This window comes from Eublepharis macularius, chromosome 19, assembly GCF_028583425.1.
Source record: "Eublepharis macularius isolate TG4126 chromosome 19, MPM_Emac_v1.0, whole genome shotgun sequence".
Lineage (NCBI taxonomy): Eukaryota > Metazoa > Chordata > Lepidosauria > Squamata > Eublepharidae > Eublepharis > Eublepharis macularius.
The window spans coordinates 11,467,883-12,013,848 of NC_072808.1; the positions used below are offsets into that span (position 1 = coordinate 11,467,883).

At 45.8% G+C, this 545,966-nt stretch overlaps 13 protein-coding genes across 15 annotated transcripts; 6 read left to right on the forward strand and 7 right to left on the reverse strand.

Moving 5' to 3' along the window:
- Positions 1-298: 298 nt before the first annotated feature.
- RAPGEF3 (Rap guanine nucleotide exchange factor 3) lies at positions 299-63,339 on the reverse strand. Of its 2 annotated transcripts, none has more exons than XM_055003725.1 (28): positions 63,055-63,339; positions 62,051-62,269; positions 41,379-41,432; positions 40,540-40,646; positions 37,375-37,496; positions 35,312-35,474; positions 33,932-34,016; positions 30,911-30,971; positions 28,674-28,750; positions 26,824-26,970; positions 26,018-26,133; positions 25,062-25,150; positions 23,229-23,307; positions 21,469-21,619; positions 19,569-19,651; positions 18,361-18,403; positions 16,207-16,288; positions 12,858-13,004; positions 12,094-12,191; positions 10,248-10,373; positions 9,827-9,975; positions 9,006-9,096; positions 7,668-7,718; positions 6,878-6,965; positions 6,166-6,230; positions 3,818-3,872; positions 2,877-2,948; positions 299-1,538 (listed from the first exon to the last, which is right to left on the reverse strand). In XM_055003725.1, the coding sequence occupies exons 1-28, from the start codon at positions 63,058-63,060 to the stop codon at positions 1,420-1,422; spliced, it is 2,745 nt and encodes a 914-aa protein (XP_054859700.1). In that variant the 5' UTR covers positions 63,061-63,339; the 3' UTR covers positions 299-1,419. The 2 variants fall into 2 exon arrangements, with proteins under 2 accessions (XP_054859700.1, XP_054859699.1); XM_055003724.1 differs by having other exon boundaries at positions 9,827-10,008.
- A 27,155-nt stretch (positions 63,340-90,494) lies between these two features.
- On the forward strand, positions 90,495-111,796 carry SLC48A1 (solute carrier family 48 member 1). The gene is made up of 3 exons (XM_055003779.1): positions 90,495-90,693; positions 107,223-107,390; positions 109,206-111,796. The coding sequence occupies exons 1-3, from the start codon at positions 90,555-90,557 to the stop codon at positions 109,340-109,342; spliced, it is 444 nt and encodes a 147-aa protein (XP_054859754.1). The 5' UTR covers positions 90,495-90,554; the 3' UTR covers positions 109,343-111,796.
- Positions 111,797-160,987: 49,191 nt separating this feature from the next.
- LOC129346324 (twist-related protein 2-like) lies at positions 160,988-199,075 on the forward strand. The gene is made up of 2 exons (XM_055003673.1): positions 160,988-161,680; positions 197,933-199,075. The coding sequence occupies exon 1, from the start codon at positions 161,097-161,099 to the stop codon at positions 161,664-161,666; it is 570 nt and encodes a 189-aa protein (XP_054859648.1). The 5' UTR covers positions 160,988-161,096; the 3' UTR covers positions 161,667-161,680; positions 197,933-199,075.
- A 9,586-nt stretch (positions 199,076-208,661) lies between these two features.
- HDAC7 (histone deacetylase 7) lies at positions 208,662-438,315 on the reverse strand. Of its 2 annotated transcripts, none has more exons than XM_055003372.1 (25): positions 438,174-438,315; positions 270,124-270,320; positions 266,046-266,136; positions 259,921-260,023; positions 257,563-257,678; positions 255,789-255,911; positions 253,740-253,849; positions 251,007-251,129; positions 249,049-249,232; positions 247,288-247,493; positions 245,484-245,678; positions 244,021-244,255; positions 241,650-241,783; positions 237,987-238,107; positions 235,455-235,504; positions 233,525-233,632; positions 229,542-229,597; positions 227,662-227,749; positions 227,372-227,491; positions 221,475-221,572; positions 216,341-216,459; positions 214,712-214,845; positions 213,207-213,291; positions 212,081-212,213; positions 208,662-210,221 (listed from the first exon to the last, which is right to left on the reverse strand). In XM_055003372.1, exons 1-25 carry the CDS (start codon positions 438,190-438,192, stop codon positions 210,176-210,178), a joined length of 2,994 nt encoding a protein of 997 aa, XP_054859347.1. In that variant the 5' UTR covers positions 438,193-438,315; the 3' UTR covers positions 208,662-210,175. The 2 variants fall into 2 exon arrangements, with proteins under 2 accessions (XP_054859347.1, XP_054859346.1); XM_055003371.1 differs by lacking the exon at positions 438,174-438,315 and adding an exon at positions 349,056-349,431.
- Positions 438,316-493,436: 55,121 nt separating this feature from the next.
- Positions 493,437-493,892, reverse strand: LOC129346195 (histone H2B 5). Its single transcript, XM_055003516.1, has one exon. The coding sequence runs from the start codon at positions 493,857-493,859 to the stop codon at positions 493,479-493,481; it is 381 nt and encodes a 126-aa protein (XP_054859491.1). The 5' UTR covers positions 493,860-493,892; the 3' UTR covers positions 493,437-493,478.
- Positions 493,893-494,244: 352 nt separating this feature from the next.
- LOC129346134 (histone H2A type 2-B) lies at positions 494,245-494,775 on the forward strand. The gene has a single exon (XM_055003428.1). It carries the CDS (start codon positions 494,278-494,280, stop codon positions 494,665-494,667), a length of 390 nt encoding a protein of 129 aa, XP_054859403.1. The 5' UTR covers positions 494,245-494,277; the 3' UTR covers positions 494,668-494,775.
- Positions 494,776-495,814: 1,039 nt separating this feature from the next.
- LOC129346044 (histone H3-like) lies at positions 495,815-505,939 on the reverse strand. The gene is made up of 2 exons (XM_055003297.1): positions 505,607-505,939; positions 495,815-496,138 (listed from the first exon to the last, which is right to left on the reverse strand). The coding sequence occupies exons 1-2, from the start codon at positions 505,937-505,939 to the stop codon at positions 495,815-495,817; spliced, it is 657 nt and encodes a 218-aa protein (XP_054859272.1).
- Positions 499,837-500,264, forward strand: LOC129346045 (histone H2A type 2-C). Its single transcript, XM_055003298.1, has one exon. It carries the CDS (start codon positions 499,875-499,877, stop codon positions 500,262-500,264), a length of 390 nt encoding a protein of 129 aa, XP_054859273.1. The 5' UTR covers positions 499,837-499,874.
- Positions 505,940-510,156: 4,217 nt separating the features above from the next.
- LOC129346174 (histone H2A type 2-C) lies at positions 510,157-510,769 on the reverse strand. Its single transcript, XM_055003476.1, has one exon. It carries the CDS (start codon positions 510,721-510,723, stop codon positions 510,334-510,336), a length of 390 nt encoding a protein of 129 aa, XP_054859451.1. The 5' UTR covers positions 510,724-510,769; the 3' UTR covers positions 510,157-510,333.
- A 330-nt stretch (positions 510,770-511,099) lies between these two features.
- LOC129346193 (histone H2B 5-like) lies at positions 511,100-511,746 on the forward strand. Its single transcript, XM_055003514.1, has one exon. It carries the CDS (start codon positions 511,131-511,133, stop codon positions 511,509-511,511), a length of 381 nt encoding a protein of 126 aa, XP_054859489.1. The 5' UTR covers positions 511,100-511,130; the 3' UTR covers positions 511,512-511,746.
- Positions 511,747-514,791: 3,045 nt separating this feature from the next.
- Positions 514,792-517,796, reverse strand: LOC129345944 (pseudouridine-5'-phosphatase-like). Its single transcript, XM_055003181.1, has one exon. The coding sequence runs from the start codon at positions 517,616-517,618 to the stop codon at positions 516,914-516,916; it is 705 nt and encodes a 234-aa protein (XP_054859156.1). The 5' UTR covers positions 517,619-517,796; the 3' UTR covers positions 514,792-516,913.
- A 268-nt stretch (positions 517,797-518,064) lies between these two features.
- Positions 518,065-518,508, forward strand: LOC129346114 (histone H4). Its single transcript, XM_055003405.1, has one exon. It carries the CDS (start codon positions 518,075-518,077, stop codon positions 518,384-518,386), a length of 312 nt encoding a protein of 103 aa, XP_054859380.1. The 5' UTR covers positions 518,065-518,074; the 3' UTR covers positions 518,387-518,508.
- A 6,164-nt stretch (positions 518,509-524,672) lies between these two features.
- On the reverse strand, positions 524,673-538,142 carry RDH8 (retinol dehydrogenase 8). The gene is made up of 6 exons (XM_055003791.1): positions 537,968-538,142; positions 531,716-531,877; positions 528,120-528,299; positions 527,382-527,475; positions 525,646-525,829; positions 524,673-525,092 (listed from the first exon to the last, which is right to left on the reverse strand). Exons 1-6 carry the CDS (start codon positions 538,140-538,142, stop codon positions 524,868-524,870), a joined length of 1,020 nt encoding a protein of 339 aa, XP_054859766.1. The 3' UTR covers positions 524,673-524,867.
- Positions 538,143-545,966: the final 7,824 nt, after the last annotated feature.

Sequence of the window (545,966 nt, forward strand, 5' to 3'; positions counted from 1 at the left end):
CAGTCTCCGCCAGTTCAGACCCCATCAACTTGTATTTATATTTTGGATTTTTGGTTCCAATGTGCATTACTTTGCACTTGGCTACATTGAACCTCATTTGCCACATGGATGCCCACTCTTCTAGCCTTGACAGATCCCTTTGGAGTGCCTCACAATCCTCTCTGGCTTTCACCACCCTGAACAATTTCGTGTCATCTGCAAATTTAGCCACTTCACTGCTTAATCCCAATTCCAAATCATTAATAAACAAGTTAAAAACTACTGCAACATCAACTACTGCAAATCACAGCTCCTCCACCCTATGTTTGTCTCGTTCTGCCTTCTGACCCCATGACTTGGGTGGCAGAAGGAGAGACACAGGCAGGAAACGGATCGGCCAGAACGGCATTCAGTCCTCGTCATGGTTGCACACCTACCTGCAGTTGTGCCAGAAGCAGTCCACAAACCAAGCTACCACCTCTGGGTGCACTTGCTGTTTTTTGCAATGGCAAGAGACACATGGCCGATGAGTTCTATCACCCGTTGCAAAGCTGCAAGAAATACTAGGTGGATTTCTTTGGAAGTGCTACCATTTGTGAAAATTAGTACAGTTATGGGATACCACATTATCAATTGCAGGTGTTAATAGATAGACAACAGCCTGGGTAATTCAGTTCTCTTGGAGAGAATGGATTTTTGCTACATTTCTCTACACATGTCCTAAAAACAGCCCTGAAATCGAGAGAGATCAACTGCTGGGCATAATTTTGGTGTGGTTCATCTTCCCAATTTAAACCATGCTGAGGCCATGAGCAATGTCAAATTTAAGAGGCCCACAGTATTACCTCCCAAATGTGTGTTGTCCTAACATTGAAACGTAGTAAGTGTTTTGCATTTAGAGGTCCTTCATAATCCAAGGCCCTAAATCGCATCTTACTTAGCTTAGGCATAAATCCAGGTCTGGAAAGATCAGAGATGAGAGATGTCGTAGTCAAGAAGTGGCATTTCAAGAGACATAAGAAAGTCACACGCGTCTTAGAAATCCACATTTCTCTTGAACACTGATTAGTAATAACAGGAGCTTTCGCTCCTCTCACCATAAGGCAGCCAAATGAGTTCTACAAAGCAGTTCCACAAACAAGCCAGAAATTCTGTAGTCTACAGAAAGAATCGTAGTAGCAGGCAGCAGGCATATCTTTCCTCCTGCCAGGAGGACACAGCTGGTATCAACTGTCCTGGTTCCCAGGTGGGGTTCATGGGTGCCCCAAACGGAATGGGGAACTCTCTTCCCATCTGCTCAGCGTCCCACATTTCCCAGTTTTGAAAGCAGGGCTAACCCTCTGGAGAAGGTAGCCCTTCACAGAGGTTCTTGCCCCAGGTCAGGCAGCACGCACATCTTGTGTCCTAGCTTGTGTCCTAGCTTGTGTCGTTCCTGCAACATCAGGATTCGAGATCTCGCGAGAGCCTTAGAAGTTTTTTCTGGCTGTCAATCACCTTCAGATGTTGGATGTAGGCCCAGGTAGCAGCTGGGCTCCGGGTGCTGAGGGACTGCTCTGAACCTGAAATAAAAAGAGCCCGATATCACGAAAGATATCTTTTAAGTTTCACGATAAATTCCACAAAAACGAAAAACGGAATTATAATTTACTGTCTTGCATAGTATATCACCTCTGAACCTGTTTTTTCCACATAGCTGTTGCAGTTAGTAGTTAGTGGTACACCAAATAGTCTAATAAATGTGTCTATTGTTATTGTTATTGTTGTTGTTGTTGTTTCACACAACACAATCAATAATAAAGATCACATGTTATCATTGATTGGCCTTGCTCAGCTGATACAAGTTTCCACCAGAGACCTAAGTATCAGCCAGGTATCAGTGTAAAATGTACGCTGTTCCAAGTAACACAGTCTTTTGCAGTTCTTCAGGTGTTATTTCAGAAAGCTGCAGTTTTTCCATATGAATTACAAAGTTTTTCAAGATGGTTCTCTTTTTTCGACTCTGGCATCCCCCGGCATTGCAATGTCAATTATCCAGACCTTTCGATTTTTTCCCACAACTGTTATGTCTGGTGTATTGTGTTCAAGGTTCATTATGATGATGATGATGATGAATTTATCATAGAATTTTTGAGATGCATGTCTGAGGTAGCAAGCTAGCCATTCAACTTGCCAAATACAAATGGCAACTCTTATAAGAAAACAAATAATGTCACATGGAAATAAAAATCTTCCCATGATGGCTATATCATCTAGATTATACCTCAGGGTGGCTTATCGTTTTTTGTGGAAGCAAAAATTAATTATGGATTGTATTAAATACTTGATTTCTGTCTGTCCTGAAACTTCTGCCAGCCAATTTTATTGGGCAATAGTTTATTGCATTGCCGATTCCTTCTCACCACAGCCCCCCTAGACTGCCTCAGAGATAGAGATGGGCACGAAGCTAAATACGAACCAAAGTTCGGCACAAGCCTGGCTGGTTCATGGTTCGTGAACCGGCAATTCGTCAGAGCCCATTTCTGATGAACCACCACAAACATTAGGCTGGTTTGTTTGGTTCGTTTTTTTGGTTCGTCACTGCAGACAGCCTGGCACCAATCAATCAGTTCCCTAGGCAGCAGGGGATGGACTTCCTGCAGACCTTCTGCTGACCCAGAAGTGATGATTCGCTGACCTGGATGTGACGTTTTCACGAACCAAATGAACCGGTTTGCAAACTGGGGCAGGTTCGTGAAAGTTCGTGAAATGCGACGAACCACGAATTGCATGGTTCGGTTTTTTTCCAGTTTATGCCCATCTCTACTCAGAAATCTCCTTTATGGTTGGAAGCTGCATAAATAAATAAAACAATCAATCCCACATGCTTTATAAGAGTAAGAGGTTTTTCATGTGCTTACAAGTAGAGGCACGCATTGCCCGAGCTTCTTCTAGGAGGTGTTGAGGACGACTCCGCAAGGGGGACAATGGAACTGTAAAAGCAGGAAGAAAAATGCAGAGGCTTGCATTTGAAGAGTTGATATTTCCTTACCCGCATTTTTTAAAAAAACCCAATTTTTGTTACCCTCACAGTAATTCTTTCAGTGCCTCTCTGCGCTATCACTTTCCATCACTATTACCAATGGCTTAGCCCCTCTAACCATTCACAGAAATACTGCATGCTTCTCCATTCTTGTTCTCTCTCCTTTCATTCCGTACACCCCAAAATCTTAAAATAAACTAGCAAAGAGTCCAGTTGCACCTTTAACCAACTTTATTGTAGCATAAGCTTTCAAGAACCACAGCTCTCTTCGTCTGACAAAGAGAGCTGTGGTTCTCGAAAGCTTATGCTACAATAAAGTTTGTTAGTCTTAAAGGTGCTTCTGGACTCTTTACTATTTTGCAACTACAGACTAACACGGCTAACTCCTCTAGATTTAAAATGAACTGTATCACAATAAGCCCTACGTAATATATTTCTAACAAACTAGGCAAGCCTTCGGAAGGAAGTGAGCTGTCTATCATATTTTCATTCCACTTCTCCAGGGAGCTTAGAAAACCATACATAGTTCTTGCCTTCACCATTTTATCCTCAACACAGGCTGAGGGAATACAACTGGACCAAGGGCCACCCTGTGAGCTTCATGGGTGTATGTGGATTTGAACCCAAACACCCTTACATCACACCCTCCAGGCATTTTGAAAAACAGTCAGTGCAAGAGAAGCAGACAGGGATATTGGTTCTTCGTGGAAGAGCAAGCCATTCTACATGAAGGTCTTGCTGTGGTCACTGTCTTTGATATATGTAGCTACTACTCTATCTCTACCGATACTTCTTCCCCGACAACTTTCCCACACTCACGGTTGGGGTGGCTTCGGCAGCAGTGCACGAGACGAACAGCCTTGGCCATCATGCGCTGGATGGAGAAAACATTGGGTTATATTGACATTTCCCCCCCCCAGTCCATTTGTGCTCAAAAAGACCAACAGACCAGGATACGAAACAAAGGCTATTGGACACGGAATGCCAGCTTGACTTAGGGAAGGTCCCTACTTTTTTTTCCCTATAAACACCAGATATATAGTCAAGCTGGCTGCCTATCTGTCTTTCTTGGAGGTGCATAGTCACAGGAGGGCCCTTACACTTGCAAGATGCGCTGCACTCCCCTTTGCTGTGTTAGATGGGCGGTTTAACAGAACTCCCTATGAGAAAAGGCTGTGCCCCTGCAATGAAGGACAAATTGAGACTCTAGATCACGTTCTTCTATGCTGTCCCTTCTATCAAGGTGCTCGCATCAAGCTCATTACTCCTTTGATCAGTAGCATTCCTGGAAGAACGAGCTTGGAATATGCTAGGCTACTTCTAGAAGAAGGAAATCCGACAACTACAGCGTCAGTCGCAAAAATTTGAGCAGGTGTTTTATTAGAGAGCTTTGTTAATTGATTGTGATTTTATCTTGTATATTTTATCTTCTGTTGTGACCTGCCCTGAGCCAGCTTGCGGGGAGGGTGGGATACACAATAACAATAACAATAACAATAACAATAACAATAACAATAACAATAACAATAACAATAACAATAACAATAACAATAACAATAACAATAACAATAACAATAACAATAACAATAACAATAACAATAACAATTTTGTGCAACAGCCTATAAAATCCATCAAATGTTCTCATTATCGGGGTTTATGTAAATACCACCCTTTTATATTACTGTTTTAATTAACTATTTTAATTTTGTGTTGTTTTTACTAATAATTTTAACCCTGTAATTTTGTGGTATTCCCTATATGCTGGTCTTTGACCGTATAATAAATATGAATTTGACCAACAGACTCTTCCCGTCCTCCTGGGAGCTCAAGTCAGCATGCGAATCAGAAACGAACACACCTCATTGGTTCCAATATCTTCAGATTAACGGTTACCTTACAAGGAAGTGTTGTTATTGGGAACTTGTAATTAAATTACACACCTTCTGAGTTACTAATTATAAATGGGAATTTTAAAAAAGGTTGCTATATAAGATCTAGAAAATGCTGTAGCTCTCTGAAGATAGTTTTAGTAATGGATTCACGTGGGGAAAATGCTCAGAGTTTCAATTTCTGAAAGCGTGGTTTAATATTTTGTATTAATTTAAGGGGAAATCATTATGAACTGATTTATGGAGCATATGGCACAGATCATATGTGCCATATACTGTCGATTAGAAAGTTGATTTTTTCATAAATAGTGTAGGTGTCCAAAAATACAAGTTCTGGCCATGCCGTGCGATATGTGTGGGGGGGGGGGGGCGGGGGGGAAGTAACTGTGCATTTCCTGCTTTATGCAGGGGGTTGGACTAGATGACCCTAGAGGTCCCTTCCAACCCTATGATGGTTTTTTTTATTTAAAAAATTATGTAGATGAAAAAACGATGCATCATATACTTCCTACATTAATTATATGGCTGAGGGCCAAGCTACACATGACAAATGACACTTGAATGGCAAGTGGATTGAGTGGAGGGCAAATGAACAGGGAGAAATACACTTGCAGTTCAAGTGTCATTCATCATGTGTAGCTTGGCCCTCAGTGTTTTTAATAAGGAATGTTACCTCAAGTATTTGTTGTGCTAGTCAACAGTTTATTAACTGCTAGTAAACCGATAATAGTGACAACCTAGCATCATTTATTAAGAATTGGCTAGTGATAAACATGGAAAACAGCCAAGATCATCAAGTTCATAGACCATGAGTTTCTTAGAAATATGGTGATGCATTTTATATTATCTGATAGCCATTATGCATTCTATGAATGAATATTATGATTTGAACAGTTATTATGGTGCACATTGGCTTGATATAAACATATGGGGTTGCATCCAACAGCTGTTTACCACTGTCAGAAGGGTATTTGCATCAGAGGAGGAGAGGAGGTGATTTTTGCCAATTCTCACTGCTGGCCAGCATTTGACATCCCATGCCATTTGAGATGGTCCCTTGATTCCTAGAGGCAGAATTTCAGGGGGCTAAAGTGTGTGTTGGGGGGAGTGGAGGCAGGAGAATTCTGTTCCATAGATGTTGGTCTGCTCATAGCATCTAGCTCATTACAAATTTGTGTGTGTGGTGTGTGTAGCACCTTGAGTGGATATGGGCTGTTGTTGCCAACAGATTGGCGCATGAGGGCTATCCTCTTTCCCATGTTGTCTCTCACCACTTACCAGCTTTTCAAAGTTGACAAGGTTCTCCACCAACGTGCGATTTCCCTCATGGATGAAGGTCATGTCTGAAAGGTGAAGGTGAACTCTGAGCTTTCCCATCAGTCATGATAGACCACCAGAGTAGTCCAGCAGACAGCCAGTTTGGTGTAGTGGTTAAGAGTGGCAGGACTCTAATCTGGAGAGGCAGGTTTGATTCCCCACTCCTCCACTTGAAGCCAGCTGGGTGACCTTGGGCTAGTCACAGCTTCTAGGACCTCTCTCAGCCACCTCACAGGGTGTTTTGTTGTGGGGATAATAATAACACACTTTGTAAACCCCTCTGAGTGGGTGTTAAGTCACCCCGAACGGCAGTATATAAATCAAATGTTGTTGTTGTTATTATTATTATAAAGAACCAACTTAAGTCAAGGCTCCTGCACGCAAGGAGCACCAGTAATGCTCAGTCTTATGCACAATTACTCTGAGGTAATTTCCACCAAGTTCAATGCAACTTACTCTCATGTAAGTTGCAAAGAATTACAGGTGCATAGGACTGCAGCCTACATTGGGGAAATTTAATGGGGGATATGAGCCTGATTGACCGATTTTGGCTGTTCTTAGGTTCTATTTCTCATCTGTTTTAATTCATATGCATTTTTAAAAAAAATTAGAGCTCTCACAGCAAAAAACCTGATGCCACTGCAATCATTTAATATTAATCATGTTGTGTTACCTTTAAGAAGGAGGGGCATAAAGGGGATGATGGGTGGGGTTAGTTTGGCCATAGCCAGTCTATAGACTCGGTGATTCCAAGACGGGTCCTGAAAAAAAGAAATGAAGCTTGATGCTGGAATGATTGCAATGGAGTGTGCATTACGATCACGCTTCCCTCCGCCAAACTGCCCATTGCTTTTCCAGGAGAGCAAATGTGTTATTTTCACAAACAGCAGGTAAGGTGGTAAAACTCTTGTCTTGACTGTACCATTTCAGACTTGCAAATGAAGGCTTACGTGATGGAACACTTCCCCATGAAAGGAGATCCCTGCACACAGAAAGCTAACATGTTGGGAAAGAACCCTCGTTTGACAGCTAGCTCTCTACCTGAAGGGATATTTTTTTGTGCACACTGAAGTACTCACTTGTCTGCAACATAAGATGGTACAGCCCTGCAAAGTTAGTATTGACTCAGTACACTTTTGAGATCTCTAGCTGTGCCTCTTCCTTTCCATTTCAGACCGGTTTCTAGTCTGGAGCTGAATTTTGTAAACTGCATGCATTATGCAAATCAAATATAAATGTATACATGTTGTTGTTTTGCATAATTTTATTCCGTTGCTGCTAGTGACGAAAACAGAGCAAGGAATGATGCAAGTCACCAAAGAGAGCCCTTTACTCTTTAAAATTCTCCTCTGAAGCTGCAATTAGATCTGCATGGGGGAAAGCACAGTTTCAGGTACAGCTCAAGAAAGAAAATAAGACCAGTTCCCAGCACCATCCAAAAGACATTGGAAAATTCTACTCACCAACATGCGTTCTAGGGAGCTGTACAGCTTTCTCGTTTTGTGCGGAAGCTTCTGCAACATGGAAGAGAGTGGAAGGGGCTTGCTCAGAAACTGCTAGCAAGTTAGTGCAGCGTCAGTTCACACATGCCCGTTTGTTACTTGACCATCAAGAGATCGACTTGCATGTGTACAACAGCCCCGGCTCATCAAAATCCAAAGCTTTCGTAATTGCTTGTGACATCTCAGATACAATACTTCCCCTTCATGCTGTTATCATGTTCAGCTGTGAATCATGAAACAACATGAAATGAAAGTGGGGGCAAAAAGATTTTCCATTTACTGAGAACTTCTATTCTTGATGGTTCAAGGATGGCGCAAAATTGGTCTTCCTCTGAGGAGCAATCTCTGCCGGTTCTGTCTTTTTAAACAGCCATCGTGTAGAGAGGTGAAATTGGCAGAGCCTTGGCTCTGTCTTTTTAAACTACACTTCCCAGCTAACATTGCATCTCCTTACACTTGAGTGTCCTCATATAAGAGGTCTTGTGCAGAGAAAGTCTTGCTTTATAGGTGGTTTGGGACTATCAATAGTTATGCTGGGGTGAAATGGCCCTTCAAACACCCCAGTTAGCTGGGTAAAAATTTACAGTGTTTCAAGATATATGTCAGACTTGCACTTTGTGGTTGCTCAGAAGATAAACTAAAACTGCAAAAGGAGGCAGTGAATTATATCTCCCTATTAATGGCTTGGATCCACCAAGGCATTTCCATGAATGGGAGGATTTCCACCTACAGAGTGGGTCTTCCTCTCACCAACTTTATGCTGCAGCCCAAAATAGTGTTTCTGGGATCCCTTAGAACTCCATTTCAGAGGCATGTTGAGCTGCAGCATGAGAGGGGAGGGAAGAAAGTAGCACTTGGTGGGCAGCAGGGCCAGATTGACGGAGGGGGCAGGGGAGTCGCTTGCCCTGGGAGCTGCCAAACCGAGGGTGGCAGAGCAGCTGCTGGCCAGAAGCGCACACTCCCGGCCCTCCCGCAGCAGCGCAGGCTGCAACGCGGCACGGCTGGGAGAGCCGTGGCAGCTGGAATGGTGGGAATGCTCCCGGGGGCATTCTGTGTGATGACGTCATGGAAGTGATGTCATCACACAGTCCTAGGAGCGCGCGCATGGGGACAGCGGTGCCACCGGACTTGGGTTGCTCCAGGTGCTGGCAACCCAATATACGGCTCTGGCGGGCAGAAATCCTTCCATTCATGGGACCGCTATGATGAATCCAAGCTACTGGGTGTGAGGCAAGCCAGCAGCCACTGAGTCCCTGTTTGCTGAATTGCTTCCCCTCCACTCTGCAGCAGGAAACGTACCTCCCAGGTCCTAGAGAGGCGGCTGATGCTGGAGTGGCCCAAGCCAAACATCACTGCAAAGAAGGAGTTCAGGTTCTTCTGGTCCTTCAGGCTGAAACAAAAGTCACAGGAGACACTCAGCCCAAGAACTTAGAGTCTCTCTACACGAGACATTCTACACAGGGATTATGCAAGTAGAAGAACTTACACTTGTTCTCCCATTGTGGATACACATGCACTAAGGAGAGTGCACGTGTATCACTAGAGAGGCAAAGTTCACTTGAATGTAAGACCACACCGAAAGTAAGTCACTTGAGCATCCCCGGGTAAGATGTCTTGTGTAGAGAGACTCTATGTTGGGTTTTTGTCCCAGACATTTCCAAAGACAGGCTTAGGTCCTGTAGCAACCAGAACTATGATCACTCCCAAGAGGACAGGAAAACTGGATCTCTCCCTCCTCCCTCCTCCCTCTCCCCCTCCCCCTCCCCCTCCCCCTCCCCCTCCCCCTCCCCCTCCCCCCTCCCCCTCCCCTTCTCCCTCTCTCCCTCTCTCCCTCCTCCCTCTCCCTCCTCCCTCTCCCTCCTCCCTCTCCCCCTCTCCCCCTCCCTCTCCCCCTCCCCCTCCCCTTCTCCCTCTCTCCCTCCTCCCTCTCCCTCCTCCCTCTCCCCCTCTCCCTCCTCCCTCCTCCCTCTCCCTCCTCCCTCCTCCCTCCTCCCTCCTCCCTCTCCCTCTTCCTCTCCCTCTCCCTCTCCCTCTCCCTCTCCCTCTCCCTCCTCCCTCCCCCTCTCCTTCTTCCCTCCTCCCTCTCCCACACACACCCGTGCCTTACTAAAGAGTCTTACTGTGCAGCCAGTTTAATGAATTTGCGGAGTAGCTGGGCCCTCTTGATAACATCAGGGCAAAGGCAGAGCTCCGTGGTGACCCAAAACTGCAGCTCATTGAAACGACGCAGGAAGCGCTCCAGGTTGGCCGTGGTTGCACTGGGGAACTTCTGTTGCCCAAAAATGCAATAGATCAGCTCCACCTTAAAAAAACAAATATATAACATCCAGGAGAGTCTCCGCTGAACTCACCCTTAAAACTCGCAAGTTCTCCACTCAGCTCCGTCTGAGAACATGCCTAGCCTAGCAGCTAGACATCTCTACTCTGCTCCGCTTTATACAGTGCAGGGCAATAGGCAGAAATCTCTGCTCAGTTCCAACCCCCCCGGGGGTAGATGCCCAGTCCTGTTGCAACAGATCCCAGCCGTGGGTGCCCTCTTACCTGATGGACACTCTTGAAGAGGTTCCAGTCATGCTCGGTCAGCTGGTTAGACAGATCCTTGGAACTGATGAAATCCAGGCTGTCAAAAGAGCCCACAGTGGGGCCAAGCTGCTCGGGGTGAGGGGCCTGCATGAACAAGAACGCTTTTAATGCCTCTATGTGCAGGCGTCATTGTTGCAAGTGCAGGGACTGTGGCTCAGAGCCAAAACGGATGAGATGCTTGACACATGGAGGACACACGTCAATTTCCCGCAAGGTTCCACGGAACGTGTAGTGAGAAAGAATCTCTGCCAGGAAGAAGAAGGAGAGAATCCCTCTTTTCCGTGGCAGAGGTTCTTTCTCTAGGCGTCTCATGTAGTCCACCCGGCTCTCTCACCACTGCCAGCTCCCCTTGGTCCCCGAAAAGCACTCCGCAGCCAGAGGGAGCTGAGCGTGCAGGCAGTGGTGAGAGGGAGCTGATTGCACCGGTGGCAGTCAGAGAGAGCTGGCAGTGGTGATCAGCTTCTTGTCCTTCTCACCTCTGCCAGCATGCTCAGCTCCCTCTGGCTGCCAAGTGCATTTAGGGGAGCAAGTGGGGTGCACTGCTCGGGGGCAGAACCTCCCTGGCAGAAGTTCTTTCTCACTACACTTCCCGTGGAATCTTGCGGGAAACTGACACGTGTCCTCCACACATCCGGTGTCTGTTTTGGCAACTGCTTTGCACACAGAAGGCCCAAGGTTCAATCCCCAGAATCTCCTGGTAAAAGGACTATGTAGGAAGCAATCTTCTGCCCAAGTCCCCGGAGAGCTGCTGCCAGTCAGAGTCACGCTACACAATATGATTTCTAACTAGTTTCTCCAAACCCGTCTCACTGTGCAGCATGACTCCTCTAAATCTGCAAGGGCCTGATTTGCCTCAGGACTGCAGCACAGTGGGAGGGGGAACTTCTGCCTCTGGATTTTCCCAAGTCGAAATGGCCACAGAGGAAATTACCTGCAAGTGCTTGAGATCCCCATTTATGAAAGAACAGCCTTGACTAAAAAATCAGCTGAAATTAGTCCAAAGCCAACTGTTCACAAGACCATTAAAATAAGTCTGTTTCAAGTTCCTCTTCCCAGGGAGTGAGCCCAGGCCCAGGCTAAACCTGCTGAATTCTACTGGCTTAGACGAGAGTAATTCTGCATAGGATTGCATGATTCAGGTCTAGTAGCACCTTAAAGACCAACTGGAAATCTAGGTGGTGGTGGTGGAGAGTGCCCTCAGGTCACAGATGACTTACGGCAACTCATGGTGGGATTTTTGTGGCAAGAGACTAACAGAGGTGGTTTGCCATTGCCTGCCACTGCGACCCTCATCTTTGTTGGAGGTCTCCCATCCAATTACTGACCAAGGCTGACCCTGCTTAGCTTCTGAGATCTGACCAGATCAGGCTCACCTGGGCTATCCAGGTCAAGGCAAAAATTTAGGTATACTCTAGAAATTTAGTTGGTCTTTAACAGACCCAAATCTTGCTATCCACCTGAAACTATCTGCATAGGAGAATAGAAATTAGTCCAGTAACACCTTTAAGACTAACCAACTTTACTGTAGCATAAGCTTTCGAGAACCACAGTTCTCTTCGTCAGATGAATGGACAATTTACCAAGTCCCAAGTATCTGCATAGGATTACATTCTCAGTACACAAGGACACACCTAGAGATGTCCTCTCTGTCTTTTTGCCCTCTCTGCCCCCCTTTGCTACACAGATGCTTATTGCAACGGGATTTGTATAAAGTATATTTCCTGGAACATGGGGTGGAGATAGAAAGTGGCTGGAAATTAACACACTAGGACTTGCATGGATCTGCAAGGGACATCGCACTCACCAAGGTGTGAAGCTCTTGAAGACTGGCAGCAAAAAGCCTCTCGTTCAACCCCAGAGACGTAAACACGCCGATGGACTCCATGGGCAATACCTCTTTATCTGCCAGAGGGAGAGAGGAAGGGGCGAGAGGCATGGTGATGCCCTCAAATGTCACTAGGGGGCAGTATTGCTGTCTTAAAAAGTAAAGGTCCCCTGTGCAAATAGCAATACTCTGTCTGTACAGAACCATTGGTTCTGGTCCAGAAGCTTGGACCAGAATCAATGGCTTGAAATTAAGTCAAAAGAGTTTTCGGCGAAACATTAGCAAGAACTTCCTGACAGAGTGGTCGCTCAATGGAACAGGCTTCCTCGGGAGGTGGTGGGCTCTCCTTCTTTGGAGGTTTTTAAGCAGAGGCTAGATGGCCATCTGATAGCAATGCTGATTCTGTGAACCTGGGCAGATAATGAGAGGGGAGGGCAGGAAAGGTTACATCAGTGCTTAGTTCTCATGGGCCTTCTTACATGCCCAGGGTAACGCCGATTGCCACCTTGGGGTCAAGTGGCAATTTTCCCCAGGCCAGTTTGGCTAGGGATCCTGGAGGTGTTTTGCCATCTTCTGGGCATGGAGCAGGGATCACTGGGTAGTTGGGGAGGTGAATTTCCTGCATTGTGCAGGGGGTTGGACTAGATGACTCTAGAGGTCCCTTCCAACCCTATGATTCTGTGTACACGTTAGAGGTGGAAGTAGTGGTTTGCATGATCCGCACCACCACGTGCCTCACTCACCCCCTGCTGAATTGACCTTGACTAGGATCCATTCTTTGCTCCAGCCGTGATTGTCTGCCAGCGATGCAAGCAGCTCCTGCGCTGGAGCATTCACCTGGAGCACGGTGGTGAGGCAGGAATGGTCTGGCCTATATATGTCATATGCAACTGCAGGAAAAGGAGAAGCGGGACAACGAAGGAAAGAACATGAACAAAGGAGCTGCAGCAACGGAACTCAGAAAGCCGGAGAAGGTTCTTGATTTTTTAAAAGTAGCGTTTCAAAAGATCAATACAATCCAGTAATTAAAATGAATCAAGGAGATTCATTTGTCCATCATGAATCTCAAGCTCTGGCAGGCCAAGAGGATGCGGACTTAAGGTCGCCCCGCAGCTTCTCTAGCCCTTTTCGTGCAAAGCACGAGTGAAATAAATGCATGAAGACCTGTCAGACATTCAGGTTGGACCCTGCCCTGGAACAGTCCCATCTGCCCACGAGTTTCTGTAAGTACAAGCAACAAGTTTTCATTTCTGCTCAGTGTTGCTGGTTACATCAATTAAAAGGCTAAAGGCCATTTGATGCAGATATCACAGTACTGCTGCCCAATTTGGAAGAGCGATGTGATAATTCCTGCCCCCTTCCGGCAACTGGCAGAAGACGTGCCTTTGAGGGTGTGCCTGCCGTCAATATCACAATGTCAACGGTGATATGTTGACGTTGCCAGCAATACCCTGACATCACTCGCCCGTGTGCACCCCAAAATTACATCAGAGCATTGCCAGGGAAACGCTGCCACTGCTCAGAATGGAATTACTTTAGAGTCGCTGGGAAATGCCAAGCCATCCCTTGTCACTTCCAGTATGAACTGGAACTGATGCTGGCACAGCTGGCCTTTCTCCCTGCCCCCCAATCCCCCCACCCAGATTCAAAGGAAATTACTGGAAACTCTCCCACCAGGCATCCCTAATGATGAGTCCAAAAAAAGGCGGGGGGAGGTCTCCAATGTACAAGGCACAAGAACACACGAGCCAAGGAGGCCAAAAACTCGTATCAAAACTATGTCATATTTACGTTACGCTAATTAGCTCATCAGACAAAATATGCACTGTCCATACAGTATGTCATTCAATATGCAAATATAGAGTCCAATCCACCAAGCAACTTATTTGTGCAGGTAAAGTCCAGGTAATGTCCTTTCTTGCTCTCTTTGCTCTTGCAGGCAAGGAACCATCCTAAATAGAAGGATGCTAAGGGCAGTCCACAATGTTCCCAATGTTGTTACCCTGGGGTACTATCAAGGCTGGTGCACCCGTTGCCAACTTCTCGCCAGGAGTTCCCTTGGGAGCGGCTCGGCTCGGCCTTCTATTTAGGATGGCTCGGCTCGGCCTTCTATTTAGGATGGCTCGGCTCGGCCTTCTATTTAGGATAGTTCGGCTCGGCCTTCTATTTAGGATGGTTCGGCTCAGGCTTCTATTTAGGATGGCTCGGCTCAGCCTTCTATTTAGGATGGCTCGGCTTGGCCTTCTATTTAGGATGGCTCGGCTCAGCCTTCTATTTAGGATGGCTCGGCTCAGGCTTCTATTTAGGATGGCTCGGCTCAGCCTTCTATTGAGGATGGCTCGGCTCAGCCTTCTATTTAGGATGGCTCGGCTCGGCCTTCTATTTAGGATGGTTCCTTGCCTGCAAGAGCAAAGAGAGCAAGAAAGGACATTACCTGCACAAAAGAGTTGCTTGGTGGATTGGACTTTACATTTGTATACTGAATCCCTAATGATGATGAGACACAGAAGGAAGTCATTACCTGGGAAGGGGGCGGCCACTGCTGAAATGTACCTTGCACTATGTTCTACGCAAGCGGAAATGCGAGATGGAATACATTCAAGTTGTGCTACTAGCAAAGATTCTGTGCTTCTGCAAGAGCTTGTATGTGAGCAGAAGTGTTCCACGGGATCAAATCCTATACAATCTGTTGTGACATAATGTCTACAGGGTACAAATGTCAGATTTTCCTCAAGGGGTGGGGGCTTACTTCTGCACATGGGATCATGCTGCAAGATTAGGCCAAATACAGCACTCACTTTGGGCACTGTATTTTTTTTTAAAGAAACATGCAATCTGAGCCAACCAAATGGACATGAATTTCTGCATGCACAAGATTCCCACACCACAGGGATGCCTGAAAGATTAACTAAGGCAGTGCTCTTTTGCACAGGAAAGGAGTGGCCCATTAGAAAAGTGTCCAGCTGCTTCCCAGCATGCAGCACCCAGCTGGATCGCTACATCTTCTCTCTGAACTTGGTGGATTTCCCCACCCCGCCAAATTAGCATTGCAAACAAAAGTCAAAACAACTGCATCACTTAGGAACATATTTGGGAATTTAGAATTAACAGAGCCCATGTGTGTTTTTACATTCACTTGAATGACTGTGCAGAAGAAGATGCTGCATGGCCAAAGATTTGTATTTTGTCCTGGGATTTCCCTTCCTTCTGACATAGGGCTCCATCAAAAGAAGAACCCCACAGGAAAAGCTGCATCTGGACCCATTTTCCAAAGGCCAGTCTTTCCCAGTAGTGGCTCCCACTACCAGCCTCCTGCAGGGGAGGTGAAATTGTCAGAGCCTTCAGGGAGATGAAGATGAAATTAACAAACCCTCTGAGGAGCGATCTCCGCAGGCTCTATCTTTTAAAACTACGCTTCCTGGCTAAAATGGTGTTTCCCTACTCTTGAGCGTCCTCGTGTAAGATGTTTCATGTATTTTTAAAATTTCTTTCTTTCTTTCTTTCTTTCTTTCTTTCTTTCTTTCTTTCTTTCTTTCTTTCTTTCTTTCTTTCTTTCTTTCTTTCTTTCTTTCTTTCTTTCTTTGTTTATAGTCCACCTTTCTATTTAGACTCAAGGCAGATTACACAGTGTGAGTTTAGTGCAATTAGTATCAAGGTCATTTCCGTATAGTGTCAAGCACATTTCCATAAACAATGGCATAAGGTAAATAAATACAAGCAAGGATCCAATACAGAGTTGAAGAAATGCTGAGATCGAATATAATAAATTCTAGGACTGACATTAGGCACCATGGAGCACAGGTAGCACATTGGAGTATATATTTAAAGCAACAGATAATATGTAAGGCAACATAGTGGTGAAGCCTACGGTCCCTAACTCATTAGCGAAGCATCTGAGACCCCCTCCCTAAATAGAGCCCTGCTATCTGAGCAGCTGCAGTAGCCAGTCAGCCAAATCCTTGAAAACCTCTTGGACGAAACGGTGAAGAGCAATCTGTGGTTTGTGAGCATTTCAGAGACTCATCCTGAGTGCAGAATGCAAAGCAAGTGGTAGAAGGTTCAACCTATAAAAGGGTAAACAAAGGCACTTACTTTTGTCCTGAGCCCGGATGGTGTAGTTGCTGTTCAGAAATGGTTCCTCCTGGCTGGAAAACCAGTCCACAGCATTTCGCACCTGGGGAACGAGAGACAGGCGCAAATGCATCATATTCTCTTTCTGATGCTGCTTCAACTAAAGGACAGAAAGGAAGGCTCAAATACACAATATGCTTGGCACCTGTTGGGACCTGGGTGTGTGACCAGACTGACAGTCGGACATAGATTGGAAGAACTCACTTTAAACTTGTTTAATATATTGTTGAATGCTTTCACGGCTGGAGAACGATGGTTGTTGTGGATTTTCCGGACTGTATAGCCGTGGTCTTGGCATTGTAGTTCCTGACGTTTTGCCAGCAGCTGTGACTGGCATCTTCAGAGGTATAGCACCAAAAGACAGAGATCTCTCAGTGTCACAGTGTGAAGAAGATGTTGGCAGGTAATTTATATCTACTCAGGAAGGTGGGTTTGGGCTGAATCAGCACCAGAGAAAAGAAGTCAAAAGCCCCCACATCTCCATTTCCACTGGAAAGTGAGGCAAGAGGGAAACTCTAGCAGTACCAAGTGAATGAGCAGCTTTTGAGGCGAGTTCCTCCAATGTACATACAACTGTGAGTCCAGATATTCTCATGTGTCAGGCGTATCCTGTATTTGAGCCCTGAGTCTAAAACCAACACTGCAATCTGGAAGTGCAAGACAGTTACTGAATGGGCTCCTCCATGCCATCACTTAATTTCACTGTTGCACTGCAAGAGCTAGGAAATTGGTACTGGGTAACAGCATTTAAAGATTCTCTGGAGATTGCTATTAAAAAGAAAAAAAACATGCACATTTCTAGTTCATTAACTTGCGTGCTATGCCTGGAGAAACCTCAAAAGTTAGAACAGTGGCATGCCAACCAGGGTTTCTAGTGATCAGGAGGCAAAGCTTCAGAGCCCCTCTTCTTAATGACTGGAACCGAATGCCTTTTGCAAAGTAAACATATTCATACTGACATTCTTAGAGTGATTCCACACACGTTGGATAATGCGCTTCCAATCCTCTTTATAGATCACTTGGAATGGATTTTTTCGTGCGTGAAACAAAAAATCCACCTCAAACGATTGATAAAGAAGTGCATTGAAAGTGCATTATTCAACATGTGCGGAATCAGCCTTAATCTGACTACTTCATTCTAGTTTCAGAATCCAGGGCTTCTAGAGTACTTGCCTTGGTGATTTCTTCCTTACACTGTGAGTAGTTAAGGGGTTGGGCTGAGAATTAGCACTCTGCTGGTTCAGATCCCACTACTGCCATGAGCCTAGCAGGTGGCCTTGGGTAAGCCATTCATCTCAGCCCCAGCTCCCTAGCTGTAAAGGTAGGTAAAGGCATGCACAGGAGACTTCCTGTGCATGCACAGAGTCATTACTGATCCATGGGGGGACATCACATCATAACGTTTTCTTGGCAGACTTTTTACGGTGTGGTTTGCCACTGCTTTCCCCAGTCATCTACACTTTTATGCCTAGGAAACTGGGTACTCATTTTACCGACCTTGGAAGGACGGAAGGCTGAGGGCCAAGCTACACATGACGAATGACACTTGAACAGCAAGTGTATTTCTCCCTGTTCACTTGCCCTCCACTCAATCCACTTGCCAGGCAAGTGTCTTTCGTCATGTGTAGCTTGGCCCTGAGTCAACCTTGAGCTTCCACTGGGATCGAACTCAGGTCATGAGCAGAGCTTGGGCTGCAGTACTGCATCTTACCACTCTGCGCCACGGGGCTCCCTAGCTGTATTATGGGGATAATAACACTGAGTTAGGGATGTGGTGGGTTCCCCCTCGTTGGAAGTCTTTAAGAGCGGCTGGACAAATACATGTTGAGAATGCTTTAGGCTGTTCCTGCATTGGGCAGTGGGTTAGACTAGATGGTCTGTAAGGCCCCTTCCAACTCTATGATTCTATGGCAACTGCTCTGAGTGGAGCACTAATATGTCAGCATAGTTATTATGGTTAAAAACATCCCAAATGGGGGCCAACTTTTAGAAATGAACAGATTTGAGGAAAATTAAGCACATTTGTTCACTGTGCATAATTCATTATAGCCTACACAGCTTTGGGAAGAGGAACTTGATAATTGTAGGTCCCTTAGTTAAAAACTGGCAAGTTACCTGGAGTTTTGGAGACATGGTATGGCTGCTGCCGTTTTCTAACCTATCCAGGGAGAGAAAACAGTTGTTAGGGTTCTTCTTTAGATCTTAACTATTTAGACTGTTGGCAGTCACATAGATTCATGTCCGACATCATACAAAATCATGGTTTATTTTTAATGACGGTTGTGATACAAGGATTCCGCTCACAGACCATCAAATAAGTCTTGGTTTGCTTCCATAAGTGTTGATTTCATTGTCTTCTCTATGTAGCCTGGGAGGATAGCAAGAAACCAGAATGAAACCAGGATGTCGGCATTCAGATGTCGCAGAAAACCAGAGTTAAGACTAGCTGCAGTGAACAAACCAGGTTCAGATCCCGGCTTGATTAACTCTAGCCATGTTTATAGTGATTTGGCCTGCATTTAGACAATCACATAACCACAATTAGTTTGTTCAAACCATGTTTGGGTTTTCCGATTTTTGAACTGATCTTATGGTAGGCACATGCATATATTTGGGAAATACATTCTGAAGAAGAACATCCTATACATAAAAGCCGAGCCATATTGGCAATGACTAACCTCTTATGCTGGTGCAGGCACACTGCAGGTGCACCTGGGCCAGGATAAAAGGTCAGTTGTTGGCACGGCAGGCCTCTGAGGGGCTGTGGAGCCAGCAGGGAGGTGCAGCATGAGGGAGCCCCAGCCCCCCTACACGACCTTCCAACCACCTCCGCACTAGCTGCAGGGCCATCGGAGGGCCACGCCTGTGTAGCCCTCCCAAGGCCCTGCTGCTAGAGCCCATTGTATTTATTTTCACAATGGGCTCTGTTGCTAGTTGATAAGAAATAACAGTACTGAAAGAGGCTAGAGAAACGTTAAAACCAATCTTCTGACCTCCCTCCCCTGCCCCGTTCCCTACTGCTGCTTGAAAGGCCAGTGGGTAGAAAATATGACCTTCTCCTTGGCATTGCTATGATTTCCTTGCCATTGTGCTGGGTGACGTCACTTCCTGCGCAAAACCAGAAATGATGTCACTGTGTCCCTATGGCTAATTCATGCATTTCCAATTTCTTAGTAAAAGGTTTGGGAACTCACATGTGTACATCGCTGTGTAACTGGAGGGCATTAAGACACGGAAGCCACCATCTTTGCCTGACCTTCCCACTCCTACCCAAATCCTCCTCCTCCACTCACATACGATCGGAGATAGGGCAGGAGACTCACGTTCGGTTCCTTCGATGATCCTGCAACTGCTCCCTCAGCACGGGACCCAAACGAGTATCCTGGGCTGCACATTCTGAGAGGCTCTGAAAGAGAATGGCCCAATGTGACGGCTTTCCTACAATATCTCCTTAAGGGATGCTGTCAGCTGCCAGACGTGGGAATCAAAGGGTAAGATAGGCACGAACCGAAATACGAACCAAAATTCGTCACAAACCGGGCCAGTTCATGGTTCACAAACCGGCGGTTTGTCAGTGCCCTTTTCTGATGAACCGCTACGAACTTTAGGCCAGTTCGTTTGGTTCGTTTTTCGGTTCATCACTGCAGACAGCCAGGCCTCGATGGACCACTGGGCCTCATCCAGCTGAACTCTTTTTGCGTTCACTCCTTTCATGATTTGTCATTCCACTCCAGTGAACTTCTCCTTTTCTCCTCTGTCCCCATCTCTCCATAGCTCTCCTACCCACTCTTGTTCCTCACCCCATACTGACATTCTAACATTTCCATGGCAACTAGCCATTTTCAGCACCCAGTAATATACTCAAGTTCCACCTGCAAACACACACACACACACACACACACACACACACACACACACACAGAGAGAGAGAGAGAGAGAGAGAGAGAGAGAGAGAGAGAGAGAGAGAGAGAGAGACTTTGATGGTCACTCCTGAACTGGGAACACCATATGCCTTTGTTAGAGTTCAGCCATTCAGATCAGCAGTAATATTTGGGGAAATCCACTCAAAGTCCATAGCTGGGTTCAGTATATTTGCAGTTTATGCCCCCAGGAAGGCCATTTCACAGCCATCTGGAAGGCACACGTAAAACTGTTTTTTCAGCTGGCTTTTTCATTAAGGGCACATTTGAAGTCCAAAATATATGTACTCCTGTTAGAAAACAATCAAGGTAGTATAGCCTTTTTTTGGAAAGAGTGTTTTTACAACGTATGTTTATAGTGTTTTAATCCTGTTACATGGGAAATGGACCCATCGCCAGCTACCGTCGGCAATAAAAAATTTAAAGAAATAAATCTTTAAACCGGCTTCTACTCTGTAGTATATTTCATGCCAGAGAGCCAGTTTGGTGTAGTGGTTAAGAGCGTGGGAGTCTAATCTGGAGAACCGGGTTTGATTCCCCACTCCTCTGCTTGAAGCCAGCTGGGTGACCTTGGGTCAGTCACAGCTCTGTCAGAGCTCTCTCAGCCCCACCCACCTCACAGGATGTTTTATTGTGAGGATAATAATAACATACTTTGTAAACTGCTCTGAGTGGGTGTTAAGTCATCCTGAAGGGCAGTATGTAAATTGAATGTTGTTGTTGTTATGTATGCCTGTTGCACACCTAATGGTTAGGAGCAGAGGGTTGGGTGGGGGGGACAAAGTGCCAAGGGGCTCAAAAAAGCCCTCAACATTCTGATTTCTATTGCTTAGGCTCAGTGGACAAACAAGGTTGCACCCACTTATTTTATTTATCTATTGAAAACATTGATTAGCTTCTATTTTACTATGAAAAAATTCAAGGCTGGTTACAGCATGAACCACGCGATCTGTCCTTTTCAGAACCGTGCCTGAGAGTGAAATAGGAAGCCAATTGGTCTATCTAGCGAGCTGGCATTCAGCAATATTAAAGAGACCATCATAATAGTCCTGCTGTATAGATGTGGTATCCTTCTAATCCAGCATCCGGTTTCACTGGACCATGGACCAATAAGTGAAATCACAAATCAATGAATGGTGAGGCTTTGCTGTACTCAGTGTATTATAACATGTCGCATACTTGTATTTACATATGCTAAGTTATCTACTGATAGTACTGGGAAAGGGATGCAGGAATTGAGCTCCAAGGTCGGGTGGCCCTATTGTCGATCCTTACATTTACACCCTGACTCCCATCCTAATACCTGCAAGAAGGCCAAGGCACTGGATTCGGTCTGCAGCAGGCGTCCGTACAGCATCACCCACTGGTTCACCAGCCAAAGGATCTTCCGCCTTTTGCTCAGGACGTAGGCAGCCTTATCCTGTTCAGTGCCTTCCGAAGGCTCAGCATGGAAAGTGAGTATTAGTTAAGGAGGCACAGAGAGTTGCACGGGAGACACAGAGACAATGGGCAGACCACCAGAGACCAACACTCAAGACACTGTTTTTTCTTATTTTCATTTTCTGCACACGAACAAACACATGAAGCCATCTTATACTGGAGAGCCAGTTGGGTGTAGTGGTTAAGAGCGGCAGGACTCTAATCTGGAGAGCCGGGCTTGATTCCCAACTCCTCTGCTTGAAGCCAGCTGGGTGACCTTCGGTCAGTCACTTAAGAGCAGCAGGACTCTAATCTGGAGAGCCCGGCTTGATTCCCAACTCCTCTGCTTGAAGCCAGCTGGGTGACCTTCGGTCAGTCACTTAAGAGCAGCAGGACTCTAATCTGGAGAGCCAGGCTTGATTCCCAACTCCTCTGCTTGAAGCCAGCTGGGTGACCTTGGGTCTGTTGTGGGGAGAGGAAGGGAAGGTGATTGTAAGCTGTTCCGAGACTCCTTCAGGTACTGAAGGGCGGAGTATAAAACCAACACTTCTTCTTCTTTATACTGAAACAGACAATCAGTCTGCTCCAAGGCCTTGGGTAAAGATCTTTCACATCATCTATTACCTGATCCTTTTAGCTAGAGATGCCAGAATTGAACCTAAAACCTTTAGTATGCCAAGCAGATGCTCAACCTTTGAGTCACAGCCCTTGTCCATAAAGATGATCAGAGGTGGTTTGCCATTGCCTTTCTCTACATAGCAAGCCAAGTCTTCCATCCAGGTACTGACCATGGCCAACCCTGCTTAGCTTCCAAGGGCTGACAAGCCAGAAGCAAATTCAAATTACATAGATCTCCAACAATGCCAATAATTCATTGGAATGAGAAAATTGCAGTGTGAGGGTCTTTGGAGAACAAAAAACCAGTCATACTTGTTGAAAAGTTCCTGGGAAATTAGCTTATTAAAATTTATATTCATGCTATTAGGCCAATACCATTTCCCCCCCCCCCCCCAAATCAGGGATGTATGCGGAGGGCACGCATACATACTTGAGAGATTTCTATAGCATAAGCCCTGACCTGGGTAGCCCAGAATAGCCTGATGTCATCAGATCTCAGAAGCTAAGCAGGGCTGGCCTTGGTTAGTAATTGGATGGGAGACCTCCAATGAAGACCAGGGTTGCAGAGGCAGGCAATGGCAAACCACCTCTTGATAGTCTCTTGCCATCAAAACCCCACTAGGGGTTGCCATAAGTCAACTATGACTTGAAAGCAGGATTTCATTCATTCAGGATTTGAGAACAGTGCCTAGGGAGGGCGAAGCTGGGGAGGGGAGGAAGTTCAGCAGGGATGTGATGTCACAGAGTCTGCCCTCCAGAGCTGCCATTTTCTTCAGAGGAACAGATCTCAAGATCAGCTGTGATTCTGGAAGAACTCCAGGCTCCACCTGGAGGCCAGTAACTCTAAATCTCTGGCGAAATCGGGCCCCTGAAGAACGCTGCCTCCCCTTGCTATTCACCAATTCACAGACAAAAGGAGTTGGGGTGTGTGTGTTCTAATGGCAATTCCTAGCAGTCCACTAAAACAAGCGGCTCCAGTAACACTTTCTAATGCTCTCAGGCCAGAATCCAAGCATTGAAGGATATTGTTCGAGCAGAACTCTGCACAGCTGCGGCGTAGGCATGAACACGTTGTGTGTCAAGAGAAAATCTCCAAGGAAGGTGTCTGCAAAGCAAACAGAGATGTCATCGGGAAACATAAATTCCAGCTTAGGATACATGGGCCGTTTCCACAGGGCTTACCTTATTCTGCAAAATAGCGAAATCTTGCGCGAAATTTCGGGAGAAGACGTTGTTATCATGCAAGAAGATGCGATAACAGCGTCTTCTTGCAAGATTTCACACGAGATTTCGCTATTTTGCAGAATAAGGTAAGCCCTGTGGAAACGGCCATGCATGTTTCCAATCACACAGTTTGAAAGACTTAAAGGAACTTGAGTTCTTGGAAGATGGGGCAGCTCCAACCCCCTGCCCACAGCAGACCCTCATGCTGTCCTTGAGGGTCTGCTGACTGCCATGAACAAAATTTCCAGGGGGACTCCATGGACCGCAGTGGGAAAATCCCACTCTGTAAAGTCCACAGGTAGTTGGATACTCCTAATCTACTACCAGCATACATGGGAGCTCTGAATTCACACTTTTGACACCTGAACTTCGAGTGTACAGCAGGGCATGCACACTGCATACAATATTTCTGGCTGTCTCCATCCATTTTATAGGAAAAGGCAGCCACAACAGCACATGCGGAGCTCCTGCCCCTCCACCACCAATGGATATGCATGCGGAAATGCCATCTCCACCTAACTAAATGGGACATGGAAGTTCAGCAGAGTCCCAGCATGCACTAAAAAAAAATGTATTTTTCAAATTTTATTCAGAATTTCTGAATATATTTGACTCCAGTATTCCCTAAAGGGGAATCTTTCCAGCGGTGGGTTGGAGGGGGCATTTTTCAAGGAAATTACACCAAAAATTTCAAGGAACCTACTCTTGCCTGCCCACTAAAGACACTCCAAGTTTCAAGTCAATTGGGTCAAGGGGTTCAGTTCTGTGGGCCCATGAGAAGGTGCTCACAGCGGCTCTATGTTATTATGGGGATATCCAGTGCTTTCTCCAGGACAAAGAGAATAAGAGCCTTAGCCAAACACACAAGAGCCTTAAAAGAGCCTTAGCCAAATACACAAGAGCCTTTAAAGAGCCTTAGCCAAACACACAAGAGCAACCACACTGGCTAAACCTCTCAATGCAAACAGAACCAACAAAGCCCAACAGAACCAACATCAAACCAGCGAATCCCAACAGAACCAATACCAAACCAGAGAATCCCAGCAGAACCGAATTGAAGCAAAGGACACTGTTACAAGCCCAACAGAACCAATGTTGCTCATAGATGCCAGGCAGAATCGAGGGCCAATGAAAGCCCAATAGAACCAATATCAAATCAAAGAGTCCCAGCATCCAAACTAGCGAGCCAGTAGTGCCAAGGCAGCAGCCAGGCCTGGCAATGGCATATGGCAAGCAGGCAACACCGGCCCAGGCATAGACAAACAGTAATGCTGCCTCCCTCTCCCCCCTCCTCCTATAACCTGGAAAACTTGCAAAGGGGGGAAACAAGCTGCTGCAACCTTTAAAATGCAATTCCCTGAATGTATCTGCATAATTCAGGAATGTAAATATTGGTTTATCTAAATAAGACAGATCTATCTGGATATACCAAAATAACATCAAAACAGGTATTTTGAGGGTATATTTTTAAATGAGATATAAATCACACATCCGAACCAAGGGCAAGCTATTTAACTAGGGTACGAGAACTCCTCCTTACAAGCTTGCTTCTCATTTTCTCAGCCCTAAACTGGCTGGTAACTGAGTGAAAATTCTTGTCTGATGGCCTCTACCTTCAAGTGATCCTAGACTTACCTACAGGGTCAGAGAGTGTAGAGTCTGAACGCATGGTTTCCAACAGATAGTCGAGAATCTTCTCAGGGGTCCCAGCCATAACTGAGTACCTGAAGCGGAGAAAAAGACATGAATGTCTCAGATCATATGACTAATAGACACATGCGTCTGAGTTGTATCTTACAAGAAATTTTTGGAGTCCTCTCATATATTATCATCTAATTTGGACTGTCATATGGGAAGCTCTCTGAACACAGACGATGTAAAAGTCTTTTTCTCAAAGAGTACCAAGAAAAAATTCATACGCCCAATCAAATTTCAGATGTCTCCGTTTGCAAATGTGGGTCCTACCTATGTGTTTGTTCATCTCATAGTCTTACTGCATCATGGGTTTTGTAGTTTATCACCCAAGCAATTAGTGTTATTCGTATGAATGTCTATTTTGTTCACAGGTGCTGTGCACACACAATGTTGTTTTTTTTAAAGTAAAAACACAGCCTTAAGACTATTAAACACATGATGCAGTGTACTTGTGGGCAAAATAAGCATGTTGAAGAATGAAACTAATTATTTACATCTGAACTTTTTGCACAGCATTGCTTGCTGAAGGAAGAGTGAAATATTACTATAACTCTAAAGCACATCTGCATCAGCAAAACCAGAGATGTCATCGCAAATTCCACTTCCGCTGGAATTCAATATCAGGCCTCAGTAGCAGCCTGTAAAAATAGATTATTACGGCAAGTTGGATGAGTTGCCTCTTGTCTTAAAGTGCGATCGGAAGGATGCTTTCCTGGGAGTAAGCTGCATTGACTAATGCAGGAATTACTTCAGAGTAGGCCTGCTGAAGAGTGCTCCTTTAGTCTCACTGGGTAGATGGAACTAGAAAAGTGCATGGATGCATCAGTGCCTACTTGAGAGAAGGTACGTCTGCCTCTAGGAGGGAGCAGGGAGCTGATGGGGACAAAGCGCTGTACCTACTGCTCCCTGGAGTCCCAGGAAGGTGACTGGAGATACTGCCTTGCAAATTCTTCTCCAGAATAAGCACCACCTTCCCATGTTCCTTCAGCCGCAGGGTGTTGGCTTCAACATCCTAAGGAGGAAAGCAAAGGTTAGTGAATTGGGTGGCACTCTCAGGGGCCATCCCAACCCAATGAAGCTGCCCAACGACTGCTAGTATAAGGCACAGATTCTCAAACTTGGTCATTGTACAATTCCTCCAGTCAACGAAGTGACTAGCCAAGACCCTGCAGGGAGAGATTCCTGCCTCCGTGGCTCTTTTTCGACAGGGAAGTGATTCTCTGTTCAGCTCTTTTCCCAAGGGAATGTCCACACAAAGTGGCCGGAAAGGCAACAAACGAATTTACAAATGATGTACACAGGGCTTTTTTCTGGGGAAAGAGGTGGTGGATCTCAGTGGGTTGCCCTTGGAGAAAATGGTCACATGGCTGGTGGCCCCACCCCCTGATCTCCAGACAGAGGGGAGTTGAGATTGCCCTCTGCACCACTTGGTGGCTCGGAGGGCAATCTAAACTCCCCTCTGTCTGGAGATCAGGGGGTGGGGCCACCAGTCATGTGACCATTTTCAAGAGGTTCCAGAACTCCGTTCCACCGCGTTCCTGCTGAAAAAAAGCCTGTACATATATCAAGAGACTTGGCTCCACATGTCACAAAGCCCACAGCTTCTTCCCCCATGAGCCCAGCACTCTTCCCAGGTCAAAGCCTATTGGGAGCTGCACACACTCTCAAAACAGAGGGGGTCTCCCGACTGCTTGGGACCCACCTTGAGGATACGATTGAAGTCTCTTTTATCTACACGCAGGAAATGGCAGTTGTCTTCCCGGAGTATGATGGTGGCTGCACGGGGTGCATCGTTCACCAGCGCCAGCTGCCCAAAATCATCACCTTCGTGCAGGGTGGACACTAAGCCCTGCAAATTGAACACACCATCCCATTATAGAGAGACAGCGTTGTGTAGTAGTTGGAGTGACAGAACCAAGGAGATCCAGGTTCGAATCCCTACTCTGCCATGGTAGCTTGCTCAGTAACCTAGGACCAGTCATGCTCTTTTAGCCTTAACTACCTCACAGGGCTGTTTTGAGGATAAAATGGAGGAGAATGATATGTCACTTTGGGGGGAAAGATAGGGTGTAAATGAAGTAAGTAAAGATGACTCGTGGTCATTGAGCAAAGCTAGACATCACCTTGGAAGACATTCGTTCCCAGGCAAAGGTAACACAAACATAGATTTCCCCTGCAACCCCTCCCCAATGCCATTTTCTCTGTTCCCCAAATAGCCACCTGGATGATTTGTGGTCATGGTGCCATCTAGGGACCTAAGGACCATGTAAGAGCCACTGTAGTGTATTGATTAGAGTGTAAGAGCAGAATATGGCTGCTTCCACACATGTTGGATAATCCACTTTCAATACGCTTTAGTGAACATTTATAACTGATTTTCCATGTGTGGAACAAAAAATCCACTTCTAAAGGATAACTAAAGTGCATTGAAAGTGCATTATTCAACGTGCGTTGAAACGGCCGATGGGAAACCCAGGTTCAAAATTCCATTTGGCCACGGAAGTTCACTGGGTGATGGTGGACCAGTCACATGATCTCAACAACATTATTGGAGAAAGGCAGGGCATAAATAAAGTAAATAAATAAACAATAAATACATTGGTTGTTGTGGATTTTCCGGGCTGTATAGCCATGGTCTTGGCATTGTAGTTCCTGACATTTTGCCAGCAGCTGTGACTGGCATCTTCAGAGGTGTAGCACCAAAAGATCTCTGTCTTTTGGTGCTACACCTCTGAAGATGCCAGTCACAGCTGCTGGCGAAACGTCAGGAACTACAATGCCAAGACCACAGCTATACAGCCCGGAAAATCCACAACAACCATCGTTCTCCGGCTGTGAAAGCCTTTGACAATACAATAAATACATTTTTTATTTGATTCAACTTTCATTTACTTTCAGTTCCTCGACTGAACTTTCTATGCTCACTTGTATACTGAAACTAGGAAATATGTGACTAGAGAAGATCAAAGCCCACAGGCACTAATCTCCTCAAAGAATAGCTTTAGTCCGGCTTTAGTCAATGTAAGAAATGTTAAGTCATAGCAAACAACGGTTTATGAGTGTTTAGAAAAAAGCATGCCAGAAGAACAATGTCTAAGGAGATAGGAAGTTAGGGGTCAGTAAAAATTAACAGAATTTAGTTTGAAGTTTCTGATGATAACATGCAACAGCGGTTTATAGAACTAGACTGAAATAATGTATTGTTCAAAAGATGTCCAAACAATTTTGAATTTAAGTAGGCAATAATGGACTGTGAAGCCAAACAAAAGGCACGCTTCACAAGAACTCCACGCTGACTAGATAGATTGATAGACTAGTCCAGCTCTAGCCACTACACCAGCTCTTGCTGTTTAGACCACTGGAAATATTAAAAAAGATTTCCTCCAGGGCTGATCAGGAGTACGTGCATTTTAGATCCTCATGATTGATTGATTGATTGATTGATTGATTTTCGACTTTTATTCTGCCCTCTCCGCATTTCCAACAGGCTCAGGGCGGAGCCCTGATGTAACCCCCATCTGACCCTTTATATGAGGAAGAAGATACACGCACCTTGTCATGTGTGACCACGTTGACTGATCCCTTCCAGATGATATACCAGGATGTGCCCTTGTCGCCTTGGCTGAATACTGAGAAAGAAATATAAACATCATTATATTGGAATCAACACTTTTGACAGACGCAGGGCCAGGGCCAATCGACACAGACAGCTCAGGAGAGAAAGAGGAAGGCGCGTGGACAACGCAAGGACAAGACTTGGATTAGGCAAACCTAGAGCCAAGCTACAAGTGATGAATGACTCTTGCCTGGCAAGTGAACAGACTCATGTGTATTCCTCTCTGTTCACTTGCCATTCACTTGCGCGCCACTTGATCAAGGAGAGAGCAAGTGAATGGTAAATGAACAGGGAGGAATACACGTGAGTCTGTTCACTTGCCAGGCAAGTGTCATTCGTCACTTGTAGCTTGGCTCCTAGTCATTCATTCATTCATTCATTCATTCATTCATTCATTCATTCATGCAGCAAAAGCCAGTAAAACAAAACAATTCTGAGATAAGATAAGTTATTATCACATCAAAGCATAGCAATAAGATCAGAGCATTAGCAAAGGAAGATGAATAAAAGAAGAACAATAGAGATTAAAAAGGGGAAATGCAATTATACCACATTCTCAGCTGAGAGGAGTCAGCTCAGGAGAGAAAGAGGAAGGATAATGGGCAATGCAAGGTCAAGACTTGGTTTAGGCAAACCTAGTCACTCGCTGCCTCAATTCGTATTCTGCTTATCACAAGCACAAAGTTTATTGTAGGTGAGCTATTTGGATGAATCCAGTTTATACCACTATGCTACTTTCTCATAACCATCCATCCACCTGCCACGGCCATCTTTAAAAGACATAGTCAAAGAAAAAAAAACAGTTTAAGATGTTTGATTTGAAGCAGACTATTTAAGTGACCCTACGTGCCCTTGGTGTCTGACCATGTACACCACCAATCTTGAATCAGTTACTGATGTTGCATCTCCCCTAGATGTCCCTGACTGCCGAGCACAAAAAATTAGCCAAGCTATCTTTTAAAAGCTGCGTCCAACCATGCAGGCACAAAGAAGGAGCACACAGCACGCACTTCTGTGTTTTGAAAGAGTTATGCCCTTCTAAGCCTATTGACTTTAAGGGGCTTTGTTCCGCTTAGGATTGCACTGAGAATGACCTAATCACAATTCTAGAGATACATGCCTCTTTTCTGGCAACGATTTCGTTCATGAGCTGAGTCAAAGCAGTTGGCCAAAACAGTTACTGTTCAGGTATAATGAACAGTAGCACTTTTAAGCCTGACCAACTTTATTGTAGCATAAGCTTTCAAAACCCACAGCTCTCTTCGTCAGATGCATGACGAAGAGAGCGGTGGTTCTCGAAAGCTTATGCTACAATAAAGTTGGTTAGTCTCAAAGGTGCTACTGGACTCTACTATTTTGCAACTACAGACTAACACGGCTAACTCCTCCGGATCTACGTAATGGCTTGATGTGGGGGGTATACTTGGGACATTATTATTATTCGGCGCTCGCTTGTTACTGAAGGAACTCAAGCCAGGCAAATTCACCTCAATATGGCATTAGAATTGAAGTTCACAACACACCTACTGGTAAGTGGGAACAGGCTATTGAAAAATGGAAAGACAAAACAGATTTCCTTGCATATTAAAAAGACTGGGAAATTGTACTATGCAGGGCAAACTGGGAGGTAAAAACATTTGCCACCTGGTCTGCCCCCTCCAATGGAGCAGGGAGGGAAGAAACAGGCTCACCACAGCGTGTCTCTCTCCAGTCCTCCTTGTGCAGGGGTCACTGGCTCGTGCAAAGTGGGGGCCACCAGCTCGCAGTTGTAGCAGCTCCCACCCCATCATGGGGGCTGGCAGATTGTACTGGTGGGGGCTAATGCCCATTGCCCCAGGCTGCCTTGGGGCCGGGCTGTCCCCCAGGCTATAGGTCCACTATGACTTTCCCAGTAACCTTAATGCACAATTTGCCCCTGGTTCTATGGCTTCTGCTCGCCTTGCCTGGCGCAAGCCTCCAGAGTGTGATGATGCAGCTACACAACAGAACATCAGCTGCATTTCAAAGAAGTGAACTCACAGTGAGTACATGCACCCAACTCCAGTTGCGCAAACTGGCTCCTCAGCATGGAATGTGGGAGGACCATAAAGCTCCTCTCTCGGTACAATTGTAGAAAGCCAAGGGAGACAGATGTAGGCACCAATGGCCAAATGGTTGCCAGTTGGCTACTTACGCACAGTTCCAGCCTTCGCATGGGACTCAAACAGCAGCACGGCAGCCAATTCTCTCTTTACCTGCCACAAGAGAGAGACAACCAGTGAGCAAGGGACATAGCTTACATACCTGAAGCGCTTAAGAGTAAGTGAAGCAAGGCAGGATGTAGTTTGGGAGACGAAAGCAGGCAATGTAAGGGCGGAGAGAAAGTCATGCCTCTGACACACTGATAGAAATGTTTCATGAAGAATAAGCCCAGCTAAAACGGAAGCTCCTGTTTTCAGAAGCAAAATAGCTCTAATTGTCAGATGTATGCAGGAGGCTTCCAGGGGAATCGGGCAGAATGCTTCTGGAGGCATAATGCTTTAGGACTGATCTAGTGAGCTCGGACCCTGACCTGGATGGCCCATTTCAGGGCCAAGCTACAAGTGACGAATGACACTTGAACGGCAAGTGGATTGAGTGGAGGGCAAGTGAACAGGGAGAAATACACTTGCCGTTCAAGTGTCATTCGTCACTTGTAGCTTCGCCCTTAGTCTGATCTCATCAGATTGTGGCTGCTAAGCAAGGTCAGCCCCGGTTAGGACTTGGATGGGAGACCACCAAGGAAGACCACGGTAGCTAGGCGGAGGCAGGCAACAGCAAACCACCTTGGCTAATCTCTTTATTTTCATCCACCTTTCTCACTAGTAAGGCAGATTTTATAGTCTGTGTGTGTTACATGCTGTCAAGTCCTATGGTGACCCAATGAATGAAAGACCTCCAAAATGTCTTATCATTAACAGACTTGCTCAGATCTTGCAAATTGAAGGGCGTAGCTTCTCTTATTGAGTCAAGCAATCTCATTTTGGGACTTCCTTCCCTGCTGCCGTCCACTTTTCTTAGCATTATTGCCCTTTCCAAAAATCTTGTCTTCTCATGATGTGACCAAAGTTCAACAGCCTCAGTTTTGTCCTTTTAGCTTCTAGAGAGAATTCAGGCTTCATGTGATCTAGAACCCACTTATTTGTCTCTTTGGCCATCTAAGCCAGTGCAATCAAAAGAATGAGAAGACATCCAGCAAACAACATCATAGCACTGGGACTGCAGAAATCCAAAGCAAGGCATAAGTCTTAAACATTACAAGTTAAACAATATGAGAAATGGAATTCCATAAGTAAAAACATCATGCAGTGAGAGCGAGATACAGATGTACAGCAACAGTGAGCATGTTAGTCCACAGTCCCATTCTTCTATCAAACCACCTTCCCGAATCATTCTATTGCAATGCAACCCTATTGCCTTTATTTTAAAAAAGCTTCTTTGAAAGATTCTGTTTTACATAGTTTGCACCACTCAATGGCCTAAGCTACAAGCTTAGAAAATAAGAATCCAATAGCACCCATAACCAATAAGCTTTCGAGAACCACAGCTCTCTTTGTCAGATGCAGCTGACAAAGAGAGCTGTGGTTCTCGAAAGCTTATGCTGCAATAAAGTTAGTCTTAAAGGTGCTACTGAACTCTTTACTATTTTGCAACTACAGACTAACACGGCTAACTCCTCTGGCTCTATAAGCTTAGAAAAGGCGCCAGGGCTGGCTGCCTGGAGACGATACTACTTCAGAACGCAGGTGGGTGTGCTTAATGTGTTTGGAACTGCTGAAGTGGTTTTTGCCAGAGAGTGAAAATTGAACACAAGGAGGGAGAAATTGGATAACCAAACTTTGGCAAGCAACCAACACCGAAAAACAAGAGAGAGTACATAAGTATTACAGCCAAATTCAGGAGACAAAAGCTGAGGGGAGACAACATGAATTCAACAATTGGATAAAATGTGCTATATTCTAAAATGAAACATTTGGCTCCCAGCAATGTTAATCATATTTTTTAAAAAATATTTTATAACATTTTGTATGCTCTTGTTTACAGATGATACAGATATAGAAACTCTGAAACAAGCAGTTAGAAATGCAGATGAGTAGTTATACAATTAAATAATCCCTTAGGTTTAAAAAAATAAATGCCTGTGGAAAATTAGCACATTAGAAAATGAAATGCTCTAAGTCTTCAAGTTCTCTCATGTTAAAATGGCAACAGCCCAAAGCCAAAAGTTGATCTCAAGCAAATCTCTCCCAGGTGTGATGGATCTCCAAGCAAACATGCTGCCCAATGGACTGCTAAAGCAAGCAGTACATTCAAGTGCAGGATCAATGCATGTTGTGGGGAAACAGCAAATGCAATTGAAGCATCAATTAATTTCAGTTAGCCCAGATAATCATGTTTATTATGCAGCACTACAGCTAGCTCATTTTACTCTTAGACAATTATTTTATTGAGGGGGGGGCTTCCTTTAAATAAGAACATATGCTTCTAGTGTGATGCTACAATCTATTTGGTGTTCCTTTGCTTATCCCATTAGCTGGGCCATGGGATTTCTGCCCTAAGGTCTTGCCCCATTGTCAGTCTCTCAACAAAAGACATCAGGGACACTCAAGTGTAGGGACTAGGGAGATTTTTTATTTTTTATTTACTTTGGATTTCTATTCCGCCCTCCCCAATGTTAGCCGGGAAGCATAGTTTTAAAAGACAGAGCTGGTGGAGATCATTCCTCAGAGGGTTTGTAAATTTCATCTTCACTTCCTAGAAGGGGGGAGGGTGAAATTGGCAGAGCCTTTTAAGCCATGAGGACTCCACCCCAAACTGTGTAACATTCTTGCAAGTTATTTTTAACAGCACAATCAACTGGACGAAAAGTGGTATGTAGATATTTTAAATAAAGGGATGAATACAGTAGTTTCCAAAGGGAACATATGGCAACATTCTTCCATATTCAACAACAGTCTTTCATATTCAACAATAATTTCCCCATACAAAAACCTTGCAGAAATTTTCTGCCCTACAGAAAATAGTCAACTGAAGCAATCTTGTGCTGGGTAGACAAGCTCCGAGTGATTGGCAGAATTGCAGAACTGGTAGAAGTGTATCGGATGGATGCAGCACTACAGATAGCTGGGGCAAGAGACGCTAAGGGGACTAGTTAAAGGAGCTGTCCATCACTTACGGAACTGGAGAGATGGGCGACAGCTTTGATGTGCAGAAGCTCTTCAAAGATCAATGCAAGCTCTTCATCTGTACGTTGGCCAGGGCTGGAGGAGAAAGATCAAGGTAAAGCACACACACATATCCCCCCCCTCCTCTTCCTGCCTCTTTCCCAGCTCTGTTCTGCATCCTCATTCCCTTTTTTTAAATCCAGGCTGTTGTTTAAACAAGCTGTGCAAATTATGGGAGAAGGAGAAAAAAGTTATGCAAAACACTGCTCCGTTCAGTAGCAGTAAAAAAAATATATCCTTCCCAATCTCTGTTGCAATTTCTGGCTCCTACATAAATACTATGCAGCACTGCCAAGCACCATCAAACTAAGGGCTACTTTAGATTACCAAGTCATTCCATCCCACCTGTGTCTGCCCCACTTCTGCCAATCTGACATGCTCCAGAGGTTCCATCAACAGAGCTTAATTCCCACAGAAAGACATTTAACGCTTGCCCAGGGCTGTTACACAGCATGGGGGAAAGGCTTCCGCCTCCTCTCCCTACATGCCATGGCATTGACACAAATTGGGTCAGCACATATCTGGGATTTGTGTTCTGACCGTGGAACCCCCAAACATGCTGTTGGAAGAGGAAAATTCAGCGCTGTCTCTTTCCTCGGGTTTCAGAGGGGGACAAACCAAAGAGTTAGAAAGATAGAGAGGTTAGGGGACTCTGTTTAGTGATTACTGCTCTGACTGTCCTTTGATATCCAGATTGCTATTCTCAGGATTTCCTCCTCCTAACTTCCTCCCTCTCACCTCTTCTCTTCCTGGCTTTGTTCCAGGCAACGCCTCTCTCTCCTTCTCCTCCCTCCATCTTTCAAGTGTGGATGCAAGACTCATCCTAGCATCCATGCCCATCCTTAGACTCGATCGGTAGTTAGGATCTGTCTCTCCTCCTTTCCTATCAGAGTATGGAGTTCCTGCAATAAAGAACTCTTATTTCCTTTCTAAGTACACGCCAAGTGTATGCTGTGTCATTTTCTCTCCTGCACACACACCAGCCAGCAGAACCAGCTCACAACCACCTATAATCACTCTTCCACTGCTAAACAATCAACTCTGCTAATGGCCCAAACATGGAATCTTTTCATTAGTTTTCTGGGTCAAAAATATGATCCATTTATCACATGCCTGGTCAACAGAACTGGGGCAAACATGCAATGGACTTTGCAATGTATGAATTGGCTGTGATCTAGACCCACAGAAGCTAGAAAGCCACTTTTTGGAAGCAGGTGGAAGATTACAATTCAGAGGATGTAGAACACAAACGTCTCGGCCTACGGCCAGCTAAGCCTGGCAACTGACCGCTTCTTCCCTCTCTGCCTCCCGCTTCAAGCAGAGACACTCACGGTTTCCGCAGGATGGTGGTAAGAAGAGCAGTAGGGCCCAGCTGGGTGAGCAATGCCAGCGCCTCCAGTAGCTCCTCCCCGTCGTGGTCCCCTGCACTTGGCTCCAGGGCGACAAAACGGAAAAACTGGGCATCGCGGTCTTGGAAGTAGCTTTCTTGCCGTACTGTAAGAGGGAGACAGGTGAATGCAGAATGAGAGAGAAGAAGGGACCGGCAAGAAGGAGAGCCGTTCTCTCTGCCGTGCCTGCTGGGGAGATGTGAACAGCCAGTTGCAACCTATCCATTTTGAAACTCCACATACTGTCCTCTGTTAAAGGCTGACTTTATTCTCAAACTAGGAAGCTATCTTGACAATGTAGGTAGTGGTAGGGGGAAGAAAGTAGGAGAGAGCGTGGATCTGGAGAAAAGGAGGGAAGTAATAGGGAGAAGATCCAGACAGGGATTGGATGGTATCCAAAGACTCTTCAAAAGTCCCCAAATTCATTTTGTTATTTGCTTCATTTATACCCCACCTTTCTCCCCAGTTGGTATTCAAAGTGACTTATAACATTATTCTCCTCTCCTCCCATTTTGTCTTTACAGTGCCCATGTCTGTCACCTTAGTGATTGGCCACGGTAAACTTCTGTGGCAGAGCAGGGATTCAAACCTAGGGATGGGCACGAACCGGAAAAAAATGAACCATGTGGTTCGTGGTTCGTCAAATTTCACGAACCACGAACTTTCACAAACCTGCCCCCGGTTCACAAACCGGTTCATTTGGTTTGTGAAAATGTCACACCCAGGTCAGAAAATCATCACTTCTGGGTCAGCAGAAGATCACTTCCGGGCCAGCAGAAGGTCACTTCCGGGTCAGCAGAAGGTCTGCAGGAAGCCCATCCCCTGTTGCCTAGGAAACTGACTGTCAGCACAAGGCTGTCTGCAGTGACAAACCAAAAAACGAACCAAACGAACCAGCCTAAAGTTTGTGGCGGTTCGTCAGAAATGGGATCTGACGAACCGCTGGTCCGCGAACCACAAACCGGCCTGGTTCGTCATGAAGTTTGGTTCATATCTGGGTTCGTGCCCATCTCTATTCAAGCCTGGGTTTCTCAGATACTAATCTGACACTCATAACCACTACACCACTACCAGTGAGATAAGTTAGATTGAATGAAAGCATGACTGGCCCAAGGCCACCCCAGAAGCTTCCATGGCAGAACAGGGGTTTCAACCTTTGTCTCCCAGACCCCGCCTTGACCTGGATAGCCCAGGAGAGCCTGATCTCGTCAGATCTCAGAAGCTAAGCAGGGTCGGCCTTGGTTAGTAATTGGATGGGAGACCTCCAACGAAGACCGGGATTGCAGAGGCAGGCAATGGCAAACCACCTCTATTCGTCTCTTGCCATGAAAACCCCACCAGGGGTCGCCATATGTCAACTCTGACTTGAGGGCCATATTTCTAATCCTAAACTGGACACAAGGGGAAAAGGGAAAGTGATTAGGAAGAATGGATCATCCCCAATGGCAAATCGAAAGAAGAGCAGAGAGACTGGCCGGGGTTTCCGGGTCCAAATAAGGCTATGTTGCTCCCAGCTGGCCCAATTCTCCATCTGAAAAAGGAGCAATAACAGTGTTCTACCTTTTGAACAGGCAGATCATCCTAGCAGCTGGGTGGATGGCCAGGATTACTCTGAGGTTCAGCCTCAGCAAGGAAGAGATCACTTATGACATCAAGGATGTGTCAGCAGTGTCTTGTGACCTCACAGCTGAAAGGCTGGGCAAGTCCCTTCCCAAGGCAAGTGACCCTTTCAGCCTGAAGGTTTAACTAGCTGAACTCAGCACAAGGGAGACATTGGCTGCTTCCGCACACGTTGGATAATGCACTTTCAATGCACTTTATCAATCGTTTGAGGTGGATTTTTTGTTCCGCACACAAAAAAATCCGTACCAAATGATCTATAAAGAGGATTGGAAGTGCATTATCCAACGTGTGCAGAATCACTAATTGTCTGGAGAAGGATGCGAGTCTGTTTCAGGGCTCTGTGCAAAACTGGCCCTCTCCCACCACCAGGCCTGTCACCTCACCGTGAGAAAGGACTCCTTCATCCATCAGCACCTGGCAGAGTCCAAGGGCTTGGCTGCGGGTCTGCACAGAGAGCCCCGCGCTGAGCAGCGCATCCACCAGTTCCTTCCCCGAACAGCAGTGCCTGGGAAAAAGAGAAAGAGTGCATGGCAGTCTTTAAGACCTGGGAAGCTGGGTGAGTCCATTCTGAATTTCAAATTAGAGTGACTTTTAAAGCTCCGGTGTTCTCCTTTTCGATTTGGGAGGTAAGCTTCCGCTTCTGCCAAAGTTCTGTAGAGCAGAATTACACGTTATCCGAGGGATGCATTTCCCCCACCCAAATTCAGCAAATGTTTACAGGAAAAACTGGGGAAGGGACTTAACCCCTCTCATACCTTCTGACTTACTTAAAAAGATTCCAGAGCCTAGTTGGAGAAATTGGTGCCATCAAGCTCCTTTAAATCCTTATAGGGAAAAGAGGTAGGCAGACCTATGGGGGTGTAAAGTACCTTGCGTGGCCTGCTGATTATCTTAGGAAAATGGTAGCAGAGGAGGGTTAAGCCATCCCAATTCAAATCAAACATCCCTGCACTGCTTTTTGAAGATATCGGAACACTGGATTACAGACTCCTATGTCTCCTCTAGATCATTTTTTTAAGTAGTGACTGTCACACTCAGCAATCAGACTTGCAAAAATCAAATTCTGAAATCCTGATTATTGCATCAAGTCTAACAAAGTCTAGAGAAACAGATTTTTATTTAGAACAGAATATGTAGAATTCTAAATATATTTAGAATGTAATACAGATTCAGGACACATACCCCAGATAGTCAGAGGTGGAAACTGCAATAGGCAGGGGTGGGGTTTTGAAGACGTTCGATCCCTCTTTAAGAAAGGCAATGGGAATAGCAGCAATATTTTGTTCAGGGACTCTCTATTCCTCAGAGATCCTATACAGTAACACAAAGCCTTAGAAATCTCCTATGTCGGGCATTGTTTATTTGGGAAAGCCAGGGTTCATTTTGAGGGGGAACATGCCGGAACACAGTTCCGGCAGTTCCCCAAAGAGGTCACATGTCAGGTGGCCCCACCCACCTGACTCTCAGCCATTATGGGCCCATTTCAGCCTGGATTGGAGCCGAAACGGCCCGGATTGGGCCTCTGACGGGTGGTGGATCACTCTCCCACTCAGCAGCGGCCCGATCCTGACCATTTTGGGCCCTTTTTTGGCCATTTTCAGCCCCTTTTTGCCATTTTGGGCCCAATTTCAGCCCTGAATGGCCAGGATTGGGTCCAAAACAGCCAGGATAGGTGATGTCAGGGGGTGTGGCATACACAAATCAGTTATGCTAATGACACACTTCTGGTGATGGCAAGGGCGTGGTATATGCTAATGAGTTATGCTAATGAGTTCCTCCAGCTCTTTTTCTATGAAACGACCCCTGGGGGAAGCTACCCCAAAATGACACCATCTGCTTGCAAGGAGAATTCCACTGCATTGTATTTATTTATTTTAAAACATTTGTACACCTGGCTTTCTCCTGAGCATCTCAGGAGGACTTAAGGCAAGCAACAACACAAAAACAATTTGATAAAATGACAAATACTAAAACAAAAGACGTTAAAGTCGTAATAAAAAACACTTTGTGCCCAACAGAAAGGTTAATTCCCTCATTGCCCAGACGCAGGCTACTTCCAAATGCTCTCCAGAATAACTCTGCCTTGTAGCCTTGCCAGAAACCCAGGCGGCACCCCCCCTTCTGAGACAAACTCTTGTTCTCAGTCTCAGATCATTCACAGCTCATTCTCAATTCCAGCAACACGGCACCTGAAACAGTAGACAATGGTGCTAGTCATACGACCATCTACCAGAAAATACAGTAGAGAGGAAGCAAAAAGTGCTCTTTATATAGGTACTATTTACCCAGCTATCTATACCAGCATTTAATTAATTAGAAGTTAGAGCATAGTAACAGAGTTGAATTTGTCCTTCATAAGATTGCAAGCTTGGCTGCGGGTCTGCCTGCCCATTTAATGGAGAAGCACTGACATTGTTTGGGAGGGAGGAAGGGAGACCGAGACCGAGACCGAGACCGAGACCGAGACCGAGACCGAGACCGAGACCGAGACCGAGACCGAGACCGAGACCGAGACCGAAAGAAAGAAAGAAAGAAAGAAAGAAAGAAAGAAAGAAAGAAAGAAAGAAAGAAAGAAAGAAAGAAAGAAAGAAAGAAAGAAAGAAAGAGAAAGAAAGAAAGAAAAGCTCCTTGTTCTGTTGCTAGCTGCTGAGAAAAGGCATACACAACGGTATTCTGTACATATGTGCGTCTTATGCGTGTGTCTCTGTGTGCACAAAGAATGGGATTCACCTCAGTTTTTTATATGCACGTGTCTAGCTATGTTCAAGAATGCGGGTGAATATATACCTCTTTTTGTATAGCCAAGAGGCTATTTTGCAAGCTGAAAACCTGACGGTTTTGTTGACTCCTGGACCAATAAAAGATTCCGCTACATGTGCTACCAGGAGTCCAAGTGGGAGATTTTTTACCTATGTCCCGGAAAAGCAACATAAGAGTTATTTCTGTACGAGACCCTGCAATCCATTGCCAGTGAACAGACTAATGATCCACCTCCGTAAGACAAAGATCTAAAGTCACCCCATTGAAAACGTTCACTAGTCGTATAGAAACAGGACCCCTTGAAATTCCTCAGCCGTTTACTGAGGAAGAACCTCTTTTGTCCCCTTTGAATTTTAATTTCAGGAAAGCCTGAAGATGGAGAAATCTCACTAGACATTTTTTGGCTTCCTTTGAAATTCCTTAGATGTTTCACCTGCAGAGGAACAGGCGTTATTTGCTTCAAATTTTGACTGGGGCAAAATTCCAGCGGCAACTTCAGCTGTATGATAAGCGAAACGGCAAAGAAAACAAAATGGGTCTGCACCCACATACATCGTCCATAGTTAGCCTCTTATTGCAGAATCCAGGGCCGTTTCCACACACCTTCATCCGGAACTCTGCGGAACATCGTGGAAAAAACATGGAAGATAGCGTCTTCTCGCGCAACTTTTGTGTGACGTCGCGCAAAAGTCGCATGAGAATACGCTATCTTCTGCGTTTTTTCACGATGTTCTGCAGTGTTCTGGATCAAGGTAAGTCGTGTGGAAATGGCCCAGGTATATACACACCTGTAAAGCCGGAGGTGGTGCTTGCGATCACGGATCAGGTCTGGGAACATGCTTACTAAGTGTGCACCGAGGAGTCTTCCTGCCCTCTGAATTTTGTTTGATGAAGCCTGGGAAACAAGAATGAAAGAACAGCTTTACTGGTTGGGGCAAGAGACTCTTGGACTCTGTAGATGGTACACTTCAAGAAAAGCGATTGAGACCACGGTACAGAAATACATTAAATAAATACCGAAACTACAACTAACTTTGGAAGAGGGAGAAGAGGTTATTTATTACACATGGGTCAGGAATTGGGGTGCCATTTACCAGGCAGAGACAGAAGTTGCCCCATGCTCTGGTATGTGGTGGTGATGGTGAAATGGGTCAGAACAGCATCCCCAGATGCCATGATTTTAGTCCTGATTGTATAATTGGAAATGACATTGCTGTTGCTGGCTGCTTTAGCATTCACTCAAAACTCTAGCTTTTAGTGAATTCTAGAGAGGCGAAGAGAACTGTGATTCTCGAACCAACTTTACAATAAAGTTGGTTAGTCTTAAAGGTGCTACTGGACTCTTTACTATTTTGCTACTACAGACTAACACGGCTAACTCCTCTGGATCAGCAACACAGTGACATCACTTCCAGTTACATAGCTAGAAATGATTTTATAATGTCAGGGGGACACTGTTCCAATGAATCTCTGCCCCCCATAAGTCTCTTGCAGTTTGCCAGCCAATATCATTGCCAACTCCAGGTAGGGAAATTCCTGTCGATTTGGGAGGTGGAGCCTGGGGAGGGCAGGGTTTGATATTGGGCCTTCCAATAGGCATTGCACCTCTCCCTTCAGGGATGTTTACCTGGTTCAGGTTGTGGCTGGACACCATGGCTGATTCACGGTCCGGAAGAGGGGTCTGGAAGCGAAAAGAACAAGGAAACCTCTTTAGCCAGTTTACACAACGAGGAAGGAACTGTCTGTTGCATTCACCCAGCGCAATACAAGAAAGCAGCAGCATCCTTCAGGCACAGGAAATGATCTCACAAAGAAAGAATCTGTTGTTAATTTGGGGCATCAAGAGGTCTCAGACTGACCGGATGGTCTATGTGAGACCAAACACCAACATGCTCGAATTAGACATCTATTTTTATTCCACCAGTCCTCTAAGGAGCTCAAGGGAGCATCCAAGGTTCTCCTTTTTGCCATTTTATCGTCACAACACCCCTGAGAGTTAAGTTAGGCAGAGAGGGAATGACTGGCCCAAGGCCACCTGCTGAGTTTCATGACTAAGTAAAAAATTGAACACAGTTCTCTCTAGTCCTCCTGACTAGAGACAGGCACGAACTGAAATACGAACCAAAATTAAGCACGATCCAGGCCGGTTTGTGGTTCACAAACCAGCGGTTCATCAGATCTCATTTCTGATGAACCGCCACAAACTTTAGGCTGGTTCGTTTGGTTCATTTTTTGGTTCGTCACCGCAGACAGGCTGGTGCCAATCAATCAGTTTCCTAGATAACTTCCTGCAGACCTTCTGCTGGCCCGGAATTGAGCTTCTGCTGGCCCGGAAGTGATGCTTTTCTGACCTGGATGTGATGTTTTCACGAACCAAACGAGCCAGTTCGCAAACCAGGGGCAGGTTCGTGAAAGTTCGTGCTTCGTGAAATTTGACAAACCACAAACCACATGGTTCAGTTTTTTTCTGCTTCATGTCCATCTCTAGTCCTGACAATACTGTAACAGCTATACCACACCGGCTTATCCACCAAATGTCAGGAAGCCACGTGGTTAGAGCGCATCAGAAGAGCAGTGCCCTCAAAGGCAAATAAGTAGTCTTGTTCTTTCCCTACAGAAGATTCAAAGTATGATAACTCCTTTTCTACAGGTAGACCTGGCCCCATTAATGCCCATATGAAACAATGGACCTGTTAAATTATTTCCTATGGGCTACGGCCAGCAGAGCTAGCCTCTGAGGCCAGGTCTACCAGCTTAGCTGTTAGTTTATGACTGGAATTGGACTGGAATACGGGAGACCCAAGTTGGCATCCCCTCTTTGCTGTGGAAGCTCACTTGGGTTGCCTTAGATCAAGACGGGTCTCCGTGTTACAGCAAGAGCCCAGTAGCACCTATAAGACTAACAAAATCAGTGGTAGGGTATGAGCTTTCATGAGCCACAGCTCACTTCTTCAGATGCAGCTAGGGTGACCTTGGACCACTCACTCTCTCAGCCTCACCTACCTCACAGCTTTGTTGTTGAGATAAAATAGAGGAGGGGAGAACAATGTTTTAAGCTGCTTTGGGGAGCAAAGTGGGGTATAAATATTTAAATAAGATCAAACAGCCCATTTGGATTATCTGCACCATGAAACTTGTTTACCTCACAGGGATGTTGTGAGGAAAACTGAGAAATGGAAGACTCCATATGTCACTCTGAACTCCTTGGAGAAGGAGAGGGATAAAATGTACTAGGCAAACAGATACCAGTATTGCCAAGGGCAAGTATTATGACAGAAACACTCTCTACAGTGGAACTAGTTTTACTACAAATAACTTCTAGGAAATTGCCAGAACTGTGCCACCCGCCCCCCTCCCTGCCAGTTCATTATTGCAATGCATGTGCTTGATTGGACAGTTGTGGTATTTCAAGGGCTATCACAAGAGGTCCCGTGGAAATATTTTATACTTTGAGTGGTTTGATAAAAAAAAGAGAGATCAGTTGACTAATGGCTCCTGGAGACTTTAGTGGGCACTTATCGTAAACGCAGCAATTCTGGTCCGCCGACATGTGCAAAATGGAGGAAAACAATCAAAATGGAGGAGAGCAGAAGATATCCCTGCCACAAGTGCACAAAAGTAGAGCCTTCAAATGGATGCCGAATGGGCAGGTAGGATAAGGAAGAGGGCCAGTTTGGTGTAGTGGTTAAGAGCGGCAGGACTCTAACCTGGAGAGCCGGGTTTGATTCCCCACTCCTCCACTTGAAGCCAGCTGGGTGACCTTGGGCTAGTCACGGGCTCTCTCAGAGCTCTCTCAGCCACACCCGCCTCACAGGGTGTTTTGTTGTGGGGATAATAATGACACACTTTGTAAACCTCTCTGAGTGGGCATTAAGTTGTCCTGAAGGGGGGTATATAAATCGAATGTTGTTGTTGTTATCAAGATACCCTGCTATTAAGTGCGTAGGGAGAAAAGCTGAGGGGCTTTTTTCTTTTGATTTTTTTAATTTTATGGAAAATGCAGGCCTTGTAAAGAAAAAAAAGAAAAAAATACAAATAAAAAGAAAAACATTAACAGCAGTTGCAGGCCTACACATAAGTTTCTATGAAAGGTTTCCAAATTTCTAAAACTAAATCTATATGCCATTTTCATTTATATGTCATGTGTTCAAATATTGATAAAGTTGTAAGTAGGGTTGCCAGCTCAGGGTTGGAAAATTCCTGGAGATTTGGGAGGTGGATCCTGGAGAGGGTGGGGTTTGGGGAGTGGAGGGGCCTCGTTAGGGTATAATACGATAACGTCCGCCCTCCAAAGCCACCATTTTCTCCAGGAGAACTGGTTGCTATCGCCTGGAGATCAGTTGTAATCCCAGGAGATCTCCAGCCACCATCTGGAGGCTGACAAGCCTAGCTGTAAGGTCTGCAATCCACTGAATTCAAGAAGTGAGCTTTTATCTTGCCAATATTGTAATATAAGTCTTTTAGCTACTGCAAGGGCATAGAGGGTTCCTTTTCATGGACCATCCATTAGCGTCCAGCAGGAGGAGTGGGGGCAGGGGATGCCGCACTCCCAGACTCTACCCCCGCCACCACTTACCTGGCTGGCGGGGGGCGGGGAGAGAGAAAGGGGGAATAGGCCCAGGAGTAGGGTTGCCAGCCTCCAGGTAGTGGCTGGAGATCTCCTGGAATTGCAACTCATCTCCAGGCCACAAAGATCAGTTCACCTGGAGAAAATGGCTACTTTGGGAGGTGGACTCTATGGAATTATGCCATGCCAAAGTCCTTTCCCTCCCCCAACCCCACTTTCTCCAGGTTTCTCCAGATTTCACCTTCAAGATCTCCAGGAATTTCCCAACTTGGAGCTGGCAACCCTACCCAGGAGACAAGCATGCAGAGGGCATACTCCTAAGCTTTGCAAGGGGCCAATTTTGGCCCTGCGTAAAGCGCAGGAGCTTACCCAGTTGCGGCACAATGACATCACTTCCCAGAAGTGATGTTATTGCATCAGTACCGGGAACGCAAGCACACAGAGTGTGCGGATGGGAAGAAGACTCCAGGTAAGCATGATTCCGTTCATTCCTATAACTCTCCTTATCATATTTATTAATCAACATCAACAATTTATAAACAAATATTGGAGGTTTCATTTTCTACATTGAGGGATATGATTTGCCCTGTCATTCTTCACTCCTGTTTCTTTCCCACTCTACTGAGGTGGGTGTCTACAGATAACACCTCCCCTCAAAAAGGACAAAAGAGGGAAAAGACAAAATGCGTATATGCTAATTTACATTTATAGATGTAAATTTAAACATAGAATTGGACCTCTAGAAGATCTCCACTAACTGAAAAGTGGAGGTAATTATAGTTTACCCCATTGTACCACTGCCAATCTCTGACTTATTCTCCCCTCAGGCTGGGGTCCACAGAAGCAGAATTTTGGATTGCAGCAGAAAGAGGAAAGTGAAGAAGGACCACTCTGCTGATGGAAATAACAACAACAACATTCGATTTAATTACTGCCCTTCAGGACAACTTCATACCCACTCAGAGCAGTTTACAAAGTATGTTATTATTATCCCCACAACAACAATCACCTTGTGAGGTGGGTGGGGCTGAGAGAGCTCCGAGAGAGCTGTGACTGACCCAAGGTCACCCAGCGGGCTACAAGCAGAGGAGTGGGGAATCAAACCTGCCTCTCCAGATTAGAGTCCCGCCGCTCTTAACTACTACACCAAGCTGGCTCTCTGTCAGTAGAAAAGTTCTCCAGGGTCCATAATTACAGTAATTTAAATCAAAATCCAATTCACCCTAATGCCAGGTCTGTTTGCTAATCCAGTATCAACTGTTGAAGGAGAACTTTTCCAGGCCCTTATTAAGGCCTTTGAAAAAACGAAACCCTCCCCTCAAGTCATAGTTGACTTTTACTAACCAAGGCCAACCCTGCTTAGCTTTTGAGATCAGACTCTCCTGGGCTATCCAGGTCAGTCATTGTCTTTAATGCTTCCCCCCCCCCCCATTACATGCTTTCAAGCTGCAGGTAACTCTGGGAACTCTGTGACTGCTCAGGAACAGTCTCTGCAGCCACTGTAGCTGATTTTACTGGAGTTCAGAAGAAGAACTTGGGCATTCCAGAGACAAGGTCTAAAAAAACCTAGGATGACATAGGGTTGCCAGCCTCCAGGTAGTGGCTGGAGATCTCCTGGAATTACAACTCATCTCCAGGCCACAGAGATCAGTTCACCTGGAGAAAATTGCTACTTTGGGGGGGTGGACTCTATGGAATTATGCCATGCCGAGGTCCTTTCCCTCCCGAAACCCCGCTTTCTCCAGGCTTCTCCAGGTTTCACCCCCCAGATCTCCAGGAATTTCCCAACTTGGAGCTGGCAACCCTACATCTGAGCATCCCAATGGCCTCTTCTCCACATTGAGATTTTGTTGCAGCGTGCCCCCCCCTCCTTTACACACACACCAGCCAGGTTTTAATCCCACCTTTTCCTGTGTTTTTTCAGACCAGCTTTGCGGCAGACTGAAAAAAACACAGGGAGGAAACTTTTAAGTGGGGTGGGAAACAAAAATGATACCAGTTGTAAGGGAAGGGATAAACTAGGATTACCAACTTTGAACTGGGAAACTCCTGGAGATTATGGGGTGGTGCCAGGGAGAGTGGAGGCTGGGGAGGGCAGGCGCTCAGCAGTGATAGAGAGCCAAGCTACAAGTGACGCCTGACACAGGTTGGACACTTGTCAGCTTCCCTCAAGTTTTGATGGGAAATGTAGGCGTCCTGGTCTTGCAGCTTGGCTCTCCATTTAATTGAAGTTTACAGAGTGGCAGTCTATGGGAGGGAAAACAAGCAGTTGGGAGGGGAGTGCAGGTGTCAGGCTCCCACTGAGCGCCCCTCTTCCCCACCGCTGGGTGTGGGGAGGAGGGGGGACTCTGTATCACTGTTGAGCATGTTGCACTTAGCCCACGGGGGACTGTGGTCTCGTTATATCTTGGCCCACCTGGAGGTTGGCAAATCTAAGTCTCACAAAGTTGGTTGAACTCAGAAACGGGACCAGTTCACATGCTTATATGGCCAAAAATCTCTTCATGCAATAGTGGTGGTGTATATCCCCACCTCTCCTTGACACACACTTGAGGTACTTTGATATGTATACAGTTATAACATTTAGTTGCTAAATTGGTTACACTGATCAGTTAAAATATTTTGATTGACTAGCTGGTGTCCCTGATTAATCTGGTAGCAGGATTTTAAAAAAAAAAAACTTTTGTGCAAGTCGTTGATTTGTGGAACTCACTGCCACAAGACACAGTGATGGCCAACTGGCTTAAAGGGATTTAAAACAGGGTTGAAGAAATCCATTCAGCCACAATTTCTCTCAACCCATATAGCAAGGAAGAGTAGTAACACTGGGTCCTGGAATGGGGTAAATCTGTCCGTCATGCCTTCTTCTCAAACATTATCCCCTTCCACTCATCCCAGTCAGGCCATGGGAAAGTTGCTCTCCCCATTCAGCACGACTGCTTGTGCCAAGTACATATGAAGCGATCTTGAGATTATGACCTTTCTAAGCACGCAGGCCTACTGTTTTGGACTTTTATCAACGCATGTATATGTTAGCCTGTCCTTTGTTCTAGGAATACAGAGCAGTGTCCGTTGTGTTCGATCTCCCTGTTTTATCCCTCCCATAAGCCTGTAAAGTAGATTAGGCTGAGACTTTGCCCAAATTCATTCAGTGAGGGCCAAGCTACACATGACGAATGACACTTGAACAGCAAGTGTATTTCTCCCTGTTCACTTGCCCTCCAGTCAATCCACTTGCCGTTCAAGTGTCATTCATCACTTGTAGCTTGGCCCTGAGTCTTATGGCCAAGTGGTGTTCTGAAGTCATGCTTTAACCACTACACCACACTGGCTCAGAACTTTGTGTGCATTTAAAGAAAACTAGAGACACTAACTGCCCCCCAAATCACCAGGAGTTTATCAAGTTGGTTTTGGCATGTGCATTCAGACACGCTTCTTAATGTTCACTTCAGTTATTCTAGGCTCGAGCCAGGACACTGAAAATAGGGTTCTGGGAATAATAACAATTGTAGCTGACCATGGCTAAGCTCACTTTCATATGGCAGAAATGACAGGAAGCAATAGGCTGCAGCCCCTGTTTTTCTCAGAAATGTCCTCTTTCAGGACACGGTCCCCTCCCCCCCAAGGTCCTTCGCTAGCTTGCCAAGGCTCCTTGCTTCTCCAGCCGTGGAGCACAAACAGCTTCCCCGCCTCTGTAATGTGTTTACACAGCAAACATCACAAGAGCGGCCTGCTGCCAGGAGCAAGGAAAATGCCTCAAGCCCAGGCTCCGCTCCTAAGCAAAAGGGCTTCAGGGCCGGCTGGGGACTCGGCAGGCATGCCCCAAATTCTACACAGGCCCGGTCTCGTCGATGGACTCGCCATTCAAAGATCAAGTTGAGCGCATGCAAATGCCCAAGTAAGGCATGTAGCATCCTCGCCCTTGCCCAAGGCAACATTCCTGGGTTGCAGACATCAAACAGATCAGCCTCCGATCTTGCTAATTAATTAATTTTTCCCCCTTCTGTGGGATCAATGTTATAAAACAAATCCTTAGCGGCAAGAGGCAGAAAACTACAAAGAAAAGTAAAATACAAGGAATTGAGTTGCTCAGTTCCTGGGGTCCTCCCCATCTCCCTTCTGCAACCACCACCCCGTGTTCTCTCCCATCTGCCCTCCATAGAAGCAATGAGAATGGATTGAAGAAAAGAATTGCCTGCTCCATCCCTCGAGGACAGGAGGAGTGCATACTTTTCCCCACACTGAGAGCGAAACCACAAGAGACGAATTGCACGAGGACGCTCACGTGAAGGGAGTCAGAATGTTAGCCGGGAAGCTGAGTTTTACAAGGCAGATCGGAAGGCTTTGTCAATTCCCCCTCTCTACAGAGCTGCAAAGATCGCTCCCCAGAGGGTTTGTTTATTTCCTCTTCATCTCCTAGAAGGGGAGGTGAAACTAACAGAGACAAAAAAACTTTTGTGAAAATATTTGGAAACAAAGGTTTACAATATTATGCTGCTTCAACATTTCATTTTGTTTTAGTGAAAAGTACGCTGGTACGTTTTCATTCGAAGTTGCTCTCTTCTAAACCAGACTATTGACCCGTCAAGCTTAACGTTGCCTACTCCCACTGGCAGCAGCTATCCAAGACCTGAGGCACAGACAGGTCTTTCCTAGTCTCTCTGCCGAGATCTTTCACTTTTGGAATAAAAGCAAACATTTGGGAAACTCATCTCACATAATGCAAAATGGAGAGACTGCCAATAGCCAGCCAGTGATGGTAAATGAATGCTAGTCGTAACTCTTAATTCTTGACTATTATTGTTTCCAATTTGAAGCCTCAATATATATTTTATAGGAAAGCCCAATGAGAAGCCAAGTGTTGAGTTCATTATTTTTATCACAGCTTTCCCAAAGGAGCACAGGGGCATGTATAATCCCCTCCCCCCCACCACCCATTTTATCCTTACAATTGTGAGACAGATTAGGCTGAGAGAGAGAGCAACTGGTCCAACGTCACACAGTGAGCTTCCATGGCAGAGCAGGAATTCCAACCTGGGTTTCCCCCGTCATAACCTGACAGTAACCACTACATAGATCCAGAGGAGTTAGCCGTGTTAGTCTGCAGTAGCAAAATAGAAAAGAGTCCAGTAGCACCTTTAAAACTAACCAACTTTACTGTAGCATAAGCTTTTGAGAATCACAGTTCTCTTCGTCAGATGCAGGACGAAAAGAACTGTGATTCTCGAAAAATTGTGCTACAGTAAAGTTGGTTAGTCTTAAAGGTGCTACTGGACTCTTTTCTATTTTAGTAACCACTACATAACACTATCTGTTTGGTTATTGTCAAAAAAGCAAGATTGGGGTCCAGTAGCACCTTAAAGACCAACTAATGTTCAGGGTATAAGCTTTCAAGAGTCAAAACTCTCTTTGTCTTTAATAATAATCATAATATTTGATTTATATACTGACCTTCAGGACAACTTAATGCTCACTCAGAGCTGTTTACAAAGTATGTTATTATTATCTCCACAACAAAACACCCTGTGAGGAGGGTGGGGCTGAGAGAGCTCTGAGGGAGCTGTGACTGACCCAAGGTCACCCAGCTGGCTTCAAGGGGAGAAGTGGGGAATCAAACCCGGTTCTCCAGATTAGAGTCCTGCCGCTCTTAAGTGACTGGCCCAAGGTCACCCAGCTGACTTCAAGCAGAGGAGTGGGGAATCAAACCTGGTTCTCCAGATAAGAGTTCCACGCTCTTAACCACTACACCAAATGGGCTCTCAGGTGCTACTGGACCTGAATCTTGCTCTTCTACTACAAACCAACATGGCTATCCTCCAGAAACCATCTTGTTGAAAAAGCCGTAATTAAAAGTTGGAATGCAACAATACGTAAGCACAGATGTGCTGCCAAGTCACAACTGACTTATGGCAACCCCAGCAAGAGAAGGCAAACGAGAAGCAGAGGTTGTTTGCCATTGCCTTCCTCTGCAGTCTGCATTGGTGGTCTCCCATCCAAGCACTGCCCCTGCTTAGCTTCTGAGATTTGATGACATCAAGCGATGCCCTGCTGCCTTCCCTCCTGATTTGTGGCAATAGCCTGGCATAATGTTCCATCTTCTCTGTTGCTATCCTCTAGTTTCCATCTACAGACTTTGGTCCCCTGGATGGAACCAAACAACTCTCTCTGGTTTGTACAGGATTATTGGATGACTCACTGGGAATACATTGGCTGTTTTCATATGTCTTACCTGCTGCTGGAACATCGCGCAAAACACCCGGAAGACAGCATCTTCTTGCGCAAAATCACGCTAGGAAGACGCTGTCATCCGAGAGTTGTGTGTGAAATGGTGTCTTTCTGATGCGATTTCATGCAAGAAGACACTGTCTTCCGGGTGTTTCGCGCGATGTTCCGGCAGCAGGTAGGACGTGTGAAAACGGCCGTTGTGTTGTGGCTCCCTGCTGTAGCCCATGCAAAGAAGAAAAACAAAATGTATGATGAAAACTAAAAATGGGTAAAGTTTAAAAGTGGGACCCTGCAACCCTTTCAGTCCACTGCCCTCAGGGCTCATTTCGAGGGGGAGCGCTCAGGAACGCAGTTCCAGCAGTTCCCCAATGAGGTCACATGTCAGGTGGCCATGCCCACCTGACTCTCAGCCCTTTTGGGCCCGTTTCGGCCTGGATTGGGGTTGAAACAGCCTGGATCGTGCCTCTGACGGGTGGTGGATCACTCTCCTGTTCAGCAGCGGCCTGATCCTGACCATTTTGGGCCCCTTTTCAGCCATTTTCAGCCCCTTTTTGCCGTTTTGGGCCCAATTTCGGCCCTGAAGGGCCAGAATTGGGTCCAAAAAAAGCCAGAATAGGTGATGTCAGGGGGTGTGGAATATGCAAATCAGTTATGCTAATGACACACTTCTGGCGATGGCAAGGGGTGTGGCATATGCTAATGAGTTATGCTAATGAGTTCCTCCAGCTCTTTTTCTACGAAATGACCCCTGACTGCCCTAAACCATGCAGGAGCCCTGGCAAAGAACTAAAGGCTGCCTAATCTGCAATCTCAACGGGTATTACATCAGCTGGGCAGGAGTGCCAGGTATTCATGCCAGGAACCTTGTGCCACCTTCTGCCTCACCAAGATAATACTGAAAAGGTAAGTGGACTAGCCCAGCAGTTAAGGTGAATTAAACTCTCTCAAGGGATGTCCAGTTAGACCAGTCCTTTCCAAAGCCTTCCAAACACTTGAATGCGGTTCTGTGTGGTCCTGTGCCAAATTCCTGCCCCAGAAGGATACTATTTCCACGGAAACAACCTGAGAGTGTGCCATTCTTCTTGCCTTGTTGACAATGACTTTACAAGCTCATATTCTTGTGTTCAGAACCACCTTTTCCAAATATCAGTAGCATTGCCCTACATTAACAAGGATTTCACTTATGTTATTGTTTGCCCTTGCAACTCCAGTAGAGTCTACATTATTGGTTGGTTGGTTATGACTCTTGATACCAAAAGGCAGGTTGTAACAATTTTAAACAATTGGAAAGTAGTTTAAAAAACAACCCTCAGACGCAATAAAATCCCAATTTATTTATTTATTTTTGGAAAGCATTTTCAAACTTTATTTACAACTGTCACAGTGACAAAAGCAGTTTGAAAAAAATGCTAGCTTTTCCCCTGAGGCTCAAAAAAGAATTACAGAAATATAGAATGTAATATACAACAGGAGAAGTTCAACAGGAGCGCTTTGTTCTCCAGACACATTCAAACAACAACAGACGTACGAGCAACAACAACAAAAGAGACATTTTGAAAAGGATATGCAAATATTTAAAGACAAACAGCATTTCCACTCTAGTCCTAAGCGTAAGGAATAATTTTTGCTTGTCCTAGTGGGTAACATTTGACAATTTCAAACCCAATTTAAAAAGGAACATGGTGCTGCCGGTCAGTCAGACATCCTGAGAAAAAAAACCAGCCTCTCTCACAGTCTGCTGAGCACTGAAGAAGGGCATCTTAAAGGCGTTATTACAGGCTTGGAAGCCTCGTTTGGTCTTGGGGCCGCATGGGAAAGAAAGAGGAGGTTTAACCCTTCAATTGCTGTTTGGACGCAACAGTCCTAACTAGGTTCTGTCCCCTTTGCTATTAGTATTTTACAGGGGCAAAAAAGTACATGCCCTTTAAATAAAGATCTCCTCCTGCTCCCTTAAACTGCTAATAACAACGACAGAAGCCTGCTTTCAATTAGTGAAATTGAGTGAGGGCTGTAGGGTTAAATCCGCTCCCCTGTATGACCCTGAGGTGCATGAGACTTTCATTTGTGGATAGACGGAGTTGAGGTGCATGATCTTTACCTGCATTTTGCCTTTTTAGAAAAGAGCATTCTACACACCTGGTTTTGCCCGAGAAGACAGAGATAACCCCTATTCTCAAACCATCCCCCCCGTCACCAGCAAATGCTCCCTGAAAACAGTAATTAACTATTCAATACCAAACCGCTATTAGCCATATATGACCCCTATAGTAGCTGAAACGTGTCCCGAAGACTCCAGCACCCTTCCAAGTCTATTGACTTCAATGGATTTAGAAAGGGGCAACTAGGCTTAGAGCTGCACTGCCAATTTCCCATTTCTTAGCTTGTGACTTCAGGAAGCCGATCTATCTAGAGATCTTCCAAGAAAGTGACCTGATTTGAAAGAGACATTTAATGGAGATGGGAACCATTTATTTTAGCTTGGTATGGGGCAGATCGTGTCTGGGAAAGCCCGGGTGATCCTGATCTCATCAGATCTCAGAACCTCTCTATACAAGACATCCATCTGACATGTGAAGAACATGTGTTGGGAGATGCAATGTTAGCTGGGAAGGGTAGTTTTAAAAGACAGAGCTGGGGGCAGGGCAAAGGCTTTGCTATACACTGGAGCTGTGTGAAGGGGCTGTGAAATGCCAGAAGGGAAACTTCAGCCAATTATAACCTCTCCAGGTCCAAGCCCGGCTCTGGAAGGCAGCTGCAGCTCATTTCCATTCCTCGCTGCCCTCTGGTTGCGACCCCACACAGTTTTAGACTGGAGAAGTAAAATTGATGGAGTCTTCCAGGAGGTGAAGATGAAATTAACAACCTTGTGAGGAGCAATCTCTGCCGGCACTGTCTTTTTAAACTACACTTCCTGGCTAATATTGCATCTCCTTACACTTGATGAACATGCGCCACGGTGTCTCGTGTAAAGAGAGTCTCAGAAGCTAAGCAGGTTAGGCCTTAGTTAGCAATTGAGTGGGAGACCTCCAAGGAAGTCCAGGGTTGCAGAGGCAGACAATAGCAAACCACTTCTGTTAATCTCTTGAAAACCATAACTCAACTAACAGGGGCCACCATAACTCAACTATGACTTGAGGGCACTCTCTACCACCATGGGGCAGGTAGATGTCTACTGCACAACATTGGTTTCAGAGGGCAGGCTGTGCCCCATCAAATAAAAGCCTCTAAACTGGACTTCTGGGAAGTGCCAGAAGAATCTCAGTGCTTCTACATTCTAGAAAGAAAGATTCAGATTTAATCTGCAGCCGGGAATGCAAGATGTCCTGGGGGCGGGAGGACCTGAAAGAGGCCAGTCTAACTCGTTTCTGAACCAGACTGTGATAAAAGGATGGAAGGAGAGTCAACAATTCACTCACTCAGGACTGTCCCCAAGGAGGTGACACCTGTTTCCCAGGCAACTAGTTACGGAACCACTAGTTACGGAGCTGCGGCCAAATTCGTCTGGCTACTGACTCCAAAAAGTAGAATAAAAGTTCTCTTTAATGCTTACTGACCTGGATGTAGAACCTGCTACTGTGTGAATTACTGCCATTGCCCCCAGTCAAGCCGCCTCCTTGTTTCTTGCCTGTCCCTTCTCGGCTCCCTTGCCTACAGCAGGAGGAACTGTAGCCAACATTTTCATTGGGAGGGCAGCAGGCCCTTGGCTTGGTTTCGGAGCACTCGCTTTGCATACAGAATGGCCAGATTTTATCCCCAGCCTCTCTAGCTAAAAAGACCTCCAACTGCAGGGATAGGGAAATTTACAGAGCTACCGCTGCAAATCCGAGTGGAAGAGAAGACTCCCATCGCTTGCAGACCTAAGAAGGTGACCCTTGCGACCGGACTCAGACACAATCCCATCAAAAACATTTGTTGATTGTATGTAGCCCCCTCTTCCCTGCATTGTCCCTTTCCCAACCTCTGGGGAAATTGAGGGGAAAACGTACTTATGCACATAGAGATGCTTTGAATTTTTAAAAGCTGGCTAGATTTTGGTGGCAAAGGCAAGGCAGGGCTTTCCCCAAACCAGGTCATTTTTTTTTTTTACCAAAGACTAGGAATAGAGAGAGGTGGTGTCGCCAGCTGACCTGGAGAAAAGCCTGTCACTTTAACCGAGGCTTGAATGAATGAAATTCTGCCCTCAAGTCAGAGTTGACTTGTGATGACCCCTGGTGGGGGTTTCATGGCAAGAGACTAACAGAGGTGGTTTGCTATGGCCTGCCTCTGCAGCCCTGGTCTTCAAGATTTGATTTACCGTAACACTATGAAAAGCTTTACCTGCCCATCTCCACACATTAAGGTAAAGGTGTGCAAGCACCGAGTCATTACTGACCCATGCAGGGACATCGCATCATGACGTTTTTTTGGCAGACTTTTGTTACGGGGTGGTTTGCCATGGCCTTCCCCAGTTATCTACACTTTAGCCCCAGGAAACTGGGTACTCATTTTACCGACCTCGGAAGGATGGAAGGCTGAGGGCCAAGCTACACATGACGAATGACACTTGAACGGCAAGTGGATAGAGTGGAGGGCAAGTGAACAGGGAGAAATACACTTGCTGTTCAAGTGTCATTCGTCATGTGTAGCTTGGCCCTCAGCCTCATCCACCTCGCAGGGTGATTGTTGTGAGGATAATAACTCACTTTGTAAACCGCTCTGAGTGGGTGTTAAGTTGTCCTGAAGGGACAACAGGGCTTTTTTTCTGGGGAAAGAGGTGGTGGAACTCAGGACTGCACAATGATGTCACTTTGGGTCAGCTGGAACAAGGGTGGTGGAGTTTTTTAAAGTTTAAATTGCCCTTGGCGAAAATGGTCACATAGCCGGTGGCCCCGCCCCCCAATCTCCAGACAGACGGGAGTTTAGATTGCCCTCCGCGCTGCTCGGTGGTGTGGAGGGCAATCTAAACTCCCCTCTGTCTGGAGATCAGGGGGTGGGGCCACCGGCCATGTGACCATTTTTAAGAGGCGCCAGAACTCTGTTCCACCACATTCCCGCTGGAAAAAAGCCCTGGCAGTATATAAATCAAATGTTGTTGTTGATGGTGATGACTATAACAAATTCTTATCAATCGTCTCTCCCTCTTACAATGGGTCAAGAACAGGACATGTTCTGGCTGGCCTTGGGCAAGGTGTTATCTCTTTGTCTAAAATAAACAGGAGTCTTGTAGAAGCCCAACGTACCTCTTTGTAGCACTGTTATAAAATACTGCACTGACAATCTGAGGAAAGGATACCACCCTTGCAAGCAGAAGAAAATAAATACAGCCAGTGGCTAATTCCTAATTGGAGAGTAAAAACTCCACCTTGCCTAGCAGCTACAGTTTTTCTGCAGCTTTCCTTAGAAACAATCCAAGAGATGAATTAGTGAAAGAAAAATGCTTTGTACAAGTTTGGAGGTACTTCTTAAATTTGCTATTCTTCTCCCTCCCCCCTCCCCCCCAAATCCAAGAGATTAAGAGTTGTCTAAAAATGAACCAAACAAGGCCAGTCTTGTCTGTTATTACTGCTGGTTGTTCTCCATGCTCACACTCTCTGAGACAGGGTCTTTCCTTTAACCAGATAACCTAATCCTTTTAATGGAAGGTACCAGCGTTTGAACCTGGAAATTTCTACATGTTAAACAAGGTGCTCTACTGTGCTACAGCCCTAGGACAATACATCATAGTCCAGGACCATTTAGGGTCCTACTTTGGGTCCAGACTATGGAGCAGGGGGAGAAATCCTGTGTAGAGTTACTGCAGACTAACCCATTAAAGCCAATGAGTTTAAACTGGAGTAACTCTGCATAGAAATGCATTGTTCATCTTCTACCCTTGTACAGTTTTGCAAAAAAAAAAAAACCCAACCCTCCCACCCCACACTGTTATTAGCTTTGGAAAGCGAAAGACAAGTACCCTCAATTGGCTGGTCTGTTAACAGCCCTGGGCTGTTAATCGTGGTTTGTGTTTTAATGGATCCCTCTGGAAGGATTAAATACTTTTTCCTAGTTACAGCCCTGATTTGCTCTGCAGGGCAGTTATTGGCCTTTTAAATATGCTAAGAAGATTGATGGAGGATCTCCCATGTCCTTTCTGTTTTGGCCTCCAGCTATGAATGAGAAAGTCCCTGTTTGAATCTCAGCTCTGCCGTTAATTCATTTAGTGGCTTTAGGTAAGCTTCCCTCTCTCTCTGAGGGCCAAGCTACAAGTGATAAATGACACTTGAACGGCAAATGAACAGACTCAGGGCCAAGCTACACATGACGAATGACACTTGAACAGCAAGTGTATTTCTCCCTGTTCACTTGCCCTCCACTCAATCCACTTGCCATTCAAGTGTCATTCGTCATGTGTAGCTTGGCCCTCACGTGTATTCCCCCCTGTTCACTTGCGCTCCACTTGCGCTCCACTTGATCACATGTGTTCGAGTGGCGTGCAAGTGAACAGGGAGGAATACACATGAGTCTGTTCACTTGCCGTTCAAGTGTCATTCGTCATGTGTAGCTTGGCCCACAGTCTCCCCACCAGCAACACTAGGATAACAATATGAGTGTACTTTATAGAATAGTAAAGAGTCCAGTAGCACCTTTAAGAATAACTAACTTTATTGTAGCGTAAGCTTTCGAGAGCCACAGCTCTCTTCGTCAGATGCATCTGATGAAGAGAGCTGTGATTCTCAAAAGCTTATGCTACAATAAAGTTGGTTAGTTGCGTGCATCTGTTGAAGAGAGCTGTGGTTCTTGAAAGCTTATGCTACAATAAAGTTGGTTAGTCTTAAAGGTGCTACTGGATTCTTTACTATTTTGCAACTACAAACTCCTGCCTAACTCCTCTGAATCTACTTTATAGGGTTGTTGTAAGGCTCACCTCAAGACAGTCTATATAATACACTATGTTTGAAAGTGCCATATAAATGCAAAGCATTAAAAAAAACCCTGCACCATGGTTTAAATTGACATCAAACATATTTTGAAGTCTCTGAGTTGTGGAGAATTTTCCCAAGCGAACAGCCTGCTACCTCTGCTTTAAGTCTTTGAGATCACCAGTTCAATTCTCCTTACTTTTAAAAAAAAAATCAAGAGGAAAGAGGCTTCCCAGGGGAACTCCCGGCTGTTCTCTTTGGTCGCAGGAAGGGCGATGGCCTTTGGGAACAGCAGTAGCCAAATAGAGTCAGGAGGAAAACTGCAGGTCCCGGGTTTTGGCCGGCTGCCGATGTTGGCCGGATTTCTGGCGACAAGCTGACTCTCTACATTCTCAGGCAGGAAAATGGGGAAGTGACAATCCCACTTAGGAGGGGCTGGCCTTCTTACCGCTCGAACGTAGAGAAAGCGACTGAAATAGCATTTCCAAATCCAAGAGGGTGTGATCTAAGGCAGATAATGGACGGATGGGGAATCCCAAAGATAATGCTGGGACTAGATCTGTTTAATATTATGAAGTCGGAGTTCAACAGTTACGGCCACAGAGGTAGCGTTGGCGGAGTGCTAGGACTGCCACTTTTTAACCTAGCTTCTAGAGGTTTCCCACAAACCAGACTAATTTGGGGTCATTTTATTTTGCGGCAATGGATACCAGCCTCAGCCATGTGTTATGTCCACAAAGGGGGAGGGGAAGATTCAAATTGGGCAGCGACAATACACCATACAGACCGGACTGGTAGGAGTGGAGTAGCTGAACAACACCAGGTTAAAACTTCACGCCGTGCCTGAGAAAGCCGTGTTTCGCACCCTGCTTATGATACAGAGATAATAAGAGCTTATGGGTTTTAGGGTTTTATACACTTTCTGTGTGTATAAAAAAGCGCTTTAGAACCTTTTGGTAGGTTAAAAAATGGGAATCATGGAAGAACTTGGAGACATCAGGTGATTGTCACCATATATGCATAGGCTTAAATAGTTGAAATGGACAGCTGGAGCTTTTCATAGCACAGAAATAAATCATATCCCTTTAAACCTCTTTTAACAGGATGGAAGGATTTTTGTCCAGGCAGTGGGTAACCCTATGTATGTACCATACCATGATGTTAAAAGTTTTTTAAAAATCAAATTCATGGAAGATGGTCTTGTCAGTGGAAGATTGCATTTTGGGGGTCACAGATGTATTTTATCAGACATGCATTCATCATTTATTCCACACTTCCTCCTAGCTTCACCAAGTATCTCTTTCACGCTTTGCTTCCTCATTAATTCATACCACTCTTCCACTTCCGAAATGATCTAAAGAAAAAGACCTGCCCCTTTGGTGGTGGAGAGTGCTGTCAAGTCATAGCTGGCTTATGGCGACCCCTGCTGGGATTTTCAAAGCAGGAGACTTAACAGAGGTGGTTTATCACTGCCTGCCTCTGCTTAGCAACCTTGGTCTTCTTTGGAGGTCTCCCATCCAATTACTAACCAAGGCTGACCCTGCTTCCAAGATCTGACAAGATCATGATTTCCTGGGCTATCCAGGAGACAGCTGTGTTTTTTAAAAGAGTTCGATCCCGGCGGAAGCCATGTTCAAGTAGCTGGCTCCAGGTTGACTCAGGCAAAAAGACAGGGGGAACGGTCCCAAACTCCAAGGCAAAGGCACACTAAGGACACGCCAAAAGACCACTGCTGCAATCCAAAACTTTATTCACAAATGCCAAGAGTCAAATCAAGAAAACAGGCGAGTGCCCACACTCTCCGGCTGCTCTTGGCAGGAGATTGGCAACGGGTTTGCCTGGCTAAATTGTCCCGTTTTGCAAGGCTCACAGCTTCATCAAAAGCCACAAATGAATTCTTAGTATGAAACGTGTTTCTTTTACTGAAAAATAACCTGCTGGACAAGAATCAAGTTTCTTCTTAGTTTTAGTTGAACAGAATTTCCTCTGTTCCTCTTATCCTCGGAGAGTGCGGGTGCTCCCCTGTTTTCTTGATTTGTCCAGGTTGACTAAGGGCCAAGCTACACATGACTCAATCCACTTGCCGTTCAAGTGTCATTCGTCATGTGTAGCTTGGCCCTGAGAGAGCTCTAAGAGAGCTGTCTCTGACCCAAGGTCACCCAGCTGGCTTCAAGCAGAGCAGTGGGGAATCAAACCCGGTTCTCCAGATTAGAGTCCTGCCGTTCTTAACCACTACACCATACCGGCTGCAAAGTAGAGCTTAGGCTGCAAGTGTGTGACTGGCCCAAGGTCACCCAATGAGCTTTCACTGCAGAGTGGAGATTCGAACCTGGGTCTCCCGGATTCTAGTGCAACACTCTTAACCACTACATCATGATGTCATGATGATGCCAATGGAAAGGAGCAATTCAAAGCAGGGAAATGGCAGGTGGCAAAAAAAGTTTGCGTACAGGAAGGTTAAACTGCTCCTGAGCCTTCTTATTATGCCTAGAATGCAATCATTTCATTGTGAGTTAGGAGAAGAGACTCACATGACAGGATTAATCTGCTTGGATCACATGCAAATGATCAGCTCGGTGAGACAGAATCTGGAGTTCGATAGCCGGAAGGAAACATCAGCTCTTATACCAATTGTTGATTCTCAGTATGTGTACACACAGCTACTCGCTCACACATGTGTAGCATTGTCACTTGTTACTGTCTATTTGTTGAGCTGGAGCCAACCAGCTTTTCTTCACTGCTGCTGTGGCATTGCGGTTAAGCGGTTGGGCTGCGCATCAGCACTCTGCTAGTTTGAAACCACCCCCCCCTACTGCGATGAACTCTGCAAGCAGCCTTGGATAAGCCACTCCTCTCAGGCCCAGCTGTATAGTGGGGATAATAACAACACTGACTTTGTTCACTGCTCTGAGTGGGGCACATTCATCCAGAAGAGTTGTATATAAACACAGTTCACAGAATCACAGAGTTGGAAGGGGCCGTACAGACCTTCTAGTCCAATCCCCTGCCCAATGCAGGATGAGCCTAAAGCATCCCTGACAAATATTCATCCAGCCTCTTCTTGAAAACTGCCAGTGAAGGGGAGCTCACCACCTCCCTGGGTAGCTGATTCCACCTTGGAACTACTCTGACCATGAAAAAGCTTTTCCTAATATCCAGACGGTACCTTTCTGCATGTAATTTAAGCCCATTGCTTCTGGTCCTACCCTCTGCTGCCAACTGGAACAGCTCCCTGCCCTCCTCCAAATGACAGCCTTTCAAATATTTAAAGAGAGCAACCATGTCCCCCCCCCCCCAATCTTCTCTTCTGCAAATGAAACATTCCCCAGGCCCTCAGCCTTTCCTCGTAGGGCTCAGTCTCCAGACCCCTGATCATCCTCGTCACTCTCCTCTGCACCCTCTCGATTTTGTCTACATTCTTTTTGCATTGAGTTGCTACTATTTGTTACTATTATTAAAAAGGAAGCAGAGAGTTTCCTTTGACCACCCCAGAAGGCTACCCTAGGATCACAGGACCTGCATGGCAAAAGCCGTGTGTGACAGGGAGAATATTACGAAGAGTACTGAGCAAGACTGAGACAAACAACTGGCGGCATCTAACCCATTGTTAGGAGATATGTGGTGTTAATTGCACACTACAGACAGCTCTTTACAGACATACCTAGCACAGTGATTTCTTCATAGATGTGACATGGGGAAAATAATACTGACCTACCTACCTTACAGAAGATTACTGAAATAATATGTAAAATCATTTGCACACTCTAAAATCAATATTATTAATGGTCCCCTTGTAGCTACTTTGTAATTAACCAGTAGGGTTTAGAGGATCTGCATGGTGGTTGTAGTTAGAGAACTGACAAAGATCCAGAAGAGCCAGGTTCAAATCTCCAGTTTTCTACTAAGTTCACTGAGTAACCCTGGGCAAACCACTCTCAGCTTAATCTACCTTACAGGGTTGTTGTGAACATTTAAAAGATAAGGAAGAACCAAATTGGCTTCTCTGAGCTCATTGGAGGAAAGCCAGGATTAAAACATACTAGATCGACCTGGATCAGGGATGTCTAGGTTTGAATCCCTGGCCGGCCACAAAACTCACTGGGTTAGTGACTTGCACCTCTTTTCCAGGTTGGCCTACCTTACGAGGTTGTTATGAGTACGCTGAGCTACTTGGGAGACAGACAGACGGAAATAAATGTATTTGAACAAATACATAAAACCTTTGCACAACTGCTCTAGCCAACTGGATCACGTAGGGAAAAATAACACGGAACGGAACTTGAGTAAAAAGAAATACTATAGAACAGGATACTGGACTAATTCAGAGGTTTTGGTAGCCTGAGTGCTAAAAGTTACCAAGCACACGGACTCCAATTATGAAACAAAAATCCTGCTTCATGTCCTTTCCGGCACCAAGAACACACTGATCTCAATTGATTTGCTATCAAGTTGACTCACAGCAGGCTGCAAAACCAGCTTTGGGTACAATAACAAACTTCGGCTCGTGGCCACATCGACTCGTTTTACGAACGCCCAGGGGGAACCAATCTGCTCGCACCATCACAGCCATAAGTACCCACTTCCAACTCTCCTGTTCCCAAAGCTCAGTACAAGAACACTGGTACTTACCCATCGGATGCCCTGTATCCTCGGGGCGCTGCCCATCTGTCCCTCAAGTTGAATTTGATAGCTGCAGCTGCGGAACAAGTGCATCTTTCTCCAAATCACATACAGCAGATTTCCTTCAGGCACCGTACCTGCTGTGAGTCCCCCAGAGAGCTGGGGCAAGTGTGTGATATCATCAAGCGGGAGCCCGACATGCCATCTTCCATGCCTGCTCAAGGCCACCTTTCGGGAACAAACGAAAACAGCTAGGACTCCTTTTTTCCCCCCGTCCGTTGTTCTGCAATCTGCCAGCACCAGGGAAGGGTCAGACTTATAACACAGTGCAAGAGGAAAGCAACGACGGCCGTAATGTTTACACCATGTTTTATGATCTCCAGACTCCTTCACTTACATTATTTCAACAGTCTGTACAACAATCCTTTAAGGTAGGTCAGCTTTATGATCTCCATAATACAGCAGTGGAAAGCGGGACTGAGGGAACAGTGGTTGATCTAAGGCTATCTACGGTCACTCGGGGATTCCTTCCTTCTCTAGACATTTGTTTCCCTCTGTAGCATATTTAAGAGGCCAACATGATTATTCGAATAGGGTGAATTCAAGTCCATGGGAACTTGGAACATGATAAACATGTCAAGTCTTACAGGTGCCCCATACAGGTGTGGCATAAGAGTTCAAGAATCACAGCTCTCTTTGTCAAGTCCACGGAGGGTTTTCTTCATATCCTCCATGCATCTGACGAAGAGAGCTGTGGTTCTCGAAAGCTTATGCTTTAGTAAAGTTGGTTAGTCTTTAAGGTGCTACTGGACTCTTTGCTGTTTTGCAGCTACAGACTAGCACAGCTAACTCCTCCAAATCTAATCTATGACCAAAACTCTTTGTCACTTTTTGCTAACAGCAAATGAACACAAAGAGAGTTCAGCACTCACCCAGTCAAGCATATATCTGGATGGATTACAAAGCATAAATCAGATCGCTCAACAGGTAACCGAGGTCCACTAGATACTCACCTCCATGTCCTGTGGCCGGTCCACATTGGGAAGTCTACATACAGAGCAGGTGAATATGATCCTCAGTATGGACTCTTAGGAACGCGGCCGAGCTGAAGAATCCCCGGACAGAATCCCTAAAGTATACAACACCACCAGTTCCATTTGGATTGACGTTAGCACCCGGTGCACACTCTAAACAGACCCATTTGTTGGCACACACAAACACACAGCTGCTGGCACAGTCACCAGGATCTTGCTCCTAGGTTCCTGGTCTGACACACAAGGAGAGCGAGAGAGTGTGTGTGTTTGTAGCCTGCTCTTGCACCTTCCCTCTTCTGGAGACCCAGGAGCAACAGCAGGAAAAGCGCCACCGAGGCTGCCGCCAGGAGAGCATTTGGCCACATGCCCAGAACCTCTCAGCTGGAAAAGCCTTAGAGGCTGGGAGCACCACACCCCCCCAGGAGCTGGATAACTCAGCTGGCAGCCACGTTTCTGGTCGAGCAAGTCTGGAGGAGTTCAAAGCGGAGGGCCAGCCACTGCGGCTTCTTCACAGATCGCCTGCCCAGAGCTCAGCCTCCATGGCTGCATACGCGGGGACTTCTGAACACAACCCAATCGTGCACTCACATTTCTGACATCTGAAACACAATTGGTGGAGTAGCTCCATATGAGTTTTGGGGGGGGGGGTGTCCCCTTCCATTTCCTATCCTGCTCAAATGTCATTATTGTCATTCATTGTTTATCACTTCAAAGAGTTCCTGGATTTTTGTTCTCCCAACAACACCGTGAGGCAGGTTAGGCTGAGAACGAGAGCCCGTGGTATACACTCATAGCCAAAGACAAATCATATGATGAAATCCAGCTCACATATGAAGCAGTGGACCCCATTTTTAGATCAAAAAGATGGCAAGTATTAAACCCTCCCTCCTTCTCTCCATGGAAATAATTCCCACCTCCCATCCTTCCAGTACGAGATGTGAACTTGGCTCGACAAAAAGAAAAGAGCAAAGTGTGGCAAGTAGAGGTGCAACTCTAGCCAGCAACCCATGATTCCTGCTACCACTTGGAGGGAGAGGCTACGGTGCATAAGGGCACGGGGGCTGATTTAGACTGGCTTATGTACTACGTAGGCATGTGAAAAGCACAAATCTTTCACTTAACAGAAGGAGGATGTTCAAAACATTATTGTCGGTAGATGCTGTTGGTGTTGTTGGTAGATTACTGGGGGGGGGGGAGCGAAGCAATCACAATAAATGCTCCTAAAGATACACTGTTTTTGCGCAATGCACGGGCCAGTCTCCTGCCAGTTAACTCATGGGATTCAATGGGATTTACTCCCAAGTATCTGTGCTTTGAATTGCAGCCTTATAGATTTGCTGTTTCAGAAAAAGGCCTTCCTGAATTCTCCCCTGCTGGCCCCACTCAAATCTGAAATTATGTCCCTGACCGTGAAGAGTTCATTCTTGAGGACTGATTCAAACAGAAATCAAGGATGTAACCTTGATTGGGTGCTGCGAGAGGGGAAGGAAACCGCAAGCGTTTGGCAAAAGTAGCACATATGCAATTTTATTTATTTATTGACTCCATTTATACCCTGCCTTCCTCTTCAATGGGGACCAAAAGTGGCTTCCATCATTCTCTCTCCTCCAATTTTTCCCCTTCATAACAATCTATAAGGTAGATTTGGCTTACTGTAGTTCCATGGCAGAGCCGCTAGTTGAATCTGGGTCTCCCAGAGCCTAATATGACACTAACCACTACACTACACTTCCTCTCAGGGCCAAGCTACACATGACGAATGACACTTGAACAGCAAGTGTATTTCTCCCTGTTCACTTGCCCTCCACTCAATCCACTTGCCGTTCAAGTGTCATTCGTCATGTGTAGCTTGGCCCTGAGCCAGTCACAGCCTAACCTAATTCATAGTAATAAGTTAGAGAAGGGAAGACATTTGTGAGCTACTTTTGGTCCTTGTAGGGGAGGAAAGTGGGGTACACATAGAGTAAGGTGGCCTGGCAACCAGTGAGAGAGTTCGAGAGCTGCAATGTGGGTGGGGCACGTGTGATGTCAGTGATGTTACTATATCACTTCCAGGTACAACCCGGAAGTGACAGTGGTAGTCTAGGAATCTCTGCAGCTTTGTGATAAAACCTTATGTCAATTCTTTAGAGCTACAATTGTCACTTTTGGTTTGGCCCTGGAAGCGATGTTCTGGCAATTATGCCAAAGCCTTTTTTCCCCCCTTCTCCTCAGATCAAACCCAGGGATTTTGCCTACCAGAAGTGGGCAAATGGTAAACCTAACAGAGAGCAAAAATAAATCTCATTGCATTGAGAAACTGTATTTAAGGATCGCTACCACTTAACATACACGAAGCAGGGCCAAGTCAGAAATCACTCATTCATTTTCCACGTGGAAATGGCTCTTATTTCCCTTCTACTTTATTTATTTGTGTTTATAATCTGCCTTTTCTCACAGAGACTCAAAATAAAGTACGCAGCGTGAGTCAATACAACCAATAGCTCAGGGCCAAGCTACAAGTGACGAATGACACTTGAACGGCAAGTGGATCGAGTGGAGGGCAAGTGAACAGGGAGAAATACACTTGCCGTTCAAGTGTCATTCGTCACTTGTAGCTTGGCCCTCAGGCACTCAATATGTCCAATAGGGTACGGATTGCAGATTTTTGACACCCCTTTCAAAACTGTTATCTACTTCTGCACATTTTGCATTGCATGGCACTGCATTATTCTTCACCAACACCATAAATATAATATCATTATTCCCTGGGTTACAAGGATATGACAACCCTAGTTACAACAGTTAAGGTTACCAACATCTAAGTAAAGCTTGGAGTTCCCCCAGAATTACAACTGATTTCCAGATGACAGAGGAAAGAGCAACTTTGGGGGAGGGAGGGGGTGGACTCTATGCCATCACACACCCCTTCATTTCCTTCCTTCCCACACTCCGCCTTTCCCAAGCACCGCTACCAAAACTCCAGGACTTTCCCAAAGGCAAGGCTAACAACAGTTCCACAAGAATTCTGCAAAACAATGTCAAATCATGCTGGCACATCCAGCAGAAATACACGATGGCATCCTGTCCCATGGTGGCACTAAAGGACTAGCTGGGCAGGCTCTGCCCAGACTGACTCATGTGATTTTACGCACTTAAGCCCAGTGACAATATATCACTTCCTCAAAAGAAGACCATAAAAAGAGTCCTGCTGTGCTAGACTTTCGGTCTATTTAGACCAGCATCCTCTTTCCCATAGTAGCTAGCCAGATTTTGCCATAGGCCTACAAGAAGGGCACAGAGGCCAACTCTCTTCCTATGGTTGCCAGTCTCCAGGCTGAGTCTTCCCAAGATGACAACTTACCTCCAGAGGAGTTAGCCGTGTTAGTCAGTAGCAAAAATCGAAAAGAGTCCAGTAGCACCTTTAAGACTAACCAACTTTACTGTAGCATAAGCTTTCGAGAATCACAGTTCTCTTTGTCAGATGCATCTGACGAAGAGAGCTGTGATTCTCGAAAGCTTATGCTACAGTAAACTTACCTCCAGACATCATAGATTAGGTCTCTTGGAGGAAATGGTAGCTCATCTCCCTGTTGAGCTCCCTCACCCCCATAAACTCCACTCTCTTCACTCTGAAATCTCCAGGAGTTTCCCAAGCTGGAGTTGACAAGTCTACCCCACCCCAAACCAACATTCAGAGGCCCATTGCCATCCTGTATTCCTGTGCTTCATTTCGGGCCAATTTTGGCCACAAACGGGCCAAATCGGCCCTGTGCAGAGCGCGGGAGTGCTTGTGCAGCTAATTTGGGCCACAAACGGGCCAAATCGGCCCTGTGCAGAGCGCGGGAGTGCTTGCGCAGCTGGCGCGGTGACATGAAAGTGACATCACCACACCAGTTCCGGGGCTGACGACAGCCCAGGAAGGAGGACACGTGCCCAGGACAAGAGGGTAGAGGGATCTGTCAGCCCTAAACCCAACTGCAGTGCCATCTTAAGTATGCACACTCAGAGATATATATCGTTGAGTGCAATGGGACTTAATCACTCAGATGTGCATTTAGGATTGCAAAGGTATGTGGTTATTGCAAAATTCTCTGAAGCCCCTGCTGCAGAAACGTCAAACAGTTCACAGAGTCTTATTTACCATAGAAGAATGAAACCATCCAACCGAAAGAGCTGTAACCAGATTCAGATCAGCCGCAGGAGATCGTTCAAGAACAAGCTGCCATCTCATTAGATTTACCTAATTCCGTTGTTAACCCAGTTGAAACTAAAGCCATTTAAGCACTGAAAGCCCAACCAAGCCAAGATCCCACCACATTAGAAGTCAATCACCCAATGAAATAACACATCTGGCATCTCCCGACACCAACGACAAATGTCAAGATTTTGTAAATTAGCCACCGTGGAATCGATAATTAACCAATTACACACCCAAGCACCCGGTTTCATAAAGCATAAAGCTACCAGCTGGTGCCAGTTTCTACTAGCATAAATGGAAACAAGGAAATTGAGAGCGGAGATTTAAAAGTTTTAATGGCATTAGCTTCAACTGCAAGGGCAAAAAAAAAAACCCCTTGAAAGTATATTCAAGGAAGAAGAATACAAAGAAATGTAGATGTTGCATTCTTAGCCCTGCCTTTGGACTCTGACCTCCGTCGCTAATATTTGCACTATTTTTGTAGCTTTAATGGCAAACACTCCGCCATAAAACATTTTAAAAGCTTAATAACAGCTGAGTCCGCACACATTGGATAATGCACTTCCAATCCTCTTTATAGATCATTTGGAACGGATTTTTTTGTGTGCGGAACAAAAAATCCACCTCAAACCATTGATAAAGTGCATTGAAAGTGCATTATCCAACGTGTGCGGAATCAGCCGCTATTAAGTTTTTTAAATGTTTTATGGCAGAGTGTTCATCAAGGATATCAGCCTTGGAACAAAAATATTCTGGTACGTGTGTGATGCTGGGGGTGGGGAAAGTGGAGTGGGCTATTGCCAACCCCCAGGTGGAGCCTGGAGATCTCCTGGAATTACAACTGATCTCCAGGCTATAAAGATCAGTTGCCCTGGAGAAAAATGTCTGCTTTGGAGGGTGGCATCTCTGGCATCATACCCTACTGAGGTCCCACCCACCCTCTTCAGGCTCCACCCCCAAATCTCCAGGAATTCCCTAACCTGAAGTTGTCAACCCTAGAAAAGATCTCTAACCCACTAAATTGAGAGGAAAAGGCAGAAGAGGATCTGGATTGCCCTTGAGCTTTTCTGAAAATAGAGACAAAAGCAAGAAAATCAGAGACAAAACACTCTCTATATTCATGGCAAACTAGAAACCCTTTATGGACTATCTGCAACAGGTGAAGAAAAATGAATTAACGATTTGTGGGTTTGATTTTTAAGAATAAGGATCTGGGATATCAAGAAGATGAGATACAGAAAAAAAGATATTAATCAGACCACAAGCTGATGGATACGAAAGGAGGAAGCGTTGCAGGTGAAAAACAGTAATGGATTAACAATACGTTTATCATGCTTTTTACTTTTTTTCACTTTGTAGTGAGAGATGTAGGCCATTGTTGGCTGTTTGTAGTTGCGTTCTTGTTATGTTTTATTTTCCCTCTTCTGCTCTATCTTTTAACTTCTAGTTTGGTGTAGTGATTAAGAGCACGGGGGACCGGGTTTGATTCCTCACTCCTCCACTTGAAGCCAGCTGAGTGACATTGGGTCAGTTGCAGCTCTCTCGGAGCTCTCTCAGCCCCACCCACCTCGCAGCGTGTTTATTGTTGTGTGGATAATAATAACATACTTTGTAAACCGCTCTGAGTGGGTGTTAAGTTTTCCTGAAGGGCGGTATATAAATTGAATGTTGTTGATATTATTATTCTGTCCCAGAGTATGTGTTATTTCTATATCGCGTTCCTTTCCTCAGGGCCACTTAGGGCCAAGCTACAAGTGACGAATGAGACTTGAACAGCAAGTGTATTTCTCCCTGTTCACTTGCCCTCCACTCAATCCACTTGCTGTTCAAGTGTCATTTGTCACTTGTAGCTTGGCCCATAGTCCCACGAAGGAAATTTTTTGTAATTTGTATGTAGACCACTGTTGGTTCTTTTGTAGTTGTTTTTGTTATGTTTTACTTTCCTTCTTTGCTCTACCTATTAACTTTTCTACATTACAATTTTTTAAAAAAATGAAAAAGCAAGAAAATCCTTTGAGGATACCATGGCAGCCCTACCTGGAACACTCCTCCAGCCCTGTCTTTCCAGAATCCAGGCCTTGCTTGATTTATTTTGTTCTGCTTGCTAGCCACGAACAAGCTGCTGCTCACAGAGGGCCAAGCTACACATGACGAATGACACTTAAATGGCAAGTGGATTGAGTGGAGGGCAAGTGAACAGGGAGAAATACACTTGCCGTTCAAGTGTCATTCGTCACTTGTAGCTTGGCCCAGAGTCATAGAGCTGGAAGGGATCCTAACAGTCCCCTCCTGAACAATGCTGGAAATTCACAGCTTCCCCCACCTACTTCCCCTTGCTCAATTCCCAGATGAAGGCAAAAAAAAAAAACCCGCTCCAGAACCCCTGGCCGATCTGGACTAAGCTGAAGTTGGTTCCCAGTTCCCAGTTCCTTATTCGCGGTTCCTAGTTCCTTATTTGCAAAGCAAAATACAAATATTGGGAGAAATTGAAAAGCTCTGTACCCCAAAATAAAGACTGTAGGAGCACATAGCATATGCCTCCATATGCAGCGGACTCTGCCCTCTAAGTGGACATGCACTGGGTCCTCCTACAAAGCCCAGTTCTTGAGTTAGCAGCTTCAAAGTAGGGTGCCCCCAGAACAAACCAATAAGCAGAAAGGGGGGCAGCTGCACCGGGGGAAAAAAATCTTTGGGTCACCCCAAAATCACACAGCTCAGCGCTCTGGAGAATGTCCCCTACCCCACAATAAAATTCCCCCAATATTTGTGTTTTGCGACTAAGGAACTAGGTAGGAACTGCGAATAAGGAACTGGGAACGAGGAACCAACTTCAGCTTCGTCAAACACGGCCTGGAGGAAAATTCCGTCCTGATCCCAAAGGGGTAATCGGCAATACCCTGGGCACATAAGAGAGGGCCACAAGAGGCGAGTAATGGCTCATCCCTTCCTAACTTCTCTTCACAAGCTGCCTAAGTTCATACTGATTCATAAAATCAGCATTGCTGTCAGATGGCCATCCAGCCTCTGCTTAAAGGTAAAAGTCCCCTGTGCAAGCCCCGAGTCATCACTGACCCATGGGGGGACGTCACATCATGACATTTTCCTGGCAGACTTTTGTTACGGGGTGGTTTGCCATTGCCTTCCCCAGTTATCTACACTTTACCCCCAGAAAACTGGGTACTCATTTTACCAACCTGGGAAGGATAGACGGCCGAGTCAACCTTGAGCTGGCTACCTGAACCCGGCTTCCTCCGGGATCGAACTCAGGTTGTGAGCAGAGCTTGGGCTGCAGTACTGCAGCTTACCACTCTGTGCTCCGGGGCTCCTAACCCCAGCCTCTCCCTTAAAACCTCCAAAGGTGGAGAGCCCAGCATCTCCCGAGGAAGCCTGTTCCACAGAACCACTCTAACTGTCACGGAGTTTCTGGGAAAGCAATAGAACTTACCTTTGTTTGGAGTTTGCCCAACCAAGACTATCCACGGTTCACCTTTAAGAAAAGGAAATTTACTGTTAGGAAAGAAAATTCACCTTCCTCTGATTAATGGACTTGACAACATTCTGATACGGCTGATTGTTTTTTTTATGTAGCATATGTATTTTGCACAGATTGTTGTTCAACTTGGCATGATAATACTTGTATTTATTGGAACGCTATTAGATCTTCCATGAATTTTAGGAGTATTTATAATAGCTTATTTATATATGCACTTTACACATAAGCCATGAGCTATTTTGAAAATCTATAAACCCATTTCTGTATAACCTTGCATTGACTTTTTGGGAGGACTGGTCACACTTGACGTCTCTCCAGTTGTAGCTTGACCTCTCTTTGCTCCTCATTTGTCACCAGAGGAGCCTCTCTTTCTTTGCCGGTCCAATGAACTAGGCAAGTTTTATAAGAGCCAAATCACACATATTAGGGAGGCCATGTGCCCACAAGGAGAGGGCCCTTAAGCCTTCTGTGAGCACTCTTTACCCAACCTGACATTGCATTTGGGAGCTGCTATATTTTGCACAACTGGGGAAGCTTACATGTATGTAACTCATCAGTAGAGATGGGCACGAACCGGAAAAAACCGAACCGTGCCGTTCGTGGTTTGTTGCATTTCATGAACCACAAACTTTCACGAACCTTCCCTGGATCGCGAACCAGTTTGTTTGGTTTGTGAAAATGTCACATCCAGATCAGCAAATCGTCACTTCTGGGTCAGCAGAAGGTCACTTCCGGGCCAGCAGAAGGCCTCTTCTGGGTCAGCAGAAGATTTGCAGGAAGTCCATCCCCTGTTGCCTAGGAAACTGTTTGATTGGCACCAGGCTGTCTGCAGTGACTAACCAAAAAATGAACCAAACGAACTAGCCTAATGTTCGTGGTGGTTCGTCAGAAAGGGGCTCTGACGAACTGCCAGTTCGTGAACCACAAACCGGCGTGGTTCATCACAAATTTTGATTGGTATTTTGGTTCATGCCCATTTCTACTTATCTATACTTCATCGGTACACATAGATTTCTCCAAAAGGGAAATCAGAATTGCTGGAAGAGGAGGATCCAGTGCTATCCCTCTTCTCAGGTTTCAGAGGGGGGCAAACCAAACAGTTAGAAAGATAGAAAGGTCAGGGCATTCGGGTTATTGTTTACTGCTCTGACTGTCCTTTAATAGGCAGATTGCTATTCTCAGGATTTCCTCCTCTGTCCTGACTTCCTCCCTCTCACTCCTTCTATTCCTGGCTTTATTCCAAGCAACACCTCCCTCCTTCTCCTCCCTCTATCTTGGCAGCATGGCTGCAGGCCTTGCCCTGCCATCCATACCCATCCTTAGACTAGATAGGTTGTTAGGATCTCCTTTCCTATCAGAGCATGGAGTTCCTGTAATAAAGAACTCTTATTTCTTTTCTAAATATAAACCAAGTGTATGCTTTTGTTATTTTGTCTCCTGCACACACACCAGCCAGCAGAACGAGCTCACAACCACCTATAATCATGCTTTCTATGCCACACAATAGACTCTGCTAATGGCCCAAACATGGAATCCTTTAATTAGGTTTCTGGGGCCGACATAACGATTTATTTGTCAAGAATTACATCCTCCCACAACTGGGAAATGTTCTGAGCATGGATCTCCTGCTGTGTATTTATCGATAGGAGCCATGGCAAAGATGAGGACTTTGTAGCATGTGATTAGGCAAAAAATCATTATTTCTCATCTCCTGTCTCTTCCCCCCCCCCCCCCCACCTTACTCTCACTGGAGCAGTGAGCAGAGCTGCAGTTTCAGAAGTGAATAGGAACATTGGGTTAAGGGCCTGCATGCAGCTTAACTGAATGGTGATACTGAAGTAAAGCATAAAACATAACATTTAAAAGTGAAGAGCTCAGTAGCACCTTTAAGACTAACCAACTTTATCGTAGCATAAGCTTTTGAGAACCACACCTCTCTTCATCAGATGCATGGAGACGAAGAGAGCTGTGGTTCTCGAAAGCTTACGCTACAATAAAGTTGGTTAGTCTTAAAGGTGCTACTGGACTCTTTAGTATTTTGCAACTACAGATGAACACAGCTAACTCCTCTGAACATTTAAAAACTTTCTGATTTAAAAAATGAGGATTATATTCTCAGGATACCATTACAAAAAAGGTGGGTAGCGCATGACTTCTAAAATGAAAGGAGCAGAGGTGGCAGCGTTTTATGCTTGCCCTGCCAATAGGATGCCCAAGAGGAGTTCCTATCTCATTTTTATCACACCTGTATCCAAATCTTGAAAATCTTGTAAGTCTCTACGGTGCGACTGGACTCAGGGCCAAGCTACACATGACGAATGACACTTGAACGGCAAGTGTATTTCTCCCTGTTCACTTGCCCTCCACTCAATCCACTTGCCATTCAAGTGTCATTCGTCATGTGTAGCTTGGTCCTCAGATATTGCTACTCTTCTCCAAGAAGCTCAGAGGAGTTTATGAGGTTTTCTCCTCCTCCATCACATTCCCGCACCACCCTAGAAGACTTTGAATTCATAAATTCAGTGGACTCGACCAGTTCAAAATTGGCCGGGAAATCCTTTCCTTATCAATTAGAAGCACTATAGAGAGAGGCTGTTTGAAGCAGCGTCTGCTCAAGAAATTATTGGGAAGCTTCCCAGATTCGAGGATGGGGAAGAAGGACTCTTTTGCTCTTTTCCCAAATGCAGCTCAGTGCAGAAAAAGCCCGAGTTCTGGGGGAGATCACACTTACGTGCGCAATTTGGACTCGGCAGACAGAGTCAGTTTCCATCCATGCTCCTTTTTCCGTGCGAAGCAGCCCTCCGAGGCATGGGCACGCTTACTGTCCAGCAGGAAATGGTGCAATAACGCTAATCCTTCTCCACAGGGGCCAGTCTCTTTGGGGAGGGTCAAGATAGCAGGCAAAGGCAGCAGCCCCTGCTTACATATGCCCTCATACCTACAGCAGAAAAGCAAATTACAATGGAGCAGGGAAAGATGAGAGTCTGGCATTTAAAAGGAGAGGCAGAGGGGGCTCATCAGCTTGGAAGACCCACCAACTGAACTAAGAAGTCCTGTCTTGAGTCCTGATACTCCGATACTGTGAAGGTGCCCTTTGCACGTGCTCAGAAACACTCATCATTTTAAAAAATGGGACTGGAAAGGTGATGGATTTAGCTGAGTTGGCCAAACTTACACCGTTAAGTAGAGGCAAAACACTCTCTATATTCATGGCACATTGGAAACTCTTTATGGACTACCTGTGAGAGACGAAGAAAAATGATTTGTGGTTTCTATTTTTAAGGATAGGGGTCTGAGATGTGAAGAAGATGAGACACAGAAAAATGATATTAATTAGACCACAAGCGGATTGATAATAAAGGAGGACGTGCTGTAGGTGAAAAACTTTTATAGACTGATAATATGCTTCTTATGCTTTTTATTTTTTACTTTGTAGATGGATGCGTAGGCCACTGTAGGCTCTTTGCAGTTGTGTCTGTGTAACGTTTTACTGTCTTTCTTTTGTTCTATCTTTTAATTTCTGCACAATAAAAACAAAAATAACAATAAAAAAGAAACACTCATAATTTTACCTCTAGAAGGACAGCCACGTTACATCTTTCCAACAAAATAAGAGATTCCTGCGGCACCCAAATGTGTACCGTGTCACCTGTTTTGTGAGTTTCAAGTAGGTAGCTGTGTTGGTCTGAAGTACAACAGCAAGATTTGAGTCCAGTAGAACCTTAGAGACCAACAAGATTTTCAGGGGATGCACTTTCGAGAGTCTGTTAGTTAGAACAGACCGAGTTCATTTTATGCTGGTTATTCGTACCCCTCTTTTTTCTTTGATGGGGACCCAAAGTGGCTTACAACATAATTCTCCCCATTTCCATTTCATCCTCAGGACGACTGCCCTAGGAGGCTGGTCAGGGTGAGAGAAGCAACTTGCCCAAGATCAAGTGACAAATGACACTTGAACGGCAAGTGGATCGAGTGGAGGGCAAGTGAACAGGGAGGAATACACTTGCCGTTCAAGTGTCATTCATCACTTGTAGCTTGGCCCTGAGAATGTGCACCTGGGTCTTAGTCCAGAATTCTAACCACTACACAATGCTTCACTTAATTAAATGCACAAAGCACATCCTCAGGCAATAAATGTATGGAAACAGAGGGGGAAGAAACAGCGTAAAACAGCGTAGCCAAAACACCACGAAATCCAAACACTGCAGGAGATGGGTGACATTTCTATGCAAAGCCCAAATGTATAAGGGCTGAGTGACTCATTCATAACAACAGTCACGGGTGATAAGACTATCTTTCTAGCTTACGCCATGCAAATATAACATCTTTACAAGAGAAAGTGATCCACATTTAGCTCCTATTAAATTTGAACTGAATAGAAGTCTTGTAATACCTTAAAGACCAGCGGAGATATTGCAGCATCAGTTTTTGTGGGCTAGATAACATACGCAGGGGTTTTGTTACCATTTCACTCCTTGTATGGCAGAGAGAGCCAGTTTGGTGTAATGGTTAAGAGTGGCAGGACTCTGATCTGGAGAGCCAGGTTTGATTCCCCGCTCCTCCACTTGAAGCCAGCTGAGTGACCTTGAGTCAGTCACAGCTTCTTGGAGCTCTCTCAGCCCCATCCACCTCACAGGGTGATTTTCCTGAGGATAATTAATAACACACTTTGTAAACCGCTCTGAGTGGGCGTTGAATCAAATGTTGTTAAATTCAAATTCAGCCCTGGTCTTTAGGCGAGGCAACTGACAACTGTTCCTAGAGGCCTGCATTTCAATAAGGACTAGTTAATAACACGTGCGTGGGTAGCTTCACAAGCCATCTGACGGAAATGCTGAGCTGCTGGGAAGGATCCAGAGGAGTAGCCTTGTTAGTTTGTTGTAGGAAAATAAAACAGAAGTCTGGTCGTGCTAACAACATTTATCCCAGCATGAGCTTTCATGAGTCCGAGCTCACTTCTTCAGATGCTGAGAAAAGTATCCCTAAGTCCTCTTCATAGCTTCTGAAGAAATGAGCTCAGACTCACAAAAGCAGATACTGGAACAAATGTCGTTAGTCTGTAAGGTGCCTCTAGATTTCTTTTTACATGATTGCCTAAGCCCTCTGCAGACTTTCTGTCTGCAATAAGTGGGAGCCTGCCCGCCATGCATATGGAAAACGTGCAGGTCCCCATGATAAACCCAACAGGCAAAGTCAACATCTCACAAGAATTGGGCAATGCATGGATTTTCCATGTAGGTAGAGATTACTGAAGGCTATTATGTCTAACAGTTCCACACTCAAGTACTGCTCTGTGAAGGCAATGAAATAACAAAGGAAGAGAGCAGGGACTATTAAGAGATGGTATTAAAATATTTAAAAGAAAGCAGGAAAAACAGCAAACACATTTTTTAAAGCTGTTCTTGATCATCTTAAAGATGAATGGAATGCTTGCGTGATTCCGCACACGTTGGATAATGCACTTCCAATCCTCCTTATAGATCATTTGGAATGGATTTTTTTGTGTACGGAACAAAAAATCCACCTCAAACGACTGATAAAGTGCGTTGAAAGTGCATTGTCCAACGTGTGCAGAATCAGTCACAGATATAAACGGCAACTTGACATAAACTGTCACATCTAGAGAAATTAGAAGCTCAGACAGGACTAAACCTCCCTCTTGCCTGGTTCAGATGCCATAGCTCAGTCAAGCCAAGCCAAGTTTATTGATTACAGTCTGCAACCAGTGTAGGCAGGACATTTAAAATGGTTTTAAAAGTTCGAATGGAATTAAATATAAGAGAAAGCAATAAATGGATATACAAATATAAAAGTAAAAGTAAATATAAAAGTAGAAGTAAAACATGCCATAGGTTAATTATTTACAGAGTTAGAGCACATTTAGACTGCCATATGCAATTTACGGAACTTATAGACCTGGGCACAAAATCTCATTACCTGGCATGTTGTCTGATTATTTCTGACAGACAAGAGGTAGTCACGTTTAATTTTGTTCAGTCTACCAGGGAACCTTTCTATTAGTCGACTAATACTTTCTAACTGAATTTTCTTATGGTACGGACAATTGACAAAATATGCTCCATTGAAGCAATTTCTCTGGCTGTTAACTCAGTCTTGTGAAGACTATGTCTCTAAGCATGTGCAGAGGGCCTTGCCAGAGCCATCCTACACAGTTGCAATTAGGACAGAGGACATACCTTGAGATTCAGTAGGTTCCACCACCAGTATTTCTGCTTCTTTCTCACTCTCATAGAAATTAACCAGTATACTGTCAGGGGTTAAAGAGGGCAAAGTTCATGGATAAACCTACAGAAGACAAACCTTTAACCACAATGACTAAATAGAACCTCCATGGTCAGAGGCAGTATACCCCTGAATATTACATGCCTTGCTTGATAAACAGGGGGATGATGTTGCCTTCTTGCCCTGCTTGTAAAAGACCCCAAAACATCTGTGTGAACACTATAAGATGCTGTTCTAGATGGCCCAATCCACTAATGTTCTTATGGGAAGAAATTGGCAGTCTTCTTGTCCTTTCCCCACTGTGGCTGTTCGTCAAACCCCTGCCCAATTTCTCTTCAAACAATTGTCAGAAAACCCTTAGCTGTATCTCAAGGACTCCCGTGTGCTTCATGGGTCTACCCTGCGTCTTTCAACCAAGAGTTCCACACTTTGAACTTAATAGCCAGGATGTTGCAGCCCAGTTTTGATCAAAAGACCATGTCATGCAGGGAGAAGGGGCTTAAACGTCCCCCTGTGCCATTTTCCAACCCCAAAATAGCCTCAGGGAACCAGTATTTCCCCCCACTGGGGGCAACACACACACACACACACACACACACACACACACACACACACTGATAGACTAAAAGTAAGTTTCACCAACTGGCTACTAGCTCCTGGGGCTATTCTAGGACAGGAAAACTGGGCCAAGGCAAAGATTTAAGCTCCTCCCCCCCTTCATGCACTGTGGTTCCGGACCAAATGGGGCACAACTGGATATTAAGTACTGAGTGCAGAACTCACAAAGAACGTCTGGCTGAATGGACTCATCAGGATACAAGAACTTTGCAACATGAGACACAGCCAAGAGAATGCGGCTCCCAGCCTCCCCCCCCCTATAAAAATCAGGTACACAAGAGCCTGCTTTGAATGAGGGCTGCTGTATCAGGTGGGTTAAGCCATACCATTTTCCCAAATGGAAACAGTCTCAGTAAGACACTATTTGACCTGCTGAGAAAACAAACAGGTATTGAGACTGAAAACCGGGATGTTTGCTCAAACCAGCCATTGCACAGGGGAAACCTTTAACCCTTAACCCCATTCTCCACAAGCCCCAGTTTTTAGAGAGAAGAACCTGGTGGGACTCTGTTCAGGGAATTTCCATCATCTCCCCTGCTAGAGAGGTCAGGGCCTCTGTATCTTTTACCTCCTGATGAGATTTTTATACTTGGCTTGCAAATTTCTAACCCAAATTGCAGGGGGGGGGGGGACGTGAACCTTAGTCCCAGCTGCTTTCCATTCACTGGCCCATTAAGCAAGATTCCTTCCGGCTTGTCAAAGGCAACTCTGCTCTATCTCACACTTATCAGGTTATTTTACTAGCTATTGTTACTTGCACCTGACTAATCATTAATCTTTGCAAAAAGGCAGGGCAGGCCCCAGACAGACCTGCTGCTATCATTTCCTATGTATATCGACATGTGTTGTGTACACAGATGCAGGGCACAGCCCTGGTAGGGATAGCCCAATTCAGAAGCCGATCAAGACTTCAAGGGCTGCCCTTTGCAAAGAGGTCTGATGGAATTTGGTTCACACCTGTCTTGTGCAAGATTGTCGAGTTTGGGGTGCAGGCGGAAGTCCTTGCTTTGAGCTTTTAACTGAAACTTGATGTTCAGGTATGAACTGGTGGGTGTGTTTCAGTTTATAGACTTCATCAGCTGTCACTAGGCACAGGAATAGATGAGGCTTGTTTTTATTTCTAATCATTTGTCAACCCAAGAGAGCCACACCCCCTTCCTAGGATCTTTACAAAAGTTCCACGACTTTCTCTTTTTTCCCATCATTTCTTGGCTTCATCATGCACACAACCCATATTGATGGATATTTTAGTGCTCAGAGGGTAAGGCTAGAAGAATTGTTATATTTGTTTTTCGGGGGATCAAAACTGCAAGAGAGACCCAGTCGGCTGTAGTGGTTAGAGTGTCAAACCAGGAGCTGTGAGACTGAGGGCCAAGCTACAAGTGACGAATGACACTTGAACGGTAAGTGGATTGAGTGGAGGGCAAGTGAACAGGGAGAAATACACTTGCCATTCAAGTGTCATTCGTCATGTGTAGCTTGGCCCTCAGTGATTAAGTCCCATTGCACTCAACGATATATATCTCTGAGGACCAAGCTACACATGATGAATGACACTTGAACGGCAAGTGGATTGAGTGGAGGGCAAGTGAACAGGGAGAAATACACTTTCTGTTCAACTGTCATTCGTCACTTGTAGCTTGGCCCTCAGTTTCAAATAGAGATGGGCATGAACAGGAAAAAAACCGACCCATGTGGTTTGTGGTTCGTCAAATGTCATGAACCGTGAACCACGAACTTTCACGAACCTGCCCCTGGTTCGCGAACCGGTTTGTTTGGTTCATGAAAACGTCACATCTGAGTCAAAAAATTGTCACTTCCGGGCCAGCAGAAGGTCACTTCTGGGTCAGCAGAAGATCTGAAGGAAGTCCATCTCCTGTTGCCTAGGAAACTGATTGATTGGCACCAGGCTGTCTGCAGTCATGAACCAAAAAACGAACCAAACGAACCAGCTTAAAGTTCATGGCGGTTCATCAGAAATGGGATCTGATGAACCGTGGTTCACTGGTCTGGTTCATGCTTAATTTTGGTTTGTATTTTGGTTCGTGCCCATCTCTAGTTTCAAACCCCCCCCCCCCCGTGCTATGGAAGTTCACTGGATGACCCACATCTTCTCAGCCTAACCTACCTCACAGGGTTGTTGTGAGGAGAAAATGGATGAGAGAATGATGTCAGCTGCTTTTGGGAGAGAAAGGTGAAGTATAACTAAATAAATGTTTAAAGAGATGTGGTATTCTACCTGCAGAATTCCGTGCAAGCGGAATTTTGCACAGGGAAGAATTGTGAAGTCAGAAGTGCTGTATAGTACTCAAAACCTTGCTACCCCACCCCTCAAATCTAGAAGAATGGACCAGAGGCCCGAAAGGATCACCTTAATCTAGCTAACAATTGAGGAAAATATTTGCACATTTCCCCACCCCCTTCCCCCCAAAAAATCTGGGTTGGTCTCATTCCTTTGGGACAGGCGTGACCTGTTCCCTCTGGTTTCCTTGCTTCCTGACCTTAGAGCAGATGGGAGAGATAAAGATTGTGACGCAAGTGGAGGGGGTCCTTTTTAGAATCAAAAAGGGGGGGGAGCAGAAGTAGTTGTGGAAAAGCAAATATGCAGCAATACTGCCAGACAACAAAATAGTTGTTGATGGGGGTCCTTTGGAGCTGGAAGCTCACCCCCGGCAAATGGCACCCTTGGGAAAGAGACTGATAACGTGGGAACTCCCAGAGTTACTCACCATAGGTTACAGGAAAAACAAACATCAGCTATCACGGATCTGAGCAATAGGAACAACCAGAATTAAACTATGCCATTTGTTTTTCTTCCTCCCAAAAACTCACATTGGCACAGACAGGTAAAATGTGCTATCGCAACTGACTTAGGAGAGCCAGCATGGGGTAGTGGCTAGAGTGTTAGACGAGGACCTTGGAGACCCAGGTTCGAATCCCCACTCTGCCATGGAAGAGAAGCTTGTTGGGTGACTTGGCTAGCCACATGTTCTCAGCTTAATTTACCTCACAGAGTTGTTGTGACGATAAAATGAAGGTGAACAAAGCAATGTCAGCCATTTTGCCAGCCACGTATTCTCAGCTTAATTTACCTCACAGGGTTGTTGTGAGGATAAAATGAAGGAAAGCAAAGCAATGTCAGCCATTTTGGATCCCCCACTGGAGAGAAAGGAGGTATATAAAAGAAGTCAAATAAAAACAAAATAACATAAAAATGGCAGCCCCGTGAAGTCCCACCTCTTAAGGAGCAGAGGTGGTTTTGCTACTGCCTTCCTCTACAGAGCAACGCCGCTCGGCCTTGGCAGTCTCCCATCCCAATACTGACCATTGCTAACCCTGTTCAGCTTTAAAGCTCTGACAAGAACAAGCTAGTCTGGACTATTAAGGCTGCTTCAAAAATGATGTATGTGCCTGTGAAAAATCTTGTATCGTCGTCACAACAACCCTGTGAGGTAGGTCAGACCAGGAGGCAGAGTGACTGCCCAAAGTCACCTAGTGAACTGGTCGGTGTCATGAGCCTAGGGCTTCTACCATCCAAGTCTGAAATTCAATCCACTCACTGAGCCACATAAGCAAAGAGTCCAGTAGCACCTTTAAGGCTAACCCACTTTATTGTAGCATAAGCTTTCGAGAATCACAGTTCTCTTCGTCAGATGCATTTGACAAAGAGAGCTGTGGCTCTCAAAAGCTTATGCTACAATAAAGTGGGTTAATCTTTAAGGTGCTACTGGACTCTTTGCTATTTTGCTACTGCTGACTAACACGGCTAACTCCTCTGGAACTGTGCCACAGAAGATTGTGCCAGAATGCTGCAGAGGACAGAATGGTGAATTAGGACAGGGATCACCCAGGTATGAATCCCCACTTACCATGAAATTTACTGGGTAACCTTGGGTCAGTCATTCTCTCTCCGCCTAACCTACCTTGCAGGGTTGTTGTGAGACAAGACGGAGCAGGGGAGAATTGTGAGTGTTGCCGTGTGCTCCTGGGAGGACAAAAATACCCTATTCATTCTACTCAACCTGGCAATTTATTTTCAGTTCTAGGGCTTAGACTTGGAGGAACACATAAAAAGTACAAAGCCGAGCATCGGGGGGAAAAAACCCCTCTCACTAGTCCCTTTTACCATGGATGCCTCATGCGGCTATTGATGCTTTGTCTGTTAAATGCTAGATGCTATGCTTTGGTGAAATAATGCTGTCACTATGTATACATAGATCCAGTTCAAAACAGTTCAAAACAGGCTTGTGTTTTTAACCATCTGGGCACACTGCCAATGTTTGCTACCATTGGCTTGGACCTTGTGGTAAATCCCTGCTAACAGAAGGGATTTCCATCGGCGGAAAAGGACTTCCTTGCCGTCTTCCTCCCACTGTAACTCAAAATATTCCCCCAAAGGTTGCTTCAAGGGAGCGGAATGGGGTGTGTGTATGTATGTCAGAGGTCTGCAGCAGAAGAGAGTGAGTTGGGACCCCCCCCCCCCGTCCTTTCCATTACTGGAAATTTACTGCAAGTTCCCAGTGTTCTTTTCTTGAGGATCCCACATTTGATACAAAAATGCCATGGAAAATAAGCCATGTAAGTAAATGGAGAGTGACACAAACTGGAACAAAGTTCCCAGCTTCATGAAAATATGGACGGCTTCTAACCTTGTAGAGATTCGTGAAGAACACGGACTTGGTGAATAGCACGGGGTGGGAGCAGAATCACTGTCTGGAATTCTTTGGAAAGGTGGTGGTGGAGAGTGCCCTCAAGTTATAGCTGACTTATGGCAACCCCTGGTGGGGTTTTCATAGCAAGAGACCAACAGAGGTGGTTTGCCATTGCCTGCCTCTGCAACCCTGGTCTTTGTTGGAGGTCTCCCATCCAATTACTAACCAAGGCTGACCCTGCTTAGCTTCTGAGATCTGACGAGATCCGGTTCGAAAGGTACTGAAAGTCAAATAACAAATAGGGAGCCTTCACATTTTGGAATACTGTGCAAAATTCTATTCCTCCTATTTCAAAAAATAGACCTCAGAGCTGGGAAAGATACAGAAAAGAGATAAAGAAATGAAGACAAGATTGGACCATCCTCTAGAGGAAAGGAAATGAGGGGTTTAGGGCAAGGGATTGACACGATCACTTGTTTCTAAAATTTTGAACAACTGTAGAGACGTGTGGACATGTTCTCTAGCAAAATCCAAAAAGAAAAGTTATGTCATTCCCCTTATTAAAACCAGCCTAACAATTACAATGTATGGCTGATTTTAATAAAGGGTAATGTGATACATGCAAATTGGAATTTTTTCTCTTCTTTCAAGGGCAGACAAAACCCAGATCTATAGTACAATGAAAGAAAGAGAGACAAACCACACCAGGATGGTTGTAACTCAGTGCTTCAACTAAAAAAAAAACCCTCTTCATTCATTTTTGTTTCTCTTTTGTGGGAATCAAAACTGCAATTCTGAGATTCAGTGGTAGTTTTCTCTTCCCTTGTGCAATTTTTTTTCCCTCTAAATGGCAGCTTATATAAAAATGGTGACAAAATAGCATCAAGCCCCAACCTCACAACTGGAATACATCAGCAGCGAAAATGGGTGAAATGAAAAAGCTCCCAAGGCCAACACAGGAAAATAAAAAGAATCTAAAAAGGGCTGATTTGTAGATCTCTAGTCAGTGAGGACCTCTTGTGGGAACACTGAGGAATTACAACCCCTACCGACATTTTACATAATATTTAAGGACAGCGCAAGGGTATTTACAGTTGCCGCTTAACAGCGCTCAGGGTTTGACTTGACGTGAAGTCTCAGGGGTTTAGTCTGTTTTTCAAGGATTTCTGCCTGATTTCTAAATAGTAAAGAGTCCGGTAGCACCTTTAAGACTAACCAACTTTACTGTAGCGTAAGCTTTCGAGAGCCACAGCTCTCTTCGTCAGATCTTTGCATCTGACGAAGAGAGCTGTGGCTCTCAAAAGCTTACGCTACAATAAAGTTGGTTCATCTTAAAGGTGCTACTGGACTCATTACTATTTTGCTACTTCAGAATAACACGGCCAACTCCTCTAGATCTAGGCCTGATTTCTCCAACTCTGGAAATTTTTGAAACAAAATTATTGCCCCATCTTTTATACAAACCAGCAATTTGGAGCTCTGGAAAACTCCAAACTTTAGAAGCTGCTCAAAACAAATTTGCCTGCCTGCTAAAGATTTTTTTGGGGGGAGGGGGGACTGAATATGATATGATATCAGCACTTCACAAATATCACAGCTGCATTGTGAGAAATTGGGTTGTTGATTGCATGGTTCCATAGTGTTCACACGTGCGCATGCATATCTGCTAGAGCTGAGATGCTTCCATTCCCTTCTCAGGTCCAAGCTACACATGACGAATGACACTTGAACAGCAAGTGTATTTCTCCCTGTTCACTTGCCCTCCACTCAATCCACTTGCCGTTCAAGTGTCATTCGTCATGTGTAACTTGGCCCACAGATATTTAAGTTTGAGGGCTGATTCAAATATTATAAGGACGTGTTTGGAATTCTGGGCCTCCCAGATTTGTGGCCACCCACAATGGGACTGTGATACATGGGAAGAAGAAAACTTTTGCAGTTTTAGCTACCTCTAAACCTCTGTGCCCTGACCTGGACAGGTGAGCTCGTCAGATCTCAGAAGCTAAGCAGGGTCGGCCTTGGTTAGTAATTGGGTGGGAGACCTCCAATGAAGACCAGGGTTGCAGAGGCAGGCAATGGCAAACCACCTCTGTGAGTCTCTTGCCATGAAAAACCCCACCAGGGGTCGCCACAGGTTAACTCTGACTTGAGGGCACTCTCCACCACCACCAAACCTCAGCAGTGCCAGTTCAGCAATTATACATTTTCTGCTCTTTCCTGGCTGCCTGTGGACATGACACTTGCCACTCACATGTGCAAAGGGTAATATGTGAGCTGACTTGCTGACTGGCTGACAACAGCTCCCTTAACTGCAGAGACATCATTCTGCAAAAAGATTGCACAATCGATGAGTGACTCCAAAGCCAAATGTAATTTTTTAGCTATGTATGATGACCCACTGGGGGCTCAGTAAGTCAGTTTTCTCTGCCTCGTTGAGACTGAAAACACCGAGGGCTTGTTCGGCACCTGGCTGGCCACAATAAATTGGTTCTATTAGGTCAACTAATTCTGTAGGACTGCTCTGAGGTCACAGAAGCTGCAACCAACCAACGATGATGACTGCTTGGTTCAAATGCATCTGCTTGTTTAAAGGTGGTTTCTCGATACGCCATATGATGACACAAAAATGACATAAGGAATTACCACAACCTCCAATGCTTCCAGGACCGGAAGGCACAGGCTGGCAGCCCTGATTAAAACTGATCTCCTAACTGCAGACATCATTTTCCCTGGAGAAAATGGCAACTTTGGTTCAGTGGATTCTGCGGCATTATATCCCTTCTGAGCTCTCCTCTCCCCAGGCATCCGAAAGGCTCTTGGCTTGCAGCCCAGGGCCTGTGTTAGCCAGCCCAATGAAATAGGGCCCACCAATAAGATGAGTTTGCCTTACTATTTTTTTAAAAATTAAAATTTCTATAAGTTGCTTCGGGGCCTCTTGGGGGGAAAAGTGGCCCAGGAATGTACATACATATGTATGTACAAACAAACAAACAAAATATGGTATTTGTAAGATTTCTCTCCCTCTGTTCTCCAAAGAGCTCATGATTGTTTCCCCTTTCTCTATATTGGGTTATCAGTTCTGTGCTAGCAAATAGTTATATTTTACTCAGTTTGAACTGAGTAAAATATAACTTTTTGCAATACAACAGTCTGTGTGGCTTTGCCTTGGTTCCTTGTATTGAAGACCGTTCCCCTTTAACGTTTTTGGTATTTCTGTGCTAGCAAATGCCAGGAGATTTTTGAGGTAGTGTCTGGCAGGTGGAGCTTCAACAGGAAGTGATATCACTTTTGGGAGATGCTCTAGGACTTTCTCACAATCTAGGAGAAACTCCTGGACCATCACCATCAACACCCCCCCCTCAAATTATCAATAGCAAGGGAATGAGAGTTGGAGTGGGGGTGCCAGGTCCCCATACCGTCTTGCCAGGAGGGGGGACCTGGCAGTTACTGGGAGTCTCCTTCCCATGCGTGCGCAAATGGTACATGCACTCCAGTTGGCAACACGATGTCACTTCCAGGAAGTGATGTCATCGCACTTCACTTACAGAAAGCAGGCTTCTGTGCTTTGCACAGGACCAATTCAGCCCAGTTGGGGCAAAAATAGGCCCCTGCGAAGGGTAGGAGCATGTTCGCCAACGGGCGTGAGGCCACTGCATGCTTGCCTGGAAGCTTTCTTGCCTCCTGAGTCTATTCTCCCCATCTTTCCCCTCCACCGGCCAGGTACGGGATCGCTAGGTGGTGGGTTGCATGCTGCTAGCAGGCCAATGACAAGTCTATCTCCATATTATCCCCAAAACCGAGGTAGATGAAGCTGACAGTGGCTGGGCCAAGGGGGCATACACTGAGACCCATGGCTGAGTGGGAATTTGTAATCACTACACCACACTGACTTTCTTTAATGCTAGCCTCGTACATCTTTCCTTCAAGGCTGCTTAGAAGTAGGGTTGCCCGGCCCCTATACCCTCCCACCAAGAGGGGGCGGGACCTGGCAGTTACCGTGTGCTGGCAGCGTTGATGGCTTTTGCGATGATGTCACTCCCGGAAGTGATGTCATCACACCAATCGTGAGAGTGCTCCTGTGCTCCATGCAGGGCTGATTCTGCCCATTTGGAGCCCAAATTGACCCCAAACAAAGTGTGGAAGCTCTCCCAAGGCCGGCATAACAACGTGTGACACACATTCCTGGGGTGCCTGCCGGTGGCGGGCAACCTCTGGGAGCTTGTCACCTCCTGCCGATCTCTGGGCAATTGGTGGGCATGGGGCAAACCCCCGGGAGTTTGCCTGCCACTGTTGGGCACCTGGGAACCCTACTTAGACGTCATGTACATATTACACTCTGCTTCTGAAATCACTCGAATATTTTGGATTAGCTGAATTGCTGGACAGGCTATCAATTTTTTGATGTTCTGCTCCCCCACCCCACCTTACACTTTTAAAAAAATAAAACATCTTCCTTCTATATTGTCTTTGGCACTTTCATAAATCAACGTCAAGATAAAATAATTTCCAGGGAACAATGCAATCAGACCCCAAGCTTCTGTTGTAAAATAGCACGTTCACACTTTTAACATCTGAGATACATCAACGCTCATCGCTTTATCATTACGGGCTGGGCTTTCTCACGAGCGGACTCCGTAATCTTCTTGACGGTCAATACCTAAGGGACACATTTTGCTCTGACAGATGGGACTCTACCAAATCACAGTCAGATGTGGGAATGGACCAGCAACAAGCCGTTAGATTACAGATCCTGAAATGTGCCTCCTTTAAGTTAAAAAAAAAAGATGAAAATTTAGAAAGAATGTGGAAATGTGTTGTATAAAATTTCAGCTTAGCTCCCAAAAGCTGCAATGGCTATAATACAGAAAAGTTCTAAGCATACTAGTCATTTGGCACGATCCAATTTTGATCCACGCTGTGTGGGTGTCTTACAATAATGCCAGAGAAACAGCGGAGGAACAGTTACGACATTGACTGGAATTTGTAATCCATTAGCCTGTAATTCTGGAATCAGTGACCTCAAAAACAAGACACCAAATAATCCGGGTCATTTGTGTATTGCTTTTGGCCCTAACTTCCGGTTTTCTTTGCTTTTCTTTCCCTGGGGCCTTTGTCTCTTCCCTCAACCCTTCCTTCAGGTTCTCATTTTCAGTCCTCTTCTAGCCCCTGGCTTCAACTCCCCAGCGCTCTTCCCACTGGCTGCCTTTTTCTCCTACAAAACAAGCAAGACAGTATCACAATACAACTCACGAAATCTTACTAAATAACAAAAAAACAAAACTCACAATCCAATAACAAAAACTCATGAACAATAACAAAAACAACTCACGAAATCTTACTAAATGTAAGTCATAACCAAGTAATAAACATAATTCACAGAATCATTTACTCACGCGTCAGAAAAGCAATTATTCATGTATATTCACAAACTTTTTGGATGATCAAGTGAAGTACTCTGTAACTGAGTCAACAAGGAACTGCTCTCTTAAAGCAGCATGTGCAATAGAACCATTATTACACAAGTCTCAAATAATCATAAGACAAGAATGGAATATTGCACAGTTCCATGCGTGAATTCAAAAAGAGTTCATATTGTTCCAACTGTAGTAAAGTGCTGCTGAGTCAGTTTATAAAACATCCAAGGGAATAAATCTCAAAGTCCAAGCACACTCTCAATGCAATCCTAAAAAGAGAGATTCCAGTCTAAGGGCATTGATTTCAGAGAGCTTAGGTTGGAGTAACTCTTTTTAGGATTGCTCTGTCAGTCCTTGTTGAATAAATTCATCAACTACTTAGTTCATAAGGTGTCAGTTGATCATTCATGCAGATTTAGGATGAGCTGTGATCAAATCTTGTTCTATGGGCCGTCTAGATCCTTTAAATCCCTTTTCAACATGAATCTTTTTCAAGGCATCGCCGACTATAACCGGCACAACTGTTCCGGCATGCTGGCATGTTCAATCCTAAAATAATAATCCTGAGCTCCTTGGAGGAAGGACAGCATTACAAATGTAAGATAAAATGGATGAAAAGGTACCATGCATACATCCCATCCCATCCCACCCCATCCCATATTTACATCGTGCATATACTGTCCCCCCAGGCTTTAACAAAGATCTGGGATTCCTCGCTCACCTTAAATGCTAATGTCTTGCATATTGCACCTCTTATGGATGGTAACAGTTCTGTCCTACACAGAGTTACACCTCTCTAAGCCCATGGGTTTAGAAGGGCATAACTGTCCGTGAGGTAGCTTTAGGTGGGTAGAATCTAATAGCTGGTCTGCAGTGGAACAACATGATTTCAGTCTTGAGTGTTCTTCATCTCTAAGAATCTCTCTACACAAGACTTCTGACACGTGTTCTTCACATGTTGGGAGATGCAACGTTAGTTGGGAAGAGTAGTTTTAAATGACAGAGCAGGCAGAGATCATTCTGCAGGGGACAGATTCTCTCACAGCACTCTGCCGCCTCTGGTGTGCCGGACTCTGTCCCCTTCTGGAGTCTTTGCCCTGCTGAGGCTTGGTTAATTCAAAGCAGCAACGGCGGCAGGGCAAAGGCTTCGAAGAGGAGGCGGTCCGGCATACCAGAGGCAGTGGAGGAATCCACCGGCAGTGAGAGAATCCATCCCCTCCGGAGTGATCTTTGCCAGCTCTGTCTTTTAAAACAATGCTTACCGGCTAACATTACATCTCCTGGCACTTGACAAACACACTCTCAGGCTTTTCGTGTAGAGACGCTCTAAGGTGCCGCTGGATTCAAATCCTGCTGTGTGTGGGATGGCATTGTCAACTAGTTCCACTTTATCACAATTTCCTGTATTATCTGCTTATTTTATTTCATTCCTCAATTGATGTTATGTTAACCCAACGTTGCCTTTTTAACAACAACACCTGAGTGAAGGGGTGACTCTTTTGATCTTGTTTTAAACCGGCCTCTTTGATTGAGTCAAGCCACCTCGTTTGAGGTCTTCCTCTTTCCCTACTGCCTTCCACTTTTCCTAGCATTACTGACGTTTCCAGAGAATTTTGTCTTCTCATGATGTGACCGAAGTACGACAGCCTCAGTTTTATCATTTTAGCTTCTAGGGAGAATTCAAGCTTGATTTGATCTAGTTCTAAAAAGTGTTTTATTTGGCTGCTGCAGATAGACACGAATTAACCGCTCCAGAATCAGGGTGTGTTTGGGAAATTTCTGCCCAACTTTCCCGGCACAGGCGGCAGGGTGGCTTTGGCGCTGTCTCCGCATGAGCGCCTTCCCCTGGAATAGATCCAGAGGAGTTAACCGTGTCAGTCTGTAGTTGCAAAATAATAGAGTCCAATAGTGCCTTTAAGATTAACCAACTTTATTGTAGCATAAGCTTTCAAGAGCCACAGCTCTCTTCATCATATGCATTTGATGAAGAGAGCTGTGGTTCTCAAAAGCTTATGCATCTGATGAAGAGAGCTGTGGTTCTTGAAAGCTTATGCTATAATAAAGTTGGTTAGTCTTAAAGGTGCTACTGGACTCTGTACTATTTCCCCTGGAATCAGAGCCTTTCCTCCCGCAGGGATATAAAATCCACCCAGGACAGTGCGGCAGCTCCAGTAGAGTCCAGTAGCACCTTTAAGACTAACCAACTTTATTGAAGCATAAGCTTTCGAGAACCACAGCTCTCTTCGTCAGATGCATATGACGAAGAGAGCTGTGGTTCTCAAAAGCTTATGCATCTGACGAAGGGAGCTGTGGTTCTCGAAAGCTGGTGCATCTGACGAAGAGAGCTATGGTTTTCAAAAGCTTATGCATCTGACGAAGAGAGCTGTGGTTCTCAAAATTCCTGCATCTGACGAAGAGAGCTGTGGTTCTCGAAAGCTTATGCATCGGACAAAGAGAGCTGTGGTTCTCCAAAATTCCTGCATCTGACGAAGAGAGCTGTGGTTCTCGAAAGCTTACGCTGCAATAAAGTTGGTTAGTCTTAAAGGTGCTACCGGGCTCTCTGCTATTTCCCCTGGAATCGGCGCGTCTCCTCCCCGCAGGGACACAAAACCCGCCGGGCCGGTGCGGCAGCTCCCCCGATCCGTCTCCTCGGAGCGGAGGCGACCCAAGGACGGCGACGCCTCTCGCGGCAGGAGCGGGCGGCGAGCGCCGAGTCCCCCCGGCCGCAGGGAGCCGCTGCAGAGGGGGGCGTCGCCGGGGAGGACCGGGAGGCGGAGCCGCCCTCGGCGGAGCCCTGCCGAGCGCAAAGCGCCCCGACCGGCTCGGCTTCGTGCGCCTCGGCGCGGCTCGCCTCGGGAGGGAGGGAGCGAGCGAGCGCGATGGCGGTCTCGAGGAAGCTGGCCATCCGCCTGGCCTACGCGGCCGCCGGCACCGTCTTCGGCCTGTCGGCCTTTCTCTCCTGGAACCTGGTCCCCAGCCTGCGGCAGCCCTGCACCGCCGCCGCCGGAGGGCTCTCCGGTAAGCTTCGCCCAAGCGTGCCGGGTGCGGATTTGGCGAGCCTCCTTTGGGCTGCCCCCCTTGGAGCGCTCGAAGGTATCCTGGTGGCGGGCCCATCCGGGGGTATCTGCCCCCCACCCCGCCATCGGCTCCAAACGTGACAGCCCGTGGCTCAAGATCTCCGGAGTAACTACCGCGCCCTGGTTGTGTACGAGCCATTCGGAGTGCAGAGATGCTGCTCTGAAGTCTGCCTTGCCAGGCGCCGCGGGGGGGACTGCGTTTCTACCCCCTCTCCCAATCTTGATCTTGATCTTGGGTGGGGGACACCTTTCTTGAGGCCCCCTTGCTGGGAAAGCCACCGAACTAACAGTGCAATCCTAAACAGAGTTATCCCAGTCTAAGCCCCTTGGAATCAATGGGCTGAGACGGAAGTAACTGTTTGGGATTACATTCGACGTTATTAGTCCATGCTGCCTGTCTTCGGTGAAGATAGTTTCAGATAGGTAGCTGTGTTCGTCTGCAGTAGAACAGCAGGATTTGAATCCGGTGCCACCTTAGAGACCAATGAGATTTTCAGCATATAAACTTCTGAGAGTCAAAGCTCTTTGATATCCGCAGAAGGGAGCTTGGGCTCTCAGTGGCTTACGCTCTGAAAATCTTGTTTGGTCTCTACGGTGCCACCGGACTCGAATCCTCCTAGCCCATACTGCTTTTCGATGGTTGGATGATGTCATTATTTTCTCTGTTTTGCAAAATACTGCCTAGCCTCTCTGTTCCTCTCCTCGCTTTAAATCTTTGCATTGTGATTGGGGACAAAGGTCTTAAAGCAATCTTTCCAAGTAAGACCATGCAAGTAAAGTACTAGGCCTTAATGTTTTTCAGTAGCCACGCGTGTTGGGGGTATATCCGCAGCTAGAACATAGGAAGCTGCCCTATACAGGGTCGGATTCCTCCTCTGCCAAGTTCCCTCTTGTTTACTCCGACTGATCTTTCCCATCACCTGCTATCTGGGCCTTTTAACTGGAGGTGCCTGGAATTGAACCTGGAGCCTTTTGCATGCAAAGCAGGTGCTCAGCTGTGGCCACAGCCCCTTCCTTATAACCCAGTTCCTCCCTGGTTCACAAAAACATCGTTGTCTTGCTCCCTAAAAAAAGATAACGAATGACACACCTGCGTTAAAGGAGAACAGCATGTTATTTTTTACTAACCTTGTAGAGTGTCTCAAAAGTATAAAGACCTCTCGGAAACAAAATCTTCCAAAAAGGAGCTGGATTTTTAAAACGCCTCGCTGGGCTGTTAAAGCAGAAAAGTGTGTGTAATTGTGAGAATGATAATTAACACAGTTTACTTATCACTTGCCATGCTCTTCGCGGCATATGGTGCCAGCTAATTATAGTTACCGGAGAAGGAAATTAAGTGTTTGGAGAATCCGTCAATCAGCTTTAAAAGTCATTTCGGGAAGGCATGTTGGTCTTGTGTTCATGCATACTAACATTGTGAGAGATGGGGCTCAGAAACGCTTTTCATTGCCTATGTGAAATTGTAGCGTTACTCTTTGAACCTGTTGAATATTTAAGTCTGGCCTGTTTAAATGAGATCCTCCATTTGTTTTCCGCTGCCCCAGAAGGTCAGACCAGAACCAACAGGTTGAAATTAAATCAAGAGTTTTTGGCTAAACATTAGGAAGAATTTCCTGACAGTTAGAGCAGTCCCTCAGTGGAACAGGCTTCCTCGGGAGGTGGTGGGCTCTCCTTCTTTGGAGGTTTTTAAACAGAGGCTAGATGGTCACCTGACAGCAATGCTGATTCTGCGAACCTGGGCAAAGGGAGGGCAGGAAGGGTTACATCAGTGCTTGGTTCTCGTGGCCCCTTCTTACATGCCCAGGGTAATGCCAATCGCCACCTTGGGGTCAGGAAGCAATTTTCCCCAGGCCAGTTTGGCAAAGGATCGTGACAGTGTTTTGCCATCTTCTGGGCATGGAGCTGGGGTCACTGGGTGTGTGTGTGGTGGAGGCGAGGTGGTGGTGAATTTCCTACATTGTGCAGGGGGTTGGACTAGATGACCCTGGCGATCCCATCCAACTCGATGATTCTATGACTTGTAGTGGAAATGCATGCCCAGCTCTGTATTTATGCAGAGAAGCTGTCCAGTGCAGTAGGATGGAGGGGGAAGCAACATGCAAAGGGGGGCACCAGTAGCCAAAGACAGTGTGAGTGGTGGGGAATGAAGCTCAGAGTCGGGGAGAGACCTGGACCTGAGGGAGCGAAGTAGAGACCTCTGGGGGAATGGGATTTCTCCTCCCCATACGTCCCTTGTAGGCTCCCCGCCTGTTGTTCTCTCTGTACAAACCAGTTCCCAGGTCTGTTACGTTCTAGCATGAATCAGATCCCAGGACTGTGATAAGCAAGAGAGAGAGCAGGTTTGATTCGAACCACCAGGGCAGGAAGTAGATTTACTCCATACCCTAATACAGTCACTTAGGGCCAAGCTAGAAGTGACGAATGACACTTGAACAGCAAGTGTATTTCTCCCTGTTCACTTGCCCTCCACTCAATCCACTTGCCGTTCAAGTGTCATTCATCACTTGTAGCTTGGCCCTGAGTCCACTCCTTTGCCCTCCTATGTGTAAATGGGTTTGCTGGACTTGCGGACACAGTTGCAGTGAAGATAAAACCTCCCTTCTGCTACAGACACTGAGTGGTCCAGCCTTCAGTGACAAGAACCACGTAGTTCCCCTTCGTGTACACTCAAGTGTGCAGTGCGTTTTCATGTGCAATGCTCACCGGCGCATAGAATCGCCCCCAGTTTCTCATAATGCATTCTCCCTCCCCTCATAATGACGACTGGCGTTTTTACTAGCCGAGAATTACATTTCCTTGTTTGCAGATTTGTTGAGAACGAAGCGGCTGCACATTCTGCCAAAGATACAGGCCAAGGAGTTTTGCGTTGCAAAATTTTGAGGTTTTAATTTTGTGATGCGGGGAGGATTTCTCAGAGAAAGCCCTACCAGTCCAACCAGTTTAAAACTGGCTTAAGCTTGCAGGATGCCCTCGGTGTGGAGACTCACCCATGTCAGGATAAGACAACATCTTTCCCCAGAATGTTGCGTTTGCATTCCCAGACAGTAGAAGATAGGATCAGCGCGCTAATCTTTAGGTGTAGCACTGTCCACTGTAATCGGTGATGTCTCTGTACAGCTTTGGGAAAGCTCGAACAGAAAGAGGTTCTTGGAGAAGCTGCAGTCATTAGTTCTGTTGGTGAACGGATAAAGATGTTTGTAGGAAACCTGGATACAAGGAGCTTTTTCCATGCATGTATCCTTCTTGCCGAATTAGGGCTTCCTGTGCCTCCAGTTTGGTACTTTACTGTGCTAGATTTTTAGGATTTTTTTTTTACACTGATGGCTAGCAATTGTTCATTCTTCCCTTTTGGCCGCCATGCCATTCAGGCAGTGGGAGTGATAATATAAGGTATGGGATTAAGCTTTGTGATTTATGCCGTTGGGTGGGGAGGTGCAAGAAACCTTGCAAGAAGAAGAACACATGCACCCTGCACCTTGGTAAATTATTCCAGTGGATTGATGGATTAGATCCAGCCAGCTTTTTCACTCCATCCTGCCCGGTTCCCTGTGCTACAACAGCCCCTGTCCAGCGTGGTTTTTGTCTGTGCCCATCCCATGATCTCCTGCATAGGCTTTTTGAGTGGCCAAAAGGGGATGGATCCAACTTGATTGATTGATTGATTAGACTTTTAGTGCCCCCTCTCTGCAAGCAGGCTCAGGGCCAGGTTACAATCATAAATAAGTTACAAGAGATAAAACCAATAAAGTAACATCTCAGTGCAAACATGAATATCAGCATTCCAGGTGGGGCACCCTTCCCCCTTCCCCTGCCCACCATACGCAAGATAAGAAAAGGGTGGAGGCATGGGTTGGTGAAACTCTAACTCCCCAGACATGGGGGGGGGTGTCACATGAACCCTATGCTCCGCCCCCCATTGGCAGGAGACTGTGGGCCAAGCTACACATGACGAAAGACACTTGCCTGGCAAGTGGATTGAGTGGAGGGCAAGTGAACAGGGAGAAATACACTTGCCATGCAAGTGTCATTCGTCATGTGTAGCTTGGCCCTGGCAGGGAGGCTAATTTGATGGATCCAGTGCTGATGGAACATCTCCGTCTTACAGGCCCGCTGAAAGGATGGGAGATCTTGGTGGTCCCGAGTGTCTTCCGACAGAGAGTTCCACCAGGTTGGGGCCAGGACAGAAAAAGCCCTGGCCCTGGTCAAGGCCGGATGAGCCTCCCTGGGGCCAGGGACCACCAGTAGGTGTTTACCTGCAGATCTAAGAGCCCTCTGAGGTACATACAGGGAGAGGCGGTCCCTCAGGTATGCTGGTCCCAGTCCGTTTAGGGATCCCAGTCCGCCTCTCCCGATATGAGCCCCAGAGGATGCTTCAATCCAGCGATAAACAGCTGTTAATGGTTCCTGGCCCCCAGGGAGGCCTGCCTACTGTCGACCAGAGCCAGGGCCTTTTTGGTCCTGGCTCCAACCTGGTGGAATGCTCTGTCTAAAGAGACCAGGGCCCAGCCGGATTTGCTATCCTTCCGCCGGGCCTGCAAGACGTAGCTGTTCTGCCAGGTGTACGGTTGACGCTGGCTGGGCCTCCCCAGCAGCCAACTAGATGAGAACGTGCCCCCCTACAGGAAGCACTTACCGCCCAGCCGTGTTAAATACTTTTGGAAATAGTTGGGTGGTGGTCTTTGGAGAAGTCTGCTGCTGTATGTTTTAAAAAAAATATTTATTTGGTTTCATTGTTTTTAAAGCTATTTGTATTTTAAATTATTATACTGATTGCAATCCTCCCTGAGCCTGCTGATGCGGGGAGGGCAGAATATAAATAAATAAATAAATAAATTTATCAGTCAGAACCGGAACCTTGAACCTGATCCGGAACTCCACGGGAAGCCAATTTAGCCCAAGGGAAGCTTGATATCTCCGCTGTAGATGTTGACTCTTAAAACTCATGCTTTAATGAATCGTCTCCAAGGCCTGATTCTCACAAACAGCAGGTCCTGTGCCTGGATTATATACCGTTTCAGATTGCAGATGGAGGTCTGCATGACTGAACACTGCTCCGAACACACAAGTTTTGCCCACATAAATCTAGATTTTGGGAAGAAGGATTTTCTCTTAAACTTTGCTCTCGCTTGCTTATGTTTTTGTGTGTAGGTTTCTTTTGATCAGGGAACACTTTTTCACAGAAGCCTGTCCTTCATTTCAAAGTGGTATAGTCCCACCTGCTTGCCAGAGTGGGATAGTCCAGGCAGAGGTTTACCAACACAGCAACAGTTGGAAAGAACTAATCATAAGACGCTACTGAACGTCAAGGTTGCCACAGACGTGCCCTCATATGCTTGCATGCCAGAATTTCAGATCTGCATTGGTCAATGCATGGCTGCTTGGAGAATGGATAATGCACTTTCAGTGCACTTTAATGCATGGATAATGCACTTTCAATGCACTTTAGCAATCATTTGGAAGTGGATTTTTTGTTTCACACATGAAAGCTCAGTTCCAAATGATCACTAAAGAGCATTGAAAGTGCATTATGCAGTGTGTGTGGAAGCAGCCAATGTCTGCAAGAACCAGAGTTGAAAAAGTGGAACAGAAAGATTTCTGGCATAGGATATTATGTACATGTGTTGGTACATGCATATATCTTATGCACATGTTGCATTATGTGCGCACATCCAGCCCATGCTGCATCACTCATAGTTGCCTTCTAGCTTGATAAGTAAACTGGGCCTTTCACCTTCCAAATGCCCTAGTCTTGTAGGAATAACTCTGTTGCATCAGTCAATTGAAACATCCCCATGTGAGGCAAACCCAGGGGTACAAAAGAAGGACCTGTTTTTTTGTAATGGGACAGATGAATAAATAACAGTTAACTTTCCTTGTGGTGGCTGCCCCTGAGTGGAGTTTGTTTATATTCCCTCTCCCATTTTTCCTCCAAGATCAGGCCCCAAAGCAGTTTTGCATTGATTGAAATCCACCACAAAGACCACAGGTTAGGGGTTTGTGTGTGTGCATGCATGCACTCCCATGGGCAGCTGCATGCAACGGACAGCTGATACACTCCGGGTTCTAGGTTTTGCCTCCCAGAAGGAGGAATAGAGGAAAGTGCAGGTGGACTTGGACGGGGAAGTGGGAGAGGGGAAATGGCTGGTGATAAAGATGCCGTTCTTCTGTTGAGCTAAAGAGTTTTCTGGCCCTTGGCAGTTCTATTTTCAGGTTGTACCTTAACTTTACATGGGGGTAGAGGTGGTTTGTCCTCTGTACTTGCGTTGGTTTTGCAATCAGGGAAACAATGGCAATTTCACCGTAGCGTGTTGCAATGTGTGCACAGTGTTTTCATGCCATTCACTTCTTCGCATGGTGCTCCCCGTCACAATCTCTCGTTGCAGTTGCAGAATTTTTCTTGTTAGGAGGGTGGAAGTTCAGGGGGGGTGGAAGCAACGAGCTGGATTCCTGGAATGAAAACAGTCAGCTCAGTCCTTGAGAGAGAGAATGTTGAGTGATAGCTACCTTACTCTTAAGAGGCTTTTTGGTATGTGCGCGTGCTATATTTACGCCATGCAGTGGCTTCAATCTGTTGGATAAAGCAAAGCTTTAGATTACACGGGACTGTGTTGCTGAGCTAGTAGATAAACGAGTTCCCCACCCTTGTGGTGGGGGAGTGAAGGAAGGGAGAAGCGAGCCATTGTTGAGCGCAACAATTGCTCAGTGTCTGGGGAAGAGTCCTTGGGGAATGCTCTTTGGTGTTGCAATAGATGCTGTGCCCTTTTTTTAAAAAAGTGTGTGTGAGGGGATAGAGTAGATGACAACCTCCCCCAAAGAAAACAATTAAATTATGCCGAAAAACCTTCTTTGATCCTGTTGAAAAGGCAAAAGGACAGAAACAGATTTCTCGTTGTAGAAATAGTAAATGGCTTGAAAATGAGATCATACAAGGCTCATTTCGACTTGCGTAAGAACATCTGAAGGGCCCTGCTGGATCATACGGGCGGTCCATCTTGTCTAGTATTCTGTGTCACGCAGTGGCCAACCAGCTGCCCTGGAGGGCCCACAAACAGGCTGCAGAGGCCGAGGCCCTCCCACAGTGCTTCTTTCTAGAGGTTGACTGCCTTCAGACATGGAGGTTCCGTTGTCTTCCCATGGCTATAGATCCAAAGGAATTAGCCGTGTTAGTCTGTAGTTGCAAAACAGTAAAGAGTCCAGTAGCGCCTTTAAGACTATCCAACTTTATTGTAGCAGAAGCTTTCGAGAACCACAGCTCTCTTCGTCAGATGCAGCATCTGACAAAGAGAGCTGTGTTTCTCGAAAGCTTACATTACAATAAAGTTGGATAGTCTTAAAAATGCTACTGGACTCTTTACTGTTTTGCAACTGCGGACTAATACGGCGAACTCCTGGATCTATAAAGTTGGTTAGTCTTAAAGGTGCTATTTATTTACATTTCTATCCCACCTTTCTGCCCAGGCAGAGCCGCAAAGACAGCCTTTCTTTGATTTCCTTTTGTTTGTCCTGAATTTATTGCCCAACAATTTTGTTGGGCACCCCAAGTTCTAGTATTATGGAAAAGGGAGAAAAACGTTGGAAATAGCAATGTCTGGCGTACAAAAGAGAAAGAGTAGAAAACTCTACGGGGAGCAGCAAGGGCTAGTCAGATAGGAACATGCGGAGACAGCACCTCTCTTTCTATTGAGTGTTGTTTCCTTGTCCTGTTTCCAAATTAGTACTCTTTGGGCAATATCCTGCTTCTTATCAGAATCCTTTTCTCTCTCTCAATCAGCTAGATAACTAGACTCCTATCTCTCTCTCTCTCCACTTTACTATCAAGTATGTTTGTTCCTAAATAAACTTTCTTTATTCTTTAATCAGTTTGTGTGTCTAATGTTGTGCAAAGCACTCTGCCAATAAAAAAAAAGCTCCCCCTGTCCAGTTTCCTCTATGACATGCATAATTTTATAAACCTCGTCTTCCCTTATCTCATCTTTTTATCTAGTCTGGAAAGTTTCAAACTCACCAACCTTTCCTCGTAGGAAAACTGTTCCGACCCCTTAATCATCTTGGTTGCCTTCTGTACATTTTCAATTTCTGCAATATTTTCTGGCTTTTCCTTCTTTGCTCACCCAACGATGCCTCCAGCCTTTCCCGCCAGCATTTCCCCCCAACTAGCTTTTTCTTCACCCCCCTGCCATCTTCCGCTTCAGACCTATATGGGTTTCATTGGCCTGTCTAGGACACTTCTAAAACTTCAGGTAGCAGTTGAAATCATTACTAAGAGCGACTATACAAACACTTCTGGCCGATCTTCCCTTGGGGAGAAGATAGATGTATATTTTTAAAGTTCTATTTCTGTCTTAGGCCGTTGGCCATGGGATGTTTTCTTTTCCAGCAGGTGGGAGAGGAAGTGGCCAGGGTGAAGCAGCCAGCCCGTGATGACCGTAGCACATACTATATTCGAGTTGCAGGTGTGCTGCCGCCGCAGTTGTGTTTTAAAGAGACCTCAAATGCATTTGCAGCACTGACTCTCCTCTTAGGCTGATTCCACACACGTTGGAAAATGCACTTTCAATGCGCTTTATCAATCGTTTGAGGTGGGTTTTTTGTTCCGCACACGAAAAAATCCGTTCCAAATGATCTATGAAGAGGATTGGAAATGCATTATCCAACGTGTGCGGACTCAGCCGGAGTATAGCTCTGTCTTCTCCCTCGCTCCTTCCTTATCAGATTTAGCACACCGAGCCTTATGCAACAAGCTCTAATTCTGGGGCCTGGAAAGTGTGTGAGCTTCTGGCCGTCCTAACAATTGCTAATGTGGGTCAGACAACAGATCAGTCCTGGCCGGCACTAGATCAAATAGCACCTCAAGCAAAGAACTTCTCTCCCCCCCTCCATTTCTGTATGTTTTGAATACCCTTTTAAAAGTCCATTTCATTACAGTCGTATATGATTCCCTTGCGTGATGTATCCCAGCAATAAACAAGCGTTATTAATGTGGGTTTGGACGCTTCTTTCTTTGATGATCCCTTTATTTTCGATGGACTAGGTGAGGTTCACCTGCTCTTCATTGACTAGGCAGTGATGTTGTAAACTTTCTCACACATTAAGAACAAAACGAAAGCAGAGATGTCAATGCTAGCCACAGAGATGAATGTTACCAGTCTTGCAAGTGAAGACAAGTTGTCTGTTTCAGCTGTTTGTGTAGATAGCCCGTGACAAATATCCTTTGAGTTCAACAACTCCACTGCCACTGAGAGTCTCTCTGCAAGAGACAGCTCGGCACATGTTCCTCAAGTGTAGGGAGACGCAATGTTAGCCGGGAAATGTAGTTTTAAAAGATAGAGCTGGCGGGATCACTCCTCAGAAGGTTTGTTAATTTCATCTTTGCCTCCCCAAAGGCTCTGTCAATTTCACCTCTCCAGTCTAAAACTATATAGTTCAAAAAGATAGAGTAGGAAGAGATCGCTCCTTAGAAGGTTTGTTAATTTCATCTTCACCTCCAGGAAGGCTCTGTCAATTTCACCTCTCTGTCTCTGTCTTTTTAGACTACCCTTCCCGGCTAACATTGCATCTCCTGACACGTGTTCTTCATGTGTCAGATGTCTCGTGTAGAGAGACTCAGTGTGTTACCCCAGGTAGTTTCAAAGGGTTTGCCATGTTACTCTCTCGTAGCAAAACAGAAGTCCATTGACATCTTAAAGACTAATAACTATTTCAGTATGCGTTTTCATGAGCCACAGCTCACTTCATCAGATAGATGATGGAAAATCATGATGGAAACCTCTTCTGGGGAACTTGGAGGAGTCAAAGCCTGCCCTGAATCGAGCCCTGGATGCTTTTAACTCAGCTCCTTGTTTGCAATGTTGGTGTGCCACCTCCCTCTGGAAAACAAATAAATTGGGCATCAAATGCACCTCCTCACAAGTCCACGGATGCCCCAGCCACTGCCAGCATTTGCACCTCTAGTAGTTGTTGTAGCTGTAGTAGTAGTAATAATAATAAATAAGGCAAAAGGTAAAGGTGGTCCCCTGTGCAAGCACCGAGTCATTACTGACCCATGGGGGGACGTCGCATCACGACATTTTCCTGGCAGGCTTTTGTTACAGGGTGGTTTGCCATTGCCTTCCCCAGTCATCTACATTTTACCCCCAGGAAACTGGGTACTCATTTTACCAACCTCAGAAGGATGGAAGGCTGAGTCAACCTTGAGCCGGCTACGTGAACCTGGCTTCTGCCAGGATCGAACTCAGGTCGTGAGCAGAGCTTGGACTGCAGTACTGCAGCTTACCACTCTGTCACGGGGTTTCTTGTTGATAGGGTAGGTAAAGGTAGTCCCCTGTGCAAGCACCAAATCATTACTGACCCATGGGGGGACGTCGCATCACGACGTTTTCTTGGCAGACTTTTTACAGGGTGGTTTGCCATTGCCTTCCCCAGTCATCTACACTTCAAATAATGACGTGAAAATAAAACAAGGAACAAAAAATTGAGAATTTGATTTTTAAAAAAATGTTTTTTGGAAAATTATACAAGCTATCAGATTCCCCCCAAATTTACAAACATTTCACTTTGAATTCCTCCGCCCTGGAGCTTGAGACTCGGGCCAAATTTCTCCCTCTCCCCCTACCGGGTGAGGCCTTCTGCAGATCCATGTGAATACAGAAAAAGCAGAGTTTGGTACTGGGAGCCGACTGAATTCAGCATCCAGAGCTGACTCGCTCATCTTGGCTCTAAAGGGGCTGGCAGGTGTTCTGAAGACCTGGAGGGTTGGAGTTGGGCGTGCTCCCTGGGAAGCCCTTCTGTGTAAGGCCGCATCTAATTGCATCTCTGGTTGCCAGGAGGAACGCATTGTGTAGAGTCATGGGTATTGCTCGAGACCTGAGGCGTCGATGAGGGAAGTCCCTGGCAGTCCGGGATGTTCGAGGAGCAAGGATGTCTCTTGGGAGCCTGGGTGGATGCTGAAAGAAATAAATCCTGGAAATGCAATTCTTTGGAAAACTGGAGGAAGCAAAGCGGCTAATATTTTGAGCGAATGTTGATGCCGCCACAGTCTTCTGGGTCGGGAATGCTTTTTCTCGATCCCGGCACAGGGCTGGCTGGGGGAAGGGGAGCCCGAAGGAGTTTTCTTTCAGGACAGGAGCGACACAGTCCTAAAATCTTTCCGCCTTTGTGCATCTTCCCTCTTGTGCATTTGCTGATGTCTCTTATCTCATTCTAGCATGTGGAGGGGTGTGTGTCGTGCAAAAGAACTGAACTTTGGAGCAGCCAAGCGTTTGTTAGTGCTGGAGCCTGAACAAACAGCCGCCTGGTGTTCTAACAGTTGTTTGTTTTCGCCCAGGAGAAAGGGAGACTCCAAGAGGACGGGGCTTTTTTAGCAGGGTGGCCAGAAATAAAACCTGGACTGCCTGTGGAGTAAGGACTATCTTTGGCACACCAACGACAGGTGCTGTACTTGTTGGTGTGTGAGGATGCTTAATTTCCCAAAGGCCTGAGCCCCGCTGCATCCTTCGCCCTTAAAAGATAGTATTTGGTCTAGAAGCTCTGCCCCCTCATGCTGCATGTCTGTGGCGGGGAGTGGTTCCTTAAGGAAATGAACTCTGCATATGCACAGAAACTGTGCTGTAATTATTTCTGGCATATCAGTGTTGAGTGGTTCTTAATAAAGTAATTTAAGTGCAAAATATCCATCAGATATGCATACGTATTGAAGGGGACGTTGCCCAGCATCTAGAATGTAGCACTGTTAATATAACTCCTCTTGCTCTACGTAGACTTGCAGCTCAAACTACTTGGGATTGGAAATAGGGTTGCCAGCCTCCAGGTGGTGGCTGGAGATGTCCTAGAATTACAACTGATCTCCAGGCAACAGAGATCAGTTCCCCTGCTGTTTGGGGCTGCTGTTGGGGGGTGATCTCTATGGCATTATACCCTGCTAAGGTCCCTCCCTCCCCAAACACTGCCCTTTCCAGTTGCCACCTCCCAAATCTCCAGGAATTTCACAATCTGGAGCTGGCAACCCAATTCTGAATTGTAGTGTCTGCAACAAACCCGGCTCCTAATTTGTCACAAGATTAGTTCGAATGTGGAAGCTACTGTGAAGTCATTAGCAGTTATGGAAACGATGCAAAGTTCAAACCTTTTGTCCAGCTTTTATATAATGTTTTTTGCTGTGTCATTTGGAAGAGGTCCTTTTCAAAGGGTTTCCACTTCTGTTGAGTCATGGTACCCTGAAAATGCAGCATCAGGTGGGGGGAGGTTGCCTCGTGGCCTGAGTCAGCTTCTGCCAAGTGAGGGTAAACAGACCACGCTTCCTGCTGAGAAGAACAGCTTAGGAAAGAAAGGGTGACTTAGCCTTTTTTCCCCCACTGAACTTTATTTTTAATGCAACCCTGAAGCTTGCACTTCTGCAATCTGGGAAATCCCCTTTTTCTGTCGCTTAGAACAGCACTTTGAAATTTCCTGGTTTTCATCAAACTTATAGAAAGTCTCTGGTCTCGTTCAGTTGTGGTTCTTTTAAACTCAGAATATACTCAGGACTTCATCTTGGAGTGGGTATAAACAGTAAAAGTGGGGTCACTGCCACATCCTTTCATCCACTTTGTGCTTGATCCTATTCCAGGCTGGTTGGCAGAGATCATAATGGCATCTTTCCAGATCCATATTATTATTTATTATTTATTTTATTTATGTCATTTATATTCCGCCTTTCTCACTGAGACTCAAGGCGGATTACACAATGTGAGATTAGTACAATCAGTGGCAAGGACAAGGGCAGGCATTTCCATACAGTGTCAAGAACATTTCCATAAACAATGTCATAGGCAGGGCTTTTTTTCTCGGAAAAGAGGTGGTGGAACTCAGTGGTGGAACTCAGGACCGCACAATGACGTCACTTTGGGTCAGCTGGAACAAGGGAGTTTTTTAAAGTTTAAATTGCGCTTGGCGAAAATGGTCACATGGCCAGTGGCCCCATCCCCTAATTTCCAGACAGAGGGGAGTTTAGATTGCCCTCCACACCGCATGGCATGGAGGGCAATCTAAATTCCCCTCTATCTGGAGATCAGGGGGCGAGGCCACCATCCATGTGACCATTTTCAAGAGGTGCTGGAACTCCGTTCCACCGCATTCCTGCTGAAAAAAAGCCCTGGTCATAGGGTAAATGAATACAAGTTTACAAAGACATAGCATTAGCAAGTATTCAGTATGGGGTTGAAGAACTGCTAAAACAAAATATAATCAATTCTAGGACTTGCATTAAACAACATGAAGCACAGGTAGTACATAGGAGTTAAATCCATTGCCAACCTAGCTACGTTGTGCAAGAGGGATGCCATTTTGACATCCGTTTCATGCAAATTGGTTTACCCCTTAAGGAACTCTAAGGATGGCATTTGCAAAGCAGGGCATTGCAAGATAGTAAACGACTGGTTCTTACTCCCCCAAACAATTACTATGGCTGTTAATTGAGCTGTAATCCTTGTTGGCATTTTCAATGCAGCTGTTTCGAACCGTCCCATTGTGTTTCCTTTAGGCCAGCAATGTAAAATAATCCATGTCCTTGTATTATGTGTGAATCGTTGCATAGATCCCATTTTGTGTGTCTTGGCAGAGATTTTGGCCCAGTTCACATGTTGCTGGCTTAGCGGTCAGGATTATGCTGTGGGCTTGTGCAGCTGTGTGCCTTCTTCCATTTCTTGGTTTGTGAAAATTGTAAGGTCCTAGCCTTCGTAGGTTTCAGAGAGCAAGCGTGATCTACGGTCCTTTTGATGGCGTAGTTGCCATTTCTGTGATGTGTACTACCCCAAATTCTCTCGGCTGCTGTTTCTCAGGGCCAAGCTACACATGACGAATGACACTTGAATGGCAAGTGGATTGAGTGGAGGGCAAGTGAACAGGGAGAAATACACTTGCTGTTCAAGTGTCATTCGTCACTTGCAGCTTGGCCCTCAGACAAAACAGCAACTGTGAATAGTGGGAGGATCATGAGTTGCGCGCACTCCCAGTATGAACAGTTAGATACCCTCAAACATAACACCTGGGAAAGGCTTCTGTGACATCCTACTTTGACGAGTACATGCTTACCACTAACATAGTTTGTCTCCAAAGCTAGAACTGGAAGCCACAGTTTCCAGGCTGCTGACATGTGAACTTGACGTACAGTATGTGTTACTGGCCACCATTTGTCTCCATAAAGTGGTGAGTTTGTGGCGTTCCTCTGGGAGAAAGGCAAGGGTGAAGCTTCATCTGCTACAAAAACCTACGCAGTGGTTAAATTTCCCAAATTTTAAACCACTTTCCTGACCCTTTGGGCTTAGGGTTTCCAGCCTCCGGGTGGTAGCTGGAGAGCTCCCGGAATTACAACTGATCTCCAGTTCACAGAGATCAGTTCCTCTGGAGAAAATGGCTGCTTTGGAGGATGGACTCTATGGCATTATACTGTGCTGAGGCCTCTCCCCTCCCTAAACCCCACCCTCTCCAGGCTCCACCCTACAAATCTCCAGGAAATTCCCAACCTGGAGCTGGCAACCCTATTTGGGCTGAATCTGGGGGAAAGGCAGCCTCCAGTATATATGCAGTGGGCCTCAGAGCATAGATATGGGAGATTAGGTGTGGATTTTTTTGCCTATCACTGCTGCTTCTGTGCTCCTGAAGTCTCCAATAGAGATGGGTATGACCCAGAAAAAAACCCGGAACCATGTGGTTCATGGTTCGTCAAATTTCACGAACCACGAACTTTCACAAACCTGCCCCTGGTTCATTTGGTTTGTGAAAACCGGTTCATTTGGTTTGTGAAAACGTCACATCCAGGTCAGAAAATCGTCACTTCCAGGTCAGCAGAAGATCACTTCCAGGCCAGCAGAAGTTCACTTCCGGGTCAGCAGAAGGTCTGCAGGAAGCCCATCCCCTGTGGCCTAGGAAACTGATTGATTGGCACCAGGCTGTCTGCCATGACGAACCAAAAAATGAACCAAACGAACCAGCCTAACGTTCATGGCGGTTCGTCAGAAATGGGATCTGACGGACCACGGGTTCGCGATCCAGCCTGGTTTGTCATGAATTTTGGTTCGTACTTCGGTCGTACTTTGGTCTCCACCTTCAGCTGCTTTTGTAACAGATCGTGTATGTGGGTACTGAAGCATGTTATGTGTCACTTGTGATTGGCCTATCAGTGCTTCCAGGGCATGCAGCAGTGCAATCCTAGACAGAGTTATACACACTTCTAAGCCCATTGACTTCAGTGGCATAGAAGGGTGTAACTGTTTACAATGGAACTGCTGATCAATGAAATGTTCCCCCCATTATAGCTTGTAACAGCCTCTTTCACCACCAGATGGCACTCTTCAACCTTCCTCCCCCATTCTCTATTGTTGGGAGAGAGGGTACTCCCTGATATTGAACAAAACAGATTTTTAGATGTTAATTTGCTTGTCAGCTTGGTTTTTTAAAAAAACCCTTTATTCTCATATGTGGCCACTGATATGTTGAAGGGCTAAGGTAATATAGTGAAAGACTGAGGGCCAAGCTACACATGACGAATGACACTTGAACGGCAAGTGGATTGAGTGGAGGGCAAGTGAACAGGGAGAAATACACTTGCTGTTCAAGTGTCATTCGTCACTTGTAGCTTGGCCCTGAGCTGCAAATGGGAAAGTCCCTGGTTCACGAAAGCTCATACCCTACCACAAATTTTGTTAGTCCTGGACTCTTGCTCTTTTCTACTGGTTCGATTCCTGCTGCTGCCATGGACACACCAGGTGACCTTGGACTAGCTCTCTAGAGAGCAAATAAGGCCTGCCTGGGGAAACTCCTAATTGATGAAAATCCAACTATCTACGGGCAAATAGCCAAGTTTTGTCTCCGTTTGGTTAAATTCTATAATAAAAAGTATGGCCATGCATAGTCTGTCCTGCTCTTTTTACGATTTTAACGTCAATGTTTTAAACATTAGAATTACTGCGGTTCCCAGAGAACTGTATACATTTTAAGATAAGATTTTAAATGCTAAATGTATTTTTCTATGTCCTTTACACTTTTACGCTGGATTTAACTATTCTATTGACTGTTAAAGATGTATTGCCATTGTAATGGCCTCTGACCTCAAATAAATTCATTCATTCAGTATCAGTCCCTGCGTCTGCAGTACACAAGTAATGATTATACTGGCCTAGTGTAAAGGGCTGGTGTAAGGATTACGATTTGTATGTTATCAACATTTGATTTATATACCGCCCTTCAGGATGACATACCACCCACTCAGAGCGGTTTACAAAGTATGTTATTATCCCACAACAAAACACCCTGTGAGGTGGGTGGGGCTGAGAGAGCTCTGAGAGAGCTGTGAATAGCCCAAGGTCGCCCAGCTGGCTTCAAGTGGAGGAGCGGGGAATCAAACCCGGCTCTCCGGATTAGAGTCCTGCTGCTCTTAACCACTACACCAAACTGGCTCTCAGTTTACAGGCTCTCTCTTTCTCTGTGCCCAAACAGGTGTGCTGGCATTCTGGGCTCTCATCACACACGTGATGTACGTGAAGGATTACTGGAGGACCTGGCTGAAGGGTCTGAAGTTCTTCCTCGTGGTCGGCGTTCTCTTCTGCATCCTCGCCATGGTTGGTTTCTGTACGTTCCTGGCAGCAGGCATTACGCAGCGGCAGTGTAAGTATGAGCTTGCTTTGTTTTAGCCCCCAAGTACGTAGACTCTGTTATAACAGGTGGTCCAAAGAGCGAGTGGGAGGGAGAGTTCTGAGTTCCATGGAATCCTGCAACCTCACCGGCAGAGGACACAGTTTGCATGAGCGAGTGTGCGGGTTCGGTCTCCGGATGGAGGTAGCAAAACTGGGAAGGCTCTCTACTGGAGGTGATGCTGCCAAGTCAGAGTAGAAAACGGCGAACTGGACAGAGAAATGGTCTAATTCCATATAAACCAGTTTCTTGTGTTCTTGTATGCGCTGCTAAGCAAATATTGATACATAATTTATTCTGAGGAGTTAGCTGTGTTAGTCTGTAGTCAGGGCCAGATCAAGGGTTGCCGGCACCCAGGGCAACCCAAGTCCCGCCCTCGCGTGCACGCGCTCCCGGCGGCTGGCAGCTGTGCCTGGTGCCCCCTCTTTGGTGGCGCCAGGGGCAGACTACCCCCCTGCCCTCCTCCCGGTCGATCTGGCCCTGTCTGTAGTAGCAAAATAGTAAAGAGTCCAGTAGCACCTTTAAGACTAACCAGTTTTACTGTAGCATAAGCTTTCGGGCAGTATATAAGCATCTGTATCATAGTAGTTAAGCGGTTGGATTGTGAATCAGCACTCTGCTGGTTCGACTCCCACTCCTGCTTTGAGCTCTGCAGGTGGCCTTGGGACAGCCACTGCTCTCAGCCCAGCTCCCAAGCTGTATTGCAGGGATAATAATAACACTGACTTTATCTACCACTCTGAGCAGGGCACTCATCTGACCAGAAGGTATATAAGCGCACTAGTTATTTTTATTGTTATACAACAATGCAATAAAACTGGGTTACACAAATTAAAGAACAGGGGCAACGAAACAGTGTAATACATTGCATAAGGTCTTGCTATTGATTCACAAAACTGAATTTCACAATTAGAATGCTGAAGTTAGTACAATACATCCAATAAACAATGGTTTTATTTTATGTACTTTATAGCTTGCCTTTCTCAAGGTGTAAAACAGTGAAATCGAATAGCTTGAGACACTTAATAAGCCATGCAATAGGACTAGGATTACAAAAATTAGACACAGTGCAAAAAAAAATCAGACATGATATGTCAAGAAATGCAGAGAACGGATTTGCAAAGCACATCAAGAGCGGGATAAGACAGAACACAAACACAGTATGCAGAACGACGAAAGTGTGGGAGCTTTCTTGGATAAGGGCTGGAAAAGCTGCCTAAAAATTCACAGGCAGTTAACATGTAAACAGTGTAAGCCCTTCCTGCAATCAAAACAGAACCAGTTGGGTTAGATCCACTGGAAGGCTCCACAGGTGAGAAGTGTTTTTGCCAGCCGAGTAGAAATTTTACACCTCCGCCTCCCACTGCAGACCAAATCCCTGCCCCCTGCCCCAACTGGGCCGTTTCCACACGGCTTACCTCTTGCCGGGATGCAGCGTGATAACAGCATCTTCCTGGCGCCATTTCGCGCGCGAAGACACTGTATCCCGACAAAAGGTAAACCGTGTGGAAATGGCCCTGTTCTGGTGAACAGGAATTCCTGGGAACATCTTGCAGGGATCGGGAGTCAGAGGGAGAATTCCCCCCCCCCACACACACACACACCGTTTATTGGTAGAAATCCTCCTTGGTATCTAGTTGTTGTGTATTTATGGGACGAATTCATGGAGAGAAAATGTCGGTGGCTACTGGATATGGAGAAGGTTGCTGTGGACCGAGGGAAAACTGGCCACAGGAGTTATACTTCCTTACCATGGTTCCTCACTATATGTCTGTTCCCTCCTTTTAGCCTTCACAGACCCAAAGAGCTACTACCTGTCCTGCATCTGGAGTTTCCTCTCCTTCAAGTGGGCCTTTCTCCTCTGCTTATATTCGAACCAGTACCGAAAGGAGTTTGCAGACATCAGCATCCTTAGTGACTTCTAAGACTTGGACTTCAGTCCCTCTGAGGGAATGTGTGTGTTAGAGGATTGCAGGACATTTGAGCGAGTGCCCGGAGTGCCGGTTCAGCAAGCAGAAAAGCCTACGAAAGCGGGAACCTGTCCCACGTCTGCTTACCCTTTGCCGGTTTCACTTGGGGTTCCTCTTTAACTGCTTTTATCCAGCTGCTTGGCTGCTTCCGTCAGTCTTGTCTGCATTACCTTTTGTGTTTTGCTCTTGCTTTGAGGAAGAATTCGTTCTTTTCACACACCACGAAACCAGGATTCTGCTCCAAGACCTCTTAGGCCTAGCGTGGGTATCTGTGTGTGGGTTTCTGTCCCCCATTTTTTGTGTGTGAAGCCGTGGTTTTGTTTGGGATGGCTGAAGAAATTGGTATGCGTACCCTAGGCCATCCTTCATAGCTAATGAACGACCAGCTGCCATTTTGTTTTGCTCGTGAGGCGCTCCATAAAACCCCCAAGATGGCTGGTTTGTACTACTTTCATACAGATGTATTTTCATAGAGCAAGGCTTGATTTCATTTGGAGAGAAGACTATTTTGAACACTTTCCCCCCACCCACCCCCCAGTTACATATCTCTTCCCCCCCCCCCTTTGTTGCTGTTCACAGCTTTAGGGAGAAGAAAACCTGTGGATATTTATGCACAACATGGCCCCGACCCTTTTTCTTCTCCAGGCACTTTTAAGGGGGCTGGGGAGTTGATGTTTTTAAAGTGAGATTTGTTGGCTCTGATGTTTTGAACATGAGTTCTGTTGAATATGGAAAACGGGGCAGGGGGGAAACTCCTTCCAAAGCTTATTGTTTTAGGGTACATTAACATTCCATCTTATCCCCAAGACGTGTACTAGGGTCCGAAATGGCATTATGATGTCAGATTAGTTCGATGAACATGTAATGTCGATACGAACGCCCAGATTGAGGGGGAAGGGGGAAGTCTGTGCAGGGGAACTGGTTGTGTCATCTACACATTGCCACATGTGTTTGGACCAAAACGTGTTAACTGCCTCACAGCTTCCACGAGATGCATAATTTGGGTTGGTTGTGTGTTTTTTAAAAGAAAAAGTAGCGAGACAACTGACTCTTAGACGGCAAAGTCTGGCCAGCCGCTACGTTAAAAGCAGCCGCGTTCTTCATTCGAGTGTGTTCTGTTATGTGTTTGTTCATAAGCTCTTTAAAAAAAAATAGAGGGTTGTGGTTTTTTCCTGTTTTAATTAGGACACTTTTTTAATGTCAGGATTGATTGGGAACAGAAGAAATTGGGTGACTGTTACGGTCCAAAGAAAGAAGGGATCCTCAGAACCTCTCTTTGTTGCTCTGAGCCAAATTTCTCTATGTTGGGTCCGATTGGACAGTTTGCCACTGCAGGGTCATCCGGTAATGTTCAATAGTTCCCTTGAGTCCCAGAGTATGTCACTTGGATGGGTTGCAATACATCTCTCCCCCTCTACCTTTGGGATGCAGGTATACGGGTCTACGATTTTCTCCTTGACTGTACCTTCTCTGAACATGGCTTTCTATCAGAGGGAACCTGTCTGCGAACCTTCCAACCTTAAGTTCACAAGTCTCATTCAAAGGAAAAACTTGGTGAGAATTGGTCTAATAGCAGATGCACTGCCAGGAATTTTGTGATCCAGCTTGTAGTCAACAAACAGCCTTACTCGCTGTCGAAACGAGATTCACAATGCTCCCGAAATGTATCAGGCTGTTGCTTTCCAACAGCTATGGATGACTCCTGGTTGTTTCTAAGCCTGCTAGAGAAGATGGAACAAGAATTACGGTCTCCCCCCCCCCCTTTTGTGGATTAGAAATTGAACTAGCTGCCATGGGTGGCCTTGTTGTGGCTTTTAAGTAGCGTCCGCGGCTGCATGTCGAGTCGATTTTCACAGGTAGCAGGACTGGTTTGCAGCAAAAAGAACAACCAGTTCCTGAGATCTCAGAAGCCACTTGTCCTTTTTGAAAAACTGCATGACCCACAAAAGGGGGGGGAGGAATCATCCACTCCCAATGCTGCAGTGGCTAGATGAACCAGAGAGCGGATTAACAGCCCAGAAACATCTGGATGGTCTTGCTCTGGCATATCTCGGGAGGGAGCTTAGTAACCACAGAAGGTGCCCGTGCGTAAATCCAATTGGCTCATGTTCTGTTGGTTGGAATTAGGGCAGGAGAACACGCGACGACAGCCAGGGTTGATTGGCCATGGTGAAGACTCTGGAATCCAGCTGTCCATCCGGCCTTCACCGCAACATCCCAACTGTCTCGCACTCTGTTGAGATGCTGCTTTTATCTTCGTGTTACATCCCTGTTTAACTCCGCCATCGGGAACCCTACTAAGTTTGTGTTTTTCCACCCCTCGCACACAATATTTGTAGCTCATGCAACCAGCACATCAAGCACTGGCTACTCCCAAGCTGCTTTTTGTTACAAATAAAAGGGGGAAAGAACAAACTGTGTGATGTATTTCTTGTGGGCGGAAGCTGCAAGCAAGCTGGGGAGAGGGGAACGGGTAGAGGAAGTGTGCAGATTTGGAGGGGTGCCTGTAACATATACCAGTTCAAAGCTGTGCAGGTAGGAGCTTCCTTACCGTTTAGCAAATTGAGTCACCCACTTCTAGCAGCAGGTTGTCCCCCCAGCTAAAAGCTTCCTTGCAACTTCTGCATTTTGGGGGAATATTTTTACTGTAGGACCAAGGAATGAAGGGTATACATGCATTCACCCCCACTGTCAGGTCAAAACCTTCCATGGACCAGTTTTTCCATACCTGTTGAAGCTTGTACCAAAATCAAAGCATTGCACAGCAGGGATGGATGTTTTCCCAGCTGTTTTCACAAAGTACACATACACCTGCATTGTAACTTGCCCTGCAGAGAGAAAATATATAATTCCCATTGTGTTTTCCTTGAAAGAGGCAAATAGCACCTTGGACGGGGGTGGGGGAGAGAAGATGCAATAGCATGCTCATTTCCTTTCCAGAGCAAGGAAAGCATGTTTGTATGTGTGCATGCGCGTGAAGGACAGAGGGACCCCGGCTCAATGGTACAACATTTGCTTGGCCCCCAGTTCAATCCCCAGCAATTCCAGTTAAAAGGATCAGGTAGCAGGTGATGGGAAAGACCTCTGCCTGAGACCTTGGAGAGACACTGCCAATCAAAGTAGACCATACTGATCTTGATGGAGCAAGGGTCTGATTCAGTATCATAATATAATAATAAAATTCAGTTTATATACCGCCCTTCAGGACAACTTAACACCCACTCAGAGCTGTTTACAAAGTATGTCATTATTATCCCCATAACAACAAACACCCTGTGAGGTGGGTGGTGCTGAGAGCGCTCTAGAAGAGCTGTGACTGACCCAAGGTCACCCAGCTGGCTTCAAGCGAAGGAGTGGGGAATCAAACCCGGTCCTCCAGATTAGAGTCCTGCGCTCTTAACCGCTACACCAAACTAGCTGTCATGCAGGTTAGTATTAAGGGTTGTGCAAGTGGCCTCTTGTCCTTTGCATGAAAGAGAAAGAGGAGAAAGCCTGCTGCAGTCACGTTAAAGCGAAGGATGAGGCAATCACTGGAGGAGGGGTGGAGGTCTACTTTGGATGGCTAGCAGAGTGATTTGCCCCACCTAGTCGTTTTCTGCCCAGCCCTGCCCTCGATCCCTGTAATCAATGAAGTTCCTAATCTAACAACCAGTTCTTCGATAGTCCTAACCTACTGGGTGTTTCCAAAAATGGATTTCTGTTGTGCAGCTGAAATTGCTGGATCCGATGTTAGCACTAAATCCATACCTGCTGGAATGCTTAGTTGCCACCTACCTGGCCACACAGAAAGGGCTCTGTGGTGAGCTTCATTTAAAAATACCAAAGTGTATAAGTACCAGGTCGTCCTATTGAGGTCTAAATCTTCCTTAGTACCGGGTCATCCTATCGAGGTCTAAATCTTCCTTAGTACCGGGTCGTCCTATCGAGGTCTAAATCTTCCTTTGTACCGGGTTGTCCTATCGAGGTCTAAATCTTCCTTAGTACCGGGTTGTCCTATCAAGGTCTAAATCTTCCTTAGTACCGGGTTGTCCTATCGAGGTCTAAATCTTCCTTAGTGTCAGGTTGTCCTATCGAGGTCTTAATCTTCCTTAGTGTCATGTTGTCCTATCGAGGTCTAAATCTTCCTTAGTACCGGGTTGTCCTATCGAGGTCTAAATGTTCCTTAGTACTGGGTTGTCCTATCGAGGTCTAAATCTTCCTTAGTACCGGGTTGTCCTATCGAGGTCTAAATCTTCCTTAGTACCGGGTTGTCCTATCGAGGTCTAAATCTTCCTTAGTACCAGGTTGTCCTATCGAGGTCTAAATCTTCCTTAGTACCGGGTTGTCCTATCGAGGTCTAAATCTTCCTTAGTACCGGGTTGTCCTATCGAGGTCTAAATCTTCCTTAGTGTCAGGTTGTCCTATCGAGGTCTAAATCTTCCTTAGTACCGGGTTGTCCTATCGAGGTCTAAATCTTCCTTAGTGTCAGGTTGTCCTATCGAGGTCTTAATCTTCCTTAGTGTCAGGTTGTCCTATCGAGGTCTAAATCTTCCTTAGTACCGGGTTGTTCTATCGAGGTCTAAATGTTCCTTAGTACTGGGTTGTCCTATCGAGGTCTAAATCTTCCTTAGTACCGGGTTGTCCTATCGAGGTCTAAATCTTCCTTAGTACCAGGTTGTCCTATCGAGGTCTAAATCTTCCTTAGTACCGGGTTGTCCTATCGAGGTCTAAATCTTCCTTAGTACCGCGTTGTCCTATCGAGGTCTAAATCTTCCTTAGTACCGGGTTGTCCTATCGAGGCCTAAATCTTCCTTAGTACTGGGTTGTCCTATCGAGGTCTTAATCTTCCTTAGTGTCAGGTTGTCCTATCGAGGTCTAAATCTTCCTTAGTACCTGGTTGTCCTATCGAGGTCTAAATCTTCTTTAGACTTAGGGCTGGTATAGTCTCCCTTCTCTAAGTGGAAGAGATTAGCTGGGCAGACCTAAATAGAACTGCACCCTTTTAAATGAATTGAATTCCATGGGCTTAGGCAAGGAAAGCTCTGCTGAGGGTTACATTTTAGATTTAAGAGCACTGTGTGTGGGCGTATGAAAGGGTGTGTGAGTGGGGATGTGTGTGAGGGAGGCTGGGGGAAGAGAGCTGTTTGCCTAATCTAAGCAAGGGCAGGACCCTGAGAAGAGAGTGAATTATGCCTTTGTATACCTTGCCAAGAAAGAAACATATCAGTCATGTCAGGAGCTTGTGCAGATTCAGAAAGATACATTGGAATGTTTTTTTTTTCTTTTCTGTTCCTGCATCCCGTAACTGGGCAAAAACTAGCATCTGCCTGCCATTGCAGATCTTCAAAATACAACATGCAAAACAGCAGATTTTGTGTTCACGTCCCATAATTCAAAGAACCTACTGACGAGAAGTTGGGTAACTGAGTAGGGAGGTAAAATAGATACATGCCAGACCAAACTGTCCCAATTGAGTTGTGAATTCAGCAGGCACCAAGCTTTATTTTATATAATCTGCTTTCCCCCCCTCCGCAATAGAGAACTAAAGTACTTTATCTTATCATTTTTCCTTCCTCCATTTGATCCTCAACACAACCCTGAGAAGGAGGTTAGGCTGAGGGCCAAGCTACAAGTGACGAATGACACTTGAACGGCAAGTGAACAGACTCAGGGCCAAGCTACACATGACGAATGACACTTGAACGGCAAGTGGATTGAGTGGAGGGCAAGTGAACAGGGAGAAATACACTTGCCATTCAAGTGTCATTCGTCATGTGTAGCTTGGCCCTTACATGAATTCCTCCCTGTTCACTTGCGCACTACTTGTGATCGAGTGGAGAGCAAGTGAACCAGGAGGAATACATGTGGGCCAAGCTACAAGTGATGAATGACATTTGAACAGCAAGTGGATTGAGTGGAGGGCAAGTGAACAGGGAGAAATACACTTGCCATTCAAGTGTCATTCGTCATGTGTAGCTTGGCCCTTACATGAATTCCTCCCTGTTCACTTGCGCACTACTTGTGATCGAGTGGAGAGCAAGTGAACCAGGAGGAATACATGTGGGCCAAGCTACAAGTGATGAATGACACGTGAACAGCAAGTGGATTGAGTGGAGGGCAAGTGAACAGGGAGAAATACACTTGCCGTTCAAGTGTCATTCATCACTTGTAGCTTGGCCCTCAGTCTGTTCATTTGCCATTCAAGTTTTATTCGTCACTTGTAGCTTGGCCCTATGAGATTGCAACATTCCAAACATCACCCAAGTCCTGCTATGTAACTGAATATCAGGAAGATCCATGCCAAAACTAGGAAAATCAAATTAACAAAAAATTCTTTTATGTTCTTCATTTATACTCTGCCAAAGCAGCTTACATCACCTTTCTCACCTCCGTTTTATCCGTACAAGCATCCTGTAAGGTAGGTTAGGCTGAGAAGTGTGTGTGACTCGTCCAAGGTCATCCAGCAACCTTCCATGGCAGAGTTTGCATCTCCCAGATTCTAGTCCAACAATCTAATAAAGAACACTGTAATAAAACAAAAATGGATATTTTAAAAAATCAGTGCTAATCAATCATTCCAATGCCTTTGCATTCATTGGCCGGAACACCAGAAGGCGGGAACAGGCTGACTTCTTACTAAGCAATTGGGCAAAACATGCTGAGGGCTTATGAGGAATCACATATTGGGGCAGTTATGGGGGCTAAACTATTTGGAGCTTTCCTCCTCTCAACCTAAATCTCTTCCTCCTTTATTCTATAAGCTCTCAGGAGCTTGACAAGGCCAGTTTCTTCCTCTACCCCTGCCTCATAACTTCTCTCAGTTTTCTTTGCCTCCTCATCAGTTCACTTTGGAGGGAGGTATATTTTTGAGGGGGACTTTACGAAACCATATTTTTCCACACACCCTTGGGAGTCCATCCCTTGAGTTAATAGAAACCCTTGTCTGTGGGTGGCTTAGTTGTGTTGCTTTGGGAGGTGCCACAAGCTGGTTCCCTATTAGTTGTAGCACTTGCATAGTTTTCCTTATATTTCCACAAGTAAATGTGCGGCCGGGAGACTTTCTAAAAAAGAAAACCGAATATTCAGGGAAAGGGTCTGGAATAGCCCTGGGGAGCAAGGGTCTCTGCAGCTACGGTCTTGAAGAACCAACATTGGCAGAGACCCTGCAGGCTCTCGTCCAAAGATTCTGGCCTGGGAACTTTAATTTTTACCACTGCCAAACTCGGGGTGGGGCGTTTTGGGTCCAGCTTGTTTGGAAGAAGCCGCCAATGTCTGTTTCCACTCAGGCTCTCAAGGCTTCAGCCCCTGTGTTGGCACGTTGACAGGGTGAGGCGTGGATGTTTGTTTCTCCTCATCTGTGGATTTTTGTCCCCGAGCCAAGAAGCCGAGATGCTGGTGGGAGGCCTCAATAATTGGAACATTTGGGATGCATTTGGAAGCCAAAGGGCCGGGATGGCCTTTCGGCTTTGATGGAGTTCCTAGAGGAGGACCCGTGCCAAGGCTCTGTAACCCTGCGGTCGAACAGCCTGGTTCTGGGATTCTGCATCAGCCAGCTGCAGCCTGGAGCCAATTAAGCCTACAGTGAGTTTGAAAGGGCTCGGCAGAATCCCTCCGTGAACATCTGTGGCATCTCGGGAGGAAAAAATTGCTCGCCCATCGATGGGTCTAGCAAGAGCCATCAGGAAGTTTGGACAGCAGGAGTGGGAAGTTTCAGGGTGCAGAGGGACGCATGTAACTATAAATCTATTGGCGTGAGGGGCCGCAGCGGAGGTCGGCTCTCTTGGTTAGCAGTGTGAGGTAGACTGAACAGCTTACACCCTGCCCCCTACTTTTCTGGAAGGCCGTAATCTAGGAGAGAGACTGTAGTGCCGTCTCCATCTAATAATAACAACATTCAATTTATATACTGCTCTTCAGGGCAACATAACACCCACTCAGAGTCGTTTACAAAGTATATTATGGCCGTTTCCACACACGTTGAATAATGCAGTTTAGTTACCCTTTAGAAGTGGATTTTTTGTTCCACACATGGAAAATCAGTTACAAATGTTCACTAAATCTTATTGAAAGTGGATTATCCAGTGTGTGTGGAATCAGCCTATTATTATCCCCACAACAAGCACCCTGTGAGGTGGGTGGGGCTGAGAGAGCTCTCAGGGCCAGGCTACAAGTGATGAATGACACTTGAACGGCAAGTGTATTCCGCCCTGTTCACTTGCCCTCCACTCAATCCACTTGCCGTTCAAGTGTCATTTGTCACTTGTAGCTTGGCCCTCAGAGAGCTGTGACTGACCCAAGATCACCCAGCTGGCTTCAAGTGGAGGAGCGGGGAATCATACCTGGCTCTCCAGATTAGAGTCCTGCTGCTCTTAACCACTACACCAAACTGGCTCTGTGGAAACTGTAAACCTTGTCCCCTTGTCTCAAAGCTCAGTGAGAGACAGTGTTGTGCTACATTGGATTAGAACTGTGGAAGGCCTGGCTTCAATTCCTCACTTGGTAAGAAAACTCACTAGGTGATTCAGGACCAGTCACTCTCTAAAGGGTTGTTGTGCCAATAACGTGGAGGAAGAGACTATCATCTATGCTGCCTTGAATTCGTTGGAAGAAAGTCAAGATAAAATGTACAAGATCTTCAGGATTTCAGGGGTGTCTGGTACAGAAAGTACATTAGGGAATGCACTGGATCCAGGGACTCAGTGGGTCATGCATCTTGAAAGCGGCTCATCCCCTGGCTTGTGTGTATTTCCAATTTGATTTTATATAATAAAGAGAATTTAACATTCCAAATATATCAATAAAGGTATAGACAAGCATAAATTACATGTTTTAGTATGTGTGTGTGTTATATGCCATCAAGTCACTTGCGAGCTATGGTGACCCTATGAAGGAAAGACCCCCCAAATGTTCTATCATTAACAGACTTGCTCAGATCCTGCAAACTGGAGGATGTGGCTTATTTCATTGAGTCCAGCCATCTCGTTTTAGGTCTTCCACTTTCCCTAGCATTATTGACTTTTCCAAAGAATCTTGTCTTCTCATGATGTGACCAAAGTATGACAGCCTCAGTTTTGTCATTTTAGCTTCTAGGGAGAACTCAGGCTTGATTTGGTCCAGCATCCACTTTGTCTTTTTGGCTGTCCATGGTATCTGCAAAATCAAAAAGAGTCCAGTAGCACCTTTAAGACTAACCAATTTTATTGTAGCATAAGCTTTTGAGAATCACAGTTCTCTTCGTCAGATGCATGGAGGGCAAAAAGAAACTGGTCAGATATAGAGGAGGGGAGGGTGGAGTAGATGCAAACAGCTCCTTCTGATATGGAGATCAGTTAAGGAAAGCAGTTACCTCTGATAATGAGATAACCATTCATAGTCCCATATCTCATTATCAGAGGTAACTGATCTCCTTAACTGATCTCCATATCAGAAGGAGCTGTTTGCATCTCCATATCAGAAGGAGCTGTTTGCATCTACTCCACCCTCCCCTCTCCTCCTCTATATCTGACCAGTTTCTTTTTGCCCTCCATGCATCTGACGAAGAGAACTGTGATTCTCAAAAGCTTATGCTACAATAAAATTGGTTAGTCTTAAAGGTGCTACAGGACTCTTTTTGATTTTGCTACTACAGACTAACACAGCTAACTCCTCTGGATCTATGACCATGGTATCTTCAAAACTCTCCTCCATCACCACATTTCAAATGAATCAGTTTTCTTCCTGTCAGCTTTCTTCACTGTCCAACTTTCACATCCATACATCGTAATGGGGAATACCATCATTCGGATTATCTTGATCTTGGTTCCCAGAGAGACATCTTTATCTTTAAGGATCTTCTCTAGCTCCTTCACAGCTGCTCTTCCAAGTCTCAATCTTCTTCTGATTTCTTCATTGCAGTCTCCCTTTTGGTTGATGACTGAGCCAAGGAATAGAAAATATTGGACAATTTCAATTTCCTCATTGTCAACTTTAAAATTGTGTAATTCCTCAGTAGTCATTACCTTTGTTTTCTTAATGTTCAGCTGTAATCCTGATTTGGCACTTTCTCTTTTAACCTGCATCAGTAGCCATTTCAAGTCTTCAGTATTTTCTGCCAGTAACATGGTGTCATCTGCATATCTCAGCTTGTTAATGTTCCTTCCACCAATTTTCACCCCACCTTCTTCTAGATCTAAACCAGCTTCTTTATATATTCTGCATAGAGGTTGAAGAGGCAGGGAGATAATATGCATCCTTGTCTGACACCCTTGCCAACTGGAAACCATTCTGTTTCCCCATATTCTGTCCTGACAGTAGCCTCTTGTCCAGAGTACAGGTTGTGCATCAAAACAATCAGATGTTGTGTCACCCCCATTTCTTTTAAGACTCTCCATAGCTTTTCATGATCCACACAGCCAAAAGCTTTGCTGTAATGTATAAAACACAGGCTGATTTTCTTCTGAATTTCCCTGGTACGTTCCATTAGCCATCGTAAATCCACAATGTGATCTCTGCTGCCTCTTCCTTTTCTGAATCCAGCTTGAACGTCTGGCATTTCTCGTTCCATATATGGTAAGAGACTTTACTGTAGAATTTTGAGCATCACTTTGCTTGCATGGGAAATTAACGCGATAGTCTGATAGTTGCTGCACTTTTTGGCATCCCCCTTTTTTGGAATTGGACTGTAGACTGTTTCCAGTCTGTGGGCCATTGTTTTGTTTTCCATATTTGTTGACAGATTCTTGTTAAGATTCTGATGGACTCCATTTCTGTAGCTTGAAATAGCTCTGTTGGTATTCCATCTACTCCAGCTGCTTTGTTTCTCCCAAGTCCTTTGAGTGCAGCTTTTACTCCACTTTTTAGGATTTCTGGTTCTTCATCAAAAATGTTATAGCATATAGGATTAAAAATTCTCCATGCTGGTGAATATTTTTAACAGAAAATGCGGACTGAGCTCTCCTTCCCACTGCTGAACCCTATTTTCTGCTTGCTTCATCGTGGATATACAATCTGCTTTTTCCTCACTTCTGAAAACAGAAATACAATCCTTTCTTTAGGACCAACCATAACGACACAAACAATGTGCAAGCTTTTGAGTTTTTAAATTTCTGAAACACCATGGTGAAGACTTCAGGTGAACTCAAAAGTCTGCAACCGTTTTGTGACATTTTGGTTCATACTATAGATATTGTACTCTATGGCTCTTCCTCCTCCTATATTCATATTATTATTATTTTTACTTTATTTATTGTCTTCCTTTCTTACTAAGACTCAAGGCGGATTAGACAGTGCAATTCAATATGATCAGCAGCAGAGACGTTCAATAAACATTACAAGAAATTTGAGAACAAGAAGAAATCTGATACAGAGGTGAAACTAACATGTGTAATTTGACATGTGGAATAAATGATGTGGAAACAACCCAGTAAGAACATACTTACAGTAACAGACAGTGCACTGTAGTATTGTCTACAGTTCCTATCCTTTTATCAAAGCAAAGGAAGCGGGGGGTGGATGGAAGGCTGGTGTGGCTTCCTAGAGCTTGTCTTAATTTGAAAAGCTCCTAATTTTAAAAAAGACTTAAAAATTGAACACATGCAAGTCAAACACAAGATGGCAAAATTTACTATCTGGAGTCAATTTTGCCAGAGACCAGAAGACAAGAATTGTCCCAGGCAAGTGTTGTTGTTATAAGTTTTTATCATGATAAGCTGTGAAGAGATGGAAGGGGTGGAACAATCATCTTTAATACACCAACCTGCCGTTCACTGCTGAAATATATTTTTGAATGCACATTGTAGAACAAAAACACTTTCCACATTCATTTTCATCAAACAGAGAAACCAGGGTTTGGTTCTAAAACCAGTGAAGAAAGTTTTGAAGAGTAAATAGATACAGCAGGTAAAATAGAATCTTCACCAAAGTCTATGAGTGTATGCATGGGGAAGAGGGCTGACATAATGAAGCAACTAGAGCTGTTAGAAGCATATCCCAGTTTTCATTTGTGATATATTGGAGGATTTGCTCCTCTCATATCCCGTTCTACTTTCTTAAAAGTCATTCCGTCTCTTGAGCCCAAAACTTTAAAACGGAAAGTGCTAGGCCAGCCAGAAGAGGGCAGGCATCACTATGTGAAAAGAATAACTGCCTTTGTAGGACCGTCGATAATCCTCCAGCTAAAGAATGTTTTTGCAAAAGGAAAATTCACATTTCCTACCCGTACAGTTACCCAAAATTTGCCCACTCAGCAGTTCCCTGTAGCGTATACCTGCTTTGAGTGCGTAGTTTAAATATGGACTGTTAAACACTACCATACATTTTATTTTTTAGCACATCACATGCAATTACATGAGCAAAACATAGGTTACAATCCAGCTTAAAGGGAAGTGCTTTTAGAAGAAGAAAATGCCATAGAGTTGCGAGCAAGAGATGAGCGGAGGTGGTTTGTCATTGTCTTCCTTCGCATAGCAACCTGTCTTCCTTGGCAGTCTCACAACCAAGTACTAACTATGGCTCTTTAGCTTCCAAGGTCTGATAAGTTCAGGCCAAGTACTTTTAAGCCCCAGTGGTTTCAGTGGGCACACTAAGTATGTATTTAACAATCTCCTAGGGACACCCAGAGGACTTACCTTTGCCAGGAAAGTGGTATAAGGAGTAATAGTTTTCAAATTTCCAACTACTGTACTGTACTACTGCAATTGATTTCACCGAGGCCGTTTCCACACGGCTTACCTTGTTCCGGAAAACAGCGAAATCTCTCACGAAATCACACGAGAAGATGCTGTTATCGCACGAAATCGCTCGAGAAGACGCTGTTATCGCGCAAGAAGACGCGATAACAGTGTCTTCTCGTGCGATTTTGCGTAAGATTTCGCTGTTTTCCGGAACAAGGTAAGCCGTGTGGATACGGCCTGAATGTCCTAACTGTTGAGCATATTGCATTTTTGCACTGTGATTGTCCTAGCTATTGATCATATTGTATTTACTTGTAGTATGTAAAGTGCCTTGGAACTCAGTGAGAAAGGTGGACTATAGATAAACAACAACAATAATGATGATGATGAAGAAGAAGATGCAAACCTTTGGATGTCTCTGGATAGAGGGATTATCAAATCATAGGCAGGCGGATTCAGTAGCCCAGACACTTGCAAGCCATACGGGAGTGACCTTGTTGATCTCTGTTAGTCCACATGAACTCCAGGGACTAGCAGAACTGAAAAGGTAAAGGTAGTCCCCTGTGCAAGCTCCAAGTCATTACTGACCCATCACGACATTTTCTTGGCAGACTTTTCATTACGGGGTGGTTTGCCATTGCCTTCCCCAGTCATCTACACTTTACCCCCAGGAAACTGGGTACTCATTTTACTGACTTTGGAAGGATGAAAGGCTGAGTCAACCTGGAGCCGGCTACTTGAACCCAGCTTCTGCCGGGATCGAACTCAGGTCATGAGCAGAGCTTGGGCTGCAGTACTGCAGCTTACCACTCAGCGCCACAGGGCTCCTCACTAGCGGAACTAGTGAGTCCAAAAGAGTGCTTATTGCACAGGAACACCTGTGCTGCTTGGCACCTGTGTATTACACTCCTTTTCTGCTCTGCTCCAGCCCACTTCTCTTTTCTAGCAGCAAAACAGTGCCTTAGTACAGAAGAATATAATAGGAAAAGATAGGAGGATCAAGGCACAGGAGAAGAAACCTGTACATTTAACCATTGTGCAGAAAATGGGAATTTGGAAAATGTGCCTTGGTAGACAGGCAAACCGTGGCAGTGGAATGTGAGCACTAGTGAAGGATCACAAGCCGTCTGTTGTTTTGATGTATTGTTATATTTTGAGTGGGGAGTGGGAAGCCGTTTGGATTTTCCTTCTTCGGCACTGCAAAGAAATTGAAGCCAATACCCTGTGCAAGGGATAGAGAATCTGCATACTTGCATGTTGAATGCCATATCCTGGAGTAATTTTTGCATTTCTAATTTTCTTGTATTCGTAGTGGATTTTATGGTGTAGTTTTATATATGCTTATATATGCTGAGCCAGTTTGGTGTAGTGGTTAAGAGCAGCAGGACTCTAATCTGGAGGACCGGGTTTGATTCCCCACTCCTCCGCTTGAAGCCAGCTGGGTGACCTTGGGTCAGTCACAGCTCTTTCAGAGCTCTCTCAGGCCCACCCACCTCACAGGGTGATTGTTGTTGTGGGGATAATAATAACATACTTTGTAAACTGCTTTGAGTGGGTGTTAAGTTGTCCTGAAGGGTGGTGTATAAATCAAATGTTTATTATATATATTATGCTCTTATTCGGCCACTCCCGGCTGCCACAAGTGGCTATGGCCGGGGGGCCGGGTTTGCAGCCTCGGATGGAGGATGGGACTTTCCCGCCCATCCGGGGCTTTCAGGGGGCGGGCGGAGATAGAGCCGTTTCTATCTCCGCCCTCCCTTGCACGCAGTTGCTCCAAGCGATCGGCGAGAGCGGAGCGTTTTCGCGCTTGCTCTGCCGTCGCTTGGAGAACGAGCGGGCCTAAAGGCCAGAGCCGGCTTGCTCGGGCCCCCGCCGTTCCGGGCGGCCCCTTTGCAGCCTCTACCTTCGGGGACGCTGCTGGGTGCCGCATCCTTGCAGCGCGGCCTGGGTTGGGCTGTTGCCTGGCCGCGTTTCCATCGCCGCGGCGGTGCTTCCCCTGCGTGGCGGTCTTCAGAAGAGAACGGTTTGGGCGTTTTAACACCGTTTTCTCCTCTGGGCCCATTGCGGTGGGGGAGGGCCTTTACAGGCAGGACCCGGCTTGCCCTGCGCGGCGCAGGTCGGGCCGTTTACCAGCCGCGTTTCCTCGCCGCGGCGGCGCTTTCCGGCACGGCGGGCTTCGGAGGGGACGGTTTGGGTGCTTCGCGCCATTTTGCCCCTCGGGGCCCATTGCTGTGGGGGAAGGGGGCTTGGCTTTACCCAGCCTGGGCCTGCCAGTTTTGGCCTGCATAAGGGGCCTGTCCCGCGGGTTGCCAGCCTTCCTGGCTTAACCCAGTATGCCTTTGGGGGCCTTGCTGTAGCCGCTATTTTGGGCTCCCTTAAGGCTGCGGGGGGCACATAGTTCTAGTGTAAGGGAGTAGGCCCCTGCTCAGGTAAAAGGGTCTGGTTCTTCTTTCCTGCTGGGTCCCCTTGGTATACTGTGTTGGTTACTCCCCTGAGCCGTGCTTGACTCATCGCTTCACAGGGTTGGTTGGCATGGCTTCCAGGAAAGGTAAAGGAGCAGCCAAGGGCAAGCAGCCTGCTAAGAAGCAGCCTGCTAAGAGGCCTCCCCCAGTTGTGTCATCATCCGATGAGGATGAGGAGGTTAGCTTTAATGCTGCCATTTTACAGCGCCTGGAGGCTTTGGAAAAGGGTAAAGGGGCGCCTATCCCGGCGGGTGCCTCTGCTGAGCGGAGTAGGCCTGTTAGGGTTGCTTCCAGAGCTGCATTCAGGAAGGAGATTTTAACTCGTCTGTCTGCACTTGAGTCCACTACAGGTTCGATGGAAGCTGGACCAGCGGCTGTAGGTGAACTCCCGGTGGCTGAGGAGGTCGTGGCTGGGGAGGCTGAACCTGAAGGGCAGGCAGAAGGTTGCCCGGTGGCGGTGGCTGTGGAGCCTAGTGGTCATGATGGTAAGTCTCCTCTGCCGCAACAGGCATACACTTGGCCATGGGGACCCTGGGGTCAGGCCGCTGCCTCTGGGTCCTCTGGTGCCACCACTCCATCCACTTCACTTAGCTCAGCCTGGCAGTTTCCGGGGCACATGGGTTTAGCCAGTATGCTCCCTGGAGGGTCCAATGCCATGCCGGCCGTAGGGTCCGCTTCAGGTCAGTTGCCTGCTTCCGATAATGTGGCCTCAGGTGTTCATCCCTTTGGATGGCAGTATGGTGTCTACCCCCCATGGGGTTTCCCACCTTATGGTATGTATGGTCAGGTCCCTTATAGAGCACTTCCGTACGGGGATACGGCTCTCCCCCTTGGTGATCATCTTACCCAGGCCACGAGGGATAAAATAGTAAAGGGGGAGTATGTGGATGTGTTTACCCTTCTTTTCCGTGAGTTGGAGAAGAAGGACAAGGAGGACTTGGAGGAACGTGACAAGGAGAAAATTAAGCGGCGTAAGGTGGATCGTTCGTGGCATAATTGGCTCCCGGGGTTTTTAATTTATGCAGGTGTACTGGGGAGGGCGCAGCCTTTACGGACTGTGTCTCTATTTCAGTACCATAACATAATCTATCGGGGTTACACTGACTTCGTTGGTACTGCTTGGCTGCAGTACGACGAAGAGTTCAGGATGAGGGCTGCGCTGAACCCGCAGATACCCTGGGACCAGATTCACCAGCAGCTGTGGCTGCAGGTGATGTCCCCCTCTAAACCCAACTCAGGTGATAGGGCAGACAGTGGTCACTTGATCCACCGTCCACAGTCAGCTATTTCTACCCGCTCCCAGGCGGGGCAGCCGGTTCAACCCCGGCTGCTCTGTTGGGACTTCACCTCAAAAGGTAGCTGCAACAGGAGGGCTTGTAAGTATAGGCATGAATGTCCGGCATGTTCCGGTCAGCATGCTTATTCCTCCTGCCCCAGAGCCAAGTCTGGGGGGGGAGGTAGGCGTTCGGGTGGCGGCGGGGGCCAGCATTCGACTGGAAAAGGGTCCCAGCCCAGTAAGTCTGAGAGCGCTTGAGTGCTTGCTGTCTCGTTATCCTAAGAAGGGTGATGCTGAGTTCCTGTTGAACGGTTTTAAATATGGTTTTAGGATACCGTTTCAGGGCCCGCGGGTTTCTTTCATGTCCAAAAATTTACGTTCGGTTATTGGCATGGAAGCGGTTGTGCGGTCCAAGGTTTCGAAGGAATGTGCTGAGGGCAGGGTATTAGGCCCCTTTTCTGTGCCTCCGGTGCCATATCTCCGTGTTTCTCCCTTAGGGGTGGTCCCTAAGAAGGCCCCGGGTGAATATAGGTTGATTCACCACCTTTCTTTTCCAAAGGGGGCGTCTGTTAACGACGCCATTCCAGATGAACTCTGTTCTGTGCGTTATACCTCCTTTGACCAGGCAGTCAAAGTGGTGCGCAGATGTGGTATCGGGGCTTGGATGGCTAAGTGCGACATCAAGTCAGCCTTTCGCCTGCTCCCGGTACATCTGGATGACATAGATCTCCTCGGTTTCTGTTTTGAGGGTCAGTATTACGTGGATAGGGCCCTCCCAATGGGGTGTTCGATATCATGCGCTGCCTTCGAACGTTTCAGCTCTTTTTTGGAGTGGGAACTGAGGCGGCGGTTTAAATGCTGGGACACCTGTCATTATCTTGATGACTTTATGTTCGTTGGGCCTGTTGGCTCCAGGCAGTGTGCCAACCTATTGGCCGGCTTTGTGTCCCTGTCGGGGGAGCTGGGCATTCCCCTGGCTCATGAGAAGACTGAGGGCCCATCCCAGGTTATGACATTTTTGGGCATCGAGCTTGATTCGGTGCGTCAGTCCTTGCGTCTTCCGGCTGATAAAATTAGTAAGCTTAGGGAGATGCTGGCTGCGTTTCGGGGCAAGCAGAAGGTATCCCTTCTGGAATTGCAGCAGCTGGTAGGCTCTTTAAATTTTGCGTGCAAGGCTGTCGCTCCCGGCAGGCCGTTCTTGCGTAGGCTGTGTGATGCCATGTCTGCTCTTCACGCCCCGCACCATAAAGTCCGTATCGATAAGGGGATGCGCGCTGACATAGAGGTTTGGGAGGAATTTTTGGGTTCCTTCAATGGGGTTACTTTCTGGCGCGAGGAGTTACTAGTTGGCGCGCAGTTTCAGGTTGCCTCGGATGCGTCTGGTTCCATAGGTTTTGGGGTATTCTTCCGTGGGCATTGGTGTGCCGAGCAATGGCCTGCTGATTGGTCGGCTGGGGAGATGGTTAGGGACTTGACCTTCTTGGAGCTGTTCCCAATTCTGGTGGCAGTTTTCCTTTGGGGCCACGAGTTGGCTAACCATGTTGTGCACTTTTGGTGCGACAACATGGCAGTTGTGCAAGTGGTTAATACCCTGACATCTAAGTCTCCCAGGGTGATGTCCTTGGTGCGGGCCTTCACTTTGAAGTGCCTTCAGCTTAACATACTGTTTCGGGCTAGGCACGTGCCAGGAGTCGACAATGGTGTGGCGGACGCTTTGTCTCGCCAACAGATGGATCGCTTCTGGCGTCTCGCTCCCGGTGCCGACAGCCTTCCCTCCAGGATGCCACCGGAGCTGTGGCGGATTGGCAGGTCGAGGTGAACAGAGCTATTCAGATGGCCATTGCTCCCAGCACTCAGCGGTCTTATGAAAGGGCGGTAGGACTGCTTCAGGACTTTAGAAAAGGGGTCGGGCTGAGTCAAGTGTGGCCCATTCCTGTGGAGCACCTGCTGCAATTTTGTGTGGCCCAGCGGGCTCGTGGTCTTGCAGTCAAGACCATTCGTGGCCAGATGGCTGCATTAGCATTTGCTAGCAAGGCACGTGGCTTGCTGGAGCATACGGGGGATTTTAGACTCAGAAAGATGTTCGAGGGTTGGTCCAGAGAGTCTGGGGTGGTTAAGGATTTGAGGCAGCCGATTTCCCCTGCGATCCTTAGAGGTCTTGGAGCTCTATGGGGGGAGATTTGTAAGTCTGGTTTTGAATGTCGATTGTTTCATGCCGCCTCTCTCACTGCTTTCTTTGGCGCATTAAGGGTGAGCGAGTTGGTGGCTCAGTCGCAGAAGGATGCCTCTGGGCGGGCTTTATCATCCCGCGACATCCAGTTTGAGGGCGATAAAGTTTTGATATGTATTAAGCGGTCTAAGACCGATCAGAAGAGGGTGGGGTCTGTGTTGACCTTAGGACCCTGTGAGGACGAGGCTTTGTGCCCGGTATGGGCTCTTCGTTCTTACCTGGCAGTTCGGGGCGAGGATGAGGGTCTGTTGTTTAGGCACCAGGATCGCTCTCCCTTAACCCGCTATCAATTCTGGGCAGTCACGGATAGGGCGCTGCGGCGGCTGGGTCTCGTGGGTGTCAAATTTGGCACTCATTCTTTCCGAATTGGGGCTGCATCTACTGCGGCGGCCATGGGCTATGCTGACAAGACCATTCAGAAGGTGGGCAGATGGAGGTCGGCTGCTTTTCGGTCATACATTCGCCCTCTCCCGTTGTTTTCATCTCACGCAGTTTGAATTTTGTTCCAGGTGCTGGGAGCATCTTTGAAAGGAAGCGGATTCTTATCGCGGGCCACAGTATGGTGTTCTGGGCTGCGGTGCAAGCCAGACGGACGCCGATTGGAGCTCAGCTGGGGCTGAGCGAAGATGCTTCGATTGAATGGCTGGGAAGGCGAGGCCTTCGGTGGTCTGGGTTGCTGCCTCTCTTGTTTGGGGGAAGGAACGGTCCTCCTCCCCATATTTTGGTCTTACACGTGGGTGGTAATGACCTCGGTTTGTTGAAAGGCAGAGCCCTGTCCTTGCAGGTGATTGCTGACCTTCGGGTAATTAAGAACCGCTGGCCCAGTGTATATATATTCTGGTCCGAGATGCTCCCCCGCCGCAGATGGCGGGAGTCGTTAGACCCCCGGGGTATGGCTCGAGCGAGGCGCAGGGCCAATAGGGCAATTCAGAAAGCCTTGGCTACGGGCCTCAGCATTTACCTCCCTCACCCTCGCATTAAGGCCGCTAATGCCACCCTTTATAGGGCTGATGGGGTCCATTTGTCCCCATCCGGCAATGACATCTTTCTAGACGACCTGCGGCTAGGGCTTGGGTTGGCACTAGGCCACCTGTGGGGCGCGAGGGCCTAAGCAGAGGCTTGGCCTTTCGCGTTGGCAGGAGAAAGTGGGGAAATAGGGAGCGGGCTGGTGAGCACCCCTTTGGCAATTCCCCAACGGTGGGGAAATGGGGTCTCTCAGGACGGAGGGTAATGCTTCATGGCTACCACCACCTGTGCAGACTGCCACCAGGGAACCCCAGGTGCAAGTCCTTCCCTCATGCTGTATGGCTGAGGCTTTAGGAGCTTGAGGGGGAACCCTTTGCCTGGCCGGCCGGGCTGAGGCCATTCCATGAATGGATTACGCCCGGGGCAGTGGGGCTCGCCCAGACAGGTCAGGGCGGTGGTCTGAGGGACCCCGTGGCCTGACCTGTACCGCATAGTTTGCCCTTGCCGCAGTTTAGTGTTTATGTTATGTTTAATAAAGCGGCCATTTATTCCAAGAAATTGTGTCTGTCTCATTCTTCCAACTGAGGGGGCAATTATTATATTATTATGTATTTATATTCCTGTATTTTATGTGGTTATGATGTTGTGACCTGCCCTGAGCCTCCTTGTGAGGAGGGTGGGCTAGAAATCTAATAAATCAAACCAGACTTCCATAAATCCATTAAGAGAAAAAGATCCATGGATTCTTTGGTTTCCCTAGAAGGAAGAAAGGATCTAGGCGCTTCACGAGCAACCAGTTAATTGCTTCATTTATTGTTCATTTTTCTCACTGATACTCAAGGCAGCTTGCAGGATTATAAAAGCAATGCAATAACCAGTATAAATCCAATAGCCAATGCAGTATCCGGAGAGGGATGGATTTGGATTGGGTTGAGGAGAAAAATTCAAAATTGAGCAAAAACCTCTTTCTTTTGGTAGAGCATTGAGAGGGGGTGGCAAAAGCCAGGTGAACATCCAGCCAGCTGGGTTACTGCCACATGAGGCTCAAGGGAAAAGGTTATACAACTGTCTGATCCCAAGAACCCTTTTTTTTTTGCGAGGAAACTCCGTTGAAAAGATCCGAGTATGATTCTGAATAGACCTGCATTGCATTGCTATCTAAGGGCCAAGCTACACATGACGAATGACACTTGAACAGCAAGTGGATTGAGTGGAGGGCAAGTGAACTTGCTGTTCAAGTGTCATTCGTCATGTGTAGCTTGGCCCTGAGTTCCTTTCACACGTATGTTTAAAGTTAAGGGCAGGAGTTTACAATACTTAGACTTTACTGTCTACCTTTTTATTGTGTTTTTTATTTTACCAGTTTTTGACCAGCTGAGGGCCAAGCTACAAGTGACGAATGACACTTGAACAGCAAGTGTATTTCTCCCTGTTCACTTGCCCTCCACTCAATCCACTTGCCGTTCAAGTGTCATTCGTCATGTGTAGCTTGGCCCTAAGAACCTTCGTTTTTAATGATAACTTTCCAAACGTTGAGAGAGGTTCGGGGCCAAAAATCTCTACCTCCTCTCAAGGAAGGGGAGGCTGCATGGGCACAAATAAACAAGCAGCTTAATTCACTGTGATTTCATTTCAACGTCATCCCCTTTGCTGTCCCAGTAGTGTCTTTTCTGCACTACTATGATTTTCCTGTCAGGACAAAATGCTTTCCTCTCTCTTTAACAAATATTCCATTTGCATAATTTCATGTATGCCTTCATACTCCACGCAAGGGATTTAAGAGGCCTGTGCAGACGACGGGCCTAACCCTATCAAAGAATTCTGAGAACCCTCCTGAAACATTTCCCATCATTCCTTGGCAAAGCCTGGAACAATCCAAACGGTTTTGCTTTCTTAATTTAGATGCAGCCTTAGGCTCAGCAAAACAGATATTTTAAAATAAAAAGTGATATAGTTGACAAGGAGGAAACTGAAATTGTTCAAGATTTTCTATTCCTTGGCTCAGTCATCAACCCCCACGGGAGACTGCAATGAAGAAATCAGAAGAAGATTGAGAGTTGGAAGAGCAGCTTTGAGGGCGCTAGAGAAGATCCTTAAAGATAAAGATGTCTCTCTGGGGACCAAGATCAAGATAATCCAAACTATGGTATCCCCCATGACTATGTATGGATGTGAAATTTGGACAGTGAAGAAAACTGACAGGAAGAAAATTTATTCATTTGAAATGTGGTGCTGGAAGAGAGTTTTGTGGATACCATGGATATCCAAAAAGATTTGCCAAAAAGACAAATAAGTGGGTACTATATCACATCAAGCCTGAATTCTCCCTGGAAGCTAGAATGACAAAACTGAGGCTGTTGTACTTTGGTCACATAATGAAAAGTCAAGATTCTCTGGAAAAGTCAATAATGCTAGGAAAAGTGGAAGGCAGTAGGAAAAGAGGAAGACCTAAAACGAGATGGTTTGACTCAATAAAAGAAGCCATGTCCTCCAGTTGTTAATGATAGGACGTTTTGGAGGTCTTTCATTCATAGGGTCGCCATAGGTCGGAGGCGACTTGACGGCACATAACACACACAAACACAGACCCCCGTCTGCAATATTGGCATGAAAACAGTATTGGCCTACCACACAGGGCTGGTGTATTGATTAAGATCATGAATGTGAAGCCCCTATAAATCCTTGAAATGTGCTTTGAATATTCTGAGCAGGATTATCAAATGTAATTAACCTAGAGATCTAGGCTGATTCTGCACATGTTGGATAATGCACTTTCAATGTACTTTATCGATCGTTTGAGGTGGATTTTTTGTTCCGCACACACAAAAAAATCCATTCCAAATGATCTATAAAGAGGATTGGAAGTGCATTATCCAATGTGTGCAGAATCAGCCATAGTCACAGCACATACTGTTAACTACATCCAAAACACGTGTACTCAAAATACAGGCTTATTGTTTCCCATGCAACTCAAGCAAGATATTTAGAACTGCAGCAACAGTGGCTGTGAACTGGGAGGAAACCACCCCCTTAACCTGGTTTCTAGGTACATATCTATTCATGCCTTTGCTGCCAACGAGGCAAAAAATACTGAATGAAAATACCGAACAAACACAAACAATCCCAGAAGCCAAATCTATGCAAACAACAGAAAAGCCCCCTCCCACATGTGGAGAGAATGGGAGGCAGGCAAAACCAAACCTAGGGAGAGTGAAATATTTGGAGGTCCAACCCAAAGGGCACAACCACTGAAAAACCGTTCTGGTTTGGCAGCTGGCTCAGCCATTTCACTCTGAAATTTGTCCCCGTCCCTCAAATGAGCCTGAGGTTCCTGAAGAGGGCGCTGCACCCTGAGGGTGCGCGTCTGGACCGAGTACAAACCGAGCACAATGTGGAACACGTTAAAGGGGAAGGAGAAATTGCCTTTGAAGTGCATCCCTTTGATGTCTCTCTCGCTCTCATAATAAATGGAACCTTATTTTCTCTGTCAAACGGGAATCACCCCCCTGTAGCCCCAGGCGGTGAAGCACTTATTTCCCCCCTTCACTGCTACAGTTCACATGCCAACAACCCTAACCTGGCAGGGGGGAGGAGGGTGGTGGTCCCTCGCGCAAGCAGGATGCTGTTTCTCTCCTGCTAGGCTGGAATCTGGGATGGGGAGGAAACTTCACGGCACCAGCCTTTTTGAGAGCCCAGCACGCTTGCGTAACAGGCACCAAAGCAGCCCAACCCTGCGGCCAAGTAAGGCAAGTGTACTTGCCGCAGGTGACAGATTTGGAAGGCCATTAAAGGCTGCAGAGCGAGAAATGTGACAGGTTTGTTGTGGGTGTGCATATGTGTGCACTCACACACTCTTCTCCCCTTTCAGCGGTGAGACCCAAACTCTTACATCCTTCTCCTCTCCTCCGTTTTATCCTCACAACAACCCTGTGAGGTAGGTTAGGCGAGAGTGTGTGACTGGCCCCAAGTCACCCAGCGAGCATCTATGGCAGAGCGGGGATTCGAACCTGGGTCTTCCAGAGCCTAGTCTGACACTCTGCTACACCATATTGGTAGGAGTTGTTATAGATTGTGGGGGGAATGATTACAAGGTATTTATTCTGCACGATTTTATGCTTGCCTATTGCTGTCTGGTTTTAAAAGATCCCATTGATTTTAAGCCTTTAGGATGCAGTGCTAGTAGGTGATATATCTACATCCTAACTGTTTTCACTTCTATTTTCTTTGTACCACATTTAGCCAAATGGGTCCTTAAGGCCTCTTCAGCGTCCACATCAACATTAACCAATTAATCTCCTTCTGCGGACTAGTTCTCCTGCACGAGCTCTGTGAAAATAGACAAGAAATTAAGAACAGGTGCTAAAGTGATCTCGCACCACTCGAATCAGGAGAACTTGGGGAGTTTTGCCCCCGTGTTAAGTAATGGGGAATGGGTATGTTCCCTTCGTCAGATGCATCTGACGAAGGGAACTGTGATTCTCGAAAGCTTATGCTACAATAAAGTTGGTTAGTCTTAAAGGTGCTACTGGACTTTTTTTGATTTTGCTACTACAGACTAACACGGCTAACTCCTCTGGATCTAAGGTAAATGTGGGAATTGGAGGGGTGGGGAGTGGATTTTTACTTACATCTCAATTTAATGATAACTCAACTTTTTGGGTTCTTGCTTTGCTTGTGGTTTACCTCTAAAATGGCTATCATGTTTCCTGATTCCTGCCCAATTGAGACTCGCTAATTAGGCCGAGTCATTGGCTCAGGGTAGATATTGTGCAAACTTTCAATATGATGCTTTAACACCTACCAGTTCAGCTCATGTCCTGTTCATCAGTTGTGAATGGGGTACCAATTTTTCGATAGACTCGTTGACCCTTCAGCAGGCTGCTTCACCGGCTTCCTCTCTAACAGCACAGTACGCCACAATTGCCTTTTTGTGGAAACTTGTATTCACACCCCCTTCTTGCTGCGCCACTTCTACAGTGGGTAGGAAATTAAATTAGTCATGAATTATGTAAACTGGTCATAAATAAACTCCGTGCCTGCTGTTCAGAATTCATCTAAGGCTCAGACTAGATGTGGCATTTTTTAAAAAGCTGGTTCAGGTATCCCAGTGCCCATCAGTGCATATGTAACCACACCAATGGGGCAAATAATGCCCCCAAAATCCTTTCAGTTTCATAAAAAGGAAGGGGGGAGGGCTGAAGCCCCTCCTACCATGACACAGACCCAATCTAGACTGGGCCCCTGTGGTGCCTGGGAAATTAGCTCTCTACCATTGCTGTCTGACTGAAGGGGATTAGAAATTTAAAAACACCACATTTCGTTCGAGCCTAGTAGCATTAACGGAGGCTGATCCATTTAGACGGGCAGTAGTGTTTTGCATCTGCTGGTTTTGAAATAAACCCAACACAAACCTGATTAGCAGACATTTGCGTTGTTCAGTACTGAACAGAATAGACCCAGTGATCGGTTCATGCCTGATCGTTGCATGTTTGACTCTCAAGCATGTTCGAAGTGAAATTTTCGTGATCTGTAATAATAACCACAGCTTAGAACTCAAACCACAGACTGGGATACAAACAAAGAGGAGAACTAGGGCTGAAGGTTGCTTTCAGTATCCAACTGCTCACATCCCCGGTTCTATAGTGCAACAGGGGTGCCCGCCCCAATTTTGCTTTGTTTCTTTTGCGATTTTATATGTATTATATCATTAATATTTTTATATTTGTTTTGTTATTGCATTCATTTACTTTGAGTCCTTCTTTGGCCTCAGTGGGAAACACATCTTTAGATTATAACATCTTTTCCATTACTTGGAAATGAAATTTTGAGGGGCTGTCCTACTCAAAAAACCCTGTCAAATTTCAGGGAGATAGGGGAAAGAGTTCTACTTTACGGGCAATTAAAATCCTCACTTGCAGAGCAGGAAGACTTTTGGTGCTCCCAGAAGATAAATGACTTCATGGACTGAGCACACAAAGGCCTCAGGCACCCCAAAGAAGCGGGCAGAATTTCAGAACAATAACTGGAAAAAACAGCATCACATATGAAGAGCTAGGTAGACTAGAACTTTTTACTCTGGTGTGCCATGTTTTTTTTTTAATTTGCAGAAAGTTTTTACACAGATGCAACATTATAAATATGATTGTCCCCACCTGCTGTCTGAACTGATATAGCCCACTCTTCCATGTCAGGCTTCTGCCATCTAGACTAGAGTCTGACACTTGTCAGCTTCCCTCAAGTTTTGATGGGAAATGTAGGCGTTCTGGTCTTACAGCATGGCTCTCAATTTAATTGAAGTTTACAGAAACCCACACACACACACAGCAGAGGGGAAGGGGGGCACCCGGCAAGAGCCCAACGCCTGCACTCCCCTCCCAACCGCATGTTCTCCCTCCCATAGACTGCCGCTCTGTAAACTTCAATTAAATGGAGAGCCAAACTGCAAGACCAGGATGCCTACATTTCCCATCAAAACGCCTACATTTCCCATCAGAACGTGAGGAAAGCTGACAAGTGTCCAATCTGTGCCAGGCGTCACTTGTAGCTTGGCTCGAGTGTTTCGTGGAACACAAACCCTTACTGATGCTAGGTGGAAATCCCTTTAAGAGTGCATGCACAGAAATGAGTCATACATATACACAGACACACTGACTATTCATGTGTATGCACTCAGCATGAGTAATACATAAGAACCCAGCATGTGGGCCAACAACATATCTCAGTAACAAAGACGATCGCATTAGCATATGTACCAACAAAATTCAGAATCAACAGGGTCAAATTCATCATCATTCCAGACACCGTCTGACGAGGGGCCTGGCTTGTTGTTGCCTTGTTTCCCTGCTGCTTTTTGAAGAACATGGAATGATGAATTACTGGACTGATAAATAGAATTGTATATACTTAAGCCCTGTGGCGCAGACTGGTAAGCTGCAGTACTGCAGCCCAAGCTCTGCTCACGACCTGAGTTCGATCCCGGAGGAAGCTGGGTTCAGGTAACCGGCTCAAGGTTGACTCCGCCTTCCATCCTTCTGAGGTCGGTAAAACGAGTACCCCGGTTTCCTGGGGGTGAAGTGTAGATGACTGGGGAAGACAATGGCAAACCACCCCGTAACAAAAGTCTGCCAAGACAACGTCGTGATGCGGCGTCCCCCATGGGGGGGGGGACCCAAGCAATGGGGACCAAGCAATGACTCTATGCTTGCACAGGGAACTACCTTTACCTTTCTTATGTACTTAAGGATATAGGTGATCCTCTTATGATTGTGTATCTGGAAAAGTGTTACCTGACTTACATATGAACAGGCATTGACAAGTGGCCATATATTCTATTTATTTAAAAAGTGGAATTATACTGGTAGTTACTGCCAGACTTACTATAGCTGCTAGATGGAAATCACACACACACACCCCACACACACATCTTTTATTGTGGCATGAGAAACTTTGGCACAACTATGTCATGGGTAGAATTACAAATAATGCTTTTTTTCAAAACTAAAGTACATTTCACCCCTCAAGGGTATGAAGCTACATGGGCACCTGTGGTACGCTATTTAAATGATCAACAAGTTATATCTTCAAGCAATGGGAACGATTTTTGATAATATAAGGGGAAAGTTTGGTTTTTATGATGTTATTTAAGAGATTTTTAAAATTTTACTGAATGTCTTTATTCTTGTATCTGTCATATTGTATGTGAAATAAATTTTCTTTAAAAAAATAAAAAGTGGAACTGAGAGTAAAAAGTGCAAGCAATTAGATTGTTATGGTGGTGTTTTTCTTTTTTTCTCTAGACTGGCTGGAGAGTGGGCAAGGATATACACAGGGAAAGGGGCAGTTGTGAGTCCCATCCCTGTGTCCCCTTTCAATCAAATGTCTGCACAGAGTCTATAAATGCACAAAAACTTAATAGCCCATGTTTAAAATTATGGCCTGTTCACACATACATGGACATACATCCAGAAAAACCCCATTGTATTGAGTTCTACATCAAATCAATCCTGAATTCTCCCTAGAAGCTAAAATGACAAAACTGAGGCTATCATACTTTGAACACATCATGAGAAGGCAAGATGCTCTGGAAAAGTCAATAATGCTAGGAAAAGTGGAAGGCAGTAGGAAAAGAGGAGGACCTAAGATGAGATGGCTGGACTTAATAAAGGAAGCCACGCCCTCCTGTTTGCAAGGAGGACATTTTTGGAGTTTGCAAGGATAGGACATTTTGTAGGTTTTTCATTCATAGGGTCACCATAGGTCAGCGGCAACTTGATGGCCCATGAAACACACACTCCAGGGGAACTGATCTCTGTAGTCTGGGGATGAGTTGTCATTCCAGGAGCTCTCCCGGTCCTTCATGGAGGTTGATACCCTTGTTAGATGCTGCTTTGCCAATGAAAGTATACCCACCAAAGTCAGGCTTTTACAACATCTGGCACAGATGCTCCATAGAAGCCAAAAGATATGCAGGCCGTGGCACCACGGCACGGTTAGGCAGAGGCCCCCTGCAGAAATGGCTTGCCTGGAAAAGCTAACAGTAGGCTTGTCTGGAGAGCCAGCCGGATGAGGAGCAGGGAGTTTCATCTATAGAGCTCACAAATACCTAGGGTTACCAGCCTCCAGGTAGTAGCTGGAGATCTCCCGGAATTACAACTGGTCTCCAGGGCACAGAGATCAGTTCACCTGGAGAAAATGGCTACTTTGGGGGGGGTGGACTCTATGGAATTATGCCATGCCAAGGTCCTTTCCCGCCAAAAACCCCACTTTCTCCAGAGCTGTTTCCACAATACTCACCTTCATCTGCAGAACATCTGCAGAACATCGCAAAAAATGGCAGAAGATAGCCTCTTTTTGTGCAAGTTTTGCATGATGTCATGCAAAACTCGCATGAGAAGACACTATCTTCCGCGTTTTTTTTGCGACGTTCCGCAGCATTCTGGATGAAGATGAGTAGTGTGGAAATGGCCCAGGTTTCTCCAGGTTTCACTCCCCAGATGTCCAGGAATTTCCCATGTTGGAGCTGGCAACTCTAGCAATACCCCAATTCAGATCAGGATTACGGCATGGGGCAAGGGAAATAAAGCTTCCCCCCAGAGTTGCCAACTGCCTGGAGGAAAAAAGGCCTTGTCCTTTTAAGAGAGGCTGAACAACGGGATGTTATTTACCAAGTGATATGATTTACTTCAGCGCCATGAAAAGTTTCAGCTTCCCATTTCCTCCCGTTAAGCATCCACCAAAAGGATAGGACATTTTTTCCCCAGGCCTGTTGACAACCCCCACTCTCATGCGGTTTTCCTCCCCTGAAGCTGCATCCCATGTATTAGGGCACATTCTATATATCAGTTATCTGTATTTCTGAGATGAACGTAAGTGATCCCCAATGTGTTGTGTCTGCAAGCACTGTGCCCCCCACAGATCTGTTTCCTGCCCCCCATTTGCTGATTCCCCAAAGCAAAGAGCCAATTCTGGCTTTCCTCCACTTCATTAGAGAGGAGGTACCTGTAGGAAACAGGAGCTCTATCCACCATAACAGAATGCTCATATAGGGATGCCAGACCCCTGACAGGGGCAGGGGATCTCCTGCCCCCGCACCCCACACAACACCCCCACTTACCTGGCCAGCGGAGAGGGGCACGCACCTTCCATGCGTGCTCCTCTGTGGCACTGCGTGCTCCTGTGCACAGCAGTCACCTGGATCAGGCCTGTTTTTGCCCAAATTGGAGCCACTGCAGAGCGCAGGAGCACTCCTGCGCTCTGCAGCGGCCCAAAATGGGCCTGATCCACACCAAAATGGGCCTGAAATTATCCCAATTTGGACCAAAACCAGCCTGTTTTGGGCCACTGCGGAGCACAGGAGTGCTCCCATGCTCCACAGCGGCCCTAATCTAGACCAAAATGGGCCCCATCCGCACCAAAACGGGCCCAAAACGAGCCTGATCTGGGCTGAAACAGGCTCGTTTGGGGCCACTGCGGAGCGCAAGAGTGCTCCCACGCTCTGCAGCAACCCCAACCCGAGCCCCTGCAGAGCAGGGGCACACTCCCAGGGGGCTGCGTGATGACATCACTTCCCGGAAGTGACGTCATCACACTTGTGGAAACACGCGTGCACGCTTTGCACATGTGCGCCCCACCCCAAGACGTAAGTGCAGGGAGCCAGCCCCCACCCCACCCAGGAGGTTAAGAGGGACTGGCAACCCTATGCTTATATTATGTGAATGGGCTAAGTCCTTGTGGCAGCCATTTTGTTGTGGCATCCACTGCCCAGTCTCAAAATTCCAACAGTCCTAGAGCTTCAACAACATTGGGGACTCCTGCTGCATCAGGTCCTACGTGTTTGCCCCCGTGGGGTAAATGGCAGCTCATTAGAGCCATTCCAGGTCAAGAAAACTGCACAGCAAAGAAGTGTTTACCGCCTCCCCCTCATGGTTCCCAATTGGGAACCACCCAAACTGATCCAAACTGGGGTTTTGCATGCCTGCTCTTTGAAAATGGCAACCACATTGCATAAAAACAATGTACACAGAAGTCGTTGGGTCTGTGCTGTTTTGGCCATTGAAAGAGAGTGAAAATGAAGGCTGTACCTTGTGCTTCAAAGGCGTACCTGTGCAGCAGCTACTTACAAGCATGCAAGGAAAATTTCCTGTCTTTTTAACCCCCTGGGCTGCCTCCCCTTTTCCAGACAGCCACTTCTCCAAAGAGTGAGCGATCCCAGCTAATTCCTGCTGTTCTTTCTGGCTTCCTCCTGATGGGCTTATTCAATTAAGGCAGCTGCAGAGAGAGAGAGGCGGGGGGATGGCAGAGGCCATTTCCCACCCTGTCCCATTCCTTCCCCCGCCCCCCTTCTCCTTCTACCACATCAAACAGGGCGTAATTGGATGAGAATTTCCTCTGTCGAAAATAAATAAAATCTGTTGCTCATATAGCAGAGTGGCAGCTCGTTGGATTTATAGTTGCTGGCATTTTCAGCATGTCTTTTGGGGAAGTGATAGAGCCATCGTAAAAGAGTGGGTGGGTGGGTGTGAAATGCTGAAGTGTCATTTGTCCAAAACGCCACCACTGTCACCTGATGGCAAAACCACAGCCTGTCCTTGCCCCCTAGAAGTCTGCTGTCAAGAAAACAGAGATATTTGATCTGCCTTGCATCATAACACTGACTGGAAAAGATCCCCTCTCCAGACTGCTTTTAATCACATGCAGGAAAATATCTGTGAGGGAGGAGCTTGACGGGGGGCCCTGTCAGCTCTCCCCCACTCTGCCATTCTCACAGTTGGAGAAAACGGGATGGCAAGAAGGATGAGAAACTGTGGACATTGTGATTCACAGTGCTCTAGGATTTTCCCCAGTCTCTATGGTCTTGACCATAGAGATTGGAAAAACTCCTAGAGTGTTGGGCAACCTGGTGACATTCCTTCCAAGAAGTAGCATCACCTCCACCCTACCTCCCCATCCCCAAAAGCTTCTGTAATTGCCAATCAGAGGGTATCACCCTCCCAAGTTTATGATAAACTATTCACCATCTCCAAACCTCAATCAATGTTATCTAAAGTGACAAAAGTGCTCAAGGGCATACAGTACAATAAATAGAAATATATAGCTCAATCAATAAATAGTCAATTCTCCAATAAATAGTTCAATCATAAAGAATTCTCTTCCTCAACAATATTATGACATCCATTCAAATCCGTCAAATTCAGCCTTGCGATGGTCTTGCTCATTTCTTTTTCTTTTCACAGGTCCAGAGGAGTTGGTCCACAATTGAGGGACCAACTCCTCTGGACCTGTGAAAAGAAGTGGGGGGGAGAGACAACTAAAACTCTGGCTACTGGAAATCCGATAGTCTGCTCAAGACATTGACCGATTCCACATGGCTTACCTGAAGCCGGGACGTTGCGCTACGTTGCAGATCGTGCCGGGAAAAACATGAAATATCGCGTTTTCTCGTGCGAGTTTTGCGCGATGCAACCAAAGCTTGAGACAAACCAGGCCGGTTTGTGGTTCATGAACCAGCAGTTCATCAGAGCCTATTTCTGATGAACCGCCACGAACTTTAGGCTGGTTCGTTTGGTTCGTTTTTTGGTTCATCACTGCAGACAGCCTGGCGCTGATCAATCAGTTTCCTAGGCAACAGGGGATGGATTTCCTGTAGACCTTCTGCTGACACAGAAGTGGCCTTCTGCTGGCCCAGAAGTGACAATTTGCTAACCTGGATGTAACATTTTCACGAACCAAACAAACCAGTTCGTGAACCAGGGCAGGTTCATGAAAGTTCGTGGTTTGTGGTTCGTGAAATGCGATGAACCAAGAACTGCACGGTTCTTCCCCCCCCCCCCACCCCATTTCATGCCTATCTCTATTCAGGACTGCTTTCTACCTAGATTATAGGGCTGTGTCATAAGTAGCAGCTCAGAACAGGGTCTATATGCTACTCTGTCGGGTACTATCTGCTGATATAGACATACACCACCTCCTAGGGAGCTTTCCATGTTGCTAAACATGCCATGAAAATTAGTTCTGCTTTGTTTCAGAAAGATTTTATCTCTGTGCTTGGCTTTATGCTTATTTTCTGCTACCACACTATATTGAATCTTTTTTCACGAAATGTCCTAACTGTTGTTCGTTATTGCACTTTGCTCAGTGACTGTCCTAATGGTTGATTATATTGTATTTTCACTTGCACTGTGTAACCACCCAATGGGGATCCAAAGCAGCTTACATCATTCTCCTCCCCTCCATTTTATCTTCAGAACAACCATGTGAGGTAGGTTAGACTGAACGAGTGTGACTGCCCGAGGTCACCCTGTGAGCTTCCATGGAAGAGTGGAGATTCGAACCTGGATCTTCTAGGTTCCGGAAGTCTGACACTCTACCCAGTGCTCCACCCTGGCTCTAATAAGGTAGATTAGAATCTTTCTCCCTGACATGAAAACTTTCCATAGGTATGCATTTTTTAAAAAAAAAGGAAACCTTCAAAAACTCTCTCACACAGCTCATTTGCATTCCAAAGTGATAACAGTCCCTAAGGGTTTCAACTCACATTTTTTTAACTTCCTCCACTCAATGAGAATGAAGGGACATTTTTTCTCCAAATCAGAGGATATGGCTTTAAGAGAGATTTAAGACTAGGCACTTCTTGTTTTAGTTGAATCAGGCCAAGCTTCTAACAACGCCATTTCTGTGAACCCTGACCGGCAACAATTCTCTAAGGTCTCAGGCAGAGATCCCCCCCCCAACTTGATGTCTGAAATCTACTAGGAAGAGATGCCAGACATTGAACCTTTGGCTGGATGTGTGCTTTGAGACTGAGTCACAGCTGCTCCCTAAGCAGCAACTGAACAGCAGGATTTATTGTGCTGAATAGCCATGTTTTGAAGCATTCTGTGCCAGAATTTAAGCCCTGCTACTGTAATAGGTACTAGCGTCACTAAATAGTTGATGAATAAAGGCCTGAGTGCTGAGGTAGGGTTGCCGAGCAACCAGCAGGAGGGTTGTGGGCAGGGACATGGTGGCAGGCACAATGCCAGCTACAGAGCTATGTCACTTCTGGTAAAAACAAGGAAGTGGCATAGGGTAGGTCTAGGAATTGCTACAAACTCTGTGGTTTTATTCTGTGTCACTTCTGTGTTTTTACCAAAAGTGAAACCTTACTAAGCAAAAGTACACTAATAAATTTTATATTAAAGGCATTTTTATGTGTAGTAATTTATGCAAAGGTATTAGTATCACATTGGATCCTACCATAAGGTAATTTGTAGTTTGCCTTATACAAGTATTTACTCTCAATTGGTTTAACATATATCCACACCAGAACCATAAATTAAAGTAGGTAAGGTAAAGGTAGTCCCCTGTGCAAGCACCGAGTCAGCATTACTGAAGCACTGGGGGACGTCACATCACGACGTTTTCCTGGCAGTCCTTTCGTTACGGGGTGGTTTGCCATTGCCTTCCCCAGTCATCTACCCTTTACCCCCAGGAAACTGGGTACTCGTTTTACCGACCTCGGAAGGATGGAAGGCTGAGTCAACCTTGAGCCGGCTACTTGAACCCGGCTTCCACCAGGATTGAACTCAGGTTGTGAGCAGAGCTTGGGCTGCAGTACTGCAGCTTACCACCCTGCGCCACGGGGCTGCTTTTTACCTTAAAGTGCTAGTGCATAATAAATGATTCGTGAAGGCTGTTTCTAATTCCTATGTCCTGTGTACAAACATGTATCTTAAAGTGCTATTGGTCAATATTGTACTAGCCCAAGTCGAGGTAACAACAACAGGTTAATAATTGACATGAAGGCGCAATCCTGAATACATTATATCATATCCACAGTTTTCATTCATAAACTTTCATTCATAAACATTCGTGCCACTATTCAATGGAATCAAACCAAGCTTTTTAGCAGAATCTGAATGAAACACTGCTGAGTTTTGAATTATTTTTCTCCGGTAACCACTCAGGAGGCAGGCAAAAGGAGCTGGGGACAAGAGATTCCCTCCCTCTACAGAGGGCTTGCCAGCACTATACCTCAGGAGGAGTCTTTTTTCTGTAGGTATCATAGGTTGAAATGTATACTTCATAGATTTTTGAGGCAGCAATCCATTTAAAGAAAGCCTTCAAGATAATCCTACCTTAGAAGCCCATTTTGCATGTGTCCCCAAAATTTATTTTTAGTAGGCCTGTGAGATAGGAGGTCCCAGAGGTAGGGCCAAGCTACACACGACGAATGACACTTGAACGGCAAGTGTATTTCTCCCTGTTCACTTGCCCTCCACTCAATCCACTTGCCGTTCAAGTGTCATTCGTCATGTGTAGCTTGGCCCGTAGACATCTATTTTAGATAGGTCATTATGGTAGGAGTAAGGGTGATCAATTGTTCTCTATTTAATTCCTGTTACTGTTTGTTTATAATTTTTGCCAGTAGTTTGGTACTCCGCTTTTTGTGGTTGGTTCTGTAGCTGTGCCATGTTATATGGTTTTTATATGTGAGGGCCAAGCTACACATGACGAATGACACTTGAACGGCAAGTGTATTTCTCCCTGTTCACTTGCCCTCCACTCAATCCACTTGCCGTTCAAGTGTCATTCGTCATGTGTAGCTTGGCCCGTAGTCATCTATTTTAGATAGGTCATTATGGTAGGAGTAAGGGTGATCAATTGTTCTCTATTTAATTCCTGTTACTGTTTGTTTATAATTTTTGCCAGTAGTTTGGTACTCCGCTTTTTGTGGTTGGTTCTGTAGCTGTGCCATGTTATATGGTTTTTATATGTGAGGGCCAAGCTACACATGATGAATGACACTTGAACAGCAAGTGTATTTCTCCCTGTTCACTTGCCCTCCACTCAATCCACTTGCCGTTCAAGTGTCATTCGTCACTTGTGGCTTGGCCCTCAGTTATTCAGTATTTAATGTATACCATGTGTCATTTATACATATACATATGCTGATTTACAACTAATATATTTTTTAAAAATAGCACATTTTACAGAGAAAAAAATGGCACGTAGATAAAGAAGATACTGTATATACTCGAACAGAAGGCAACCCTGAATGTAAGATGATCTCCCTTAAAAAAGTTATACACCAACCCCAAAAAAATCCCACTGGATATAACTGTAACTGATTTGAATGTAAGAAGACACCCTCTTTTTTATGGTATTCCTGGGGGGGGGGGGGACTGGTCTTGCATTGGAGCAAATACTTTACTACAAAAATGAAGGATTGTTTAATCACTTCCTACAAGGCAGAAGCAAAATTGAAAAGGTAATTCAGGAACTGAAACAGGAGTCGGGAAAGATTTGGAATCACACCTAGGAAGGATGTCCTTATTGTATATTGAGATTAACAGCCCTTTATTAGGATAAACATCTTTATTGAAAACTGGAAGCAGACACACAGAAGCCTCAGGCTCAACAGTGACCAATTTATACTTGTAGAAACCACACCCATTTGTACAAGCAACCGATATAATGTAAGCAGCTAGAATCCTTCGTTTGCATGAACTATATACAAGTATCTATTTTTCAGCACAGAGATTGGCTACAAAGCAACCGTTCTGATTGGCCGTGTTGGCACCCAAACACCAATAGCTTTGCAGGCCTCAGGAGCCTTCGTTCTACTCAAGCAATACATAACAGTCCTATCTCAGGTGGATGCTTGGTTTGAATGCTCCCACAATTTTGTGATTGGCTCAAATCTCCATGGCAGCCATTTTGTGGTTGTCCATGCCCCGTAGGGTTGCCAGCTCTGGGATGAGAAATTCCAGAGATTTGGGGGGGTGGATCCTGGGGAGGGAGGGTTTTGGGGAGGTGAGGGACCTCAGTGGGGTATAATGCCATAGAATCCACCTTCCAAAACAGCCATTTTCTCCAGGGGAACTGATTTCTATTACCTGGGGATCCGTTATAATTCCAGGAGATCTCCAGCCATCACCTGGAGGTTGGCAACCCTAATGCCCCATGGTGGGGGACCCTTTTGGTAGAAACACTAGGGAAGATCCTCGATTTATGGGCCCATTTTCCCTACCCTGTCCCAGCTGTGCCTCTGCTTCTTCCTACCCTCAGTTGGCCATCTGAGAGCCAAGCTACAAGTGACACCTGACACAGGTTGGACACTTGTCAGCTTCCCTCAAGTTTTGATGGGAAATGTAGGCATCCTGGTCTTGCAGCTGTAATGGAGAGCCAAGCTGTAAAACCAGGACGCCTACATTTCCCATCAAAACTTGAGGTAAGCGGACAAGCGTCCAACCTGTGTAAGGCGTCACTTGTAGCTTGGCTCTTAGTCCTCCATGCTTTACCTGGCTTTATTTTTACACCTTATGGAGGGTGGGGGAAGTGAGCAAGTCTTGAGGAAGCCCAGCACCTTTCAAGTTTCCATCCCCTTCAGAAAAAGTTCCAAAGAGGTGATGTCACAATGACAAGGAAATGAATTGTGAGGCCATCATCGATCAGGGCTGCAAGCATCAGGATCAAAGAGCCGCCAAGCGCTCAAATTCTCCTTTACAGCTAGCCTCTCTGGGATCTTGCAATCCCATGTTCCCCCGGGGTTACCGGAGCAACAGCATGCTCCATCAGATGCTTTGCATTTTTATTCACACCACATATGTTTTCACTCTAGCTCAGGAATAATAAGAAAAATCTGTGAACCCAAATCTGTTCTTGTTCCCCGGCTCCCCGCACTCAACCCCCAAGGCAGCAGCTATTTCTGGCTTCTTAACGTTCTCAGCTCAAGACAATTAGTCACTTTGGTCATTTAGAGATGATTTCCGAATTCCTACAGGTGTTGCACAATGTTTTGTTGCGAAACTCACCACCCCAAATGTCTTTCTGGAAGGAGATAGATCAGGAACTGGTAAGGGGGGAAAGTGACAGAAGCTCTACGCAACAGCAGCGGCTGACATTTTGAGTCAAGGGAGTTACACATCACGTTCAAAGATAACACACTTGGGGTTCCCAGGAGGTGTCCCATTCAGACATTGACCACAGCCAAACATTCTTTGCTTATGCAAGGTTGCTGCATCATGTGCCTTCAGACCAGACACTGGAAGTGTACGGTGAATTATAGCACATATGCAGTCCCCCCACTACCTTGGTGTGGTTTTGCATCTGGTCCAATGGTTTTCAAATGTTCTGCCTTTTCACACTGAGTCACTCCATCACAGTGTCCACAAATTCCTTGAAAGGATTCAAGGTTTTGATCTAGTAGGATTGCCAACTGACCACTTCTATACCGGCATGACTAAATTCCCTCCTTCAAGGGAGAATTTCTTTCTAGGGTTACCAGTTTTTAAAATGGCCCCTCTAACCTCTGGCCTTTTAATATCAGACTGATTCGCAGCAAATACCTGGGCTGGTTCCGCATGGGATGTTTTTAATGGGCATGTTGCTGGAACGGTTGTCAATTTGCTCTTGCAACAGAGATTCCAGACAGCACTGGGTAATCTGTTTTTCTCACCATTATTAGCCATGGATTCCTTTTCGCATCAGATGCACAATGCGTCCCCCCACTGTTGTCATGCTGCTGTCCTGATTCTCTACCCACACCTTTGAAAAAAAATTGTGGCATACATAGGGCTGCTCAAAAATAGTGCAATTCTGACCCCCCCCCCCCATTTTTTAAAAAAAGTGCATTCACTCGCAATACTGAACACAAGGCACTGTGACAGATCTTTCAGATAGTTGTGCTCAGCTGAAACATGAACAAGACACTGTAACCAATTCCCTCTCTCCCAGTCTCCCAGGGTTTATATCGCCAAGCTGTAATAACTGTGCCACAAAGCTGCTTTGACCACACCCCGCGAATCCTCAGGTAGGCAGTTCATTGTGAAAACACAGAGGAAGTAGAGCTGCTAACCCCCTCGTAGGAATGTGTGATCCCCTGCCTCCAGGTCCCATAGCCCACTGAGGCATAGAGCAGTATTGAGAGAATATTTTTCTATATACATTTTTCATAGCTCCCTTACGCTGATGTGGAAAGCTTTTACAGCATGCAAGGAGCTAGGCTAGAACCTGAAGTACTCAATTTTAATATGTGCTGAATTTTTAGATCGGGCAGCAGCATTTAAAATGCATCTCTCCCCACCTGTAGTCTGAAGTGGTACAGCCCATTGTACCATCTCACGGTGCTTACAACTAGACATGGGCACGAACTGCATTACGAACCAAAAAACCCACGAACCGCCTGATTGTCTGTTCGTGAACCGGTGGTTCATGAGTGTCCATGACTAATGAACCAGCGTTCGTTGGAAGCCCGGTTCATTGTGTTCGCCTGCGGTTCGTGAAGCCAGACAGTCAGGCACCATCAATCAATTCCCTTGGAAATGGAGTTAGGGGAATGCCTGAACTCCGTCTGCACTCCTTCTGTCGCCCTGGAAATCCGAATGGAAGACCAGCTTACCTTGATTGGCAGGTCTTCCTTCCAACCATGGAGCTGCAAAGTGGTTACAATTGGTTACATAGGAGAAGACACCCAGGGGGAGGGAAGGGGAAGGGGGATGTTCTGTAGCCATGGGCACTCCAATCTCATCCCTGCAAACCCTGATAGGCAGTTATGATGGCCAACCCCTTGTACACTGGGACAACGTCAACTGATGGCTCTAATTGTATCAAATGGGAGTTTCCTGGGGGCCTCAGTTTGGAGAGGGTATAACTTCAAGATCCCTACTGCAATCTTGACCAAACTTTGTTGCTGGTTGGAGGAGAGGCTGCTAAACACTCCCTGGGAATATGGGCTCTCTAAGTCCAACAGGGACTGTTCTGACGCCCATGAACCACGAACCTCAAACCGGTTTGTCAGATGGAAAAGTTCATTGCGGTTCGCTGGTTCGGGTTTGTTGTCAGCACCGAACCACGAACCACTGGTTCATTAAATGTTTTTGCTTCGTGCCCATGTCTACTTACAACCTCATTTTCCTGCCTGTGTAGACCAAGCCTAACAACAACAACAACAACATTCAATTTATGTATCACCCTTCAGGGCAACTTAACACCCACTCAGAGCAGTATGTTATTTTTATCCCCACAACAACAATCACCCTGTGAGGTGGGTGGAGCTGAGAGAGCTCTGGAAGAGCTGTGACTGGCCCAAGGTCATCCATCTTGCTTCAAGTGGAGGAGTGGGGAATCCCGCTGCTCTTAACCACTACACCAAACTGGCTCTCATGAGCATGATCTAAAATATAGTCCCTATTCCTGTTGGTTACGATGCATATGACATCTTTCCAGGAAGTTTCTCTGTGGCTATGGGCATTAAGGAACTGATGACAACACTTCCAAGGAACATTTGAAACTCAGTTTGACAGTCCTCCCTTTGATCTTGTGACTTCAGCACATCAGATTTCCATTTTAGAAGGGTAATGTGCTGTCCCATGAGACTTTTAATCCATATCTCTGGTGTCTTCATTTTCTCAATAAAAACGTAAAGCAACAGATCTACTGTTTCTGCATGTGGGTCACAGTTTCTAGATGAGGGCCAAGCTACAAGTGATGAATGACACTTGTAGCGCAAGTGAACAGGGAGGAATGCATGTGAGGGCCAAGCTACAAGTGACGAATGACACTTGAACAGTAAGTGTATTTCTCCCTGTTCACTTGCCCTCCATTTGCGCTCCACGTGATCCACTTGCTGTTCGTCACTTGTAGTTTGGCCCTGAGTCTATTCACTTGCTGTTAAAATGTCATTCGTCACTTGTAGCTTAGCCCTTTGGGTGAACACGTGCCAAAAAGCTAATATGCAGATACAGCTCAGCCGACAGTATATAATGGAAGGGATGAAATGGCAATAGAACCTACTCTTGCTGTAGCAGCAAGAAGAATTCCTCCTGGCCTGTGGGAGAATGAATTAAGAATAAAGCATTATGGGAAATGCAGTTTTTATATTAAGTTTAGCAGAAAGAAGAAAACAAAACAAAGCACCTGTAGTGTATTGAGCTTCAAGCAAAAGGCCTGGTTCCATACAGCTGCATTCCAATTGGCTGGGTTGTTGAGCCGACCAATCAGGATTCCCCTACAGAACTAGTGAATAGGGTTTCTGAATAACGGGTGTTTGCCATTGGTTGATTTAAATTGTGGGCATGTTTCGGTGGGGAGTTGAGTGTTTTATAACTGCCGTTTGATGTTTGTGCTTTGAGTGCCGATGTTCCTGTTAATAAAAGAGTTATTGGAAATCACTCGAACTGTCCTACCCACTACTTAATAGCACCTTTGATGGGTCTTTGGATCTTTGTCAAAGCTGGAAGAAGAGCTGACGAATATAATACGTTTTCTTTGAAATCTTAACATTTGACACCCTCCACGAAAGAACTAATTAATATGCTGCTGTATTTCAGATTTTTTTTCAGCAGCCACCTACCGTTCCCCTTTGATTTCTCAATATGAAGCTCTCTTCTGTCCTCTCCTGAGAGGCTGTTGTTAATTCCCTATCATCTTCTCCATCGTTGTGTTGAAGTTATTTAAGGGATATGAGCCCAGTTCATCAGTTCCGGATGTTGCCCCACCGCACATCCAGCTGTCTGCCCTGTTTTGAAATCCGAACCAATTTTCTCTGTGTTGGGTTGAATAGCGGCATATTTTTCAGACTCGTCATCTGCCTAAATTTCCGTAAACGCTTGGAAAAATTTTCCAAACTGATCCAGCTAGTTAAATAAAACGGCCTTTGAAAAGTTTTTCGTCTGTCGAAAAATTGTTTCTTTATTCTCCCCTGGATGTAGGAAGTTCCAGAGGCAGAGTACAGAGTTGGTTTTCTGATAAGGAGAGAGTATTGGAGAGTGAGTTAGGATGAGTTTGTAATCATCTTCAAATATATAAGTTCATTTGAAGAAAATGCAGACCATTTTAGTTCAGTGCAGTATTCAATCTGGGGCAAGCAGCCCCCTGACCCCCTGGTCCATTTTACCTTTGGTGCAGGCAGAAGCTCTTCTCTCACACCATAGTCCTAATTCAAATTGAGCTCTAATGTTTTTGTGAACATTGTTTCCTACATGCCACATTTAACATAAGTTACCATATTGCATCACTGGAACTTGTATGTAAATTTAAGATACTAGCAAAAAGATATTTTGAACATTTACTATCAGGTTGGAACAATCTTTGGAGTTGAGGACGTTTAATGGACTACTGGTAGATATAGACAGAGAGACATTTTGTATTGATTTGTATATATGCATTTCCACGTGTAGTTCGATATTCATTTATTTATAGTTGACTGTGTATTGATTAAAGTGTTCACTGTGATAGATAAAAATAATTTTTGCAAGTGGCAGTGAGTTACATATGATGTTGGAAGGGTGATTTAACAGTAAGCAGACCTACTGGATATTGTATACAGTTTATGTTTATGGGGAGACCCTCTTTGCAACCAGCAACCAACAACCAACTGTAAATTTAAGACGGCACTTCTTTTTCTTGACAACACATGAAGAGAAAACTAAGTCCACAAGTCTCTCCACATGAGACATCTGACACGTGAAGAACACATGTCAGGAGATGATGCCATGTTAGCCGGGAAGGGTAGTTTAAAAAGACAGAGCCAGCAGCAGAACAAAGGCAATGCTATACACTGGGGCCATGTGAAAGGGCTGTGAAATGCCAGAAGGGAAACTTTAGCCCATTATAACCTCTCAGATCCAAGCCCAGCTCTAGAAGGCAGCTCCAGCCCATTTCCATTCCTCGCTACCCTCTGGTTGCAATCCCACACAGTTTTAGATTGGAAAGGTGAAATTGACAGAGCCTTCAGGGAGGTGAAGATGAAATTGACAAACCCACTGAGGAGTGATCTCCGCTGGTTCTATCTTTTTAAACTATGCTTCTTGGCTAACGTTGCGTCTCCATGCACTTGGTGAACACATGCCAAGGCGTCTTGTGTAGAGAGAGACTAACCTTTCAGGGAAACAGGCACCATATTTACTCCAAAGGAAGGCAATGTTGAACACAGAGTAACCCTCTACCCTAAGAAAAATTATATACCAATTTTTTTAACAGACATAACTGTAACTTGTATGCAAATGTAATTTAACCCCCTCCCTTTTTGAAGACATGCATGGAAAAAACCCTAGCCTTGCATCTGACGAAGAGAACTGTGATTCTCAAAAGCTTATGCTACAGTAAGCTGGTTAGTCTTAAAGGAGCTACTGGACTCTTCGATTTTGCTAGTCTTGCATTGGAGTAAATACTGTAGGTTTTTAAAAAAATGTTAGGTTTCAATTTCTTTATCTTATTCTGAGGGATACAATTATGCAAACTGGTCAGACCAGGAGAAATTAGAATATATGTTTACAAACTATAGTAAAGATATTACCTGTCCGATGCGTTCATATGCACAAGCAGCTATGAATGTTGTGGACTCTGTACTGGACAAAATGATATCTGTTCTCTTTTATTCAGTCCAACCAGGACAGTGGATGTTGATCTTTATGCTGTTGATCATCTCTGCTTGATTCGTATAATTTGCATTGAATATGGCTAAACAAAATATCTTCATTCTGACATTACACAGCCAAGTATCGTAGTCCTGCATGGCAAAATTTGCATGCACATCTGCACCACACAATGCACATCTGGGTCCCACTGAAGTAGATGTATACAGAAATAAAAACTGCATCCCTGTTGGGTAGCTACTACCGGGTAGCTACTACCAAGCAAGGGCTTGATATGTATACTATCATTATGGTAAAATAGCAAAGAGTCCAGTAGCACCTTTAAGACTAACCAGGGCTCATTTTGAGGGGGAACACGCAGGAACGCAGTTCTGGTAGTTCTCCAAAAAGGTCACATGTCAGGTGGCCCCACCTACCTGCTTTTTGATGCTTCGCTAATGAGTTAGGGACCGTAGACTTCACCACTAAGCAGCCGTACATATTAAAGTAAAGGTAAAGGTAGTCCCCTGTGCAAGCACCGAGTCATTACTGACCCATGGGGGACGTCGCATCACAACATTTTCTTGGCATACTTTTTACGGGGTAGTTTGCCATTGCCTTCCCCAGTCATCGACACTTTATGCCCAGGAAACTGGGTACTCATTTTACCAACCTCGGAAGGATGGAAGGCTGAGTCAACCTTGAGCTGGCTATCTGAACCTGGCTTCCACCAGGATCGAACTCAGGTCATGAGCAGAGCTTGGGCTGCAGTACTGCAGTTTACCACTCTGCGCCTTACATATTATCTATTGCTTTAAATATGTGCTCCTATGTACTACCTGTGCTTCATGTTGTCTAATGTCAGTCCTAAAACTGATTATGGTCTGTTTCAGCATTTCTACTACTCTGTATTGGATTCTTGCTAATGCTATGACTTTATAAATTTGCAGCTATTTACCCTATGGCATTGTTTATGGAAATGTCCTTGATACTATATGGAAATGTACTCAATACAGATTGTACTAATCTCATACTGTGTAATCTGCCTTGAGTCTCAGTGAGAAAGACAGACTATAAATGACATAAATAAATGAAATAAATAAATTTTCCTTCACTGTTTAGCTCTTTCATCTCCTTTAAAAATCAGCTGGGGAAAGCAGGACTGCTACTAACAATTGTTTCACTTCCCCCTTCATAATATTCAGGGATTTTGACAAATAATTATTCCTATCGGTATTACACTTTTTCCTCAGATGTTAATTTGAAGCACGGTCCAGCCATCACCTGTTCCTTCAGTCACAGGTAATTAAATCAGCACAAGCTATTCACCAAGGTAGGCATGAAAAAAGAACATTTTGGAGGAGACCTATTCACTTGAACCAATTTACATAACCAAATTGCTCTGTTATTCACATGGGCAAAATACTTTTTAAGATAACTCACGGACAAATATTTAGATTAAGGGGAAATTTGGGAAGAATTCCCAAAAAAATCCACTCTAGCTTTGTGAGGTACTTCATTGTATTTCACAAGAAATATTATGCTCTCATTTCCCAGAACTGCCTTGTAGGACAGTTACTGGAATAGGCAACTGTTTACTCCAAATTCTTCTTTGTTAATAGGCCTATTAGAAATAATATTGCATGAAACTGTGCTAGCGTGGTGTCTCGGTTACAGTGTCGGACTGGCAACGGGAACACCACAGTTCAAATCTTCACTCACGCTTGTTAGATAACTGTGAGCATAAACTGTTTTAAGGATGACATGCAGGCAGTAAAAAAACCCCTAATAAATATAAACAAAATAAAATATAAATTGTTGGTTTGCATCCACACTAGCGTTTCTGTGGGCACAGGCCATTGTCCCCACATAACATGATTTTCCTACTCCCCTCAGAAACATATTTTGTCCCCTAAATTCCTGCTTCTGTGGGGAAGGGTATCCCCATTAACAGGATTTCGGGGGGCATTTTGGGTTGCCACAGAAGGGAAGAGGGGGAAATCACTTCTGTACGGATGGAAACATCCAAGATGTTATCCTTAGAAACAATTATTTGATCTGTTCTTTATGTATTGCACACTTTTATGTACTGTAATTATTTTTTTTTTACAACAGTTGGCAATTGGATAGAGAACACTACAGCCCCATAGCTTCCTTGTGTTTTTGGAAAGGAGGGGAACTCCATAGGCAGCAGCAACTGTTATTGGCATTACCAGAGGGGAACTCATGTGCCCAGTAAGAGGAAGGTTCTGATACATGGTGGTTGAGAGTACCCTCAAGTCATAGCTGACTTATGGCGACCCCTGGCAGGGGTTTCAAGGCAAGAGACAAACAGAGGTGGTTTGCCATTGCCTGCCTCAGCAACCCTGGTCTTCGTTGGAGGTCTCCCATCCAATTACTAACCAGGCCAACCCCGCTTAGCTTCCGACATCTAACGGGATCAGGCTCACCTAGGCTACCCAGGTCAGGGTAGGTACTGATACATGAGCAGTGAAAAAAAGGCTTTGAATGGTTTTTATCAGTTTGGCAGGCCCTGCATCCGTTCCACACTCACCTGCTCTGCTCAAGAACTTTTGCTGTCTGGTCCTAGTCATGCTGCTGGACCAAAAACTCTTCCACTACCACTTTAGAGGACACCACAAAGGACCTGAAAATGGAAGGTGTTTTTGTACCAATATACTCAGAGCCTCAGATATCAAGCTTCAACTAGGAAAATACCTGTAGGGTGATTGGATAAACCAACTTATTTGCTGTTAGGTAGAACTAGCTTATTTGTTCTGTTTCAGATTCAAGGCTTCCCATTCTCAAACCCACATCTGTATTGTGATCTGCAGATAAGTAGCTGTGGGAATGTCATGCTTGTTTCCCACCAAGCCAAGCATGTTCAAAGTTCCTTGTTGCCACTGCTGCACATCTAGGAATAGAACCTAGGAGTCTCTATAGACGATCTGACGAAGAGAACTGTGATTCTCGAAAGCTTATGCTACAATAAAGTTGGTTAGTCTTAAAGGTGCTACTGGACTCTTTTTGATTTTGCTACTACAGACTAACATGGCTAACTCTCTGGATCTATAGACGAGACATCTTACTCGAGGATGTGCGAGTGAAAAGAGACACATTAGCCGGGAAACGTAGGAGACAGAGAGAAGGTTTTCTGGAACAAGGTAAGTCATGTGGAAACGGCCCTTCTGTTCCATCTCCTACGTTTCCCGGCTAACATTGCATCTCTCTTCACTCATGCATCCTTGTGTAAGACGTCTCGTCTGTTAGAGACTCTGGGATTACTCAGTCAGGAGGCATCAGGAAGGCTGCAGCAGGCCCTACCTGTCACCTTCTTTGATGTCTATTTTATCCACTGGCACTTTCAAAAATTCTCAGTAATCATCCCATTGATTTTTGTAAGGATTTAGAGTTGCCATTTTCAGGAAGCGTGGTCTGGGCTCGGGTTTAGATCCTGGGCTACGCCGTGAGAAGTACAAACAGACGTGGCCTGCCAACACCCCCAGGATTTATTATATTTATTTGCAGTATCTGTAGACCACCGTTCCCCCAAAGGCTGTTCACGAGGCAGGTTTACTTGTGATTTACCCACAAACCGTTGGTGCAATAATAAAATAATAGGAATCGAAGAGCTGCTGAAATAACAGACTGAGTTGAATTAGCTATGGCTCTGAGGACGGGAGGCTACACAGTGGCTGTGAACATCTATCCACAGGCATAACTTTCACCCTGCTGTGGGTCAGCTTTAGCCAGTTGTCTCAGCTTTACAGACTGACCTCATCCAAGTGGGCTCTGCCTCCGAGTGCACTGATGGAATACTGTCTCCAGCATGCTAGGTCATTGGGTGAACTTTTTCTCCATGTTGCTCTGCCCCTTGCTTCCCAGTAGGTTTCTGCTACCTTTCCCTTTCTGATCACTGATGTCATCTCTGTGAAATACACAGAATGCTCAAAAAGCCTTAAATGGTATTAATATGCATTAACCTTATTTGACCTTTATATTTCCCACGCATGCATTAAAGCAGGAATACAATCTAGAAAAGGCAGAAGGACAGTTCTGTCCCACCTTTCCAACCAGAGCTTCTGAAAGGGAAGAGATGACTAGTAGAAAATCCCAGAAGCCCTTTTCATGGAACCAGGCAAGCCATGTGGTTTACTATCATCATAAGATTTTGGGGTTGGGTCTGTAGGGTGGGAGTGCTGGGTGCAAGGATAAGTGGTCATGCCATAGAGTTTGTAGAGATTCCTAGAAATAGCCTTAAAATAAAATTAAAGACAGTGGCATTGCCAATGTTGCTATGTCACTTCTGGCCATCTTGTTTGTATTGCATTGTTTTAAAACGTTTGTAATCCAACGGCTGTTATTTGCTTACTTTATTCCATTGTTTTTCTAACTTTGTACACCACTTTGAGCCCTGACTTAGATAGCCCAGGCAAGCCACATCTTGTAAGATCTCAGAAGCTAGGCAGGGTCGGCCTTGGTTGGTAATTGGATGGGAGACCTGCAACAAAGACCAGTGTTGCAGAGGCAGGCAATGGCAAACCACCTCTGTTAGTCTCTTGCCTTGAAAAACCCACCAGGGGTCACTTTATGTCACCTTATGACTTGATTGTGCGTTCCACCACCACCACCTTTAAGTCTCCGCAAGACAGTAAATATCAAAAAAGAAATCAATGGTAGCCCTTTTATTGACAGCAAATTAATTGCTTTCCTCCCCCTCCACACAGGTCAATATAGTTGGGGTAGATGATGGTTAATGTGTATGGATAGCAAATATTAGCCTTAAAGTAAGACCACAGAAAGCCAACACAAATCGTTACTCCACTTCCTGCTCATGTATACCTAGGGCCCTTTTGGGGCCCTTTCGGCCATTTTGGGCCCAATTCAGGCCCAAAATGGCCAGAATCTGGCCCAAAACAGGCAGGATCTAGCCCAAAACAGCTAGGATTGGGTCACTGCCCCGCGGGGGAGCGCTCTGCCATGTGGTGGCAGCCCATTCCAGGTTGATCTGGGCTGTTTCTGGCCTGTTTTGGCCCAATTTGGGCCCAGAACAGCCTGAATTGGGCCCTGAACGGCCAAGTTTGGGCTTCTGCCCTGTGGAGGAGTGCTCTCCCGCGTGCCAACAGCCTGTTCCAGGCTGATCTGGGCCATTTTGGGACTGTTTTGGCCCAGTTTGGGCCAGAAATGGCCCAGATCCAGCCACTGCTGGGTGGGGGAGTGCTGCCCCATGGTGGAGCACCCCTTTCCAGGCTGAATTGTACCCTCCCCCATGAAACACAGGAGGGCTCCTGGGGCGGCCATGCCTGCGTGATGTCACTTCCCAGAAGTGACATCATCGTACTATCCTGGGAGCACACGCTGTACACACGCACATGTATTGAGAGGCACACCAACTCCTCCCGGGAGTTGCCCCGGGTGAGAGTTCCCCCACTTCTTTCCCTAGAAAAAAAGCCTTGCCTATGGTAGTCATTTGCATTGCAAGCATGGCTTGAAAGAACCAGTTATTCTGCCTGATTACCTGGAGTCGATTCCTAGTCACCACAGGCGAATAGACAAGAAGCCGTCTGTAAACTAGCTCTGTGATGAATCATATTCTGGAATCACAAACATCTGCCATATTCTCTCCCACAAAGACAACCACAAGTATGAGTCCTTCCTCTCTTTCAGAGCAAGGAAAGGGCCATTTGAACCTACTGGCTTATTTCAACACGTGAAACTTTTAAAAAATGTTTGAAAACGTGTACTGTGGTTCAGGCACGGCTTTCAGGTCCGCAGAATTAGCTCTGATTGGCTGCCTGTTCATTGTGAGGAAGCATCCTGCGAACTGTTTTATCACGTGGACGGCTTGGCTGTGAAGCCTGAATGATGTGAATCCCTTTGCCCATTCATATTGCCATTTTAAATAGGATAAAATCATAGAATCATAGGGTTGGAAGGGACCTCCAGGGTCATCTAGTCCAACCACTGCACAATACAGGAAATTCACAACTACCTCCCGAGCCACACCCCCAGTGACCCCTGCTCCATGCCCAGAAGATGGCAAAACAATGTCAAGATCTCCAGCCAAACTGGCTTGGGGAAAATTGCTACCTGACCCCAAGGTGGTGATTGGCCTTGCCCTGGGCATGTAAGAAGGGCCACGAGAACTGAGCACTGATGTAACCCTTCCTGCCCTCCCCTCTCACGATCTGCCCAGGTTCACAGAATCAGCATTGCTGTCAAGGTGGCCATCTAGCCTCTGCTTAAAAACCTCCAAAGGCGAGCCCACCACCTCCCGAGGAAGCCTGTTCCACTGAGGGACCGCTCTAACTGGCAGGATACTCAGTATTCAAAGCACTATCGTTGGGAGCTAATTTAAAGGCATACTAAGGGGAAATGGGCTGAATCTCATGTGCCAAGCTTAAACTATGGCCGTGGAAAAAAAGATGACAGAGTTAGAACCAATGATGTTTGGATTTGTGCTCTGGTCCTCCGTGTTTTGAAACTGCCCAGGATTAGAGGACACAATGCTATAACATCTCCATAGGTTTCACCCACCGAGGCAGCTCATGGGTTTCCACTGACCCGGAAGGGTTTCAGAGGCATCCCATGGTTTTGGCCTAGACAGAAGCCAGCCTTAATGGCAGTTGCCTATGGCTGGCATTGGTCCCCTTACTCTCCCAGCTGGAGGAGTGGGGGGACCCAGCACCCACCTTATTCTTCCTCTTTGCACATGAGCTTTGCACTGGGCCAGTTCAGCCAGTTTGGGGCCCAAATCAGCCCTGTGCAATGTATGGGAGTGCTCCTGGGGCACCGTGATGACAGCACTCCCGGGAGTGACATCGTTGAGCCGCCCTGGGAGTGCATCCTGGAAGCCTGTTCCCCTACCTTCCCCCCCCCCCCGGGCCAGGTGAGTGATGGCTGGAGCAGAGGGTGGGAGCAGGGGGTTCTCCACCCCCACCGGGAGAACAGCAACCCGAATCCCTGCTATTTTAACTCCCCTCCAACTCCCATTTCAACTTGTCTTCTGCCTTGTGCGACTAAACCTGATTTTTAAAAATTTTTACTGAATTTTCTACTTCCTTCTATTGAACTTCCCCCATTAAATAAGCACATTGAATAGCATCGTGTGTGTTAATGTCAGCATTATATGTGTGCACGTTCATTTTACGTGGTTTAAAAAAAACTACAACAGGAGAACACAATATAAATGTATTGAAAAAACAGCAGCAAAAAAATAGAGGATCCAAAACCATTGAAATTATTACCCAGAGTGTAAGTCATTGTGGTATAGTGGTTAGAGCATCAGACTAGGATTTGGCAGACCCACATTCAAATCCACACTCAGATTTGAAGTTAGGGTTTTACCATAGAGTTTTCAGCAATTGCTAGAGCTACCTATTGTCACTTCCAGGTTTTACCCAGAAGCAGAAGTGACATACTGGCACAGAGGCTGGCAGTGATTTTGTTTTTATTTTTCTCCCACCACTGCTTGGAATGAGGGTGGGCAACAGCAGCTATTAGGGCAAGGCTTCCCAGCATAGTATATAGGGTTGCCAGCTCCACATTGGGAAATTCCTGGAGATGAAATTTCTACCTCTAGGAGGTGAAATCTGGAGAAACCTGGAGAAAGAGGGGTTTGGGGATGGAAAGGAACTTGGCATGGCAGAATTCCATAGAGTCCACCCCCAAAAGTAGCCATTTTCTCCTGGTGAACGGATCTCTGTGGCCTGGAGAACAGTTGTAATTTCGGGAGATCTCCAGCCACTACCTAGAGGCTGGCAACCCTAATAGTAGTAGACCTGGCCACCCCATATGAAGCTCACTGGATAAACCTGGGCCAATCACTCTCTCAGCCTAACCTACCTCACAAGATTGTTTTGTGAGGATAAAACAGAGGTGGGCAGAGGAGAGTTTATGTTGCTCTGAGCTCCTCGGAGGAAAGGAAGGATTAAAAAGGAATAAATAAATGAATTAACATAAAATCATTGGCACAGGGAACTTGGGTCATCCATAAGACAGCAGGGACATGTTTCATCCATTTCCCACCTTGACAGCTTCCCGGGTCTGCTAAAGGCCCAGCATTCTGGTATCAGGCCAGTTTAGGGTAATGCAAATCCACCAGAACTTTTAATTCACCAGGAGGCTAACAGTGAAATCTTAAACAGAGTTACTCCAGTAACTCTGTTTAGGATTTCACAGCAAATTATATTTAAATATTTCTGCATATTCTCAGAAACTTAATCTGGGTGCCTTTCTGAGATACCGAAGGAAGTAGGGGAATTTATACTTCTAACAAACTAACAACAGAAAGCGAGTTAAAAGAAAAAGGCACAGTTAATCTTTTCCTGCTCCATTGAAGATAAAGGTAACAAACCAGACCCAAAATAACCTTGTAAAACAAACACATATGTGCTCCGAATTCTCCACTCCGTGGATTAAAATCAACCCTCGACAATTTATCACAGCTCCAACTGCCAATTAAGGTTGCAAATATATGCATACTCAGTGGAGAGACAGCCCCACAAAGCCATTGGGATTTATTGTGGAATAAAATACACAGGGTGTTTTTGGTTGCACTGCTTGCCCTTCACAAGCACAAACTGGATTTCTATCAAAGCATTCTGTCCAACCCCGAAACTTGCATATTCCCATCCAAACGTGAGTCAGCTTCATGAAGAGAACACTGCCTGTTTCCCTGAGGAAAATGGCAACTGCTGCATACTTCTGCCAATTTTGTTGGCAACCACTGCGTACCTCTGCCACATGGGCCTACATCTTGATAACTGCGAGGCACTGACATCGCCAGCTCCTAAGACCATTTTGCATGCTGTGCTGTTTTCGCTCGAGGCCTCGTTTGTTGTAATAACTGCCCTCCGATCTTCACCGACAGGCTTGTGGGCAGGGGTCAGCACGGCAGACCCTTGTCAATTAGCTTGGTGAGGGAAACATCCTCTGGCTGCCATGCGGCAGGCTGAAGCATCTGTGCCTAAGGGCTTTGATGGTGGGGGGGAGGATACAAAGGAGAGAGGAGAGGAAGGGAATCTGGAACCCATAAGCTCCCTTGATGTTTGCATTATTGTGAACAGTTGTATTGGCCTGCGCGTGGCCCCTCCTCCCAGCACTACTTACCCTATCCGTAAAGGGCATTAACAAAACTTTTTTTTTTAATGTCCCTCCTCTCTTTAGCCCTAACGTAAGGAGGGGGGGTGAATAAGCAGATCCTTGAAGGCCAGAGAAATTCAGAAAGCTCCTGGAACCCCTACAACGCCAGCTCTCGAAGACTTCTATCCTGAGGTCACTGTGCGCCAGCCTCACGTTGTCTTGCTCGGATGCACTGTGGCCTACTCGGTCCACCTTCCAGGGCTCAGCGAGAAGAAAAGGAAGAGAGTTCGCAGACGATGAAAGAGGAAAGCATGTGCCCGGATTCTCCGGAAGGCAGCTTGGTAACCAGCGAGGAAGAAAGCGAGAGGTTGCCCAGGAAGGGCCTTCGCAAGAGGAGCCAGCTGGGCAAGCCGTTGATGTCTTCGGCCCCCCAAGAGTGCAACACTCCCTCGCCGCAGGGGAAGCGCAGCAAACGCAGCCCTGTGCCGCAGACCTTCGAGGACATGCACACGCAGCGGGTGATTGCCAATGTGCGGGAGCGCCAGCGCACCCAGTCGCTGAACGATGCCTTTGCCGAACTTCGCAAAATTATCCCCACGCTGCCCTCCGACAAACTCAGCAAGATCCAGACGCTCAAACTGGCTGCCCGCTACATCGATTTCCTCTACCAGGTGCTTCAGAGTGACGAGTTGGACCACAAGATCTCCAGCTGTAACTACCTGGCCCATGAGAGGCTCAGCTACGCCTTCTCGGTCTGGAGGATGGAGGGGGCATGGTCCATGTCGGCATCCCACTGAGATCCAGATGGAAGGTACGTCTGGCTTGCAGCCCTTCTGTTACCTCTCCAGTGTGATTTTTCCTCTTGACACGGAAATCTCTCTGTAGGGTTTTAGCCACAGACCATGTTTCCCAGGGCAGGACTCAGTTCTGAGAATGTTTAAATAATCATGACTGCAAGGGCCAATTTAGGACACAAGCAAAATGCCTTTCTGTCATCCGTGAGTCATCACAAACCACCAGCCGAAATTAGGAGTAAGGGACTCCAGGTTTTAATGCATGACCTCCAGGCTGTCTTGAGATCCGAGCAACTTTGGGCCACAAAGAGATTGTCTGAAGAGAGCTGAAAGTAACACAATAGCGGGGTTGTCGCCATGCACATATTTCTGTACACGTTTCTTTTGTCGGACTGCTGCTTCTACTTAAGCAGGTTTTTCAGAACTATAAAAAACTTGCAAAGCCTGTTTACTGAGGGAAGACAGTGTGCTGAGTGTATATATTTCTCTCTTATAACAGTGTTCAAGGCCCTGGAAGGGAGGGGATTATAATTTGTTTAAAGCTTAAAACGGCCTACCTTTAAACAGGGGGATACAAAGTCTTCAGGGTTAAACATGCTTAGAAAGAAGGTCACCTCTGAACTGGGTGGGACTCACTTCCTAGTAAATACTGCCTGAAAGTTGTGCAGAATACAGTAAAATGGGGAGGTCAAGGCTGCAGACGGGTCCTAGATTTTATTTTATATAGGCCTGAGTTTTATCCTTTCTAAACGAAGCAGAGTTGTGCTTGGATCTTAGCAGTAGCCCCATCACACGTGGCAGGTAGACTGAGAACATAACAGGGAGGTGATACTTCTCTGCCATAAAATACCCTTTTTGGCCAGCCAGCTTGCCTCCCAGCTGTGCATTTTTCACTTGTTAGCTATGGCGAATCTTCAGTAATATGCAATCAATTTTTTCCCAGAATGCATGCACGCTAATATAACCCTTATAACCTGGGCTGATGGAATCTTCATATATAAAACCCTGCATTTAATAGCTCTGACATTAACTTAAAAACCTATGATGGCTGCCTCCTATGTTTGACTTCTCTTCTGTATTCTCTGCATTGGCGGCAGTTATGTGGGATACAAATAGCACAGCAAACACTGAAATAAGCTGTGTAACAGTTTTAGCAAAAGGTGGGTGATGGTAGCTGTCTTTCACCCTCTCGGTAATTCTGTAAGATAGCCTGGTGTTACACCATTTGACAGGTGTGGAACTGAACAGTGTTTCAAAGGCCACCAAATGGCTTCATGCTCGCTGATGTACCCTCCCATTTCCTCAGCATCCCAACCTTGACCACTAGATAATACTAAAAAACAAGCAGAGAAATAACCACTGTGATTTATGTGTGTGTTATGTGCTATCAAGCTGCCTCCGACCTATGGCGACCCTAGAAATGAAAGACCTCCAAAACATCCTACCATTAACAGACTTGCTCAGATCCTGCAAACTGGAGGATGTGGCTTCTTTGATTGAGTCCAGCCATCTCATTTTAGGTCTTCCTCTTTTCCTACTGCCTTCCACTTTTCCTAGCATTATTGACTTTTCCAGAGAATATTGCCTTCTCATGATGTGACCAAAGTATGATAGCCTCATTGTCATTTTAGCTTCTAGGGAGAATTCAGGCTTGATTCGATCGAGTACCTCTTTTGGGCAGTCAATAAAATCAAATAAAATTCCAGAAAATTACAACGATAAATGTGATCCTAGATCACAAATTGGAAAAAGTCCCAGTCTTGAGATATTGTGGATCAGTCATTTTATGGCTAGTATTACAGCAGTAAGCTTTGCACCTGATTAAGGAAACGTTATTGGACTGGCTTGCTCCTTTGGTAAATGGTGAGCTGTAAATAAGAGGAAGATGAGAAAGATCAACTTCTGAGGAAGATCTACGATGACACATGCTTACATCTAGCTGCTCGTCTTGTTGTGATTACTACAACTTATTATAGAAGCGGTTCCACAGTTTTATCGATGACAATATACATTGTTGATTACAATATATAGTAGTTACAACAAATCACAGTAGTTGTTTATCTACTTGTCTTTTGGTTTTTTACACTGTGATCCCAGTTTGTTTTTCTGTATTAGATAATACTAGCATGATGGATTCATGTAAAAAAAAAAAGGATCTATAAAGATTTCCCTAAATTTAAAAACACATATTCAGCATTATATAATGTGAGTAACAATCACCTCTGGTTTCATAGTCATCATAATCACCTATTAGACAGCAAGTTTCACCTATAAGCATATATAATTTTAATGAGGGATGCTATCCATTAATTTTTGCTCTACTAAACTTCCATCGCAGTGACTAGTCAACAGTTATAGTACTAATGTCAGACCCATTTTATAATAGAATAATAACTCTAATATTGTCAGACCCATTTTTTAAAAAGGCAATGAAAATCTGTGGAAGCTGATGCACAATTAAGTCAATTGCACATCAGATGTGCTGTAATGAGTCAAATCTGCACCATACTGCTTAGAAAAGCATCTGTGTTTTCGTATGGGAAACATAACATACCAGTAAACCTATTGCAAATATGTAATACGCTTGCTGCTTCCCATAAGGCTGGCTCTGTAGTATGGAGTCTTACAACTCAACCCAAGGACCAGCAGTCACAGTGGTTAGATTCCAGGAACAGTAAACAAAGGATGGGATAGACAACACAAGGAAAAGCACTCACGCAATTACAAAAGATAAGACAGAACTTGTGTTTTGTGTAACGTCTAATTACTTGCTCAATTCTATGACCAGAAAAACGGGATTCAGCACTTTGTGTGCAAATTAAACACATTTCACCCATCCCTTCTTTGTTGTCTTGCTTATTCTGGAAGTTTTACTACTTTGTATAATTTATTCTGATTCTGCTCATTATCATGGGAAGATTGAAAAGAATTATTACTGGGCACTGGAAATCTTATTCGGCAAGCGAATATTCGTAACTTTAATGACTAGGAAGTTGTTGGCTTAACAATGAACAGGAAAGGTTAAATTCTGCTCTCCAGTCCCATCATTATTCAGAAAGAAGCAAGACTTACTGAATTCTATGAGGCATTCCAATTCAAGGGTGCACAAGACTGAGCAGATTAAATTTTTGCAGCCAATACCGCATTCTACATTTTTTTTCTTCTGCAGAAACATAACACACGTGCAGCAGGAACATTAAACAGTCTTGTATATTTGTTTTGTGTTTAACATGCTGGGCTGGTGCGCTTGAAAGCAATTCATTTCATTTTAAATGTAATTAAATCATATGACATTAAGTCATCATTTAAATTGACAAATGAAACCATTTCAAATTAATTCTCTCAACGCTAAAGCTTGAATTTTAAAAAAAAACCCTTGCCCTCTGCAAAGGGTCAATGAAATACATTTGGTGGGTTCTACAAATTTAATTTAATTTATTAGATTTCTTACCCACCCTCCCTGTGATCCGGCTCAGGGTGGGTCACAACATTAATAATATTGTAATAAGATTAAAATAACAATACCCAATAACGCCTTTAGGACTAACCAACTTTATTGTAGCATAAGCTTTCGAGAACCACAGTTCTCTTCATCAGATGTGGTTCTCGAAAGCTTATGCTACAGTAAAGTTGGTTAGTCTTAAAGGTGCTATTGGACCCTATGCTTTTCTGTTTTGTGACTACAGACTAACACGGCTAACTCCTCTGGATCTAATACCCAATAATAGGACTCCCAATAATACAAGTAAAATAAACAAACAGTATAAAAGTTAAAAACCACACATTCAAGAGGCGGCGTTTTGATGTTCACAGACAATATATTCCCCTCAGTAATCATGGGGGTAGGGCAGGCAGATTACAAAAGTATCAGGCGAACCACAGGCCACAGCAGAGTGGCCAACCAGGCATTCTGCCCATGCCTCAACTGCAACCATAGGCCTGGTGGAATATCTCTGTCTTACAGGCCTGGCGGAACTGTAACAAGTCCCATAGGGCCCTTGTCTCAACGGAAAGAGAGCTCCACCAGGCCAGTGCCAGGGCCGAAAAGGCCCAGGCCTTGGTTGAGACTAGGTGAATGTCCTTGGGACACGGATCATTAAAAGATAACAACAACAACAACAACATTCAATTTATATACTGCCCTTCAGGACAACTTAATGCCCACTCAGAGCGGTTTACAAAGTATGTCATTATTATCCCCACAACAAAACACCCTGTGAGGTGGGTGAGGTGGGTGGGGCTGAGAGAGGTCCAGAGAGCCGTGAGTGGGGAATCAAACCCAACTCTCCATATTACAGTCCCGCACTCTTACTGCTACACGAAACTGGCTCTGTTTGCTGGCTGAATGAATTGCCCTCCAGGGAGCATATTGCAAGAGGCAGTTCCGCACGAATATTCGTCCTAGTCCGTTAAGGGCTTTAAATGTCATAGTCAGTACTTTAAACTTGACTCAACTCAACTGGGAGCTAGTGCAGCTAATAAAGAAAAGGTCATATGTGTTCCTAACCAGAGTCCCGGGGCTATCCCCGAAAATGTCAACCTTACCTCCAAGTGCAGTGGCATCTGTAAAAGGTGACTTCCAAAGACTTTAGGCTTACAATAGACACATATTGAAACAAGGTTGCGGATCAGGAATTTATTCAAAAGTAGGGTTGTATCAATCAAGGCCTAAACAGAGATCATAGCTTTTTTTAGACCATAAAAACAAATAGTGATAGTATATTTTTACCTTTGGCTTCCCCGTACACAATCCTTATTGCAGTTATGTTCTACCAGCTGATTCCCTTCCTTGCAGCTCACAGTTCCTTTGGCATCTATTGTAGGTGGTAACCTGTGAAAACTCTGGCTCTGTAAACATAAAAAGAATAGTCTGGAACTAGATTTTCTTAATATTACTTCCTGCCTAGTGTATCCAATGTATGATCCCCTGCTGGGAGGGAACTGGGACAACGCAAGGGGCAGAGGAAAAGGCAACCACTCTCTTGTCTTGCTTTAGGCAGAACAGTGCCAGGGGAAAAGGACAACCTTTCAGTCCAGACTCTGACCTTTGATCCTCTGGCCATCCTCTTATCCCATGAGATGGTTGACCCACTGTCTCTCCTAATGCCCTCTCAGCTTCTCCAGTATTGCTCATTTCCGTATCCTGGGAAGGCATCCGCTGCTCCAGAAGGAAGAGAAAATGCAGACCCCCATCAACCCAGGACCCCCTTTCTGCTGACCTCGACCCTCAGGCTGTGATTAGGTCAGCTCACACACTGATAGGTCAGAAGGGTAACAACCCTTGGAGAGGCCATTTGGCTAGGTGCTCCGGGACTGTTTCTCCTGCATTGGGAACCACCGTAGGACAGTGAATGAGGGCGTGTGCAAAGATATCTTTTGCCTACGTTTTGCAGATATGGGTGGCTTGTACTGGGTGTTATCATGGGTATTATCCAATCAGAGTTCAAGACTTTTAAAAGTCCTTTCATTTTGGCAGAAGAGGGTCAGGTACATGCTGGTTTATAACCCTTACATCCCATTTTATATCCAATGAATTATCTCCCAAGCGAATCCATCCAGCTACCCACGTTAAACCTCAAAGATCAAATCGAATCAAATTTATTGTACGGTCAAAGACCAGCATACTACAAAATTACAAAGTTAAAATTATTAGTAAAAATAGCACAAAATTAAAATAGTTAATTAAAACAGTAATCTAGAAGGGTGGTATTTACATAAACCCCAATAATGGAAGCATCTGACGGATTTTATAGGTTGTTGCACAAAATTTTGTGACTGAGGCTGTAGTTGTCAGATTTCCGTCTCCTAGAAGCAGCCTAACGTATTCCAAGCTCATTCTTCCAGGTATTCTATTGATCAAAGAGGTGATGAGCTTGATGCAAGCGTCCTCAAAGATGCTTGCAGGACATTTATCACTACCAAATGTCTTGTGGCACGGGCTGTCACAAGCCAAAGTCCACTTCACTGGATGCATGAAGTGTTATCCTCAGTTGTCAGATATAAAAAGAAGAGGTGGAGAGGGGAAATCAACAGCACTTTAAAAGTAATTAACTTAAACGAGCTTGTGCCTCATGTATAAACAATAGACCTTAGCTCTAAGATCTCTGTGTTAAAAGGAATTCTTGAGTAAGTTGTGGTGAAATGTCCAATTGATTGTTCTAATTGTATTTTAAAAAGCGGAATCTTAAGTATAGGACTGTATTTTAAAAAGTGGACTCCTAAGCCTATCAACATACGTGGATTTGGAAGGTTATAACTCTGCTTAGGAGGACAGTATAATAGGTTTATCTTTTATTGTTAATCTCTTCAAGCCGGTCTCTGCAAAAGTGCAACCCTCCTTCATTTCAATGGGGCATGTAAAGGAGAAGTGCCCCACAGTTTGCGAGTCTCTCTACACAAGACGCCCCTGCGTGTGTTCGTCAAATGTAGGGAGACGTAAAGTAAGCCAGGAAGCGTAGTTTTAAAAGACAGAGCCGGTGGAGACGGCTCCTCAAAGGGTTTGTTAATTTCATCTTTGCCGCCTGGAAGGCTCTGTCAATTTCACCTCTCCAGTCTAAAACTGGACAACCAGAGGACAGCGAAGAATGGAAATGGGCTGGAGCTGCCTTCCAGAGCAGGGCTTGGACCTGGGGAGGTTATAATGGGCTGAAGTTTCCCTTATGGCATTTCACAGCCCTTTCACATGGCCCCAGTGTATAGCAATGCCTTTGTTCTGCTGCCATCTCTGTCTTTTTAAACTACCCTTCCTGACTAGCATTGCATCTCCCAGCACATATCCTTCATGTGTCAGATATCTTGTGTAGAGAGACTCTGTCTTAGGGCATTAACTGTTTTTGTGGATTTCTCCAAGCTTCAGATCCAAGCTCCATCTTGTACCACGTACAATCCCCACCTTCACAGCTTTGGACAGTGTTAGGAGCAATGGCAGTGCACAGCGGTCATGTGCTACACTGTTGCCGCATAATCAGAGACCATCAACGTGACAATCATTTCTCTCGATTCCACCGTATTTTATTGCATTTTTAAAAATCCTTGCCAAGGCTTCAGGCAGGGCCCAAGGAGTATATTTTAAAAAGAAAGCAAAAGAGTCATACCCACAATGATTCAAAAACAGTGGACAGTAGACTGAACTATCGAGTCAACTTCCTTCTCCCTAGACATGGAAATCAAGAACAAATAAGGGCGTTTCCCATTGCCTGCAGAACGTGTATAGCAAGGCCCGCCCTCAAACAAGCTACCAAGGGGAGGGTAGTCCATAAGAGACCAGAGGTACTGCATAGATCTAGAGGAGTTAGCCATGTTCGTCTGTAGTAGCAAAATAGAAACGAGTCCGGTAGCACCTTTAAGACTAACCAACTTTACTGTAATGCTACAGTAAAGTTGGTTAGTCTTAAAGGTGCTACTGGACTCTTTTCTGTTCAGAGGTACTGCAGTTTCAGTATTCACCTGGTTGTATTTGTGACCGTGACTTTGTAAAGAAACTGGATTAAAAGCTGGCAAACACAGGTGTGGATATTTTTAAAAGGTTATGGGGAAAGAGCCCCAAGGCGCAGAGTGGTAAGCTGCAGTACTGCAGCCCAACCTGTGCTCACAACTCGAGTTTAATCCTGGCAGAAGCCGGGTTCAGGTAGCCGGCTCAAGGTTGACTCAGACTTCCATCCTTCTGATGTTAGTAAAATGAGTGCCCAGTTTCCTGAGGGTAAAGTGTAGATGACTGGGGAAGGCAATGGCAAACCACCCCGTAACAAAAAGTCTGCCAAGAAAATGTCAAGATGCAACGTCGCCCCATGGGTCAGTAATGCCTCGGTGCTTGCACAGGGGACTACTTTTACCTTTTATGGTGTGTTATGTTTGGGGAGGGGGGACTGAGCCTCTCATATGGTTCAGAACACACACACACACACTAACCTTCTGTAGATATGTGAACCAGCCTCTTAATGTAAACTGCTCCCCTACCATCTCAAGCAAATAGGGCAGCGCATGGATTTTTCCACGTGTTCAGCTTCCATTCATGCAAACCAAACCCTCCGCTTTCCTGGGTCATAGCTTGCAGGAATAGAAGCTGTACACATGTGGAAAATGCGTTCATTGGTCGATTCACATGAGACAGCAATTGCACATACTGGGTACATGGCGGGGACTGTAACTAGATGGCTTCTTGTGAATGGTAGGGAACGTGTTCTTTTTTAAAAATTATTTTTTTTTATTTCGTTCATAGAACTAAAAGCCCAATAAAAAGGGCAGAAAGCAAAAAGAAAGGAAAGGATAATAAAAAGCTTACAAGAAGAAAAGACAGAACTTAGAAATAAAAGAAAACAATAATATTTCATTTCCATTCTTCTCTACATCACCTACCTTTTTTAACAAACATCATACTTAAAATTTAATCTCTAATTTTCTTTTCCACTACTGCCTGCCTTCTATTTGTTTTTTCCCAGAAATAAGGGAATCCTTTATTGACTTGGAATCCCCTTATTGACTTTCTGCGTGAAATGAGGAAAAATAATTTGATGATTTGTGGCTTTGATTTTTAAGAAGGTATGGAATGTCTTCTGAGAGCTTTTCACCCAACAAATTTCACCCTCTTTTGCAGTCCTTTAAATTGCAAGAGGCGACTATAGCTTCAAGGACCTCTTTTCAAGAAGTGTGGAGGATATAAGAACCCGCACTGTCAATCACTCCCCCTATTTGCCCCAAATCACTGGGGCAGACCACTGACTTGTCTTCTTTGTAATTATTATGGATGGCCAATAAAGGACTCCTTGATTCTGTTTGTTCCAAAGTAGCACAGAAAGGAGCATAGAGGACCATGGAAGGGACCTAGGAGGAATCTTGGCTTCCTTTTCTCCCATTGGAATAGGAGAAGGAAAGGACAACATCCAAGTGGGGCCATATTATTCCTAAGGCTGACTAGGCTGAAGCCTAGGTCAGGTCTGTATTGTTCATAAGGCATACTAGGCCGAAGCCTAGGTCAGGGCCGTATTATTCCTAAGGCTGACTAGGCCAAAGCCTAGGTCAGGGCCATATTGTTCATAAGGCTGACTAGGCTGAAGCCTAGATCAGGGCTGTATTGTTCATAGGGCGGACTAGGCTGAAGCCTAGATCAGGGCCGTATTATTCCTAAGGCTGACTAGGCCGAAGCCTAGGTCAGGGCCGTATTATTCATAAGGCTGACTATAGGTCAGGGCTGTATTATTCATAAGGCTGACTAGGCCGAAGCCTAGGTCAGGGCCATATTGTTCATAAGGCTGACTAGGCCAAAGCCTAGGTCAGGGCTGTATTATTCATAAGGCGGACTAGGCCGAAGTCTAGGGGCCCCGTAGGGACAAGGGGCCCATCAATTTTTTTTGCTGAGGCACCTCCTCACATAAATTACAACTGATTCTCTTATATAACCTTTATTAATAAGATAATTAACTGCTTCCTTATTGAAGTGAAACAAATTGTCTCTTATATTAAAACAATTGTCCATAATATAAATAATATAAATAAAATAATATAATATAAAATAATATAATATAAAATAATATAATAAAAATAAATAATATAAATAAATATATATAAATAATACAAATTTTATTCACCTCAAAATATTACAGTATTGAACAATTATATCCCCAAAATGTGATTTCCTGAAGAGTTCTACTTGCATAATAAAAATATTTTAAAAATTGTGAATAGAATTCTTCAGCAACCCCTCAAGATGGATATAGGGGTATGTACTGCGGTCTGGCACTTACCATCCCTGGGTCAGGCTGTCAGCTGTAGTGGGGTGAAAGATTAAAGTGCCGGAGGGGGCTCGAAATACCTAAAAGCCTAGAGGCCTGGCTATGGGTTAATAGGACCCTGCACCCAGGGTAAAGAATTGTGACTCTAGTACAAGGTGCAATAGAAGACCATGAAATGGTATGTTTTGCTCTGAGAGCTGGATTTTAAATCAGACAGAAAACAGGGCAGTTGGGGAAAAGGTCAGAAGGTAGTTCCAAAATGGGGTTATTCCCCACAATCAAGTCATTGCTGTTCTGGGATTAGCAGCATGCTGATCGAATTACAATGGAGGATCCATATGTCAGGGGATATCACACTTTGGGAACTATTTACCTTCTGGGTTTTCCCATCCAGACAGTGAGCTCTGTTCCATTGACCGTGAATCTGCTTCCTATAATTTGTTTCCTAGTTTGAGCTGATTGGCAGTACCAGGCCACCAGGAATATCACGGTATCACCTAGCAGAAGAAATAGAAACGGCACCAATTCACAACAGTATAACAGTGCAATAGCCCCAAATTTGTTTTTTTATAAAATTGGCCGCTGCAGCAAGCAATTCCAAGATTGACAGTCAGAACGATGCTTTCTGACATGTGTGAATACCCTCGTTATCCTGACAATATGGTGAAAGGGTAGAGCAAAGACACGTTATGGAGATTGTTCTGCTATTCTGTGGATAAGAGGAAACATTACAAGAAATCTCCCACTAGAAAAAATAAGACTGCAATGAGGAAAGAACAGGAGAAAAACAGATTGAGGATGATATCAATTGGATCAATCAATCAACAATAATAAATAATGTCATCTGGATCACCCATTATGATTGTGCATACAAATAACGGTAACTGTGCCACTAAACTTCATTAGTGTGAAACCACCCAGAAGATGATGGTATCAGGAAGTAGAGATGGTGTAGGAGGTAGTGACTGAAGGAAGATACAGTAATTCCAGAAATACTTTGCTAAAGAATGCATCTGATGAAGAGAGCTGTGGTTCTCAAAAGCTTATGCTACAATAAAGTTGGTTAGTCTTAAAGGTGCTACAGGACTCTTTATTATTTTGCTAAAGAAGTTGATCTCAAGGAGGGAAGGGATCCAGTTTCTCATCCCTACAATTTTTCTACCAAGTTCCCATTTCAACTTTGTTTCTCCCTTGTGCAAACCGAAGCAGAGACTCTTCGTTTTCATTTTCCTTGCGCCAAATTTTTCACATGAAACGAACTCGTTTTATTTCGTTGTTATTTTCGCATGAGCTGCTCTTAACCACATAAAAGAAAGATGCTGGGAACACCAGGAATGAAAACTGGGGGAACAGAGAGGCTTGTAAATGATACTGTATGGAAACAAACAGAAACAAAAATGGTGTATTTGTAGATCCCTCATCCTGATGGATCGGGTAGGAGAGGCTCCTCTAGGCATCAGACCCAGTTTACGACAGATCTTATTTATTGTTTTTATACACATTTAATGGATACATTTTTTCTGTATCCAATCCTGGAAACTGTGGTTTGGTGAGAGTCCTGAGAATTTGGAGAAAGATCAACATTCAGTGTAGCCCTATGCCGTAACATCCAAACAACCATACAGAACTAATACATACCCCCACAAGAGACACAATAAATACACATACATACCTAAAACATTATGTAAAAATAAACATCAAATGATGTATAAAATAATTTTTATAATTTAGCTAAAATTCTATTGGGAACAAACAAGGCTAATTTCTTCCTTAAATTAATTGATAAAAGGATAAAACTAGCCACCTTAAAGGTAACCTCTGGAATGGTGTCAGCCAATAGAAAGTATATACAATCCTCCTCTGTACCAGAAAAGTTAGTAAGAAATGGTTGCAAAAAATTCTTATGGATAGACTCAAGATAAGCAGATGGCATGGTTTGAAATCAGGCTTGCATAAATGCATTTCTCAAGGAGACATTAGAGAGATCAGCCAGGTAGTGGGAGAAAATTTTATTTTTCTTAAACCCTGGGTACCAAGGTGAAAATTTAGATTGCCTAGTAAGGCTGATATCCAGGGTTTTTTTCCGGGGAAAAGAGGTGGTGGAACTCTCAAGAGGAAAATGAGGAAGCAACACATGGGATTCTTTGAAATCATATTATTTTCAAGCACTATTGCCGAGTATTTTCAAGAGGTGCCGGAACTCCGTTCCCCCACGTTCCCCCTGAAAAAAAGCCTTGCTGATAACTCAAAGGGCATCCTGGGCAAAGGTCCACTTACGGATATCCCCCAAATCCCAGCACTTAACTACATCCAGAGAGGGCAGAGAATACAATTGAGAAATCCTGGAAAATAATTTAGGCCGCAGGTTCACGTTTTTATAGTACTGGAAACAATGGCTTACCAGGTGATCATAAGAAATATAGACCAGCTTCTTGGATCTTCAGTCCTCTCTCAGAAGAACTACATTTCCCAAGGTTCTCAAGGGAAGAAGGAATGGCTCCTAAACCAGTTTACGTCTTCCACACAGATGAAGTCATGCGGCTCAGTCCTATACATATTTACTTGGAAATCTGTTCCACTGAGGGCTAAGCTACAAGTGACAAATGACACTTGAATGGCAAGTGGATTGAGTGGAGGGCAAGTGAACAGGGAGAAATACACCTGCCGTTCAAGTGTCATTTGTCACTTGTAGCTTGGTTAATGAGTTAATGACAGTGATAGTATTTACGTAGTGCTTATAAATGCTTAAAGCCGTTCACTTTCATTAGCATGGCAATCCTTACAGCATACCCTGCGAGGTAGCCTAATAAAATTATGACTATATTGCAGTGAGAGAATGAAAGTCCAACTTCAGTTAGCGTTGCCAGTAAGCTTGGAGGAAAAGAAATCCTGCCCCTTTGATAAAGGCTAAATTTGTGGAAGTGAGCAGGTGGAGAAAGCCTAACATGAATTTTGAGAAGAACAAGACATTTTTTTTTTTAGAAGAACAAGACATTTATTTAATTTCATCATTTGCAGCCTTTCTCACTGGGACTTAAGGTGGATTACAGTGTAAGTCAATACAAGCAAAAGCGGGGATGTGTGTCAATTCACCAAGGTATAAAAATGCAAATTTGCAAAAATTGGAAACAAGCAGAAATCCAATGCGGAGCTCAAAACAATGCTGAAACAAACACAAGCAATTAAAACATGATATATTGAACAATGCAGACACTGTGTGTGTGTTACGTGCCGTCAAGTCGTCTCCGACCTATGGCGACCCTATGAATGAAAGACTTTGCAAACATCCTATCTTTACCAGTCTTGCTCAGATCCTGCACACTGGAGGATGTGGCTTTGATTGAGTCCAGCCATCTCATTTTAGGTTTTCTTCTTTTCCTGCTGCCTTCCACTTTTCCTAGCATTATTGATTTTTCCAGAGAATCTTGCCTTCTCATGATGTGAAGTACGATAGCCTTAGTCTTGTCATTTTTAGCTTCTAGGGAGAATTCAGGCTTGATTAGATCTAGCACCCACTTATTTGTCTTTTTGGCTGTCCATAGTATTTGCAAAATTCTCCTCCAGCACCACATTTCAAATGAATCAAGTTTCTTCCAACTTTCACATCCACACATAATAATGGGAAAAACTATAATTTGGATTATCTTGATCTTGGTCCCCAGAGAGACATCTTTATCTTTAAGGATCTTCTCTAGCTCCCTCACAGCTGCTCTTCCGAGTCTCAGTCTTCTGATTTCTTCATTGCAGTCTCCCTTTTGGTTGATGATTGAGCCCAGGAATAGGAAATCTTGAACATCTTCAGTTTCCTCATTGTCAACTTTAAAACTGTGTAATTCTTTGGTAGTCGTTACTTTTGTCTTCTTGATGTTACAGCTGCAATCCTGCTTTGGCGCTTTTTCCTTTAACCATCATCAGCAGTCGTTTCAAGTCTTCACTATTTCCTGCCAGTAACATGGTGTCATCTGCATATCTCAAATTGTTGATGTTCCATATATTGTTGAAGGCTTTCACGGCCAGAGAATGATGGTTGTTGTGGATTTTCCGGGCTGTATAGCCCTGGTCTTGGCATTGTAGTTCCTGACGTTTTGCCAGCAGCTGTGGCTGGCATCTTCAAGCACCAATCCATATGCAAAAGAACCTCCTCAGGATACAGTGACGCCTCCCTCCATTAGCATTCCACACCCTGGGAAACTTACAGGATGACTCAGCCCAAACCCACCTTCCTGAATAGATATAAATTACCTGCCAACATCTTCTCCACACTGTGACACGGAGGGCCAAGCTACAAGTGACGAATGACACTTGAACAGCAAGTGTATTTCTCCCTGTTCACTTGCCCTCCACTCAATCCACTTGCCGTTCAAGTGTCATTCGTCACTTGTAGCTTGGCCCTGAGAGATCTCTGTCTTTTGGTGCTACACCTCTGAAGATGCCAGCCACAGCTGCTGGCAAAACGTCAGGAATTACAATGCCAAGACCACGGCTATACAGCCCGGAAAATCCACAACAACCACTGTTAATGTTCCTTCCACCAATTTTTACTCCACCTTCTTCTAGATCTAATCCAGCTTTCCTTATGATATACTCTGCATAGAGATTGAAGAGGTAGGGAGATAATATACATCCTTGTCTGACACCCTCGCCAACTGGAAACCGTTCTGTTTCCCCATATTCTGTCCTGACAGTAGCCTCTTGTCCAGAGTACAAGTTATGCATCAAAACAATCAGATGTTGAGGCACCCCTATTTCTTTTAACACTCTCCATAGCTTTTCAGACACTACTCAGTAAGAAAATACTACCACAACAGACAGTACCCAGTAGTCTAGTCTACAGTCTCTGTCCTTTGACCAAATGTATCTCTCTGAACCATTTCCTTTCAGTACAGCTATCCTATCTGTGTAAAAAGCCTCTGCACTAGTCGAATTTTATTTTTTACTGTATTTGTCAAATGGGATGGGGCTTTTTTAACACTATACTAGGGTAATAAAAACTCCTTCCTCATATCTGGGATGTGCAGTGCTTCGTCCCTCCCCTATTTTTATTGGGGTGTAATGCCTTTTTAGTGACACTCAAACTTTGGGGGAAAACACAAATGGAAGGGTTGGAACACATTGAACAATGGATTCCAGAATTGTGGAGAAGACATGAAGTTGTCACAGATGATATGAATATCTCTTTAGGATCAGAAATATTGAGCGTTGTATTGCAATCCTAATAGTCTTGTGTGTGTGTGTAAAGTGTCATCAAACCTCAATGAGATCAGGGTAACTTACTTTTCAATGAAAAATGTGTGAGGGCCTGTTTTCAAAAGGCATCTTGGATACTGCACACCCCACCTAATTAATAATGAAACCTAGATTTCCAGAACATGAATTTAAGGGCCAAGCTACACATGACGAATGACACTTGAACGGCAAGTGGATTGAGTGGAGGGCAAGTGAACAGGGAGAAATACACTTGCCGATCAAGTGTCATTCGTCATGTGTAGCTTGGCCCTTAGTTTAAGGCCCAGTTCAGCTTAGGGCCAAGCTACACATGACGAATGACACTTGAACGGCAAGTGGATTGAGTGGAGGGCAAGTGAACAGGGAGAAATACACTTGCCGTTCAAGTGTCATTCGTCACGTGTAGCTTGGCCCTAAGGCTTCCGTTTCTAGTTTTGCTTCTGCGAAATCTTGGGAAACCTTAAGCACAAAGGTGTTTCACACTGAGCCTTTGGGAGATCTCGGCCTGCCTACCTTCCACTCCCGTAACATGTTTTAGCGATGGCCACACACAGCCATTGCTATGAGGTTACTAATATTGGTAACAAACAGACCCAGAGGCAGTGGCTGAAAATAGTGCAGTTCCACAACCTAGGAAAATAGGAAGAGTATTGAGGAAAATAGCCATTTGTGGTCAGAGGAAAAGGTGAGAACAACAACCCACAATGGGCAGGGGGGGGGAGAGTTTTGTCATGTGCAAAGCATGTCTGAGGGCCAAGCTACAAGTGACGAATGACACTTGAACAGCAAGTGTATTTCTCCCTGTTCACTTGCCCTCCACTCAATCCACTTGCCGTTCAAGTGTCATTCGTCACTTGTAGCTTGGCCCTGATTCATTCTGCTTTCCAAGATTTCAAAACAGGAGTCCCCCCCTCACTTTAAGCATTTGGCTGTGAACTAGCTGACATTAATACAGGATGTGCACACCTCACCGTGTTGTTGGGCTCACACACAACTGAGGGCCAAGCTACACATGACGAATGACACTTGAACTGCAAGTGGATTGAGTGGAGGGCAAGCGAACAGGGAGAAATACACTTGCCGTTCAAGTGTCATTCGTCATGTGTAGCTTGGCCCTCACTCATCCTCCCTTCCCTTTTCACATGGAGAATCCTAGGTCGAAACTGACTCTGAAGTCCTAAGCCCAGTTCAACCCTTCGAAGCCCACAACTATGAAGGGTGTACCTGTGTTTAGAGTAGCACCATAACTCTACTCACCTACGACGTATGAATGTGGGTTTGTCAGATAGTTTTTCACCCAGAAATCAGGATTCTAACTTTGGATCCAACCCTGGCTTATACTTCTGCTGATTTGTGGATGGAAACCAAATCCAGCTAATCTGTACGCCAGCATTCAGACATCAAGTGTAAATGGAGGCAGTTTCTCACCGGAATTCTCCATGAAAAAAGGCAGGAATGAGCAAAGTACATGTAAGCTAAGCAACAATTTGGATTTATGTAAATCCCAGCATAATGTCAGGTTGTTGGGATATCCGAATGCAGCTTATGAGGCAAGGCATTCCAACCTAACCAGCAACTCAATGATTTCCTGACTAAGAGGGAAATTCTTTTTAGTGCTTGCCTGATTCTACGGGGAGCACGATTCCTCTCTCTTTCTTGACTTTGATCCACATACTTACGCTTTGCCCTCCCTCGAACACATTCCCATTTCTCTCGTTCCACCCAAGAGAATGGTGGGAAATTCTTCACTCGCTCAAATACAGCACAGAAAAGTAATTGCAACTGAACAAACCCTCACAAGGGAGTTTTATTCCACCCACTCGCTAGACTATGTAGGTTATGTCCTTCTACCCTGATTCTTACATTAAAGCCTTTTATTTCATTGACAATAGGGAAAACACTTTTGAGAAGAAAACACAGCCCTTCCTTCCCCACCAACACATCCCCAAGATGGAAAGAGGAAATAAATTACTTCTAGAGCAACAAAAACATCTTGGATAAAGAATTAGGGACTATGGCCTGTACTACTGTGTATAGCTCATACTGTCTGTTGCTGTAAGCAAGATCCTATGTAATTTTAGCTTAATTAGGATGTTATGATAATATGCTCTGCTTCAGTTTTTTTTCTCAGATTTTTTATTGGGTCCAGATTTCTTCAACTGCAGAGCGTTTATTGCAGAGTGTTTATTGGATGTTCCACCCTGTTGATTTTTCAAGATGAGTAAGCCATGTTCATCTGTCTGTAGCAGTAGAAAAGATTAAGAGTCCAGTATAAAACTAACAAAACTTGTGGTAGGGTAGGAGCTTTTGTGAATCACTGCTCACTTCTTCAGATACAGAATGGACAATGGACTCACATTCTAGCTGTATTTGAAGAAGTGAGCTGTGACTCACGAAAGCTCCTACCCTGGCCGTTTCCACACGGCTTACCTTGTTCCGGAAAACAGCGAAATCTCACACGAAATCGCACGAAAAGACGCTGTTATCGCGAGAGAAGACGCAATAACAGCATCTTCTTGCGAGATTTCGCTGTTTTCCAGAACAAGGTAAGCTGTGTAGAAACGGCCCCTACCACAAATTTTTTTTAGGCTTATAGGTGCTACCGGACTCTTGCTCTTTTCTCCTGTTGATTGCATTGACTTACTTTAAGTAATCTGCTTTGAATCCTAATGAGAAGGGCACACTATAAATAATGTGAACAAACAAACAAAAAAACAAAAATAAAATAAATAGATAAATAAATAAATAAAATGACTGATTAGAATCAAATTAAATAATCAAGAAGCCTCAGAGGTGTGAGATCCCAGAAGGATGTTCCGTGGTTCACATTCTGCCGTTCACCAGCTTTGGTGGGTGCACCCGCCGCAGCCCTTGCTTGCGCAGAGAGGTCTGGTCACCATTTTTCGTGCTCTGTTCACATCCTGGTTAGATTATTGCAACGCACTCGCCATGGGGGCTGCCTTCAAAGGCAGTTGGGAAACAACAGCAGGATCAAAAGGCAGGCAGAAGATTGCCGGCTGGGAGAGATTATGAGTAATGTAGCTTGTCATTGCGGAAGATACATGGCTGCCAATTCGTTTCTGGGCATAATTCAAAGTGCTGGACTTTTAAGCCCCCCCCCAATAGTGGGGCACCATATTACTTAAAAGGATAGCCTGTTTCTACATGAACGTACTCAGCTCATCATGAACCTACCCTTTCTCCTGTTGGAAATTGCAATGTCTGGTGTATCGCAGAAGCAAGAAGGGAAGAAGACCCTTCTATGCAGAGGGCAGCGAGGATCAGAGCCAAGCTGCAAATGACGAATGACACCTGCCTGGCCAGTGAACAGACTCACGTGTATTCCTCCCTGTTCACTTGCCATTCACTTGCTCTCTGGAGCGTGAGTGCGTCCACTTGCTAGGCAGGTGCCGCTCGTCACTTGTAGCTTGGCTCAGAGTTAAGACAGTGAGAGCAGCACCTCTCTTGTTTCCTAGGGGTCATTCCCTTGTCTTGTCTCCTATTGGGCTAAACAGGGCAATATCCTGCTTCTTCTCTCTCCTGCCTTATTCACTCTTCTACAAGGTGTAGTCAGATAGTCAGAGATCCAGAGGAGTTAGCCGTGTTAGTCTGTAGTAGCAAAATCAAAAAGAGTCCAGTAGCACCTTTAAGACTAACCAATTTTATTGTAGCATAAGCTTTCGAGAATCAAGTTCTCTTCGTCAGATGCCTGGATCAGGCATCTGACGAAGAGAACTTGATTCTCAAAAGCTTATGCTACAATAAAATTGGTTAGTCTTAAAGGTGCTACTGGACTCTTTTTGATTCAGATAGTCAGGACTCTATCTCTCTCTCTCTTCTTCACTCTCATGTATGTATTTCTTAAATAAACTTTTTAGCCTCTTTAATCAGCACAGCGTCACTTCTTTGCGCTGTTTACACTCTGCCAACATCTCCTGCTCGATTCTACAGAGACTATGCTCTCTGTGTCCCCCCTTCGAAAGATAAAATGGATGGCTATTAGAGACAGGGCCTTTGAGGTGGTGGCCTCATACACTTAGACAAATGTCTTGAGGTTTAGATGGCAGCTGATGGTGTTTTTATTCTCCTGGGTGTGTTTGGTGGTAGCTAGCACTTGTATTTTTTGCCCTCTTTCACATTTTCCTTTGCTTTTGTTCACTGGTAGGTTTATTACTTCCGTTTCACGGCGCAATTTCCCCCCCTGTGTTTTTTAAAATTGTTAATCCTGTGCTGCTGATTTTATTCTGCAACTTTTCATGCTTCGAATGCTTTAATTGGTATAAGCAGGGCATAAATATGTTTAAACAAGCAAGCAGAGGCCGCTGCAAGGATTTTCCCATTTGCACCCATTGTTTCTGAGAATGTAAAGGCAGGCACAACAGGAACAGAACGGCTGTTTCCGCATACGTTGGATAATGCACTTTCAATGCACTTTAGCAATCTATATATTGTCGAAGGCTTTCACAGCCGGAGAACGATGGTTGTTGAGGATTTTCCGGGCTGTATTGCCGTGGTCTTGACATTGTAGTTCCTGATGTTTCGCCAGCAGCTCTGACTGGCATCTTCAGAGGTGTAGCACCAAAAGGCAGAGATCTCTCAGTGTCACAGTGTTGAAAAGATGTTGCAAGGTAAGTTATATCTACTCAGGAAGGTGGGGTTGGGCTGAGTCATCCTGTAAGAGTTTCTTACAGGAAACTCAGGAAGGTGGGTTTGGGCTGAGTCATCCTTCTCCACACTGTGACACTGAGAGATCTCTGTCTTTCAGTGCTACACCTCTGAAGATGCCAGTCACAGCTGCTGGCGAAACATCAGGAACTACAATGTCAAGACCACGGCAATACAGCCCGGAAAATCCTCAACAACCACTTTAGCAATCCTTTGGAAGTGGATCTTGTGTTTCACACACGAAAATCCAGTTCCGAATGATCACTAAAGAGCATTGAAAGTGCATTATCCAATGTGTGTGGAAGCAGCCCAATGCTTCCACATGGGAGATTGCTGCACACATTTCTTCTGTGGGTGCCATTTCCCGGCTGCATTTTCCCCCTGCTGTACCACCAGAGGGCTTTTTAAAAAATGGAAATGACTATAGCAATTACAGATTTAAAAAAATAAAAACCACAAGTGTTAACAGTGGGAGAATGGCAGACAAAATAGTAGGAGAATGGTACCAACACTGGGCAAGATGATGTAAATCTTTCCATTTAGACAGCATGACGATGTGCTTGGACTGAGCTTTTCCCAAAAAGATTAGCGTAAAACAAGTTTAGTGAAAGACTATATAGAAGGAGAAAGGATTATTATTATTAACATGGCACAATCACAATGTTGTGTGGATGCTTCAATCAAAGGTATTCTGGTTTGGAAAACAAAGCACAGAAAAACTTCAGTGTGGCAGTGCCAAACAGAATGTATTTCGTTTTTATTCCACCCTTCCTTTAGGGAGCTCTCAGAGCTAAGCTACAAGAGACAAATTATACAAGGACGTGCACGTGAAGGGAGTCACAATGTTATCCGGGAGGCTGAGTTTTAAAAGAGACCGGAAGGCTTTGTCAATTTCCCCTCTCTACAGAGCCAGGAGATGGCTCCTCAGAAGGTTTGTTAGTTTCCTCTTTGCCTCCAGAAGGCTCTGTCAGTTTCACTTCCCCTTCTAGGAGGCGAAGAGGAAATGAACAAACCTTCTGAAGAGTGATCTCCTCTGGCTCTGTAGAGAAAGGAAATGTACAAAGCCTTCCAATCTCTTTTAAAATTCAGCTTCCCGGCTAACACTGCAACTCCCTTCACGTGCAGTCCTCGTGTAATTCGTCTCTTGTAGCTCAGCTCTCAGGGGCATATGCAGTTACACCCCCCCCTTCTCATTTGGTCCCAAGAACCTCCCAGTGAGGTAGTGGTTGACCAAAAATCACTCAGCAAGTTCCAGAACCACTTCCCAGCATTAAAATCAATTCAATTCAGGACCGATAGGGAATTGAAGGTAATACGTAAGAAGCATTATTTTTCATGAGGGTGGACGTTGATTTATCATCTTGCTCCCATTCTCATCCCCGGTCATATGCTGAGAATCAGTTTCAAAGGTTTTCCAATTTGCTCAACAAAGTTGATTGCTCGCATAAACTATTTAGGAAAAAAAACTATTTAGGAAAAAAACACTGTGATTTTGTGTAAGTTTGCTATTCTGACATGATGGTGCTCAAACAAGTGAAGAACACGTGTCGGGAGATGCAATGTTAGCCGGGAAGGGTAGTTTAAAAAGAGCCAGCGGCAGGGCAAAGGCTTTGCTATACACTGGAGCTGTGTGAAGGGGCTGTGAAATGCCAGAAGGGAAACTTCAGCCCATTAGAACCTCTTCAGGACCAAGCCCGGCTCTGGAAGGCAGCTCCAGCCCATTTCCATTCCTCGCTGCCCTCTGGTTGTGATCCTACACAGTTTTAGACTAGACAGGTGAGACTGACAGAGCCTTCAGGGAGGCAAAGATGAAATTAACAAACCCTCTGCCAGCTCTGTGTGGAGAGTTGGAAATTGACAGAGCCTTTGGAGAGGAGAAGATGAAATTAACAAACCCTCTGAGGAGCAATCTCCGCCAGCTCTTTTTAAACTATGCTTCCCAACTAACATTGCATCTCTCTACACTTGACAAACACATGTTGAGGCGTCTCATGTGTGTGGAGATGTTTGCCATTCTCCCCACCGTAAGAAAATTCACCACCAATTTCTGCACCCCAAGTCAAGGTTCAAGTCATAACAGTCAGACAGCCTACTTCCCCCTCTGCTCAGCTGGTAACTCTTAAAGGCAGCTTTTTTTGCCCAATTCAGCTTTTGTCAAATTGTTGAAATACAATCAGACAACAGGCTTTTGGCGGTGGGGTTGTGTGTGTTTTCATAACCTGAGCAATGATTCAAATCTCCCTGGAGTTATGTAGGTGCTGCAATCAGTTTCCAGCTAGGCTTATCTTCCCCAGCTGAATTCCAAATTTAAGGATTTGGGTTTGCAACACTCAACAATTTTGAAATATTGAATGCTGGGTCTCTTGAGCGACTGGCTGCTCACAGTCATTAAGAGGAGTTCGAGTAAACTGTATCAGTAATGCTCACTCAATTTTTGGCACCATTATACTAGTCATATTTTATTTCGGGAACATCTAGGAGCTGTACAATAGTTCTTTAAAAACTGCAACCCTCCTGCCCCCAGGTTTAAACCGACAAGCACAGTAGGGAGACAGTAGACCAAAAGAATCTCCCTTATAGGGCCAAGCTACAAGTGACAAATGACACTTGCCTGGCAAGTGAACAGACTCACGTGTATTCCTCCCCGTTCACTTACCATTCACTTGCACTCCTTGAAGGCCAATACGTTAATTATGGCAGAAGCATTCCTGAGCCAGAACGGCAGTAAAATGTTCGTTTTTACAGGTGACACAAGGCTGTTTGTTACTTTGGGTTGCAATAGAACAACACCCCCATCCCATGGGATTTCTCCTATTGAGAATCTTGGGGCCAAGCTACACATGACGAATGACACTTGAACGGTAAGTGGATTGAGTGGAGGGCAAGAGAACAGGGAGAAATACACTTGCCATTCAAGTGTCATTCGTCATGTGTAGCTTGGCCCTTGGACCAAAAGGATCAGAACCAAAATGCACAGAACAATTTTATAATGTAGAAACCAAAAACAATACCCAAGATCGTACATTTTAATAACCTTCCAAACAAAAAACGCAGTCGTCCTCTGGAAAAGTTTGGGAGAACTCCAAAGTTTGCTCACTGCGTTATTTCGGTTGGTCTTAATAAAAGACGTGACGTGGCTTTTGTGGTTGCGTTTTGCTGTGGCCTGACATGGCTAGTTATTTTTTTAAAAAAATAAAAATATAGAAACTGCCTTTGAAATTTTTGCAAGCACGCTGCGAGAAGAAATGTCCCACCGCTTCCCCCTCTGCTGCTGTGATCCCTTTAGAAAACGAGGAGCAACGGGGCTCTTGAAGTACAGTGTGCACTGTTCATACAGGGCGGTAAGAGGAGGCAGAAGGTAGACGACCTTCCACCAGTCGTCCATTAGCCGGTTCCTGGGGGACCACACAACATCGACTGGTTGTCGGAATTTTTGCAAAGAAGGCTGGTGTTTGATCCAACAAGCAAGCAGGGATGAACGGACTATTTAACTAACAGGGGAAGTTCCCAGGGGGCTGCTGGCAGCCAGGGACAAACAGAGCCAATCTCCAGTTGGTCTGCTGCTCAGTTTTGTTTACTCCAGCGATATTTTTGACTTCCCAGTCCATGCCTGCCAGCAAGGTACTTTTCAAGTTCTTAAGCCAGACTTCTCAAGCAACTCATTTAACAGATTAGTTTTTCCTTGACTGTTTAGAGATCCTGAATATTCACAAATTTAGGACAAGTTGGTTAACCACAGAGATTCAATATCATCTTTAAAAAAAAGAAAAACCTAGACTTTGGAAAGGCAAAGTTAACCGACTCTTGTTTTAATTTTCTCATGATGCAAATATAAAAAAGGTGATTTGGTGAACTACTTTGGGATCTGCTGACAGAGAAAAGTAAGGAGAAATCCTGGGATAATGGCTAATTCGGAGGATCATAGCAAAACTCTTTTTTAAAAATTCCCAACCAGAAGCTGTTGATGTTATTTACTGAAAAGCCCCAAATCCTCTATTGTTCTGTAGACCGAGGGCCAAGCTACACATGACGAATGACACTTGAACGGCAAGTGTATTTCTCCCTGTTCACTTGCCCTCCACTCGATCCACTTGCCGTTCAAGTGTCATTCGTCATGTGTAGCTTGGCCCCGAGTGATTGGTTATATCAAAGGAATTAGAAAAAGTGAATTTGACAAATTCATGGAGGATTAGACAAATTCATATTCATGTCAATAGATATTAGGTATGATGGTGATGGCTGCAATCCTAAGAATGTTTTCCTGTGAGTAAGCCCCATTAAATAAAATGGTACTTATTTCAGAGCAGACCTGCAGAGGATTGCTCAGCAAATGGAGCCTCCATGTTCAGAGGCGGTGTATCTCTGAATACCCATTGCTGGGGCGGGGGAGGGAGTTAAAAAGGGGAAATAGATCTGTAACCCAGAAAAACTGGGTAGGGGACAAACCTTTTGGAGGAAATGAGTAGGGATGTGCGTTTCGGCATTCAGAATGCCGAAAGAATGCCGAAATAAAAGTGTTTCGGCTTCTTTCGGGGAATGCCGAAACGTTTCGGGGAATGCCGAAACGTTTCGGGTAGCCGAAAGAAAAAAGCCGAAACGTTTCGGGATTCTTTCGGCTTTCTTTCGGCTTTTCAATGGGAAAATGCCTCCGTCTTCCCGGACGTCTGGGGGAGGCATTTTCCCACCGAATAAGCCCAAAATTGGTGGGGACCTTCCTCTAACCCTTCTCTAACAACCACCCAAGTTTCAGACAGATTGGACTTTGGGGGGCCATGTTATGGCCCCCCAAAGCAGGTCCCCCCATCCTCCCATAAGAAAGCGAAGGAGCAGCATATTGTTAGCATGCTGCTGCTAATCTTCTTCATTATTTCCTATGGGGAAAAAATGAAGAGGCAGGCTTCCTTTGCCAGGGGTGGCATTTTGCATGCAAAATGCCCCCTCACCCTCAGGGGCCCTTCTCCCACCCCTCCTCCCACCCCCCACCAAGGCTCAGCCTGCTCCCACTTGGGGGGGCCATTTCATGGCCTCCCCAAGTAGGTGCTCTAATCTCTACCACTGACAGCTGGGGGAGGCTTGTGTTGCCAGGGGTGGCATTTTGCATGCAAAATGCCCCCAAGCCCTCAGGGGCCCTTCTCCCACCCTTCCCCCCACCCCCCACCCAGGCTCAGACTGCTCCCACTTGGGGGGGCCATTTCATGGCCTCCCCAAGTAGGTGCTCTTTTCTCTACCACTGACAGCTGGGGAAGGCTTGTCTTGCCAGGGGTGGCATTTTGCATGCAAAATGCCCCCCAGCCCTCTGGGGCCCTTCTCTCACCCTTCCTCCCACCCCCCACCAAGGCTCAGACTGCTCCTACTTGGGGGGGGGGCATTTCATGGCCTCCCCAAGTAGGTCCTCTCAGCCCCTAAAGTCCACCCCTTACAGCCCCACACAAACCCAATTCCCCCCCAGCTGCCACACACAGACCCAAATCCCCACATTAGCCCCTCACAGACCCAAATCCACCCCCACCTGCCCCACACCCATAACCCCAGGAACAGGCTGGCAAAGGCCAGCCCTCTCCCTTTGTTCCCTATGCTGGGAACTTCTAAACTCTCTTTCCCTGGGCAATTCTGCACAGCCCAGGGGTGCCACAATGGTGGGCACACTTCTGAGTGCCAGCTGGTCCCTGTGAAAGAGCACCTGAACCACAGACACCCTCCCTCAAATTCCCCCACCACCTACAGAGATGGCTGGCCAGCCAGCCCCATTGTTCCCTATGATGGGAACCAACTGCACAACAAAGAATAAAACAAGAACAACACAAAATAAAGTTTTAAATGTTTTTTTCTCCCTTCCAAAGTACAAGTAGGCAAAGCATTATGACACATTACACCAGCAGTCCCCCACACAGAAAAATAACACAACTCACTTAACATCAGAGAATCACAAAGCATGATTCCTGTCAAAAACACTTTATTTCTTGAACAGCTTTAGGTTACACAGCAGGGGGGAACACCAAAGGGCATGGCAGCACTATCTTACACAAAAATAACACAACTCACTTAACATCAGAGAATCACAAAAACACAATTCCTGGCAAAAACACTTTATTTCTTGAACAGCTTTAGGTTACACAGCAGGGGGGAACACCAAAGGGCATGGCAGCACTATCTTACACAAAAATAACACAACTCACTTATCATCAGAGAATCACAAAAACACAATTCCTGGCAAAAACACTTTATTTCTTGAACAGCTTTAGGTTACACAGTAGGAGGGCACAACAGGGCATGATAGCAATGTACTACAAAAAATGATACAACCCACTTCACCGTTTTTGACAGCAATTGTGTTTGTGTGATTCTCTGATGTGAAGTGAGTTGTGTTATTTTTGTGTAGTACACTGCTTTCCTGCTCTGTGGTGCCTTCCTACTGTGTAACCTAAAGCAGTTACAGAAATAAAGTGCTTTTGACAGCAATTTTTTGGGGTGATTCTTTAATGTGAAGTGAGTTGTGTTATTTTTGTGTAAGATACTGCTTCCATGCCCTTTGGTGTTCCCCCCTGCTGTGTAGCCTAAAGCTGTTCAAGAAATAAAGTGTTTTTGACAGGAATTGTGCTTTTGTGATTCTCTGATGTTAAGTGAGTTGTGTTATTTTTGTGTAAGATAGTGCTGCCATGCCCTTTGGTGTTCCCCCCTGCTGTGTAACCTAAAGCTGTTCAAGAAATAAAGTGTTTTTGACAGGAATCGTGTTTTGTGATTCTCTGATGTTAAGTGAGTTTTGTTTTAATTTTTCTGTGTGGGGGACTGCTGGTGTAATGTGTCATAATGCTTTGCCTACTTGTACTTTGGAAGGGAGAAAATAATTTTTTTAAAACTTTATTTTGTGTTGTTCTTGTTTTATTCTTTGTTGTGCAGTTGGTTCCCATCATAGGGAACAATGGGGCTGGCTGGCCAGCCATCTCTGTAGGTGGTGGGGGAATTTGAGGGAGGGTGTCTGTGGTTCAGGTGCTCTTTCACAGGGACCAGCTGGCACTCAGAAGTGTGCCCACCATTGTGGCACCCCTGGGCTGTGCAGAATTGCCCAGGGAAAGAGAGTTTAGAAGTTCCCAGCACAGGGAACAAAGGGAGAGGGCTGGCCTTTGCCAGCCTGTTCCTGGGGTTATGGGTGTGGGGCAGGTGGGGGTGGATTTGGGTCTGTGAGGGGCTAATGTGGGGATTTGGGTCTGTGTGTGGCAGCTGGGGGGGAATTGGGTTTGTGTGGGGCTGTAAGGGGTGGACTTTAGGGGCTGAGAGGACCTACTTGGGGAGGCCATGAAATGGCCCCCCAAGTGGGAGCAGTCTGAGCCTTGGTGGGGGGTGGGAGGAAGGGTGGGAGAAGGGCCCCAGAGGGCTGGGGGGCATTTTGCATGCAAAATGCCACCCCTGGCAAGACAAGCCTCTCCCAGCTGTCAGTGGTAGAGATGAGAGCAGAGCACCTACTTGGGGAGGCCATGAAATGCCCCCCCCCCAAGTGGGAGCAGGCTGAGCCTTGGTGGGGGGTGGGAGGAGGGGTGGGAGAAGGGCCCCAGAGGGTTGGGGGGCATTTTGCATGCAAAATGCCACCCCTGGCAACACAAGCCTCCCCCAGCTGTCAGTGGTAGAGATTAGAGCACCTACTTGGGGAGGCCATGAAATGGCCCCCCCAAGTGGGAGCAGGCTGAGCCTTGGTGGGGGGTGGGAGGAGGGGTGGGAGAAGGGCCCCTGAGGGTGAGGGGGCATTTTGCATGCAAAATGCCACCCCTGGCAAAGGAAGCCTGCCGCTTCATTTTTTCCCCATAGGAAATAATGAAGAAAGATTAGCAGCAGCATGCTAACAATATGCTGCTCCTTCGCTTTCTTATGGGAGGATGGGGGGACCTGCTTTGGGGGGCCATAACATGGCCCCCCAAAGTTCAATCTGTCTGAAACTTGGGTGGTTGTTAGAGAAGGGTTAGAGGAAGGTCCCCACCAATTTTGGGCTTATTCGGTGGGAAAATGCCTCCTCCAGGCGTCCTGGAAGACGGAGGCATTTTCCCTTAGAAAAAAGCCGAAAGAATGCCGAAATAATGCCGAAAGAATCCCGAAAGCCGAAAGCCGAAAGAGATTCTTGTTTCGGCTTTCGGCTTTAACGATAGAGAATCTTCTTTCGGCTTTCTACTTTCGGCTATAGCCGAAAATTTTTGGCTTGCACACCCCTAGAAATGAGGATAGGTAAGCTACTCTTAAAGAGCAACGGCATAAATTTAAATAAACATCATTTAATAAATATTGTCAAAAACATCTTTGTTTTATTCTGACACGGACTATGTGATATTGCTGTTGGTTTATTTAAATTTACATATCCATGGTTTTAAGAACAGATTTACATGTACTTGTTTGTCCTCAACTTTGTAAAAACTTTTGTTCCTGTTGCTGGAAGCCAGCAATGGCAGCAATGGCAGGGTCTTCTTGGGGACCCTGGATTAGATGGTGGTTTGGTCTAATCCAGCAAGGTTATTCTTCCCTTTAGCACACTGGTAGTTTACAAACAAAATGTAAAAATCCAAGAGATAAAAATAAAGCAAAAAGTAACACAGGCAGCAATGAAATGAAAAAACATAATAGACACGATACTAGTAAAACTAGTAAAACCAGGTCACAGGATCTCATCAATATCTTTAAAAGCACGAGAATCTATTCTGTCCCCTCCCCACCCACCCCTCTACTCTGATGTGCTTCTGGATTTGGTATCACAACATAGGTAATACACAAATAATATTTATTGAAAATATAAACTTGTAGACCAGTGGTGGTGGCGGCGATGCGAGCCTCTCGGGTGAACATGCCACATCTTAATGTACACTGTAATCCCTACACAGTCACTCCCACCGTACTCCCAGGGAACTCCCAGCTACTTGACATAACTCTGCATTTAGTCTGTTGAGCCAGGAAGCAGGCAATTGCACAAATCAGGACGAGCGAGCAGAAATGCTGGCCTGCCTATGCGCTAGCCTGCCCGTGTCGGCCACAGATGCACTCATCAATCCCATAATGCAGGAAAGAGATCTTACATATCTGTCCTGCTTGTAGAAAAGTGCAGAAAAAAAAGATTCTGAGCACGCATCTATCTACAGCTATTTACAGCCACCCTGTTCACAAGTTACACTGAACTCTTGGATATCTGGCATGCCGGTGTATCCATCGGTTTGTAAGAAAGAATTGATTTGCATTCATGTTACAAATAAAACTGGGGACCAGTATGTGGATAAATGTGGGTTTTAAATCTCACGTGGACTAACATGAGAATTGCTCAACACACACTTAAAGAAAAATCAAGTGCAGGCTGTATACAGATTATACATGTATACACTGCAACATGTGAACAAGCCTAGTATATTAGTGTGGAAGGGGAGATAACACACACATGGGACATAGAGGGTCAGACTAGGATCTAAAAGACCCAGATTTGAATCCCCAATCTACCCCAGGGGCTGGCTGGGTGATCTTAGCAAAGAACAAAAAATAATGGTCTAGTGGGGAAAGGAGTTATTTTATTGTTGTTTTTTTGTTCGTTGCTCCATCCTTGGGGTGGGCTTCTTCTCCCGTGGCCAGTTACATTCTCAGGGCAACCTACCTTACAAGGTTGTTGTGAGAATAAAAGGGAGGAAAGAAGAATGGCATAAGCTGTTTCGGGTCCTGATTGAGGAGAAAGGCAAGGCACGAATGAAGGAAATAAATGTCAATGAAATAAACACATAGCTCTGTTCCACATGCCCAGATGCCTGAGCAAAGCTGATGGGTGCTTTGGTGGGAAGGCCTAGATCCAGACATCTCGTTTCCCATGCGCTCCAAATGAGTGTCACATTGGGTCACTTGTAATTTTAGTATGCGGGGCAGGGAAGGGAGAGACTGGTCTTTGTCTCTTACCATATTCGGCACTCTTGAAATTCTGTTGCCCTTTAGAAGGGGTTTCAAGGAGAGACATCTCTTCCCATAATGCCCAAGCTCTTTCCTTTTATCCTACTGCTGTCTCTGGCCAAATAGGGTTTAAAACTCAAGCTTCAAAACCACCCTCCACATTACTATGAGCAGGGCTTTTTTCAGCTGGAACGTGGTGGAATGGAGTTCTGGCACCTCTTGGAAATGGTCACATGGCTGGTGGCCCCGCCCCCTGATCTCCAGACAGAGGGGAGTTTAGATTGCCCTCTGCACCGCTGTGTGGAAAGCAATCTAAACTGCCCTCTGTCTGGAGATCAGGGGGTAGGGCCACCGGCCATGTGACCATTTTCGGCGAGGGCAATTTAAACTTTAAAAAATCCCCCCCTTGTTCCAGCTGTCCCAAAGTGACATCATTGTGTGGTCCTGAGTTCCACCACTGAGTTCCACCACCTCTTTTCCCAGAAAAAAGCCCGGACTATGAGAAAATGCTATTACAAAAAGAGGGGGGGGCAGCCATGGAAGAGATGCTCACATACAGATATCGGTATGTCTTTAAACCCGTCACTTTCAAAGCTATGGATGGGGAGCCCAAATTGATTCTCTAGACGTGAGTTGTAAGACCGGGAGGGGTAGGAAGAACTGGTTGAGTGGAAGTAGAAGCTGCATGGCAAATATGGGTGTGTCTCCGCAGAACATGCACAATGGCAGTCCATTATCTATTCCTAAAGATGAAAAATAAAATCTGAACTAGTGCAGTGTACGATGTGAGATTCCTACATCCAATGTTGAGGAAGTGAACCATATAGTCCTTCCACAGGCAACTAACAAGAAAGCATTCTTTACAGAACTAGAAATTAAAGTGGAGTTTGGCTTGGATCCTACATTAAATTTCTGCCAATGGAAGGGTGTGTGTGTGTGATTTTTGCTGACCTCCAGATATATACATTGCAGACCACCACCACCCCATGCTGTTCTGTGGGTTTTGAGCATTTCAGAACTCATCTTGGGACTATAGATGGATGGGTTAGGGTTAGGGTTAGGGTTAGGGAAGAAGGGAGGAAGTTATTCTTCACATGGAAATTCCTTCTGTTCACAGAGACTTGCCACGTAAGTGGGTTATGAAGAGTAAAGGGCTGGCTCCCACTTCAGAAAGTTTGAGAACCACAGCCCGAGAGGGATTCCCTGGAGGGCTGTTAATAGATGGGGTATTTTACTGCTAGTGCTGCTAAGTTAACCATATCAAGGCCAATCAAAAGAGACTCACTAAAGACTACATTTGGCTAAAGACAGAAAATCTGATTTTTTAATTTTTTTTTAAAAAAAGATTTAGAGGTGGTTTGGTAGCGGCATCGTTGCTCGGAGTGGGCACGAGTGGGGCAGACTTGTATATCGGTTCAAAACTTGCAAAAATGGCATGCGGTTTCTGTCTCAAGCTAGTGTTGATGTAAGAGATCCAGAGGAGTTAGCCATGTTAGTTTGTCGTTGCAAAATAGTAAAGAGTCCAGTAACTCCTTTAAGACTAACCAACCTTATTGTAGCATAAGCTTTCAAGAACCACAGCTCTCCGTGGTTCTGTGCATCTGACAAAGAGAGCTGTGGTTCTCGAAAGCTTATGCTACAATAAGGTTGGTTAAAGGTGCTACTGGACTCTTTACTATGTTGATTTAATACATCCCAAGTACCTTGCATAGGAATCCACTTAGGATTTGCCTCCTAACCACGAGAAACGGAGACAAACTTTAAAGCCACAGTGTAAGAGCTTATAGCCTTACATTTTATGTTCTGATGTCCCCAAATGCTACTGAAGCTGACCTTTTAATGCATGCAACTGAAAATAGAATCTAAGTTTTAAAACAAACAAACACAGTGGTTGATCAACACAAGAGTAAGAGCATGGTAAAAAAGTTGGCAATCCAACATAAGGGAGAAAAATCACAATATTACCATTCCAACGAAACCACATAATTAGTATGTAATAGGAAGGCTGACGGGAGAGAAGGTGGCATGGCATAGTCAGATCTCAGAAGCTAAGCAGGGTCGAAACTTGGACAGGCAACCACCAAAGAAGACTCTGTAGAGGAAGGCAATAGCAAATCACCTCTGCTTCTCCCTTGCCTTGCTGGAGTCACCCTTTCTTTGCCTATCCCCTTCCAGCGTGACTCTTGGCTTTCAGAAAAACTGTTAAACACCTAAAACAATACGGCTACTTGCAGAAAGTAACAAAGGGCAATCGACTTCGTACAAACCAGCCCTCCTCCTCTTTTCTGGGCCTTCTTTCATTTGCACAAATTCAGTTCCTTATTTCACAGATTCCTGAAATTTCCCCAAATGTCGGCAATCCATTCCTTACTACAAAGTACTGCAAACGCCCCTTAGAGTTTATCGAGATCTCTGCAACAGCTAAGAGATTTCAGATGAAGTTTGGATGGTTTTCAATTCTTGAGCTATATAAGGAACCCAGAAGTAAACATATTAATGCAAATTGATATGTCGTGATGCTATGTCCCCCCATGGGTCAGTAATGACTCGGTGCTTGCACAGGGGACTACTTTTACCTTTATATGGAACCCAGAAGTATACATATTAATGCAAATTTATCATTGGTTAGCCATGTCATTTGATTCATTTACTTCATAACTTCCGCCTTTCTTCTCAATGGGGATTCTTACATCTTTCTTCTCTCTCACATTTTATCCTCACAACAACCTTGTGTGACGCGTTAAGCTGAGAGTTTGTCAGTGGCCCAAGGTCACTCAGGAAACTTCGGTGCCGGAAAGGAGATTTGAACTTGTCTGACACTCTAACCACTACACCACACTCTCATCAAAGATAACGGCATAAGATACCTTTCTCTAGAAATCTCTAGTCTTGGAACAAAGATGCCGCATGACAGATTACCAGCTGAAGGGCTTCTGCGGTGCCCAGAGTTCTGCGTTCGAATACCCTCATTTTAAATGGAGTGAAATATCAAAACATATCATTTTGTCACACATGCATTGGAAGCCCTTTAATTAACAATTGCCAAGCTTCCCCCGTTTCAGTATAATGAACACTGCCGAGATGCACATACAATGCTATTCCTGCTGCAAGTATTCACACCATATCAGCTCCAGCAAGCTGCCTTACTGGCTCAGAAAGCTATACAATACTGTGCTTCCCATGGTCATCGATCCAGAGGAGTTAGCCGTGTTAGTCTGTAGTAGCAAAATCGAAAACAGTCCAGTAGCACCTTGAAGACGAACCAACTTTACTGTAGCATAAGCTATCCAAAAAGACTCCATCATGAAACCTTACTAAGCAAAAAAACCACCAATAAATTCTATATTAAAGTCATCTTTGTGTGTTGATTTATGCAAAGGTATTATTTTTCCACTGAATCCTATCAGTAATTTACCTTATGCAGGTATTTAACCTCAATTGGTTTAAATATATCTACATCAGAACCACACATTAAAGTGCTAGTGCTTTACAATTGTTTCATAAAGACCATTGCTAATTCCTGTGTCTTATATACAACCATGTATCCTGGAATGCTGTTGGTCAATATTGCACTAGCCCAAATCAAGATAACATACAAAAATTAATGATTAACACCAAGGCACAGTCCTGAATACGTCATTATATCTTATCCACAGTTTTCATTCATCAATTTTCATTCATAAAAATTCATGTCACTAGTACAAATGCATTTAGTTTCCAAAAGGCAAAAGACCCTATGTAAGAGACCCCGGCTGAATCCACACTTACTGGCACAGAGCTAAAGAGGTGGAGTGAGAGCGTCTTTCTGGCGCGTTTTCTGACATCATCGCGCCATGATGCCACTCTCGTGGCGCGATGACATCATAAAATGTGCCAGAAAGACGCTCTCACTCCACCTGTTTAGTGCTGTGCCGGTAAGTGTGGATTTGCCCCCCACGTGGTGTAGTGGTTAGAGTGTTGGACTAGGATCTGGGAAACCAAGTTTCAAATTCCCCACGCTACTATGGAAGCTAACCGGGGGACAACCATTAAAAATGAAACATTGGATGCTGGATCCTAATCAACTGTCGACCCTTTTATGTGCTACAGTTATAATTAGGAGAGGCAAAATTCTTATGTGCCAAGGAAAGTCCAAAACCGTGAGCTGGCCCTGCTGGAGAGAGAACATCTCTGTGTAGTGTTTATTGTTTTGTTCATTTGGAGAGGTTACTTTTGGGGGTCGCTACAGGTCAGAGGCGGCCATTTCTACACGGCTTACCTTCCCTCAGAACGACCCGGAACATTGTGCAAAAACCGCAGAAGATCACGTTTTCTTGCACAAGATTTGTGCGACGTCGCACAAATCTCGCACGAGAAAATGTGATCTTCCGCGGTTTTTGCGCGATGTTTCGGGTCATTCCGAGGGAAGGTAAGCCATGTGGAAACGGTCTTGATAGCACATAACACACACACTTTTGGGGGACTGACAATTCCTAAGAGATGAGTAGGCTAAACAAATGTCACAAAGGAAAGCAGGGCCAGGTGACTTCTGGGCTTTGTCAATTTCACTGAAAGGCAATTTCACTAAAATTACCCACCTTCCAATCACCCAGCCAAGGCGTTTCAATCGTCCCTTAGCTTTTTATATTTACCAGGTTGAGAGCCTTATGGAGTATTTTAGCGTTACACAAAGCTCAGGAAGGATGTGGTGGTGGGTTCCTTCGACACAAAGGGGCAGGATGATAGGTACTTAGCACGAGTTAGGAGCAGTTAAATGTTAAAAGCAAGATAAAGCAACACAGACTTGCCCAAATGATCATGGAAAATAATATCATCCAGTTTATGATCCCTGGAAAGAACCTGGATCTCAGCTGCTTTCGTTTAAAGTAGAAAGGAAATACAGTTCAAAGGAACCGGTCTCTCATCTCAAAGGGTTTTGTGTGTTTAATTTCCTTTGGAGAAAAATAAAACTGACTCTGAAAGGAACGGGGCCAGGGGGGGAGGAAGAAAAGAGGTACTTAGTGTGCGTTAGGCAAGCCAATCAGAAAGTACAGCCTTTAGATCTGAAGTTTTCCTAAAGAATGAGATCTTCCTGAAGGCAGAGTACCCTAAAAATTTAAGATTATGCCTATGGGCATTTCTAGGCAAGAAAAACTCCAATTTGGTAAAAATGTTCCTTTTTTGAGTCCTATAGCACCTTAAATACCAACTAGAATTTCATGGTATAAGCTTTTGATAGTCAAAGCTATGTTCATCAGATACAAATAGGAACAGGCAGGGCTCATTTCGAGGGGGGAACGCACCAGAACAGCGTTCTGGTAGTTCCCCCAAGTCAGGTGGCCCCGCCCACCTGACTTTAAAACATTTTGGGCCATTTAAGCCTTCATTGGGACCAAAACGGCCACAATCAGGGCCAAAATGGCCCGGATCGGGTCAGTGCCAGGCGGGGGAAGCATCCAAACAGGGATCTCTAAGAATGGAATTACCTGGGGATGCTCAAGTGCAGGATATTATGTGCAGTCCTCAATTCACATGCAGGCTGTTCTTGCTCTTGCACGTGAATGCCGCTTTCACGGGAGCTCCCTTTGTGTGATTGCATCTGCAAGTGATTCTGGAGGACGGAGCGCCAATGCAGTCTCTGTTTCCACTGCAAGAACAAGTACTGTAGGCTCCTTTGACTTGCCAATTTGTATTTCTTTAAGGTGTGAAAAAGTGTCAAGATCTGCATTTCAATGAATGGATGTGGGAGGTGGGGGAAACTAGGATACTTTTAGCAGTTGAGGAGGAACTGATATCAAATGCATAAATGTATATTCATGTGGAGCAAATTGAAGTGTCACTGTGTGAGTGAGTGCATAAAACGTTGAAGGGGGGACACGTGAAGTAAGATTCACTTGATTTCAATGGTCTTAGGCTGGAGTAACTCTTTTTAGGATTGCACTGTTAGTAACGTGTATTATATACCAGTAGGAGGGGTGTTACAAAAAAGGGAGTCAGGATGCAAAGGTACATTGCAGCTTGGTTAGAGCAGAAATTAGCATCTGTAGTGATAAGAATCCCTTGTTCTGAATTTGTGAATGAACAATTTCAGCAATCATAGGTCACAATCTCCTTGTCTCCTTTTGAAGTTACTATTGACCTTAGTCTCCTGTTCAGACTGTATGAAGGGAAATTCATTGTTAAGTATATTGTAGTTTTATCCACTGCCCAGATTTTCTCTATTTCCAGTAAAAAAGAAGCAATTTTTCAAAAAATGAAGATTTGAAACAAAAACAAACATATTTTCCTGCACACTGGATGTCAGGGGGAGTTAGCTGCCAATTACCCTTCTCTGTAACGGTAGATTTCTATGTGTCCAATTTTTTTCCTGGGTGGGGGACACTCCATCAAGCAACCCCCCATTCAAAGAAAAATGGTACAGATTTTTTTTTTGTATGCAGCGATCTACCTAGAGAGCCTCATGTTGAATGGCCACATCATTTTTTTCTTAGCAAGGAGATAAGTTTTAAGTGGGTAGGCATGTTGGTCTGTAGTAGACGAGCAAGATTTGGGTCCAGTAGCACCTTACAAACCAACTAGGTTTCTAGGGTATGAGTTCTGGATTCAAATCTTGTTCTTAGCAAGAAGTGGATCATAACGGCATTTGTCGGGAGAAATAGGAGCATAGGTCTGTTCTGCTAAATTTCAAAGGATTCTTCGCATTATGGGCAAATTGCCTCCTACAGGATCAGTTCAACCTTGGCACTGAATTTTTGTGTGTGTCTTTTTTTCTAGGTAAACTCAGGAATAAAGCCACCACGCACAATGCTTCTGCCTCGGACAAGAGCAGCGACCGACACCTATTGAGAGGAACTGGAGGCATCTATCCTGATTCTTTTCCATCGCCAACAAGATAGAAAGGAAGCCCCGCTTGGATCCAGAGTACTTTCTTGCTACTGCCCTGGGAAGATCAATGCCTCACAGCAAAGACCTCAATAGGCACGGAAGACTTTGCTTGTAACAAGCTAATCTCAAAATGTCTACAGAACTCTTTGAGGAGCTAATTTATTTTTAGATTTGCAGTTTTAAGAATAGGGTTGTTGTTTTTTTAAAGATAGCTTTCCATTTTCTGAGAGAGTTGGTTTTCTTCTAGGACTAACTACATTTCTTTGCAGAGAAGCCCCCAACTGACAAGACCTTAAACCTCCCAGCTTATGCTTCAGCCTGGGCTTAATCTCGAAAAGCAGTTACTGAAGAACTTACCCAGACATTAACTTGGAAGGCTCAGTGAGTGTGAAGGCTGGTCCTGGTTACTTGTGCCAAAGAAGAAGCATTCTGCACATGCTCAGGAGCACAGCTGTTAGAATTATCATTCCTTATTCCAGGGCTGGTATTAAAAAGCTCAGCCCTCGTATAAGTCTGGGCTTCATCTTACTCATCTGAAACCAGTTGTTACTTTAATTCCACAATGGTAAAAAAACAAACAAACCACAGATAAGTACTATGTGGAATTACTGACCATGACAATGGAGAGAGATCAGATGGTTTAATTAGTGTAATGGTCATTTCCTCTCCTTTAGGAATTCTGGGAATTGTAGTTCTGTGAGAGGTGGTGGTTCACAATCTCTAATGAAGAATTTTCAGCACCTTCACCACAACATAATTCCCAGGATTTCTTGAGGAAAACCATAACAGTTTTTTTAAAAAAATTAAAAAACACTGATTAAAGCATGTTGTTTACCTATGACATCTATGAATGCAACAGACTGTGGGTGGGAACGAGATGCAAGATTTATTCCCTTACTCTGTCTGACAAACTGTTTGAAAACTGTGACAATATCACCCACACCTCTGTGGACAGTTTCAACTTGAAAAGGGGAACCCTTCCAGTAAATGTAATTTGTTTTTTATTTGCATCATTTTAAACATGAACTTCATTAGCCAACTCCTTGCTCTCTTCATTGATTTTGTAAACTACCTGTTCAACTAAGGTACATACAAAGACAGGGGAACGGGACTACTACCAGTATGTACTATCTCCACATTGGGGTAAAATTTAGAGCTGGACAAGGAAGATTTCGTTTCTGGGAGTAGTTTAATGTTTTTTTCAAGTTCCCTGGGAGCTACCAGTTACAATAGTAGGTGGGCCTAGGTGGACCTAGTCACAAAATGGTGGTGCGGTGTGTGGACTGAGTCACAAAATGGTGGTGCAGTGGGTGGAACTAGTCACAAAACGGCAGCTTGGTAGGTGGACCTAGTCACAAAATGGTGGCTCAGTGGGTGGAGCCAGTCACAAAATGGCAGCATGTACAAAACTAGAGTGTTTCAGAACAGGTCTACAGTTCTTCCAAAGCAACACCCTTATTGTAACTTTGCTTACCAATGTCTGCAACTCAAGTTGTTGTTGAAGGCACAGGAGCAGCAGATGGAGAAAAATTGGGTAACCGTACCTCCACATTTTGGATCATGTGACTCAGCAGGAGCCTCGGTTTCTTAGACCGGCATTCTTATTCTTCAGACCAAATAGCTAGTATTATGTAATAATGATATCTCTCCTAAACAAGCATTTCAAACACACATTTCTCTTTGCTCAAAAAGGTGCATGTGTGCTGTGATAACATTGGTATAGTTCTTGTGTGTAATAAGGGACAGTCACAACAAAGGGCTTTAAATTATGTTTCTAAAAAAAAACTATAGATGTTTCCAAGAGAGGGCCTTTGGACCCTTCTGAATCTCTCCTAGGGCTGCCAAATCTCTTCTAGGGCTGCCAACAGCTTGGATAAAAAAAGATCCTTCCCTTATAACAGAGGCTTAATGAGTTGTTGAAAAGTGCAAGAGTCCAGTAGCACCTATAAGACTAACAAAATTTGTGATAAGGTATGAGCTTTCCTTAGTCAAAGCTCACTTGTTCAGATAATGAGATGTTATTTACCAGGCGACGTTATTGACCGCCATGCCATTAAAAGCTTAAACCGCCCATTTCCACTGAAGGGAAGGTGAAATTCACAGAGCTTTCAGTGAAGATGAAATTAACAAACCCTCTGAGGAGTGATCTCTGGGATCTGTGCAGAGGTGTGAAATTGACAGAGACTTTGGTGCTGTCTTTTAAAACTACGCTTCCCAGCTAACATTGCATCTCCCTACACGTGACTTGAGCATCCTCCTGTAAGATGCCTCGTCTAGAGAGACTCTCAAGTAAGCCTCTATTAAAGAGACAGGACAGTTTTTTCCTCCAGGCCTATTGGCAAGCCGAATCTAATCCTATTGCGCTAGAATCATATTCCCCACCCTATGCCAGGATCTGCAAGGCAACCTTTGTTTCCAGAGGCCTTAAAAAGAAGCCCCAAACACAGTATCCAGGTTAAATCTTAGCACAAGTTGCGTTTCCTTCTTGGGTCTTTAACAGCAGAAGAATTGCAGAAATGAACCTTTTAACGGCACCCCATGCAAAGCTGGGGGGTAGCTTTACGCAGTTCATGTCTGCTTTGCACTGTGTTAAGATGGCTATTAATTTTATTAGGCAAGCAAACATAGGCCCACCCCATACTGCTAGGACCTTGCTGTGCAGTTTATTCAGCCCGATGGTAGATTCAGCCTCTTAGGATCTAGTTCTACTGAGCACACAAGCTATCCCCGTGATTTCTCTTGGGGCAAACAAGCCCTGATCTCTCCTGGGCAATCTGATCACTGAATCCTTCAGAGCACTGAAATAGAGCCCACCCCACCCCTTGACATTCAGTTCTCTGAAGCCTACCTTGTTTGATAGCCCTGGTTGTTTGGCAAAATGTAGATATGACTTTTGGCTTCTGCCCTCCCACATCAGCCATTCCAGGAGAACCTTTCCAGCATGCTTTATGCTGTCTCCTTCCACGTAGCGCTGAGCATAGCAGCAACACAAAGTATCTGACTTCATTTCATTTCATGCACTGGGACATCGGAAGACACGGAACCAATCACGACGCTTCATGCATTGTGACATCAGAAGACACGGAACCATTCACTACGCTTTACACACTGTGACATCAGAAGAAATTGAACCAATCGCTGCACTTCACACACTGTGAAGTCAGCAGAAATGGGACCAGTTAGGTATATCACATACTACTTTCAACCCCCTGTAGCAGTGAGCAGGTTGTAGGTTTGCTCTGGGGAAATGACTGTTCAAAGCCCCACTGAGGGCCAAGCTACAAGTGACGAATGACACTTGAACAGCAAGTGTATTTCTCCCTGTTCACTTGCCCTCCACTCAATCCACTTGCCGTTCAAGTGTCATTCGTCATGTGTAGCTTGGCCCTCAGATGCACAGGGTGACTTTGAGAGGGCCGTTCTTCTATTTCTTGCTCTCACCTTAACCTACCCTACAGGATTGTTAGGAAGATAAAAGGAGGAAGGAAGAGCATCGAAGGCAGAGTAGGATTTTTAAAAGTGACATTCCCCAGCAGCGAGGGTACCTGCCCTCATTCATTTATCAGAGGTAGGACATTGCACTGTTAGCTTGAGATCAGGGCCAGCGCAAACGCACAGGGACATTCAGTATTTATTTCAATGGCGTGGAAAGACAAAAATGGCAAAATATACCCAGATCCACTTACCAATCTTATCCTCGTATCCCTGTGCTTGAAGATGAATCAGAAGGAACAGAGCTTTGAACTCTCCGTGGCAAGAAAGGAAAAACCCGTTGCAAAATAAAATCCCAGGTGCTCGCCTTGAGGGTATGTCTGCCGCTTGACAAAGCAAGAGGCGGCTTTGGGCACTGTTGTTAAGAGGGGGCGGGAGGCTCATGTTTTCCTTTGTCTAGTTGTACATTGCAGGTGAAGAGACATTTCCCCCCCTGAGCTGTAGCCCTGGGCCTGCCACAAAACAGCAAGCTCTGCCTCCAGACCCCCCTCCCCCCCCAAGCCCTGTGCCTTGACTCCATTAACACACAAGCTCTGAACTCTGCCTCCTCCCGACCCTGAGGACTGCACGCCTACATCTCACCCAGGTGCCCGAATTTTTTTCCCTTAAGATTTGGCAACCAAAGGGAATCCCAGTACGGGACCACATCATCTATCGTGTTTCATTTACGGGCTGGGTCACCAGGCAGATGCTCCAAGCCTTAGATATCTGCAAACAGGCAGACATCCAACAGGTACGACACGCCTTTACATAAACAGGAGTAGAGAAAGGGTTCTACGTGGAGGTTGTGCCAGATTATCTATCAAGGAAAGATACGGCAATTGAAGTGTTCCAGAATGCCAAAAGTGTTATTGCTGGGGCCACATTATAAACACAATGGGGAGTTGGTTTGGGTAAAGAAGAAGAGTTGGTTTTATACCCTGTCCTTTATCTGAAGGAGTCTCGGAGTGGCTTACAATCACATTTCCTTCCTCTCCCTACAACAGACACCCTGTGAGGTAGATTGGGCTGAGAGAGCTCTGAGAGAGCCGTGGCTGACCCAAGGTCACCCAGCTGGCTTCAAGCGGAGGAGTGGGGAATCAAACCCGGCTCTCCAGATTAGAGTCCTGCCACTCTTAACCAATACACCAAACTAGAGGAGGCAGCAGGCAGGGGGAAAAGAGCAAGGCTTGCAGCTGTCACAGAGCTGGGGGTCTGGACCCTACATTGTAACACTTACCCCCTTCAATTTCTGCTTGTTGGGTGATAAAGGCTCGGATGAGTGATCTCCAACTTGACACCCATGGTGCCCGTAGCTCTGTCTCCTACTGCCCACTTGCTTCTTCCCCATAGCTAAGAGCCAGTTCTACTTTTCCTCCATAGTGTTCACAGGGAGAAACCTCCTGGAAAGATTTGTCTCCCCTGTAGAAGAATGCTTGTCTTGGCACCATTTTGTGGAACCTTCCAATAAACAGTCCCCGTGGAAGCCATTTTGTGATTGGCCTGACCTCTCACTCCCATGCCAGCCATTTTGTTGGGGTGTCTACTACCTGTTCTCGTGAACCTGCCTTAGACGGCTGATCTTTCGCAGTCAGTATAATCTCCTCTGCCTGGCAGTGATGCCCCGGAGTCCCAGACAGAGGTCTTTCCCATTTCCTATGAGTTTGTCCTTCTTACTGAAGATGTTGGGGATTGATGCATAAATGCTCTGCCTGTGAGTTCAACTTCATGTACTGTAGCAACCCAAGTTGGTGCCTGAAGTGGAGGCAGTGGTAATGGTTACCAGCTCCATGAAAAGGAGGACAAAAGTAGCAGGGAGAAGAGAGGGAAATGGAGCTAGGATGGGGAGCAGGGCTCCCCTCTGAATATTTGCTGATCCCCAATATTTTGCATAGTTCTTTCAGTTGTTCGGAACCGATGTTCTCTTGCAGTCCTTCCAGCAATTTTGCAAAGCATGAAGTAAGCTTTGGCTCATGAAAGTTTGTGCCCTGGAAAATTGTGTTGGTCTTTAAGGTGCCCTGACTTGGATAGCCCAGGTGAGCCTGATCTCGTCAGATCTCAGAAGCTAAACAGGGTCGGCCTCGGTTAGTAATTGGATAGCGGACCTCCAACAAAGACCAAAGTTGCAGAGACAGGCAATGGCAAACCACCTCTGCTTGTCTCTTGCCATGAAAACCCCACCAGGGGTCGCCATAAGTCAGCTATGACTTGAGGACATTACACAAACACAAGATGCCACTGGACTCAAATTGAGTTAACCTCGGTATTGCAGATGAAGAGGTGAAAGAATGTGGTGTGCCTAAGGCCATCTCATGCAGGGCCGGCACCACCATTGAGGTGGTGAGGCGGGCGCTGTGGACGCTGGGGTACCGGAGGGGCGCCAGAGGGGGTGCCAGGGATGGAGACACGCACCATGGAGCTGGCATGCCTGGCCTGCAGCTGCTGCAGCTGGCTAGGCACGGCAGGCATCTGGGGCGGCATGCAGAGTGTGGTCAGCCTCTGCGCACTATCCCAGCCACCCGCCGACCAATGGGGGTGGCTTTGCCACATGATGACATCATCACACGATGACATCATCATGCAGTCAGGGGGGCATGTGTGCACTATGTGTGCTCGCATGTAGGGGCAGCCGTGGGTGCCAGAAACCCTGGCGCCGCCCCTGATCTCATGTACTCATGGTAGGGATAATATTAAACCTGAGGACATCCAGACTCATAGCTCAGGGTTTTTTAAAGGCACAATGCTACACTGATTCTCATTTTATCAGGAAGGCTCCTTAAGTAAGATCCCGCATCAGATGGAAAACTCTGGAGCATATGGACCCATCTCTGCAAACACCTAACCATTCCCCTCCATGCACACCAGAGAATCCAACAATTCACTTTTGCTTGTGGGTTTCTGCCTCAGTAGCTGTAACTGAAAAAAATGGAGATCGTTGTGACATCACACAGAATTTTCTTTTATGATCTGTGATGTAATCCTCTAGAATTCTTCACACTTTGTGCCAGTACTGTCCCTTCCGACCAAGCCTTGACTGTTTTGCTGTGACAGTGTTTTATTCCAGGGCTCCATCTTTGCACTTACTTCCAGACCTGAGCCCTTTGCTCCGTCATCTAGAAGACAAACACCTGTATCCTACCTGTGCCTACAATTATTTGAGCCCTATCTGGTCTGTCCTATGCTAAGCAAATGAAGAGCAAGACAGAAGAGTCTGGGATAGCAGTAAGCAGTTGAGCGAGCTGGTATGGGGAACTGAGTGCCCATATGCTGGCTAGTCAGCATATTCTCTGTGGCCAAGCAAACTATGACCAGAGATGCCACAAACTCCACGGTGAACATATTCAGTAGGCAAACTTACCATATTTGACAGTTGTGATCAACCATCAACCAAATGTCTGATCTGTCCGTCATCTGCCTTAAATACCAGCCTCCCTCCCTCTGAGAGCCAAGCTACAAGTGAGGAATGACACTTGAACGGCAAGTGGATTGCGTGGAGGGCAAGTGAACAGGGAGAAATACACTTGCCGTTCACGTGTCATTCGTCATGTGTAGCTTGGCCCTCAGTGGGAGGGTATAGGGACCTGGCAACCCTATGATACCCACGGTTTTCCAAATTCCAAAAATGCCTATAGACTCAACAAGGTGGGAGACCCCCAATACAAAGGCTACCATGACCCCCTCCCCATTCTTTCAAAGGACCGGTATATTCTCTTTGGCGTTAGACATTTGATCAACTATTGTTTTATAAATAATATTTTCAACGGGATAGCTTTATTTTTTGTTGCTGCTTTCCCTGAGTTTAAAGTTGCCAGCCTGCTCCATCTTGTATGATTTATCAATTCAAACCTGTCTTGCATTTTACACTGGATGGTTATAAAAATATATGACCCGTGATATCTTTTTTTTTTCCATTTCCCCTTTTCTTTAAAAAAAAAAAACCTGCCTGAAGCAAAGTTCTGGAGAACTGTTTTGTGTCATTTTGGCCATCTGACTGTATAAAAGGCAAGCCGTATTGGCAATGACTCACTTTTTATCCCCGTGCAGGCGCACTCTGGCCTGCACGAGGATAAAGAGTCATTACCAATATGGTTTGCTTAGGAGGGGGCAGGTAGGGCTGTGCCACCCTTCTCCGTCACTGCAGCAGCCTTCTTGGGGCCTCCGAGGGGTTGTGCTGCTGTGACCATGGAGGCCCCAGGGAGGCCCTGTGAACTGGCTCAGCCCAGCCCTCAGCAGGCCCCGAGCAGACCGGGGCATCACAATGGGCCCTGGAGTGTTCCTGCCCCTTTGAGGCCGAATTGGGCCCATTTGGGGCCAAAGTTGGCCTGTTGCAGAGCACAGGAGCACTCCAGAGCCCATCGCACTGCCCCGGCAGCGTTCCTGTGCTCTGCAGCGGGCCAATTTGGGTCCCAAATGGGCCCCGTTCAGCCTCAAACAGGAGCACTGCTGGAGTGGTGCTATGAGCCATGGAGCGCTCCTGTGCTCCACACTGGCCCGATTTTGGCCCCAAGGAGGCTCAGTTCAGCCTCAGATGGGAGCGTGGGAACACTGCTGGAGCAGTGCCACAAGCCCTGGGTGCGCCCCACGGCGGGCTATTTCCTAGAGTCCGGGTTTTTTTAAAAAAAAAATGGGCTTGGTTGCTAGTTCACAGTAAGGTTTTACTTGTTTTTGTTTCTTTAAACTGCTTTGGTCCTGTGTGGCTATGCTCAACTTCAGTGTAATGTAGACAAAATATATATTTTAAAATTTCCGACTGTTGCTTTTAGATGCTGTATAACACTTAACAGATTCGATAGCCTCAACTGTTGTGTGTGTTTATAACACAGTGTGATATAATATCTATTTAGCTGGAAGCATAAACACGGGTTCCGGCTGGTTACTAAAAATCATTCCTAACATTGATGCGAAAGAGTATTTGTATGTCCCTAAGCCCTACATTCCATCCCATGTATGGTATTGCCACTGTGTTGAAATATTTTGATTATGAGTGAATATATGAGTGCTAGGGGTTTTTTAAAAAAACCCTAATGGACTGGCTTAGTAGAAAGCAGGACTTTTTTGTGGCCAATTACCAATACCTTTTGGGAGGGCTCTCCTAGTCCTAAGGGGGAAATTGGTAGAAATGAGTGCAACCTTATACAGGAGTACCAGTATTTATTTATTTTTTTAAAAGCACTGGTAGCAAGAGTGATTTGGGCACCATGAACACTAAATTCTAGCCCATACCATCTCTCCTATTACGTCCCCTGCAGGCCGTTGCGCTCTGCAGACAAGCAACTCTTGGTGGTCCCTGGCCTGAAGGACATCCGTCTGGCCTCGACCAGGGCCACGGCTTTTTCTGCTGGGCCTGGCCTGATGGAAAGCTCTCCCGCTGGAGATCCGGGCCCTGTGGGACCTGTTACAGTTCCGCAGGGCCTGCAAAACGGAGATGTTCCACTGGGCCTTTGGCTGAGGACCAGCGGGTGTCCCCCCTCTTCTACCTAAGACCACCACTTTTCCAATGGCCACGTCTTATGCCCATATGTATGGCCTATATATGGACTCCTGTTTATTTAAGTAGCCTACGGATAAGGCACCTGGGCTATTTTAACGACTGTCTTGAGATTGTTACAGATTTTATAGTTTGATGATTAATTTATTGTATTACATGGATGTCGTGAGCTGCCCTGAACCCATTCGTGGGGAGGACGGGGTATAAATCAAATCAAATAGATAAATAATAAATACAGACATTCCTTAATAATTCTGATACCCTCAAGAGACTCTCTGCCCCACATGCCTTTATATAAGTTAACAGGCAGCCTGGGAGCAATTAAAAGGCCTCCAGATTCCTTTTCATCTTCCTTCCCGTTGCTGCCACTCTGGTCCTACCTTTGAGTGATGCAGTCTCTGCCTTCTCTGCTCAAGCATCAGTAGGGCTTCCCGTAGGAAGTCTGGCTGGAAAGCTTAGCCCCTGGACTCAGTGACCTCTCTGCAACGTCTGACACCACACTGGTCATCAGTGAGTCAGTTTTAGCACATTTCTGTGTTCTGTCTAGCCTAGGAAAGTCCCAGGTCCGCCAATCTCCCTTGCCGGTTGAGTCTCCGGAAAACTATTTACAGTCTTGTGTAAATTCGACAAGGCTTTTATCCCGACAAATCAAAATTGGCATTTTGTATGCGTAACTTTCAACTACCACAGTCATTCCTGAACTGAGAAATAAATTACAAAATGAATGACTGCACCCACAGGAGGGTGCCTACTGTGTCTCTGTAATGAGCCCCGTGGCACAGAGTGGTAAGCTGCAGTACTGCAGCCCAAGCTCTGCTCACGACCACCTGAGTTCAATCCTGGCGGAAGCTGGGTTCAGTAAACCGGCCCAAGGTTGACTCAGGACCAAACTACAAGTGACGCCTGACACTAGCTGGACACTTGTCATCTTCCCTCAAGTTTTGATGGGAAATGTAGGCAGCTTGGCGGAATGTTGGACAAGTGACAGTTGAAAAGTCCGTTGGACAGCAGTCGGAGAGACAAGCTGCGAGACCAAGACGTCTACATTTCCCATCAAAACTTGAGGGAAGCTGACAAGTGTCCAACTAGTGTCAGGCATCACTTGTATTTTGGCCCTCAGTCTTCCATCCTTCTGAGGTTAATAAAATGAGCGGGAAGGCAATGGCAAACCACCCCATAACAAAAGTCTGCCAAGAAAAGGTTGTAATGCGACATTCCCCCATGGGTCAGTAAGGACTCAGTGCTTGCCTGTACCTTTACCTTTACCTACTGCGTCTCTGTATAATTCAAGTTCTGATTCAGGTGTGCCAGAATGATCCAATCACACCCAGGGCACAGATGCAACAGATTTACACTAAGAGAAGTATAGTCAATGAGTGAGTATAAAGACCATGAAGGTCATATGCCTCTTTTCCAATCTTGAAGAAGATTTAGTCTGCAGACTGTTCAAGCGCAAAAATGGCCACGCGCTAAGACTTACGGTGACCTGGAACTGAAGTCTACTACGTGGGCCCTGAATGAAACTGACTCCACGCAAGATTCACACCTGCATAAAGGATCAGTGTCACACTCAGGCGTCTGAGGAAGGGGACCAGTGGCCAAATAGGTGACAGGCAGTCTGCCTCCCAGCTAGAAAAAAAAAAGGGAACATAGCTGTGATGCAGCAAAGGCTCAATTTACTGGTTGGTTTCAATCCAGCGGTTTCTATACACATTCTGTACACAATGTATCTTTCCCTCACCCCTTGCCCCACCCCAGGCAGTGATGCAGCCCTCCCTTCCCTCCCCACCCCACAGGCAGTGAGATTTAGAGCTCCTTTGAACGTGACCGAATTTCCCACACTTCAGCATAGGGAAAAAAAAACACATTCACACGTCGTGTAGACAATTATCATGGATGCCTACTGATCATGTGCTGGGAAAGAGATATTGGAGATATTGACAGCGACTGTCCAGTATGTATAGAATGGAAGCACGTGTTGTAGTTGTGTGTAATGATCTATCGCATGCTTTCTTCCTACGCACAAGTGCTTAAACGTTTTTGTTTGGAAGGAAATTTGCTCTGCTGGTGGATAGCCCTTTGACGGGGGAGAATGAGATACCTTTACATAAGGCCATGAAAAAGTGAGTCAGCTACACGGGATATGAGAGTCCTCACGTCCGGGCATCGGAGCAATTGCGGCATCTTTGCAAATATATTCAAATGGACTAGAAACTCGGTTTTTGGTTTTTTTAAAGAAGCAAAACCAACCTGCATATAACAAATGAGAATCGCAGGAATCCAAATTTTGGTCGGGATAACCGAAGACAAATAGCCTTGTTCATTTTCCACCCCCCCCCTCCCTCCCCATGTTACGTTTGTTCTTTGGAATAAGGCTGCCTGCTTGGATGGATCAGGGCAAAACCAACCGGCAACAGGCACCCTGGAGTTGTGTATGTACATAGCACACCTTGATGCGTGTTAGGAACGGTCACCCCCAAATCCCCAGGGAAGTGTGTCTTGTTCCTACACGTTCTATGGAAAATTGACGAAGTCTGTGGTGAACTGTATATAGTGCAAATCAGGGAGATCCTACGCCAGGAACGTAAGGTTGGGACGGCGCTTATTAGGAGCTGGGCTGTGTCTCTGTTCCAAGAGGCTGCCACTTCCTTCACTTTTGAGTTTTGTCTGTTGAACTCTTTCCCCACACAAAGCCCAGCTCCCGTGACCTGGGGGACATCCTGAAGAAAGGTGACCACGTTTACTCGGACAAGAGTGTTCAGATAGGATCATCTTGGCTCCTTTCCCGTGGGATTGTTCTCGTGGACCATCTTTGGTTCTGGGGTGGGGTGGGGGGGAAGAGGCATTGCCCCGGCAACAGAACACTCTCTTCAGCTTTGCAGTCTGAATCCAGACCACACGGTCCCACCGGGTGCATTCGTGGCCTCTGATTTTCCACCCAAGCTTATTCCCAGAGGTTCGGGGCGGCTGCCTGCACGGTGGAGTTCCACGCACGGCGGTTCCCCAGGGCAGCTGCTAATCCCAGGTGAACTGCCACGAGCTCCTGTCTGAATTCTGAGCCAGTTTTGTAGCCTTGCGGCTCAGGTTAGCACAGGCTGTGCAACAAATAGGAGCCAGGATTCTGATATGAGTCACAAGCTATGACGGAAGCAGTCGGAGAACGGATTGGGACATCACTGGGTCATGAGTTCCTCTTCTTCCATTGGCTCATCCTGCTGCCTAAAAACACAGGAAACCAGAGAACAAAAATTAGGAAAACAAACACAGCAACTGTCGGACCATATGCACCACGGCCACAGATAAGCCACAGATTTAAACTGGCTTAACAGTTATTTCCTCTCTTCGGGGGACTCTGGGGGTGGTGAGGGGGCGGGGAACAGGAGTTTCAAAGAATGATCGGAACTCATATAAAACTACAAATCCCAAGATGCCTTAGGGAGAGAAGCAATTGCTTGTTTATTGGGAAAATATATATGCAGCCTGTCTGTGGAAGCTGCTCGAAGCCAGTTAAAGTGGTATAAAAATATAGTTATCTCCAAAGGGGTTCTTAAGTTTTGTCCTGAGGATTTTTCCGATGAAAAGTACTTCCATTAATAACAGCTGATATACCTGCATTTGTAACCACAGGTTAGACTACTGGAACATGTTGTATGTGGTGCTGCCCCTGAAGACTGTACAGAAATTTCAGCTAGTCCAGCACTCTAACCATTACACTACAATGGCTCTCACCTTGGCATCACACTGTCCTCTTGCAAGGACCATAGGCTATGGATGTGGCTAATGTCTTTACGATCCTGACAACCTTGTAAAACAGGTTAGGCGGAGCGTAACTGACCCATGGTCACCCGGTGCGCTTCATGGCAGAGAGGAGATTTGAACTCAAGTCTCTTATCAACTCTGTCATAATGGCTCTTGGCTAACTGTCAAACTCCAGTGAAAAGACATATAGAAGCCTGAGTGATCGATCGGCAGGTCTGAAACAGTTCTCTTTGCCAGCAGATTTCCAAGTGTGCAGGGCCTTGCTTCGCATCATGACCACCACACGGGGGCAGGAGGGGCGTCAGCCTTCCCCGACTCTGTTTTCCTGACTTGAAACGGCCCCGGGAGCTCTATTTGCCCTGTTGGGGGGCTCCTTGCGTGGCCCCCATCAATACACATGCAGCTTTCTAATAGGGAATGGTAATAGTTTATCTGGTATACAACCAGCACAAATCTCTATATTAAAACCAGGGTAGCAGTATGAATACACCAAAGTCCAGTACAATAATTCTTATCTACAATATTTACATTAAGATTCCCCACCTGAAAACTTAAAACAATTACAGCCAGGATAAAAGAAAAATTCATTCCCCGAAGTCCCCATCCTCTCAATTACTTCGGGCTTTAACGTTACGAATTTTATGTGCTACAGCTAAAAATTTGGCAGAATTCAATATAAACGGGGGATTAGGGTCAAATAGTAACTTTTGGCTTATTTCCACATCCGAAAACCCATGAAGCCTCTTTAACAAAGGATGAATAATTTTTACTCTTCTATCTTCATAGTACCTGCAATATAGTAATATATGTTTAATTGATTCTATATGCCTTGAATCACAGGGACAGAGCTGGGCTGTTTCCACACAGCTTAACTTGTTCTGGAAAACAGCGAAATCTCGCACGAAATCGCATGAGAAGACGCTGTTATTGCGTGAAATCGCACGAAAAGACGCTCTTATTGTGCGAGAAGATGTGATAACAGCGTCTTCTCGCGAGATTTCGCTGTTTTCCGGAACAAGGTAAGCCATGTGGAAATGGCCCTGCTCTATCAATGGCACCTTTTAATTTGCCTAATGGGGCAAATAACGCATCCCCAAGGTCTTTTGGGGTTGCAAAAACAGCTCAGGAAAAAGGCTGAAAAGGCAACACGATGTGGCTAACAGTCCGAAAGTCGGGGCAGGGAACTGAGCCCCAAACGGTGAAAAATCGTAATGTCTAGTTTGGCCCCTCTGGAGCTCTATAAAGGACAGCCTGGGTACAATCTCACACTGGCCTTTTTGACAGCCTGGCTAGCCCGAAAGGATAAGAGACCCACTCACCTTTTCTCTGTCATCACAGAAAGTGAGGCCAACGCTGTCACGGTCTCCACCTCCTCTGTGTCGCGATGCTGGGCTTCCAGGAACGAATAGCCCACGGTGGGAGCAAAACGCCGCACGGAGGTCCAGTACTGGCCTGGAACACAAGGGCAGGACTGGGGCCTGGCTTACAAGCAAGGGGTCATTTCGTAGAAAAAGAGCTGGAGGAACTCATTAGCATAACTCATTAGCATAGCTCATTAGCATATGCCACGCCCCTTGGCATCACCGGAAATGTGTCATTGTCATAGCTGATTTGCATATGCCACAACCCCTGACATCACCTATCCTGGCTGTTTTGGACCCAATCCTGGCCATTCAGGGCAGAAATTGGGCCCAAAATGGCAAAAAGGGGCTGAAAATGGCCAAAAGGGGACCAAAATGGTCAGGATTGGGCTGCTGCTGAACGGGAGAGTGATCCACCACCCATCAAAGGCCCGATCCGGGCCATTTCAGCCCCAATCCAGGATGAAACGGGCCCCAAATGGCCGAGAGTCAGGTGGGCGGGGCCACCTGCCATGTGACCTCTTTGGGGAACTGCTGGAACTGCATTCCTGTGCGTTCCCCCTCGAAATGAGCCCTGCTTACAAGTATGGTGACAGGTCTGGATTGGATCCAATTAACAAGTATTGATCTGTGCCAGTTTTCTCCCGCCCTTACTCAGAAGAGCTCGAGATGGTATGCCTGGTTCTTTCCTTCCTTATTTCACCTCCCCAACAACCCAGTGAGGTGGATCAGGCTAAGAGAGAGTGACTGGCCTACGAACACCTCAGTGAGTTTTACTGGAAGAGTGGAGACTGGAATCCAGATCAGACACTCTAACCACTACCCCGCACTGGCAGTAGGAGCACAAGGGGTGCCAGGGAGCATTTTCCCACTCCATGGCTGCAAGATGCACACCATCATACCCATGTGCCCAGTGACAATGGCATACATGGCCTCACAGATGCCCTATTTGCACAAATGGTATATCGCCTCTGGCTTGGCTTTTAAGGATGCCAAAAGATACTGGACAGCAAAGGGACCCGTTTTGGGCCCTCCACACACATCTCCCACTCAGCTGGACAGGAAGGGCTTCTTGCCCACTTACTTTGCACCTGGATGACGGTCTCCAAAGAGCGCACTGCATTAGCGTTGGGTTTCTGCTGAAGGGTCTCCTCTGGGAGGGGTTCCAGCTGTGGAAGAGAAGACAGGATGGCTCAGAGTAGAATCACAACATGCCCAACTGGGCGTAAGGGGATGGACGTTCGCAAACAGGAGAAAACAAAAGTATTGTTTGCTGGGAACGGTTTCTCTTCAGAAGTGGTTTGAATATAGGTTGCTTCAACATGGAGGTTTTGCTGTAGATCCCCCACGCACATACTGCATTCCCCCCCCCCCTTGGGCTCGTGCATGACAGCTCACTTTTTGGCTTCTCCCTTGCTTCAGTGCATTTCCCCCCAAACCTGCTGCAAGATGATCTTGCTGGGAATCTGGAAACCTTTCTGGGTGATCTTTCAATGCATCTTTGGCATCCATGTGGACATAAAGATGTGGACTTCTCCTTGACTGCATCCAGTGCCATTTCCTCCCCATTCCCCCCGCCCCCACAACCCATGGCGGGCTTTTGGCCATTTGTTTTAAGTCTATATCACAGTTTTTTCAGCACAGGGGGTGATGTAAACCTTACCTCAACCCCTGACAGCAAACCAGCCACCATGTTTCGGACCAAGTATGGTCTCCAAGGGCAGCCCCACGTAAAGCGCATTACAGCGGTTTAACTTGCATGGGATAAAAGCATGGATCAGGGCGAGCAAATCATACCATCATTCTTTATTCTACAGTACTCTCATCATACATTTTTGTGGATGCAACTCCGAGGTCTGTCTTCAGGTTCAGTTCAGGGAAAGAAAGTGATCAGCTAGCAGAAGCTTTGAAAAAAAAAATGATGGGATGCAATGTTTGACCTGGACTGGGAAGACCCGAGTTCAAATCCTTTTTCAGTCATGGCCAAGTCATTATTTCTCCACCTAGCCTACCTCACAGGTTTAGAAGACTTTTTTTTAAAAAAAGCTCATGCTGTCTTCATTTCTTTAGAGAAAAGGCAAGATAAAGATGTGATTGACAAATTTAGCAAGGGGTTTAAGGAGGGGCTGCGGCTCAGTGGTAGAGCATCTCCTTGGCACGCAAAAGGTCCCAGGTTCGATTCCTGGCACCTCCAGTGAAAAGGATCAGCTAGCAGGTGATGTGAAAGGCCTCTGCCTGAGACCGTGGAGAGCGGCTGCCACTCTGAGCAGACAATATTGACCGTGATGGACCAAAGGTATGATTCAGTATAAGGTGCTTCACGTGTGTTGAATTTCACGTGGGTTCTTTTCGAGGATGTTAGCTGCTATCTTCCCGAAGCACTATCAAAACCTTGACGAGCTACTATATGATTCATACGAGCCCTAAAAGTAAACTTTGCACATGGAAGTAAATTGCGGCAACTCAAGAAAGAAGAAGCGGCACTGTGCACGAACTCATAACCATTCTGCTCTGCGCTCTTCTCTCGCACGGCCTACAGAGAAGTCCTGCGTACTGAAGAATCCCGGATGTCCCCCTTCCCAGACTCACCTCGTCACCCAGCAAGGCGGAAACGCAGACTTCTGAAGCGTCACAGATGGCTGTCAAGTCGTGGCCCCCCTCCAAGGCAAGGACAAGAGCCCCGCCGGCCACTGTCATCAGCTGCCTGGTCATGTAGCCAAAACCTGCAATGAAAGCCAAAGGAAATGATAGCATTAGACCTCAGGCCAGTCAGTACAGACGGGGAGAGCAATCCCTGAACTGTCAGGACGGCTCCCACCTCCCCTTCCTCCGGGCCGGCATTCCCCAACATGGTGCCCGTGGGCGCTATGGTGCCCGTCAGTATTACCTGCTAAGTACTGCCAGTACTTCCCGCTATTCAGAAACTGAGGAGGGTTATTATTGACTGCCCTTGTTCAAATGAAAGGGTTCTCTACTAGATGATGAGGAAGGCTGGTAAGCATCTGTGCTTTCCTTAGTTGCCGTGTGGCTCCATTCTAGGGTTTCCAGGTGTCCGGGGATCTGCCCCCTTGCCCACTGATTCACCAGCGATTGACGGGAGGTGGCAAGTCCCTGGAGGTTGCCCACCACTGGCAGGCACCCTAAGAAAACAGTGCACGCATTCCCAGAAGTGACATCACTGCTCCTGTGCTTCGTTTCGGGATGATTTTGCCCCCAAATAGGCCAAAGGGAAGCCACGCCAACAGTACAAGGTGAGTGCCAGGTTCTCTGCTCCCGCCGGGAGGGTACAGGGACCTGGCAACCATACTCTATTCCTCCCGTCAGGATTTTCTTCTCCCAGGAGCTCTGAAGATGATTTAGGTCTACCTCCTCTGGCAGCCATTGGGGTTTGGCTCCACCTCCCGTGGCAGCCTTTCTGGGGTGGCACTCGCCAGCCCTTCTGAAAATCTCAAATGTGCCCACATGCTCAAAAAGGTTGGGGACCCCTGCTCTAGCCATTCCTTGGTGAACAGACCCAAGAAGCTGTTTTGCTATTAAGATCTATATTCTCCCCTCTGCAGCCACACCCGGCTGTTTCACGTGGCGAGCTTAAAAGCTTTGCGTCTCTCCAAGTGGACTGCTGACATGCTTCACAGGTCACCTGGATACTTCTGTACACAGATCTAGATGGAGCACGGCCCACGTGAGCGATTGTATTGAAGCCGGAAAACCCAGATATCTCCCAGTCATGTGCATTTGAGAAACCGACCTGAGCTTCAAAGGATCTGCTTAATTTCCCAACACATCTGCGGCTTGACAAGATGCTGGATCGGAGTGGGAGAAGCCGAACTCTCCCACAATTGCCCTTCTGATTCTCAGGGAGATGCAAAATAGTAAAGAGTCCAGTCGGACCTTTAAGATGAACCAAGTTTATTATCACATCTGACGAAGAGAGCTGTGGTTCTCGAAAGCTCATGCGACAATAAAGTTGGTTCGTCTTAAAATCAGGCTCAGGGCTATGGCCAAAGGAGCTGTACTGGGAAAAGGAAAGGTTAGTCTTAAAGGTACTGCTGGACTCTTTCGCAACGACAGACTAACACCTCTGGATCAAGGAGATGCACTTTTTGTCCAATGAGTGTGCTTCTCACCCCCATCAGCAGATTCTACAATGTTTTCTGCACTCAGATCTTGCCAGCTTCCCTTGCCAACCAGTCCCCGGTGATGGAGAAAGTATCTTACATTTAGCTGAAACTTTGTAGCCTCCTAGAGGGGGAGGATGACCATCAGCTGCATCGAAGCCCGCGGACACAAGCACCACGTCTGGCGAGAACTCATGGGCGATTGGCATCACAACTGTCCTGCAAAGGGAGGAAATGTGAATCAGATTGAGGGGCACCACTGGTACAATGCTAGAACTTGGAGCACTTCCGGTTTCGACTCCTGGCACTAACGACTGACTTAACCTTGCTTCGGAGCACACCACTGAATGGTCTAGAGTTGGGGTTTTTTTTGTAGAACTGGCTACTTTTATTCAGGGTTGTGATTAGCGTTAAACTTTATTCAGAATCACCAGGTTCTGCTTCCTCGAGCCCAACCGACACCATAATTTTTTAACAAGCCAGACTTGCTTTTCTTGCAGCCGCACTGCATCTGCAGGGAACTCATTTTTCAAATACCACAGGAGCCCAGTTCAGATCTGGACCACGGTGTGTGGGATGAAGAACCTACCTTGACCCTGCACATGACCCTCCATTTCTATGTCATGCTGGGAATGATGTCATTCTTGGTGCGATGTGGAAGTGCTCTGGAGTGCGCTATGGAGTTCCCGGGGCTCTTCCTCACACTCCCCCCCACACCGGCCAAGTGAGAGGTGGCAGAGGGGCTAGAGTTTCCAGGTGCCCGCTGGTGGTGGGCAAGCTCCCAGGGATTTGCCACCTTGCCCGCCAACCTGCCAGTAGTCGGTGGGAGCTGGCAAGCTCCCAGAGGTTGCCTGCCACTGGTAGGCACCTCAGGAATGCATGCCATGCTCCAAACCGGTGCAGCGATGTCTTCTTTGTTTGGGGCCAATTTGGGCCCCATGAGGAGCACGGGAGCACTCGTGGGGACAGCGTGGTGACATCACTTCTGGAAGTGACCTTGTTGTGCCGGCTGCAGGAGCGTTCCCACACTTTGTTTGGGACCAATTTGGGCCCCAAACAGGCCAAATTCCCCATGCAGAGAGCGGGCGCACTCGCACAGCCATCGTGGTGATGTCACTTCCGGAAGTGACATCATGTTGGCTCTGGGGCATGCACATGTGCAAAGGTGGACCACGGGCCCAGCACAAGATAAGTGCCAGGGACTCTACTCTCCCGGCGGGAGGGTAGAGGGATCTGGCAACCCTAAGGGGGGTGGCTAGGAGTGGGGGATCCCCATCTCCACTGCAGGAATAGGATCCCCAACTCTGACCCCCACACACAGCCCCCCACAGCCCTAAAGGGTTCTTTTTTGCCCTCTTTCAGGGCTGTACATACAACAACAGGGCAAAAATTGCTCCCCTGGCTACTTTGGCTTGGGAAAATGGTGTGTGGAGTGGGGGGAGAAGCCCCTCCTCCTCCCCCCAGCACTGCAGTCCCAATCTGAATTGGGCCCTTGAAAAATTAGTTCCCTGTAGCGGTCATGTGATTGTGGGGAAAGCAAGTTAAAAATATGTATCATGTATTTCAGGCCTGAGAAACACAAGTTTGTTCCAATGAAAGCCAGCTTCTAGACCACACAACTGCTGAGTCTCAGCGAGAAAGGCAGGCTATAAACGAAGTAAACAGAGAAAAAGAGCATGTAGGTATGCGCTTATGAAATCTCCGAAGCCAGAGGAGTTGTTAAATAAGACTGGAATGGGATAGAATGTGCAGCTTTCCCCCCCTCCTGATCGCTAGGAATAATATTAAAGGGAAAATGCTTATTTGCTTTATTTAGCCCAATTAAAAGATTTAGTTCCTTCCTGTGGCTACTGCTTTAAGAACTTTTCTGTTACATTTCAGGCCCCTGTATTTTTTAAAAAAATATTATCATCACAGGCTTTTAGCAATTCGTTTTTGTATGAGTAGGGAAGTTTAGCTCCCTCACATAAATTGTTTTGTTTTTCCCTACTTGATCTTTAATTGTTGCTAAATTCATTTCATGTTGTTTATATACTGGGATTTTTTAAAAAGTTGCTGCCAAATGGGCATGTTTTTAAAAAGGTTAAGTATAAGGGGTTTTTTTTCTTTCATGGTTTTAAAGGCATACCTGATAATTTTATTGGATTTTTGAACAGTGTTTGCACCCCACTTTGAAAAAACTTATGGATGCAAGACGATACAGAAAGACATCGAATAAATAATCAGTGACAAAAAAGATTAATTCATTAATCAGGTCAAAGTTTTTGTTTGTTTTCTTTTCCTACAGAAGAAAAACAGGGATAAAAATATTTAAATAAGTAAAAATAAGCGACAGGCTTGGGCCAAATGACCACAATCCTGTAGGGGAAGCACCTCAAAATTAGATTTACAGGGTCATAACAGTGAAAGACTGGTTTGGTATCTACCAAAATGCTTAGATTTAAAAGCTAACGAGGAGAGTGACCTAAAACCCTCTAGGAAAATCTCCTAGTGTGCCCAGGTTTCCTAGAGTAAGATGACATCAAACTTTCTAAGGTAAGCTGCTAAAGTTCGGGTCACAGGACTTGTTCTTCCCGCCAGCAATATTCCATGACAGAATAAATAAAAATAAATACATGAAAACCATTTCTTTCATTTGCTGGTAACCCTATATATATGCACAGCCCTGCATTTATTTCAACTCTGCTTCCCCTATTCTCTTGGAATGAGATAAAGCTCCCTACCGCAGAATACAAGAGTCGGAAGCCAGCTTCTAGGCCAAGTAGTCCAAAGACCCTGATCAGTGCAGGGAATTCAAAGATGGAGGATCTCCATGGATGTCCACCTCTGCATGAAGTCCACCCAATGAGGGCTAGCTCTCCTCTTTCGCAAGATAATTGGTTCCACTGTCAAACCATTAGGGAATTTCTTCCAACGTTCAAATGCAATCACCCTTCCTGGAACTTAAGCCATTAATTTCCTCCCCCTTTCCTCTGCCAGTTCCTCATCATCTCGTTCTATGGTTTGCTTTCTAGAACTGTTTTTGGCTCTCATCGGAGCCAGAAGCCCCAGGGCTTCGTTTCCATGGGGAGGCTATTCTCCAGCGCTCCCCACGGAATGAAGAGAGCAAGGAGACTTGGCCCCATTCCCAGCAACACCAAGGGTAAGCCGGCTCCGATTCTTTCAAGCTGCCCTGCTGTGAAAACCTTTTCCCAGCTCTCTCGTCCAGAGAACCCAATAAGCCGGCAATCTTGGCCGCTGGGGTAAAATTCCCAACCTTCTCCAGAAGGCCATCCATCAACCGGGTCACGCTTGGCACGCAACTCAAAGAGGCACGAGATCTACAGGGCCTGGGAGTTGCATTTCTGTGCGCAGCGAGGAGGGGCGGCGGGGGGGAGGAGAATCCTATTTATAGAGTCCTTTCATGCGCAATCAAAACACATGTGTTGGGCAGCTGTGGGAGGGTGGCCAGTTGCCAAAGCCCATGTTTGGCACGGACAGGGTTTGCAATTCTAAGCTGGGCTTCTGCCAAGTGTGGAGCTCTTGTTAACCTCGTTCACGGGGCCCGAGCCCTGGGGGGACTGGCCACGTGGCAGAGTGAACTTCCGAGGCCCTCCTTCTCACGCTTTCTACAGCACTGCCACCCCCTTTCCTGGGCCACAAAGGTAACATGAAAAGCCTTGGCCCCCCACATGGGATGACCCACGTCCTGTCGGGAAGGATGGCTTGGGGAAAAGCCACTACATGCCTCCTCCAACATGGCCTGACAGTACTTTTGCAGTCTCACTCTCTGACACGCACACTTTTTCATTCTGCTCTTTCTCAACGGTACCGTGCGCAACCCTCCTCTTCTCCATTTTACCCCTCACAATGAGGAGAATCAGGCTGGAAAATGGACCGAGGCAAAGAGCACCCAGCAAACTTCACACGGCCGAGCGGTGACATGAACCGGCCTTTCTCCGGCCTTAATCTAACACTCTGAACTCCTTAGTGTAGGCTCTCAGTCCTCAGTGCAGAATCAACCCCCTGCTGAGAGTGGAACTGAACTTTGGGTCTGGACTTGAGGTTCTGTAGGCTTCTGTGAGAGTATCCAGGGCTTGGAGGGATGGAGTGGTCCACTCTTGGCAGTGTTAGCAGAGGTATGCACGTAGCTTGAAGCAATCCAGGGTGGAGAGAGATTTATTGCATGTTCACTTGGAAGCAAGTCCTATTGGATTCCATCTGACTTGTTCTCAAATCCAAATTCCTAGCTCTGTTAGGCATCACAACCTGTCTCTAAAATCTTCCCCATCCCCATCGTATATAAATAAAAAAGAAAGCCGAGGAAACTAGAATCTAATATTTCGTGTTTGGATTCGTTCAGATTAAAATTGCACCCGAGATGTATGCAGGAAGCAAACACATTCAAACGCTTCATAATGCCATCTTGTGAGGCCTCATGGTTGCTTTAAGGTTTTGTTCAGCTGATGTAGTCATCTCTGATTTTACTTGGCAGCAAAGCAATCAGGTTTCCCAGAATCACTATGCAAGACTTTGTGTCACTTAGCTAGCAGCACAGGTTTAGAACTAGCACAGGTGAGGACTTGAAAAGGCAGTTCAGGTCCTGCAAAGCTCATTTAAATTTCGCTTGCAGGAGGCAGAGTTGGCTTGCAAACTCTGTCTTCCCCTGTCATTGTACATTTTAGACTGTGGCTGCTTCCACACACATTGGATAACTCCGGGCCAAGCTACAAGTGACAAATGACACTTGAATGGCAAGTGGATTGAGTGGAGGGCAAGTGAACAGGGAGAAATACACTTGCTGTTCAAGTGTCATTCATCACTTGTAGCTTGGCCCACACTTTCAATGCTCTTTAGTGATCATTTGGAACTGGATTTTTGTGGGTGGAACAAAAAATCCACTTCCAAAGGATTTCTAAAGTGCATTGAAAGTGCATTATTCAATGTATGTGGAAATGGCCTGTATGCTCCTCAGGGCACAAAACTGTCTTTTGGTTATACTGTTGGCTACAGCCTGTCTCTGACGCAATTTAATTTATGCAACAGCAATAAAAGCAAATCTGCGTTAACAAGACAAAGGAAATGGAAGCAGTGTTCAACCAGCAGCAAACAGGAAATCACAAAACGCGTTCAAAGCAATCCCTCATTTCTTTCCCTTTTTCTCAATGAAAAGGTGACGAAGGAAAGACCAAAGAGACAAAACTCAGTGCCAGAAATCTGGGCTTGGTGACCAAGTCTCGAAAGGGGGAGCTTACCGGAAAGCAGCCAAGTACTCGGGGTCCCCCATGGGTGGGTCGAGGCCGCCTGTCCAAGCCACGTTGACAGTAAATCCCTCACCAGCACCTGAGCCCACCTGAAAGAAAGAAACAGGAGCCACTAAAGCAGGACTTATCCAGTTCCATTCACAAGGAATCCTAAGAGACGAGCCAGGATTTGAAAGGTATTCCCATACTACATCCTGCTACTGTGACCTGAGAAAAACATCCGTGGTTAAATACCCAGAGCAGTAGACTTCAGGCCACGAGTCGGGACACCCAAGTGAATTGCAGAGTGTGTCACGAGCACATATACAACCACCAGACCAAAGGTTTTTTTTCTTTTGTGTGGTATCTGCCATTTGAGAAATTTTATTGCACATGGAACAATGTTTTAAATGTTTATTGGTAATGTTTTTATTGTTTTAAACTGTATGTTATAGATTGTATGTTGTTATACTGCCCTGAACCCGTCCGATGGGAGGGCAGTCTAGAAATGTAATAAATAAATAAATAAATATTGACCCGAATATTGTGTGATATCGAAATATCGACCCGAATATTACCACGTTCTTGGCTTCTTATCTCTTAGAAACTCAGTATATAATAACAATTTTTAAAACTTTTATCATTAGGGTGGGCTTTTTTCTTTTTTAAATCAGTGTGGTTAGGCTACGGCTATGGCCAATAAAGCGGCATCATTAAAGGAAAAGAAAAGGGAAAGTATAAAGCCATTATTTTGTTGCTATATTTGGGAAGTAGAGCGTAGAGGACAAGGCCTCCATGCTTCCTGCCTCTCTTCTAGCACACCCAGGGAGGAGCAGTAAGACAGTGAAGTGGGGTCACTGAGGGCCAAGCTACACATGACGAATGACACTTGAACAGCAAGTGTATTTCTCCCTGTTCACTTGCCCTCCACTCAATCCACTTGCCGTTCAAGTGTCATTCGTCATGTGTAGCTTGGCCCTCAGTGGTAGAGAGGATTTTCTTTTAGAACAGGGAGGCTCTGACGACAACATTCAATTTATATACCATCCTTCAGGACAATTTAACACCCACTCAGAGTAGTTTATGAAGTGTGTTATTATTATCCTCAGGACAATCACTCTGTGAGATGGGTGGGGCTGAGGGCCAAGCTACACATGACGAATGACACTTGAACGGCAAGTGTATTTCTCCCTGTTCACTTGCCCTCCACTCAATCCACTTGCTGTTCAAGTGTCATTCGTCATGTGTAGCTTGGCCCTGAGAGAGCTCTGAGAGAGCTGTGACCGACCCAAGGTCACCCAGCTGTGGAAGACTGGAGAATCAACCCAGGTTCTCCAAATTAGAGTCCTGCCGCTCTTAACCACTACACCAAACTGGCTCCCTAGAGTCTCTGGCGTCACCATTCTGTATCATGTGACTTTGATATCCCGAGACTTCCTGTCATGTGTTCAGTGGGGTTCCTGCTGCTGTCTGGGGGTTAAAGTTGAGTTCTGGGCCTGGAAATGCAGAAGGCTGCTGACCTAGAGTACAGCTTCTCAACTATCCATATCTTATGTCCCTCTAATCATTCTGTCAAAAAGTCCGGGGTATCCCCATAATAGAAACAAAACCCCCACAGTTTTCTGGGAAGGACATCAACACATTTACAGGCATTCTGTAATGATCTTTTATCATTTATGCGAAGTCTGAAGGGCATAAACATTGCACTAAATTTGGGAGTAAATTTTGTTGTGACAGCTTCAACGGACTACCCCCGGCAGGTAGAAAGCGGCACATCAAATGCATTAGACGTTTGGCAGAGGAACTGGTGGATTTGGAGATACTAGCCTGCTGAAATGTCACAGATAGATAATCCATGGCAGGTTGCGTTGGCAGGAGATGGCATATCGCGCTAGCAGGTGGACATTGGGATGAAAGGAGAGTGCAGATTCTGAGGGCCAAGCTACACATGATGAATGACACTTGAACGGCAAGTGGATTGAGTGGAGGGCAAGTGAACAGGGAGAAATACACTTGCTGTTCAAGTGTCTTTCGTCATGTGTAGCTTGGCCCTGAGTTAGTATGAAAACCCTGAGACCCATTTAGACTGCTTCTGTGTACATGTACTACCAGTTGGAGAACCAGTGATAGAAGAACTGAAGTGCTTCCTGGCAGCACATACATAACAAATATATTTAGGGATCCAGATAATCTGATATACTGTCACAGCATAGATGGAACGGGCCACTGAAACAAGGTAACAGCAGCCACAAACCATTTCGCTTACAGAGGTTTTTAAACTCCCTGCTCCTGGTTGATCGCATCACAATGTCTTGCATAATGCACATCCAAACGTTAACGTTTTTGCTTTTATTTGTTTAAAAGGACCTCCTCCCCCAATATTATAGGGTGGGAAAAAACTTTGCTGTAACAAGAGCGGGGACGGGTGACAGAGTTCGTGCATCTGAAGACATCTAACTATGCAAAAGGAACATTAAAAAAAGATGTGTCTGGTGGACACATTGAGGGAATTAAAGAGCCACGTTTGTAAGGGCTGTCATCTCTTCCCCCCACCCCTTTGTTGTAAAAGACAGTTCCCAACATTTTTGTCACACTTCAAAATGACCATGAAACGACACTCTGGATAGGACGATACAGGGGGAAAGGCAGAACTCTGCAACTAAGAGCAGGCCTGGTTCTCCACGGCTGCAGGTCACCACCGGCCAGAATCGAGCTTAGCACCCCCTCCAATAGCGACCCCAAGTACATCCATTTCTTTCCTAATGAACTAATTTCTGAAGTGCTGCCATATTTTCAGATCATAAAATAAACGAAAAAGGACCACAGTGTTCAGTAGCCAATGTAGAAAAAAATGCCACCGTGATAAGACTAAAATTCCAAATATTTTTAGTAGTAGTCTACCATTCCATTATATTTACAATTGTTATTCTCCCAAAGATACACCGTTATTAAAGGAATAGTACAACACTTCAAACATAAATACAAGGATTGCTGGAAGATCTCTTCAGGAATCTGGAAGAAGGAACTATAAACAAAAAGAGACTCCAAAGATAAATACAAGGATTGCTGAAGTGTTGTATTATTCCTTTAAGAATTGTAGTAAAGAGTCCAGTAGCACCTTTAAGACTAACCAACTTTACTGTAGCATAAGCTTTCAAGAACCACAGCACTCTTCATCAGAAACATCTGACAAAGAGAGCTGTGGTTCTTGAAAGGTTATGCTACAATAAAATTGGTTAGTCTTAAAGGTGCTACCGGACTCCTTACTATTTTGCTAACTAAGGGCCAAGCTACACATGACGAATGACACTTGAACAGCAAGTGGATTGAGTGGAGGGCAAGTGAACAGGGAGAAATACACTTGCCATTCAAGTGTCATTCGTCATGTGTAGCTTGGCCCACAGCTAACTCCTTTGGTGCAGTGGTTAAGAGCGCGGGACTCTAATCTGGAGGACTGGGTTTGATTCCCCACTCCTGCACTTGAAGCCAGCTGGGTGACCTTGGGCCAGTCACAGCTCTCTCAGAGCTCTCTCAGACCCACCCACCTCACAGGGTGATTGTTGTGGGGATAATAACAACATACTTTGTAAACCGCTGTGAGTGGGCATTAAGTTGTCCTGAAGGGCGGTATATAAATTGAATGTTATTATTATTATAAATAACAGGGAATGGGGGGGGGAGAGAGAGAGAGAGAGAGAGATATCCATAGATTTTCTCCTTGGCCCCTCCATTTTGAAAGAGCAGCCACATCAAACCAAAGAGTGTGGCAGATGAAGGAAGAGGAAACAGAGTGGGGAAGCCCAGGGTGACATGCCACAGTCTCACACAGGGATTTGCAGGGAGGCATCATAAAGAACCCTCTCAGCCCCTTTGATATCTCCAGCTAGGAGGGAAAGATGGGAACCAGATGTGAGCCAACCCTGGCTCTGGCCACTCTCAGCGCTAAGCCTCTTTGAAAGCAGGTTGTAAAACATGATGGATTAGGAGTTCTCTCTGTTCTCCCTACCTCCCCAGCAAGGGAAGTTCACCACCTCCCTGCTAGCTAGCGTAGCGAGTCCTCCAGCTTTGGCATAAAGGAGCCTTCCCCAGAACACTTTCACAATTTGTCTTGTAGTGTGTGTTTTGTTTTTTAAGACTGTGGGCCAAGCTACACATGACGAAAGACACTTGCCTGGCAAGTGGATTGAGTGGAGGGCAAGTGAACAGGGAGAAATACACTTGCCATTCAAGTGTCATTTGTCACTTGTAGCTTGGCCCTGTGCTATCATGGAGGAAGCGACATATAAATGCTCAGAGCCATCGGTTCTTAAATTTGAATGACAGTTGTGTTTTCAAGGCCCTTCTGCACGGTTTTGCGCTTGTGGCAGCAAGGTCTCCGGTCCTGATTGCTCGCGCTGCTGGCCACAAATGTTCCCATTATTTAAAAAAGACTGGGCTGTATTAAAATTCAAAGCTGATCGGAAATGCTCTTCAGTGCATTTTCATCTATCCTACCAGAAAATGTTCGAACCTGCTAAACATTTATCCTAATTAACAGTTCCAAAATCCCGATGCTCTTTCATGTTACTCAGATGCAATGTGTTACCTTCCGTGGAGAAGAAGGGCCGTTTTAGTGGAATTCCCTCTGAGGGCCAAGCTACACATGACGAATGACACTTGAACAGCAAGTGGATTGAGTGGAGGGCAAGTGAACAGGGAGAAATACACTTGCTGTTCAAGTGTCATTCGTCATCTGTAGCTTGGCCCTCAGTAGCGCTATTTTATTCATTGTACAGATCAAGTCGATTCAAGTGCCCATATCCTTTTTAGCTGCCACTGTTACAATTTACTTCACAATCAATATATTACTCCCTGGACTGAACGCCTACGGAATATTTCTGAACAACAGAAACTAAAGATCTTGCTGTCAGGCAAGATAAAAAAAAATGTATATGTAATCTAGCCATATTTATCCATCGAGTTATAAATTACTTATAAAGTACTTGACATATGGCTTGTAGGCTCTTAAGCTACAGGGAAAGAAAATGTTCCAGTTGTGAAGGGGACAAAGCTTCGTGAAAGGCCCCATTTGTAATCCAGGTTCTGAGGGAAAGAACAGTTTTGTCAAAGAGGTCGAGACTCAGGGCCAAGCTACACATGACGAATGACACTTGAACGGCAAGTGTATTTCTCTCTGTTCACTTGCCCTCCACTCAATCCACTTGCCGTTCAAGTGTCATTCATCATGTGTAGCTTGGCCCTCAGATTTTACAAAGGCCCTGTGGATGGAAGAGCTGTGTGAGGAAAATCAAGGACAGGAGCAGACTGAGGCAGAGGCCCTAGATGTTAAAAAGCCTAAAAGGCCAGTGAGAACGGGGGATGAATAAGCAGTGGACGCAGGAAGACAGGAGCAAGAGAGAGGGGTCTTAGAAAAGGGCTGTTGGCTTGAGATCCAAAAGTGTTCAGCACATGCCAAGAAGTGCAAAGGATAGGGACTGCCTTGGGGGACCACAAGGCAGAGGGCCCCGTAACATATTGGCTCATATTGCCTAAGGTTGGTGAGTCAATAACAGTTGCACCCACCCGACCTTTCACCTTTGACCTCCAGAGCAGGACTCAAATAGAAAACCTCTTGGCCTATCCAGCAAATTAGCCTTTGTGAGTCTTATCCTCATCGAATGCTAAATACGGTTTTGTGCAGGAGGAGCACACCCCCCCTTCCACGACTCTTGTGTTTACCCAGGTTACCACTCTGGGGCCACCACTGCCCGGTATACTCTCAGCGATTCAACGGGTCTCCCTGGAGGTCCAAAGAAGTTGCCAGCAGCTCTTCAATTTGACATCTCTTGCCACACGGACATTCTGCTGTCTGCCATCTCCCCCCGCCCCACCCCGGCAGCTGTCCCCCGAGATATTACACAGAAGTTTACCTCATCAGCCGCTCCACTTCCAGGGAAGAAGTTGCCATCGTCATGGCGGTGCAAGGAGATGTAGAGGACATTCGGGTCCCGGTAGAAGACCTGTTGTGTCCCGTTGCCGTGGTGAACATCCTAAGAAAGGAGGAGGGTGAGATGAGGGAATGCGGGAGGCCTATTAGACCTCTTCCACACAGGCACAGCTCGAATTTGTATTCCTGCCGCTTCCAGAAACATAAGACGAAAACCATTTCAGGTCTTGAGAAAAGGGAGGGAAGACCTTTGTTTGGGAAAGCAGGACTCACCCAGTCGACAATAAGGATCTTGCTGATTTTCCCTTTTTGCTGCAACTGCCTGGCTGCGATGGCCACCGAGTTGAAGAAACAGAATCCCCTGGTCAAGGAGGGAAAAAAAGTCAACCAGCAACCTTAACAGGCGGTGTTGTGTGAAGTGTCACTCTCTCCCATGGGACACCTAGACTCCTCCTTTGTCCACTGCTGCAGCCAATCAATTCACTTTCTTTCCTCCCCTGTGCAAAAGAGCAGTTTTATAACATGCCTGCAAAGGACTCCATTCCCTAATAGAGAAGCAAGCAGAGTCAACTCAAAGGCAGGGGAAGGAGGTCGAAACTTGTGGTCTCCCTTTCCACTCTGGCACAGCAGTACACGTTTTTGGGTTACTCCACCAGGAGCAGACGGCCGTCTTCCGAAGACGTGCCAAAGCCCGAGCGCCGGAATATTCCAGAAGCACTTTGTATATGGCATAGTTTGTGTGGGGCCTGAGCACGTGCCAAATACAAGTATTCATATTCAGGACTGAAATAACCAAATGATGGTTGGAACGTGTGAAAATCATATACAAAATAACCCCGGTTTTAGGGGCCAAGCTACACATGACGAATGACACTTGAACGGCAAGTGGATTGAGTGGAGGGCAAGTGAACAGGGAGAAATACACTTGCTGTTCAAGTGTCACTCGTCACTTGTAGCTTGGCCCTAGCTTTCACATCATGATAGATGCAATGATCTTCACTGGAGGTTGTTTATCATTACGGCGTCATCCTCCGCCTTTCTACTTATCCAGTCTACATTAAGCCCAGAATCCCAAGATGCTGAGAAATGAAAGTGTTGTCTGTGGGCCAAGCTACACATGACGAATGACACTTGAACGGCAAGTGTATTTCTCCCTGTTCACTTGCCCTCCACTCAATCCACTTGCCGTTCAAGTGTCATTTGTCATGTGTAGCTTGGCCCTATGCATGTCTGAACCTGTGCTAAGGTATTTGGAGGGGAATAGTTCAGAAACTAGCTTATTTAGTCCGGCTTTGATGGTTACCCATTTAGAATTTGATCCCATCTGGGCACAGAGAGGGAAGGAGAGACACGCAAACTTAATATTATTCTTTGTCTTGTGATGAAGAAACAGGCACTGCCCCACTGCTCAGGCTAACACTGCCCCCCACAATCTTTTTCTTGTCTATCAGCTGTCAACACCTAGCTTTTCGGAAAGCCGCTTAGCTTTGTTTACTCCGTGAGTGATTGCTTTTGTTTAGTCGGCAAAAGCCACCACTCACAGAATTAAACAAGTCCCAGCGGCTTTTCAGAAACCTTGGTTCCACAGACTGTGTGGGCAATAATATTTTGATTCTTCTCCAGCTTCTCAACAAAACAAAAGGTAGGCAGAAAGCCGGTCCCTGTGAATTTGTCTTCTCTGTGCTGGGCCCCGGTGAGGTCTACTCTCTTTTGCAGGAGTCCAAAACAAGAAAAGAAGGATTAAGATGCACAAAGTATGAAGCAGGGCCTGAATTTGCACGTCCCAAGTCCATTTAGCTGAGATCAGAATCATCAACATGGGCTGATTCCGCACACGTTGGATAATGCACTTTCAATGCACTTTATCAATCGTTTGAGGTGGATTTTTTGTTCCGCACACAAAAAAATCCGTTCCAAATGATCTATAAAGAGGATTGGAAGTGCATTATCCAACGTGTGCGGAATCACTCATGGTCTGGAATGCATGCAGGAAACCCTATTACTTGGAACTTTAATGTGATGGGCCCATCTCTAACCTTTACTTTAATGATACTGCTCATTTGGCCAATGGGCCTTGAGCAATGACCCACCCCTAACCTACAGATGACCCTGTGACTTGGGAAGGAGAAGTCAAACAGAGGAGTTGTCCTTACATGGCTGTAGAGGGGTCTGCATGGTGTCCCGGCGGTCGGACAACAGCGAAGCCATTCTGCAATCACAAACGACAAATAAAAACAACCGGGTTGAGTGAGCAGCTGCGATGGACAGCAGGATTCCATAACCACTACGCCTCTAAAAGCTATAGAGTGCTTCAAAAGAGATCCATTCACTGAAATGTAATAAGACTCAATATTTGAGAATATTATCTTAATGTTATTATCAGTCAAGCGGCTTCGACAAGTTCTTGCTTTAAAAGAAGCCTGTCATTCAAACCCTCTCAAAAGCCCTGGTGAACAGACAGGACTTGCAATGCATCCTAGGGCCAAGCTACAAGTGATGAATGGCACAGGTTGGACACTTGTCAGCTTCCCTCAAGTTCTGATGGGAAATGTAGGCATCCTGGTCTTGCAGCTTGGCTCTCTGTCTGCTGTCCAATGGACTTTTCAACTGTCACTTGTTCAACATTCCGCCAAGCGGCCTACATTTCCCATCAAAACTTGAGGGAAGCTGACAAGTGTCCAACCTGTGTCATTCGTCATTTGTAGTTTGGCCCCTAGAGATCTCCGAGGTGGGAGTTCCCAGGCCCTCATCTCTTCAGGGAGTCTGTTCCACAGAGCAGCAGGGGCCATGATGGAGAAGGCCCGGGCTTTGGTAAATGCCAGACAGACCACCTTGAGAGGTGAAATCACCAAGAGATGGGTCCCAAGTTGTGAAAGCCTGGCTTTCAAACTTTGTCAATTTCACAAGCCGCTGCTGCATTGAAAATTTGTCCTTCATCTGGGGACTACAAAATATGCATCTACCACTGAATTTTAGGGGCAGAGGAAAATAGCTTGAGGGATTATTTAAGCATGTACCGAAGTTGTTTAGAGACTTGGTGGATGTCTTTTTTTCCCTGGGTGTTTTACACCCGAATGTAGAACAAAGGTAAACCTGCACGTCCCTAACCAAAGTAACCATAGTAACTGGTCTTAAGATAAACAGCTTTTTTTTTGTAATTTAATTGTGAACAACCCAAAATAATCCTTTGAACTCTGCTGAGAATTTTGTCTGAAAACTGAAAAGTTATCCTTGTCTTTCTCTCTTATAGTTTGAGGTAGTTTAGAAAAAAAATCCACTATAACTAACCAATGAAAATAGTAAAAATCTACCTCTCTTCTCCATCTTCTCCACATACAAGAAGCAAATGGCAGCCATTCAAAAAAGACGACTTGCTACCGATAGTCACATGGTCAAGTAATGGTTAAAACTAGAGCCCAATCCAAAACGGGAAAGGTCCTTCTTGCAGATAGTTCAGATACTTTAAAACTGCCCCTTGCTCCAGCAATCAACTGTGTCGATGAAGTGCTAACTTCATGCACAAGGGCAACTGGAGATCTGATTGGCTGGGATCACCCACACGACCAGCCCAGTAAGTTTTGCTCTTACTCTTTGTTGGCTTTGTTTGCCGTCAGTGATGTCATCATGGCCAAATCTGATTGGCTCTGTAGTACCAGAATGGAATTATATCCATCACATGATGCTGGAGTGGATGGAACCACTAAGAAGAAGAAAGAAGCTCTAACTTGAGGCAGGGAGGGGAGAACTCTCAGCATTACAGAGGAGGGAGAAAAGGAAAAAAAAACCAGCCGTGAACGGATTATAGAATGGGGGTGCTGTTGAAGGCTTTCAAGAAATGTTTCAGCCCTTCAAAATGCTGTCTTTTCAGCCAGAAAACCAAAACAAGTAAAGGTTAGGCACAACTCTAGTGAGAACTCCCCAGTTGTATTGATAAATACCTGTGAAATTAAATAGGCCTTTGTTCAAAAACTGGACAGACAAAAGCACGTGCTAGATCTCCCCAGAAGCCTGTGCCGAAGCTCCAAGGCCACTACTGAAAAAGCCTTCCCTCTTAGCTGCTGTCCTCTTGCAGGATACAATTTTCAGCAGTGTTACCAGATGATTTTAATCGGTAGTAGAGATGGGCACGAACCGGGGAAAAAACAAACCGTGCGGTTCGAGGTTTGTCGCATTTCAGGAACCACGAACTTTCACGAACCTGCCCCGGTTCGCGAACCAGTTTGTTTGGTTTGGAAAAACGTCACATCCGGGTCAGCAAATCGCCACTTCCGGGCCAGTGGAAGGCCACTTCTGGGTCAGCAGAAGGCCTGCTGGAAGTCCATCCCCTGTTGCCTAGGAAACTGATTGATTGGCGCCAGGCTGTCTGCAGTGACGAACCAAAAAACGAACCAAACGAACCAGCCTAAAGTTCATGGTGGTTCATCAGAAATGGGCTCTTTGGTTTGTATTTTGGTTCGTGCCCATCTCTAATTGGCAGTGACTGTTCACTGTGCATCTACAAAAACGTTCAGATCTGTGCGAGTTCTTCACCAAAATCGGGAACTCCAATATTGCTCATTAGACTAAGGGAACAATTTTAAACAGGTCTACTGAAAAGTAATCGTCATCTTATTCAATGGGGTTTACTTCCAGGAAAGTGTCCTTAGGTTTGCAGCCTAAACAATGCAGCAGTCAACTGCAATACATTTGCTGAACTTGGCATAAATTATTCTCATTTCAGATTGAAGGGATGGGCTCTTGTGGCCCTTTCGTATATGCTCAGGATAATGCCGATCGCCAGTCTGGAGTCAGGAAGGAATTTTCCTCCAAGCCAGATTAGCCATGGATTCTGGAGGTTTTATCCTTTGAGCACAAAGCAGTGGACACTGGGGGAGTTGTGGGGTGGTAGCTGCGAATTTCCTGCACTGTGCAGGGGGGTTGGACTAAATGACCTTTGGTAGTCCCAGAACGGAGGCTGTCATACATGGTCGCGCATTGCAACACATTGCCAACAGTCCAGATGAAGGGCTGCTTCCTCAGGATAATCTCGGATCAACGCTTCTGTGACTGCCCTTTGGCTAAAGTGGACTCGCTGTCCCATGCCTTCTTTCACTGTCCAAAGCACGAACTAGCCAGAGAGAAATTCTTACCTGCCTCAGTTTTCATGCCCACAATATATAATCTCACTCTTCTATTTCTTGGGATCCCTGTGCAATCACACATATGGCCTGCCCCATCACACCACCAACAATGCAACATCATTTTTTAAAAAAGAGTCAATTCAAAACCCCTTCACATTTTCATGTTGCCCTCTGGAAAACAAATGGATCTGTTTGTATCCGAAGATCCTGTAATGAAATCTGCCTGTCTTCAAAGACAGCAAAGGTAAATGTACCTGTCAATTGACAGATTTATTTCAATGCTCTATCCAGAGAGGATCTAATTTGATTTGCGTCATTCTCACCTTCTCAACTGGATCCTCACTGCAACCCTGTGAGGTAGGTTACGTTGAGACAGAGTGCCTTGCCCAAGTTTGCCCTGCAGGACTTCATGTCAGAGTGGAGATTCGAACATGGGTCTCCCTGATCCTGTTTTGACACACTAACCACTATGCCATGCTATGGTTACAGCTCAAATGGACAGGTTGCTATAGACCACCGTGTCTGCAAACTGCAGCGTTCCACAAGCACTGCTTTAACGTTTCCAAACATATCACTCAATAGAAGGGTTAGAAGAACAACTAATTCCGGGCGAAACTAACATTTTCCTGAAATCCAAAGTTCTATAGACAATTCCAGCAGGGATTAACGCTGAGTTTAATAGATAGCGCGGATCACCAAAAAGATAAATTAAGTGGGTTCTAGATCAAATCAAGCCTGAATTCTCCCTAGAAGCTAAAATGACTATACCAAAGCTGTCATACTTTGGTCACATCATGAGACAACAGGACTCAATGGAAAAGACAATAATGCTAGGAAAGGTGGAAGGAAGTCAGTAGATGTAATATGAGACTCAATAAAGGAAGTCACGGCCTTCAGTTTGAGACCTGAGCAAGGCTATCAGTGATAGGAAGTTTGGGGGGTTGTTAATTCATAGGGTCACCATAAGTGAGAAGGAACTTGACAGTCCATAACATGCACACTACGGACTCTCTTACCTTAAGCTGTCTACTGGCCACCTTGAAAGCCAATTCAGTGACGCTGCCTGCCGCCCATCGGGCAGCGTTACTGGAATGCAGCTCGTTCCAGATAGTATCGCTGTCCACCTGACCGTAGGAGGAAACAAACAGCGGTTATTCAGCCCTGCATTTGGAGGGAGGGGGAAATCTATCCTGACATTTCCCTGCACGGAAACTTCTCCCCAAACATACAAACACAGCCAAAGGAAGGGGCAGAAAGACTAAAGAGTCAGCAAAAAGGCGCAACGTCTTGGACCCCCGAGATCCAACCCTAATCTCGGCTTTGGCTGTCGTCGTCTTTCAAACACAATTCCCCGTTTCCCTTTACAATGGAAATGCTGAAGGATCCAACCTCAAATGGCTGCATGCCGCAAAGCCAATTAAATGATCAAAAGGTGGCCATGTGGCCAGAAGGCAGCCATGTTCCCAATTAATCCGACTTCTGTAGGGGTCCCACAGACTCTTATCGGCTAACCCCGGACTCAGGGACATGGTGGTGACTCCCTCCTTGGCACATCCCCCTCTAGGCAACCTGGACTGGGAATAATTGGGGTGGAGGGGCTGGAGGAACCCGTTCTTTTTACCTTCTTGATTCTATTTGGATTTTTTTTTTCAAAAACAAACATCTTGGTTTGATCAGGATCACGTCATCGGCAAAGTAAGAGCCGGAAAACCTCAGAGATTCTCTTCTGATCAACTCCATGTGTGAGCAGAACCCCCCTTCTGCCTGACTGCTCCGGGCGCACGCTTGCTCTCCCTCTCTTTCTCTCCGGGTGCAGGGGAGGGGAGGGGGAGAGAGGAGCCGAGGCCCATTGTTCAGGGACAAGGGCGGGGGAAAGGGATGAAGGTACAGAGAGTGTGAGAGCGAGCAAGAGGTTAAGAAGAGAAGGAGAATAGGGATGGGCTGGGAAGCAGCATCCTGGAAAAGAGAGCGAGAAAAAAAAATAGAGAGAAAGGCACCCGAGAAGATGAACGAAAGTGAACGTGACAGAGAGCCCGGAGGGGAGGGACACAGGAGACAGAGAGGAGGAGGGAGCGGGGAGAACCCCCACCCCAAAACTAGCCCTAGCCCCACCCCAGGAGCAAGAGATCAGGCCTGGAAAGAGAGCCAAAGAGGCAACTGAGTCCCAGCAATGCAAAGCTGGATGACTCTGGGGCGGGGCGCTGCTCTAAAGCAAGGTACCTGCAAGTTTCCAGCATCAACAAGGGGGTAAACCTGAGTCTGAGCCACTTATGACTACAGGTAGGGGTTCATCGAATGCACTCCACACAGAAAACTAGCATGTCAGGAAGGCTAGGCTAGAAATGTTCTCCTTCATGGCTAGTTTTCTACATGCAGGGATCTTTTTTTAAAAAAAAACACACAGCCATGGAAGCCCCCTTGCCCACAATCTGAAGTGGCACTGCCCAGGTGAGTGATTACCCCTTCAGTGAGAACTAGGAAGCCTTGGCACCTGGGGAAAAAAGGTGCACTGGTGAATGGAGAGGCCATTGGAAGGGACTAAAGGCAAGGTAAACCACTGGCCCCTGAAAACCGTTTAAAATTTCACTTCAAACTGCTGGGCAGTAAATTCCTGCACCCAGCAGAGTTCAATGGCCCATTCAGGATGTGAAATGCAGTCCGGAAAGACTGCCAGGCCCCATTTATGTCTGCTCATAGGCCTCTGGGTCTTTTGCAGTGGGGCGCCTGCCGCTGCTGTGGAGATACAGCAATGATAGACCCAAGGGTTGTGGGGTGTGTGTGTGTGTGTCAAATCTTCAAGTTAATTCCAGCTGCCTGTTTCCAGGCAGACCAGCAACCAACCTGACTTCAGAAGGGCCCATGGCTAAGGGGACAAGGGTTTCTTGGTTGGGGGGGGGGCGGATATCTTGGACAGCAGTGGGGCTGCCTTCCAGAGAAGGAACTTACCCCAACTCCGCCACAGGGCAACATGACGAACATCCGCTGGGAGAGGATTCCTGCAAAAAAGAGGGGTGGGGGTGGGGGGGTGAGAGGCAGAAAGCAAACCGGGGTGCATCCAAGTTGCTGCCAGTAACATTTCAGGGCACAGCTACACAGCAAAAGGTAAAACACTTGAATGGTTTGAGGCTTCCACCCAAGGAATTTGGGGGAATGTAGGACCAAGCTACAAGTGACAAATGACACTTGAATGGTAAGTGTATTCCTTCCTGTTCACTTGCTCTCCACTCAATCCACTTGCCGTTCAAGTGTCATTCATCACTTGTAGCTTGGCCCTCAATCCTGCGGGGAGTATGTATCTTACAGAGAATCACTAACATCTCTGCACATGCACAATGTCAAAGATTCTTTGAGGGAAACTTTTACCATTATTCTGATTTAAACCACATTATTACTTGCATTCCTTCTGTGACTGGGACGTTGGGAAACTTTTGAGAAGGAGAAAACGTAAAAAACTAGATAGGGGGCAGAGTTTGGAATGGAGGGACAGGCATTTGAGTCGTGGTGTTTGAGGTTCGATTACTGGATTGCACCTTTAAGACTAACCAACTTTGTCATAGCATAAGCTTTCGAGAACCACAACTCTCTTCGTCAGATGCATGGAGGGTATGAAGAAACTGGCCAGAGGTGGTGAGAGGAGGGAGGGAGTAGATGCAAATCAGTTGCAAAAGTCTTGAAAGAGATGGAGTGCACACCTATGGCCAGTTTCTTCATACCCTCCATGCATCTGACGAAGAGAGCTGTGGTTCTCGAAAGCTTATGCTATGACAAGGTTAGTTTTAAAGGTGCTGCTGGACTCTGCTATTTTGCAACTACAGACTAACACGGCTAACTCCTCTGGATGATTACATTGATAATTTTCATTTATAGTCCTCCTTTCTCACTGGGACCCAAGGTGAATTGTATGTGTGATGAAAAAAGAAAACCTTTCGTTCAATCGGTGAACAGATTACAAGATGCGATAACATTTGAATCTAACAGCAAAGATTCCTAGTAAGACAAAATAGCGCAGATGGGCTGAGATGGTAAAACTGGGGGGAAATAAATACGATGAAAAGACGCAAACGTATCTTTTTAAGGGAACACACCGTCAGTGTAAGAAACTCTTTATCCTGAATGAAAATCCCCTCCAGAGCTGATCCATTACACCGACGATTTGCTACTTCTACAAAAATGCCTTTCTTAAAAATTGTTTTGCAGAGTTTGCAAAACGATAGAAGCATGGGAAGTGCCATTTCAATGACAAGGAATGGGGGGTGGGGGGAGAAGTAGACATGGGCGCTGCGACCCAAAAGCCTCTGAATCCAAAAGCATGTTGACCTCCTTTTTGGAAGACTAGAGGCTGCGTCTTGGGACACAACTTCAAAAAGTGACCCCATAAACATATCCAACACAATCCCAGACTCGGCTCAATCAGGTATCCTCCGTTCATTTTGAAATTTCTGCAAGATTATATGTGTCTCTGTCAAAAGAAACAGTTGTGTCTTTGACAATTTCCTCTTCCTGTCCGATAATGCTCATTGATGGGGCATACCTGTAACGGTTTGACAGAGGGCATCAAAGAGTGAGTAGGTTGAGTTTCCCCCCATCCCCCTTGTACCAGGGTACAGGCAGGGAAGTCTCTTTTAAAAACGAATTCCACACCTTTCCGCAAGCTCAAGGCCGTTCCTAGCAGTAGACTTTAAAAATGGATACATTGGAGGGAGGGAGAACTATGTTGTAAGCTGATCTGGGTCCCCAAAAGAAGAAAAGGGTGGGGGGGGGCATAATAAAATGCATTGTCCTTAAAAACAGGGGAGTTAGCTGTGTTAGTCTGTAGTAGCAAAATAATAAAGAGTCCAGTAGCACCTTGAAGACTAACCAACTGTTCTGTAGCATAAGCTTTCGAGAACCACAGGTCTTTTCGTCAGATGTATTCTTAAAATTCCAGTGCATGTTTCCTTAAAAACATGCACTGGAATTTGGGAACAGATCCTACCCAGCGAGTTGAGCTGTGCTAGGGAAAGGAAACTTTCCTGGGTGTCCCCCTTTCTACTGCAACCTGCTGTGCTCCTGAAATCATGCCTCCAGTGGTTAGTTGACCCCCCACTCCCTGGAACAATAAGGAGCAAAACAGAACTCAAAAAGATCACTGCCCCATCTTGTTCAGGCCAAAGTGCCTTTCACAAGCAGAATAGGAGGAGAGGGAGCAATCTGATATTTCCGATAAATCTTCAAAATTGTTCCTAAAGACCAACAAAGATGGGATATTGCTCACGTACTCTGTTCCATAATTTCAGGGCATTGCTAGACAATGCCCAGTTTCTGATTAGCTGCTCCAAGGTGGGAAGGAAGAGACTGGAGGCATTGCCGGGCAGATCTGAGCGGGCCTGCAGGATCGTATCAGGAGAGAGAGAGTCTTGCTAACCAAGGCATCCTCTCTTGTCTGCTTCTTCGAGGCCCTGGACTGTGCACAAGGGTAAGTGCCACTGTTTTCCCTACCTGCTAGCTTCCCGTTGTCCAGCTTTAGGCGATTGAGGGGGTTGGTGCCATACAGCAGCACGTGGCGTTCGTTGTGGACCGACTGCAGCTCCTCCAAAGTGGCCTTGCGACCCCGGAGACACTAACAGAGAGACAGACACAGCGTGAGTCAGACAGCCAAGTCACTGAGCTAGACCTATGATTGCAGGAGGTCGTAACTGACATTCATGACTAGGGGTATGCATCTGAAATAACAATCCGGAATAACCAGATTTCTTGCAAACAGCAAGAAAACTGTTGCTTTCAAGCTTCCCACCCGCCATTTTTTTTACCTGATGGGAGGGGGAGGAGGGGGTTGTAGAAAGTTACTACAATACCCTCCTCCTCCTCTCATCAGGTAAAACAGGTGGGAAGCAGCACTTTTCTTGCCATTTGCAAATGGCAAGAAAAGTGCTGCAGCTGCTGCCCGAAGCTTTCCGAAATGCTCCGAAGTTTTCAGCAACGCTGGGGCTGATTCGGAAATACCGAATTTACCCAAATTGGGCCCGAACCTGAAGCACACACCTCTATTCATGACTGCTCTAGGAAGCAGCAGGGATGATGGAGGATTTTTTCTCTCCTCAAGTGCTTGGACCGCAACAGTCCAGTGCCACAGACCAGGGACCAAATTCACATGAATACATGAAGCTGTCTTATAGTGAATCAGATGGTTGGTTCATCAAAGTCACTATCATCTAATAAGACAGGCGGTTCTCCAGCGTTTCAGGTGGAGCACTTTCACATCACCTACCACCTGGTCCTTTTAGCTGGCGATGCCGAGGGTTGAACCTGGGACCTTTTATACACAAAGCAGATGCTCTCCGACTGAGCCATGCCCCCTCCTGACTACTGGATCATCTACCTCAGTGCTATGTCCTCTAACTCACAGCTGGTCTTCAGGGCGTCTGGCAAAGAAAGGTCCTTCCCAACACCTACTATCCAATTGAAGGAAGGTTGCTAGGGATCGAGCCTAGGACCTTCTGCATGCAAAGCTGGTACTTTACCACTGAGCCATATAGCCACCCCGTCCTCTGCTTCCCAAATGGTAGCAACCTGGGAGGGAGCGTGATATTTCTACTCCCCTTTTTACTAGGTGGCCACCAATCCTAACTGGCTGTTTTCCTGGTTCTGTGATGTAAAGAAAACTCATGGATGTTGCCCAGCAACCACAGAGCACCGGAATGTGTGGAACTGTAGTCGCTAAGCATCCGTAAACCCTCTTTTCTCCCCATCACTATGGAAAAAAGATAATGAAGGACCACCAGAGTTCCCAGAAGCAAAGGATAGAAAAACAGAAATTTTAAACCCGGAGCTTAAAAGGAGTTTTAAAAAGGTACTCTACAATATGATCTATATGGGGATTTTTCATTATTCCTATAGAAATCTCTATTCATAAATTTCTCTAGATGTGGACATGCTTTTTTGTGTGAGACACACATCTGTCCAGCATCTGCAAAATAAGCACTCCCCGAAAAATTGGGGCTGACTAGAGTATTGGATTTACCGAGCCTGAGAACCTGGGTTCTCTGAATTCACCAGGGCGACCCGCAATGCTCAGGACTGTTTTTATGCACAGGCTGGGAAACAAACATTTTAAATGTGGAAATATGCACTGCCAGCAAACTGCATCCTTCATCGCTGGCTGGAATCCGCACGACAAGGAGGAAAGGGCCAGGAGCTGGCGTGGATGTGGAGGACACCAAGGATTAGACAGCACGTGACAGTCCAGGGGTGGGGCGCGTGATCAGATTCTCAGATGTGTCATTAAGCTCCAGAAAGCAACCATGCAGGGTTGGGGTGAGGATCATGTATGAACTGGGGCTGTAGCACTGGGGAAGGTCTAGCTAATATATGTTTTATTTCATCCTTCCTCCAAGAAGCTCAGGAAGACATGTTGCATTCCCTTCCTCAATTATGTTCCCAGAACTACCCTGTAAGGCACTTTAGGTGTACAGTGTGCAACTAGACCAAGGTTTCCCGACAAGTTTCCTGGCAGAAGGAGGATTTGAACCCAGGCCTCCCAGATCCCAACACTCTCATTACGACACTCTATTTATTTATTTCCTTGATTTATACCCTGCTTTTCTCCCCAACAGGGACCCAGCGTGGCTTATGTTGTTCTCCTCCCCTCCGTGTCATCCTCCAAACAACCCTGTGAGGTAGGTTAGGCTGAGAAGGTGCGACTGCCCCAAGTTCACCCTGCAAGCCTCCATGGCCGAGTGGGGATTCAAACCCAGAACTCTCAAAAAATTAGTTGGGATCATATAAACCTGAGGTTGCCTTAGGAAGTTAGAGCATTGGTCCATTAAGGTTGGCAATAAGCAGTTTCCCAGGGTCTAAGGAAGAGGTCTTTCCCATCCCCTACTATGCGAGCTTTTCAACAGGAGATTACAGGGATTGAACCTTGGACCTTCTGCATGCAAAACAGATGCCCTACCATTGTGCTGTGGCTGGCTCCTGTGCTATTTCCCCAATCAGGAAAGACCTCCCCTTATGCCTCAGTATGGGAGGAGGGGAGACAGATAATCAGAGAGCTGGTTTGGTGTAGTGGTTAAGAGAGGCAGGACTCTAATCTGGAGAGCCGGGTTCGATTCCCCACTCCTCCACTTGAAGCCAGCTGGGTGACCTTGGGTCAGTCACAGCTCTCTCAGGTCTCTCTCAGCCCCATCCACCTCACTGGGTGTCTGTTGTTTGTGTGGGGCGGAAACCAACTCTTCTTCATCTTCATCATGATCATCTCAGAGCCAGTTTGATGTGATGGTTAAGAGCAGCAGGACTCTAATCTGGAGAGCCGGGTTTGATTCCCCATTCCTCCGCTTGAAGCCAGCTGGGTGACCTTGGGTCAGTCACAGCTTCTAGGAGCTCTCTCAGCCCCACCCACCTCACAGGGTGTTTTGTTGTGGGGATAATAATGGCATACTTTGTAAACTGCTCTGAGTGGGCATTAAGTTGTCCTGAAGGGCGGTATATAAATGGAATGTTGTTGTTGTTATTATTATCCTTTTCCCCACTAGACTTAAGCTGCTAGAGGGGGCATTTGATTGGGGAAAACAGCGTGGTCAATGGAGATTCAACCCCTGCCTTCTTCACAGCTCCAACTCTGAACCACATCTCCCTACTCCTTCGCAGTAGTTGCTTTTTTGAAGCCAAACTCAATCTAGGGATCTAACTAGAAAGTAGAGCACGGGAGAAAAAGCACAGTTCTTTCAGGGAGCAGGAGAGAGGAGGAATCAGTGAGAATTGCTCCCTCCGCTTGTCTGCAGAAATCTTCCGCTGAATCCATGACTATTTATTTGTTTGTTTGTTTATTTATTATTAATTGGATTTATAGTCCACAAGCGGGCTCAGAGCAGAATACAACTAGAATATAAAAAGAAAACGTGGTAGCATAATAATAAAATCTCAATAAATAATCATTAAAGCAGCAGCAACATATTTTGCCTGCTCCCTCCGTCCCCCGACTGAAGTATGTATTTCAAAGACAGGAGTGGGTTTTCTGGCTGCGCAATTTGGATTTTCTTTTTGCAGCACAGATTATTAGAGCTCCGTGCATGACTTTCCTCAACACGCTTCCAAAAGCGGAGCAGAACCGTCTGTGACGATACCCTTCCCTCCTCACTGCTTCTGGTCTGCACTGCCCCCTACCTCACACTGGCCGCGTAGTCCACGTTCCTGCAGGCGGGACCAGATGCTCTGGATTCGGCCCGCGTGCTCTGGGTGATTGCTGTTGTCGCCGCATGAGCACTGGTGTTTCAGCATGACAGAGTCATACACGATCCCTACAATGAAAACCACAGATCAGGAAGGGCCAGAGGCCTCTAAGGGCCAAGCTACAAGTGACAAATGACACTTGAACGGCAAGTGTATTCCTACCTGTTCACTTGCCCTCCACTCAATCCACTTGCTGTTCAAGTGTCATTCATCACTTATAGCTTGGCCCTAAGTCACTCTCAAAGCCAGAGCTTTCTGGCATGTGGTATAAGCCCCTCCAGGCTTTTGGCATATGGTATAGCCCCTCCAGGACTGGACCACTTTTGACTACAGGTAGGGAATTGCATACTTGAAATTTCAGTTATAAAAAGTTCCCTGAAGAGCGAAGTCTAGCAAACCAGAAAGAAGGTCATTAACCTAGATTTCTGTATACAGGGAGCTTGTTTATGTTTTGAAATATAATTCAAACATATAATTCTTGGTGTGGTCCAGGGAAGGACATACCACGTCATACTTCTTTATTTTGACACTGGCCTTGAATGAGGGTGACCAAAGAGGTGGGTTTGGCAGAGGCCAATGAATGAACACATAGCAGGAAGTGTGAACACGGGGCTACCTGCAAAAACAGCAGCCTTGTGCCAAGTTTTCCTTCTGGCCCTCTATAAGATGCATTAAAAACCTGAATCCTAACGCCAATCACACCATGTGTTTCCTACCCTGGACAGCACAATGTGAAGCAGGAAAATAAATGCACAACATGACAACATGAACATATAGGGCTGCTTTAGAGTCAGATACTTGATCTAGCAAGGTCAGGACTGTCTGCTTTGGAGGGCAGCAGCTTTCCCAAGTTTTCTTACATCACCTGGTACCTTCTCCTTTTAACCGGAGATGCAAGGGGTTGAGGGTTCTTCGGCAAGCAAGGCAGATGCAGTGGCATTGAACCACGGGCCTTCTCCATGAACTCGAACACATGAAGCTGGGCGCGGTGGCGCGCGCCTGTAATCCCAGCCTGAACACGGGAGGCTGAGGCCGGCGGATCGCTTGAGGTCGGGAGTTCGGAACCGCAGTTGTGTAACGTCAGTGGACGTCCTTTGCTGTGTCTGTGAGCCAGAAAGGGTCTTGTGGGGTGGCCCGGCTCGTTCTGCGGAGCATGAGAAGCTCCAGCGATCATGAGGATCGCGCTTGTATTATATGTAATGTCTTATCAAGATCATTATTGTCTAAGACTGTCCGTAGATCTCCCTAAGAACCTAGACAAGAGGCCTTTCATATCACCTCCTATTAGATCCTTCGATCCAGAGAAGGTAGCTGTGTTAGTCTGTAGTTGCAAATAGTAAAGAGTCCAGTAACAACTTTGAGACTAACCAACTTTATAGTAGCATAAGCTTTCGAGAACCACAGCTCTCTTCGTCAGATGCGTCTGATGAAGAGAGCTGTGGTTCTCGAAAGCTTATGCTATAATAAAATGGGTTAGTCTTAAAGGTGCTACTGAATTCTTTACTATATTGGATGATTGAACTGGGACCTTCTACATGCAAAGCAAATGTTCTACCACAGAGCCACAGCTCCTGTCTCTTACTGGCTTTACTATACATAACAGAAGAGGAATGAATTTTTGGCTCCATGAAAAGTACAGATCTATTATGGACTCTCACAGAGGCGGATCTACTGTGAAACTAATGAAGCTTAAGCTTCAGGGCCCTTAATCCTGGAGGGGTCCTGAAGCAACATTTTTTTTAATGAGTGAATTCTTCAACAAAATTGATGGAGTTTTTTTTAAGTGCTTGTCATTAAAATAAGGCTATTTGAGTGACAGAATCATAAGCCAATGGGTTGAAGTACTTAACAACATTGACCTGAGAATATGCTCTAATACCCGTCCCATATGGCCTCAAAACGACCCTGTAATTGGTCAAATTTCAACATTTTCTCGGGGGCTTGCAGCACCTGAACCCTCAGCTGTATGGGTTTGCTGAGCTTGCCAGAATCTATTCATAGCCTACATTTGGGCAGCTGGATCCTCGAGTCCTTTATTGGTGCATGGCTTAATAGTACTAAGGGGCTCACTGTAGGGGCCCATTTTCAAGGGCTCCACTCCACCGCCCCGTTCTCCGCCATTTGGGCTTCGAGGTCCTTGCAAGGGCAGCACGGCCCTTTGGACCTTGTTGGATGTTGCCTTATTGTTGCTGGTTGAGAAGGGGCCCCCATAACAGTTCAAGCTTCAGGATCCCCAAAATGTAGGTCCGCCACTGGACACTCAAGAGACTGGAAACAGATGTGTGGAAGGAAACAAATGCCTTACCTGTGGTGAAGCGTGGCTTGGTGGCTTGTTCTTGCACCTGCAGTGGCACGGCCTTGGAAGAATTGTCCTGGGATGCCAGGGGCGCTGTGGCAGCAGCGGGCAAGGATCTGGCCCTGGAGAGAGGCCGGTGCCCTCCACGGGCAGCCGAGGCCAGCAGCGAGTCCGTGGGAGGCTGTCGGCGGAGCAGCTGGTGCTGCTGCAGGCACTGTTGCTGTTCCCACAAGTACTGGGCCCGCTGAAGGAGTGAAGATGAACCCCATGTCAGCCACAGAGCTTTACATGTCCAGGCACTTCTCTAGGAGCTCAACTGGGGGATGCTCCCCAACTCAGCACCAAGAGAACCACACAGCTTGGCTTCTGCTGCCCCCTAGTGCATTTGTGTGGAATAGCCACAACCCCCTTGAATTATGTACATACTAGCGACAGAGCCCATTGGGTGCTCTAGAAAACTGATTTGGCAGGCCTCTGCTGCGGGGCCTTGGGAGGGCCGTGCCACCATGCTGGGCCTCGCTGCCACCTCCATGGCCCCTCAGAGGGGCCATGGAGGTTGCCAGGTCGCCTTACACTCCAGGCAGGTCGCCTGGCAAAGGGTTGCCAGGTCGCCTTACACTCCAGGCAGAAGACCTAGAACTCACTTTTGGGTTGTTCTAGCATGCGCGCAAAGCGTGTGTGCTCCCAGGCTATGCAGTGGCATCACTCCTGGGATGTGACGTCATTGTGCAAGCCATGTGACATCCCAAGGAACACCCCTGCGCTGCCACTGCCACTGTGGAGCCTGGGAGTGCTGCCAGGATGGCACAACAGTCCCTGGAGTGCTACTGCCCTCCCAAGGCCCTGCAGCAGCCGTGCCGGGCCTTCCCACCACTGCGCCAGCTTCCTTGGGGCCTCCGAGGCAAGCTGTGTTGCCGATGACTCACCTTTTATCCCCGCGGAGGGGCATGCGAGTGTGCCTGTGCAGGGATAAAAAGTGAGTCGTCGCCAATACAGCTTGCGCTGGCAAGTCACAACCAATTTATGGCTGCCTCAACAAGGAGCCTTCAAGGCAAGTGAGAGGCGGAGGTGGTCTTCAGGCCTTGCTTGTGGTCTTCCTTAGGGAAGCAGGATGCTGTACCAGATGGACTCTTGGCCTGATCTGGCACAGCTCCTCCTTTCTTCTTATTCCTATAGCACTTCCTGCACACTCTGTGCTTCATGCACATTATCTTTCTGTAACGCTTACAACGGTCCTGAAAGGCAGGACTGTATTATGATTCCCATACTGATGACGGGCCACCGCAACGAGAAGAGCTTACCCAAAGCCACCCAGTCATTTTGTGGCACCGGCTGAGATCTGCACCAGGGATTTCTTGGATCACAGCCCGTTTTCTTAATTCTTTGATATTCAAAACGCTTTATAACTTTCTCCCTTATGAACTTCCCCCTCCACGCGTCCTCCAGTTCCCAAGCAACACCCTGCACAGTACCTGCTGCATGACATGATCTTCCTGTGGCTGACCCAGCCGAGAACTCCTTTCAGCCTCCTTGGCGCTGCCGCCTGGTGGCGATGCCTCCGCCTGACCCTGGGGCAGGTCTCCCAGATCGCCCCCTGCCTCAGATTCCATGTCTTCCGAAGAGGGGATCTGCTGCAGCCGTGGTTTCTCACTGGACTTGGTCATGCGCTGCAGAAGGAAAGTGAGGATGTGAGACCGAGCCATGAGACACCGGGAACGTTCAAACCACCACAGTGGTGCATGAAATAGCCAAACATGGGCACCGACTGTAGATCATGTAATTTTAAATGATTTGCATACTTGCGTAATTTATTCTGTGTTTGCTAGTCCTGGAAAAGCTATCCTGTACCCAACATTCACCAGGAACTAGCTGCTTCTTTCATAACATTCTTGTTTTGAATCCCAACAAAATTACATAATTCCTTCCTCAGGGAGCTCCATTTGCCTACCTCTATCATTTTCAGGAAACTTTTCCAGTTTTGTTTGGTGTTTGCTCGCTGACCCTCCTTCCCGTTTATAGCTTTATAAAAATTGTTTTATGCACATGTATTTTAGAAGTCGTTCTAATATTTTTGACTGTTCACCATCTTGGGGATCTTAACTTGGGTGGAAAAGTAGCATAAAAATGTTTTAGTAAATAAATCTGGAGAGCCTTCTCAACTTTGCTTTCCCTAACGGGTTTCCTCTTTTGTCCCTTTGTTTAGACAAGTACAATCCGATGTAGCCACATTTCAGGCCTTTTCTGTGGTGGCCCCACGCTTTTGAAACAGCCTTGTCTGGAATACTGCTGGCTTCCCTTGCATTTAGGGAGCTTTCCAAGATCGAGTTCTTTGCAAGGCCACCCGAGGACAATTATGTGATCTGGAGATTCAATGGGTTTCTGTTTTCTTTTACCAAGGATGTACGATTCTAAATTTATTTAGTACACCACTTTGAGTCTCATTTTGTGAGATAAACGGGCTGCCAAGAGTTTAAAGCACAAACAACACGGGGACACTTCCAAAACTACTGCAAGAAAAAGAGGAAAACCTCTCGGAGGAAGCTAAACAAAACACTTATCCAAAATATATAATTCCTTTATATTCCAAGTACCATCTATTTGTAACCCTTGCTCGGTAATTATTTCCGACAATAAATGCACACCTAGAAGAAGAAAGAACAAGAAAAGAATTCATTGAGGGCCAAGCTACAAGTGACAAATGACACTTGAACGGCAAGTGGATTGAGTGGAGGGCAAGTGAACAGGGAGAAATACACTTGCCGTTCAAGTGTAATTCGTCACTTGTAGCTTGGCCCTCAGTTACAAGTTTTGGAAGGATCACGACATACTTGCACTTGATTTGTGTTAGCACTGAGTCGGGATCTCTGCATTATTTTGCTTGTACAACTGCTCTTTTCAAATGTGTGTTTATTGTCAGAAATAATTACCGAGCAAGAGTTACAAATAGATGGTTCTTGGAATATAAAGGAATTATGTATTTTGGATAAGTGTTTTGTTTAGCTTCCTCCGAGAGGTTTTCCTCTTTTTTCTTGCAAGAGTTTAAAGCAAGCGAGCAAACATCTGGGACATGAACCTTCGAAATCATTCCTCTAGAGCTGTCCTCTGTCGACAGTGCAGTCAGCAGAAAATGGCAGTCTGCCTCTTGCATTCACAATTTGCACCCAGACCTTGTGACTCTGCATATGAGAAATGTTGTCTGGGAGGTGGGTTGCGCATGAGCGTCAGCGTGTCTTTCCCTCCCTTGCCGACAGTCGGAGAAACAAAAACGGCGCCTACCTTGCCCAGTTGTGTTTGCTGCTTCAGCCGCTCAAGGAAGATGGAGTGCTGCTGCTGGTAAGCCAGCTGCTGCTGCAGAGACCTGGGGCTGGTGGGCAGGGGCTCCGAGCGTGTCCGCCCCAAGGGCTTATGGGGCGTAGGCATCGGCATCCGCTCCGGGGGAAGCAACTGGCTGAAGTGCAAGGGGAGCGCTCCTAGCCCTGGAACTGCAAGGGGAGAAGACACAGAGGGGGAAGGGAGAAAGGGAAGCTTTACAGGCACTGTCAACCAGGCATTGCAAGAAGGAAACACCCTTTAGATCCGGTCTCTCTGTGACATTTTTATATAACAACAACATTCGATTCATATATGGCCCTTCAGGACAACTTAACGCCCACTCAGAGCGGTCTACAAAGTGTGTTATTATTATCCTCACGACAATCACCCTATGAGGTGGGTGGGGCTGAGAGAACTCTGAGAGAGCTGTGACTAACCCAAGGTCACCCAGCTGGCTTCAAGTGGAGGAGTGGGGAATCAAACCCGGCTCTCCAGATCGAAGTCTTGCCACTCTTAACCACTACACCAAATTGGCTCTCAGTTTTAGCTCATCCTTTCTTCAAGTAGGTGGCAAACTTATTCTCTTCTCCTCCATATATCCTTGCAACAGCCCCATTTGATAAGAGAGAATGCTGGCTCAACTTCACCCAGCAAACTTCACAGCAAGAGTAGGGTTCTGAACCTAGTTCTTCTCAGCTTCTTGTCCAACTTTCTAATTGCTGCACTAGGCTAGCTCTGTGGACAGAAAGCAACCAAAACCTGCTTTCTACGCCAATGTTTACATCCTAGCCCATGAAAACTCTGTACTCCTTTACAAAAGGGAGAACCGAAACAGAGAGATACAAAGCAACTCTTGGTGAAAACACCTTCATTTTAAAGTTCCTAGACCTCATGATTAAAAAAAAAAAATGCGGAGTTTCTGCTGACTCCTTGGAGTCACAAAGAAGCCCGGAGGGGTTTTGTAGGCATCACTCAACACAGCAATATTTCCCCACTGCTCTTGTTCCCCCACCCCTCGCCTGATTCAAAAGGATCAGGTAGGAGGTGAAGTGAAAGACCTCACCAAGTACCTGGAGTAGCTATCAGAGTAGACAAGATTGACCTTAAAACCCTTAAAACCCAGGGCCAGACTCTGTATAAGACAACTCCGTGTGCTTGTAATTATTCTCCTTGCAAGAACGACCCAGTGATATAGAAGTATCCTGAGATGGAGACCACTTGGCTATGAGTATATAAGATGCCTAGTTTGTCTCTGTATTCCTTGGGGTGAGGGACAAGTTACCACTACAGCTGGTTCATTCTTAGAACCATCCAAGTTAAAAACGGGAAAATAAATAGTTGGAAACCCCTCCTCTCCAAATTGCTGACATTTGTAGGAAGGAGCAGAAAACATCAACGTGAAGGCCAGCTATAAAATAATAAAGGCAATTAATTAAACCATAATTGTTGCTTTACCACAAAGTGCGACTAGGGGCGAAGCGACAAGTGACAAATGACACTTGAACGGCAAGTGTATTTCTCCCTGTTCACTTGCGCTCCACTCAATCCACTTGCCGTTCAAGTGTCATTCGTCACTTGTAGCTTGGCCCTAAGATTAAACGTGCCTTTACACTTCTATGAGTAATCCTACTGCTGTTTTCTTTCGTCCATGGGAACACAGACCCACAACTTGTTAAGCAAGACACCGCTGCCCCCGTTCTCCATGATGAAGGGGCTGGTACCCACCTGTCACAAGAGGAGCATGGCTGAGCGAGGGCTCCAGGATGATAACTGGCTGGAGGCGAGTGGACAGGGGGCTCCCGGGTTCATGTTGCTCCAAGTTGGTTGGCAGGAACACGGGCGTGTGGGTACTGGTCAGGACGGGCACCTTATGTGCCAGGCCTGGGAGTGTCCGATGATCTCCATCTCCCTGCAGAGGTAAAGGAGCATCATCCTGAGTTTTGAATTGCCAAGTACTAAAACTTGCAAGGAGGACAAAAATGCTATCATCTCTCTCCACAGTTTTCACAAAAATCTTTTGGATACAGACGGGGTGTTTTTTTTTTAAAAATTCCTCCTCTCCCAGATAGTTAAAAGCAGTTGAAACAGACCACAATTCATGAGGTATATACTCATTCCACTTTTACAATTCGGTCGACAGGTTTGGCAGGCTTTCGCACTTCTTGAAAAAACAAAGTTGTCTCACCAGAGGCCAAAGCGGGACAAAATTAATGACTCTTAAAACGACTGATCGTTTCCGGCTTATGATTGAATTCTTATGGAAATGGTTATTCTTATTGTCTCTTGAAGGACATTCTTCTTACCAATGTTGACTCAAAAAATGTAAGAATCCAGCAGTGATGTATCAGAACAAAGATCCATCAACTCTGACATCCTGTTTCATGTGGAGGCTAAGTAGATGTCACCAAGGCCTACCAACAGCGCACAGGGGCCTTCCAGCAACTACAAGTATATGTGGAATAGCCTGCCTGAGGAGGAGTATATGTGGAATAGGCTGCCTGAGGAGCTCAGGAGAACCCCCACTCCAAAAACCGTTGCAAAACCAAATTATTCAGAAAGGCTTTTTACTCAGGGCCAAGCTACACATGACGAATGACACTTGAACGGCAAGTGCATTTCTCCCTGTTCACTTGCCCTCCACTCAATCCACTTGCCGTTCAAGTGTCATTCGTCATGTGTAGCTTGGCCCTCAGATAGGAGGGCTGTATTGTAGGGAGGGGGTCTCAGATTATCAGATGCGTCACTAATGAGTTAGGGACCACAGACTTCACCACTATGTTGCCTTACATATTATCTGCTGCTTTAAATATGTACTTCTATGTACTACCATGTTTCATGTTGTCTAATGTCAGTCCTAAAACTGATTATGTTCTGTTTTAGCATTTCGTCTACTCTGTATTGGAGCCTTGCTAATCTGTGTCTTTGTAAACTTGTATCTATTTACCCTATGGCATTGTTTATGGAAATGTCCTTGATACTGTATGGAAATGTCCTTGATACTGATTTTACTAATCTCATGCTGTGTGATCTGTCTTGAGTCTCAGTGAGAAAGGTGGACTGCAAATGACATAAATAAATAAATAAATATATACTGTTTCTGGACACGGAGACTATATTTAGCTGCCATGGCTAATAACTACCGATAGACCTATCCTCCATGAATCTTTCTACCCTCCCCCCTTTAAGCTAGTGAAAATAATGACCATTACTTCATCCTTTGGTGATCAGTTCTACAAGCTAATTACACAGTGTATGAAGAAGAGCTGCTGTAGCACAATGGTTAAGTGGTTGGGTTGTGAACCAGCACCCTGCTGGTTCGAATCCCACTCCTGTCATGAGCTCAGGCGGTGGCCTTGGGTAAGCCACTCCTCTCAGCCCCAGCTCCCCAGCTGTATAGTGGGGATAATAACAAGTTCGCCACTCTGGGTGAGGCACTAATCTGTCTAGAAGAGTGGCATATTAAGCACAGTTATTATTATTAGTTATTATTTTGTCTGCCTCTTTAATCTACTGCCCATCCAGGAAACTCTGTAGGAGCTGAAGAAACGGTGGCCCACCTGTTCTCAGTAAACCAAACATGCCGGGTAAAAAGAGCAATTCCTACTCCAAACCCTTGCCCCACATCGTTTTCTTCCTGATCCTCCACACCCTTGCCAAACATCGCTTTCCCCTTTCAGACCTACCCTGGTGGATGATGCGGACGTGGCTGGTAGCCCTAGGGTCAGAGCCGGGAGGGAGCCAGTGGTCTGGAGAGCAAACTGGGCCAACGAACTTTCCTGCATTCTCAAGCGCTGAGCGAGTGGGGTCTGCACCGTTGATGGGGGAAAAAAATAAAAGGAAAGGTCAATCGTTTTCGCATTCCAGAACAACACAGAAGTTGTCCAAGAAGTTGTCAAAAGAGTCCACTTGTAGAGGACAGCCGGAAGATGATGTGTAGCTCGTTTACATCTTGTCTGCTTTGTGGATTTCTGGCAGTGGGAGAAGACCAACTTTTGGAGACTAGAGTCTCCACTTTCTCTGCTGTTCTTCTAGACCAGAGGTTCCCAAACCTATTTGGCCTGCCGCCCCCTTTTCAGAAAAAAAAATTACTCAGCGTCCCCCCCTGGCAATCTACCTTCAAGAAGTGGACAAAAAGATGCAGTGACAAATTTGCACATAGTAAAGAAAGATGTTGTTGTAAATAAGACAATTTGAAGCTCGAAATCATAAAGTATTTTCTGGTAGTCAAACGGGAGTGGGGCATTCCTTACAACTGGGAAAGCAGCTCTAATGCAGGGTCAGTTGACTTTTGATTGACCCCTGGCTGTAGGGACCCCTCTCCCCCTCCCCCTCCCTCCTTGATCCCAGAGAAGTCCAGGAGAAGGCTGGAGAAGGCTGCTTTAGATAGGTTCTGGACTCTTCTTTCTTTATGCTTCCACCACCCCCTTATTTTTATTCAACGCCCCCCAATTGCACCCAAGACTCCTACCGCCCACCTGGATCATTCCAGTGCCCCCAGGGGGTGGTATTGCCCACTTTGGGAACCACTGTTCTAGACAAAGGGCCAAGCTACAAGTGACGAATGACACTTGAACGGCAAGTGTATTTCTCCCTGTTCACTTGCCCTCCACTCAATCCACTTGCCGTTCAAGTGTCATTCGTCACTTGTAGCTTGGCCCAAAGTCACTAGTTATGGCCTTCTGTGGACTGTAGTTTCTTTCCACCGCATCCATGACACGTTCCAGGCTGGGCTGCTGTGCCACGGGCTCGTAACCTTGACAAAAATTATACCAACAAGGTGCAACAGTTTGACGAGTAAGGAGGACAAGAATGGATAGACAGAAAGAAGAAAAGAACAAGAAGGGGTACATTTTTTGTTTGCATGTTCACAGAAAGTTCTCCAAGAAGAACATTCCTGCTCTGGCAGACAAAACAGGACTGAAAAAATTAGCTTCCTCCCCCTTTAGCATATAGGCCAAAAGGGCCAAGGATTTTGCACCTAAAGATCTAGGGCTAGAAAATTCCAAATCAAGGCTCCAGACTAGAGGTGTACGCTTCAGGTTTTTGATTTGGGTTTTTAAACCCTCCTGTTGGGTAAAGTCCCCCATTGGATAAAGCTCCCCCAACAATTGGGTAAAGAAAGGGGTGGGGTGGGAAGTTCGAAAACAACACTTTTCTTGCTGTTTGCAAACAGCAAGAAAAGTGTTGCTTTCAAGCTTCGGTGTGCTTCGTAAAGATACCGAAGCGGTTTAAATACCCGTATTCCGAAGCGGCTTGGACTGACATGAAAGGCCTCACTATTTCCCAGAATCCTCCACCTGCAGGGGTTCTATGCCAGACATACAGGAGTTTCTCGGCAGCAAAAGCAATGTGGAAAGAATTCCTCTGGAGCTGGAAAACCACTGGTGCAGGTGGACGCCGATTCTAAGCCTGATTGAACCTGTTGGGTTCACCCCTCTGATGTGGACTAATTCTGTCCAGTGTTGCACAAGTGTTAGCTACAAAGCCAGCACTATATTGATCTTTTTTAAGACTAACGTGTGCCTGAAGGGTGGTACGTTTTCACACATACCCATCTCTAGCTTGCCACCGTTTTGATCACCAAGAACATAGTTGTTTTTGTTAACAACAACAATATCTGGATACACTCCAGATAGGAAAAATTGTGGCACAAATATCCACAAGCCAATAAGGTCAGTATTAAAAAGCTGAGAGGACATTTTATTACTGAATGTGTTAAGGGCAGCAGAGGAGGAAGAATTGTGTTAAATGAAACCCATGGTGCCAGAATTAAGATAATCACTGTGGAAGCAGAGAAAATAGTAAATGTGGTATATTTAGGAGAAGGCACATTGTTTCTTCCAGATTATCGGAGGCCATGTAATCCAGTATGATAAATGTGGGAGCAGATTCTCCCTTACCTCATTCCCCAGGCAACACTTTTCCCCAGTGCAGAATTTTCGTTTACATGGGCTAAAACTTTTATTAGCCAGGGCACCTCCGTTTGGACATCTCAAGGAATGGGAGTTTGATTAAACTGGAAGGAAGGGGAAGTAGCAAGGGCAGTGTGCAAGCAAAGCAACAACATTTGTGTCCGACTGGAGTTTAATTGCAACTCGATGTGTTGTCAGAATGCAGCCCTGTGACCCCATTGCCTGGCCTGGTAAAGAAGTCCTCAAACGTTATTAGCTCACAGTATTTCTATTAAGTGATATGACAGGAAATAGCTGTGTTGGTTTCCTGTAGCAAATTAATGCTTTTGGTACATGACAGTTTCTCTACCTGGTCACCTAGAAGTGAGTCCAGTCCACCATAGGCGACCAAGTGAGCAGCAAGCGGCACACCTGCTATCAATTTGCAGGTTCCACTGAGCTAGTCATAGATGTGTATGGGGTGCGTGCGTTCCCCTCTGTGTGGCCTTATGGGAGGGCCCGTACCTCTTGTGTGAGCCCCGACGCAGCTGACAGGGCCCCGTGTTCTGGCACCAGGCTGTCGTTGGGCGAACTGCACCCCGACACTGGGGTGCTACTACTGCTCGGAGAGGAGTCTGCAAAAGATAAAGTAAGATACAGCCTTGAATACAGGAAGACCAAAAGGCAGTGAAGCAAAGTAAAATGGAAACGGTCATGTAGACAGTGGCGAGAGAAGGCTGGCAGAAGACTGCAAAGACGGGTCCTAGAAGACAGCCAGGGCCAACTGCGCATGGCTTCTGTTTGGAATAGGCTATTCTAGCACATGCTTCTGGGACCGTGCAATGACATCACTTCAGGTCAGCTGGAACAAGGAGGGGGAGTTTTTTAAAGTTTAAATCACCCTCAGTGAAAATGGTCACATGGCCGGTGGCCCCACCCCCTGATCTCCAGACAGAGGGGAGTTTAGATCGCCCTCCGCGCCATGGTGCGGAGGGCGATCTAAACTCCCCTCTGTCTGGAGATCAGGAGGCAGGGCCACCAGCCATGTGACCATTTTCAAGAGGTGCCGGAACTTCGTTCCACCGCGTTCCAGCTGACAAAAAGTCCAGGTAACAACAACAACATTCAATTTATATACTGCCCTTCCAGACAATTTAACGCCCACTCAGAGTGGTTTACAAAATGTGTTATTATTATCCTCATGACAATCACCCTGTGAGGTGGGTGGGGCTGAGAGAGCTCTGAGAGAGCTGTGACTGACCCAAGGTCACCCAGCTGGCTTCAACTGGAGAAGTGGGGAATCAAACCCGGCTCTCCCGATTAGAGTCCTGCCGCTCTGAACCACTACGCCAAACTGGCTCTCTAGAGTCTCTGGCATCATCATTCTCTTATAATGTGACTCTCTCTCAGCCTAACCTACATCACAGACTTGTGAGGATAAAATGGAGGAACAGAAAAATGGGCATTGCACCTCGAGCTTCTTGGGGAGGGTGGGATAAAACTGTGATTGGTTGGTAAGTGCACACAGTATCTTTGTTACGAGCTAATGAAAAGTCAGAAATCAGAACGCAAGGTTTTGAGCTCAACAGAACTTTTCTTTGAAGGTATAATACCAAAACTTTGGATCACATGTGCTTATTTACTTAATAATAGCAAGATGTGATTCCAATAGCACCTTTAAAAACTAACATGATCTCCAGGATGTAAGCTTTCAAGAGTCAAGCTTCCTTCACCATATACCTGATGAAGAGGTCTTCACTCTCGAAATATTATACCCTGGAAGTCTTGTTGGTCTTTAAGGTGCTATTGGACTTGAATCTTGCTCTTCTACATAAAACCAACACGGCTACTCACCTGAAAATATTTATTTATAATGTTTACATCACACCCTGACACACCAAAAACTGGCTCACAAAGTATTAAAAAAATTTAAAATGACAGAAATAGCTCAAGATAAAGAAAGCAACATTGAAAGCAGTAGAGAGTCAACTCTGGAATGATAAAAACAACAAACTGAGGGCCAAGCTACAAGTGACGAATGACACTTGAACGTCAAGTGTATTCCACCCTGTTCACTTGCCCTCCACTCAATCCACTTGCTGTTCAAGTGTCATTGGTCACTTGTAGCTTGGCCCTCACATCATCCTCAAACGCATTACACTCTTCTAAGGGCCAAGCTACACATGACGAATGACACTTGAACGGCAAGTGGATTGAGTGGAGGGCAAGTGAACAGGGAGAAATACACTTACCGTTCAAGTGTCATTCGTCATGTGTAGCTTGGCCCCAAGTCCATTGACTTTAATGGATTAAGGAAAAGTGCAACTTTGCGTACAATGGAATTGTTAAAAACATAAAAACCTTCTTCCCAGTCCAGGATCACAATGCATCTCAGGGCCAAACTACAAGTGATGAATGACACTTGGATGGCAAGTGTATTCCTCCCTGTTCACTTGCCCTCCACTTGCTCTCCACTCGATCCACTTGCCATTCAAGTGTCATTTGTCACTTGTAGCTTGGCCCCAAGACGTCTGCTTTCAGGGCACTCAATCTTCCCACCAAGCTCAGTCTTACCAATGGCTTCCGTTGGGCGCCTCTTCAAAGAGGGAGGGGCGCTTTCCTTGCGGGTCAGGGGGTTTTTGCGCCGCTCGCCAGCCTTCTTGGTCTTATAGCGCAACTTGAGGTTGGGCTCGGATGCTGGGGCACATGAAGAAAAGGAAATTAGGACTGCCACACTGGAGGAACCAGAGTTCCATCTACTCCACCATTCTGTTCTCAACAGCAGCCCGTGATCTCTTTAGAGGACAGAGATAGTCCAAGGTTGTTTTGATGCTAAGAGATCTATCGGAGCATTAATCCACTGTGTTATGACAAGTAAATCCTTAAAGTACAATGTGAGATGAGGGAGCTCTTTCACCTTTCCCAAGGTGTAGGAAAACGGCATGACAATTCTGAGTCATGTGCAAATTTTTGCCATTTTCTGAATATCTTCAAAGCTCAGACCAATGTCAGGGTGAGATCCCCCCCTTTCTCCCCAAGCAAAATCGAAAAGAGTCCAGTAGCACCTTTAAGACCAACCAACTTTACTGTCGCATAAGCTTTCAAGAATCACAGTTCTCTTCGTCAGATGCATGTGGTTCTCGAAAGCTTATGCTACAGTAAAGTTGGTTAGTCTTAAAGGTGCTACTGGACTCTTCTCGATTTTGCTACTACAGTACAGACTAACACGGCTAACTCCTCTGAATCTTTCTCCCCAAGCCAGGGCAGCATTGATGGCAAGCACAAATTTTGGGTGGCTCTCTAGGCCAGCCCTCATTTGTGGACTCCTATCAATACCGGACACAAAAGTGGCAAAAGCTGCACCCCGATATGGTAAAAAAAATTAACAACTAGAAGTCAAGTTGCAACCAACTCATGGCAAACTTATCCTAATCCAAGCAAGAGAGGAGCAGAGGTGGTTTGCCATTGCCTTCCCCTGATCAACAACTAACAAATCTGATAATTTGGAAACTTTCAATTGCTTCCCAAGCTTGCAGCCAGTGGCAGGCAAGCTCAGCCCTCCAAATGGTAGGGCTGGCAGTGTACGGGGAAAATGACACGCTCTTTCGTATAACTTGCCCATGTCATCTGTTAATCGGAAATCTGAGGGCCAAACTACAAGTGACGAATGACACTTGAACGGCCAGTGTATTCCTCCCTGTTCACTTGCCCTCCACTCAATCCACTTGCCGTTCAAGTGTCATTCATCACTTGTAGCTTGGCCCTACGTCAAGGCTTTCAATTGTTCTCTGCCGGTACACCGTTCTGAATATTGTGAGTAGAGTACGGACTTGAGGAATCTCCATTCCGAAAGATGGTTCTAATACAAATATTCTGCCTTTGAACAAATAGGTCCCGTCCTTCGCTGTTACGACCAACAACAACCATTGATGCTCCTAACCCTTCATGACTTTATCTAGCCCTTTCTCAAACCTTTTACACAAATCATCAAAATAACATGCCCGGCAAAGAATCCAAACGCTGCACCCACATTTGGCATCGAGACAAATTTCACGCATGTGGTTGCCAGCTTTTAACCTACTGCTATGCCTGTGCCTCTAACAGCACTTCTGATGGGCATAAATATTAGCGGGTGGTCATGCTGATCTTCATACAATGAAAGGCAAAGGAGCAGGCCGGAGCGGTGCCCTACCTAAGGGCCAAGCTACACAAGATGAATGACACTTGAACGGCAAGTGGATTGAGTGGAGGGCAAGTGAACAGGGAGAAATACACTTGCTGTTCAAGTGTCATTTGTCATGTGTAGCTTGGCCCTAAGTCAACTGGGAAACTCCCTCAGCCCCTGTACCTGTTTTCCTCAGCGGAAAGTGCTCTGGAGAATCTCTGGAGCTGTTGGCGATGGAAGGGAAGAAGCTGGGGAGCATGGGAGCAGCTGGTCCCTCGGGTTCCATGGGCTCCAAAGACCTGGAGAGTAGAGGACAAGCAGACAGAGAAAGAGGTTTGCCATTTGCACGCATGTGGAAAGTGTAAGATAGCAGTTCCGAGAACGAGTGACAAGCCGCAAATCACATCTTACTAGTTGTGGGAGAAATGTAACTTTAGGGATTTAAGTATTTAACAATTTGGTTTTAGGGAACTCAGGTCTTAAGGTTTTAAATATTTAAGAATCCGAACTCTGGAATTTTACTGGACAGGTCTGTAAATAATATGACTTACGTTGATTGTAGGTTGTATGTTATTACTTTTGGTCTCTGACCATAATAAATATACTGACTACTAGTTGTGAAATTGTTATCTGGGCCACAGCCAGAGCTAGATGATTGTTCAGGATGTTAAAGGTGGTATGAAAGACACTTTGCCCATAGCGCATTAACAACAACAACATTAGATTTATATCAAATTCATTAGGCAATGAATGAAGGAGACCCGTGGCGCAGAGTGGTAAGCGGCAGTACTGCAGCCCAAGCTCTGCTCACGACCTGAGTTCGATCCTGGCAGAAGCTGGGTTCAGGTAGCCGGCTCAAGGTTGACTCAGCTTTCCATTCTTCTGCAGTCGGTAAAATGAGTGCCCAGTTTCCTGGGGGTAAAGTGTAGATGACTGGGGAAGGCAATGGCAAACCAGTCCGTAACAAAAAGTCTGCCAAGAAAACGTTGTGATGGAACGTCCCCCCATGGGTCAGTAATGACTCGGTGCTTGCACAGGGGACTACCTTTACCTTTAGGCAATTCATAGAAAGAAGTTTCATAGAAAGTGTTTCCGGGGCTTGGAGCTTGGACCCTCTGATTGCATTACGCAGATATTTTGATTCTTCTGCCCATTGAAAGCCACTGACCTCATCTGCCGCCAGAGCAAAGCGCACATGGAACATGGTCAGAGGATCCAAGCCGTTGCATTCGGAATAATGTGAGCCTGTCTCTCCTTTGCCGTCACATAGGACGCAATATTCTTATTCACTATTCCAATGACCAGCAGTGGCATGTATGGCAGTTCCCAGGGCAGTGCCACAGAACGTAGAAGGAAGTGGGGGGGCTTTTTTGCTTTGTTTAATCCAACACATCGTTTGGGAGAGAAGGCGGCATGGTATAGCCCAAGCTGGTCGGATCTCAGAAGCTAAATGGGGTTGGTACTTGGATGGGCAAACCACGTTTGCTCCTCACTTGCCACAAAAGCACCTAGCTGGGGTTGCCGTAAGTCGATTGCGACTGGATGGCACACACACACCCCTGGCAGTGGCTGAAAAGGGTATGAAATTAAGCACAAGCAAAATGATTCCAAATATTTAGAAAATCTCATAAAAAATCCAAACAAATAATACTTGTACACAAAAATAATAACAACATTCGATTTATATACCGCCCTTCAGGATGACTTAGCACCCACCCAGAGTGGTGTACAAAGTCTGTTATTATTATCCCCACCGAAAAAAAACACCTTGTGAGGTAGGTGGGGCTGAGAGAGCTCTAGAAAAGCTGTGACTGACTCAAGGTCACCCAGCTGGCTTCAAGCGGAGGAGTGGGGGAATCAAACCCAGTTCTTCAGATTAGAGTCCCGCGCTCTTAACCACTACACCAAATATAATTGCTCCATGCCCCCAGAAAGCCACGGCCCGTGGGAAAGGACCGAAAATGTTCAGAAGCTGGGGTGGGCAGACAATTGGTCAATGAAGCCACTTAGAGACTAAAAAAAGAAGAAACACATTAGAATTTTAAGAGGAGAGCAATTGTCAAACCATTTCTACCCTGCTTTACCAAGCTGTCTGTCTTTGCCCCACACACATTCTTGCCAGTGGAGATTCTGCGTTCACGTTAATGATGGAGAACACATGTTCACTGTACCACCCCAAGCAGAGTATGAGAGCAGTAGACTAAGGAAGTAATTCTGCTCTGATTGTGCTGTTATTGTCATAGTAGCCACACCAGGGGTACACCCAAACCTGGACAAACCTGGGTATGGATGAGGGCATAAAATCTTTCTGAGGGCCAAGCTACACATGACGAATGACACTTGAATGGCAAGTGTATTTCTCCCTGTTCACTTGCCCTGTACTCAATCCACTTGCTGTTCAAGTGTCATTCGTCATGTGTAGCTTGGCCCTTAGACAAACCATTCCCATCCTATCTCCCAACAACCAGGGCTTTAAGAACTGGGTTCTGAACATCAGCTAGCGAGTACGTTTGCAAATGTACATCTAAACAACCAGATCACCTGTACGGCATGACTGGAGCGTTGGTCCTTTCTAGAGCGGCCTTCTGTTTTTTTAGGATGACTGCAGCCAACTTCTGCTTCACAACCTTACTTGCTACAGCACCTGTTGAACAAAAAGGAAAGTGATCATTGTAACTCCAACAGGACATTTCTCACCAACTTTAGCACCCCAACAGAACCAGGGTCTAATTCCTTTTGGCAAATCCCTGGGCTCAAAAATGTTACCATCTTTCCAGCAGTCACAAGCCCTAAAAATGTTACCATCCCACTGATAATGATGACCCCTACAATGTCAAAAACAGCGATAAGCAACAGGCCTCGTATGTATCTTATGTTACTTAATTTTCCATTAAGTAACACGGGATTAAAGAAATCAGAGCCTGGCTTTCAGCACCGGGTTTTTCCTTCTCACTTCTATTTTACTTCATTTATACCCTGTTTTTCTGCTCAATGGGGACCCAAGATGGCTTACATTCTTCGCTCTCCTCCAATTTATCCTCACAACAACCCTGTGAGGTAGGGTTAGGCTAAGAGCAACTGCCCCAAGGAGTTAAGTCTCTAGTACTCTTGCCTCCAAAGAGAACTAATACAGGCACACTTTAGAACACCTGGAACTTCTCAATGTGTGCAGAACTGGAGAGCCATCTTGGTGCAGTGGTTAAGAGCATGGGACTCTAATCTGGTGAACCGGGTTTGATTCCTCACTTCTCCGCTTGAAGCCAGCTGGGTGACCTTGGGTCAGTCACAGCTCTCTCAGAGCTCTCTCAGCCCCACCCACCTCACAGAGTGATTGTCGTGAGGATAATAACAACATACTTTGTAAATTGCTCTGAGTAGGCATTAAGTTGTCCTGAAGGGTGTTACTTCATCAAATGTCGTTGTCGTTGTTATTAGAAGAGGGGAGTGTATACTATCACTGTCATACTATTGCTGGAGTCATCATAATGGAGCGGAGGAAATATGGCCTCCTGTGGTACACAGGAGATATCCTTTGACCACTAACTGTTCAAAGAAATATCAAGATGGGTAAGCCGTGTTAGTCTATCTGTAGCAGTGGGAAAGAGCAAGAGTCCAGTAGCACCTATAAGACTAACAACATTAGTGGTAGCAGGGGTCATTTCGCAGGAAAAGATCTGGAGTTGCTCATTAGCATAACTTATTAGCATATGCCACACCCCTTGACATCACCGGAAATGTGTCATTAGCACAACTGATTTGCATATGCCACACACCCCTGACCTCACCTATCCTGGCTGTTTTGGACCCAATCCTGGCCATTCAGGGCCGAAATTGGGCCCAAAATGGTGAAAAGGGGTCCAAAATGGTCAGGATCGGGCTGCTGCTGAGTGGGAGAATGATCCACCACCTGTCAGAGGCTCGATCTGGGCTGTTTTGGCCCCAATCCAGGCTGAAACGGGCCCAAAATGGCCGAGTCAGGTGGGCGGGGCCACCTGACATGTGACCTCTTTGAGGAACTGCTGGAACTGCATTCCTGCTAGGGTTGCCCGCCTCCAGGTAGTGGCTGGAGATCTTCCGGAATTACAGCTGGTCTCCAGTCCACAGAGATCAGTTCACCTGGAGAAAATGGCTATTTTGGGGGGTGGACTTTATGGAATTATGCCAGGCCAAGGTCCTTTCCATCCCCAAACCCTACTTTCTCCTGGTTTCTCCAGGTTTCACCCCCCAGATCTCCAGGAATTTGCCAACTTGGAGCTGGCAACCCTGGTTCCTGCACATTCCCCCTCGAAATGAGCCCTGAGTGGTAGGGCGTGAGCTTTCCTGAGCCGCATCCGTGGCTCACGAAAGCTCATACCCTACCACTAATTTTGTTAGTCTTATAGGTGCGACTGGGCTCTTGCTCTTTCCCACTGTTCAAAGAAAGTGCTGGTTAATAATAGACTTGGCAAGGGGATGAGATAGCAGGAAACCAGCACCTCCCCATCTCTGGATATTCCAAGGGGGAAAAATACAGGCTTTGGATTTTGGCGGAACCCTTTCCAACTCGTCATCTGAGAGATATCCGCCTGACACACTGTGCCGTGGCATCTTTTCCAAGGCACTGATGGGCGTGGGAAGCGGCTGCAGGGAATTCCCAGGGTGGCACTTGATGGATATCTCTTGGCAAGCCTTTGAAGTGTTGCTCTGCATGTACCTGTGCCAGGCAGGACCAAGGTCAACAGGTGCAATGATGCAAGATTGACGGTGGTTTTAAACGAGGCAGGGACTCGTTGCTCCATCTCTGCATTCCTGCATTTAAAAGTGTATGCTTCCTTTCTCATTTCTGCTATGCATATCCTATTGCGTTGTTTATTGAATATCCCAGATGTTAATTGCATGGATTTATACTGTATAATCTGCCTTGAGTCTCAGGGCCAAGCTACAAGTGACGAATGACACGTGAACGGCAAGTGTATTTCTCCCTGTTCACTTGCCCTCCACTCAATCCACTTGCCGTTCAAGTGTCATTCGTCACTTGTAGCTTGGCCCTCAGTTCCCCGGTTTATAAACTGGGAATATTACTGATCAAGTAATATTAAAGACTAACCAACTTTATTGTAGCATAAGCTTTCTTCGTCACATGCATCTGATGAAGTGAACTGTGATTCTCGAAAGCTTACGCTACAATAAAGTTGGTTAGTCTTTAAGGCACTACTGGACTCTTTACTATTTTGCAGACCTCTGAAGATTCCTTACCAGACTATACTTGGCATCACAATCTGACTTAGGGGTGCATCCACATCTTTGGAAAGCACCCTGAGAAAGCACACCAACATTTCTGTATAGAGGTAAACCTCCACGGTGCAACACCAATGCAGGTTTTTCAGAACCCAAAACAGCGCATCACGTGAACGGAGGGACAGCCTTTCCAGAATGGCGATTTTAAGGACGGGAAGAAAACCATTTTGCATCACAGAAAGGTGCAGCTCCTGAACTGGACACTAGATGGTGCCAGTGTATAGCAACCCACCCATTTAGCGGTATGTGGAACCATATATCCTAAGGGCCAATTACTTCTAATGAATTCCACTGTTTATACTGAGCGGTCTGATCTCCTCGGACTGGCAGTGGTTCTCCCGGGTCTTTCCCAGCACTGACTACCTGATCCTTTTCTGACTGGGAATTGAACCCGGGACCTTCTGCATGCCGAGCAGATGTTCTGCCCCTGAGCCGTGGTCCCATCACCACCATCCCGAGGAGATGGAGAGGAGTTAGCTGTGTTCGTCTGTAGTGGCAAAATGGAAAAGAGTCCAGTAGCACCTTGAAGACGAACAAACTTCACCGTAGCATAAAGCTTATGCTACGGTAAAGTTCTCGAAAGCTTATGCTACGGTAAAGTTGGTTCGTCTTCAAGGTGCTACTGGACTCTTTTGGATTTTGATCCCTTGGAGAGGCGTTTGCTTTTTTTTGGAAAACCGAGGAAGGGATTTCCCGCTGAGAAGATGGGTCCTGAGCATTATAGACTCCCTGATATCCACAGTTCATAAATGGGAAGGATAACCCCAGAGACTCGGGGAGGGACATCCCCGTGGAAGGACAGACCCTTTACACGAAGTCAGTGGTGGATTCCATTTCTGGCACCTCTCCTTGGACGTTCTTTCATAATGGGGGTTGCGAAAGACCAGTTTCCTAAGAATCCAGAGCTCTGTTGCTAAGAATGGACCCAACGACGTTAGATCTACCACCGTCCTATCTTAATACAAACAGGGACCCGCACAGCTTTTTGAATCCCAGCAGGAAACTTCGCCCCCTCCATCCCAGCCACCATTCGCTGTGACACAAAATGAAGCATTCCCAATGGAAGCCAAGACCTAATGCTTCTGCAAAACAGGCAACAACCTGAGGCTGATTTTGGAGGCTTGGGAGAAATGCCCAGCACCGGAGACTGGAAGGCAGCTCCTGTCCTGACTGCAGCACCATAAGGATCAGGTGTGTCAGGTGCCTACTGGTGGTGGGCAAACTCCCCGTGGTTTGCTCTCTCCCAACTGATCAAGATGGATGGGAGGTTGCCCACCACTAGAAGCCAATCCAGGTAAACGGGCTGCGTGCGAGCTCCCAACTGGTGCAATGACATCATTTCCGGATCATTTCCAAAGAACGCACACACACTGGCTGCGGGAGTGCTCCCGTGCGTCGTGCAGGGCTGATTCTTTAAGAATCATTTTGCTTGAGGCCAAAATCGGCCCTGCACGGAGCATGGGAGCGCTCCCGCAGGCAGCATGATGACGTCACTTCCGGAAGTGACATCATTGCACCAGATGGGAGCGTGCCCACACCCACCCATTTGCCTGGATTGCCTTCCACTGGCAGGCAATCACCGGGCACCTTACCTCTCCCACCCACTGTTGTGGTGGCGGCACATGGGAGGGGGCTTGTTCTGGCTGGTCCAGAGGCCCAACAGAGCAGAAAATGTGCTGGCATACCACCAACTTACAAGTATGCCCAGGGATCAGTGTGTCTTAACTTCTGATGATCGCATATGCACAGTGATAAAACGATCTCCAAGGTGGAGTCAGGACACAAAATACGTACTGCAAGATTAATCTGAGCAATTGCCAAGACGAAAAGTCATTTGACTAGCAAACCATTTTTGCAAGAAACCGTCTCCTCTTCAAAGCGATGTTAACTTGCACTCCGCCAACACACCTATCCCTTTTCCCAGACAAGTTCTACGGGGATGCGGCAGAATAACAGATGGGAGCTCTATCTACCTCAAATCAGCACTGCAGGCATTAAACTATTACCAAAGCAGACAAGCCCTCGGTTTACAAGTTTCTCAATGCTTGTGGGATTTTTTTTTTTGCTATGTTACAATCTTTGCATGTTTAAAAAAAGAAAGAAAACACCCAGAGAGTTAGCACGATGTTCAACCAGCCTGGAGTCTTGTGATTCTTGCGTGCCAGACGGACAGGAAAGAGATGGAGGCAGTGATATGAGGGTCTCCGAAAAACAACACTGGAGGAAATGGAGGGTAGCTTGCTTGCTTTCCTTTTCCATCCATTTCCTGGTTTAACACTCTTTCACATGTGGAGTCCAACTCCTAAGGGTTCTTTAAAAATGCAAAAATTCCCCCTCTCCAACCTGTAATGCTTCACATTTCACAAACTCATTTACTACAATAAAGGAGTCGATTGCGCTGTGTTATTTCGACCCCACCCATGTTGTGGGGTTTTAACAACCACAACAACTACCAGGCTTCAGTAAAATGGCAATAAGGTCAGTTAAAGATCCCAGTTAAAGCGAACGGCAGGAAATCAAAGCGGTGTAAATGCAAAGTACTGGATCTCTAAATCGGTAGTTCCCAACCTTTTTAGCATGGTGACTCACAAGGCCAAATTTATTCAATACAGTGACCCATTTAAAAAAAGAAAAACAGAGCATGCAAAAATCAATAAAACTGCAAAAGCCTGTGACCAGATCCGAAAGCTGGGGAGCTGGGGCTCAGAGGAGTGGCTTACCCAAGACCATTTGTTGAACTTACGGCAATAGTGGGATTCGAACCAGCAGAATGCTGATTCACAGCCCAACCTCTTAACCACTATGATACAGCAGCTTATATTCTGCTCTTCCAGACAGATCAGTGCCCAGTCAGAGCGATGAACAAAATCAGTGTTATTATCCTCACAATAAAGCTGGGGAGCTGGGCTGAGAGGAGAGGCTTACCCAAGGCCACCTTCTAAACTTACGGCAGTAGTGGGCTTCAAACCAGCAGAATGCTGATTCACAGCCCAACCTCTTAAACTTACGGCAGTAGTGGGATTCGAACCAGCAGAATGCTGATTCACAGCCCAACCCCTTAACCACTATGATACAGCTACTTTATATACAGCTGTTCTAGTCAGATCAGTGCCCCACTCAGAGCAGTGAACAAAATCAGTGTTATTATTATCCTCACAATACAGCTGGGGAGCTGGGCTGAGAGCAGTACCTGACCTAAGGCCTCCTGCTGAGCTCATGGCAGTAGTGGGATTCAAACCAGCAGAGTGCTGGTTTGCAGCCTAACCACTTAACCACTGTGCTACAGCAGAAGTCAAAGGAGATGTGAGTCTACAGAGGCTGCCAGCAGACAATTCCTGAAGCTCTAGCAGTGGGACATAACGGGGACAGACAAAGTGAGTGGTACTTACTACGTTTACTTTTGTCTTTGTTCAAGAGCAACTGTAGCTCCTGTTCCTGCTTCCCAGGCATGGACTCTTGGGGTGGTGGCTCCATCGGCACCTGGGAACAAAGAAAGAGAGACTGAACCAGCATACCAAGGATGCAGCAATAACTCCGTCATCTTCAAAGGTAACGTTTGTGATGTCACCAGCCTGGATTCTGATTCCAAAGGCTTCCAGAGGCAAATCTCATCACCCAATTTTGCAGCGAAGGGTTCATTTGAGCCTGGAGGCTGCCTAAGGAGGGGAACTGGTTGTCAGCTATGGAAACAACCTTTTCCTTTGGGTGTCTGGTTCTCAGCCTATTACCTGCTTGAGGCTTTGCTTCCTTCAAACGCTCTACTGCTATTCTTTTCTCTACTGGGCCCTTTCCACTGAAATACCTAACTCTGGTTATCATTTCTGTCCTCGCACCAAAAGTGTACAGCATTGCCTCTCTCTGTAACTTCTCTAAGGTCTCTCGCCGACTGACATTTCAATTGTCCTCACAGAACAAGTGGCAGTGCTTCGTCAACAGCCCATTGCTAACACTTTCCCCAACAGCAGTTGGCGAACATTCCATGTCATCAAAGCGAGTCGGCGAGGAGGGGGACCTCCCAGGTGAGAAGAAACAAAGCAGCCGCCCGTTTTTGAAACGGTTGTGTGTGTAAAATGGCATAAAATTGGCTTTGAGGAAATCACACTTCCTTTCAGCGGCACAGAAGCAGGTGGCAGGCCAAACAGTACCAAGTGTCTTCCCACGTTAATTCATGAGCTGGCTGGAATGCAGCCATAGTAGCAGCAAACCCCAGGGCTTATATCGGGTTTCCTCCTTGCTCCAGAACTACATGGCAGAAGCCTACGCCGTAGTTCCTGCCCACGCCAGCATTGTGCCAATTTCTGAAGGTCAGCACGGGACATAGCAATAAAATGGGCACCATACACATGGCCTAAATATCCCAACATTGCTATACTGGCACAGGAAGAGTACATGCTAAAGTGATTTCTTAGCCTCCTAAGGGGGTATTTTTTGGATTTTTTGGGATTGGGATTGGGAAGGGTATAAAGATCAGTATTCTGGGATATTTGGGTCCCCAACAGGTAAAGGTGTGCAAGCACCGAGTCATTACTGACTCGGTGGTGGGGGGGATGTTGCATCATGACGTTTTCTTGGCAGACTTTTTACAGAATGGTTTGCCATTGGCTTCCCCAATCATCGACACTTTACCCCCAGGAAACTGGCTGCTCATTTTACCGACCTCGGAAGGATGGAAGGCTGAGTCAACCTTGAGCCGGCTACCTGAACCCGGCTTCCGCCGGGATCGAACTCAGGTCGTGAGCAGAGCTTGGGCTGCAGTACTGCCGCTTACCACTCTGCGCCACGGGGCTGTCCTCAATACCAGTTTAATATTCATATTCAGAATCTTGCCCAGATGTGGATAAGTGTATGAACAAAGTGTATGAATATGTGTCTATGGCCAAATTAACTTCTTATATACATAACAGACCAATCTTAGAATTTCAGGGAAAAAATGGAAAGACTACATAGCCGAAAATTAAGAAAAAAACCTAAGAATAGTTATTATTAAAGTAAACCAACTGTAATATTAACATTTTAAAACTTTGATTATAAATGCTGAGTGTATGTAAGTAAGGGGATGGAGAGGAGAAATAGTTTTGTAGTATAATAGGCTGTTATATATTCTGTGTCGATTGTTTTTGTGTATTGTTATACTATTTTATCCATTGCTTATTGTCCTCGTTGTTTGTTGTTTTTCCTTTCAAAGAAAACCTTTAAAAAAATATACAGATTCAGGTTTACTTTTTTCGCCAGAATTACAAAACTATTGAGGTCCATTACTCCCTAGAGGGAATTTTCCCAGAGGGCTGGAGAGGCTGTTTTTTAAGCAAATGACACCACAACTGCAGTCGAGCTAGTGCTACCTGTCCACTAAAGACACCCCCCTCATGTTCCATGTTCATGTTCTATAGGGGGAAAGTTTCATGCTTTCTCCAGGGCAAAGAAGCCACTAGACAAACACACAAGAGCAAACAACCACTGGCCAAAAACTTCCGAATGCAAACAAAACCAACAAGCCTAAAAGAACCAACATCTAACCGGAGAATCTTAGCAGAGACACTGGCCAGTGTGATAGCCCCAAGCAACCAATGTCAAACCAGAGAAACTCAGGGCCAAGCTACACATGACGAATGACACGTGAACGGCAAGTGGATTGAGTGGAGGGCAAGTGAACAGGGAGAAATACACTTGCTGTTCAAGTGTCATTCGTCATGTGTAGCTTGGCCCCAAGTCAAACCAACTGAACTAAGGGACTCCTTTGCAAGCCCAACAGAACCAGTATCAGACCAGAGAATCCCGGCCAAACCAACTGAACTAAGGGACTCTACTGCAATCCCAACGGAACCAGGGTCAAACCAGAGAATTCTAGCAGAACCACAGGCCAATGTGGCAAGCCCAACAGAACCAATGCCACCCTAGAGAATCTGAAGCAAAGCAACTTAAGCAAGGAACACCGTTGCAAGACCAACAGATTCAATTTCAAAAGAGAATCCAAGCTAAACCAACCTGGCAAGAAGAAACAGGCACAGAAACACTGAAAACTTAAAGAAAAGCAGTCCCTGCAGCCTTAAAGGGTTGGCTCCTAAATATTTCTGTATATTCCCAGAATTTTTTGAGACCTATTTACAGTATCCCAAAATTTTTTGAATACCATCTGGACAACCAAATATATCCAAAAATACTGATAAGGTCTCTTTGGGATGTAATAACAACAACATTCGATTTATATACCACCCTTAGGACAACTTAATGCCCACTCAGGGCCAAGCTACACATGACGAATGACACTTGAACGGCAAGTGGATTGAGTGGAGGGCAAGTGAACAGGGAGAAATACACTTGCTGTTCAAGTGTCATTCGTCATGTGTAGCTTGGCCCTCAGAGCAGTTTACAAAGTATGAGAGCCAGTTTGGTAGTGGTTAAGAGTGCAGGACTGTAATCTGGAGAACCGGGTTTGATTCTCCACTCCTTCACTTGCAGCCAGCTGGGTGACTTTGGGTTAGTCACAGCTTCTAGCTCTCACAGGGCCAAGCTACACATGACGAATGACACTTGAACAGCAAGTGTATTTCTCCCTGTTCACTTTCCCTCCAATCAATCCAGGGCCAAGCTACACATGACGAATGACACTTGAACAGCAAGTGGATTGAGTGGAGGGCAAGTGAACAGGGAGAAATACACTTGCTGTTCAAGTGTTATTCATCATGTGTAGCTTGGCCCCCACTTGCCGTTCAAGTGTCATTCGTCATGTGTAACTTGGCCCTCAGCCCCACCCACCTCACAGGGTGTTTTGTTGTGGGGATAATAATAACACACTTCGTAAACCACTATGAGTGGGTGTTAAGTCATCCTGAAGGGCGGTATATAAATCAAATGTTATTGTTGTTGTTATCATCCCCACAATAAACACCCTGTGAGGTGGGTGGGACTGAGGGCCAAGCTACAAGTGACGAATGACACTTGAACAGCAAGTGTATTTCTCCCTGTTCACTTGCCCTCCACTCAATCCACTTGCTGTTCAAGTGTCATTTGTCTCTTGTAGCTTGGCCCTGAGGAATTTGGCTACAACCCTCAACCTGGTCAGGAGTTATTGTATCTGGGGGCCAAGCTACACATGACGAATGACACTTGAATGGCAAGTGGACTGAGTGGAGGGCAAGTGAACAGAGAGAAATACACTTGCTGTTCAAGTGTCATTCGTCATGTGTAGCTTGGCCCTGGGATGCGAGTTTGGGTTGAATAACTGATTGTGCCAATGGGATCCAAAGCCATTTCGATATGCTTTACAGATGTGTGATTCTCATGTTCAAGGTGTTTCCTCACCATGAAGCCTCGGGGGGGGGGGGAGGCACATTCTCAGGAAAGGAACTTAAGCAACACTTCATTCCTGGAGCAAATCTGACCAACGGCCAGCCACTCCTTGGTGCTATGCGACACCGTTACCCTATGCTTTCCTGGCCACCCCCAAGAGAGCGCCAATGGACGTACCCGCAGGTGCTGGTGGGTGAGCTGCTCCACTTGTTGCTGGTGTAAGCTAGCCAGGAAGAGCTGGTGCTGCAGCTGCTGCGTCTGCTTCAGGGCCAGCAAGGCAGTGTCGGGGCCGGGCTTGGCGAGGCGCTGTCCGATCCGCAGGTCCATGGGAAGAGTCTGCGGGACCCGCAAGGAGACACAGAGCTTCACGGCAGCTGTTGGAAGAGAAGGGGATGCAAGTGAATAGAGGGGTAAACTGCTCTCAGTCTTGGCTCTTTCCCCCGTGCCGCGGACTGCTTGGCCAAGAGACAACATTCAAGAGATGACGGCAGGGTTTCTGCAGCCTTGATGCCTCACCTTGAGTTTTGCCTCCTCCCTTCCCACCAAGCCTAGCTGTACCTTCCCAGCCATCATCTACAGAAGGTTTGGATTCCTAAGAAGCCTATCGGGGTTACAGATCAGTGATCATGGACGGGCTTCCTGGAAAGAGAGATGAACCGCCACTACTGCTCTTTGTTTGCAACGTAGCCACAGAGCGTGGCTTTTCAAAAATGCACAACCCGACATAAAACGTGCAGTTCAGGGGAGCGAGGGGGAGGGGAGTGTGCCATTCGAAAAGAACACCTGTGCATCTCCAAAGTTCAAGTCACGCAAAAGACATATAGCCTTATGATGGCGAGTAGCCCTGACACCGAGGGAACCCCAGGTCTTAGTCAAGGGCAACCCCGATCCTCCTCTCCTGCAAAAGACACTCCTTGCAGACACCTCGCCTACTCTGCACAGAGTGAACGCTAAAAGTTTCAAAGGGCCAAGCTACACATGACGAATGACACTTGAACGGCAAGTGGATTGAGTGGAGGGCAAGTGAACAGGGAGAAATACACTTGCTGTTCAAGTGTCATTCGTCATGTGTAGCTTGGCCCATAGACAAAGGAAATTGTTCTAATATGGGGATCTGATGGAGTCTACATATTAAGACAGCTCAAAAGACAACTAAGTGGGTACTCGGTCAAATCAAGCCTGAATTCTCCTTAGAAGCTAAAATGACAAGACTAAGGGCCAAGCTACACATGACGAATGACACTTGAATGGCAAGTGTATTTCTCCCTGTTCACTTGCCCTCCACTCAATCCACTTGCCAGGCAAGTGTCTTTCGTCATGTGTAGCTTGGCCCTTAGGCTATTGTACTTTGGTCACATCATGAGAAGACAAGATTCTCTGGAAAAATGCATCTGACAAAGAGAACTGAGGGCCAAGCTACACATGACGAATGACACTTGAACGGCAAGTAGATTGAGTGGAGGGCAAGTGAACAGGGAGAAATACACTTGCCGTTCAAGTGTCATTCGTCATGTGTAGCTTGGCCCTGTGATTCTCGAAAGCTTATGCTACAACTTATTTTCATTGACTGATTGCCCCCAAATATCTCTTGTCTAGGCTAAATGCTTTCCCCTCTGCTGTTCTAGCGGTTAGATTCCGAGAAGTACCTTACTCTGTAAGTGCATATGGGTTTGGGCGACTGAAACTTTATCTCACATTCTTTTTGATTGCCTTTTGGTTGCCCCTTTGAGAGATCTTTGGATGCAGCCGTTGATAGTTTCCATCGCTTCCCTTGCTTCTGCATCTTCCCCTCTAGCAGATACAGATTTCAGTTATTACTTTGACTGTGGTCACATTTTTGGCGACAGCGGCTTCTATGTGAGGATGGAAACAGCGGGTGGGATTTGTGAGACTGGTTCTGACCAAAACCGCTGGGTCATTAGATAGTTAAATAAACAGGAAACTATCTTGTTAGAGTCCCACATTATTTCAGCAAGGCTTAAATATAGCTCTCTTTCTTTGAATTGAGGTTTATGGACTATAATCAAGTTGAGCGCATTCTGAGCATGCTTTGATTATACCAGAAATAGGCGGCATCGTGAGAAGTTGTGCTGCAGTTTCTAGTCTTTATGAACACGAAGCATCAAGGGTACAGAGTGGGGCAAAGCTATCAGGTGGCTGAGGAAGTCTCGTGAACGGTCCCTGCCCCTTTCCCTACATTCACAAATAATTTGCGTAGTTTTGCACAATGAGGGGGAGACACATTTTTGATTGCTGTGTGTGTGTTGGGGAGATGCACAGCAGTTGGTTTAACTTGTGCTTCCTTGTACACACCAGCTGCTATCACGGGGGAAGCCAACTTAAAATTCCACTCTGTAAAGCAAAAGCCACTAACGGCGGCATCATCTTACGAACAAGCCCACCAGCACCACCCTGGCAGAGAGCGAACGGCTTAGCACCTGATATAACCTGACACTTTGGGGGCTGAACAGATTTTTGGGAGCGCAGCCAAGGTAGGCAAAACAAAACCCACACACACACACACACCCCATCCATCCCCTTGACAAATCAAAATAAACAGGCAGGGGAAAGATACAACAAAAAGGAAAACAGAGCCACCTCAACCCTGCTCGAGAAGTGAGGTTGGCTGGCTTGAGGCTATTTTTTTGCTAAATTACTCCATCTTGCCTTGGTGTTTCAGGTCAGCGGTATAAAGGTCAGAAAATGAGGGGAAAAGTTAACAAGGGATCAGGGCACATCCTCTTCCCATGGGCACATGATCTTGTCTTTTTTCTAGATTGGTAATTCCCAAATAGCTTTGGGGAGGGTACAAGACCGAGATACCAAATACATAATAAACATAAAGGTAGTCCCCTGTGCAAGCACCAAGTCATTACTGACCCACGGGGGGATGTTGCATCACGACATTTTCTTGGCAGACTTTTTACAGGGTGGTTTGCCATTGCCTTCCCCAGTCATCTACACTTTACCCCCAGGAAACTGGGTACTCATTTTACCGACCTCGGAAGGATGGAAGGCTGAGTCAACCTTGAGCTGGCTACCTGAACCCAGCTTCCGCCAGGATCGAACTCAGGTCATGAGCAGAGCTTGGGCTGCAATACTGCAGCTTAGCACTCTGTGCCACGGGCCCCATCTATCTATCTATCTATCTATCTATCTATCTATCTATCTATCTATCTATCTATCTATCTATCTATCTATCTATCTATCTATCTATCTATCTATCTATCTATCTATCTATCTATCTATCTATCTATCTATCTATCTCTCTATCTCTCTATCTCTCTATCTCTCTATCTATATATATATAAAAGCCTCCAAAACCCAAGAGGATATCCACAAAGGAGGCTGCCTGCCACACCCCTGTATATCTCAGCACTCCAGGACTGCTTCCATCCAATCAAGAAAAAAGACACAGAATAGGAACTCACAAAGGAACCTGACAGACGGCACTGACAGCTCAATGACATTCCAGTAAAAAAACACTTCTAGCATGGGGTGACAAATCTCTCCCTTCTAAGCCACATGACTGTGGCTGTACATACTCACATGTACCATGAGGCACAAGTCCTAGTGGTGGGTATTGCAGCTGATCAATGTGACATCATCGGTTCCAGCCTTGCGTCATCACCGGGCCACAACCCCCGTGACTCTCGCAGTTTGCAACCCTAGTCCTTGGCGAGCTGCAGCCACTCAGGATAGACAAAACTAGTCTAAATGAGATGGGTGACTCAGGGCCAAGCTACAAGTGACAAATGACACTTGAATGGCAAGTGGATTGAGTGGAGGGCAAGTGAACAGGGAGAAATACACTTGCCGTTCAAGTGTCATTCGTCACTTGTAGCTTGGCCCTCAGTGTTAAGTCAGCTTCATCTATGAGCCCTGAGCATTGAGTGAGCACATTAGCCAAGAGGCTCTGGCAGTGGTAGGGGGAAGGCCCTGAAGTTCCTCTCTAGGGTTTCCAAGTCCAGGTTGGGAAATTATACACCAAATTATAACTCAGTGGGGTATAATGCCATAGACGTTACCCTTCAGAGCAGCCATTTTCTCCAGGGGAATTAATCTCTGTTGCCTGGAGATCTGTTGTAATTCTGGGAGATCTCCAGCTCCCACCTGGAGGCTGGCAACCGTGTTCTTCTCTTAAAAGCCGCACCCCCATGAAGCAGCAAAAGAGCTAACCCTTGCAAAAAGTTGCCCTAGGCAGCCCACCTCCGTTCACTCCGCAAGGGAAGGCCGTATCTGTTCATTATTTCAACACTATCTGAATTCAGCTTGGCCTCAACAGCCTCTCGGTTGCCGATTTATTCACTTTAATCCTGTGCCTGGGTCTTATTAACCAGGGCCTGCTGAGCGCATTGTGACATTCACAGATCCGCAGTGCTCTGTGCCAGTTCTTATTAACAGCTTTCCATTTGGGTGCCCGCTGAACACGGCAGAACGCTGCCCGTCGAGCATGACAGAATGTTTGCAAGCCGTCACTACGGCACGGCTGAACGTTTGCATGCCGAAGGGCCATCGCAGCCAATACCTCCCACCACACCTGGTCAAAACTGCCCAGAGTCTTTAACACTGAGATAGTCCCCAGGTTGAATATGGAAGTAACAATCTGCTTCTATAACAGTGACGGTGCCAAATTTATCTCCCTCGGAGTAATAAAATTGAACTGCAAAGTATTGTGGAGCCTTGACTTCATTTTTTTTAGTTCTTGAGTCTCAGCAAGAAAGGGAGGCAACAAATAAATGAATGAATGAATCATAGAGTTGGAAGGGACCTCCACGGTCATCTAGTCCAACCCCCTGCACAATGCAAGAAATTCACAACTATCTCCCCCCCCACACACACACAGTGACCCTTGCTCCTTCTCCAGAATATAGCAAAAAGCGGAGAATCATGAGAAGAGACAGCAATAAGTTATAATAGTCGTGAAAACCTAAAAAAATAAGGGTTTAGAAAAACTACAAAATTATTCTTCCTGTTATTTCATAATTCAAATTGCCATTCAATACATATCAGTACACACAGTCTTCATATACAGACCTATACATAAAGTGCTAGTGCAGAATGATGATGGTATCGTCTATGAATAATTAATTCTTCTAAAGTCTATCAATTTTCTTAGAGCTTACTCAAAAAGTTCATAGAGTCATTAGATGGTCTAATACAAACTGCATGTATTTGGACCTATACTTGAATTTTGACCCAATGAACTTTTTGACTAAACTCTACGGGCCAAGCTACACATGACGAATGACACGTGAACAGCAAGTGTATTTCTCCCTGTTCACTTGCCCTCCACTCAATCCACTTGCCGTTCAAGTGTCATTCGTCATGTGTAACTTGGCCCTAAGAAAACTGATGGAGTTTACAAGTATTAATTGTTCATAGGTGATACCATCATCATTTTGCACTAGCACTTTATATATAGGTCTGTATACGAAGACTGAGGGCCAAGCTACACATGACGAATGACACGTGAACAGCAAGTGTATTTCTCCCTGTTCACTTGCCCTCCACTCAATCCACTTGCCGTTCAAGTGTCATTCGTCATGTGTAACTTGGCCCTAAGAAAACTGATGGAGTTTACAAGTATTAATTGTTCATAGGTGATACCATCATCGTTTTGCACTAGCACTTTATATATAGGTCTGTATACGAAGACTGAGGGCCAAGCTACACATGACGAATGACACTTGAACGGCAAGTGGATTGAGTGGAGGGCAAGTGAACAGGGAGAAATACACTTGCCATTCAAGTGTCATTCGTCATGTGTAGCTTGGCCCTGTGTGTACTGATATGTATTGAATGGCAATTTGAATTATGAAATAACAGGAAGAATAATTTTGTAATTTTCCTTCTCCAGAATATGGCAAAACACTGTCAAGATCCCTAGCCAAACCGACCTGGGGAAAATCACTACCTGACCCAAAGGTGGCGAATAAATAATTTCTTCTGCTGAAGGTATAACTTCATGCTAACAAGCATTTGTTTGTAACAAAAGCAAAGGGTAAAAGCAGTGTCAGGGTGGGACTATTTTTGAGCAAAAGAAGGGCAACAGGAGAGAGACGCTCTTCCACTTCCGTAGCTGCCGAGTCTTACCTTCAAATTGCACCCCCCCCCTCCAGCAATTCCTTCCCTGTCCTGTGCCACTCAAGAGGGGTGCTTAACTTAGACAAACATGCCTTTAGAGCTCACCAAGAGCCCTATGCCATGAGATCTCAGAAGCTAAGCAGGGTCGGCCTTGGTTAGTAATTGGATGGGAGACCTCCAATGAAGGCCAGGGTTGCAGAGGCAGGCAATGGCAAACCACCTCTGTTAGTCTCTCGCCATGAAAACCCCGCCAGGGGTCGCTGTAAGTCAAAGATGACAGTACTTCCTTCATTTAGAAGTGGAACTATGTAGGCTTTATACCCAGCCATAAGGTGGGTGGCATATTTAAAGTAATAATATTAATGTGATGCAGAGAAGTTAGCCGTGTTAGTCTGTGGTAGCAAAATCAAAAAGAGTCCAGTAGCACCTTTAAGACTAACCAATTTTATTTTAGCATAAGCTTTCGAGAATCAAGTTCTCTTCGTCAGATGCCTGATACAGAGAGAGATACAGAGGCATCTGACGAAGAGAACTTGATTCTCGAGAGAACTCTTTTTGATAATATTAATGTGATTATCTTGATAGAGCGGGGGTGTGATAAGCAGAAAATCAGCACCTGTTGTGAGAGAGGAATTCAATGTCCCTACTAAGCCGGGGGTGGGTGGGGTCCATTGTTCCAAATTTGCAAATAAAACTCAATTTCTGCAATCAATTTCAGTTGCAGCAATCAGCAAACCAATGCCTGTTTAGCCAAAGTCCAACTTTATTCAATGGGGAAAAGGTTTTTTTAAAAAATATACGGGAAGATTCACAATTATTATTATTAGCTTTGTTTATAGGATACACTGAGACAGAGAGACCCTCTTGCCGAATGGTGCAACTACATTTCCCACCACAGGATTCTACTGTGTCATTCAGTTTCAGGCAGAGGCAAAGCTTCAGTCTTTTAATGCAATTGGCAAAATGTGCTTACTACCTATTAAGTGTACTAAACATCGTGGTCAGTAAAACCACAAGTGGGAGAATTGTACATTTGGACCCCCTCCCCCCTCCATATGAAGCTCCTCACACCAAGAAAACTAGCAATTTGGGGAGAAAAGTCTTGGCATGTTAATTTTCTCTCTGCAAGAAGCTTTTGTTCCATAAAGAAGTATGCAACTCCCCTGCAGCTTGAAACTCAACAAACAGGCCTGGAGAAGTTGTCTCCACTTAATAGAGGCTTAAAGGGATATAGTAAAGAGTCCAGTAGCACCTCTAAGACTAACCAATTTTATTGCAGCATAAGCTTTCGAGAACCACAGCTCTCTTCGTCAGATGCAGGGAGGGTATGAGGGAACTGGCCAGAGATATATAGGTGGGTGAGGGGAGGGGGAGAGGGTGCAGGGAGTGAGGGCCATGTTACTCATTCCCTGCACCCCCCCCTCCCCTGATGAAGAGAGCTGTGGTTCTCGAAAGCTTATGCTGCAATAAAGTTGGTTAGTCTTAAAGGTGCTACTGGACTCTTTACTATTTTGCAATTACAGACTAACACGGCTAACTCCTCTGGATTAATGGGATGTGATTTGCCTCCATGCCTAGCTGCCTCTTCCCGCATGTTAAGCCTCTATTAAACGGACAGGGCATTTTCCCCTAAGCCTGCTGACAGCGCCAAGCTTTTAAAAGAAACGGATTTGCGAAACAAAGTGAGCAGAGGGCCTCCAAGCTCAGGAACAGTAATCTTTCCGCCGCGTCACCTGCCAATCTTTCCCAGCGACTGTTACACAGATCTTTCTTCATCTTATTTGTTTCTATTTTGCTGAGCTGGATGTTGGTGTGGGTGGTTTAATGAGGCATTATTTTCCTCCTGCAAATTCTCCCAACGGCAGCTGCTGCCTTGAGGCTGGGGCCTGGCAGTCAGGGAAACAGAAGCGGGATGGAAGCAAGTTATATTCCTCAAAGTTAATTCTTCTAAAGGGGTGGGGAAAAGGAGGCTGCATTTCCTGAGAGCCTAGGTTAAGGATTGCACGGATATTCCGTATGTCTGTGTGATTGGAATGGAAGCATGAAACCTGATAGGAGAACACTGCTTTCATTTTTCTTTTTAAGTACGTTTCTAGGTCTTATGATCATGATTTCTGCAGTATCTGGGGATGCAGAACACCAAACTGAGTTGAGGCTGGCTGGAGCGTCCCCAATTTATATTCCACAACTCTTAATTGCTTCCTCGCTTCTACAAGCTCTGTGAATGGAATCTTGTGTTGGAGCCAGGGCTTATTTTGAGGGGGAATGGGCAGGAACGCAGTTCCGGCAGTTCCCCAAAGAGGTCACATGTCAGGTGGCCCCGCCCACCTGACTCTCAGGGCCAAGCTACACATGACGAATGACACTTGAACGGCAAGTGGATTGAGTGGAGGGCAAGTGAACAGGGAGAAATACACTTGCTGTTCAAGTGTCATTCGTCATGTGTAGCTTGGCCCTCAGCCATTTTGGGCCCATTTTGGCCTGGATTGGGGCCAAAACGGCCTGGATCGGGCCTCTGATGGGTGGTGGATCACTCTCCCGCTCATCAGCGCCCCAATCCTGACCATTTGGGGCCCTTTTTCAGCCATTTTCAGCCCCCTTTTGCCATTTGGGGCCCAATTTCTGCCCTGAATGGCCAAGATTGGGTCCAAAACAGCCAGAATTGGTGATGTTAGAGGGTGTGGCATATGCAAATCAGCCATACTAATGACACACTTCCGGTGATGGGAAGAGGCATGGCATATGCTAATGAGTTATGCTAAAAAGTTATGCTAATGAGTTCCTCCAGCTCTTTTTCTACAAAATGGCCCCTGGTTGGAGCAGTGCTGGTCCATGCCCTTTCCCCCTACAAAACGGGACACAACAGCCATGTTGAATCAGGCCCTCTGGTTCATCTAGTCCAGCATGTTGTTCCCAACAGAAGCCAGATGACCAAGGAGGGCAAAATATTAATAAGGCAGGCATGGAGACAGCAGATGTCACATGCTACTCACTCCCCCGTGATCCAAAGATATACTGCCTCTGAGCATGGAGGTTCTATTTTTACCTCTTCCCACATGAAGCTCCCATATGCTTTAGGTATAAGACTGTTTTGCCATGCACCTTGGACAGCATTTAATGCTGTCCTGGACAGCATTTGCCATGGACAGTATTTAATGGGCTAATTATGTATTGCTGGTATATCTTTTTCTGTATTATTGTATGATTTGTAATTGTATAATATTGTACTGTTTGTGTACTTTGGTCACATCATGAGAAGACAAGGTTCTCTGGAAAAGTCAATGATGCTAGGAAAAGTGGAAGGCAGCAGTAAAAGAGGAAAACCTAAAACGAGATGTTTGGACTCAATCAAAGAAGCCTCCAGTTTGCAGGATCTGAGCAAGTCTGTTAAAGATAGGACGTTTTGAAGGTCTTTCATTCATAGGGTCATCATAGGTCGGAGGCGACGGCACGTAACACACACAACACACACTGTTAATAAAGGAAAGTTTGGGACAGCAAATTCTTAACCAAGCGAGCTCTTTAAGAAGAGCCCCCTAGATCCATCCAAACAGTCATTAACATCCAAGTTTTCACAGCAGCCAAAACACATCCCATTCTGTTCTACAGGCTTAAGTCAAATGGGCAGACGCTGATACTCATTCCAAACCACGGCGGCGGTGTCACTAGAAGTCAGTTTTAGTCCTTCAAAGGGTGTTCACTCTCAATACTGTCAACTCTGATGGGCAGAGAAAGGTCTTTCCCAACACCTGTTACTGGAAACGTTTCAGCAGATGCGAGGAATTGAACCTGGGCCCTGCTCAACCACGGAGCCACTCCCTACCCACAAAGAACTGCACAACAATGTAGTTAAGACAAGGATCTCCCACTTTACGTTATGGGGAGCAGAGGCAGATTTAGACGGAACACCAGGAGAATTCTCCGAACAGTAACAGCAGTTCAGCCACAGAATCCATTATCGGTAGAAGGTGGGCTCTGCATTGCCAACTGGACAGGATAAAACATCCTGCCCTTTTAACAGCGATTTAATGAGTGGAAATTTATTATTTAATTGAAAAATGTCTATGCTGCCTTTCCAGGGAACCTGAAGCAAAAGGGGCAGTTTTTAAGGTTTCCATGGCATAACATCAATTGCAAATTAATATCCATTTGATCTGCAATCCAAGGGACAGCTAAAAGGATCAGTTTAGAAACTGGCAACCCCTCACTCCGCAGGCCTCACTGGAGGTCTCCAAGAAGAGGTGGGACAGCCATCTGTCAGGGATGCTCAAGCTTTCAACTAGTTAATAATAACATCCACAGCAGGGCTGCTGGCATGGGACGGAGACAGTCTCTGTTCCCTTCCAGAAAAGGAAAGAAAGCAGTTTTGATTAACAGTCCTGCCGTGCTCCGAAGCATCAGTTGTTATTCCGACCGGCCTCATTGCTGAAATAAAAATCAGGCATTCTTTCCCTGATGTTCACACCGTTTTGTTCACACCGTTTTGTGCATGCCTGGGAGGAAGCCGTGTCTGCTGGTGCACACAGAAAAGGCCTGGCACCCAAGCTCCAGAGCTGCGGCTTCAACAGCTGTCAAAGCCAAACCCAGAGGACTTGGCAAGCGCCAGGGCTGGGGCGGCTCCCGCCTGCGGCCTAGCCTACTCTGACGACGCACAAGCTGATGGTGCAGCAAACAGCCAAGCAGGCTGGGAAGGAAACAGAGGCAGCGCCTCCCCCGCAGGATACTCTGGGTTCCGACTGCTGGCAGATTACATCAGCGCAGGGAGGATGCGGCACCAGTGCCAAGGGAAGCCGGGCAAAGATCAAACGCAAGAAGGAGCACCTTAGCCCAATTAACGTGCATTTGTAGAAAGAGGGGAGGATCTCTCAAACTGGTTGAGCTGGAAGCTCAGCTCCATATGGGAGGGAGGGGGGCAACCCATAAGCGGGGCAAGAAAGTGTGTAAGAATGCGCCAATGTAACCACAATATACCTCCAACGCATACCACCGTGCGCCCAAGCGCCGCTATCCAATCCCTAGAATTATCTTCAAGGGTGGGAGAGTGGTTGGCTGGTGATCATTGATTAGGTTGCCAACAGGTCTGGAGAAAAAAAGGAGAGTTTAAATATGTGCAAATGGGTAGTTGAAATGTTTTTCATGACATGGAGATAAATACCTTCTGGGCATGAAGCAGGGGTCACTGGGGGTGCGGGAGGGGAAGTAAGTTGTGGATTTCCTGCATTGTGCAGGGGGTTGGACTAGATGACTCTGGAGATCCCTTCTAACCCTATGCTTCTATGAACACAACCTGATAAATAACATCCCATTAAGCCTCTGTTAATGGACATGACATTCCCCCCCTTGTTTTTGTATCGAATGTCCACCTGATTAAGAATCCTAGAAAACTTAAAAGCTTGCACGCTGTTTGGGGATATGTTGATTGGTCCTAAATTAAAAAAGAAATTACATGAGTTTTGTTTTTGGGATGATTCCATCAGTGGAACTCCACCCAAGTCAAACAGTGGGCTGAGTCTCCATTGCGGGGGAGGCCAGGACAGGCTCGGATCTGCCTACGGTTGCCAACTGGCCAAGAAATGAGAGCAGCTTGGTCTGTCCCTTTAAGAGAGCTTTGCTAGGCAGTAATCAATTGAAGCTTTTCAAGGCAATGAATTACCACCAGCGTTACAGAGTTCATAGTTTTAAAGCTGGCAGAAGCTTTTTCACATCACCGATGACTTAGTCCTTTGGGCTGGAGATGCCAGAGACTGAACGAGGGAACTTTAGTATGGAGAGAGGATGCTATACCACAGAGCCACAATCCTCTCTGAAATATACCCCCCAATTTTAAAAAGGACAGCCACCAGATACGGAGCTCCTGCACTTTTAGTAGTTGGGTTGCAGAGTGCCTCTCTCCTCCACCTTAAATGAAAAGCCACGACTGCCAAGCTGCTCTCTTCTGCAGAACCGTTAAAAATGCATCAAGCGCGTGTGCTGAATAAGTCCCACGTTCCAATACAGTTTGCGTCCACACTGTTAACCTTGGCCCTACTTTATCCTCACAACATCCCTGCCAAGCAAGTCCGGTTTAGAAAGAGTGACGCATGTTCATTTACGTTATTTTATTGATGTACAGCCTGCCTTTCTCATGGAGACGCAAGGCGGATGACACACTGTAGGACAATGCAATCAAACAGACTGAACACCAGCCGAGTTCAAGGGTCTGTTCACTAAGACACACTGTCTCCTTTAAAAATGAGGTTTGGAGAAGCCTGTGCCCAAGATCTGCAGAAATTCACAGGAAGCCCATCTGCAAGTTCTGAGTAGCAGCTTCAGCATGCATCTCAACCTTTCGAGGCACAGTAACAATTCCTTCCAAGTAATGTTGGAAGTAGAGATGGGCACGAACCGGGAAAAAAAGAATGATGTGGTTTGTGATTCGTCAAATTTCACGAACCTCGAACTTTCATGAACCTGCCCCTGGTTCGTGAACTGGTCCATTCGGTTCGTGAAAATCTCACTTCTGGGTCAGGAGGAGGTCACTTCTGGGCCAGCAGAAGGTCTGCAGGAAGTCCATCCCCTGTTGCCTAGGAAACTGATCGGCACCAGGCAGTCTGCAGTGACGAACCAAAAAACGAACCAAACGAACCAGCCTAAAGTTCATGGCGGTTCATCAGAAATGGGATCTGATGAACCGCAGTTTGCGAACCACGAACCAGCCTGGTTCGTGCTTTTGGTTCGTATTTTGATTCGTGCCCATCTCTAGTTGCCAGCTTTACAACTAGATCCTAATCCTCCGCCTTCCAGGTCAGCTTCATCTGCAGACGCAAGCAGATGAATGTGGTGTATTTATCTGTACTCAGTGAAAAGTTTGCCTGCTGTCTTCTGTGGATCCACAGAGGAAATGAACAACATGCGAGCAGGGAGAAACTGCCAGCACAGTAAATAAAGTCAAACTAGTATATATTAAACATAGCAGAGCCAAATGCTTCTACAAATCAGAGAATCAACAATTAACGAGTAAAGTAATTGTCGATTCTTTGACTAGTAGAAGCATTTGGTCCTGCTGTGTTTAATATATACTAGTTTGAGTTTATTTACTGTGCTGGCAGTTTCTCCCTCCTTGCGTGTTGTTCATTTCCTCTGTATATCCTTTGAGCGGGACCCTCTCTTTGTTCGCGATGACTTCCATGGATCAGTAGAGCTCCCCCCTGTTCCCCCTATACAGTTATCCCCATAGCCTCTCCCAGGTCTTGCAGAGAGGATGGCTAATTTTAATCATGCCCCAAACAGAGCTCCTGTTTCTCAACCTCTTCTAATCCTTCAAGTTTAACTGGCAAGGTGGAAGACACCATGCCCTTGTGCCTTAAACAGCAGCCTAATCTGTAGGCCCCTCCTTATTCTGGCTACATTACATGATTTTGGTTTGAGGAAGGGTTCTGCGCAACCCACAAGCTTGCCAATTGCTTGCATTCTTGCCACTGGAGTGTTACATTTAACCACAACAGAAACAGCCAAACTGAAGTAGCTTCTTGGCCAACGTATCTTGCTGCTACGGCTTCTGCAATAGAAAAGATGGAGGCGGCAAATTCTGGTGGCACAGAGAAGCAACCAAGGGTGGGGTGGGGTAGCTTTTGCCTTGAGCTGTTGTTGCTACACCTTTGGCAACCTCAGTCAACCACTGAGGCTTCTGCCAAAGATATTTGCAGCCTGCCAAACTGTGAGAATTCCCACCCCCCCCAAAATCATCAAAGTAATGAATTAAAATGCTCACACATTTACAGAAATAGTTTGCTGAAGTTGCAACACACACACACACACAGGGAGACAAATGAGTATACTCTAGTGTCCAAATGCTGAAGCCAGTGTGCTGAAATCAAACACTGAGGACTTGTGTGGACTGCAGTTTTTCACTGTTCTAAAAGGCCTTCCTTCAACCAGGCTCCCCACTATGAATTGGCAAACATGAAAAGGTCGGCGCTTTAAAAAAAAAAAAAACTGGCGAAGAGCAGAGAAACAGTTAAAAAATAAATGGTCAGCTTTTCGCCTTGGCAGGCAAGGAGAGACAGAGTTTCAGAGTAGATTTTCTATTTATTAAATCACCCAGAAAAGCAAAAATGAGTGATGTGGTGTGTGTCAGTGAAGAAAGCCTCGTTCCAGAAAGGCAACCGTGCAACAAAATGCAAACCAAGTGTCCTGTGGCACCTTTAAAGTCTGCAATCACAAAGATCCCGTTTGTTCAAGGCAAGCGCAAGAACCCACTTCACCAGGCAAAGATGGATCTGACGAAGGAAGCCCTCACCCATGAATGCTGGTACTGAGTTAAATGATCAGATGGCAGCACTTGGTTAGCTGAAGGGGTGGTTTGTGAGGCTTTAATGATGTGTGAGGCATGGATGATCTATGTGCTGCGTGTACCTATGGCGATCATGATCACTTTGTTTGCCTTTATGGATTTTTCTAAAAAGGAATTATTTAGGAGTAAGCTTTTATTTTTTATTGTTTTATTTAAAACATTTCGATGCTTCCTTTCCACCCAAATTGATGTCCCCAGGGTGGCGAACGTTTCACATGTTAAAACACTATTTAAAATACAAATATATATATATATCAGAAGCGAGCAGGAGCATGAACATCTCCCCCATTCTGCAGTCACTCCACTGGCTACCTATCAACTATTGTGCTCAGTTCAAAGTATTGGTTATCACATACAAAGCTCTTCATGGCCTTGGACTGGCATACCTACGGGGCCATCTCTCTCCCGGGCTGCTTCCACCCACGTTGGATAATCCACTTTCAATACTCTTTAGTGAACATTTGAAACTGATTTTCCATGTGTGGAACAAAAAAATCCACTTCTAAAGGATTGCGGAAGTGCATTGAAAGTGCATTATTCAACGTGTGAGGAAATGGCCCCTGTGTTCCTCCACGGCAGCTTCACTCATCTGAACAGGGTCTCTTGGAGGTGCCAGCCTGCACATGGGTGGAATCAACAGCAGCCCGTACACGGGCTTTCTCTGTGGTGGCCCCTGCCCTGTGGAACGGCCTGCCTGAGGAAGTCAGGAGAGCCCCCACTCTCCTCGCTTTCCACAAACGATGCAAAACCAAATTATTCCAAAAGGCTTTTGTATTGTAGGGAGGGGCTCTCAGATGCTTCACTAATGAGTTAAAGGACCGTAGGCTTCACCACTATGTTGCCTTACGTACTTCCTGTTGTCTTAAATATGTGCTCCTATGAACAACTTGTGCTTCACGTGGTCTAATGCCAACCCTAGAATTGCTTATGTTCTGTTCCAGCATTTCTTCAACTCTGTATTGGATTCTTACTAATCTTTGAAAAATTGTGTTCATTTACCCTATGGCATTATTTACGGAAATATCCTTGTAACTGACTACTAATCTCACACTGTGTGATCTGCCTTGAGTCTCAGTGAGAAAGGCAGGCTACAAATGACATAAATCAATACAAAATACATAAAATACTTAAAATAATTCAATAAAATGTACAAACACGTATAAACACACAAACAGGAAGGAGGGCTAATAAGAGTTACAACACCAAACCAAACAAAAAGGTCTTCACCTGCTGGTGGAGGACAAAGATAGTGGGAGACAGACAAATCTGCCTCGGGAGGGAGTATCAAAGTGAGGTATAGGATAGTTATGCTTTTGTGAGCTATAGCAGGGGTTTGGAGTTTTTTCTGATCTTCTCTTTTTGCTAGGTAGATAACTAAAGTTGCTTAAAGAATAGAAGAACTGCCCCATACATATTGCTTTGCTACCCTCGACAAGTCAAACACCCGATCTATGGAGCCATCAGTTATGCATTTTTTTGCATATTTTATATGCTCAAAAATGGAAGTGTAAGGAGCTACCTTCATTGGAAGACTGGACTGGAAAGATGATAGACTGAGGGCCAAGCTACACATGACGAATGACACTTGAACGGCAAGTGGATTGAGTGGAGGGCAAGCGAACAGGGAGAAATACACTTGCCGTTCAAGTGTCATTCGTCATGTGTAGCTTGGCCCTGAGCGGAGATGGCCAAACTTCCAGCGTTAATCAGAGACAAAACACTTTCTACATTCATGGCAAATTGGAAACCCTTTATGGACTATTATGGAATTAATGATTTGTGGTTTCGATTTTTAAGAATAAGGTTCTGAGGGCCAAGCTACACATGACGAATGACACTTGAACAGCAAGTGTATTTCTCCCTGTTCACTTGCCCTCCACTCAATCCACTTGCCGTTCAAGTGTCATTCGTCATGTGTAGCTTGGCCCTCAGATATCAAGAAGGTAAGATTCAGGGCCAAGCTACACATGACGAATGACACTTGAACGGCAAGTGTATTTCTCCCTGTTCACTTGCCCTCCACTCAATCCACTTGCCATTCAAGTGTCATTCGTCATGTGTAGCTTGGCCCACAGAAAAAAGATATTAATGAAACCACAAGCTGATTGACAATAAAGGAGGAAGTGTTGTAGGCAAAAAAACTGTAATGGACTAATAATATGCCTATGCTTTTTTAAAAACTGTTTTTACTTTGTAGACTGATTCTTGGCTCTTTGTAGTTGTGTTTTGGTTATGTTTTACTTCTTCTTTTGCCCTATCTTTTAACTTTCTCACAATAAAAATAAAAAAACTTTTTAAAAAAGTTATGTATTTTTTAAATAATGAGCCATACAGAACCCCAGTTCTCACTGTGGCAAGTGGTTTCACAGGAGCAATCATACAGGGCCAGCCCGCCCATTGAGGCCGGTGAGGACGCCGCCTCAGGGTGCTAAGGCACTGGAGGGGCAGGGGCATGTGCCACGGAGCTGCCACCCGCCACCGCTGGCCAGGAGAGCGTGCTGACAGCGGTGGCGGCGTGGGGCAGCTGAGCGGGTAGCCTCCCATTCAGTTGCTCTGCGGGCCAGGTGCAGCCAGCGGCCAGGGCGGCCGGCTGTGTCTGGCCCACACAGCAACTGAACGGGAGGGCTGAAAGGCCCCCTGTGCGCGTGCCAGCCCCTGTGTGATGAAACTGCCCCTCCAGTGAAAGGCTCATATCTGGCCTTTCACTGCAAGACAAATGCGCAGCAGCGAGCTCCATCTTTTGGGCATTCACAGAAAAAATTCAAAACAGGGGTCAGCTGACCGGCCAGAGGAGCAGATGACTGGAACAAACAGCCCGGCTATGGCTCCAGACTGCAGTAGTCAGACAAGAAATCGGTGGGGGATAGATCCTCCTGAGGCCTAAGGCCAAATTCTTCTCTCGCCACACTGTCTACAAGTTGCGAGCGACAACATACCTCAGAACTCTTTTCCTCTCCACTTCCTCTCGCTTCGCAGAGGCAGGAGGTTGAAAGAACGGGCACTGGCCAAAGGTCAGCACAGGGCCTCACAAACACGTCATTGTCAGAGCAAAATTTTCCAAAAGAATACCAAAGGACGAGTCGGGTCGAACCCCAGAAGCAATACAGGTAGCTGCCTGGGCTGCAGGTCCGAAGGGACTCCAGAGACTCGCTGGGAAATCTGTCAAAGCAAAACCGAATCCTTTCCACCCCGGGCTCTTGGGACAGCGGAGAACAAGGCATGAGGAAAGAATTTTGCCACTCCAGTTTCCCAAACTTCAGTACATTTTTAGCCTCCCCTTTGTCGAATGCACTCACTGAAGTACACAAGGGTTTTCCTTTTCTCATTTTGGCTCCTAAACACCTCTGTGAGGAAGGTCAGGTTATGTGTGTGAGAGAGAGATTGGCACAAGCAAATTTTACAGCACACTTACACCTCCTAAATTCAAGTCTGATACTAACCACCACAAGTAGCATTACGCTTCTTCTTTCACAAGAATTCCATTGCCACAAAACCTTTCAAGTCTGGGGTGTACGTAGGTATGTCAACCGTGGCCCTTCCGGTCTTTTCCACTCAGATGTATGGAACAGGGGAAAGAGGACATGATCAGGGCACAAACCACAGTCGCCCCTCTTCCATATAAACCCAGACCCAGGATCAGAGGGGCAAAGAGGCAACATTAATTTTCAAACTGGTCTGAGCTGGCCCTGCCCCAAGGCACAGCCGATTTCTCAGTCAGCTGGGGCTTTCATGCAGATTTAGCAAACAGAAGAGGAGGCCTGGCTGCTCTCCCGCCTCCTCAGGAGAGCACTCGGCACCCCACGCTGTGTGGCAATACAGTCCCAGCCTGCGCCTGACGGTGGGCGCACCTGAGAAAGCAGGAAAAAAGTTCATGCAAAATGCCAGGGCTTGGCAACTCGACAGATTCCCAGTTTTATTGCGTGGGACGGGAAGGAAGGCCCTCGGGGCGCTCCCAGCATGAGACGGAGGAGTTGGCCCCCTCCTTGAATGAGGAGCAGAGATGTGTCCAACAAACAGCTTGGCAGGAGGAATGCTGCTCTCCCATATGCTGCCTCCGTGTTTTTGAAGTGCCTCTTTTGGAGGTGACAAGGAAATTCTTTCTGAGGCAAGACGGCAAGTTTGAGATCCCAGCAAGAGAGTGGCAGTCCTCTCAAGGACGGTAGCACAATCTCAGGGATAGGGCTGACAAGTAAAAACGTTGGCATGCAAGACGTCGAGGAGCGTTCCTTTGGTGTTTAACATAAATTAGGAAAGGAAGCACATTGTATGTACATCTGATCAGGAGGCATAACTGGCCCCATCTGAATACTGTACTGTGAGGCCAGTTGTTTGTTTTTGGCAAGGTTCTGATTTTGAAGTGCAGGTGTGTAGTTCTGCGGCAGAAGCAAAGGAACTCAGACGCAACAGAGTGTGTAACTCAGGGCCAAGTGTGACGGGGCCACCCACAACAACCCAAAGGGGAACGACTCTGGCCTACTCTGTTGATGCTGGGAAATATGCATATTGGTGTCCCCTACTCCGCCTGCTTTGGAAAGGAGCACAGTTCCTCCCACCAAGGGCGTGAAGTGGGCTTGCCAGCCTCCAGGTGATAGCTGGAGATCTCCCGGAATTACAACTGATCTCCAGGCAACAGAGAACAGTCCCCCTGGAGAAAATGGCTGCTTTGAAGGGTGATCTCTATGGAATTATACCCCACTGAGGCCCCTCTCCTCCCCAAACCCCACCCTCTTCAGACTCCGCCCCTCAAATCTCCAGGAATTTCCCAACCTGGACCTGGCAACCCTAGCACAGAGAGACATACCAGGCCTGAAATGCTTGTGGGGTTAGCTAATCCCCACCTTGCCTTCGTGTTCTTGAAGCAGGATCTACTTTCAACCAGGGCTTTTTTTCTGGGAAAAGAGGTGGTGGGACTCAGTGGGTTGCCAGCACAGGGGGCAACTCTTGGCGGGAGGTGGTGGCCCTGGTACCACATGCACATGTGCAAAGTGCACGCATGCTCCTAGGGCCAATGATGTCACTTTGGGTCAGCTGGAACAAGGGTTTTTTTTTAACGTTTAAATTGCCCTTGGCGAAAATGGTCACATGGCAGGTGGCCCGGCCCCCTGATCTCCAGACAGAGGGGAGTTAAGATTGCTAGCGGGGTGGAGGGCAATCTAAACTCCCCTCTGTCTGGAGATCAGGGGGCGGGGCCACCGGCCATGTGACCATTTTCAAGAGGTTCCGGAACTCCGTTCCTCCGTGTTCCAGCTGAAAAAAAGCCCTGCTTTCAACTATCCCATGCTAATGGACAGTTTTCAATGGTAGCCTGCAGGGAGAGCAACTGGAACAAGGGACATCTGGGACAGAAATCGTCAGATGGGGGCACATTTATTTATTTATTTATTTATTTGTTTATTTATTAGCTTCATTTATAGTCCACCTTTCTCACTGGAACTAAAGGCGGATTGCAAATACTGTAAGAACCATCCGGTCAATCAGCAAAAGAATTACAATGTATGATTTGAAAAATGAATATAGCAACATTGTCTAGCAACATTGGCATCTGGCCCTTTCTTCCCCCGAATGCAGGAGGGGGCACGCATGGTTCTCCTCTCCCTCATTATCCCCCCCCACCCCACCCCATTCCTCCACTCCAGATCAGAACTGCCCACAGCTTCTTTCCATTAAGAAAAATAATAAACAGCATGGAGATTGTTATGCGCATCGGCCACAAAGCATGTCGGAACCCCTAATTTTATTTCTTTTTTAAGTTACGGAGCTTGAAAACCCCTGGGCCAGAGGAGGTCTTTGATTCCTTCCGACTACATGAAAGCCGGCAGAGAAACCAACGTTTTTTTTTTAAAAAAAGGTCCCACAACCTTGTAAGTATTTATAATCACTTCCCTTTGTTGCCATTAAAACAGTTTAGACAAATGCGCAGATTTGTTAATGAAAACTTAATCTCCGGTCAGATCAGAAAGTGGTTGAACCAGAATCATTTTTCCCTTTCTTCTACTATTTCCTCTTTTGAAGCTCCGGGAGGTTTCCTTAACGGCTGTAGGAGACCTTGGCAGGAGGCCCCCTTGGGGAGATGCCATTCCGGGACACAGCTAGTGACGGCAGCAGATTTCGAACGTCAATGCAGCCTCGTGAATTTTTTTTTTAAAAAAAACCTGCTTTGGTTATGCATACGCCTTGGCTGCGTTATCTAAAGAGCAAGAATGAGCCCAGCAGACAAACACTACATTTGTGTAATAAATACTGGAGGGCTCAGGCTAAGAAGAAGAACAACAAAAATATATAGTTAAGACTCCAGCAGCATCTTTAAGGCTAACCAATTTTATTGTAGCATAAGCTTTCGAGAACCACAGCTCTCTTCGTCAGATGCAGAACTGTGGTTCTCGAAAGCTTATGCTACAATAAAGTTGGTTAGTTTTAAAGGTGCTAACGGACTCTTTACTATTTTGCAGCTACAGACTAACATGGCTAAGCCCTCTGGATCTAAAAATATATAGGGATTTCTTGTATCCAGGGCCCAGAAAGAATGTTCGCCATGAAGCAGAGTGAGAGATCCCTAGTCTAGAATCAATCAGTTCTTGTGCACCAAAGGGTAAGCTTCTAGATCCTCAAGCGCACAGAGGACAACCTACAAATGCATGACAACAACGTGCAAATCTCACCGTCCAAGCCACAAGCATGAATGAAAAGAGGGGGAGAAATGTGCACATCTAGAATAATTTTTGACAACTGATTGCACCACTGACAACATTTCGGGTTTTCGGGTTAGAATACAAAAAAAACCCCAAACATGGTGTGATTTGAGGCTTTAACATAGAAAACCTAGGCCCTGATCCTTGTATATTTAACTAACTGAGGGCCAAGCTACACATGACGAATGACACTTGAACGGCAAGTGTATTTCTCCCTGTTCACTTGCCCTCCACACAATCCACTTGCCGTTCAAGTGTCATTCGTCATGTGTAGCTTGGCCCTGAGTTGCCTCCACCTTCAACTTTGCCCTACCTAATGGGGTTGTTGTGAGACTAACACAAACTGTCCAGTTAGGCCTCCATTTTGTCTCTATCTAGTCAACAGAAACAGAACTAGAGATTACCCCCACAAAGACATGGCTATGCTCCCAAACCTACATTTGTAGGGAGAATTTGGCAGGAGGGTGGGCGGAAACTTGCATCCACCAGTTTTTAGCCTGCAAATGTTCCCTACCAGGGCAGTTCCCCTCCTTCCCCACATGGGCTTATACCTAGTTTTGGAGTTTAAGGTGCTGGGGTAGGGCAAGACCTCAGCATTTTCATAGAATCATAGGGTTGGAGGGTACCTCCGGGGTCATCTAGTCCAACCCCCTGCACCATGCAGGAAATTCACAGCTACCTTCCCCCCATACACACCCAGTGACCCCTGCTTCATGCCCAGAAGATGGCAAGAAACCTCCAGAATTTCCCCCTCACCAATTCCCTCCTGACTATCTGCCTAACTGGCAAAGTGTAGGGAGGCAGTGTGGTAGAGTGGTTAGAATGCTGGACTTGGACTGGGAAACCTGGGTTCAAATCCTGTGTATCAGCACTGATGAGCAAAACGAGTTCAGCTATTCAAAATCCCAGAGTATGCTTTTTCATTTGCTGAAATCATTCACAATGTTTCTTGTACCTTCCCCTTTGGATGAGGGTTGCCAGCTCCGGGTTGAGTAATTCCTGGAGGGTGGGGCCTCTGAAGGCTGAAGTTTGGGGAGAGGAGGAGCCTCAGCTGGGTACAGACAGCCATTTTCTCCAGGGGAATTGATCTCTGTTGCCTGGAGATCAGTTGTCTTTCCAAGCGATCTCCAGCCACTACCTGGAGGTTGGGAACCCTACTTCAAACATGTATTTGCACTGGTGATGCCCTTCCATCCCATCTCTCACACACTCTTATAACCCTACCCTTCCTCCAAGGTTCTTAGGTACATGGTTCTCTCTACCTATTATCACAACAACCTTGAGAGGTAAGAGCGGCTGAGGCAAAGTGGCATGCCCAAGGTCGCAAACGAGCAAGGATTTGAACCTGGGGCCCCTGGCCTGACATGCTAACCACAACTCTCAAGATACTTCTAGCCTGCCTTTTCCTCCATCCACAGAGGCCCAGAACTGTGTACAAACAGCACGTTCCAAACAGGCACAGCACAGCTGAATTTCAAACACTATAAATGATAATAAAACAATAACCAGACAACCTCCTCTTTACAGCCTGTCAAGAATAACCACCGGCCCCAAAAAATAAGAACAACCTCAGCCTGCGTCACTGCGTCAAAAGCCCTCTTAAACAATGCTGCTTCGCTGGGCATCCAAAAAACCTGCTTCTCACTGACACACTCCTAACTTCCGGGAGGGAGGGCTGTTCTAGAGGGACGGCGCTAAAGCCAAAGGTGATGGTGACCAGCTCTAATGGGGCTCAGGAGGTGGTGGGCGCTCCTTCTTTGGAGGTTTTTAAACAGAGGCTAGATGTCCATCTGACAGCAATGCTGATTCTGTGAACCTGGGCAGATCATGAGAAAGAGGGCAGGGAGGGCTATATCCGTGCTTAGTTCTCATGGCCCCTTCTTACATGCCCAGGGTAAGGCCAATCACTGCTTTGGGGTCAATAAGCAATTTCCCCCAGGACAGTTTGGGTAGGGATCCTGGAGGGGTCTTGTCATCTTCTGGACATGGAGCAGGGGACACTGGGTGTGTGTGGGAGAAGGGGAGGTAGTTGTGAATTTCCTGCATTGTGCACAGGGTTGGACTAGATGACTCTGGAGATCCCTTCCAACCCTATGATTCTATTTTATGAATCTCTGGATTCCTAGTCTGCTAACCCAAGCTAAGAGGAAGCGCTTTCTCAATAATGGAAAACAGTCAAAAACTCAGCGTGAACAAAATCCATCCACCAAGAAGCAAACTGAAGTGTCAAATCAGGCCCTCTTGTTGCAATCCCAGAGAAACAATTCATAATCACAAGGTCCTATGTCCTCATCTCAACCACATTTGACCACCACTGCAGAGATAAAAGTCACAAGAGGTGCTTCATAGTTGTACCAAATTCCATTTTTCCCTGTGTTTGCTTGTCATAAACCTGAATGGTGCTATTAAATAATGAACCTCCCTTCCTCCAGACCATTTCAGCTAACAGTTGTAGGATTCCTCAATTTATGAATCATATGCTCTGGTTCTTTTGAGCAAAAGAAATCTAGTGCAGATGGTTTGCCCCGTAAAAGAAACACGGAATTCTGGGCATTATCTTCTCTACCTTTAGTTTGCAAACGTAGTCTGAAGTGGTAGAGTCCTGAGAATGGACTGTACCACTTTAGGGAGCCATAGCTCTCCTTTTTAAAACAGATTCCCAACATTAAAAAAAAAATAATTAGAGAGCGTGTTTAGGCCCAATCCAACACCACAAAGTCTCATTTTCTTGGAAAGCACTTTGAAAGAAGGTGTGGTGGTGGTGGGAGGGGGTTGTACATAGCAGAGCATTCAAAAATATAATCCCCACCTGCAGTCTGAAGTGGTACAGTCCATTTTACCATCGAAGAAACGTACCGCCTCATTTTATTGCCTGTGTTAACTGCCTTGCAGGTACATCTACAGGGGCTTTAAAGCTACGGTTTTCTCATTGGTGATGAGTGGAGAATAGAAAAATCATAGCCGTGGCCACCATATATTATTATTAAATCCAATGCGGATCAGGCAGGGCCCCTTCCAGACGTAGACTAATTATTCCATATTTCTTCTATGGGGCAAACCATCTACTAGATTTCCCTTGCTCAAAGGAACTGGAGCATTGTATCCATAAATTGAGGAATCCTACAGCACAATTGTTAGATGAAATTGTCGGGAGGGAGGTTCATTGTTTAATAGCGCTACTCAAGTTTATGACAAGCAAACAGAGGGAAAAATGGAATTTGGTTATCCCATCAAGTTGGACTTCAGGGCAGCATACATGGTCCTCTCCTCTTATCCTCAAAACATCCTTGTAAGGTAGGTTAGGCTGAGGGCCAAGCTACACATGACAAATGACACTTGAACAGCAAGTGTATTTCTCCCTGTTCACTTGCCCTCCACTCAATCCACTTGCCATTCAAGTGTCATTCGTCATGTGTAGCTTGGCCCTGAGAGATGGTGGCCATCTGAAAGTCACCCAGTTGGTTTCATAGCAAGGGGGATTTGAACTCAGCTCTTTATCCAGCATTCTAAACTGGATACCATATGAGTATATATTCTAACAGTCCAGAGCACTCCCACTCCAGCCAAGGGCACTCCGGTTCATCTTCACTGATTGACGGTGAGAGTGACGGTGAGGGTGGGTGCGGCTCTGGTCCTTACCGCGAAATAGTGACGTTCTCGGACAGTCTCTCCTTTCCATGAGAGTGTTTTGCTTTCCCTCTGGCACCACAGAAGTGCTCTCCACCCAACAGGGATGCTTCCCGGCTCCATTCCAGATCCAATTTCAACTCTGATTTTGCCTGCGCGCGCACACACACACAAAAACTACAGAGAAGACAAGAGGAGCATCCACATTGAGGCTGCAGGGATGACTTTTGCAATCCCAAAATCCCCCCCAAGAGAGGAAAGGAACTTCCACAGCCACTTGGCAAGGGAAATACTGTGCAGAGCCCATGGGGATTAAGAACACCCTGCAGCCTTTCTGATGTGCTTTTTTATACTTAGCTGTAAATCGAATGTTTATTTCTGTGCCGAAAAGGAGCTACGTGCCCCCCCTCCCTTTTCACAAAAGACAAAAAGGGTTGCCAGCGATTGTAGCTTCTTGGCAGACGGACTGGCAAGAATCAGACCAGCTGTAAAATGAGGGACATTGGGAGGGAAGATTTTGTTTTGTTTTGTTTATTTGGCTCCTCACAGCCCCTCCCTGCTGACCCGATCCCCAGCTCGCCCACTCAGCCAGCCAGTACCGTTTCTACACCAAAGCACTGCTTGTAAGTCCCCTGAATCTATTCATTCCCCTCCACAAACGAGCACTAGAACAAAATGAAGACAGGGCTAGCTACGTACCCACATCAGTTCTGGGGTGGGTGGGGGTGGAAGGAAGCCTATAGCTTAAAGTGGCTTGGAGGGGGTGAAGGGTTGCTGAAAAAACACCTAGTACCTGCTTTCAGAGGATGTCTTGTAAGAACCTATCTGGAAGGCTTAGCGTGCATGGGATTTCTCATGTTCAACATGAAAACTGCTGAAAATTCATTTTAGCAGATAACTGTCCCAAAAGATCAATGCCAGTTTGTTGTAGTGGTTCAGAGCGGCAGGACTCTAATCGGGAGAGCCGGGTTTGATTCTCCACTCCTCCGCTTGAAGCCAGCTGGGTGGTCTTGGGTCAGTCACAGCTCTCTCGGAGCTCTCTCAGCCCCACCCACCTCACGGGGTGATTGTCATGAGGATAATAACAACGCACTTGTTAAACCGCTCTGAGTGTGGCATTAAATTGTTCTAAAGGGCAATATATAAATCGAATGTTGTTGTTGTTGTTATTGAAATCTGCTTTCAGTAAACAACCAGCCTGTGCATACAAGTAGCTGCTCCCGCATACATACCTCTGGGTGAAAGCACACATGCAGTATGAGGGCCAAGCTACACATGACGAATGACACTTGAAGGGCAAGTGGATTGAGTGGAGGGCAAGTGAACAGGGAGAAATACACTTGCCGGTCAAGTGTCATTCGTCATGTGTAGCTTGGCCCTGCGACAGAAAGAATCTGGCAACCCAAAGTGAAGATCTGCTTAGGAACCTGTAATCAATTGCCCCTAAATATATTTAATGACAGTTTAAATTGTATTTAACTCTCACCTTGGTATAGTAAAAAAATTTACAAGCTTTTTTTAAAAAAAAGCATTTGCAACAAAGTAATAGCAGCTTCTAACTAATCCCAAATACTCGACAAACAAAATAAAAAAACAGCCTTCCCTGCCTTTGAAACCCAAGGAGAGGTGAATTTTGCAAGGTAGGTCTTAAGCCACCACTCCTCTCTCTATTGTTGGTGGTTGCTGACGGGAGTGAGAGAACGCGAGAGCATTATTACATAAGGATACCGGTAAATTGTACTTCGTGTTACAAAGGGAAGGTAGGAGAACTCAGCCAGGAGCTGCCTGTTTGGTGTCAGAAGTGTCTCTTAAACATCTGGCTCTATCCACAGATTATTCAGATCTTTGCCCACAAGGAGAGGTACAGCGGTTCTAGAACTTTTTGAAGTAAGACTCGCCACTGTATGGCCTCAGGCTGCCTGCAGCAGAAGTCCCAGAAGTTCTGGGCTGAAGGTCACCAGCCCCAGCCTGGGAAATTCCTGGAAATTTGGAGGGTGAATTCTGGCGAGGGTGGGGTTTGGCAAGGTATAATGGCACCCGCATGGCCAGCCATTTTTTCTAGGTAAACTGATCTCTATGACCTGGAGATCAGTTGGAATTTTGGGAGATCTCCGGCCACCACCTGGCAGGTGGCAACCCGAACTGGGATGGATCCACAAATCGACTCGTGCAAGGACTGTGAATTTTACCAACTTCCCTGTCCTCTCAAGAGCACCTTTCAAGAAAAGTAGGGTTCTGGGGTTGCAGGACCTGGGCAGAGTGATATCCTTATCTGTCCAACCTCTTCCATCAGTGCAGCTCTGCAGAGGACCAAGACAGGATGGGTAATCGTACCTCCTTCTCCCTCTGCACTGCAGCCCATCGATGCATGCAGATGTTACTCCACAGTGCCCCCGGAATCAATTTTCCTGGGCCAGAAAGGACCACCATGGGGAGGGGAGGTGTGGAAGTTCTGTGACCAACTACCACTGACAGATCTCTGGAGTCAACCCAACAGGTATAAGCTATGCCCATTGGCTCCTGCACCTCTGGCAACTGGGACCAACAGGGGTGCAGGTGAAGAATGGAATTATCTGGCCTTTCTTCCCTCTTTCTTACTCCTTGAAGAAAAGGGACTGAGAGCCTCTTCTCCTAACTCGAGTGTTTGATTCATATGACCCAGCTGCAACAGAAGAGCAGCCGCTTTGGGTTCATGACCCAGCGATCCAGACTTCAGTGCTAAGCAGCGTAACCACAGTTGGCATCTCTGCATTGTTTCCAAGACAAAAGCTTGCAAGCATTCTCCCCCTCCCGCTCAGCACAAGCTGCAGTGCCACTCAACGTTTCCCATGGCAGGCAGGTGGATAGCACCAAGCCTGCCGTTGGCACATGTACCCTCAGCACCGCCCGTCCCAGCGAGCCCTTTGCCAAAGGGCGCTGCAGTGACGCACATCCTGCGAAGATGTTATTAAGGCTGTGCAGGGCTCTAACATGTTGAGGCCATTTGGACCCACCACTTTGCCAGCCTGGCACACATTCCGGCTGGCATTCCCAGAGCCGATCCCGCGCCAGCACCTCTCTGCAACTGAGGCAAAGTGCAAGCGGGAAGCGCCCAGGATGTCTCGGGCGGATTAATTGGAAACACAGCCCGGGGGGTGTTGCAATCGCATACGGATGACTCTGCTTTCAGGAACAAATGTATTCATTCTCAGCGCTGGAAGCAGTTCCCCAAATGGAAGGGCACATTTTTGCTGAATTAGCTCATCTCCCTCCCAACGCGAAGGCAGCAAACAGCACCAGAGGGACCTCGCAGCCCGGGCTCCGGCCGCTGCAGCTGGACGGCAACCGACGTGCTGCTTGCGTCAGAAGGAAGGCCACACAGAGGTGGAATGGACTGGCTTTCACAAAAGAGCAGAGGATCTCTTTGGCCGTTATTTCGTTGGAATGTCATCGTGGCCTAGCTCATTTGCAAAGCGAGTAAAAAGAAGAATGGAAGAAAAAAGGATGCCCTCGAACGTATGAGGGGATCCATTCTCTCATCAATGAATAACAGCCATTGCTCCCCCTCTTCAGGATTAGAGAGAAAAGCTTCCAGGTCAAAGATCACAAATCCCTGAACAGTTAGCGCACAATAGATGTTATGCACAGATGCAACGAGCCAGCGTGTCTCCTATGGAAACCCCAGCCACTAATTTAATTGGATGGGCTTCCACTTCCGACCCCAATAAGAGCACAAGCCTGTACACATAGGGTTGCTTGGAGTGGAGTGGAGGGGCCTCAGAATGGTATAATGCCACAGAATCCACCCTCCAAACAGCCATTTTCTCCAGGGGAACTGATTTCTGTCACCTGGAGATCAGTTATAATTCCAGGAGATCTCCAGACACTACCTGGAGGCTGGCAATCCTATGTATGCTGATGAGACCAGATCTTAAGAGCTTGAGCTGAAAACTCAGCTCCCTCCCCACACACTTTTTTTCATTTTGTAACATCTGGCTCGGAGAACAGTTCTGGTCAAAGTTGGAAAGTCTGAATAATGTTTACATGTCATTTTTGTTTGTTCTAATAAAAGGTTTTGCCCTGACCTGGATAGCCTGGGTGAGCCTGATCTCGTCAGATCTCAGAAGCTAAGCAGGGTCAGCCTTGGTTAGTAATTGGATGGGAGACCCCCCAAGGAAGACCAGGATTGTAGAGGCAGGCCATGGCAAACCACCTCTGTGAGTCTCTTGCCATGAAAACCCCACCAGAGGTCGCCCTAAGTCAACTATGACTTGAGGGCAGGATTTCATTCATTCAATCAATCAAAGGTATTACATGGATTGATGGGGGGGCTTGTTTATTTTTGCACTGGGCCTCCGAAAACCACCCCCCTCTGCTTAAGTGCCTCACGTGTGATACCAAGCAATAATACTTTCCTTCCTTAATGGGCTGCAGACTTCTCAGACACTATCTGTGTAATTTTCACGGCAGCCCGCAGTAGAGATTGTACAGTCCGTGTCTGAGAAGTGCTTTTGAACACTTAGTGTTTACATAGATTGGAAAGCTTTAGGCAGGGTCTGTTTTTTTTAAAAAAACCTTTTGTACAGCATATAATAATTCATCCAAGCCAAGCTGGCCATTCAAAGGATTGTCCACATATTCTCCAAAATATGCCTGCAATTTAACCAGAAAGATGGGGTGGGGTGGGTTTATTGGTCAAATGCATGCTGTCATGGCTACTCAAAGATTTTGCTTGCCATGATATTGGTATGTATTAGTTAGAGCTAATTAAGCTATAGGATTTATTGTTTCATTCCTCACAGTCTGTTTTGTGCAATTTCTGTTGTGACCTTGCACCTCAATAAATAATTATTTTACATTTTGTGTCTGAGTTTGTGACTTTGGGGGTCTCAAAACTCTAAGTATTTTTGCCGAGCCCATTTCAGCAAGTTCTCGTGAACCACCTACCTTATACCTACCTTTTGCTGTGAACTCTACCTAGGGTTGCCAGCTCCCAGTTGGGAAATTCCTGGAGATCTGGGGGGGGGGGGGTTGAAACCTGGAGAAAGTGGGGTTTGGGGAGGGAAAGGACCTTGGCATGGCATAATTCCATAGAGTCCACCCCCCAAAGTAGCCATTTTCTCCAGGGGAACTGATCTCTGTGGCCTGGAGACCAGTTGTAATTCCAGGAGATCTCCAGCCACTACTTGGAGGTTGGCAACCCTAACTCTACTTGCAACCATACTCTTGCAGGGTAGACTTTGCTTTGTTTAGCTTCCTTATAGGCTAGGAGTGGTGTCCCTTCCCTCCTAAAGCTTTGGGAAACCTTGAGGGACTGGTGGCAGAATTAAGGGCATTGGGAGGGTTTTCCTTCTCTTGCCAGTTTGGTAATTTTGTTTAGCCCGGCCTATAGAACTCTGTTGGCTCTTCCCCTTCGCTAGGCTGAGGCACCAGGGTCCTGTAGCCATGACATATGCTGTTGTGAACTGAGCGTGCTTTAGAAGGGGTGGAATATTAGGAGTCAGTTAAAGCGTAGGAAGACAGGGAAATGGGTACAGTCCAGCCATGTATAGGATCCCAGAGAGGGAGATTTTGCTGTGTTTATAATTATGGAGGTGCCCTAACCTGGATAGCCCAAGAAAGCCTGATCTCATCAGATCTCAGAAGCTAAGCAAGGTCGGCCTTGGTTAGTAATTGGATAGGACACCTCTAAAGAAGACGAGGGTTGCAGAGGCAGGCAATGGCAAACCATCTCTGATAATCTCTTGCCAAGAAAACTCCACCAGAAGTTGCATAGCAAGCTGCAGACACCCTACTCACACACACATACATGCACTTCTGCAATTCTGGATTCACCAACCCACCCCAATTCTACTTGACCAGACATTGTGCGCGCATTTTCAAATTTATTCTCAGAAGAAACTGGTTCATCCCCCACATTTCTAACCAGAGTTAATCCACTTCCGGCCCGATATGGACTCGTGATTTATTTTAGCTAAGTTTACTTTGTAAAGCCAGGATTTGGTTTGCAGACGATCACTGAAATCTCAGTTTGGCTCAACAAATGCAGACTATATCACCTTTATGCTTGCCAAGTGTCTCTAGAGCCAAGGAACATGCAAGGGCAACAGGATGGAATAATCTAGGATGTCTGCTTTTTTGTGTCTAGTTTGATAGACCAGCTAACCATGGTTAGGAGAAAGTGGCTCACATTCAGATGCTCACACCAACCAAACGTCCGCTGCTCCCATACAGAGATCTTGCCCTATGTGGAGAAGTGGCGCCCCCTCATTTCTTGGTCACTTCCAAATGACGTCATGCCCATCCCTAGCGCAACTCATGGGGCTGTCTCCTTGGAGCCATAGCAAAGAAAAAAGAAATACACCTCCTTAGTTCCAGCTCAAAGGGGAAGCTGCAGGGCGACCGCCAACACGCATCCACGTAGATGCTTGGTTAGTCAAATTGAACCAAAACCAAAAAGGACTCCTTCAACAAAACTATATAATCCAAAGAATAAATGTATTTCAAAAATATATCAAGAGCTAAACGCTATCCAGTTATACAAATCAATACAATAAACACACAAATGTACACAATGAGATAGAAGGCATACAAAAAAAGTCTACAAACAGGCTCAAAACAGGAAATAAGTAAACATTCAGATCCACTGGGTCACCAGTCAAAAATCAGAGTTCAGACGTTCCTAGTAGGTAAAGAGGCTGCAGAAAACCAAACCAAACTCAAACCAGTCTCAGCAGAAAATGCAGTGCGGTCAGTAGATACTTCAGCTTCGGGTGGAGCCTCTGATATATGCCATACGAAGGGAAACGGTCCACTCCAAGGTAGCAAGCCCTTCTCCCAGATATGTTGTTTTGCTACTTGAAAAGTGTTTTGTTTCGTAACAGGATGGTGCAATATGCTGCCCCTTCTCAATAGTGCCCTCCTGGATAGGTCATACTCCTTGATTCTGATGAATTTACAGATAAGGAAGGAAGGAAGGAAGGCCCAGTTTTCGTTGCGAACTCATCTGTTCTCATGAATAAACTCAAAACCAAAGCAGAACATTGCTCTACTCACAAGCCCGAATGCAGTCCATCTACATAAACGAACAATGAAGAAAGCCTCTGCCCTCTACCATTCAAGGCTGTAGGCTCTGCTACTGAGGGCCAAGCTACACGTGACGAATGACACTTGAACGGCAAGTGTATTTCTCCCTGTTCACTTGCCCTCCATTCGATCCACTTGCCGTTCAAGTGTCATTCGTCATGTGTAGCTTTGCCCTGAGTAAGGAAGGGATATATGATTGGAATATGCTAAAGCTACGAAGCAGACATCTTTTGGCGGGGGTAACGCCGACCTGCGAAGCACCTAAAATCCACTCTTCCACTAGCTATCCAAAACTTTCTCCATTTTAGGGTCACACACGAGATCTCTAGGTCACACTAGCCCTTGCCATCATAGGAGGGCCCGTGGCTCAACGGTAGAGAATTTGTTTGGTATGCAGAAGGCCTCAGGCTCAAGCCCTGGAATCTCCAATTAATAGGATTAGGCAGTAGGTGGTATGAAAGACGTGGGACTCTAGAGGGCCTGCTGAATTTGACAGGCGAATAGTTTAACTCGGAGCCGAACTAGAAGTTACAGCATCCACTGTGCCTGTGGGCACGGAGGCCATTTTGGAGAATGTTGGCCATTTAACAATGCCCCCATATGGCTTTTCATAATTGGGAGGGGGGAATCACCTGATTCCTCATGGCATATTTAATTGTCCTGTTCCTTCTTTAATATACCATGGGCATCCACGGATTGGATCCGGTCTAGTTTGGCCCTCAGCGTAAGGAGATTCGTGTGTGCCCAATCTGTGCGCTCAGTAAGCCTAAAATCTCCTGTATTTGTGTACGGGAGCTTCAAACACGACACACAGCTTCAACTTACTTAACAACTTCGACATACTTAATGCGGTAGTTGATCCTGGCCCGAGATGTGATGTGAACCCCATCTCAGCTGGCATTCCACCACAATTGCTTTCTCTGGGGCTATGAATGATATCAGCCATCTCCCAAGTTCAAGCAAGTTTGAGCTTTGCCATTAACTCCCCCTCTCCCCGCCACCCTGTGTTTATGGTCTAGGAGCCAGTTTTTAATCCACGTGAAATTGTTCCAAGCCAAGCTGCCTGGAATGGATTCTTCCAATTAAGATTCAGAGGGTCACTGTGGCATTAAATGCCGTACTACAAAACCCAGATAAAAAACAGGTTACAGAGGGAACTCCAGGTCTGTAACTTCCTTAACAGCTGCGACCTCAGGTTTAATCAACTTCCCTTCACCTTATGAATGCTGAGATTTTTATCAATGGAACACCTTTGGGTTCACAGCAACAACACAGAATTTCCATCTTTGGCTACAAAACCCAGTGGAAAGTTTCACATTTCTGATCTTGCTGGCCCTGAGAAAGGGCAATGTCAAATTTCCCACTCGCTCAGGCTTGCTGATAGCAACTCACCTATGGCAAGTAAGACGTATCTCCAGACAAGTAGCTATGGATGTTTTTGTAAACTGGAGGGTTCCCCTTTCTTTTAAGTTGTAAATGTGCCACAAATGACTCGCTGTGGCAGATGCAGGCAGACGGGCTAGTGGTACCCTTTTGGGGACTTAATTTGCCAGGCTGCATTATGGTGAAAACAGATGCAACCTTCAGAAGGCCACTTTGGAAGAAGCTTCATGGCAAGCAACCCAAATTTACTTTTTGAACAGTGTTTGGGGTGAGAGGAGAGAGATAATATTCTGTAGCTTTTTCAGAGTGATTCATTTGAATGGAAGAAAGCTGGCTGCCAAGAATAATGACCTGCTAGTACTTTTTCAAAACGTTTGCTTTAAAAGGGAAACGGGAGGTGATAAATGACCAATAAATGGCTAAAGCTGCATGCAGTATTTTAAAAAAACTAATTTTTGAGAACGAGTAGGCAGTCAGCAGACAAATAAGGGCTGAAGGGCTACTAATGAAACACTCGGTTTACTCGTGTGTGTCTGTAAATTACAAAGTCAGGAATGAGCTTCGCTCACAAAATTGGTAGAAAACCCGGGAGACCAATTCAGTCTTGCAAGTCCCAGGAAGAGTAAATGGCCATCATCTACCAGCCAAGAATCACGCATGTTGCATGTCCATGTTTGCATAACCAAGCAGATTTTCAAAGCTGGAATGTTATCATCTCACCCACATTTTTATCCTCCAAGGAGGCATCCATGGAGTGATTCTATTTTATCTTTTGAATAGCCATCTGAGGTAGGCAAGTGGTCTTTAACAGAGATAGGCACGAACCAGAATACGAACCAAAAAACCCCACGAACCAGCCGGGTTCGTGGGTTGCGAACCAGGGATCCCCCACCCCCCGCTGCCTGCCAGCTGATAGTTTAAAGGGACTTGCAGCTTGCAAGCAGCAGGAAAAGGCCCTTTAAAGGATCAAATGCCCCTTTGCCTGCTGCTGCTAAGTAGCCAGAAAGCGGCATTTAAACCCCATGAACCACAAACGACGAACTGGTTCGCGAACTTGCCCCAGTTCGTGGGAGTTCGTGGTTCCTGGTTCGTGGAAACCCCACGAACCACAAACCACATGGTTTGGGTTTTTTGTGGTTCGTGCCCATGTCTAGCCTTTAACAACAACAACAACAACAATAACAACATTTGATTTATATATAATAATAACAACAACAACAACAACAACATTCGATTTATTTTATAGATGGTACACTACTCCCAAAGACACTGCAAGAATCAGTAAGGGTTACAGTGGACATTGTTGGAAATGTCAGAGTACAGATGCAACATTTTATCATATGTGGTGGACCTGCAAGAAATCAAGAAGCTATTGGATAAAGATATATGAAGAGATGCAAAAGATCCTTAAACTCAGATCTGAATTAAATCCGAAAAGCATAATCTTAAATATCTTACCAACGAATGTTAGAAAAGAACAGGGAGACCTTTTTCATTACATGGTGATGGCAGCAAGAGTACTGTTTGTTGCAAAATGGAAAACAGATATCTGGCCTGATGTGTTCGAGTGTAGACATAAGATTTATGAATATGAATCAATGGCTAAATTGACTGCCTATTTACATAACAGACAGATAGCCGAATTTTGGGGGAAATGGAAGAACTTTTAAAATTATTTGGGCAGAAATTGATTGATATAGAAGTTTGCATAACTAAAACTAACCAAGAAGAGGGAAGGAGAGGGAAGGAGAATTATGATGTATTTATTTAGAATATTTTTTGTTTATTAGGTCAATGTAAGTTTAAATGTATTGCTTGCTTAACTTTTAAAACCATGCTGTATGTACGGCTTTTACAAAGATTGTATAAGTCTCAATACAATTTCAAATCTAGTATCTGTATATTCTTTTATTAGCACTTCTTGTATATTCTTTTATTAGCACTTCTTATTTTTACATCTTATCTTTTTAAATAAGGGGACATAATATAAAGATAAGAAGATAAAACATAAGGAAATGATTAATCAAAATGTTGATATTATCGTTTGTGTAAGTATAAGTAACCAAGGAGAGGGAAGGAGAGCCATTATACAATGATGTTTAGTTATGACAAATTCTCAATGAATTTTTATATTAGTTCAATCTAATTTTAAAGCAGTACTTGTATAAGTTTTAAACTAATTCCAAATGTACTGTTTACATACGTTTATATAAGTCTCAATTCAATTGCAAATGTAGCATTTGTATAATCTTTTACTATGCACTTTCTATTTTCATATTTTTTTAAATAAAATTTCTATCTAAAACAACAACAACGGTACTTCTATACTTCTCTTTTAGAAAGATTTGTGCCCTGCTCAGACCAATAAACAAAGTTAGTGTTTACAATGGATAAAATTTATAAGATGTCTTGGTCCTGTAAATTTGAAAATGATTGCATATTGATACACTCTATAATTTGATTGTACGACAATTAGTTATATAAAGATAATAGACAGTATAATATTGAAATACTGGCAAAAAGTCAGCACTGTTATTGTTAAGTAAAGTATAAGTAAAATGTAATGATAAATATAGGGGAAGTAAGGATTTCTTTCCCTTATTTTTAAAGATAAGGAGTAGAAATAGGTCGGTATTCTTAATAGTACTTTATCTTACTACTCTTAAAGGTTATGACAATCAGTTACATTAAGTAATAAGCAGAGTTATTGTTAATAATTTGGTTTTTTCTTTATTATCATTAAAATAACAAGCAGAAAGAGGTTTGAATTTTGCATGTGTTGTTTATTTGGAAAAATATTTACTTAAGAGGCATTATTCCAATTATTATTCTAATATCTATAAAGGTTGTGACTTCTGTATTATGTATTTTAACAATCCTTGTAGCACACAGTTTTACATCTGTTTTGCTTGTCCCCTTTTTCTCCTTTTCTTTTCTGTACTCCCTTATTGTTTTAGTGAAATAAAAAACATATTTTTTAAAAAGTCAGTGTTTTTTTATCCCCACAATGTGGCAGGAACTAGGATTGCCAGCTCCTGGTTAGGAAATTCCTGGAGATTTAGAGGGCGGAGCCTGGAGAGGGCAGGGTTTGGTGAGGGGAGGGACTTCAGCTGGCTATAATGCCATAAAGTCCACCTTCCAAGGCAGCCATTTTCTCCAAGGGAACTGATTCCAGTCACCTGGAGATCAGTTGTAATTCTGTGAGATCTCCAGCCACCACCTGGAGGCTGGCAACCCTAGCAGGAACTGAGGAGCGGCTTACCCAAGGCCACCTACTGAGCTCATGGCAATAGTGTGATCTGAACCAGCAAGAGTGCTTATTCGCAACTCAAAGGCACAGCCACTAGAGACCCAACTTTATTCTCCATGCTGAAGCATATGACAGGAAGCCAGGCGACATCCCAGCCACTGGACAGGAAGTAGGGTTACCAGCCTCCAGGTGGTGGCTGGCTGGAGATCTCCCAGAATTACAACTGATCTCCAGGTGACAGAGATCAGTTCCCCTGGAGGAAATGGCTGCTTTTGAGGATGGACTCTATGATATTATACTATTCTGTCCCCTCCTCAAAACTTTCAATCTCCAGGCTTCACCCCCCAAATCTCCAGGAATTTCCCAATCTGGACCTGGCAATCCTAATAGGACAAGTGAAGACCAGGACGCTGGGCCCCCGACCAAGAGAACTAGGGGCAGGATCTCCAATCCAAGCGTCAAGAGATGCACCGTAGTGCAGAATGAGCCAAGGGTTAGAGCCATGGAGGAATCTCCCACGTTACTATATGACCTCATCTCGGCCTCCTGCCACTTCTCTTAGCCTTTAGGCCAAGAGAGACAGGAAGTGTGGCGTTCTCGCTCTCTACACATGTGCAATAACAACAGATCCGTCCAAACTACAGTTGCCCCGCAATGGTTTTGCTCTATAGGCGCTGTCAACATTGCAGCTGGGTTTCTGTGACCCACCCAAGGGTCAGGTCTAACCCAAAGTCACTCAAGGAGTTCCATGGGTAAACAGGAAGCTGAACTCTGATCACCCTGGTCCATGTCCGGCATATTGTCCATTACGGCACACCGGCTCTTCCCAAGCAAAATGCAATTGTGAACAGTTTTACATGTGGAGATGTGGGCGAAATGGGTTCATTTGCATCTCTGGCAAAACAAACTATAAATAATCTCTCTCTCACACACACACACACACACTTACACAAAGCAGCAATATAGGGCCAAGCTACACATGACGAATGACACTTGAACGGCAAGTGTATTTCTCCCTGTTCACTTGCCCTCCACTCAATCCACTTGCCGTTCAAGTGTCATTCATCATGTGTAGCTTGGCCCATAGTCTCTCGGTCTTTCCGGAAAAGCTACAGAAGAGCTCAACAGTATTTGCATTCCCGAGGTATCAGGCTGCACTTTACATTCATTGACCTTACTATTAAATTACTGAAAAGGTCTCCTCTGTCTCCCAATACTCTGTGACATCAGAGCAGCACAGCCAACAGCAGCCAGAAGGGTGTGACCAATCCAGTGTGACATTAGAACAGATCAGCCAGTCACTGCCAGATGACCTTTATGGTATGTGAATTCTGAAAGCATCAGTACAGACATGCTGGCGGTATTTTCTTCTTAAGCAAACAAACACAGAAGTAGAATGAAACAACAGAAAGTGCCAAGGACAGCGATAGCATCTCTATGCAGATTTGCGATGGAATATCCCAGTAGCACGCATGACAATCCAATTATTTCTCCACATTGTCATTTTTCCTGTAGATGAGCCTTTGAGCAAATGAGATCTTAAAATCATACCGAAGCATTCTTTCCTTCCCCAGTTTCTCATTTAAAAGCAGGGGGTGGGTACCATTTGTTCTAAGTGTCTTCTGTGGGGATTCCCAGACCCATCTGTTCAGTACAACACATACATGTGCAAATGTGGCGTATAATCAACATCCAGATTATATGCTTGCTAGAATTTTTGGAATGGATTCATTTAAAAAGAAGTGGAATTCTCATCTTTAATTTGCCAGGCTGTAATAATCATTTTCTCAACCCTTACGGCTCAGTTCAGATGCCACGTGAAACCACAGTTTAAACAAACTATATGATAATCACGGACTGCAGAGCACCCTGCTAACTGTGGTTAGTTAATCACACCAGGATCCAAAAGCATGGTTTGATCTTGGTTTATAAACCACAGTTAGCCTTTAAGGGTACGTATAACGTACGGAATGCCCAGGCAAGCTTGATCTCGTTGGATCTCAGAAGATAAGCAGGGTCGTCCTTGGTTAGTAATTGGATGGGAGACCACCAATGAAGCCCAGGGTTGCAGAGGCAGGCAATCGCAAACCACCTCTGTTAGTCTCTTGCCTTGAAAACCCCACCAGGGGTCGCCATAAGTCAGCTATGACTTGAGGGCACTCTCCACCACCATAACGTAGGAATGCAGACATCCTGGCCTAATTCAGGCTAGTTCCACATTCACCTTGTGACCCCAATCTTGATTCCACAAACTATCCATGTTTAAAACTTACTCATTTCATTTATGTCTCATTTCATTCTACTCTCTTCCATGTTATCCTCACAACAACCCTGTGAGGTAGGTTATGGTGAGGGTATGTGACTGGCCAAAGGTCACCCACAGCAGAGTAGGGATATGAACCTGGGTCGCCCAAATCCAAGTCCACTACTGTAACTACTACCCCCCATCACAAAAATAATAAACGACAAACCGTGGCTATCACGAAAATAACAAATGACAAACCGTGGGTTCTTAAAGTAAGTATATGGCTAGGTTCAGACACAACTGAAAATGTATTTGAAATACGACTAGCTAGTAAAACCGGATTTCAGCTCATCAACTCATGGTCTGTAGCAACAAAGGGCGGCTTTGTTACCCTCTGGCTGGGCTTCGTACACATAAGGAGAAAGCAATAGCAGCACCAGGGAACAAAGAAAGATTAAGCCAAGATTCCATATTCACACATTGTGAGAAACCGTGTAAGCCATGGTTTAAGATTCTGGCATGTCAGACCATAATCAACCACAGTTAGCAAAGCACCCTATGTTCAGACCGCCGCACTAACCACAAGTTAGTTTAATCAAACCAAGGTTTTGCATTATGTCTGATCCGAGCTTATCTTTGGCTGCCCAGACACTCTGTCAAAACACCTCTTCTAATTTCTCGAGCTCGGTCAAAACATTCTTTATTCTCCCCAGATTGTGGGAAACGGGTCTGAGGCATTTGGAGGAGGGGGAAAGAACACCAGCAAATTCCACAAATGCTCAAACCGAGTAAGAATAAACTATGCAGATTTATAGCCTGGATAATTCACGCTGCCAGATTTGTGTTGGGAGGGAGGAGACAGCACCGTTTCTGAAGCCATCTGGCTTCCCCCAAATAACAGATGTTAAGCCTGTCACCCAGCTAGAGAAACCTGGATCTGTCAATGGAATTAATCAATTAAGCGTATAGATTTATGCATGAAGGGGGGAAAATGTTTTAAGACGTGGCAATGAGTAGCAAACAGTATGCACCATCTTAGAAATGATATTCCCTCTTGCGTGTGAGGAGGAAAAAAACCACCTTTTCAGAGATGCCCCCCTCCTGCCCTAAAAATTCTTATTCTTATTCCAACCTTCCTCTAAGGAGCTCAGGGCAGCAAAGATGTCCCCCCTCCATTTTATCACAACAACCCTGCAAGGTAGGGTACTGGCCCATCGGCTTTACAGAAACTGGAATTCAGAACTCCCCCTGTCCTAGTCCAACACTGCAACCATTTCACACCGGCTCTCTGTGTTAAACATCATTTTAAAAAAACCGATCAGTTGCATGACTGGGTCACCTTTATTGCTTTAATAATCTAAGCATTATATTTTAAGTACAGAATACTTGGAGTTAGGGTAGCTCTTGTTTGTTTGCAGATGGGCATGTATGGAACTATAAGAGAGACAGCCTCTGGCCTCCGTGCGGAGGGCAGAAGACTGAAATACTATGCACAAAAGTTCCCATTTCCCGACCTCCAAAGCTGTTCTATGTAGATAAATGACATGGTGCAGAACTCTCAGAAAAGAATACACAATGTGGGGAATTGCATGTCTGGCTAATTCCCCACTGTCAAAAATTCCTGGATGATGGATCTGGAAAGGTTACAACTCTGCTTCGGATTTGCACTGCTAGTCCACAACAGTTGGGCACTTGTGATTTCTTTAAGCATGGTTTATACACTTTCAAGCATCACTCACAACTCTAAGCATTAGGAACTTGTTCCCCTTTTTTTAAAAAAAATTATATGAAAAATGGAATTCACAGATTTTAGGCAAACAGCAACGAAGTTCAAGATCAGTTCCCAGTGATAATCTTGGTCCTCTAGGACCTTTCAAACTGGAGTACAGATTGTCTTAAACATAAATCTATGAATCACTATAGCTGCTGTGAGAGGAAGTGAAAGCTGATTGGAGAACCTCACAGAACTTTACCGGTGGCAGTAAAGACTACAGGCCTTAGGAATCAAGTGGTCTGAGGTGAGAAAACTAATAGGGAGGGTCTGTTAGGAAAAGGGTATGGGGAGAACAGAATTGCACATTAGCAAGCCAAAAAATGTATAGCTAGATTTTTAGCACCAGGTCCTAGCAAGTGTTCCTTCCTTACATGAACAAATGACCAGCACGCACATTTCCCTAAACATCCAATCTGAGGGCCAAGCTACACATGACGAATGACACTTGAACAGCAAGTGTATTTCTCCCTGTTCACTTGCCCTCCACTCAATCCACTTGCCGTTCAAGTGTAATTCGTCATGTGTTGCTTGGCCCATAGTGAGGTTTGCGTCCAAGTGAACATGCATAAGTGCAGGCTGCGCCCACATATCACTTGGCACCGTGCAGCTGTTGCACTGGAGAAGACACCGGCAACCAGATGATCTTGTCTACACAAGAATATCCAGTTGTGAATGATTTCTAAAGAGCAATATTAGTGCAATACCCAGCAGCATGGGGGTGTAGCTTCAGCCTGCGCATCAGTTACGAAAGGTCTTTGGCAGGGCATGTCCACCCAGTCACTGTATTGTGCAATGCACATACACGGGTTTCTCATGCGCACCTAGGCCTTACATCACTCCGTCTAACGGTAAAGCACCTCACTGCTGTGCTGATCACATAAACAGCAAGAACAGGTTGCTCTCAGTCAAGGTAAGGGTCTCAACATTTTGAAATTTGTAATCGTTTTCAAAGTCGCCTTGAGCTATATGGAAAGATGGGGTATAACTGCTTTAAATAAATAAATAAAAACAAACATACATAATAAGGGGAATCTCCCAGTATATGGAATAATATGATCTTGCAGATTAACCAAAAGGAGGGGGGAAGCAAAAAAAAAAACCCAGCCAGATAAGGACTGAATATATCCCATGAGACATGGAATGTTGAGAACAACTGAGTGTCAGTTCAAAGGAAAGGAGAATGTTGAGAGCGACTGAGTGTCAGTTCAAAGAAAACGGGAATGTTGAGAGCAACTGTCAGTTCAAAGAAAATGGGAATGTTGAGAACAACTGAGTGTCAATTCAAAGAAAACGGGAATGTTGAGAGCAACTGTCAGTTCAAAGAAAATGGGAATGTTGAGAACAGCTGAGTGTTCCAGATCCACGTTTCCGTGACTCAAGTACAGGATCTCCATCTTTGCAGAGTTTAACTTCAGCCAACTCTGCCTCAACCATCCAGCCATGGCTTCAAAAGCACGCTCCAGGACATCCGGGCCTGATTCAGGCAGGCCGGCCATCAACAGATATAGCTGGGTGTCATCTGTATACTGGTGACACCCAAGCTTGAAACTTCATACCAACTGGGCGAGGGGGCACATATAGATGTTAAACAATAATGTTGAGAACAACTGAGTGTCAGTTCAAAGAAAAGGGGAATGTTGAGAACAACTGAGTGTCAGTTCAAAGAAAAAGGGAATGCTGAGAGCAACTGAGAGTCAGTTCAAAGACATGGAATGTTGAGAGCAACTGAGTGTCAGTTCAAAGAAAAAGGGAACGTTGAGAGCAACTGAGTATCAGTTCAAAGAAAAGGGAGGAAGAAGTAAAAACAGCCTTCTCAAGCTCACAGGAGGGTGGGACTCTTTCCAAATTGCCCCCCCCCCTTCTGATTCCTTGCAGCCCCTGGCCTGTCTTGCAAATGGAACCCCAAATGATTCAAAGCACAATCATCTGTACAATACTGTCCGCCACCTGCCCTCGATGCTGCCTTAATGCTGGCACAGAATGTGCTGCCTAGCCCCATGCAGTACAAAACTAAGCAGAGCAAGATGCCTCTAAGTCAGGGCCAGTGGTTAGAATGTCAGACTAGGACCCAAGGAGACCCAGGGCCAAGCTACAAGTGATGAATGACACTTGAACGGCAAGTGGATTGAGTGGAGGGCAAGTGAACAGGGAGAAATACACTTGCCGTTCAAGTGTCATTTGTCACGTGTAGCTTGGCCCTCAGATTCGTCAAATCCCCACTTTCCCATGGAGCTTGCAGGCCAGTGGGCCAGCCGTTCGCTCTCATCCTAACCCACTTCATAGGGTTCTTGTGAGGATAAAACAGCGAAGGGAGAATGGGTGCAACTCAGTCGACAGCCGCACTGCTAGACTCCAACCTGACTTTTATTTGGAAGCGATGAGTCTTCTACTAGCACAACCTCCCCAACAAAAACTATCAGGCTGACTTATAAAAACCACCATCAAGCTAGCAGTTCGGTGTCAGGAATGTGGCTTTTTCCTAACGCTCCGACCACAATGTTTTGTCAACTCTTCCTTCAACTGGTGTAGCCCTTGCCAGCCCTGAAGGGAATGCAGTCGAGCGAGTGTCCGGGCCAATGGTTCTCGTGATGTGCAAATGATGAATGACAACTTCCCTTAAATCACTCCCATTTTTAAAAAACTGCATCCGTGGCTATGCACTCGCCCGGTCACCACAACCGTTAAAGACAGATCCAAGCAACTGCTTTTACATTTCCAAAGGAAGAAGGGCCACGGTTCCTTCCAGCCCTGCACTTTCTTGCTGCAACTTGAGATATTTTAAGGGCTGGCAGGATTTAACCTAATCCACCAGTTACTATAAATCTAAGTCTGCAATAAAATGTCCTCCATTCCTCCTGAAGACTATTACCAACCACAAGCTCGGGCTTTTTGCCCTATCAACATATTTCTCCCCTCTCCCTCCTCCTTTTTTTTTTTTTTGGAGGGGGGGTGTTGCTTAACATCCAATTTGAAAGAATATTGCTGGACTCAAAAGTCAGCTCATTATTTTGTCACATTTTAGCTAGTGCTAATAAAGGAATGATGGAACTGGTACGGTTTCAATCATAGAAATGGAACACCTTCGGGTTTTTTTTTTAAGCTTAAAAAAGCAACAAACCTACCCACACCCTTCCTCTACCTCCTGCCTAACAACAACAACAAACAAACAATACTCATACACAAATTCTAAAAACAACAACAACAACATTCGATTTATATACTGCCCTTCAGGACGACTTAACACCAGCTGATTCCGCACACGTTAGATAATGCACTTCCAATCCTCTTTATAGATCATTTGGAACAGATATTTTCGTGTGCGGAACAAAAAATCCACCTCAAACGATTGATAAAGTGCATTGAAAGTGCATTATCCAATGTGTGTGGAATCAGTCACCCACTCAGAGCAGTTTACAAAGTATGTTATTAGTATCCCCGCAACAAACACCCTGTGAGGTGAGTGAGGCTGAGAGAGCTCTGAGAAGCTGTGACTGACCCAAGATCACCCAAGTTGGCTTCAAGTGGAGGAATGGGGAATCATACCCTGATCTCCAGATTAGAGTCCCACACTCTTAACCGCTACAACAAACCACTACACCAAACTACACCAAGGGTTACAAGAAACTTTTTTAAAGACAAGGTGAGGGGAATCGCCCAGTGCCTATGTATCTCCCACACTTAGAGGTGTTCATATATATAAAGGACAAAGTAGTCTTACACCAAGTGAGACCATTTAAACTGAAATCTTAAACAGAGTTACTCTACTCTAAGCCCAATGAGCTTAGACTGGAGTAAATCTGTTTAGGATTTCACTGTTAATTTTGTACTGTCTAGTCTTAACTAGAGATGGGCACAAACCGAAATACTAACCAAAATCAAGCATGAACCAGACTGGTTCATGGTTCGCGAACCATGGTTCGTCAGATCCCATTTCTGACGAACCGCCACAAACTTTTAGGCTGGTTCATTTTTTGGTTCATCATTGCAGACAGCCTGGTGCCGATCAATCAGTTTCCTAGGCAACAGGGTATAGACTTCCTGCAGACCTTCTGCTGGCCCGGAAGTGACCTTCTGCTTCCCCAGAAGTGGCGATTTTCTGACCTGGATGTGACATTTTCACGAACCAGTTCGCGAACTAGGGGCAGGTTCGTGAAAGTTCATGGTTCGTGGTTTGTGAAATTTGACGAACCATGAACCACATGGTTCGTTTTCCCCCGGTTCGTGCCCATCTCTAGTCTTAACTGACAGCAGGTCTCCAGGATCTAAGGAAGTGCTGGTCTTTCTTAATGGCTGGGGGCAAAAGCACGAGACGGAGCCCTTGAAAACTCTCTCAGATCTACCAAAGGCAAACAGAAGATTCCGTGTAGCCTCAGTTGGCACTGGGGAAATTGTGTTGTGGGGGGCAGGGTAGCCTTTCAACTTGATTTTTGTTAATTGGAGCCAGCTTTTCTGCTCTGCAATTAGACTTTTAAAGGGGGGAAAGACGTGTCCTTTAAACACACTTCCCCCCTTAATATAACAAAACAGGGAGTCCAGTGATGATTAACAAAACTGTGTGGAAGATGAAGGGTTAAACACAAGTGCAGTCTTCGGGCCAAGCTACAAGTGACGAATGACACTCGAATGGCAAGTGGATTGAGTGGAGGGCAAGTGAACAGGGAGAAATACACTTGCCGTTCAAGTGTCATTCGTCATGTGTAGCTTGGCCCTTTATCATATGTTTTTGCCCAAATGTTCTTTCGCTGAAGATGCGTGCAATCCAATCGGAGAGTCTCCGCACTCACGATTTAGCACTGAGTCAAAGCCCTTACATTCGCAAGGCACACAAACACGCAGAAACGCACGTGCTTCATGTAATATATGAAGCACTAGGGGTTTTTAATTGCCTACAAAAACTTCCAATACAGTCTGGGCTTCTTTGGATCTGCAGGCACTTGCCTGAGGGAAAATATGGGTTCTGCCCTGAATCTCCTCCCACCCCCACTAATGGGAGCTGGGAGGAAATCTAAGCAGGCCAGGGTATATACTTTCACTGTTTTTAAAACGCTTTTGCAAACTTGGGAGTTGGAGGGATCAGCTACTTTGGGTATGAAGAAACGGAACATAAAGGGCAAAAATGTGTGAGTTGGAAGAGAGATCTGTAGAGCCACCCCACAGGCAAGCAAGAATAGATTATTTGGTTCTAGAGTGCAAGCTGCACCAGTCTGACAGCAGGTCTCCAGGCAGGGTTGCCAGGTCAAGGTTGGGAAATTCCTGGAGATTTGGGGGGTGGAGCCTGCAGAGGGTGGGGTTTGGGAAGGGGAGGGGCCTCAGTGGGGTATAATGCCATAGAGTTCACCCTTCAGCCATTTTCTCCAGGGCAACTGGTCTCTGTTGCCTGGAGATCAGCGGTAATTCCAGGAGGTTTCCAGCTACCACCTGGAGGCTGGCAACCCTATCTCCAGGATCTAAGGAAGTGAAGGTCTTTCTTAATGGCCAGGGGGCCCCAGACTGTTCTCCCCAAACTAACTAACATCGTAAAGACTAGCAATTTTTTTAAAATATAGCATAAGCTTTGATGGGCTATAGCTACTTATTCCATGACAGTTTACGCTAGAATAAAAACTTACTCCTTTTTAAAATGCCATAAAACTCAGATACACTGAAGGTTGATTCTCATGTTATGAAGACACGTTATTTGAGTTCCATGCCTCTTGAGCGTGCATTAGTTCATTTAAGATGGAGGCTCTGGGGTCAGAATCAGGATGCTTAAGCCCCTCCCCCACCCCATGCCATTTTCTGATCCTTGTTTGTCCTGTTGAGTAAAGTACAGCCATACACAAGTGTCCTCAACAGGGCAAAAAGCAGGTTCCGGAGTTGGTCTGGGTTGCAAAAACAATGACCCGGGGAAGGGGGGGGTGCTTTAGCATTATCTCCCTGTGCGCAATGCTACCCGTCCAAATTGGATGGCGCATGGAAGTCCTGAAAATGGGCTTCTACTGTATAAACTGACTCCCACCCTTAGATTCTTGCACTCCTCACTCAAATTTTTTGTTATGCATGCTTCGTGGGGGGTAACAGATATTTTCAAGGTCCTACCCCCACTCTCATTCATAAGGAGTAGAAATTTAGCAAGAAGCAAGCTGAGGTTTTCTATTCAAATTACTGTACTTAGTTATGTTGCACCTTTAACCAACTTCACTGCAGCATAGGCTTTCGAGAATCACAGTTCTTGCATCTGACGAAGAGAACTGTGATTCTCGAAAGCTTATGCTACAGTAAAGTGGGTTAAGTCTTAAAGGTGCTACTGGACTCTTTTCCATTTTGCTACTACAGACTAACATGGCTAACTCCTCCGTATTTATTTATTTTAAAAAAATTATTAGACGCCTTTCCTCCAAAGGTGCTCAAGGCAGCATACGCAGTAAAATATAAATATGCCCCAAAACTAACAGTTGAAACAGAGTTAAAAACAGTTAAAATGGACTTAAAAGCCCTCTCCTATGTATCCACCAGCCAAGCTTCCTTGGTTGATGGGACAGTCAGAAGGGCTTCTTAATTCCCAGGCAAGATGACCCTGAATGCAGGATGACCCCCCCCCCCAATGTTATACACAAAAAGTTTATTGTTGGACATAACTGCAACTTGTATGCCAATTTAAGATGACCCACTCCTTTTTATGGCAATCTTGAAAGGGGGGAAACAGCTCTTGCGTCCGAGTAAATACAGCAATGGTCAGGGCTTTAAAAGCCACATTTCACACTCCACAATCAGGTTGCAAAGCTTGCGTGCTGCAAGCCGCTCATCCCAACAGCGGAGCCAAACTCTCACTGGTGGGGCAGGTTCCAGCCAATGATCCTTCTCGGCCTGCTTTCATCCCACCCGGATCCAACCCAAGCATCTCATGATAAACAATTCACATGCCTTGCCCAGCTCTAGGGGCCCCCGGGGGACCCCCAGAATCGAGTTCCTCGGTGATGGCCCTGATTCTCACGCACACCCCAGCCCCTGTAGCTAGCAAGGGTTTGGCACTATCCAAGCCGAAACTGGCTCTCTTGTGCCTAGGCAAATGAGCCGACAGACGCTCCAGCAACCGGCTTCCAAGAAGGCTGCTGCCCTAGGCCCATCTGGCAAAATCGTTCTCCTCTTTGCTGCCGCCTCCCTCCAGACACTGGCTTCTTAACTTGTCTAAACCAAGCAGCAAAAGGAATGTCTCTTCTGGAAGTCTAGCAGGAAGCGGGTGGGCTGGGTGCTTCTCCCCTCTCCCCCCTCTCTGGATCTGTATTCTTCCTGTTGTTGTAGGTAGCAAAGACCATTCTCCAAAGATGCATAAGCCCCTGAAAAAGGTATTTGGGGACACATTTTGTTCCTCCAAGGAGAAGGGGTTAATTTACACCCCATCTACAATTTGCGTACATCTCTTCGGTCTATTTTGGAGAAGAATGGGGACTGACATCCCAGCCTTTCCAGGCCTCTTCCGCTCCCCAAGTACTCATATAGTTGAGACAATTTTTCCTTTAAAAAAAACACACCCCTATAAATAGTTTTCCACTGTTCCACAGGGTACCATTTGCAACTTTAAAAAGTCAGTAGGAATGGGGAGGGGGGCATGCTAGCAGGGGCAGTAATAGTATCAACTAATTTTAAAGGCTGTATTCTGGGTAGGGCTGTAAAAAGCAGCATAGGGATTACATTTGGGGCTTTTCCTACTCTCACATCTCACGTAGTGGGTGAGGACCCAGTGAAACGCAAGTTGCGTTCATCTCCAAGTAAGCAGTGTGCAGGAACCATTACACACAGAAGATGTGCACATGGAATAATCTGTGAGTAATAGTGAGCAATTACCCTTTCCTGTTCTGAAATACCATTCTTTAAAGACGTCATTATATTAAAAATGTCATAAGTCCAGTGCAGCATTCTACAGCCAGCACTACGCTTTGTGAAAGCGGAAGTACCTTTTTGGATACAATGGAGTTTTCTTTCCACAGCAGCGCGCCACAACTTTTAACACTTCCTCTAACAATAATGTCTTCTCTGCTAGTAGACATGGAATGCAGGATACATGTGTGTGATATGTCCTGTTTTTAAATAAATGGATGGCATGCATCTTAGCCTACAGTCACAAAGAATAACAGGTGGGAAAAAATTGTATTTCAAATTGCTACTGTGAATCTTGGGATCCACATGCGAATCTCAGGAAATGGGTTCCTTATACGATTGGAATATATGATTTTACTCCAAATTCTCTCTAGCCATTTACTTTTTAAAGCAGAGGGCCAGGTTGATGTAATGGTCAGAGTGTTAAACTAGGATCTGAGGGCTGAGCTACAAGAGATGAATTAAACAAGGAGGTGCACGTAAAGGGAGTTGCAATGTTAGCCAGGAAGCTGAGTTTTAAAAGAGATCAGAAGGCTTTGTCAATTTCCCCTCTCTACAGAGCTGGCAAAGGTGCTTTGCAGAGGGTTTGTTAATTTCCTCTTTGCCTCTCTGAAGTCTCTGACAGTTTCATCTCCCCTTCTAGGAGGCCAAGAGGAAATTAACAAACCCTCTGCAGAGCACCTTTGCTGGCTCTGTAGAGAGGGGAAATTGACAAAGCCTTCTGATCTCTTTTAAAACTCAGCTTCCTGGCTAACATTGCAACTCCCTTCACGTGCTCCTCCTCCTGTAATTCGTCTCTTGTAGCTTAGCTCTATGGGACCCAGATCTGAATCCCCATGCTGCCACTGGGAGACTCTCAGCCAAACCTACCTCACAAGGCTGTTGTGAGAACAAAATGGAAGAAAGGAGAACAACGTAAGCGGGCTACGGTCCCTACTGGGGGGGAAAACGCAGAGTATAGAACAAGTAAATAAGCACATGGACAGCCCCTGTTAATAATCACCGACTTTGAGAGCATTCCAGATTGCATACAGATGAGAACTAGATGATCTACTGATATCTCTTGCTATAAGGTAGCTCCTTTTACGTGTGTCGCCAGCCCCACCAAGCAAATCACCCAAAATACGTCTCGCTGATGCTGCTTCTTCTTCTTTTTTTTGCAAGAGGTCACGGACTAGAGAGCAGCCTTCATTATTCAATATCACATCAGGCATCTCGGCTTTTTCCCCTTCTATTTTGCTAGAGGCCAGGGCCCCCTTTGTCCTTGGCAGCCTCCGATCATTATCTCCATTTGGAGTTCTGAGAGAAGCTTCATTGCTTCCTTGTTCCTGGCCAGTGTACTGGGTTCCCAGTGCTGGCAGGACAGAGGGTTCGCTCCGCGCAGCAGGGTGTCCTGAGAATGCCTCTTTGCACTTGCGTACTCAACTCCAGGTGGGGCGTCTTGAAGGGAAGCCCGTCCCATCGGTCTCCCTTTGGTTATCCGTTCAGGCCAGGCAAGAGAGAGGGAATCTGAATTCGGTTTGGAATTCCACCCCTTCCGTCTCTAACCTGACTTTTAAAAATTAGACTGACCTGACTTTTAAAGGAGGATGGGGCAGGGGGCGTTGAAAAGCTTCTGATGAACGTCAGAATCTTTTCTGAAATGTCTCCTTTTAATTCATCTTTTGGGAAAGATTCCAAAGTGCAGTTTGTCAATTTCCCCTCTCTACAGAGCCAGCAAAGGTGCTCTGCGGAGGGTTTGTTCATTTCCTCTTTGCCTCTCTGAAGGCTCTATCAGTTTCACCTCCCCTTCTAGGAGGCGAAGAGGAAATGAACAAACCCTCTGCAGAGAGATCTCCCCCCTTACATCCAGAGGTGCGGCTACAACCCCCACTCCACCCCCCCAAATACACATCTGTCTTTTCTTGGCAGTTGCCGATACAGGAGGGGCCTTGCCTCAGCCGTGAAACATGTGTGAGCTTTCTCATTTTAAAATGAGGTGGGGTTCCTTTCTGCATCGAAAGTTTCTGTCCGAGTTTTTGCATTCCTTTAAATTGCTACAGTAGTGGCCGTTCACGTAGAGCGTAACTCCAGTGTACTCCCAACGTGTGCCAGATCATGGGTGCATGACTGGTGTCTCAGTCGGAGATACATCGGGGGAACTCACCTGAAAAAGTACTTGTTTGCTCGGCACTACGAGGGAGCATGGCGGGGGGGAGAAGGAGGATCAAATTTCCCTCCCACTCCACTTTTGCAAGTGGAAAGGCTGAGGGAGGATTTTCATCCTTTTCTCTGAATCCACGAGTCCTTCCCACGTACTAAATTCTAAACCTGCAGAAAAGACAGTGCCTTTTAATTTTTTCTGTGGTGTCTAGTTCAGTGGTAGACACAAAGTATGAATAATCCATGATGATAACGGTGATCTGTGGAGAAAGCCTGCATGGTGTAGTAGTTAAGAGCATCAAACTAGGCTTGGGGAAACTATGAAGCTTCCTCGGTGACCTTGGGCTGGTCACCCTAAACTATTTCTCAAGGTTGTTGTGCAGATAAAATGACAGAAGAGAGTTCCTTGGAGGAAGGTGGGGGGAGATGGTTCAGATATAACATGATTACATGGTTCATTTTAACTACGGCTAGTTTCTGAGAGCTAAGCTACAAGAGACGAGTTATACAAAGACATGCACGTGAAGGAAGTCGCAATGATAGCTGGGAAGCTGAGTTTTAAAAGACAGATCGGAAGACTTTGACAATTTCCCCTCTCTACAGAGCCAGCAAAGATCCCTCCTCAGAGGGTTTGTTAAATTTCCTCTTTGCCTCCCCAAAAAGAATTCCTCTTTGTCAGTTTCACCTCCCCTTCTAGGAGGCCAAGAGGAAATAAACAAACCCCCCTGAGCAGGGATATTTGCATTCTCTGTAGAGAGGGGGAAATTGACAAAGCCTTCCGATCTCTTTTAAAACTCGGCTTCCCGGCTAACATTGCGACTCCCTTCACATAAGAATCCTCGTGTAATTCGTCTCTTATAGTTTAACTCTCAGACCTAGGCTTGATTCATGAATGATTGCTCACATCCTGGTTTGCCTTGACCACGGCTGTTTTCATCACCATTGCAGTTTCTCCCAAATCTCCTGCTGGTACCCCAGCCTGCATTGCTAATGGAGCGCCACTGTGAGATTAAGCTATAATGGCAGAATGAGTTAAGCGGCGATGAAGTTAAGATTGACCGTGGTTAATCAATCAACTGCAAGCCATGGTTTCAGATCCTAGTTCTGACAGACCCTAACTAACCTGTGAGTGGACTGGCTTTCATTCAGATGACTACATTAACCGCAGTTAGTTTAATTCGACCACGGTTTTGCATGATATCTGAACAGAGCCATAGAAAGCTGTACTGTTTGTTTGGGGCATCTGTCCCAAGACAGACCTTTCATTTTCCCTCTGAAGACTTTAGTTTAGACATCGTCCAATATCAAGAGGAGATTTTACACGGGTATTGATTGTTATTGCTTTGGAATAGATGATTGCCATCTTTGATGTAACTCTCAAAACAATTCATCTTCTCTACCTCTTGGGCTTTTGTTTGCTGTTCAGAAAGTATGTCAATGGAGTGAAATCGATACCCATCTTAACCTTTCCAAGGTGATCTAAGTTGGTGCCAATAACAGGTAACGCCAAAGTTCCCTTGCACGGTCACGACAAAGAGTTTTCAGAACAGAATTGTGTGTGTTCTGTGATCCTCAATGGCAAACAACAAATTTCACCCTGGATGCAGACTTGAGTATCTTTAAAGTCCTTGGAATTAATTGTTTGCTTTAAAAGTAAATATTAAGACTGGTCATTCACAGACATTGAGCGAGGGCAAACTAGTACATAGTGATGAGAAAAGAATTAATGAAGTCATGCCAGCTTCCTGTGATCGCAAGCTACCCGCCTGCAGAGGAGGTGCCTGCTGTGCCTCTTCATGCTTTCCTGCTCTGGCCATGCCTCTTTCCAATCAAGCTTTGATTAAGGACATTCTAACACCTTTCACTGGTTGTGAACACAGATGTGATTTTTCAATGACGTGGTTCAATATCGATGTGTTTGTCAGCTTTCGACAGGTTGCTTCATCGGATTTCCTTCCTTCCTAACTGCGCAGTATAGCTCAATTGGCATTTCACGCATGTGCACTCTTCAAACAGAGCAATCACATTCTGCTACCTTGCTGCATAACTGCTCCACGCACAGGTAATTGTTTAAATAGACTACTGGATCACTCACAAATCCTATAAATCAGTCAGCAATAAATGCTGTGTTTCAATAAAATCTTACCCTTTGGCATTCACTGAAGTAGTCCTTAACGATGCTAGCTAATAGCTACCAATTGGTTTGAAGTTGCACTTTCTTTGTACGTGCACAATATTGCAAAAACCAGCAAACCATTTGGGCAGATTTTGTTGCTGTTCTGCACGAGCTGAACGGAACAAGGAATGGACCCACATCAGCTTGACAGCTTTGAGCATGGAATGCACAACTGCTGAATGCATTTGCAACTTCGCTGCATTCCGGTGCTGTTGTTAGATGGTGAGACAGGGATCTGAGAGACTCAGATTCAAATCTCCACTTTGCTATGAAGGTCTGCTGGGGGTGAAATCGGGCCAGCCACACCCTCTCAGCCTAACCTACCTCACAGGGTTGTGGTGAGGATAAAATGGAGGAGAGAATGTGAGCCACTTCGGGTCTCCATTGGGGAGAAGGAAGGTGGGTATACATGAAATAAACCACAATAATCAACAAGATCGGGTCAGGTTTTCTTTGAATCTTAATTTGTGTATCTTTATTAATCCATTACCCTGACCTGGATAGCCCAGGTGAGCCTGATCTCGTCATATCTCAGAAGCTAAGCAGGGTCAGCCTTGGTTAGTAATTGGATGGGAGACCTCCAACAAAGACCAGGGTTGCAGAGTCAGGCAATGGCAAACCACCTCTGATTGTCTCTTGCCATAAAAACACCACCAGGGGTTGCCATAAGTCAGCTGTGACTTGAGGGCACCACACATACACACACAGATTAATCCATTCGCAAACTACCTTGGCTGCAGTACGGCAGAAAGGTGGCTTGGGAATGGCATAAATAAATATGTTCCCGCTAAGCCACGTTTTAGAAATCCAGGGATCTGGCAGTCAAGAGATGCTGTGAGAGGCCAATTTCAGAGCCAGGGAGCTCTTGGGACACAGTGATGGCCTCCTCTAAGTCTTCTAGCCCAGGCTTCCCTCAACACAATTATTCCATTATCTCCTGGGGGGGCCCGGCTGGCACCCTCATGCTGCCCTGTGTCGCCTGGTTAAGTGGTTTGGCTGCGAATCAGCACTCAACTTGTTCGACTCCCACTACTGCCATGAGCTCAGCAGGTGTCCTTGGGTAAGCCCCTCCTCTCAACCCCAGCTCCCCAGCTGCAGTGTGGGGATAATAATAACACTAACTTGTTCACCGCTCTGGGTGAGGCACTAATCGGTCTAGAAGAGAAGTATATAAGCACAGTTGTTGTTATCAGTATTATCATTAACATTATTAGTATTATTGAAAAGGTAACGGATGGCCTCACTAAAGCTGAGATCTACAACAAATCAACCGACTTCAGAGAAATGGTACCTATTCTTTGAATTCATCACCGCCAATGAGATACAACCATAAACACAAATATATCGTTCACTTATTTATTAAAGTACAGTCTATTAATAAACACTACTCAAGATGACAAAAGGTTTCGCCAACCAAAGACTCCCTAACCAAGCAAATAAAGTTCAACACAGTAAAGCACAGAACTCTTACCTCTCAAAAAGCTCTCGAAGAAACTAAAATCACAAAACACAAAAAGTTCTTATTGTGAATGGTTAGACTTTAGATTGAGAAAAAGTTGTATGTGGTATATTTGTTATATATGGTGTTAAAAATGAAAAATAAAGTTTTAAAAAGAATAAAGTCGCTCTGCCAGGAGTGTTACTTTTAATGTCCTTTTTAAATTTATGACCAGAGGGAGGGGATTAGATGATAATTCTGTATGGGCCGGGCAGGAATAAATGATATCCTTCCCAACCCTCCTTCCTACAATTATTTATAGAGTTCCATCAAGGGCACCTTATGTCACTGTTGGTAGGCTTGTCCAAAAGTGAACAAATTCTGGGAGGAAATCATTAAAAACATCCATGAAAAAACTGGATGTTCTATACCAAATTCACCAGAATCATTGCTGCTAAACATCTGGGAAAACAGATCCAATTTGTCATCATGGAGAGAATTTACAGCCATTCTAAGAGGAGCTTTTAGGAGCAAAGAAAATCCCGTGTAAACTTACTAATAAGAATTAATATATCAATCAAAGTACAAGTATTTAATCACAATTCACAATGACTTGAATCCACAGTAGAGCTTCTTAATACACAACAATAGCCTTACAAGAACTCAGATCCACAGTTGGAGTAATAATTCATACAAGTACTACAATATTGCAGACCCTGAAATATAAAGTGCTAGTATTAAAGTGCCTATTAAATATAAAATGCAAATACACTTAGGGACGTGCAATAAAATACTTAACAGGCACTTTAGCACAAACACTTTATATTTCAGAGTCTGCAATATTGTAGTACTTGTATGAATTATTACTCCACCTGTGGGTCTGAGTTCTTGTAAGGCTATTGTTGTGTATTAAGAAGCTCTACTGTGGATTCAAGTCATTGTGAACTGTGATTAAATACTTTATACTTGTACTTTGACTGATATATTAATTCTTATTAGTAAATTTACATGGGATTTTCTTTGCTCCTGAAAGTTTTTTACCGTGTTACTCTCGGTGTTGCGATATTCTAGTAGGAGCAGCAAGACAATTGCTCTCCCGCCATTCGAACACGGCACAAAAAGTTATGGGAGTTTTTTGTGTTTGAGAAAATCTCACAAGGTCTGAAACCATCTGATACTGAGGACCCTCCTATGTCCCCCAGGTGCTCACCTCTTTCTGAAACATGTTGGGATTTTTCATATGGCTGGTAAGCTAAACTCCTCTGACGTTATTGTAGCGTATTCTATCTCCAATTTTAATTCCTTCTAGCACACTGTTATATTTGATTACTATATTGCATTGTTATTCTTGTACATTGAATTATCTATTGCAATCTCTGTAATATGAACACTTAAAGAACAACAATAAAGAAATGTTAAAAACTCAAAGAAAGGGGGGGCACACAAGCAAAACAAAAAAAGTCAGACCACTTTTTGCCATGGAGGATCACGAAATTTCAACTTGATCTCTTAACTGGGAGAGGCGCCCCTGACGGTACTCAACATCTCCAAAACAACCCAGATCTAGGCAGCTTTGACCCATTCTGGAGTAAAGCTTTGCCAAAGGACAGGTTATCATGTACCTAAAATTCCAATAACACAGGCCTGTCTTAACATTTCATGAGCACCTCTAAGAAAGGAAAGATTCTGCAACCTCGCCTTTGCTGAAAACTGCTCTTATATAGTCACAATTCCTTTCTTCGCCCCCCACGCGCTTATGCCCCCCAACCGTCAATCGGCTCCTCTGCAGCCTAATCTTTTATCTTCCCTCTTCTCAGAAGAGATCTTTCCTATCTATTTTTAAATACTTGGAAACTGTCGACACTTTAATCTTATCTTTCAAGAACAAACATATCCACTTCTTTTGGTTTCTCCTCTTCTTGGCTCTTGACCGTCCTTCTCACCGCTTTTCTCCAAAACCTTTACGGCTTGTCAACACCATAGGAATTCTTCAGGGTGTTTCACATCAAGGCTGTTGAAGCGGGCATGCAGCAGTAACACTCTTCCTTATCACATAAACTACTTTGGAGTGGACCAATCACATCACAGATGAAGATGGAGCCGGTTCACCTAACCATTAGCTCAAGGTGTTTGCATGTACCAAAAAAATGGTTTTCTTCCCTTGACCAGTTATTAGGGGGATAAACATGTTAACAGTCCAATTCTATGCAGCATTACCACAGACTGAAAGCATTGCTCACTGGAAAGAATAAGAAGAATAAACTTGCATAGGATAATTCCATATGGGTAGCTGTATGAGTCTGTATAGCAGCAGAACAGAACGGGAGTGGTGGCATTTTAAAATCTGACAACATTTATTGGCAAAACTTACTTCACCAATCAGAGAAAAGACATTATCTGCATTTTTGGTTTATAGACCAAACTGTTTACAGACTTTTCACATGTACTAGATAACAATGACTTGATGGTTTATGGATTAAGAATCATGAACAATAGAAAAAAGAGGACTCTTTCGTTTAACATAGAATAAGTGAGACTTTGAAAATGATATGTATTCGTCGTGAAGAAAATTAGAACTCGTAGTTTAGTTTTTTTTTCTCCCCCCCCCCAACCTTTTCCTATCTTTCTAAGTTGTATTTTCTTTTTATTAGTTGCTTTTCCTGTTTTTTTTCATGTTTATAAGTACTGTTAGTTTGGTTTTTTAGATTGTTGTGTTTTTTCTTATCTTTTACATTGACTATTTATTGTTTAAATTAAAAAATGTACAACACTTTTTTTTTTATTCCAGTGTACGTTTTTGTGAGCCAGAGCTCTGTTCATCCAATACGTGGGATAAAGAGAGCTCTGACACACAGAAGTCATTCATTGATTCATTCATCGATTAATTTCAATGAAACTGCAACATCTCAATGAAGGTGCCTTTCTGAAAGAAAAAGACAGTTTCTCTTAAAAATAAAGTAATTTATAATATAAACATATCAATATTCATCCAGATAATCCAAACTATGGTATTCCTCATTACTTTGCATGGATGTGAAAGTTGGACAGTGAAGAAAGCTGACTGGAAGAAAATGGATTCATTTGAAATGTGGTGCTAGAAGAGAGTTTTGCAGATACTGCAGATAGTCAAAAAGACAAATAAGTGGGTTACTAGATCAAATCAAGCCTGAATTCTCCCTAAGAAGCTAAAACGACAAAACTGTCGTACTTTGGTCACATTATGAGAAGACAAGATTCTCTGGAAAAGTCAATAATGCTAGGAAATGGGAAGGCAGTAGGAAAAGAGGAAGACCTAAAATGAGATGGCTGGACTCAATAAAAGGAGCCCCATCCTCCAGTTTGCAGGATCTGAGCAAGTCCGTTAATGATAGGACGTTTTGGAGGTCTTTCATCCATGGGGCCGCCGTAGGTCAGATGTGACTTGATGGCGCATAACACACACACACGGCATGATGTTCTCAACTGTGGGAAAACTTGTAGGTTATCTATTCCTCTGGCAGCAGCTATTTCAAGGTGAGAACAAGCAGTCAGCTACATGTCCCACTGGGCCCACTTACCTAAGCGAGCACTGAGGAATAGTGCTCTGAAGAGTCACAGGTGGCTACCATAGGTTAGAAGTGACTTGATGGCACATAACACACACACATAAATATACAAGGGCCGGGGAGACCTTCAGGGCATCTGGGTACTTGCTGTCGGAAATCCAGGAAGACAGTGCTTATACTTCGGTGCATTCTAGAAAGATAGTACACCTTTAATATTTTCTTCCTCAAGGTGGAATTGACACACACTGCTTTCTGTAAAGGTAAAGTGTGGCATGGAGACAAAATTGACTCATGTTGACCCCATGAAGTTCCAACTCAAAAGGGTTTTTCAAAGCAAGAGATGAGCAGACACGATCTGCCTTCCTCTGCCTAGCAGCCCCAGGTTTCCTTGGTGGTCTCACATCCGAGTACCGACTCTGCTTAGCTTTCCAAGCTCTGACAAGAAGGTTTGGATGTGCTATAAGGGCTGCTATCCAGTTTCCACAGCAACATGCAATCAAAGAATTGCACATAAACAAGTTCAAGGACCATCAGCAGGGTGCAAAACTGGTCCCCCCCAGCATCGTGTCAAGGAAACAAACATATGCATATACTTTTTTTAAAAAGAGGTGTTTTAAAAGAAATTAGTTGTGATTTCGGTACTGTCCTAAACAGAGCTACACCCGTCTAAGTCCACTGAAGTCAAGGGCTTACTTCTAAGGGCATAAACGCTTAGGATGGCACTGTCTCTCTTCCAAGATTGTGCCAGCATGGCGAGAAGGCACACAAGATGGAACCTGTGGCTTGGGAGGTGGCATTGAAAAAAAGCGTTTAACGTGGGTGCAGACCTGTACATTCGTGCGCGCACCAGCGTTCCCATGGGGAAACTGCCCTCTTGCAATTGGTTTCCAGGAGCTGGCATCACTGCAGCTGGGTACAAGAATGATAAAAACAAGAGAGGCAACTTGGGCCTGATTATTTGCTCCCTCGCAGGCCTCCCACATCTGAGATTAACAACAGCAACAAAAAAACAGAAAGTTTGAGAGTGGGCGCAATTGGTCACGTTCTTATAATCCCACTGATTTCCAGGGAAGACTAAAGCACCTCATTCCCAGGGCAATAAAGGGAACTTAATTTCAAAAGTGTTTCATGTTGGCTGCATTGTGACCAAAGCTGGGGGGGGGGGGGTCCATATCAGGAATGCCAAGCCCCACAATGACATCAACTATACTAGTGCATGACCGGGGGGGGGGGGGGGATCTATAAGCAAATGAAATCCACACAGAAGACGAGTCATAGAAGGAAAGGGTGAGAGAAGTAGCTATATTTAGCTCAGAGAACATGTTTAGTCTAGGGGAAAATCCTTTTTTTTACCCCAAGGTATTTCACACGGGCTTGATATATACATTTGACTACAGTCAAATGTATATATCAATTCTGCAGTCACGCTGGTTTTGCTTGAGAAGTGCTATTGAAAATGGCACTCTTAAGACATCAGAAGCAAGGGAACTGCTACACTGCTGTTGTTTTAAAGCATCCTGGGAAAGCAGAGCAAGGGGACAACGAGAGACCCAGCCTGGAGCAAAGGCAGGATAAAAAAGAATGGAGCAGCCGAGGCAGGGAACAGATCGGCAAGGGACAGAAACCTGAAAAAGCAGTTTCCCACGCACGAGCCAGCTGCAGCTGCGGGAAGAATCCCTCGCAGGTGGTAAACGTCCTTACTGTGGGCTGGGAGATAGCTGTCCAAATGGGTTCCGCCCAAAACAACCTGCCCGTCCTCCTCCGCATGGCAATCCGTTCTCGCTCTGCCCCTGTTGCTGTAGCATCTCTGTGTTCACAGCATCTTTATCTCCCCATGACCAAGATCCCATCGAGCCAAAGTGCCACTCTGAAAGGCCATGCAAAGGACTTTATTCCCCCGCCCAGCCTTTCCCGAGTTATCATTCGCACTAAACATTTGCATAATGGCAACAGATTTGCAATAGTTACACAAAACCTAAACTGTCTACGGTTTACATTATTGAGGGCTGCTTTTACCTACCTGGAGATCTCAGAAACAAAATCCTTCATGGTAGGTAGAAGACAACCTTCGACTCCTTAAGAAAATCTACACTGTTCATAAACTAGGGCAGTGCTGTGTAGCAGTTAGAGTGTTAGAGATGCAGAAAGCAGGGTTTAAATCCTCATTCTGCCATGAATCTCAGGGCCAAGCTACACATGACGAATGACACTTGAACAGCAAGTGGATTGAGTGGAGGGCAAGTGAACAGGGAGAAATGCACTTGCTGTTCAAGTGTCATTCGTCACTTGTAGCTTGGCCCTCAGCTGGTCAAAAACTGGTAAAATAAAAAACACAATAAAAAGGTAGACAGTAAAGTCTAAGTATTGTAAACTCCTGCCCTTAACTTTAAACATACATGTGAAAGGAACTCAGGGCCAAGCTACACATGACGAATGACACTTGAACAGCAAGTTCACTTGCCCTCCACTCAATCCACTTGCTGTTCAAGTGTCATTCGTCATGTGTAGCTTGGCCCTCAGTGACAGATGCTGTGATTTTGGGGGACTTATCAGATAACAAAAAAAAATTTCGTCAAAAATTGTGGATTTTGCACCCTTCAGGACAACTTAATGCCCACTCAGAGCGGTTTACAAACTGTCATTATTATCCCCACAACAAAACACCCTGTGAGGCAGGTGGGGCTGAGAGAGCTCTGAGAGAGCCCGTGACTAGCCCAAGGTCACCCAGCTGGCTTCAAGCGGAGGAGTGGGGACTCAAACCCAGCTCTCCAGATTAGAATCCCGCGCTCTTAACCACTACACCAAACTGGTTCTCATGTTGAACAGAATCAGGTTCATTATAAGAGCAAGAACAGACTCTTTCCTTATAGGAAATACCCTTATATCTGCCAGTTAAGACAGCCGAGGGAAAGTGATTGAACCTGGCTAACATGAAGGTTCTACGATGAGAGGGGATTACCAGATTAGAAAAGTACTGGGCCACAGAGTCATATAAAAACTCCAGAGCATATAGAAGAGTGTTGGGTGTGAGCAGACAGAACTAGAGAAAAGCAGGGCTCTCTGCAAAGAGAAAGATCTGTTGCCTTAAATATGTGCTCCTATGAGCCACCTGTGCTTCATGTGATCTAACGTCAGCTCTAGAATTGCTTATGTTCTATTTCAGCATTTCTTCAACTCTGTATTGGATTCTTACTTCTCAATTACCCTATGGTATTGTTTATGGAAATATCCTTGAAACCGACTGTACCGGTCTCACACTGTGTGTAATCCGCCTTGAGTCTCAGTGAGAAAGGCGGACTATGAATGACATAAATAAAATTAAATAAAAATAAACACTTTGCATAGTTGATTATTACTAGTCCCATTACACACACTAGGATACTGAGGCCAAGAAAGAGCCCCAAGCTACCAAATGAGTTGATGTTCAAGGTGAGGAGCTCTTCTCTGCTGGCTAGCCCCAAAGCTCTTACCACTGGAGCACACTACCTCCCCCATGCAACACTATAGCTGTATTGTACACAACGGAGAATTGAAGCATGAAAGCTAATATGCCTCAACAGGTACAGAGACAAAGCTGAGGGCCAAGCTACACATGACGAATGACACTTGAACAGCAAGTGTATTTCTCCTTGTTCACTTGCCCTCCAATCAATCCACTTGCCGTTCAAGTGTCATTTGTCATGTGTAGCTTGGCCCTGAGATCTGGACCTGGAGCTGATTTGCACTTCGCAACCCTCCATTTCCAAACAGTAGCAAAGACCTTTGCAGCTTAACAGGCTCTTTCCCCTCCCATTTAGAGTCACAAGAGCAACCGTCAGGGTGTGTGTCTTTGGGCAGAAAAACAGCTTCCCATCAGAAACTCTGGTTTTAGATTGCAAAAGAGAATTTGGGAAAGAGCGTGTACGCGTTGCATTAAAAAAGGGAGGGGGGGAAGCGCCACCATGCATTTAAAAATACATGCAGTTTTTAGCCATAGGTTAGATGAAATTAAAGGGAAGCATATAAAATTGCACCCTCAAACAAAAAGAGATATATATGTGCTACACTGCGGAGTGCGGTCAAGGACAACTTAGACACAATGGCACCAGTATTCCCTGTGTTGATCCTGGTCACATTATAAATTGGAAGATATGTATGGGGGGTGTCTTGTTTTTATCATCGGAGTAGTGTAGTGTGGTGGTTAGAATGCTGGACTAGGGGCCAAGCTACAAGTGACGAATGACACTTGAACGGCAAGTGGATTTAGAGGAGAGCAAGTGAACAGGGAGAAATACACTTGCCGTTCAAGTGTCATTCGTCACTTGTAGCTTGGCCCTAGGATATGGGAAATCCGAGCTCAAATCTCTACTCAGCCACAAAACATACCAGGTGATTTCATGCTCGTCTTTCTCTCTCAGCCTAGCCTCCTTTGCAAGGTTGTTGTGAAGACAATGGGGATGGCTCTGTCCATCTTTTAAGAGAATTGCCAAAAATAAACATAAGAAGCAGATCTGAGATGTGAGTGGGCCTTGTTGGGGAGCTGGTTGGGGGGAAACCTCACTTTCCCAGGCTTCAACAGCAAAAGAAAATTCTTTACTTCAAAATTCAGGTCCAGCAGCACCTTACAGACTAAATAGATTCCCAGGGCTTGTGGTCCAAATCTCATACCCTGGAAATCAAGTTGGTCTTTAAGGTGCTACTAAATCTGAATCTTGCTCAGACCAGCACAGATACCCACTTGAAACGATCTTTATTTCAATTCTTTCTTCCTTCAGAATTTCTTTTGTGTATGCACAAAAAAAGAGGGGATTAGAGATGGGCATGAACCGGGGGAAAAACGAACTCTGCAGTTCATGGTTCGTCACATTTCACGAACCACAAACCATGAACTTTCACAAACCTGCCCCAGTTCACGAACCGGTTCGTTTGGTTCATGAAAATGTCACATCCAGGTCAGCAAATCGTCACTTCCAGGCCAGCAGAAGGCCACTTCCGGGCCAGCAGAAGGTCTGCGGGAAGTCCATCCCCTGTTGCCTAGGAAACTGATTGATCAGCGCTAGGCTGTCTGCAGTGACAAACCAAAAAAACGAACCAAATGAACCAGCCTAAAGTTCGTGGCAGTTTGCCAGAAATGGGCTCTGACGAACCACTGGTTCGCGAACCACAAACTGGCCTGGTTCATCACGAACTTTGGTTCGTGCCTATCTCTAGTGGGGATACTTCACCTGTATAGACCCCCAAGACTTGAAACAGGAACATATTCAGACAACAACAACAACATTCAATTTACATACCGCCCTTCAGGACAACTTAACGCCCACTCAGAGCTGTTTACAAAGTATGTTATTATTATCTCCACAACAAAACACCCTGTGAGGTGGGTGGGGCTGAGAGAGCTCTGAGGGAGCTGTGACTGACCCAAGGTCACCCAGCTGGCTTCCAGTGGAGGAGTGGGGAATCAAACCCGGTTCTCCAGATTAGAGTCCCGCGCTCTTAACCACTACACCAAACTGGCTCTCTACAACACAGAACACATATTGCTCCACTATTTCTGTGCCATAAACATAGATTAAATTTCCTGAATGTATATTTTACCTACTTAGTAAGCTGTAGCTGGCTTTCAAATAATCAAAATAAAACCACATGATAAACCAGCATTTTAAAAATTCATGAAGGCATAGGCTCACTTTTTACTGAAAAAAGCTAACGGCAAATGTCACACTCAGCCAAAAAGGTGTGCCAAGATTGTTTTCTAAAAAGTGAATTCTCCTTTACAGAAGCCCACCATGCTCCTATGCATTTCTGTTGGGAGTTCCTCATCTACGTGAGCTATATGTGACTGTAATGAGTTGCTGATCCAGACGTGCCTCCTAACAGGAAGGAATCAAGCTCAGAGCAAGGAATCACACAGAGAAGCAATGGACAGCCTCTGTCATAGGTGGAGTAATTTTACTGCATCGCCACATTGGGACTGATATAATGGTCCAAACATACCCAATGCAGATATGTGGTTTGTTTATTTATTTATTTATTTGACTTATATCCTGCCCTCCCCACAAATGGGCTCAAGGCAGCTCACATCATCAATAAGACACAATAAATTAATAATCAACTTCAAAAAACCCACTTAAAACTTACACTAAAATGCTCCAGGCACCATGATGCATAGGCTACTTTAGATACTGATAAAAGACCTGCATAGGTCATAGCTGTGGGCAGAATGCATAGCCGAGGGCAGTCATAGAGGAGGTGGTGATCTTAGATGGAATGGGCGGGGGGGGGGGGGCACTCGGCGGTCCTCAACCAAATTACCTGCATCAGAATTGTTTAAAAACAAGGCAAGGCCACAGGCGTAACACGTACAGATGCAACAGGAATAATCTAGACTAGGTAAGCAACCCTGCTTCATCTGTAGAAGTGGAAATGATTGAATATTCCAATCATTCTCAATGCAGAGATGCACCAGATCTACCCACCTACAGGCAAGTCCACACAACATCATACAGAGACACTGCAGGCAACATCCTGGGTAACAGAATAACTTGGGACACACAGAAGGTGTTAATTATTTAACTGGTTTTTCACAGCACAAGCACACAATTTGAAAATGACTATAACAAATGTTACAGCTATTAGAAAAAGGAAACAGAAGTCCCCGAAGACAGATTACAATTAGAACAGGCTCCATTTCATTAAAAACAGTCAAGGGTAGGTTAGCTAAAATGCATATGTGTTTACTTTAAAAACAACACGCGCATACTCCCAAAGCAGAGTGAAATGAGCTCAGCGGCAAACAAGCAAGCTAGTACTGACAACAACAAAAATAAAAACAGCGGAAATCATCTGGTTAAATGCACCCCCAACACATGCACGGATCTTTGCGGAGACAGCGTCTCGTTTTTAAGCTTCCCAAGTTGGTGTCAGGAATGGTAGCCACAGAAAAGCGAGAACACGACTGAATTCCAGGCACGCATTCAAATAGGGCCCAGAAGATTCTGCAATACTCACAATCTCCTAATTTATAGCTCTCTAGCCGAATGAGCTCAATGATGATGAATTTAAAACATCTGGATTGGAATTAAGCTTGTTTACTGCCCTTGCTCCTGGTTTATGGCTGTTCCTTCTTTGCTCCTGTCCCATGCCCTCCCCCCTCAACAGTCTTGAGCTCATGACTGCTCTCAGGAGCAGAGGCTTGCTCAAGCAACGGAGGGCTAAGAATAGATGCTGTTCATGAAATCACCCATATCCGGGACTGGTATGTGTGGAGAGTAAAAAAGGAGTGATGTAACAGGACGTGAGAAGCAAGCCACGTACTACACACACCTCAGAGATTCTGGAAGAACATCGCCGGGCCAGTGCTCTTGAGTAAGCATATAGAACACACACAGCTTGTGCGTGTATGAGATTTGACAGTGCCTGCGACTCTTAAAGCCAGAGACTGGAAATGCCCCCCAAGGTGGGGTTCTCGGGATGCAGAAATGCGCCTGCTCAACTCCAGATCTGCAGCATCTTCTTGGAAGACTCTTCTAAACCAGACGTTCAGAAAGCAGAAGCCCTCAAAACGTGGCTATGACACTGAGATGTGGTTTCACAAACCGATCCACTTAGTCTGTGGCCCATCTGCAAAGCAGATCGGCAACAAGGGCATAGGAATTGGCACTCGCGCCCCACATGGTTTTGTGGCATTAAGTGCATGATATTCTCCATCTGGAACCCCCCTGTATTTGCTGAACGTATCGGAAAAGGGCCATTGTGACAGAAGGGCGTCTTGCCGAGGTTCTAGTCCAGCACCTACTCAGTGCAGGAAAATTAAAGCTAGAGTATTCCCAACAGATTTATTTATTTATTTATTTTATGTCATTTATAGTCCGCCTTTCTCACTGAGACTCAAGGCAGATTACACAGTATGAGATTAGTACTACCAGTATCAAGTACATTTCAATATAGTATCAAGGACATTTCCATAAACGATGCCATAGGGTAAATAGATACAAGTCTAAAAGACATCGTATTAGCAAGAATCCTATGTAGAGTAGGAAAAAAATACCAAAGCAGAACATAATCAATTCTAGGACTAACATTAGACAACATGGAGCACTGGTGGTACATAGGAGTACATATTTATAGCAACAGATAATAAGTAAGGTAACATAATGGTGAAGTCTATGGTCCCTAACTCAATAGCGAAGCATCTGAGACCCCATCCCTACAATACAGCCCTTCCATTTGAGTAAAAAGCCTTTTTGAATAATTCGGTTTTGCATCATTTGAGGAAAACTAGGAGAGTGGGGGCTCTTCTGACTTCCTCAGGCAGGCCGTTCCATAGGGTAAGGGGCCACCACAGAGAAAGCCCTTGTACGGGCTGCTGTTGACTTCACCCATATGCAGCCTGGCACCTGCAGGAGACCCTGTTCAGATGAGCGAAGCTGCCGTGGAGGAACATAGGGAGAGAGGTGGTTTCCGAGTAGCCAGGAGAGTGGGGGCTCTTCTGACTTCCTCAGGCAGGTCATTCCACAGCATTGCATAGCCTCCCTGGAGACGTAATTGGTTCCATTGTCCACTCATTCCTGCCATTAGCAAGTTTGTCCAACTGAAGTCAACCTTCCAGGAACTTCAGCCCATTGTCCTGACGGCTGTTCAAGGAACAGGCCTCTTTCTGTACGTCCAAATGAACTGGCTGACCATCAGAAAGCGCCTCTCCCTTGTGCAGGGGGGGGGGGGGAGACTGAAGCCAAGAGGCACAAGCAAACCCTTACCAGTTTGTTTGACAGGATGACGTCAAGAGAGCGGGCTGAGCTAAGGCCAGGCTCCTGCGAGGCGACCTCGGCAGAGGAACTTGCTGGCAGTGCAAAGGCTGTGGAACGGGGACTTAAAAAGCCACGATTTGGGCAAACGAGGATCTTCCCTTTCAAGTTTTCAAGGGTCAACCTAAGCACAAAAAGCAGGAGGCAGACATAACAGAGAACTCCAAATGATCGTATCACCTTCATTTATTATTCTCTACTCTTCCATTCCCAAGCCGCCTCCTCTCTTCCCTTGACACATTTCTTTTACTTAAATCTTTTAGATTGGGTCAGTATCTCTTTTTGTGCTGCATAAGACAATCTCCCCCCCAAAAAAGGCATATGCTTGCGAGCAAATGAATTATTACCAATACTAACAGTACATTCCTAAGCGGACTTGTATCCTTCTAAACCTACCAATTTCACTGGATTTAGAAGAATTTGGCCTGGCCTAGGACAGCTCTGAAAATCGTCACCTAATTTGTTTTAAAAACACCTCTCTTAAAAACACTTCTCTATCTATTAATCAATAACAACAACAACAACAACAATAAATGAATCCTGCGAGGAAAGAGAGCATAAGACATTCCCGGATCGAAGGAACGGTCAGTCTGGAAACGAAGGATGCTAAGCTGATGGATGATGGTTTGCATTCGCTCTGAGCAACTTTCCCACATTCGACAAGCCTCTAACAAGATTCTGGGAAACATTTGTAGTCCCTGGTAGGCAGGGCCTTCCATGCTGTTGGCAGTTAACACACGTTTAGTGGTAGCATTCATGGCAACAGGAGGGAGCAGTGCTCAAATTAGCGGTGCTTCTCCCTCCAGAGCAGATGTTCATCCCCTCCCCCTTTCAGCATCCATCCTTTTGCAGATGGCAGTGTGAGAAGCAGCCAAAGGGAGGCTTGGGGGAGGGGGGGATCTGCCTGCTCTTTAATAGCCAATACTTGCATCGCCCGTATCCTCATCAGCTGCCAGCGCAAGAGCATTAAGCACAGATTTGCAACATGGGAGTGTAGCGTTATGGCTGCAGGCTATTTGCCTAGTTCTGCATTACAATGAGACATTGAGTTGCTGTTTTGCTTTCTGAAAGGCTGGGAAAAGCTATCAGTGTGGATCCTACCACTCCATTGAGTGAACTTTTACTTATCTTCTTATTAAAACATTTGCGCCCCATTGGTCAACAGCATGTGTAGCAGAAACTGAAGGACGTTTCAGCAGGTCGCGAGTCAACCCTTCAAAAAATGCACATGTTCTATGATGAGGCAAGACAGCCAGAGAGAGGCAATGAGAGCCCGTTTGGTGTAGTGGTTAAGAGCAGCAAGACTCTAATCTGGAGAACCAGGTTTGATTCCCCGCTCCTCCACTTGAAGTCAACTGGCTGACCTTGGGTCAGTCACAGCTTCTCAGAGCTCTCTCAGGGCCAAGCTACACATGACGAATGACACTTGAACAGCAAGTGTATTTCTCCCTGTTCACTTGCCCTCCACTCAATCCACTTGCTGTTCAAGTATCATTCGTCATGTGTAGCTTGGCCCTCAGCCCCACCCACCTCACAGGGTGTTTGTTGTGGGGATAATAATGACGTACTTTGTAAATCGCTGTGAGTGGGCATTAAGTTGTCCTGAAGGGCGGTATATAAATTGATGACGATGATGATGATGATGAACATTTAAGCCATCTGGGCATTTTGTCTATCAAGTGTGAAATTGCAAACTGCATTGTCCAGGGTGGATGCGTGAGAATCACTCACGATTTTACAGTGAAAGCTGCCCGACAAATAAAGCTTTGAAATGAATCAGTCTATTTATAACATTTTTGCAGCCATGTTGATCTTCAAGAATTAAAAAAAAAATCAGCAGTACAACAGGATAACATGATATAACCAAGCAATGTTGATCTTTAAGAATTAAAAAAAAAATAATCAGCAGTACAACAGGATAACATGATATAACCAAGCAAAAGTGTTACAAAACAGCTGGCAAGCTGTGCGAGATTCCTCTTTGGGATGTGTATTATGTTTAAAAAGGCGGGCGGGGGGGCGGTGTTACGTTTTGGGGCATGGTAGGAAAGCACCAGTATAGGCCCCGGTGTAATTTCAGACATGCAGAAAATGCAATTAGATAAGAAGCTTTTCTTTCAGGACTCGTGAGGCTGCACGTCCACGATGGGATCGTAGGAGGTGTGCAGAAAGGAGGTCCCACAATACACGCTCTTGCTACTCCCCCCCCCCCCCCCGCAAATGGTGCCTAGTCCCTGAACAGATCTAGTCTGATGAATATCTTGTTCATTATTCTATTATTACCATCAGGGAAAGAAAGAAGGCAGAGTCACGACCCAAGCTGATCCTCAGCCTCGGAAGGCTTCGACCCGATCTGGGACCGGGACAAACCACCCCTGCGTGTGACTATCCTGCCAGTGTGGCAACTCTCCGACCTCCTTTGTAAACTCTCTCAATGAGGATTAGTCGAGTCTCTGAAGGGATTTAATCCCTATTAAATTCATTCCCGTTTGCGAATGCTGACGGAGGGAAGTTGCTATTGCATCCTGTGCAGGCAAGTCTGGTTAGACAAGGCCACACACTTCCCCCCCCTCCTCGCTTCCCCTCAAATGTTCGTTCCGCACCTACTTCCTTGGCTTTGAGCCACTAAAGCTTCTGAATTGGAAGAGAGATGAAAGCCTAAGGGGAACAAAATGGTATCCGTCAAGACGATTAGGGAGAAAAACGCTTGCATCCTTCAAAGGCTCAGAAACCAGAAACCTGGAAGGGGAGGGGGGGAGGAAAAGAAAACTTCATCGCTATCTATATATTTCCCTCATCACCACCATCAGGTTTGCCCAGATGGCAGCTATCCCAATTATAAAGGGGAGGGGAAATAACTGAAAGTGCCATTTTAAAAAAGAGAGAGATATTCCAGATGGGTGGCCCCGTTCGTTTGCTGCAGATAAAACCGAAGAATGCTTACGGCACCTACAAAACCAACAAATTTACTACGGCATAAACTTTCATGGGCTGCAGTACACTTTGTACAACAGATGAACTGGACTTCGGCCCTTCGAAATCTCTCATCGCCGATGGGGTCAGAATAAGAACGCTGCCAATTCCCTCTAAAGCAAAGGGTGCACGAAGGCAACTGAAAGCATAGCATGGATCCCCGAGGAACAGGGAATTCAAATCCACTCCCCATTCATGCAGGAGGAAGCAATAATTTCTTCCCAGCCATTTCTGCCCCCTTCCCCCTGAACTGTGTCCCAAAGTAGCCCCCCCTCCAGGTGAAAGACAACTATCTGTTGTCTTAAATATGTGCTCCTATGAGCTACCTGTGCTTCATGTGGTCTAATGTCAGCCCTAGAATTGCTTATGTTCTGTTTCAGCATTTCCTCAACTCTGTATTGGGTTCTTGCTAATGCTATGTCTTTGTAAAATTGTGTTTATTTTCCCTAAGGCATTGTTTATGGAAATGTCCTTGAAATTGACAGTACTGATCTCACACTGTGTAATCCGCCTTGAGTCTCAGTGAGAAAGGCAGACTACAAATGACATAATAAAATAAAAATAAATAAAAATAAAGTAGGCTGGATCTGATAAACACAGGCTGGGGGTGAGTTGAGGTCACTGGCTTTCCCAAATATTTAAATCTAACCCCCCCACCACCACTACACACCCACACTTGCTCCATAGAGATCCTACAAGATCACATCACTGGATCACATCACAGGCATATCTAGCGGTACCCGGGATCTCTTGCCACAACAGATATTTCTCTCCGTAGGTCTGCACCTCTTGTCCCCACTCTGGCACTTTAAAAGTTTCAGATCATTAATTTATATGCATTTCTAGGGAACCAAGAAACCAAGAACCAAGACGTTTGAATGAAAAACTGAGACTGCGCCACTCTTCCTACTTTGTAGCCCAGAAGCCCCCACAAAATCTGGAGTTGACTGTGCAGAAGTGGAAATATTTCAAGTTGTTTCTAAATGGGCAATCACCCACCCACCCCGAAGAAAAACAGAAATCCCTGGAAATGTGGGACAGTTCAGTCTCTCTATGGCCCCCACAAAAGTAGCCCCCTCAAAAAACAACTTCTTCAGTTTTTGCAGCAACCTGACAGGCTGCTTTGCAGGGAACTGCCTCACCGTTTTTTTTTTTTAAAGCAACTGTTGTTTGTTATGCTCTCCGATGCCGAAGAGCATTCAAATGCAGCCCAGCGAAAAGGCAGCTGGCGCACTCAGGTGGCGCTCCGATCTATTATCCAGGCTATAAATAGCTGCTGGAACCCAGATGCCCGCCTGCTAATGGCGCTTGGAAAATTCTCAAACACCTTGAAAGGGTGGTGCAGACCGGTGGCAGGTTAACCCTTGGCAGGAGACACTATGAAAACAGCACATTCTTTGGGGGAAAGGCCATTGCAGAAACATCTTCTCCATCAAGGGAGCTGGCAGGGGGACTGTAAGCGTGAGTGGGGAGAGACTAGTGCTAGATGGATTAAAAGACTGTAGCAGTTCTGATCATATGCTAGGGTCCAGGTGGAAAACACCACAGAACAGGCCTGCAGATCCCGCCGAACCCAAATCACCAAGTCTGGGGGAAACTCATGCCTTATTTCCGCTTTGTCTCGCCTGCTCTCTGAGGCGAAGACTGACAGCATCTCTTTTTTTTATTAAATCTGAGATGAGTCAGGATGTTGGGAGATCATCTATGAACACAGCAGGGTTGACCAGAATAGCATTCGTTAAAATTTTGGCCTGCAGGGAATGCTTTCCACACCGACCCATCGCCTAAAGTTCACTGAGGATTTGGGGATAAGTTCTAGGGCACTCGTGCATACACATGGACCCACACGACTGGGGACAGAGGGGAAGTCAAAACAGCCCTGGAAAAGGGCATCATAGCGGTGCTCCCTCCCCCATTCCTTGACCATGGGTTGACAATGCCAAGGAAGAATGCCAATGCCCACCAGTCAGCACAGGGCTATCTCCCCCACTCAATGCAACTGAAGAGCTGCCTGGAGAGAGAGGTGCCCCCCCAAGATTTTTCCTGGTGAGTTTTATGGCCAGTCCATAAAACTGGATGCCTGAACAGTCTCCAAGGAATCACAGGGGTTCCCGGTACACATTAGGGCAGATAAATGATGCGTTGGGGGGGGGGTGATGGGAAAGAGGAGAGCAAGAATACAGAGCTAGATTTATAAATCATGCTGTTTTAGCATAAACACTTTACAGAATCATGCAGGTGCGTCAACAGCCATTTGCCTATTCGCCCAGGGCGAGTAAAAATCACTTCTAGGTGAGCAACTTGCAATGTTTTTGTAAGCTGGATGCAAACCGATCCTCCTACCTTACTGCCCAAGATGTGACACTGGCATATGTGAGTAAGGAATTGGTAGGGGGTGGGGAGAGGAGTGAATGGGTTGTAGATGAGTAACTTTTGAGGACCTCTCTGCAATGCTGTTGTAATGAGATGGGGGAGTGTGTGGGGTGGGGGGGTGGGGGCAGAGAAACAGGATGGTTCACACAAAAAGAAGCGGAAGTGGAAAAACTGTTCCACTTAAGATTGCAGCTAAGGGGGAAAGTGGGAAAGAAACTGTTTTCTATTACTCATGTGCTAGAAAAGCCAGCATCTCAGAGCTGCCAGAATCGTCCCCCTTGTTATCTAATTTGCTATAATCCAGCCCTCTAATTTCTCATGCCACCCTCTATCTTCTGCAGTCTAAAGCACTATGACTAGTTAACATGCCAGCGGCTCTTTTTGCTAACATGGTCTCCTAGTCTTTGAAGCAAATGGCTGACTGGCCAATGTTTTATGTGGTACATAGAAGGTTGCCTACCACATAATGTCTTGAAAAGGCAAGGCTTATTTAAAAGGAGGAAAGTATATGCTTGTATATGGACGTGATGCTGGGTTCCAGGTTATTGCTTTTAAATCAAGGCTTGCTGGCACACACCTGTGAGCCCCAGGAGTAAACAAAACTGACAGTTCCTTCATCAACTCTTTGTGCGCCACTCTAAGAGCCTCTACAGTTGGAAGTTTAAATATTTAAAATAAACAAACTAATGAACACGACATACAGGAAGAGACAGGAAGCAGTACTGAGCTGCAGACCCCCTGCACAGATCTACTTCCTGTTTTGAGAAATAAGCTCCTCCCCTTCCAACAATGTAAACCGCAACTTTCTGCATACTTATTTGGAGTAAGTTAACGTTGAACTCGGTAGGCCTTGCTTCTCCATGAACATCTACCTAGGACATTTTTATCTCACCTTCCTTCCAAAGAGCTCAACGTGACATACACAGTTTCTCCTCCCTTATTTTATCCTCCCAACAACCCTGTGAGGCAGGATAAGCTGAGAGTGTGTAACCACACACCAGTCATCAAGCATCATGGTTTTATAGGGAATTGAAACCGGGCCTCCTAGTTCCTAGCCCTAGTCAAAGCCAGGGCTGCTTACTCCATGGATCGTGGAGAGCCATGTTTACAACTAACATCAACCGCAAGCACTACATGACTACCGTATGCCACCCCAAACACACACAGACAATAACAGAAGATACAACTATTAATGTTAAATATACAACTATAACCTATAACCAACTATAACCAAATTTAAAGGGACGGCCCACTCACGGAATGCTGACGACGTCTCCATTTGTAAAACGTTTGCGGGCCGTTTGGCTTCCGTTTTTCGGCACCTTTTCCGTGACCGCAGAAAGTGCATTCCCAGAAAAGGCGCCAAAAAACCGGAAGCCAAACGGCTCGCCAACGTTTTGCCAATGGAGATGTCTGCATTCCTGGGGGAAGCCGACAGCGTTCGGCGAGTTAGCTGTCCCTTTAAGAGCGGGCGGGAATGGCTTAAGATTCCTTCTGAATAGATAGGGGAGCCACTGTGTATCTCGAATGAATGGCTCACAAGTCAGTGAGTATCACTGCTCTAACCACTACACTGCAATGGGTCTCCAGGATACAAGACTGAGCTGGCCCTCAACTCACAAGCGCCAGACGAAAGGTGAGGAAACTTATACACTCAATAAAAATCAAACTCTCCAACCCGGAAACTTTGCCCAACCCTCCTCTTGTTTCAGATTTAAGTAAACATTGCTCGGATATTTTCAAGCACTTTCTGATGTACCCATGATGAAAACAGCGCGTTTTTTTTCCCCAGAAGCAAGCTGCATACCAGATTCCCCCACTCTTGCAGAAGACACAACCTACACATCCCTCGGCTATTAATATCGGCGCTGCATAAAATGATTACAAAAGGGGAAAGTTAACAGAGTTTTCCACTGTTTTGCCTGCGCTCAGCAGAGCTTTCACAGGACTTAGGAAACTGCACCGCAGGCATCCTGTTGCGTGCTAAACTACCAGACCCTCGGAGGTCTCCTCTGACCCCGAACCAGCTCCTTGCCATTACAAGCCAGGATGCAAAACTTCTTGCACACACACGAGTCCCACAAGGCCATCGCAGACACAACATTGAGCGGGAGCTTCTGACGCATTTTCCTCAAGGAATCACTATGACAATAGAATTCCCCAGCTTCCCTGACATTAAAACTCATTCGCAGCAGCATACAATTCTAACAGAATAGATCCATGCACAATGTTTTGGAGACATTCAGATCGTTCATTGGTTTCAAGCCAGACCAGAAGAGGGATAAGTTCCCTACAGATCAAGCACGGGATGGCAAAGTAGCACCTTGACCCACCAGTGATTAGTAGATACGCAAACAGCGTCCGTCATGCGGCACCAGACTGAAAAACCCAGGCCTCCATTCATTGTGCAAACGGCCACATCCCCCCGGATACATGCAATCACTCACTCACTTCTGTACCTGCAGTATGCGAAAATTTAAAAAAAAAATACTTCCAGAAAACCAAGCAGAACTGTTTTATAAAGTTTGCCCCTGGCCCTTTTTAGGCCACTAATGACTATCAAGCTGGCAGTCAGGCTAGTAACAAATATATGATGACTTACTTGGACAAACCTTGCATCTTTCAATACCTAGTTGTGGCTTCTTCTGTGCAAATCTACAGGGGGGAAACTGGGGGAAGAAGACGGGTGCTTAACTCTTCCCTTACCCCCCCCCCTAGTAGAGTTGCCAGGTCCAGGTTAGGAAATTCCTGGAGATTTGGGGGGGGGGGGGTGGAGCCTGGAGGGCGGGATTTAGGAAAGGGGCCTCAATGGGGTATAATGCCATAGAGTTTACCCTTCAGAGCAGCCATTTTCTCCAGGGGAACTGGTCTCTGTTGCCTGGAGATCAGCTGTAATTCCGGGAGATCTCCAGCTACCACCTGGAGGCTGGCAACCGTACCCCCCCCCCATCGATTATCCTACCCAATTCCCCTCTACGAGATGCTTTCTAGTTTCCAGACCTGTATTTCCACTGACACTTCCAGGAGAAAAACAGCTCCCTTCTGACCACACTAAAAGAATAGCAAGAGTCGGGACGCGGGCAGAGTGACGTCATTAACAGGCGCCCAGCCGAAGAGAGGGTAAAAGGCCACCTTAGCTAGGACAGGACAGATGGGTCAGAGAGAGCGTGCAGCTGAGAAAGTGGAACAATAAAAAGTGTTCCACATCCATGGGAACTGATCCCTGTCTCCCATTACCCACCCCGAGACAATCACACCCAAGACAGCCATTATTGAAGAAAAGTCACTAGGCGTTACTTATGCCCAACATGATATGCACATCTAACACCCCTCAAAAAGTCTGTGGCTGCTTTAAATTTTCCTATTTTATTGAGGCAAAGTTCTGTCTTCTGCTCATGCTCAGTAAAATTTGGAGGACATTTGGAGGAGGGGGACGCTACTTCTGAGGCCATTCACAGCCTCTCCTTCTCTCCTAGTGTGTCTTGTCACAACTGTGTTGAAAAAGGAAAGGTAGCAGGTGCAGCCTCCCATACAGGGGGGGGGGGGAAGACACCTACCAGCCAAGATTCCATTTTCTACACAACCATGCAGAGACAATGGTCCTCCCTTGCAACTGGTCACTCAATGTGGTTGTGTACTACGGCGCAGTACAGGCAGCTGTTCGCATGAGTGTGCCTTCAGGCGCTCCTTTGAGTCTGGAAGCCAGAAACTTTGATCTAGCAAAACAGGCATGGGAAAGGCTAGGAGAAAGGAACAGGCCAAGAATAGCACACAGAGCGGCTACAGACCTTTCTTTCACTGTGAGAGTGGAAAAGGTTCTTGCGTTTTGTATGTAAAAACTCAGTTCTTCCAGGCTTTAGGAGAAAAGCCCCTCTGGGGTGGATCAAACCAGAGATCCATCTAATCCAACATCCTGTTCACACACAACAGTTAGGCAAAGGTTTCTATAAACCCCACAAGGAGGGCAGAGGCAATAGCTTTCTCTTCCTACCACCGGACTGTCCTCTGACAACTGGTAGTCCGTGGCCACCTGTCTCTGAACTTTCCCACCCTTTCTGTTGTAGGGGGGCGAGGAATAGCACCAGGTCGAAATCTCTCCTCACAATTCTGAAAGGTACAAGAGGGGAGGGGTCTGACTCATTATAAGGCAACTTTGTGCATTCAATATGTGTTGCAGAGGGTTTGCGGGACTCGTTTGCAAGCCTTAAGCAATGGAAACAAATCAGAGCTCAGCCGTAACCCCGGATAGCCAAACAGGCCAAAACTACCTGCTGGAACTAAAACTCTGGATACGTTTGGTAATGTATGCAAAAGCCAGGAGGCTTACAGACTCTCTCGTTCCCTGTTTTTTTAATTTCCTTTCTGCATATCAGGTGGCTTGGTGAATAGGAAACACTGAAGGATATACAGAGAGGCACAGCTTAAGCCAGAGAGAGCTGGAAGTCTTCCAAGAAATCTCCTTTCTCTATATTATTTCCAAACCAAAGAGCTTAGAACAACACAGATCCAGAAAAAGTCTTCCTTGCCACCCCCAGGGAAGGGAAATGCAACTTTGCCAGAGATTAGACCCAAACAAAGTTTCCTGTACAGGGCATGAAAGGTGGGAATTAACCCCCACTATATACCATCTTCAAGGTCAACATCACACACTACAATAAGAAGGAAACAGAACTGTCTTGGGTGTGTCTGTTTGGGGTGAGTTTTAGATTTTAGTTGCCCTGACATAAACTCTGAAAAGTCAATTTGCCAATGATTTAAGGGCAGCAAATCTAAATAAATGTATGAATTGCATGAACCGGTAGATAACAAGAGAGCTTCCTATACCACTAAATATATATCATTGATGTAAGGCAACAGCAACAATTACCCAGTATTTACATGTCCTTAAAGCCAGACCGGGGTAGAGGAGCGGGATTGATTTAGCCTAGTATTGTGGGCTTTCATAGCAGCTCTCTCCAAGATCTCAAAGGAAAGATGGTTCCTAACAGGGTTACCTGAGATTCTCTGAAGTGAAGTTGCAGGGGGTTTAATTCAAGACCTTCCATACTTGAAACATGGGCTGTATGTCCTGCTGGTCTTTTCTGTTTCCCTGCCAAAAGGAAAGCTCTCCGATTGCGGATTATCTCTGGGAAGGAAATCAAACCACTTCTCTCCTCAATAATTTTCTTCCATCAGGCATCCGGTATTACGTTCAACAAAAGGCCCTCGAACACTCCCATCGTCACAGAGACGTCCTCCTCGCATTTGGAGAACCCTCGATCTAGACCACTTAGCAAAATCAAACAGACCCTGCCCTGGAAATCCATGGCAACCTAACAAAATATCCCTTTTCTCTCCTACTGGAGACACTCCAGCTGCCTGCCAAAGACTGCATCTTATTGACTTTGCTTCAGCACCGAACAATTAAAGTCAAGTACCTGGGCAACCCAAACACACAGAGACACTTATCAAGGTTGCAATGACAGTGTTGGACTAAAATCTTCTCAGATCTCTCAGTGGCACTACAGAAAGGCATCGATCCAGAGGAGTTAGCCGTGTTAGTCTGCAGTTGCAAAACAGTAAAGAGTCCAGTAGCACCTTTAAGACTAACCAACTTTATTGCAGCATAAGCTTTCGAGAACCACAGCTCTCTTCATCAGATGAGAAGAAAGCTGTGGTTCTCAAAAGCTTATGCTGCAATAAAGTTGGTTAAGTCTTAACAGTGCTACTGGACTCTTTACTATTTAAAAAAGACAAAAACCAAAAGACACTCCTGCCAACTTCACTGCAGTATGAATGCTCTCTTGATATCTGGAGGCTTTTCTTCCTCTTACAGTCACTTTAGAACAAATATCCTCATCTTTTAAGATCATTCTAAATAGCGTTCACACACAGAGAACCGTGCGGTTCTACACAGAGTTACTCTCATCTAAACCTCATTGTCTATGCTGGGTTTAGACTAGAGTAGCTACTTCAGATATCACTGTAACAGCGCGGTCCTAAGCAGAGTCGTGCCCTTCCAACTTTACTAAAAGTGAATGGGCGTAGAGTGGAGTAGCTCCATATAGGATTGTAGTGGAAATCTTAGCTCCGTTAAGCAAACTGGAAACTGCTCAAAAGCAATCCTTTGCTTGTTTACTCAAAAGAAAAAACACACACATATTTTCCTCAAGTGGGATCCATTCCCAGATAAGAGTGTTTAGGATTTCAGCTTTAATCGCATCTGCTGCTGAACTTTTCTTCCTCGATAACCCAAGAGATCGGGTAGAGGGATCCGAGAAACATGCAATGCGTTTGCCCAAGCGATCACACACCTTCCATTTCTGCTGCCGGGGGGGGGGGGGGTGCTCAATTCTGGCTTGCCAAAGCAAGCAGAAGTGTCGGTGAAGGCAGTATAGAGAAAAACTGCATACCGTCCTGGTGCCTCTGAGTTACTCTAGGTACAACAGCCCCTGTCCTTTGTTAACTGCAGCAAAAAGAATTGCACCAAGATCACAACCACTCTAAATCACAATACAACCGCGAAGGTGCCACAAGCCAAGCAGCTGAGGGTTGCAGGAAAAAGACCAGTTCAGATGGCTCAAGCAAATAAGCCAAGCCAGATTCTACAGAACAAAGCAAAGTAAACCAAAAAGACCCTCATGATCACTCAGTGGAGCGGTGGAGAGCAGCAGCCCTGTACCGAAAGCATCTTTTAGGGTTACCAATTCTGGGCTGGGAAATTCCTGGAGATATGGAGGCAGAGCCTGGGGACGGAATTTGGGAAGGGAGCACAGTGGAGCCGTGATGCCATAGAGTCAGACCTCCAGAGCTGTAATTTTATCCAGAGTCACAGATCCAGAGGAGTTAGCTGTGTTAATCTGTAGTGGCAAAACAGTAAACAGTAAGACTAACCGAGCTTATTGTAGCATAAGCTTTCGAGACCCACAGCTCTCTTCATCAGATGCATCTGTGGTTTTCCAAAGCTTCTGCTACAATAAAGTTGGTTAGCCTTAAAGGTGCTACTGGACTCTTTACTATTTTCTCCAGGCGAACCGATCTCTGCAGTATGGAGTTCCCCTTCTGGGAGAACTCCGGGCCTCACCTGGAGACTGGCACCCCCTGAGCCTAAAAGAGAGCCAGCCCAGGGGCAAAAGGAAGGGTGCGCGCGGCGCCAGCCGGAGGGGCCAGAGAAGCCACCCCCAGCCGCCCCTTTCTTGAGATCCCCCGCAGGGGGATCCCAGACCGAGTCACGCGGCGAGGGAGACTTGGAAGAAGAAATCCGCTTCGCCGGCCTCGCCTTCCTCCACGTTTCTCTCCCGGCCGGCCGGCCGGCCAGCCTCTCCTCCGCCCCGGCTGCTCGGCCACGGCGCAGCCTCTCTTCCTCCTCCTCCTCCTCCCGCGGCTCTTACCTTGGCTCTCCCCGGCCGGGCTCACGCCCTCCTCCTCTGCCGCTCGCCCTTTCAGTCCATCTGCCGGGGAGCAACGAGACTCGGGGTCCGGCGTCGTGGAGCCCAGCGCGGGGTGCAGCCCGGGCATGGGTGGGCCCCGGCCGGCTGCCACCTCCTCGGGGCAGGGCGCGCACGGAGAGCGCTCACGGGCGACGGGCGACGGCTCCGCCCGGGGCCATGAGGCTGGGCTGCGGGCAGGGCGGCTCAGTGGCGGGGCCCGGCCCGCTCCATCCCTCCTCCGCCGTCGGATCCACCTGCGCCCCGCTTCTCCGAGCGCGCACAGCCGCGGGCGCAGGCGGGGAGGAGCCGCCCGGCGAGGCACAGGAGCGGCAGCGCAGGCGGGCAGGAAAGGCGGCCGAGCCTGGCAGGCGAGAAAGGCGCCCGCTCGGCAAGGGGGGAGCGCGGCATTGTTCGGCTCCGGCGCTCGCCATTGGCCCGGCCTCAGCCAATCGCCAGCGCGCACCGCCGACTTCGCCGTTCGAAGGGCTCCATCTGCTGCCGGCAGCGCCGGCCAGGGAGCGCTCGGGCTGCGCTGCGGGGCCGCCGGGCTTCCCCGCAGCGATAGACCCTTCGACGGCTGGCGCTTAGCGTTAGACGGCGCTCTTACGCAGATCGCCCCGGGCGGAAAGGAAGCCCCTGGTTCGTCTGCTGCAGCAAAAGGAAACCGGAGCCCGGCGGGTTGCCAGCTCCAGGTTGGGAACTACCTGGAGATTTTGGAGGTGGAGCCTGGAGAGGGTGGGGTTTGGGGAGGAGAGGGGCTGCAGCGGGGTATAATGCCGTAGAGTCCACCCTCCAAAGCAGCTATTTTCTCCAGGAAAATCGAAAAGAGTCCAGTAGCACCTTTAAGATTTACCAACTTTACTATAGCATAAGCTTTCGAGAATCACAGGTCTCTTCGTCAGATGCGTGTTTCTCAAAAGCTTATGCTACAGTAAAGTTGGTTAGTCTTAAAGGTGCTACTGGACTCTTCGATTTTGCTACTACAGACTAACACGGCTAACTCCTCTGGATCTATTTTCTCCAGGGGAACTGATCTTTGTTGGCTGGGGATCAGTTGTAATTCCGGGAGATCTCCAGGTCCTACCTGGAAGCTGGCAACCCTACACCGGATTCATTTCTTGAATCTTCTACTCCGCCTTTCTCACTGAGACCCAAGGCGGATTACACAGGGTGGGTTAGGAAAGTCAATTTGAAAGTCATTGCAATAAACATGTAATAGAGTGAGGGTGGAGAGTGCCTTCCAGTCATAGCTGACTTATGGCAAGAGACTAACAGAGGTGGTTTGCCATTGTTGCCTCTGCAAATCTGGTCTTCCTTGGTGTCCCATCCAATTCCTAACCAAAGCCAACCCTTAGCTTCTGAGATCTGATGAGATCAGGCTCACCTGGCTTATCCAGGTCAGGGCATGTAGCAGAGTAGTGGTGGAGAGTGCCCTCAAGCCATAGTTGAGTTAGGGCGACCCCTGGTGGGGTTTTCATGGAAAGAGACTAACAGAGGTGGTTTGCCATTGCCTGCCTCTGCAGCCCTAGTCTTTGTTGGAGGTCTCCCATCCAGTTATTAACCAAGTCCAACCTTGCTTAGCTTCTGAGATCTGACGAGATCAGGCTCACATGGGCTATCCAGGTCAGGGCATGTAACAGAGTATATACCTAAAAATCTGCAAAGATTTTAAACTGGCAGAAAGCCAACACAGAGCTGACAAAATGCTGAAACACAGCGTTATGAATTCAAAGACTGACATATTAAACAACATAGGAACTATCCAGTAGGATCATACTTATATCAATAGTAGTAGAATCTATGGTCTATCAGTACCTACAGCAATCGGTGTAAAGTCTATGGTCCGATGAATCTCTTTGAGACCTTGAAGACTAACATTAATTCCAGTATCAGTGTTCCTGAGACATATCTATGCAGAGGATTCCCAGTTGTCAGGTGGGTGGGTGGAGATGTCCCAGAATTACAACTGATCTCCAAGTTTCGAGTCCAGTAGCACTTTAGAAACCAACAAGATTATTAGGGTGTAAGCTTTCCAGAGTTAGAGCTCCAAATTCTTTGGTATCTGAAGAAGGGAGCTCTGACTAGAGAAGGGCATGAACTGGGGAAAACCGAACCATGTGGTTCGTGGTTCATCAAATTTCACGAACCACGAACTTTCATGAACCTGCCCCTGGTTCGCGAACCGGTTCATTTGCTACGTGAAACGTCACATCCAGGTCAGAAAATCATCACTTTTGGCTCAGCAGAAGGTCACTTCTGGGCCAGCAGAAGTTCACTTCCAGGCCAGCAGGTCTGCAGGAAGTCCGTCCCTTGTTGCCTAGGAAACTGATTGATTGGCACCAGGCTGTCTGCAGTGACGAACCAAAAAACGAACCAAACGAACCAGCCTAAAAGTTCATGGCGGTTCATCAGAAATGGGATCTGACGAACCGCTGGTTCGCGAACCACGAACCAACTTGGTTCGTGCTGAATTTTGGTTTGTATTTCGGTTCATGCACATCTCTAGCTCTGACTCTCAAAAGTTTATAACTTGAAAATCTTGTTGTTCTTTGCAGTGCTACCTACCTAAAACTGATCTCCAGGTGACAGAGATCAGTTCCCTACAGAAATAGCTGCCTTGGAAGGTGGACTCTATGGTATTATACCCAGCTGAGGTCCTTTCTCTCCCAATCCATAATTAATGGAAGGCAGACCATTTGCTTGTGTTACCAAACTAAGTGACATTTGGGGCAAGTCCCAGTCTAAAGCTATGGAAGTTAACTGTCTGAAGAGATTCTGCATAGAGTTACAGCATAAACAAGTTGGGGTTTTTTTGCCAGGGAGAAACCAAGGAAAGGTGCCATAGCAAAATTAAACTGCAGTCCTGTGGTACCTTAAGAATTAACAAAACTTTATTCCAGCACAAACTTTCATGGACTAAGAAATTTGACATCTCCCCACTCCCGCCATTGAACAAAGATAGAACCATTTTAGCAAAACTTTGGGCTCCCCACCCATTAAAAGGTGTTAACTAGCTAAGCAAAGCGAGTGAGTTGTCTCTTTGTTTTTCTTGTTTAAATTTGGATTTGACATAATTACATTTCATCCTCTGCTTCCTGCATTTCATGGTCCTTTGACCTTGCTGTGTTTTTTTTAAAAAATGCCTCCTACCTAAAAGGTCTGCCTACATTAGAAGAAGAAAGCTTTGGCCTTTTTTGGATAGCTTTTAAGGTACTAGATAACCAGAGCTTTTTTCCAGGGAAAAGAGGTGGTAGAACTCAGTGGGTCACCAGCACAAGGGGCAACTCTTGGCAGGAGATGGTGCCCCTGGTACCACATGTGCGCGTGCAAAGTGTGTGCACGCTCCCAGGACCAAAGACGTCACTTTGGGTCAGCTGGAACAAGGGGGGAGTTTTTAAAAGTTTAAATCGCCCTCAGTGAAAATGGTCACATGGCTGGTGGCCCCACCCCCTGATCTCCAGACAGAGGGGAGTTGAGATCGCCCTCCCTGTTGCAGCGCGGAGGGCAAGCTAAACTCCCCTCTGTCTGGAGATCAGGGGGCGGGGCCACCGGCCATGTGACCATTTTCAAGAGGTGCCGGAACTCTGTTCCACCGCGTTCCAGCTGAAAAAAAGCCCTGCAGATAACTGTCTATGAATTAAAAGGAGGTCATTTCAGTCTTAATCTCAGAAGGATAGCCACGTTACAATTCCATCTTAAACAGTCAGACCTTTCTAAATCCATCGGAGTCCATGAGTTTAGAAAGGTTTAACTGTGTTTCAGATTGTACTGTTCGTTGCAGCAGAAATAAATAGGAGTCTTGCAGCTCCGTAAGGACTAACCAGATTTTATTCCATCGTAATTTTTATTTTTTTTTATTTTGAGAAATTTAAGATCCAATTAAAAGGGGAGGGGGGGAAAGAAAAGAGAGAGAAAACAGAAATGGAAACTAAAGGAAAAAACCAAAGGAAAATACATCAAAAATTTACCTTTTGTGTGGATTACAGCCTACTTCACATCTGAAAATGTGGTCAACAAATGCTTATTTTGGAATAAAATCTTGCTCATCCTTAATACCTTTAACACCAAACTCCTGTTTATTTTACTTCAGTCTTATGGGTTTTTTTAATATTAATTTGGAAGAGTGTATGCAGAATAAATAGGTTATGAGAAAATAGACCAAATAACCTCATTTAACTCCTATTTTGCATTCCTACATTTCTAAGACAACAAATCCCAGAATTAGTGTTTTTCTTTTTTAAATAAAAAGTTCCAATTTGTCTTTTGTGAGAGATGAATAAGCATGTCGAAATTTTGTTGAGTTTCCAATCTACTGTCAAGCACTGAAAAACAAAATTTTATTTTGAAGTCTTGTCAGATCAAGTGCACAGTTACACAGACTGTGGCTACATATATTGGTAGAGGAGAAGCAATTCTTAGCTTTACTTTTTAAAAAAAGTCCCATGATCTTATCTCCCTAAGCACACAACCCATAAAATGCACAAACTGGCCTGATTTGTGATTTGGCGCAGAGCACAGGTGACAGAACAAAGTGTACTACTTCTAGACCTTAGGTGGTAGATTCCAAATTTGAATATTCTTTTCCATTAAAAAAGAAACTACTCCATGCAGCTAGAAAACTGGCGCAACAGGGAAAAAGATTCTGCTGAAGTTTTGTTTGCCGGGTGCTTTGAACATACAAGGATATTCTAAAATGTAGTTCTCCATGGTCCTCCTCTCTTGCTGTCTGAATTGGTACAGGGCATTCTAGGATCTCATCCTTCGTATGAACCAGGTAGGGCTGCCCGCTCTGTCTGGACTGGGAAATTCGTAGAAATTTGAGGGTGCAGCCTGGGTGGGCAGAGTTTGAGGAGGCAAGGAACCTCTGCAAGGTATAATGCCCTAGAGCCCACACTTCCAAACAACCATTTTGCCCAAAAGAACTGACTGCTGTAGTCTGAAGACCAGTTGTAATTTTGGGAGATCTCCAGCCACCTGGGGCAGAGTGGTAAGCTGCAGTACTGCAGCCCAAGCTCTGCTCACGAACTCAGTTTGATCCTGGTGGAAGCCGGGTTCAGGTAGCTGGCTCAAGACTGACTCAGCCTTCCATCCTTCTGAGGTCAGTAAAATGAGTACCCAGTTTCCTGGGAGTAAAATGTAGATGACTGAGGAAGGCAATGGCAAACCACCCTGTAACAAAAGTCTGCCAAGAAAACATTGTGATGGAACGTCCCCCCCCCATGGGTCAGTAATGATTCGGTGCTTGCACAGGGGACTACCTTACCTTTTTACCCCCAGCCACCACCTGGAGGCTAGAAGTAGAAAAATCACACCGTGACTAACTAACTAATAGGAAGTGAAGACCAATGTATAACACAATCAAGACGTACAAAACAAAAGAGAAGTAAACTGAGAACCCAATAGAGATTTAATGTGACTTAGCAGTAATAACTGCTGTACCTCTCCCTGAACCCACTTGCCTGTCTTTTGGCAAATGTAATTAATGATGATGATGATGATGATGATGATGATGATGATGATGATGATGATGATGATGATGATGATATAGAGGGCAACAGGAACTGCCAAAAGGCAGGCAAGCAATAGTATATCATATATAAGTTCCAAGGTCTATTTCACGGTCTATTTTTAAAGTGCAAGGTGCTTGTAAACAATATCATCAAACCTTCCTATGATAATGTACAAGGTACCTATGGCTACATATAATGTCTAAAGTGCCTAGGCCTCTCTATATACATTCAATAAATTCAAGAGTTATACAGCACATTCACCATCATGAGTATAGTCCAAGAAACCAGTGGTAAGCAACACACATGGGTACAATCAACAACATATAGCAAATGTACAAGTATGTATTCATAACTTTTCCAGGTAGATGTATGGAAACTGGCAGGGCTTTTTTTCTAGAAAAAGAGGTGGTGGAACTCAGTGGGTTGCCCACGGAGAAAATGGTCACATGGCTGGTGGCCCCGTCCCCTGATCTCCAGACAGAGGGGAGTTTAGATTGCCCTCCACGCCGCTTGGTGGTGCGGAGGGCAATCTAAACTCCCCTCTGTCTGGAGATCAGGGGGCGGGGCCACCAGCCATGTGACCATTTTCAAGAGGTTCAGGAACTCTGTTCCACCACGTTCCAGCTGAAAAAAAAAAGCCCTGGAAGCTGGCAACTCTAGAACCAGGACTGCCATGCAATAGAGTTACTTGCTGCAAACTAGTCCAAGTAGATGCACCTAGCTGCTTCCAAATTGCCATGCGGTATGCTTAAGGAAGTCACTCAAGGAGAAGTATGACTACAGTTTTGCTATGTGTCTGTGCTGGGGCGTGATTGGATACTAAAAAAAAAAAAAGCCTTGTCCAAAACTTCACAGAAACCCTTAGTTATTTTAGGGATCACATTCAGCTGGTCTGTTCAGGAGCCAATCCCAGTTTAATCAACGGGGCTTATTCCCAAGAAAGAATTCTTCGCATTGCAGCCTAACAGTGTAATCCTAAACAAAGCTACACTCTTCTACGTGTACTGATGTCAATGGGTTTTGAAGGCTGTAACTCTGTCTAGAATTGCACTAGTACGGCTATGCTCTCCACGGCTCACATTCACAATTAACGTCGGCCAAAATGGCCGCATTTGATTCCACCATGGCATGAAATTATTCAAGATTTTCTATTCCTTGGCTCAATCATCAACCAAAAGGGAGTCTGCAATGAAGAAATCAGAAGAAGATTGAGACTTAGGACGAAGCTACACATGACGAATGACACTTGAACGGCAAGTGGATTGAGTGGAGGGCAAGTGAACAGGGAGAAATACACTTGCTGTTCAAGTGTCATTCGTCATGTGTAGCTTGGCCCTTAGAAGAGCAGCTGTGAAGGACCTAGAAAAGATCCTTAAAGGTAAAGATGTCTCTCTGGGAACCAAGATTAAGATAACCCAAACTATGGTATTCCCTATTACTATGTGTGGATGTGAAAGTTGGACAGTGAAGAAAACTGATGGGAAGAAAATTGATTCATTTGAAATGTGGTGCTGGAGGAGAGCTTTGCGGATACCATGGATAGCCAAAAAGACTGAGTACAAGGTCAAATCAGGCCTGAATTCTCCCTAGAAGCTAAAATGACAAAACAGGCTATCGTACTTTGGTCACATCATGAGAAGACAAGATTCTCTGGGAAAGTCAATAATGCTGGGAAAAGTGGAAGGCAGTAGGAAAAGAGGAAGACCTAAAAGGAGATGGCTTGACTCAGTAAAAGGAGCCACGTCCTCCAGTTTGCAGGATCTGAGCAAGTCTGTTAATGATAGGATGTTTTGGAGGTCTTTCATTCATAGAGTCACTGTAGGTCAGATGCGACTTGACAGCGCATAACACACACACACGGCATGATGCCCTCAACTCTGGGAAAACTTGTAGGTTATCTATTCCTCTGGCAGAAGCTCTTTCAAGGTGGGAACCAGCTGTCAGCCATATATCCCACTGGGCAAAGGCTTTTGCCCGCTTACCTAAAATACAGGGCAGGTGCCACACTGAGAAATGGTGCTCGGAATAGTCACAGGGGGCTCCTGAAACACTGCATATCACTGATCTACCGTATCAATATATGCATAAAATCAAGGGTTAATTGAAAACACTCTAGGTTGCGTGCTTCTTTTTCTTTCAGTCCATCTTTAGCTTCCTTGTTGCAGGCAGAAATTTGAAAAGTTTAAGATCCGAAGGTGCAAATCCACAGTTGTTTTTAGGTGGCACTTTCTGCCCTGGCCCTACCCAGCACTCACTGTATTCCTCGCCACACCTTTGGCATCGAGCCCTGCCCATTGTTGTGCAGGCCCTAGTTAGCGCAGTCATAATTCCACCTGGACAGGCTCCCAAATCTACACCCTTCCTGATCCCAGGAAGCAACGCCAGGAAGCAAAGAACGGCTCTGGATCTTTCAGGGCACTGCTGCTGAAATGCTCCAGATCTTACTGCTCAGATAGACGGCTGTTTTCCAGGACACTCATTCCAAGAAAGTGGACCCACTTGCAAAAGGTCGGGGAGAGGATTTCTCCGTTCTACAGCCCAGCATGAAATGTCTCCAATATGTCTCATTCCCCACCTGTTGCATTCTGTGCTGATTGTAGCCACAAGTTACAGTGAATACAGATACACTCCTTGTACTATGTTCCCTTGATTTTTTAAAATACATGCATCGAGTAGCTCTCATGTTTCACTTAAATATCAAGTGTGACATGTGATGCAAACCCTCCATTTATCCTGGATTCAATTGCGCAGTGCACAGGCACAAATGTATGCAACGAAAGATAATATCACAGTCCCCAAAAGAAACTATAATGATGTCTATCTGCCTGGTCTGCTGCCCTCACTAAGCCTCTGAGAAGCTTTTCAACTGTATCCTGAAACTATGCATAATTATACTGTATGAAAAACGTGAATACATGCACATTATTCTCAATACGTGGTTTTTGATGCTCCTTGGTACCTCTATCAAGGTTGTTTTGGAGGACAGGTGTTCCTAACATTAGATCCTAGTTAAGGATCCCCCCTCCCCCAAACTAGCTATCATTATCTTTCCCTATCACTCTGCTTTGCAGCTGCAGAAATAACATATTAGCCTCTTACGGTATCGTCCTTCCCCTGTAGCCAAGTTGTTTGCATGAAGCCTGTTAAAAAGCCATGCCCTGGATAAAAAAATGCCATATCATTTGACATTGGACCATTTATTTTTGGGATAATGACTACTGCTTGAGTTCTGTAGCCATAATCCCTAGAAAGGGAGTTCTTCGTGGATCCAAAAGGGACATACACCCCTATTGCTGAACCACCCTACTTCTGAATAGCGAAGGAAAACAAGTTAAAGGAACTGGTAGTCTGTGCTAGGGGTTATGAGCATACAGTTAACGCTGCATACAAAATAGATAAGGTGATTTTTTGTGTGTGGGTGTTATGAAGATTAAACAGAGGAGGTGAGAAAGATATTCTCAGTTACTTTGGGTCCCCGTTGGGGAGAAAAGTAGGGTATCGACATCTAAATAAATAGAAATAAATGGTGTCCACTTGCGTGGTTTCTTAGCTCCCACTGGCTACTTGATGCTTGGGGATAAAAGATCTGGAATGGAAGAACTGAGTAGGGTGTTTTGGTTCACTCCTGGCCCACAGACTAACTAGCAAAGTGCTGAGCTCATTGCAGGCAGAAATATCACGGCCATGGGACCTTGGTATGGCAATAGGCAGAGACTTTCTTAATCCAGAGAAGCAACCATGCTGATCTGTTCCAGCAAACATATTAAGATGGCACCACAAAGATGAACAAAATTGTAAGAGGTTTTGCAAGCAGCACATACTTGCTGAGCGAGAGTTGACGGCTTTTGATGGCTGGTGGCTATTAGCGATGAATATTCCATCTGCCTGAACAGGACAAGGCGGTGACTTTGAATACAGCCAGAGAAGAAATTTGGATTTTGCAGGTAGCTTGCAAAACCTGTGGGGTTCAGGGTGTATGCAATATTTTGGGGGAGCAGTCAGAGAGCCCAGCTGGTCTGGATATCTGGCTCCCTTGGTTTCTATTTGGAAATATTACATTATGAACAAGCCTTAAATCTTGTACTTCTCCCTGGAAGAAAAACAATTTTGTAAAAAATTTGCCCCCAAACGTCCTACTTTTTGAGGAAGGGGTGTGAATAAACAAGAGTCCCGCTGAAATCAGAAGACTTCTTTATAACTGAAATTAATCACGGAAGGCATTCTCCTCGCAGTAACGGTACTTAAGGTTGGCAACAACCTAGAGGGGAAATGTTTTGTACCTTTAACAGAGGCTTAATGCGTGGAAATGGGCAGGTGACACTTTTCATGGCATTGAGGTAAGTAACATCTCTTGGTAACTAACATCCCATTAAATCTTTGTTAAAAGAGCAGGGCATTTTTTCCTCCAGGCTGTGCCTGTTAGCAACACTAGCCTCTATCCATCTCACTTGTTTCCGCCTGGGAAGAAACCACAGCTGCATATACGTGGAGGCACGAAAATGTGCACCCTGCCAAGGTGGCATCAGCAATCGGGCAGGAATGGCATACATACACACCTCCCGTTGCTTTTGCACAACAACAATTTTGGTGGACCCCCTGTGGCCCAGAGCCTTTGCTTTTCCATTCATTTTTCCTTTCTGTATCAAACCCTAACGCTGTGGCCTCAAAAGGGAACAAGGCCTTTAAAGGGTTAAAAGTGATAAATAAATCGTTAGGTAGGATCCAGAAACCTAATTAAAAGAGTCCATGTTTGGGCTGTTAGCAGAGTCTATCGTTTAGCAGAAGAAGAGTGATTATAGGTGGTTGTGAGCTGGTTCTGGTGGCTGGTGTGTGTGCAAGAGAGAAAATAATAAATTCATACACTTGCTTTATACTTAACAAGGAAATTAGAGTTCTTTATTGTAGAAATTCCATACTCTGATAGGAAAGGAGGAGAGACAGATCCTAAGTACTTATGTAGTCTAAGGATAGACATGGATGCTAGGACAAGTCCTGCATCCATGCTGCCAGGATAGAGGGAGGAGAAGGAGAGAGGTATTGCCTGGAACAATGCCCGGAAGAGAAGAAGTGAGAGGGAGGAAGTCAGGAGGAGGAAATCCTGAGAATAGCAATCTACATATCAAAGTGACAGTTAGAGCAGTAAACAGTGTGTCCTGACCTCTCTATCTTTCTAACTCTTTGGTTTGCCCCCCCCCCCGAAACCTGAGGAAAGGGACTGCATTGAATCCTTCCCTTCCATGCCAGTCTGAAAGCAGAACTTTGCTCTGCCATTGGTTGCACCCATTGCAGTAGCGGAGGGAGTATCCTGAACGTTCCCCTATAGCCATTTCATGTATTCCCCTTGCAACTGGATTATAATGGGTTTATTTAAATCTACTGTAAAGAGGAAAGCTGCAGGAATTTCATTGGTCACACCTGGAAAGAGCACAGCATTGAAGGTGGATGTTCCCCTTCAACATGGGGCTTCCTTCTTGCTCTGTGGGGGAAAATCTCTGTGCGGAAGCAACCCAAGAAACCAACCCCCTATCACAACCTAAAGGTACATGAATCCAAGCATCAAATATTGAGAATGTCCAGGGAAGGTGAAAAGAACAGCTCTTCCAAAACAACAACAACAACATTCGATTTATATATCACCCTTCAAGACAACTTAATGCCCACTCAGAGCGGTTTACAACGTATGTTATTTTTATCCCCACAACAATCACCCTGTGAGGTGGGTGGGGCTGAGAGAGCTCTGAGAGAGCTGTGACTGATCCAAGGCCACCCAGCTGGCTTCAAGCAGAGGAGTGGGGAATCAAACCCGGTTCTCCAGATTAGAGACCTGCCGCTCTTAGCCACTACACCAAACTGGCTTTTTAACGCTTTTTATTCATTCCAGTTTGATCAAAGTTTCTTGACTGCCCTTTTTCGACCAGACTTGATCTGCTTCCCCCACCCTGTTCTCTTTCTTCTCCGGCATCCTTGCTTTTACAAAGCGCCGTGAAGTGAAGTAGCCCCAAGAAGCAAATCGAAAAGGTCTTTACCCACAGGATGAGTCATCACCTCGCACCCTCAGAAGTGAATTGGCCTGCCTTTTCCACAGGGCGAGTCTGAGTCATCACCAACCTACCTTCTGTCACTTAGCTGCAGACAAAATTGCTTAAATTCAGATAAAATCGGGGTTAAAATTTGAGGGTACTTGGAGTTGGAGGACCACTTTTCCCATTCCTCTTAGACCCCTCTCCAGAAATCAGGCCCTTCCTCCTCTTCCAACCCCCTGGAAAACCCTTGCCTAAGTCCACTCTGCAAGCTCTATCCAGGTCTTCTTTTAGGAGAGCTTGTTCGTTTTCTTTTTGTTGACCCTTGAGAGCCCTTTGTTTGGATTTTGTATTTATCACCAAAAATGACATAAATGGCTGTAGTTTTGAGAGTTGGGTTTGCAGTGGGGGTTTTTTGAAAATCATATTTGCAAAAGTTCTTTCCTGGACGTTTTTGATGTCATTGTTGGATTAATTATATCGAGCCCTTGAAAGATTAGGCGAGATAGGAATATTTTAAAATAACAAACAAGTCCATTTGAATGATGGTCAGCAAAAGTACTGATAGAGAGGGAACTTAGGAGGGGAACACAAAGTGCCGCTTGAGAAATGAACACATTCCATAGCTGTCCTAGCTGGTAAGAGTGTCTAGAGAATCCACCCCTTTTGCTGAAATGAGCTGGAGAATATTTCAATTTTGCAGTTTGAGAAAGATTTTTTTTCTTTCTCTCTCTCATCAGGATTGTGAGACTGGAATAATCCAAACAATTCTGCAAAATTCTCTTTAAAACAATTAGAAAGTGGGAGACTATGCAGGTGTCACCTGCATCTCCTGGAGCCAAGATACAAGTGAGGCCTTACACAGGTTGGACACTTGTCAGCTTCCCTCAAGTTTTGATGGGAAATGCAGGCGTTCTGGTTTTACAGCTTGGCTCTCCATTACAGCTGCAAGACCAGGATGCCTACATTTCCCATCAAAACTTGAGGGAAGCTGACAAGTGTCCAACCTGTGTCAGGCGTCACTTGTAGCTTGGCTCCTGATCTATTCCTCTGGCCGTCCTTTGGACTGCCCTGTAGTCTTGCCCACTGGCATGCAAAAATAAAGTACAGCAAGAAGAGGAGGAGGGCAGAGGAAGAAACTGGGCGAGAGAAACTGTGATGCCACAGCCAGTTACTATTACCCCATTTCTGGAAAAGATAATTTAAGGGGTGATTTGCCTGCAGTGTCATTTACACACGAGAAGGCTCATCTGGCCTGGATCTGGGAAAGCCAGCAAATCCCCACTGTCGCTCTACACGAGATGCCTCAGCATGTGTTCGACAAGTGTAGGGAGACGCAATGTTAGCCAGGAAGCACAGTTTTAAAAGACTGAGCTGGTGGAGATCGCTCCTCAGAGGGTTTGTTAATTTCAGCTTTGCCTCCCAAAGGCTCTGTCAATTTCACCTCTCCAGTCTACAACTGTGTGGGATTGCAAGCAGAGGGCAGCCGGGAATGGAAATGGGCTGGAGCTGCCTTCCAGAGCCGAGCTTGGATCTAGAGCGGTTATAATGGGCTGAAGTTTCCCTTCTGGCATTTCACAGCCCCTTCACACAGCTCCAGTGTATAGCAAAGTCTTTGCCCTGCAGCCGGCTCTGTCTTTTCAAACTGCCCTTCCTGGCTAACACTGCATCTCCCAACACATGTTCTTTGCATGTCAAATGTCTCATGTGCAGAGACTACAGAAGGTTGCTGGATGTCCTCGGACCAGCCATGTATCCTCGGTCTAAATTACTTCACAGAGTTGTCTTGAAGATAAAATGGAGGAGAGGTGAACCACTTGGGTCTGCACTGGATGTAAATGAATGAAGTAAGGGATAAAGGCCCTGGTTCCTAATTTCTTGGAGGGAAAAAAAAATCAAAGGACATTTTATCTTTCAAAATCACAGAGGGGAACATAAGATCAGACCAGACCAGACTAGATCAGGTCAATGGTCCATCTAGTCCAGCATTCGTTCTCACACAGTGGCCAACCAGCTGCCCCGAGAGCCAACAAACAGGGCACAGAGGTGAAGCCCTCCCTCCACCTTGTTTTTGCCTCCTAGCACTTGGGTTTCAGAGAGTTAACTACCTCTGAGTATAGAAGCTCCCTTTAGTCATCGGGCTAGTAGCTGTAGAAGAACCTCTTCCCCATGAATCTGTCTAATCTCCTCTTATAAGAACCGAAGAGAAAAGTGGTGGAGTATAATTCACGATCTAAACATTTCTGCCGGTCTTCCCAAATGCGTCTGTAATTGTGGAAATGATGGTGCGCGCAAATGGGTAAGACGTGCAACGTTTCGTTCCGCTGCTGTCATTTCCTGCACGTGGCCTCCTGGGGGACTCGGCTCCCAGGGACACTTCCTTTCAAGTGGTCACTGTGCTGACATTCGATAGGACCCAACTCATCGAAACTAAAATGAAAGCAACATCAGCAAGGAAGGGTGAATATAATTAGCTCGAGAGGCTCTCACGTTGCTATTTATATACGCAGATGAAGACGAGGCAGAAAAAGAAAGAGCTGAAGTGGAATCACAGAAACTGGCAATTTGGAGGAAAACGCAGAGCAGGGGTGCGATTAGCCCGACGTCTATGTTCCATAAACTGGAAGAAACTATTCAAAGGAGGGCAAGAAGTCCCCGGATGTTGAGAATCAACATGGCCAAGGCGCCCACTGTAGTATGGAGAAGTAGATTTTGGGTTCCCCTGCTGAAGTCTCTGGTTTGAAAGTTATGTTTTGACCAGCTGGAAATCTTAACAACTTGCACGAAAGAAAGTAAACTTTACTCCAGGCCTGGGTCAGTGATAGAGCACCTGCCGTGCATGCCCCAATTCATTCCTCAGCATCTTCTGCTAATGAACTTTGGCTAGTGGAGGGTTGGAAACACTTTGCAGAGCTGCTGTGAGTCACGGTAGACAAGACTGAGTGAGACAGACCAACAGTCTGACTTGAAATTGCAGCCTTCCATATCACTCACGTAAATATAATTCTGCCTATGCTGTTGTATTAGAAGTTCAATGTTGTTCCTGTTTGGATTTTTACAAGATAGCTGTTCTCACCCGGACGGACACCCCCTCTCACTTGTGGTACGCACAACACATCCCCCCCCTCCCCAAATCTCTTCTCAGTGGTTTGCACTTCTGCCCCTGCTTGACAGCAATGTGAGCAATGTGTGGTATCACTTCTTTGATCACTGTGCTTTTGTGTCAAAAGAGCATTTCTTCTGTTCCTTGCATATTAGCTTGCACAGAAGTGTGCATGGGTGGTTTAGAGGCAGGAATGCCACAGATGGTGGGAGATCCATGAAATGACTCTCCCCAGGGAAACAGCAGCAGCCATGATCCCAAGTGGAGCCAAGCAGCCGATCGAAACAGATTCCCTTCCCCCAGGCCATCATCGGCTCAGGAAGGGGGAAAAAGACAGGCATAATCGGTGTCTGTCTTTTTACCCCTTCCAGAAGATGTTAACAGCCTGGTGGACGAGCTCAGTTTCAATCAGCAAAGCTGCTGGGAGGAAGGATCAAGCTCCTTCTCCACCCATGCTGTGGTGCTAATTCTGAATTGCCCCACTATTTTTGCAATTTACTTCTAAAAATAGCCACATCTGGTCTGGCTCAGCCTTCCATCTGTTACGGAATTAGACTCGCTCCGATACAGACATTCCATCTCAAAACGCTTGGTCCAATGGCTTGGTTTCCCATCCCGTTAGTGTGACATAACTAGAATTAGCTCCTCACCAGGATTCTCTGCAAGAAAAGGAATATAGGACAGACATAAGCAGTGACAAAGGAGGTCAGGGGAGCCCCCACGCTTCTGGCTTTCTGCAAACAATGCAAAACTGAATTATCCAAAAGAGCTTTTTACTCAGAAAGGGGGGCTGAATTGTAGGGAAGGGGTCTCAGATGTCTCACTAACAAGTTAGGGTACTAGGGACCATAGATTTCACCACTATGTTGCCTTATTTCTTATCTGTTGCTTTAAGTACGTGTTCCTATGAGTTCCCTATGCTTCCAGTATGATTCTAGTGGGAAGTTCTATGTTGTCTAATGTCAGTCCTAGAATTGCTCTTGCTCCATTTCAGCATTTCTTCAACGCTGTATCGGATTCTTGATAATGCTATGCCTTTGCAAACTTGTATTTATTTACCTGACGGCATTGTTTATGGAAATGTCCTCGATATTGATTGTACTAATGTCACACTATGTAATTCGCCTTGAGTCTCAATGAGAAAGGAGGGCTATAAATGACATAAATAAGTGACATAAATAAATAAATAATGTGTCCCTTTCGCATGTACAGTACCTGGGCTGTTTCCACACAGCTTACCTTGTTGTGGAAAATAGCGAAATCTTGCATGAAATCTCGTGAGAAGACGCTGTTATTGAACAAGAAGACACAATAACAGCATTTTCTCGCGTGATTTCGCACGAGATTTCGCTATTTTCCACAACAAAGTAAGCTGTGTGGAAATGGCTCTGAACTGGGCTTGGTAAGTGACTTTTAAGCAACGCTGGGTGCTTCTGATCCGAATCATCTGGTTAGACTCTTAGCAATGGCAGCTGAGGTTCTGCAAAAGATCCCTTTGCTGCTTCTATCAGCATTTTTGTACAGAGCTGCAGAAGACTGCTGGGTAGACTCTCTGTTTGCACAATGTGACGGCCAAGGCCATTAATCTTAGACAGCAGCATTCACATGACCTTGCTTTGCATCACCCTTTGCATCATGCATAAAGTTTGCTTGGCAGATGTCCAAGTGGAGAAATGCCCCCGCAAGGCGCTCAGTTTGAAGACCGCTGCAGTCTAAGGGGGAGTTCTAGGACCACTTGGTATTTCTTGCTATCACCTGGACAGAGGTAGAAAGGGCTGGTCCAGGCACCTGCCCATAATGCGCAAATCAGCCAATGATGTGCCTTCTCCCACCTGCTGTGGACCTGAGCCAGGCACCCTCTTGGTGTGGAAATCAGAGCAATGAGCCAAGCGATGCTACACAGGGGCAAAGCAGAGAAGCCCTTAGGACTAGACAGTTGCCGGCTTCCCTCGCATGACGTTTGCAAAGTGTAGACCAGCTCTCCAGATAGCTATTTTCTAAAGCCAAAGAACGGCACTTCTTGAAACCCAGTGTAGTGCAAGAACAGCAGACGAACCCTGTTGGATCAGACCTGTGGTCCATCTACTCCAGTGTCTTGTTTCACACAGCAGCCACTGCAGTTGCCCTGCCACTATGCTCACGGAACCAGCAGCAAGCGCCACGCCACACCAGTGATAGTTTTGCCTGCTTACCGTGTTGGCATTGAGCATCCTTTTTGCCACCCTCCCCCAGCTTGGAGCTCGGGGCAGCTTTGCCTGTTGCCTCTGGCGAAGATTGCCCCTGGATCTGACTCAATATAATGTCTTCAGGTAACCCAGGTTTCCCCCAAGGGCTTATGCCTCCCAAGAAACAAAATTCAGACCCCACAATTAGTCCAACATGCTGTTAACAAAGCCAGCCTGGTTTGACATCCGGGGTTGCTGGATCATCTCACTGTGACAGCTATCATTTAATCAAACTATATAGTGTATCGTGGATACAGCATGAGCCTAACCTTCTCTGCAGGGTCGTTGTGTGGATAACATGGAGGAGATCCTTGTGGTGCCGAACTCCTTGGGCGATCAAAATGTAATAAACATTGTGTGGGGGTTCTCTGGCCACTAAATTGCACTTCCCTTTTCCTATGAAAGAACAGCACAGCCAGAAGTCAAGAATATGCACATTGCCCAAGAGCATGTTTGGCTCTTTTGCTGCAATATCCTCTCTGACTGGAAGACAGACCTGTGAGCCAGCAGATGAGAACACTCTGTGCCCATTAGAGAAGAAGATGGGCCGGCCTGATTAAGACCCACTTGTCTGGCTAGATGACCCCATTGCGCCTTCCTGTTCGGCGGATTCTTCAGGCCTACAAAGCTATTTGACCGGATGGAAAAGGGGGCTCAACTGGAGCAGAGGAGCCAGATGTGGTTCATCGTGGGGAATGTTAGAGCCACGCTACAAGTGACGCCTGACCCAGGTTGGACACTTGTCAGCTTCCCTCAAGTTTTGATGGGAAATGTAGGCATCCTGGTCTTGCAGCTGTAATGGAGAGCCAAGCTGTAAAACCAGGACACCTACATTTCCCACCAGAACTTGAGGGAAGCTGACAAGTGTCCAACCTGGGTCAGGCATCACTTGTAGCTTGGCTCTTAGTGAAACTTGGCTAAAGATCACAAAGAAACTCACTGCGATGGCTAGAGTTGCAAAGAGGGGATCCCTCTTCTTCCGCCAGGCATATGGTGGAGGCTAGGTTGGGCCTCCACTGGCCACACTAAAGATCTGTCCACCACCCTACATATGAGCCAGGGCTTGAAAAGCAGAATTTTATCATCACCATCTGAAGAGAAGCTGTATTGTATAGTTTTAATGTTATTTGTATAATGTTTTATCTGTTTTTAACTGTTATTTACGTAAATTGAAATGTACTCTACCCTGAGCCCGCCTGGCGGGGAGGGCAGACTAAAAATCTAATCTAATAAATAAATAAATTCCTTCTCCCTGCCACAGTCAGGGGGCCGCCCAGAAGGTGGCAAAAGTGTGATCTAACCTGGCATGGGGAGCACTGAGGAACATCTTTCCGGCTTACTGCCGGAAAGCAAGCCGCAAAATTAGAAACATAGAAATATACACGACAGTTACAGATTGTTACTGTTATACCTTATTTAATTCTCGCTAAATTATAGAATAAGACGAAGGGGAGGGATTGGTGGGAGGGGGAGGGAAATTGGGGTGGGGTTATTTTTTTTCTCTTCTATTCAGTTTCTCATAATTATTCTTTTATTTATCTAAAATTAAAATAAATAAATATATAAACAGAAATATACAAACATAGAGCTGGAGTGAACCACAAGGGTCATCTAGTCTAACCCCCTGCACAATGCAGGAAATTCACAGCCATCTCCACCCCTCTCATCTCCCCCCTCTCATCTCCTGCAGTGACCCCTGCTCTATGTGCAGAGGAAGGCAAAAAAAACCCCCTCCAGGATCCCCAGCCAATCTGGCCTGGAGGACAATTCCTTCCCGACAGAGTTCCATCTAGGGGCCAAGCTACAAGTGATGCCTGACACAGGTTGGACACTTGTCAGCTTCCCTCAAGTTTTGATGGGAAATGTAGGCGCCCTGGTCTTGCAGCCTGGCTCTCCGACTGCTGTCCAATGGACTTTTCAACTGTCACTCGTCCAACATTCCGCCAAGTTGCCTACATTTCCCATCAAAACTTGAGGGCAGCTGACAAGGGTCCAACCTGTGTCATCTGTTGCTGGTAGTTTGGCCCTAGGTTAACTTTTCCTTCCTTTTCCTGTAGGTACTTTAAGGCTTGGCTGTGACAATGAAGGACAAGAGCCAAAGGGTTCTTGACCCATTGGCTCTTCATTTCTAGCTCACAGATATTACCATGGACTAATCGAAACCTGATTCCCGGTTGACTCAAGCCATGTCGTTTTTGGTTTATCTATACGGTATTTGTTTGTTGCTACTGCAAGCTGCTTTTGATCCCATCAGGGAGAAAAGCAAGATACTTAAATATTGAATCAGTTAGTACTGCTGACATTTGCACACCAAGGCAGGAGAAAATACAACCACTGATGTTCTCGATTCATTTCACCGCCTGTCATTTTGTCACACACACCCAGCTTTCCACGGGGCACAATTTGAGACCTGTTTTCTACAGCTTGTGGGAAGAAGACAGATAAAGCTGCATCTCACGCTTCCTCGGTATCTGTAAAATTGTGGGTGCTGGCTCCTGATCCAGAAATGGACTCTGCCTCTCCAACAGTGCCAGAGCAGTAAGATGGTAAGCCAGCGCACTGATCCCAGCCTACCGAAGCTTCTCTCCACCATCACCCCTGCCGTCCTTCTGCAAAGCAGCAGCATTGGAGGAGAGCAGGGGAATGGCTCACAATGGGATGGAGCCCTCCTTCTTGCATCATGTCCCTCAAATTCTTCAACCAATCACTGCAGTCTCTGGCTCAGGGGCTGGCAGCCTGTGCATGCATGGCTCAATGGTGTGGCGTGAAAACACAGAGTAGGGTTTGCGGATGGGGATTCTGGGAGGGCTGGAAGAAAATGCACCTCGGTAACGAGAACCCAAAGCTAAATTGAAACCAGAAAGCCAGCAAGGTTGCCTGCAGCACAGATGTGTCCTACATTTGATTCCAATAAGCAAGGCCATGAGGCAGCCTAACTGCTGCACTGTTCAAATGGATCAAAAAGGCTCCTCCTTTGAAAGGGTTGCAGTGGTCCCCTTTTCCTTTGCTTGATACAATTATGTAAACAATAGGACCTCTTCCACTGGAGGAGGATCAGGACTAGAGATGAGCATGAACCGGAAAAAACCCGAACCATGTGGTTCATGGTTCGTCAAATTTCACGAAACATGAACTTTCATGAACCTGCCCCTGGTTTGTGAACCAGTTTGTTTGGTTCGTGAAAATGCCACACCCAGGTCAGGAAAACATCACTTCCGGGTCAACAGAAGGTCACTTCCGGGCCAGCAGAAGGTCTGCAGGAAGTCCATCCCCTGTTGCCTAGGAAACTGATTGATTGGTACCAGGCTGTCTGCACTGATGAACCAAAAAACGAACTAAACGAACCAGCCTAAAGTTCGTGGTGGTTCATCAGAAATGGGATCTGACGAACTGCTGGTTCGCGAACCACAAACCGGCCTGGTTCATGCTTAATTTTGGTTCGTATTTCAATTTGTGCCCATCTCTAATCAGGACTAGGGCTGCCAACTTCCAGGTGATGGCTGGAGATCTCCGGGAATTACAACTAATCCCCAGGCCACGGCGATCAGTTCCCCTGGAGAAAATGGCTGCTTTGGTAAGTGGACTCTATGGCATTATACCTCACTGAGGTCCCTTCCCTCCCCTCCCTAAACCCCGCCTTCTTCAAGCTCCACCCCCAAATCTCCGAGAGTTTCCAACCAGGACCTAGCAACCCTAATCAGGACCCCTGCATTCTCCATAGGGGTGGTATTTATTTATTTTTCTACATTATTTATAGTCTGCCTTTCTCACTGAGACTCAAGGCGAATTACACCATGTAATTCAATATGATCAACAGCTGGGACTTTCAATGAACAATTCAATACACTTACAGCAAAGTCCTAAGAAGAGTTACTGGGGGTAACTCTGCTTAGGATTTCACTCTAGGTTTAGATTACTAAACAAGGAGTACCATACATATTTGATTCATCAGTTCAACATTAAACTAAATTGATTTCACCAGCAAAGTACACAAATCTCAAAAAAATATTATTGGGAAAGGGAATTGGCTCTAACAGTCACCCCAGATCTATTCATAAATTTTGTAGGCCACATCCCACTGGAATCAAGTCATGCAATATCTGAGATGGGAATGAATGTACTCGAATCCTTAATCTTGGGATTTATACACCAAGACTATGCAAAGCTCTTTGGAAGTGAATCCATTGATTTAAATGGCATTTACTTCCAAGTATGAGCGCGTAGGTTTGTAACATCTTTGGAACAATCCAATGTATTGTGCACACATCCTACCCCACTGGTCAATACGACAAATTAAATTGAATTTTTTTAAGGGGTCCATACAAATTAGCACCTTGGGAGACATGGGTATGTCACTAAATTCTAGCAACGTAAGTCTACGTTGCTCATCCTATGAACGAATTTTGTGTACTGTGCGCTATATAGTTTCTGCCACAGCATGCACTTCCTCTTCTACTAAACCCTAAAACTTCAGTTTGTGGAAGATCAATGTTTTTCAATGAGATCTTCCACTCTTTGGTGGAAGAGAAAGTGTGTTCCATGGTAGAGATTACCTAGCACACATGGAACTCATTCATAGGATCGAAGTCTACCACAGCAAAATTGGTGGTAGGATATGAGCTTTCATGAGTCACAGCTCAGTTCTTCAGATACACAGCTATCCATCCTGATCTACCTTCTAAACCTGTAGAAGTCAATGAGATTAGGTTAGGTAAAAGTAGTCCCCTGTGCAAACACCAAGTCATTACTGACCCACGGGGGGATGTTGCATCACGACTTTTTCTTGGCAGACTTTTTGTTATGGAGTGGTTTACCCCCAGGAAACTGGGTACTCATTTTACCGACCTCGGAAGGAGGGAAGGTTGAGTCAACCTTGAGCCGACTACTTGAACCGGGCTTCCGCCAGGATCGAACTCAGGTCGTGACCAGAGCTTGGGGCTGCAATCCTGCAGCTTACCACTAAACCTGTAGAAGTCAATGGGATTAGAAAGTATAATTCTGTTTAGGATTGCACTCTAAATGCTCCTCTTTATCTAATAAGTAATTCAGCAAAAGGTAGTAGTTACTGAAAATAACCTGGAGAAAGATTATAGTGTTTTGAGAGAAGGGAATATCAGAAGAACTACTGTCAATGGGATGCTCTATCATCACTGGCTGGAGACAGCTTTTAAAAACAACAACACAGAGGAGTGAAGATGCTTTGAAAAAGGGGTTTTGTGCATACTCATTCCACTTTTGCCTCTGGTGTTGCAGGTTTTGCGTTGTTTCAAAAACCTGCCAAACCTGTTTGCTCAGAAACAGTGGAACAAAGTAAGGTTGTTTACATCATGAGAACTGCAGCCTCTCCCAAACCATTTCAAGCGTTCTTAAAAATTGTTGCCCTCCAGCATCTGTTCCCAGGTTTTAGGAGGAACTTCCCGCAAAACCCTGCAAAATCAGTTTGGCCAAAGAATAGCACAGGGCATTAGGAGAATATTATGGGATGCTTTATCCTGTCCACTTGCACTGTCTTAAAAACAACCCTCCAAAGCCCATCTGAAGAGGCAGAAGGAAAGATTGTAAAACTACTATATGATGGTTATAAGCTCTAGCTATTTGCAAGCGTCCCGTTTTCTCCAGCCTGTCTGGTTATAGTTAAGGCCTCTGACCTACTTTCTGGATCATTTACTGAGAGAAACGTTAATGCACACCCCAAACAATATAAACCAAGCCATAGCCCCCTTTGCTTTTTTTATGATCAATAACACTTTCTGGGAAAAGTCAGCACACACACAGAGCACTAGCCGTTTTCTGGAGCCGGCTTTGTGTGGTCTTAAGTACAGACCTCCAACCAGGAGCAAAAGTGGACACCACCACTGACGGTTAACCCCTTTCCACAGTCATGATTCCTTCCCTCCCATCAACAATGTAATTGCTTTTTTTAATTCATCATTTGGGTTTGACTTTCCCCAAGCAAGGCTCCTGTGACTTTAAAAGCTTTACAAAGAGTAGGCGTTTAAAACCTAAACGTTTATATCGATAGCTTACTGTTGTGAAGCTAAGAAAGAAGTTTTCTCTGTTGTTCCCACATAGGATCGCAATGCCGTGCTTATCATTTAGGTAGACCTGAGTCGGTTGCTAATTATTGGATGAAGATGGTTGGTTATATTGATGTATGTGCTCTGTACCTGTTTTATACATGGTTGGTTAATAGGATAAGCTTTGGGAGAGTACTAGAGTTTATGAAACTCTCCAGGAATTACAAGTAATCTCCAGACTATAGGGTGTTCCCGTGCTTTGTTTGGGGCCAATTTGGGCCCCAAATGGGGCGAGTCAGCCCCGTGCAGAGTGCGGGAACACTCGCGCGGCCAATGCGGTGACGTTACTTCTAGAAGAGACATCATCGCATCAGCCCTGGGGCACATGTGAAGTGTGCTCACGAAGAGGATCCTCCTGGACAGCACGAGGTTAGTTAGTGCCAGCTGTCTCCACCCTCCTAATGGGAGGGGAGAGGGACCTGGTAACCTTATTTATCATTGTGGTGAAACGGGGCCTTTCCTCCTACTGGTAGACCCCGCTCTGCCTACTCCTCCCTTTTCATCTCTGGCCAGGCACCTGAAGGGGCTGTCTCCCTTTCCTGTCTCCGGGTAGTTGCTGCCACCACTGTCCCTGTCTGGGGTCCTGGTTAGGCGGGACAGCCTCCTAACTGCCCTCCTCTGCTAGTGGGCCCAAGCGGTTGGGGGACTATGTGGAACGGAAGAGCTTTCTTCCTTCATAAATTCCAAAAATAAATGACTATACACAGACAAATATACAGTGAACGGAAGGAATAATAAAACAGAAACAGAAACCCCTACTCTATCTTCCTCATGCCCTAATTAGATGTAGTGTAGGGCAGGCCCAATCCTTTGATACCTGGGGTTACATTAGATCTCCCTCTCCCCTCAGAGCCATCTCCCCCTCCCCTCTCCAGCCACCAACTGTCAACTTCCAACTCCAACTGACTCGCTCTCCCTCCAGTCACATTCCACTCCAGAATTGGCCCCTCCCCTCTGCAGCCCATAGAAAGTTAACTCCACAAACAGAATGGCCTTTCTCCACAATCATATATAAGAATATTGAGGGACAAGCTGCTGGGGGGAAGTTGGTATAGCCCTGAAAGCCAGTCTACTCACAACAGCAATGTATCAACCACCCTTGACATTGATATTATTTTTTATTTATTAATGCCCAGCATGTCTTATTTACAGCTCTGGCAAGCCTTTTGCCAGGTTCCAGAGCAAGTTTTTCTTTTCCACTGAGAATTGTTTTCATTCAGTGTAGCCACTTTTTGGCAACGGGTCTGAGGCTGCAGGTCTTGCAAGCTGCACTCGTAACCAAAGTAGGATCAAGATACTCAGCATCGGATCAAGTTCCCTCACCTAAGCTTGGCAGCTTTTTATTTAGTCAGGACACCTGCACATTTTACGCACAGGCAGAAATTCTACATGAAGCTGCCCCTCGCCTTGCCTAGGCGAGATGGAGAAAGCTTCATGGGTTGAATTTCTGCTTACCATTCAGGGTGGTGTAGATGGTTCTTTCCCCCTCTATTTGATCCCCCAAACAACCATGTGAAGTAGGGTAGACTACAGATGGCACGAATCAGGAAAAAAATGAACCATGTGGTTTGTGGTTCGTCAAATTTCACAAACCACGAACCACAAACTTTCACGAACCTGCCCCCCCCCCGTTTGCGAACCGGTTTGATTGATTGGCACCAGGCTGCCTGCAGTGACGAACCAAAAAATGAACCAAACGAACCAGCCTAAAGTTCGTGGCGGTTCATCAGGAATGGAATCTGATGAACCGCTGGTTCGTGAATCACAAACTGGCCTGGTTCGCCGTGAGTTTTGCTTCGTATTTCAGTTCGTGCCCATCTCGTGGCTCAAGGTCACCCAATTTTCTCCCTCCTCCACAATTCTCACAACCCTGTGAGGTAGGTAAGGCTGAGAGAGAATGGCTGGCCTGAAGTCACCCAGTGAGGTTAATGGGGGTTCAAATTAGGGCCTAACCTAGAGCCAAGCTACAAGTGATGCCTGACACAGGTTGGACACTTGTCAGCTTCCCTCAAGTTCTGATGGGATATGTAGGCATCCTGGTCTTGCAGCTGTAATGGAGAGCCAAACTGTAAAACCAGGATGCCTACATTTCCCATCAAAACTTGAGGGAAGCTGACAAGAGTCCAACCTGTGTCAGACGTCACTTGTAGCTTGGCTCCTAGTTTTCTAGCTCCTATACCACAGTGCTGACATGCAGCTGCATAAGGCATGGCAGCAATGCCAGAAAACAGGTGGCAGACTTGCCCGCCTATCTATCTGTAATCTTTTGTAGGAGTGCACCTCCTTGCCTATCGGAAAGACAATCGCCGTTTAAGACCTGCCATCTCCAAGCTTTGAAGATAAGGAGGGAGGTTGCTTCACGGAGCCACCCTCCCTCCACCCTCTCTGCTGCCAGGGGATTGGCGGCTATTTTTGGTATCCGAACCAGTTTATTCTAGTGTCAGTTTCCAAAGTTCCCAGTTCCTCTTCTCTCGATGAAAGTCACCAGAAAGTGCGTTTTCTTACAGGCCTGGAGGGAGGGACCAGCCCAGGGCTGGTTTTAGCACAACAGCTGGAGACAAGGCAGTTGCTGGGGGAAGGGCCGAGAACTGAGCACTCCGAGGCGTACAGCAGGATTGTGAAAGAAAACAGGCTATTTTGAGCAGGGGAATATGAAAGCGAGTCACTTGTTGTGTTCGTTGTGCAATCTCTAGGCTGCAAGCCACAGCAGGGGGAAAATATTAAAAAGGAGGTCCAATTGACAACAGGAATGAAAATTTGGATTGAATATTCGGACAAGCCTGGTTCCAGCACCTGCTGCCCAGTTTCAAAAGATCCCCTCTTGGAATGGAGAGCAGCCCCCTTTGATTGGTGGCCCCACCGCCAATAAAAGCCCTTTTCCTTTCCAACAACTTTCTCCGTCCTATGTACATGCACACTGCACACTGGATTTTTTTCTCACATGGATGAAAGCAGTTTGGAAGTAGAATCATTGCTCATGACTCGCACATTGTTTTGCTTTTCCTTCTGGTAAACTAGTTCTTTGTGTTTTTTTTTTAATTGTTTCTAAAATCTGAAAACCGTATTAAGAACATCAGAAAACAAATCCTTGCTCGATCAAAATAAGGGCCCAGTTAACCCAGTATCCTGTCTCCAACAGTGACCATGCAGATACTTCCAAGGAAGCCTGCAAGTTTTGCACAAAGGCAACAGTGCTCCCCCAGTATGCAGCTTCCAGTATTGAACATGGAAGTTCTACTCAGCTATCATGGGCTGTTTATTCAGAGGCTACACTGGGAAAACTGAAGTGTCAATGCATGCTATGGGAAGTGAGACACCTTTTTTCAGATCACCAGTCCTGTGTGCTCATTTCCATTTCTTTGCTAAAAAAAAAATACTTAGATTTTGTACTCTACTAACACGATTTATTCAAACTCTTAATTATTTGTTATTGTATTATTAAATTGTTGTTTAACTTGTATATAAAAATTCAGAAAATAAAATTAATAAAAAGTTTTAAAAGTCCTACTATTCAGTATTGGTCCAAGTACCACTTAGTGGCTGCAGATGGTCATTAGATTTTTTGAAAATGCAACATCGATTTGGAACTGATTGATATGATTTGAAACTCATTTAACTGACTGTTTAAGCAATCGCCTGCTGAGCAGAACAGAGGTGCAGGAAGGACTGTGAGGGGAAGGAGTCGAACTCTATGGGGCGAGAAGGCACAGAAAGTCCTGTGGTGCTGTCCCTTGCTTTTAGGAAGGAATATGTTGAAATCGAGATGGGCATGAACCAGAAAAAAATGAACCATGTGATTCGTGGTTCATCAGGTTTCACGAACCATGAACTTTCACAAACCTGCCCCAGTTCACGAATCGGTTTGTTTGGGTTTGTGAAAATGTCACTTCCGGGCCAGCAAACCACCACTTCCGGGTCAGCAAAAGGTCACTTCTGGGTCAGCAGAAGGTCTGCAGGAAGTCCATCCTCTGTTGCCTAGGAAACTGATTGATCGGCGCCAGGCTGTCTGCAGCGATGAATTGAAAAAACAAACCAAATGAACCAGCCTAAAGTTCATGGCGGTTCGTCAGAAATGGGATCTGACAAACAGCTGGTTAACGAATCATGAACCGGCCTGGTTCATCATGAATTTTGGTTCGTATTTCGGTTCATGCCCATCTCTATGTTGAAGCAACCTGCTGACCAGCCATGAATGGATCGAGGAACAGACAAGCAATCTGCTGAAAAACTGCCTGCCTGATTGTGACTGGTTAGCAAGGCATGAATTGAAATGGCAGGGCTTGAGCATCCCTATATACAAACTCATAATACTACCCTTGTGGCGTAATCTGTGCTACATGCAAAGAGCCAGGTAAAATGGAAAGATAGAATTCCTCAGCTCTGCCCTTTTGCACCTGGATTTAGGAAGGAAAAAACATCCCCAAGCAGATGTTGGAAAAGCATGGGAAGGATGGGCAAATAAAGGGTTTGAGGGGGCAGAGAGAGAAAGATGTAGGTCAGATAGCATCCCAGCAGCAGTGGAGGATGAAAACAGTACCAGAGACACCTCCCATGCCTTTCCTTTATCCATGCACTGTTTTTAAACTATATACAAGAAATGCAAGGTAGAGATGCAATATATGTGCCTGAAGAAGAGAAGGAAGTTAATGGTGGGAAGAGAGAAGTTTACAGTACCATCTTAAACAATGTTATATCCTATTGCCAATCCAGCTTCCCCAAATAGCGGGAGCTTTAGAGGACTGGAACCTTTGAAAAAACAGCGCTGCATGCATCACTTCCAGCAAATACCTAAAAATAAAATCACATCCCCCTGCAATGCTTTAGGATCCTCCCCCCGATTGCTTTGGTAAAGACCATAGAGATTTGGGGAATTCCTAGAGTGTCACAGAGGTGGCTGTAATATCGCCTTTGGATTGTCACAGCAAGTGACATCACACATGCAGTGTTGTTCTCGCACCTTGCCTGTCTGGAGGAAAGCTGCGGGAGGGTGGCAGCCATTCTCCAAAATGGGAGAATGCCTGCCTACTCTGAGTAAATAGAGCCTATTCTCAGCCCATTGAAGTCAATGAGCTTAAAAGGGAACAACTCTGGTTAGAATGGCAGTGTCGGAGCCCCCAGAGGTTAAAAATAACTCTTCTCTGCGGTGGATCTTTGCACACCTTCTGCAGCTATCTCATCATGCAAAAACAAACAGACTCCATTTCCATCATAACAATCTGCAAAGCCACCTGCAAAAGAACTATTCACGCCTGTGTATTAACAACATCCCAACACTTTGCAACCCAACTTGTGCAATGGTTGTCCATTGTGAAACTACACACACACAACTTTTAATGCTTTTTTGCTTTATTTTATAGAACCAGAGTCGCATGAAGACATGCTGAAGCCCTTAGCTATATCAATTTTAAGAAGTCCCACAGCATTACCAAAAAATATTCATTTAGTAATTTTTTTTTAAATTTCAAATGTGGGAACAAGGTGGGCTAGGATTTGAAACTTCTTTCAAGACTGCAGCTAGTCTTCCTGACTTCTTTTGGCAGCTTCCCCATTTCCAAGTGTACACCTGTATGCTGGTCTCACTGGGTCGACGGCCCTGGTTTCTTTTATGCAAAGTTATGCCTCCTTCGTATGCAAGATTTTGATTCCTAGACCAAAACACATCATCTTGAGGTCAGTGTGAGGCAGCGTGTCTTTGTAGAGAAATCCTCACCCTCACAGACAGAGGCAAACCAATTTCTAAGCCTTTTAGCTACAACTTTCTCCACGAGAGCTTGAAATTTGCTCCGTCCCTGCCAAACATAAGCTCCAGCTATGACAGTTCGGCAACAGCTATCACAATCTGTATTTGAGGTGCAGTTTCACACTTCAGACGTCTGAACACATGTAGCTTCCTAGACCTCCATTGCAATTTTTCCCATCTCCATATAGGATCAAACTTTAAGTCCTTCCCGCTGTCCGTCTCTGGTTTCTGAAGCCATCCATCTCTTTTTGTCTTAGACTAGAGATGGGCACGAACTAACGGTGCGGTTCATGGTTCAGCACATTTCATGAACCACGAACCATGAACTTTCATTAACCTGCCCTGGTTCGCCATGAACTTTCACAAACCTGCCCTGGTTTGCGAACTGGTTCGTTTGGTTTGTGAAAACATCACATCCGGGTCAGCAAATTGTCACTTCCGGCTCAGCAGAAGGCCACTTCCGGGCCAGCAGAAGGCCACTTCCAGGTCAGCAAAAGGTCAGCAGAAAGTCCATCCCCTGTTGCCTAGGAAACTGATTGATCGGCGCCAGGCTGTCTGCAGTGACGAATCAAAAACAAACCAAATGAACCAGACTAACATTCGTGGCGGTTCGTCAGAAATGGGCTCTGATGAACTGCCGGTTCGCGAACCATGAACCGGCCCGGTTCGTGCTGAAGTTTGGTTCATATTTTGGTTCATGCTGAAGTTTGGTTCATATTTCGGTTCGTGCTCATCTCTATTTTAGACTGTTTTTTGCAAGCAGTGCTCAGATTTGCATCTTTCTGCGGGCGCAGAACCAGCAGCTTAGGAAGTCCAGTCTTAGTTCTGCAAATGTCACAAAAGTCTCTAGAAGTCAGTCACTAGTAAAAGTACTCAGGGCATAAGCTGAGCCTCAGGGACTTTCCAAGAGCAACAACGGGTAAAATAAGGTCAGGTGCTTTATTTGCTCATTTAATAATTGCATTTGTCCCAGTCTGACTTTCTTCCAACAAACACAGGGTAGTATGCATTTTGTACTCACAACACTGCAAGATAGTTTAGAAGTACACAGGTTGGGTCAGGGTCCCCCCCCCCCACACACTGTGTATCGGACATGCAACACAAGCTTTGTTCACAAGTTAGAGTGAGTGCACATACTGTCCATATACGGTGTACCCTTGACTTTTCTTTAAACTTGTGTTAAATAATTCACATGTTGCATTCAGTGCATACATGGCTGAACATGTGATTGAAACCCCATTGGTCCCTGGTTGCATTTCTCAATTGAATGAATGTTGGCTGTTTCTTACAAACAAGTGTACACCTGCACAGGCAAGTTGTGCATGCATACAGTGTAACAAGAATGATCCGGCCCGTTTCACGACAAACTTTGGTTTGTATTTCAGTGTGTGCCCACCTCTGGTAGCATCTGTAGTATTCCCATACAGCTGCCCAGACCCATGACTACCCTCTGCGCTTTCTCAATTGCACCCTACCTCTCTTCCCCAGGATTCCTGATTGCCTCCCCCCACGCAGCTCAGGACAGCATGGCCTACCAGACAGGTGGGAGGCTTGCAATTTGCTGATTCAAGCACAGGACTGGTTCCTTTTTTAAAAAAAAGCTTCGATGATATGCAATGCAGGAGATAAATCAGAGCAGCAAATGCATGCCCTGCCTTGCACAACGCATGCCAGCTGTGCTGGGAAAAGCCCTGCTTTTGCTGAGCAGGGACGCAGGGCTGGGCTGGGTGTGTTTACCAGCCATGGAATTCACACACATGGAGCCTGGGACTTTTTTTTTTGTTGCACCCCACTTGCAACACCAAATCCCTCTGTGAACAGAGTTAGATCTAGTCATTCATCTCCAGCACCAGCACAGCTGTGTTCCCAGAAATACTTTGCTAAAGCAGGAAACAGACAGGGTGGGATTCAAATGAAGTTTGCAGCAGGACATTATAAGGGCTTGACTGTATCACACTCTACTGGTGTCAGCAGGGACAAGTTTTGCATCTAGATGTGTCTTCAGATCTTAACCAAATCTGAACCATATCCCATTACCTTTTTTAAAAATGTATTTTGTATAACAAATCTGATTGCTTAAAAAAACCCAAACAGCATTTGGTAATCTCCAAAAGCCTTCAGATATGATTGCTATTCTGGTACACTGCTGTCTGCTTTTCACAGTTGCCCAAGGTAATGGAAGGGAAGTGGGAGGAGGAACAAAAGGAGAGAAGGACTTAGCAGCTATCTTAACTGATGGGCCATTTTTTTGACTAGAAGATTTAATAGAGGCTGGCACCAGACAATTTCCATAGACACTTCTTTGCACAACATTTCCAATTCCTGCTAGTTACTGGACAGCACTTTCTTAACTGCATGAACAGCTTTATATAAGCAGCAGAGTCCTGTTCGTAGCATAAGCTTTCGAGAACCACAGCTCTCTTCGTCAGATGCATCTGATGAAGAGAGCTGTGGTTCTCAAAAGCTTATGCTACAAATAAATTGCTTAGTCTTAAAGGTGCTACTGGACTCTTTACTTTATTGCAACTACAGACTAGCACGGCTAACTCCTCTGGATCTAGAATCCTGTTCATTTCCTGGGGCTGATCGTGCCTGCTAATGTTTTGCTTGGGATGCTTTGAAGGAGGTACTGCAAGAGGAAGGGGAGTGAAGAGCCACACGATGCCTTCATCCCCACAAGAGTTAATGTGCTTGTAGGGGACAGGAGAAAGATACAACCTCTACTTCCAGAAAGGCAGGCGGCGTCAGATGCGGAAAAGGAAAAGATATTTTCACCTGCTTCAATAGGCAACAAACTGGCACCAAGATCTCATCTGCAGATGCAATTCCAGTTAAAGGATTTAAGGTAACAGGGAAAGAGATTTCTCTACATTATTTATTTATTTATTTATTTATTTATTTATTTATTTATTTATTTGCTCTGCTCTGCTCTGCTCTGCTCTGCTCTGCTCTGCTCTGCTCTGCTTTATACCCCGCCCTCACCACAGATGGGCTCAGGGCGGCTAACAACATTCAAAAAATACATTAAAAGTTACAAAACCATAAAATCAATAATAATTTTTCTAAAAGTCATTAAAATAGTCCAGGAGCTGGCTATTTAAACAAATATTGGGAGTCTGTATACGGGCATAGCAGTTGGCCGAGGGCAGCCCCAGAAAAAGTAGTGGTCTTAGATGGAAGAAGGAGGACACCTGTTGGCACTCAGCCAAAGGCCCAGTGGAACATCTCCGTTTTACAGGCCCTGCGGAACTGTAACAGGTCCCGGAGGGCCCGGATCTCCAGTGGGAGAGCGTTCCACCAGGCTGGAGCCAGGGCAGAAAAAGTCCTGGCCCTGGTTGAGGCCAGACAGATGTCCTTCGGGCCGGGGGCCACCAGGACTTGCTTGTCTGCAGAGTGCAACACCCTGCAGGGGACATACTTGGATAGGTTACTGTCAGTCAAAGTGAACAAGACTGAGCTAAATGAAACAGGAGCCCAACAGCAGTGTCAGGAGGACTAACTCAGTTTATTCCATCAGTTTTTGAGAGTTAGAGCTCACTTCATCAGATGCATGGAGTGTACATCCAAATTTATGTTTAGACTTCAAGTAACAGGGAAAAGGAGGGGGGATAAGTGGAGAGAACTCACGAGGAAAGGCCAGAGTAAAACAAGAACCAATCAAAGCGCAATCATTTCAGAGTGTATGAGAGCCACTCCCAAATATTGGTAGATAAGCAGGGCAGGATTCACATCAAACCTAATTATGGAAAATACAGTATGAGACATGCTAAGCAGATTTAATAGGGACTATACAGAGACCATACAAAGAGACCCTTCAATGGATACTGTATACATCTGATGAAGTGAGATGCGACTCACAAAAGCTCATGCAGGAATAAATTCTGTTCATCTGGAAGGTGCCACTGGACTCCTGTTTAATTTTGTAGCAAGAAAGTAACAGAGCAACCCCTCTAAGCTTGATGGGCGAAATGTAGTGGTCTAGGGTTGCCAGCTCCAAGTTGGGAAATTCCTGGAGATCTGGGGGATGAAACCTGGAGAAACCTATACGAAGTGAGGTTTGAGGAGGAAAAGGACCTTGGCATGGCATAATTCCATAGAGTCCACCCCCTAAAGTAGCCATTCACCTGGAGAAAATGGCCTGAACTGATCTCTGTGGCCTGGAGGCCAGTTGTAATTCCGGGAGATCTCCAGCCACTACTTGGAGGCTGGCAGCCCTACAGCAGTCTGATTATAAAATAGGGTTGCCAGCCTCCAGGTGGTGTCTGGAGATCTCCCAGAATTACAGTTGATCTCCAGGCCATAGAGATCAGTTCTCCTGGAGAAAGTGGCTGCTATGGAGGGTGGACTCTATGGCATTATACTCAGCAGTTGTTCATCCCTCCCCAAATCCTGCCCTCTCCAGGTTCCCCCCCCCCACCCAAATCTCTCAGAATTTCCCAACCTGGAGCTGGTAACCCTATTAAAAAGCAGGGTTTTTTTTCCTGTGGTCCTTGGAGCAACTGTGCTCCAGGGCAGGTAGCAGAAAACAGAAGGCTCCATCTGGGAGTAAGCATGGACTTGAAGCAGGCACTGTGTGTTCGTACGGAAAAGAGAAGCCAGGCCAAGGCTGTGAGGTTTATGATTTGGCCTCCGGCCCTTCAGTTTTGGCAGCAACCGCCCTTCGCCACGTTGGTTGCTGTCACCTTTTCCCCTGGTGCTTGAGCTGCTTTTTCCCACGACAGCAAGAGACAGAAAAACACCTCCCCCCCCCTCTTGAAAATGGGAAAATATGATCGTAAAACCACAAACGTTGGCAAAGGGTCGAGCGGAGCGATCTGGAAAGCACTTGTTTCTAATGCCGGCTGAATGAGCAGTTGGGATCGGAATGCTGCTGTGGTGGACGGTTCGGGCTGGATGGGAAAGGGTAAGCCACGTTTGAAGCAAACCAGCTGTTCCCCAGCTGCATCAAGCACCTTGCAAGCAAACTGGTGTGCCGGGGCCTTCCAGACGAACTGGTTTGTGGAAGCAGGAATGTCGGCAAATCAACAACCTTCTTCAAAGGCTTCCTAATTGTCCTTAATTTGACTAGCGAGCACAGAAAACAACATCCATCGCTTCATCTCCTGAGATAAAATTCATCCCTATACTAATAGCGAAGGCAAAACCACATGCCGTTAGGGCATCTAGCACAGATGAAAAGACATAAATAAGGTGCCAAATTAAAGCCTACACATTTGTTGACAATTTGCTATGCTAATGCTCTAATTCTTCCCCACCCTCACCTCCTCAAGGGACAAAGGAACTTAAAAACTGTTCAAAAAAAGAATATACATGCTGGCTGCGAACGGTCTTACTAACAGCCTTTACTTTCCTTTGGTTGAACTGCTGTGATGTCACAGAAAGCTGGAACTAAAAACAACCTTTATGGAAAAGGCATTGGCTGAGCTGCTGTGATGTCATGGAATGAGTCCAACTTTCTAATGCTGAGAGCCAGTTTGATGTAACAGATAAAAAGGGTTGGACTTGAAGAAGTGGGATCAGTTCTCCGCTCAGCCATGAAACTCACCGGGCGGCTTGAGATGGTGCGATCTCTCAGCCTAACCTACCCAACAAAGATGTTCTGAAAATAAAATGGCTTAATCCTACGTTCATCATCTTGAGCTGCTCAGGGCCAAGCTACACATGACGAATGACACTTGAACAGCAAGTGTATTTCTCCCTGTTCACTTGCCCTCCACTCAATCCACTTGCCGTTCAAGTGTCATTCGTCATGTGTAGCTTGGCCCTCAGAGTCTTGTTTCCTGATGACCAATATTGATAGAGAAAACTGAACAGATGTATGTATGAAGCTGGAAGACGAGATCAGCATATCCAAAGCAACCAATGGGTTTCTAGAAGGTTCCACAGAGTGAGGGCCAAGCTACAAGTGACAAATGACACTTGAACGGCAAGTGGATCGAGTGGAGTGCAAGTGAACAGGGAGAAATACACTTGCCGTTCAAGTGTCATTCGTCACTTGTAGCTTGGCCCTGAATCCTTCTCTATTCAACAGCTCTTTTAAAATGACAGCTCCCAGGTAAAACTGAGAAGCCCGACACTTCAACAGCATGTCCAGGTGTCACTGTGGCGGGCCAAGCTACAAGTGACGAATGACACAGGTTGGACACTTGTCAGCTTCCCTCAAGTTTTGATGGGAAATGTAGGCATCCTGGTCTTGCAGCTTGGCTCTCCGACTGCTGTCCCATGGACTTTTCAACTGTCACTTGTCCAACATTCCGCCAAGCTGCCTACATTTCCCATCAAAACTTGAGGGAAGCTGACAAGTGTCCAACCTGTGTCATTCGTCACTTGTAGTTTGGCCCTGAGCGAGACCCTATGTGTCACGTTTCCTCAGCCTAAAAACCCCTCAGTGTTGTTAAGATGATAAAATGGAGGAAGAGAGAGCTGGGTATGACATGAGCAACGGCAGATGTCTCTTCTTGAGAGCTGAAAGCCAGGGAAATAGAACAAATCCTGACCTAAATCTTCGACAAGCAAATTAACGTACATTTATTTGGAATCTTAGTATAAGGGCAGAAGGAGGGCGTCAGCAGAAATTTCAGAGCAAGAACAGCCCTGTGTACAACGCAGAATGAGATTGTGGAGATAACTGTCCAAGCTGGGCACCTTTTAAAAATACATTTGTGCGATCTGGGAAAGAGCTAAGATTCGGATCTAATCCCTGCTACTCTATAAAAAGCAACTCTTTGGCTAAACAAGCTTATCTGTTTCTTTTCTTTCTTCTAGAACGACAATCTTATATCTACTGGACCGGCTGATAAATCAGCTCTCACACTAACTTGAGATTAAATTTTGACCGCCGATGGATTGGTAGGTCTGAGACTCGGCATGCATAGGTCCCGTGACAAACGATTCCGCTAGACTTTATTAGCTTTCTCTTTGACATGCCAAGGATTTAAACTGATAATGATAATGCGCAAGCTATAAATGCTAGATGTAAACATACAAGATCCTTTAAGCCGTACTTTGCATTCTCATCATACTTGCTAAATATACTGCTGCTGCTTTATCTATTCTTTATCCTTTCTTGCAAAAAGCACCAAACTCTGCATTTTAATTAATCATTTTATATCCTGCTTTTCTCTCCTCTATTATTGCTATTGCTATTGCTATTGCTATTGCTATTTATTTTTTTTATTTTTAGCCCGCCTTCCCCGCGATCGGGCTTAGGGCGGGTTACAACAATAATAAATATACAGGGAATACAACAATAAAATCAAAACCCCTGAAGTGTTGTAAGTGGCTTACATCATTGTTTCCCCATCTTCCGTTTTATCCCCATAACAATAACCAGGTTAGGAGGAGAGTATCTGACCCCCCCAAAGTAGGAGAGGGCAAGTCTCCTGCTATAGTGGGAGACGTTCTGGCTAGGCCAATTCCCCACCACTGCTTAACAGGCCAGTGGGAGAAAAATTAAGGGGGCTTCTTGGCATCATGCCAATGTGCAACACCGCTTTGCCAAATCCAGGTAGGGAAATTCTCGGAGACTTTGGGGTGAAGCCTGATGAGAGTGGGGTTTGGCAGGGGAGGGACCTCACGGGGGTATAATGCCGCACAATCCACCCAACAAAGCAGCCATTTTCTCCAGGGGAACTGATCCCTGTCATCGAGAGAGCAGTAGCAATTCTAGGAGATCTCTATGCCCCATGTGGAGACTTGCATCACAAACCACAGGCACTCCTGGTCAAAGCCCAAATAACTGTCAGAGAGGGAAACCCTCGCCAGGAGAGAAACACACCAACAATAATTCTACCAATTTAACCTCAAAAGAATATTTATCAAATTTAAAGTGACAGAATGTTAAAGTGCTAATTGCAACAATTCCATTGAATGCATGTAATATACAAGTTCTTATAAAGATACAAGCTATCTCACCATAAATAACAATTCATACAAACATTGCATCTCTAATACAGAGGTATCACGAAAATGGATCCGGGAAAAGGAAATCCAACAGGCAAGCCCCTTGTTACAAACACACTTCTATTAATTTCATATATCTCGTTTCTTTTTTTGCAGATATTCTGGAGGACAACGGACGATGTTCAAAGCATTCCAAGCCCGAACTGGGGCCGGCTATCAGATGGCGCAGATTTCGTCCCAAAGGACTTCCTCAGGGGCATGGATCTCGTCCACGGCAAAATTTACCACCGAAAATTCTTATAACCCAGAAACAGCGTTATATGACTGGAAGTGACAGTGTACATCAGTGCAACATTGAGAAGATTGCCACACACACACACACACACAAACACACACACACACACACACACACACCCCGCAAGGTCTCCAGGAAGGCTGACAGCATTGGCTGGCAAATGCAGCCCAAGGTCACCTAAAGTTGGTCCTTAACCCAGCTGGATGGGAGACCTCCAAAGAAGACCAGAGTTGTGGAGGCAGGCAATGGCAAACCACCTCTGTTAGTCTCCTGACATGAAAACCCCACCAGGGGTCGCCCTAAGTCAGCTATGACTTGATGGCACTCTCCACCACCACCACTCCCAGATCTCAGTCTAACACACTAAACACTGCAACATATTTTCTTAAATGTGTGGCTGCTGCACCTGCCATTAACCACTGCCTCTTCTCTAGGTTTCTTAGTAACCTTTATGTGGCTGTATGGACACCCCAGCTCTCCTACCAAACACTTCTGTCTGACTCCCCAGTTAGACCTTGCTGTAGCTTGCCTGTCGTGTGACACATTCTTTTATTCTGCGGCCACAAACCTCAACTGATATCAAAGATGGATGGACAACATATTGCCAGGGCTGGCGCATCCATAGAGGCGGGTCCGGCAGCTGCCTTGAGTGCTGAGGTGCTGGAGGGGGTGCCGGGGGTGGGAGCACAGACCGCGGAGCTGGCTGCGGCAGTGCTGGTGGCTGAGCAGAAGGGCTGGGAAGCTGCCCGCGTGCCACCCCGACCGCCTGCTGTGCCTGGCCTGCAGCTGCTGTTCCCGGCCAGGAGCGTGTGCTGGCAGCGGCAGCACAGGGCAGTTTGAGCGGGCAGTCTCCCAGCCCTCCTGCTCAGTTGCCCCATGCTTCCACTGCCTGCACGCAGCTGCAGGCCAGGCGCAGCAGGCAGCTGGGGTAGCACGGGGCAACTGAGCGGAAGGGCTGGGAGGCCACCCGCACGCCATCCCAGCTGCCTGCCACGCCAATGGGGCCGGCTTGCAGCAGCATGCTGCGTGATGATGTCACACACAGTGACGTCATCACACAGTCCAGGTGCGAGCACATGTGCACTTTGCACACGTGCATGGGGGCAGCAACATCCCTGAAGCTGTCCCCGGCCTCAGGCGCCAGAAACTCTGGCACTGGCCCTGCATATTGCACTGACCAACGGTCAGGATGCAGGGTTACGGTGAACATAGTCTTGCGTGGACAAATTTATCTGTTTAGAAAATGATATGCTGCCTCACCAAAGGCCTGCTCAAAGCAGCTTGCAGAATAAAATCCATGCAATAGTTCTTTTTAAAAAAATTATACAACATTTTTGTATGAAAACACATTCAGCAGTGTAAAAGAATGTCCATGAAAGAGTTCTCAGCCTAGAAGTGGCCCAAAACAACTGCTGAATTCCTCAGCCAAAAGCTTGGGTTGGAAAAAAGAGACGCGTTTTGCCTCGGTGCCCAAAGAAAAGCAAGGCTGGAACTTGGTGAGCTTCGAGGGCAAGGTGCCAACACCGAAGAAGCCCTGTCATCACAGGCATTATCTCTGCAGGCAGGGGTACAGCAATCAAAGCTCAGGAGTATGCTTGTCAGTCTCCTTATCCTTCCGGTGGGATAAGGAGCGGGTGCGGGACCTGGCACTTACCTCGAGGTTCTTCTCATGTGTGCGTAAAGTGTGTTCATGCTCCCAGCGTGATGACATGGCTTTCAGGAGTGATGTCATCATGCAGGATTCTCAGGAGTGCTTCTCGGCTTCACGCCAGGCCAATTTGGGCTCCCATACAGGCCGAATCGGCCTGATATGAAGCCTGGAAGCTGCTGGGAGTGATGTTGTTGCGCTGCACTGGGAGTGTACCCCGGTGTAATTTTAGGTAGGTAGCTGTGCTGGTCTGCAGTAGAACATCAAGAGTATAGTCCAGTGGCAACTTTTTGACCCTCCTGCTCAGCTTGGGAACTCCCTGAAAGATTTAGTAGGCTGCTGATCAGACTTCTGGACTAAATGGACCTTTTCTCATCCAATCAGAAGTTTGTGTATGTTTTTAAAAGGAGAACAGCGATGTAGGCTCAGTGGCAGAAGGAATGCAAGAGAAAGAGAGCAGCTCAGCCTCCGAGCTGGCCTTAAAAACAACCAATAAAATATATACTGTCATTTACTTTGATGACCCAAAGGGGCTACGAACAACTCTGTTTCCTGCAAAGGGCATCTTCCGCAGCCCGGCCGGCTCCTTCCAAGCACTTTCTTGCCAGCTTTTCTTGTTTCTTACATTAAGCGATCCTGAGTCTCCCACAACATTTCGCCAAGGTAGCATCCAAAATCTCAGAAAGGAATTTAAAGGACTGTGTGGAATTGCACAATCTTTGTGGTTCAACACTACTGTCCAACTTGGGTACAATGTGAAAAACCAAAGAAGAAACTTAGGTTTATTCCCAAAGATCTTCGTTTTCGACCACATGCCAGGAAAAGAAAAGAAAAAGAAATCTACATGCTGAAAATCCCAGCAGAGAATTGCCAGAGCGCTAAATTACAGCAATTTATTATATCCTTTGTGAAGCAGTTGTTTGTGTCCAAAGTTCTGTACTGCATTTGTTCATCCCACAGCTAGCTTGATGGCTGTTAATGTTCTCATTTTACAGATGGAGAACGGAGGTCAGAGACTTGCCTGAAACCATCTTCAGGACCAAGGAGGGTTTAAAGCGGGTCTCGCCTGTAAAATCCCCACACCCCTGTAAAATCCCACAATCCCAATCCTACATTGGTGGTTCTGAAACAGATGGGTCGTCAAGCCAGGAGGGAAGAGGAGGCTTCTCTGGGAGGCTCGAATGGCAAATTTGGGTCTGCTTCTGCATAACGTGTGAAAGGGCCGTGAAATACAGGCAAGACAACTCAATAAATATAAACTTTTGTGTTAAGTAATGTGAGATTCCTGCTTTTTATGTTGAGGTGAGGAAAGTAGCGTACAGTTACTTTACAGTTCCCAAATACTCTAACAGTGCAATCGTATCTGAAGAAGTGAGCTGTGGCTCACGAAAGCTCATACCCGACCACTAATTTTGTTAGTCTTACAGGTGCTACTGGACTCTTGCTCTTTTCCACTGCTACACACAAACACGGCTACCCATCTTGATCTAGTGCAATTCTAAGCAGAATTACTCCAGTCTAAGCCCATTGATTGAAGACTGTACTGCAAGTTTAGAAATCAGTCCTGAAAAATACAGCGAGATCCAGGGCCGGATCGATGGGGGGGGGGGCAGGGGGGGTAGTCTGCCCCTGGCACCGCCAAAGAGGGGGTGCCAGGTGCAGCTGCCAGCCGCCGGGAGCACACTGGAGCTAGCAGTGGCAACACGGGTGGCTGAGCGGAGAGCTGGGAGTCTGCCCTTGCCATTCGCCTGCCCCACCAAAGGGGTGGCTGGCTTGCTCTGTGTGCAGGACAGGGAGTGCACGGCAAGCCGGCCGTCACATCAGTGGGGCAGGCGAATGGCGCAGGTGGCCTCCCGATCCTCCACTCAGCCGCCCGCGCTGCCACCGCCAGCTCTGCGGCACACTGTGTGCCAGGGCGGCCAGCTTGCCATGCAGGCAACTCGCCCCTGGGCCCTGCATGATGACATCATCACGCCCCTGGGCCCTACATGATGACATTATCATGCAGTGGTGGGAGCGCGCGCCTATCGTGCACGTGAGGGGCAGGCTGGACACGGGTTGCCTGGGTGCCGGCAACCCTAGATCCGGCCCTGGTGAGATCCAGTGGGAAATTTCCACTAGTGAAAGGGAGAATATTTGCTAATTTCTCCCTCTTGCTGAAGAGTTCCACCTCCTCCTTCATGCTGCTTCCAGCAATTTCCCAATCCAGAGCTGGCAACTCTAGCCACCTCACTTGAATAAAACAAGGGAGGCCAACTTTCCCCCACCTATTTCAGCTTCTAAAAAGAGCAACCTACTGTTCCCCCTTCCCATAATTCAAACATTGCCCTTCCCTATTGTGAGCAGTCTGTGTCCCCTTTTGCAGTTGAGATAGAGAAAAACCTTTAATCCCCTGATGATCTTCAGTGTTCTGTGGGCCAAGCTACACATGACGAATGACACTTGAACGGCAAGTGTATTTCTCCCTGTTCACTTGCCCTCCACTCAATCCACTTGCCGTTCAAGTGTCATTTGTCATGTGTAGCTTGGCCCTGTGTCTGAACTGAATGGCTCGTAAAACAGGAGCAGAAACTGGGGAGAAAGAGACATCATTTTTACATTCTCAACCTGTACTACTGACATCGATCCCAGACTTGGGCCAGACTCCATCTCTCTCTCTCCGTCCTTTCATGTTGCACAGATGGGGGGAGGGGGGAAGCATTATTATGGAAAAAGAGCTCCCCCTACTGGCAGTGGAAATATGCTGTCTGTTAGTACTTTACCCAATTGCATGGGAGACCTCCAACGAAGACCAAGGTTGCAGGCGCAGGCAATGACAAACCACCTCAGTTAGTTTCTTGCCATGAAAACCCCACAAGGGGTCGTCATAAGTCAGCTATGACTTGAGGGCACTCTCTCCTAGTACTTTACCAAAGAGCTGCACCATGCACAGGAAGGGGCAGTTTGCAGATGAGATGCAACAAGGCAGAGTGTAATGCTTAATCCTCCACACACCTGCTTTTTATTTATTTATATCACTGTCATGCCACTTTGTATGGAGGCTGTTGCTGACACCAGTGTGGTGTAGTGGTTAGAGCATCAGGCTAGGAGGCCCCAGTTCAAATTCCCACTCTGCTATGAAGCTTGCTGGATGACTTTGGGCCAGTTGCTCCCTTCCAGTCTACCCAATTTCATGGAGTTGTTTTAAGAATAAGCCGACAAAAGGCGACTCACATATGCTGCCCTGAGCGCCCTGGAGGAAGCACGGAATAAAACTGTATTCAATAGACAGAGATTCATGCTAAGAAAATACAAGTCATGTAATCAAGACTTAGCAAACCGCAAAGTCTAAAGAAAACAGGGGCAGCAGCAAAAAACTCAAAATCAAAACAAGAACAGAGGAAAAATATATACATCTATTACTTATCACAAAAGCCCTAACCTGGAAAGCCCATGTGAACCTGATCTCATCATAGAAGCTAAGCAGGGTCGGCCTTGGTTAGTAATTGGATGGGAGACCTCCAACGAAGATCAGGGTTGCAGAGGCAGACAATGGTGAACCACCTCTGTTAGTCTCTTGCCATGAAAACTCCGCCAGGGGTCGCCGTAAGTTAGCTATGACTTGAGGGCACTCTCCACCACCACCAATCACAAAAGGTCTGGGAAAACAAGAATAGTTTTATCTAGCACAGGGGATAGTTTTACAGTGGGAGCGTCACAACTCTCAAAAGCCCCACCTCTGGTTGCCACACAACTCAGTTTGGAGCATGGCAGCACATACAGCTTGATCCCTCATAGGGATCTAAATGATTGGACCAGTTCACACTGGAGAATCATTGATCTAGATCATCTGTCCCATCGAAGAAGGTCTGGCATTGTACGGGCAATACTTGCTTAGACACTTTGCCCCAAAGTGGATTATTTGAGACCAACTGATAGTTGTTACAACCATTTGAGCCCAAAGAGAAGCTTCACTACCCATCAGAGTCAAGGTAGATGAAATATATGGTTAAAACAATGCACTCCCCCAAAGAGGTATAAAATAGTTCCTGGATCCAACCAGTCTCTTCCCACCCATACCAGGAAGCTACAATCAGTTAAGACAGGCAAAAGTCCAGTGCCCAGGCAAAACGGTATCTTCTTCAACCTGTAACAACGGAAACTTAGTTCAGCAACTACAACGAGATTGTGCTCCGATAACATTCAGGGATTGTTCTGCAAACCAGTGGCCCAGATCAGTACAAATGAGAACGATTTTTATCTGTACGATGTCTCGCAAACAAGTCACGGCGTGCTTCTTGGTTCTCTTCCAAGGTTCCAATGGAGAAGTCCACTTGCTACCCAGAAGAACTCAGGGGGATCAGGCTGCACCGACACAACCGTCAACTGTCTTGAAGGCCCCCCCAACAACAGGACGTAAATTAGAAAAATTAAATAGACATGGGCTGTTTCCACACAGCTTACCTTCCCTTGGAACGACCCAGAACATCGCGCAAAAAACGCGGAAGATCGCATTATCTCGCGCGAGAAAACGCGATCTTCTGCGTTTTTTGCGCGATGTTCCGGGTCGTTCCGAGGGAAGGTAAGCTGTGTGGAAACGGCCATGGTTGAACTTGTGTCCAATTGTACACTCTCCATAGGTCCCAGTGGTCTTCTAGCTCTTCCCCTCATCTCTATCCCCCCCCTTTCTTTCACCATGGTATTCTGAATGCTTTTACAAGATCTTCAGAAAAAGCAGCTGGTGAAAGGGGACCAAGGAAAATCAGTGAATGAGGGAAGAGTTAAGCGCCATGATCCAAAATCCCACCTCCTCCTCTGCTAATTGCGCTCTCCTCTTATTGCTTTGCTTTCATTTACCAGATTTTTGGTTCCAAGACTTCAGTCTGTGGTAAGAATGTTCAAATGTATTTTTAATTGTCTCCAACCTTTTGTTAATTCATTAATTCGTTCTGTTACTCTTCCCCAATGTTTTCTCTGTCCCGTCCTAATGTCTTTTGTTTTCCATCCAACTGGAATGAAATTTTTAGGAACTGTACCTCCCAAACAAGGCCTGCCACATCTAAGGCAATTAAGGAAAAAAGAATCCCAATTTTTATATATATATAAACATATATATATGTTTCCAGCTGCAAGTATTTTTTTCCCCTATCAAATTGGGGTAACGTTCTGAGGCATTAGACCCCTCTCCCAAGAAACTTTTCCTGCCAAATTTCAGACAGAGAGAAGAAAAAGATCCAGTTTTATAGGCAAATAAATTTCTCACTTTCAGGGTGTATAGAGTCAGATACTTGGCACCAGGGTTTTTTTTTCTGGGAAAAGAGGTGGCGGAACTCTCAAGAGGGAAATGAGGAAGAAACACACTGGATTCTTTGAAATCATATTATTTTCACGCACTATTGCTGAGTATTTTCAAGAGGTGCTGGAACTCCGTTCCCCCACGTTCCCCCTGAAAAAAAGCCCTGCTTGGCACCTAGAAACGTAGTCAAGGATGAGGAAACAGGCAAAAACTTCAGAGACTATCTGTATAGCAACACTATCTCACATATACTAGTAAAAAATACCAAATTAGTAACATAATCATGCACAGATCAGCCTTGAAGTAGTTGCAAAGTAGTTACAAATTTGCAAAGCACCAGAAAACCTGAAAGCCCTTAGTCACTTACAAAGACAACAGGGTTAGATCAGGCAAAGAAATATTGTTGGGGCGTGGAGTAAAGGAATTTTGTTGCTTATATAGAGAGTCATCCCCAAACCAGCCATGATTAGACATGCTATGAAAAGAAATACCTATCAGGGGAAAAAAAAAAACATTGCTTATGTTGGAAAAAAATGTTTGACAGTGATGATGGGAAAGATCCCCTGCTAGTTCCATTCTTTCCTAATGTTTGCTCCCCCTTCCCTTCTTCTGAGTCTGAACTCAACTTGAGCCTTCTAAACTAGACAGCCGGATACCAGGATAATAAATACGAACTAATATGAATGGACATTGTAAGCTTTCCTTTCCATTCATTGAAATAACTATACCAAATGAATTTCCATTTTCTTATCTCCTAATAAATTAGTACACGTCCCTTATCTTCTTCCAAATGGTTGGCCCTGAAACGAAGGCCTGTTTCCCATGTACTATCCAGCATTCATGACGTCCTTGACAGAAATATTTCTCAGAATGATATAAGTGGATATCTTTATAGTTTGTCCTAGTGTCAGTCTTTGAACAAGCACAATTAGGAATGTGTCTAAGATGCAATTTTTGGGAACATCTATGCCCTCTCTTTAGTGTACATGTGGTCACTTCAAAATTTAGTCTAGTGCATGCCAAAGATTACCTCTGAACTGGTCCCAACTCTTGTTTGCCAAGGTTTTGGCAAGTTAACAACCTGTCAAGCTAGCAGGGGCCATTCTCTGCCAGTCTTCATAAATCCCGTTTCATCTTCCTGTCTATTTGGCAAGGAAAAGCCAATCAAACAGAAACCTGCCAAAAACTAACCGAGTAGCACAGCAAGCTGTCTCAGAAGGAAGGTGGGACTGACGCAAGTCAATTTCCTGAGCGATGTGGATCATTTCATTGGCTGTTTGCCACACGCTACCCAATACGTTGAGAGTCTGACTTTCTTTGGCAACCAGATCCGCAGGGACAAAGGAGGATAGCAAAGGCCTTGGAAAACACTATCAGCTCAGTTATAACCTTCACATCAGCCACGTTGTGTGGGCACACTAGTGGCTGCATGTATTTGGCTCAGGGAAAAAATAGAAGCAAGTCAAACTTTCTCCCACCACTTGGTCTCGAAATCTTGGTCTGCCAAATCTCTGCAGGGAAGGCTGTTGCAAAAGGCATCCAAAAATTTGACACCTCTCCCTCAATGTAATCTGCCTCCCACAGGTCTCAAAACACTGGAAATGAATCCAGCTGCTTGTGAAGTAGTGGCCAAGCCTAATGTGCAATCTCAGGGTTTTAGCCACTCAGCCACAAGTTTCTGCTAGCCGTGGAAAAATCAAACAGCGTCTTCTCAAGTTCAGCAAATTGGGACTAGTTCAGAGGTAATCTTTGGCATGCACTAAATAGCATCTTCTCCGCCATCACTGCCCAAACGAGAGTCTAATGGGACACAAAGGTAGCACAAGCTATACGTTAGAAAACGGGACATGTTGAGATGGAACGAATTTGTTCACAGGAGGCTGCAGGAAGCCATGTTAGGGCCAAGCTACACATGACGAATGACACTTGAACGGCAAGTGGATTGAGTGGAGGGCAAGTGAACAGGGAGAAATACACTTGCCGTTCAAGTGTCATTCGTCATGTGTAGCTTGGCCCTCTGTCTCAGTAAAATCCCCATCAACGGCCATCCACAACCTTTGTATTAAGGCCAATGAAAATGACGCCCAGTGTGCAAGCTTTTGAGTTCTCCAGAACTCTTCATCAGGCTGGGGTTTTTTTAAGGGGGAGAAAAAGGATTTCTCAGGCTATGATCTTAAGGCCTTGGTTTGAAAGCATTTTGTGTGAAATGCTTTGCTGGCATACAGATTTGAAATGGTGCTGTCAATAGCGAAGAAGAAGGGTGGGCGGAATAGAGGCAGCTCCATTTTCCATGCCCCTTTATTACTTTTCTTCCAGCTAGGGTAGTCAACAGCCTGGAGAAAAAAAAACAGAGCCAGTGTGGTGCAGTGCTTAAAGCGCCAGACTAGAACCTGGAAGACCCAGGTTCGAATCCCTACTCTGTCATGGAAGCTTGCTGGGTGACCTTGGGTCAGTCACATACATGCAACCTAACCTACTTCACAGGGTTGTTGTGTGAGGATAAAATGGAAGTTAGAAGAATGATGTAAGCCTCTTTGGGTCCCCAATGCGGAGAAAGGCAGAGAATAAATGAAGGAAATAAAAATGTCCTTTAAGAGAGGCTTGATGTATGGAAAGCTCTCCGTGGCATGGAAGTAAATAACATCACCTGGTGAAAGACATTTTTTTTCCTCCAGGATGTTGGGAACCCAGCTCCCAGCTTGCTTCCAGTCTTGCATCCTGGGTGGGGGGAAATGGTTTGAGAAGGGGGCTTGGAAATCAGCATGATTCTCTCATTTACCCCTTCCGTGTGTGAAACCACCTCCTTTCCTTGACTTATATTGGTTCAGCAGGGAATATATGTTGAAAAATAGGAACACGCAGCACACTTTCCCCCAGGTTGCCAGCCTCCAGGTGGTGGCTGGAGATCTCCTGGAATTACAACTGATCTCCGGGAGACAGAGATCAGTTCCCCTGGAGAAAAAGGCTGTCTTGGAAGATGCGCTCTATGGCATTATAGCCAGCTGAAGTCCCTCCCCTCCCCAAACCCCGCCCTCTCCTGGCTCCACCCCCAAATCTCCAGGAATATCCCAACCGGGAGCTGGTAATCTAGCCCCATCCTTCAATTTTGCCTGGTGGGGGGAGTGTGTCTGTGGAAGAAATTCCCTTGTAGAACAGGCGAGTAGATTCCTGGTGACTATATGCAAGAGACCTGCAGGGCTTTTGTGCCCTTAATAGGTATCAGCGTCGAGATCCATTTCACAACATGCTTCCCATCCATCTCACACGGCTGGATCAAGATGCAGCAGGAACATAGCATTACAGGACACCGGACTGTTCTACGGGTCCATTCCTAACTGTGCAGACACAGGAATGTTGGCAGCTAGTCTGTTATGCAGAAAATCCGCACATCTCCCTTCTTGCAGTTCTTAAAGGTACAAGAGGCCTATTTCCCTTTGCCTCTGGCCACAGGCTCAAGTTGCCAACTCTGAGCTGAGAAATTCCTGCAGATTTGGGGGTGTGGCGCCTGCGGAGGGTGGGGTTTGGGAAGGGGAGGGACCTCAGCAAGGGTATAAGGCCATAGATTAGGGATGCCAGCTCTAATTTAGGAAATTCCTGGAGATTTTAGGCATGAAACCTGGCGAAGGCAGGATTTGGGGAGGAAAACACCCTCAGCATGGTATAATTCCTCCAAAGCAGCCATTTTTTCCAGGTGAACTGATCTCTGTGGCCTGGGAATCAGTTGTAATTCTGGGAGATCTCCAGCCGCCCCCTGGAAGTCGGCAACTCTAGATCCCCCCTTCAAAGCAGCCATTTTCTTCAGGGAAATTGATCTCTACAGTCTGGAGAGTAGTTGTGATTCCAGGAAATCTCCAAGTCCCACCCGGTGAAGTAAAATTTCAGAAGGAGGTGGCCGGATGCAAAGGAGAGCCTTTTGCAGGTGTGGGTTGTTGTGAAGGGGTTAGAAAAGTTTCCCTAGCATCTGCCTTCCACACAACTATTTTTTAAAAAACACATATCCTACCTCCCTTTCCCATGGCCAGTTTGCTCAAAATCCATCAAGATGCAGACATGGACTCTGAATATTAAAGAGTCCAGTAGCACCCTTAAGACTAACCAACTTCATTGTCGCATAAGCTTTCAAGAACCACAGCTCTCTTCATCGGATGCAGAGAGCTGACAAAGAGAGCTGTGGTTCTCAAAAGCTTATGCAAGAATAAAGTTGGTTAGTCTTAAAGATGCTACTGGACTCTTTACTGTTTTCCAACTACAGACTAACACGGCTAACTCTGCTAGATCTATGACTTTGAATACATTCTCAAAATGTTTTCAGGACTGAATGTGACTTGATAACTGTTGAAAATCAAATCTGGTGGGGTACCCCAAATCTGGTGGGGTAGGGTACTGTAGGGAGAAAACTGAGAAACGCAAACACATTTATTTCTCCCTATCTTTGCCTTGTTCCCATATTGGCTGATTCCACACACATCAGATAACGCACTTTCAATGCTCTTTAGAGATCATTTGGAACTGGGTTTTCATGTGTGAAACAAAAAATCCACTTCCAAAGGATTACTGAATTGCATTAAAAGTGCACTCGTGCAAGTATGTGTCTGACAGTTGGCCCTCGTGCTGCATCCATCCAGAGAAATTTTATCACAAAGTTGACAAGCCCCGTGGGTTGCCTGCACCTTACACTGACATGGAGATATAGAAACATGATTTAGGTCATGGTATTTCTGCTATTGGCACCTCGACGTTTGACAGAGATGCTGGTTCTCTGAATCATCTGCTCTGTGCTCTATCTCTCCGAGGGGCCTCCCCAGCCCAGACGTCTCATATTGTCTCCTTGTGTGGTCTGTATTCTGCGTTGTGACAGCAGGTATAATTTCCAAGGCTGCTTTCAGAATGACAGCACTCAGTCTTGCTACTGACTGCTCTTTGGGGCTGATTCTCTTGAGCAGCTGTGGGTGGGTTAAGTGACATTTTTAAAAGAAGGCTTAGCATCAGAACGGTGGGTGTGTAGTCCGTGAACATTGCCTGGGTTTCTTCTAGCAAAAGGGAACCACAAATTAAGGCTAAGGCAATTAACCAATCAACAGCAACATATTAGAATAAGATAGCTGCCCAAAATGCCATCGTCAAAAAACAGTAAGCAACCCTTCTGTGTCTTATATTGCCAATACCCAGTACGAAGTGAAAAGAACAAGCTATTATAAATGCAAAAGGTGCTAAGAATCTGCAAATTCAAAAAGTGCAAGAAAGTCCAAGTGAGCAGGTAAGTAACGCAATTCTCTGGGCAATGTAATTTCATTAATCTTTTCTCTCTTCTTTGTTCCGTTTGCTTCCTTTTAGGTGGTCGATTGCAGACCTGGACGCCCAAAGGACATAGCCCACCCACCTGACATTCAGGTCCTGATGTTTTGTTGAAACCTCTTCGGGAGCGGTTAATGACTCCACCACAAAAGCATTAACTCTTTCAGCGCCTAACAATCAAAGGCTCCACAATGGCGACCAAGCACAAATTTGTTGTTCATTGGTTAATTGTCTTAGCCTTCATTTGTGGTTCACTTTTGTGGGTGTTGCATTGTATTATTGAAGGCTCCTCCATTTTGTGATTTGGGTTTCTTCTAGGGCAGGATTTTAAGCAACTGATTTCCCCTGATTTCCTGTGCTCCACCAACTTAAACAGCCACCCTACAGCCATGAATCCTGGCAGTGCTTTGACGAATGGGTTTCACACGTTCTCACAGAGCATTTCTTATTTTGAAACTCCTCCAGTAACAATCCTACATCTGAAGAAGTGAGCTGTCACTCACGAAAGCTCATACCACAAATTTTGTTAGTCTTATAGGTGCTACTGAACTCTTGCTCTTTCCTAATCCTGTATCTTGATATCATAATCAGTACCTTTTAATGTTTATGGTATATTTTATTCCCAAATGCTTTATTCCCAAATATTTTGTCTATTCTAATAATTATTGTTCCTAAGTAAGTCATATAGGTACCATTCAGTAACGCCTCCCCCTCCCCCTCCCCATATACCAAATGTTCCCCAGGATTCCTTACGCAGGGGGAGAGAAGACAACATTGTACAAACAATTCACATCAAGTCTGAGGAATGTCTACATTACACATTTAAACTGGGTTCAAACCTGAATTAATTGCGGTAGATGCCAACCAGCCACAAACCTATAATGTGGATGGCTAGCAGCTATTAACAAAGAAATCTTGATCTAAGAGATCATTGCCAAAGTTACTGGCATTTTAGCAGCATCTGTCCCCATTTCTTTAACAACAGGCTGACATTAGCCAGGAAGCATAGTTTAAAAAGACAGAGCTGGCGGAGATCGCTCCTCAGAGGTTTGTCAATTTCATCTTCGCCTCCCAAAGGCTGTCAATTTCACCTCTCCAGTTTAAAACTGTGTGGGATCGCAACCAGAGGGCAGCGAGGAATGGAAATGGGGTGGAGCTGCCTTCCAGAGCCGGGCTTGGACCTGGAGAGATAATAATGGGCTGACATTTCCCTTCTGGCATTTCACAGCCCCTTCACACAGCTCCAGTGTAGCAAAGCTTTTACTCTGTTGCCGGTTCTGTCTTTTTAAACTACCCTTCCTGGCTAACATTGCATCCCCCAACACCTGTTCTTCATGTGTATCATGTGGAAAGACTCTCAGTTGTACAGATATTCCAAGTAAAGTCAATGATTAAATTGGAGCCTGGAGCATCCATGCCTTGATCTCAAAGCACAGTTCGCAAGGCATGCTCGGCTCCATCCGTGCTGTACCTGCTCTTAGGCTGATCAAGTTAACGTCAACGAAGCAGGCTTCAGTATCTCTATAATATCAAGTGTCATGCCCAGACCTGGATATTCTACTCTCAGTAGAGTAAGTGAAGTAGGAAGCTCTTTGATGAGCATCAGAAGCAACCGGGTTGAGTAACCTATCAGGGCCAAGGAGGCACAAGCTAGGGCTGCCAGTTGGGAAATTCCAGGAGATTTGAGGGGGTTGAAGCCTGGGAATGCTGGAGTTTGTGGAGGGGATGGACTTTAGAGCATAATGTCAAAGAGTCCACTCTCCAAAGCAGCCGTTGTCTCCAGGGGGACTCATCTCCGTGGCCTGGAGATTAGTGGCAATTCTGGGAGATCTCCAGGCCCCACCTGGATGTTGGCAACCCTAGCACAAGTCAAATAGCTCTCCTAGCCTTTCAATAGCAGAGAAGACAGAATCTTGTCAAGGGCCCTTTGGAACATATATGAAGCTGCCTTATTCATTCGTTCGTTCATTTATTTATGCTTTGTTAATGAGTTAGGGACCATAGACTCCATCACTATATTGCCTTACGTATTACCTGCTGCTTTAAACATGTACTCCTAAGTACCACCAGTGCTCCATGTTGTCTGATGTTAGTCCTAGAACTGATTATGTTCTGCTTTGATATTTTTTCTTACTCTACGTAGGATTCTTGCTAATACGATGTCTTTTAAACTTTTACCTACTTACCCTATGGCATGGTTTATGTAAACGTCCTTGATACTGTATTGAAATCTACTTGATGCTGATTGTACTAATCTCATACTGAGTAATCCGCCTTGAGTCACAGTGAGAAAGGCGGACTTTAAATGACATAAATAAATAAATAAATAAATAAATAAATAAATAAATAAATAAATAAATAAATAAATAAATAAATAAATATGAAGCTGCCTTATACTGAATCAGAACATCAGTCCACCGAAGTCCATTTTGGCTGATTCCGCACACGTTGGATGACACACTTTCAATGCATTTTAGCTATCGTTTGAAAGTGGATTTTTTGTTTCACACTCGAAAAATTCAGTTCCAAATGATCTCTAAAGAAGATTGGAAGTGCATTATCCAACGTGTGCGGAATCAGCTACTGTCTTGTGTTCTCAGATGGGCAGCAGCTTTCTGGGGTCTCAGGCAGAGGCCTTTCAGCTCATCTACTATTATATCTTTTTCACTGGATCGAACCTGGGACCTTCTGCGCGCAAAGCAGAGGCTCTGCCTAGAACTGAGCCACAGGCTCTCCCTTACCACAGCCTTTCCATCTCTGCATGACAATCTGCTTCTTCCAAAAAAAAAAATCCCAACAACTGTACTGTATCACGATTGGTGGTGGTAGAAAGTGCCATCAAGTCATAGCTGACTTACGGCAACCCCTGGTGGGGTTTTCATGTCAAGAGACTCAGGGCCAAGCCACAAGTGACGAATGACACTTGAACGGCAAGTGTATTTCTCCCTGTTCACTTGCGCTCCACTCAATCCACTTGCTGTTCAAGTGTCATTCGTCACTTGTAGCTTGGCCCTCACAGAGGCTGTTTGCCATCACCTGCTTCTGCAACTCTGGTCTTCGCTGGAGGTCTCCCATCCAATGACTAACCAAGGCTGATCCGGTTTAGCTTCTGAGATGCGAGATCAGGCTTCCCTGGACTATCCAGGTTAGGGCACGGACCCACTATTAAAGGCATAGAAATTAGTATTTCTAGAATGGGGAGGTGAAACTGACAGAGGCTTCGGGAGGAGAAGAGGAAATAAGGTCCCTGAGGAGGGATCTTTGCTGGCTCTGTAAAGAGGGGAAATTGACAGGGCATTCCAATCTTTTTAAAACTCAGCTTCCTGGTTAACATTATGACTCCCTTCACATGCACGTTCTCGTGTATTTTGTCTCATGTAGTGTAGCTCTTAAGGTTGCCCACACTGGGTGGGGAAATTTCTGGACCCTTGGGGGTGGGGCCTGGGGAGGGTGGGGTTTAGGGAGGGGAGGGACACAAATGGGGTATAATGCCACCCTCCAAAGCAGCCATTTTATCCAGGGGAACTGATCTCTGTCATCTGGAGATGAGTCCTAATTCCGGGAGATCTCCAGGCCCCATCTGGACATTGGCGACCCTATTAGGCCTGTAGGGTTGCCAGCTCCAAACTGGGAAATTCCTGGAGATCTGGGGGGGGTGAAACCTGGAGAAACCTGGAGAAAGTGGGGTTTGGGGAGCGAAAGGACCTTGGCATGGCATAATTCCATAGAGTCCACCCCCCAAAGTAGCCATTTTCTCCAGGTGAACTGATCTCTGTGGCCTGGAGATCAGTTGTAATTCCAGGAGATCTCCAGCCACTACCTGGAGGCTGGCAACCCTATAGGCCTGTGATATCACCCCTTCCTCCAGTACTTAATCCTCAAAGCATTTTTCCTTGTTTCAGAACATTAATATAGTGATAACTAAATGGATCAACATGCCTGCAGCACTTTAAAAAACTGAAACAAGAGTGGACAGCTTACCTGAATCAAGACAAGAAGGGACAAGAAGGGTGGCTGTATTTGACAGTTTCCATGCCTGTCATTTCAGTTGCAAAGCCGGGAGGGAGCTGGACTCACCCCGTGACAGAGGGACCTACCTCGAGTTCCTTTTTGATACTACATCTGTCCTACTCTTCCCCCTTTGTGTAACAGATGGAGGGTTGTGCTGTTTAGGATTTTATATGTGTGGCCTGTTTATATATAATAATTCTTTTTCACACTCAGAATTGCATGCCACCCTTGCCTGTAGGTACATGGGTGGTGGGAGCCATGCTCTTTCAGGCAAGATCCCCTGCTCCTCCTCTTGCCAACAGCACCCTGTAAGCCGCACCCTGTCCCAGGAAATGAGCTTGTGCAACTTGGCGCTGGGCCTTTCTCTCGCTCTGTTTATTTAGTTTCTGTTCTGCTGGAGTTATTTTTAGGCAGTCATGCCTAGGGTATTTTGATGAAGGATATCCGGTCTGAGCCACTTTCTGGGAACCCCATGTGCTTTAATTACTAACAGCCCCATTCAATTGCTGCGAACAAACATAGACCGTGGCAGGCTTGCATGACTCAAACAGGAAACCTCTCGCACAGCACCGAAAGACGAGTCCAGGCAACCACGGCAGCTCCTGAGGCTTCCACAGGACACAGGGAGAAATATCGACAAATGGTTTGCCAGCAGACGCCGTCGGAACAGAGAACAAAATGCTTCGGCACCAGTCTGAACATACCGAGACATGACAACTCTTGCGAGTTTGGCTTTATGTACGTGACCACAAATTGAAGGATGAATAACTTTCCTTGTGTCCGCAGTTAAAACAGAAAAACTGCATTTGATAAAACATGGCAAAGGTCCATCTGATCCAGTGCTTGGTGGATGGCCCAGGAACTTGCAAGCAGAGCAAGAGAGGGACAAACTTCCTTTGTTCCTTGCCCCCAGCACCCGGCCTGACAGATATACTGCCTCTGAATATGGAGGTGCTATTTAACTGTCACTAATGACAGATACTATCTAATATTTTTAGGGAAGGGTCATCTAAAGCAAGGGACCATTGATCCCTCTTGTGGCAAAGCATGTTCTAATTTAATTAATTTCAGTTAATTATGTGCTCTGTGAAATGTTGCCAAACCAGTTCCCAGTCACTATCAGTGACTGATCCTAATATTACAAGAGCCGGTGTGGTTATAATGGTTCAAGTATTGGACTAGGACAGACCTGAGAAAGCCGGATTCAAATCCCCCATTTTGCTCACCACGTGACTTTGGGCTAGTCGCTTTATCTCAACTTGACCTGCCTCACAAGGTTGTTGTGGGGATTAAGCTGGGGTGGGAGGAGGAGAAAGAGGACAACTTTTCTCCCCTGCCCTCCCAGTGCCAGGGCTGCCGAGAACCCATCACCCCCACAATCCAGCCCAAACACCTTATAACAGGGGTGGCCAAACTGTGGCTCGGGAGCCGCATGAGGCTCTTCTAGGTATATTGTGTGGCTCCTGGAGATCTCTGAGCATCTCCGTGGCCATACATTGTATTTTATTTTATTTCCCTCCCTTCCCTTCTTTCTTTCCATGTCTTTCCCTCCCTCCCTCCCTCCCTCCCTCCCTCCCTCCCTCCCTCCCTCCCTTTCTTTCTTTCTTTCTTTCTTTCTTTCTTTCTTTCTTTCTTTCTTTCTTTCTTTCTTTCTTTCTTTCTTTCTTTCTTTCTTTCTTTCTTTCTCTTTCCCTCCCTTTTCCTTTTTTCCTTCCTTCTTTCTTTCCACGTCTTTCATATTTTCAATAAAAATGTTGGGGTTGCTAGGTTTGACTCAGAAAATACCTGGGGACTTTGGGGGTGAAGCCTAGCAAGGATGTGACATCACTTCCAAGTCAAAGGCCAGGTGATGGCTCCTTCCAAGCTCCACTCCTTCCGGTGGTATCACTTCCAGCATACTGCAGCAAAACTCCATAGTTTTGCAGCATAATTCCATAGAGTCCACCCCCCCAAAGTAGCCATTTTCTCCAGGTGAACTGATCTCTGTGGCCTGGAGACCAGTTGTAATTCCTGGAGATCTCCAGCCACTACCTGGAGCCTGGAAACCCTAAAGGGAAATGATCTCTGTGACCTGGAGATCAGTTGGCAATCCGGGAGCTCTCCAGCTACCACCTGGAGGCTGGCAACCCTAGCTTTCGGCGCACCGCCAACACAGGCCCTTCCGTCCGCAGGGGCTGTTCTGGCCTCCCCAAGGGCCGCGCGCAGTGGAGCGCTTGGCATCTCGGAGCCGCGAGGCGCACCACGTAGGCGCGCAGTTATGCGCTGCGCTCCCCTCCGCTCGGCTCATTCTCGGCCTCTCTTGGGCCAAGCGCTGCGCCCGATCAACAGGCCGCTGCCGCTTCTCCCGCCTCCACATTCGCGAGCCGAAATCTGGCGTCTATTTTTAACCCTCGGACGCCCACGCGGTGCGCGCCCTGGGGCCGGAGAGCGCAGCCGGCCGCCCTCCTCCGGCTCCCTTGGGAGCGTGCCAGCGCCTCTCTCCTCGCCGGCGCTTCTCCAGGCTCAGCGAAGTATTTGCAACGAAGCATGAGCAGATCGAGAGAGAGAGAAGGGTGGCGGGAGCAGCTCCCGGCCCTTCTGCGTTGCTAAGGCTCTCTTAATCCGGAGGAGAGTTGCGGGCCTGGAGATCTCCCGGAATTACAGCGGATCTCCAGACCACAGAGATCCCTTCCCCTGGAGGAAATGGCTGCTTTGCAGGGTGGACTCTACTGCAATATACCTAGGGTTGCCAGCTCCAGGTTAGGAAAGTCCTGGAGATTTTGGGGGTGGCGCCTGGAGAGGAGGGGGGTTAGGGAGGGAAGGATTTCAACAGTGTATACTGCCATAGAGTTCACCTTCCAAAGCAGCCATTTCTCCATCTGTATGGCCTGGAGATCAGTTGCAATTCTGGGAGATCTACAGATTTCCACCTGGAGGTTGGCAACCCTGATTTGCTGAGGTCCCTCCCCCCAGGCCCCACTCCCAAATCGCCAGGAATTGTCCAGCCTGGAGCTGGCAACCATATAAGGGTCCTAAACTTAACCTGTTTTCTCTGTTGGGCTCATACTAAAAAATCCCCCCTCTCCCTTTCACAAATGCAGTGGACGGACTGCTGTTTTTTCAAGGTGAATGGCACGGGGAGGGGGGAACTCTTCAACCCTTTCTCCCTTTGCTGAAAAAAGCCCCCCCCCCCCAGTTGTTTGGACCCTCCTGGGGTAAAAGCCGCTTCAGATTGGGGCGGCTTCTTTCAAAAAGAACGCAACTGGGGAGGGAAGAGTTAAAGAGCTCCTTCCTCTTCCTCCCCACCCGCCCGCCCTTCTCCACCTTGAAAAAGCAACTTGATCGGCTGCATTTGCAAAAGAAAAAAAAAACCTTAAAAAAAATAAATGCAAAACAACACGTGGTGTTGTAAATATGTGGTTTGACCCTGGGCCAAATGCTTTATTAAGGAACTACAAGGAGAGGCACCGTTCACTCGTCCATCCAAAAAACGTTTACCTGTTCCAGTGTTAAAGAGTCAAAACCGAGTGCCCTCCGCTGAGCTCTCAGATGTGTTTCTCCAGGAGTCCCTGCTCTGTGCATTCTACTAGACTGGGAGGAGGCAAGCCCAGAGCAGAAACTGATGAAGAGAAGCAATGCTCAGCCTCCTCTGTGAGTGGGTGCTTTGAGATCACAATGTATTTAATTTTTGCAGCCTGCTGACACTTCTTGAACGGCACATACGTTTTGAGAATTACTGCCTAACTCTTAAACACTACATTTCTGCCTGCACGGTCAAGGTTCTTCCTCGGTCCTCTGAAGAAAGATTCTGACCATTTTGAGTCTCGAAAGCTCATGCCCTGGAAATCTAGTTGGTCCTTAAGGTGGTCCTGGACCCAAATCTTATCAATGTGTCTATTTCACTGCACGGACACCAAAACGATTGTCCAAAATGAACCACAAACACAGAATGCGCCACTAGCAACAATAACGCACACACTCTCAAACATCTCTGTGCACTTCTGTGTGTGTGTGTGTTTGTATATACAAACATCAGGCATCTGACGAAGAGAACTTGATTCTCGAAAGCTTATGCTAAAATAAAATTGGTTAGTCTTAAAGGTGCTACTGGACTCTTTTTGATTTTGTATATACAAATGAGCTTATGAGTGTGAGCACAAGATAACTGCTGAAATGCAGTTCTAAGGCCAGAGCCTAAGGCGATTTCAAGAATGGCAATTTCCCACACAGATGGCATGACTAGGTAGTAAACACGTTACATGGGATGCCGCTCTGAGATCTACAAGCTGATCTGGGCATTCTTCCAGGGGCAGCTCCAGACACTTTGGTGCCTGGAGTAAAAAAAAAAAAATCGAAAATGCACCCCTCCTCGCTAAGCTAAATGGGGCATGGTCCAGTGGGAACCTGTCCAGTAAACATCCCACCGAAGTGAAAGGAGACGTGCGCATTTCATGTCAGTGGACTTTCACAAGGGAAACTCCTGGTGAATTGTGCCCAGGGGACAGATCTCCGTCTCGTTCTCTCTCCCAGGGCCAAGCTACAAGCGACGAATGACACTTGAACGGCAAGTGAATTTCTCCCTGTTCACTTGCATTCCACTCAATCCACTTGCCCTTCAAGTGTCATTCGTCACTTGTAGCTTGGCCCCCAGTTTGCTGTCCTTGATCAGGTTTTTTTTTTCATATAAATCAGTTCCCTTGGAGTCAGATGAAACTTATATCAGAATAGACTTTTTAAAAAGTTTTTTAAAGGGTTTTTCTTTTATCAGCACAGTTAGAATCATGTCCAGTTCATGTAAGGGATGTTGTTGCAGCTTGGTAGCCTGGCCGCAAGTTGTAGATCTCTGCTCTTTTTTCAATTCAATTCAAATGTATTATATGGTCAAAGACCAGCATAAGGGAAATACTATAAAATTACAGAGTTAAAATTATTAGTTAAAAATAGCACAAAATTAAAATAGTTGAACAGGAATATAAAAGGGTGGTATTTACATAAACCACGATAATGAGAGCATTTGATGGATTTTATAGACTGCTGCACAAAATCGTTATCGTTATCGTTATCGTTATCGTTATCGTTATCGTTATTATATATCCCTTAAAGATGCCCTAAAGTCACCACCTCCTCCTTCCAACTACTGCTGGGTTCATGAGTAGACATGGGCACGAATCACATTACGAACCAAAAAACCCCATGAACTGCCTAATTGTTCACGAACCGGTGGTTCATGAGAGTCCATGGCCAACAAACCAGCGTTCGTTGGAAGCCCGGTTCGTTGCGTTTGCCCACGGTTCGTGAAGCCAGACAGTCAGGCAGCATCAATCAATTCCCTTGGAAATGGAACTGGGGGAATGCCTGAACTCTGTCTGCACTCCTTCTGTTGCCCTGGAAACCTGAATTGAAGCCCAGCTTACCTTGATCAGCAGGTCTTCCTTCCAACCATGGAGCAGCAAATTGGTTACAATTGGTTACATGGGAGAAGACACCCAGGGGAGGGAGGAGGAAGGGGTGTTCTGCAGCTCTGGGCACTCCAATCTCATCTCTGCAAACCCTGATAGGCAGTTCTGACGGCCAAACCCTTGTACACTGGGCCAACGTTAACTGGTGGCTCTAATTGTATCGAATGGGAGTTTCCTGGGGGCCTCGGATTGGAAAGGGTATAACTCCAAGATCCCTATTGCAATCTTGACCAAACTTGGGTGCTGGCTGGAAGAGAGCCTGCTAAACATTCCCTTCGAATATGGGCTCTCTAAGTCCAACGGGGGCCGTTCTGACACCCATGAACCATGAACCTCGAACCAGTTCGTCAGAGGGAAATGTTCATTGCGGTTCACTGGTTCGGGTTCGTCATTGGCACTGAACCACGAACTGCTGGTTCATTAAATTTTTTTGGTTCGTGCCCATGTCTGTTCATGAGTAAGAGGCCCTGGGCCCCACTTCATCCTTTGGCTGAAGAGGAGTTTCTTTTAATCTGACAGTAAAAAGAAAACCTATAAAACACGCTGGTAATATTTATAGTGTTCTGATCTTCAGCTCCTCCCTAACGCAAGCCTTGCGTGTTTCAGGTGTCTACACGAACCTGCACACACAACAGAACAGTGTCACGGATAAACCTGCCTGGCAGACCAGGCCTAAGCTTGTAAGGGACTCGATTTACACAACAGCTGGGCATTAGCTATTTTGCTTGGGTTGCAGTTAGGTTCCTCCTAATCGCTCGGTGCTTGCTCGAGGTTTTTCGACCAGGCTCGCTCCTCTTTCTGAACTGCTCCCATGTCTTTGCAGCAACCTGATGCGCTCCAATAGAGAAGGCGGCACATTTCTATGCATGGAGAAAAAAAATCTGGAGATGGTTTGAATTTTTATGCGTCTGGCTGTGATTACAATCCTAGGAGAAGGACTAGTAAGAAACAAACACGGCAGCGATCCAGTTTTCAGATGGAGCTGGCTGAACAAGTGAGTACCTTTTTGGATTTTTTGTCCAAGAGTGTTTTTTGAGCGTCCAGGCAGCCTGCGGGCCCAGGGGAGAAGGGTTGTTCCTGACGGCTTGTTTCCTAAACTCTGTCCAACCGAAGCTGAAGTTAGCCAAGCTAGAAGGTTTCCACCCATCCCATAAGGGAGCCCTTCGGCAGCCAAAGCCCATTTGGAACAGCCGGATTTTTTATCATGACGTTCATTCTACAGGCTGGTTTTGCGAGGGCTGCTCTGATACCAGTGACCCTGAACGAACCACACCCCGTTGGAGCGCTTTGAGAGTTGGCAATGGCATGCAGACGTCCTTACTAGACTCCCCAGCCAAGATGCTTAAGGTTATGGCTTCTCACCTCATGGCAACCTGGAGCTTCCCCAAGGCAAGGAAAGAATCCCTTGAGATTCCTCATCTGTAGCAAGTGAACATATTTGAGTTTCCACTACGAGACTCTCTGGACAAAAAGGTAGGCTCTGCAAACCACTGGGTATTGTACCATAGTAATCATTCGTCCCTTGGATTTCATTTTTAAAAAAACATTTATATCCCACTTTTTTTCCTGATCAACAATCAACAGGAAGTTATTAGATGCCAACAATGTGTGATCTAGCCAAAGCAAGAATGTATGCAGAATTTAAATATGTTATAGTTTAAGGTTTGGGGTTATAAGGGACCTCTAAATTTTAAAAAAAGGCTAAAAAATTACTAGGATCTAGGAGACCCTGATTCGAATATCCATTCTGCCGTTGAACTTCACAGGGTGACCTTAGGCAAGTCACCCTCTCTCAGCCAAACCTACCTCACAGGGCTGTTGTGAGGATAAAATAGAAGTTACGAGAATGATACTGTAGGCCGCTTTGGATGGCTTGGGGAAGAAAAGCAGGGTATAAGTATCTAAATATGAGTTCTGGACTGGATCAGGGAAAGATGGATTCAAGTGCTCACGCAGGGCTAAAGTTTATTTCTAACAACTTTTTTTTTTTTTGCAAACTGGGCTGCCCGGTTAGCTTTATCACTGAAGAGAATAGGACAGAGTAAATTAACATTTTCATCTCCTGCCATTTTATTCCTGGCAAAGAACACTCTTGAAGTACTTTTGCTCCCTCTGGGAAAAATTTACAGGTACTCATTTTTCTTCCCAGTGGGAGTAAAAGCATCTCAAGAGTACATTTTTCCCCCAGTGAGAAAGTGATTTTTTTCCAGTCAGAAAATGGCAGGGGACAAAAGGGTTGAAGGTTATTAGAATAAATGTTGGGGGGGGGGAATCATAACATAGTTTAGCTCTGTCAGTCATAAATCTTACAGAATCATTTTCTCTTTCTCAGTTTAATCTCAGAGTAAATGCCCTGGTCATACATGGACATCCGACACTCATTGACCCGAATGGCAAGTGTCCACTGTACTCTTATAAAGGGGCTGTGACACAGATAACCCCAGGGCTTTTTTCAGGGGGAACGCGGGGAACGGAGTTCCGGAACCTCTTGAAAATGGTCACATGGCTGGTGGCCCCGCCCCCTGATCTCCAGACAGAGGGGAGTTGAGATTGCCCTCCGCGCCGCTCTGGGGGCAACCCACTGAGTTCCACCACCTCTTTTCCCAGAAAAAAAGCCCTGGATAACCCCATCAACAGAAGTGTCTTCTCTCCCTCAGGGGTGTTGCGAGGCTGAAATAGGATGTTTAGAGTGGGGGGAACAGTGTTCTGTTCCTTAAAATAAAAATACAAGATGCAAAATGAAATAAATGACTGTCAGTATACAAAGATAAAGCTTCAAATATGGTTGCCAGCTCCAAGATGGGAAATTCCTGGAGATCTGGGGGGTGGAACCTGGAGAAACCTGGAGAAAGAGGGGTTTGGGGAGGGAATGGACCTTGGCATGGCATAATTCCATAGAGTCCACCCCACAAAGTAGCCATTTTCTCCAGGTGAACTGATCTCTGTGGCCTGGAGACCAGTTGTAATTCCGGGAGATCTCCAGCCACTACCTGGAGGCTGGCCACCCTACCTTCAAAGGTTTGGATCTCACATCCCCTGACTTGGAAGTCCTCCAATCCAGATGGTGGTGGTTACTCAGAGCTTAGGGGAAAGCACCCTACACATGCTCAGAGACAGTGACACGCTTCCTACCACTCTGCTCCGCAGTGTTTGAAGCCTTCCTCTAGCTTTAGGAGCTTTTCTCCGAGTTAAGGGCCTCTTTTTCCAACAGAAGAGCCACTCAAGTTGAGGGAAGGGTCCTTAGGCTGGAGAAACACACCATGTTGTCCATATGTTCCACCGGGCAGTTCCTGGCAGTCAAAATGCCTCCAAAGGCCAAGCTCCAACCAACCCTGGCAGAACAAATTTCTGGTTCCTGAAGTGGCCAGTTATGTTTCATTACAAAGCTGTCCTATGAAAACTATTGTGCGTGTGAGTTCCCCCCTCCTCCCTTCCCCTTTTGGTACATGTTCATGGAATGAGACCATAAGTTGGGCCATGTTTGCAAACCTCCTCAGCTCCCCCTAGCAACCAGCCGGCAAGGTGGCCAAACTGCAGTCGTCAGGGAGGCCTTGAGGAGTGGGAGTCCTTCATCGGCCAGGGGTGGGGGGCCACGCTGGCCAGGAATGCGGCCAGCCTTTCCCAGCGAGAGTGGCGCAAACATGAGAAACACAGCCCACACAAGCTGTTTTCCTTGGAAAGCTGAGGAGGAGGGAGCCCCAGCTGCGTCACCTGCTTGGACAAAACATCTCCAGGGCTGGGAATGAGGCAGGTTGAAACAATTCAAAGCGGGGATGACGCAAATGTCTCAAGTTGCGTGGCCTATGGTAATTTTCAGAGAGAGAGAGGGACGCAGTTTCTTTGGCAGCCAACGTGGGCTCCCTCCAGCACGCATCTCATTCTGGGGTTACCCTATCCAGGCCAAAGGGGAAATCAAGGATCCTGGAATGGATGGCCTCGAGGTAGTTTGGCATGGAATTCCCTAGTCCCACTTGAAGTGGTGTGGGGACCTCTTTGTGCTTTAGGAAGGGGGAAGGACTCCAACTCCCTCCTTCTAGCCCCTCCACTGCACCGCACAGGCTTATAAACAGTCACTCACTTGATTGCCTGTGGCAAGTAAAAAATTACATTCTGGCAGTCAGGCAAGGACGCTTGGCAAAAGGTGATTCTTTTCGAGGAGCTGGTTATGTTTTGTGGGCTTTGTTTGTAAGGTTGCCATAGACTTTTCACGTTTACCTGGGCAGTGAGATACTACTTCTTTTTCTAGGATGCAAACAACTGGGCTTATTGTATCTTTCGACCTGGTAGTGTTTTTGAAGGGCTAGCAGGGAGGCTTGATTGCATGTACACACTCTTCACCTGACGACCGCAAGATCAAGTGATGACTTTTCTACTCTGCTTCTGACTCAAGTACTTGGATCCATAAGGCTGCCAAAAGTATTATACTAATGGACCTTCAACTGTCTGAGGTTCTATGTGCTTTTATGCTTCTGAGTTTCATTGGTTGTTTTTAGCGGTTGTTAATGTTAATTGTTTTATGTTTTTATGCTTTTACCTAGCTTTATTTTGTGAGCTAATATTGGTTAGTTTTTTAGTGGTTGTTAATTTTAATTGTTTTTATGTTTTCACTGTGTTTTATTTTGGGAGCCACTTTGAGCAGGTCTCTGAAGAGATAGCATATAAATGTTTTAAATGAATAAATAAATAAATAAATAATTACCCTTATCCACAAAAGAGTTTACAGATAAAGGTTGTGCTATGGAGCCGCAACACACAAAGTGAATTAAGAGAAGTTAGGGAAAGGGTATGATTATGTGACCCAACTTCTAGAGTTTCTCTGCAAACAAAATACTTTACCAAAGCCTGAAGTAATTGCACAGTCTCCAAAGTTAAAAACCCTCACTGGAATCTGCTGAACTGGATCCCAGATCTAGGCTCTAGTCAATCAGAACACTAAAATCAACATTTACTACCTCTCAGATTCGCAGTGGTAACACAAGTGCAGGGCTTTTTTTCTGCCGGAATGCTCCAGAACGGTGTTCCGGTAGTTCTTAAAGCTGCCCACCCCTCCTTCCTGGCTGTTTCAGGCCCGAAACGGACCGGAAAGGGCCACAATCTGGAATCTGCTGAACTGGATCCCAGATCTAGGATCTAGTCAATCAGAACATTAAAACCAACATTTACCACCACCTCTCAGATCTGCAGTGGTAACTAAAGTGTATTAGAAAAAGCAACCTGCATAAGCTCAGAGTTATGACTGGGCTGTTGGTAAGGAAAACTAGTTCCAGACCCACATCCAACCTCTGTCTGTTTAGCACTGTATACAAGATTTAAAAAAGGAATAAAATAAAATTCCATACTCAGACAATCTGTCATCTGCACCAAGAAATACAGGATTCTGGTGATAGGTATAAAGCATGCAAATAGAGCAATGTGCGTACTTTTCAAATTTTGCATAATTTTTTTTCTGTGGTGTTTATTGTTTTGCATAATTTATCCTGGCGTTTATCCCAGGGCAGGGCAAGAAGCTACAGAGCGCTCCGAATGCCTCCATCGTTGCTTGAATGGATAGGGGGAGGTCCCAGCCGATGGGCACGGCACATGCTTTTAATGTGAAACATGTGAGCAGGGCGCTGTTTCAGCGGGAACACGGTGGAACGGAGTTCCGGCACCTCTTGAAAATACTTGGCAATAGTGCGTGAAAATAATATTATTTCAAAGAATCCCGTGTGTTTCTTCCTTGTTTCCCTCTTGAGAGCTCCGCCACCTCTTTTCCCAGAAAAAAACCCCTGTATGTGAGGTTCAGTCTCTGACAACCTCCAGGTGGCAGGCACTGGGAAAGGCCGCAGAGTGAGGTTTTCGAACGCTGCTGCCAGTCACAGCAGGCAATACTCAGCTGAATAAACCAGTAATCTTAGTATAAGGAAGCTCATTTACAGATATTCATTCACAGCAGAGTATAACTGCTTAGACGACACTGTTAGTTCACCTCTCTGGCTTCTAAAATTCTCGCAAGGAATGCCCTTTTCTACCTGGCTGTTTCTAGCAGGGTCCAACTAGAGGCTCATGAATGTCACAGACCCACAGTTTAGGAAGATGGGGTCTACTACTCCTGAACATTTAGCTATCAAGATCCTAAGCGTGATTTCATAGCCAGAGGGGACAGAAACTTGCTTTTTTTAAAAAAGCTTAGAAGCAAAATAAAGAAAATAAAGAAAAGGATAGTAAAACGCTTACAAGAAGAAAAAACAGAACTTAGAAATAAAAGAAAACAATAATACATATTTCATTTCCATTCTTCTCGACAACACTTTTTTTTTACCGAACATCGTACTTAAAATGTAATCTCTCCAAAATTTTCTTTTCCACTGCTGCCTCCCTTCTATTTGTTTTTCCCCAGATTTATCTTCTTAAAAATCAAAGCCACAGATCATCAAATCGTTTTTCCTTATTTCACGCAGAAAGCCAATAAGGGAATTCCAGTTAGCCAAAAAAGTAGACAACGTTTCATCTCTGATCAAAGCTGGAAGTTTAACCATCTCTGCTAGCTACTGGGCTTTTAATTCTATGAATAGAATAATTTAAAAAAAGAAGCCTAGAAATAGTCATGAACCGGAATTCTGTGCCCAGCGCTACAGTCTGCATTTTTCTCTACTCCCACGGAACCTACTCCTGAGTAAAATACAGCAGCTGCATTCATGCAGAGTTAGATACTGCACTACTGTCGTCGCAAATGGATTTTCCTGTGTGGACATGCCAAACCGGTTGCAAATGACAGCTACAGAAGAACAATCTCACACTTGCCAGTGACGAGGACGCAGAATCAGGGGGTCCCTTAGTTAAAATGTAGACGCTGATGTTTGCTCCATGTAGGGTTTATTCCTCTGCATATATCAGGCCAAAAAGCAGAGGTGCTGGGAGGCTCTCTGCAAACCTTAGACCTCTTAGATGCAGAGGAGTTAGCCGTGTTAGTCTGTGGTAGCAAAATCAAAAAGAGTCCAGTAGCACCTTTAAGACTAACCAATTTTATTGTAGCATAAGCTTTCGAGAATCAAGTTCTCTTCGTCTACCAGAGGCATAAATCTCAGCAGAAGGTTTCCAAAGGGACAGTAAATATTTGGGGAGAGTTACTATGACCCCCCCTCCTCCCAAAATGCTGTTTGGTTGCTGTCATTTGCTTATCGTTCCCCGGGGCAGTCTGACAACTGCAAAACCTCAAAAAACAGTGGATGACAGAGAAAACAAAATCATAAACACACACAAAAGTCAAGAACGCCTTCCTCCTCGCCAAACACTCTAACAACAATATATGCTTCTTTGAAAAGTGAATGCTCGGCATGGCCCCGCTTCCTGGAATGGGGAGAGTGAACCGGAAGCCCCTGCTTCCTGCTTGCACAGCGTGATGGGCTGTACCTAATGCCTGGGATCAGAAAACAAACACCACTTTGATTAAACAAACAAAGGGGCCCAAAATGTCTCCGGCGGCACTCCGGCCTGGGTCAGCAGCACCAATGTTAGGAGAACGAGGCCCAAAATAAAGGCATCAAGCTTGGGTTCTTGTAAAAAAGGTGGAACAAAACATTCTCTTATCCTGTTTCCTTTCTTTGCTGCCATTTCTCTTTGCGGCGCCAAAACTGTACGGTCCGGGATAGTCTTGTTTGTCAAGGCTGCACAGTTTCAGATCAGCAGAGATTTCCGCAGGCTTGAACGGCCAAGACAACTATCATGGGTCTGGTCCGTTCATAAAATGCAAAATGCAAGCTGTTGTTTAAAAATATGTCATCTTCTTGTTTAAAAGGCTCAAAGCCGAGCATGGGAGCCAGTTTCAAATAGTGAAAACTAGTGGAAGTTGAAGGGTTAAACCTTTCCTACATGGCCCCAATGCAAATTGAGGCTGCATGAACCTGCAACTAGCAATGGTTGGAGGGAGTAATATGCACCATCTTGCCTCATCTGACTGAGTTTTCAGAAGGTCAAGAAAATGCTACCAAAGCTGTCCTAGCAGGACAGGCATTTAAGAAAGAGATGTGGCTCAGAGGTTTTCCGCATGGTTTTCCCCCTCCCCCATTTTGTCCCCGTGCTGCTTTGCCTTATCACCTGATTTTCACATGTGTTTTTTTTGCTTTTAGTTTTCTCTTTGGTCCCCACCCCCACCCCCAGCAGATTTTCCCCAGTTTTTTAGAGCCCACTTGTACCCCAATCTTTTTTGAAGCTGATTCTGAGTTGCCTTTATTCTTCGTGCATAGTATTTCCTTCAGTTTTGTTTGTCCAGCTCACTCCTACCCAGCTCCAACCCACTTTTTGATGACTGTACGTTCGTCATCAACAAACCAACTCCATAACTTCAAACAGAGGGAGGCAGACATGCGTAAGAAATGTGCCCGAGCCGATTCCAACGCTTGTGGCTCAACGGCTAAGAAAATGAGAAATAAGTCCAGCTCGTGGGAAAGCCCCTCAGTGGCAAAAAACCAGCTTTGTGTGCAGAATATTCCAGGTTTAAGCTCTGGTATCTCCAGTTAAAGAATCATAGGTATTGAGAATGCCAGCTTTTAAACTGGGTCCTCTAGCTTTCCCTTTAATATGAGTTTGATCTGCAGCACTTACCAATTATGTTATTTAGCTCCATGCCATGAAAAGCTTTAACAGCTCATTTCTGCATATTTATTAAAGAAGTCGGGCATTTTTTTCTGAACCAGTTGGCAACCTTACTTGGGAAGCATTCTGAAGCTGCACAGCCTAAGAGGAGGACTATACCACATGGTCTTTCCCAAATGTGCTTCAGCTAAAAAGAAGACTTTTCACTGAAAATCCCTCCTTCTTCAGCGCTGCCTACTTCTCCATCTCACATTCTCCTTGCCAATTCCTATAGTTCCAGAAGTACGGTTGTACTGTCCCATGCCCATGCTAGGAAATTACATTTGTTATATGCCATTAAATGCCATGGCTTCCCCCCAAAGAATTCTGGGGGTTGTAGTTTGGCGAGGTGTTGGGGCACTCTGGTGGAGGTTCCTAGCTCCTCCTTCAGAAAACATCAAAATCCTTGGGGGAAAGAGAGAACTGTTAAACCAGTTGAAGTATGCAGTGTGGTGTCTATAATCTGAAGAGTGTTTTCAGCTTCTTTGTGTGCCCGTGCCAGTTTTGGAGGGACCCTGGGCAGAGAGTGCTCAGGCCGTCTCCCATGCCCACCGCCAAGCTCCCCTTCTTGCCCTCCCACCCATGTGCCCCACCTGCCTCTGCTTCCTTTCTTTGCCCACTCGCAAGCTCTCCCACCACCCGCAGTCACTGTCTGCATGCCCTTTCCCCGATGGTGCTGTCTAGTGGGTGCAGCTAAGAGTTGCCACTGTCATAGCTACCAGAAACACTGATGCTTTCTGCAGCACCCACGTGCCCTTCTCCACCAGTGCAAGGCCGCATCCTGCCGTTGGGAGCAGAGATGACAAAACACTCACAAGCGGCGGTGGAAGGATACGATTACAGGCATCAGAGGAGATGCATGATTAGGAAGTCAGTAGCAGCGGCCACCACCATAAGCCATGGGCCCAGGCAGCTGCCCCATCTTGCTGTATGCTGACACCAGCCCTGTTTATACCCTAGGGCTTCGATCTGAAAGTTGTATATGTTTTAAGTTACTTTTGGCCTTTGGGCTGTGACCCTGCCCAGAGCCAGCGGGGAAGGATAAGACGCAAAACTCCCCCTTGTCCAAATCAATCATCTCAATAAACGACTTCTAATTTTTCAGGAGAGGAATAATTTTCTGCAAATCCACATGTTTCAAGGCGACATATGCCGGAAAATTGCTCTCACCTCTTCATTTGAATGTGACTATTTGCATGAGCTGCTATAATTAGCCTGAGTGTATTTTAACACCAGCAAGGCACCAGGTGCTGCATAAGGCATGCATGTGCTATTAGCCAGGAGTGCTTGCAAGACAGCAGGTCTGATAAATTGTTGAGGTGAGGGAGAATCTGGGAGCTAGGAAGGTGCAAGGGCGGGAAGGGGTATTCAGCACTATATGGAAACAGGTCTTAGAAAAAGGAAGAAAGGTTTCAGTGAAAGGTTTTCCTTGTAGCCTAGTGATCGCCAATATGGGACCCATGGTCACTATTATAACAATAAAAACAACAACAACATTCGATTTATATACTGCCCTTCAGGACAACTTAACACCCACTCAGAGCAGTTTACAAAGTATGTTATTATTATGCCCACAACAAACACCCTGTGCGGTGGCTGGGGCTGAGAGAGCTCCTAGAAGCTGTGACTGACCCAAGGTCACCCAGCTGGCTTCAAGCGGAGGAGTGGGGAATCTGACCTGGCTCTCCAGATTAGAGTTCCGCATTTTAACTACTACATCAAACTGGCTCTCTATGGCACCCACCAATGGGCTTTCTCCTATCCATTTGTTTCTTTCCCAAAGTATCTCTTCCTCAAAGGCAAAGAACCAGTCCTGACTTTCCTCCGCCTCATTAGAGCAAGAAGAACCCATAAAAGCAAGAAGAACCCAAAAAGCGTCATCGTTGTGTCCACAGAGAGTGGTGGTGGGGAGTGCCCTCAAGTCATAGCTTACTTATGGCGACCCCTGGCGGGATTTTCATGGCAAGAGACTTAACAGAGGTGGTTTGCCATTGCCTGCCTCTGCAACCCTGGTTTTCATTGGAGGTCTCCCGCCCAATTTCTAACCAAGGACGACCCTGCTTAGCTTCTGAGACCTGACATGATCAGGCTCTCCTGGGCTCTCCAGGTCAGGGCCCACAGAAAGTACCCATTCAGAAACAGCTGCCTCTATTAGGAGGAGATGTGACGGAACCTCAGAACCTTTTGTAGCTGGTCCCACCCACATGTCAGCCATTTAATGGTGATGCTCGCTATTCATCCTTAGAATTCCAAAGGTGATACAGGCTCAACCACTGTAGTGTAGTGGGAGCTTCAAGCCAAAAGGCTTTCGTAGCAAGGCTCCATACAGCTGCATTCCGATTGGCCGTGTTGTTGAGCTGGCCAATCAGGGTTCCCCTACAGGCTAATGAACTAGCGAATAGGGTTTCTGGATACCGGGTGTTTTCTATTGGTTGATTTAAATTGCGGGCGTGTTTTGGTGGGGGAGTGGAGTGTTTTATAACTGCCCTTTGATGTTTGTGCTTGGTGATGTTCTTGTTAATAAAAGAGTTATTGGAAATCACTTGAACTGCCGTACCCACTACATGAGAACTACACTCCTCTCTCCCCGCCTTTTAGCCCAAGAATGTTTGGAAACACCATGTAGTACACTCCTTGGGATTGCGCTGCTTCAGCATACAAGATGGGGGGGCGGGTCCTGTGAACGCTTCCCCAGATAATCCTTCTCTCTACACACAGGGAATTAGCAGATGTACAAGGCTCAGCTGAAATATGGTCAGTTTCCTAGATCAGCTAGATTTCTGCATGCATCTGGTTTTAGTCATTCCGAGCTCAGCTCAAGATGCTGGTGGTAAAAAATGCTGTCAAGTCACAGCCGCCTTATAGCCTCATGGGATTTTCAAGACAAGAGATGTTCAGAGGTGGTTAGCCATTCTCTGCCTCTGCATAGTGACTCTGGACTTCCTTGGTGGTCTCCCATCCAAGTACTAACCAAGGCCAACCCTGCTTAGCTTCTGAGATGATGAGAATGAGCTAGCGTGTACTACTATCCAGGTTCAGAATACCAGTGGAGAATCACACAAATGTTTCTCCAGATAACTCCCCTCCCCTCACACACAAAAAACGAGCAGTTATAACAGGCTAGGCTAGAATGTTCTTGGTTTCCCTGATAAGCTAGATTTCTATGTGAAGATGGCTTTTCAGGAATCATTCCAATATTTGAATCTCCACACTCTTGGACAGTGTGATATTTCCGACAGAACAGAAGGACTCTGAGGCTCATTATGCAGAAACATAATCATGAACTTACATCTACATTCAGATCTATTCAGATCTAAGGAGACCCTGAATTACAACTCAGGTCAGCAGAATGAGGACAGCGGATGACACACACACACAGATGTGTGTATGCATGCTCCGCAGGGTGGCCATGTCACACATTTATTTACTTCATTTATAACCTTGCTTTTCTCCCCAACGAAGACCTAAAGTGGCTTCCTCATCTCCCACACATCAACCCTGTAAGGCATGTTAGGTTGACAGCGAGTGACTAGCCCAAGATCACCCAGCAAGCTTTCATGGCAAAGCTGGGATTCAAATCTGGGTCTCCCGGAGCCTAGCTTGACAATCTAACCACTACACCACGCTGCCATCAATGTGCACAAATGGGGAGCCGCAGACAATCCTGGCTTGTGTACCAAAATGTTAGGTATGTTTGCAAGCACCTGCCAGTTCCATGCATGCCTTTTGCACAATATTAGGTATACACAATCAGGGCTGGATCGAGGGGGGGCAGGGAGCATGCCAGCAGCAGCGTGGGTGGCTGAGCAGCCGCCCGTACCATTCGCTTGCTGAGGAGGACAAGGAGCGCTCGGCAAGCCAGCTGCCCCCTCAGCTGGGCAGGTGAGTGGTGCGGGCAGCCTCTCAGCCGCCAGCGCTGCCACCACTCCGCTGGCGGCATGCCGCCCCACATGATGACATCACAAAGTGACATCATCACACAGTGCCGGGAGCATGTGCGTGCGAGGGCGGCCAGAATTGGGTTGTCCTGGGTGGCGGGAACCCAAGATCCGGCCCTGGACACAATCAAGAAGTACAATGTGCAAATTTGCTCTAATTATCTTGCTTCTCTTTCCCTTCACGGCTGCTCTCTTCCATCTTTCACATGTGAACAATGCATTGGAGACCCAGGCTCTGCAACCCACCTTGGGGTCCCGATCCGTAGAGTGAAGAATACTGTTCTATCTAGGCTCTGATCATGTGGAAGGACCTTTCACATGATCACCCCTTCCCCCTCTTTTAAAGGGAGAGGAACCATCTCCTCGTTAATGGACACAGCAGGGCATAATTAAAAGGAGGAAACGGGGGCCTACAAGCAACTTTGCACCAATATAAATAACTCTGCACCATTGTGCAATACCAATGTTGGACTATTAAGTTAGCACATTGGAAAAAAACAAAAAAAGAGTTGAAAAACCTTCCTCTTCTAAAACTGAATTTGGACTCTTAACCTTCTAGCCCTGTTTTGGATACAGATGGAGCTGCTTGTTTTTTTTTAAAAAAAATACAGAAGTACTTCGTTGTCAAGAGGGGGTGGGGAAGACCTTAAGTGGTGGATCAGGAATTTCAACACAGCTGCTATCTTGGCAGAATACTTTGACACTCAAGTAAAATCGGACCAGGCTTCTTCACTTCTCCAAGCCTGGAAGGGATTTGTCAAGAATGGTCCACAGGATTAGCTGCTTTGCGCCCCCCCCCCCAACGCGCGCACACACACACAGAGACACGTACACCATCACCAGTGCAATTCTAAGCAGAATAGCACACTTCTAAATCCTTTGAAATCAATGGACTTAGAAAGGTGCAGCTTTGCTTAAGACGGCACTGTATTTTATCTGTCTATGAAATAGGTGAATGCTGCCCAATGAAAAAGTTCCATGTACACCCATGTCAGGAAATATTTATGGGGTTGGATACCCGTGAAGAGCCCCACGGTGCAGAGTGGTAAGCTGCAGTACTGCAGCCCAAGCTCTGCTCACCTGAGTTCGATCCTGGCGGAAGCCGGGTTCAGATAGCCGGCTCAAGTTTGACTCAGCCTTCCCTCCTTCCGAGGTCTATAAAATTAGTACCCAGTTTCCTGAGGATAAAGTGTAGATGAGTGGGGAAGGCAATGGCAAACCACCCCGTAACAAAAAATCTGCCAAGAAAACGTGGTGATGCGACGTCCCCCCATGGGTCAGTAATGACTCGGTGCTTGCACACCTTTACCTTTTACCTGCATATGCAAGAGTCTGTCATACTGGCATTGTATCTGATGCAGCAGTTGACCGAGTGAAAGATCTGGGAAGGGAAACCCTAAAATAAAACCTACTCTTGAAAATAAACATGTCTAGATGCTCAAGAAAATCCATTCAGTTCCTCTTCAAATAATAGTTACAGCAGGTGCGGCAAGCATCCTGCTACAAAACCTCTGAGAGAATGCAGGTTAAACACAATGCAAAAAAAGCCGTCTTGTTGTTTTTAATTAGGAAATTCTCAAATGACTCTTGGCTTTCGTTCTCCCACCTTCCGTTTCATATGGCACGAGGCTACCCAGTGAGCTTGAATCATAACAACAAAATAACATTCGATTTATATACCGCCCTTCAGGACAACTTAACGCCCACTCAGAGTGGTTTCAAAGTATGCTATTATTATCCCCACAACAACAATCACCCTGTGAGGTGGGTGGGACTCAGAGAGCTCTGAAAGAGCTGTGACTCACCCAAGGTCACCCAGCTGGCTTCAAGCGGAGGAGTGGGGAATCAAACCTGGCTCTCCAGATTAGAGTCCTGCCACTCTTAACCACTACACCAAAAGGCTCTCTTGAGTGAGGATTAGAATCCAGGTCTTTCCTGACCTAGCCTAACACTAATCACTATACCACACTAGTTTTTCTTGTTCCTCTTTCCCATTTGTTTCCCAAACAGATTATCTACTGGTACCTTAATTTTTTTAAAACATTGACAAGGATCCCTGCAAGGTAAGATGAGCGGCAGTGATTGACTAAGGTCAGCTTCATAGCAGAGGGAGAATTCGAACCCAGGTTTGTTTAGTTCAGCTTTTTAATTGCTCCCTCATAGAGAAAGATACGACGTCTGGAAGAAAAGGCTGCTGGAAAAGTTTGCATTTTAGAATGGAGAAAGAAAACAGGGAGAGGGGGCTTGTGGAAAACAGCCTGTCCTGTCTCTTCACCTTAGGCTTGCCAACCTCCAGGTGGAGCCAAAGATCTCCCGGAATTACAACTGGTCTCCAGACTACAGAGATCAGTTCCCCTGGAGAAAGCGCCTGTTTTGGAGGGTGGGCTCTACAGCATTATACCCTGCTGAGGTCCCTCTCCTCCTCAAACCTCACCCTTCCCAGGCTCCAATCTCCACAAATTTCTCAACCCAGACTTCGCAACCACACTTCTCCCTGAGATTGTAGGCCTTCCCATGGAGACCCTAAAGGAGGGGGTGAGGGAATAAACCACTGAACTGGGACAACCACCAGAGGGCTTTCTGCCAGTTTTTTAAAAATCATTTGCTGCTATATATTTGTAGCAGTTTTGAAAATCTGTATCTTCCCATCCACACAGAGTGCAAACCAGCTGTAGCTGGGATATTTCTAGAAAAAAACATAGCATCGCAGGTTTGGGACAGATCGTTACAAAGCAGATGAAAAGTTAGCAAATGCATACACGGACCATGATATTGAATGCTCCCCAAAAGCCATAGCAGAGCAAAACCACCATATGAAAGCAGAGTATATTCTTCTGATTTTAGAATTCCCATTACAAATGGACCCGTGTCTAGAGCAGAGTGCCCTGACCTGGATAGCCCAAGCAAGCCTGATCTCGAAAGCTAAGCAGGGTCAGCTTTGGTTTGTAATTGGATGGGAGACCACCAAAGAGGACAAGGGTTGCTATGGCAAATGATCTCTGTTAGCCTCTTGCCTTGAAAACCCCAGCAGGGGTCGCTATGAGTCAGCCATGACTTGACAGCTGTTTACATCATTAAACAGGAGTAAGTTTGTCTCGGTTTTTTGAGTATCCACAGAACCATGTCCCCTAATTATTCACAATCCATGTTTCCCCCCACTTTGCTCTAAACTTTCCAGCACATGGTTTGATACATCGTTTTGGGGGAGATTGCAAAGAGGTTTTGCATGCTGTGTGGATAAAAAGGTATAAATTGTTGCAGGTCTTGCCCACATCGATGCCGTTTTCCTTGCCTCCGTCCCCTGTGGCTGCCGCCCCTGCCTCTGTACTACCAAAAAAAGTAAAGGCAGTCCCCTGTGCAAGCACTGAGTCATGGGGGGGGACATCGCATCACGACGTTTTCTTGGCAGACTTTTTGTTACGGGGTGGTTTGCCATGGCCTTCCCTAGTCACCTACACTTTACCCCCAGAAATCTGGGTACTCATTTTACCAACCTCGGAAGGATGGAAGGCTGAGTCAACCTTGAGCCGGCTACCTGAACCCAGCTTCTGCTAGGATCGAATTCAGGTCATGAGCAGAGCTTGGACCAAAGTACTGCAGCTTACCGCTCTGCAACGCTGGGCTGTACTATACTACCAAAGGGCTTTTAAAAGTGGTAACTGACATATAAGCTGTAGTGATGCTTCAATTACTGATTTTTTTAAAGCAAAAAAGCTCTCCGGTGGGGCGGGCGGAATGGCAGCCAGGGGGGTGGAGGCCAAGGAAAGTGTGGAGAGAACTATTGTGTGAAAGTACTATTGCCAGTGCAAATGCTAGGGTTGCCAGCTCCAAGTTGGGAAATTCCTGGAGATCTGGGGAGTAAAACCTGGAGAAAGTGGGGTTTAGGGAGGGAAAGGGCCTTGGCATGGCATAATTCCATAGAGTCCACCCCCCAAAGTAGCCATTTTCTCCAGGTGAACTGATCTCTGTGGCTTGGAGACCAGCTGTAATTCTGGGAGATCTCCAGCCACTACCTGGAGGCTGGCAAACCTAGCAAATGCCCCTGTTTCCACAGCAGCAACACAGAGAATCAACTCTGTGTAAATGCAGTGTAGCAACAACTTGTGAATTTTCAGACTGTGTTCTCTATGGCTTTCTGGTAATGTTGTTCCAAGCCTTTATCCTTTTGTACTTCTCCTTATCAAATTGTTCTCATGGACTATTGGCTCAGTTTTTGGACCAACTTTAGGCTGCCGAATCTCCCCTTTTGACCTTGATGCTATTCTACTGATTATTTTATTTGTACCTTTGTCTTGCCACTGGATTTCCTTACACAATGATTTTGGACAGGTGCCAGGTATATTTATTGAGGCTATTTTTGCAATCTTATAAATACTTCATTCCTCTTTGTTTAAAAACACGTTTTTTTCCTCAGGTAGGAAAATATAACTAGTCTGTGACGAAAGCATTAACACTTCCTTTTTCAATCCTGTTTTATTATTTTACCGTTTACATATTACCGTTAATTCGGTTTTAGTTATGTATTTAGATTAGGGTTATATTTTCAAGCTGAATTCAACATTGTGTGCATAAACATAACGTGGCCAAAATTTCGATCAGACATGTATTTGTTTTAATTATAAATATATACCCCAGCGAACTTAATATCTTCCTCTTTATATACTTTTTAAAGGTGTCTTTTAAAAAAAACCCGATGACATCTTTTTTAAAAAACGTGAAGCTGCTTGGCGATGCGGTGTTATCTCTTCTGCCGCCTTCAAGACTATATTTCCAGATGCTCTGCAGAACTACTCTCTGGTCTGGTCTGCCTCTTCTTTCCACTGTGTTTTGCAAAATCTTTCCTGTCTTCCCACTCGTTTTTTCCTTTTGCCATGTCTTCATTTATCTTGAATAATGGCTGGTACTTGGGTAACCAAACACAGAAACGTATGCGTATTCTATCAGTTCTAAAAGGTTACTTTCCCCTTTAAAATATTTACTGTATGCAAGCGAGGCCCACTCCTTTCCCACTCAAATGCATTTCCATGAGGAAAGCAGTGATTTGCATATATCTGTACCCTTCTTAAATGACTCAGTAACAGAAATATGTATGTTTTGTAAGCTGGGACTGAACTATGATCAAAATGCTGCTTCAGAATCCGCTGTCAGACCCCCCCCCCCACACACACACACCACGTTCACAAAATAGCCATGAATTGGGTCACATGAACTATGTTTGCCTGTGCTAAAAATGAAAATCTTTTTTAAAATATATATTCACTAAATTCAGTTTCCGGAGCTGCAGCCCAGCTAGCCAGGCCAAGAGGCAAGGAACTGTCTGGAATACACACAAATAAACAACTGTCAGTGGTCCCTGGCCCGCCTGGCCTTGACCAGAGCCAGGGCCTTTTCAGTCCTGGCACCGACCTGGTGGAACTCTCTGTCTGAGGAAGCCAGGGCCCGGCAGGATTTGTTATCTTTCTGCCAGGCCTGTAAGACAGAGATGTTCCGCCAGGCATGTGGTGGAGGCTAGGTTGGGCCCCCACCGGCCACACTAAAGATCTGTCCACCACCCTATATATAAGCCTATATATGAGTTAGGCCGTGAAATGTAGTATTTTATTGTTGCCATCTGAAGAGACGCTATATTGTTTTTATTGTATAAAGTTGTTTTAATGTTATTTGTATAATGTTTTATTTGTTTTTAACTGTTATTTATGTAAATTGAAATGTAGTCTGCCCTGAGCCCAGCTGGTGGGGACGGAGGGCCAAAATCTAATCTAATCTAATCTAATCTAATCTAATCTAATCTAATCTAATCTAATCTAATCTAATCTAATCTAATCTAATCTAATCAATCAATCAATCAATCAATCAATCAATCAATCAATCAATCAATCAATCAATCGTTGGTTCTACTTAAACCCAAATTGAAAATTTGGACTCTGGAAATTTCCATTCTTTCTTTGTTTAGCTACTATGTGTTATTTAACAAACAGGGGCACTGGGAACTATTTCAAAAAAAATTGCAACTTATATGGAAAAACTGCAGCTTTCTGACATAACACCTACAGAATTGCAAAAGACGGCGTTGCTTGGAACAGCGTACATATTGCACCGATACCTGGCTGATGCTTAGGTCTCTGGCGGAAACTTGTATCAACTCAGCAAAGCCAATCAATGATAACATGTGATCTTTATTATTGATTGTGTTGTGTGAAATTTGAATAATAATAATAATAATAATAATCTGAGGTGTTTCCTTCACACGGGAAGATTATCACTTGATCCCACAGTCGTCATGCGATGCATGTATGCATGTGAACCACTTATTTTCCTTTACACACTAAAGACTCGCCATTTCACATTCGAACATGATGTAAGGGATGCTGCAAATGTCACATTGAGTGGGGTTAGAGTCATACGTATTTTGCTCGATTGTGACAATCAGATGAGAGCCAATCACCCGTTCAACACAGCGTGTCTTAAATGTCTGCTGAAGAGATCTGCATCACGTTTCTGCGCTGCTGCGCATGGCCAAGCACACAGCTGATCCAAACGGATTGGCAGCCACTGGCATCACTAAGGACTACTTAGATGAACACCAAATGGTAGGATTTTAGTAAGCCCAGCATTTATTTAATGACAGATTTATATGATCTGTTTTGGATTTAAATGCCTGGTGAAAGCAATTGGCTGCTGAGTGGAGCGTCAAGGACGGGAGAGCAAGACACAATGAGACTGTGTAAAAATCACATATGCACAAAAAGCTGATTATATCAGGCTGCGCTGTTAGGAAGGAATAGGGTGAAACAAACCTGCCAAACAGATGAGATGGTGAACATAGGAACTGTTCATTGCAAAATCCTTTCCTTGCTGACCAGTGGTGGACATTAGCTAAACTTCTGGGTGTTTGAATATCCCTACATGATACTAGTTTAAAACTGATTGAAATTGATAGTGTGGACAGAATCTCTCAGGGCCAAGCTACAAGTGACGAATGACACTTGAACAGCAAGTGGATTGAGTGGAGGGCAAGTGAACAGGGAGAAATACACTTGCCATTCAAGTGTCATTTGTCACTTGTAGCTTGGCCCTCAGTAGTTTTTTTTAGAAATTAGTCTTCGTTTTTTTAGAGATTAATCTTAATTCCGAGAGATCTCCAGGCCCGACATGGAGTTTAGCAAGCCTAAATCCCTAGGTTATATTCAGATTTAAAGTAGAATCTTAGGGCCAAGCTACAAGTGACAAATGACACTTGAACGGCAAGTGGATTGAGTGGAGGGCAAGTGAACAGGGAGAAATACACTTGCCATTCAAGTGTCATTCGTCACTTGTAGCTTGGCCCATAGACTCATAGAATCATAGGGTTGGAAGGGACCTCTAAGGCCATCTAGTCCAACCCTGTGCACAATGCAGGAAATTCACAACTACCTCCCCTTCTCCCACACACCCCCAGTGTCCCCTGCTCCATGTCCAGAAGATGGCAAAACACCATCAGGATCCCTAGCCAAACTGGCCTGGGGGAAATTGCTTCCTGACCCCAAGGTGGCAATTGGCATAACTCTGAGCATGTAAGAAGGGGCTACAAGAACTAAACACTGCCCTCCCTCTTATGATCTAAGTTCACAGAATAAGCATTGCTGCCAGACGGCCCTCTAACCTCCAAAGAGGGAGAGCCCACCACCTCCCGAGGAAGCCTATTCCACTGAGGGACCGCTCTGTCAGGAAGTTCTTCCTAATATTTAGCTGAAAATGCCAACCTCCTAGGGTACCGGAAAACAACTCCGCGCCATCCTCCATATGACAGCCCTTCATAAGTATTGTTAGCAGCACAGAAAACTAGATGGCAATGGTGTGGTCCCGTGTGCCTGTTCTTATTCTAAATGTCAAAGCATGTTGTGGCTCATCCCGCCAAGGCATTGAATGTTTCCATTTCTCAAGATTCTAGGGTTGCTTCCATTTTTGTTCTGAGTAATCGCAGGGGGGAAAAAAACCTGTTGAATGTCAGCATTTCCTGCAGGTCAGGCTTCTGTCCCGAAACAGAGCAGGCTTACAATAAACCTTTGGCTCTGGGTACCGGCTTATCAGCAGACAAATAAATTGGCGGAAGTTCAGAGGGGAGCTCCAGAAACGAACAGGCAGCCGGAGGGGCTGAGATATGAGGTGAGATTAAAGCGCTGGATACTTCAAGGGGTGGCTCTGAAGAGCCCTGATAACAAATGGGTTTGTGCGTTCAGGTCCTGGAAGGAGGAGAGGGGTGGGATTTTCTTCCAAGAAAATCCGAGCAATGGCTTGGATATTGCTCCACACAGGCCTCGGAGTTTACTCCACAGACAGTTTAACTATCCTTTAAGTCTATCTTTTAAATATTTTATTTATTTATTTTTTACATTTGTTTTCTGCTATTTTTTGGGCTTAGGGATATCACTGGATAGTCGGAAGCCAATACGGTTGTGTTTTAGATTTGGCAGACTAGGAAGCCCGAATTCAAACCCCTACTCAATGTCTCGATTTACTCAGAAAATGTGTATGCTGTCTCTCATGAAGCCTGCTTGAGGTGGGATACAATATGACAAAATCCCCTTGGCTTTGAAGCCCCCCTCGAGTATCTTGCGGGAGTGTTAGGAAGGGAAAATGGGAGCAGGAACTCTGGGAAAAGGATGAGATAAAACTGGAATTAGACAGACAGACAGACAGACAGACAGACAGACAGACAGATAGATACGGATGGATGGATGGATGGACAAGAGTATATGCCAGCACACAGTACTGGCACCCCTTTCAGCTGACAGGTTTGAGCCCTCAAAGTGAACATCAGGAGTAGCAGTACCTCCTTTTTAGTGGAGGGGGGGCACTGGATGGATAGAGGGATAGAACCTAAGCAAGTCTACACAGAAATAAGCTCCATTTTATTCAGTAGGGCTCAATCCTAGGAAAGTGGCCCTAAGATTGCAGCTATAGCTGGCAAAGATCTGGAGGAAAGGGACCCAGACAAGACTTCTTATTTTTAACCTTTGGGCCAGTTCCTAGCGTTACTTGTGCGAAAAGCCAGAGTTCAGTGTGAGTTGCTAATGTTTAGAGCCAAGCTGGATTTATTTATTTATTTTGCACCAAATCTGCCCTTCCTGTGCCAGCAGGACTGCTGGGCAGAGGAAGGAACTAGAGACCATTCCAGCTGGAAATTTGGCATAAGCCATGATTTTCCTGGTACAGGAACGGATGGTTATCTCGTGCGACTGAGAGATACAAGAACAAAAGGCTAGTCTGGTGCAGGGGTTCAGGTGTCAGACCAGGATCAGGGACAGGTTAGGGTTTCCAGGTCCCTTGAGTCCCCCGGTGGGGGACTGGGAACCTTGCACTCACTCTTCGCAGTCATTGGGTTTTTCCCCCGTGCGCATGCACACGCACCACCAGCATGCGCGATAACATCACTTCCAGGAAGTGATGTCATCACATGGGTCAAAGGGTGGCCTGGCATGTGCTCCCATGCTCACCAAAGGGCTGAATCCCCGTAGGCCCAATTTGGCCTAAAATGGGCTCATTGTGGGGCATGGGAGCACGCCGCGGTCGGGTACAGGGGTGAGCCATGCCACTAGGGGGTGTGCCACACCCCCTGCTGGCCAAGTAAGTGGGATCAGGGGGGAAGAGGTGGGAGCAGGGGATCCCCCGCCCAAGGCAGGGGAATGGCAGCCCTAGATCAGGGAGACCCAGGTTTGAATCCACACTCGGCTACGCAGGCTTGCTTGGGCCTGTCAATCTCTCTCAGCCTAACCTACTACACAGGGTTGTTGTGAGGATAAAATGCATGAGAAAAGAATGATGTATGCCGCTTTGGGTCCCCATTGGAGAGAAAAATAGAGTATAAATGAAGTAAATAATAAATAGTCATAATGACCTGCTGATTCCCCACAGACTGGAAAATGCATCCCCAGGGGAATTTACCAGACCCTTCCCGAATGCCTCCAGACTCTGGTCTTTCTACTACGTTTTTATCCTCACAACAACCTTGAGAGGCAGCTGAGGCTGAGGGAGAACAACTGGCCAAGATCACCCCAGCAAGGTTCAAGACCGAATGAGAATCTGTCCCCAGTCCGAGGGACATTCGGTGGCTTCGACTAAGGCCAGGGCCTTTTCTGCCCTGGCCCCGGCCTGGTGGAACGCTCTCCCAATGGAGCTCTGGGTCCTCCGGGACCTTTTACAGTTCCGCAGGGCCTGCAAGACGGAGATATTCTGCCGGGTGAGGAGCTAAGATTTTGTCCCCCTTTCCGACTGCTATGCCCTCTTTCTTTTGCAGCTGCCCTGGATTTATATTACGGCAGTGCCCATGTTTTATAGTGACTTTGCAGTAGGCTGATTGGCTTGGGGGCGCCGTACTTTTTTCATGTTATTTTGTTTAAGTGGTAATAATGTTTTTATAGTATGTTTTAATTGTATATCTTGTTGGAAGCTGCCCTGAGCCAACATAAGCCGAATAAAATAAGCCGAATGTAAATAAGTAAATATATAAGCTGAATAAAATAAGCTGAATATAAGCCGAATAAAATAAGTAAATATATAAACACTTGAACAGCTACACCCTCTGCTTCCCAGCCCACTCTTGGTCTCTGGTTTTTCGGTGTGCGGTCTCCAAATTACCTACCCACCCTTAGCACGAAAGAGTCTCCAAGCGGTTTACATCTTAAAGATCACAACAGCGATTTTGTTAGAAAAGACAAAGCAAGCGTGAGAACAAACCAAGTCTACTAAATGTGGTCAGGTAAGGTTTAGTTTTCGAAAGAAAAATGTTTAACAGGGCAGCCCTAGCGCATGTCCTTTTGGGAGGAAACCGTCATCTCTACATTCAGGAAAAGCTTCTGGTTTTACACCCTTGCCTAGAGTTGCCACCCTCCAGCTGGGACCTGGAGATCTCCCAGAATTATAACTGATCTCCAGGCCAAAGAAATCAGTTCCCCTGGAAAAAATGACTGATTTAGAGCCTATGGCATTATACCTGCTGAGGTCTCTCCCCTCTGCCCTCTCCAGGCTCCACCCCCCAAATCTCCAAGGATATAACAACAACAACAACAACATTTGATTTATATACCACCCTTCAGGACAACTTGATGCCTATTCAGAGCAGTTTACAACATTGTTATTATCCTCACAACAATCACTCTGTGAGATGGGTGGAGCTGAGAGAGCTCCGAGAGAGCTGTGAGTGACCCAAGAGTACCCAGTTGGCTTCAAGCAGAGGAGTGGGGAATCAAACCCGGTTCTCCAGGTTAGAATCCTGTCGCTCTTAACCACTACACCAACCTGTGCTCAGGGGCCCCCATTTATTTATTTAGATATTTACGTGCTTCTTTTCTCCCCACTGGGGACTCCCCTCTACTGCATTTTGTCCTCACAACAACCAACCCGACTCTCTCAAGATTACTCAATGAGCTTTCACGACAGAGCAGGAATTTGAATCTGAGGGCCAAGCTACACATGACGAATGACACTTGAACGGCAAGTGGATTGAGTGGAGGGCAAGTGAACAGGGAGAAATACACTTGCCGTTCAAGTGTCATTCGTCATGTGTAGCTTGGCCCTGAATCTTCTATATTCTGTACCACGCTGGCTCTCCACTGCATCACCCTAGTTACAATAATAGGAGAGACTTCCACAAAAATGGGTAACACCATTGAAAAAACAATCCCCTGTTAGCTTTAGCCCATGTACTAATGTGTTTTAACTCTCGTATAGTTCCCACTATTGCTGCTGGACGCCCCTGTGGCTTTTAAGCACCTATCCTGCCACAGGCTGAGGCTCTCATGTGGCTGTTAATGGTGCGTATTGGCAGTTGTGGCAGCTCAGCACCATCTGGTGGAAGATACCTCCCCCAAAGGAGGACTTCAAGTTAGAAAAGAGCAAAAAGTCACGGGCTGCTTCCATATGACATTATTGGTTAATAATATAATTATTATAATAACTATATTATTAACCAATAATATCATATCATTGCACTATAGCAACTCTCTGTCTCCCTTTTTTATTTCTTTTATTTATTCAGTTATAGACTGCCTTTCTCGTGGAGACTCAAGGCGGATCACAAAATACTTCAGAAAGCAGAAGATATCTAATGTACAATGCAGCAGAACTTAGATTACGGAACGGGGAAAAACACATGCAAATAATGGAAAGGAAGAAACCTATCTAAGGTACACAGCTGCCAGCCAACTGCTAATAACCAACAGGACAGGAGGTCTCTTAGTAGGGTGCAGCCCTACTAAGGCACGATATACTATAATACAGAAGGTGGATCACAAAGGTAGAGGGCACTGCAGTAAAAGCAAGGGGGATCCAAACAATAAACATTGCAATAGATTACAATATAGTGCACAGAAATGTTCAAGAACATCTGGATGCACCTCTGGTTGCTGTTCTTAACTGTATGCTCCTATGCGATTGTAGCAAGGCCCTTCTCTTCTGCTCCCCAATGTGCCTCCAACACCTATAGAAGAGGTCTGTTCTTCCTGTATTAGGAGAAGTAGCAGGACCTGTGCATTTGCCTCAAGTGGGGCAAACAGCAGCTCTGTGGGACTATTTCAGGTCAGGAAACTGTGCAGTAGGGAGGCTGAAACCCTCCTCCTCCTGTGCTACGGTGTTGATCCAAATTGCAGTTTTACACATCTGTTTTTTAAAAGAGAAAAGCCACTTTGCAATTACTCTGGACATGGGGGTTGCTCTTCTGGATATCATGACGGATGGCTCTCTCTAGAGTGACCCTCCATGCATTCATCGAATCCAATGGTCCCCAACACAGTGCACCTATGGGTGCTGTTGAGTCCACTGATGTGTTTCCTGGTGCCCACTTCCTTCTTTCTCAAAGCACAGGGCAAAACTCACATTTGATCACTTCGTTGGATGACCCTGTGTGTATCTACAGGGAGGACGCTTTTGGAAATAGCTGCCTCCATCATAGGAAGACGTTTGGCTTGGAATTTCCTAACATTTTGTAGAACCTTTTGTGATTGACCTCACCTTCCATGGCAATAATAAATAACAATAACAACAACATTCAATTTATATACCACCCTTCAGGATGACTTAACACCCACTCAGTTTACAAAGTATGTTATTATTATCCCCACAATAAAACACCCTGTGAGGTGGGTGGGGCTGAGAGAGCTCCGAGAAGCTGTGATTGACCCACAATCACCCAGCTGGCTTCAAGCAGAGGAGTGGAGCATCAAACCCCGTTCTCCAGATTACAGTCCCACCGCTCTTAACCACTGCACCAAACTGGGGTGCCCACAATGTGTCCTCAGAATTCCAGAGGTGCCCCTGGGCACAAGGTTGGGGACCCCTGATCTAATCCACTGATAAAAGTATCCATTACAGTCCTGCGGCAATGAAACTCCATACATTAATTCTACAAGCGTAAAACAGCACATGGCCTATTGGCTGGCTATCTGCTTACATAGCAGAGTGGGCTGGTAGCGGCCACGTGAAGATCTTTCCATCTGCAGCTTCCTTTTTTTATAGTTTGCCTCCTCCAGCACATAACTAAGCCTCAAATCTCCCTTCAGGGACTCGGCAAGATCAAGTCCCGGAGCCCACCAGGAAGCACGGTACAAAGAAAAAAATAAACATCCTCCTCCTTTTGTATGGCTTCCTTTCTCCTGGGCTGATCCCCAAAGAATTCGCTAACTTTCAAACAGGACAAGGAACAACCTCGCTCTTAAGGACAGTCAATTCCCACCTCTGTGAAAATACCATCACCCACCCAGAAACGGATGCTCAGCAGGATTGGTTGCTGCAGTCTTCCTATTTTCAGATTGCGATAATTTTCCCGGGAGGTAACCCTGAGCGTGAGCCGTTGATCATGAAGATGCAGCCCAGGCATAGGAGGCAGTCCTACACACACTTATTGCTTTGAACGGGTTTACACACATGGGACCAGGCTGTGCATAAAAGTTTAACAGCTGCACGCTTACCCCTGTACAGTAGCATAACTAGAACTGGGCTCTGTAAGCTCTCACACATGTGGCAACTAAACAGGCCCACACACACACACACACACACACACACACACAAACAAATTTTCCAGCGGCACATGTCCCAATATCCATCTTTCTTGCACATGTACAAAGTTCTTTATTTTTGGTCCCTCTCCAAGAGGCATCTATTTGGCATGCAGAAGGGCCCAGGCTCCATCTCTGGCACCTCCAGTTAAAGGGATCAGGTAGTAGTACAGGTAGTAGTATACGATGTGAAAGACCTCTGCCTGAGATCCTGGAAAGGTGCTACTGGTTGGAGTAGACAATACTGACCTGGATCATTCAGGGGTCTGACTCTGTAAAAGGCAGCCTCCTGAGTGCCACTGCTTTGGAAGAGGGGTCATAGATCAGTGGCAGAGCTATGCCAAAGGTCCTAGATTCAATGCTGTCATCTCCACTAAAATTGAAAGATTTTTCTCCGCTTAACTGTCAGTCTACATGAGATGCAATGTTAGCTGGGAAGGGTAGTTTTAAAAGACAGAGCCAGCAGCAGGGCAAAGGCTTTGCTATACACTGGAGCTGTGTGAAGGGGCTGTGAAATGCCAGAAGGGAAACTTCAGCCCCTTATAACCTCTCCAGGTCCAAGCCCAGCTCTGGAAGGCAGCTCCAGCCCATTTCCATTCCTTGCTGCCCTCTGGTTGCCATCCCACACAGTTTTAGACTGGAGAGGTGAAATTGACAGAGCCTTAGGGGAGGTGAAGATGAAATTAACAAACCCTCTGAGGAGCAATCTCTGCCAGCTCTGTCTTTTAAAACTATGCCTCCTGGCTAACATTGCATCTCCCTACACTTGACAAATATGTGTCAAGGTGTCTCGTGTAGAGAGACTCTGGAGAGCTGCAGCCAGGCAGAGCAGAGAATATTGAGCTGTATGAACCAACAGTCCTGCTCAATATTTGTCTACTTGATACATTCACTGTAGAAGGGATTTGGTGCTCAGACTCCAGTCAAAACAATGGAGCAGTTGCTGCACAGAGGGAAATGTGCCATGCTCAGGAAATCCCTAGAAGAGAACAGTGTGCTCTTGTCCTCCAGACACACCGGTGGCATGTGTGTGAGCTGGGATCAGTTCATGTTGCGGTGTGGGATTCGGTCATAGCTCTATGACTGATGAAGGTAATGGGTGCTTAAATTCTCTTTCCTATGATCCAAGAAGAACCAATCAAATGGTTGCAAACACACTGTCCCTGGCCAAAGATCACTGGGAAACAATCATCAGTATTTACTCGGTGTGATGCATGTATGCAAAAATAAATCTGAGAAATTCCCAGTCTAATGAACATAAAAACTTATAAGAATGTTATTTTCCTAATTCACATCTTTTGTCCCCAGAATTCTCAAATGTTGATGGAATATAGGAAGGATAAGATTTACCTGCTTTGTCGAGCTGACTGACAAGATGGATCTATAATATTTGATTAATTGACATTTTTTAAAACAAGTCATTAAGTCCCTTTTTAAAAGAAAAAATGATAAATGTTCAAAAGTCAAACTCGGACTCCAAATCTTCTCCCCTCTCTCCGTGCATGTGTTCTGAATTTATGCACAATTTCATTCCAGCCCCAGCACAGGTCACACACATGCCATACACTGTGGAGTGTGATCAGTCATCCAATGGTAACACAACCTTCTTTTTCTCAGCAAACCATGTTTTTCTTGCAGCAATCTACACTGTAGAATATCCACATAACACACAACCCCCCCTCTCTTCATTGATATATATGTAGCCATATTTCCAAGCACATTGACCCTTCATGTGCTGTCCAAGAATCCACCCGGCATCTCTCCGTTGTCATCTGGTTTTATTTCACAACTTGAAAGCCTTCAACCAAACAGATTTTTAAAAACAAACAAACACGATTGGTCACCTGCCCTGGGATTCTTGGATAGATTGGGCTATCAGTCAAAATAAATAATGACGAGGCCCTCTGTGAGATTATATGACAGCAGGTACCAAAAGTGAGTGATCAAGGCATCGTCAAGAAAGGGGGGGAAAGATCCAGACAAATGCTACTCCTAAGTAACAAACTATACATTTTGCTTTGGCTCAGGTTCTCCCTGACTATTCGCTATCAGGCATGTGCCTGGAGCTCTGCACTGGGTACTAGGTATACCATATCAAATATCTGGAGACCTCAACAAGGTAAACAGCACACCCCAGGGGACTTTTCTAGTTAGGAAAGCAACTTTGGGAGGGAAATAGAAGTGCCTTCTCTTCCCATGCTACAGTACCAATCCAAATCAGGCCCACAAGAACCTAAGAATTGAGTTTCCCGCACAAACTCACAAAACACACCTGACTGCATAGACCCTGGGAGGACTTGGGAAGAAATCTGTCATGTAGCTAAGTCCTGCAGCTGCAATCCTGAACACTTACTAGGGAGAAAGGAGTAAGTCCAACTGAGTTCAATGGGACATCTGAATAAACATGTTTAAAGGTACACCACGTCTCTTCTCTGTACAAGAAGAAGCTGTGCTGAGCAGAGTAAAGATCTCCCTAGGAGATCTTTAGGAGATCGTGGTTTAAATCCTCACTGTGACATAGAATCTCACTAGATGTCCTTGGGCCAGCCCCACATTCTCAGCCTAACCTACCTCACACGGTTGTTGTGAAGATAAAATAAAGAAGAGAATTACATAAACCACTTAGGGTCTCACTGGGGAGAAAGGTGGGGTAAAAATGAAGTAAATAAATGAGTGAATAAACAGACATGTGCAGGCTTGAGATGTACATTAAAAAAACAACAACTGACAATCCTTAGAGTTTACTGACTTGCAATGCATAGCCAGTCTGGTGTTCTTTGGTGCCTGCCCCTGTTAGTATCCACTTTAGAATCCCATCTAAGGGCCAAGCTACACATGACGAATGACACTTGAACGGCAAGTGTATTTCTCCCTGTTCACTTGCCCTCCACTCAATCCACTTGCCGTTCAAGTGTCATTCGTCATGTGTAGCTTGGCCCTAAGATTACACTTTCCTTGGAGAAGGACAGCCCCGAAGCGATGCAGCAGTTACAGGGGAGAAAGGCAGTAAAAAAAGAGCACATCACCCACTCTGGTCATTGTTCGGTGCGGCAGGGTAAGATGATCTACCGGCAGAGGCTGGCTTGCTAAAAGGCACCAAGCATTCACACCGAGCTCTTTCATCAGGCAGGACAACGAGGCAAGCCAGTAGTTAAAGCTGCCCCTAGATAACCAAGCATTTCTTCCTGATGGAAGGATGCTGTATAACCCAGAAACCTGCATAGTCAACACACTCATAAAAGTGGTCTGAATAAATCCTATCCCCGTCCACAAAAATGCACTGATCATTCACTTCTGTTACTCAGTGTTACAGAGTCTCGCTGGACTTCCTCGTAATTATTTATCTTGACTGATCTGTCTACCAGGCCCAGCGGTGGTGATAAATGACACTTTGTTTTGTCTACAATCTTCATGCATCTAAGCGGAACCTGGCTCACGCAAGCTTGTGCCTTCACCAACTGGCTGGGCTTTAAGGTGCCCCAGGGCTCATGGTGGCATCTACACATCATCGGCTCTTCCTCACCAGATTTTCCAGTGTGGACAAGACAATCTGGTTGCATAAAATTGTTATAGAACAACGACAACACAACATCCCAACGGCGTGTGGTTGCTTGCTGCCCACATCTCTATATCTGTGGAATTTGGAATCGCTCCTGATCTGCTTTTTAAAAACCGTCTATTCAGATTCTGTGAACTCCCAGGTTCACAGGACTGTCATAGAGAGGAGGCCACTGAGTTCGAGAGATGCCTTTTTCTCAGCCAGTTTCACCAGCAAACATAACGGCAGGCCATGCCGAGCTAGAGGCTCCCACCTCCCCCTTGTGTACATCCTGTGTGTCGACTATGAGAAACGGCGGAGCCACAAATAGACACAGAGAGAAACATCCAAAAACAGAGACCCAACTCTCCTTGTCCCGATTCTGCTCTGAAATATGCAACAACCTGCACGAGAGACTCACCCCAATGAAGTCCATGCATCCAAGGAGCGCCTAGGCAACAGGACAATGTCTCATCATTCAAAAAAAAAATCCTTCTTTCTTTCGCTCTTTCTTTTTGGAGGAGGCAGTTGCTTTCTTAAGCCACAAATGTTAACCGTGGTTCAGTGAGAATGAGAGAGAGAGAGGAAGGCAGAAAGGGGAGGGGCTGTGCAAAAGAAAAGGCCCAGAGGCCGTATAGAATGACAATAGAAGGAAATGCTTTATCAAACCTAGAAAGCTAAGCCAGCCAAGCTTACCCTGGGAACAAGGAGGGAGAGGGGGGGAATGTCCTGAAGAAAGAACAAAGTTAGCTAAGCTGCTCTGGTCCCCTCCCTTGTCAGCAGATGTTTGCTCCTCTCAAAGCCCAGGCCGTACACAAGGCAGCGAACATTTGCAATGCCCCCCCTCCCATTTTTTAAAAAAAGAAGATTAGAAGGGAGGAATCATTTGCCTGAAAAGCTGAGAGAAAAGAGAGAGTCTGTGTGTGCACTGGAATCCAAGCTGCTTTCTCATACACACCCTCTTTTCCCTCCTCCTTCTCCCCCCCCCCCCCATTCCATCCTTCCAAGTTCTTGTGAGTCAAACGTTAGCAATGTGTTACCGTAATGTTACCAATCTGGTATGCAGAATCGGAGAGGGATTAGCTAATAAAATGTGTGCACGATGACTGGACGAGGGAGTGGGAACATTGGACTCACAGGGCACTGGACGTGTGTGAATGCGAACCTGTGTCTCGTGCCTTTCCACCCTTCCTCCAAAGAACTTGTGAATGTGAATGTGAACCTTTTCTCACTTGATCCTCACAAGAACCCTGTGGGGTAGGCTAGGCTAGGCTGAAAGAGAGAGAGTGCATCTGGCCCAAGATCACCCACCCTGCAAGCACAGGGCCAAACTACAAGTGACGAATGACACTTGAACAGCAAGTATATTCCTCCCTTGCTCTCCACTCAATCCACTTGCCATTCAAGTGTTGTTTGTCACTTGTAGCTTGGCCCATAGTTGAATTTGAATTTGAATACAGGTCTACATTACACTGGATGATACATATCTAGCCATCTTCTATCACATTTTCATTCACCTCTTTCTCCAAAGAAGCTTATTGTGGCTCCTGTCATCCATTTTATCATCACAACAACCTTGTGAGGTAGATTAGACTGAGGGCCAAGCTACACATGACGAATGACTCTTGAACGGCGAGTGTATTTCTCCCTGTTCACTTGCCCTCCACTCAATCCACTTGCCATTCAAGTGTCATTCGTCATGTGTAGCTTGGCCCTGAGAAGGAGAGTCACTGGTGATTGGTCACCCATGGCTGAGTGGGGATTTGAACCCAGGCCTTCAAAGTCCTAGTCTAAGCAGTACACCACACTGGCTCTCCTTCTTCCACCACTTCATCTGTTACTGGAAGGATCAAAATGGATCATAATCCAATAAAAATTTCTGTTCAACTCCTCACAGAAAAGCACATGACTTGTCCAAATGTGTATCCATGCTCTAGGCAGGCCCCATTAAGAACGACACCCAATGTTTTGCCTGTCTGATCAGAAATAACTCCCACTTTATTCCATAGCTAACTTCCAAGTATGCATGTATAGGACTGTATCTGTAGTATATCCACACCATGTAAGATCTGGAGTTCATCCCTGTTTCTTGGCGGGGGGGGGGGGGGCGGGGTTGGAGGGGAGGTGCCAATGGAAAATCAGTGTTTAAAGATTACATAGGGGATATTGTAGAATTCTTCTTGAATCTACAAGTGTAAACTACAGTTTCAATAGACAATATACAACAGGATTCAACGAGCTGGACTGACGTTCCAGTTTCCAAGAGAATCCCGGGAATTCTAGCGAGAATTCTTTTAACAGAGAATCTCCAGCTGGGAAGACGTAGTCAGACATCAATTAATCAACCATTGGACTGAATCCACTATATTTTTTTAAAAAAATGTTATTAATCTGGATTGCAAAATTAACAATTGTAACAAATGTTCAGAAACATTCTGGTCTGGCTATTATTCTGGTACCTCGCCTTCTGGTTTAGAGTTCAGAAAGATCAAGGAGATGGTGTTACAAGAGAATGACTCAACAGACATAAATGATAGGGACTTGAACAATCTCCAGAGTTACCTTCAGGTCATGCCAATGAAGAGGGCTGCTCTAATACTAAGCCTGATATTCTGGTGTGTGGTTTTTACCAATCACATTGCCTAGAGAGAAGGGTTTTATACAACAGCCCCTGCTGGTTTGCTATTCTGTTCTCCTTGTGCTGAGCCTGCCAGGCATAATGGAAAACATTTTGCTTGCACATGCTGGCATGTAGGCAGGCTTCACCATAGGCTGGCTGGTAAGGCAGGGCTGGCTACAAATGGAAGCAAATGCCTCATTCTTCCCCCTTCCTCCTAAGAGTTTTAGGAGGCTGCGTTTGGTACCTAATTCCAAATTGTAGAATCGCTCTTTCAGGTTGCTTTCACCTGGAAGTTTCAGCACCCCACCCCCAAAATGCAGAAGGTTTTTTTGGAGAGGGAGCACGTTTGCATTTCTCTTGCTCTCGCTCTCGCTCCTGCTCTCGCTCTCTCGCTCACACACACATATACACAGAGAGAGAGAGAGAGAATCAGGCTTTTTGCAAGTTTTTTAAAAAACTGGTGGCAGCCAAAAAGACAAATAAATGGGCAGTAGATCAAATCAAGCCTGAATTCTCCCTAGAAGCTAAAAGGACAAGACTAAGGTACTTTGGTCAATCATGAGAAGATAAGATTCTCTGGAAAAGTCAATAATGCTAGGAAAAGTGGATGGCAGTAGGAAAAGAGGAAGACCTAAAACGAGATGGCTGGACTCAATAAAAGAAGCCATGTCCTCCAGTTTGCAAGATCTGAGCAAGTCTATTAATGATCTGAGGTTTTGGAGGTCTTTTCTTCATGGGGTCGCCATAGATCGGAAGCGACTTGACGGCACATAACACAGACAGTAGCTGTATTGCTATTGCATCATTACACTATAGTGCTAGAGCTACTCCCTACGTTTTAAAGAGCAAGCAAAATCCCTGCCAATGGCAAGAAGGGGAAAGGGCAGACAGAAAACTTACCATGGGGATTATCCCTGTGCAAAAGCGCGGTTCCCCTTGAGAACATCTCTGTATTTGCATTTACTGCAGCGATAAGTTCACAACGGGAAACCATCCTAAGGTGGGAAAGAAGAAATGTGTCCTTAGCGTTGCCCCTAAACAGACATTATGTTGTGATTGTTTTTTAAAATCCGCTGTAGGCACTTACCATTTGCGTACCCCTGATGAACAAGTCAAGTGTGTAACTTCTGTGTGCAGAATAGCCCCTTTCTGCTGTACCATCTCTAAAGAGATAGGTTATGCTGAGCCTGCCTGCAGAGTCAAGCAATTTCTCTAGTTAGCCACTAGGGTGCAACAGGATTTTTCTGGAAAATTGCTTTGCAAATGGAGTGGCCTGTTAGCAATCCCAGTTGCTCCAGACATTGTACCCTGCACACTTCTGTTTTGCCCCCAGGCTATATTTATTTTATATCCCACCCACCTTTCAAAGAGTTCAAGATGGCAGACATGGTTTCCCTTCCTCTCTTTTATCCTAACAACAGCCCCATGAGGTAGGCTAGGCTAAGTTCAGGAGGACATTTTTGTAAAAGTAATATGGCTACATTATAACAAAATGGTTCAAGAAGGCACTGTAATAAAAGGACCAGGGCTGTGAACTATACCTCTGTGTATAGTATGTGTAATCTGTTCGCTGTATAGATTATCCTTCCCTCACTGCTTTGTTTCATACTTAGGCAATAATATTTTCTGCATTGTTTAACATACTGTTACTGTATATCTAGTTCTCAAGCGGCCCAGGCGTGCGAATGCTTAAACCACTGACAGCAGCCACTTGGGTACAAGGTACCACATTGCTTCTGCAATGCCGAAGAATTACCCTGGGTTGCAAGTCTTAGGGCCAAGCTACACATGACGAATGACACTTGAACAGCAAGTGTATTTCTCCCTGTTCACTTGCCCTCCACTCAATCCACTTGCCGTTCAAGTGTCTTTCGTCATGTGTAGCTTGGCCCTTAGATAGCTCTGGTGCTTTCGACTCTTTTCAGTCTGGATTCAGGCCAGGCGATGAGACGGAGATGGCTCTGGAAGCTTCAGCTGACAATCTCCATTGGAATGTAGACAAGTTACAAAAATTAAAAAAGACTTCCCCCCCAAACAACCATGCATGGTGTGCCCACGCACAAGTTACCCACCCACACCCCATGCCTTACAGCAGCCTGAGCCTGGAAGGGAGGGGCAGAAGTAAGTGACTGCTGGAGCAGCCGCATAAGGTCCAGTTGGCATTGAGGCACTCTTACCAAAGCCAGATGAACTGGGAAAGCAGATGGCTGGGCTGGAGGAAGCACCAGGACACCAGTGGGATGGTTTGGCTCACTCTGTCCACTGTGGAACAGTGGGAAGAGGCTGGTGGGTGGAGAAAGGTGAACCCACTCACAACAGGATCTCTGCCCAAGGCCCAGCCGCTGTTGCAGTGCAGAGAGGAGCCCTCGTTGGAAAGCAACAAAAAGTAAGAGCCAAGCTACAAGTGATGCCTGACACAGGTTGGACACTTGTCAGCTTCCCTCAAGTTTTGATGGGAAATGTAGGCACCTTGGCCTTGCAGCTGTAATGGAGAGCCAAGCTGTAAAACCAGGATGCCTACATTTCCCATCAAAACTTGAGGGAAGCTGACAAGTGTCCAACCTGTGTCAGGCCTCACTTGTAGCTTGGCTCTCAGTAACAGGGAAAGTAGGGTGTGGAAGGGAAAGAGAGTAACAGGGACGGTCAGTAGGTGGGAGGGGGAAAAAGTAACAGGAAAGGGTGGGGTGGGCGCAAGGGAGAAAAGGTCTCAGAGAACAGCAGAAATTAGGGTTTCCAATCCCCTCGCTCCCAGCCTCCACCTACCCACCACCACTTACCTGGTTCGTTGGGGGCAGGGGAGAAGCACAAGGAATGGGCACAGGAGCTCCGGAGCATGTTGGAACGTGCTCCAGATGCTCAGGATGCCAGCTCTAGGTTGGGAAGTACCTGGAGATTTTGGAGGTGGAGCTTGGCGTGGGTGGAGTTTGGGAGAGGAGGGGCCTCCGCAAGGTATAATGCCGTAGAGTCCACCCTCCAAAGCAGCCATTTTCTCCAGGGGAACTGATCTCTGTCAGCTGGAGATCAGTTGTAATTCCGGGAGATCTCCAGCCACCACCTGGAGGCTGGCAACCCTAGAACATGCACACAAGGTAAGTTCCCCCCGTGTGCCCTCCATGCTCTCCACAACCCCCCCCCCCCCATCCCTTGAGTAGGGCTCTAGGGTATCTGGCAACCCTAGCAGAAATGGTGTGTGTGTGGGGAGTGAGGAGCTTGGCTTGGCTCCCTAGAATCCCTCCATCACTTTCACGCCCCCTGCTTCATGCCTAATACTTTATGCTTTGTATTGTCGAAGGCTTTCATGGCTGGAGAACGATGGTTGTTGTGGGTTTTCCGGGCTGTATTGCCGTGGTCTTGGCATTGTAGTTCCTGACGTTTCGCCAGCAGCTGTGGCTGGCATCTTCAGAGGTGTAGCACCAGAGGTGTAGAGATCTCTGTCTTTTGGTGCTACACCTCTGAAGATGCCAGCCACAGCTGCTGGCGAAACATCAGGAACTACAATGCCAAGACCACGGCAATACAGCCCAGAAACCCCACAACAACCAACTTTATGCTTTGTTTCAGACTGTTGTAATTCTAGTGCTAGTACATTGCTTATTAGATCTCTCTTTCTATAGATCATATCGATTTACATTGCATAATCCACCTTGAGTTTCAGTGAGAAAGGCAGAGTATAAAGTAAGTAAACAAACAAGCAAAAAAAAAAGCAAAGAAGCTGTTCCAACGTCAAAGAGTTTCATGGTGAGCAGGGATCTGAACTCGTTTCTCCCCAGGCTTAAGCCAATATCTTCACTCAGTAATTCCCAAACCTTTTGCAAAAAACACAAAAACTTCAAACCATATTAATTTTAATTCACTTAAAACTAATATATGCCATAAGGTACTTTTTCTAATTGCAAGCACGTTGGCTTGGATCCTAAGGATTATTCCGTTGTGCAACTAGCCACCAAACTCGAGGAGCAGAATTTTGGAGAGCGACGCAGGCTGCGGCAGGAAGCAGGACGTTGGAAAGTTCCATTTCGCCAACAAAACTTTATTAAATTTGGCATATGTCATTCCAAATGCAGTATTACATGAATATTATTGTTCCTAATTGAATTAAAACGGTTCCTTTTATTGTATACAACATATCATTTCAGAGGTATTTATTCCATTTAGGAGGGAGGGTTGTGTGGCAGACTCAAAAGAACGACGAGATAGTCAGAGCTCTGAAAAGTTTAGGGAGTGCTGCTCTAACTATTATACCATCTTGTTGCTTTCTACACTGCAGAGGGTGTAAATAGGGCTTGCATAGGAATCTATTCTAGAAACGTTTAATTTCCTCTTAGTTGGTCAACACTCTACTGAGGGCCAAGCTACACATGACGAATGACACTTGAACGGCAAGTGGATTGAGTGGAGGGCAAGTGAACAGGGAGAAATACACTTGCTGTTCAAGTGTCATTCGTCATGTGTAGCTTGGCCCTCAGACTCAATAAAACCATTGCTGGGTTCATATTAAAACAAAATTATGTAACAACAAAATTTGTACCGGGACAATGGGAGGTTGAGGATCTTGGGAAGGGTGTGTGTACTGTCATAATTCCTTTTTAACGCAGAATTTGGTGGTTGATTGCCTATGAGGAGGACAAGAAAGCAGCCATCCTTTCTGCAATTTAGCAGAAAGAGAGGGAGAAAGCTCAATATCCTCCATCAACCTTCCAGCAGTATCTGATTATCCACTCCTGCATTAGCACCTCAACCTTCTGCAGAAGAGATGAAAAGAGTTTGAATTTGAATTTAATATTGGATCGATTCTTTGTGGTATTTTCAAATTTGGTTGTAAAGCACACCTTTGTGTGCTTTAAAAAAATGACCAGGAAATGACCTCCTCTACAGTTTTTACCATAGAGTTTAGGGGAAATTCCAAGAGCATCACCTGGAAGTGACATCACATCCTCCCCAAATTCCATCCTCCTCCGGTACCGCCCTCAAAATCACTCTGCATTTCTCAAGGCTGTGCAGGCAACCCTCTTTGGAGAGCTGCAGCAGGAGGGGGAAATGGCAAAAATAGCCTCCCTCTTCAGTTCAAGGAAATCCATCCGCTGGACCCAGGCCATTCTAAAGAAAACAAACATGGGTGATAGTGATAATAACGACAGAAGAACGAAAATCAAATGGAAACAAACAGGAATAAAATGATACTCATCCGTATTCTCATCACTGTCACCGAGTTACAGCTTCTCAGGCTTCTACTTATTTATATCTCAGAGTTGCTTTGTTAAGTGGTCCAGCTGTTTAGGACAGTTCTATGAGCTGACAATGTAAGTATTGTTATTGCTTAACTTGTTTACAGCTGTTGACCCCCCAATGGCTGCAGACGTGTATCTTTCAGCCTTTCTGAAGCTGTGTGTTGGAGTAATATAATTTTTAGTTCCCGACTGGATTCAGCTAGAAATGCCATACTTAAAGCTTTTGGCTGGCATGGCATAGCAGTATTGGCATCCCGCTACCCAAATGACTAAAAGATGGAGAAGGGTAGTTGTACAATTATAGCAGCCAGCTAAAGCTGGCAGAATTTAGTAAACACATACCAAAGTCTTATACACATTTGTTTTCAAGTATTCGGAGTAATACAGTCCTCTGTACTTGGAATAAGCCATCTATTTGGGTTTTTAAAAAATTTTGTAGTGAAAAAGTTAAAAGATGGAGCAAAAGAAGGAAAGTAAAACATAACAAAAACACAACTACAAAGAGTCAACAGCGGCCTACATATCTATCTACAAAGTAAAAAAACAGTAAAAAGCATAATAAGCATATTATTAATCCATTACAGTTTTTCACCTACAACACTTCCTTCTTTATTATTAATCAGCCTGTGGTCTAATTAATATCTTTTCCCTGTGTCTCATCATCTTGTGATCTCAGAGCCTTATTCTTAAAAATCAAAACCAGAAATCATTATTTTTCTTCGTCTCTCACAGATAGTCCTTAAAGGGTTTCCAATTTGCCATGAATATGGAGAGTGTTTTATCTGGGGCTCATTTCGAGGGGGGACGCACAGGAATGCAGTTCCGGCAGTTCCCCAAAGAGGTCACATGTCAGGTGGCCCCGCCCACCTGACTCTCGGCTATTTTGAGCCCATTTCGTCCTGGATTGGGGCCGAAATGGTGCGGATTGGGCCTCTGACAGATGGTGGATGACTATCCTGCTCAGCAGCGGCCCGGTGCTGACCATTTTGGCCCCCTTTCTGGCCATTTTCAGCCCCCTTTTGCCATTTTGGGCCCAATTTCGGCCCTGAATGGCCAGGATTGGGTCCCAAACAGCCAGAATAAGTGATGCCAGGGGAGTGTGGCACATGCAAATCAGTTATGCTAAAGAAACATTTCCGGTGATGTCAAGGGGCATGACATATGCTAATGAGTTATGCTAATGAGTTCCTTCAGCTCTTTTTCTACGAAATGACCCCTGGTTTTATCTCTTATTAGCACCGTAAGTTTGGCCATCTCAGCTAAATCCATCATTTTTCTAGTCCAGTTTTTCAATGAAAGTCGCTCCTTTCACTTTCATTTTTGAGCATATATGAGCCGTGCCACCATTACCATATATACAATTAAGATACCATACCCCCCCCCCCCAATTTGTTATCCATAATTCCCAACAAATAGAACTCTGGTTTAAACTGTAAGTTAACCTTTAAAACTCTCTGCATTAACATATGTACCTGTAACCAATTCCCCCCCCCGCTTATCCGGAATAAGCCATCTGTTTGGAATGACTAGGGGCCAAGCTACACATGACGAATGACACTTGAACGGCAAGTGTATTTCTCCCTGTTCACTTGCGCTTCACTCAATCCACTTGCTGTTCAAGTGTCATTCGTCATGTGTAGCTTGGCCCTGAGTGAGAGCTGAATCCACGTTACACTGGATTTAACAGATGAGGAAGTCATCATGATACTCCATCTTTTGAATTATGTACAAATCAACTACAGCTTAAGGCAGAGTATAATTGTAATAAATGGTTGCCACCTTGGTTTTGATCCGTCCTGCAATAGAAAAGGAGTGTAACTTGAGTCAATTATTATATCATGGACCCTGAGTATAAGGATGGGTTTGCTCAAGTTTCAATGAGGCGTTGGGTGAGTTTCTCACCAATTTATTTACTTCATGTTTTCTCCCCAGTGGAGACACAAAGTGGCTTATAATGTTCTCCCTTTCTGAGCAAGGTGGTGAATATCTTGTGGATCGGCATCCTGGGCATGCTTTGAGACTTGCTGCTGCCTACTATCTTTCATTGGGCCCACCTGATGCTCTTGTCATCCACCTGGGTGAGAATGACCTAGGCAGGGGGCCGGGTCAGGACTTGAGGCACACCATCAAGGCGGACTTGGAACTTCTACAGAGATGTTTTCCTTGCATGTGCGTAACATGGGTGGCACATGGCCACAATTCAAACAGACAGCTGGCTAGTCATGGCTGGCCAGCTGGGAGCAGCCGGGTGGCAGGCAGAACCCAGCGAACCGGGAAGCAAGGTTTCCTCCCAGGTAAAGGGACTGCCCCGCCTCTTCTCAGCCTTTCTGCTCGCAGCCGGCCCAAGCTCACCAAACATGATGTGAATGTGGCAGACTGGAGATTCGAACCTGAGTCTCCCAGATCCTAATCCATACAGCATGCTGGCAGAGAAGAAAGCACAATTTACAGGCAAAGAGAAGACTAGGCAGCATCTACTGTGAATTGGGGGCTGGGTGGGATCTTTCTCTTCTCTGGAGATCTGCTGTGTGGTGGAGCATCATATCTTCTAAGTCTTCAATGTTCTCCTCTATTGGAACTGGTGCAAGTCCTACGCAAGAAAATAATGATATATGAAGTTTTAAAGTGCTATCAGAAAACATCCACAGAGAGAAGGTGGGATGGGAGGTTTGATCTGAAGTTGGCTATCACTGTATCCTCTTGGCGCAGTTGTTCTTTGGGAAACTGAACCAGGATTAGCAGTTGTGCTATCTACTTACAAGGAGTGGTTTTCTTTCTCTATGCTCTTTTGTGTGTGTTTGTAAATAAGACTTCAGTTTGTCAGGCATAGAGAACGAACCCTTTTGGAACTTCCAGTGTCTCAAAGAAGGTGAGAACATGATGTAACACCAGAATGATGGAATCATAGGGTTGGAAGGGACCTCTAGGGTCATCTAGTCCAACCCCCTGCACAATGCAGGAAATGCACAGTTACCTCCCCCCTCCCCCTCCACACCCAGTAACCCTTACTGCTTGCCCAGAAGATGGCAAAACACCATCAGGATCCCTAGCCAACCTGGCCTGGGGAAAATCGAGAAATGTCTGAAACAGAATCCTGGATTGTAGATGAAAAAAAAAATACTTAGGCCTGGCTGGTGTCTTTGTTCTGGGAGATCCAGAATGGAGGACAAATCAACAATTGCTGAAAATTCCCTTCCTGAAATAAGATGGTGGGTTCGTGAATGCTGCGTTCGTGAATGTTGCTAACGTTAAAACCAAACAACACAAACTAGCCAAAACAGCAAATCAAAAAGCAAGAGGGTGCAGCGAAGACCCCCTCTCTCAAATGTCTGGCAAAACAAGAACGCTTTGTCACCAGAGGCAAACGATGGGGCCAAATGCGTATTCCACATCACCAGGGCAATAACCGGAAAAAATCCTAGTGCCGGATGCCAGCTTTACATCCCCAAAAGATGGTACCCAGAGCAGAACCATTAAAGCATGGGGGAGGGGCTCATACGGGAGGGGGGGGCTATCTTTTAAAGCCGAGATGTGGAGAAATCGCTGCAGCAAAGGAATGACTGGATGTCGAGGTTTGTACACTCAGGGTCTTGTCACCTGCAGGGAAACTTTGGTTCAGGCAAGCTTTTCATTAACGGGTCTAGATAGCAAGCATTATGGAGCACCCCCCCCCCCTTTTCGCCTGTTGCCCCAGACAGGTCAGAGCTTCTCATGGGAAAAGGGCAATGGAGAAAAATCTATTCAGGCACGAAACAGAAGTCGCAGTGCTAAATATGGAGCTTGCCACCCCTCCCTCGCCTCTTGCCCCACCCCGTGAGCAGACTGTTTTACACTGATGAATGAAGCTTTGAGCATCACCATGAATACAGAATGGAAGAAGCAGCGCTTTACTTTACACCCCAGGGGGATTCCCTTTTCGGCCCCTTTTTAAAAAAAATTGGAGGAGATTTACTAGACAAGAAGGTTAGACAAAGCTGGGGTTTGCTTCAGCTTAGAGCAGAGACAAAACCAGCCAGTTTTTCATTGTCTGCTTTCCCCCATCCCAGCTCAGCTTACCTTCCTGGATATCATTTGCCCCAGTATCAAAAGGCTTCTGTGTTGTCAGGGATCAGAGAGGGCAGCTTTGCGCCTCCTCCGCTGTGGATGAAGCAGGACAGGGCGTCGCTTGGCTTTCTCACTGTCACAGCAACACCAGCTGCTGGGGCAGTTAAAGCAACAGTTTGCATCCGTGTGCAAGAAAGAGGGTTTGCTTACCTGGAAACAAGGAAGATGTGCTGTTCCTTTAATAGAACAAACACGGGCCGTTTTCACACTACTAACCTGCTTCCGTAACGTTGCAAAATGTCGCGCAAAAAATGCAGAAGATAGCGTCTTCTTGTGAGAGTTTTGCATGATGTTGTGCAAAACTCTCACGTGAAGATGCTATCTTCCGCGTTCTTTGCGCGATGTTTCGTAACGTTACGGAAGCAGGTTAGTAGTGTGAAAACGGCCAAGGAGGGTCTTGAGTAGAATTAACAAGGAAAGATTACAAGAGCGTCTCACGAAATCACCACTTCAGAAGTATTTTATCATATCAATTGCCATTCAATGAATTGTAGTTTCTATTTAAATGCATATATTATTTTATACAGTCCTCTTCTCATAGACCCATAAAGTGCAGGTGTGATGCAAAGATGTAAACAGTGTCCACAACCAATACTATTCAGTACACAATTCAGTACGACTCCACAATATACAGTTTGTTGGTCATATGGTTGGGGATTCAAGATAGGTCCAGTAGCATGCAGATGAAAACAACCATCTGACGGGATGACCGGTTGGGGTCCCCTTTCCAGAGTCTTTTTCAAAGATGGAAGTTAGTCCAGCGTGATTTTCAATATTTATAGACTTCCATTCAGTTCACCAATAACATAACGCTGCTCCTTTACTAGAGGCTTAATGGGATGTTATTGAGCAGGTGATGTTACTGACCTCCATGCCATGAAAAAGCTTCCACTGCCCGTTTCCATGCATTAAGCCTCTTTTAAAGGGATAAAATGAGTCTCCAGGACTGTAGGCAACCTGACATTTCACAGTCATTCTACAAATTTCTTTTATGAGTTCTCCACGGAGCCAACCTGGGCTCCGCGCAGACACACATCATCTTGGGGATTGGCTTCTATTTAAAAAAAACAGCAAGCAAATGGGCTCAGAAAGCTTTCACAGGGGGAGGGAAAGCTTCTGCCCCTTCTCCCAAGCTTCTCCCCCGCCTGTGCAAAAACAATGCAGAGGGGAGACATTTCCCCATTTCTGCTGCTCCACCTAGAGGTACTGTTTGCACATGAAATGAAATCCAGCCCTCAAGTCAGAGCTGACTTATGGCGACGCCTGTTGGAGTTTTCATGGCAAGAGACTAACAGAGGTGGTTTAGCTATTGCCTGCCTCTGCAACCCTGGTTTTCAATGCAGGTCTCCCATCCAGGGCTTTTTTTTCTGGGAAAACAGGTGGTGGAACTCAGGAGGACTGCACAATGATGTCACTTTGGGTCAGCTGGAACGAGAAGGGAGTTTTTTTTAAATTTAAATTGGCACACAGGGCAATCTAAAACTCCCCTCTGGAGATCAGGGGGCGGGGCCACTGGCAATGTGACCATTTTGAAGACGTGCCGGAACTCTGTTCCACCGCGTTCCCGCTGAAAAAAAGCCCTGCTCCCATCCAACCACTAACCAAGGCCGACCCTGCTTAGCTTCTGAAATCTGACAAGATCAGGCTCTCCTGGCCTATCCAGGCCAGGGATCATTTGCACACGTGGCAGTATTTTTGCATGGGATAAAAAGTTCGGGAGAAAGACAGGGGCTTTCCCTACCCCGGCGGCAGTTTTTCGAGCCCATATGCTTGCTGAGTTTTTTAAATAGAAGCCAGTCCCCGAGGTGATGTGTGTCTGCTCAGAGCATGGGTTGGCTTTGCGGAGAACTCGTAAAAGAAGTAATGCGTGGAGTGACTGTCAGGGAACTGGGAGGTTGGTGCTTCAGATGCCTTAGGCTTAAGATCCCATTAAACTTTCTGACAGTTGCCAGAACAGAGAGAGGATTGCAGAGAAATGTATTACGGCTTTTGAGCCCCATGATTCACCATTTCCCCCCCTCCTACCTGCACACCGAGAATTCATGCATCTCTCCAAAGTTGAGGCCACAATACAGCTGTTTAAATTTTAAGGTGCTGCAGAACTCCCTGCGGTAAGCAAGACAGACTGCTGCTGCAGCAACTACGCAGTGCCAAGAAATTAACCGCTCCAGAGGCATCTCACAGTTTGTTTTCCCCCTTGGCTCTGAAGGGTCTGGGGCTGGCTGTTGTCACAGGAGACTTGAGGCAGGACTGGCTGGCTCACGGTTTGACCCAGCCTGGCAGCTGTGGCGTTCCTTATTCAGGATTCTGGCACGAAGACTGAGCCTTTCCATAGAAGGCAGGCAACGAGCATGGCTGGGTGTCTTCTGCAGAAGAGTTATGACTCCAATGGGCTCACAGTAAGGGCTGGCAAGGAATAAATAATCAGGGGGTTCACTGGAGCTGCAGAGAGAGCTGTGAATACTTGGCAGGAAGGCATAGGCGAGTCTATGTGCGTAGTGCAAAATTCTGTGACAAGAGGAAAGATCTGCATAAAATTATGAACATGGGTCCAATTGGACTGTGCTTGTTTCATGCATGGTTCCAAGAGGCGTCAATCCATTTGAGACATTCTGCCTCATTTCAGCCCATTAAATCCCCTTGCAAATGAACAAACTGTCAGCTTTGGCACCTTTTTGAGGGCAAAGCTAAGCAGGGTGAGAAACTCATGGGTGCTTCTGAAAATGGGAGCGGTGCATCTAGAACCTCCACTCCTCTGTAGAACTTCACTCATCATATCACAATGGCTTGACCCTCTTGTTTCTCCACCGCCCCACTGTGGGCGGCAAATAAGCGGGAGGGCAGGTGGGAAGACATAGAATATGGTGAAGGCATCACACAAGGTCTATTCTAAAGATGATTTGGAGAAAGGAAAGAGAAAATGTATGGTCTTGCTTTTGGTGGCTGCTGTGAGTTTCCTTCTCCCCTAATTGAAAAAGAGTGCAACATAACTTATAATTTAATAAGCAAAAGCCACTGCTGGAAAGAAAGGCCCTTTTGATTTCTTTTTAATCCCCCCTTTTCGATCTCAGACACTATATAGACAGCTGTCAGCTTACCAGGAGGTCTCCTATCCCAGCTGTGATTAAACTCAGACCTGCTTAGTGGCAGCAAGGTTTCCAAACTGAGCTCTTAGAAGGAACTATTGGGAATACGCAAATGGATTTAAATGTAGTCAGTTCAAAGTAAGACAAGCGTTCATTTAAAAATGAATGAAACAAAACAAAGAAACGCCATTTGTTCCTGGCAACTGCATAATGAAAATGAGCGGAGAAACCAGTGGATGGACGGAGAGATGCATGGGTTTTATTGTTTCATGGGGTTTGGCAGCCTATTTTAGGGAGCTTTAACCTGAGTTTAGACTCAGAGAGAGTGGGAGATAAAAGAAATGAAACTGACAGCAAAGTTTCCAGCCCTCCGAGTCTGATCTTGCAACACAAGGGGATGTTGATGAATCGGTCTTTCTATCTACAGCATTTCCATCAGTCACATCACTGTTACAGAAATGCTGGGAAGGCACCCGCTCCTATTACTCTCATTGTTAGAACTTAGTTCTCTTCTCTTTGAGGCCAAGCATTTTCAGGCATTCTTTCTGGTACTTTACTACAGTTACTGCGTGGGTTTAAAAAAACAACTCAGCAATTGAGTGTGGCTGCTAGACTTTGGAGGGCGTTTGCCTGATTTGCACGTGGCTGCCGTGCACATAAATGGTTTCTCTGAACATGCTATCCATTGGACTACCCAATCAAAAGTCGTCTCCGCATGTGCTACTTGCATTGTGCATACATGTATCCCAGTGACGGCTCTTAAGCACTCTTATGTGCCAGTTTGGTGTAGTGGTTAAGAGCGCAGGACTCTAATCTGGAGAGCCGGGTTTGATTCCCCACTCCTCTGCTTGAAGCCAGCTGGGTGATTTTGGGTCAGTCACAGCCTCTCGGAGCTCTCTCAGCCCCACCCACCTCACAGGGTGATGGTTGTGCGAATAATAATAACACTTTGTAAACCACTCTAAGTGGGCATTAAGTTGTTCTGAAGGGCGGTATATAAATCAAATGTTGCTGTTGTTGTTGCTGCTGCTGTTGTTGTTATTATTATTATGTGACTTGTGTGCACAATAAGCAAGGGAAAAGGAGCTCTGCCTGCCTTTATGTAGGGTTGCCAACTGCTTGGGAGGGGGACGGGATCTTGTCCCTTTAATAAAGGTTTAATAGGATTACCTCCATGCCCTGAAAACCTTCAGCTGTCCCTTTCCACACATTAAGCCTCTATTAAATGGACAGGACATTTTTTCTTAGGCCTGTTGGCAAACCTATCTCTCAAGTAGAAGACAAGTTTCTTGGGACTGCTGCTTGTCTCCCTGGGGTGCTAAATGCCCACTATGCCTCTTCTATTGTGATACCGCCAATCTTTCTTGGAATGGGGAAAAAAAACCTCTGCCTCTCTGGGTGAAAAAACACGTTACAAAGTTCCTAAGGATGCTCAAGTGAACCTCATTTCACATGTTCCCCCTCCAACTTCCCCTGCACTCACTCACACAGAGTCTGAGACACCTTGGTTGATGTTTGTCAGGTGTACGGAGACGCAATGTTAGCTGAGAAGCATAGTTTAAAAAGACAGAGCCTGCGGAGATCACTCATCAGAGGGTTTGTTAATTTCATCTTTGCCTCCTGGAAGGCTCTGTCAATTTCACCTCTCCAATCTAAAAGTGTGTGGGATCGCAACCAGAGGGCGGCGAGGAATGGAAATGGGCTGGAGCTGTCTTCCAGAGCCGGGCTTGGACCTGGAGAGGTTAGAATGGGCTGAAGTTTCCCTTCTGGCATTGCACAGCCCCTTCACACAGCTCCAGCATATAGCAAAGCCTTTGCTCTGCTGCTAGCTCTCTCTTTTTAAACTACCCTTTCCAGCTAACATTGCATCTCCTGTCACATGTTCTTCATGTGTCAAATGTCTCGTGTAGAGAGACAGTCACACTTCAATTTGCTCCATGTATATTCATGTGTTCCATATCAGCGCCCCTGCATAAGGGTTGCAGAGTCTGAGAATTTCTTCCCAGCTGGACCCATAGCAAAGTCACCACAACTGAATGGCCTTGGGACAACCTTTAAAGGGCAACCTCCCCACTATGTGGGTGAGACCCCCAACTCAGACTGGGAGCATAGTCCTGGGGAGGGGAGCCCTTTCCCCATTGCTGTTTGTTTTTTGGGCCCAATTTCGGCCCTGAATGGCCAGGATTGGGTCCAAAACAGCCAGAATAGGTGATGTCAGGGGGTGTAGCATATGCAAATCAGTCATACTAATGACACACTTCCAGTGATGGCAGGGGGTGTGGCATATGCTAATGAGTTATGCTAATAAGTTCCTCCAGCTCTTTTTCTATGAAATGACCCCTGTTTAAGAGAATACAAAAATAGCAGCAATCAACCAGTCAGGGGCAGTCACTCTACTACATAAAACCATCATTTAAAAAGAGACTCGACAGGCAAGCCCTGTCTATATTAAAAAGTACAGCCTTCGAATTGACATAGCGTGATATACATTCTTTTTGTGATTAATCTGGGGAGGGATGCATTCACAAATGCAAGCCATTGCTTGTTTGTCCAGCCAATGAGTGATGAACAGTGATGTATGAGTTGTCTAAAGGCAACAAGTTATCACACCAAAGGTTAATTTAATTTGCTGACACAACTCCAGTTCTTCCTTAAAGTTCAAGTGAATATAGATTCCTAAGATTCCACAAAGAGACAGGAGTTCACCTGGTACAGTTTTGTGCGTGTATTTCTTATTTAACACATAGGTGACTTGCTAACTCGCTGAATATTGGAAAAGATGTGAGGCGACATGCAAAAAAAAATTCTTTTGTGCAACAATTATGTTTTCAACCCTCTCTTAGGCTGTCATCTGGTAAATGGAAAGCAGGTGTGTATTTTTCAGTGGTTTTTTTTTTACCAACCGCCCTGGAGGGTCAAACTTTTTCCCCATAATTAAATGATTCCAGATTTTCATCATCCAGAGATCTAATGTTGGTGCCAATTTATTTTAGCCGCAATTAAGAATGTGTTAATAAGGTCTCTTCTAATCAAGGGGATTGAAGTATTTTCCCATAGATTTGGAAAGAGAATTTCTGGTAGCACAGGAACGTTGTATCCGGTGATATCTTTAATAGAGGTTAGAACCTCTTTCCAGAATTTTTCAATCTGTGGACATTTCCACCAGCAATGTGTGTACGTGCCTTCAACTTTACAGCCTTTCCAACACAATGCTGACATAAATGAGGATATTAATGATATTTTCTTTGGTGTTAAGTACCACCTATTCAAGATTTTGTAGGTTTGAAGCTTAGTAACTATTGCTCTAGAATTATATGTGCTTGAAGACCATATTCTTTTCCAGTCACCTAATGAAGCCCTATATCCATTTTGGAGGTCTCCTGAAGAATTCTATTCATATAGACTTAGGAGAGTATATATATGTACACATATTGCTACCGCGTAGAATGTAAAGTGTCTTCAACCACTGGAGCCCTAGAGTGCAGGTAGCAGTGCCTCAGCAAAAAAAATAAAAAGAATTATGGGCCCCTAGTCCCTGCAGGGCTCCTAGGTAGAGATGGGCATGAACCGGGAAAAAACCGAACCATGTGATTCATCAAATTTCACGAACCACGAACTTTCACAAACCTGCCCCTGGATCGCGAACCGGTTTGTTTGGTTCGTGAGAATGTCACATCCAGGTCAGAAAATCGTCACTTCTGGGGTCAGCAGAAGGTCACTTCCGGGCCAGCAGAAGTTCACTTCCAGGTCAGCAGAAGGTCTGCAGGAAGTCCATCCCTTGTTGCCTAGGAAACTGATTGATTGGCACCAGGCTGTCTGCAGTGATGAACCAAAAAACAAACCAAATGAACCAGCCTAAAAGTTCGTGGTGGTTCGTCAGAAATGGGATCTGACAAACTGTGGTTCGCGAACCACGAACCGGTCTGGTTCGTGCTTAGTTTTGGTTCATATTTCGGTTCATGCCCATCTCTACTCCTAGGCTTCAGCCTAGTCAGTCTTGTGAATAATATGGCCCTGCTACCACCCTGTCTGCTCTCCAAGAAAGTTGCCAGTTATTTCCACTTACCTTCTTTGTTTTATTGAGGAGCAGGGGTGAAGACAGTAAAGGAAATGGGAGGGGGAAAGCCTGAAAGGATACCTGTATTGTTGTACTGGAATTTCATTTCAGGGCAATATATCCAAAGTGAGATTCTCCAGCACTTTCTAGATCCCATGTGATTACCATCTTGTAGGTTGTTGTAATGAGCATCCGTTCTAGGAAGCGTGCCAAATTAAAACCTTTAAAACTGTTTGTGTGATTTTGTTCTATGTTATATCAAATCTGGTAACTTTGCAAAGTCTTTACCGTTCTGCAGTTCCAGCGTCTAGGCCAGTGTTTCGGGACAATCATATCCCAATGAGGCGCTATAGACACGAAGAGGAGTTGTATCATTTTTGGGTGGAGTGTCTCTTTTGTTTCTCCTTAGGAGAAGTGCTTGGAAGATAAATCTGCACAGAGTTGCTTTTCATTCCTTGCATAACTAGAGTTTCCAAGTTTTAAACCGGTCACTTTAGGTGTCCCTTTAATAACACTTTGATCCGCATCAAATTTCAGGTAATCTTATTTGCTTCCATACAACGATGGCTTGCCTGGTACTTACCTTACTTTTCTTCAGGCACCAGAACAAAACATTTCTGTTTGCCTGGCTTGTTACCTAACAGGTTCTATCTTTTTTTTTAAAAAAAAGCTGTTTTATGGTCTGCTCCTATCTTGGGGACTGTTGTATCAAAATACTTTTTGACTCTTTTGTTTTATATGCTTTTATGCATGTGGCTCACTTTTATTGGCATGCTCTTGATTATTTATTTTACTGACTTGGCTTGTTTTATTGTTGGCTTTATATTGGCATATTTGTTTTTATTGACTTATTTTAATTCCTTGCTTGATTTTGGTTTATTGTTTTAGTTGTGAGCTGCCTCAGGCAGATCTGGAGAAGGGGAAATACAAATTCACTAAATAAACAAATAAATGAAAATATTACATTGCAGCTTTCTCCATATTAAATCACTATTAAAGGGAGTGGACATTGCTTCCTAGATAATTGGTGACCTTATGAATGACAAAAAGTGGTTATCATCTCAACTCCTTATACCATCAGCCAAAGTTTTACCCATAAGGGAAATATCTTATCCCATCTAGGTCTTAAAGCTAATAGGCTATTTAACTAGAAAAAGACAGCAATATAACTAAAAGTTATTGCTGTTCAATATACATTAAAACCAGCAATATGATTAAAAAGTTATTGCTGTTCAATATTCATTAAAAACAAACAACATTTAATTGTAGCAGCTATATGTTTACACAATCTAACATCATCTGAAAATTCAGGTCCTCTAACAGAGTTAGAGGAGTTAGAAGAGCAAACAGGCTATTTATTCAACCGAGGATCCAGAGATGTTCTTCTCCAATCTAAATAAATCACACAGAAATAAAAAAGAAATGCTCAATTGTATCTATCAAAGACTTATTACAGATACAATCTCTGAATCCCCTTTCTTGGCTTGTAAATTGTCCATGGAAGTGAGTTCATTCTAGCAAGAAAAAAAATATCTCGGATAACACGGTACCGCAATACTATAAAAATAATTTGGTAACTGATCTTGATTCAAATATGAATATCCAAAATACATGGGCTGAGTGTACATACCACTTCATAAGGGAAATATGTAGCGGCTTGCTTTGGGGACTTTTGCCTCTCTCGCACACATAAATCTTTGAAACACCACATCTGCTTGACGTAGTGATGTTTAAGAATTTGCTGAACTGGGAAATTGTGGTATTCAAAATGGGACGACCTATTTCCAAACGATATCCATTATTCAGTTGTATTTAAACTGGATGGTTTGTGGGTTTAAAAAAATATATACCTATAAACATCCTCTAAACAGTCTTCAGTGTAATGTAAGTTTAAAATGCCAATAAAGAGAAGAATAAATACAGTTTCAGATGCCATTAACAGGTGTTCCAGAATCCTTGTCTTACATAACAGGGGAAATGGAAATTTAATAAAAGAAAGGCATTATTGGAAAAATGTGTGCATTCCTAGAATCATGAGAGATCTTAACATTTTGACTGATACTAAGAAATAATTTTATGATGTATATTTTCATTTGCATAGCATATTTTATACATTTATATAACAACAAAATACATGGAACTAGCCTTTGTCTGTTCTTGTCCGTTTGCCATTAGGGCTGCTACCTCTTTTCCAACCAAGTCTCTGGTCACTTTAGCAGCTGTTACCGCAGGCAGAAATTCAACAGGTGAAGAATCTCCCATCATAGTCTCTGTACTTGTCTTATCTGCCTATTATCATGCAGCCGATATAAATCAGTGAAATCCAATGGGCTTACTCTCAAAGAGGTGGTCGAAGGACTGCCGCCCTAAAGAAACAGGAACTTGGATTGAAGAAAACACATCGATATTACCATCCCATCCCCGTCATTTCTGAAAAGTTTCCAGTTCATGTTAAAATTAGAGATGAGCACGAACCAAGAAAACAGCACTTCGTAGCATTTCACGAACCACGAACAAGCATGAACTGGTTTGTTTGGTTCGTAAACACGTCACTCCCGGGTCAGCAGAAGGTCTGCAGAAGGCCCATCCTGCCTGCTGCCTAGGAAACTGATTGATTGACACCAGGCTGTCTGCAGTGAATGAACCACAAACAAACCAAATGAACCAGCCTAAAAATCATCGTGGTTCATCAGAAATGCCCTCTGACGAACCACTGGTTTGCGAACCAAAAACTGGCCCAATTCATGACGAATTTGGTTCGCATTAAGTTCGAGCCCACCTCTCGTTATAATCCCTATTTGTTTATTTCTTTAAAGAAAAAAAGTCCTGGTATTTTCTCTGCCAACCTGCTCCACAGAACTGGGGAATAAGGAGGAGCTCACCTGGCATGCCTCTTTCCCCCTGCCAAGGTCCAGCCTGGCTCTCTGCAGCAGCTGTGACAGCTGCTCTCCATTTTAGACTATTAACCCCAGTCATAATCCAAACTTTTGGCCTGCCTGGAGCTATATATAGCTGCTCCAAATAGCAAAAGGGGGCATGAAGAGGAAGGGGGAAGCCTGCGCAGCTGTTTGCTCCCCTTTCCCGCCCCAGCCCCTTGAGGGGAGATTCAAATATTCCAACAAAACAGGAAGACTGGGGGGGGGGGGGGTAGAAATTAAGAACAGCTGCTGAAGGAGAGGAATGAAGTTCGCCCTACAGGGAAGGCCGAACAAACTTCAGGAAATAGACAAGAATCCACAGATGCTTTTTAGGGAGGCTTTATGAGGATTTTGGTCAGAGATAGAGGGGGTTAAACCCCCTCCAACTGAAAAAAAAACCCACACTTATCTGGAAAGGAGTGAACTTTCGCCAAAGAAGCAGAAACTCAGCTGAGACACGCAGCTTGGATTTAACGGACTAACCCTCTCCGCCCCCTCATTAAATCACTCCCACCCTTCAGGCCTGAAATTAAAAAAAAAATTCCCACACCATTTGGTGGATTTTATAAGGGACAAAAACCAGAGTTCTAACATTTCAGTTAAGCTTGAGGAGAAGGGCCAGAAGAACATTGGCTCCTTCTTTGTGGCAGCATTCTGATATAAGAAGAAACACACACGATTTGCCGCCAGTGCCAAATGTGAACACAGCTGTGCTGTGGTGTTCCCCGCTCCCCCTTCTTGTCCCACACAGAAGTCAACCGGACATTTCTCAGTTTGAGCAAGCTCCAATTTGTTGCGAAGTCCGAATGCGGGCAGCTCAGCAAAAAGCAGTTCGATCCCCTGACATGCCCGTAAGCTGAGATCAAACGAGCTGTGTTCATGTCTGGTTCTGGCAACAGGGAGTTTGTGATGATGTCTGCGTGCAGCCATACCTGTGGATAAAGATCGAGCCTGGCCTTGCTTTGATACAATGGGAAGCAGACAGTTTGGACTTGGGCTGCTATTATTTCGACCAACCGTTGTAGCTGTGTCATTGGCTGGATCCACACTGACTACTATCAAGGAACAAACCGCCTGAGGATAATAAAGCAATACAACAGTTACTACGAAGTCAATATATTTTTCAAAGTGCAATTGTGCTGGAAGTGCCAAGCGTAAGTGATCATTTGTTGATTACTGAAGAAGAAGGTGCTGTTAAAGGCACTAGACTAGGGCCGTTTCCACGTGGCTTACCTTCTTCCGAAAAGCAGCATCTTTGCATGCTGTTATCATGCGAAATCACACGAGAAGATGCTGTCTTCTGCGATAACAGCGTATTTGTTATCCGCCCTGAGCCTGCGAAAGCGGGGAGGGCGGAATATAAATATAATAAATTAAATTAAATTAATTCTCACGCGATAACAGCGTCTTTCTGGCATGATTTCGCACGCAACAATGTGTAGTTGAGAACGCTCTGGGCTCAGTAACCTCTCCCTAGAAAATCTCCCCCTGCCCTGTGGCAGCCATTTTGTGATTGGGCCTGCCGCTTTGGCCGCCATTTTCTGGTGATGTCCACTGCTCTTTCTCAAAATTCCAAAAGCACTCATGGACTCAACAAAGTTGGGGGCCCTGCTGCATGTACTTTGTTCTTTGTGAATTAAAGTTTTTTTTTTAACAGCTCTTTTGAGTTGTGCTGTGCAGCGCAGAAGCACCTGTGCGGATGCCGTGGTGAGACTCAGGGCCAAGCTACACATGACGAATGACACTTGAACAGCAAGTGTATTTCTCCCTGTTCACTTGCCCTCCACTCAATCCACTTGCCAGGCAAGTGTCTTTCGTCATGTGTAGCTTGGCCCTAAGCTCCGTTTTGAGAAAACTGAAGGAGAGGCCTACAGGAAGAGCCAAGGAGAAAGGCAGCTGGGGCTGCTTGCTGAGAAGTCCTCTGTTTGAACCGAGACGATATTTTTGCATTCGGAGGTTCCTAGAATACCGAGCTTCAGTTTTCAAAAGATTCGGCTCCTTTGCCTCTGATAGGGTTGCCACCAGAGAGTTCACTCTCCAAGGAAGCCATTTTCTCCAGGGGAACTGATCTCTATATAGTCTGGAGATCAGTTGTAATTCTGGGGGATCTCCAGACACCACTTGAAGGTTAGCAATCCTGCTCCCATGAAGAACAACTTTGGTTTGGGGTGGAACTAAGGCCAAAGTGTTTTTGATTACATCCAGAGTGTGTTTTTATATTTGTAGGGAAGATCCATTTAGGTGCTGTCTAGGTATGCTGCGGAATTGTGATTGGCCATTTCCACACACGTTGAATAATGCACTTTCAATGCACTTTAGCAATCCTTTGGAAGTGGATTTTTTGTTCCACACATGGAAAAGCAGTTCCAAATGTTCACTAAAGAGTATTGAAAGTGGATTATCCAACGTGTGTGGAAGCAGCCATTTTGTCCTCTGATTCAGTACATGTAACTGTTTTTTCCCCTTCAGCAGATACGGCTGACACCATATCCTAGGCACGCCAAGATAATGCACTGAATATTGTTATCAGAAGACATTGCGTATATGGGTGGTATGACTTTCTGGCCCCTGATGATGTCATATGTAAGAAACAAGTTGGAATATCTAGCTGGCCACTTGTTGGGCTGTGGGGTCCTTTGGATCCCTTCCCATCTTCTTGTCTCCACCTATGAAATAAGAAGGTTTGTTATTGGAAAATTTATCCACCTTGAGAGCTTTACCTGTGAGTGATTTCCTCAAGAGTTGTTTGGTTCTTCATAGCATCTCTACTTTTGTGAGTAGGATACAAAATAGTTACAGGAAGGAATGGTAGAAGACACACCTGTTGAACACCTGTTGAACACCTATCTCACTTCACACAGGAGGTCCTTGTGTACCTTCCTTTGTGCCTAAAAGAATTTTTGAAAACAGACTTACCTGTGGACTTCTAGTTGGATTACAGTCTTCTTCTCGGCTTCAACTGTGATAAGAACATAAAGATATTTACTTCATATCAGAGAATCTATGAACGTTACTCATGCAGCTGTAGTTATTATTGTATTTATGAGCATCTAATTTGTATATTGGAAATTCATATTTATATGAATATTTATTAGATGAACATAACATAAGATGAACATAAGATGCATCTGACGAAGAGAACTGTGATTCTTGAAAGCTTATGCTACAATAAAGTTGGTTAGTCTTAAAGGTGCTACTGGACTCTTTTTGATATTGCTACTACAGACTAACACGGCTAACTCCTCTGCATCTATAAGTATTTGTAAGCACTTTGCACATGAATACACTCCATGTTTATTATTATAAACATTGATGTTTCATTTATTTCATTCCATGGCTGGAGATCTCCTGAAACTACCATTGGTCTCCAGATGACAGAGATCAGTTCCCCTGGAGAAAATGGCTGCTTTGGAGGGTGGATTGTATGGCATCATACCACGTTGAGGTCTCATCCTTCCTAAATTACACCATTCCTAGACTCCACCCTTGAAATCTCTTGGAATTTTACAACCCCGAACAGGCAGCCTTAACCTCTGGGAGCATCTAGAAGATGAAGGCCTTGCTTACGACATTTTTCCTGGAAAGTGTGTTGGAAACAGAAGGGATCCAGCAGGGATCTTCTTATACGCTTGACTCCAAAGGTATAGCAGGAGGCATCCTTGCTTTCTTGTTGATTTAAGGGTTAAAGGAAAGCCCAGAAGCAGAAAGCAGTCACGGGGGGGGGGGGGGGGGGAGAAAGTGTAAAGCAAAAACCTCAGTTCTATATTAGACCCCTCCCCACCTACAGACACACACCTGCAAGGGGGCTGCTTATCAGATCGGAGGGCAAACCACATTTCCTCTGCCGCTTGCAGGTGCAAAGACTGCCTGCCTTGTGTACTCTAGCAGTTTCTTTTCTTCCAAGCATCTAGCACCTGAGCCACCCACTGCAGACGGAGATGGCATGTTCATTAAACATCTAGGAGAAAGCAATCCAAGAGAGATTCAAGGGGGAATGTTTTTTAAAAAAAGTCCAGCTACGAATTCTTGAAATGGTAGACTGCACCCACACTTAGTTTTCTAAGATCAGGCTGTTAACTTTTAAAGTGAAAAAGTTCTGGTCCCTCAGGAAAGCCAGAGAAGCTCCGGTGGCAAAGCCAGGGGATGTCACACACTCCAAAGCCAATAGTTTTGATGGGGCTGGGAGTACAGTCCACAGCTCCAAAGCTGCCTCGGCTAAACATTAGGAAGAACTTCCTGACCGTTAGAGCAGTCCTTCAGTGGTCTATAGTGAAAGGTTTATTGTATTCAGCCATAGGCCATTACAAATCACAAACAACAAACAAAAAACAACACAAGCTTGAATAAAATTATATTGTCGAAGGCTTTCACGGCCGGAGAACGATGGTTGTTGTGGATTTTCCGGGCTGTATAGCTGTGGTCTTGGCATTGTAGCTCCTGACGTTTCGCTAGCAGCTGTGACTGGCATCTCAGAGGTGTAGCACCGGAAGACAGAGATCTCTCAGTGTCACAGTGTGGAAAAAAAGTTGGCAGGTAATTTATATCTACTCAGGAAGGTGGGGTTGGGCTGAGTCATTCTGTAAGAGTTTCCCAGGGTGTGGAATGCTAATGGTGGGAGGCTTCACTGTATCCTGAGGAGGTTCTTTTGCATATGGATTGGTGCTTGAAGATGCCAGCCACAGCTGCTGGCAAAACGTCCGGAACTACAATGCCAAGACCACGGCAATACAGCCCGGAAAATCCACAACAACCATTGAATAAAATTGATGTGACATGGTCAAAGCATTAACATTTAAAACTAGATACAACCATCAAACCATTTCCGGTTGTCAAATTCATACAGGACAATAAAAGTATACACAGTTAAGACAGTAAAAATCCCCAATGTTCAATGTTAGTGTTATCCCTTAAGCACAGCATTAGCCCATATTTTTATTTGCAGCCGGGGCATATAAAGCCATGTTAGCATCAGAGTCGGCGAATAAAACTGCAATCTTCTCGGGATCTGAGTGGGTACAAAGATTGGACAACATCTCAGAAAGAAATTTAGTCCTAGGTTGGACATACAATGGGCAGTTAAGAATATAATGAGGTCAGTCCCTTAGTGGAACAGGCTTCCTCGGGAGGCGGTGGGCTCTCCTTTGGAGGTTTTAAAGCAGAGGCTAGATGGCCATCTGACAGCAATGCTGATTCTGTGAACCTGGGCAGATCATGAGGGGGGAGGGCAGGAAGGGTTACATCAGTGCTTAGTTCTTGTGGCCCCTTTTACATGTCCAGGGTAAGGCCGATTGCCACTTTGGGGTCAGATAGCAATTTTCCCCAGGCCAGTTTGGTGAGGGATCTTCTGGGCATGGAGTAAGGGTCACTGGGGGTGTGGGAGGGGAAGTAGTTGTGAATTTCCTGCATTGTTCAGAGGCTGGACTAGATGACTCTGGAGGTCCCTTCCAATGCTATGACTCTATGATGCTTCATCTAAGGGCCAAGCTACACATGACGAATGACACTTGAACGGCAAGTGTATTTCTCCCTGTTCACTTGCCCTCCACTCAATCCACTTGCCGTTCAAGTGTCATTCGTCATGTGTAGCTTGGCCCCAAGATAGCTGCTATCCTCACTGCAGCGCCCCAAGTGCTCCTGGCACCCACCCTGGAACCTGTCCTTGAGTCTTGGGCATCAAATCCAGTGGGCTTTAGGTCTCCACCAGCTGATTGACCAGCAAAGCATTGAGCTCATCCTGGGCAGATGTGTGACAGTTTGCACACTCTCAAATTGGTCATAGACACAGGCTTTGTTCAGTTGCCCTGGATGAAATGGCAGCCTCAAGGGCATGACCTCCCAAAGGAGCTTCGTCCCCTCCCCAGAGTCCACCCTCCTCAAGCAGTGCCCCCGAATCTCTAGGAATTTCAAGCTGAAGTTGGCAAACCTTAGGGCTCAAGGATGGTTTTACGATACAGTAGCTGATTCCGCACACGTTGGATAATGCACTTTCAATGCACTTTATCAGTCGTTTGAGGTGGATTTTTTGTTCCGCGCACAAAAAAATTCTGTTCCAAATGATCTATAAAGAGGATTGGAAGTGCATTATCCAATGTGTGCGGAATCACTGAGTGTCTGGCGATTCTTAGAGCTACTCAATGTCACATCCAGGTTTTTTAAACAGAAGGGATGTGATGCCACATGCAACACTGCAGGAGTTTAAAAATTTTTCTTTCTGGGCTACTAAAAGCAGACAACAGGAGCCGGAATGTGACCTCTAGCAAGCCTACTGGTTACACCTCTGAGCTTATCAACCAACGTGGATGGCATTGGGTCAATTTATACTGTGGAATTCGTGTCCTTATGGGACTGCCCTCTTTGAATGCTAATATATCCTTCAAATGCAAAGCTAAAGCCCATTTAACGGTTTCCCTGCTGAGCCCATGAACTGAGACCCTGGACTTCTGCCCCAAAGTCTGCCCCTCATCGCACCGCTGGGCTCAGGAGTTGGTTCTGTTAGGATGCGTGTCTAGAAAGTGGGTGTCTCCATCCCAATCAGTTTGCATTCTGCAAGCATTGATACAAGATCCTGGAAGCTACTGGGAATCCCCCTGCCGTGACCTTGAGGATGATTCAAGCGCGTGGTGGGAAAACGGGACTCCTTCAGGCCAACATTCCATCCCACACGTGGCTTGGCTTGCTCTGGGCTGGAGCAATGACCTCTCTTATGAATTAAAGTTCATAGCCCAGGTTTTGAGCAGCAGATGTCAAATGGCTCCGGTTTCAAACTTTTCTGGTAATCAGGACGTTTTGGATCACGCAGTTCAGTGTTCACGTTAATTGTTTTGGCATACTCTTCAGTTCTCCCATGTTGCGGCAAAGGCACACAAATTGCCCACTTTCGGACTTGTCAAGATATAAGGGCACCATATATTCTGTGGGTATCATTTTCCACATTTCTAGGTGGTATGGAAGTGCTCCTACTAGTATGGAAGCGCTCCTACTAATATATATATATAATATAATATATACTACTACTATAATATATATATATATATACTACTAATATACTACTAATATACTACTAATATAATATATATATATATGGTGACCCTGGACTTCTGCCCCCAATTCTGTATGTATGTGTGTGTGTGTGTGTGTGTGTGTGTGTAAAGTGCCATACATACACACATATATACATACACATATGCATATATATACACACACACTATATATATACCATATATACCATACTATATACTATATCATATATACCACACTATATACCATATATACCATATACCAATGTGGTATGATCTTGGAAAAGTCGTTTCTCTGCTTTGATGTGTAACAGAACAGCAAATATAGTTTTCCCCGCTGAATAACAGAGAGACAGCCTTGTAGGGAACTAGTTTCAAACCCCTGCTCCTGAAATAAATTTAATCTACACCGGCCCATTCAGGGGCAGGCCTCCTGTGCCCTTAAGAGTCGTGTGACTGACATACAGAAACCCAGCAGGTCAAACTTTGCCTTTTGGTGCACTTGCATGCTATGAAAACTTCATCTGCAGAATTTCTGCTTGCCAGTCGACTGTTTAGGCACAGGAGTCTTGAGGAGGGCGAAATTGGCAACCCAAGACACACCAATTATCTACAGTTTTGCTTGTTATATTACATGGGTTAAAATCTAACAGTTCAGTCAACTATCCTACCCATCATTTCTCTTCCTTGTAAGAAAACAGTTCAGTGTGTGCATATGAGAGCGCATGTGGGTGCATGCGCCAAAGCAAACGTGACAAAGATCATAGATCCTTCTTCAGTCTGTACAGATTTAGCATGCAGGCTTCCCCTTGGGAAGGGAAGAAGGGATTTAATCCTTCAACCCTTGCTTGGTTTAGCTAATTAAAAGCAGGCTTCCTGAACTGTTTTTAGCATTTTAAAGGAGGGGGGGAAGATGAATATTTAAAGGACACGGAGAAAACAGAAAGTCTTGGTATAAGCATTGCGGGTTCCATTTATCCCTAGAGCATCCACGGCTCTCTTCTTTACTCTGAAGTCAGGGGTAGCTCTAGAGAGGCCCCATATTTCTGTAGAGGTGACCTTAATACTACAGCAAGAATCAAGGAAGCCTTCTTTGAATGGAGACGTATGTGGAAGCAGTATGTTGGGGTGCCAGCATGCCTAGAGAAAAATGTCCTGTTCCTTTAACGGAGGTGTAATGTGTGGAAATTGGCATGGAGGTAAATAACATCACCTGATAAATAACATACTCAACTCAAAAGGCATAAATGTGATCCGAAATGACAATCCTAATATCCACTCACTCCTAAGTAAATCAATAAATATTAGTCAATAAATAAGTAAAAGCTAGGTAAAGGTGCAAGCACCAAGTCATTACTGACCCATGTCAGTATGTTATGGACTGGTTTGCCATTGCCTTCCTCAATCATCTACGCTTTACCCCCAGGAAACTGGGTACTCACTTTACCGACCTCGGAAGGATGGAAGGCTGAGTCAACTTTGAGCTGGCTACCTGAACCCGGCTTCTGCCAGGATCGAACTCAGATCGTGAGCAGAGCTTGGGCTGCAGTACTGCAGCTTACCACTCTGCACCACGGGGCTCTTAGTCAATAAATATGAATAATAAATAGTCAACATGAGGTATTGTACAATAAATAACATTCACAATAAACAGACAACATCCATAATAAATAGCAATCATTAGACATCCTCAAAATCCAACTGGTGAAAAGGAATCCTTCATAAGAAAATACTCTCTTTTACAACAGTTGAGCACTTTAGCACTATTGCACTTTCTAACAAAATATATATATTTAAATATTCAAAAATTTATTAAGTGCGTGTAGTTTGCTCTTTTGTACCTCCAGACGGAGGTTTATATTGTATGACCTGGAAGTTAGCAACCTTTTAAGCCCTTTCTGTCAATTTATCGTAGCCCTGATCCAAAACAAGCTACTGAGGCACTTTGGAAATTACTTCCCATCCGCTGATAACTGATTATGGGAAAAGAGAGTCAAGTCGTGGGAAACCCAATGCAGAAAAGAAGTCACGTCTACTTTGGCCCTAAGAAAGTAGAGCCTCCAAAATTCAGGGAAAGTGGCAGAGCATTTGATTTGCATGGAGAAGGTCCCCGGTTCGATCCCCGGTTAAAAGTTAGTGACTGATTTGAAAGGCCCTGGACAGCAGCTGCCAGTCATAGGAGTTAATACCAACCTTGATTTATTTTTATATATCTATTAATTAGATTTCTAGCCCGCCCTCTCCGCAAGCCGGCTCAGGGTGGGTTACAACACTAATAAAAGTACAAGGAATAAACATAAAATCAGAAGTCTTAAAAGAGCATGACTTTCAGTAATTAAAAATCTCAATAGATATAAATTCTGACATCCCAAGACGGGGCCCCCCTTCCCTGCCCATCAGACATAAAAAGGGGGAGGTGTGAGTTGACATCGCTCTGTAGCATCATGTGCGTGGAGGGGCAGATCACTACGTAGATGACTATATAGAGCCCCTGCTGGCAGGAGACCGGTAGGGAGGCTCGTATGATGGACCTAGTGCTGGCCTCAACCACATGACTGGCGTAACATCTTTGTCTTGCAGGCCCGCTGAAAGGATACAAGATCTTGGCGGGCCTGGGTAGCCTCTGACAGAGAGTTCTACCAGGTTGAGGCCAGGACTGAAAACGCCCTGGCCCTGGTTGAGGCCAGCTGAACCTCCCTGGGGCCAGGGACCACCAGTAGGTGTTTGCCCACTGATCTAAGTGCTCTCCGGGGTACATACAGGGAAAAGTGGTCCCTCAGGTATGATAGACCAGCATAGGGCTGCCATTCCCACCTCCTCTCCCCGACCCCACTTACCTGGCCAGTGTGGGGAGGTGCCCCCCGGGGCACCCCCAGACAGCACAGCATGCCCCGGGGCGGCATGGCACACCCCGCTGTGGAGAGCTCCCACACCCAGCAACAAGCCCATTTTGAGCCAAATCAGGCCCATGGGGGGGATTAAGCCCTTTGGCAAGCGTAGGAGTGCACACCAGGCCACCCTTTGACCCACATGATGATGTCACTTCCCGGAAGTGATGTCATCACACATGCTGGGAGTGTGCACGCATGCAAAAAGAGAAGAGGAAGACAACGGAGGGTGAGTGCCAGGTTCCCAGTCCCCCGGGGAAGTCAACGGACCTGGCAACCTTACACCAGCATGAGGCGGTTTCATGTGTTTGCACATAAAATTTTACCAGGGTCACAAGCACCCAGGAAGGCGCTTGCTATTCGGGAGTCCCAGTCTATCCAACCTTGAGATCCTCTGCTTTTCAAGGCCAGTTCTGAGTGAATAACTGTGGTGTGTTTTGCCACGATAAAAGCATCAGCGAATGAATGTATGTGGGATTATGGGGGAAGATGTGAGCTGGCAATGAGGGAAATAGTTACTTAGTGGGCTTCTGTCCAGAGAATGTAGGAGCCTTTAAGTACATTTCCATTCTCGGGTTTGGGGTTTGGCAAGAGGAGGCACAAGGATTGTAGCGACCCCGATTCATGCCTCGCATAGTTGCTTTGTGGCGTTATTATTATCATCATTCCATTTGTATGTAGAAGTGAACCTAGACAAGAAAATGAGTTTAGCCGAACCAGGGTTCAATGGAATCTGGGGCCGCAAGAAGGGGATCTAGGCCGATCTGCGGACATCGAGGGCACCGTTCCTCTGGATACGACTCCAGCCAAACCAAGCAAGACTTCTTCCGGCACGAAGGAAGTCTCACCAAGGCTTTTTTCAGGATCAAATGCAGACAGATTACAGACAGATTAGGAGTAAAGTTGAGGGAGGGTTAGGGAGGGTTTTTCTTTCCACGAAGAAACCCTTGTCTTGGCAGAGTCTCTTTTGCTGCTCAAGTCATAAGAACCGGTCCACAATTTAATTTAATGCAAGGATTAAATCTGAGGGCTAAGCTACACATGACGAATGACACTTGAAAGGCAAGTGGATTGAGTGGAGGGCAAGTGAACAGGGAGAAATACACTTGCCATTCAAGTGTCATTCATCACTTGTAGCTTGGCCCTGAGAGAGGGTTTCCCAGGTTTCAGGGCTGACCTTCAGAGTTCTGTGATTGCAGTTTTAAAAATGTCAATTGTCAGGCAAGAACAGGTGAGATGTTCAAATGCCACCAGCTGGTTTGGCTCAAACAGGGAACTGCTGTCTGTAGATACCTTAGCATATGTCAACGTAATAAATGTAGCATACAGTTTACTATGCTGTACGCAATCATGATAAATTAATTAAGAACTGTGAAAACCAATTCCCTAGGTAGGAAAATCAGCTTCCTATTGGACTGGGTAAGCTGCTGCCCTGCAGGTCAAAGGTGAAAGGTCATCTGGGCAAAACCCTGTTTGTCCACTAAACTTAGGCAATATGACCCAATACATTTGGAGGCCCTCAGCCTTGTGGGACCCTAGGGAAGTCTGTTAGCTTCGACCCCCTTTCTGCACCTCTGGTCTTTTCTGATCCTGTTATCTGAGACCCTCTGGCTGGTATCTGAAGAAGGGAGCTTTGACTCTTGACAGCTTATCCCATGAAAATCTTGTTGGCCTTTAAGGTGTCCCTGGACTGGGATCTCGCTGTACCTCTGGCTAGTGTTGCTCTGTGTTGCATGCGCCAAAGCAAACATGACAAAGATCTGTGTTGAAGCTGTACCTCTTTCCCCTGAAAAGCTTGTGAAACTGCATGGTAAGGATGGCCCCATAGCACACGTGCCTTTGTGAATTCCCTGATGATATTCATGAAGCGTGTCTGCGTTTGCATTCATACCTCAGGCCATATCCTCCAGCAGCTATGTCTATGTGCCGTCTGTTGCTGTCTGCATCTCTGGGGTGATACTGTGCTGTGTACAAGGTCTGGAGGATCTGGTTTCCAGTCTTGCACTGAGCTGGATTAGTTAATCACAAACAAAGAAAATCCCTGTGCACTTTCCCACGGCCTGGGCTTGGGGCTCGTCCCAGCTCTGCCGATCCATAATCTGCTGCGTCACTCCCTCATTCCAGAACTGGGAGAGGAAAAAAATAGTCTGCACACACTACAAATGAAGCTCGAAACCCCAAGATTTGAAGAGGAGGGGGCCACCAGAAGCCCAGGAATGACGCGGATATGCTTGCAAACCAGAGAAAAAAGTGGGCCTCCCAAATGAAGAGAGTATGTGTGCACAGCGGAGGGGTGGGAGCAGGGCATGCTCCAAAGCCAGCGAAGAAGGGCAGGATGTGGTAACAACAAGGTGAAACTGAAGAACTCAGATCAGATGTATGCATAGAAGGCAGGGGTCAGCAACCTTTTCTAATTAACGAAGCCAAGTTTCTCTACACAAGACATCTTACATGGGGATGCTCAAGTGAAAGATCTTACACTTGTTCTCCCATTGTGGATACAGATGCACTGCTAGGGAGACAGAGTACACCTGAATATAAGACCGCACAGAAAGTAAGTCACTTTGAGCATCCCTGTGTAAGACGTCATGTGTAGAGAGACTCTGTGTCAGCATTCAGAGCAAGAGATCGACAAAGAGGCAGTGCAGGAGAGTCTGTTTGCGTAACTGAGAACAGAGTAATTAATGTATTGTCGAAGGCTTTCACGGCCGGAGAACGATGGTTGTTGGGGGTTTTCCGGGCTGTATTGCCATGGTCTTGGCATTGTAGTTCCTGACGTTTCGCCAGCAGCTGTGGCTGGCATCTTCAGAGGTGTCGCACCAAAAGACAGAGATCTCTCAGTGTCTGAGACTGAGAGATCTCTGTCTTTTGGTGCGACACCTCTGAAGATGCCAGCCACAGCTGCTGGCGAAACGTCAGGAACTACAATGCCAAGACCACGGCAATACAGCCCGGAAAACCCCCAACAACCAGAGTAATTAATGTCACGGATAACTGATTTGTTGATTAATCATCCGCAAAGTTTCTGCAGCCCAAACACTGGCTGTTACAAGTCCTTTATGAGCAAGTGTCATATATAAGACTTCACAATAAGTAGAAAATAAGTACACAGGAGAACTCTATGAAATTGTTTGAGTGCACTGGCATACATCCCTTGAAAAGCCCGGTTACAGCTCGGAAGTGCTGCTCAACAAAGCAATCACCTCTGAAAACTAGGTGGCGATGGTGGTTTGGAGTGCTTTATCCCACCTTCAATTGGTGTGTCAACTGCGCCCTTTCCTGGTTTAGTCAGATCTAGCCACGGTAACCTATGCCTTAGAGCCGAACCACACGATACGAATTACACGAGACTGAGCGAGTGTCAGGAGTCCTGTCATACCCAAAATGCCCATGTCCAGCATTCTCTCGATGAGCACGTGTCCTGGTCCAGGCACAGATTCTTAATGTTATGCTCCAGTGTGGCTGCGACGGTGCGTGTTCGCGGTCGCAACCAGTAAGTCGACGATGCAGTGTCCTTTTTTCCTGGATCTTCCACTTCCTATCTGCAGCTCACTCCACTGTGCTCTCAGAACTGCGGGTAGATGGCACTCACGTCTATATGCAGAGTGCAGATGCATGATGAGATATCCTTCCGGCATCTTGGAGAAATGCGGAGAAAACCCATGCCACCGCGAACACGGGTTCAATGGAGGTCCTGCATTCCTGGCACGTGTAGTTGAGAACAACGTTGGAACACATGTAAGTGCGTTTCCGTGTCATTCATGTGTAATTCGTATTGTGTGGTTCAGCTCTTTGTTACCTCTGGATTGGACTACTGCAGTGAGCTCTGCTTGGGCCTATTCTTGAAGAGTATACAGAAGCTGAAGCTAATGCAGAATGGCATGGCTAGACTGCTGGTTGGGGTTAGCTATCAGGAGCAGGTAAGTGCAAAATTACAGCGATTATACAGCCTTCCAATCCACTCCCGAGCACAATTCAAGGTGGTTGCTTTGGCTTTTGAAGCCCTGCATGATTTGGGATGGGAGAGGAGGACTCAGCAAGGTTGGAGACCCCCGTCGTAATACCTACTGTCTGCATATTGTATGGAACCCCCAGCTAAATTAATAAGCCCTGGGTGGGGTTGGTTTCAGGTGGTTGGCTTTCTGGGAAGAAGAACATGAGCCAAAGACTGTCTTCAATGGTTCTGGATAGGGTAGTCAGCTCTGGCTTGGAAAGTTCCTAGAGATTTGGGACTGCCTGGGAGCAGAGCTCAGCAGGGATGTGGTGTCACAGACTCCACCCTCCAAAGCTACATTTTTCTCCAGGGGAAGTGATCTTTGAAATCTGGAGATCCAGGAGATCTCCAGGTCCCATCTGGAGGTCGACAGCCCTAGGAACTTCTGGAGGGCTTGAAAGCTTGCAAGCTGTAAGGCACCACACGCACTCAGGAATATGCTGAGGGTCTTCTTAGGTAAATGAAGAATAACTTTATCCAAATAAATGAAGGGAACTGGGCTTCCCAACTTAGAATTGGGAAATCCCTGGAGATTTGAGGGCGGAGCTTGGGACAGGGAACGGAACTCGGCAGCGATATGGTGTCATAAAGCCTACCTGTCTGGAGCTGGCATTTTCTCCAGGGGAACTGACCTCTGTAATCTGGGGATCCCTTGTAACTCCTTCATAGCAAGTTACCCAGATCCAGTTTATCCAGAGCCATAAGTAAAACCCAGCCTGGATTTACTCCAAGTTCTGGCACCCTGGAACTACCAGAAAATACGGAACGGAGTTTTGAATGTCACCAATCTATTTTGTCTCATTAATAATCTTAATAAAATTAATAATAATCTTAATAAAAGGGAGTACCTGGCTTTGGTTCTGGGGCTTCTTTTTTGGATGTTTGACCTTCCTCCATTGAAACACCTTGTGCGTGAGGTGGCAAAGCGACAGGAAATATGCATCCGTGGTCCATGATGTTTCCCTCCTGTGCGCAAGTTGTGTCTTGAGGTCACAGTCATTGACCAATGTCCATGCAGGTGTGAACTCACCCTCAGATGAGAACACTTTCCCTCGACTGTTCAAAATGTCAGGGGACTGGTTTTATTCACATGAAGCCACGTTTCTTCCCCTTCCCCCATTCCTCCTTTATCAGAGCAGTTGAGAGTCAGTTGACTGTCTCTCTAATCACAGAGGGTGGGGAAAGCTTTGCTCCTGAAGATAAGGAACCAGTATCCTTCAGGATCCCTTCAAAGCCTGGGTATGGACATGTGAGATGGGGAAAGCTGTGGGGCTGACAGATGCCAGCACAGATAGATAGCTGGGAAGCTGTGTTTTTGAGGTCAGTTTACCGAGCTCCTCAACATTATCATCTCTGTTTTTTGTCTTCGTTCTATTATACATTTTTTTTCTTGGTTTTATCAACTGAGCCCTCATGTTTACCTCAGTAACTCAGTGGAGAAGATCAAGTTGTGGTTACAGAGGAACTGTGAAACTCAAGATGGCTGCCAAGTCCTCTATCTTCTGCCTTTGCCATGAATTCATCAATAATAAAACAGTAATATTACTTCATATTTCTCTTTCACTCCTGGGCATCTTCTGTCTCTCTCCATTTAGGAAAAAGTCTGTGGAGAAATAATTGTGCTCAGGGAGAGACTCATGTTTACCTCAGTAACTCAGTGGAGAAGATCAAATTGTGGTTACAGAAGAACTATGAAACTCAAGATGGCTGCCAAGTCTGTGAAGAAATAATCGTGTTCAGGGAGAGACCTGTAAGATTAGTTATCATTCAAGAAGAAAATCCATAGTCAACTTCAAATACAGACTGCAAAATTCTGAGGATCTTCCAGCCTTCACAAAATCAACAGCCCAAGAGCGCTGTTGGTCAAGGCGGAACAAAACTGTGGACACAGAAGTGAGCAAATTAGGTTCATGGGATCCAAGAGCTTTAACTGGGAAAAGATGAGAACTACTTATAGAGAAGCTGCCTAAGCAGGACTGGGACTCCCTTCAAAAGGACGCAGCACGAAAATGCTCCCTGCTCTATGTGGGAATTAAATAACCTACCCAGTTCGACCCGCCTCATTACCTCAGTATGCTGGTAGTCCCAAAACTGAGGCTGTCATACATGGTTGCACATTGCAACACATTGCCAACAGCCCCCGTGAAGGGGCCCCCATGATTCCTCAGGATACCATTGGATCAAAGCTTCTGTGAAGAGTTGCCAGGCCCCTTACTCTCCCGGTGGGAGATTGGGATGCTGGCTCTTACCTCTCCTTCTTCCCCTAGTCTTCTTCTCACACACATGTGCACGGGCTCCTGGCTGGCATGATGATGTCACTTCCAGAAAGTGACATCATAACGTAGATCAAAGGGCAGCCCGGGAGCGTTCCCGTGCTCACCAAGGGGCTGAATTGCCCACCCGAGGGGCTCGATTTGACCTGAAATGGGCCTGCTGCAGGGTGCAGGAGCACCCCATGCCACCCCGGGAGTGCGCCAAGCCCCCCCCCGGCCAGGTAAGTGGGGGCAGGGAGGAGGATGTGGGAGCAGGGGATCCCCCGCCCCAGGCAAGGAAATGACAAGCCTACTTCTGTGACTGCCCTTTGGCTGAAGTTTATTCGCTGTCCCATACCTTCTTTCACTGTCTAAAGCACGAACTAGCCAGAGAGAGATTCTTAAAAAAAATGGCTACTGAGGCATTCGAACATTCCCGACTCCTCAAAATTAAGACTATTACTGAGTAGCCTTTGTAAAAGCTGTATTGCAAACATGGAAACTTTTTCTTTAACTGTTATTTTTAATTCTTAAACTTTGTTAGAGTGTATGGCCTATGGGCTCTTAAGATGAATAAACTGAAACTGAAATCTCCTCTTCGTACTTGAAGATATAAACAAAGATTCCATCCTGAAGGAATTCTACAATAGGCCAGAGAATATTTTGAAGGTCCACTAATGTAGCACCTGAGATTTAAAAAGTATGTTCAAACCTAATGAGTACCTAAGGAGGCCAACTCTGGGTTGAGACATCTCTGGAAATTTGGAGGGGAGTCTGGAGAGGGCAACCTCAGCAGAATATAATGCCATAAAGTCCACCCTCCAAAGCAACCATTTTCTCCAGGGAAACTGATCTCTATAGTCTGACAATCAGCTGTGATTCTGGGAGAGCTCTAGTCCTCACCTGTAATTTGGTAACCCTACTACCACTTGTGTGGGAGACTATTCTATTTACATCCCATGTAAGCTGCTTTCAGCTGGCGGTGGGGAGGTTAAGATATTATGAATTAACCAATAATAAGACAATGGGAGAGCCCGTTTGGTAGAGGTTAAGAGCGCAGGACTCTAATCTGGAGAGCCGGGTTTGATTCCCCGCTCCTCTGCTTGAAGCCAGCTGGGTGACCTTGGGTCAGTCACTTAAGAGCGGCAGGACTCTAATCTGGAGAGACAGGTATGATTCCCCACTCCTCCACTTGAAACCAGCTGGGTGACCTTGGGCTAGTCACAGCTCTTCCAGAGCTCTCTCAGGCCCACCCACCTCACAGGGTGTTTGTCATAGGGATAATAATAACAGACAGCTCTGAGTGGGTGTTAAGTCAACCTGAAGGGCGGTATATAAATTGAATGTTGTTGTTATTCGAATTATCCGAAACACAATCAACAGTAAGCAGAGGTCACATGTTATTATTGATTGGCCTTGCTAAACTGATACAAGTTTCCACCGGAGACCTAAGTAACAACTGGATATTGGCGTAATGTGTACGCTGTTCCAAGTAGCGCCATCTTTTGCAGTTCTGTAGGTGTTGTGTAAAAAATTATTATTGCTATTGCTATTGCTATTGCTATTGCTATTGCTATTGCTATTGCTATTGCTATTGCTATTGCTATTGCTATTGCTATTGCTTTCATTCTGACAATGTGAGAATCTAGTGTGGCTTGATTAACATGAGGGATTTCAAATCCCAAGGCTTGCCAAGAGGTTCAAGATATTGGGCCACTCTTTCTCAGCCTCACCTATCTCGCAGAGTTGTTATAAAAGAAAAACAAATATATTTTGAACTCTGGATAGGAATGAGGGGATACAAGCATACGGGGCAGGCTGATTGACGTTCGAGCATTTTTAATCATCTTTCTCTGAAACTAGACTCAAGGCAAAGGTTATTAGAGGCCAGTGACCTGGATCGGAAACAGAATGTGATTATTTAAACAAGGAATGGCTAGTTTTCAAGCTGAAGATCCGAATCCTCTGGCCAAACGGCTTGAGGTCTGGACACCTCTGACCCTCGGATCACCACTCCTAGTGCGGAAAGTCCGCCTTCCCAGACTGGAAAATCTTCTCTGCGATAAAAGAGAAGGCAATTCCGAAGCCTCTGGGGGCATCTTCTCTTTTAGCAAGGAGAAGAACACAAACCAGCTGGGAGGGAAGGCCTGACAGCAGAACTCCCTTGGACCAGGTCAGCCCAGTTTCCAGGCTTTCTCCACCAGCATCTTTCCCAGAACTGAAGAACTCCGGGGCATCCCTCCCTCTGGTGCTGAGAAGGTTCAAGGGTGCTCTGGCCCAGAAGCGAGATCTGACTGCCAGACAAGCTGAATTGAGTTTGGTTTGCATTGTTATTAGTTCATCTGAAACACAGCGCAGCTCTTGAGATTCACACATTTCTTCTGAGCAGGACTGTTCTCCTTTCTTCCCGGCTCTAACAGAAGGGATGCCCCTGGGGACCTTCTTCCTGATACAGAGGAGACTGGAAATGAAATCTGTGTAGATAATGACATAATGCAATATGCAAGTTTTTGAGTCCTACAGAGCTCTTCATCGAGCTGGATTTTTTTTTTTTAAGGGGCTGACTCAGGTCATGATCTTGAGACCCCTTGCCTGCTTCTGTGTTGAATTAAGAAAACTTAGGATGTGGGTGGAGTTTCTTTCAGACACTCTTGACCTTCTTGGAAGAAAGTGAAAATTGGGACAGCCTCTATTTTGAATTAGGGGGGGGGGGAACAGATTCCTGCCGCTCCTAACCACTACATCAAACTGGCTCTTATACAGCAACACTTCTGGGTTCCGAGATTGCATGAGGTACTGCAAGTCCAAACTTTCAGAAGGAGATGGAGACGGGAAAGGGATTCTCAGGATGCTGGAATCTGTGAACAGTAATTTCTGTGCCCAGAAATTCCACAGCATTTTCCCCCACTTGTGCCTATGCCCAACCCAGGGGTTATTTTGTAGAAAAAGAGCTGGAGGAACTCATTAGCACAACTCATTAGCATAACTCATTCGCATATGCCTCGCCCCTTGACATCACCGGAAATGTGTCCTTAGCGTAACTGATTTGCATATGCCACACCCCCTGACATCATCTATCCTGGCTGTTTTGGACCCAATCCTGGCCATTCAGGGTCGAAATTAGGCCCAAAATGGCAAAAAGGGGGCCGAAAATGGCCGAAAAGGGGACCAAAGTTGTCAGGATCGGGCCGCTGCTAAACAGGGGAGTGATCCACCACCCGTCAGAGGCCCAATCCAGGACGAAACAGGCCCAAAATGGCCGAGAGTCAGGTGGGCGGGGCCACCTGACGTGAACTTCTTTCCTGCGCGTTCCCCCTCGAAATGAGTCCGACTCCTGGCCCAACCTGTATTTTAATGTTCCCTTTATTCCCAAGCAGCAAGTGAATCTGATCCACGGGCTGGCAGCGGGGGGTGGGGGGTGGGAGTTTGCTACCATGAAGGCCCAAGTCAGAAAACTTCTTCTTCAACCTTTCCTATGCAGACTCTCCCCCTGCCCTTTGCCGCGCCTGCGTTTTTTCCAACAGTAAAGCTTCTCCCAGAAATAACAATAAAAAAGAGATTTTTTTTTTTTACAAAGAATTCCATGAGACTCCAGTGGTTAACTCAGACGAAAACCAACCTTAGAAAGGCATCTCAAACTTCATCTTGGGATTGAGGTAGCGCTACATATAATTGCCGTAAATAGTTATGCTTGGATACTGCTGCACGGGTTCAGGTCTGGTTTTGCCAGTTGTGAGCAGGGAGCCAGTTGTTCAGTGAGCTGTTTGGATGTTTCCACATTAATGTGGATGTATCCGTTTGTATGATTATGACCATTTTCGTGCATTATTAGACTTTCTTGCCACCCGCCAAAGCAAAGAGCAAAGCAAGTCTGGGAAAGATGGGGGCGAAGCCAGGGAAACCCGGGGAAGTATCACAACGCTGTAGGAAAATCAGGAGATAAACTCAGCCTCCCGACAGTATCGAACCTGGAGGAAGATAACCTTTGTGGCTTCAGCATCTGCGTATGAACCCACCAATCCTTCATTCCGTTCTTGCTTTCACTTCTCCAATAAAAGTTCGAGGTTGTGCAGATCTAAAAAGGCACGAAGTTAGCTAGGACACTGCTTTATAGAAGCCGAACATTTTAATGCCTGGACTGATCGAGACACCAGTGAACGAGATTTCGTTCTTAGAGTGAGCGAAAGCAGCTACAAGCTGCCATGACCGAGCACCAGATCTCCAGACGCAAAGGGATCAGTGCGGCAAAGTTGTCAAAGAGATTGACTAGACACTATTGAGGCAAACTGATCACAAGCTATCCTAGTTTGGCACAGAAGGAATAGGGATAAAATTGGTGACTTGATCCAGGGCTGTCCCAAGAAGTAGGATTTGCCGTAATCAAATCTGGATCTTACTAAGGCACATGTGACTGAATAAAAGTCATGTGTGTAAGTTCAAGCTGCAGTTAGGCACAGAGTCATAGAATTTTAGAGCTGGAATGGACCCCCAAGGGTCATCTAGTCCAACCCCCTGCACGATGCAAGAAATTCTCTCCCTCCTCCAGTGACCCCTGCTCCATGCCCAGAGGAAGGGGGAAAACTCCATGATCCCTGGCCAATCTAGCCTGGAGGAAAATTTCTTCCTGACTCCAAAATGGCAATCAGTATTACCCTGGGCACAAGAGCCGAACGCTGGCTCACCCCTTCCTGCCCTCCTTCTCATGACCTGCCTAAGGGTCTCCAGACACCTCACCTTCTTTGTAGCCCTCCTTTGGACACATGAATAGGGGTGACTTTACATCCTAATTTTGTATGTGCTGAATGCACACACACATAGCCCTGTCTATACTTATCCAGTGACTGCTAGCACCTTGGGGAAGAGCAGATAGACCAGACTGAATGTTGATTTGTCAGTGGGATGCGGGCCGCTGATGTTCATGGTTTTTCCCCTTGGCAGGAAATGCTCCTAGAGGAAAATAAAACAGAAGCCCCGTAACACCTTCTTGACTGATAAAATTTATTTCAGCACATGTTTTTATGAGAGAGAGCCCAGTTCGCCAGAAGTATGCACCCATGATGCAGATGTATTCATGTTGAAGGCTGCAAACAGAAAGAAGGGGAGAGATGTTAAAAGAGAGGCCAGTTTAAATGACCATCCAATCAAAGAGTCCAGTAGCACCTTTAAGACTCACCAACTTTACTGTAGCATAAGCTTTCAAGAACCACAGCTCTCTTCGTCAGATGCCTCTGACAAAGAGAACTGTGGTTCTCGAAAGCTTATGCTATAGTAAAGTTGGTTAGTCTTAAAGGTGCTACTGGACTCTTTACTATTTTGCTACTACAGACTAATACGGCTAACTCCTCTGGATCTATGATCTAACCAAAGAGTATCTTTAATGCACTCTATGTGGGTGAGGAACATTTACCAACCAGACACTTTCATGGTTTGCAAAATGGTGCACCGCCCTCCAGTGGCCAGATAGCTAAACTGTACCAGAGTTGGATGGGAAATTAGGAAGGTTTTCCTTTTCAAAGCAACAAAATGAAATGAAAAAGCTGCATCCATTCCATTCATTTGAACAATAAAAGCAAATGGTGGAACTATTGAATGGACTTGTGGTATTTGTTCATTTGTCGCCCTGGACTGTGGCTCTTTGATTTAAAATAGATCAGAGATAGGGGAAAAGATGTCCTGGATGCTGTTGGGCATATCTCAGTGCACCATGGGAAGTGTAGTCCTCAGAGGACTACACTTCCCATGGTGCAGGACAATTGAGGACTACATTGGCCAAGTCAGATGCGACATCAGAGTTGCATTGTTATACAGGTGAGAATTTCTTTTTCCAAAACACTCTTTGATTTAAAAATAGTCGTTGATATCTCTTATCCTCCCCCCTTTTAAAAAGGGGATTATATAATGAATGCACCCTTTTAAAAAAAATGAGCCTTTGTGATTGTTTTGTGTTACACATCACAAGATTGGTTCTGTAGCCGGAGGATATGAAGGTATGGGAAATAATTGCCTGACTCTGAGCATCTACAAAGTGAAATTCCAAAATGTTGCACAACCTCCTGTTCTGACTTTTCTCTCTTCACATTTGCCATATGGCCTCAGCCAGCCGTGTACGTGAATGAGTTAAACTTCCTTATCAGATCTGTTCACCACCCTCTGTGCGTGTTTTTAAAATTAACTAAGCAGTGACTGCCACCACCGGGGGAAGCTATCTATTGTAATTTTTGTATCAAACTGTATGATTTTATAATGCTTTATGTGTTTTTATGGAACTGTATTTAATTGTGTGTTAAATGGTGTGATTCCCCCCTGAGCCCGCTTGCGGGGAGGGCGGAATAGATGCTGAATAAAATAAATGAATAAATAAATAATAAATTATTTGTCTTGGATCAAAACAGAATTGATCGGAAACAGACTCTGAAGTTCTAAAAAGAAGACAAGAAATGGATTGCTGGATTTCAGAGAGAAACAGGGGAAAGAGGAATTAGAATCATAGAATCTTACATGATTCTATGGGTCGGAAGGGACATCCAGGGCCATCCAGTCCAACCCCCAGCACAATGCAGGAATCCCACCTCCCTCTCCCACCCACCCCCCACACGGACCCCTGCTCCATGCCCAGAAGATGGCAAAACACTGTCAGGATCCCTAACTGAATCAGCCTAGAGGAAATTGCCTCTTGACCCCAAGGGGGCGATCAGCATTACCCTGGGTGTGTAAGAAGGGGCCACGAGAACCAAGCACTGATGTAACCCTTCCTGCCCTCCCTCTCATGATCTGCCTAAGTTCACAGAATCGGCATGGCTGTCAGGCGGCCATCTAGCCTCTGCTTAAAAATCTCCAAAGAAGGAGAGCCCACCACCTCCCGAGGAAGCCTGTTCCACTGAGGGACCGCTCTAAAGGTCAGGAAGTTCTTCCTAATGTTTAGCCAAAAACTCTTTTGCTTTCATTTCAACCCACTGGCTCCGGTCCAACCTTCTGGGGCAACAGAATTAAGAAAATGTTCCTTAACAATGCTACATCGGAGGCGCTGAAGAAATGGGAGATGGTTTACCCGGTGGCTGGCCAAGCAGTTAGATGCTGCTTGGACAGGTACCATCATCAGAAGCCTAGCAGCTGTTGCGGCAGGAGCCATTGCCAGTACAGTAAAGGGCGGGAGAAAGGGAGGAGAGGATGGTGGAATGGCACCAGATAGCCTGATCTCATCAGATCTCGGAAGATAAGCAGGGTTGGATACTTGGCTGTGGGACCACCAAAGAAGACTGAAACAGAAGGCAATGGCAAACTGCCTCTGCTTCTTCCTTGCCTTACTGGAATCACTGTAAGTTGGTTGTGACTCAACAGCACACACATTTATTCTATTTTTTTATTTATTTCGTTAGACTTTTATTCCGCCCTCCCCGCAAGCAGGCTCAGGGTGGATCACCATTTAAAACAGTAGTACAATTCCATGCACTTTCCATAAAATCAATAAAACAGTATAAAATCCAATCAAGCGGTTATCATACAAATTACAAAATATAAAAAACATAAAAATATAAAAAAACTAAAAAATATAAAAACATAAAACTATTAAAAACATGCAGAAGGGAGGAGAAAAAGAGATGGGGGACACAGACATTCCCACAATGGGAATGAAAAAGACAATACATAAATGTTTGAAATGAAATAAAAATGGGGGGAAAGGAAAGGTCTAAGACTTCCTTCCAAGTACCTACTCAGAGGCTGCTGTGCTGCACTGCAGATCTGTGCAGTTGGACAAAGGCAAGGAAATCCCAACAGGTCTCTGAAGCTGTTGGCTGAATGAACAAGTCCTACAACCCCCAAATGACATGCTGACAAGACAAGCCGTAGCAGACTACAGCAAGCAACATTGTCTCTGTGTGATGTGTGTGCTGAGCTACGCATCCGGCTCACAGCTCAGCAACCCTTCTTTGCTGCAGTATCCCAAAGCTGCTCCTTGCTCAAGAGCTTCCTCCGGCAGGCCTTAGTTGTATGTCATCTAAATGATCTTCGCAGCCATAAGTCTTCTGAAAAGCTCCGAAAGGTTCTGACTGAGCATGCAGAAACAGGTGCCAGATCCCACACAGAAATCCACATGCCACAATTTCCTTTCCTTTTATTCCCTTAGAAGCTCATTGATTCATAAATCTTGAGCAGCAGAAAATATTTATTCCTCATTTTTTTGGATGCAAGGGCTAAAAGGACTGTGATACATTTTGCAATCGCTAAGGTAATTTTAAGACCCTTAGCGCTAAGCAAAAGAGCCAGGGTTTCTGGAGTATAAGGGGACGGTTGGCTCATTAAAGGCTTAATATAATAATCCCTTATATTTTTCCAAAGAACCTGCATTCAAGCAAGGCATGAAAGGAAGTTAAGGCCACAAGGGCAAATTTCTATTGAAATAGGGCCTATTCAAAAATCTTCCCTGTAAAACTACACACCATGCGACAGCAACCCTAATTTTGGCAACTACACAAATGCTTGTTATGTTGCTATTATGATCACTACATGTCGAAATCACTGCTCTGGTTTGTGTCTGTTCAAAGAAATCTCACTTCATTGGAGCCTTTCTTTACTTTTGCAAAGGACCCATTTGTTACCGTTTCATTGGCACCCTACCTTTTAGTACTCCAAGTCTAAAATTAGGAAAAAAATTGTGACGGGAATGAGATTCTTTTATCCAGAGCTTTTTTTCTAGGAAAAGAGGTGGTGGAACTCAGTGGGTTGCCAGCACAGGGGGCAACTCTTGGTGGGAGGTGGTGCCCATGATACCACACGCACGTGCGCAAAGTGCGCGCATGCTCCCAGGACCAATGATGTCACTTTGGGTCAGCTGGAACGGGGGGGGGGAGTTTTTAAAAGTTTAAATCACCCTTGGCGAAAATGGTCACATGGCTGGCGGCCCCACCCCCTGATCTCCAGACAGAGGGGAGTTTAGATTGTCCTCTGGGATGCAGTGCGGAGGACAATCTCAACTCCCCTCTGTCTGGAGATCAGGGGGCGGGGCCACCAGCCATGTGACCATTTTCAAGAGGTGCCGGAACTCCATTCCACCGTGTTCCAGCTGAAAAAAAGCCCTGCTTTTATCACTATTATTGGTAATAGTAGTACTAGTATTTTGGTTTTTGTTTGTTAACGTGGGATCAGGCTTAAGGCTGCGACCAAAAGAGCTGTACTAGGAAAGGGAAAGGGAAGGGAAGAAATCTAACTTCTGTTCGTGGAATTCTTTCAAGCCAATGGTGTTTTGTGCATGCCCATTACGGCAACACTCCCTGACTATGTCCATTTGCTTGCTGCAGCACACAGTTTGTTTGTTTGTTTTTAGCAGAAGTGAGATGCGGCTGCCATTTTGGACAATGCAGTATTGTGCTAGATTGCTGCCAGACCCGAAGATGGGAGAGGATTATTTGCTTATTTATTGACTTAGAGTTTCGGCACTGTTTAATATGTCTGGTTTAGAATTGCTAATGATCTGTTTCAGCTTTGTATCGGACTTCCGCTTGTTTTCAAATCTCAGCAAATTTGCAGTTGTATATCCTATTGCACTGTTTATTGACTTACGTTGCATAATCTGCCTTGAGCCTCTGTGAGAAGAGTGGACTAAAAATACCATAAATAAAGGCTTACATCCTTTTCCTCTCTCCTCCATTTTAACCTTGCAACAACCCTGTGGGGTAGGTTAGGCTGTGAGTGTGCGACTGGCCCAAGGTCACCCAACAAGCTTGGGGCAGAATGGGGATTCAAACCTGGAACCTCCCAGATCCTAGCCTGATACTCTAACCACTCTACCACAGTGGTTCCCAAGCAGTAGAGAAGCACAGCAGAGGGATATGGGAAGGAGTACAGCAGAATGGGGAGTGTCTCCCCACACCGTTTGGACAGCATTTAAATGGGGCTGGATGGGGCATGGTGTCTGAATGCTACTTCTCCCCACTCAGTGGGCCCAAGATAGTTCCCAAGGCATAACAAAGAACACACAAATTGAAATTATAAATGGAACACATGCATTGCACAGCGACTCATAAAAAGGACAGCGTCCATCAAAGTCCATCAAATGCAGCGAGCTAACCAGCAAACACACACAGACACACACACACACGTAACCAGCACCATATCAGAAGCTCTTCTGAGCGCAACTGGAAAGGTCAAAGAATCTTAATTTCATCTGCTAGCCCATTTCTGGACCAAGGGTAAACTGGCTCCCAGCAGGCTGTTGTCCTGGAAGACTGCTTTCAGCCAGGATTAAACTGAGCCGATGGGTCCCTGTCGGTCTCATAGCACTGTTGGAGTCCTCTTAGGTGAGCTTCTACCCATTGTCTTCATTGTTGCAGAGCAAGTCTCAGCCAATCAGACCCTCCCATGCCGACAGCATGGCAGGAACCCCTGGTTCACCTTGTTCCAACACCCTAATCTCCTTCTGCACAGGAGGCCAGGAATGAGGCAAGTATGGGCTGGCTTCTGTATAGCGCAGTGCTCTTGGGTGGCAAGATCTGTACAGTTATGCTGATTGGAAAATGCCCCTGTCAGTTACTTGATTTGCCCATTTCCCCCCTTTTCTCTCCCCCCTCACCATTAATTCTAAACCAAAATAATGCATAGATCTGAGGATTTAAAAATATTGCTGAATGGTGAGTTGGATCCAGTGAAGATTTCTATGGAAAGAATAGGCGGGGGAGGGTTGATTTTTGGCCAGTTCTTTCCGCCTACCACAGAACTCTTGTCTCCTCCCTTATGGTATTCCCCAGGAACACTTCCGGGGACATTTTGGGCTGCAACTAGAATGTGGAGGCGAGAAAGATTGTATTGTCGAAGGCTTTCATGGCTGGAGAACGATGGTTGTGGTGGGTTTTCCGGGCTGTATTGCCGTGGTCTTGGCATTGTAGTTCCTGACGTTTCGCCAGCAGCTGTGGCTGGCATCTTCAGAGGTGTAGCACCAAAAGACAGAGATCTCTTTCGCCACAGCTGCTGGCGAAACGTCAGGAACTACAATGCCAAGACCACGGCAATACAGCCCAGAAAACCCACAACAACCAGCGAGAAAGATTGCTTCCACTGACGGAAATCTTTTCCACCAGCAGAAGTTTCCAGTAGATCCAAGCCATTGTTTCCCCTATGATATGATAATATTGAAGAAAACAACTTTTTAGGTCAATTATTTGATTTGCCAATGTATTTATGGTATTTTTCCCTTGGGAAAACTGCAGGTTTTTTAAGAAAAGTTTTTAAATTGGCTACCGGTTTTGAACCTGCAGTTTTTAAATTGGCTACCGGTTTTGAACCTTTGAAACATTCATTCCTTGTGCTGCTATTTGGACATATTGTTGGACTGTTATTTTATAACTGCTGCTTTAATGTGGTTTGTGGGGGTAGCAACGGAAGCTATTATAGATGATGGGTATGTTGTAATTTTTATACTGCTTCTTGTGCCAAAGGACCATTATTTTGATTTTTCTCCTTTATGAAAATGGCAAACCTTCTTGAAAGCAGATCCAGAGGAGCTAGCCGTGTGAGTCTGTAGTTGCAAAATAGTAAAGAGTCCAGTAGCCTCTTTAAGACTGCTCAACTTTATTGTAGCATAAGCTTTTGGGAACCACAGCTCTCTTCATCAGATGCATCACACAGAAAACATAAGCTTTTGAGAACCACAGCTCTCTTCATCAGATGCATCACACAGAAAACATAAGCTTTCGAGAACCACAGCTCTCTTTGTCAGATACATCACACAGAAAACATAAGCTTTTGGGAACCACAGCTCTCTTCGTCAGATGCATCACACAGAAAACATAAGCTTTTGAGAACCACAGCTCTCTTCATCAGATGCATCACACAGAAAACATAAGCTTTCGAGAACCACAGCTCTCTTTGTCAGATACATCACACAAATGCATCTGACGAAGAGAGCTGTGGTTCTTGAAAGCTTATGCTTGCCTTAAAGGTGCTACTAGACTCTTCACTTCTTGACAGTGTATTGGATAAGTGCATTAAATAAATAACTAAATAGCACTCCCATGCACATCACTTTTTTAAAAAAAAATCCCCAAGTTTAGCCTGCTGATCAAGCTACGGTCTAAGCTGTTTGAAATGACAGTTCTGGAGAGGTGGTAGGGGAGCATTGCACACCCCTTGAAGCCTGCCGCAATAAACACATTGTCTCAGTCTCCCATCACTGAGTTCTGGGAAGTTCCTGTTGATACACCTCCCACCACCACTGGTGGTTTTGCTTTTACCATTTCAGCTGCATAACTGGTTAACCACCCCGCCAAATCCAACCCCACCTGCCATATTGCGGCCTGCCAGGTGTTTTCCTAGGTAGTGAAAACTGGGAAAGCTTCTCAGCTCCGTGGTGGGCTATCCTACCATCTTCAGGTAGGGAAATTTCTGGTGATTTTTTTTTGGGGGGGGGAGGGTGAAACCTGGAGGTGGCAGAGCTTGGGGAGGGACAGGACCTCAGCATGGTGTAATTCCATAGAGTCTGCCTTCCAAAGCAGCCATTTTCTCCAGGCGAAATGATCTCTGTGGTAAGGAGGTCAGTTGTAATTCTGTGAGATCTCCAGCTAACACCTGGAGCTGGAAAAGGAATGCCGGGAATATACAATCAACAAGGTCTTCAGATGAAAGATGAAAAACTTGACTTGGACTGTGATCACTTTTCCCTCTCTTTGAAGACTCTCCGCTTGTTTCCAGCGGGAGCATTATTGCAGCTCCCATCTATTTGCTCGCTTATGAATAACACGGACTAATGAATGTTCATATTTATTACTTGTATGTATAAATTATATTTATTTGATTGGCACACTGCACTTTTGCATGCTTTGCACTAAAATTTGGTTATAAATTCTGAAGACCTTGTTGATTGTATATTCCCGGCATTCCTTTTCCAGTTTCTGACTACCCGGGGTTTCCCTGCTCTTGTTACCACTTGGAGGCTGGCAACCTTACTTGAGGGGTTAGCTTGGAGGGTCGTTAGCTGGGCAGGCCTGAGTGCACCAGGGTTCAAGTGCACCAGGGTTCTCTGCTTTGCCAGGGCTGTGTCATTGTTCTAATTTTGAAGAGCAGAGAAGAGCCCTCCCCGAATAAAAGAGGAAACCATGTCGCCTTCTCTCCTGAATCGGGCAGCATATAAATACACGAGACAAAGGGACTGTGGGGGACGGCTGTGGCTCAGTGAAAGAATATCTGCTTCGGATGCAAACGGTTCCAGGATCAGTCCCTAGCATCCCAGTTAAAAGTCAGGATCATACTGTCTCTAGGTTCTTCTTATTTTTTTTCCTTTAAGGGATGCCCCTTCCTTTAGATTTTGCAAAAGCCACTTGATATCCTTCTCATTCTTTAAAGATCAGCTGTTTCCCCGGAGTCTCCAGTTGTTCAGTCTCAGTGGAGAATATAGGCACCTGATCTCTAATTGACCTGTTGACAACAGAGTGCGTAGGACAATTATATTAAAAGAACAGACACCTTCTTGGCTTTTAACCTACAAGGAGGAGAAAAGATTCCCATCACACGGGCAGTTAAGAGCAAAAGCCTATTTCTAGCGGGGGATGCTAACCTCCAAGTGGGTTCTCCCTGTCCTGAATCTTCTTTAAAACTAGTTATTGAGGGAAAGGGAAATTTTGATATTAGACTGTGGGTGTTGTGTTGGGGTGGGGGGCATTCACACTTCACAAGCTGGTGGGACAGAAATGTGGTGGGATCTATCTCTACAATCCTCCTTGGTGTGAGATCTGAGTAACTGCAGAAAAGATTGGGGGGAAACCATGCCTGTCATAGACAATATCTGCTGAATCAGGGTCAAAATTAACGTAGTGTTGCAGTTCTCCAGTTGTAACTGAAGATATGGAGGAAGGTCTATATGGATCATGGGTTTAACCGTTCCCTTCTGTGCCATTTCCCCAATTGGAAATGGTTCCCTGTTGAGTTGCTTATTGTCCCCATGGGGAAAAAGACAGTTGCAATCTGAGTACTGTCTTTTTTCCCTGCTGGAACTGAAAGCAGTCCAAAGGTGCATTTTTTGATTGAGGAAAAAGTGAGAGGAAGGGGGAAAGGTAACCTCCCCCCAGCACCAAAGCTCTGATCTGTATTGGGCTCTGGTATGGCTACTTCTCAGGGTCAAAAAGGATGTCGGCAATTCTGGACACAGAATTCCAGTGTCATAGGGAAATTGATCCTCATGCTATCCCCTCTAAGCCAGCCAGCCCAATGTCACAGTAATGAATAGATTCAAAGAATGCAGCATGCTAGAGAAATATCAACAGTTCTTCTACTCGGATTAGGTATAATAATGGCATCAAGGAAACTGTCTTTTTCGTTTAGTTATTTGGTTTGGTAACCATTTGTTAAAACCCAGAATGGTGTAGTGGTTAGAGTGGCTAGGACCTCAGAGGTGATGGTGGTGGAGAGTCCCCTCAAGTCATAGTTGAGTTAGGGCGACCCCTGGTGGGGGTTTTCATGGCAAGAGACTAACAGAGGTGGTTTGCCATCGCCTGCTTCTGCAACCCCGGTCTTCATTGGAGGTCTCCCATCCAATTGCTAGCCAAGGCCAACCCTGCTTAGCTTCTGAGATCTGATGAGATCAGGCTCACCTGGGCTATCCAAGTCAGGGCAGAATCTTCATTAAAATCCTTATATAATTTATATAGCATATGCGGCAAAGACTTCTCTGTGACTGCTTTGTTCCGCAGTATTAAAGTTTCAGATTTGTTTGGTCTCGGGATTTGAGAGTCACCACTCTACCTTTTCCTCTTCCCTGAAAGAAAACTCTGACTTCTAGGTTTGCCGTTTATCATCGATCACTATTAGCCTTATGCTGTGAAAAGAGAGGAGTCTTGTGGCAGATCCAAGACTTTAGAAAGCAACCCTAAGGAGGTCAGCTCAGGATCCTACTTGGGTCTATTCAGCGGGCTTACTCCTAGGAAAGAGTTCTTAGGACGCCACTGGTATTGAGGCAAGATGATCGCTTGTGTGTGTTATGTGCTGTCAAGTCGCCTCCGACCTATGGCGATGCTATGAATGAAAGACCTCCAAAACTTCCTATCATTAACAGACTTGCTCAGATCCTGCAAACTGGAGGACGTGGCTCCTTTTATTGAGTCCAGCCATCTCATGTTAGGACCTCCTCTTTTCCTACTGCCTTCCACTTTTCCTAGCATCTTTTCCAGAGAATCTTTTCTTCTCATGATGTGACCAAAATACGATAGCCTTAGTCTTGTCATTTTAGCTTCTAAGGAGAATTCAGGCTTGATTTCATTTAGTACCCACTTATTTGTCTTTTTGGCTGTCCATGGTATCCGCAAAACTCTCCTCCAGCACCACATTTCAAATGAATCAGTTTTCTTTCTGTCCGCTTTCTTCACTGTCCAACTTTCACATCCATACATAGTCATACCACAGTTTGGATTATCTTGATTTTGGTCCCCAGAGAGACATCTTTATCTTTAAGGATCTTCTCTAGCTCCCTCACAGCTGCTCTTCCGCATCTCCATCTTCTTATGCTGTTTCATTTTTGCATTTTATTATTTTGTCTTTTAGTGGGTCAACATTGTTGCAGGTCATTTTAACAGTTTGTTACAGCTTTTATTGTGGAAACCAGAAGCCTCTCTTTGGGAACAGCTTGTTTGAGACAGGAAAGATATAAATGAAAGCATCCAACAGCCGGGTTTTTGCTCCAAGACCTTTTCAATAGGAGGAAGAAAATCCAGAATGTTTAGGGAAGCCAGTGAAAAAGTACTTTGCTTCCTCAAATGGGAAATAAAATTTATGTATTTACTTACATCATTTATACCTTGCCTTTCTCCTCAATCATTGATCTAGACGAGTTAACGGTGTTAGTCTGCAGTAGCAAGACTAACGAAGAGAGCTGTGGCTCTCGAAAGCGTGTTCATTTGAGAAAGAGAGCTGCGGCTCTCAAAAGCTTATGCATTTGATGAAGAGAGCTGCGGCTCTCAAAAGCTTATGCTACAATAAAGTTGGTTAGTCTTATAGGGGCTACTGGACTCTTTACTATTTTTCTCAATGGCAACCCAAAGGAGGTTACATTGTTCTCCTCTATTTTGTTCTCACAGCAACCCTGTGATAAATTAGGCTGTTTGTGAGAGTGGCTGGCCCAAGGTTACCCAGCGAGCTTCTGTAGTAAAGGGGGGATTCAACACCTGAAGTTCAACACTCTACTCCTATACTACACTGGGTTTCCAGTGTCAGAGAAAAAAGATCACACAGGATCAGAGGCAATTGTCCTACCCACCACTGTTATAATATAATATTTTATTTATATACCGCCCTTCAGGATGACTTAACTCTCACTCAGAGCGGTTTACAAAGTATGTCATTATTATCCCCACAACAAAATACCCTGTGAGGTGGGTGGGCTGAGAGAGCTCTGAGAGAGCTGTGACTGACCCAAGGTCACCCAGCTGGCTTCAAGCGGAGGAGTGGGGAATCGAACACAGTTCTCCAGATTAAGAGTCCCGCACTTTTAACCACTACGCTAAACTGACTTGACAGTCAGGTCAAGTGTGATATAAGGCAAAGGATACAGTGCAGAGAAAACCAAACTTTGATCTCTTACAAGAGCTACAAATGCAGCCAAATTTAATGGTGTATTCACTTGACCATCACTAGGTGGCAATGAAGGGAAGCGTTGGAGAAGCTTACAAAATACTGCTGTCTGCTGACAGAACAGTTTTCCTAGAAACTGTCTTTTCCCCAAATACAGGCATTATCTAGTCCGCCCCTACCCCTACACAGAGGTTATCGATTTAGTAGAATGTCTATTGAACATTAAGTCACATTTTATTTTTCCAGTTTGCAAGGCTGTCCTTTCATGGAGTGCAATGACAGATCAGAGAATCTGACCCCAAAGCTTTGATGTCTGCATGCCCAAAGCTCATTGCCGTACCAGTCGCACCCGCCAATTATGGTGTGTGAATTGGCTAGCCGGTGGGATATTTGGCCAGCCTGGACCTTGTCTTTAATGACTCTGACAAGTCCTAAATTCATGGCCAAAAGCTTTAGGAGTACTTCAAAGCTGTCAGACACTTCTAAATAAACATACATGAGAGGCTCTAAGTCCCATCAGTTCTTAAAACTGAAGTGTTGACAGATGTTAAGATTCCCCAGTTGAAACCGTCTGGGTTTGAAGTGCTTAACTTATTACTAACCTAAAGGCAGCTACCCCCCAGCCCCCATCTTTGCCGTTTTTATTTTGAAACCCTCAGAATAAAAAGTCATGTCAGGCTTTACTTTGGAGAATCACACCTCCGGCAAAAGAGTGTCGCTTTCTGTGCTGAAACCGTTTCATTTCAGAGTCAAATCGGAGTATAAAAGAAATACTACTGGGACCAAGGAGTTTATGGACAATTCAGATGCAGTAAGGAAAATTATATGCTGTTGGTTCGACTGCAACATTTTAGGAGCAGCAAAAAGGCAACTAGAGAGCGGGCAGCAGAGCAGCCCAAGCAAACTCCTCGCCCCGTTTGCAAAGGCGTTGGAAAGTATTTGTGATCGCAGCCTTTTTGTTGAGGAGGTGGGTGGCTCTGAAAAGAGCCTTTGGGTTCGAAGCGCCCGGCGGGGCTCACTTGGAGCTGGTGTACTTGGTGACGGCCTTGGTGCCCTCGGAGACGGCGTGCTTGGCCAGCTCGCCGGGCAGCAGGAGGCGCACGGCCGTCTGGATCTCGCGGGAGGTGATGGTGGAGCGCTTGTTGTAGTGCGCCAGGCGGGAGGCCTCGCCGGCGATGCGCTCGAAGATGTCGTTGACGAAGGAGTTCATGATGCTCATGGCCTTGGACGAGATGCCCGTGTCTGGGTGCACCTGCTTCAGCACCTTGTACACGTAGATGGAGTAGCTCTCCTTGCGGCTCTTGCGGCGCTTCTTGTCGCCCTTCTTCTGCGTCTTGGTCACCGCTTTCTTCGAGCCCTTCTTCGGGGCCGGGGCCGACTTGGCTGGCTCGGGCATCCTGCACGATTCACTTGCTAGCTCGCCAATAGGAAAAAAAAGAACTCTGAGAAAAGCGAACTCCTCCAGCCCCTTTATTTATAGTCTCCCTATGCAAATGAGGGTATCCAAAGCTCCTCGTTCCTATTGGCCCACGGCTCGTTTGATCTCACCGTTCCTGGGCACGCATATGCAAATAAGAGTACTGTAATCTCCGGGTTGCTATTGGGTGGCTGCTGCGCCGACGCTTCCGATTGGTCCCGTTTACAGTTTGCGTCGCTATTGGCTCTGACAGGCTGGTTGCAGGCTGCGGCCAATCGGGAAGCGCGCTTCCCTGCGCGAGGAGGGGATAAAAGGGCCCCGAGCTTGGCTTTTTCTGTTAATTGCAGTTTTATTTTTTGTGCAGCGCTGTTGCGAGTCGAGCTGAGTCAGTGCCGCCATGTCTGGCCGTGGCAAGCAAGGGGGCAAAGCCCGCGCTAAGGCCAAGTCGCGCTCCTCCCGCGCCGGCCTGCAGTTCCCCGTGGGCCGCGTCCACCGTCTCTTGCGCAAAGGCAACTACGCCGAGCGGGTGGGCGCCGGAGCTCCCGTCTACCTGGCCGCCGTGCTGGAGTACCTGACGGCCGAGATCCTCGAGCTGGCGGGCAACGCCGCCCGCGACAACAAGAAGACCCGCATCATCCCCCGCCACCTGCAGCTGGCGGTTCGCAATGACGAAGAATTGAATAAACTGCTGGGAGGCGTCACGATCGCCCAGGGGGGAGTCCTGCCCAACATCCAGGCCGTGCTGCTGCCCAAGAAGACCGAGAGCCACAAGCCGAAAGGCAAATGAAGGAGCGCCGCTTCTCCCCCGACCAAACATCCGTGTGAAACAAAAAGGCTCTTTTAAGAGCCACCCACGCTTTCAAAGGAAAGGGCTGAAGTCTGTGGGGGCGCTAAACTAAGGGGGTTTCTCTGGGGCAATTAACAGTATCTCAAGGTGGCGGGGGTGGGTGGGTCCGAAAACTTCTCAGCTGCAAATTGGAGCGTGGCCGTCAGAAATGTGATTAAATGAGTGCTGGGTGTGAGTCATGCGTCCTCCATTGCAGGGTTGTTGTGAGACAATTGGCAGAAAATTATTCGGTGGCCATTATACCACCTGGAAGGGGAAGGCCAGATTATGTTTTGGGTTTGGGGTTAGAGGCACACGGGGGAGGAAACATTTTACAAACGTGCATACATCTAGGGTATGAGCTTTTGAGAATCAAAGCTCTCCTTCGGATACATTTAGAAGGCAACATTGGCCCTTGAAAGGTCATACCTTACAAATCTAGAAATAAGATTTAAATTTGTGGTAGGGTACGAGCTTTTGTGACTCACAGCTCACTTCAGATCTGAAGTGAGCTGTGAGTGACGAAAGCTCATACCCTACCACAAATTTTGTTAGTCTTATAGGTGCTATTAGACGCGCTCTTTTCTACTGCTACAAACATGGCTACCCACCTTGATCTATCTCCTAGAAATCTATTTGCTTTTTTAAGGGGCCACTGGTTCCGAATCTTGCTTATTGCATATGTCTTAAGAGGCACGTATGAGAGTGGCACAAATAATAAGGGTCTACCGATTCAGTTCTCAGTTAAGAAACCATCGTGCAAGACTAAAAAGCTGAATAAAACCAGCATCCTTAACCTGGGCGCATCCAGGTATGTGCCGTGTTCTGAGCTTCATACTCAATCGATTTGAAAAAAAACTAGACTCCATTGATAAAATAGTAGCCAGTACTCCCAAAAAGATCACGTTTCCTTTCTTTACATACAAACTAGTTTGGTAAGACTTGGAAATTGCAGGTAACAGAACTCTCTCACGCTAGTACCGAAAGTACTTTCAAAGACTGCATAGAACTTGTACCAAAAAGTAACCAACAGCTCTTTCCTTGGAGTAGTGGGTGGCCCTTAAAAGGGCCGTTGGATTATTACTAGATATTAAGGGGGGAAAGAGTTTTAGCCTCCGAAGCCGTACAGAGTGCGGCCCTGGCGTTTCAAAGCGTAGACCACGTCCATAGCAGTCACGGTCTTCCTCTTGGCGTGCTCGGTGTAGGTCACGGCATCTCGGATGACGTTCTCCAGGAAAACCTTCAGCACCCCGCGGGTCTCCTCGTAGATCAGCCCGGAGATACGCTTCACACCCCCGCGCCGAGCCAGGCGCCGAATAGCCGGCTTCGTTATACCTTGGATGTTATCCCGCAAGACTTTACGGTGGCGCTTAGCGCCCCCTTTGCCAAGGCCCTTTCCTCCTTTGCCACGTCCAGACATTGTCAGGCTGTTCTCTAAACCACTCAAATGTGCTTTGCGCCGGCCAACTTGAGCTTATATTGCCTGAAGTCCGACCAGAGGGGAAACTGACAGGAGGGCGGGGAAAGCACCGAGGCCCGCTCTTCCATGACGCCATAGGGCGAAGGTGACGAAGCTTCTCCAATGCAACGTTTAGGCTATTTCAAACAGACCAATGGCAAAGCGCTTGTCGGAATTTACCCGAGAGACTCGGATGGCGCCTTCTCTCCGCCCTTCCACGTAAATCTCTCCCCCACTCCTGCACAGCTACTGTAATTTTGGGTCACGCTGGATAAGATTAGCGAGGTTGCTCCTAATTACAGCGAAATGAACTCTGAAAAACACCGAGTACAGCCTCCCCCCCATCTGCTACCAAATTGTAATAGGTATATCTTGTTGTTAGCATTAGTAGAAAAGAGCAAGACTAACAAAATTAGTGGTAGGGGGTCAGCTTTCCTAAGCCACAGCTCACAACAGTTTCGCTTTGCTCTCATCTTGGACTTACAAAGAAAAAGACTTGCTCTTTTGGTCTCATTAGTTTCAGATATCAATCCCGTTGCTGCATTGAGTTAGGTTTGTAGGCTGGATTTGGTATTTGAGTTTACCGTGATTCGTTTCTGGGTGTTCCCTGACTCCAACATGGAAAAATAATCTTGCAAAGTGGCAGAGAAATGGGCAGTATATGCACTTGCGTTTGGGGAAGCGGGGCATTCTTTGTTGGGAGAGGTAGAGAATTAGGAAAGACTTCTCAATTAGGACAGCAGTGCTAATACAGCAAAGCTCATGCAAAACCATTCTAAGATCTGTCCAAAACAATAACAATAACAAGTACATCTACGTATAATTTTAATGTGTTAATTGAATTAACATTATTAACAAATACATCTACATTTAATTTTTTTTAAAAAAAATTAATCCTGAGTGCAACCTGTGAAACAGACAAGCTTTGTTCATTTGAAGGCCAAATAACCCCAAAGGTGTCTCCAAGGATTTGCAATTGATGCTCTGGGAACTGCCTTTTTGCTCTGGTGGCTTAGTAAATGGAAAGAGAAGAGGCAGAGCTTCTCTGTTCATTTTGTTTCCCCAATCAGCAGCATTTGATTTTGATAAGCTAGGTAATTTATTACTGTTGGGGTGCTTGGAATAAGTACAAATGGAAATCAGATTTCAAGTAAATTGTCATCCATGAACTTCAGTCCATCCTAAACAATGATGCTGCCTCTCCAATCTTTGTTCACTTTACCAACAGCTACTCGCTGGTAACAATGTCACACTTGCTCTTCACCATCAACAGAGTTACTGATTTTATTTACTTCCTTTACAGCCCATCGTTCTTGCTACAATGAAGAACAGACCGTTAAGATGTAGAAGCAGCAAATGAAACTGGACTCAAAAACAAGTGCACAACCCGATAAACCCAAATACCCACTTCTTACTCATGAATCTAAGCAAAATTTGGGACTCCCCAGCCATTACAGATGTTAAGTAGCTCAGCAAAATTAGAAAAAAAAATTCTTAATAAGAGATGTATTTTTACATTCAATAGAACCTTAGCTTTCCTATGTTTTTTTTAAAACTGATTACAAAGTAAATAACTGCTCATTGTGTATGTGGTTTGTGCCGTCAAGTCACCACCGACTTATGGGACCTTATGAAGGAAAGACCTCCAAACCATCCTATCATTAACTGACTTGCTCAGATCTTGCAAACTGGAGGACGCGGCTTATTTCATTGAGTCCAGCCATCTCGTTTTAGGTATTCCTCTTTTCCTACTGCCCTCCACTTTTCCTAGCATTTTCCAGATAATCTTGTCTTTTCATGATGTGACCAAAGTATGATACCCTTAGTCTTGTCATTTTAGCTTCTAGGGAGGATTCAGGCTTGATTTGATCTAGTACCCACTTATTTGTCTTTTTGGCTGTCCATGGTATCCGCAAAACCCTCCTCCAGCACCACATTTCAAATGAATCCATTTTCTTCCTGTCAGCTTTCTTCACTGTCCAACTTTCACATCCATACATCGTAATGGGAATACCATAGTTTGGGTTATCTTGATCTTGTTTCCCAGAGAGGTATCTTTATCTTTAAGGATCTTCTCTAGCTCCCTCACAACTGCTCTTCCAAGTCTCAATCTCCTTCTGATTTCCTTGTTGCAGTCTTCCTGAAAGGGCTGTAATCCACAAAGGTTTATGGTGGAATAAAATTCAGTGTTTAAGGTGCCACAAGACATGCCTGCTTTATTGCCATGTCCACTTAGAACACTATTACAGAGCTTAACAATACCAGCCAGAGCATGAAAGCACATGATTCCATGTGAATGACTGTCAGCAATGCCCTCTTGTTGCCTCTATAGGACAAAGAAGTCAGTGTCTTTGGAAGAGATAAAATAGTCATACATTTGACATTGAAAAGGACACCGTCCAGAAAACCTGTGGCAAAAAAATTCCATCTCCACGGCAGCCTCCCACATCTGAACAGGGTCTCCTGCAGGTGCCAGGCTGCACACAGGTGAAGTCAGCAGCAGCCCATACACGGGCTTTCTCTGTGGTGGCCCCTTACCTGTGGAATGACCTGCCTGAGGAAGTCAGAAGAGCCCCCACTCTCCTGGTTTTCCGTAAATGATGCAAAACCAAACTATTCAAAAAGGCTTTTTACTCAAATGGGAGGCCTGCATTGTAGGGATGGGGTCTCAGGTGCTTCACTAACAAGTTGGGGATCATAGACTTCATCAACATTTTTGCCTTATATATTTTCTGCTGATTTAAATACGTACTCCTATGTACAACCAGCGCTCCATGCTGTCTAATGTTAGTCCTAGAATTGATTATGTTTTGCTCCAGTATTTAATACTATGTCTTGGATCCTTGCTAATGCTATGTCTTTAAACTTGTATATGTTTACCTTATGGTATTGTATTGAAATGTATTAACCTCATACTGTGTAATCCACCTTGAGTCTCAATGAGAAAGGCAGACTATAAATGACGTAAATAAAAATAAATAAAATAAAAAGGGAGTCTACTGTGATACTGTCAAATTAAACTGTTTTGGGATGTCCATGCTTACAAGCACAAAGGATTCTTATCACGCTGTTGATTAGCTCAGTTAGACTATTGCCACCTTTGCAGTTGTTCTGAAGGGTCCTTTTGCCATTCTTGTAAGGTTTGTGGTCTAGAGCCCACTTCATCACAAGCATGAAATGAATTAGTATATAATGGATAATATAAAAATTTTAACAGTGGCGTTAAAAGGCCATGAAATTTTGCACCCCTTCCTCTTTGGCCATATAAGATTGTACCTGCTCCAAACTTTGATTCAATAGACATCATCAGAAGAAACTATATAGTCATATAGTTTCCAACAAGCACCCCCGCAACCAGGAAACGGAAAATGCCAGGGCGGACAGCACCCTCGGGTTCTTCTATGCAAATAAAGGCAGCTCGGCTCGAGATTTTCCTATTGGTTCGAGCGCCTCCTGACGTTCCCACTCACATGCAAAACAGGGGACTGTGAGGTTCCCTTCCCTATTGGACGGAGACAGAGAGGCGCGGGGAGACTCTATTCGCTCATTGGTTGCAAAAAGACGAATGCCAAAGGCGGCCAATCAGAAGCGCGGCTTTGAGGAGCCGGATAGGTATAAAAGCTCCCGTTCCAAGCTTGCGAGCTCATCTTCGCTTCTTCAGCTGTTTCTTTTTGGGAGGGTGCGATTGGTTAGTGTCTGTGACGCCACAATGTCTGGCCGCGGCAAGCAAGGCGGAAAGGCGAGAGCCAAGGCCAAGTCGCGCTCCTCCCGCGCCGGCTTGCAGTTCCCCGTGGGCCGCGTCCACCGTCTCTTGCGCAAAGGCAACTACGCCGAGCGCGTCGGCGCCGGAGCTCCCGTCTACCTGGCCGCCGTGCTGGAGTACCTGACGGCCGAGATCCTCGAGCTGGCGGGCAACGCCGCCCGCGACAACAAGAAGACCCGCATCATCCCCCGCCACCTGCAGCTGGCCATCCGCAACGACGAGGAGCTCAACAAACTCCTGGGCAAAGTCACCATCGCTCAAGGAGGCGTCCTGCCCAACATCCAGGCCGTCCTCCTGCCCAAGAAGACCGAAAGCCACAAGGCCAAGGGCAAATAAATGCGCCCGCTTCTGTCTCTACACTGAACCCAAAGGCTCTTTTCAGAGCCAACATGCCTTCAGAGAAGGAGCTGGGGGATCTCTTGTTGGAGGTTAGCAGATAGTTCCTAAACAGTAAACTTAGCACCAGAGGAGTGAGCCCTCTTTGTGGTTGCAGAATAGTAGAGCCCAGTAACGCCTTTAAGACTGAACCAACTCTATTGTAGCATAAGCTTTTGAGAACCACAGCTCTCTTTGGCAGATGCAAGAGAGCTGTAGTTCTTGAAAGCTTATACTAAAGTTATACAAGTGCTACTGGACTCTTCATTTACTTAGCAAGAACTGATAGTTTTCTTTGCATGTCCTTCAGTCTAGTGGGAAATTGCACCAAAAGTCTAGAGAGATTTGCTAGAAACTGCATATTTCCTTCATCTTTGCTATAACAAAGAGTGACTAAAAAGTAGATTACTGGATTTAGAAGTTTTCATTTTGTGTTCCACCAGTACTGCTACAAATGATGGTCATGAAATTCTGGTTCTGTAAGTATTGTTTAGGTGAGGAGATAGGCCTTAGAAGTAGTATGATCTTGGAATTTCGTGTTCTGCATCCCTCATTGGTAATGTTACTAGGTCAAGATGGGTAGCCCTGTTAGTGTGTATTAGTAGAAAAGAGCAAGAGACCAGTAGTACCTCTAAAACTAACAAAATTTATTGTAGGGTATGCACTTTTGTGAAACAGCTCACTTCTGTATCTGAAGAAGTGAGCTGTGTCTCATGAAAGCTCATACCCTAAAATAAATTTTGTTAGTCTTAGAGGTGCTACAGGTCTCTTGGTATTATTAAGGCAGTGTTCTGGGTAAAACAAGTCCAGTGGCATCTGGAAAACTAAAAAACAAAATTCCAGCAAAAGCTTTCATGAGTCAGCTCGCTCATATAGCAATGTATTACCAAGAACGTAGGAGAAAAGTTGTACAGTTGTGTTTATTCCTAATGAAACCTTTGCAAGCCTATTTCAAGCCCCATGGCCCCAGCAACGGAAATTGCATCTCAAAAGTTTCCAGAGTGTAGCTCTATTGGTTTGGTACCTAACAAAAGGAATTGGACTCTTGAAACCTTATACCCTGGCAATCTTAGTGGTCTTTAAGGTGCTACTGGACTTCAATCTTGCTTCTCAAAGTTAACTTTCCAAATAGGAAAGTTAAGTGGAGAGGCTTCTGATTGCAAAGAGGAAAGAATTTCTTCAGAAACTGGCATGGAGATAGATCCAGAGGCATTAGCCGTGTTAGTCTGTAGCTGCAAAATAGTAAAAAGTCCAGTAGCGCCTTTAAGACTAACCCACTTTATTGTGGCATAAGCTTTCGAGAACCACAGCTCTCTTCGTCAGATGCATGTATCTGACAAAGAGAGCTGTGGTTCTCAAAAGCTTATGCTACAAAAAAGTTGGTTAGTTTTAAAGGTGCTACTGGACTCTCTACTATGTCGCATGGTGATGGTTACAGGTGGCTTCTTTTTTATATATGGGGAAGAATCCAGTGGCTCATATAATCTCTGTCCCAACTTTAATAGATTTTTTTTCTTGTTTGGAAACAAAGCAACCTGCAAAAAAAAGAGAGCTAAAGGAACTGCACGGTTTGTGTGTGAGCATGTTCAAAGGGTTTCCTTCCCCGTTTCCTGTTACATCTTAAGCTTGAACTGATGTCTACCCTTCCCAACCCAGTGATGAGAAAAAGCACTAAAAAGCCCACCTATTTTGTTTCTTATCCATCCCACAGAGCTTGTATATGTATAATAGTTGCAAGGAGGAATGTTTCAAGGGCTTACTCGTCCTTCTTATCTGATGCTAACAATAGGTTTAGAAGGATATAACTCTTAGAAGGGTTTCAGGCAGGTTGCAGTGTTGGTCTACAGTAGAAGAGCAAGATTTGGGTCCAGTAGCAAACCGACAAGGTTTCCACGGTAGCGTCTGACTTTCCAAAGTTTATAACCTGAAGATCTTATTGGATTTGAATGTTGCTCTTAGAAGGGTGTAACTCTGTAACTCTGCACTGTTCTGCTGGCTCTTTTCATTTGGAGAATTTGGTTACGTTCAGAAAACCTTTGCAATATAATGTACATTATTCATCTGTGCTCTGCTGTAGCCTGGACTCATGTGTTTCAGTGAACACCACAGTTAGACCCAGTTATTTTTAAACTTCACTTACACCCTGTGCATGTCCGTAATGAAAACCCGAAGCAGCTCGCATCGTTCTCCTTGCCTCAATTTTATCTTCCTAACAACCCTGTGAGGTAGGTTAGACTGAGAGAGCATGACTGGCCCAAAGTAACCCAGCAAGTTTTCATGGCAGGGTAGAGATTTGATCTCCTAGATCAGGGGTGGCCAAACTTGCTTAATGTAAGAGAGACATAGAATAAATATCAGATGTTTGAGAGCTGCAAGACAGGATGCATTAAAGTGACTTCAGAGGAAGAGGTGGGTTTGGGGGAGTGTCCTGAAAGTGACATCACAGGAAGGGGTGGAGCTTGGGAAGAGCGATCACCTGACTTTTGACTTGGAAATGAAATCACCAAAGTGACGTCACATCCTTGCTAGGCTTCACACACACACATCCCCAAGTCCCCAGATATTTTCTGAATCAGACCTGGCAATGCTGACATTTTTATTGAAAATATGGAAGACATGGAAAGAAAGAAGGAAGGAAAAAAGGAAAGGGGAGGGAAGGACATGAAAAGAAGGGAGGAAAGGAAATAAACTAGATTAAAATAAAATGTATAGCCATGGCAATACTCCGAGATCTCCGGGAGCCACACTATGTCTACAAGAACCACATGTGGCTCCTGAGCTGCAGTTTGGCCACCCCGTCCTAGATCCCAGCCCAATGCACTAAACACTACACCACACTGTTTTTTTTAAAAGTTACTACGATGGAAGAGAGGGTGTGAATTTTTTGTCCTAGGGAATGAAAGTGTAGGCTTGGAAAGACTTAAGACTAAACAGAACCTGTTAGAAAGGCTGTTAGCAGCTTCTGTCTTTCTCTGTGGCTGACCAAAGCAACCAGTCTCAACCTTAAATTGAAGCTGTGGGCCAAAAGACTTGGACTACAGGTAGATCTAGGAATTCCAATAAAGGCCCCATAAGGAGCGTGGTTCTTTACTGGAATGTGTGTCCCTTTGGCACTTCCATTTGCACCTATAATAATTTAAACTTCCAGTAGGTTGAAGTGATGTGTGGGAGAGAGATCATATCAGAAAGCGCTGAAACCAGCTACCGCCCAGATGAGGTTAATTATTAGTCCACCTTGCCTTCAAAGTATCAAAGGGAAATGAATTGAACCAATACAGGGGGTACACACAGATAAATATTCTTGCAAATGCTTTGCGGATGTGTGGTTTATTCTAAAACTTGGATGCAAAGGAGGGCTGGGTTGCTGGACTTTTAAGGAACTGGATAGAAGATTTCCAAGTACAGCTTTGTCATACTGGGTTGGATAATAATAATATAAATAGTACTGAAACAAAGCAAAGCATGACCGTTTTTGAAAGAATGTTTAATCTCATAATGATTTCTGCTGTGACTCTCTCAGAGACTGAACTGGTGAAGAAGGTGGCTAAAATTTGGAGCATTAACTCCAGTGGTTGCTTGTACATTATTTTTTTTTTAAAAAAAGGAATCCCAAACGCACAACAGGGACAAGAGGTTACTAGGGTCAGGTATCAAAAATAAAAACAGAACAAAAAAGGGAAGTTGATACATTAGCAATTATGCAGTCCCTGCTGACTGTCAGGTTGGAGAAGGACTTCTCCAACTCGGCTATTTTTTAAAATGTGCTGCCAGGTACTGGAAAGCAAGATGAAGAAAAGCTCTGTAGCTTGCTTTGCTTGAACACTTTTGTGGATGCGTTTTAAAGGGCTACAAAGTACTAAAGGAGCAGGATCAAAACGGGAAAGTTGATGTATGTAGAATACATCTAGCATCAGTTGTCTGGCTACATATGCAGAGGACCCCCCAACCCTGCCAGTGTAATAATAGAAAGATTCCCAATAGATTCAGAAAGGTTCCAGGTTCTAGTTATGGTTGCCAGCTCCAGGTTGGGAAACTGTAGGAGATTTGGAAGGAGCCTGGAAAGGGAGAGTTTGGGGAGATTCCTTAGCAGGGGATAATGCCATAGAGTCCACCCTCCAAAGCAGACATTGTCTCCAGGGGAACCGACCTCTGTGGCCTGGAGATCAGTTGTAATTCAGGAGCTCTGAAGGCCCCGCCTGGGGGCTGGCAAGCCGAGTTTTAGTTTCCCAACGCAAGAACCAATTGTATCCTCATCTGCAATTTATTCAGTCCGGCTGAATCTCAGGTCGAAAAAAATAAGTGCAACCTGGTTGCATTTCTTAATCATTAGTTTGCCAGATCCTCGCAGGCAGGAAATGCTCTTAGTAGGCGGGAGAGGCCCGCTTCAAACTCTTGCCGGTGCCTTCCGCCAATCAGAAAGCAGTTCCTTCCTGGTGCTACCAATCAGGAAGCTCCTTGGCCTACAGGAAAACTTGCCCGGGACCTGGCAACCCACAGTTTCCTGCTTACTCGGAGGAGTAAATGGCCCCTCCCCCCCTCCCCAGTTTCTGGGGCTTCGTCCAAAACGCAGCCTGCAGAGGCCGGTTAATCCTATCTGGCTTTGCCTGCATGATTCTCAGATTAAAACAGTACCTGCCTCTAAAATGCTCAGCTCTCTGGGAAGTTGCACGCTTTGCTGCTGGAAAAGAATCGCCTCCCTTCCCAAATCTTAAAGGATCTTACATTTAGAGGTGCTAAATTTATCCGAAGGCAGCTCTATCGACGGCTCACACCTTGTAAATCTAGTTGGCCTTTAAGGTGCTTCCAGACCCCAAAATTTTGCCCTCCCTACAAATGTTCAACTTTGCTTAAGGGCTTTTGGGAGTTCCTAATAATATGCTGATTTCTACTCTATCAAGAGACAAAGGAACAATGACGCAACAAGAGATTTGCTAACCTATTTTCCAGAATCCCCGATACCTGTAGTTTCAGAAGAAACCTGCACTCGTCTAGGAAGAGATCAGTGTAAGTTAAATTTGGTTTAAGATTCTTATATTTGTTTCAGCTTCAAGATACATCTCAGGGATAAAAAAAAAAAGATTGCAGCCCGAGTTTTGTGCCTTTTCCTTAGAGGTCTGGCTTTTCCCTGGAAACGTGGTAACATGTAACAGCTCTTTTTCCCGAGCTCTGTGGGTGGCCCTTAAAAGAGCCTTTGGGTTACTTTGTTGCCAAGAGAGGAAGCGAAATCAAGCCCTCTCCCCGCGGATGCGGCGCGCCAGCTGGATGTCTTTGGGCATGATGGTGACCCGCTTGGCGTGGATGGCGCACAGGTTGGTGTCCTCGAAGAGCCCCACCAGGTAGGCCTCGCTGGCCTCCTGCAGCGCCATCACGGCCGAGCTCTGGAAGCGCAGGTCGGTCTTGAAATCCTGCGCGATCTCCCTCACCAGCCGCTGGAAGGGCAGCTTGCGGATCAGCAGCTCGGTGGATTTCTGGTAGCGGCGGATCTCCCGCAAAGCGACCGTGCCCGGGCGGTAGCGGTGAGGCTTCTTCACGCCGCCGGTGGCGGGCGCGCTTTTGCGGGCAGCTTTGGTGGCCAGTTGCTTGCGAGGCGCTTTGCCGCCGGTGGACTTGCGAGCCGTTTGCTTGGTCCGAGCCATTCCGCTTCTTTAACGCAGAGCACCGAAAACTCTCCCAGGAACGCAGCGGAATGAAAAGGAGCCGCCGAGGCAGAGAATTTATAGCCAGAGCCCCGGCCCCCGATTGGCTGGGAAGGCTGACGTCTCGCTTTCAAAATTCGAATTTCCCGCGCTTGTCCACGATTGGCCACCAGGCTAGGTCCCTTTCCCCGCCCCTTTTGGGCTGCCCATTCATACCCTTCCCGAGGCGCTCTGCTTTGTTCAACTGGGCGAAAGGCCAAGTCGGTTTAAAGCTCCTGGAGAGACGGGAAAGGCGATGTGAATTCCCCCCACCCCTTCTCTGGTGGTCTTCCAGTCCTCTCTTTAATAGATTCTTTTTTTATTCCCATTCGTCTGAATGCAAATATATAACCCTTTTTCTTATTCTTTGTTAACCTCCTTCCTAAATCCAGAGGAGTTAGCTGTGTTAGTCTGTAGTTGCAAAACAGTAGAGTCCAATAGCACCTTTAAAACTAGCAAGCTTTATTGCAGCATAAGCTTTCCAGAACCACAGCTCTCTTCCTCAGATGCATCTGACGAAGAGAGCTGTGGTTCTCGAAAGCTTATGCTACATTAAAGTTGGTTGGTCTTAAAGGGGCTACTGAACTCGTTACGCTTTCCTAAAGGATTCTGTTTGTTTGTTTTTTAATCATCTAATTTTGGAATTGAGTCCAGTGGCCCCTTAGAGACCAACAAGATTTTCCAGAGTGTGAGTTTTCCAGAGTCAAAGCTCCCTTCTTCGGGTATAGGGGAAGTTCACTCCATTCTGTATCTGAAGAAGGGCTCTGACTCTCAAAAGCTCATGCCCTGAAAACCTTGTTGGTCTCTACGGTGCCACTGGACTCAAATCCAGCTGTTTGAATGCAGTCCAACTACGCACTTACAATATTCATCATAGAAGGCACCACATTCAGCAGCGTGGAGCGGAAATTTATCAACCCCCCCAAGAAACGTACACAGGTACAAGTGTCTGAAGAAGGGAGCTGTATTACAGCCCAAGACTGCACCTGAAAATATTTTTGGGAATAGATCAAGAGAGGTTGCTGTATTCGTCTGCCTGTAGCAGTAGAAAAGAGCAAGAGTCCAGTAACACCTAGAAGACTTAACAAAATTGTGATAGGATATGAGCTTTCGTGAGCCACAGCTCGCTTCTTCAAATCCACTCCTTCGTATCTAAAGAAGAGAGCTGTGGCTCAGGAAAGCTGATATCCTATCACAAATTTTTGTTAGTCCTATAGGTGCTACTGGACTGTTGCTATTTTGGGGGATATACACCTGTGAGGTCACTCTCCCCTCTGCCTTATTGTTTGAAATCAGAGCGCTCTAAGCGCCCGCCCATGTAAAGTATTAGATATCTTATTTCAGACTGTCGCATGTATATGTGTGCACTATTAAGCTGGAGTTGACCATTAGATTCTTTATTTCGGCCAAGGAGGTTTTCCTACAAACGGGAGAGGGGGGGGGGAAGGAGATGCATCTAATTAGACCCTTAGAGGGCTGAGTTGTGCTGCTGCTTCTTAATCAGATTGTCTCGTGATTTTGGAGCTCACCAGCCACCCCTTTCCCCTCCTACACAAAACTCTTTGTACCTGTTTACAAGGGAACGGCTCACAAGGAACTCTCCCAGCAGGCGTATCTGGATACAGCCTCATTCCTAGGCAGCTGTTCCGGCAGAAGCCTTTCGGGAAGCCCTCAGCCCCAGGGGATGAGTCTAGGCTCCACCCGATGACCTCAGCCGCTGCGCTTCCAGGAGTGAATTGTTCGGAAGGGCTGGGAGTGAGAGACCAGCCTGGTTTGCTTTCATTGATCGCAAGGGGCAGGCGTTTCGGAGAGGAATGGAGTTTGAAAATCCCACGCTAAGAAACTAAATTTTTTAAAAAGCTTATATACAAAGTCAGCAGACTATCTTTCAAGTGTTAAAATATTCTAGAAGACTAGGATTTGAGTCCAGTGGCACCTTAGAGACCAACAGGATTTTCAGGTAGATCGAGATAGCCGTAAAATCAAAAAGAGTCCAGTAGCACCTTTAAGACTAACCAATTTTATTGTAGCATAAGCTTTCGAGAATCACAGTTCTCTTCCTCAGATGCATGGAGGGCAAGAAGAAACTGGTCAGATATAGAGGAGGAGAGAGGAGGAGATAGCCGTGTTAGTCTGTCTGTAGCAGTGGAAAAAAGCAAGAGTCCAGTAGCACCTGTAAGACTAACAAAATTAAGTGGTAGGGTGTGAGCTTTCCTGAGCCATGGCTCACTTCTTTAGATCTGAAGATTTGAGCTGTGGCTCACTTGGAAGCTCATACCCTGCCACTGATTTTGTTAGTCTTACAGGTGCTACTGGACTCTTGCTCTTTTCCAGGATTTTCAGGGTACAAGCTTTCCACGCCCTGACCTGGATAGCCCAGGTGAGCCGTCAGATCTCAGAAGCTAAGCAGGGTCAGCCTTGGTTAGTAATTGGAAGGGAGACCTTCAATGAAGACCAAGGTTGCAAAGGCAGGCAATGGCAAACCACCTCTTTAGTCTCTTGCCATGAAAACTCACCAAGGGTCGCCTTAAGTTAGCTATGACTTGACTGCACTTTCCACTTCCAAGCTTTCCAGAGTTAAAGCTCCCTTCTTTGGATACCTATGGAGATCCCTGAACCTTTATATCCCAGCCAGGAGAAGGATGGGGGGGGGGGAGCAAAAAAGAGTGAGGCTAGTGTACACAATGGTACACCAGTATGATTTGATTAGAAATTAGCATCTGTCGTGAGATAATGATCTCTCCCGGATAGGAATCCATTCGATCTCTTTAATTTTTAAATGGGGAAAGGGGCCTAGCAGTTCCACTATAAAGTATGCGAGTTTATGCTGTGATATTAAACCCTTCCTCAAGCAAGTGCTCCAAGGGGCTTTAAAGGACAAAAATGCTTAGAACCTTTGGAACAAGGTGTTGCTTGACATGCCCCTTACCTGCTGTCCTCTAAACTGAGTAGCCCTGAAATGTACCGTGGGTAATTCATCGCTAAGCGCCCTGCCTGGTTTTAGGCCGCTCAGCCTCTTTACTCTACCTGAATACAAACAGAGAGAGACAGCGGGAGGTACAGTAAATGAGCAAGGAACAATAATCTCAGATAAAGAGAAAATCATAGGATATTTATACAGTGTAAAGTGCATCCGATAAATAAACTCATCTTGTAATCTTGTGACGGAATATATGTACAGATACATTGATAGCTTCATAGGATTCTATGCATTGTGTTTATAGGCAAAACCGTTTTAGGTGATTGCAAGATGAGTTTAATTATCTGTATGTATCTGTAAATGTATTGCAGAGTATGAGTTTTCACGTATCTGAAGAAGAGAGCTGTGTCTCAGGGAAGATCATACTCTCTACAATAAATTTTGTTGGTCTTATAGGTGCTACTGATCTCTTGCTCTTTTCAACAGGCAGGACAGTTGCCAGGATAAAAGGGAGGCACAAAACAGGTCTCTGGCAGTTTCTTGGAGAAAGGGCTCTATTCAGCTAACAGGATGCAAAGTTGGTGGAAACTGATTCATGGAGCAAGAAGCGCAGAAGTGCCCAAAGTGAGAGCTCTGCTGGGTCCACACAGGCCAACCTCTGGACAGCCAATAAACCCAGAACAGAGACTGAGGCCTCCTCTTGATGTGGCCTCCTTGTTCTGGCTCCAAGGTTTACTGCCTCTGGACACAGAAGTTCCTTTTGGCGTAGTGGTTAAGAGCGGCAGGACTCTAATCTGGAGAGCCAGGTTCGATTCCCCACTCCTCCACTTGAAGCCAGCTGGGTGACCTTGGGTCAGTCACAGCTCTCTCAGCCCCACCCACCTCACAGGGTGATTGTTGTGGGGATAACAACACACTTTGTAAACCCTCTGAGTGGGTGTTAAATTGTCCTGAATGGCAATATATACATGAAATGTTATTATTAGTTATTCTGGTAGATCCTATCCCTTAGCAACTGCCAGCACACAGGTCCCTTCACAGGAATTATTCTGAACTCACTTTCGGGAATACTCTTTTTAAAGTTACTTTCCCCCCATGGACTAAGTTGCTGTGCCAGAGCGCCCTTCACCCCTCCCTAGGGAACAGCCACTTGTTTTTAGCATGGGAACCCAGAAGCTCCGAGGTGGGCGGGGCTTTTTCGGAAACTGACAAATCTGGTCAACTACTTACCAACCCAATGAGAAAAAACAAGTGACCACTTTGGAAAAGCAATGTCTTTTATATATATATTAAAGTCTAGTTTTTGCAAACCAGTAAAGTTCGAAGGCTCCTTTCAAGAAACTCGCAGCTCTTTCCACGAAACTGTGGGTGGCTCTGAAAAGAGCCTTTAGGTTCAAGATGCAGCGCGAAGGCCTCCCTGTTCGGGTTCAAAGCTTTATTTGCCTTTGGCCTTGTGGCTTTCGGTCTTCTTGGGCAGGAGGACGGCCTGGATGTTGGGCAGGACGCCTCCTTGAGCGATGGTGACTTTGCCCAGGAGTTTGTTGAGCTCCTCGTCGTTGCGGATGGCCAGCTGCAGGTGGCGGGGGATGATGCGGGTCTTCTTGTTGTCGCGGGCGGCGTTGCCCGCCAGCTCGAGGATCTCGGCCGTCAGGTACTCCAGCACGGCGGCCAGGTAGACGGGAGCTCCGGCGCCCACCCGCTCGGCGTAGTTGCCTTTGCGCAAGAGACGGTGGACGCGGCCCACGGGGAACTGCAAGCCGGCGCGGGAGGAGCGCGACTTGGCCTTGGCTCTCGCCTTTCCGCCTTGCTTGCCGCGGCCAGACATCGTGGCGTCACCGATTCCAAAAGGAAAAAACTCAGCAGCTCCGAAAACAAACCACGAATAATGAGTCGGAGCGGAACTGGGGGCTTTTATGCCTTCCTGAGCCCTCTTCACCGGCACTTTTGATTGGCTGCTTTTGGAGTTGGGCGCCGGGCGACCAATGGGGAAATGGATTTCTCAGCTGCACCAACCGAGGGAGAAGATGTTGTCTCCGTCCAATGCGGACGGAGGGTATCTCAGTCCTCTAATTTGCATGTGCGCGCGCAGTGGCGGGGAGGTCGGAGTCTCTGGAGCCAATAGGAAAGCCAGAACTTGGATACCTTCATTTGCATAAACGCGCTTTTAAATAGAGGCGAGCCGGAGGCTGGCCTCATTTGTGTTTTGCCCGCGCTCGAGAAAGATCCTCCGAGATGCCCGAACCAGCGAAGTCCGCCCCGGCCGCCAAGAAGGGCTCGAAGAAAGCGGTGACCAAGACGCAGAAGAAGGGCGACAAGAAGCGCCGCAAGAGCCGCAAGGAGAGCTACTCCATCTACGTGTACAAGGTGCTGAAGCAGGTGCACCCGGACACGGGCATCTCGTCCAAGGCCATGAGCATCATGAACTCCTTCGTCAACGACATCTTCGAGCGCATCGCCGGCGAGGCCTCCCGCCTGGCGCACTACAACAAGCGCTCCACCATCACCTCCCGCGAGATCCAGACGGCCGTGCGCCTCCTGCTGCCCGGCGAGCTGGCCAAGCACGCCGTCTCCGAGGGCACCAAGGCCGTCACCAAGTACACCAGCTCCAAGTGAGCCCCGCCGCGCCCGCCCAGGGAAGGACGCTTTGAACCCAAAGGCTCTTTTCAGAGCCACCCACCTCCTCATTAAAAAAGCTGGCCTGACGGATGCTTTAATCTTAACCCGGAGATTTATCTTAATTTTTTTCTTTCATTGGAGTCTAGGACTTTTTTTTTCCAGAATAAAATTGCACGGATTTTAGTCCTTTCCGCCCTCCCTTAATAAATGGGCCTTTCGTTGCAAAACAAGTTATCTTTGATTGCATATGGTCTGCTTTTAACGCAATAAAGAAATGCTTTATTTTCTCTTATTGGAAAAAAACTTATTTTTCCCTATCTCCGTTCTGTAAAAATTGCAATAAAAGGGGGGGGGGGGAGTACTAAGCTTTACTTGTCTTTAATGGGTTTTTTTCACTTTCAGTGGGAGTCCACTTATTGTGTCTAGAACTGACAGTGCAATCCTAAACCAAGTCTGCTGAAATCAAATGGGCATAGACTGGAGTAACTCGGTTTAGGATTGTTCTGTAAGTGTAGTAATGTAGGGTTGTGGAAATGTAGGGTTGTGGAGTGGAAAGAACCTGTTGGGCTCTTTTTCTGTGCTGCTGTGTTATAAGCCCGCTCTTTAGCATGCTTTACTGTGACTGAATAGGCTCAAATTTTGTTACAAACGCAGCCTGTATTGTAGTCAAAGGAAAATGCAATATATTGTTTCAATTCTCCAGATTTGCAGTAAAGAGTCCAGTAGCACCTTTAAGACAAACCGACTTTATTGTAGCACTAGAAACAAAGCCTGTTGTGCAAATAAATACAAGGGGCTATAGAGGGCTGGGGCTGGGGCTGGGGCTGGGGCTGGGGCTGGGGCTGGGGGGGGGAGGGCTAACAGGCAGGAGAGATCTGGGGAGGACTGAGAGGCAGGAGGGACCTGGAGAGAGTTGGCAGGTAGGGGGCAAGGGGGTCTGGGGAGGGCTGAGAGGCAGGAGGGGTCTGGGGAGGGCTGGCAGGTAGGGGGCAAGGGGGTCCTGGGAGGGCTGAGAGGCAGGAGGGGTCTGGAGAGGACTGGCAGGTAGGGGGCAAGGGGGTCCTGGGAGGGCTGGCAGGTAGGGGGCAAGGGGGGTTGGGAGAGGACTGAGGCAGCAGGGGTCTGGGGAGGGCTGAGAGGCAGCAGGGGTCTGGGATGGGCAGGGAGGGCAAGTGGGTCTGGGGAGGGCTGATAGGCAGGAAGGGTCTGGGGAGAGTTGGCAGGTAGGGGGCAAGGGGGGTTGGGGGAGGGCTGAGAGGCAGGAGGGGTCTGTGGCAGGCAGGTAGGGAGGGCAAGGGGGGTCTGGGGAGGGCTGAGGCAGGAGCGGTCTGGGGAGGGCTGGCCAGTGAAGGGGCAAGGGGGGTCTGGGGAGGGCTGAGATGCAGGAAGGCGACACGCCTGCCGCCCTGTGAGCCCCACTGGAGCTAGAGCGCGCCGCTCTCGGTGGAGCCGAGGCAATGGGAGCGGTGCACCCCAGTTCTGGCGGGGCTAACAGGCAGGGGGCGCTTCGCCCTCGCCCGTCTCCACCTAGAGTGGCGCATCCCAGCTCTGGCAGGGCTCAGAGGGCGGCCAGACTTCTAGGTGCGTCGCCGGGGCTTGCAGGCATGTCAATCTTCCTGTGCTGCTCTCCTCCCCTAGCTGGGCTACGTAGCCCACCGGCAGAGGGCCAGGCAGACTTGCCTGGCCGTCCGCCACCAGTGGCGCCCTCCGGAGGCAGTGTTCCACAGTGCACTTTTTATCCTGGTGCGCCAGCACAGGCACACGGGGATAAATGTGAGTCGTGTGAAACCTGCTAAGACAATTATGTTATAGGATAAGCTCTCCAGAACCATAGCTCTGTTTGTCAGATGCATCTGATGAAGAGAGCCGTGGTTCTCCAAAGGTTATGCTACAATAAATTTGGTGTCTTAAAGGTGCTACTGAACTCTTTACTATTTTGCAATTACGGACTAACATGGCTAACTCCTCTGGATCTATGGCCAAATTTACAGTGTAATCCTAAACAGAGTTACTCTAGTCTAATCTAATTGAAATAAATGGGCTTAGACTGGAGTAACTTTTTAGGGTTGCGTTGTTAGACTATGTAATTTGGGGGCCTGTTCTGCAACAATCATAGACACACACACTCTTGTGATTAATAATTCCTGAGGGTTGCTTTAAAAAAAACTTGTGAAGGGAAAAGCTCTGGAAAGGTAATATGGGATGTATTTAGGAGGAAGGGAAGTATCTAGATAGAATTCAAAAGTGAAATGACAGGAAAACGTGAACGTCCCAAAGATTGTGCGTGGGTTTTTTGTCTGGTTTTTGGCCCAATGGTAAGTTCTACAAAGAGATGTTGTGGCTTGTATTTTTGCATAGAACTTTGACTTCATCTGGAAGTTATGTCTTGAGTCCCAGGCGGGCATATGTTGTGTCAACTCCTGGAACCCAAAGCCTGTTCTACCCAGCTTGGAAGCTGAGGGTGATGGGAATCAGTGTATAATTCCGTTTCAAAATTCCAGAACTGAACATAGTTCAAACTGAGTTCTACATTTTTGAACTATTATATCCGGTTCTTGTAAAGAGCGACAAAATGTTCCATTTTATTCTCACAACACCCTAGTGAGGTCGGCTTGGTCAGAAGGTACGTTAACAGATTCCACCAAGTTTTGACATTGGGCAAGGATTTGAATCCAGGTCTTGTCATCATCTAGCACTCTATTCACTACCCTTCGCTGGTTCTGCAAACTTCAACTGCTATTTTTGAAAGCCACATACTTGACCTCTAGTCCTGCAACCGAGGTCTCTACAAATAGATCGAGTTAAGGAATGAAAAACAGTCAAGTAGTGCCTTTCTTATCCCTGAAGCACTTTCAATTTGTTTGCTACTGAGAGGAAGAGATTTGCACTGATTTCTGCTGTTAAAAAGAAGCACACACACATACCAGTTTGCAAGGAGCAGTTGAGTTGGGCCAATACGCAATTGTTCAGTGAAAAAGGTTGTTTGAAAGAAAGGTATATGATTACTGCCAATATTTATTCTCTGGGTATAGAAATGTTGCCAGTATTAGAAATGCTGTGTTTTCTTTCAGAGTTTCTAATACTGGCAACATTTCTATACCGGAGAATAAATATTGGCAGTAATCATATACCTTTCTTTCAAGTAACTTTTTTCACTGCACAATTGCATATTGGCCCAACTGCTTTTAAGACTTTTCTGGATTAAATGTGTAGTCAGTGTAAACTTTAGCCAAAACACTTTAAACAGAACGGTGTTGACTTTGGGGGCTGACCAAAATTGGGTTCATTCATGATCTTTATTTAGTTTCAGGTGGATAAACGTGTTGGTCTACAATTGAAGAGTAAGATACCAGTCCAGCAGTGCAATCCTAAACAAAGTTCCCGCAGTCTAAACCCATTGAAATCAATAGGCTTAGACTGGAGTAACTCTTCTTAGGATTGTGCTGCAATAGTACCTTAAAGGCCAACTAGATTCCAAGGGTATTTGAGAGTTAAAGCTGCCTTCATCAGATACAAGGAGTGTAAAAAGGAACATGTCTATCATCCAGGCAAATGGTGGGAGGGGAATTTTAAACTAGAGTATTGGAACATGAACTATAATACATGTTGCATTTAGCTTGATAGAACGGGGATGCCAAGTGCAGAAAATTATGTGAGAAAAATCCTATGTCCTAGATTTCTGGACTTACCCCCCAGATGTAGAAAGAAAACAAATCAACAAAGCCAGAATGATACCAAGGGATGACGTGCTACGAAATAAGCCCAAATGGAACAACACTGGAGGTCACATACCGTTCCCAGCTCAAACCAGTTTAACACATTGCTAGCCAATGATAATGCTCTCACAGGCATTGAGAAGCAAACCTTTGTTTGCCCACAGCCAGCTAGCTCCCACAACCTTAAACAATTCACTCACAACAATGCACTTCCCAAGGTGGATACAACTCTGGGACCAGGACCTTCAATAAACCAAGATGCCACTCTGTCCCCACATTCACTCCAACCACACAATCACTGGACCTTATACCACCAGCCATACCAACTCAGGCGCATTCACTTGTTCTTTTTTCAACATTATATATGCCACGAAGTGTCAGCAATGCCTTTCTGCTCTCTGTTGGGCAAACGGGCTTGCAAAAAGAATGAACGGGCATATATCTGATATAAACATCACAACAATTAAAAAAACCAGTGGGTTTTAATCTGCCAGTACATTCTATCAGCTGAGTTAAGAACAGCAGTTCTCAAGCAGAGAAACTTCACAGGAAAATTATACGGTGAGATTGCTGAAATGGAGTCCATTTGCACATTTGGAACAATGGATCCCCCTGGGTTGAATCAGGACACTGGGTTTTTCTCACATAACAGATGCTGATTTTCATCCCTGCTCTATCAAGCTAATTACAACATGTATTATAGGAAGCTTCCTGACACTCTACAATGACCCTCTTGGATTTATAAAGACTCCTTCCTTTTCCAATCCTTGTATCTGATGAGTGCATACATCAGAAATCTAGTTGTTCTTTAAGGTGCTATTGAACACCGATCCTAACCTTTATTTCAGGAGAGTTCTAGAGAACCAGTTTTCCTTGTCATTTGCTACATTTGCAAGTTATTCTTTTGTTACAAAACAGCAGGAATATGTGGGAAACCAGTAGAGGGAAGGAAATAGACAGTCTTATAGTATTTCCCACACAATTACATGGTTGCAATTTCGAGAGAGGTAATCATTTATTTTTTTAAAGCATTTTAATGCCAAGTAAAAATGGGCCTGCATGAAATCCATGCCAATAAACATTTTTCTGCAAAATGCTGAAGAGTTTCTATTTGACCCTATCGGAGCTGAACGTGGGAATTACGAAGAGTGCACTTACTGTGAGAATGAAAAGCCCAAAGTGTAGCAGACATGGAACAGTAAACAAAACAATACAACAGATATAATTCAGACCCATATACACATGCAAAAAAAGGGAGTGTAGGTTTTTAAAAGGCCCCCAAATCCTTGTCGTGTATATACAGCCTACCCATATTTCCAGTTATCTCTCCTGGCTTTGAATCAATGAGTAAACTTTATAGAAATAGAATATATGATTTTGATCAGACGTATGCTTCTGAATTTAAAAAAAAGCCTTCTCACTCCAAATCAGGAAGGCTTTACAGAAATAGAACATATGATTTTGATTAGACTCAGGCTGCTGAATTTTTTAAAAAAGTCTTCCCACCCCAAATCAGGAAGACTTAGGGCCAAGCTACACATGACGAATGACACTTGAAGGGCAAGTGGATTGAGTGGAGGGCAAGTGAACAGGGAGAAATACACTTGCCGTTCAAGTGTCATTCGTCACTTGTAGCTTGGCCCTAAATCATTACAATTCGAAACCAAGAAAAACACAAAAGTCTTAATCCAATGGGGGTAAGCCAAACAGTTCCGGCTTGAAATCGGCCATCGAGTCCAACACGAGGGTCGCTCCCTTGGTCAGATCTCGATCCAGGTTTTCATCGGGGATCATAACCACTTGCATGCCGGCGGTCAGCGCTGCTTGGACCCCATTGGGAGCGTCCTCAAAGACAAGGCACTCGCCCAGCTTGGGCGGCGGGTCGAACCTCCTGGCGCAGGCTAAGAACACATCGGGCCGCGGCTTGCCTTCCTTCACTTCTGGGTCGTCTCCCAAGACGATGTGATGAAACAGACTAAAGAAGGCCTTGTGGTGGCCGGTCTTCACTTCGAAGGAGGCTCGGGACGAGCTGGTGGCGACAGCGATGGGGATCTCGTGTCGATGCAGGTGGCGGACGAGTTTTTCCACCCCCGGCATCAAGGCCGCCGAGGGGAAGACTTTTTCTTGCTCGATTTTGCATTCCCGCAAGAGTTCTTCGGCGCTGAGAGGCAGATCCAGCGCCTCGCGAATGATCGCTGCCCCCTCCAGAGCTTTCTTGCCCATGGCTAAGGATTTCACATCCCAAGTGTACGTCTTGCCAAAACGCTGACAGATTTCTTGGTAGACGACCGTGTAAAGGCGCTCGGTGTCCAAGAGCAGGCCGTCCATGTCAAAGATCAGGTGAGAGACGGCTCGGAACTGGGGAGGGCTAGAGGAAGACGAGGCCATCGCGGCAATAAGCAGCCCTCTGCGAACAGAAAGACGATTCCTGGACCGCGGCCGGATCTGCCCCTTATCCCGCTGAGAAAATAATATATATATATATATATATAAAATAAAACATATGCGTCACCGAAACAGCAGGACCATTACCGTTTGCTTAGCTTGGGGCAGATTAGCAATTCAGGGCGTGAAAATTGCGGAAGAGGCAAAGGTCACTTTTCCACGCAGGCTCAAGGGCGGAGGGGGAAAGCGCCAAAATGTTCCTTTTGAAACATCGGTTTCTGATTGGACGTTTTGAAACACATCCGATGCTGATTGGCAGAATCCCAGAAACGTATGCAAAGTAAGAGTAGTGGCCACCCCCTGACTTCTGAGTTTTCTCTCTGGTCGGACTTCAGGCAATATAAACGCACGTTGCAGTGTTTCTAGGTTGCTTTGGTTTTTGTTGGAGAAAGAGAGAAGATGTCTGGACGTGGCAAAGGAGGAAAGGGCCTTGGCAAAGGGGGCGCTAAGCGCCACCGTAAAGTCTTGCGGGATAACATCCAAGGTATAACGAAGCCGGCTATTCGGCGCCTGGCTCGGCGCGGGGGTGTGAAGCGTATCTCCGGGCTGATCTACGAGGAGACCCGCGGGGTGCTGAAGGTTTTCCTGGAGAACGTCATCCGAGATGCCGTGACCTACACCGAGCACGCCAAGAGGAAGACCGTGACTGCTATGGACGTGGTCTACGCTTTGAAACGCCAGGGCCGCACTCTGTACGGCTTCGGGGGCTAAACCTTTTTGCTCCAAAGCGCAACAAAAAAATAAAAGGCCCTTTTAAGGGCCACCCACTTTATCCAATAAAAAGAGCTGTGTTGCTTCTTGCAGAGAACTAACGCTAGTATCCCTTAAATAAATTTTCGATGATCCATTAGCGAGCTGTATTTTCTGTAAACTTTTAAACCGTGTCTGAGAGAGGAAGCTGTTGCTGAGAAGTTAGAAGTCGTTAATTGCCCCCCTTTTTAAATTTAGCAGGACGGAGTGGATTTAGCTTTGCGTTAGATATTAGCGTGTTTTAAACTTCCCCCAAAGCAACTGAACTCCCTATGTTCCAGGACAAAGAAACTTAATTTTTTCTTCTAGGTAGAGGTACTGCATGTTTCACCATCAGCCTTTGTCCTCGAGTCCTTTGTTCGCCTCTGCGGTCTCATTGGCTACAGTCAATGAAGTCACATAAAGGCGGAGGATTTGCGAGCTTCAATCCCGTTGCTTGGAGACGCGAGGCATGGCGGGAACTGTAGTCCTCTTGCTGTTTGGAGGCAGCATTGCCCTGGGATGGGGGTAGAGTGAGTGGAGGAGACACTTGACCGGCTCTTGAATTTCCAGGTCAGATTCTTACCTGGTTTCTTGTAAAAGAGAGAGTACATTGTATCTGAAAAAGGGAGCTTTGACTCGCCAAAGTTTCTACCCTGGACGTCTTGCTGGTCTCTCAGGTGCCACTGGACTCTAATCCTGCTGTTCTACTACTGGACTGTTTTCCTAAAACCAGCTTGTGGCTGTTTTCCATTCCCCTAAGCTTTCTGTTTTCTTTAAATGTTTGCTGTTCATGCACATTGTTTTCAAACCTATGCTGAAAGATCCAAAATTGGCAACGCTTGTCCAAAGCTGTCATGTAGCATTTCGTGTGGTTTTTCCCTTCTGTTGTCAACTGAGGGTTTAAAATCTGTTTTCTAAGTATATGCAAAGTTCCTTGGCCCAACCAAACAGGGGGAAAAAATCGTGTATGTCCAGTACTACAGCACATTGCCAGTAACATGAGACATCTGACACATGAAGAACACTGAGGGGAGATGCAATGTTAGCCCAGAAGGGTGGTTTAAAAAGACAGAGCTGGTGGCAGGGCAAAGGCTTTGCTACACACCGCAGCTGTGTGAAGGGGCTGTGAAATGCCAGAAGGGAAACTTCCACCCACTATAACCTCTCCAGGTCCAAGCCCAGCTCTGGAAGGCAGCTCCAGCCCATTTCCATTCCTCACTGCCCTCTTATTGTGATCCCACACAATTTTAGACTGGAGAGGTGAAATTGACAGAGCCTTCCAGAGGCAAAGATGAAATTAACAAACTTCTGAGGAGTGACCTCTGTGGGCTCTGTCTTTTAAAACTACACTTCCCGGCTAACATCGTGTGTCTCTATACTTGACAAACAGGCACTGAAGTGTCTGATGTAGAGAAATTAGTGTGTGCTGTGGGGTCTTGCTCCTCCTTCACCCTCTGCATGCCTGTTTGCTTTCCTGAAGTATGTAATGTAGTTGTTACAGCCGCAAATAGAGGACACCAGCTTCAAATCCCAGTTCATCCCCCAAGTAAGTGAGTTGAGAGTCTCAGCAAGGTAAGCTCTGTACTCACCTCTGCAGTTTGCACCAATAACCCACCGTGTCCACTCTCCAGATTGTGCTTAGGGTGACTGAACGGTTGGTTCACCATCTCTAAGGGCCAAGCTACACATGACGAATGACACTTGAACGGCAAGTGTATTTCTCCCTGTTCACTTGCCCTCCACTTAATCCACTTGCCCTTCAAGTGTCATTCGTCATGTGTAGCTTGGCCCTTAGTCATCTGTGTACATAAGCTATATCTTGGTATTCATTGCGAGTCATGTTTTCAATCATTTTTAGCTTTGCATGTGAGACTTCACACTGTCCCATTAACTGAAGGATCGTTGTGTGAGTTGCAGCATTTGCACATGCCACCATCCTTATGCCAAAATATTGTTCAAATGCAATATTTAATAGATAGCATGGGTGTACATAAAAACATAGACCACACCTTTCATCCTTTAGCTGTGCGTCATGCAAGCAGCAGCCGGCTCAAGGTTGACTCAGCCTTCCATCTTTCCGAGATTGGTAAAATGAGTACCCAGTTTCCTGGGGTGTAAAGTGTAGATGACTGGGGAAGGAAATGGCAAACCACCTTGTAAAAAGTCTGCCAAGAAAACGTCATGATGTGATGTCCCCCCCCATGGGTCAGTAATGACTCGGTGCTTGCACAGGGAATTACCTTTACTTTTTACCATGCAAGCAGATGTATCTGTTTGAATACAATGAAGTTTGTGCAACAACGTCTTGAAAATTTTAAAACACATTTCTGCTAACGAAAGGATGATTTCGTTTGTGGAAGTGAAATGCAGGAGACATGCAAATATGCTTCACGGGCACTGTTTTGTTAATCATAAAGCTGGGTAACTAGATTTCTACCGAGTTACATCTTTTATGGTGGGGGGGAGGTGTTGGATTCTGAGTCCAAGCAAAAACCCACTTTTTCTCAGTGCATTGAAAACATTCTTGGACCTAGGAAGAAACTGAAATCTAGATCATGTCCCCTGGCTATGTTCAGAATTTGAAAACAAATGTCCAGAAGGGAAGGCCTCAGATGACCAAATTAGCAGAGTGAGCAAAGTTGATCTTGAAAGGACTCCTTTCTTGCTTCTGGCCCATGGAGAGATGGAGCTGTATGTGACTTGAGTGGAGTCTTGGAATCCCACTTTAAGATCATATTTAAACTCTGCAGTGGGGTTTCTTTTTCCCCTCTTTTGTTGCACTCCGGAGCTTTTTACAGTGAATGAACTACAGGCAGAAATTCAGCAGGGGAGTTCCTATCCTATGAAAGTGATGGAGAAAGTTTTGATCTGTTTCATTTCTATGCAGGGGTCATTTAGTAGAAAAAGAGCTGGAGGAACTCATTAGCATAACTCATTAGCATAACTCATCAGCATATGCCATGCCCCTTGACGTCACCAGAAGTGTGTCATTAGCATAACTGATTTGCATGTGCCACACCCCCTGAAATCACCTATCCTGGCTGTTTTGTACCCAATCCTGGCCATTCAGGGCCAAAATTGGGCCCCAAATGGCAACAGGGGGCTGAAAATGGCCGAAAAGGGGCCCAAAATGGTCAGGATCGGGCTGCTGCTGAGTGGGAGAGTGATTCACCACCTGTCAGAGGCCCGATCTGGGCCGTTTCGACCCCAGTCCAAGGTGAAACGGGCCCAAAATGGCAGAGAGGTGGGTGGGGCCACCTGACATGTGACCTCTTTGGGGAACTGCCAGAACTGTGTTCCAGCGCGTTCCCCCTCAAAATGAGCCCTGTTTCTATGTATTACACAGTCATTAAGGAACCATACCCTGGGATAGCCCAGATGAGCCTGATCTCGTCAGATCTAAGAAACTAAGCAGGGTCGACTTTGTTTAGTAATTGAATGGGAGACCTCCAGTGAAGACGAGGGTTGCAGAGGGCAGGCAATGGCAAACCACCTCTGTTAGTCTCTCTTGCCATGAAAACCCCACCAGGGGTCGCCATAAGCCAACTCTGACTTGAGGGCAGTCTCCTCCACCATTGAGGGGGGTGGAGTTGGAAACCTTCTGTACTTTAATTGTTCTCAGTGTCCTAGGATCTTCTGAGACTCTGTGGAAGCATCATTGAGCTTTCTACGGATGAAGATCTTAGCAAATGTCTTGAGAATCTTAACTGAGGCAGATGCAATTTTAAAATGATAAAGGACAGAGAAGGTTCCCTGAACATCTGCTTACCAGCCACTACTGTCCTTCGTCTGTGTTGCACAGGCACAGACGCAAGTGTTAGACACACCCTGGAGTTGCAGTCTCTGGTCAAATGTAACAGTGGAGGAGCCTAACAAGCTTGGCTTGTGTTATTCTTGAATCAAACTCCCTCCTCATCCCCGCTTCTGAATGCCTCCGTTTTCTACAGAATGCAGAACTTCCGCAGCAGATGGTTTTGCAAGTGTTCTCTCAAGACGGTGTGAAAACCATTGATCTAGAAAACTCATTGTCAGAGAATGCTAGAATGCTTTATTTTTTAAAAAAATGGCATGAATAAAGACACCAAAATAGGTATATTGGGTAATTTCTAGCCAAGATAATCTGTAACATCTTGGAAAACAGACACCCCTCACACCCTGTTTCTGTACAAATTCTGTCCACCCAGGGTTGGAAGCTTGAATCCTTTCTGAATTAGAAGACTAGTGGTCTAATCCAGCATAGCAGTTCCCAGGTTCTTATGATCCTCTGCCAAAAATGTGGTTAATTATTTCATCTCAATTTACCATATTTACTCTAATGGAAGATGGCCCTGAATGTAAGATGACTCCCTCAAATATGTTATACATACACACACAGAATTATTATTCAACTATAGCTTGCATGTAAATGAACCCCCTCTTTTCGGTGCAGGGGGGGGGCACGTACCTAGAAAAAAATCCCATATTACATTTGAGTAAATACTGTATGACATTTTACTTCCTCAAACCACCAGAATATAAAACATCTGCTTTCATAGTTCTTCCCTCCCCGGTTCTTCTTCCCTTTAGGTTTCCTTGGAGACTTTCACAAAGCCAAACTAAACTTTCATTTCTCGCATAGCATCGGTAAGATTTTGTAAACATTACTTGGGAACAAAACACTCATTATGTATTATCAAAAATCCCTTTTAATTTCTCGTTCACTTTTAAAAGATCGTTTGCCTCCAAATTCACCTCACGGATTCCTGGAGGCAAAATTTTGTGGCCACTCTAATTAATCCATTCATCCTCAGTAGCTAGAATATTCATGAACATTCCAAGCATCTACAGAAGCTCAGCCAGTGCTGCCTGATTGGAATTTGCTATCAATGAACAGGCAGGATTTAGCCACTTTTCCAAGGGTTAGGGCAATTTGCCTTAATTTTTCAGATCTTTCTGACAGGCGTTTATAGCAGGGTGCCCCAACCTGGTTGAATTTATGGGCGTTTTTGAAATTTTGAGATAGTGAGCAGCACCACAAAATGGCTGAGTGGAGCCAATCACAAAATGGCCACCATGGGGTGGGGCCAATCACAAAATGGCCGCCATGGAGCAGGGCCAATCACAACAGCTGGGACAAGTTTGAAGCTAAGCACTGTCCCACAATGAAGACAGCTTCCTGGTGGTAGCTGGAGATCTCTTGGAATTACAACTCATCACCAGGCAACAGAGACCAGTTCCCACGGAGAAAATGGCTGCTCTGAAGGGTCAACTCTATGGCATTATACCCCACTGAGGCTCCTCCCCTCCCCAAACCCTGCCCTTTCTAGGCTCCACCCCCCAAATCTCCAAGAATTTCCCAACCTGGACCTGGCAATCCAGCTGCTTCTGAATGGGCACCTCTTGGATCTTTCCTAGCTTCTTCTAAAGAACCTTTTGTACCGGGGAAGTAAAGAAAGCCAGGATTGGCTGTTGCTTGGCTTGGTGGAGAGATGTTTTTTGGTTTCAGCTTTCAAGGGAAGATGAAGGTTTGCTACACTTACGGACATCAAGAAGTCTCCTGCATTTGGAGGTAGTGCACCCGCCCAAGGTGAACCCAGTGGTTTGTTAGTCAATCAACTGATAAAAAGCAACCTGGAGCTCCCTCCTCTACCCCATTCTATTCAAGACTCTTGTGATTTTTATCCTCAGTATGCAAGTGAGAGGAACCCAGGGAACACGGCACCTGAGATGCCACGAGGAACACTGCAGAGGCGGGGTAGGCTTGGCCTGGAAAATCTTCGAATGGCCTGCTCGTGCCGTACAAAGGAGCAGAGGCAGTTGCTGTGATGCGTGAAGCAGGATTTGTTCGTGTTCTTGGCAGAGAAATCCGCAACCTAGTAGCAGGCACCTGGTCCTTCTGTGAGCAGGAGGTGTAGCTGCCTTGCTTCCTCTAATGCAGCCTATCTCGGCCTGTGGATCCTGACCCAAAAGTGGGTCATGCAGTCTGTGAAAGTGTGTCCCAGGCTTTTTTAACTGAGTCATCGTACCAAGAAAACGTCATATAGGTCATCATACGTAAAGGTTTTGGACCGCTGCTCCAATGCATGAAGAGGTTCTTACAGACCATCAAAGATGAACTTCATCTTTTATCTTTCGAGGGTCTAGGCAGGAGCAAACTGAAGAAGGATTTCTATAGATCCCGTGCTGCCCTTTCTATGTAATACAAGGCAGAGATCTCACAAGGGGACAGGAGTTGACTCCTAGCCCTACTGTCCGTATCCTAGCCCTACTGTCCGTATTCTAGTGTCCGTATCACTAGAAAATCCACGGGCCCCACACAACGCATCTAAAAGGGTCCCCAGAACCCTGTTACTCCAGAACAAGGATGAATGGCTACATAGCAAACTTTTCATATTTTCCTAGTGGGACTTTGCACACCAGAGCAGCACAGCAGGGCGGTGTGGTTGACTTCCTCGGCTTCGCCACCCTCGGCTCCCCTATCTCACGAAGGTGTGACCCGGCGCCGGAAGCAGCTGCAGGTGATACATTTGAGGAAGTACATGCACAGGTGGAGAAGGGCAGGGAAACGAAACAGCAGGTTGTAATAGGTGTTAACAGACAGATCCCCCGAGGTGTCGGCATACTTTAGGGCCACCAGGGGTGTGTACAGGGCATTCGTCTGTGTCCGGAATGGCGGGCGCTCCTTGCTGATCACCTTCACAACAGCCTGGAGAAAGGCAAGGCAGAAAGAGATGGGAATTTTGTGCAAATTCTCCGTTGGGTCATATCACATTCTTCAACATTCGGGATTTCTGGATTTTTAGAATTGGGAGTCTCAAATTGAGACAGCGTCCAGTGCTGGAGGCAGGGAAGGCCCTTCGTTTCCATTGGCTGTCATTTATTTTTAAAACACTCTGCCCCGTTCTCTTAAAATTCTTATGGATTCACAATCCTAGAATATATAATTAAATCAATGAAAGCAGGGCTTTTTTCTGGGATAAGAAGAGGTGGATCTCCCTATTATCATGTTATCACGGCCGATGGGTCTTTGGGAACTGGGGGCAGGGCCACCAGTTACATGATCTTTTTTCAGTGGTGCCAGATCTCAGATCCAGGGAGATCCCACTGAAAAAAAGCCCTGATTGAAAGTGTTGTTCAAAATGTTAACTAAGAGCCTGTAGCAATAGAAATTGCACAGCCACAGAAATTGCTAAAGACAATTAAGGCTATTGAGATGAGATCCGGGTCAAGGGTTGAGTGCAAAAGAATTCTTTCCCTACCTTGGCCACAGACTCGGGCGTTTGACCCAGCGTAGCGAATATCTCATGTGAGGCTGGTAGGTAGATCTCCTTGAAGTAACGCACTGTGGAAGAGTCCGCTCCTGGGAATTCGGAGTGTGACACTTCCTCTATCAACTTCATCTCAAATTCTGTGTTCACAGGGCCTGGTTCTACCAGAGAGATACTACAGAGAAGGGAGGTTAAGAGAAGGGGTCAGTTAGCATGTCAGACTAGGATCTGTGATTCCCAAGTTCAAATTTCCACTCTGCCGCAAAATGCTATGTGCCCTCGGGCCAGTCACTTTCTATTCCATCAAGTTTGTTGTGAGAGTTAAATGGAGGAGATCGTATCTACTGCACTGAGCTCATTGGCGGAAAGATGGGATAAAAATATACTAGCTAAGCCGGATCAGCCTTGGTTAGTAATTGGATGGGAGACCTCCAACAAAGACCAGAGCGGCAGAGGCAGGCAATGGCAAACCACCTCTGTTGGTCTCTTGCCATGAAAACCCCGCCAGGGGTTGCCATAGGTCAGCTATGACTTGAGGGCATTTTCTACCTATCAGGGCAGGATTGCCAAATGCCTAGTAAAACTATTAGCTAAGGTAACTTGCAAACTTCTAATTGCTTAGGTACCTTTTTGTTCCTAAAAAATTGGTAGGCATTCTTGCTCCCCCCTGAATTTTGCTTTTGTGCTCAGAGCAATTTGCTTTCCTGCCTGACTCATCATTACTCCTGGTAATCGCCTCTGATTTACAGGTAACTTCACCACATCTCTGCACTGGAAGTGACTGGATCATTCAATCACAGCCCAGATGGTGGAATTAGTTACGCTCCCCCTTCACCCCAGGAGAGGCTGATTAGAAAGGAGACGAGACCAAACCGGGGACCGACTCAGAGGTGTAGGCGGGTGGTTGTTCCTTTGAGAATCTTCGTATAATCTTGCTTGTGTGGGGAGTTGGAATGATAACATATCAGAGTACTAGCAATCAAGCCTTTGGGGGGAAAAAACGGGCTCTAGAAAACAGAGCACCCTCCAGAGAGACAGGCCACCTCGCTTGGCCTTCCTGCCGTGACAGCACCCTCTGGAGGTGCACCAGGATAAAAGGTGAGTCGTCACCAATACGGCTTGCCTTTTATATAATAGGACGTTGCCCTGAAGTTTAAAAAAAAACAGGAGCGAGGGAAAGAACAATTGAATATTTCAGTGATGGAGATCATACTGAAAATGGGATAGTGCTGTCACGTTGCTTGAAGGTTGCCAACACCCAGCGTTCTCCCAGATTGTCAACTGATCTCCAAACCGCAGAGATCAATTCTGGAAAAAATGGCCACTTCAGAGGGTGGAGTCTATGGAATCACATCCCCTCCCCAAACTCCGCTTTCTTTGAGTGCTGCTTCCTCCAAATCTTCAGGAATTGCCTAAGCCACAGTTTAAGTGGGTAGCCATGTTGGTCTGTAGTAGAACAGCAGGATTTGAGTCCGGTGGCACCTTAGAGACCAATGAGATTCTCAAGGTGTAAGCTTTTGAGAGTCAGAGCTCGTTTCTTCAGGCACGAGTAGGAATGGAGATTCCTGAGCCTTTCAAGAGATCTCCAGAGATCTCAGGAATGCCCTTTCCTGAAGAATCTCCTGGATTCTTCAGGAAAGGGCGTTTGTACGTGAAGATCCTTCCCTGTTTTCCCAGGCCAGATGGGTGAATTCTGCCTCTTTGAGGTTTGGTCTCATGTCACTCACAAGATATTGAACTTGAGGAGCTGCACTGCAAGGCTCTCGCAGAAACCTTCTATGGCAAACTTGGAGGCTGCATAGACATCGTTGAATGGAATACCTGGTTGGAAAGCAAGAGGGGACACGGGGTGAGCGTACAGTCATGTCCAGCCACCGTGTAGATGGACAGATCCTTGACTAAACAGAAGCAATGAGGCAGAGAATTGATGTAACGGGGAACTGGGTGGCTGGATATAAATTTGGAAAAAATAATCAAGGAACTATTTGGTGCTTAGGGACCGGAAGGAAAGACCACCTGTTAAATGGAACTCTGATGCTTTGCAGCAAAAGACACAAATGCAGCCGAGCAATCAAATCACGTCGGAGTGAACATTATCTTGGCAAATACGGGTTTCCGAAGACCAGAATATGAGAGAAAGAAGCAGCCGAAGTGCAAGGGACTTAACTCGTTCCATGCCTCTGCTGACTGCTTTGCTCCCACACCAGTTTCTGGTTTTGGAGACAGATTGGGGTATGTGATTGAAAGTGGCATGGGGGCATTTGCAGGAGAGGATGACCAAGGGAGTCAAGAGACCTGCAAGCCCTGTTGATTTCTCCAATCAGGGGGTTCTTAATTGGCTTTGATGAGGTCTTGTTTCCTGCAGAGCTACGGCAAGAGTTTGGAGAAGTATCCCTTTGGGCTCAGGGGTCTCTGCTTCCTTTATCTCCCTCCCTAGTCCCCACCCCTCCCCAGACCCTACTCACCTTGCTGTCCCATGGCACTGCTGATCACTACGATGTGCCCGCTCTGGCGCTGCTTCATCTGGGGGAGAACAGCTTTGATCATGCGAACGGCTCCAAAGAAGTTGGTCTCAAAGATACGCTTCATGTCATCGATAGAGATGGACTCAATGGGGCCAACAAGCCCCACGCCAGCATTATTCACTGGGAGACAAAAGCTGCAGAGTTAAACTGCTCCCCATTAAGCCCTTATCAAGTCAGTAGTAATAATAACAACGTTTGATTTATATACCACCCTTCGGGACATCTTAATGCCCACTCAGAGTGGTTTACAAAGTGTGTTGCTATTATCTTCATGACAATCACCCTGTAAGGTGAGTAGGACTGAGAGAGCTCTGAGAGAGCTGTGACTGACCCAAGATCACCTAGCTGGCTTCAAGTGGAGGAGTGGGGAATCAAAACCTGGCTCTCCTGATTAGAGTCCTGCCGCTCTTAACCACTATGCCAGACTGGCTCCTACCCACTACCACTACAACAGGCCATAGACAGGAGTGAAGGGGAAGCCATTTTCTTGGCCATTCCCCACCTAAAACTACACAGAGGCAGGCAACGGCAAAACCACCTCTGAACATCTCTTGCCTTGAAAACCGTACAGGGCTACCGTAAGTCAGCTGCGACTTGACAGCCCAAAAAAAAAGTAAAACTAACTTTGCTTGCAATACTGTTCTAACAACTAATTCTGCTTAACAAAACGGTTTGTTCCTTACCATTCATCAAAATCATAATAAATTATAGCGATATATATCCCTACCCTTGAGCCTTTATAGCAGACATTCCTAAATCATGAGTGAAGGGTAATCCAAATGATGTATCCAATAAATCTCGGATGAAAATGCAAAAGGATAGATTTGGTTTTGCCTTCCCAGATGGCTTCCATCAGCAGCCATTCCACCTGGTTGGGAGGTACAACCAAAACCCTTCACTGCCTTGCCAAGGTTTGATAGCTATTTTACTCTGCCCCCCCCCTGCCCCAATTGCCCCCTGCCGAGACCATTCCATTTGTTCATCATGCAACATTTAAAACAAGTCCCTAAGTGCCTTGATTTGCTTGTTTTCCTCTTCCCTGTCTCTTCTCTTTTTCTTTGGGGCTGGATCAATCATATTATAGGTGTGACTGTGAATTGTAAACTGTCCTGAATTTGGTGGCCAAAAAGTGGTATCTACATGAATCAAATAAAATACGTGCACATTTTTTCCTAGCGCCACCATCGAGATTGTACGGTGCACAGAGGAAGACAGAAATGGCAGCTTGGCTTTGAAGGACCCTTTCCATCAACACAGCAGAAGTTTTTCTATTTATAGAGAAGGAGAGGGAGATTCCCCCCCCCGCTCATTTCCCCCCTTCTATATCAGACTTGCAGTTTGTTCCCCATTTTGCCCAACTAGGGGTCACAGAAATCTGCAATGAGAGAGGAGAGGGAAGGAAGTTGTACTTTTAACGTCCTAAATGGCTTGGGGCCAGGATACTTGAAGAACTCTCCTACTGTCCAGCCCACCAGTTACGATCTTCTCAAGACTCCTTGTGCCTGCCTGCAGAGGTGAGGTGGGGACAATCAGAAACAGGGCTTTTTCAGTGTTGGCATGTCACCTTTGGAATGCTCTCCCCTTTGAGGCTCACCTGGCGCCTACCTTACTTTCCTTTAGGTGCAGGCTAAAACATTTCTTTGGAATGAGGGATTTTTAATCTCTTTTAGCTGTGTTATGGTTTGCTTCTGGCCTAGGGGACAGTTCTATGGACACCATTTTCGGCTGTTTAATTCGTGTGTGTGATACTGTTTTTATACCCTGGCTTGTTTTTAACGGCTCAGTTTGTTTTTAATGGTAGTTTTTAATGGCTATGTTTTCTTTTAAATGGTTTTGTTTTATTGTTTTAATTATAAGCTACCTCAAGCAGATCTCTGGAGAGGAAGTTCATGCATTTTCTAAATATATAAATTATTCCCCATCTTTCTTACATTGGTAGTTGTTATTACAGCCAAGTGTGTTGGCAAGATTCAGGCAGCTGTGGGTTACATTTAAGAGTTGCTGACTCTGGACTGGGAAATTCCTGGAGATTTGGGAATAGAGATTTGGGGAAGAGGAGAAAGCTCAGCAGAGAAGCTCATACAGTTAAGGCTGCCAGGCTCCAGGTGGGGGCTGGAGAGCTCCCAGAATTACAACAGATCTCCAGGTGACAGAGAGAAGTTCCCCTGAAGAAAATGGCTGCTTTGGAGGGTGGACTGTATGATATTACAGCCTGCTGAGGACCCGGCCTTCCCCAAACCCAACCGTCTCCAGGCTCCACCCCCAAATCTCTGGGTATTTCTCAAACATGAGTTGGCAACCTTACATACCGAACACTCTTCAAAGCAGCCATTTTCTCCATCTGATTTCAGTGGTCTGGAGAGCGTACGTAATTTTGGGAGGACTCCAGGCCCCGTCTGGAGATTGGCAACCCTAGTTACACCCAGCAGGCTGAAATTTCCTTGTTGGCTGTCAGCTTTCCCCAGAAAATTCCTGGAGGCTTAGAGAGCACCCAGTGTTCTGAAGAGGACTCCAATTTTGCTTGCTTACTTAAAAAATTATCCATACCAGAGAGGTGGAAGGCTTTCCCTGATAATTCAGTAAAATTCCTGCCCCAGCTTGAACATTCTCCCCTCTCTTTCTTTCTTCTTGGATGGCTCCTGAGGCCAATTCACCTGCTGGCTGCTTTCAGTGCCTTGCAGGATAGAAACCTGCTTTCCTCTGGAGGGGACATTTGGCTAGATCCAGGGAAGGGGTTGCTAGCCAACAGCAGCATGACCAATGACATCATAATTGAGCCTAGCAACTGGAATAGTCAGGAATGGATACAAAGACCAGGCTAGGTTTGAAACAGGCAGCCAAATGTGTAGCAAGATGGCAGCTGTGACCCTTGACAGAAGTCCCATTTGGGCTGGTGAGTGAATCAGTTCTTGCAACATCAAATGAAATCCTCTAGTGAATCTTTTGCAGCTTGTGTGTGTGTGTGGTGCCTTCAAGTCAGAGTTGACTTACGGCAATCCCTGGTGGGGTTTTCATGGCAAGAGACTAACAGAGGTAGTTTGCCATTGCCTGCCTCTGCAACCCTGGTCTTCCTTGGAGGTCTGCCATCCAATTATTAACCAAGGCTGACCCTGCTCAGCTTCTGAGACCTGACAAGATCAGGCTCTCCCAGGCTATCCAGGTCAGTGAGTACCGCTTCAAAAAAACCTGTCTGTGGTGTTTTTCAAAATCTACCCTCTGAAAATGCTGTTTCCTCCAGGAAAACTGATTTCTTTAGCTTGGAGAACAGTTGTAAGGAACCCCAGGCCCCACCTGGAGATTGGCAACCCAAGGCTTATTGAGAGTGCACAAGCGAGCATGTGCTTTGCATGTGAAAGGTCCCAGGATCAACTAATTGCCAGCTGAAAAGGATCAGGCAGTAGATGGTAGGTAAAGACCTCTACCTGAGACCCTGGATAGCTGCTGCCGGTCATCATAGACAATACTGAGCTAAGATAGATCAAGGGTTGACGCAGTCTATGGCCGTTTCACGTGGGCTGATGTGCTTAAATGCCTACCTAGCACATCCAGCCGTTTCTCAGGAAGATTACTCATGCACTCGGCCACGGACTCGTCGCTGCAGACATCGAGGCGCTGGATGGTCAGGGTCTTGTTGAGCGTGTCCCCCGCAGCTTCCTCCAGCTTGTCCTTCTTGCGCAGGTCGCGCATGGTGGCAACGACTGAAAGGGGAGAAAGTGCACAGGCCCATCGTCACACCTTTGTGGCAGTGAGAGGCCTGAGGCTTGAATGAGAAGCAGTGTGTCCTTAGCCAATATGAAACCCCAAAGTGTACGGACAAAACAACCTAATCATCTGAAAGGGCTTTCTTTATTTTGTATTTTATTTAAAAGAAATCATTTTTTAAAACTTGTAATACTTTGCGGAGGGGGCACTTGAAAGTCTGACTCATTTATTGTGGCATAAACTTTGGTTTGGTCCAATGCATCCTAATCAACAGAGTCCTGTGATAACTTAAAGACAAACTTTTACTACTACTACTACTAATAATAATAATGGCGCTTGTATACCTCTCTTCTAGACAGATCAGTGCACCACTCAGAGTGGTGGACAAAGTCAGCATCATTATTAACCCCACAATACAGTTGTGGAGCTGGGCTGAGAGGAGTGGCTGACCCAAGGCCACCTGCTAAGCTCATGGCAGTAGTGGGACTCGAACCAGCAGAATGCTGATTCACAGCCCAACCACTTAATCACTATGATATATATATCGCTCTTCTATATATATCTATCTTCTTATATATCGCTCTTTTAGACAGATCAGTGCCCCAATCAGAGTGGTGAACAAAGTCAGTGTTATTTTTAGTGGGATTCAAACCAGCAGAATGCTGATTCACAGCCCAACAACCACTATGATACAGCTGCTTACATACCTCTCTTCTAGAAAGATCAGTGCCCCACTCAGAGTGGTGGACAAAGTCAGTGTTATTTTTATCCCCACGATACAGCTGGGGAGTTGGGCTGAGAGGAGTGGCTGACCCAAGGCCACCTGCTGAACTCATGGCAGTAGTGGGATTCGAACCAGCAGAATGCTGATTCACAGCCCAACCACTTAACCACTATGATACAGCTGCTTACATACCTCTCTTCTAAACAGATCAGTGCCCCAATCAGAGTGATGAACAAAGTCAGTGTTATTATTATCCCTACAATACAGCTGGGGAGCTGGGCTGAGAGCAGTACCTGACCCAAGGCCACCTGCTGAGCTCATGGCAGTAGTGGGAAGTGAACCAACAGAGGGCTGATCCTTAACCATTATACTACAGCATGGGCATCATGCTAAGGGCTCAAGTAAAGGAAGGAGACACTGGAAATTGGTAGTAGGATTATTCCTTCCTGAGCAACTGAGCAGAACGGAGCCCACAGTCTTTTCCCCTGAGATCTCTATAAGGACTAGAAACTTTTTTTAAAAAAAAATGAAAGCTGAACATTCAAGGAAAGAGACTGAGGAGGGGGGCGGTGTCCTGGCAGGTACTGGTTACAGCCCCCCTACCTGCAGTCTTATTCGTTGTAGCTTCACATTGTGATGCCCCAGAGCATGGACTGGCTGGCTTGGAGGCCGAGGAAGCTCTTTGCCAGGGGTCAAGAGAGCAACTCAGGATTCATGCGTTCTAAGCCGCTTCAGGGTCATGATGCTAAATCCTTCTATTGCTAATCCCTTGCTGTGATGGTGAGGCTGGAGGGTGTACAGAGGCCCAGGTGCCAGTGGGGACATTAATGTGCTTCCAAGCGTACTAACAGTATGTACACTGTATGTGCGGATCTGTTCTTGTATGTATGCCTTCCAGGGAATAAACCAGGTCCCTGCACATGAGATGATGTAGTAGTGGTAACAATTTTGATGAAAATGGACATTATCTGCGATCCTTACAACAACCCTGTAAGGCAGGCCAGCATTATTATCTCCATATTATTATCTCCATTATTATCTCCATATTCTAGATGAGGTAAGAGCCCCGTGGCACAGTACTGCAGCCCAAGCTCTGCTCACGACCTGAGTTCGATCCTGGCGGAAGCCGGGTTCAGGAAGCCAGCTCAAGGTTGACTCAGCCTTCCATCCTTCCAAGGTTGGTAAAATGAGTACCCAGTTTCCTGGGGGTAAAGTGCAGATGACTGAGGAAGGAAATGGCAAACCACCCCATAACAAAAAGTCTGCCAAGAAAACGTAGTAATGCAACGTCCCCCCATGGGTCAGTAATGACGTGGTGCTTGCACGGGGAATACCTTTATCTTTACCTTTTTTAATTCTAGATGAGAGGAGGGGAGATGAAACTGGGAGATAATGGCTTGCTTAAAGCCATCTCGAAAGCTCAGAAGGAAGCAAGATTTTAAAAAGTTGCTTCCTCAAGGTCGAGCGGTATGTGATTTTAGGAACTTTTCAAATCCCCTGTCATGTCGTTTAGCTGCAAATAGCAGTGGGTATGGATCAGGGCCACATCATGGGAGAAAGGGATCTGATCTCTTGAGCTCCTACACAGTTTATCCAATCTACCATGGGCGCTTTGGAAAAAAATGAAGACTGGTATCATATGAGTACATTTTTCCTGTACTGGGGGAGCATTTCCAGTCTGGAAATTAGCCTAAGGAGAAGAGTTAACCCATTTTTACCCAGCAGTATCTGTTGAAAGGAAAGCTCTCAAAAGCTTTTACCGTGGAAATCTTGTTGGTGCTTCTGGATTCGAATCTTGCTCTTCTCCAGCACTAAAGCCTTAATCACTACCAACCTGTTTTCTGCAGCTGAATTGCACAGCCAGACTCAGATCCTCAATATTACATGTATTTTGACTTTCACTCTCTTGGTGGCAGCAGAAAGTGCCATCATGTCAGAGCTGACTTACGGCGACCCCTGCTGAGCTTTTCAAGGCAAGCGACTAATGGAGGTGGTTTGCCATGGCCTGCCTCTGCATAGTGACCCTGGTCTTCCTTGGTGGCCTCTCATCCAATGACTAACCAAGGCTGACCCCACTTTACCAGCTGTCAAGTAGGTTGGGATTCTTGGTTTGGTATAAACAGCATCCCACAGACGCCTATAAATCTCCCTCTCCTCTTTAATAACAAAGTTTCTGGACTCTGTGGTTGTTGAGAAATGACAGTACGGAAAGGTCAGACTAAGAGGTTTATTGGAGATCTCTGTGCTTGTACATTTTTTTTTAAAAAAAAGCTGTGGATGGAGGGGAGGGACACACAATTTGAGTTGGGGCCATGGAATTAGGGGGTTTTTAAAAAAGGACTCGGTCTACCATTCCTTGGAAGAAAAGCCTCCTGCCTGGAACTTTTATTAGCCCCCTGTAGAAGAGAAAGCCAGAGACAAGAAGGGTGCTGTGTTTCGTTTCTCCCTGCCAGCTAATAGCAGCTGTGTGTGATTTCCTTCGTGAAAACTGCACAGAGGGGAAATGAAAAAATCTTCCCTGGGCACAGCATCATCAGTTCATATTGCTGTTCTCCCTGGTGGTTGCTTTTTAAAGAAAACATCAGGAGCTCCAATCACGGCTCTGCCATGTGATGCATAACTTTAAGTGGGATGCTTAAAGTTACGTATCCCCTCCACCTTTTCCCTCCTGCTTCCTGGGCTCCAATAACTTGCCCTGACAATCGATCCCCCTACAAGTATCCCAGAAATGCCAGTCCTTTTCAGAGTGCAGATAGCCAAAGCAAATGTATACTAAAGCACTACACCTGTATAGTTTCATACAACCACAGCTTATGTTCTGGTTGCAAAAGCTTTTAGCACAGAATACTAGAATCCTTCGATGATGGCATTTGTAACAAAGCAATCAGCAGGTGTCTCGCAAGTTCTCTAGGTGTGGTGACAAGCAAAGCGATTATTTTATTGTGTGCACAGTGCATGCATGATGTGTTGTGTCAGTGTGACTGTACATGGACACATTTTGCTGTATTTACCCTCTGAGTGAAGCACGTCGGTATGATTATTTAGAGTCTCTCTACCCTCTCTGGTTTAGAGTCTCTCGACACAAGACATCTTACACGGAGACGCTCAAGTGAAAGATCTTACACTTGTTCTCCCATTGTGGATACACATGCATTGCTAGGGAGACAGAGTACACTTGAATATAAGACCGCACAAAAAGTAAGCCTCTTGGCATCCCTGCGTAAGATGTCTTGTGTAGAGAGACTCTGTCTGATTTTTTTAAAGGATAGTACAAACACGGAAGAGAAGCCTGTCACCAGCTCTTATGACCATTTAATAGAACCTCCATGTGCAAATGAAGTCTACCTTTAAGCATCCGTTGTGCATTATAAATAACCTTCCTCATCCCCTCCTCTTTTTGTGAGTTTCCTAGAGGCCATTGGCTGGCCACAGTGTTTTTTAAACGGTGTTGGACTATACGAACCTTTCATCTGACCCAGCAAGGCAGTTCTGAATTTCTTCAGAAAGGGGAGGGAGGCGAAGATCTCCGCCCGCTGTGTGAGATGTGGGCTGAGCTTCCTTTTATGGCTATTGAAGTTGGCGTGGCCAGAAATGCTAGTCAAAGGGTAGAAGGTAAAGGGGAAGAGCCCATGGGGTCTTGGTCCTGAGCCCCTGTGCACAGCCTGCAGGTATAAACAAGCCAGCTAGCACAGTGGACCCAGGGGCATCCCAGGATTTGGAGGGGGGGGGAGAATCTTTTCTTTTTTTGCATTTTAAAAGCTCCTTTGCGTTTCCAGAACAGAAATACTGGAGCTAATAAATGACCCATTACATGCACTGTTCGCCTCTGCTGCACCTAAACAAAGATGTGACGTGTTTTGGAAAACCACACCCACCATCTGTGAATATTGCAACTCAGTGTTGGGTGCTTGTTGCCGTGCACGTGGTGTTTGCGTTGCTGCACATGGCTGGTGTTTGTGGTGGTGCAGAGGGAGAGAAGGGAGAGAGAGAGAGAAGGGAGAGAGAACTCCGCCCCTCCCCACCCCCCAGGACAATAGTGTGTATCAGCCTAGCATTATCTCCGAGGCCCATGGTTCACTTTCTATCTCTGATGCCCTTTAGACTCAATGCCTTCTTGAGCTGGTTAATTAATGTGATTTGTGAGTCTGTTCTTATTTAGAGTCCTCTCCCCCCGACCCACCCCATGACAGACAGAACTTGGTAGCTGGGATCAACAGGGGAGATGGGTCGGAGAGGAGAAGATCAGGGCAAATGCGTTCCATCTCTCATATGGCTGCCGTCTGTAGCTATTTACATTTGGATAACGCCCGAGCCAAGTTGCTAGGCAAAAGGAGTGGCTCCCATCCAGCTGGGTGCTGGAAGAGGGTGGGAGTGAGGCAAGGAGGTGATTGCAAGATCTGTGGCCGGGGTGGGGGGTGGGTTGAGGTGTCAGTCTGGGGAAGTACAGCTGCTGCTGGCAAAGCCCAGTCGAAAGCTGGCAGCCGTGGGGGCTAAGTGGGTACTGACAGGCTAAAACCATCTGGCCATGAAACAACTGCAAAGGTGGGTGCTGTGGGGAGGGTACTGTAGGTGCCAAGCTGCAATGAGCACCTAGGCATGTTCCCTGCCACGGAAGCTTTCTGGGCAACTTTGGGCCAGTCAGACACTTTCAGCTTTAGCCTACCTCGCAGGGTTGTTGTGACGGTAAACTGGAGGAGAGTGATGTGAGTGGCTTTGGGCCCCCAAAGGTGGGGTATAAATGATGTCAGCAGATAAATAAATGGATGCCGGATTAATGATGACATTCTAAGATTGCTTTCCTGGGAGTAAGCTCCTGCTAAGTAGACTTTAGGAGGATTCTGGGTAGACCTGCTGAGGATTTTACTGTAAAGAGACTAGGCATTTCCATGCTGCGTCCCTGTAACCCCCGGGTTAAAGCGGGTCTGTCTGTAGCTGCAGAAAAGAGCAAGAGTCCAGTAGCACCTACAAGACTAACAAAATTGGTGGTAGGGTGTGAGCTTTCGTAAGCCACAGCTCGCTTCTTCAGAAATGTTGTCAGTCTTATAGGTGCTACTGAACTCTTGCTCTTTTTTCAAAGTTTCTGTAAGTTGAGCATTGCGGGGGGGGGGGGAGCCTTGAAATGGCGGAGCTCTCCGCCTCCCGGTTCCTTCTGTCCCTTTTAGCCACTCTCCCTTCTGAGGCACCACATGCCCCCCCCCCACAAGACAGTCGTCGCTATCAGCAAGCAGCCAACCCACAGAGCGCCAAAGAGAGCGCTCAGCCACCCACGATCCGTGCCCGGGCATGAACCAACTGCAAAGGCGGGCGTTGTGGGGAGGGCACCCCATGCATGCCCACCCCCTTGGGGATGCCCCAGCCTCACCGTGAAAACGCCTGCCTGGATCTTGTGCCAGCTGCACGGCAATGCCAAGCCCGATGCCCGAGGAGCAGCCGGTGATCAGCACCGTGCGCGGAGAGGGAGACGCCGTAGCCATGGCTGAGCCGCGGGGACTGACGCGGGAAGGGATCAGGAGCCAGAGGGACGAGAGCTCCAGCATGTGACCCGGGGATCAGCTGCCGGGAGACCTGAGCGGGTGGCAGGGCGGGGGTGGCTGGGGACAGCTCCCGGCCTCCCCTCCAAAGCTGGAGCTGCAATTCCGAGGGACTTTTATCAGCCTGTGGCTGTGCCCTGCTTGGCATTCCGGCTGCCAACCCTGGGTCGAGAAATTCCTGGAGATTTGGTGGGTGGAGCCTGGAGAAGGCAGGTTTGGGGAGGGGAGAGGACGCAGCAAGGTGTCGTGTGTGGTTGCCAACCTCCAGGGGGTGGCTGGAGACCTCCCACAATTACATCTGATTTCCAAGCCACAAGGATCAGTTCCCCTGGAGGAAATGGCTGCTTTGGAGGGTGGGCTCTATGGCATTATACCCAGTTCCTCCCCTCCTCAAACCGCACCCTCTCCACACTCCACTTCCAAAATATCCAGGAATTTCCCAACTTGCAACTAGAAACCCTAGTATAATGCCACAGAGTCCACCTTCCAGAGTATCCATTTTCTCCAAGAAAACCAATCTCTGTCATCTGGAGATCTATTGTAACTCCCGGAGATCTCCAGGCCACACCTGGTGGTTGGCAACCTTAATTCTGGCCTACAATGTACTCTGGTTTACATTGAATATGATTGATCTGGTGAATAGATTAGATTGCTCTCTCTCCCCTCTACCTCATTCCTCTCTCCCATCAAACTCTGTACACTAGCTTTAAAAAATACTGAGCTTTTTACTTCATTTATAGCTTGCCTTTCTTTGGGTCCCCAAAAGGAGACCCAAAGCGCCTTACATCATTGTCCTCTCCTCCATTTTATACTAACAACAACCCTCTGAGGTAGGTTAAGCAGAGCGTTTGGAACTGGCCAAGGTCACCCAGCGAGCTTCCATCATAGAAGTGCGGATTCAAACTTGGGTTTCTCCAACTGGCCTCCCACCAGTGGAGAGGGAGGGACATGTGGCCCTCCCGATTTTAGGTTGTCATCAAGTGGATGGCCACCCTGCCCCACAGGCCCTGATATTTAGAAAAATGGGGGTGCACTGATCATGTTGTATTATGATGTTTTAATATAATTGTAACTGCTACTATCTTTATGTTTACTATCATGTTGTGCTCTGCTCTGAACCCGCTTGCGGGGAGAGTGGACAAAAAGTCCAAGAAATAATAAATAATAATATCTGTTGATCATATTTTTTTTGTTCTGTGAAGGTCCTAGCTATTGATTATATTGTATTCACTTGCAGTACGGTGCCAGTTTGGTGTAGTGGGACTCTAATCTGGAGAACTGGGTTTGATTCCCCACTCCTCCACTTGAAGCCAGCTGGGTGACCTTGGGTCAGTCACAGCTCTCTCAGAGCTCTCTCAACCTCACCTACTTCACAGAGTATTTGTTGTTGTGGGGATAATAATAACATACTTTGTGAACCGCTCTGAGTGGGTGTTAAGTTGTCTTGAAAGGTGGTATACAAATCGAATGTTATTATTATTATATGTGATCTGCAGTGAGAAAGGCAAACTATAAATAAATAACAACAACAACAATAATAAAATGTGCAATCTAAGATGCCCACAGAATTTTCTACAATATTACATGGAATTGTGGGGCTCACCTTTCACATTAAAGAGCACAGGTGCTTTCATGCATCTGACGAAGAGAGCTGTGGTTCTTGAAAGCTTATGCTACAGTAAAGTTGGTTAGTCTTAAAGGTGCTACTGGACTCTTTACTATTTTGCTACTACAGATTAACATGGCTAACTCCTCTGGATCTCAGGTGCTTTAGAGAGGCACATTTCTCTGCCTGGTACATACCAGCTACTTTCAAGATCACACCCCTTCAAGGTTTGCAATGGGGGGCAGCGCCACTGCTCTTATACCTGTTATCTCCCCCCCCCCATGGTGAATCAATACGCAGGTGGGTCAGATTCACAGAGCTGACAATAGTAGTGGTTAGAGTGTCAGACTAGTAAATAGGAGACGCTGGCTGAACTCCCTACTCTGCCATGCAACTCACTGGATGATCTGCAACCTACATTACAGGATTGTTGTTGTGATGATACAAAGGAAGGAGGAGAGAATGGAACCGTAAGCTGCTTTGCGTGCATATGGGGGAGAAAAAATGTGATGTAAGAGTGGTAAGCGGCAGTATTGCAGTCCAAGCTCTGCTCACAACTTGAGTTCGATCCTGGTGAAAGCCGGGTTCAGACTCAAGGTTGACTCAGCCTTCCATCCTTCCGAGGTCGGTAAAATGAGTACCCAGTTTCCTGGCGGTAAAGTGTAGATGACTGGGGAAGGCAACGGCAAACCACCCCATAAAAAGTCTGCCAAGAAAATGTCGTGATGCGACGTCCCCCATATGGGTCAGTAATGACTCGGTGCGTGCACAGGGGGACTACCTATACCTTTTTTAAAAAAAAATATCTAAATACATATTACGTTTTTTGTATTTTTAACTAATGCACAATTACAGTTTTTGACAAAATATAGAATTTGGCGTAGAGTCGTTGATCCCAAATGTTGCTTTGTATCCTACTGTTTGACTGAATAAAAGTTGAGACCTTTCTCTAGCCGGGTGTTGATAATTCTGGGAAATTCCTGGAGATTTAGGGGTGGAGGTGGGGTGTGCGGAGGTGACGGACCTCTGTGGGGCAAAGTGCCACAGAGTCCACCCTCCGAAGCAGCCATTTTCTCCAGGGGAACTGATCTCTGATAATTTGTAATTCTGGGAGATCTTGAGGCCTCACCTGGAGATTGGCAACCCTAGCCTAAGGAGCCTTCCTCCAGTGATCTTCGGACGATTCACTTCTGTTGGAGGAATGCTCTCCAGGCTGGTGGAAGCCTTCAAACTTTGCTGCATAGAGTGGTAGGATACAATGACCTTTAAAAAAGAAAGAAAGAAATCCAGAACCAATGCATTGGATGAATACATTTATTCTGCTAGAACAATTCAAAAGCTGCCGTAAAGCATCTGCGTTGCACCGGTTTCTTGCTTCTGCAAAGCCTTTCCAAAGGCACTAGATGGCGACATACCACAACAATGGTCCAGGCCTAATTTGCAACACAATCGTTCCTGAGCAGAAGAGTCAGCGCCTTTAAAATCCATCAACTTTAATGGAATTAGAAAGGTGTAACTCTGTTCAGGAATGTACTGTAAGAATGGAGAAAGGCAGACAAATAAGAGTGTCAGGTATTATGTCCCTGCACAGTGATTTCTTTCTTTCTTTCTTTCTTTCTTTCTTTCTTTCTTTCTTTCTTTCTTTCTTTCTTTCTTTCTTTCTTTCTTTCTTTCTTTCTTTCTTTCTTTCTTTCTTTCGTTCGTTCGTTCGTTCGTTCGTTCGTTCGTTCGTTCGTTCGCTCATTCGTTCATTCGTTCATTCGTTCACATTCTGTTTGTTCATTTAATAGGTTGTGGAGACAACCTGGATGGCTGGGCATTGGGGGGGGGGCTGCACTCATTTGCAATTGCAATTGAAATCTTCCATTCCCCCACCCAGTTAACTTCAAGCTTCAAAAAGGAGTCCCTGTTTCATTCTGTCATATATACCCATCTTGAAAACACTGTGTGTTCCCCCCTTTTCTCTTGTCTCACCTAGGTTTACCTTAGAGCAGTGATCCCCAATGTGGCACCCATGGGTGGCATGCTGCCAGCCCATATGTTTCCTGGTGCCCCCTTGCTTCTGCCCCAAAGGGTATCTTTCTTAAAGTAAAGGACCGTTCTTATTTATTTATTTACTACATTTATGTCTCATGTTTCTGCCCTCATTAGGTCCAGCTAGGTTGCTTGTGTATCCTCCACTTTACGGAAGCAGGAGGTGTCTCTGAAGACCCCAGAAGGCATCACCTTGGGGTCTCCGGGGAACACCCATTCAAAAACAACTGCCCCCAAGCAGGAAGTGAGACCGCCCAGGGCAAGCCAAGAGGAGCTGCCGCTACAAGTCAGGCCTGCAGTGTCAGCAAAAGTCTTTGGCTCGTTGGCTTCTTCCAGTGGACTAGCAGCAGTGCGGTGGCCCACTGGGCAATTTCCCTGGAAGTTAATAGGCTGATCCGTCTCTGCCCCCATGACAGAAAGACACTTGGCTTAGGACTTCCCGATGTTTAGCGAACCCATGGCAGGCATTTTGTGGCAGTGCCCACTCTCCAGTCTCAACGGCGACCCCTGGTGGGGATTTCATGGCAAGAGACTGACAGAGGTGGTTTGCCATTGCCTGTCTCTACAACTCTCGTCTTCGTTGGAGGTCTCCCATCCAATTACCAACCAAGGCCAACCCTGCTTAGCTTCTGAGATCTGACAAGATCAGGCTCACCTGGGCTATCCAGGCCAGGATATGGTTAGTTATAGGGCTTGAGAAATTCATGGAGACTTGGGGGCAGTGTTGGCAGAAGGCTGAATTTGGGGAAGGAGCTCAACAGGAATATGATGCCATAGAGTCTGCCCTCTGAAACTGTAATAACCCTAGCTGGTTATGACCTACCAGCTGCACACTAGAAAGTGTGTAGGTGCAAGTATGTTCACTCCCCCCTTTTTGCACACTGCACATCCACACCTGTTCTATTGCAGGGATATTTTTCTCAGCTCCCAAATTTCCAGAATTCACACCTGAGAAAAAAATAGATTCTTCCCTGGATAGATCTTGCATCGCAATGCTTGCTGCATGGAATGCAGACCTCCTTCAAGACTTTGATGCCTGAGGAAAACCCAAAGGACAACATTCTTTCGCTCATTAACATGGGGGGGGGGCGGCTCTCCCATATTTTGAAATGAGATTCACTTCTGATCTGACTGCGTTTTCAAGGACTTACCTCCAAGGCAACTCCATGTTATTTTCCCTCTCCCTGACATAAAACATGAGAATCTCAGGCCTGTCAACACAAAACTTCTCTTTGACGTTCAATGTTGAGTGTTGCTACACAAATGGCAATTACTCCGCAACAGGCTGTATTTCATGGCGCCGTTGCATATGATGCAGAAGTGAACCCAAATTCGCTGTCGAGCTTCTCACAACCCTGTTTCACGCCTCTACTAATAGTTAAGAATCCAGAAGTTCCCACTCTAATTTGAGCAAAGGTGTCTTTGTGCAGCTCACAGAGCAGAAACAACAGTCGTTTATCGATGTTAAGTTTGGCAAGCTTGGTCAATAAGCGGGACCTATTGATTGAATCGAATGCGGCAGCCGAGTCAACAAATGCTGCATAAAGTGCCTTTGTTGGTCCATTTATTCCAGAGTAAGCCAGTTGGCATAGCGTTTGACAGTGGTCTATAGTTCCAAGACCTTTCCAAAATCCCGCTTGTGCGGGATGAATTGTTTTTTCGGTGGTCACCCTATCTTCCAATTTTGCCAGCAGATATTTGCTATTTGCTTCTCTGAACCTTGGCTCTCTCCCAGCAATTTTGCCAGCAGATATTTGCTTCTCTGAACCTCGGCTCTCTCCCAGCTTTACTCCTCCTCCCTCCAAGCCTTGAGACCTACCAGGGACAGCACCATGAATCTTTGGGATCCTATGCTTTGAGAACAATTGACGTAGGGCACTGGCTCCAAATAAGTCACACAGGATTTGGGGGCTCCAACAGTTGGCTGCATAGTAATCAACAGCAACTCGGGACTTTGATTGGTCTCATGGAATAGAATACATGGAATTTTGGTCGTCCAGAGCTGCTTGTGGATTTTCCATACCAAAACGGACCAGTGCAATATTTGCTTGCTGGATTATTTATTATACAGTATAATTGTGAAATGGTGGATGGATGGAAATAAGCACTAGCACTTTATAGGTATGCATTAACACAGGATAAACACATCATAGGGAAGATATATGTTGGAATAATTGTAATATGAATCAATGCGGTTTGCCGTTTGCCTTATTCTAGCATGTTTGTGAATTCATGAAATACATATGAGAGAGACTTTTTGCTTTGATATAGAAGTCTTGTTGAACGATCATTGAACTTCGTTTAACTTGCTTCCTAGTAAGTTTTCACGATTTGTATCTTTGTTGCGCTAATTGTCATATTGTGATACTCTCTGTCTGTACAGTACACACACACAGGGCACAGGCCAGAAGGAAGTGCTCGCCCGTTTCAGTAGAGCTTTCTCAAAAGGGCCTCTCAGTGAACGGTGTCTCCTTAGTAATATTTTCAACTTTGTTGGCAGAGCTGGCCACCTTTCCTTGCCATATGGAGGAGGCTTATTTACATAACTTCATTTAGATTGTTCCCCGACAGGGAACAAAAGTGGCTTCCAACATTCTCCCTTTCTCCGTTTATTTCCCTACAACGACCCAGTGAGGTAGGTCACACTCTGGCCCAAGGTCACCCAGCAAGCTTCCAAGGCAGAGTGGGGATTCGAACCTGGGTCTCCCTAGTCTGAGTTGCTAACCAGAGCACCACACTGACTCCCCTGGTATCTATGAGTTATCAGAGTTCTCTCTGCCCTTTTCTTGCTCCTTATCCGGAGTACGGAGCTCCCTTCGTTGAGTCACAAATTCTTGTGTCCCACGGAGCTATGAAATATCTTTGGGGGTTGTGGTGGCTGTTTTCCCACTTCCCTTCCTGTCCCCCCAAAGTCCTTGGGGCTAGGCTGAGTCACCCTGTTGCCTCATGACATGACTCACTGGCTCAGCTCTGAAATTGCTGACCCAGATTTTTCATTCCCAGGAAATATTTACAGCTGTATCTGGAGTAACATCCCTCAGCCCCCGGGCTGGAACTGGCCCAGTCTTCCTGCTGGCCTGGACTTCATGGCTGGCTCTCCGTGCAAAAGCAAAGCAGGGCCTCTGCCTGGGAAGCAGGCAGTTAAGACAGGGCCGCATCCCAGCTTTGGTCTATCATTCCATCAAAGACCAGGATCCCATGACGTTTTGATCAGGTTAGGCACCGTGAAAACAAATGAATAGTGCCAAATACTTACCCAGGCCAAGGGAGAAATGTCTTGATACTCCAAATCCAGTTAATCTGATTGGAGGAGATGCATCTGAATAGGTCTCTGTCTGAGATTGGAGGAGCTGACCTGTCAAAGGGCCCGCCTTGAAAGTTGGGCACTGGGCCTGGATGACATTCTTGCCTCCAGGGTCGCCGCTCGTGTTTCCGCTGTAGCATACTGTACTGTAGCTGCTGTATTATAGCGGTTAAGTGGTTGGGTTGCAAATCAGCATTCTGCTGGTTCGACTCCCACTACTGCCATGGGAGATCTCATGGAACGAGATCTCATGGCATTTTAAAATCATTTTAAAATGCCCATGGTGTCCCTGTTTGACTCCTGAGAGTTTGTGACTGGCCCAAGGTCACCCAACTATCTTCCATGGCAGACTGGGGGATTCGAACTCGAGCATCCCAGCTCCAAGTGACACTCTAACCACTACACCACACTGGCTCTGTCTTCTCTGCTTGTGATTATCACTACATCTGCTGGCAGCAAATCTCACAATTTAATTACCCGTTGAGTGAAGCAGTCCTTCCTTTGGTCTGTCTATTTTATCACGTAAGTGACGCGCCCAAGACCACACACTGAGCTTCATGGCAGAGTGGAGGGGCTGCTGTTAAAGGCACAGGAACCAGGTCAGTAAGAACAAAAAGTCAGCGCTACCGGTCTCTGCCCATGCTGTGGGTGTCTCTCTACGGATCCGTTGCTTTGCATTCACTCCATGGCGCATGCAGTGTGGCATGCCGTGTTGTTGGGCCTCCAGCCCACTGGCAAAGCCTAGTCTAGCGAAGCCTCGAGGATGGGACAGGGCATACAGTGGTGAGAACCAAAGGAATCAACTTGCTCATCTGGACATGCTCCAAGCCACACAACTCAAAAGCGTGTGATAAAAATGTTCACTCCCGGCAATAGCAGAAGTGGA

What these genes read in the sequence shown, in the direction of transcription:
- HDAC7 (XM_055003371.1), bottom strand. Translation starts at nt 349,182, where the DNA reads ATGCCCGGGCTGCACCCCGCGCTGGGCTCCACGACGCCGGACCCCGAG. An exon ending in CGTCCGCATCATCCACCAGG is followed by an intron (nt 249,233 to 251,006) that starts GTAGGTCTGAAA and finishes TTACCTCTGCAG; the next exon opens with GGAGATGGAGATCATCGGAC. An exon ending in AGCAAACACAACTGGGCAAG is followed by an intron (nt 245,679 to 247,287) that starts GTAGGCGCCGTT and finishes TTCCTTCTGCAG; the next exon opens with CGCATGACCAAGTCCAGTGA.
- LOC129346044 (XM_055003297.1), bottom strand. Translation starts at nt 505,939, where the DNA reads ATGGCTCGGACCAAGCAAACGGCTCGCAAGTCCACCGGCGGCAAAGCG. An exon ending in TCGAGGACACCAACCTGTGC is followed by an intron (nt 496,139 to 505,606) that starts GCCATCCACGCC and finishes AGTGGTTTAGAG; the next exon opens with AACAGCCTGACAATGTCTGG.
- RDH8 (XM_055003791.1), bottom strand. Translation starts at nt 538,142, where the DNA reads ATGCTGGAGCTCTCGTCCCTCTGGCTCCTGATCCCTTCCCGCGTCAGT. An exon ending in TCCAGGCAGGCGTTTTCACG is followed by an intron (nt 531,878 to 537,967) that starts GTGAGGCTGGGG and finishes CTCCCCTTTCAG; the next exon opens with TCGTTGCCACCATGCGCGAC. An exon ending in CAGTGCCATGGGACAGCAAG is followed by an intron (nt 527,476 to 528,119) that starts GTGAGTAGGGTC and finishes CTTTCCAACCAG; the next exon opens with GTATTCCATTCAACGATGTC.
- LOC129345944 (XM_055003181.1), bottom strand. Translation starts at nt 517,618, where the DNA reads ATGGCCTCGTCTTCCTCTAGCCCTCCCCAGTTCCGAGCCGTCTCTCAC.
- LOC129346045 (XM_055003298.1), top strand. Translation starts at nt 499,875, where the DNA reads ATGTCTGGCCGCGGCAAGCAAGGCGGAAAGGCGAGAGCCAAGGCCAAG.
- RAPGEF3 (XM_055003724.1), bottom strand. An exon ending in TGCAGAGTTCTGCTCGAACA is followed by an intron (nt 21,620 to 23,228) that starts ATATCCTTCAAT and finishes ACTAATACTCAC; the next exon opens with TTTCCATGCTGAGCCTTCGG. An exon ending in TTGTCAACTTTGAAAAGCTG is followed by an intron (nt 3,873 to 6,165) that starts GTAAGTGGTGAG and finishes TTCTCCATCCAG; the next exon opens with CGCATGATGGCCAAGGCTGT.
- SLC48A1 (XM_055003779.1), top strand. Translation starts at nt 90,555, where the DNA reads ATGGCGGTCTCGAGGAAGCTGGCCATCCGCCTGGCCTACGCGGCCGCC. An exon ending in CGCCGCCGGAGGGCTCTCCG is followed by an intron (nt 90,694 to 107,222) that starts GTAAGCTTCGCC and finishes GTGCCCAAACAG; the next exon opens with GTGTGCTGGCATTCTGGGCT. An exon ending in AGGCATTACGCAGCGGCAGT is followed by an intron (nt 107,391 to 109,205) that starts GTAAGTATGAGC and finishes CCCTCCTTTTAG; the next exon opens with CCTTCACAGACCCAAAGAGC.
- LOC129346193 (XM_055003514.1), top strand. Translation starts at nt 511,131, where the DNA reads ATGCCCGAACCAGCGAAGTCCGCCCCGGCCGCCAAGAAGGGCTCGAAG.
- LOC129346114 (XM_055003405.1), top strand. Translation starts at nt 518,075, where the DNA reads ATGTCTGGACGTGGCAAAGGAGGAAAGGGCCTTGGCAAAGGGGGCGCT.
- LOC129346134 (XM_055003428.1), top strand. Translation starts at nt 494,278, where the DNA reads ATGTCTGGCCGTGGCAAGCAAGGGGGCAAAGCCCGCGCTAAGGCCAAG.
- LOC129346174 (XM_055003476.1), bottom strand. Translation starts at nt 510,723, where the DNA reads ATGTCTGGCCGCGGCAAGCAAGGCGGAAAGGCGAGAGCCAAGGCCAAG.
- LOC129346195 (XM_055003516.1), bottom strand. Translation starts at nt 493,859, where the DNA reads ATGCCCGAGCCAGCCAAGTCGGCCCCGGCCCCGAAGAAGGGCTCGAAG.
- LOC129346324 (XM_055003673.1), top strand. Translation starts at nt 161,097, where the DNA reads ATGCACTGTGGCCTACTCGGTCCACCTTCCAGGGCTCAGCGAGAAGAA.